Consider the following 519331-nt stretch of genomic DNA (forward strand, 5'->3'; position numbering starts at 1 on the left):
GTGAGTCAAACATGTGATTTAAGTCTTCTTTACCAGCAGAAAATTGCCATTTGGCTGCCCCGCATGTCTGTGTCCGCTCTCCTTCCTTCCCTCCCCTCTCCTCTCCTCTCCTCCGTCGCTCTCTCCCCGTCGGCCGACGCAGTCATGGCGACGGGCTCCCAGCAGGCTTTGCTGTGAGTGTGTGGAGCTGGCCCCCGGAGGGAGAGCTGACTCTCTCTTTTCATCAGCAGCCCCCTTCCAATAAAACATAATGGCAGTGTGGGGCTGCGGGGGAAAGTCATTCAGCCACACAGAGCCGTCACATGACCCGCTGAGGCACAACGGGTTCAGTCATTCTGCTGCTGCCGCTTGGCTACTGGGACAGATGAGTGGGCTAGCTGGACTGGCCCGGACACACAGCGGGATCCATACAGAGAGGAGAGAGCTGAGCTGCCATTGGGGGGGACAGTGGGCAGGAAGGCTGGCACAGCATGTGCTTTACTGTACAGCCAGGGTTCAAACTAGGAAAAAAATCAGGCTTTGTGCTGATTTTCTATTCCATCCATCTATTAGAGGTCCTGTCAGTGCCAGCCCCCTTCTGTCATACCATGTGTCTACTCTAGCACACATACAATATGTGCTGTTATCCTTTCAATGCTTTCTTATCTCCTTGTTTCCTTTCTGACCCAAACACATCAGCTATCTCCATACTATAGGACAAAGGTTTTCAAATTGTAAGGGGTGCAAGTGAAGGGGTGGTGGTGGGGGGGGGTTGTGGAATAAGAGACGGGAGGCCTGAGTCGCAATTTGCATCAAAACTCGTCATCCGTCTTTGAGTCTTAGCTGTTAAATCTGAACACACAGATATAATATACATGTTCAGATTCAGTTTAACATACTTCCTGAGGATAACATCTCTGATGTACGTCATGAATACATATCCATATAGAGCTGCAACAATTAGTTCATTCATTGATTAGTGGCCAACTATTACATGAATCTGCAACTATTTTGATAATCAATTAATTGTTTTGAGTAATTTTTTAAGAAAAAAATTCTGATTCCAGCTTCTCAAATATGAATATTTTCTGGATTCTTTAGTTTTCTGTGATAGTAAACTGAATATCGTTGTGGACTGTTGTGGACAAAACAACATTTGAAGACGTCACCTTGGACTCTGGGAAACAGTGTGGGTTTTTTTTATATTAATCAATTAAATAATCGACAGGTTACTTGATAATGAAAGTAATTGTTAGCTGCAGCTCTACATCCATTCATCTGTTTAGAAATGCTCATCATAGCTCCAGACACAACTTGCCTGAGAATCATCAGGTTTTTTAGTTTTCTTCAGTATGAGAGTGATCCAGTGATAGTTGTCTGTACATCCATGGATACATGTCAAACAGGAACTGATAAAAGCTCATTTGGCATTTGCCAATTTGCCAAATTGTAAACAAATATAGGCTAAAACAACAGGGGTCGACTTGTAGCCTACAGTGTCAGACATTGAAAACCCCTGATGTAGGACAATGTTTTTTGATTATGGGTTACAACCTGAAGTAGATCACAACATAAACAGTATATAATCATTCCAGTTTTTGAAAAGCTCTGACAGTAGCTCTCCCTCACAACTGGTACCTGCTTATATGTTTATATTGTTTGTTATTGTGACATTTATCCATGTTGAATTCTAATGTGGTGTCCTCAAAGAAAGTTTACGAAGCACTGCTGTACTATTGAAGAAAATGCTATTATTAATCATTACCACCCATGCATGAACACAAACATAAGATGCTGCTAGCTTCAGTGGAACTTTAAAGCTATAAAGAGGTGATACAACATGATATATTAGCAGCATATTGAGCTATATGTGGAAAAGCTATGAGTGTCTGGAACATAATGGACTTCTGAAACAATGACAGAGGTGAGATATGCTGCAGGAGCTGTTTGAAGATTTTCTATTGTTGTTCTGATGCATTGTTGTCATGACTCTGGGTTGCCATTGGAATCCATTGTATGTAAATGTTGTGTCCGAGCTGACTACAGCTGCCGCCCTCTATAAAAGAGCCGGCTACAAACTGTACAGAGAATTAAACAAAAATGCTAAACCTTCTCCGGTTACAGCATCTTCAGCGTGACAATAGCTGCTTTTCTCTGATTTACATCATTGTAAGTATGTGTCTTTGAGTTTCGGACTGTTTTCAGACAGAACAAGATATTTGGAGACATCATCTTCTCAGATTTTATCCATTTCATTTATCCACTTCCCTCCTCTCTTTGCTTCCTTTAAGTTACTTCCTGGTAGAAACAAACTAGAAGAAAATAACGTAGACGGGCGATGTTTAACTGAATGACAGAACATGATCAAATGTCCACTCGCGGTCTATATTACCTCTCCCTCACTGAACAGGTCACTATCTCAGTGACAGGGACATGCTCCCTCACTGGCTTCCCACCCGTCAACACAGTCAGTCGTATTCATGGCGGGCCCGGGCCCCGTCAGAGGCACCTCTGCTGGGAAACAATCCGAGTCTCTGTGGTGGTGGGCGACCGCTTTTCCCCTCCGCGCCGCTCAGACGTGCCATGCCTTGTAGAGTTTAACATAAAACTCGCCGTCAGCCACCCACTTCTGGTTCATTTCAGGGCTAGTCTCTAAAGGGTAAGTAGGGCACTTTGCCATTTCAATAATAGCTGCATTTGCAAAGCTTACAGCTGCAGGCTACAGCCTTTACATGGATTTAGAGCAACCTTGCAGACTGTGTGGTAGTTCAGTAGCGATAATATATTCAGCTGCATGTGGTTTTCACCAACATTGTCGTGGAGTTCATGGTAAAGATATGACATGCTAGAACGCTAATTAAATCCACAATGTTTCATCCCTGTTCCCGTGAGCCCTGACGGATGAGATTTGATTGACAGGTCAGGCCTGCCGGTGGGCTGCCAGCCCTCACTGAGAGGCTGACTGACACACAGTGCTGAGGAGGGGATTAAAACGGACAATTATCCTCACAGCACATTATGCCTCCTGGACTCTATCTGCAGCTACGCTACATGAGCGAGGGATTTACCAGGTGATTAAAGCATTATTAAGAGAGCAAAAAATGAGGGTGTTTTCACATCAAGAGTGAACACTTCAGAAGCTGAATAGCTTTTTGTGTGTTCATAGGAAGACAGAATTAACAACTGATATTATTCCCACAGAGGCCACTGTGAATTAACCTGACGTGCCAGATGGTTTGTTACACAGAACCATCGGAGAATTCGTCCTTGGACGTTGTTTGGAAAAAGGGCAGGCACTTTCAAAAAAATACTTTTTGAAAGTGCGGGTGATTGGATGAACCATCTGTCTATCATCGTCTTACCTTGTGAGGCAGCTGGATTCACGAGATCACGTGAGAATCCACCTAGGACACTGATTGGTCCAAACCACAGTTAGTTCGGACCAAAAGTGCAGAATCTGAAGCCTGACAAGATGGATCTGTGTGTGATGTTGTGATGTTGTGAAGGTTAAGTGTGAGCAGTGAGTGAGGAATGAATGAATGGCAGTAGGAGTCACTTGTATCACATGTAAATGATATTGTGGTATCAATATGTATCATCATATAGTACAGTTATAGGAAAATCAATCCAGATCATTCATGACAAAGCAAGATACTTAATTCAATTTGTGCAAAATATCATTTTTAACTAAAAAAATAAATTAATTAATTAAAAAAAATCAGTATTGCCATAAAGAAGTCCTGCTCATTGCTTTGCAACAATGCCTACAATGGCCTGATATATCCAGAGATATCTATCTATCTACAGTATTTACATCATATATGTACTTTGAATTCATTACAGATATCAGATGTCAGATTACAGATGTCTATAGTTTAGTTTAGACTAATATGAGTCAAATTAAGTGGGTATCTTCAAAATTTAAAGTCTTTTTAGTACAAAATGTGCTCTTTGTGCTTCCATGGACGGTGTTTTCTTGCTGAGCCACAGCTGAGGGATACATCCTAGTAGATGTATGTAGGTATGTTGTTGGGATACAACACTGGCAATAAACCCAGATGTGACTATCAGATCGAATATACCTAATTGATTACTAACTCAGACTGCTGAAGGCACATATTAGCTTCAGTTGAACTTTGGAATGCATGGATTTTGTCCGTTATCTGTTATCTTAAGAGTGTATCACTTCACAACCAGTGTGGAGAGGAGGAAGGATTACAGTGACCAATAGTGTAACTCTGTCCAACTACATATGGCATGTGAGTGTTGCATAAAGACTGACTTGAAAAAAAATCGTAATCTTTTGAAGGGATAGATCCTGAAGTGTAATGCTTTGGCAAAATCTCTGGCAGTGGACAAATGTATATCATCATGGTTGATGAGGTCATATCAGTCAGCTCTGATTGGCAGGTATAATGTTACTGTTACAACTCTTAGGAACAACTGCAACTGTTGCTTGAATCCAGCCCTGAACTGAGCTAACCTGTTAGCTAGCACAGCAGCTAGCTACCCAGGCTTTTAGAACTGCAGTCTGCTCTTAGCTCAACATTGCTGATGTCACCGTTTCTTTGAGAGGATGTAAATGCCATGCTCATGTCACATGGGATGAACAGTAGAGATAGGAAAGAATCCAATGTTTACCCACTTTGCATTCACATCAGTGGACAACTGAAGACAGTTGAGTGATTGAGTTGAGTCATGTGATGGTTGAAAATACTGTAGATTGACAATATGAGGCTCATTCAGCATCAAGTTGGATATATGAGACCTTTCAGAAAAATGAGTTTCTGACTCATAATCATGACTTGAAATGGATCATTCTAACAACTCAGATATGACAGCCATACTCTGTAGAAAACCATGGACATAATATTCATAATATCAACTGCAGATTTCAGTGATGTTCATTGTTTTGGGTTTCCTGCTATCATTTAACCTACACATCAGTCTCTCTGTGCATGAATGTCTTCCTGTATGAAAACATGGATTTTAAAATCTTCCACGTGAGGAAGTGAAACTGATGAAGTGCGTGCGAGTGATGTTGGAGAATAAAAACTGACTGTATTTTGAAAGAGAAGTTTGTGAACAGAATCTACAGTTGGAGAGTTTTTTTGGAGCCGTCAGTGTTACTGCAGCTTCAGGCAACTCTGCTTTAGATTCATTATTCAGCTTTCAACCACGGCGGAGACCACTTAGGACAACATCACAAAAGGTTTTCTACAGTTTTGTCACTTTAAAATGAAAACCTATCTCTTAAAAACATATTTAGATCCACTTGTTTCTACTACATTAAACGTTCAACAGTGAAATCTGTGAAATGACATAAATTCCATCAAACCCTGATCACAATATATCTTCACAATAACACCTCTGGCTTTAGACACTATTTACCATGCGACAGAGCATCCTGAAGATAAAACCTTGTGACGGTTTTATCTCTTGGTGATGTCACAGCCTTTTTAAAACGGGGTCCTGTGAAGGTCCGGGTCTCGTGCGCCGACGTGACGCCGCGGTCGGGATGAGCGATCATCTCCTTTGTCAGCACCTCACAGCTGCATCAGCAATGCAGAGAAATGACGCTGCATAGCCCGAACGGAGAGAGAGAGAGAGTGGTGCGTAAGGCAGAGGGCAGACAGGCAGAGCAGAGTTCAGGAGACAGTAGTGTACTGCGGTGGGGAACCTGGCCGTAACACAAGCTCCTGGCGAGGAAGTCTGACACACTCGCTCGTCTCTACTCTTGAAGCACGATCGGAACCGGCATACTGTAATGTCCACATTGATATTCATAGAAAACATAAAAGCTTCTTAGCAATGCAGATTTCCTAACAGCGTCGTCCACGTGCGGCACAGTGAGGCTTTGTGGAGACAGAATATAGCCTTTGTCACTCACGCGTGACATACGACACAGCTGGGAAATTCACAGCGAGTTAATTATGTATGACAAAAATCTCCAGGTCATTAACATATGTACAGAAAGCACTGTTGTTTTCCCCTCCCAATACAAGCACTCAGTCTTCCTGCCACCCTGGTAAACATATCATTAATAATAAAGAGTAGTAAGATGTATTGTCCGCCTCGTTTGTCTGTCTGTCTGTTGGAGCGGAGTGAACTACACCCGCATGATTCCTCAACGTGTCAGGCGGACAGAGAGCCTTCAGATGCTCACATGTTCACTGTGCTTTTAAAGATACACACCAACCTGATGTCAAATATCATATATATACACACACATACATATCAAATATAATTCATCTGTGATTCATTCTGACTTTTATTTTAAGCATCTCTTTTCTATCCAGCTTGCTCTCTTTGTGTCTGCTCATTCAAAAAGAAAAAAAAAAAAACAGTCCATTGAAGAAGCTTTTCACTGTCAGTAAATCTATGTGAAAATCTACAAGTTGCGGCCGTGTAGCTGCTGTTCTGTTGAGGGTTTACTGTAAGCGGAAAACTTTGATGTCAAATGAGTGCACGAGTGCAGATTTTTGCAGAGCTGCTCAAGAACCGCACGCTGACTTAAAGACAACAAATATTGTTACTTGTTGAATCAGTTGTTGACACTCAACAATCCATCACACAATCAGTAACAAGTGTGCAAATACAAAAAGACCAAACAAACATATAATCGTCTTGTATTTTTGGAGTGAAAGCGTGTTGTTCAGCCTTTTCTCTATAGATTATGAACACAGACCAGACAGTTTTATAGCTCTACAGATCCCTACATGGACACTTCCACATATAGGATGATCCCACAGAGACCTGATGGTCAGTCAATAACTTCAAACAAGGACATCCTTCAAATTTAACTCATCTAGGTGTCTCATGATCCACGCAGTTTCTAAAACAACAGGCTTAAAGCAACCAGAGGTTAGAAACAACCCTCAACCCACTAGAACTAGTATTTCATATACCACAGTGTCACAGTGACATTACTATCACACTGAACAAACAACAAGTTTGAAAACTTGTAACATATAATATATATATAAGAAACACATGAAACGATAACCACTATTTAAAGCTTTATGTTTATGATGTTTCAGACTTTCTGCTATCAACCTCAGCTCACTACAGATGAAATATGTCAGCATGAGATACAGTACAGCAAACCACCCAACATCTGCCACATCTGTGTTTTGCATTCACTACAAACCGTTTGTACTTTACATCGCTGCCAACCGTACAAAACCGTTTTTCCAATGTGTTTTTCATGAGGTCATTTGTGTACAGTATGAAAATAAACCGGCGGAGACTTCAACCCTGACGTGTCAGTATTGATTAATCTGCCCGTTATTATTTTTATTAATCCATGCTCTATAAATTACCAGTAAACTGTGAATATGTCTGTCACAGTTCCACTGAGCCCAGAGTGAATCTTCAAATCACTAGTTTAGTCAAACCAACACCAGCAAACCTGCAAATATTCACATCTGAGTGACTGGAAGTTGGGACTTTTTTGCCATTTTTGCAAGTGAGCAGCTGCAAGACTCACACACATTTCTTAACACTACAGCATACTTTGTTAGCAGTTGTATATAAAGTGTGTAAAAATCTTCTAAAACAAGCCACTGCATGATTCAAGTCTTAATTCCAACAGGACAAATAGAAAACACAGTCAGTTAGAGTATGACTCTGCTCTCTCTGCTGCTCCCAGCTGTTTGTCCAACCACCACATGATGCCATGGATCTCTGGCTAGCTGCTCACACACCCGCATATGGCTGCACTAACCTGTTATAGGAACCTACTATTGCCATTCCACCGCTTCACTGGCAGTATAAACTTTCAGGCTGGGTGGTGGTTGGCAGAATTAAAAGATTTCTGCTCGATTTATTCGGCGGTACGGTTTTATATATATATATATAGACGACTCACTCCAGTGCACTATTGAACTCCTGAATAAAGGCTAAACGGACTCGAGAGCCAAATGGAATCGGAGAGATTTAAAAAAACAAAAAAACAAAAAAAAAAAAGGAGGGAGATTAAAATGGAAAATGTAGAGCAGCAGGATATGAGAGAAAGCCATGCTTGCTTGGTGCTCTTACGCCTGGCCTGCACTCCAGATGTAAATGAGCGACTCTGATTCTTTTCAGGAGGAAATGAAGCCACACTCGCTCCACGGCCAGAGACTGACTTTGCAGATTCGAGAGAAAGCGCACATGAGCACAAAAAGACGAGCTGTGGCAGGTGGAAGTGGCGGAGGCTGATAAGGGGGAGAAGAGGGGAGGAGGGGAGGGGGGGGGGGGGGTTTGTGCGTGATGCGATCTGCGTGATAGGATCTGTGTACCTCCGGCTCCTTGAAGCAAGACAAACAACTCCTGCTAATTGAAATCCTTTGAAGAAACCCCCCCCCCCCCCCCCTTCAGACGGACATCTCCACGGGGGCCCCGTTCTGACAAGCTTTCATGCAAGTGTATCGCTTTCACGCATCATTTCCCCCCCCCCCCCCCCCCCGATATCGCTGGAACAATGACCCAGCGGCACGTGCCTGCCTCGTAAACATTCCAATGTGTGTGTGCATGTTGTTTTTTTTAAATCGTCCACATTAATGAATCTGATGGATTGTGTGAATTGTTTTAAAAGAAAGGCAACAGTGAAAGCTCTGGCTTTTTTTAATTAGCAGAGTGAAAAGAAAAAGCAGCAGCTGGAGGGGATCGCAGGCCATCATATGATCTGTTCGCTCTGCTCTCACATGTCAGCGGACGTCCCCGCCGGCTATGTCATAGCCTGCATTCATCTGTGGTTCAACATTTACTTTTCTGTAACAATAACTTCATTTGAGCCCGCGAGTACGTCACGACTCAGCCACCGACTGACTGCAGAAGAAGAAGAAGAAGAAGAAGAAGAAAAAAAATGGGGGGGGGGGGGGAGAGAAAAAGAGACACATTTTATCCCACTCCGCTGGAAGCCTGACACAAAGGACGGCGTTGTTGTGGTGTCTTTCTGACCTCTGACGCTCTGGTGTGACGCTGAGCGCGGAGGAGACGCCGACTCTCAGTCCTGAATGCTGCATGAGCCCACTGCAGGCTCCCTGTGTGATGACATCCAGGCCTGGACGGGACTCTTCCCTTAACTTTTACTAATGGGACACTGTGGGGGGGGCACATTTAACCTTTCCAGTGTTCTGATGGCAACAGCATATACAGACCATCCTTTTACCATCAACTGTATATAAATGTCCATGAAACAGCAACTTATTACATATCATTTTTATCCCAGAATTCCTTGAACTGCACTCTGTATAGTTTTCAGTAATAACGTAACTTGTACTGTATGATGTTGATTATGTTTATATCTATATTCATACCTCTTGCCTCTATATAATAACAAAAAAGTTCATTTTTGACTATCAAAGTAGTCATTTGACAATAAAAGCCTCTTAACTCCTCTGAAGGATCCACTTATCAGCTTTTACCTGAGCTTTCAACCGCATTGCGTCAGCAGCAGTTGTCATGGAGATAACTCATTTGTTATTAAGTGATTAAGCGATGAACTCTAGTCCATCCACCTATTATAATATGACTGAAAGTTCCAGCTCCGTGACAACTGAGGAAACAACAAACAACAAACAACCCAAACAAAGAAAACAAAAAAAAACAGTAAACTGTTTGTTGTTAATGTTTGTGTCTTGCTGTACATCAGCTCACAGTGAAAACAACCTACTGACTGCTAACAAGAGTCAACATACGTGATCAATTCATTTCATTCTGAAACATCAACTGTGCATCAACACAGTCCTGATTAATGCTGTAACAATCAGCTGATTATATGACTGTGACTATCATCTTCATTATTGATTCATCTACTAGTTTATCAACTTTTTATCACAGTAGAAAATGTTTCCAGAATTGAGGGAACATCTCTTAAATAACAGGGATTAGAGGTTACATAAAGATGCACTGATAAGGATTTGGAGCTCCTGCCGACGTTCTGCACATCTAAAACTGTTCAAAATGGCTGCAGTGTGACTTACAGTGACCCGATGACACCAAACCACATACTGTATCACACCTGCACTTCACAGTGGCTGCTGCTGAGCACCGTGGGACCACAGCACAGTGATACAGTACATCATCGACAGCGTGCAGCCCAGCAGCTACATAAAAGATGAAGGAGGGTCACAAGAACTGAGCAAACTCCAAGACCAGGTGTTGTCCAGGTTGAGTCAAGACGTGGTGTAGAAAGTGGGTCGAAGCCGAGGTGAGTTTAGAACTGGTCAGTCAAGGAGAAAACACCTCAACCAAAGCTCCACAATCTGCCAAAATGTGTTACTATGATAAGATATCCAGATAACCAGATCAATACAGTCATGTCCATATCAATGTCATGGTGCAACTGACTGATCTCCAACAGTCTTTGTCATTTTAACTCCACCATAAAGTTGAAAACTGAGATTTACGGAAGAGTTACAAAGTATTTATTGCAGGAAACTTGGGTTATCTTAATAGAGTTAAAGAGTGAAATATGGGAGACACCTGACCTGTTGATCCGGCAACTAGCAGGCTATGAGATGAATGAACAGTGGTGAATTTAAAGCACATGGCAATTGATCTTTACTGGAAAATTCGAGTGCGAGGCGTTAAATATAATAAAATATGATTCAAAATCTGAAAAAAATCCATATAAAGTCCGTCTGTCCCAGTGATAAAAGCCTTGACAACAGAAAATATACCCTCCATAGTGATCCATCCAATTAAAGACAGTAAAGTATGAGCTCAGTATCTCATTAAAGCTTGAGGAACGTAGAAAACTGTGAGACCAAACTGCACCGAGACCCAAAAGCTCCACACGTGTCACGCTTCCATCCTAACTGTGCACAGTATCAACATCCTAAACTGTTTTATACTGACAGAAAACTCTGCATCCTGTGTGGTTTGTGCTGATGTACCATTAAAGCTCTAATTTACTGACATGATAAGAGCCTGAAGGTGCTTCCTGCTTTATTTCCTCATCCTGAGGCCGAGGCCTGTGTCAAAAGAGCTTCTAGATTTTCATTGTTTCCGTCTTGTGTTTACATGCTGCGTATTAAAATAGAATTTGATTAGTTTCATCAGTAAACTTCAGGCTGTTGGTATTCCAGTGTTTTACTGTCTGAACTATCTTACCTTTCTGTTAGATGAACCTGGTCTCTGCTGTCAGTCAGGCAGTGACGGGCTGAACTGTGATGTTTGATGTTTCACCAACCGGTGTGAGAGGACGTGAAGCTTTTTAAAGCCGTCTGTCTAAAACGGACCTAACCGCCTGAGAGTCATCAGTGATACCGTGCATGCCTCACCCTATTGTGTGCCACCGAGAATAAAAAAAAAAAAAAAAAAAAGTGGCGCTTAACTCATAACTCATCCTGACAAGAGCAGTTTTTATCTGCAAAAAAAAGCCACGAGTCATTCAGGGACATCTGCAATACACGACTTCACTGCAGAAATGCCAGATTTCACCCGCACATGGAGACAAGGCTTTTTATTTAACAGCTGTATATTTCAAATTAATGCCGACTTCCAACACACACTGAACAATTGGGATTTATAAAATTCAGATCCTCAGACCTAGAGAACAGCTCTCAGTGTGTGCGTACATATGAAAAATGAGCGTGCTGGTCCCTCTGCTTGGTTTCCAAGACTACTACCTCTCGACAGAGATTATCCCGGCACCCTGCGGACAGATCCGTCCACACAGCCATATGCTTCGCTTCCATATACCTGAATCCAATGGAGCAGCACCTGAGCTCAGCAGGCCGTAACATCACATGGTTGTAAAACAAGCAGCTTTGTCTTCTCAGTGCAGAAATCTCACACTTCTTAGTGGAGTCAGCGAGCTGTCCGCCAGCTGCTGGCGCCGCTGAAAACCTCTGAGGAAGTCGGATCTCTGAAAATAGGGATAATAGCACTTCTACGCCAACAGAAAGCAGCTCTACATCACACTGTATCGCTTCTGGTTTCTGCTGTTCTCCTTTGAGTGCCACCTAAAACAAAGTCATTACAAGTGGTGAGTCTTGTAGTAAAAAGAGGCTGCTTCATTAAGAAACACTTCTTGAAGGGGGGGGGGGGGGGGGGGGGGGGGGGTGCTGATATAATCAATTACACTAATTTTTGCAAACACAACACGCGGGACAAATGGCTGCAGTTCAAAGCTGGCTGGGTTTTATGCACTGAAGGAATGGATGGAGGGATGCCCGTCATTGTTTTGAAAGGAGACGGCGGTGACGAGAGCAAATAACCCCAATAAGCAAAGGAAAGGAGTGCGCAACAGTTTTAGTCTCTGCACAGTGAAGGTAGGCCTGATTTAAATGCAGGATTGTTATGTGAAAACTTGCAATAGATTAGACTTGTTGAAAGGAATACAAAGTACGGATACAAGAGTTGAACTCCGTGTTATCCTCTAGAAAGCATCTGCTTGGGTAGGCAATATTCAAGTGATGCCAGCACACTCCGCTTACATCACACAGCTTCCTGTGTGGAGGAATGCAAGCTGGTCCTCAAAGTTAACTGAACACTACGGTTTCCCTGCTGCATGCAGAGGAGCCTGAAAGCATCCCAGATAAGAGAGCCACTGTGAAGCATGTGAGGTTGTGTCCTTCATATGACTCCACTAAGCATCAATAGGAGATGCTGCTGCTGCTGCTGATGATGATGATGGGGGAGAAGGAAAAGGAGGAGGAGGAGGGGGGGAGGCATGGTAAACAACCGAGCAGAGGCTCAAAAACCAATGCGTCAAGATGCTTTGAAGGCTCCTGAGTGTTCATAAACACAACGTATGCCTCCTTTATTTTACCAATGACCGTGGATAACCTCCATGTCTAATTACCTTGCTGTTTCTTCCTTCCACTTCCACAGGCTACATGTACACTAGTGTGTAGCCTATATTTCACTCAATGCACACAGCTTTAAAAGCAGCCGACGCCTCACCCACACAGCCTCTCCATACAGCGGAGGACAGAGAGATGAAGCTAGCTAACAGGCACGTTTACGTACAAGAAACGTCAATAATAATAATAATAACTGGAAAAAAATCAGTGTAATTCATTCGCTTTTACAGATAGAAGTGAGCTGAATGGTGAGTAAAATGGACACACAGTGTCTCTTACCTGTTCAAACGCGTCTAATAATCCGCAGCACTATATTCCATAGCCGTTCTAGTGAAATGATTGAAGTGTAATAAAGACTGCGGTGTGGCGGCCCTGCTGTCGCCCTGCTGCTCGTCCGAGCCGCTGCGTGTGATGCGTGTGATGGCGTTAGCTCTGCAGGGCCACAACATCAACTGCTGATGCTTTCAGGGGCTGTTGGAAATATCAGGATGAGACAGGAGAACAAAAACACACGACAAAAAATGAGATAGGCTACATTCAAGAATTACGTGGGGAGTAAAAACAGGAAAATCCTGTATTATAGCTTAAGTGCCGAATGTGATTATTAAAATGAAGAGGACGCAAAAGTCAAATCAGTAAGTTATTGTATTGGTAGGTGCTTTTAAAAACTACAGCCCAGTGTTATTGGCGTTCACTATTGTTGTGTGACATTATACTTCCATTTGGTGGACAAAAACAAACACCGCTAGTACATATCTGCTTTCCTACTTGGTTGCTTTTTATTTCATTCAGAAAACACTTGGATGTACTTACCACTCAGAATCCGAAGCTTTTCAGAAGCATCTGAAGCACACATAACGGGCCTGGTCCATTGACTGACAGTATGCCCGTCCAATCAGAGAGTAGCGAAGGCAGGGCGGAGGGATGGGTGTATGTGTGTAAACAGATTCCTTCAATAAAATGTTTAATCTGTGATACATTTCAATTGGGTAACATATTATGTAGATATCGTAGCAAAACCAGCAGGTCAAAGCTTTTATTAGCGTTTAGAAGCTTAATTACATAGGCTATCTATAGCAATGCAGACTAATAGGACTTCCATGAAAGCTATGAAGTATTTAAGTTTTCTTTTTTTTTTAAATTAAAAGTGACGTTTATGAAGGGTCTGTGTTTGTATCTTGGAATAGGTGGTAGGTGACCCACAACATTTCAAGTGTTTGACTTCTACTGACTCTAATTACGTGATGAACCGCTGCACTGAGCCCTGTTTGTTTGCTTTTTTAACTCGACATTAGAGCGCCATCTCCCGTCCACATGTAGAACTGCACGTCAGTTCATAAACAGTCTGAATAGTTTTGTGTATGTTGATAAGTATGATCAGGACCTTCACTTAAAGGTTGTATACATGATCCACACGCACAGGTGTCATTCAGCCTACTGCCCCTAGTTAGACCTCTTCTGAGGACACTTTGGTCATTTACAACCATCTTACATCACTTACATTGAAAGCACATTTGAAAGTGATCTTTTAATAGCCAGTATGAACAGGAGGAATGATTACAGCAAGGAAAACCTCTTTCACTGTTCATATAGACACCTGACTGTTGTTTTAAGAAAGGATTGAAAAATTGTGAACCCGTCCTTTAATGTTACCAATATTACCTGAGGTCTAATCAGCCAGAGTAATGTAAACACCTGTGTGTGCAAAGCCTTTAACAGCAAGCTGCCTCAGGAACAGAACAAACTGAACACACAGCTGAAAACTCATTTCATTCATTTATCCATTTTCATTCAATGTTGTTTTTGTAGTTGGAAGTACAGTATGGTTCCTGGGCTTTGATGAGTCATCTTTAAAGAGCTGTAGGAACTAATGGAATCAGCTGCAGGACTATTAACTTTGCAATGAATTAATGCTGTATCATGGATCATTATAAGGATGTATCATGAATTACTGTTCTCCTTTAAGAAATGATCACGTCACTGTAAGTTTATGTGATTAGTTAGAAGTCCTCCTCCACACAAAAATATGATTTTCTTCTTGTTCCTACAGTCGAATGCTTAAGCTTCACTGTGCAGAATGATGTATGTGCAGTTTGACACTAAAAGGCTGTTTTCACATTCATCTGCTGAAGAAGTAAAGTTTCTCTTTGTTCATTGAAAATCTGATTTTAAGGGGCGGGCCTACAAGCATGATTTGTGACATCACAACTAGTTTAGAAGCCAATCCTGGTCCAATTTTCAACTTACACGAGTGTGATGTAGAAACTTGAAGCCTCTAGTGCACAAACACTGAGAACTGACTTTACAGTGAAGTAGAAGACATCTTATGTCCAGCAGCAAAACTTCTAAAATGAGATATATTTGCATATTCAGATTCTAATTTTTAATGAAGCAGGAGTAGATGCTGTTTTGAGGATTTTACTTTTTTTTTTTTTGGAAAAACCATATCAGACACACATTATTGTTCTAAACAGAGTATTTTTCATGTCTTAATACATATGTGGAGGGGATATTTAATGCTTAATGGATAATCACTTAATAATTGTTATCTCACAGTTATTTCACACCTAAATTTTTATATACCACCAAACAAACTGGACTCCAGTAACATAGAAAAGAGCATTTTGCATTTGAACAGCTTCTCTGAAAGCTGGACAGCACTTACTCTCACAAATACAAAGCAGCTTTTGCAAACATCTGCATGCTGCTCAATAACCCAGCAACTGGAACTCATTATATATACTGCATTAATTCATACATTAAATCGTCATGAATGATGCATTAGTCATGCATTACTGAAGCATGTGTTTATAGACACTTACAGCTGGAGGTTGTGTGTATGGTTAGAGTTATGTATATTTGCTAATGGGGCATCTGGTTTGTGGAGGCTCTTCCCTAATTTACTACTACATAAACATATTTTAAAAATCCTTTATTTATTCATTAATTTTACATCTGATTCGTTTTCTTCATTTTGTCCATATTTTGTTAATAAATCCTTGTTCTGCAGCAGTTATATACAGTATATTCCCATACAACTGATAAACAATAATACAAAAGTTATCATGGTTTTAAAAAGCTGGTGATCCTACACAACTGCTAAGTCTGTCTCTCTGTGTTTCTTCGGTGTTGTACTGACATCACTTGCTCTAATTGCTGGTCATGGACATTTTTTAAAATAGCAGTGTAAATTTTGTTGCAAAAAATATACTCTGCTGTCTTTAAAACCTGTCAGAAATACTGAATATACGACATCTAACAACAATTAAAAGAAACATGGGCTCATGGACATTTTGACACGTCACAGCAGGGAAAGCACAGGTGTAGTTAATAACATTATTAACAGCTGTATTTCATTTAGGTGAGCCAGTTCCAGGCTGTCAGTATTGTGTATGCTGGCTAATTGGAGGACCTCAGTGGGACAAATAATAGAACCGAGCCATCGTTAATGCTATTAGTTACACCTGTGATTCTCCAGCTGTAAAGTCAAACGTCTGCTGTGAGTCCTCTGCTAATTGAAGTGCCAGTTGCTGTCTAGCGTCTGCAGACTGACCAGACAGTGATGACAGTCACTCTGCTCTGTGCCAGCTTCCCACAGCTGTTCCCCTTTGGTATGACAGAGTCACACACTGGCTATTACTCACACGCTAAAACGCAAACAGCCCTGTTTCTCTGGATGATGTGAAATAACAAAACTCTGCTTCATCATCACATTACATCTAGACTCCATATGGTAGGAACTGGAATAGAGCTATCAAGCAATATTTCTGCATGTTTTGATTATAATTATATGGTTCTAGAATATTCTGTATCCACTACAAGTTGTGTCATTTCTTTTTTGGTGGGTTTTATAACACACCGAGTAATGCTCAACCTTTCACAGTGATGCCCTGCATCAACAATGTATTCAGTAATGTGGTCAGAACTGTATAAACTAACAATTATTTTCATTATCGATTAATCTGTTGATATTTTGATTAATCGATTAGTTGTTTGGTTAATAAAATGATGAAAAATGTCGATCACTGTGTCCCAAAGCCCAAGGTGACGTCCTCCAATGTCTTGTTTTGTCCTGATCAATAGTCCACAACCAAAAGATATTCAGTTTACTGTCACAGAGGACTAAAAAAAACAGAAAATATTAACATTTAAGAAACTGGAACCAGAGAAAACTAATCAATTATCAAAATAGTTGGCGATTAATTTAATAGTTGGCAACTAATCAATTAATCAAATTGTTGCAGCTCTAGTATAAACCCAGACACGTATATATTTTCAGTTCCCTCATCTCTCCATTTAAACACTCTATTGAAATAACATTAAAATGAAAAGTGCAAATGAAAAATGCAAATGAAAAATGACTAGCATCACCGATTCTTCTTTTCTTCCCCATCTATGTCATACTTCAAGTTGCTGTTGTTTCGCTGTCTGAATAAGTCTTGCTAACCTGGATTTGATAGCCTTGCTAGCATCAGAGAACTCGTGTGTCTTTATCAGTCAAATGAATCAGATTCATAAATTGTTTTCACTTGTAGCAGGACAAGAACAATTCCAGTAACGCTATGCAGCAATTAGTGATGTTGTTAGTTACACCTGTTTGACAAGTCTGTAAGGGAGACTGATCAGGGTGTCTAGGAAGTAGACTCAGACTTGTTGAATGACTAAAAACAACTGACTCCCCCTTCGTCTCCTGGAAAGCCACACAAGCTAATCTATAACTCAAGAAACTCAGGACTTAAATTGATAAACAATAAGTAAACTTAAATAATACTTGTCTGCTTGATTAAATCACGACTGCAGATATAAATAAATGTAACAACAATGCTAAACACAAACAAAACCTGGGATAGTATGTGAAAGCAATGCTACATATACTTGCTAAACAAACAAATGACAAGTATGAAAGGAAATACAAACTGTAATGGGGACAAATGGTGCGGACTCAACCACTTTGTCACAAAGTCAAAAAGCACTGATGTTGTTTGTTACAGCTGCTTGACAAGTCAAGTCGTGATGTTAGCTACAACTATGTTTCACATGTCATAGTCCACACTGTACATACAGGTATATTCAACTTTAGTTTTACTCCTGGAGTAAACCAACAGGCATTTCCCGCCTTAAAACTAACTGTAAAGAAACTTCTGTGTTTGTACAGTAACATTGGCCTTGCCTTAAACCTGCAATATGGAACTTTTACATATAAATAAATGTCTGTTACATTCAAGCCTTTGCCAAACGAGTTCACACATTGCTGATTAATCCTATCACCACCAGATAAATCTCTCTGTATTTCACAGTATAGAGTTTTAAATCTCATGTCGGAAGGGACATTCCCACACTGACTGTTTGAATGCGCATGCAGCCAGAGACTTCCGCCCGCCGAGCGGCTAACTTCTGGTTAGTTCTCTGCTAACTTGAATGGGGATAAAACAATTGAATAATACGACTCTACTAGGCCCTCCAAATGTTATCGGACCATATGGATCAAATTCTGATAGTGAAACGAGTCATTTCTTGGCGGTTGAGTGACACTCAAAACTTTTTATCCACTGTTTTACAGCTGCAACAGTAGCAATGGAGTAGGCTAAGGTGGAGCCTGATGTAAGCATGTGTTGACAGTGTTTTTGTATTTACTCTCACTGCCAGAAGGGGGAGACAAAAGTCCCACACTGCAACGTAAATTTCTGTTGTCAGTATCTCATAGTGCCAGTGACTTGGGCCACTTCCCTGCAACCCAGTGCTTGTGTAACCAGATGGAAGAACTTCATGCAGATTCTGCTAACAAAATTTTAATGTATAAATGAATTCAATAAAAACATTTTTCACTTGAGTCACAAACTTCAATTCTGCAAAATCAGTATATACATGTAGAATAGTATAGAACACTGTAACTTCATATAACATCAAAAAGACAAAACGTAGGAACCATAACATTTCATTGTTTTTTTGCATAAAATATTTCAAGCATTTATTGATGAACTGTCAGAAAAGATGCGATACCACTGTACACCAGCAGGTGTCAGCGTTTCCTTTAAGACAGTTTCTGCTGTTGGTACTGTAAACATGCTGCTTTAACTGAATGATGTTCCTGAGTGCAATTCCAGTCATATATACTGTTCACCTTGCACACTTTTCAACTCACATTCTGGGAAGATGTGGACCATAGATAGGAGAGAATCACTGCATCAGTATCACCTACTGACTTTCAAATACTTTTGTGTTTAGTGTCTGAACTCTGACACAAAATGTTCTCTCTAAGTGTCCTACGGTAGGCAAAACATACAGTACTGGGCTTGCATATCATTCTGGTTGTGATAACACTGGTAATGGGACGTTTAATTGAATCAGTTTTCACTGGCTGAACTGAGCTGACAGTAGACATCACCTCAGCAAATTGGGAGGTGTTGGAATCAGCGATTTTCATCTGCTGTGCAGCACAGTTTTGTAAGAAATTATGTTTATAAATGTTACATGAAAGAAATATACAAGTAAAAAAAAATACAAAAATATACACAAATTGTAATAGTTTGCCCCAGCTGGCCAGACTGTGTGGTCTGTGCTTTAGCATAGATTAACAAGACAAACATCCCAATAGAACAGTGTTTTCTTTGGGAGTGTATCATCTCACAGTACGCCTAAGACAGGTTGAGGAGGAGCATGTTTGCATTAGAGAGCTGCCCAGTGTGGATGTACTGTACATGCAGCACACTGATACAGTTACAACTTTCAAATCACAAACAAGCTTAAGTTTAGAAAAGAAACTTCTCAGCTTACAAAGGTGGAAAACAATACATTTGTAAGTCATGCTTCATAGTATGAACCGGTGTTGTTGGATATTCGCATGATTTTACCAAAAGGCAGCTTTACAAATGGTTCTGGTATGTGTCCATCTTTACATGACCGGTCTGAGTATATCACATGACCAAAGGTATGTGGACACATGACAGTTAAGCATGTCATTCCTAAACCATGTTCATTCATCTGCAGCTGTGACAGCCTCCACTCTTCTGGTTTCAGGCTTTCCACCAGTTCCTGGCTGCAGGGATTTGCTCCCAGCCACAAGAGCAGGTGTGTAGTTCAATACTGATGTTGGGTGATGAGGGTGGGAAGGCTAAGGAACAGTGTCCATAAAAATGTCCATTCAACTGCAATGTCCATAAAAATGTCCATTTTTTGTCCATAAAAATGTCCATTTTTATGGACATTGAAGACATTGTGATGTTGAAACAGGAAATGGCTTTCTACAAACTGTTGACACAAAGTTGGAAACACACTGTCTAAAATACTTCATTGTAGCATTTAAATTTGAACCAAGGAACCCAAACTATAAAAAACAGCACCAGAACAAAAGTACACAGAAGTTTGCGGACAGGAGTATCCATCACGGCGGTTTAAAATTTGCAAAATTTTGTAATTTCAAGTGTTGTGTAGGAAAGAATGTTACCTGAAATTCTTTTGATATGTGCAGAAGTACGAGTTACTGTTTCTACTGTTGCAGCAAATAGGTGCTTCAACTGTTAAAACAGGATGAAACTGTCTCCTTTAATTTGTTACTTCCATTAGGTCTTACACATCTGTCATGGCAGCCTAGTGTTTGTATTTGCCCCTTGAGGACTCATGTGTTTTACCTCCACAAGTGTTAGCAATACTTTAGCTGGGCCTTGTCATTTGCATGAATGTACAAACTAGGAGTATGCTTCATTTAACATCATAACATTAAAAATGAGTCATTTTATTCCACGCTCAGAGAACATAAGCTGAGGCTGATGTTCATCTCACTGGAACAACAATGAGATGCCATATAAAAACAAACTTGTACAAAAAATTGTAAAAAAAAAAATAATTAAAAAAAAATACTTACACTGCTGTATAAATGTTGGGTATCTGGGTATCTTGCAAAGATCCAGAAAAAAGTCTAATCTTGACTTCCACTGGAAGCAAAGACTTTTGCCTTTGGAATAGTCCTAAAAACACTGGAGACCACATCCTGACATGTGGCGGCTTACACTGGTGCTGCTGTTGTTCATCAGTCCATCCTGGTGCAGCCGACCACGTCTGTGTTCCGCAGAGAAGCGTCAAAGATAACTGTCTTCACGCCGCCCTCCTCCTCACTGACAAAAGACAGAGGGAAGCATTTTACTCCAAATCGCTTTAATACAGCTAGCTGTACAACTGACAAGTTTGGATGAAGACCAATACCGTTTAGTACTCAAACTTAACGTTCAACTTTTTTTAGATGGTACAGAAGATTCCACCCGGCTATGACAAAAATCAACATGTTTCAAGTATATTGTTGCTACTGACAAGACTCTACAGAAATGTTACTGGTTCAATATGTACTCAATCAGCAGATGTAGATTTTGGTGGGATGACACAGTCTGAAATCCAACATGCTACGGAACTGTAAAAACAGTGGTCCAGAAACAAGAGTCAAACCTGAGGGTTGATCCCTCCACGTCTTCGATGGTGTCAGGCAGAGGCTTATTGGCCGTTTCAGGCAGCAGCAGGGTGAGGGCAGAGCCCAGCAGGGGGCAAAGACCGCACAGAACCATGGGAGCATGCGGACTGATGCCCCTCAAGAGGTACATCATGGGAGCCAGGACACCACCAGTCCGAGCAAACATGGATCCTATACCGATTCCATTTTGTCTGCGAGGTAGAGGAGTGAGAGGACAAAGAGACATGACCATTACAGATTCTGCTGAGTGGGACTTGGGGGGAGGGGGGTTAGCAGAGGAGAATACAACTAGCTTGGGAGAGGGAGGGGTTGGGGATTGATGATCAGTACTTGAGGCCAGCTGATGGTTGATTTGAGGCCGATACAGATATTGATGGCTCAGACTTAACCCCCAAATCCCCCCAAAATTATGATAACAATGTATGGGGCAATGTGTGGGGCAATGCAACAAGCTGTAAACACTATATTGATATATTACCAGCTTGTTCTATTGTTATGGCAAACAAGTACATTCATTTGGAGTTGTTAATTGAAAGTCCAATATTCACTCACCTAGCATATTGTCATTTATTTTTAGTCATGTTCGTGCCCACCTGGTGAGTGTAAGTGCAATATTCACTCTCTTTTAGCTATGTTTTGGTCTCCACCAATTCCTGAGAAAAAATATCTGGTTCTTTAGCTGCTAAATGCTCCACTATCTTCACCAGCTAGTCTCTAACTGTGTCTGCTGATTGGTGCAGAGCCGGGAGTGTGAGCAGGTTTATCAAAGCTTTTTTTTACTGAAAACAGCTGCTGGAAATCAGGTAGATGAGAGCGGTGAGAATAAACCAAAACTAAAGCTGAAAGACACTAAAAAGCTTTGTAGAGTTGAGGGGAACTGTGGAGTTGGATGATAATTCATTTGATCTATTATTAATATAAAAATATTGATTATAGCAGCTTTAAAAATAAGGAATGCTGTTATTTGTATTAAACATGCACATTAATACAGTTGTCTTCTAGAAATGTGTGTGTATATTTCATTCTGAGAACAATAACATTAACACTGCTGCTCTGATGTGCCAACATCTGGTTTGTATCCTTTGCTCTGGCAAACGACATATGTAATATATCAGTTAAAAGGGACACAATTCAGAACTTTTTCCCTCACTTCTACTAAAGTTCCAACCGCCTCAAACTGCACGTTTAACAGCAGCTGTCACCTTTTGTCTGAGTTTATTAAGAAGACAGATGTGAGTTTCAATGACAAACACTCCATGATATATAGAGGGCTTTGAAAATAATAATTGTAACAAATTGCCAATAGTTATATGTTCCACAAAGTCCATTTGTACACTAGATAATAAGTAATAGACTGCTGCTTGTTGTGAATCAAGTGGCTTTTTTGGCCAACTCAATTACGACATAATCATAGCTGGCTTTATATCAAAATGACCACCACCCAGGATCATAAAACACTAAAAGCCGTACAACTGGTCCACAGGTTATTCAAGGACATCACCAGCCAGAATAAGTTGTGTTTTAGTAAAAGCTCCATCAAATCTGGCTCAGAGACTTTGTTGGAACTCACCTGATAACAGTGGGGAACACCTCAGCTGAGTAGACATAAATAATAGATAGAGAAGCTGTGATGCCAAACTTCCCAATCATGGCCAGGACTGTTTTGATGATGGACAGCTCTAGAGGAGAGGTCAAAGAGGGTCAGTGCACTGCTTCCAACACAGATTGAAAACACTGGGACAACAAGGAAGCTGCAGTCTGATGTTAGTTTCCCTGTTTGGTTTATTTTAACGGTCTATGGCATGCAGCAGTGGTACACATATGTTCACACCTTGGGGGATGAAGATGGTCAGCAGGCAGGCTGAGCCGCCCACCGCCAGGAAAGCTAGCTGGGAGATTTTGCGGGAGCGGTTGAGGGTGAACAGGGTAATGGTGCGTGCAGGCATCTCTACCAGGCCAAAGATCATCTGCGTCAGATAGATGTTCATGCCAAAGTCAGAAATGTTGAGCGACAGGCCGTAGTACACGAGCACGTTGACGAACCTGAGACAGATGGGAAAAGAAGGAAGATAAAATCAATTCAGTAGAAAAGTCAAATGTCCTATTGTCATTTTATCTGGTTACGAGACCATAGTTACTTGTACTATATAATATATATAATAACCATCATACTGTTCCTGTGTTGACAATTTGTAGAATTTATATGTGATTATAGCATTGCACAAATGATTCTGATGGCATAGGTTTGGTTTAGAAATAAAAAATTCCCAGTTGAAAATGAAACAAAATATCACGAAAATTCAACAATTCCACTGACCTGTATAATTTAATATATAATATTTATTTTTATTTATTTATTAGATAATTCAATATCTGCTCTGGTCGGCAGTTTGCTGTTCTGTTTTCCTCAGGTTGTGTAAACTTTGGTGTAAATACTTTTTCTTCAAGGAAAACTATTTTGTGTTGTTAATGTTTCCATAACCTCAGACTGAATTTTTATGACTACACTGGTGCAATGCAGCAGTGATTCAACTTTTACAGATGCCATGGCAGGAAAATTAGTTTTTCTATAGACTAGAGCTTGAAGAATAAATCAAGAATCACTTAAATTTGTGGTTTGCAGGGAAGCTTGTACATATAGAAAGACACATTTAGGAATTAAAAATATGTTTAAATATCTGTCTCAATATTAATTAGAGCTTAAATCATCCGGCAAGGTTTTTCCAACTGAAATGCCTTACCTACCTCAAAAATCAGGTCAGAATTTCAGTTTGTCTAATACTTCGCTTTGCAGTATTTTGCATATAGTGATAATTTGCACGCTAGCAAATGATAGCATGCTAATGGTAGCATACTTCAACCTGCAATAACTGATTGTTTGGTCACTTGCCAAACAAAAACAACAACTTGTGAACACAAAATTGACACCTTTTAAGTTGAACTTGTAAGCAGAGAGTTGCTTATTTCACCAACATTACAGAGTTACAAGCAACATTATCATTCATTTGGAGTCGTGTTTCTAATATTCACTCTCTTTTAGCTGTTTTTGCTCTCTACCAACTCCTGAGGGAAATATCTGCTCTTTAGCTGCTAAAAGCTCCACTATGTTCACCAGCTAGTCTACAGTTTGTTGCTGAGCAGGTAGTGTACAGTGGCTTTTTAGAGTTTTTATTCTGAAAACAGCTGCATGCTGCGGCCAAAAACAACGCTGTGAGAGGCCTGAGAGTGAACCAAAACAGTTTAGTTATATCCGGACAGATAAACAATGAGCTGAAACTTGCTATAAAGCTCCGTAAAACCGAGAGGAGCTGCAGAGTCACTGGCAAGTCTCTGTAGATTCATCACTCCACATTACACGCTGTCATTTAATACATTATTATAAAAAATATGGATATATAGCCGCATTAAAATAAGATGGCGAATGTGGGAATGATTACCTGCTAAACCTGCTAATTGTTAGCATGCTACCATGTTTACATGTATTGCACTTTGACTGCTAAGGATTAAAAAAAAGCCTTGGACCTAAAAGTTGATCCATCTTACAGTTTGGTTTTCTTAATAATGAACATTACAGCATAGCTGTAAAGCTGTAGTCTTGTTTCACTGACACACTTTCAGTAGATACTGTACTGTGTCTTTAAAAGTCAAGTTGTTGGGTTGACATTTCATGGGCGATTAATCTCTGAAATCTTATCATCATCATCATCACTACCTGCATCTCAGACACAAAACCCTTCACAATACTTCTACTCTCATTCCCAAATCATAGCTTTACATGATATCTGTCTCGCAGAAGCAGCATAAATCTTGTCAGCATATCTACCATACATGTATTTCATTAACCAGCACCAGCGGAAAAATGCTTATTGCACTGAACAGATGACAAAAGTTATGACAGGCTAAACAAAATGTACAAAAGAGATGTTTGGACTGAACTTAATTTTAACCTATTGCCAGAATCCATTGTTTTCTTTGGACAGGCTGTTCACATATCTTTTCAGTGTGGCCAATAACCCAAATCAGCTCCTGGTTTGTCCATTAAATTTGATATGAGTGTTCCAGTTGAAGCTGCATTGCCACAAATTAAGTGAAAAATACTGTTTATCAAGTGTATGAGCACATAAAACATGACCCAAATCTCTTTTACCTGCAGTCTGAATGCAGCCTTACTCCCTGCAAAACCAAACCACACTCAAGTCTAAATCACATTTCTCTGCAAAGCATTAAGATCAGTGATCAGATTACAGTAGTAGTAACCTCGTGCATTATGTTACACTTAAATGGGTGGCATCTTATATTGACTTCCTCAAACCTATGTTGCGTGCATTAATTATAGGTCGTTTAGTCGTTTGAAATTCTATTTTTGTAGTCACACAGTATAACTAGGGCTTGGGGTGCGGTGATGCACGTCACAAGAGGGAAGTAACTGTTTAAAGACCTGAAACCCAGATTTTTCAGTGGTTTCTGTGTGCCAGGAAAACCGGTTTTGCTACGTTCCTACACTCCTGTTATTACGATACGTTTAAAATGTACAATCTCATTGTACAAAATGATGACAGCTTATAAGTGGGCCTTTAATGATAGCAGCTGCTGTGCTACTGCAATGGCTCTTTTTAAACAAACACTTTGGTCCAGATCAGAATTTGCATTACAAAGTCTTATTCCTTTGCTTTGAATTGTAACTGACAAAACTTTGCACTGCCTTGGTCAGCAAACCACCACAGTTTGGTTTCTTTGCAGAGTGTGTGTTTTAAAACAGACAAACTTACAAGTGAGATGTTCTTATCAACATATTTTTCTGTTTGTGGTCAGACAACTGAACAAGAACAAAATAGAACCTCCTGCACTGAGACAATGAACTGAATCAGTCAAATTATTGTTTAAAGATTCTGAAGTTATGTGACAAAACAAACATAATGATGACACTTGCACTGTGGGGTGTTCTGTGGAAATTTTTCATCCTGACATAACTGCCCAACTGTGTCCGCACAAACTTAAGTCTTCATTTTTCAAAAGCTCAGTTTTCATTATCTACATGAAACCACAAGGCTGTTTTTTCCATTTATTTGCTGTGAAGAACATTTTTGAAACGCTATATTTTTGGTATGTTAAAATGCTGGTTTAGCATGGATGAAAGGCCAAAAAACAACTGTGTGACCAAACTGTGGCCAGCTTAGTGTGCATGTACTCTTCAGGAAATCTTAAACTGATATAAAGAGAGAGAGAATGTTCTGCTAATACTCACCAGAGATAAAAAACAATCAAAGACTGCCTCCTCATGTTTGGGGTTCGAACGAGGTCTATGCATGAGTGTTTTTCCTTCACTTTCTCTTCAATTTTATAGACCTAGTGAAACAGTGAGTGAGACAGTGAGTAAGGAGTTAGGGCTATAAAGAGAACAAAACATAGTACTGTTTAAGTAGTTTGCATGTTTAAATGATAGTGAGTGATCAAAACATTTATGCAAAGTAATAAAGGTTGCTTCTGCAGAGCAATGGCGGTGGAGTATCTGTCACACTCACTGCAGCTACTCTACAACAGCAGGAACTATTCAGTGTTGAGCAATGATAAACAATGTTGTCATCTGCAAATCATAATTTTGATACCTGATTAAAAAATTGAGTCATTTATCAAATAAAATTGCTAAATATGTTCCGGTTATATCTTCACAAATCCTACATTCAAAATATAGACTTATCAATGATGAACATTTTTTTGCAGCTGTACCTGACACATCTCCAGATCTTTGGTGAGGGGCTTCCCATTCATCTGTGCTGCTTTCTGGATCAGTTCCCACGCTTCCTCCTTCCTGTCACTGGCCATCAACCAGCGGGCTGACTTTGGCAACACCCTGAACATGTGCAGACAAATTGCTCAGGTGACCTACATACTAACATCTGTACGTGACTCCTGTGCTGCAGGGAGAAACTGTCATAGGACAGGTGTAACAAATGGCATTTGAGAACAGTGGAACATTCATGGAACATAGCCGTTATGCAAGCTATCAGTTATGTTTGACAGGTAAAGATGATATATAGCGAAAGACAAACGGATATATTCCTCGAAGTGGCCAAAAGTAGGTCAGTGTATTGTTCTGTACTGCTGCATTAAAAGTATGAAAGGAATTTAGCACCAACTATGCATGAAACTGATCATCTGCTACAGATTTGTTTTCAATCACTGGGAGTGTAAATGGATCTCCTTTATCAAAAACTCACACAGTCTGTTTTTGAATTTTTATGATACTGGTAAAGTAATTTTAGAAACTCTCGGTACACACTCCATCAGATCTGGGTCACTCTGCTGCCCACTCACCAGATGTAGAAGATGAAGAGGAAACCAGGGACTGAGATAGCCAGCTGTAGTTTACGCCAGTCTCTTATGAGGTAAGCCACTCCAGCCAGCATAATGTAGCCAAAGCCAAAGAAGTAGTCAGTAATGATACCAGCCAGCATCCGCTGCTTAGATCCTGTCCACTCTGTGCCTGAATGAGGCACACAAATTACACAGCATAATGTACAAACAATTACTATGTTAGAAACTAGATGTATAATGTAGAGTATTAGATAAACAACTAATATACACTTTTAGACATTAAAACATTTTACAGTGTTGTAAAAGTGGTAAAATTGATTATTTTGTTCAATATTAAAATCATGATTAGGATCTTTTGGAACAAATTAGTGTTACAGCACGTAAAGAGGACTCCTAACATTCATACTTTTCTTAATAATAGTATGTAGACATTTTTAAAGGATCAGTTAAACCAGTTTAGAGAAAATTGCCCACTCCTCCCTCCAGGCATCTAGCCATGCAGATGCCAGTTAATTTTGCTTCAGTTTTGAGATATTTGCTGCTGAGACTTCTCCTTACACTCCAATACAATGGAGGTGGATAGAGTTTTCTTCTTAATGTAAACTGTATTTGATTATCCTGAGTACCTGAGCATTGTTTACATATATGTATGTATTGAGTTTTTCTAACTACTACTTGGACTGTGGTGGAAGTAAATATGTGATAGGTGGATATCTCAAATCTTGTCACATAAAACTGAAACTATATTTTTTCTTTATTTGGGTGAATGGACCCTTTAAATTAAAAGTAACATTAGGCTGGTTCTCTTAATGCACAACAGCAATAGTGCACTGATCTGAAGTTAAATGACTTTTGATATTAAAAGTTGTGATCATGATTATTGTAGGAGAATATTATTGTGAAACCCTACAATGTCATTTAGGATCTGTAATAAAATAAATGTTTTTTTATTTGTGTTTTCAGATGGAATCTTATTGTTTCACAGTCACCTGCACAAATGTATATTGTTTCCAATTCTATGTTTTACCACTGAACTGAAATGAACCTTTTGATAACTAATGCCAACTGAAGATATGGAAACAAATATCACCCTGATTAAAGATGGTGTTAACTTTTTTGATAGAGCACTGACCTAGAACAAAGGCATTCATGATGACACCAGAGATGGATGTTCCAACCATAAAGCGAAGAGCCGTGTAGATGTAAAAATTTGGGGCAAAAGCAGCACCAACCCCAAAGACCACCTGGATAGCCAAGCTAACAAGAATGATGATCCTGCGGCCGTACCTGGAACGACAACAATCCATTTACTGCTTATGCAATTACTACAGAGAACTGATTTGTGTTGTGAAGATATGAGCTGAAACAAAATGTGAACCAATGAGGCTCACACTTACAAAATTACATTAGTTAAAACACTTCCATTTCTATTGCTAATTGGGAAAAAGCAATCTCATTGACCCAAGACTGAGATATAAAACATTCACAAAGAGCTAATTAAAACTGTAAAGATAACCTTTATTTACACTGATATATGACACATCAAACAGTTAGAGCATATCTAAAGAGGACAGACCTAAAGTGCAAGGGGTTATGTCCTCCTTTCAACAGTGCTGTGAAGATGGATTGATCTTATCACACTTACTTATCAGCTAAGCTCCCAAACACAACAGCCCCAACAAGGAGGCCAAACATGTAGATGGAGGAGCCCAAGTTGTTCAGGCCGGCATTGTCACAAACCAGGTCCCACTGAAAGCAATAGAAATAGGAACTTTAGGAGAAAACATTTCTACTTTGGGAAGTCAACCTGCTCTCTGACTGTGAGAATTCTAGTTAGTTCAGCATCTGCTATCTGCCTAAAAATAGTTGGGCAAAAGTCACAAGACCCAAGGATGTCTGTCCGAGTGAGATAACTTCACAACTACTGGCTAGATTGCTAATTTTGGCATGTATATTTATAGTCCCCAGAGGATGACTGCTAATGATTTTTGTGACCCCATCTGAAATTTTCTTTAGTGCCAGGTCAGGCCCAATTTCCACCTTGAGATACCTTTGGCCCAGGACAAGATATCTCAAAAACACTTTTCTGGATCTTCATGAACTTTTCTGTGGACATTTCTGTCACACCATCAACAGGCCATCATTTCCATTTTCACATTAGAGGTATCAAAATGTAGCGGACTGATTACAGACCACATTCATGCTCCCCAGTGGATGAACCATTTCCACAGTCCTTGAACACCACCTTCAGATAAGATAAATCATAAGATAATGTGCAGGTTGACATGAAATTTGATGAGCACATTCTTGCATAAAAGGAGATTAACCCTTTTGATTTTAATGAAAGTTCCAGCTTATTTTAACCTGATGTATTTCCCATAAATGTGGTGGTTATGGTTCTATGTGTCAGGGTAACATTCCTCTCTCCAGCTCCATTATTGAGATCCCGAAGATTCAGATTGAGATTTGGGTGAACGACGCCTTGCATATTGAAGACGTTATCAGGGCAATCTCCATCAGCCTCCTAGTGCTTTAGAAATAAACATGATTTTTACATGAATCACTTCAAAAGTTGGTTTGTCAGTCTGAGTGAAAGTAAACACAGGAACTAGCCGCCTTTAGCAGCATTATGGCTAACTGCATATAGAACTATATCCAGGGCATATTCATCTGCGCACACCGGTTTGTTTAAATGTATGAGGCTGACTTTCACAGCAGTTAAACTGTAAGGAAACTAAAAAAACTAAAAAAAAAAGTGCAATGACAGATCATCCCATGGACTTTTATGAGGACAATCATGAGTGATTTCACTTCGAGTGGCCGACCGTATTTATTTGAGCCAGCGTACACAGAGAGGAGATAAAACAACTGAAAGAAGAAAAATGATGAATGGAGGCAGAAGGGCAACAGGACCGTCAGCAAAGTCGATGGACAATAACAGTTACCTTAGAGAAACTGCTGGTGTTCCTGTAGTCGCTGCTCTCCTGAAGAGTGAAGAGGAAACTTTTTCTGCAGTTGGATCTATTGCTGCCAGACTAGGAACATCTAGAAGTGTCCACTGTCCACAGATGAGGGTAATCCTTCTGTGTAACTACTATACATGGATTTACAAACTTTTGAAGCGATTCATGTAAAAATCATGTTTATTTCCAAAGCAGTAGGAGGCTGATGGAAGTTCACCCAAATAACTATCATTATAATATAACCACAAGGCCTTGTTTGCCTGAATCTCAATCTGAATCTCCAGATCTCAATAACAGAGATGGAGAGAGCAAATTTACCCTGACACATAAAGCCACAACTGCTCCATTTATGGAAAATACATCAGGTTCACATAAACCTGAATTTTCCTTTAAGCTCCAGTATTGGTAAGGCTCTAGGAATAAAAAAAATCATCATTTTGTTCTGTCATGTTGTGTGGTGTAAGGAACATCACAGCCTTTACTTCTCCTAGGCCTTTGGAATTTTAGTATGGTTTTTTATAAAAAGCACATGTCACGGCTCCAGCCTTTGTCCTTGATGTTTTCTTGTGTTGGAGATCCATCTACAGTACAACTATGGGCCTTTCATATTCTCCACTGCTGGAACGTTACAGAGCCCCAGGCATCTTCCCATTAAGTTCCACAGTAGAGAAACTGGCCAACTTTAAGACTTCTCTAAATCAACTGCAGATCTCCTGCCTGCTGGTTTCTGCGGTGACTGCAGCTGACCCATCACGTGTCACATGTGACATTGCTTCATCTAATTACATCATCTCAGTCATGTAACTGCCCTTGCTGCCCTTAGTTCATGTGTTACTAAACCTGGCAGGGTGGCAGGGTGTGTGGGAAGGCCTAGAGGATGCCTACACCCCAGGAGTCCATCTCTCAACACTAATCCTGTGTAACCCTGTCTCAGATATCACCGGATGCCAGCGTAATATAACTGCAAAGCCCCTCCACATTCCTTAGCTGCATGGAGTCCTCATGTTAAACACATCAGGTGAAAATGTAGATATTCACTGCATTCAAAATGTGAACTGGGGGTCTGTCAGCGAGCCTGTTAGTTCACTTACCTCAGTTACTGTGGTGCTTTGGAAGGTCTCTGTGCTGTACACCCAGCCCCCCTGGCAGCTCCCAGAGGGGTGTCCATCGCCAAGGGCTACAGCATCGCTGTGGTTCAAGGAGGCTGTGCAGGACAGCTCAGGCCACCCGCCGGGGGCAGACACAAGGCTGAAGTTGAAGTTTGAGGAGGCTGAAGCGCCCGTTGAGGGCCTTGTGGAGCAGCGTACATGAGGAGGAACAGCCCCAGTGAAGACAGAGATCAGCATGTGGAATGCCAGAAAGATCTGGGGTAGACAGATCCATACATACAAGACCTTCTGGAACTTCCCAAACCCTCCAATAAGACAGAGAATTTCATCAAAATTCATTTCTCTGGGTCTTTAAGGAGGCTCCCTAAAAATGTGCTGCTCTGTAATGTATAAGGTCTGATTCAGAGGGTCCAACAGTGTTGCCAAAGATGCACAAACTGATGAAAGTAAATGTCTTCAGATAAAAGACTGAAATGAGTGTCTGTGCCAGGCTGATGATTAACAGGTAGAGAAAGCGTCCTCATTCAGATGGAGTCACACCTGTCTTGTGCTCCGGTCTGAGAGCAACCTGTGTATCTGTAGTGAACCGTGGAGCTGTGTGAGGGTGATTTAACCTCGCTGTGATGGGAGTGAACTAAAGCAGGGAGGGAGGTGTTTGCTCTCGGTGGGAGGAGCTGATGTTTGATGATGTCTGAGCCGCTGCTTTTGTCTCTTTCCCCTCCTCCTCTCCTTCCTAAGTTTCATAACAAGCATTTATCTTAAGTAACCTATTTTGACATTTTACCAAGAGTTTGTGGCTATATCTCACTTGAGACAAACAGGCGTCAGTCAATGAAATTTAACGGACTGCAGTAAAAAGGGCGTGCCAAAATCCCCTCACACTGAGAAACTTCTCATGTTTACAAAGCTTTTGAGGAAATGCAAAAGGTATCATATGGCCTTTGTATTTTTCCTTGTATTTCAGTTGTCAGACTTGTTCAATTGTTCTCAGTGGGACATTAATACCGCCTAAAAGAAATGCACATTCCAACTGGTATTAACTAATTCATCTACCATGGGATGCAATGTGGAGGCGGGAGCGTCTAAGCTTATAACACAAAAGAGGCAGCATGGAGGGATTAAGGCTGCCCTGGGCACCCCATACTTACTCCCATCATCACTAGCTCCCATACCTCTGCCTTATCAAGTCATCTCTTGGCTTGTGCTGCTGTTACATACATACTTTGAGCATGAGAGTGATTCTTTCTCCAGGTGAGAATCGCACTACTACGTCAGACATCACTATTAAAACCATTCACAAAACAGGAACAGGGCTCCTGGGGGTAATCTGAGAGGACTGGCGTTTGGCATTCTTTTATGAGGTGTGGGGTTCCAGTTTTGTTCAAGTCTCATACTGTGAAGGGTCAAAACAACAGGTCCTATTCAAGGGCTTAATGTATATTGCTAACACAACAACACAACAGGAAAGAACTGTGTTGCTCACGAATAAGTTGCAGAGGGACAAAAAGTAGAATATATTACAACATAGATCCTAATTGAAATATATGCTTAAAGAATAAGAAAGGATAAGTCTGGTGATATTTTCCTTATTATCAACAAATCCCAAAAGACTAAAACCAACAATAAAATGATGAATAATAGGAAGAAGTATTGTCTGTGTATCAAAGCCTGATATATCTTATTACTCAGTGCCACAGAGCTCAATTGTTGTCCAAAAACTATTAAAAAACACATCAATGAGTCACACTGTTGCACTGGGTGACATGTTCCTTCATTACCATGAACACACACACTGTAGTTTTATTGGCTTGACTGGCCATGGACCAGCCCTATAACTGCAGTTGTCTGTGAGTGAGTGAGTGATGAAGTTACGCCATTGGTCGGCCGGCATGTGTTGGAGTTTCACCATTGACCGTTGCTCTTTCAAAATGAATCAGCGTGAGAAAAAAAAGTGGAGGACACCAGTGCAATGCAGCGTGACTGTGTTTACTGCTCTGAGCTCTGACGTTCTCAGCGGTGTTTAATGCAGAGAAGTCGGCTATACTCCTGTTTAAACAGACTAATACCAGCGCCTCTTCTACTGTCCAGTGTGATCACTGTCAGCAGGAGAGATGTTCTGTGGTGCGTGCGGAACTATGTGTTTGAACTAATACCAGGACGCAAGGTTTTTATTTCTCTGTTTTCACATCACAAATGATGAGCATTAAAAAAACGAGTCTTGCAGGTAAAACATGCAACTCATGTAGCTGTTATATCAGTTTAGTGTGGCAACTGCTCTGCAGGTGCGCTTGATTTGACTGTAACTGTGGTAACTGGGTGGAGATAAACCTTGCGAATTTGCACCCAAAATGTCATCAAACCTTTCATTTACAATATTCACCACAGCGTCCATGATCATTAACCGGGAAGGAGGCAGAAAAAAGGCAAATAGAGACATGAAGGAGAGCACACAGTTAAAGCACCACAAATAACCATCACTCTGACAAAACACTCAATACAGAGTGAAACATGAGAGACGTCCACAGAGTGAAACAGATGAAAGAGCGGGGGGAGTTAACAGATAATTACGATATTTAGCCTATAATCAGCATTAAAATAAGTTCTCTTTCAAATCAAACATCCCAAGATATGAGTGGAAAGTATTGTTCTTGCAACTGCATTTATAAACTTTTTTGAACCAAGTATAGCCTAACCATGTCATGTGATGCTACTTCAGTACACTTTATCAGCATATATTACTGGAACCACTACAGAAAGAACAGTTAATATCCAGGAATTCACATTATAGACACTAACACTGACTATTCCTGTAACAAATTGGCCACAGTTTCCACATTGACCATACACGGTCCGGCCATATATTAGTCTTGTTTTGACTCAATCCCAGATACATGGTGTATGTGCCAGCTGCCAGAAATACTTGCAAGCACACCAATTCCGCACCTACAAACATTCCCAATAAAATACACTATTTCCTCCGGCATGAGTAACATTTGCTAAAAACTACAGCGCCCAGCATCCCAGTAGCCTGATGATTAAGGTGCAAACCACATTACAATCAACACCCTCAGTTAAACTGTAGCCATGAACCTCTGTTGCATGTCATATCCCATTTCTCTCTCCCCATTTCCTGTCTCTCGACACTGGTGACAGTCAAATAAAGGCAAAAGGCCAAATAAAAAAACATCTTTAAAAAACCAAAACAACAAAACTACAGGCCCAAGCTATGGGATGTATTGAACCTTTTTAAATAAATGAAACTATACATTTACATTTTTAAGGATTTACGGGTTCTCAACCTGGAATTAGTGCTAGTGATGGTGCAATCCTGCTGCAGGACTTGTTTTGCAGCCTATAAATCAACAAAAGACAAGTAACCGTTTCTATTTAAAGGCATGGTCACATTACATTTCCTTCTTACAAATATTTGCTCAGGTTTTCATTCACTACTGACTTCGGTAGATTTGCAGGTCAGAATCAACCTTTGTTCAACCTTCAAGTTATACTAGTGTTTCATTATTATTTTAGTACATTATCACATTATCAGACTACAAACTGTAGCGTTGCTCTAATACACTGTTTACAGTTTGTCAACACTCAGATCAATATTTATTTATTATCTCCCTCACAAATGTAACAATCACATCCTTTTTCGGGCCAAGTGCAAGATACATTTTGGTGAACGGAAACGTAACATGACCGTATCTTTAGACACCTCTAATTATTGATCAGAAATACATAGATCCTACACATTAACCCTGTCTGAATCCTGTTGGTGGTATATGAGATAAATGAAGAGGCAAATTGCTAGCATTTCTTTATAATGTTAATGCATAGTCTTGTCTATTAAATTGTATTTTCAAGGTGTGTTAGAGGAAAAACACTGGGGGAACTCAGTCCAGTCAGGCCCTTACTGTATGGGCCTGATGTCAGCTAAGAAATAATGTGAAACAGCTTTTCACAAGTTACAAATTCATATTGAGGCACGTGTTATTTTTGGACACGTTACATATGGTACAAATTTACATGGTTGAGGCACATCACAGAAGAAGGAGCACCCTTCTAGGGTTCATATGCACTGGGCAGCGGAAGAAAAGAAAGAAACAGATGTCTTAAAACAAGGGGTAAAAGATTAATCCAGATTAATGTAAAAGCTTATCAGCAGTGATTCGCCTCTGAGGTGAGTCCAGCAGTCTGAGGAAACTGTAACACCATGATCAATCTTAAAGTTAAAAACGTCATCAGGGCTGTAGTCAGGGTTTTAGAAATACTGAGGTCATGAGTCCAAGATCCTCCACTCCCACACATGAAGAAAATTGAAGTCGTTGGAATAATATGGATTTTTCATTTCATATTTAATTTATTCACTTAACTGTTTAGTTTATGTAAAAGTTATTTCCACACATGAAGGTCTAAATGCTATTTCACAGGCCTCAGTGTACGTTTTAATCAGCCTTCTGAATCTTATATCACAGCAGTTTCGTTCAAGACAGTTTCAGCTACATGTCAAACACGGCTCCAATGATATTAACTACTGAAACTAAAGACAGCTGACTTAAATTTCTGACATGCCAGAAATTCAACTGATTGTCCGTGAGTCAGATCTCTGATTGATATGGCAATTAACTAGGTGTCGCGACTCCCCTCAGACTGATTGTCAAACTAATTAGTCTGGGGCAATCAACTCAGGGTTAAAACCAGGCTTAATCTGTACAGTGTCTGCCCAGATCAAAGAAGTCAAATTTAAATATAACTGAGTCTAAAAACAGTGTAATCAGTATAAAATACCTGCTTAAGTGGCAGCATTTTAATCAAAACTTGAACATGCAACAAAAAAATTATATTTGATCTGTAATGATCTCTTTAAATTCAAAATCCTCAGTATATAAATGCAACAGGCCATGTTTTGTACTTTAGTGGCAGTTGCTCCTAAAATGTACTGGCAGCCCAAGCAGTGCTGAACTGATAATCATAACATCTGAGAAGTAATGTGTGGATGCATTTTGAATTTGACACCGGCAACGTAAAACTTGTGGATGAAGGTGAGGCTGTTTGTTGACTTTGTCGTATGTTCCTGCCTTACAGTAACGTTAGCTTACCGCTCCATGAGGCAGCAGAAGCACCACAAATGACAGGAACAATGTGAATTATACAATGTGGTTTAGGATTTAGGTTACATGGGTTCTGGATTTTGGATTTGCCCAATTTGCGCAAACTTTATCTTTTGAAAAAGTGACAGCCGTAATACCCACAATGTGTTTTTACTGCTTCAAAGTTAGTAAAACAAAATTTCTGAGAAACATTTCAGAGGAGAGTATATCATATCTCACACTGTGACATATTTTGGTTACTAATATAGCTGTAAGAACTGTCAAATGCAATATTCATGGGAATTTTATCACAATAAAAGTATGTGGAAGTTCAAATAATGATAATAATTTTGTATTCAGCACTATCCTGCAACTTCTTAAAACTGACTTTTACAACTTTATTGCCAGAGTGATAGGCTCCATATCCTGGTAGAGGAAATAGGAAGACGAAGCTGGAATGCTGGGGCACTTAAGGAGCACCATAATACACCAAGAAGGACACAGCCCGTAAGATCAAATGAAAGAGCATAATCATGGTCTTTAAAAGTGAGATAAGGATTTGGGACGCCTGCCCTCAAGCACAAGAGGAGACAATTAGTCCTCTGCCTACTGGCTCCAACTTCACACACAAAGCCATCACTGCAAGAGGAGACACTCATAATCTCACCAACCAGACAGGTTAGGGAAATAATGCTTTCTTTACTGGAAGTATTTTAATCCACTACACTCTTAGATTAGTTGATGACGGCTGCAGACGTGCTATCTGCAAATCAATGAAACTGATCACAAAGACTAGCAACAAACTCCAGATGTGTATTGGCATTGTTACATGTAAGATATACCAGAGGGCATTCTTCAAATTCCCTGAGGGAGGTCATGTTGCCGACTGTCTGGTGAGTAGTTCACGCACCTGAAAGTCTGCAGTGCTAAATTTTCCCGGGACGAGGAATTGCTGGCTAATTCCTCATCAATAACACACTGTATTGTTGATGAGGAGCTAGTTTGGATTATGTTCTCAATCCAGACCACCTGTAATAATTTGTATCCACCTCTTTGTTCATGGCAAGATGATAATGAGAGAGTTGTTTTATATACATGTGTGTATCTGTTTATATACTGTATATAACATGTATATATATATATATATATATATATATATATATATATATATACACATACATACACACACACACACACACACACACTAGAAATAAATAAAGAAAACTAGACAAGAACGTCACAACATGAAGATTGATGCTATGGTCCTTTATGGTACTGAATGTGAGTGTGTGTTTGTTTTTTCGGGGGGGGGGGGGGCGGTTTGTAAATCCTCCTTTGTCACCTTTACAACTGTGGATATCTTCACTTCCTATCTCAACACTGCTTCTCTGGAATTTCACCTCCTTCGTGAAGATCGAGAGGGCATCTGATGAAAAATGGCTAGAGTTCATCTTTGCCCAAGAATATGACTTTTCTAATCAGTAAAAATATTATTACATGTGGATTTATATTTAACCTTAGAGACCCGGAGAGATTAGAATTTGTCTTTTGAAGAGGGGTATTAAGGGAAGAGAAGCATCAAGGGAGATCTGAGATCACCAATCATTGCATTTACATGCAATTAAGCACCTGGATTAAAGTCACTTTTTCCTAATCCACCTTTCCAGCATTATTTATCTCACAATGCAAGATATCTTCTGTTATGGGCTCACAGAGATGGGGCAGTGACTGGAAGTTGGAAATGGCTTGAGGGGGAAATTTTAATGGAACAAAAAAAAAAAGTACTACTATTATTGTGTAACCTTAAAGTCATTCCAAAAATAGATAATCCTTTGATTCACTTCCCATGTGACACAGTAAAATATGTTCAGAAATGTTTGAGCTTCAGCAGATTATCTTCACCATCATGCTCGTTCTGGGAAGTGTTTTTGTTTATTGCAGCGGCAAAAAACTTTCAAAAGACAAATAGCAGCATTGTGGTATAGAACAAGTGGGGCAGGTGGTAAAGAATGAGAACATGGTCCCCTTTCATCAGATAAAGAGGTACAGTACAGCCTGAAAGATTGAGAATTTTTAAGATCAGATTTAAAATAATATAAAATATGAAATGTTTAATTTCTAAGGGCCTAGATATAGCAAACAATGACAACCTTGAGGTAAAACTGAGGCAAGCTGCTGTCAGCTGAGGTTCAGTCCCAGCAGTGCCACTCGAAAACAAAAATACAGTGTGAACGTTACATGTGTACCATCTCCTCAACACAATGGAACTCAAATGACAAATGAAAAGTTTTACTAATTAAAGTAATACACAGCTTACATCACACAGTGTAGACTGAAGAAAATTGACTGTACAATATCAAACATATGCTGGTATGGTTGTGATGTGGAGGGTACACTGATGTACCTGTCGTGGCTCAGTGTGTCCACTTGTAAAGAGATTTTGGGCTGATGTGTTTGAAAACCTCATGTGTTAATATGAATATCAAACAATGTTCAATTGTTTGATCTCTTGGCTCAGACATGTTCACTACAGATTCTAAAATCTTAAACCACTGGCTTTGCTGTCAGTCAAGCAGATAATACTGATAACTGGACACAATGTGAACTGAATTACTTTACCATTGAGAACTTGCTGAAGGACTTCTTGGGCTGTATCTGTCCTCTAAGATTTGGATAATGGACTCAATGGACTCTGACTATTTTCTAAGTAGGACCTTATAAAGTACCAGTCACTGTATTGGTCATCATAGATTGTAATAGTTTTAGTTTTGTGTTGCTCAATTTATAATATTTGCAGCCCAAATAATTTCCTGTCAGCCTCTGTGTTTCAGCCTGTATCAAGATATCAAGTGTTCACTATGTCTGATTAGCTATGTAGCACTTCTCATCTCCCCTGTGCTACCAGATGGCTGACAGTGAAACTCCACTGACCTCATTTCATATTGCTGCGTTGTTTGAAGACGCCTTTAGCAAACATCCGATGCACCATATAGACAGAAGTAGTTGTTAAAAGCAATGTTTTGTTGACCCTGCATCCAGTCCGACCTCCTTCCTATGTTGACTCTGTTACTATAATAATGTCAGTTGATGTCCTCCTTCACTCCCATCATTAGTACTAGCTGTCACTCTAAAATAAACATCTGTCGTTTTGGAGAACTTGCGTAGACGATTGATCCTGCCGTTTTTCTCAGGGAGGACAGTCTTGTAAAATGTCCAGCTCGGTACATAACTAAGTCACAGTTCTCTAATAAGCAAATTTACGGGATCATTATGAAATGTTAATGAACACTGGCAAACACTATCATATTTGGTCATGGATTTATGAACTCTAAAATATCAGCATTAGCCTCAAAAACCCAGTAATGTTCAGAAACTCAATGTTAACAGTAGTAGCAATAGTAATAGTAGGTAGTAGCCAGTGTTCAAAACATTACATATAAGCATTTTTTCTTGTTTTTTTCCGTGTGAATTCTCAAAGGGGCGTTGGCTTTTCGTGGGTAGAGGTGGAGGGCTGGCTCTGAGAGGGACCTCTTTACTCAGTGTAAATAATAATGGAATGTGAACTCAAATGCATGCCAGTCCACATTAAGTGGGACCTTACAGCTACCACACCACATGAAACAAACAGCATATAGTGAAGGCATTTACTGACTAGAATTCTGCTCATGAATCCAGTTTTTGTCCAACCAGTTAAGAATAAAATGGACATTATTTCTAGAAATGTACTTTACAGAGCGCCGTGTAACAGCTTGTCACACATGGTTTACAGATTTAACTGTTAGTAGCACCCAGATAAATTCGAGTGAGGTCTGCAGACTAAGAATAAACAAGTGGGCAGGATTTGAAGGCCTTGGAGCAGCCCAGTAGTTATGAAGACAAATATTTCCCCTCTGGATCAGCAAGGCGGGGAAAGGTGTGTTTGGAGAGGAGACAGAGGGGCGCTTTGTCCCCTTCTCCGACAGGTCAGCTCTCCCAATCTCTCCCCCCCCCATTCCTCTCTCCTAGTCCCCCACCCTCAATTCCACCTTCCTGCTCCCTCGTCCCCCTGCGCTCTCCTGGAGCTCACACAAACCAACTTACTTAAGAGATGCTATCGCTTCTCTGCCGTTCCCTCCTGCTCATCCTTGCTCAACAGGTAAGAAGAGCTTATCTTTTTCTATTCGGACACAACAGACGTGATGTTATCAGTAGCAGAGCAACAGTTATTTAAAATGCACTTTAAAATTACAGTACTCTAAGTTTAGCATTGTTTTTGTGGAATTTCTCTTTTCATTAACAGACTATTATAACAGAATATTCTTATTTGTATACTGAGTGATTTAAAGAAGTGTTATTTTTTTATTAGGCTAAAGATTACTCCTGATTTCAGGAGTATGTCCTGGCAAAAGAGGAGCAAAGTTTTAGCTCTTTGTATTTAAAGCTTCTGTGGACCCGTTTTCACACCATGAAATGAGCTCATTCAGTAAACCTGGCAGACAGGCTTCAGATTTTTGGCATAACCCTCGGTGACCCTTGGAAGCACTGAGTAGTCTGGGGAATTGGAGCACAAGTGGCACCATGCATATATTGCATCATAGCAAATACCAAGAAAAAAAGCAAAACGAGAATTTAAGGTTTAAAGGGTTGAACATCGGAATATTAATGAACTGTTGGGACGCCACCACTCTGAGTTACAGTATGGGTGGTTTTCACCTCAAAATAGAAGACTTTATTTAGCCATGGCTATCTAACAACAACAACATTAAATGTATTAATTATTACAACTACAATTATTAACAATGATTAAACAATTATTAAACAAAACACCATTATATTTGTGGTAGTTGTGAAAAGAAAGAAGTTGAGATTTTAGCAGATTGTGTTCATTCATTCAGGGTATGTTCATGGCATTTTTTGCTCTATAATTTTTACTGTAGAGAAAGAAGTGATACGAGGTGAGAAAGAGTGGAAGACGTGATAAATGTCCTCGGCCAGATTTAAAACAGCAGCATCACATATGTAAAATTCTCCTAAATTAAGTCAATCATCAATAACTCAAATACTCCTGGAAGAAAGCAAGTCTCTGTGATTGTCTTATGCTCCATGAATAGTTACTCCAATATTTCATCATGACTATATCATAATAACCAATCAAGACAGCTGTGTGGGATAAATTGTGCCTACTGCGTGTCAATTACACCAGTACAACCTGGTCTGAATACTGCAGTGAAAAAACACACATGTCCACACCTGACACAAGACATAAACTTAATTCTAGGACTGAAATAAACATGTAAATAAGATACAAGGGACTGAATTCACAACTGTGGGTAAACAAGTGATTTGTATCTTAAAGGTTTATTCTGTCTCTCTTATCAAGATCAAAACCAAACATGTGTCTGTCCGTCTCTCACTACTTTGTGACTTCCCTACTCTGTCTCTGACCCTCAGCACACTGGGTCCTGCAGAAGATGTAAATCTTCAAAAATGGGTCACAAATATATTTTTTTTAAATTTGTGCTAGGCATAAACCTGGAGGGGATCATACAGCTGGCCGCGTGTGTGTCTGCAGCTAATCTTGCATACTGCTGGACCCATCAGTCTAATATTTTTGTGCACATATTTTTGTGACTGTATGTTCAAGGACCTCTCCTGGTTATGGTAATTCACAATTTTTGATAAACCTATTTTATACAGCCATTGACTGCTGACTCCTCACTCCTAACCAGCCGGTAGGAGCCACAAGTGATCCAAAACTGCTTCAGTTTGGAATCTTGTTTCCGGTGGGGACAACCAATCATGCCTTGTTGACATGTTAGATCAATCGTTGCCAAAGTTTGGTACCTTGAGAGCGGGCTGTGTTGTGAATTCAAGTAAATATTGATAAGATTCCTTATGATTCTAACGTAAAGCTGAGACTTTCATCTTGTCAGCAGTCCTCACAATTTTACAATATGAATTACAACACAGCAAAAGGCATTTCCAGTAATCAGCTATTCTAAAAACAAGGCTTACCTAGTCTGTTGCAGGCCACATTTCTGCCTTTGTCATGGCTCAAAAACTGACATCCACAGAAAAGTTTGGTCTCATCTTGAACTGGAGCATCTGCAGATTAATTCCATACTCGATATGTTATGATCCACTAAAGTTAAAGGCACCATACCAGATGAATAAATCCCTGTTTTAGTTATCTTTGCTGCCATCTTGTCTGTACACACCTGGCGGAGATCTACACTCTACTGAGTACACTCCCTTATTTTATTTTTTAAAGTAGTAGCTTTTTGCAAAATTTACTCAAACGGAAGTAAAGAGTGCTTTTGTTGGGACTATTTTCAGCTGAGGATTAATACACATTTGATATGCAAGTAAGTATCAGCAGGACAGTGTTATGTGTGAAATAAACTACAGTGGCTGAGTGGCACAGAGGAATATCACCAGCCTTATCCTTGAAGATTTGCTACTTTGGAGGCTAATTGATGTAAACAAAAACATACGTTTAGCAAAGGTGGCAGAATTGTGACTTGTCTGGAAAGTTCGACAGTGCCTAATAGCTCAGATGAATCCAATATTACAGTGAGTGTTTGTTGACAGAAGGCTTTTCTGTGCTGACAGAAATTATAGATCTGTGGTTGGCATGAAAGATTTAGAATTTGTTAAGTGAGCCCAGCGCTAACACGAGTACTCTATTAACACAGTCACAATGTTGGTTTGCTGCCTCAATGAAGAATCTATTCCTATGCAAACTATTTTTACTAGTGTTACAATTAGACTGAACAAGTAGTGTTTGTTTATCAAATGAACATGAGAGTTAAGGGTTACAGGAGGAAGGAGGGATTTTGTATATATTAAGTGCTAGAATGTGTTGCTTTAACATCTAGCCATCCACGTTTCCTCTTTTCAGTTTTAACAGTTTTGGCAACTGTCTTCTGTACAAATCTCTTTTATACAACTAATATTCTTAAATTGAATTAGGAGGGATTATATAAAATTCAGACAACTTACAATCTTATTTTGCCTTCTGGCAACAGTTAAGATTAAGATCAAGATATGAGGGTACTTTTGCTCTCTCACTTCTTGAATGAGAGGACATTTGATTCTGTCATGAACACACCAACAAACTACCTCATACGTGGCATGCTCTGACCAGCCAAGTCACACATTTTCCAAAGCAGCTAAACTTGGCGGTGGAACAAGAAGCTGTCCATCGGAGTTGTCCATTCAACATTTTATGCTATGTACTTAGCACCAGCTCCGCAGGTCTTAATTCAAAAAGGTGGGGTTGAGGTGCAGAATATGCTGAAAAAAACTTGTTCCTGTCAAATTGTAGAGAAGTGACGAGGGAAGTTATTCGCTGGATAAAAAGCAGCATAGAAGTCAACACTGTAGCAGCAGTAGCTTTCTCTAGAATAAACACTTGAAACCCCATTCTGACATCTAAGCACACATAAGTGTGACAACTACAGGTGGTAACAAGTGAAATGGAGATCAGAATGTCACTTTTAGCGTATTTTATAGATTTCTAAACTATCACTCATTTGAAAAAGGCAGGAAGCCTCACCTGCCAGTCCAATCCAACAGGAAAGTGGTGTTTACTAATTATTGAACTGGATAAGACTGTCTGAATACAGCAGGAATAAAAAAAATGACTGAAAAAGGGCACTCAAAAGGCATATCTGTGCTTGTTCTCACCCAGTGCTTCAGCAGGGCTCAGAACAATGGGCAGCTGCTGGCACGTCGAGATGGGAGGGCTGCGGCTGAGAGGCGGCAGTTCTGCCAGTGGCCCTGCAAGTGTCGGGAAAGACCTCAGTGTGCGCCGGGGGTGAGCTCCGTCCTGGACGGGTGCGGCTGCTGCAAGAGCTGCGCCCGGCAGATCGGAGACTCATGCAACGAGAGGGACGTCTGTGACCCGCACAAGGGCATGTACTGTGACTTCTCCGCTGACAAGCCAAAATACGAGGTCGGAGTATGTGCCTGTGAGTGGCTCCCATCTTTTCTGGAATTAGTCAGGGTAGGCCAGGTCAAACTGACAGAGGTACTTTCCAACTTCTTTAGTGCTTGTTGAAGACATGCATCATGTTGGTGATAAAGCAGTGTGCAGGTCAATCACTCTGTCTTTCATATGTAATATTAACTTTTGTTCATTTTCAAACTTTAAAAAAATTTTATTTATAAATTTCCAGAATGGCATGAATTTGATTTGTTGTTTGAGTCAGTCATACTGAATGACTGAAATATAATACTGCTATTTTATATCAATTTAACGGTTAACTGACTAAAAAAAATATTCCATAGAGATTATGAAATTTTCATTCTTGACCTTGGAAATAGTAGGTTGACCAAAAAAAAACTCAACAAAACATGCATACATACAAAAACTCAACAAAAAAAAGAGACAAAAATCCACTTGCTTTTTCAGGAGCTTTCAAACGCATAACATGGTCTTCATCAGCAGATGGAGTTTGCTCAGTTGTCATATATAAGGATGAAAAAACTCCATCTGCTGATGAAGACCATGAGATGGGGGCTTGCTAGAAAATGCTTTTGTCAACTCATTATTTTTAGTTTGCAGAGTTTCAATTGTGAACAGTTATACTGTAAAAAATAAGAACATTATAGTAATTAGTTATACTGATGTGTTGTAACATACTACGTAACGTAACATAATATTTTGACCAGACTGTCAAGTTCTAATTTGCATCGACATGTTTTAATAATTTATGTAAAAACTCTGAACTGCTTTTGAGATTCATATTAAAATATTAAAGATAATTGAAACTGAAGGAGATTTATTCAGTGCATCAGTCAGTACCAGCCCCCCTGAGATGTTTCCATCATTCTCTCAGACTTGATGGCAGTAGGCTGTGACCTGAATGGGGCCCACTATGAGAATGGAGAAGCCTTCCAGCCCAGCCCCCTCTACAAGTGTACATGCATTGCCGGAGCCATCGGCTGCACCCCAGCTTTCATCCAGAAGCCTGCTGGTCTCCTGGGCCCCGCGCCGCTGATGGGCAGCATGCCAGCCGGTCTCCGCAGCAGCCAGAGCCCAAAGAAGCACCAGCAAGATACGACCTACATGTCAGGTGTGTGTTTAGAGAGTAAACCTATGGAGAAGGGCTGGGCCCCTGGAATGCTAATTGCTGTCCAAGTTAGCTGGATGGGAGGAGGGGAGGGCATTTCATTACTCTGGCAGTGTGAGGTGTGGCTGACTGTGGTTACACTACTTCATAGAGGAAAACAGAAAGATTGATGGTTCCAGTTATAAACCCGAGGAGGAACAAGGAGGGACAGTTTCTATTAAAAACACCAAACTTTGATGTATTTTGAGTTCTCTTAGCTTGGCATGCAACTCTGAAGAAACAATATATATCTTGATCTGTATGATCTTGGGAAACGCTGATTTAATTTGTCACAGTAGGAAAAACAGCACATCGTTTTGATTTAAAAGTCAAGAACTGACCTCTGCACAAAGTAAATGAAAACATTTTGGATGTCTAAATGATCATTTCACTTTTTGCAGAGTGGCTTTGTTCAAATGAACCAAGTCAGTGTGCTTTCACTGAGAAGGAAACGCTCCTGGTACATCTACTGACTTGTGAAAGTGCAGATCAAATGACACGTTTAGGGATTTAGCAGTTTATACAACTGGTAGCAGAAGATTAACTCCCTCATGGTGGCTTTGACCAGGTATTTGGGGTCTTTTCGGTTGATTCTGAGCAGGATCTGTGCTCTGCTTGGCAGCACACAGGTAGGTTCTTTATGTAGGGTGTTGTTGACACAGTGCCCTTTAACTGTAATACTGAAAGCTTACAGGGATCCTCCTTTAGCCTGGAAGAAGAACTGTCTGATCCAGACCACCCCATGGAGCCCCTGCTCCAAAACCTGTGGCCTGGGCATCTCTGTGCGTGTCAACAACGACAACAGCAAATGTGAGATGAGGAAGGACCGGCGCCTGTGTCTGCTGCGGCCGTGTGAGAAGAGTGTACTTAGGAGCCTCAAGGTGACAAGCTAAGCAAATTCTATTAAGATACTGACATCATAAAAAAAAAGAAACAAATAAAATGACTGTTTTCTCCTCTAGGTGCCGAAGGGAAAAACATGTCGGCCTAAATTCCAGGCGAAGAAAGCGGAGAAGCTGGCACTCTCAGGCTGCACCAGCACCAAGAAGTTTAAGCCCACGTACTGCGGAGTCTGTACAGACAAGCGTTGCTGTGTCCCCAACAAGTCACGCATGATCAAGGTCAACTTCAGCTGCAAAGGAGGCAGCAACACACAGTGGAAGATGCAGTGGATAACATCCTGCGTGTGCCAGAGGAAGTGTAACGATCCGGGTGACATGTTTTCTGACCTGCGGTTACTCTAACTGATCCGCCTGAGAAGCCCAGAGACACAGACACAGGGCACAAGCCCTGCTGTGGTGGACTAAGGACTGAAACATACATATACTTTGGTTGTTAGGTTCTCCTCCGCAGCAGTGACGTGCCTCAAGAAAACTCAAAAAGAGCTTTACAACTGAAACTGAAACTACGAAACCTCCCTCTGTGAGGTAAAATGGCTGGGATCATTAAATAAATGAAGAAATGTTGTTAGTTAGGAATTAACCTCATCTTCAAGATATGTATGTGCAATAACAACATGGATAATGGTCAGTGGAGCAGCTATAACAGCAAATGTTGACTCATTAACAGTACCTCATAATACTATGTATGTCAGGGAGCCAAGAAACGGCGAATCAGGTCATTCTACAGACTGAGTTGAACTGTTTCTCTTTTTTTTTGCATGTGGTTCCTGTTTATTTTTTCAGACAGGAAAAAAAAAACATCCAATCAGGTCATAAATTAGACAATATTGATATATAACTTATAAAAATATATACAAAATATTTGGTTGTCTGAAGTCATTTTTGAAAAACAATTATTGCTATACAAGCACACGGACAGATTTACAGACAGATTGTCACAGCGGACCTTCATCTGGCGATGCTGAGTCTGGGTGCGTCGGGCATCAGTTTCAACTTGGTGGCATCCAGATGATGATACTCTTCAATCAGTGAGCTGAGAGAGGCGATGGCCTCTGAGAAGAAGCTCTGCTCCATCCCCTCTACATTCAGGTAGTGATGTAAGTGAGCCTAGAGAAAAGGAAAGCATGAAGTTACTCGATTGGGATACAAACAAAAAGTATAAATCTGTGTTTTCATCGCCAAGCAATAATACTTTTGGGATGTGGTCTGTTCTGGGCAAGTGGCAGAACAAATACCAACAATATGACCCAACACCAACACTATAAAAACTCTGAGAGTCTAGAGACTCAGGGGCACACAGAAGGTAGTGTCTTTATTTGTGGTGTTGACACTGAAAACGTGTGGTTATTGCTGTATAACCTTTACCCCATTTTAAAGTTTAAGTGTTGAAGGATGAAAAAAGATTTAACTGGAAAATATACATACTGCAGAAAGACAGACAGAGGAACCATTGAACAGAGTATCATGCTCACACTGGGATCGCAACTAATGACAACTTGATGGCTTCAGGTTTTTCATAAACTCAAATAAAAGAATCCTACATACAAACACAACATGAGGAGTGATGTCTCTGCATGCAGTACACTATTAGTAAGATTCACTCATAGAGACTGTCTTAATCACATTAAAAGTTGCATTTTAATGAACATTTCAATCTGTAGTGGAAGAGGAATTGTGGCACAAAGGGAAAGAGGAAATACACGTTAAAGCTTCGGTGATTTTTGGACCGATGTTGTTGCTAAAGCTTATGTAACTTCTATAGCTATATTTTTCATCAAATTAACTACAAAACTGGTCTATAAGCTGCCAGCTGAGAGGTTGATCCAACAGTAGCACCATAATCATGACATCTCCAGGCTGAAATATAGTTGCGGCAGTATTGATGAAGTGTGGAGAAGGCGTCTTTTCAGTACATTGTCTAAAGATCAAGGTTCCAGCAGGTATTTTCTCTGAGGGGTATAGGAGCAGATTTTGGCGAGAATTCCTGGGGAATGCTGGAATTTCAATCCCTGCCTTGTATTCAATATCATACATATTAGGACTGAAATGATTAATTCATCAACATAAAAATAATCAGCAATCGGTGAAAGTATTATTTTTTGTTAAGTCTATTAAATATCAAAAACAAAGACAAATCAGAGGCCAAACAGTATGTAAACAAAAACCTGTAAATCCACGTTTAACAAAGTGCAACCAGAAAATATTTGGTGTTTATATTTGATAAATGCACCTTCTTCCTGTAGAGCTTGGTGAAGCGTTCTCTCAGCTCCATAAATGTGGGCTTCACACAGGTGTTGTTGGCCAGAGCTAACAGGGAGTGAGAGTGTCCCACAGGAGGCACTGAACACAGACCCGTCTTCCAGCCCTCCTGATTCCATGAGACAAAGGGCAGCGAAGGCCTCAGCCTACAGGAGGGAGAGGGGGAAAAAAAAAAAAAAAAAAAAAAGATTTGTACTCTTTTCATACATTCAATGCAAGAAAATTGGGCTAAAAATCTGAAGGGTTACATCATTTACATGGCACCTACGGGTATCAGCGACTAAAACTTTTAAAAGTGTATGAAAACACTGTTTTTATTTCTTCCTAAAGAGGACCAGAGCTATCTTGTGAGTATAAGAAATATTTTGTAAAATATTGGTACCAGTAAAGAAATGGTAATGACCCAGTGAAGGAAATCAAGAGATTGATGTTATGGGCTGTGATTAAATGTGGTGGGTGAGGTTTCTGAGCTTCCCCTCCTCCTCTGTTTACACCACGGTCACGCACGACTATAAGCTCTCACACCAGCTTCTCTTAACAATGTGCCACATGAAAACAAGGTCTGCAGGGAGAGCGGTAAGGGGAGTGGGGGGTTTGGGAGCTGAATGGACCAGTCATGAATCATTGCTGTCGGTGCTGAATCGGGCTACTATTTGGAGAGTCTGACTGTGAAGGTCATCTTTGGGCCTATCGGGGTGGGTGCGCTGACTTGTCGGCTGTTTTGGTGCGGATGGAGACTGAGTGAGGAGGACTGCTCTGCTCTGACCTCTCGATGTTCCTGCGGAGGTCGGACACCTGAACGTTGCCCCTGACCATGAGGGCGCAGGCCAGGTAGAGGCTGTGCTTGGGGTCGGCTCGGATGAGCTGGTGCTCTTTACTGAAGGCGTCGCTGAACATCTGATCCAGTCTGGGGGGGGGCACAGTGAGAGAAGACAGCTTGGTACATTTCACATCGCGTTAACTGACAAGCACTTCACAAGACTTCTTTCTAGATAACACATTTTTTTGCATCCTGATGAATAAACACATTGTCTTTCTTTACTGACTATAGTAACTGCAATGGTCTGGCAGAGATTGGGGTGCATGGGGGCTAACATTTGAGAAAGAAGAATTTTTCAACCTTTATTTATCCAGGGAGGTTCTGCTGAGCAGGCAAGATATTTTTAAGCAACACCCTGCTCTACATTCACACAGTCACATACATTCATATCACATGGGAGTACAACCGCCAGTCCTGTTGACCAATGAGCCGCTCCACTCTAGTAGATGAGGCCTACAGCATAAGGCTCACACAAGGCCACTTTCATGGCAGTTGTTGTTGGGGAGGAGGTGGCTGGGTGGTAGGGTGGTGGGTCAAATGATGTTTTTCCTGTCACAAGCATGCAGCACTAAACTTGAAGTTGCCACCGTTTCAATACATAAAATGAAAGCTGGCTTTATGGTGAAAATATTAAGCCTCTTGTTTAATTGATGATACTGATAAGACCCAAAAATAAAAAAGTTTTAAAATAACAAAACAAAATCATTTAACTCTTCATCAGTCATGTTCATGTAAATGTATTTTTCAAAAATATTTGAAACACTATTTTAAGTGGATTCTTTGTGATTCTATGAAAGGACTGGACTCATGTCTATAATTAGTAATAATTCATAATTGACTTTCAGTGGAATGATATCATGATATGATCTTATGTTTTATTTCTGCAAAATTCAGTTGTCTAAATGATTATAAACAAAGTATGAAGAGGTTTGTGTGATGTAGTGCAGAACAGTAAAACACTGTTCATTGCATTGAGCATCAGTTTTACTGTGTTACATGTGGCATTAGTTCATGCTATTGAAGATCAACAAGATGCCAACTGTGTGTCTTTCCTGCCTTTGACCCCTGCTGATTTTGAATGCCTGTCTGAATGCGGCACCCCTCCTGTTTTTGCCTCCGCCCCTCCCCTTCCTCTGCTGCCTTGTATGCAAATGCCCTACCTCCCTACCTTTTGGTTACCAATTGTTTGATCTTATGGTATAAAGTGTTTCCATCCCCTCTGCTCTGGGTCAGTCTACTGTATCACATCAGCTCTGTGTCAGTAAGCTCACAGCATTTCCGGAATGCTATTAAATCACTTCCACCACAGCGAACTTTGAACAAGGACTTGAGTGATTTTCTTCAACACTATGTAGTTGTCCATATACAAATAAACATTAAATAAAATACATGTAATTTAATACATTTGCCATATCATAATATGTATTGATTTTGAAAAAAAACATATTTACAGTCAGAGTTTAAAGTTGAATGGTAAACTGTGTCCAAACATTGACTTGTACTGTATATCGTGACACTAGTTTTAACCATATGTCCAAACACTCTCTATATGTTTAGTCCTTGTCCCACATGAATAGTGTTATTTCATCATCGTGTTTCAAAGGACAGTTTAAGTAACAGTGTAAATAAATTCTACACACTTCGGATCAGTGAGCTCATCACTGAAAGGGTTTCCCTCATCAGTCATCGCTACTCGTCACTGTCAACAGACCCCACGTGTGGAGGGGATGATGGAGTTCATGTGAGCTCAATACTCGGAGCTCCGCGGGAGTCGAAGCAACTGTGAGATAAAAATAGCTGCAGTGACAGCCAGACAGTAAACCTTCTGGTGGGGACGTTGACATCAGCCAGTGTGTAGAGAGGGGTGAGGCTGGGCACCAGGTAGTGTAAACGAGGGAAGGGGACAAGGTTCATGGCGATCTCATTCAGATCCATGTTGAGGGAACCCTCAAAACGTGCTGAGCTGCAACACAATATTAACACGGGAAACTTGTGGTTACACATGAGCAACTTGTAAATGCATAGAAAATCTCATTTATACTACTTTAGCAAAAAAAAAAAAAAAAAATGCATTTTCATTATGAGGTACCCCCATTGTGTAATGAATGAATTATTTTATTTACATGTCTGGGCATTTACATGACCTATCTCTCCTAGAATTATTCAAACGCATCAAATAAAAATACCAAACATATACCCACCAGCATCTTAACAAAGCAATATGTTGACCATATATCAATATGAATAGCCTATATATAATGTTCTAGGAGATATACAACAATGGAAATTACATAAAACTATCTAATGACAAATGAATCAGTGATACATATCTACATTCTCTCTCTAATATGTTTCAATTTAAAAGGTGCATGTGCGAACAAAGAAAATAGGGACCCCTACGTAAAAACATTGTTCCATAGCACTGCTAGTGGAGAAAAACTCCACAGGGTACCTTTACTGCAAGTCACAAAATTCACTCATGTTAGACTGGAAACTACAGATGACTGACAAATGAAGGAAAGACCTAAATAAATGAGGGGAGAAACATAACTAATGCATAACAAATGCTTCCAATACAAGTCACAAGTTGGCATGGCCTTCACACTCATCACATCTCAACCTACCTGAACACCTATGGCAGATTTTGGAACTACGTGCTAAACAGTGCTCTCCAACCACATCATCAAAACACCAAATGGCACCAAATCTTTTGGAAGTCTGGTGACCATCCCTCCAGTAGAATTTAAGACTTAGTGAATTTATGCCAAGGAGCCTGTTCTATAACTTACTAAGACACTTTGTTGTTTTTTTTGTCACCCGTTTTATTCTGTCTACGACTCAAGCTTACAAATAAAAAGACAACAGTGCCAAAACCATGTGAGTGTGTCCAGTAGTAAAATAAACACTGTGAGACAGGCCCCTTCCCTCAGCAGACAGGGGTGTACTGTATTTGTGCAGACAGTAATACTATACCTGGTAATATTGAGCAACAGGTTGGCCACAATGTTATTCATGGCATCAAATGGCTTCTCTGCTCCACTGAGCCCGCCCTGCCCAGAGATGACGGTGCTGTCTCTCTTGATCACCGTCCCTGGCTTTCCACCATGAGACATATGTTTGATCTTGTTTACAATCTCGACCAATGACTGCGAGAGGAGAAGTGAGGATGAACAAAAATTGTTATAACTGATGATTAAGATGTACTGTACGTACGGCAAGACGTAGAAAGGGAAAAATAACGTGTTTCAGGGTGAACGAACCTGATTTTCTACAGGCAGGACACAGTCGGCGTGCTCTGTGAGCTCTCGCATGGCCAAGACACTGTTGTAGGGAGACGTGATGACATCATCCTCCGCGGACGGATAGATGGAGGTGACGATTCGACACACCTCAGGGAACTCTTCCTCCAGCAGACTCAGCACTCTAGTCCCCAGGCCAGAGCCCGTACCTCAAATCCACAATTAATGCATTTACTTTCTGCAGTAACCCGATTTCTTTAACGTCATGTAAAATCCCTGTTTAAACCTGGAGAAGCTGATTTTCCCAGTTCCATATCCTCTAAAGAAACCACATTTCTTGCATGTATACACATAACTGGATAATTGCAGAATTGAGAAATATGTGCTATAGAGAAAAAACTGTCAGTCCAGTCCAGGAAGTAGTGTCATTTATCACTAATACACTTAACACCAATGTCTAAAGATCACTGATTACCAAATATAGGCTTGTTGGAGCTGAGATTTAACACATGAGTCTGTGCAATAGTCATTTATTTAAGGCAAACGTTCTGTCGGTACCTTCTTCATCATGCCTCTATGCATGGATGGTTATTGTGCCTTACCTCCTCCCATTGAGTGGATAAGAAAGAAGCACTGCAGACAGTCACAGTGTTCTGCTGCCTTCCTCAGTTTATCCACTATCTGCTCCCTGTAGGCTGAGCCGTACGTCATATGTCCAACCGCCCTACGGAGGAAGAAGCATGTTATTGAACGGTGAAGGATGAACCGATGCCACGTTAGTTCGGTGAAGGTTTCGACATGAAGAATGAACAGAGCTGAATTTAAATATTCAAGTTCCCTTCCACTCAGAAGTGTGTTTTGCTTGTTATTACTTGACTCATGTTTGAGCTTCTCTGTGTGTGCAGAGTTTGTTTTCACATTCATCTGCTGAAGGAGGAAAGTTTCTCTGCGCTCACCTGAAATCTCAGATTTGACACGTGTACTTTTATGAGCATGATTTGGAAACTTGAAGCCTCCGGTGCACATACTGTACACTAAGAAGGAAATTTCCAGTGAAGTAGGAGACATCTTGTGTCCAGCAGTCAAACTTTAGGAATGAAAACACATTTCCATATTCATATTCATAGATTCTGGATTTTTCAATAAGGGAGATGGCAGAAGGGTAGGTGTTATTTTAAGAATTTCTAACAAGGTAATTTAACCTTTTTGTGGAAAAAAAACATATCAGGCATAAATTATTATTCAAAGCAGAGTATTTTATGCCTTAAAATATGTCTGGAGGAGATATTTAAATGCTGCCGTGCAGTGTAGGGTTGCAAGACTTTAAGTGACAAGCTGTGTGAAGGAATGTATTTGACAGAGAAAGCCAGAGTTTTCACACTCCTTGGGTTGGTGTGGTATGTGCAGGATTTACCACAGGCATTGGTTTGCCCACGGATACAAAAATAATTGAAAGATGCTCCACAGTGCAGTGAGTGCTTAATAATAACAACATAAACAAAACACTGTGCAATGGACTTATTAACCTAACATTAGTTTGTTTGGGCTCACACAAATTATGCAGGTGGCAGCAGCGAAAAAAAAAAAAAGTCTGCATGTGACAGGAGACACAGACAAAAAGATATAAGAATCTAAAACTCACTTTCCCCTCGACATTTTATAAGCTTCAGAATAAAAGGCTGAACGAAGCCATTGTTGACGGGGAAATCTCTATGCTGTGATGAGGTCGACTGCAGCATCTCTCAGCCACAGCACGTCTCTCTGTCTCATGTGAACTGCCCTTTAATATGCTGAATATTCCGCTCCCAGTGCCTCAACAACAATTCTGCTAGACAAGCATGTCACTGCAAAGGGGCACTGCTTTCTTTTTACAATGGCTGTCAAGCTAAGAGAAACTCAGAGGGAATATTTACACCAGTCCTGTCAAGAAACACCACTGACCTTTCCCCCAAATGATACTATGTCTGCTTGAGAAAGGGCAAATTGGAAAAAAAACAACACCCAATTGTAAAAGCTACTAAGCCACTAGTGCTCCTTTGTGTCTTTGCTATGTTATATTCTTGGGAATGTGAAATGTGTTTATATTCTTTCAGCCACACACAAATAATTAGCACTTTCTATACATTCTTTTGGCAATTCAGTTTCTTTGATTTAACTCCTGAACACCACACTATTATTAGAACTCTGTGTAACGTAACGGCACGTGTGAAGGATTGTGCAACAGGAACACTAAAAAATGATGATTTGCAGCAGTTGTTTCTGGCCATGTGTGCGTGTGAGCAGACGTCCTGTGGCTAGCTTGTCTCTCACCAGTTGTTGCCTGAACCGGACACGTCTGTGAGAAGCTGAGTGCTGTCGAACACCTCTCTCAAAGGGCCCTGCAGGATCTCGTTGACCACGCCCTCCTCCATGTCCACCAGCACCGCCTGTGGATCCAGATATGTCAGTATGAGGCCGGCATATGTATTTCAGTGCTACTATACGCTGAGCACATGTCTGTCACCCCCCTGCCATCATTCCATAACTCTTCTTTGTAACCCTAACCAATGGATGCCAAACCTTTCATTTCAGAGAATCCAACCCTGACCTTGACCCCTACTCTAAAATAAGCTGTTACCCCTGTGAAGACCAGGAGACAAAAAAAATGTCCTCTCAAGCTGTTTTCTAGTAATTGGCTGAACTTACCCTGGCCTTCAGATGTTGGATTCTCCCACCAACACCACAAGCTCTCCCATCACTTTTCCTGGAAAAAAACGTGAAAGGACTGCATTTGAACCACTGTATAGAAGGCACATGTTTCAGTTACTGAATGAAAGCAGGTGTGACTACCTTGAGTCCACATTCCGGAAAAAGCTACTGAGGGCCTCATCATACAATCCTTTCTGAAAAAAAGAAAAAAACAAGACATTAATGATGTTCTTATAAGGCATGATAGGTGATAAACATGTCTGTTTTTAAAAGATGAGATAAGGCACAAAAAGAATAGGCTTCCCTAGAGGGATCATTCCAAATGATTACAATAAAGGGTTTACTTTCTTATTTTTTGGGCCATCATTACTATCTGTAATATTAACAGTATGCTTACTAAGTTAACTGATGAGATCTGGGAATGAGGTAACATAATCCATTTCTAAAAAGTCTGAATCGTGAGCAGTCAGATAATCAGACTGATTTTAAACTGTTTTTCTGTGCAATGAGAAACATTTGCTTTAAAAAAACAAAAATGTTTAAAGAGGCCAAAACTCCACTAACACTTGTAATACACAGAACAACTTTATTATTAGACCAACATGTTTTGGCTTGTGGCCTTCACCAGGGTCATCATGAAACACATTATAAACAACATTTAAATAAAGTATGTATGAAGCAAAAATACGGAAAATACACACACACACACACACACACACATACACACACACACAGTGGGGTACCTACAAAGATGGGTTGGGTATATGGCCATGTGGCTTCAGACCAATCATTGTCCCAGACCAAGGGGAGTGTCCAATAAGCAACATGAGTGAAACCATATTTGGTCCATAAACTGAAGAAGTGCAACTAAGGTGGTACTTGTACAGAAGAGGCCTTAAACCAAAATATGCCCATTTAATGTGGCATACCAAGAGTTTCCCTGGCAACAACACGGAAGTTAACTCACGTTTTGGGACAGCGCCCCACAGAGGCTCCCAAACACTATTTATTTCCCAATTAATGAATATTTGGAGTTATTTCTGGCATTAAAAAAAAGATTTTTTGGCCTAGCAGGGGTTCTCATTGGCCTATGTCTTGTATAACCTCAATGACATGGACCTGAATAAAAATAGGAAAAATATATAAAAGTGTGATACTCAAAACCTTGAGACTTCTTTTAAAGTAATAAAAAAATCCTCATATTTTCTGTTGTTCCAAATCAATTAATTAATACTGAATATCTTTTATATTGAATATGAAATTACTGAAAGTATGTAACTTGGAAGGATTTTTGTAGTTGCAGTGACAGTATCCATTTGAACTTTTTCATTCTGGCTAGGAAAGGAATATGGGAGAAGGCATTGTATGAGTGAGGACAGCTGAGGTACATAACTATACCCTTTTGTGTGGCTGACATTATTTGAAGAGTTTGGTACAGAACACAAAGTTCTTTGTTTGCAATGCAATGTAATAAGTTTTGTTCTTGTCTATGTTTTACAACTGTTTCACCAGTGCAACTGTATTCTGGTGTCTTGTAAGTCCAAACAAACAAACAAACAAACAAACAATCTAACTAACTAGCTAACAAACCCTTTATATACTGTCTCCTAATACTGGTGTTTAGGTCTTTTGCATGGCAGACATACTGACTTGCCACAGGTGTAAGCAACCACCGTAATGATTGCATTTCACTGAAGCATACAAATGTATGATAGCAGGGTCCTGGAACTGGAACACCTGCAGCCATTATAAATTAATGTTAATACCCACTTACAACTATGCTTTTCCTTGTTTGACATATTCAAATATATATTGTAAGTGTCCTTGCAAAAATTTAGACTTACTTTACTATTCTTACATATTATATACAGTGTCCGAAAGTATTTGCGTTTAAAAATGAATCCGTGTTAAGATAATATTAAACAAAGTGTCTTTGCTGTAGTCTACGTTACTGGGTGTGTGTATTTGCACTTACTTTATTGACATGGGCATGTTCTCGCAAAGCAAGATCCCAAAACCTGCAGCCGACCTGGTTACCACACTGTCCAACTGAAAAACACGACTTGAAAGTTTATTATCTAACGTTAACTGTTACCCATCACAAAACAGCGCCTGAGAGCTATCTATCTGCCTAAATGCTAACGTCAGTTCAGTGTTTACTTACCCTGGACAACAACCGACTGTGTCATGGCGGCAGCAACACAGAGAGCCCTTTGTAGTATCGACCTAAGTCATAGTTAATGTTAACATTTAGCTAAACTTGTCAATTAAAACAACTTTTCCAACAACACCTTTTAACGCTTCGCGCCTCTGTATTGTTTGGTCGCGTGCTGGTGACGTAATGCCATGGAAACACATGGATGTAGATTTTTTTCCCACCCGAATTCCGCGAAGACCCGCCCTACTCTGCCTCTGATTGGATAATACTCGTTGCTTTCGTTGGTTGGATTGGTTAGATTTAGGCAGAGTAGGGGCGGGTCTTCACAGAATGCGGGTGGATTAAGACGTAAACTGCGGCAACAGAAATCACCGACAGCTTGCGTTTGTCACCTTTCTACTCAGCGTTAGTTATCTCTTTATCTATCCAAATAAATACAAAGCTGGTTACTGGTCCTGACTTAAAACAGCGTGACGTTTTCCGAAATAGATGTTTGTAAAGGCGGTCGTGTAATGAGACATGTCGATTCTCACTTTTGGCTGTTATTATTTTTAAATGAACTGCTGCTCAACATAAATAAAGATGACGTTATTTTAACTTAGGCAATGACATGAGAACAACAGCTATTAAACGATTGTTATGCGGGATATTTCCATGGATTTATTAAGATATGTCTATGATATTTCAGGTCATAAAACACACTGCATTAATATTGCACCGTTCATGTATTATTATCTAAGGTCAATGTTAAACTTGGGCCAATGACTTAAACTGATCAGCCACAAAAAGCAAACCTGACTGAAGAAACCATGGAAGAGACATGCACTGTGGTGACAAAGATGGAAAAAGTCATTACTTCGGCGATTCACATCAGAGGAAAGTTATTTTCTTGCATCCTCCACTATTTGGTTGGAAAAGTCAATTCAACATGCAGTAGAGGGCAGTGTTGCCCAATGTACTTTATATATAAGAACAAGAAACAAAATACATTTTACAACAGTATAATGAACAACTTCAATAAGTAGTTTCCAACTGGTCCTCCATTCCTCTTTTATAGCTACACTATCCTTTTAAATAAAAACAGCTGTCTCATAGCTGATCATCTATTTAGCACTGTATTTTGTATTTTTAATTTAAAAAAAAAAAAAAAAAAAAAAAAAAATCCAACCTTGCAAATAAACAATACAACCACAGATAACATCTGTCATCACAACTAACACATTAAAATTCAGTATTAGTTACATGTAATTCAAGACAAACGTCCTTTGTCATTCACTAAAATACTGCAGGGTCAAGGCCCAGACTTCTAGTAGATGAAAAGAAGAAAAAGCCAAGATAACATGGATGTGAAATATTATTTATTCATCAGAAATAAAAGTACAAAAGGAAGAACATGAAATACAAATGTATTTGTGTATAAATGTACAAATGTACAAAAAAAATGTGCCATTGAGATTATAAAGAGAGGAGGTGGAACATAGAATTTATTAACACCAAATGTGTCTGTAAAAATAAATGAAGCCTAAATGTATTCATGATTCATGATGCTTCTGGACCTCATATCTGCTCTCATTCTCTTATAAATGATAGATGTAAGATTTTCTTTTCAGGCTATATTTTCCATTTTTAAATTTAGATATTTTGGTCGTATTCTTGGCAGGGGACATTTTCATGTAAAACAATACACAACAGCCAACAAATTAAAGACAAAAACAAGAACAAACACCTGCCAAAGAGTGAAAACAATGACAATACTTCTCTTAATGGTTATGTTTAACTGAAAGAGAGTTTTTTAATGTGTTTGGTCAGTGCTGTATTGGGGATAGTGGTGGTGTTGACAGAAGTGTTATGCAGCTGGACAGGTTCCGACACTGACCGCTCCACTGACCAGAGCAGCTTTGCTGAAGCTCACTCGGCTGTTATTGATTGTCAGGTTCCTCATACAGCCCACATAGGCCTTCCTGGTGGCGATGCTCTCTGGGAGGAAACGATCTGAAAGGAGGAGGATTGCATGACATGGTGAGAAAGATATGGTGTTGGTATAACAGGAATATATCTAGAGGATTTGTGTTGCTGGCTAACCTGGAGCTCCACCGATGAACACTGGCTCTTTGGTATCTGTGGAGCTGGGATTCAGAGGTCCCACCACATGGTTGACCTCAGAGTCCACATCCAGCTGGACAACGTTGGCATCTCGGATCACTGTAATCAAGCAAGACAGAATGCATTAATTTGGTCCCTAATAATTCAGTAAACAATAGCTTTTGTGTTTATTTCCTTTTTCTCTACTTAAAGTTAAAGTGGTCAAAGCCTGATTTGTAACCACATATGTGACTTATATCTGTTTTTAATGACTGTGTGAACAAAGAAAATCACACTGAATCTAACATTTTAATTCTTATTTGGGCCAATTTTGTTTTATATCCAGATTATAAATCAGATTTCAGGCAATTCAACCTCAGTCTGAACAGTCATCAGTCAGAATTCATGCAAATTCTCAGATACTTTACTACTCTACTAATTAAATCTGTACTAAATATGGTGTGGTTTACAGCGCAATATTTATGATAACTCCACATTTCCACTTTAGGAAAGAAAGAGGACAGCTGCGATGGAAGAGTTACACCATATAATTGTTTGAATCTTTGCTTAAAGCAGCAAAACGTGAAGTGAAATCACTGCTGTGTGAAATAAAACACTAAAGACTTGAGTAGAGAAAGAAAGAAATCAGATAATGTGTCCATTTTACAGTGAAGTAAACCATATTTTATTCAATACAAGCACTCTTAGTGTATAACAGTTACACTAAGAGTGAAGATTAAGACACTTTTATCTAGAGACATACTCTTATGGGGAAGTGAAGGTTTAATATTTAAGAGCAGCTCTCCAGTGATCACTTGATTATTCACGTGATAAAAGGATGTGCAAGGATCAACATCTACAATATTGTTCATTCTAATAAAAAAATCGTATATTTTCTCAGTGATATGTTATTGTATTGTGTTAAGTGTAGCATCTCTGGAATTGCTGTTGTGCATCATTAGATCGACAACATCAGTCAATAACAACATCATTAGGTCTGAGCAACAAATCGAATCATGTACTATAATGTAAGACTTGCCATGTTGTTGGTATTGGTAATTATTGTCTCTCATCATTCCTTCAATACATTTTTAATGTTATTTATGGGATCCTCACCTGTGATTCTGTGCCAGTTGCCAGCACACAGACCCTGTCTCGGAGACACCTTTGTGAAGAACTCATGTGTCCCATCGTTCACAATAACCACCACCTGAAAAAACACAGCAATATGTTATCCTCTAGAATATATCCCATCTTTTGAATAGAAGAAACATTTTAGTTTGTTCAACATAAACTGACTTAGATGTGTACAATCTGCAAATAACTGTGCCATTGACTTACTGCCCCTTGATGAATGTACATGGTGAAATAGCTCTCTGCTGTGCGCACATGCAGTAGCACCCCAGATGCCACACGGGGGCGCACCTCCATCACCAGCTCAAACCTGAGCCCCAAGCTAAATGTATCATCTGAGGAAGGGAAGCAGAGAGAGCAAGATGGAGTGAGTTCTGAGTACTTCATCCATTCTGGACCTCACCTTTTCTCTGTGGTGCGAACACATTTGAAATTACTTGCCTTGTTCAACAGCTGCAGCTCAGTTCCCAAGGCCTTGGGGCCCTCACCATCTTCCCCTACACTTTCCCCACCACCACAGACACAGTCTCACCACAGCTGCACTGAGGGTATCATGTTCCCTGGCCTAACCAAAGTCTCTCCACGCACATAAAATTATGAAAGACCATGAGGGGGGATTGTGCATTTTCCAAAAGTAAATCTAATGAGCCATGAAATATATCAGATGCTCAGTTTGCAAACAGTTGCAGATGCTTGTAACTGTACAAAATCAACACTTGGCAAACTTTGGATTCATATCAAATGTGGAATTCCTTTGTTTTAGTTTTAAGCTGCAGGAAAAACATGTCTGTGCTTTTTGTTTTCCATCAACAAACTACTAGAAACATACCCAACACGACGTATCCTCCGTCCTCTGAGAAGTATGTTCCCGCCTCAGAGTGTCCCTCAAAGCATGGAGTGACCCCAAACGTCTCTGACACAGAGGACAACCACTGTCCATCAAGCTGGAGGTTCTTCACACAGCCGGTAAAGCTGTATGCAGAGTTTCTCTGAAGAGATGTGCAAGAAGGGCTGTTTTCAGTGAGGAAGTTTTGATAAAGCCACTGTACACTACCTTCCCAGCATCAAACAACAGATGGACAAAGCTAGCAACTAGCTTGTGAATGTAGTGGAGCATTTAGCAGCTAAAGAGCTACATGTTTCCCTCAGGAGTTGGTGTAGCGGAGGTCAAAACAGAATTTAAAGGAGAGTGAATATTGGACTTACATTCATCAGGTGGCAAGAAACATGACTCCAAATGCTAATGTTGCTGTTTGTTTGCTGAGAGTGCAAATAGGCAAGTGGCCAAATTAATAAATAAATCCAGCTTTAAAAAAATCAAATGCCTTCCTGTTGAATTCTAAGGGGAAAGGGTCACAATGGTGGTTTCCTGTTATCTGTGGGAAGCAGTCTGAGCTAAGCCAAGCTGGAAATCTGCTGGTGTGGCTATATATGTTCCGGGAAACACCAAAGGGTTATAAAGGACATAGAGTAGAGGGTTTGTTCTCTCTTTGTAAGAGGTTATTGTTTTATTCAGAGTTACAGTCCATGATAGAATATTCATATGTTACAAATGATCCCTGCCGTGCATGTTTTTAATGTCAAATGTCTTCCACATATACACTGTACCCCATACCTGAATATTCTTTTGGGCTCTCCATGGAGGAACTCCTCCGACATAGAGGGGACTGCTGACATGCCAGGAGACGTTGCTCCCTTGAGCTCTGTCTTCCAGCACTGTGAGCCCATCAATTATTAATCGCCCCATGTTCCCATCACGGATAAAAATAACCTACGAGAAGAGAGGAGGCTGTCATTGTACAAATTGTTGGTACATAACTAAACATGCATCCACCCATGCATACATGCAGTACTTACAGATCATGAACTTACGTTATGCCATGCACCATCATTGTATTTCTCCTCACTCTTAATTTTGACTCTTTGATCTGCAACGTTGAAGGTGTATACAAGCTTCCCATGAGCCAGGAAGAGAGCCATGAAATTGTCCTCTTGGACATCAGATACATAAAAGATGAGGCCGAAGGATGACTGGGTCTTCAGGGACAGAGAGAAGTGGGACCTGGGAGGTGGAGGCTGCATTTAGTCATGCGTGCACTCACAAAGAAATCCTTGACAGAGAAGTGCATATGCAGAATGGGCTCTTGAACAGACTTGACCTTGACATACCTCTCAGAAAGTGACTCTGGGAGGTCTGCGTAGTGCTGCCTGCTGTTGGCGATGCCGCCGTAGTGGTAGGCTTGGCGGGTTGCTCGGGGACGTAAGGAGAGGTAGCAGGGCGCGATGTTCAGCTCTGATGGCTCCTGGTCATCACTTTTAAGCTCCATCAGGCCTAGAGGGAGGCTGGACTTATCCCTGCTAACCTATGAGAGCATATATTCAAGGTCAGGATGGCCAAATTTGCAACCAAACAAAAAAGTATAGATCCCCTAAAAGCCAGTGTCCATTGGAGTCTATTGAAGGCTATCTAGAGAATATATTCGTCTTCCTTACTTAATGTAAAGCCCCTTTTTTTACCTTCTGTGATTGGCTCTGTTTGGCTCTAGAAGCGTTATCCCTGTGCCTTGACAGCAGAGCAGCAGGGGGTCGCTGGACTGGACAGTCCTGCAAGGAGGTCTGGACCTTCTCTGGGTAGCGCTGAAAGTCCTCGGGCTCAATGTCCCTGTCTTGTCTACAGAAACAGAGATAGAAAGTGAGAGAGTGCAAAAGTGCCAAACATTTAAAAGCTGCAGAAATGCTCTCAACATATTAGTGAGTCTCCATGGCAACAAACTCTACATCGTCAACCACTCAGCTCACAGCTTTATTTGGTCTCTTCCCCCACATAGAGGAAGAGTGAAGCCAAATCTTTAATTAGCAAGCTCTGACAGCTGCAGTCTGGAGAGATACTAAAGAGACAGTTTGGCCTCATACAGTCTGTGTGATAAACCAGTTGCATTTCCTCTTACCCTGAGCTGCAGTGATCGTTCAGTGGTAATTTACCTGTTGATATAGGCGTAGCTGATGCAGCCTGTGAAGTTCTTGAAGCTACTGCTCGGAGAACCTCCGTAGTAGAAGCTCTTTACAGAAACTGGAGAGGACTGTGAGGCTGATGATGGACGTTTCTTCTCCTGCTTGTCTTTGTCATCCACCAACAGTGAATACCTCAGGTGAACAATTAAAACAGTTAGTCACTCATTTTTGACACTTATAAGCTTTGAGCATGTATACCTACTACATGTCTGTGATACAAATAAAATCTTCAATCATGATGATGATGTAATTTTGGATATATCTAATCACGTTTAGTCTGTTTTTGATTAATCCAGTAAAGGAAATACCTGTAAAATTACACTAATGCAAAATCCTGTAAATCCCTAACTAGAGACCCTAACCCTAACCCTAACTAGAGATATTAAAGGGATAGATACCTCACCATAAACGTCATTGCATAATTAGAGGTGGTTGACATATTTCATATATAATGTCTGTCAGCATGATATATCAAAAAGTTGGTCATAGTTTTCAATGAAATGACTGATCATGGACATTTCATTATGTAATGGCACTTACATGGATCTGGGCTTTTGAACATATAGTCTAGATTACAAATTTAAAGGCCCTATGTGCGGGATGATAAAACATCTGACTTTAGTGACACCTTGTGGTAGCATCAAGAAAGCTACTGTCTCACAACGTCCAGACAGCAGGGCACATCACCCTCTCAAGTATATCCAAATGGGCTGGTAGTAACACATAGCCTGTATACATTATCTTAACATTATACTTTTTTTTTTTTTTTTTTTTTTACAAATAATAGAATAATTTGACGGCTGCTGTAGTCACATTGAGGATTTAAGAGTATGTGTATAATGTCAAGCAACCAAATTAACTTGAAATGTAAATCAAGACTATGACTATGTCGAAGAAGAAGTAACACACTTCCTTTTAAAAATGAAAATTTGGATTAATAAGCAAAAAAACCACAACCTTGAACCTCAATCCAGTACACTTACTTGGTCTGGTACAACATTGTTGTGTAGTTGACATTACTGAGTCAGTTTGTTCACTTTATGATTCTTCTCAACTTCTGCAGCTGTTACACTATGTATTAGCATTTACAATTGTCCCATAATTATCACTTGTGGCACAGTAGCTGCTGGTCAAGAAAATGTACATCGTCTTGCTTTAATTGATCCAAAAGTCAAGTCTGAGTACACCACTAAGTTGGACAATTGATCCACTAATAGGAGTTTGTGTCTAATTTAAGTCTTTTATGGAGGTTTTGCTTTATTGTAGTGTTTACAATTGAGAAGAAAAATCACAGATATGTACCAAATCCAGCTGCTTCCAGGACTACCAGCACGGTTGTGTTACTAGTATATATGTATACAGTTAAATGCTTACTTCAGATTGTTAACTGAGGCCACTAAGAAGTGTGTCCTTCCGTCATTGTATTGTTTCTTGTGTGATTTGACTCTTGTTCCTCTGGTGTTTAGCACCACTGCTCCATTCTCCAGGGAAATGCTTAACTCATCAGACTGAAGTGGGAGAAAATAAAGAGAGGACTTTACTTACAGATTACAAAAATACCAATTTTAACAAATTATCAATGAACATAAACATAATATAAAAATGAACAAGGTTATAATAGTAAAGTTAATTCTTAATTTTTCCTGATTTAAGATCAAAAGATACTTGCGATTGTCCTTGTTTTGTCCCTTGTTTTAATAAAAAAAAGAATAGAAACTGCACTAAAAACAAATTGTCTTATCCCACTGATAGATTTTAATAACTTGCATTCGAAAATTTGCAAACACAACTATCTAAAAATTGACTTTTTCCAGAGTGTAAAGATTTGCGTATACCCCTTCACTGTGGTAGAGCAGGAGTCCACTGGGCTGCAGAGTTCTAAAGTTGAGGCCTCCTTCAAAGTTGTCGAGGAATGAAATCTTTGCTGTGGATCCCAGGTAGCTCTCTCCAGTGAAGTAAGCTTTACGGGACATCTGTCACAATAAAAACACATCTCACTTTCATCACTGATTACCTTTCACTCTCCTTTTGGCTTACAGTTAAGTGATCCTCTGATGGGAGTATTGACTGTGAGGGCTGTTCAGCTATAACAGCCAATTATTTTCTTGTGCTTGAGAGTGAAAGTTTGTGTGTGTGTGTGCAGATGTGTGTGAGATTTTGTGTGCTGTCTACTCTTCACCCATATTTGGTATTGATTCCACAAAGACATACGCAGTGCATTTTCACTGGCAGTGTGTGAAGTGGTGCAGGGAATACTTACGAAAGACTCCTCAGGGCAGCCACTGCTGATGCCAATGGTGCCAGGCTCCTCCAGGAGGTTGAAGTCTTTTTTCTGGAACTGGAAACCTTTCACACAGCCTTTCAGGCCGACCACAGCAGACAGCTCAGGCCTGTGGTGATATGCATGCTGTCACTGTGTTATAGTGAAATTTTAAAGCTACTCTAAGCAAGATTCCTCTGTAAAAATGTACTCTTTTTATACACCCAAACTGCAAAGCTGCCTTGCCCATCATGAGACACTTGAAGTACTCAGTTGAAATAAAAATCTGTAGAGGTGCTGGTAGGAATATTTTATAATGTTGAAGAGAGCCTTGCTAGTTTCTCCTGCTTTTTATGCTAAGCTAGGTTAGCAGACTGTAGCACCATAGTTACACACATACATGAAACTGGTATTGATCTTCTCTCCTAACTCCTGGAAAGTGCATAAGCAAATTACCCAAGATTGAACTATTTCTTAAAACCTAACATATTTTTTTAACTTTTTTTGGCCTAGCTGGCAGGGGAACTGCAAAGCAAGCTCAAAAACACACACCTCTGCGCCTTTGCAAACAGTTGTCTATTTACATATCAGCAGACACAGCTAGCAACATTAGCATTCATTTGTGTTTTTACGGCTATCTGATGAATGTAACTCCAGTATTCACTCCCCTTTTAGCTCTGTTTTGGTCCCCTGAAACTCTTGAGAAAATATGTGGCTCTTTAGCTGCTATTAGTTCATCCTACACTCCACTTGCCATTGAAAGAAAGAGATGTTTGTTGCCATAAGGTTACATGATTTCTCTGTACAACAACCTTTAAACCTTCAAAAACATCAGTTTAACTTTTCTGACACTCTGGTCTTCAAAGTTTCCCACTTAAACTTTGAGTGTTTTTGCAGAAATGCAGTTCTTGGAAAACAGACTGTAGCTGTTGCACTGAGTGTGCTGTGTTTGGCTACAGGAATATTTACTTTACCTGGATTTGAGAATGTGCGATGGAGCCCCACCTATGTAGATATCTGAGAAGGGCAGTGTGGTTTTCTGATTCTCCATAGATTTAACATGGCTCTTGTCCACCAGTAGGATAACCTTCTTTGACTGATGGTAAATCACTGACACCTGTGCAAATGGCCCAGCACCAACCGTTACAGCAACATAACAAAAAGTTCAGGTTCATGTTCAACCAACTAAATGAGAAGAGAGAAACCTACCTCATGATATTTTGCATCATTTATTTGCAGCTTTGGTGAGTTATTCTCCAAAAGATTTGGTCCATTATTGAAGCCAAAGTCATACATTAGGCGCAGGAAACCATTCTTTAATTCTAAAAGGAAGAATTTATCCTGAAAAGAAGAGATTAAAATAGATTACTGGGAGTGGTAAGCTCAGTGGTAAAACATACATTTTGAACTAGACTTTTGCTAAATATTACAAGATAAATAAATATTTCAAGATAGCCTGGGAAAAGCACTTTTAAAGTGCCTTTAGACTTACCCCACTGACCATGAGGAAAAGAACACCATTGTTTGCGACTGTTCGCACTGAAATATCAAATCTTGTAACAACACCAAATTTCCCCCTCCGCTCAATATTATTGATGACTGCATAGCCCGTTCCATCGAACAGGTAGCTGGCAATACGACTCTGGGAGAACGCCAACTTGTACCTGAGAGCAGAATGAGGAATGTAATTGGATAGTGAAACAGCAGTTTGTGATAAATTCAGAGTGCATGCAGTGTCATCATATCAGTTCAGACACATTCCATCTGGGATCATACTTCAACACAAGAAAGAGTAGCAAATGGGCAAGGCTGGATTACCAGGGACCTCCAGAGCCCTAGGTTTACTGCATGTCAGTTGGTGGTGGTAATGCAGTTAATGTCAAATTTGTTAGTCAATTTGTGCTACTAAGGTACATATCAACTAAGCTGAGTACAGCCTTATTAGCTAACTTTTTTATACACTGTGTTGTTGAACGGACCTGTGTAAAGAGCTTTGTTTTTGTTTATATTGTCACCACATATGCATATTTCTCAATAAAGATGTGTTTAATCATATCACCACAAGCTAGGGTCAGGGGGGTCAATGGGGGCCAACAGCAAATTTTTACCCTTGGACCCCCTGTGTTTCCTGGCTTTCTATACTATCACACTGTCAACTAGGCAAATATAAACTACAAATATTTGAAAAAGACAAATAGGGTACCTGGGGCATGGCACTGATGCAACGACATCCATTTTGTGAGTCTCTTTGAAATTGTATAGACTGATCACATCGTTGTTCAGCGAGGCCAACTCAATGCAGCCCACAAAAGGAGCAAGACTCAGAGGAGGTGGGAGCTAGGTTGAAAACAAATTGTTACATGTCAACATTTGGCAGCAAAAAAACAGATGACTGAATAAGGATTCATTTGTATTATTAAGGATTATTTATAAAATACATTACTTTGACATCTGGTGGGACACCACCGACAAAGAAGACTATATCCTTAGGGTCGATGTCAAATAGTGAGTCGGTGCCCGGAGCCTCTCCTTTCTGGATGAACTTCTGCTCGTCTGTGGAGCTCTGGCTGGGGATGGTCAGGAAGACTTTTCCATGTCTGCCAAGCCTGATAGCAGGGAACACAAAGAAGCATGAGCAACCAAAGTTATCTTACCACCATCCGGCTTTGAGAGACATATGTAAGACAATGTTAACACGTGAAGCTCATGAATGGACAGTACCTCTCTACTTTGATGTAGTTGAAGACTGCAGGCCATTGGCTGACAGGCTTTGAACCCAGTGGGATCTCAACATCTTCGCCCCCGAGGTTGTATACGTATACCAGGTTGTCATTCTTGATGGCCAGTCCCATGTAGTCTTTCCTACCCTGGGGGCAAAAACAGCAGAAAACACCATAGAATGGTGCATCATGGTGAGTTAATACTGCCAATAACACTGATGAAACTGTTCATTTCTCTATAGTGGACTTTTTTGTTGTTGTCATTTTACAATAGTTCACCACAGAGGTATTAGTTTCCTACAGGGAAATGATAATATTTTATGTAATTTCACCTTGAAATATAGTGGTTGCAAACGAATAAACATCTTTCATTTGTGACTACAAATGGTGCTCATGCCAAGGCTATTATTCTACTCTGAAAAGCTGTAGACAAACATCAATGCATAGATTACAGTGGAAGTGAAATCACCAAGGTGAAGTGCCGTTAGAGAGAACAGAGAGGCCTCACATCGGGTAGGCACACTGTTTCTGTTCTCTGATGGGTGGGGGCTAACGGTATTTATGTAAATGAACTTCAATTTGAAGGCATACACATGCACTGTTGTCAATGGCGTCTCTTGGAGACCTTTTGAAAGGGGCAACTGTGCGCCTCAAAGGCTGTCATTCCTTCTCCCGTGATTACAACAAACTATTCATGTCCACAAGCTGCTCTCTGCCTTTTATCTTTGCCCTCATCCTCTGGGTGCTAGTTTGTGAAGTTTCAGCAGCAGTTCTGGGCCTCATACCCACCCTAAAGCCCCCAACTCTCTTGTATGTATAAGAATGAGGGAGGAAGGGTCAAGTTGTACACATTATTTTAGATTTGTGAGCTAATTGTACTTGTCTTGTGTTGACACCAAGTGCCCAGATTTGCTTGATCTGATTTCTAATAAATAACCCAGCAACCAATCCTGTTTTCCCTGGATTCCTCACATTTCTGTCTCCCAGGTATAAGATTAAGCGGTCCTCGATGGGATCTGTGTCAGGGTCCACTCTCATAAACAAGCTGATGGATGTCATTGTCTTCAGTTCTTCCAGGTTGGTGTGAGGATGAACCTCCACTGAGGACTGACCGTTGAACTTCATGGACACTTGGACCTGGGGTAGAAAACAAACCAGAATGACTGTGAGCTTCTGGAGAGACAACAGTTTTCCCCAAAGGACAACGTCCTTGTCAGGTCAAACTGAAGACAGCTCACACAGTGTGTTGGTATGGCTGTTTAAACCCTGCATAGGCACAGTTTGTTATGAGTGAAGCTATTTACACTGCTGGCATCTGAGTTTTTTCCCAAAAGTAACACATCTGGAATATATCTGGTGTCTGGTATTTGATGGTAAACAGCGGGAAGTTCATAAATGCTCACATACATGCTTTTGTGCTCTTCACTTGTGCAGACAAATAGCAGAAACTTCATACATGCTAGAGTTACTTTTAAAAAGAAAATGCTAGCATTACTTGGTTCTTCTGCTCTTAACCCATGCTGCCTGTTGACGGGACCCACTCGCAGTTCATTTCTCACTGTTAACTGTGTATAGTTCTTCGTTAGCTAGCTTACTGTTAGTGGTAGCCATTTCCTACTGGAATTCCATGTGTAATATTGGCTAGCTATAGCTGACAAATATCTATCAAAGTGAGATGTGCAGTAAAAAGATTTGGATATGCAAGGACAAGCATCACATACAAATTCATCTCTAAAAAGTAATTTTACTGGTTTCCTTCATTTATAAATACTGAAAATGTCCATATATAAGGTATCATGACATTATGGCGATGTGGTCTGAGTACATCCTTGATAGTTTGTAAATGGGAAACAGGTCTAAAAGGAAGCTGCATTTGATTGTCTCTCAAAAATCTACTGTACTGTTACCACGTTAGAAGTAATGAACTAACTTTCTTGGCCACACTCCTGGCCTGGGCTATGAGCTCTCTGATCCTCATGATGTTGGTGGTAACGTTGTTGACAGGCTTCTTCTCTTCAACGACCTTCAACTTGCCCAGCAGCTCAGGAACGAGTACATTTAGGTTGTCCACTGCAAATCACATGGGTCAAGAGGAAAAGAGTTACTGTAATATGGTATTCAAAAATGTACTTTGATTTCCTACTCAGGATCTTTAAAATATCCAAGATATGTATGATATTGTCGTGTTTATTGCAGCAGGTATGATACCTGCTTCTCCGGCAGTTACTATGGCCTGTTCATAGGCATCTGTGGAGTATTCGTTGTTTCTCATATTCTTGGCCCACTCCTCCACCTTGTTGCTGATGGGGGTGATAGTCTGAAGCACTTCTGCTGAGCGGTTAAGAGTCCCCTCAGCTACCTGCAGGGTAAACTCCAATCGCTGTGGTGTTCTGTCTGTAAATGGTTGCAGAGGGTAAGAAAAGAGAAAATTCTGGTAAGCCAGGTTTAGAGCATTAACCTCCTGAAGAGCAGGGGACAGAGATATTTGGCCTATCATCACTAAAACCCAACGCTTAAAGGTTTAGTTCAGCCAAATGACAAAAAAACATGCTATATCACCCTCCTCTAACGGTATCCATGCAAATAGTTTTGGATCTATTTGTCTAAGTTTTGAGATACAATGGAGATGAACAGAATTTCTTTGTGGCACTCAGAGCTTTGAAAATTGAAAAATTACATTAACAACTGAAAGATTTCTTACTAGAAACTGTCATTTTTAATCTGGATAATCAGCAGCTGTATAGAGAGTATACTGTATATATAAATATTCAAATTCTCAAACTCAAATTTATTTATAAAATACTTTTAAAAACAACAGTTGACGTGCTGTACAATAAAAATAACAAAGGCCATAAATAATACAATAAAAACACAAAGTCCAATTTAAGGCCAAGGGATAAAAATGTGTTTTAAGATGGGATTTAAAAACAGGCAGTGTAGGGGCCAGCCTAATATGCAGAGGCAACTTGTTCCAGAGTTTGTGGGCTACAACTACAAAGGCATGATCTCCCTTGTGCGTCAACCTTGATCCAGGGACAACCACAAGCAACTGGTCAGAGGGATAGGTTGGAGCTAGCCCATTTAATGATTTATAGGCAAACAATAAAATCTTAAAATCGATCCTAGAACGTACAGGGAGCCAGTGGAGGGAGGCTAGTATGGGGGCAATGTGCTCTCGCTTGCGTATTCCTGTTAAAAGACAAGCTGCAACATTCTGGACCAATTGCAAGTGTGAGAGGGAGGCCTGGCTAATACCAATGTAAAGCGCATTACTATTAAGTAGAACAATTACTGGAACTGTTAAATAATTCCAGAAAAACAGTTTGCAGTAGTCTTAATATTAAAAAAAAACCTTTTTTTCCATGATGAAGACAAGATTTTGACAACAACAACTGACTAAATCTTCATATAATATTGTTAATAAAAAAAAGAGGAGACTACAATGGGATGGGAGAACATAAAAACTTCAACTAAATCTTTCTATTTTACTGTTGATGAAAAGACTTCCTGACCTCCTCCTTTCCTTTACTTCCTGGTCATGTTAGCACACCTGCTGTGCAATACTAACAGTGCTAGAGCCTGGAGATAGCCATGCACCAAGTGGCTATAAAAAGCTCAGCCAAAGAGAACAATCACAAGAAAAGTGTTGGCAACAGCTGGACTTCATGGGAAAAGAATAGTCGACAACTGTGAGTGTGTAGAATCGTTGGCATACAAGCCCTGCGGCTATTAAAATAGCTGGGAAGAAAACTATAAACTCTGCAAGGCGCACTAAACAGAAATTGAGGTAACATTGTTGGTGAGGACATTGTACTGGGGTGAAGGCAGATATCTCAGACAAATATCCCAACACCTGGGCAAACAAAACAATCTACATTACTCGCTACCATTAGAGGTAAATAAAAAAAATATGTTTTATGTCATTTGGAAGAAGCAACCCTTTGATTTACACATCAAAGAAACAGTCTAAAACCTCTAGAGCTACGCTTGTTGAAAGGGGAAATACTAGCAAGTTCCATCTAGCTAGCAGTATCTGCCTGCTTCTAGTCTCTGTGTTATGCTAGGTCAAACACACCGTTGACCTCCCCCTGTACTGAACACACTGATATGAAATTTGTGCCTTTAAGTACAGTATCTTCTTACCTTTTTGAATTCCACTGATATCCTCTGATATTTCTGCAAGTTTTTTGGTGTTTTTATCCATTGTCTCCTTGGTCTCCTCAATGTATTTCACCTTGTCAATAACCTCAGCTTCTACCTCTGTAACAGAGAGATACAGTAAATGTGAGATGGTCATCAGAGATCAGACACATTAATGATGACCCTTTAAAAGAAATCTCATTCTATGAAAGTACTCTACCAATTTGTTCTGAGTGCAGTGAAACAGACTCCTTGAAAACACTGCTGCTCTGATTTACCAGGTGATCAAGCTCCGACTTGATCCCAGTAATGGCCTAAAACAGAGAACACATAGGGATAAAGCTACAGAATGTTGACAGGAATTACAGTGGGTGTATGCTGTATATTCCTGTGAGCCAACATACATCTTCAGCTCTTTGGGATAAGTTCAGGGTGGTGAGTGAGGTGATATTGGCATCGTCGATGTACTTCACTATGTTGTTGTACACATTGGCGGCACTTATGGCCTTCTGCACAAAGCCATTGGCATCGCTCTCTTTCAGATCCCTGGAGGAGACAGGATGATAGAAGTTACAGAGTAAGTAAGGTGTTTTTATAATGCTCATAATATGGTGAAAATTAAGTCTCAATGGAAGACTTAAAGCTGCTATATTCAGTATTCTTTTAATCAACAATTGATCATCTGTACTGTGAAAGTGGTCACTCACAATGAAAAACCCTCATTGTTTTGTTTTTTATAGCCCGCACCTTTATTGTTTGGTTTGGACATGGTTCTAATGTTGTTCTGTGTCTTCATTAGGCAATTGTTTACTAACCCGTATGCCATAAAAACTTAACAGAGTAATAATATGTCAATGTTGTGTTTACAGCTTGTTTTACTGCCTCCAAGTGGCCAAAAAAGTAAATGCAGCTTTAAATTTAAATTGACCTCTATTCTTCAAATTCACCAATGAGTTTTCAAAATTTAAAGTGGAGATATTTCCTCATCATATACATCATGACATATACTGTTAAAGAGCATATAAAAATATTGCTTCTGCTGTTGCGCCTTTTATATGTCAGCTATTGAAAACAAATCAATAAGCCACACTGTTGCACTGGGTGACATGTTCCTTGATTGCCATGGACACACTGTTGTTTATTTTTAGCCTATCCCACATACATCGTCCTGCTGCTGCAAATATTAAATGTCTACTAAAGTTAATTTATGTACAGCTGTGTTTAAAGATTTATGTCTCCAGTAGGAACCAATGAGCTTGGAGGTGGGTGCCACAGGCAAGTTAGGGAAATCAAAAAGTAGTGTGAGACGCACTGATGCACTATTGTTTTTTCTCTTTTCAAGGGTTTGATGAATTATGACTAAAAAGTTATATAGAAAGGTGTCTCACTCCTCCAGTTCGTTGGCCTGTCTCTCCAGCTCCCGAGCATGCTCGTCAGCCCTGTTAATCAGGTCTGTGTCAGCCAATGAGAGACGCTCCGTCTTCTCCGTCAGCTTTTGGCTGGCGCCATCGATCGCTGCGTGGTACTCGGTCACATTCTGTGCACACAGATGCACACACGCACGCAAACACACACACATATATACACATGATTTACTATTTGCAAAGACATTCAACTGACTTGCATTTATGTCATATCCTTAACAATCTCTGCTATTTCTAGTAACATCCTCAGAACTGCATTTCCCCTTGTGATTACTCAAAATTTTAAGTATGAGAACACACACACACACACACAAGTACACGTCCAAGCTAATGTTATTACCTTGGGATGATTGTAATTCCCCACAGAGTAATTCAATAGAGAGCTACTTGACTAAAAAGGGAGAGCTGTTTGAGAACACCGCTTATTCAGTCTCCAGCAATCCACAAATTGCTTCCAAATCAAATTGGCCAGCTTTAGAGTTTGACACAGGCTAGGTCTCGGGAATCCATTTCATGAATAAATTCAATGCATGCCCTTAGATATTGCAACCCATATCACAGTCTATTAGATTATGATACATACTCCCTCATTCTGTGAGAAAGCCTGAGCATCATTAGACAGCGGGGCTCCATAGATTTTCCAGTCTCACCCTTGATCCAGGCTTCAGAAATATCAGGAGTTCTGACAATCATGGTTCCTCACAGTCATGCCTCACCTGCACCATAGCATCCACCTCAGCCACGGTCCTCTCTGTTTCAGAGTTTAATTCACTGGCTATTTCCAGAGTATCGTTGACAGCAGCGTAGTCTTCCATCAGCCTCTGCTGCTTTGCCTGGGAGACATGGAAATAAACACAGTAAAATTTAGCCATGATTCAAGCTTCAGAACTTAAAGTCCAACACTATTATTTTGTTTGGGTAGGGCATTTATTTTCCTTTATTACATTGGATACAGTAGAATCAGATAAGAATGAGGAGGTCACAACAAAGATCCACAGCCGTACTCAAACCAGGGACATTGCGATTAAACCCCTAGGCCACCAGGACACCCTGAAACACTATCTTCATTTTGGAAGACAGGCTTTTCGCTTTCTTGCCAAGAGTTGGATGGGAAGATTGATACTACTCTAATGTCTGTGTTAAGTATGGATATCCTACTTTTAGAGTGCACACACAGTGACATGCAGACCAAAGGGAGCTTTAATCCGAATCCATCAAAATTAAAATACATCGCACAGCTCTCCTCTAACATCCCAATGATTTATTCACCAAACGTTTTCAGCTATCTTCCCCTCAGCAGCGTCGTGTCTGAGGCTGTTTGAAACAAATCACCTGATGAAAGCAAGATAGCCAAAAACGTTTGGTGAATAAAACATGGTGTACTGGAGGAAAGTTGTGAGACATGTATAAAATTTGATATGTCAACTATGCAGCCAGAGCCAAAAAGGGGGTCACCAACCAAAAGCTCTAAAGCTCACTAATTAACACGTTCTATTGTGTTTGTAAACAATTTGTAATAATTTGTAATTCATACACAAACTTTTGGGATCTATGTGCTGGAACCATTTCTTGGTGATCCATCTCAGCACTCCTGTGCAGCATCTCTGCTGGTTACCAGACTCCAGAAAGTCACCTCTACTGGCTGTTGTTAACCAAGAAATAGTCACAGCATGTAACTCCCCAAAAAAGCCACAAATTGTCATTCCTCCCTGCTTTCAGTCTTTATGTTAAGCTAACCTAATCACCTTCCAGCCCTGTAACCTTAACCCTAACAAAGAAAATAAGCATATTTCCCAAAATGTCAAACTATTGCGTTACAGTAAAGTGAGTACACTCAAGTTTTCTTCAAATAGCTCTTTTAGTCTGAGATTTAGTTATCAAGCTTTAGTTTGTATCATACTTTTTTATTATTGAATTGTTTGACACAAATTTAGCTTGTATTTTACTCCAAAATTAACAAATTATGTGATAAAATGACTTTGTATGACTGTTCTTCACACTGTGTTTGAATTAACAGATTACATGCCATGACATTGGGCCGTCCTAGTGACTTACCATGATATTGAGGTACTGCCTAGCCATATGTTCAGTCACTTTTAAATAATTTCAGGACAGCCCCTAATGTATAGAAAACTAATAGTAGTGAGCACTGGTACAGTAGGACAAGAAGAATGTAAAGCAAGTTTCAGGAAGTTTTGTGATTGTGTAAATTATTTTATAGGATATTTCACAGAAAAGCGTTATCAGTGATTAGTGAGCAGGGTCAACTAGATAGTACATGGATGTTGGAGATGAATGTTTACAGTACCAACACCATACCTCCAGTTTAACCACTGCATGACTGAGTTTGGCACAATGATGAGATCATTTGATTGGCTGTGGTAACCCAGCAGTGTGCACACTATGGCTGCAGCTGGTGTCGGCCGGTCTGTGCTGAGGCTAGGAAGAGCCCCAGATTAGGAGAGGCACCGTGTTTGGTTAGTGCACCATTCATGGCATTGATTTACAGCAGAGGGCCTGATCATGGAGATCTCCACTCCTGATAACACACGTGCACACAAATACACACACACACATACAGGCACATAGACCAACACAGAATTGAGCAGCAGCTGTTCTGCTGGACAGCAGACCCATAATGTCAACTCGGGCATGACGATAAAGGCTAGATTACAACTTCCTGGATCCAAATTCCAACCACACATGATTTTACACAGTTGTAAATCAACAAATCCAGGGACATGATATTAAAATATCATATACACTCAGGGACTGGAAGGATCATACCAGTGTTATATTCATATTTTTAGCAACCATTTTTCAAGGCAGCTGTTTGGATGTTTAAATGTTAAATGTTTTTCCCTACCTAGCAGGTAGTAACTGGTTTTCTCTCATTTCACTACAGTATGAACATGAAGTTACAAAAGGTTGAAACCTGCTACTGCAGGTAATCCATCAGAGTGAACATTATGTCTGATTGTATTGTTGTCAGAGAGAGGTAAAACACCAAATAAGATTTGAATCGATCCATATTACCGTGACATAAAAGCAGACACGATTCACCTTGATGAATTACCCATATTAAAGTCTATGCATGTTTATTTTTATACCATATGTAAATTAAAAAGGTCGGAAAACACATTAAGAAAATCTGAAAACTGCATGCTTTGGAAAATGGTCTGCCGTAGCATAAAGCAGATAAAATGTATGTGTGTGTGTGTGGTACAAGATTTACACATCTAGCAGATGCAGAACAGCATAAGCATTTATTTGGAGGCATACTTCAGCTATTTTAGCTCTTTTTTGATCTCTACAGTCTCCTGGGAAAACTATCTGGCTCTTTAGCTCTATGTTCATCAGCTAGTCGCAAACTTTCTCTGCCTGCTGTTCGGTGCTCATCTGGTAGCCAACACTGGGTTTAACAGAGGTTTTTCACTAAAAAGAGCTCCCCGCTGCTGCTGGAAACAAGGTTGGTGAGAGTAAACCAAAGCAATAAAGTTGCTGGCTGTAAAACCAAAACAATGAGCTGAAATATGTATTCTGTAGATCTAAGGGGAACTGCAGTCTGTGATCATTCTTGCCTGGTTTGTCACTTCAAATGACACCTTTCACTTTAAACACAGACATCTGTCCCATTGTAAGTATAAAAAATATTGAGATTAGTGCATCTTTAAGATTGTGCTTCTCCCAATCTACAAAGATTGTTTTGGGCATCTTTGCCATTATTTGATAGTTGACAGTGTGGAGATGGACAGAAAACCTGGGGAGTGAGAGGGGATTGAAACAAGGCCTTTGCCACCATGGCGCCCCATCTCATACCATAAATCCTCCTACTGTTTACAATATCTGAGTATATGCACTACTACACCTCTCCTGTCCATCTGTCGTATTGACTGAATAATGTTTGGTTGTCAGTGTAACGGTTTTCTCTCCAAGTTTTGGGATAAGATGAATCTCCTCTGTACAGTAAAGATTCTGTGAATTGGCAGTGGGTAGCATGGGAAAATAAAGTCATGTTTCTGTGTGCAGGTTATGGATATTAGCGTGGGAAAAATATTTAGCATGCAGCATTGCTTCTACCCCTGTACAGGCCTCCTCCTAATGTAACAGTCCCAAGCTCCCACAGATGGTTTTGTGTTTCTGTTCTCGGCACTTAAATACCAAGAGTAATAGACTTCTCTGACATGCCAAGAAAACAACAACCAGATCTCTCTCACACAGCCTTTAAGGAATCAGCAACTGTGCAATGCAGGCTAAGGATAGACTCTTCTTCTGTCTTTGATGGCTTGGTGCCTCTGTGTGATCGAACATAACTCAACATTGTTTGAAACATTGTGAGTGGAAATAAAGCAGACAGCACTTAGAGAAACAACTCCATGCCAGCACACTCCCTCACAGCAGGGAGGAAGGACTGCTCTTTAACAGCACCGAATACTAATGATTCCACAAGCGAGGGGAGTGGCAGTCAGTGGGAGCCCAGGGGGTCATGGGAAATCACCTCATTCCTCTGGAATTTGAGGACACTGGCTTGGTTCCTGTCCTCCGTCTCCTGGACGGTCCTGGCTGCTTTCTGGAGGAAGCCCTGAGCGTCCGCCAGCTTGGTGGTGAAGCGGGACATGACCTCCTTGATAGGCGGTAGACGGCCATCTGTGATCATCAACTTCTTCTCCAACTGACGGATGCGCCTCAGCACTGGAAACACAATCAGGAACACAAGTTGTTACTTTATCATCATTAGTGTCACATTTGAGTGACTCAGGATTGCCCATTGCTGTTAAACTGTTGCTTAGCGAAACTGAATATGGGTTGGTTATTGGTTCTCAACAGATGCTGTATCTTAAGATGTCTTGTGTGTGTATCTATATACATGCTTGTCAATCCAAACTAGGTTTACCACAGTAATGACAAGTCTTTTCATTTCTTTTTCTTTTGCTATGTTTGAAGATAGGAAAATGCATGGAACTTTCATCAGCTGACTGGCATCAGCCACTTCATTCATGCTTCAAGATCAATGGCTCATTCATCGACTGATCAGCCACCAGCTGACTAGTATCATTGAATCACATTTATACAGGTGTACATTATAAGTAAACATTTCCCACTATTACTGTGCTGATGCTGTTTTCTGCCGGAGCTCCATCCGTCACCCCAACATCCTCTATATGTGCTAAAGTTTTGGTATTGTTCTCTCAACAGAATCATTGTTGCTACTCAGAATACTCAAGAGGTCTCTCAAAGAACAGAGCCTTAATTGAACTGTATAACCATTTACTATAAATAGTCAACTCCTGAACATGTCTCCAACTGAAAGATAGTTGAGAGTATCAGCTCTTAACTAACAAGATTTATATTGAACTGTATAACCATTTACTATAAATAGTCAACTCCTGAACATGTCTCCAACTGAAAGATAGTTGAGAGTATAAGCTCTTAACTAACAAGATTTATATCACTGCTTATCCAAAAGTAAAGATTTTGGTTTGTTCATTGTGTGTTCAGTTTGCTTTGCTCAGCACAGAGATCACAGCTGGGTTTGGCTGGTATTGGACTTTGTTTCTGGTTTCTGCACTTGAAAAAAAAAATATGGCAGCTGTTCTGGAAATTTTGAAAAATTTCCTCTACACTATCCATCAAAATCAGTTTCCAACTAAATTTGAGGCACAAAATAGGCCATGCTGCGGCAGAATATTACTATCTACTTTTTATAGCTTTTGAAGCTTGAAACTCAACATTAATAGTTTGCAGATTGAACAGGGCTTACTCAGTTCAGTTCTCACAGGCTATTTTCAGACTTGAAATCTCAGAGCAAAGACCTGAGCTTGTAAGATGTTATCTGTTTATTTAGGTATTTAGGTAAATCCGTTTAACCATCAACTCCTTAACACTAATATAATTTACCACTACAACTTTACGATATGTTTATATGACTTAAAGTTGCGAGGGAAAGCAGAGCATAAAGTTAATGCTATGTTGCTTAATCTTGGCTCTTCATCAAGGTGGTAAATATGAGAATAAATCGGGATTCGTTTGTGAACTATACTATACTACTCCTCACAGTCATGGGCTTCAGTCGACTCGTCAGTAGCAATGGGCTCTCGTGGGGACAGGTCCAGTTTCCTCATCCAGGTCACCATTCCCTGGGCCACCTCAGTGTTCTGTCTGGCCACCTCTGGATCCACATCCTGGTGAACACTGTACAGCTCCCAGTCATGGATCATCTCTGCACACAAACACACATAGATGTGTTAAGAACCCAAATGCATAAATGACCAAGATTACAAGTGTAGATGTAGCAGTTAAATGGTCTCATAAAGTTCAGCACTCCTAAAATACTTTATATTTGTACTCAGGCTGTGCTTTAAAATTACTCTTACTGCTGCCTGCAAAATCAACTCCTGAAAGCTAGTCAGTAAAATTAGAGATTTTCTGCTACAAAGGTATAAAAAGGAATAGGCTTACTTTTACGGTTAATTTCCTTTCAGTCAAAATGAGAGCATTGCTTCTGTGTAAAAACCACGCTTAAAGTGAAATAAAAATCCAAGAAAGCCACACAAAGAGTGAAGATAAAATTATATTTACCCGGTAATACTTGAACATTTCAGTCTTTTATGAAGACGCTAACTAATATTAGCATTTTTACATTGGCAAAGCAGGAAGACATCAGCTAAAAGCATCAGCTAAAGTGCTGTTAAAGATTAGCTTGTTGTACATGGTGATTTTGCGTTTGTCAGTGAAATAATGGTACCATTCCCCTTTTATCCTGAGCAGGGAGGAATTAAAAAATACTAAAAGAAGACGTTTTTTTCATTTCTATATTCTATGTAGAAGTTTTCAGTTTAGACATAGCATTAATTAGAGATAATTCATATAAAACATAATTCACTAAAATTTAACACTTTTGATTGGGACTGACAACACAAGAGAGGTTTATGTTGTAAGTTTTAAGAGGATATATGTTTCACATGGTTTTATAGAGCTAACATAAATGTTAGCTTGTCCAACTGGCTAACATCACTTTATGTGCTGTCAACCAGGTTGTATTTTTTTAAAAAGTCATTTAGCATAGTATTCCTTTCACACCTAACATACTACAAGAATAAATATTTAGTTTTTTACCTGACAAAAAAACATTATTTTAATGCCAATTAGAGTCTTGAAACGTGAGCATTTTCAAATCTGGTAATATAAAGTCATTTTTTAAAAAGACCACTAACATAAGTAACACACCTCATGTCTGGGAGTCCTACTCTCTTTTTGGCTCACATACTGTACCTGGATTAATTCCCTCTAGTAAGATAACTTCATGACACTGATTGGACAAAAGAGTCAGTTGCACTTGAGCAGAGCTGTCTGGTACCTTCAATGCGCATGTTGAGATCAGTGAGGTTTGTGTTGAGCTGCTCAGCTAGGGTGACAGTCTGCAGTGTGTTCTCATCCAGCCTGTTCCCCTGAGTCTTTACCACGTTTTCCTGGCAAATGTTACACAAACTCATCAATGACACATCAATCAGTGGCTAATGTAGCTTCTAAACACTGAGTTGCAACTCCCAGGTGACTTGTAGGAAGATCTAAACAGCTTGAACAACTCAGCTTCAAATCTATGGGTTGTATTATGTTGTTAAATCCCTGCAGTGTAAAGCATCTGTAGAGTTTGATCAATATACTGTATTGAAGCATATGCTGTAAAGCAGTTTTAAACAACTTAAGTGCAGTTTTGAGTATAGTAGTTTTAATCTGATTGTTACTTGGATGCACATGGTAAGGAAGGATAATGCATAATGTATTTCTAGGGAAAAACATTGGCTTAAACCTCTAAAGCAATTCGAAATGTCTACTGTGCAGTAAATAAAAGATGATGACTATGCTGACCGATTCTCCCAGATGTTTGATGTCTAGCACCACATCTTCTATGTTGTCCTCCAGCTCCCCAGCCTGGGCCTTCATCACAGATGACTTGTTTCTCCAGCCTTGAAACTGAATCTGGGAACAAAGCAATTCATTTCAGTTAACAGTCTACAATGTAATGGATGAGAAATTGCATCATGTTTCCTCACCAGCTCCAGAGAAAAATATCTGACTCTGTAGGTGCTAGCTGTTTGGCTAGCTGCTAACTTTGTTTGTGTGTTGTTTGGTTCTGGGCAGGTAGTATACAGTTGGTTTATCAGAGCTTTTTCACTGAAAACAACTGCCTGCTCTTAGAAACTAGGTTGATGAGAGTGGTGTGACTGAACCAAAACAGTAAAATTGCTAGCCCTAAAACCAAAATTATAAGCTGAAGTATGATAAAACGCTGAAGGGAACTGCAGAGTTAGCATTTATTCTCTGTGGGTCGACTCCTTTCACATTACAAATTACAGTCATTTGACCCAATGTTCATATAAAAATATTGATTAGTGTGGCTTTAAGTTTTCTTTCTACACATACTGCATGATTTATTCTTCCATTTACACTGGAGTTATCCTTTTATGTGTGTATGTACCTGCAGACGATGAGCAGTGTAATTGTAGTATTTGAGCCTGTCATTAGCAGCAGCCCCGGTTGAAATGTTCAACACTCCAACTCTCAGCTGGTCCAGTGTCTTATTGGACAGCCGCAGGTCTCCAATTAGATGCCAAGTGCATTCATCACAACCTAAAACCAAGGTAGATAAGTGGATTACAGATGAGACAGCAATTTGTCTTCTGTTCTTTTGAAAGTCTATGTTATGAGAGAGTTTTTGCTATAGTTGTTATCACCACTCACTGTTGCACAGGTTGAATGTTGCAGCCTCTGACCGACACTCTCCTGTATGCATGTCACAATGGCCGCTCTCACAGTCACACTCTGTAAAAAACAGATGCAGATACACTTCATCATACAGTGCAAGACAGACAGCTTAACACATCAGCTTAAATTCTTGATCAGCTGGAAACGGCTCAGTGAAGTTTCAAGACCCACAGATGGTATCTTGGCTTAAGGCCTGCACATCTGTCTTGTGGTCTCTATTGTGTGGGACTGATGGTTTTAGCAGCTGTGTGTGTATATAGTTTTGAACTGGATGGTGATGTCATTCAGTTCTCCGTGGAGCGTCTCTGGCCACAGGGTCACAGCTCTCAGCAGATGCTTCTCTGACATCATGCGCACTACTGTGGTAGTGGGCGTGGGAATGTAATACTGAGTGCATCCTTTTCTTCTGGGAAAGTTTTATCTGCATTGACAACAAATGGTCTGGGGACATTTTTTCAAGAGAGCAAGAGAACATTTGACATGTGGTATGATGGACAGATGACTTACTCTGGCAGCCGGAAGGGCTGTAGTCCCAGTAGCCTGGGAGGCAGCGCTCGCAGTAACGACCTCCGGCCCCTGGGCGGCATGGGCAGCTGTGGGTAAGAGGATGGCAGGTGGAACGAATAGAAGCTGGCCCGCATTCACACCTCCGACAGCCCTGACAGCTGGAGAAACCAGAGTAACCCTCCTAGATTACATGAATAAAAAACACTGTTAGGTTCCAGGAGCTGGCTGTTGTAGTTTCATTTTGAAACATACTGTTGTGCATCATTTAAAGAATAATTCCAGTTTATTCAAGTTTAATTTTTTACCAATATTTCTATCAGTTACAATATTGTACTCAACAAAATTATTGCTTAGATCAAGAAACATTCTACAACAAAGCGCAAGAAAGACGAGTTTGTAAGCAAGCCAACGATTAAGCCAGATTATCCATACCCCAGACCTCTTCATTTGGAAATCAAACGTAAAGTGAAAGCACCAAAAATGTTTGTACTTCTCTCTCATAGCACAGGAAAATCATGTGTGCACATCGTAAGGAGGGTAGGTCAAATTTCAACTAGTAAGTCAGTCTGTTTGTTGGATGTTTACAGTTTAGTTTGGACAGTGTGGGTAGTAAATTTACTGCTCACCTTTGTTTTCTACTTCAAAAAATATTACACTTCAGGTTACATTTCAACTGCTTTCATCTTTTACTCTTCAACTAACTTATTCAATTGAACTAATTCCAGGTCTTACACCTCAAATGAAATATCAGCTGCTGTCAATGCTTACGTATCAACTCTTACAGTTTTAGTGCTCACACTACAATTATCTCCAGCACTCCCACTTCAAATGACACCTCAACTGCTTTCGCCTGTTGTATGTCAACTGAGATTTCAACTCTCTCACTTTTCAATTGAAAGTTAAACTACATAATCTTGTACTCTTTATCTGAAACTTCAAATGCTTTGAGTGCATGCACTTCAAGTGGTAGTTCAAACCCTTTCAGTGCTTAAACTGACACTTCAACTCCTTAAGTGCTTCATCTTTAACTGAAACTCTCATACAGTATCTCACAAGCAAAGAAGTAAAATTTTAAAACATTTCAACTTGTTTAAGCTTAAAATTTAACATGTTAATACATTGAAACAATTTAAAAGCAGCAAGCACATTTTGATTTTCCTCAAGATATTTAGCTTTTTCTAGTTTTACTGTGCACTTGAGTGCTTGTGTTTCTTGCTGTCTGACTTATTTTTGGTGGTGTTGCCACATTCCCAGATCTTATCAATTAACTTGGTGAGTACAATGTTTTTACCAAGGCCACGAAAATAAGACCCAGGTTGTAATAAACCAGAATGATCCTTTAACCCTGCCTCACATGGAATCCCTGAGTCTCCCGGAAGAAATATCACTTGCACTGAGTAGAGTCACATGGTTTTGCTAACCTCGCACTGGTCACAGAGTCGTCCAGTGACTCCTGGCTTGCAGTGACACACTCCAGTCCTGTCGTCGCATGAGGAGGTGCCACATTCATTGCACTCGCACACTGAGACAGACAGAAGACACATGCACATGCGATGAGAACGATAGAGGTCAGATGATGTCATGCACACGGTGGTAAGGGTTATTTCTGGACTTGCAGGGACTCAAAAGGCATATGGTAATCCTCAAACCTCAATTGTGACCTTGTCCTGTTTTTTCACTGTACGGCTTCAGGAATACACAGCAGATAAAATACAAGCTAATATAATAGTTACAATAGTAAAAAAAAACAATTCCTCTAAACTATTCATATGCTGACTCTTAACACAATGTGACACAATAACTCAGGTAATCTTGTGGTGAACTACACTAACCTGGAAGAATTTGGCATGAATCTGGCAAGAATGTTCAGCAGTCAACAAGAGCAACTGTGTCAACAAACTAAATTAACTTTCCTGCCTTCATCATATACCAGGCTTTGTGTGTGGCTTAAGATGCACAAGTGGAATCAATGTTTCACAGAGAATTAAGCAACAACAATACCTTCACTTGAGCATAATCTTGGAACATAGTAGCTCTTCTTTAAATCATGGAGTATGGATAATTTCTTTCTCATCCCTCAGTATCAAATATTAACTTGTGGCCCCCACCTCTGCAATTCTTGGCACTGACGGCGTCGCCGTAGAAACCTGGGGCACACCTCTCACAGTTGGCTCCGGCAGTGTTTCCCCAGCAGTGCTGGCAGTGGCCCGTCACATTGTGGCACTCGTTGAAGATCAGGTTGGGGTCAGAGTTGCCATTACAGTCGCATCTCTTACAGGAATTACCAATCGCCATCGGGTTGCCATAATAACCTGGAGCACACCTGGATGGGAAAAACTGCAGATGACTGACAATGTCCCTAAACTAACTAAAGGAAAAATCCACTTTTGGATAGCCTCTTTGATTTGTGATGCATGGCTTTTGCGATACATTGCAATAGAGTGACAGATTTTTCATTCGGCCACACACATAAGTGACTGTTGAGTGGCAGTGATGGATTCTGGTAAACTGAGGGTTCCAGTGGAGGACCAATCCCCATCTTTGTATTCAGTAATGGCTTCTGATGTCTACTATTGATGAACATCACCTAAAGTTTAGTGGTGGCATTTGCTATCAAATTCTGTCATAGCTGAAATACATGTGGAAATGACGGTGGCTCAGAGAGCTCAACTTACTGCAACTTATGAAAACCACAATCAAATAGAGAAATTATCTTTTTGAGTTGTGTACAAATTGCAGTTATAGTATTTGCAGCATGTTTCTGAATGTGTTAGCAAGCTGGTGAATGTGTTTCTTAGTTAGCTTGTGTTTTATTCATTTGCAGTGCTTTTATAAATGGTACATATCTGTTGTTAAAGTGGCGAATTTCTTTTTTCATATGGTTCATTTGCTTGTGTTTTGTCCATCTGTATGTGTTGTCTTAAGCTGGAGTTTGCTTTTGATAATTTTTACTGCAATTTGTGCAGAAAAAGGATAAGAAATGGAGGAAGACCACTACATTGTGATGACATGGCAGATTGAAGGATGAGGACAACACAGACTGTTAACTCTACGGAGAGAGCCAGAGGAACTTCATTAGCTAGTTTCTCATTTGCTTGCTGTTTTCAGCCAGCTTAGTTTTTATTATTTTTTTCTCCTGATTGCACACATGATGTCAACACTAAGTACAATCTTATAGGATTTTGGTTGTTGCCTACCATTACAACTGTAATCATAGCCTACCTATTGTCCTGTGTGTTGACTCTTTATTTACTCTGTCACTCAGTGTGTGCTCCTTTCTGACTGTGAAGACTAAAAAATCTGTGTATGTTAGTGGAAATAGTTGCGTGTGTAATTTATGCAGTGATGGAAGACACAGTAGATGCTGCATAGATACTTGTTGCTAAAACTACTACTAAAACCTGGTGTAAGATATTTTGAAAATATATAATATAAGCCCACTGATTGGTTGTTGAAAGCCATCTCATCACTGACCTCTCACAGATATGTCCAGCGTAGCCCTCTTGGCACTTGCAGCGCAGAGTGGCACTTCCTCTGTCACAGCGCACTGCAAAGCTGGCCAGACACACAGGGGAAAGTATTTCAGAGATTACACACTGCTTGCCCACACGAAACCTTCTGGCTGGAGACACAAGAATATACTGGCTTACTTATTGGAGGAGATCGAGAGGGGGCAGGCGCAGGGTCGGCAGATGTGGCGTCCATCTAGGCTAGGAGCTAGCATGTAGCCATCTTTACACATTTCACAGAAATCACCTGTACTGTGGTCCTTGCATTTCTGAAAGGGAAAATATTGCACCTGATTGCACTCTTCCTCTCACAATATTAAAAAAATTCACTGCCTGTGCTCATGGAAATTAATAAAATTGATTTGGTAATTTGAATTCCTTAATGAGTGATAGATAATCAGTACAGGAAACTTACTATACAAATACCAGTGATGTCTTGACAGTAGTCTGCGTGGCCTTTGCAGTTACATGGTAAGCATATGTTTTGGGCACTGAGGAAAAGTCCCTTTGGACACACCTGCAGGGAACAGAAATGTATATTATTACTTATGCATAAAAGTCAACAACAATAAAAGTGCCCAAACAATAATGTGGTTCAGCCTGCAACATCTGGAGCCACATGCACCCTGTGGGCAAGACTGGTATCCCGCTGGAGCCTTTGCATTTCTTGGTGTTTCTGTCCCCTATTACCTAAGTATTATAGACTGCCCATGCTCCAGCAATCTGCTCTGTACAAAGTTTAAATTTTGCCCTGAGGTTTGAACAAGAAGAAAACTTGTGAAGAGTCAAAACCGGAAATGCTTCATCCTCTGGGGAGCCTGAATGTGTTCAGTAAATTTGATGTTGATTTGCCTATTAGATTTTTCTATTCTTAGTACACAAGTATACATTTTGACCTGAACAGAAGTCACGACTGGTCCACCAGCAATGTCATACGAGCAATATACAGATAGTCGGCCTTTCTCCATAGGGGGAAAATACTTGTTTGACTTGAGAATTATAATGCCTTAACCAGAATGAATGTGGAGTAAAATATGTTACTGAAATCAACTAAAATAAAATTTAAAATGTACGATTAATATTTTGTTCATCAAATCAGTTTGATCATGGGGGTGTAAATTATACTCTTATTTAAATCTCAGGAAAGCGTGTTGGCATGCTAACATTTGCACTAAACACATAGTAGAGCTGAGCATGGCAATCCATCCAATAGCTGTCAAGATTTGTAATGAAAAGCCAAAAATGTCAAAGAGGAAAAGTCAGGGGATCACCAATGTCAATAGGATTCATCTTCTGGGCACCAGGAATGATGTACAAAATTTCATAGCAATCAATCCAATAATTGCTGAAATATTTCAGTCTGGATTAAAATGGTAGACTGACAGACTGACTGACAGACAACCCACCCTGTCATGCTGCTAGCATGACGAAAAATGGTAAAAAAAAATCTCATTAGAGAGGCAATTGAAACATAGATCCTTTTTCTTCAGGCAGATTTGGATACAGTCAAACCAAGCATATTCATGATCAAAGTGAATATTCACACAGAAACTATTCATTACTGCACTTCCAGTTTGAATGTGGGGTACTATTGCTAGTCAAGTGAATCAAAGAGAGGTTGCTTTGCTAGCTGTAGTAGTTGGTAGAGTGGGCAGCAGTCAGTGAAGCCTTGTTAGGAAGCATGTTCTGATAAGGTACTAGGTGTCCAGCTACCATCACTGTTTATCTAAAGTAGTTCCACTAGTCTTACAAATAGCCATTCATTACCAACCCCTCTGGCATCAAACATCTTCATGCATGAATCAAGCAAATCAAGCTGGGTGTACCTGTAAGAATTCAAGATACTGATGACTGGTTCAATATTTTTGCAATTTAGCGTTGACATTACATTTACACAATTATTTTAGATTTAAGAAGAAAATTAATTTCTTAAAACAAAGTGAGTTTTCAGGGAACCCCACTGAACTGTAGTAGTCCCCTCCCATTTGCAGAATGTCATTTTAACATCTGCATCCTGTCTGATGTTTGTTCACCAGGGTTTCTCAGGATGGTGTGATGTCAGAGTTCAGGGCCATGCCCACCGCCACCCCCACCCCACACACACACACATCCCTTTGAACATGTCTGCACGTTTGAAGCAACACAATTCAATGAGGCATACAACTGCACTTTGTTTGCAGCAATATAAGAAGTCCATAGCCTGACCCCCTTGTCCCACCCAGTCAAAGGGACATTGATGCTATGAATCCAGAACAGCCAGCAGATGGAACATTCCTCAGACATACAGTACTGTATGCCTACTTGTGATTCATATTTTCCCCTGATTTATTCACAGATGGGCTGTGAGACAAAGACATGCCTTGTAGCCAGATAAAATGAAACATCCTGTGAACAGCAGCACAGATTCCTCCTGCAGACCCATTTCCTGTGGTTTTCCCTGACCGACAGTGCACATACACTGATACCAGACCATTGGTCATTACCATATCAACACTCAATGTGTTAACCTTCTAGGTAAACACATCCTAAACATGCAACTAACGATGCAAAGTTTTGACCCCAAATGGTAGCCCAAGCCATTAAGAGTAATAAACAACAAGTTTATGAGAAAACCACTGAGATCCTGTGCTATTTACCATTTGTAGAGCCACTTAAAAGAGTTTTGAATTGGTTTAGACCTATTAGCTGTGTGGCAATCTGTGATGGGTCAAACAGCTGCAGTGTGTATACACAGGAGAGCACAGGACAGGGGGTTGGAGGGAGATGCAGCAGATGGTCTGGAGGTAGGACATAGATCTCTTTAGGCTCCTCTAAAATTAGACAAATGCATCTCAAGTATACCAACCCAGTATTTGTGGAAAAACATTTTTCTGCACATTTGGATAATTTGGTGTTGAAATTTTCAATTGTAAATCAAGCACAAGACTTGGAAGGAATAGTTAAACATTTTGGGAAATAAACTTATTTGCTTTTTTCTATAGTGAGATGAAAAGATTGGTATTATTCTTATGCCTTTATAGAGATGGAGTTGGGTAGTGTTTAGCCTAGCTTAGCACAAAGACTGGAAGCAGGAGGAAACAGCTAGCCTGGCTATAATAAAGTGTCATAACAAATAAACGAGGGAGCCTAGCATCAACAAACGAACTTGAACAACTGACTATGTACTCTCAACATGTCTGTTGGGAGCCTTTTGTACTGCAAAAACAACTATTTAGAGAAATACAAATTGCAACGAAGAAGAAAAAGATTTCACCCAGGGTTTGATGTTGATTCACACGATGGTTCCAAACTTGGCAATCTGACTATGAGGATAAGACTTTAGGATGTCGCATGTCACTTGCAAAGAAATAACTCCTAAAACCACAAATTTACATTTTTACATTGGTGTTTATTGTCGGGTCAAACCAGTGGTTCTCAAAGTTTTTCAGCCATACAGATATCGGAATCACAAAAATGTCAATTTCCTGTAAACCAACTTTTCCACTTTTATTAACCATTAACAATATGTATGAAATTATTAACAAATGAGTTGAGTATAATGTATATTATTGAAATAACATACTGAAGAACATGACATGCATGTTTCTTTGCACCTACACATTAGCATTAGCATGGTGAAAATGCAACTTGCTGACTGAGGTTTTTGACCAAAAAGACACAAAATGTCATATTTAGATTTTTACTGATGTGTTTGCTAGATTAGAAATACCTGTTGTTGACTCCCTGTCTGAAATATACTTTACAGTTAATTTTTCTGTATAACTTGACATTAATAACTTTTAACTCTTGCTAGGTTTGCTAGTGTGAAAGTACTTTTACTGAACTTGTTGTTCCACCATTAAACATCGATTATTTTACATTCTTCTGCTCCACCCTGTCCCTCCCAGTCATGGTCCCTAGATTGAGAAGCACTGGGTGCAACAAACAAGATACAATATATTCATTAGTCAGCTTGAGAATAGTTGGTAGGTGTATTTATTTAAAACTTTTGACAGAGCTAGGCTAACAGTTTCCACCCTGCTTTCAGTATTTATTCAAAGCTAGTCTAAACAAATCCTGACTCCAGCTCAGTACTGAAACATAAACATGAGGTTTGTATTGATTTTCTCATCTCAATCTTGGAAAAGGAAGTGAATAAGCCTGTTTCCCAACTATTCCTTTAACATATTTCTGTTGGGGTAATACTGAAACTGAAAATTTGAATTAGATTTCCCAACACCATGGTGACTGTAGTTAATCCCTCTTGACTATCGTGCAAATGAAAATAATTGACATCAGAAGCGTTCCGCCAACTATGAGCACACTCAGTAATGTGAACTATTTCTGTGGCCCTCCCACTGTGCCCACTACAGTGGAGAACAAAGATGACATTCAACATGTTATATAGCCTCTCTCTGTTTTCATGTGAAGCTGCTTTTTCCAATGACTCTGTCACATTTTGCTCTGGCTTATTATTTATCAGTGTATTTCCTGTGTGTTGATCGAGTGCTTATGAGCCAGACCATGAGGCTCTATCATCATTCAACTCTATCTCTGCGATACAGAGCTGAACAAATGTAGCTGGTATCAAGCATAAAAACAGGAGTTGGCTCCACAGATGAGTGTTATCCAAAGTCAACACCCCCTCTGGTCATGTAGTTCCAAAACTCTGTGGCCATGTCCCCTCTGTGTAGCGTATGTGGGGGTGGGAAGCCTCTACGACAGACAAATCTCTAGAATGCTGTTTTATATAAATAATGCTTAAATGTGATGCGTTCAGTGTGTTGTTACGTACATCTGCCTGTCGACCGAGTTTTCCCAGAGTGGGAGAATTAAGTGGATTAAATGTTAAAGCTTGAAGGTTGAATATCATTTCCGCTTTGCCTCCCAACTGGAGCTGGCTGCTGTATTTATATTGACGTAGAGAGAGGGGTTCAGACACTGGGTTTAGTCATGCTAACTCCTCTGAACATCCTCAGTATGGGACAGATCCAGGGTCATGAGAATCTCATCCTAACACGGACAATCTGTCTGCAGGGGTGAGGCCTCCTCTCAGGGGACCTTCAACTCAGACAACTCTAGAGATGAAGAAATAAACATGTACCACACAAAATAAATGGAGAGGAAATGTTGAAATTGCTCTGGTTTTGCATCGCCAAGTTTGGAAACTGAATACCTCCACAACCACCATGACATATTTGACCTAAACCCCATTTTCCCAGGATGTTTCTGCATATGATCAGTTCTGAGCAAACTCACTATATAGCCACTTAAATCTTGGTTGCCAAGAATCATGGCTGTCCAGTTCAGTTCTATGAGGCCCATGGGGACAAATCAACCTCTAAAGCATCCAAAACAACAACATACTGACACTCACAGAGCAGCAGAACATTTCTGTAAAAGGATCAAGTTGGAGTTAGTTCATATATGGCCTGTCTTGTTCTATTTAACCGTAGCTACAGGCAGCTTGCCTTTGTACAGTAAGGTTGTGGTGTAGTGATGACCACAATAGCATCGGAATGGCACAAGACAGGCTTTTAACCAGTCAATGTCATTATAGAGATAAGATATAAGCGATCAAGGTATCAAGACATAGTTTAGATTTTCTGCGAACATGCATTGGTAATGTTATACAGCCATGCGTTGTGAGTAGCAAGATGTAGTGAAGCATTTGATATGGTTTTGCTCAGAATGAGTTGCTATGATTTTAACAACCCTATCACCAGACAAGTACGTCAACATTGGAGAATTCTACAAAACCCTATGTCAATGATGTTTTTTGTCCAATGCCAGCATTTTCAAAATCCTCATTTTCTTAGTGAAATATTGTGGTTATGGCAAAACATATAACAAAATATGATAATGGAAGGGTTAGGCATGCAACCAAAACACTCTGTTAAGGTTAGGGAAAAATCGCAGGTTTAGTTAATAAAAACCCTAACATCAATTGCTGGCTTGGGACTGGATGCAAACTCTGGTCTTCTGAATGACAGACGGATGTGCTACACACCCATCCACCACCCCAACCCCAGACCTCCACACCCTTACTTTCTGCCTCGCTTCATAAAAGCTACACTACGTACTTCATTAGCACAGAACATTGGCATTAGAAGTAAATCGTGAGGAGCAGAATCGCTCAATACGTATGTAAATTTGAGGAATGCATGATAAATGACTTAAAAAATGGGCTCTTAATAACTTTATTGAAAGTAATAAAAAGTTATAATCTTTAAGATTTCAGTTTTGGTTGAATTTGGCAACACCTGGGGTTATTGAAAGTGGAAACAAGTGCATTTTAATAACACAGCTTCCATAGTTCCACTTGAAATGATACTTGTATCAGCAACTGGAGGAAACAGACACATCTTGAGTGGCTTTCTACCAGAAATCCAACAGAAGATGAGCAACTGGTGTATCTGTTTACAGCGCAGCCAAACAATCTGTGGATTGAGAAGATCCATTGCATCACATTCTTTAATCCTTAGAAGACTAAGAAGACAGTTCAGTATTTTGTCATCCAACACTGTGATACCGAACTCATAATCAAATGTTTGTCCTCACAAATGTACAAGTACATCCACCGCACGCTTGCACTGTTTCTGTGAATCCCCCGTGCATGGATACGCAATTTGGATACTACAAGGGAAAGGCAGACTCCACCAGCAATAATGAAAGTGACTATATAAAGAGTCAATTACAGAACTTGAGCACAGTGAGTGCATGGCTATTGCTGAAAAATTTCTAGCCATAAATAGTGTGAAATATGGACTTATTTATGAAATGATAAAAAAAAACATTTTAAGGATAATAATTTTAAAGCAAAACAGAGAAACTCAGCATGACAACAGATTTCAATGTTTACAAAGAATTGTCTGCTTAGTTGAAAGTTTGACTTCTGAGCTTATATCCTTTTGATTATACTAAGCCAAGGGAACACTGGCCTGTGTGCCAGTAGTTGTCTAAGGCTTCTCATGCCCTTAATGTCTATTATGCTCTTTCTCCCCTCTGTTTCTCTCTGGGGTGTTGCTCAACATTTGGCAGCTGCTTTCCATTAGTGAACTGTCAGGGAGGGGCAGGAGGGGCATGACAGTGGTGGAGACAGTAACTCAAAGCCTTGAGGTACCTCTAATGACACAAACACACACATACATGAACACAAAGCAGGACCATTGTGAAGTTTCAAAGTCCAGACATAAACATATATAAGTCCACAGAGAGCTCTTCAGACAGCCAGAACTATTAATACACTCACAAACCCAGGTCATCCTCAGTTTTCACATCAACATTTGTGCACATGATCACAACATTTGTGCACATGATCATCAGCCTCATTACATACTGTACATACAGTATACTGTAGGTGGTAGAATTCAGAAAACTAAACATAACAGTGCTAGCATGCACAGTGTATCAGCCAAAAATGAGATAAAACCAAATCTGTCTTACTTTGACCAACTGTTGCTGTTCTCCGAGCCTGGCGGCAGAAGCTGGATAGGCAATCCCTGAGAGGATGCCGAGAAGGCAGAGGCAGGGCAGAGATTTAGCAGCCATATTTGTGTTTGCCTATTGGAGCACTGATCCCCCCTTTCTGTGTCTGTCTCTGTCAGTTCTCCTGGCTGTAGGAAAGGTCTCTGGGCAGCTCCCCTTGCTCCGCTGCACCCGTTGGCTTCACTTTTCCACCGCTCCGACCTCCAGATGCGGCACTGCGCCTAGTCCCGGCCCGGGCTGAGTCCTGTAAAACAAACTTGTGTGGACTTCCTCCCTTTCTCTCCCTCCCTCCCTGCCCTGATTCCTCTCCCCTAGCGGACTTGCCTCTCCCCTGAGCCTGTGTCTAAATCACATACAGATGGGAAGGCTGGAAACTGAGAGAAAGAGTGAGAGGGGGAGAGAGAAAGAGAGACAGAACTACAGACAGAGAGGCAAATGAGCAACAGAGGGCTTCTGTCTCTTGAGCAGGAGGCAGGCTTGAGGCAGACAGTGCACCCATCCAAGCTTGCACACACCCCCCCCCCACCACCGGTAGAGTAAGATTGAGTGTTAGCTCCTCGTCTCCATTTGCAGGTCCGTGGCACCCTTTCACCTTGGGCTCAACAGGCAGCACCCCTCCCTCTGCTCTCCCCCTCCCCTTCCCCTTCCCCTCTGTTCGGCCAGGGTGGGCAGAGGGTCTAAAGCTTCAACACTCACTCTACACTCTACAGGCAGAAAAGAAACAGCTGCTCTGATATCCCAGTCCAGCTCCACCTCGCAACCCCAGACTGAGCTTTCTGTTTGTTTTCCAAGGTCACACCATCAAAAGCTGCTAAATTTATGGATATTGTGCAAGGCTCCTAACAGGAAGAGCCTGAGTGTGACACTTCTAGCACAAAGGACGTATTGTCAGAGTCTAAAAAGAGTAGTTCCTTTGCGATCTGAATTGCTGGATACTGTAAAGGCCATTTAAACCTGATGATGCGTGTTTTTGCACGTGCTGAAACTCATGACTCTTAGCAGTACGTCACACAGGTCCAAAGACAGTTGTGACTTTTTTTCATCCCACAAAGACCATGCTGTAAGCAGTTCCAAATACGTCCAAGCTATGTCGTGCTGGCCCATTGGACCATGTGGAAGTTATATGTCTCAAGTGACTAATAAACAGGTTGTCACATTCCAGTTATGTATGGCAGAGATGTCATTTTAACTTTGCACAAGAAGAGCAAAACAAGGCCTGAGGCAGCTCTATATTTACTACTGTAAACAGAACCGGGGTTGAAGTTGAAATTAAATTTGAATTCTCTTCACTTTTTGTGAGAGGACATATCTTTTAAAATATGATGATACCGTGGCTATTGTGCAAATTTCCCCCATTTTCCAACTGTTTTTGGACATACAGTACCAGTCAAAAGTTTGGACACAACTTCACTTGAATGAGAAAGTGTGTCCAAACATTTGACTGGTACTGTATATCTGTGGAAACAGGGTCATGTTGTTTCCCCTCTTTCCACATAGCTGGCAACTGTAAGTTAAGCTGTCTGTTCCTTTATAACATGTAACATTTTAAAGGACCCATCATGCTGATAAGGTTGTATTCCACTTGCTAGGAAGCTACGCTAACTAGCTTCCACTTCCACTTCTGGGTGAAAACTATTAGCTTGCTAAAGTTAGCACTGATTCTCACTAGATGTTACTTTTCATGCAAGCTCTTTCAACAACTGCTGAATCGTGAAGCACCTGCACACTCAGTGTCTTGCTCTTCCAGCACTATAGGAAGGAGGAAAGGAGGTGGTCTAGCTAGCATTAGGTCTCTCTCTTTCGTGGGTCCATTTGTGGTGATAGGAAATAACCAGACTGTCAAAACTCACAGCAACGGGTAGTTGTTTTGTAGTCTTGTAACCTTAGCACTCTGCGTGCTGTGAATGTTGTGAAACCTGTGAACTGAAACTCGAAAAAGAGTTTTTCATACAGTCACAGCAGTGCTCTAATCACAGATGCTAAAAAGCAACGGTTAACAACTAAAGTCCCCAGCTAGTTAACTGTTAACTGATGTTAGAACTTAAAGTGATATTCCAATCTATTCTTAGTGAACAGCCACACAGATATTACGGGTCAAATTATCAGTATCGACAGAATCAGTCGGTACCACACATTCACACCTGGTCAACACTAATGTAGGAAGCTTTACTGCAGAAAACTACATTTCTTCTTATTGGTAATGACAAATTTGAGGAAACAAGGATATATAGTGTATATAAAAATGAACGTTACTGTACTTTTAGTTTCACTACTAATAGCAAAATATAATAAAAATAGCTCTGATAGAGCACTAAATTCAAAATATATATATATATATATATATTTTGCACCCCAAAAATGATTGTTGAAAGCTACCAGATTAATAAAGCACTTTTTTATTTTTCTTATATGCCTTTATGAAAAGGCTGTGGTACTGTACCATAATAAGAGTTAACTGCTGTCTTGGGAGCAACTGTAGACTCCTTATGCACGTTTGAGTCCAATTTCAGCCTTTATAACACTTTCATGCAAAGTAAATGGCACAGGGGCGGCACTAACCACCAGAGAGCTGATGTTAGGCTTTGCTGAACCGCAATCTGTTTATTTCACCAGCTCCCTGAGACTGAGAAGACTTTTCCTTCTCCTTGTTTGGCCCTCTGTGCATTGGTATTCTCAGCACGGGGACAGTATAAACACCGCAGATCACTCACGGGCCAGGGTCGTATTCAGTGATCGTTGAGGTTTTCACAGCAGCAGCACTGTATTCTTAACTTCTCCACAAAGGGATGAGTTTGTCCCGGGGGGTCTTCTTTGCCAACCTATTCAGCTAAGGCCATTCATGTGATCAAAGGCCACTGCTGGGTCTGGCAGATGAATGATACAGCAGGCATGGCACAGTGCATCACTGCCCTCTGAGCCAAAAACAACAGCAAGAAATCTATCCGCAGTGCTGCAGTGTGAGTATCACAAGATCCTACTTAATACAGTTTCTATGGCTTTGCCACAACCCCAGGGTGTTTTACTTTAGTTCTTTGTAGTTTTCCTGCAAATAAGTTGCATATTAAAAGGCCATAGGGTCTTATAAAGGATAATTTTAGGTCTATTAACAAGTCTTATTTTCAAAGTTTTGACCATTACTGTCAGAAATAATAACATTGCATTTATCAAATATTGCTGAATGTTGTATGTGGGAATGTTTCAAAATCGTAAAAAATAGTCAGAACAAACAAACTCCAAGGTTAGCCAAACTTGTGTTGAAGAGAAAACAAAGCTGAAAGGCAAAATTATTCCTGGGAGGTTACCCTTGAGTTACTTCTGTCCATATATGTTCAAGCTCACTTTGAAAGGAGATTGCTCCTGACTCATGCATGCTGTGGCTTAGGTTCATTTCCAGATTGGGGAAGAAGAAGAGATGCATGGCAGCCTCCCCTGAGAGGGCTGGGAGGTCAGAGAGTCCAACAGGTCAACCCTCTCCCCTCAGCCTGCGGTGTCTCCTTACACTCTCCACACATACCAGAGAAAACTATAACCTCTATCACAACAAACACCTCTTCCCTTTAATGCTACACACTCACTGGTAGCGCTAAAAGCTCCCTGGGCAGAACACAAGCACACTAGAGATAAAAAAAATGTTCACCTTAGACATAAGATAGATTTTTTATGTCGAGAAATGGCCTAATTTGCATCAAGTCATGTTTTGCAAATTTAGCCGACATGCTTAGGATTAACTTGAGTGAGTGCAACAGTAGAGTTGAAAGTCACAAAATAATAGCTGAGATCAGGGAACACAGCAACACTACTTAACAATGCCAAACAAGACAAGAAACTTTAGCTGTCAGAGGATCAGACATGTTGTAAACAAGCCAACAGTTAGACAGATCATCTGAACCACTTTATTTGGAGGTTAAACCTAAACCTGTCGCTAATAATCCGTCATTGCACAGAAAAACTGTATACCCCCACGACCTCAGTAAGTACAGTAGGCCAAAGTTGAACAACTAAGTTAGTCTGTAAACTGCGATGGATGTTTGCAACAGACATGTCTGGGGAATCATTTTGCTCTTCCCCTGAGTTTGACTAAGCTGAGGGGTTGTATATGATCTGTCTGACTGCTCATGTTTCTTGCCCTGTCTGACTTTTTTTGGCAATGTAACAGCATTTCCAGATCTAAGTTGTATAAAACAGAATTATCCTTTAATGGCAAAGCACATATTAGTTACCGTATTTTGTATGCAAAGTTGAAGCTTTGTGCTGAGGGTGGTACCCAAATGTCCAATATTCAAACTTATCCTGTGTGGAACAAGAATGTGCAGTTAGATTGTAATGATGTTGGCACTACAGGAAAAGCTATGAGGTCACCAGTATCGTTAGGAATCATCCCTTTGAGAACCATATAAATCTATACAAAATTTCACAGCAATCTGGTCAGTAGTTGTTCAGATATCTGTTGGACAAATGGACAATACACAATATGGACTGACCTACAGTGCTCCTGTTAAGGCCTCAGTATGCTTCAAACCAACTAGACTGTACAAGTTGTTGTCCAACCACATTTAAGGGTAAAAGTGTTTATACCTGTTCGTAATGTCCACATTCAAAGGTGAGGTTAAAAGCCTGCCATCATGGCCTCATTCACACTACATCTCACTGCATCACTGATCTCTCTGCAAGAATTCAATGTCTTTTCCTTGCCTTTGTAATCTCAACACAATGAATCATACGCATCGGGGATAACGGTGCCCACTTTTAGACAGTCTGAAAAGTTACAGAGGTGGTTGAGTAAAGAATGAAAAACGGGAGCTTGAGTTCAAAACCTGTTTACTTTCACACCTCTGCACACCTGGCTAATCACTTTGTAAAGTGAGCATGATTGTTAGATCATGTCATGTCTATGTTGGAAACTTACAGAACTGTCTGATGTAGCTTCCTCCATTCTGCAGTTGGAAAGTGGTTTCCAGATGCTGTTGGACAGTCTGTCAAGCACTTCACTTGGGACATACTAAGACTTATAGGCTCTGGTGCTTAATAAACTGCATTCCAGTTAGGTTTGCCAATTTAGTGGAATGACGTGACTTTGAACACCAAAATGGGATGGAGCAATTGTTAATGTTATTAGTTCCACCTGTGCTTTTCTGTCTTTGACAAGTAAAAATTTACATTGTGAGAATGCTATAAACATAAGCCTTAAGGACCTGGCTGTGTTAATATCAGTGTTAAAGAATCTCTAATCATTAGACTGTTTAGACATTTAAGTACCCTCTTCCTGTGGAGCTAATATAAATATATCTGCGCGCATACAAAGAAGTAACATTAGATAAATATCTTGTGTAGAAGAGTGATTTCCTCAGTATCATCTTAAAAAATGATTCAACTACCATGAGTATGTTTTTTAAGTGCAGCATTCCTGTGGGATCCTGTTCTTACTGTCCAGTTTACAGACCGCTTTGTAATGTCTCTCAGCTTGTGAGTTGACTCTTCAGGGGGAAGAATATCTCAGTCTTGGCAGTGAGTGTTGATGAGAAACAGATGTAAGGAGGAGGGGGTGTGTGAAAGAGCGATTTCAAAAATGTAGAACAGAGGTCTGACTTAGTGGGAAAAGGAATGATCCAATCTCCACTCACGTAAGCTGTACTCACCGAAAACTGAAACTACCAGACAGACTGTGTACTACAAATTACATGTGTAAATGCTGGCAGCGTTTATGTGATTTGCTGTGCGTTTCCCCAATCTGCTCTGCTGAGTCCAGGCTCTTCCCAAGACAACTGATGGGAAAAATGGGGAACTGATTTCTGGATATTAAATGGGTGAACCTCAGCTGCCTGGATTCCCCACATATCAAGGCAGCAGATCAGTTGAATTAAAAGGAAATTAAAGTCTAACATTTAAATTGATTTTTAATTTAAGGGCTGGCCTACTGGCAAATGTTATTCAAACAGAAGTTTATTTTTAAAGTTTAGTCATCATCCCAAGGATTTACAAAGATAGCAAATATGTCGGACTGAATTTAGGAATAGTTTTCCCATCTAGAGTATCAATGTAGTGCAACCACAAAATAATCTTCTTGGTTGACCTTCAAGACTAATGCTGTGCAGCCAAATATTGTTATAACACATGATTTCAGAAATAGGAATCCCAGCTAGAAAATTCCCTATTATGTAGAGTGGCTACATAACAGGGAACCATGGGTTTCACAAGTACATAAAACTGAATATTGCCAGAATAGCAATTATAAGAGACAAAGCCTAACTGTCAGATAATATACCCTAAAGGGAGCACGTGAAGGGAGAATAAAGTCTGGGGTATGCTTGAAATGAACTAGTTTGTAATGACATGTCCTCTGAACATGTCTGACAGCAAAAGTGTTTACAGCTGTACTGAATGGCCACACTCAAAGATGGCAAAGCGAGACATGTTTATTGTTTGAATAGCAATCTTTTTTATGATCTTTCCATGAGGAACTCATTGTGTTGCACTCATTTGTACACAAAAAAAGAGAGTAGGGGATGGAGTAGTCACTAACCATTCATTGCATAAAGTCTATTGTGGAAAGACAGTTTCAGAAAGTTACAAAAATTGTAAGACACAACCTCCCTCCCAATTTCAGATGTTCCTTCAATCCTAAATCCTTCAGACAGGTCCAAGGATTGATCCTTGAGGAACTCCACAGATCAGAGGAGCACAATCAAATACTTTTTCAGCAACAGAGGCAAAGAACCTTTAATAAGATAAATGTGAGGGAAACCATTCAAGTGCTACACCAAACCACTTCCTCAGACGAATCAAAAAAGTAATATGGTCTATATAATCAAAGTGGCGTTTAAATCTAGTTGAACCAAAAATGCAACTTTTGCCATGATCACACTGCAACAAAAAATCATTTGAAGGAGAGCCCTCTCTGTACTGTGCCACTAATAAAAACCAGGCTTGGATTTTGTAATTAAGTTGTTGTTCCTCCGCAAATTCCAAAAGTTGCTTGCACACAGTGGCTCTAAAATCTTAGAAATAAGAGACGAATTTGAAATGAGTCTGTTGAGCAGGATCAAGATCAGGTTTTGTCATAATTGAATAGAAGCAACCTTTGAAGTAAGTCATGCACACCTTGCTGTGATAGTATTTCATGGCACAGCTGTTGATGCAGTGATGAATGCTCACATTCACGCAGCATTATCTACCCACACAAGCTGGGTTACAGCAGCGCAGACCGCACCTAGTACAGCTGCTGTGTGTCTCTACAGGATGTACTGTTACTGTGATATACATTACAGCCAGACATCCGTGTCCAGCTGCTATGGGAACAGCTGCTATGTGAGGTCACACTTAACACACTTAAAGCATAGCTCCATCTGTTTTGGACTTGGACCCAGTTTCTCCAATATTTTCCACCTTACCGCCTTATTTACTGCAATATGAGAGCATCCATTTTCAGTGTAACAGTGTGCTGCTCTCCAGTACTGTGTAGTACAATAGGGCCAATGGACTGAAGCTCAGTTGATTATGAAATGAGACAGCAATTTATTTTCAGTTTACCATATATCCAAAACCTGAGAACCTTCAATATTTATTGCACTGCTCTCTACAGTAGTGCATGCAGATATGAAGTACTAGCCAGTCAGCAAACATCAAACAAGAAAAATACTGAAGTAAAAGACAAGGTGTAAATGAAACTGTAGAAGAATAGCTTAACTTTAATGCATTATTAATAATCTGTCAAGACCAAAAACCTCATGCTTACTCCTGGTCAACATTCTGTACATTTCATTCTCTTCAATTTAAAAACTAAACCGTAGCAGGTCTTCTCTTTTTTTATTATTTAGGATTACTTAATTTACACTCCTGAACACTATCAAAAGAAGTCAATTGGAGCATGACACAATCTAAAGCGCTTTATTTGGAAGTCATACTGAAAATGAGTGAGTGACTCTAAGTAACAATCTCTCATTGAACAGGTAAACTGTGTCAGAGTTGATGATAATTACCACATTTAAGTTCAAATATACACATCTTTTTCATGGCAGGTATTTTTAGTGGTCATAGCAAGTAAAGCATGGGTGCAATTAGTTAACATTAGTCATGGAACAGCAGGGAACAGAAACTGATAAATCCAAATGAAACAGTCATTGCTAACTTTGTTGATTACCTGTGATTTTTCTGCTATGACAGCTAAAACTGTCTGCTGTGAAAGGGGTCTATTCCATTGCCTAACATAAAGTACACTCAATCACACAAAGCTAAACATGATATTTGACATACTGTACATTTTCACAAATTCTGAAAGACTGTCACTGAAGAATTTTAATGATTCTTATGTACAAATATCCTGCAGCCCTATAAGTGATCCCACATGGGTCCCAAACCCAAAGTTGAGAGCCTTGGATTGAGAAAGCGTGTGCTAATTGTTCATTGTTGTTGTGTTTTTCTCTGCACATTATAAAGATAAGGGTTGAATGTTGGGTATTGAGATCCTGGTATTTACAAGGAATTCTTGCCAAAAACTGTTCCTTTTTCCAGAGAAATATACTTGCGTAAACCTGGAAATATGTCAGGGAGTTCTTGTATCCTGAAGATTACTGCACCTTGAAATGCTGTTAACATGGTGATAAGACTGAATCAACATTTCATCTGCAAAAGCTTCTTCCAATTACATTTCATGTTGAAATGGCAGCTTATAATCAAGCTGTGTGGCAAGATATTGTTTAGAATAAGTGCAGGATGGAGGTTCCTTGCTTAATTGCCTGAACATTACTACTAACCATCCAAGAGCAACCATGTTTCTCCAACCACAGAAACAACATACCAGAATGGCTGACATGTGAGGGATTTTCCTTTGTTGCCTCAGCACTAAGATGGTCATACACTTTCTGAAAATGACACAGATGTATTAAAACTACATTAAAATGTTAAATGGGAATATGCAGTATGGTTGGCATTGTATTTTTCCACCTCAAATATTGCATATTTCAATCTACTGAGTATGAAAGAATAAGTGCCATTTTATGATTAATTCTCCATTGTTTTTAAAATCACATTTCATTCATAGCAAGAAATCCTCAGAATTCTGGGAAAAAAATAAATATTCCAGGAGGTGATGATTTGAAAATCCTTCAACACTAATAAAATTCACTTGGCAATAAAACTGTGGTTAGTATGTGTTGTTACATCTTTTCCTCAGATTTCCTGTGGAAGTTAGAATTTATGTAGGTGGCGTTTCTTTGACAAGTATTTGCAACTTTTCTAGCCAACTGTTATTTTTTTAAACAAACTACTCTAGCTGCTGCTGGAAAGACCAGTTAAACTGTTTCCTGTGAGCCAGAGAGTTTCAAAGACTGACCTACTGTTGAGTTTTCAGAAAAGGTTGACCAAAATTTCAAATACTGTGCACCATCAGGCCTAGAGTTACATGACAGCCAGCGGTGTGGATACTGAACAGAGATGTGTAATGCTTGGAGGAACAGGAACAACCCCCCCCCCCCCCCACACCTCTACCCACCCCCAACACTGTGGGAACACTACAGCATCCTGTTATCAGAGATACAATGCAAACTGACAGCGACACACTCATACAGCCTGCATACACATGCAGACACACTGTACAACACAAGTTACACAATGATGGAAACACACACTGGACTATACGTGATCATAATCTCAAATACACACTACATTTGGGTGATTACAGTTTCTTGTTAAATTATATCTGGAAGTAAGACACTGTCCAGCCTAATGTTATAATCCAATTAAACTGTAAATATGAGTGCACCCTACTGGTCAAAAAATGAAAGGCAACTCTTTTTATAGCTGCTCATTGGTTTAATTTGAATACAAATCAAATCTTTTAAGATTCCCTTTAATTGGAACTAAGGAGTCTAGTCCAAACCATGAAAAACCAGCCACAGCAAACAGACACAAGTATGTAGACAAGGGTCTGCACATACTGTATGTATCTATGGCCAATATTGTGTATGTTCTTACCTTTCATTATTAAATTGACATTACATTACATGTTCATGTAATTAGTTCTGCAAACATGACTGCCACCCATTCATGCAAATAGAGCTGAAATAACTATTTCTTGCAAAATGAACATTACTGTTTGTACAATTGTTGTTGAATTATTTTAAATTTTGAACCAAGATTGAGAAGTGTTGGGAATGTAACAATGATCATGCCATATAGAGCTGCGAGAGACATCAGGGGTGTCATGAAAAGCTACAATATATATTTGTGTATTTCACAAAAATATTCAGATTTACTCTGAAAGCAGGTAAAGCCTACACAGGATGTTGTTGGAAACTGCTGAGACTGCTTCATTTCCTGTGTAAAATGTTCTCTACTGCTATTTATACTCTTCACATATGTATGACTTCAGCTTCTCACAAAATATTCTAAATAACAATATTTGAACCATATACCTAAATTAACCAAATGAAAAACAATGACCTGTATTTAATTACATACTGTATTTAATTACACAATTAGATACATTTAATGTATCTAATTTGAGTCCAAATAAAAGCTGTTAAGCTGTTAATGCTCCATGTGGCAAAGAAAGTACTTATAGTTAAAACATCTTCAAACTATTGACTTTCTTTCTTTCTTATGAACAAAATCTATAAACAAATATATACACAAATATATCACATATTCAATATTGGATGCTTTTTGTATCTGTTTAGAACTGATTATCCGTTCACATCCGAATCATTCATCATTCATATTTGGTTACATCCCTAAAACAGATACAATGTGTGTGTAATTTTCTGCTCATGTATCAACAACAGCTGCAATAGAGTTAACTTGCTCTGCCAATATTGCTCATGGTCTATTCAAATATAGTGAGTATAACTACACTGAGAGAAACAGAGACTCCCAGTATAAAAGAAACAGTCAGAGAGAAGTAGAGCAGCAGAGTTGGTGTCTCTTTGGCATTAAAATCAAGAGGATTTGGTCACAGCAGAGTCCGACTCACTAACACCTCAGACATCAGAGAGCTGCAGTCTCCAGATGAAGCCGTCTACCTGCTGTCCTCTCGCTCTGCTCTGCTGCTGTGAACACAAGACAATCTCTGAGTAATCCCAGGCAGCATCACACCCTGTCTGACAGACAAATCTCCCTGTGAGACAGCTTAAACTATCCATCACCCCGTCCATTCATTCACTTTGTGACGCTCTGTTTCTCAAGCAGAAGCTTCATTCATAACTGCTGTTATGTTATACAACTGGCCTGAAGGAATTTTAGTCTACAAATGCACTTTTCTAATTGAGTGCACACTCAGTCCAGATGCTGTCGGATTATAAGGAGTAAATTGCTTTCCATTTCTCTGAGGCAGGAAGGACAAAGTCCGCCAAGTGAAAACACCTGTTGTCAAAGCTGAGTCCCTCTGACATCTTCATTACTGTTTCAGACAGTCTGGGCATTTTAGAGGCTCTCAGAGGTGTGTGGAAGAATGTCATTATTATACACTTCAAAGGTATTCACCAGCTAAAGATGTAGACTGGAAGACATTACATAGACAAGGAAAGGACAAAGTAACAGAAGTGCAACATAAATACACAGGCATCCCTTTTCCAAATTTTGGATGTCCAGGTGACAAATTGGCCAACACTCTGAACTCCCTCCATGTTTTAATGGCATGAAGTAATATTCTGGTGACCCATAAGCGAGATGTGGAGATGGATGTCAATCTTATATCTATACATTAAGTACAGAGTTGGATTGGAGATGTCGTTAGCCTTTTTTAGCAGAAAGACTGGAAACCAGGGGAAACGCTATACTCTGGGTCTGTCCAAAGTGTAAAAACCTCCATCAACACTTCTAAAGCTCACTAATTGGCATTTTGTATCTTGTTCAATCTGTAAAGATTCAGAAATGTAAACGAGAATTTCTTGGCAAAGAAACAGCGGGGATGAGTGATTATGTGAAGCTTTTCAGAGTCTTCTTGTCACAGTGAGGTTGCCATGTAAGCTGCCATGACCAAAACCAAAGCATACTGACACTGACTGCATCTGGCAACCAGTTCTATAGCAGGAGACACTGCACAGAAGTACTGGGTGGATTGATAATCTCTGAGCCGGCACTGGGGGTGGGCCAGACCAGGCTGTGCCTGCTCATTTGAACTCCTTGCCTGCTGGGTCGCTGACAGCAGCCCTGCCGCACCCTCACATATAAACCTATTTGTGATTGATGAAATGTTCAGCCTGTCGCAGCCTGTTACAAAGAAACACTTTGGTTTTGGTCATGGCAGCCTGTTACAGGCTGTGACAGACTTACATTCACTAGATGGCCAGAGACAGAACTCCTAATGAATGCTAACGTTGCTCCATGACTGCTGGATGTGTACATAGACAACTGTTTGCTAACACATTCGCTGCAACAACAAGATGATAATATGTCACTGTTGTTTTTACAACTAGATCCACTTAATCATTAAATTCTGTCTCTTCATTGAGGCTACGTGATGTTTACACTGAGTCATATGTTCAAACCCATGACCATCTTTTATGGCTGCACCATTCAAATCAAATGGAAATACTGCAGATATCCTGTGCATCATTTAAAAACACTTATACAGTGCCAGTCACATTCTCTCATTCTCTCGAATGAGAGAATGTGTCCAATGTGTGTGTGTGTATATATAAACTATGACTGATATAATTATTGATGTCAGACAAAAAGTTTTGACACATTTGTAATAAAGTGAAATGATAGTTGGCCACTGTTGGCCTGACTTACTGTTCATTTTTGTGAAGATAATCTTCAGAGGAGTTGTTGCAGTGTTTGTATTGAACATCAATCAGTCACTGTTGCCTGTGGAATACAGTATGTCAGCATGATTTTGATCTCCCTTTGCATCATGTTGCAGTGGTTGTGACTGATATTGAGTCACCACCGATCCTGAGAAGATATCTGCGTGGCTACTGTACTATAAGTTGATTCTGTTATTTTGTCCAATCCCCTGTAGACAGAACTGAAGGTCAAGATCAGAGATTGTTATGAGATTACTGCCTGGAGCATGTCCTATTTTACTTAACCCTTGGTCATTTCTCTTGAGAACGTATCACAAATACAAAGGAGATCTGAAAAATGAATGCAGACATGAAAATGATACATGAACTCATATTAATATCAGAAAAAGAGAAGGACAATTCTATAGAGAAAAGTGACATAGACAGAGAAATACAAACGTGAGAGATAAGAGACAAAAGGGGAAAAAAGGAGGTGAGAGAAGATCTGGAAATGAGACGTGGCTCAAAACAAAGACAGGCATCAATTAAAATGGCCAAATATTTGCTAGAGTGTATCACACTTTACTTAGCATGGTTACAGTGTTTGGAGGATTAGGTGGTTTCTTCCAGGCATGAGACAAACTCATTATGTTGATTCATCTGCATTCAACACAGGCTTCAGCTGATGTAGGCTGAGATGAAATTGGAAAAACAGAAAACAGAACTATTTCTCAATAGTTTGACTGTCAGTTCTAGAAAAATGAACCCTTAAATGCTTTCTATACTATAATTTGTTCAATATTTTTGAATACAGCGTTAACATTACGATAATACATTTTTGAATAATTTTCAATGGCAATCTTTGCCAATTTGATACTTTGATCATTTTCAAATATATGAATATATTTTTCTTAAAGGGGACCTATTATGCTTTTCCTTATTTTCAGTCATATATATAATGTTACAATGTCGAATGTTCATTTTAAACATGGCCAATGTGTCAAATAATAAGGTAAACGTATGTAGAAGTAATCCTTATGAGCAAAAAGCACCAGCTTCAGACTGCTCTGAATGCTCGGTTTCCAAAGGTTTTTTCTACTTTCAGCTTGAGTCAACGTCAGCTCATGACGGATTTTCTATACGGTCATCTGCTCCACACACAGCAGGTGAGTTCACTGCTCCACTCCACTAACATTATGGGGTTTTTTCCATTGTTTTGGGGGTAGTCACATTGAGCCATGACTGAGGTGTGCTGGTTGTCTGCAGCTCTTCATCAAACATCATCATCACTGTGGCTGTTTCTGCTTGTACTATTCGTCCCTGCATTATTTTTAACTGATCCGCTGAGAAAAGAACTCCAAATATCTCCATATGTTGTTGTGTCGACTGGTTTTTAGTGCCGCTAACGAAGCTCAGCTAATTTGATGAGGAACATGTTTCATTTCCCGTAAATTCTTCACAATAAAAGTCTCCTGTTATTTAGTCATTTAAAATCTTTTAATATAAAGCAGTAAAGCAGGAAATATTGGGTTTGCATTGGCAGTAACTTCACACGACTCTGATGTGGCTGCGGCTATGGAATCATCATGAGCTTGTGAAATGGTTTGTGAATGTGTAATAAAGTTTTGCAGCTGTAGAAATATTTTGTGCATGTGTGAAAAAGTTTTGTGCACATATAATTTGCACATGTTTAAAAAAGTTTCTGTAATGGAAATGGAAGCTACATCCTCATACAGATGAAACTGTGCTTTCTGTGACACTCTGGATATCAGACTCTCCACAACAGCCATTTGGGATGACAAGTGTATGAGCTGAACCAAGAGTTCAACACTGCCATACAAATACTATGTCTGGCAAGTCAGCTATTACCACACTTCTACTGGGCCGTCAGATTGTAGAAACACCCACAGGGATGAATTCACCATCAGCTCTACCTGTGGCAAGAAACAGAATATGATTAAAATGCAAAGCAATCGCAGTGCAGAAAATATAATCAACTTCCTGCAAATTTACTGGCTTACTGTTAACACCAATGTTACCTAAGCTAAAAGCTAACACTAACTTTATCTTAGTAAACAAGTCAATATGAACCTGATACTATCTTCAAATTTACAATGAAGCTTCTGTAATCCCACAGACTGTCCTAAATCCACAAAATAATAAATACAAAGAAGAGGGCCAGCATTCAGGTCTATCTATGTGTAGTTACAGTACAGCTTGAAAAGTTCCATGCCAGCATTGATGTTGCTACTTTAGTAACGCTAGTGGATGTTTGCTAACATCCTTAAGCTACATTACTATTCTATTCTGGGTACATTAAGCAGCCTTCCTGACCTTGGAAATATGCATTTGGACAACTGCGTTGCGAACAGCGAACTAACAGCAAGATAAATACACAACACATTAAATGTTTACCATTTTTATCTACAGCATCCTCAAGTACAATTAAACCCAGCCGGGTCAGGGGAGAGCCCGCACCATTGTCCATCTTTCAAGACCTGTAGGGGGAAGAACACAATGGAACCATCTGCCGTCTGATTGGACAGATTGACTCTATGTTTGACCAGTCGGATTTAGTTGTAAAAACAGGGTCAAAATTCGTACTTGTAACTTGTAGTTATAACTTCAGTGTTGCATACACAGCTAGGAAATTTGTGTGTCTGTCTCTCAGACTTTGTGAAACCTCACTGCTGAAAATATTCCTGCAAAAATTTTAATTACACATACACAAAATATTTCTACAGCTACAGAAACTTTTTTAAACATGTGTTATTCATGTTGTTCACATTGTCCACTCTCATATTTCGGATCGGATTTCGGCTCGAACATGTATGGATGTATTTGAGAAGTTGAAACTTTGAGTAAAGAACGAGAAACATTAGTGAAATCCTGCTACTATAATTTGTTTCATGGTTTGTTGATGTAGGCGCCAGAGCCCGTGGAAGTCTCCAGGGGCAGCTTCTGAGAGCTGGCTGATCAGAATAAAGTGGGCTCATCAGGAGGGGGCCTTAAAAAGACAGGAGCTACACCAGCCTGTTTCAGACAGAGGCTGAAGTGAGGGGCTGCATAAAGAGCCATATTAGATAAATAGGGAGTTTTTTGAACTGTAAATCATGCATAATCCAGTAAAGCCTCAGATTAAAAATATAGACCTGTAAATGTACATGATATGTCCCCTTTAACAAAATCTGTATTTATCAATGGAATCATTTTGGACCAATGAACAGTCCAAAAACAGTGGTGCAGCACTGAATTGAGAAATGAGGAGTTCTCTACAACTAAAGAAAGTGCCACTGAAGTGCAAAAAAAAGTGCAAACATAAGCAGCACTAAATAAAACTTGTGTTGAGGATCAATGCTAGCTGTTAGCATACAGTGATCAGCCATGCCCTCCATTCTCTCCATTCCTTTCTTACAGATCTACCCAGTAGATGTCCACAAGAAACTCCACCATGAGGTTACAATTGCTCCTTCACAAACACATCAGAAAAAACCTGCACAAACCTGAACCTGCACTTTCAAATAACGGCATTATTTCACCCATACTGGCAGAACTTTTTCCTGTTTTAAGAAAAATGATTGTCAAAGGCTGAATTTGCAACCTAATGTCTTGTTAAGACTTTCTGTCATGTGTGAGGAAAAAAGGTAGAAGTTGTTTACAAGAGAGCTGAATCAGCTTAATGAGTCGACAGCTGTCACCCAATCAGAGAAAATCAGCTCGAAAGCTGAGATTGAAACCCTTCATGAAATTTATTTCATGGTGTGTCATCATATCCCTAATTAACAGTTCACCTCAGAACCCGCATCTCTACTAATGAGCATTTCTGCCACACATTAAATCTCAATCACAAGGGGTATCTCCAACACACACACACACACACACACACACACACACACCAAGCACATACCAAACACACAGACACAAAGGCATGACTGCTGCTGCTTAGTCAACATCTGCACATGTAAACAAAGCACTATATTAGACCCAATGGGATAAACAATCTGATTTGTCATCACTAACAGCCTCCATCAGTGCCCCCCCCCCCTCCTCACCACCACCATCACCAGTACCAGCCCCACCACGGCAGCACAGAGCGGGAAGTTATCTGCCATCTCCCCACCCCCTCTTTAAACCTGCAGCTGCAGCAGCAGACACTCTAGAGGGCAGTGTTGCTCTCAGATTGAAGCAGAGGAACCAGCTGCAGTGTCTTCCCAGGGCCTCCCTGGTTAGAGGAAGGAGGTTCTCTTCCTCTTTTGTTTCCCAGTTGCTGCAGGATGGGACCCCCGCCAGCCTCCCTCTGAAACACTGAATGAAAAAACTGTGTGGCAGAGCAGACAGATCACAAATCTGCAGATCTGGCATGGTTCACTTACTGAGTGTTATGGCTACAGCTATACAGCAATTACGGCCCGGGCCAGTCAATGGAGGAGCATTTTATTTCCTCTCGGGGTGTCGTATGGGGTAAAGGCATAGGCACGCTAGGTCTCACTGTCATGTTGCTGCTTTACATAGAAATGAAAGATGAAGAAGAAATCCTGCTGTGTTCAGGCACAGGGAGGCAAACTTTAAACATGTCCAGCCAGCCAAGTGTATTCAAACTATGAATTATGTATGGTGTATTCTCTGAGATGTCCTTTTTCCCTGAGGTGCCTGTTTTTGTTACGGCATCAGAATAGATAACCTTATCTGTAGCAGACTGTGATGCCTGTGCAGACTGCAAAAAGGTCACCAAACACAACCACACTTCCATATGGATGGATGGATTGTTGAGGTCTACTCTGGTGCATTTTTGAAGGGAAAGAGAGAAAAAAATCTGGATCTCTGAGTACTATGAAGTAAGAGGGCCATAAGGGAATAATCTAGATTTTGAGGGTCTTTAAGTGTGTATTCTGGATTCATGAGGACTATAAAGATCCTGCATGTGAAGGTTAATGTAAACATTTACTCTGGATTTTAAAGTCCTATAAAAGATTTAGTGTTTATTCAAAAGGATCATAATGGTGTATCTTGGATCCTGCAGGAGAGGTGTGTTGCATATATCCAGATTTTTGACAATTTGTAAACATTCATTCTAGATTTTGGACACAAAGCAATGAATGTGGATTTTGTTTCCTGCAGAAATTTTTTAAAGGTCTTTTCTAGATTTGGGGGTCCTAAAAAAGGTGTATTAGTCCACAAGAATCATAAAGTTGAATTTTGGATTCTGGAAGGAAAGTGGGTTGCATTTATCTAAACTCCTGACAAACGTGTATTCTTGATTTTAGGAACGATCGAGGGAATGAAGGTGTATTTTGAATTCATGAAGGAATATAGAGGTTTGTTTCATTTCCTGGATTATGGTTGAGGTGCATTTACCCGGATCCCATGAAATTTAAAAACAATCTTGATTCCTAGATTACTTTAGGATCCTGAAGGGTGTAAAGATGTATTGCTTCTGGAGTTCATCTGGATTCTTGACAATTCATAAACATTTATTCCAGATTTTGTGAGACAATAAAGCAATGAAGATGTTGGACTGTGTTAAAGGATCTATTCTGAACTTTGGGGTCATAAAGAGATGTATTGTTAGGTACGTTTGGATTGAATTTGCGAGAGCTGGGGTGTATTTGCTGTATAATATCTAGGAGGTGTAATTATTGGATTCTGGAGAACTGGACAGGTGTAATGCAGAGATTAGAAATCCTCTAAATGTTTAATCTAGATCCATTAAAAAGATTAAAGCAGATGTTGAATTCTTGAGGAAAGCAGGGGTTAATTTTGGATACTGACTATGATGGTGTATTTTAGATTTTGAAAGGTTATAAAGGTTCATTCTGGATCAATGACGACTGTAGAGATCCTGATTACTGAACAGATGTGTCTATTCCAGATTTTGGGGGCTTTGTGGATCCACAGAAGTCAGCTATGGATCCTGGTGTGCTATCAAAGTGGAATTATCAGGATCCTGGAGGAGGGTTTCAGAGTAGTTTAGAGCCCTCAAAATCAGCCGTACATTCTGGATCCATGAGAACTGTGAAAACATCTTAAATTCTTGAGGAATGTGATGGTTTACTTTCCTAAAGTGCTGTCTATATGTAATAATGAGGATTCTGGAGCACTGTAGAGGTGGATTCTAGATTTTGGAGCCCTCTAAATGTGTATTCTAGATCCATGAGAACTATAAATGTGTATTTTATATTCTTTGGGAAAATAAAGAGGTTATTTCTGGATCATGAATGGCTATCAGGATACTGTAGGGAGATAAATTCGATGACCCCAGGGACTATAGAAATATTCTTTATTGGCTTTGGAGCCTTCTACAATTGTATTCTGGGTCCATTAAATAAAGATAACGGTTCAGGTTCAAGAGAAGCATATTTTAGTATTGAGACGCATCAATCGTGGATCTCAGACACATGTGCATATACTGCATATCTGCATTCTTGAGGAATATATGGGTTTTTCACTGAATGCAGAATGATGTTGGGGGTGTAAGAGGGTTTGGCTGGGCTGGGCTACTCTCATGTGATGGATCTGTAATTTACAATCAATCTTGTGCGTGACCTATCAGGCCTGTCACTCTCCAGATTCGCTGAGTTGTAAATCAAGTTCTGCCAGGTCACAGATCCCACACTGAAAAAAATGTCTATGCCTGCATCTGAGCAAGTCATTTTTACTGAACGGTGAGTCTGAAACTCTGATTTATTGGAAAAACATTCAGAGAGTTTCGGAAGGTGGACATTTTTTCCAGCATCAACTCCCTCTGACATGTAATGACAAATACATCCCTCAGCGTCACTCCTGTCTAATCTTTATTCTAATACTTCACAAGGATAGGAAGAGGTCAAGGTTGACTTGAAAGCATGCACTATGAAATATTGACTGTGATAATAAAATATTCTAATTTGAAGCATCAGTCATGTTGGGCCAGATGTGTTGAAGACCGCGGGTGCACAAAACAACAAACATCAGCAAGAAGCGTGGTAAGTATAATCACTCACCGCCCATAACAAACTGACTGCTGTGTGCTTCCTGCGTCGGACATGTGAGAGGAGATTTAATCTTTCTCCCTGGAGCGACCCCTCCCCTGTGACTGCTAAGGTCACGGGTGCAAAATCAGACACAGAACCACTGCCATCGACCTATAAAGAAAAATACAAACCGCTGTCCTCACAGAGTTCGAGAGAAAGAAAATCCAAAAAATGCAAACAGCAAAGTGTTGGGATCAGAAGTCATCTTTGGAGCTGCACCATAATACAATATTTGCTATAATAATTGGCCAAGTAGCTCTGTGTTACCCTCAAAAGTTGAAGTAATAACACTCAATCAAAAGTCCTCAAATAAACAGCCCTGTTTGCCGAGCACTGACCCTTGCTCTTCGTCTGGAACATTTCCAGGTTATTCTATCTACCAAGCTTATTTTTCAAAGTGTGAGAAATGATTCGGTTTTCTCAAAGGGACTGAGGCGTTCCCTCTGCTTAGGGAGTTATGACCTTCTGCCACGGTGGATTCATTACAGTGTTATACAACTGCCAGCTCTTGTTAATGTGAGAATATGTATGGCTTAATTCCTGCACGGCCATGATACCCAACTCACTATGTTGTGACTCTACAGAAGAATGCTGAGGCTCTGTTTGATGGGATGTTATGTTTAAGCGTCAAGTGGAGCTTCACCAGACTTTCACACCAAACGTGCAGAGTGACGTTTGCGCAAAGCAAGGTCATTATTTCCAATGGAAAGTGCAGCTACTCTCTCCTGAGCTAACACTATCACCAGACAAGAACATTGATGTTGGAAGATTCTGTAAATACCATGGATTACACTCAGAAACATTTTACATCCAATGCCAGTGTTTTTAAATCTCTCACTTTCAACAAAAATAAATAAATAAATCAATATTTAAATCCAGTCCAGTATGAAATTCAGATGTGCCACAGGCCCATCCAACTCAGACCTCCACACCCTTACATTCCGCTTTGCTACATAAAGGACACACTACTTCCTGCATTTGCAGTGAATGTTGACATTGTATGCAAAAAGTGAGGTGCGGAACAGGCCAATATGGACATAATTTGTAGGGATACTGGGCTGCCTGAGCTGTTGTGGGAGCTGTTGTGGGGACCTTAGTGGCGCATGCTTACCTGAATTTTTGCCAGGGTTTGCAGCCAAAGTTTGACTGACGGGCTTCCAGAGACATGCTGGCATTGACAGGAGGCTGAATTTTTGAACATGCCGCTGTTACTGTAGAGAAAAATATAAGAGTTAATTTTGTGCTTCTCTGAATTCTCACACTAACAATTATACTCTTAGAACATACCAGGACTTCAGTAAGAAAACTCATGTATGGCAAAAAAAATATGGGGAAACAACCCTAGTAAGCTGCTTTGTAGGAAAGACAGTTATTGCTCTTCATGCATTCTACTGCACAAGAGCTATGTGTTCTTGTGTGTTTGGTGTGAAAGACGGGCCTGGATGACATTGTCATTTGTTGCTTGATCTGTTTGCTCAACAAAGTTTGGGACAAAGGACAAACTTGTCCCAACAACTACTGGTCAGACTGACATGAAACTTATTGGGTTTCATGATCTCAGGAGGATGATGATAGATGACATTTTATCGAAGAACCTTTTGTCAAGAATTTTACTTTATTTTTAATGTCCACAAAGTCCACCTGGACCTTTCACGTGTAGCTCAAAGAACAAACATGCTGACTGCATGTGTGAACATGTCTGCCATGTAAACACCCTATTTCCATGACATGAGCTTTCCATAACCTGACCTTTCAAGAACCTGTAATGTTGTATTCACATTATTGAAAAACAGGTTGTGCACCTCCTGTATTATTGTGTATGTGATGTGCTGCGACAGTCCTGTGCCGATGTTTGCAATGTGCAGAGCAGAGCAGGAGTATGCCAAAAGTTTGAATTTGTACAATGTTCATATTGTAGCCTAATAGGTCTTTGAAAAAGTAACATTGTGGGGTAATCACAGCAGATAAGGAGAACATATACAACTTGTGAATAGTTAGGAACTAATGTTAAGTTTTCTCCTGCACAGTCTCCCCAAGAACCCTGTGGAAAGTAAAGCGACAGAAAGGCTTCACTGCAGGGTCAAAAATTGTACAGTTAAGAGTACAGAGGAAACAAAATCAGAACCACTGATAATGCTGCACATTCAGTTGGGGGTTGTTAAGTTGTTAGGAAAGGCCAAAATGATGCTACATTTGGTACCATGCATGTTTTAGAGTACTTCAGGACCTTGAGAATTGGGTCTAAAGTGTATCTTTGCAATTTCCAAATCCAAATTCTTTCCAAATGTGGAAATTAATAACTTAAGGAATACATGCACAATTTATGGTCCTATAGGCAACAAAAAGTCAACATTAATTTTTAATTTATCAGTCACTTTTATACTCTTTGAACCTCTGTGCTAGCCAGGCAGTTTGTTTTGCCCCCCATGTGCAGATCTCCAGAGGTGACAGGCTGTAAAATATGGTTAGTCCAGTGCTGACATTATTACATAATGCCCACAAAAGTGCAATTTATGGAACCATTATTCAATTAATTATGTTTTGATACAAGGCCAGTTTCCATCAACCTGCTGCGATGGGCCTGCCCGCCTCTTGCCTCTCAGCTCTCCCGTTTATTCAACACTGGTTTTGTGCACGAGCAGCACAAATTATACGTAACTATAATTCATCAGGGATGGGACACATTTTTCCATTCGCTCTCAGTCCAAATGGAAAATCCATACACATTTAACTCATATTAATATAAAAAAAACATATCTTTGTCAGACAAGGTCATGTGTAATAAATTCCAGTCTGGGTTGAATGATTAAATCTCATCACACACTCAAAGCTTGTTTTTCAATTTCAAAGATGGAGTTGGAAAAAGGTCTTAATAACAGAACTGTCCAATACTGAGCCAAACTCCAGCTTTGATCACGTAGACTCGAACAGCTGAGATTTAAGACATCCATACATATAACATGGACTAGTTTGCCATTACTTGATACAGTCTTTACAAAATACGCTTGAACATTCTTGCCAATACACTGATTCACAGTACAGTACAACCAGCTGATGTGTAGCACTGTCCAGAGGCCCTTGCAGTTTGCAGTCTATACACTGGGGCATGATCAACACATACACAGCTGTTTCTTGTTATAAGCCCTCAGTCTCTGAACAAACATTAACCCTGTTTTATGATATCAACCATAATAAGAAATTGAGCTTCATTCCAAAATAAGGTATCTCATTTGAAAAAGTACCACCTGCAGTTACACAGTAACTACCAAACAAATCAGTGACCCTGATGGCATGTTACACCCCCAACCCCTAACCCTAGTAGTCACCCATGTAGTAAAGTGGGTATGTCATGTAGATACTGTGAGTAGATAGATAGACCTAAGTATCATTTTTAGCCGTGTTAGCTGCATGGCTCTAGGGATAGTAATGTCGGTTGGTTGGTCAGTGGATTCACCACTTTGGTCCAGACTGAAATACTGAACTACTGGAATGACCGCCATGTAATTTGCCCTCCTCAGGATACATTGTAATCACTTGGGTGTTCCCCTGACTTTTCATTTAGTGCCATCATCACAATTCCAAATTTGTCTAATTCTTTGATTTATGCAAAACTAATGAAATTCCCACCAGCCTTAGCTGTATAGCAGCAAATGTTAGTATGCCAGCACATGAAACTAAGATGGTTACCTTGGTAAACATTAGCTTTCGTAGCATGCTAATGTAAGCATTTAGCTCAATGCACAGCCTCAAATGGCTTGCATGGTGGTAGACATTAAACAGATGAGATATAACATGTTGACTAGAGAGCTTTAGAGGTGTTGGTAGGCAAATCTGAGCTTCAGACTGAGTAAGGCACTGATTACTGGGAGAAGGCACCAGTACATGTCTAATCTATGTTGGCTCATAAGATCATGCAAATTCAGGGCTCGCCAGGAGAAAATGATAAGGGATCAGATCATAGAACACATGAACATGAAAAAAGTAAGAGAAAAGCTGTTGCTCCAACCAGATAATCTCACACTTTCAAGGGCTCTCCAGTTGGCATTCCGAGTTGAATCTGCTGCAGATTGTGCTGCTCATCTGAAACCGCTGGATCTTTGCCAGGGCTACCTCCAAGTTTACCTACACCCCAGCAGTCGTTGCAACCTCTTTGCCCTCATCACTCATTCTGGGGTTTTCCGCTACAAGTGCATGGCGTCTGGGTTGAGCTCTGCCCCCAGCTGTTTCCCAGAAAATACTCGCAGGGATCCTAGGGCTTACCATTTTTCTGGATCACATAGTGGTCCATGGCCCCACCCTTGAGGTCCATGACACATGACTCCACAGGGTGATGGAGGCAGTGGCCAGACACCACCTTACGGTGAGAAATGTGTGTTTGCAGCACCTGCTATTGAGTATGTGGGTTTCCATCTCCCGGCCGAGTGCATCTCCCCACTCCATTCCAACACAGGAGCAATCCACAGACTACCAGAACCCACATCTGCTGCCCATGTCGCCTCTTTCTTGAGCATGACAGCATACTACCTCCACTTCCCTCCACATTACTCAGCCACCACTGCACCCTTGCGTCACCTTCTGAAGAAAGATGAACCCTGGGTTTAGATACTCGAGTGCTCAGAAGCCATGCGCCTCCTGAAGACTCAGTTCACCTCTCCACCTATCCTTGCCCAATTCAATCTGGCTAGTGCCACCATCGTCACAAGTGATGCTTCCGCTGTGGCCGTAGGGGGCTGTCCTCTCCCAACATTGTGGCAGATCTGCTATCTCACTCCATCCCCAGCCCAGCAGCGACTCTTGACAGTGATCGAACAGAGCATGAGCTAGTGCAAGTCCTTCATTCTCCACTGCAGACAGCCATCTCTGCCTCTGTAGAGTGGCATCGCCCAACAAGCACACAGGCAATAGCTCAGGACCTCAGGCTCTGCCTGCTGCATGGATGGACACTGCAGCAGCCCAAATCCCCCAGGCTCCACCTGTAGAAGACAGGGAACCGCCACGGGTGCCTAAGCGGGAGCCCCGCCCAGTGCATACTCAAGCTAGGCCCAGACACTTGAATGATTTTGTGTATCACACTTGAGTTTTTTTGGTGGGGAGTTATATCCATGGACAGGGGTTCGAACAGTCACATGATGTAAGATTGCATTGTTGAAATATGACTATTACAACACATGTTAATAGTTGTCAGCCATAACAATGTGCCTTCTGACAGTTCACATGTACGAGGTTCGTACGGTAACAGAGAAGAAAAAGTCACCTATGTTGTTACATTAAGAGTTGTACTGCTCGTCCTTTCTGACCATAACATACTGATTTGCCTCTTTTTGACTTACATATAAATCTCATGCTAAGGACATGCTACTGCAGCTTTCATAACCAACAATCACTGTGCACAGCGTCTTAATCAAATAATACCATGGCCAAATGACATCACCACCATGAAGCACTTGAGATTAGATGGTATGAAGGACTCCTGCTTCACCAGTTCATATGTTCAGAGGCCCTGTAATAAGATTATTTTAAAAGTGTGCACAGATAAACTGGATCCTCGCACAACTCCTTGCAGGAAGTTATTATCCTGAACTGAGGTGCAGAGAGCACGAGAGAGGGACAGTGGTGATTAGCCCAGATTTAACGCCATATCCTTACTGTCCACATCTGAACGCTAATCGCCCCACCAGGGGGAAGGTGAAGGGAGGACAAGCTGCTCAACAAAATGAACCCAACGAATGCTAGTGCTCCACAGACAGGAAGAGTAGGAGGCAACAACTGTAATCAGTCAAGGTCCCTGTGGAATAGATGATGGTGCAGCTGGGCCCGGGCTTTGTAAGTTGCACTGTTGTGTAGCAGGGACAACAGAGATGTGGTCTATTTAGAAAATCCTTGGAATCACAGTCATTACAGTCTTTTTCAAGACACACACCAGCCTCACTCTTAATGGAACAGAGCTCCTTTAAGGCTGTATGAAGTCCTGTTAGTAGCTTCTAGAGGAGGCCATGTTCATTACACACAGTGAAAAGACAGAAGTTTTCAACACAGGGCCGACAACATATGAGATGACTTAGTTATAGTTAAAGATGCAGTGATATTTTATAGTAACAAAGGCACAAATGTGAAAGGGGCTGACGAACCCACAGAGACTTATCTCCCAACTCTGCAGTTCTCTTTGGACAGACAAAGTAACTAACTTTGTCTGTCCGTTAGTGACAGGAGTTTTGGAAACCAAAACATAGCTAAATAGATACTGACTAAACAAATGCGTATGTTACTCCGTGTCTGCTGGTTGTTAAATAAGCATACCCATAAGTTATACTCCTAAGTTTGCTCACATATTCACCATAACTTAATGGAATATGTTGCTTTATGATGTGTTCAGACTAAATGTAAAGCACTAATTTAACCACTGCAGTGTTTTTGCAGTTTATTTTCCTAAACAGCCCATGTACTGAGTGCAAAGACATTATCTATAGATAGTGTGTTTATATGACAACTCTAACTGATTTCACAACCGACCAGAAAGCTACTCTTACTGTTGTGATCCTCCATTTCCTTTCTTTTCCTCTGGTTTCTGCATGTTTATGAAGTGGAGTCATACAGCCTCAGGATAAATGTAACTTTTTCAGCTAAAGTTGAAACATTTTGAACTCACATGGATGGCCTCAATGAGCACTAGAGCAAATTCACATCTATTTATAGAGTAACCTAACACCTACTTGGGTGTGGTCAGAATAGGTGTTGCACTTTGTTGCACCTGTATCCTCACCTAACAGTGATGTCACGAGGTCCTGCAGTACAACTGTACATCATTAAAGCAGAGAATTTTAAGAGGGCGTTAAGTTACACTTAAAGCCCCCTTCTTCTTTTTCTTTGTATGTAACCACACCACATCTGAAATGTGCTGTTTTCAGTCTGAACACTTTTAGAACCTTAGCGGGGCTAAATGCTGTGGTGTGCCTGAGATTAATTAGTTTGTATGGAGTATCGTCCAAACACCCCTCAAAAAAGCAAAAGTGTCAGCTGTTCCACATTGTCACACTAAACAGTTGTGTGAAAAGTCTGCTGTTATAAAGAGAGGAGAGAAGTGATAATCATAACGATGCACACTTACTGTGCAGAGAGTCTCTCCTCAAAGGTGTTGATGGTGTTACACTTGTGTACATTTAAGTTACTCAACTTGTTTCTGCAATTCTGGCATCAGAAAGGTGTGGGAGGAGGGATTTTCAGATGCTGTTAAGATTATCTGAGAAACAATTGTTGGCAAGTGTTGTTGTTAGCATACTGATGCCTTAAAGACTGTACTGAAGATGTGGGTTGAGGAAAGCCCATAAGTGGACTGCAAAGCAGGTACTTATACAAGTGGATCTGTTTTGCTTTATGGTTGTATTATAGAGAAGATCAAGCAGTCACCAAAAACATTAGTATATGTATTCTGGGCATTATGAGTGTCCACAGCAAATTTAATGGAAATGAGGCCAGTGGGTTTTTTTTTTAGGAAACCTTATCATGGACCAAAACATTAATCAAGATGATATTTTGACATGAAAATGGTGCTTGAAGAGAGGAATTCTGCAAGCAAGGCATTTGCAGATACATTCTGAAACAAATTACATGGCAAGAAGAGGATCTGTTGTGTATGATCTGAGTACAACCCTCAGTGCATTCAGTGATACAACATAATTACTCTTCACAGTACAGTATCACGGGTGTCTTTCAGGATTCTTGGCAGGAAATCCTCCCATCCACCCCCAGCTCTCTTCTTCGCTGTGTCCTTCCACAGACTTGATTGTACAGTAAGTGGCAGTTGGTGCAGCAACTGCAGTGTGCCGGAGTGCTAATGCCAGGACCCCACATGAATAATGGGAACCCTGTGCAGTGGCCCAGCTGCTCCTGTTGGGCCCCAGCGAAGCCAAAGCCAAACAGCAGGCCCCTCACACTCTGCACTGATAACACACTCTGTCATCATCCAGCCACACAGGAACGCAGCCAATCACAACTGACCACAGCGTGTGGTGATATCTCAGACCCCTGCCCATCTGCTTCCTGGCCTGTTTGACCTTGGAGGTCACTCAGACAACGGATGTAAGGCCAAGGATGAGGCCAGTTGCTTTGAGTAGATGACCTCTAAGTGAAAGATAGAGCCCTGCTTAGCTCTATGTGACCTGCAGTCAGAAAAGAATAGAACAAATACAAAAGTCTCCTTGAACTTTGTAGGTAAACTCTTTTCTTTTACAACCGGGGTCAATTCTAAAGTTTGTGCACAATAAATTAAATATATACAAAACCATATTTTTTTCTATCAAACACATTATGTATAGTAGACACAACCACAACCAGAATCTTACTCTAAAGTGTTTAGCTGCCCAACCTTAAATAATAATTCCGGTTTAATGCAACATACTGTCATAGCTGTGAGTATAGCTTCTATCAGTTATGATTATATTGTACTCAGCAAAGTAATTGCTTTGATCTGGGATCTGAAGGAGCAAGAAACATGAAAACTGCATTCATGGTTAGCTACAATAACACAGTAGATCAATGTTGAACCCGAAAATCGGTGTGTAAAGTGTGATGAGTGTTTACAACAGCCAGTTTGGGAATTAAATTTAATATTCATCTTTGTTTAATTTCTGAATAAGTTTGGCTAACCTGTTGGTTTTTTGTTTAACCTGTCTGATAGTTTGACTGCTTATAATCATGTGCTATCTGACTTATTTTTTAACAACGCTGCCATGTGTTATTATTATCTGTTTGAATGATGACCAAAACTACAAAAGTAAGATCCAAATTGTAATAAAGTTCAAAGACGCACTGATTTTTTGGCCACTTGGAAGCAGCTGAACAAGGTATAAACACACTGTTGACATATTATCACTGTATAAAGTTATTATGTTGAATTTAGTGAACAGTTACAGAGATAAAGCAACATTAACATTCACTTGAAGTCATGTTTTTGTCTGATATTCACTCTCCTTTTAGCTCTGTGTTGGCCTCCACCAACTACTGAGGAAAATATTTGTCTCTTTACCTGCTGAACGCTCCTCAGCATTCAGCAGGTAAAAAGACATCAGCTAGTTGCGAACTTTCTCTGCTGTTTGGTGCTGTTGGGTAGTGTACAGTGGATTTATTAAAGCTTTTCCTGTGAAAACAGCTGCCTGCTGCTTCTGGAAATGAGGTTGATGAGAGCAGGGACTGAACCAAAATCACAAAGCTGCAGGCCTTAAAATCAAAACAATGAGATGAAAAACACAAAAAAGTTCAAGATCTCAAGGGAAATGTTGAGTGTTAATGCTTTGTTGGTTTTGGCACGACATGTCCCCCCCCTCTATCATATTAAACATAGTCATTTGATCTTTTCTGAATGTAAAATATTGATGAGTGCAACAGTAAGTACCTTAATATAACGTTAATCCTAATGTAAATATCTAAAATGATATTAGCTGTAAACTGACCTTTTCACATAAGCATTCAAAGTAAAATACACCGTTCAGACTACTGTAAACTACTCCAGTTCCTCCTAGTAGGAAATAACGGTAATATGTATATGATAGACTTTGGTCTGATGATAACTTAAAGTCACAATTATAACGTTTATATAATTATTCATTATTAATTTTACAAATGTAATTGTATGTAGCTCTGCAAACCCTTGGTTTCCATTCATTTTGTATTACAGTTACCTTCCTTCCTTTCTCTTGTTTATCATTAATAATAATCATATGCTGAAAGCATGCAAATAATATATTGTACATGATATAACTTACTGTATATCACCATATATACCTTTAGTGCTATTCATAGAGGCAAAGCCACAAACTGAATGAGCAGACTGATCATGTGGGTAGACAGTCAAATGACAGCTATTGACCTGCTGATAAAAATGCCAAGAGCTGCTCTGTGTAGCTGTCAGTGTGTGAACAGCGCCAACTGACAGAAACTGTCTTCGCTTCATGACTGGGGTTATTACAGCAGTGTGTAAAGACGCATCAACAGGCAATCAAGATTCAATTCAAGTTCATGGTGAGAGAAAATGACAAAACATTGTCCATCATGCTACAGGCCAGGCATCGTGATGGAGGGCTGTTTATGTTTTTATCTCAGAGGTTGTTTATGTGATGTTTGAATGATCCATGCAATGAAATATTTACAGAGCAGTGCCACACCCACATTGTCTTAGCAAGCTAAGGGCCCAGTTAAAACCCCTATATGTAGAATTTTTATCTATCATATTATTCTAACAGTGTAATTTTTTTTTTAAAAGAAAAATTAGACAATCCCGATGGAAAGTGGTGCAGTCTATACGTTGATATTACCACTAGACATCGCCGAAGTTCAAAATGTGCAATTTCTACACATAGGGGATTGAAACTGAAACCCAATGAAAAAGATAGGAGGTAATAGTAGTTGGTAATGTGGAGCCATACACTATTAAATAAACTGGAAAAATCATCAGAGGCTTTGTAGATTTTTAATTTTTGTTATTTAGCTTTAGGTATTTAGCTTTTGCAGTAAACTCCCTAGCGCTCCAAAATACTGTGGTTCAATGGTTCTGTCAATTGAGGTTTCACTCAAGTAATGAGATAACAGAAAAAAAATGTTTGTGTACCTTAAATTGCAATCTGCAACATCATGAACATACGTATGTCGGCAAAATGTGAGGAATATTTATATGTGACAGTGTGGATTGGGGAATGCATCGGTTATGTGTATAATAGTAATACATGGTAACACACACACACACATTTACTTGACTTTTCAGCCAGTGCCTATGGAGACAGCTTAAGAAAATACTTGCAGCCTGTACTGTAGAACATTAGACAGGTTGTGGGTGGGCATGGCAGCCCATTTTCTCCTGCAAGTAGAGGATTCATTTTCAGTTAACACTGATCTTGTTTAACTGTGATCAAAATATTACCCTAACTGTCACAAAATAGTTTTGTTTGCCTTACTTCAAAGCCTCACTGACATGAGCAATTACCTTTTCAACGTATAAGCTAATTCATATCAAAACACATAGCCATTTTACAATAATTGCCACTAATGTACTTTTCCCCTATCCTACGCTAGCCCTATTGAGCTGAATCAACCATCAAAATATTATGACAAAACTGTGCATTTATGGGGGTTCACATGAATTTATGACAGCTCAAGGTTATGTACGGTATTTTTTGCACTCTTGAGTCCCTGTATTTAAACCGCAAATATATCAGTGTACAGGAGTGGTAATTAATTGTTAATCTTAACCAAAGCTTTATAGAAATGTAACCATTAACCTTAAAGCTGCATTATTGAATTTTTCGGGCCACTTGGGGCAAGCGGAACAGGCTGAAAAAACATTTGAAATATTATCATTCATGAATTTTCTATGGCTAATGTGTTAGCTTGTCTACATACACATCCAGCAGACACAGAGTAACATTAGCATTCAGTTGTTCTTCTGTCTATCTAACTCAGAGTTCAATATTTCATCGCCTTTTAGCTTTGCTTTTGTTTTCACCAACGCCTGAGAAAATGATCTGGTTCTTGAGCTGCTAAATACTCGACTATGTTCACCAGCTAGTCGCTAACTTTGTCTGCCATTTGGTGCTGGGAAGGTAGTGTACAGTGGGTTCATCAGGGTGTTTTTAATTTGTAAAAAAGCTGCCTGTTGCAGCTGGAAACAAGGTTGTTGAAAGCTGACTTTGTGGGCTGAAAACCAAAACAATAAGCTAAAAAGACTTAAAACCTCCATAGAGCTGAGGGTAACTGCAGTCAAGTGATCATTTTCTGTGGGCTCATCACCACGAGAGAAATTTCCCACTTTTACAGTAGGCTGCACATAGTCATTTAATCCACTGTTGATATAAAAAATATTGTTAATAGTGCAGCTTTAACATTATACTACATTTATCATGTAAAAATTAAAGAGATTGTAACATTATTTGTAAAGGAGCATAGTCAACATGGTAGCTGGCTGGTTGTCCCTAGTGACCATGTTTTCTGCTTCCCTTGATGGTGGAGAAAACAGTAGTTATACTGGAACTACTGTACATTACATATAAAACTATATGTGGGTATGAGTGAGTATAAGGATGCGGTGAGTTGTATGGGGCAGGGTTGTGAACCCTGGGAAGCAATGTGGCCAATAACAGGGAGTGTGGCTGGTGGGGGGGGGGGTACCACTCGGCAGCTTTACTGACAGGAAGCGGGCCCGCTCTGTCCCCACATTCCTCCAACAGATGTTTGACAGAGAAAATATTTTCACAGCTGGAGAGGGAAAGGAGGGAAAATATATGTTTTACGATACATCACACTGGAGGTGGCGAAAACCGAGGGAAAAAAACCCTCCACATGCATGATATTTTACAGTAACGTGAGTGTACGTGCTATCCTCAACGCTGGCCCTGGGAAATCCCATTGGATGTTTGGTTACTATCTCCTCCTAAAAATTTCCCATAACTCCCTGGGTTCATGTCCTTGTGTTGGTGATAGGAAATGTATCCATTAATCATTTACTCTCAGAGGAATGTTAGCCTCCCTGTCTAATGATTCATGTAACAAAACAGCACCTGGTCTCTATCAGTAACACACTACTATGATGTGAAGTGGGGTGATGAAGATGATGGTGATGATAATAGCAATAGGAATGAGAAATGTGCATTTTCTGGAGATACTATGTATGATTACTGAGTTAAGTACTGTAGTAAAAAGGCAAGCTAGCAGGAGGCAGATACACATAAATAACAATTAGACGTTGGGCCTATTGCTTTCGCTACTCCTTGAAGGGCCAAGCTGTCAATCAACTGGCTTTGGGTGGGGCTTCCTGCCCAGGCTGAGTAGTCAATAGACCCTATTCCCCAATTCACATGGTGGCCATTTTCCTCTGATGTCACAGTCAGGGTGGGAAGCTGTCAAGTAAACATTTTTACAGATTTATTCTTTTTATGGCACTCCCATGACTCCATAGTGGCCATGCATTTCCCAGCAGAACAGCCCAGAAGAGGCAAAATTAGCATAGAGCAGCATAATATCTCTTTATCGAGCCTTACTTTCATTTAAAAAACATTTTTCCTCAACAAGTCCAATTATATCCTTGCTATATCAATATGTGCAAGGATCATAAAACAAATGGCGCGCCTAATTTAGTTTTTTAGAAACAGTGTTAGCGCATTCGCAAATACTTCCCAGCATGCATTGCATTAGGTTAAAATTCTCCAGAAATCTGTTGTTTTTCTGATATGAAGAAAGTTACATGATGGAGGCTACTGTAATGAAGATCGGTTTACACTTCAGAAACTCCCTGCACCCTTATTTCTGTTAAATTTCACGTTGATTTTTAAATCTTATTGGTCACTTTTAAGGCCTTAAACGGCCTTGCACCTCCATATATCTCTGACTTATTGACCTGGTATGTCTTAGCCATTAAGATCCATGGATGGAGTCCTGCTGGTTACTCCCAGGTCACAGTTGGTGACTAAGGGTGATCAGGCATAGGCTCCCACACTATGGAACTCTCTGCCTTATTTCTTAAGGCACTTAGAATTAATGATAAAAAATAAATAAATAAAAATCAAAGAAACCAAGCTTATTTGTATCTGACATTTTCCTAGTGGGTACAGCTCAAGGGGGTATTTTCCACTGTTGGCCCTGTTATTTTGTAAATTTCTAACAATTCTCTGCTTTCTGGTTCTTTTCCAAACAGTTTTAAGCATGCTTTTATTCACCCACTACTAAAAAACCTAATTTGGACCCCTTGTCCTTAAGTAACTACAGACCAATCTCCAAATTATCTTTTTATCTAAGGTTCTGGAGAAATTAGTTTCATCCCAACGGATATCTCTTATGAATAATAATCGTGTTTTTAACTGTTTCCAGTCTGGTTTTAGAGAACTTCATAGAACCAAGACAGCTCTTGTTAAGGTTACTAATGATCCACTGCTTTTTCCATTGCTCTGGATAACCCTACTTCCTCAATGGCTCAGTTGAGTTGTGATGTCCCTCAAGGTTCTGTTCGTGGGCCCTTTCTATATAGACGCTGCCTCTCAGCCATGTTATTCAGAGGCATGATGTGCTTTACCACTTTTATGCTGATGACACTCACTTATATCTGCCATTAACACCCACAGATCCTAGCAGCCTAGCAAATCTTAGAACTTGCCTCTCTGATATTAAATCCTGGATGTCCCAAAACTTCATTAAATTTAAGGATGATAAGTCTGAGGTCATTCTGTTCAGTCCCCTAAATTTCATCAGCTCTTTAATGCTTATCTTGGTGATCTGTCAAATAATAGTAAGCAGGCTGCTAGGAATCTAGGGGTAATATTTGATGCTAACCTCTGTTTTGATGATCAAGTCAAAAATGTTGTTTGGTTTTGTTTCTTCCAGCTCAGGAAACTGAGGTCATTTTTATCAGTTGCTGATTTACAAAAAGTTGTATATGCCTTTATCTACTCTTGGCTTGATTATTGCAATGCACTTGCCTCCCTCTTAAATTTCACGTTGATTTTAAAATCTTATTGGTCACTTTTAACTTTTTTTAACTGACTTATCGACCTGGTATGTCTTAGCCATTAAGATCCATGGATGGAGTCCTGCTGGTTACTCCCAGGTCACAGTTGGTGACTAAGGGTGATCAGGCATTTGCTATTAGAGCTCCCACACTATGGAACTCTCTGCCTACTGCACAAATAATGTTAGTCTATCTTGGAGTAAACTGAGAGCAGTAAATTGGATAAACTCAAAGCTTAAACTTAAAGTAAAATAAATCACCTAATTCAAAATGTTATTGAAGCTGGTTACTTTGAAATTTCAAGGTTTTTTATTCTTTTTTTACAATACAACCACAAATAAAAAACCAACAGAAAGAAAGCTGTCTGTACTGTATTGTAGCACTGTGCCAAAGTGTTGACAAGAAGCAGAGCAGTTTCACATCTCTCTTTTTCTGGCCAAGTCAGATGTTAGAAAGTGAGAAGTGGTCTCTATCGACTGACAGCACAGAGCCTTCCAGCTGGAGTCGACTTTATGAGCCGCTGCCTCCCAGGAGAGAGACTTCCTGGCTGTCTGAGCACTGAAACTAGAATCACCAGAGAATAATTACTCTCTCCTTCCTGGGCCGTCCTGAGCTGTTTGGACACAACTTAGAATGTTGAGTTGACAATTTATCACTTCTCTGCAATCCTCCACACCAACGCCAACCCACAAACAGTTCAACAAACAGTTCATTGGCAGACAGTTCACTGCTTCACCAATAACAGAGTCATATATTAACTTCTCTAAAAACTATTACATGTATCACCTCATTGCTTGACCTGTTCTTAACCTTTAGTTATCCTTGAAAGGTTTTCAGAGGACACGTGTTCTGTTTAGCAAAAATGTGCTTTACATACAGTGAGTTATCCTTTGAGGTTTACTCCCAATGGCCACTGAATCACTCCACTACAGTATATATTTTGTAAGGCAATGATATGTTCCCTATCTGAGGGACAACATCATTTGTCAATGCCTTCCAAAATGATCCATGTGGTGTTTTCTCATCTTCAACCTCTACAATTAAGGTCTGGTTAAGTTTAGGCACCTAAAATTACCTTTTCAAGGTTTGGGAAAGAGTGTGGTCTTAGTTAAAAGAAACCAAATCTGACTGTTGGTAGGAGATAGGGTGGTGCGAAGTGGGGTCTCTGTTGTAAAAGTGAAACACATTGCATATCTCCCAAATCCACCCTGACCCAATCCCACATGCCAAAATCAGACTATTAACCTGATAATGGCCTCAGGAACAAAAAGGAGCATCTGCAATATGACATTTCCCTGACAAAAAGGTAAAAAGTGTTTTTTTGCTTTCTCTATACTAGTTTGACAATTTCAACAACATGGTCTATGGCTCTGACTCTCAGGAGCAAAGCACACAGAAATGCAAACAATGGCAAAAAAGAGAGGAATGACATTGTTGGCACAGGTGGAGCAACAAAGTCAGACCTTGGCACCTCCTTCGAGATCACCAAACTGTGAAAGATGGCAAGCTATGATTGGTCATAATGTAGTCTGCCATGTCACTTGGCAAAGTCACGGCAAGAATTTATGACTATGATCCTCTAATCTGACGTGGTAACCATCATGAAAGGCAAAAATATCATGTATTATGAACCTGGCATTAGAGGTTTTGTGGTGCTATAACATCACACTATTCCCCTCTTCGCTTCTGAGAGAGCACAGCCATTATTCCCATGACCACAAGAGGTTGCTTGACAGGAACATATTAAGGTCATTTTAAGCATTTGAACAAATGTCCGATGCTCTTTTTTTCTCTACTTTTATGCTCAAACGCGACTTGACATCAGCCCATACTGTCCATTTAATGTAATCCGAACCCTCTCCTGAATCCTGTGTGTTGTCACAGCTGTGAAGTCTGCGAGTTTGAAGATCCTTTCAGTGGAAGGAAAACATGGCCTGGGAGAGGATCAATATCCCTCCTGTTATTATTGCTGGTGTGGCCTGGATGACTGTGGAGTCTAGCCAGGACCAGCAGGTAGCTGTCAGTCACAGACCACCTGAGGAGAGGTCTGCCTCTGAGAGTGGGAGGGTGAGGGTGGACGCAGGGGCTTGTTGAGATAAATACCAATGATTACATAGGCAGAGATCATAATGTTTTCATGGATACTGATACATGGGCAACATGTCATACTCTGAAAACCACACCCACCAGAGTAGACAACAATCGGCGCAATAATATGCAACCAAGGGCTGAAATGCCAACAAAATGTCTATCGCTAGCTAACAACATTAGATTTCAGCATATCAAAGGATTATTTCAGCACCCTATGTCTACCAGAGAGGAAAAGGTTGTTTATTGCACAAGCTGAAAGCCGTTACATTGTGTGTTAGGATGCAATACATGAATGCAAGGGTTGACATCACGTCTACTGTAGAGCTAGCACAAATGTATAGCAAACTCCACTACACAGCAGGCTGGCATGACACTTTTCACAGCTGATATAGTGAGTACAGTGTGTAAACATAAGCGGGGATATTACACGAACAGACATGCAATCATTTCCCATTCAAGCTCTTTTTACAGTTAGCATTTCAGCTGAATGCAGGTTAGCTATTCTGTCATTTAAACATCTATTAGAAACACTGCATACCTTTCAATTAAACAGCTGTTTTTACTTCATGTGTGTTCTCTGTCCAGGCATATGTGTCATTTTTACAGAGGTTTTTGAGCTGCAGGCTGTCTGTGCAGCTCAGGTCGGGTCTGTCTCTTCCACCACATGGCACACAGCCCTGTAACATTATCCACTTTTGTCTTCTTTAAGGCTCATTTTTTCGGTTCAGCGGCTTATAAAAACTTGGTAGTGCATTCCACCACACAGCAGCTTTTAGGCATTTTTCTGTTGTTTGCTAGCAGACAGAAGTGACACCTTCACTCAATACAAAGTTAATGCAGAGCAATGAATTGTTTTCCCCTCTTGGGTGGGCGGGACTTAATTGTGCTCTGTCTCTGTTTTACAGCCTGTATTCCCACCAGACAGCTCCTTCACCTAAGATGTCTTAAGCAAGGCAGCTAACCCCACTTACTTACAGCATGCTTCTGAATAACTAAGAGTGTTGGGTGGTGGCTGTAGAAAGATGCCACTGCTCAGGAAAATCTAATTAAGGTTATAAAAAGATATTTCCTGGAGTGTTAAAAGTGTTGGTATGGTATCATAACTTTAACACAAGTAACATTTTTAGTCATTTTAGAGAAGCAAATGTTGGTCAAGAATGAACCCTCATGCCTTTAAGCCAACAAAGAAACATGGAAATGATTAGAACTGGGCAAACTCCATCTGATTAGGAAGACCATGAGATATGGTTGAAAGCTCTGTGAAGAAGATAGAAAGTTGACCTTGAGTTAAAATTCCTTGTCAAACTACTGTTTTGAAGGACAAGAATGAATATTCATATTCAACTTTAAGCCAACAAGCCAAAATTACACAGACAACGGAGAAAATTACAGCTGAGCAAACTTGATCCACTGAGGAAGACCTTGAATTGTGGTTGAACGCTCTGGAAAAAGCTGTTAAGTGCAGCAAACCACTGTTTCAAGATCAAAAATGAACCTTTATGCTCAACATTACACAAAATTTAGATGCAAATTAGAATAAAATATAGTAATTAAACTAGACTGCCATGTTAGCTTAAAGAGATTTGTCCTTCACCTCAATCACAATCACTTCTGAAAGCAGTCCTGCAGTTATATTTATATCTTTAGAGCAATGAAGAGAGTAATCACCCTGAGACTGAACTTAAGTCAAATAAGGATATGAATGAAGGCAATAACTGGGACAGATCATCTGATAGCTTACTCATTGTGAAAACGTGCTGATGGGTGCATTCTCTGTTTTGCTAGAGCTCTCTTTCCAGTTTCTGGTTACAGCGTCACTGCTTATACAGGTGCATGAACGACAACACCATTCATCTGTGTCACTACAATGACTTTGAACTGAATACTTGTCAGAGAACAGGAGAACTTTGCCCATTTTGGGTTTGATTCAAAACAGGCGAGAAACGAGCTTCCTGCTGCATCCAGCTGGCCGCATTGTTTGGCTGGAGTCCCGGCTGCCTGGGCTGCCCTGGCTCAGCTCCCGCTTAGGCTGGCCAGACCGACTACTGGAGCAGCGCAGGGCTGTGACCCCGTGACCGCACAGCTCCCAGCCAGGACAGAGTGCAAAGCCAAGCAGTGTCCGATAGACTAGCAAGTCAATGCTTAACACTTGCACTGGCCACTGCAGCAGCAGCCCTTAACCATCAATTATGTGTGTCAGCCTCTATCAGGGGCCAGCTGGTACTCAAAAAAAAACTGGTAAAACTGGTAAAAGATCTCACAGAGTCGTGTTACTGACATAAACAACATAGTAAAATTTCTCTCCTGCTAGTGACATGACCCTAAAACTGGCAGTCAGTTGGCTGATCTGTCTGGCCTTTTAATCCAGTGCATGTTTTGTTGACAACTCATGGCCAGATTGCCATGAAATGTGATATGAATATCTGTGACTGGCAGTGGATGAACTATGTTGACCCTTGACTTTTCCTCTAGTGGCACTGACAGGTCAAAATTTCTCAGTTTCATCCACTAACTATCTTGAATAGACATATTTCTATGAAGTTTGTTATATACAGTCATGATCCCCAATGGATGATTCTTCAGGCATTTTAAGACACAGAGTGGTTGCCTCCATTGTTTCCAGCTGATTTCTGGTAAGTCTTAACACTTAGTGGCTCATTTCATCTAAAAATTTCGTAATGTGGAATTAATCAATATTACATTCTCTAGGCACCACTAGAATTTTTGTCTACGCTAGCAGATATCAAACAGAAACATCTGGTGAAAAGTTAATTTGTCACAATGTGAAAAATCTTCTTGTTTCTCCCAAATTGCTCTCAGATTACTTCAATTTATGTTATATGTCACATCAGTTAAGGATAACACTAACACTGTGCACATTGCATAATTTCTGAGATGCTTGTGCTTAACTTAACTCCTTCAACAAATTTGATAAAGTCAACAACATGATCAAACTAAAACAATGGTTCTTGATCTTTGTCAGTGAAAGTGAGTGATTGTCAAATGGTAATAGCATGATATCAGCAGTAAAGTTTACTGCTTGTAAAACAAATTAGGCAGCATCTTCAATTTTTCGCTTCTTAGTATCTTCAGCAAGATATTGCCTACAACGAACCGAATGCACACCACATCCCTGCCTGCACTTGTTTAACATCTGAATTGTTTGCTCAACTTTGTCAAGTTGGATATTTGCAGGGCGACTTGTGCTGTGTGTCGGGAAGAGAAGTTTATAATTTACTTCCTGTTAATGTTCCAGTTGCACTAAGAACTTAAACATATGTACACATTTCAACAAGCTTAAAAAAACACATTTCACACACACATGCACGCACATGCAAGCTATAGCATGTGCAACTATGCAATGTGGAGTTGTAGTTGAATTTTCCCACGTTTTCTGTTTGACACATTGATGTACCTGTAGAACTGGATCCTAAAATTCCAATAAATCTTAATCCTTTGTGTTGTCTTGTGCTGACAAACGTGATTAAATATTCTTGGTTGTGATTTGCAGATCAATACATTTTATAAGTGTAACTGTGTAACATTTTATAAGTGTAACTAAAGGTTACTGTTAGTGTGGTTAGTGTGGCATTGTGAATTCAGTCAGTGTCCTTTCTGAGTGGCAGATCTTGTTATAGCAGGATCTCCACATGACCTGAGGCCAAACTGTCACAGTGCCAGGAAAACAGCTATTTTATTATAGTATATAATCTCTCTCCGGAGATGGGAAGAGTCTGCAGTACAATATAGTTCAGGAGGAGGGGATGGTTGAGATGAAATGGTAGCTCAGCTTGGCTCAGAGTCAAAAGAAAGCAAGTAAGGGAAAGCAAAGGCCACTACAGGGGCTGACTAGAGTCTGGGAGCCAGTTTCTTGCCTGCTAACTGTTGGGCTCTTGTCACTGCTCCACAGGCCCAGGCTGGACCACAGCCTCCCTGTGAAAAGAGCAAGGATTAAGACAGTTGGAGATAAAGACAAAGGGGACACATTGCCTCTCTTCCCCTGAGAGCACCCCCACAGCCGCACAATGATAGCGTACAATGGGATGATGTGTTCTTTTGACCACGCCGGATGTGTCATCTCACGCTGCTGTGCAGAACTTCCCAGCATTGTGTGCGGGCCTCTGCCATTGTGGCCTGGCAATACTAATACCTTGCAGATATTTCACAGTGGGTGAGTCCTTTTTTTCTGCCCAGGAAGCCTGGAGTTCCCTGGCTTCCAGGGTCAGGAAGCAGGGAGGCCCCTGGACTGAGTAGCCTGCCACAACCACAGCTGTGGGGGATGGGGAAGGGAATGACCTGTGGACTCTATCTCTGACTTTCTACTATGTTTGGAAAAGTTCTTGGAAACACCTTGGAAACACTCATTTCCTTTCTATCTGAGAAATTCTTTCTCTGTACAAGCTAAAATATGTATCAGTTTGGCTTTATGTCTACACAGTATAATTTGTGAAACTTCTTTTTAAAAGAAAATATGACTTGTGCCCATGTTGAAAAGACTTCTGACACTGTCAAACATCATCATCATCTTTAATTTCTTTATCACGTTTGATTCTTTTCATCTTGATAGAAAACACCTTAAAATGGTCTGACAACTGTCTGTGACTAACCAATAAGTTGTAAAACATACATAATTTGGATTCCCTGCTTTCCACAAAGGTGTTCCACAAGGAGCCATTTTAGGTCCACCTCTGTAACAGTTTTTATAAACAAAAGCTGATTGCAAGCCTGTACTTGGACCAGGCTTTAGGTGAGATGACCGGAAAAAGCGCATTCTTCAAATGTTTCGCTCAAGCGCCCAACTTTAGTACATACAATGTGAGAAGCAAAATCATCAACCAAGGATATGCAGATGTGATATTTATCATGTCCACTTAGTCTTGTCTGCTGAGACGAGACCAGAGAGGAACTGAAGGGTGGACAGAGGAACTGACTGTGTGAGAGCAGTCAGAGGGAACATTGCCCTTGGGCCTATGAAAGCACATTTTTCTCCAATGTCATGGAGATTTCTTTTGCTAATGAGCTGTATCCATGGGCTATCAAGTGTTGCCAAATGCAGAGGGGATTTGTTCCTTTGGTTAATTAAATCATGGACAATTTTGGGGCCTTTAATACTTAGGATGTAACTGCTAGTGGGAACCTAGATCAACTTATTTTTGTGCAAAACGGGGCAATAAAATGGGTCTTTGTCAGGGTGAACACAGAATTAGGTGGTTTGTTGTGGAAGTATTAGCAGTATTTCACGTCACTTGGACATGCAGATATTGTTTCATCACTCACAAGCAATGAAAACTCTCAAAGAGGAAAAGTCTGTTGCACTTCTGGAACTGAAAGTTAAGACTAGACCTTTTGTCACATAACCATTTATAGCTCAGTATGTTTAGGAAGTATGTACATACTGGACAATTCTGCACCTCACAATTTACATACAGTGAAAACGATCAGTGCCAATGCAGAGAGTAGCGTGCCTTTTAAGTTCAAAAGTGAGGATATGAAGGTCGGGGTGGTGGATGGGTAAGCAAATGTTTACAGTTATAATCCTTACAGTTTTCATGAAATCAAACCCTGTTTGTTACTATTTATAGCCTGCAGTTTTTCATTAATTGCCATTCTATATATTTGCAATTACTTCTCTCTACATTAGTTTTCACTGTTAAAGGAGTCCGCCATTCCCATTCTGGATTTAAATTGTCCTCACATGCACAAGGAATTCACTGAAAACTACACATTTATGTGATCAAGCATTATGCTTTTTAATTTTAACTCACTGATATCAATCTGCCTCCTCACTCCCTACTCTCCTCCAGACATATCAAGGCTATCAAGGCTACCAAACATTTCCTACTGCTGCTGCTTCACATTAAGTTAAACATTAAAACAAGACATGGCATTTTTCATCAGTGGATCAGTTAAGGGAGTAATTGAACAAGGAGAAGCAGCCATGGTGAGCTGTTATATGAAGAGCTTCAGCCGACAGGTTGCAAATCTCCAACTCCTCAGCAAGGAAACCAACTTTTTACTGTGTCCTGCTGTTCTGTGGACAACTGCTTGCACCATGCGCAGCATGAAATCAGATTGTGGTTGCAATTATTATTGATTGACTTATTTATTAAAACAAGATTAGTTTGTCTGACTGCACTGTAAAGACAGATACACCAGTTGTTCTGTTGTATTTCTGAAAAAGTAGCTGGGGCCTCTTTCATCAAATTTGCAACATGTAAGCTGTGACATGCAACATGAGATAATTTCCACTTGTGTTAATTTTGTTAACACCATAAGAAACACTATAATTGTGACCCATGCATGAGCATGCAAGAGGACTGTAGGACTCACAAATGTATCTGCAATTTGCAAGTGACTTATTTGTGAAATGGGGCACTGGCACCATTTGCAACCTGCTTGTAAGCAGTGCTCGCAAATTTCTTTCAACAAGTGTTTCCTGTAGTATTTAACCAATCTTGCTGATACCACCAGTAACCACAGGTATATGTCTCCATATAAACTAGGACATTGATCTTAAGGATTACAACTTTAGGGTGCCGAACCTTAACCATACCAAAATGCATATTTTTTCTGATATAATAACAATCACTCTCAATCATGTTCTTGTCTTGCAACAGGGTTCAAATAGAGTTAAAAAGCCTCACAGTTTTGATAAGAAGTATGAAAAGCTACAAATGTTCTCTTTTCAAAACAGTCAAAATGATAGAAATTGCTGTGATGGTATTGTATGTAACACAACACTTGAGCAGAGAAGTCAAACTTTCTTTAGCCCATGGCACTTAACATGATACATGATCCATGAACAATGCTTGGGTAAATGTATACACCTCAAAGAGCTTAGGCGATGTTAGCTGCAGGTCAGACCTTTGGTAAGTGGAATGGAATCCAGGGAGGAACTACAGATATAGTCAGTATGGCAGTAGGGGGTTCTTTATCCTGCTTGAAAACCACAAGAGTGGGAGTAATCTCTCCTCTAACCCACCAGACAGACACACTGACAAGTGATGAATGTGAGAACTAAACGTTTCTACCTTTCATTTACTTTCCTTATTCTACTGGAGTGATAATGTTCAGTCAAGAGTTTGCACAAAGCTTTTAATCTACATTTTAAAAGCTCTGCTCTTCTTAACAGGCAGGCAGCGTGGACAAACAGAGAGAAGGAAAGGATTTGGGGAACTCATCTCGATAAGTTTCTTTCTACCACAATTCCTCTATTAAAGGGAAGTGCGGTTCTGGGTCCAAGAGCTTTGAGACGATAAAAAGAGGCACCACACGAAAGTGTAACTTAACAGCTGTTTTAGCAATGCACAGAAGTGCAAATGCAATTTTTATATGTTTAAGACAGGCCCCGCAGATGAAAGACTCCTTTCATGATTCTTGTGTGCAATAAAAATGGCCACTTGCAGCAGACTGGAACTCAGGGGAGGTAAATCCAGGTGGCCTTGGTTGGCACACTGTCGGGGAAAACCAGTTGTTGTGGTGGTCTGTTCATCTTGTGTGTGGAAACTTCTTACTTTTCAAATGCCAAAATAGAAATTCATAATTGCAATAACTTAAAAGCCTGAGAGGTTTGGCCTCAGTAAAAACAATCTCAGAGGATGCTTGCATCATTGCAAATGCACTTCTCACTGAAGACTATTTTCTTACATGTGGTTTCAAGTGTTTGAAGCAAAATAAAAGATGCAGCTATGCCAGAGAAGTCGGCATTCTGTTGTCACACTGCAACTCTGCTAGACTCCAGCTCTCTCAAGTTCAAAGTGGAGTGCTCCCAGACTTATCTCCTTTTTGCCACAAGGGACCTCATTTATGACATTCTAAAGCCTAGCGGGGCCTGATTTCAACCAAAGAACACCCCATTCAGATTTTCAAAGGGCCCAAAAAATTACTCTTCCTGCATTTTCAGACTCCAGCAAAGCCTAAATGCTCCAACTACTGTATATTACTTGGCACAAATTTCAATCTCAGCCACATCTGTTCACAGTCCTGCTCCGAGGGAACACACACGCACAAACACACTCATTCACTCCTCTGATCTGGTGGAAAGAGTCCTGGCGAACATGTGAAGTGCTGTGGAGGTGGTACGTTCAAGAAGTGGCTTAATGAATTCATAAATATAACAGTATGGACCAGGCTGAATGGAAGGCTGGGCTGTTTGATGTGTGGCTCTGGATCTGACTGCTGCCAAGAAGCTGACTGTAAGAGGCAGCCTTTGCTAACATAGATGTTATTGCTCTGCTGTATGTGTTTCCGTGGCAGCGAGCTCTTGTCAGCAGCCACTCATGCTGTTAAATTAACAAGATCTTGATATATTCTCTCTCTATATATTGTTATATTGTCTCTACTTAGATATCTAGATACATAGTCCACTATCTGATACAGAAAAATTTGTAACAATATGATGCACTGTGATTCAAAACCAGTTTGATACAATTCAGCTACAGTTTCACATTCCTTCAGCTCATTCAATAAGATAGTATTGCATGTATTGTATGCAGTACTGCATCTCCTCAATTTTTATTTAAAGTGCTGTATCAAATACTCAACAATGGTAAATCTGGTCAGTGATTCATTGGGTAACTTTTTAGCTAGGTCCTTAAGGTGGTTGAATATTTGACTGAAATACTATAGCAACTGTATATTTTTTAACTTGGTTCCCAGGTAAGTGTCATCCATTTAATATTATATGATATATTTTATATGATATTTATCACTTGTTATTGTAAATTGTGCTTTTGAACTAGCATTAGCTGCTAACGCTAACATTACTGTCATCGGTAACGTTTGTTGCCACCAGCTATGAAAATTTCTGGCAGTATTGGACACGGCAGAGTCTGATATTTCATTCAGCGTAGAATTATTTTTTCAGGAAATAGATTTTCTGGAAATAGATAAGATTGGGGAGTGAAGCTAGCTTGCTAGCAAGTATTAACAGGAAAAGGTCAGGTGGCACAGACTGAAAGACAGACACATAAATGAACAAGAGCGCAGGGACAGGGGGAAAGACTAACTTCAGAAATCAGCTTTTGACAGCCATATTGATTTTTGACAAATTTTGCGCAAAATTTGCATCAGATTTATGGTTGTGTGTCAATGTAGTTGTCCCTTTGTGTCTTGAATCTGTTTTCCATTCGGCCTATGTAGCGCACTATAGTTGCTGTTCGCCATTATATTTAAGTGTCTGAATTTTGAGTGCGTAAATCTATCAATTAAATCTAAATTATGTAGGAACACAAGTCACCCAAGGAAAACAATATGAGAAACAAACCTAACCTATTACAGATTCATAGCATATCACTATGAATGCTCAAAAAATTCTTATTGCAAGCTGTTTTTTGCATGTTCTGAATGAAATGAAAGCTTGCTGACCTTTCCTTGGTATGTAAACATACTTCTTTTTATTATTATTTTGAAAATCAGCAAGTTTGAAATATTTGCTTTTCATTTCCTGTCTGTTAGGAAAAAGACAACATCTGGAAAAGATATCATCCACTTCCTTTGCTTTGTCACGTAGTTACTGTGACCATGGCAACAGGGGTCTTGCAGCGAAGGCAGCGTTCAACAGGAGGAGTTGAGCTACATTTCTGCTGAGAGGGAGTGAAATCAAAGCTGACTGTAGGTGAAAGGAAGCCGCATCTAAACTTGGTTCATCAACAGATCTTTTACTAAAAAGGAAACTGGGCTTCATCCCTTGCCACTGTCTGTAGAGTGCTCCAAAATCCAAATAAAACGGAGTTGTAATGCGTCTGTAGTATGTCTCCTCATGCTGTCATCAAAGCAAATGAAAGCCCAGTCAGATCTCTCTCTGACAGCCATCTTAAATCCACTCAGAGATCTCAGGGGACCCGTTTTCTGCATACTCAATATGCTCACAGCTCCTTCAGCCCACACTGTCGCCATGGTAACCATGGACCACCTCTGGCTTCTAGTGCATCTGTCAGCCAATACCCCCCCTCCACACCACCCTTTACACACACACAAACACACTGCCTGCACTCGCTTCTTTGTACCATGATGGTGTGTTTCACAGACCTCATTTCCTGATGTGTTTTTTTAAAAATGCGGTAAATTTTTGGTAGTTTTGAAAAATTCATGCATGTGGATCTTTACTCCACCATCTCATCTCCTCAGCGGCACATCATACAGCAGAGTAGAGACGAGCAGAACGCTGAGATGGCAGTGCAGAACTCCCATTTGTTATACCAGTTTTTATCTGAAGAGGGCAGCCTTGAGCCTTTCCTTGTGCAGTCGTGTTGACACTTCCCTCACCACAAAAAAAAACAACAAAAAAAAAAAAACCACGCAAACCTGCTGTGTCACAACCCACACTATAAATGCAAGACCACCCATCCAGCACTAAAAGTTCCTGGCTGGGATTTAAACCTTACTGACCCCCGCCCCCACCCGTCAAATCACCTACAGAAACACACAAAAAATGTATTCTGTGTGTGTGTGTGTGTATGTGTGTGTGCTGGTATGCATACATGAATGTATGTGCACAGCAGCAAGAAAGGGAAGGAAAGTGAAGGAGGAGGAGGAGGACAGAGAGCAGCTGAGTGGAGTAGCTCTCTCTCATCACTGAGTAATGTTTCGCGCCGGCTTTTTTTTCTTTTTTTTTTTTCAGAAAAGAGTGAAACAGCATTGTGCGTTCAGCTGCGCCGAATGTGTCTTTTCTCTTCTCGCCCTCTTCTCTTTCACCGGAGAGCTTTCTCTTTTGTCACTCTAAACCCTCCCCGCACATCTAAAGTCCCCCTTCACCCACCAACCCCACCCATCTAAACCCTTCTGAAGTCCCCACACTTCATCTAAAAAGGCAGTGCAAGGAGGGGGAGTTCGGAGGAGGAGTGGGGTGGGGGGGCTGTATGATGGGGGAGGGGCGTAGTACTGTTGTAATCTGCAATTGTTACAGTCTGGAGCCTTGCTACGCTGTCACCATCCCGAATTGATTTAACCATCAATGGCAGCATCCATTTAAGGGCTGCTGCACCGGCCCCGGCTGCCCAAATGTGGCTGAATGAGCAACGAGCCCCCTTTTGCTCCCTTTCCCACCACTGGGTATCAAAGGCTATTGTGTCCAGAGAAAGTAGAGGGGTCACCCATTTACCCCCTGTGGGTCAACCACAAGCTCTGACAGAGGGGAATGTGAAATAGAGGAAGGAGAGCGATGAGGAGGAGGTCTTGAAGTGCAATATCAGGACAGAGCACTTCCAGTTGTCCGTACAGGAGGAGATAAGTAGTGTGTGGCCCTGACGTCAATGGAGCCATTTACTATGACACACTGAAAATATTTGGAATCCGAGACATTTGTCTGCTGTTATCACCGGGATGGATACTCCTGTTAGGCCCCAGCAGTTGGCTCCCTCCCCAAGGCTGTGTTTACAACGGCTGGAGTCAACCCAAGGAAGTAGACTTTTTTCTTCACAGCTCAATGCCTGCAGTTGTTTTTTTTGCCCAACCATGATTCTCATGTGCCGTCCAAGAAATAAAGTAATCAAGAAAAATTAAAACCCTTCTGCACTGGTGAGTTTACAATAGTTTTCAACAAAGATGCCAAGCGAGGATCATATGACCCCTACAGACCTGGACAATTGCTGGCTTCAAGTGGCTCCAATTCCAGCCTGTTTATGTTGGCTTATTACATGTTACCAAACTGCAGAACAACTTTGATCTCCAGTTTTGCTTTTATTTTGCTGGAGCAAACTGATTCCAGGAGTGAATATGAATATTCTTTCTACAGTAGCACCAGTAAAGCTTGGTGGTAATTACAGTAAATAAGAGACCACTGTGGTCTGTGCTGCTTGATGTTTAGAGAAAGGAGGGGTAATTTGAATAATGCGATTAGGGATGAGGTAATACTATGCTGCCCTTCCCGTGTAAGGTCCACTGATGCACAGTCCAGGATTAAAACAAATGTGTTTTCTCTACTCATGAGTAGCTGTGAAAAGAAAAAGCTCACAGACTCTTCGTGTTAAGAGCAGATATGTTAAAACGCTTAAAATCCTCATACTGGGGTCGGTTTACCCAGATTATATGGGAAAACATATGTTCTCACATGCTCTATCGCCAGAGTAATGCTGGGTTCATGTTATATTGTTTAAACCATAATTGCTAGCACCCTGGTGGTAAAAACTGTTCATGTCAGCCTCCTAGTTACAATTCTTGGTAGGCTATATGAGATATTGGGAGTTTTTGACAGCTACAATATCTCCCACTTGACAAACAGAACTAAACAAGTGTCAACACGTCTGAGTCAAAATGGCTAATATCGAAATAAAATCCAGCATCAACTTAGATTCAGTCAATTCAACTTATTAAAAAGGAGCTACAAACTGTTTGTATCTAGTTTCACTTTCAAAGAAGCCGTTCCATATATGTTATACAGAAGTAAGTCAAAAAAGTAAGTAAAGTACAAGGCTTGAAATCAGCTAAAGATTTAGCCATGACTTTGAAAATCTTACAGATAACACTAAGCCATGCTTTTTGTACTCCAACACAACAAACTCTTCCCAGCACTCCTCTCTCCAACTCTCTCATGACTGAAAATTTAGCTGATTCCAACAACAACTCAATTCTCATGAGATCTCAGAATGAGACTTCTCTTTGAGCGAGACTTGGTTAGACACAATAACAAACGCACCGGATCAAGCGAATGGTAAGGAAATACGTTTTATATCTCTGTATGGTCCTTTCCATAATGTTGTCAGACACTTATAATAACAATCTGAGCCTGTCAGTGGCAAAAACAAGCACTTTTAGTGGACATACATTGACGAGGCGCTATTGCCCCGTTGTTTCACAGCTATTGGCTGATGTGCTGTCACTCAATACTGGACCAGTTTCAAAAACTGTTGTCCCCATTAGTCACTTAGACACAAACAGATGGGAAAATAGGGAGCAGGTTGAAAAATATTGAAGTTTCCCATTAATGAAATCACGTTATAAAAATTGCATGGACATGCTGACTGGTGGTGTTTCAGAATGTCAAACAGTAATGTTACACATTACTTAGTTAAAGTTAAATATCAGCCAAAAGTCCTACATTATAATTTTGGAGTGTCATCTGCGTAAGGAGGAAACCAGATCTGTTAAATTGGGCAATATATTAACAGAGTCTGGAAAGTAGTAAGACTGGCAGTCATTGAACTCCAACTCCAGAGTGTGTATTTTTGGAGAAATGGGCCTTTGTAGCAGTGGGCTTTTGTTTTTCGGGATAACAGGCTGTCAGACTATGAGCCTTCAGTCCGATGGGAAATTTTTCGGACTTTTGGGGTTTCAGAACAATGGACCATCGGACCAATGGGCAGTCCCGAGATTAACTGGGACAAATGAGATTCCATTCACCTCCATTGTATTGGCATGGAGGCAGAAATCTCAAATATATATGAAAAAAGACTTGGTGAATGAAACCAAAACGATCAGCAAGACAATATATTATAAATGTAAGTGGGAAAACTGACCATTAAGATAACAGTTTATTGAAATAAAACAATATTAAAATATACATGCTGAAATGAGGTTAATAAAATGATAATTTAGAGGCCTTTGGCTGGCAAAGCCATCTGAAATATGCTTTCTTATTCTAATGAGATGAAGTACAACTTCAGAACAAAGTCAGCAATTTGCCATCTGCATAGTCAACAGTGTTTTGTTACTGTCACAGTAATGTTAATTGCATCAACAAGCAGGGCTTCTTGGCATGGCAAGATGTTTTGACACTTCAGCATTCTGCATGTGTGCCAACAGTGGAATCCAAGTGATGCACCAATCAGATCTCTCCTATAGGACACTGGTTTTCTATAGGGCTCAGGCCAAGGTGACTCAAATTCAGCTGACAATGGCACTGGTCTGAGTTCACGAGAATGTTCCAATTAGCTGCACAGCCACCATTCAGTAGAATTCATCGCTGTAACTACATTTTTTTGGCTAAATAGGAGACTCCGGGGACAAACTGAGACACTTCATTATTCCGCTCAATGGCTTGCATCCTGTGAGCCAGCACGGATGTCTGGAGAAGCTGTTTTTCACTCCGTGACAAGTTTCAGGTTTATGTGCAGGGCTGTTACTCTATCTGCTAATTGTCCAGGAAGTGGTCTATTGGAGAATAACTTGAGATGGAGTGATGAAGTTTTAAATGGAGCAGAGGGAAAGGAGAGATTCCCTCTACCTCTAAAGTAGCCTCGGGCAACAGCAGTTATGCATAGGATATCTTTGGGTTTGTTCATGTGCCAGAATACAGATGAGGCTGCCTTTCACACTCCTCTCCCCTACAAAGAGAGTCACTCCCTTGTCACCCAGAAAAGGGCCGCTGCGCTCACTCCTTTATTTCAGTTTTGCTCCTGAAGTTTCCATGGTAACCTAAATACTATTCAGCCCCTTGCAAGCAAAGCAGTCCTTGCAGGTGGCTGTTCTTTAAAGCAAAGAATGCCACAAATGCAGCTCCTTCAAAACAACTGTTGAGTGAGGCCTGCTTAGAATTTGTCAGCCCCAGATGCCACATTTCTCTGTCGACTGGAAGCTGGAAAAATAAAGATAAACAAGCTTTTAATGGCGGAGTCATGATGTATTTAAAGTGGAGAGTATGAGGTCTGTATGAAGACATGAGGTTGGTTAAAAGAAAGTAGATTTATTTAAGAATTTATTTAATGACCCATTTAACTTCAGCTCACTAAAACAGCTCTCTGTCTGATAAGATGGGGGAGGGGAGCGATGGAGTAATAAGACTGATGTAACATGAGCGTATTTCTATGGTGCGCTTGTCGCTGAGTAACCAGTTGCCTTGGCAACCCTCTCCATCCCATTTCCCCACCACCACTATTCCCCAGCCGCTCTCTCTCTCTTCTTTGGCAGTGTGTGATCTCCATTATGGGAGGAGGATATTAAAGTGTCCTTATCAAGGCTTCAGATAACAACAAGGCCGACGTAATCCACACTCCCGCACAGGTCCAGATAAACGACACGGGCCCCATGTCATTGGCCATATGGTCCTGAGTGGTTCTCAGGAGACTCACTGCCGTCTTGTGTCACTGACTCTGCTAATGGCTCTGCTCAGACAAATGAGACCTAAGGGCTGGACAGTGGATGCAGCTATGTGCCACAGGGAGCTACAATTATATGAAAACAATCCTTAACCCTCCAATCCTTGTACATGCACACTTTTTGCTGTATAACATTGCAGAAGTATAATGATTTCTACAAATGTTACAGGAAAAAATGTTCAAATGAAGTGATAGAGACTTTAGAATGACAATACTTATCCCCTTAATCTGATTATAATCAATATAAATAATACATTTATGACTAGTGGCTGGAGCCATTTCAAGACCTGAATGGGCATGAAACTCTCACAGTCAAATCATCAGTGCAAAAGATGATCAACTGTGTTAGAAAATATCTGCTTCTTTAGCAAAAAGTCAAAGGTAGCCTGTGAATACATTACTTTAAAGGATATGTCTGATGATATTGTATTTTTTTTTTTTTATCAACAAATCCCATGAAAACACCACAACTAACAACGAATTGATCCACTAACAAGCATCATGTGTCAAAGGCTGATATATCTTATTCCTCTGTGCCACAGAGCTCCATTGTTCAAAAACTATTAAAAACACATCAGTGAGCCACACTGTTGCACTGAGTGACATGTTCCTCCATTACCATAAACACACACACTGTAGTTTATTTTGACTCAATCCCACACACACCATCCCGCTGCCAGAAATATTGTACCAAATCCACAACTGAAAATAGTCACCAACAAATGCATTGTAACGTCTGTCTGAATAACATTTGCTAAAAACTATAATGTCCTGCTGAAAAGTCAAGTGTAACACCAAAAGAGCATTTCAGTAAGAAACATTCATTCATAGAGGTTAACCTTCAGCTAGCAGAAGCTGAAGATTAGATTTAGTAAAAACAAATTTAAAAAAGGAGGCATCAGTTCACTGCAGTGTAGTGTGTCTAGCAGGCCTTTTTCACGGAGGACATTTTGACATGTCACATTAGGAAACGCACAGGTGTAAATAATTAATGAGGTAAGACTGAATTAATGAATTCCGCTTAGCTACTTTAGGAACCATCATTAACGTTATTAGTAACACCTGCACTGTTCCTACGATGACAAGTCAAAATGTCTGCTGTGAAAACGACTGCTATGATGAAACATTGTGGATATGTCACAGCTCTGTATATATTTACAGCCATGCGCCATAAAAACTGTGTCAGTATTTGACAAGTCAGTAAATAATGAACAGGATGAAATGAGAATACATTTGCAACTCCTAATTACTGAAGGCATTTCACCCAACTCTTTTGTAATGTTTTTTACATTTTGAAGTGCATTTTTGCCCTTTGACTGAGACAGACGCACTAACAGCTTTATGTTACTGTTTGATGGTAAAGAAGATGACAGCCATTGTGTATCTGAACCAGCTCTACAGTAGGTCTATGTCACAATATCGGTGCAGCCATTTCTGCTTGGGACGGCAGTGATCAACAGTGCCACACATATTCCTGTGTGTGGGACTGTGGTCTGTGGCTAAGAATGCTCTGCTTGTTGTTCACACACAGCGATATGTCTCCTTTATGTTGCAGTGTCATTAAGAGCTAGGATTACAGGGACATTCTTCATCATTACAGACATTACAGTGTGTATGTGCCATAAAATAGCTTTCTTGTTCCTGGACTGAAAAGAGTCTTTGGCTCTAAGTGATTCCTGTTTGATTATCTGTGCCTACGAATGGGGGATGGAGAGCTGAGGACATGCTGGAATAATGGCATAAATCATATTAATCACAGCAGGCTCGGACCAAGGTCAGTGGTGATCCTGTCAATATGATAGATAGAGAGTACATTATGTTTTCACACTTCAAAATTGTTTTTTTACACCTTTATATTAATGCAACCATTGCAGAAACATTTAATTATGCACTCATACACTACTTTGTATTTACCACCATTTGTCCACGGTGTAATACTAACCCTATCTCCTACTAAATAAATTCAGTTTAAACTAATTTATTTTGTTCAATGTGTTTGGGAGGAGAAGTAATTGCTGTCCAGAATATGCTCACTAGCACCATTTTTTCCAATTACAGGAAGTGTGACATCCTCATATTGCACAGAAGTCATAGAGAAGAGATCTGGGTGAATGGTGGGTGTATATGCTGTATCACTTCCCTTGATTAAAGAAACGTTTCAACCTTTTGGGGGGATGATACCATTCTCGTGTATGTGCGTACATCTCAACACGCGAGTTGAGATGTGGTTAGCCTAGCTTAGCATAAAGTGCTGTAGGTGGGGGAAACAGCTAGCCTGGCTTTGTTCAAAGTTCAAAAATACATCTTCCAACACATCTGAAGCTGACTACTTTTCATTTGTTTACAAAAAAAAAAAAAAAAAACAGTCTTTCTTTTTTTGTTTTGTGACTATTTAGTCAAGAATGTTATAGGTGGCTTGTTTATAAGAGAATAAATCCAAATCTAAAACTATGCATTAACTAAGATATAAAAATGACAAATTATGATTTTAGAGGAAGTTACATGTTGCGGCTATTTCTTGATGAGGAACATTTATTCATACATCAGTTTCGATCAAATTCTGTGCAGTGTCTCCTGCTACAATGCAGGTTACCAGATACTGTTGATGAGCACCTGTTGGTTTTGGTACTGTTGTGTACAGACACATTCTCTCTGTGACAACAAGACTTTGGAATGTCTTCACAATCACAATCGCTGTGCCCGGCTATTGTCCGCCAAGAAATACAGCATGTAACTGAAAAAACTAAAACCATAAATTGCCATTTTTACATTTCTGTTTGTGCAGGAGTTAAACAAATGAGATACAGTGTTTAAATTAGAGAGTTTTAGAGGTGTTGATAGGTCTATTTTTCACGTTAGACAAGTTTCCCCTTTGCTAAGCTAGGCTAACCACGTCCTGACTCTCCTTAACACACATTGCCATTGATCTCCTAATATCACTCTTGAAAAGAAAGCTCATAAGTGTATTGTACAAAATGTTAAACTGTTCCTTTGACATTTGGGAAATATCAGGGTTTGGTTAAATAATGACACAAAGTATTCTGTCTCGTACTTCATGTCAGTTTTTATTATTCAATATTTAACCAAGACCACAATCTTTCCCTGACCTCAACTAAGTACTTTGAGTTACTGTTGCCTAACCATATACTTGTTAATCATGGTTTAATTGCCAGGAGTGGATATTGTAGGAAACTGGATGAAATGTGTTGAGAGTGATACACTAAGTCTGATCATTTTGCATTGGCAGTGAACAGTTTGCAGGAAAGTTCAATATAAATGTTATGCTGCTAAAAATAATGCAGGCAGCATTACGTTTACTACACAACTTACTTGCTACTGCATATTATCTGTATATGTTATTTTTAGGAGCTGGTAATGCACAGGTTAATACACTGGAGTGGAGCTACTCCAAAGTGTTAGCAAAACTCCTGCATCATCACCCAATCAGGGAAGTCTACTGGAGTTTGCTGGCTTTTTCTCTGCTGTGACTGGTGTGATAAGTGGAGAAGTTGATTTCTTCCTGATGATCCTGTGGAAACACACAGCACCCCTCTGAGCCCTGTTTTGATTATAGCACCAGCCGCTCCTCGGGAGCCAGGCAGCAAAGTGAAGTTCTGATTAATTTATTCTGGTTTTGGAACGACTCCCAACACAACTCCCACTAAACAGGCAAAGAATTACCCTCAGGCTTTCAGATCAATAGGGGAACTCCATGAAAAACACGTGCGTGGGTTATTTTCTGTCCGTTTTCTTCTTTCTTCCACAAGTAAAGCAAGGTTCTTCACTGTTGATACTAATCGGAGCTTTCATTAAAACATCACGCTTTTAATTTCTAACAGACTTTAGGTATTGGTATTATATCCACAAATATTTAAAGAGGACCTATTATGCTTTTCCTTATTTTCAGTCATATATATAATGTTACAATGTTGGATGTTCATATTAAACGTGCCCAAAGTGTCAAATAATGAGATAAATGTATGTAGAAATAATTCCTGTGAGCAAAAAGCACTGGCTTCAGCATGCTCTGAATGCTCAGTTTCCAATGATTTTTTTCTACTTTCAGCCCGAGCCGACGTCAGCTCGTGACAGATTTCTTTATATGGTCATCTGCTCCACGCACAGCGTGCAAGTTTACTGCTCTGCACTGCTAACATTATGGCATTTTTCCATTGTTTTGGGGATAGTCACACCGAGCCATAACTTGAGCTGAGCTGGCATGCTGTGAGTGTTTTTCCACTACACAACAGGGCAAAGTAAAATAAGTTGTTTACCTGTTGGAGGTGTGCTGGTTGTCTGCAGCTCTTCATCAAACATCATCATCACTGTGGCTGTTTCTGCTTGTATTATTCCTCCCTGCATTATTTCTAACTGATCCGCTGAACTGAAAAGCTTCAAATATCTCCATATGTTGTTTCGACCAGTTTTTCGTGACACTAATGAAGCTCTGCTAATTCAGTGAGGAACACATTTAATTTCCTGTAAATTCTTCACAATAAAAGTCTTCCATTATTTAGTTATTTAAAAGCTTTTAATATGAAGTAAAGCAGGAAATGTTGTGTTTTCATCAACAGTAACTTAACATGACTGTGATACGACTGCACACTGGGCACAGTGGTGCTAAATTAGCTAAATGCTCATTTTAGCGTGCTAACGGCAATTTCAACAGGTAATTTTGTTTACCATCTTCACCATGTTAAGTTTAGCGTGTTAGCGTTTTGCTAATTAGCACAAAACAGAAATACAGTTGAGGCTGTCATTGTGTCATTAGTTTTGCAGGTAACTAATGAAAAATCTAAATGCTGGACAAACCAAAATATTGATGTGGTGATGACAATACACAAGAATTCAGGGATCAGCAAAGTTATAACAATTCTTTCTGTGGGGAATAGGAGCGTCTGTACCAAATATCATCACAACCAATCCAGTGGTCGAGATATAGTATTTCACTAAAACCCAAAAATGCTAGTGTAATGGTAGAGGAAAGGTCAGCAGGAGTAATCCTCTGGGGACTATGAATGTAATGCACAGAATGTCATTGCAATCCATCTAAAAGCTGTTGAGATATTTCAGTCTGGACCAACCAACCAACCGACATAGAGCCACGCCACTACTAGAGTGGCTGCAAATTTAACATTCACTAACATTAATCCAAACCCTGGGTGTTACATCAATAAACTGGATACAGAATAGCCACAGTTCAACACTTGCTTAGCCTATGATACAAAGGGACAAGCTGAAAGACACCTAGCTAGTCTATTCTTTAGGAACAGTTTGCATTTGCCTTCAGGTTTTGATAGGTAACATCCTCTGAATGAAGTGTACACACCTCACCTACTATTTTGGTTAGTAGTGAGGTATTCCTCTGATTCTCCACCATGTCTCTCAAATTGAAAGCTTCAAAGCCTCCAGCAGCTAAGATTTTTACCCCTGTGACTGAGTTCTAGGAGCATCTTTTACTTTATGCTGGATATCCTGTCTTTAGTGGGAGTGTACAATCACATTCTGAGATCCTGCCAAATAGGTTTTGCACACATCCAATCATTCATAACAAAATCAGGAGGCTCTGAAGAACTATTTATCCAGTTAAACAATTATACAAATAAATCTGGGATGAGAGGAGCTGCAGCAGAGGATCATGATTTTAGACATGTGGTTTCCTGGTTTGGTTTTGCAAAACAAACACTGGAAGATTTGCAAAGGCTGAGTGAAACTCTGCCTGACTGAGCCACATAATAAACACTTACATATAATACTATATGAACATTAATCTGTGGTTAATTATTATTTTCAGGTTTGCGTACATGTAGGGGTTTGAAGGTAGGAAAAGAGGCGGGTTACTTGAAGATTACAAACCTCTCATGTAAATGGAAATCAATTTACATTGCAGTGTGTAAGGAATTAATAGTAATGTACTGTGTGCTGTTTAAAAGTCTAAGGACAGGACTATCATGTGGCTGTCCTCGAAGCATCATAAGTTTCACTTCTTTAGTTTTAACACTTCCCCACTGAAGAAATGCTGATGACCATCTCACTTCACATTTTAAACATTAAGTTCTTAAAAACAAAACAAAGGAAAAAGAAAGAAACGTTTGTCTGTAAAGTGAATCACAACAGGTGTCCAAGAAAATCCCAACCTCTCTGTGTTGGCATCTCCAGTATGTCTGACTCGTTACAAGTCGGGGAAAATCGATGCAGCTCGAGCATGCACCAAAGAGGCTAACCAGTATGTTTGGCACCCTGGAGAATCAGTTAGAGACACTTTACAAAAGTCTGCTTGTCCTCCAGTTGATCCAACAGTGCAGCTGGGATCGATGATTTACAGCGGCTGCAACCAGAAGTCCTTGCAGCACTCATCACATAGCAGTGGAAGACACTGAGGGTCATGGCTCAGACCAGAGCTGGGGGGGATTACTGAGGAATGAGGCACCCCTAAAAGGCTCCAACTATGAAACCCAGAGAACCACTGGTGCAGAGGTGATTGTGGAACTAAAGATTTGTCTGCGTGGAGCATTTTGAGGAAGTGATAAAACCAAATACCACCAGCTGCACAGTGTATGACCACAGTGATATTTGCGGGCAGTAATTTACTGAAGTTAACCTTAACAAGGCCATCTTTATGACATTCATAACCTTTAAGATCTGAATTACTTACAGTTTTTATCTGACCATGCTTCTCTGTCAGGGCTGAGTTTGCCATTTAATAAAAGGAGATATTTGAAACAAAAACACTTGGTGGAGTAATGACCTGAACAGTGTCTCAGATCAGAGCTGTAGACTTGAGACTTGGACTTGAGTCAGACTTAGGTCATAAAAATGAGGGTTGTGAGACTTGACTTCCTAAAATCATTCAAATCTAATGTAAAAAAGTTCAACACCTGACTTCGACTTGTTATCAAGGACGACTTAAAACTACATTGATGTTACTCTGTAGTTACATGCATAGGCTTTGTAGCTATGCAATAAGCAATGCTGTAGCTGATGCTCAAAAATCTATCAAGCTATTGTGGCTCAGTAGATAACATGCCAGCACTAGCCAGCTACAATGGCCTGCCAGCCAAGCTCACTACCTGCCAGTTAGCAAGCTAGTTAGCTAAATTGCTAACTTAAATTTGCCAAAGTTCCAACAAGAGACATACTTTGTACCATAAACTTATGTCTCAGGACTGATTGTAGACCGTACCTCATCTGCTGCTGGAGCAGTATATACTCCGGCAGAGCAGGCTCTCAAAATTGTATGGTGCAACAAAGCTAATGTGAAAGCTACCTCTATTTAAGACTCTCCCGCTGTCCGTTCCCTCAAAGGTCTGCACTGTCAAGACAGTTTGCTATTGGACAACAATGTAAATTTGCATTTTAAAGTTTACGAACTAGAACTCAATGCAAAAGATGCATGTGGGTTGAATTAAAAGAAATAGTTCCAAAATTATGCTCCTTCAAATGCTGGAGTGACCAGGCCTTTAATCTGACAGACTAGAGACTTGACTTGCCACAGAAGACTTAAAAAAAGCTCTTATTCATATATTTAATGATATGTTTGACATCATTTCACTAAAGCAAACTAAGAATTGACTCCTGTTACTCCTCCTTGAAAGTAAAACAAACACATACCCCAGATGAAATCTGTGGCAGTTATGAAGGGAAACTAGTGTTGTGAAATAATCCCATATAAAATGCAGAACAGAGTAAAAACAAAAGTAATGGAAAACAGAATTAGCTGTTTGTGACTTTTAATAAACAGCTTTGTCCTGTTTCAACTTGGACCCTTGCCCTCTCTGCCTCATTAAATAGCCCTCCTTCGACGCTTGCACCTTACATCCCACGCTTTCATTGTACATTCTCTACAAGTCGTAAATGCTTTTGTTTGCCTGTTATTGGGATGGATTTTAATTAGCTTCCCTGGGAACCACTGAGGTTTATGTTAACTCCAAGACCTTTCAGCCTGTTCAGCTCAATGACTCTGATTTGGACTAATTTCAGAAGACTATCCTTTCACCACAATACAATAAATACAGTATAAAGATGCCTTTACATAAACTGCATGATAGAGTGACAAACAATGATATATGAAATATTTTGAACTGTGATCCTTTAACAATCACACATTGGTAGAAAAATGCAAAAACAAAGCAAGATTAATTGGCATATATTTCCCCAACAAATCTTTGGAAGGTTAACTACTTTCCTTCGCATATGATTGGCTCCCAGTGGAAGGAGCCTGTAACTAAGCCTATGACTGACACAGACAGGAAGAGTATTGATAGTAGCTCTGATTCCCCTAGTGGGTGTCTACACATGAATGCAAGGCAGATCTAAATATAACCTGCTTCTTTCCCTATACAGATGGCTGGCAGCAAACACTAACTCACAAGGCTTCAAAGCTCATGCCCAGGAAGATTGTAGAGACCTAGAGGGTGTTGTTGCATACGGAATGCATTTTTCATCCTCTTTTTTCCCCATCAATATTTCATGAGCCGATACAGCACACCAAGTGTTTCCTTCCATTTCAATTTTGACCAGAAATAGTGAAAAAGAGGAAGTATGCCACATTTCCATGGTTTAGACATACAGTATATTCAATGTCAAACAGACATTCACTTTGGAAATGACTGCAGCACTGCTCACTATTGCTACCAGGTTCTTGTGTCCTGGGGCAGCCACATATCTCTACATATTATATTCACAGTGGACAGTTCTCCTTGTTTGGTTCCAGTAGTCTGAATTGCTACTCACATATCTGACTTTTTCCCCGTAGATGGGAAAAAAACCAAGCCAATCAGAGTTTTGTAGATAGGATTAAGATTGGGGACGTGATCTTCCTGCTCCAGAGCCAGAATCCATTTTAAACAAAAAATGTTGACATTGTGTTTGAGACGGACCCAGCTGTAAAGTTGTTTAAGTCAACTTACAGAAATAACAGCTCTTAAACAGACATATTTTTATCAACATTGCAGATGCCAAGTCAAATTCTCACAGCAACCTCTAGTGCAGTTCCTGTATCAACTGAAATTGATGGACACTGATTGGTTATGGCAAAACAACCCTTGGCTAACTTGAACATGGTGTCCAACTGAATTATGATGTGAAAAAGAAATGGCAAATCAGAGTAATTATCACACTACAATTCAGCAGTACGTTAATTTATGTCCTGTGTAAACGCCAATGGACAGGTGTATTGTCCACCTGTCACACCAGAGTTTGGAGTTGGTGTCCACTTTCCCAAGTGTTTTAGCTGCTAAGCTTGCAGGGAAAGTCTGTTTCCAGGTGTTGGGGAGTACTATTGGAGTACTTACAAAAGTTGCAAAAACCCTTTCGAGGTTAAATTGCCTCAAGTGATGTCACTTTTCAGTTGTGGCTGAGGACTACAAGGTTGAAAATGAAAAAAATCTGGGGGTGTGGAGTTAGCTGGTCCTCATTGCTGGAGGCTAACAGCTCCAGGCTTCGTTAGCCACTACTAGCATAACACACCCAAATCTCGAACTAAAGTGGGTAATGTTCATTGTGGGTAATGTAGGCGCCATGTTTTGACAAGGAGTAAGAATGGAATAAAAAAGACGATGTCTCTGGTTTTGCTGCATCGATTTTATCTTTTTTTCCAACTGTTGATCTTAAGACCAACAATGTTACAGGAGTGTAATGTCTCTTCTAACCATGGCGTTCTTGCCATAACTGAAATGACTGATGGGAAAATTCATCCAAAACACCTTCCACTGCATCAACTTTCCACTTCTGGAACTCTACTGTTGTTTGGTGGTGGATTTTATTTCATTTTACATAAAGGTTCAGCAATCATACAGGGAGAAATCTATTATAGGAAAGGACAAGATACCAATTTCTGCGCCAACAGTAGCTTTAATAGACCAGAAGGACAAGTTATGTTGTAAGAATGGGGGCACAACTCACTTTTTTTTGCTACTCCCATTTCTTCCCTTTCAAAACCTTTCAAGTCAGAAAATGTCAGGTCAACAAGGCTGCCAGAGGGACACAGTTTCATTCTTTTGCAGTCTATAACCATCACTTTCACTTCTGATTCCTCTACTGCATTTGTAACTCATATAGCTGAAAGCAACAAGCTGAAGCCTCTTCTCGTTTTCTAACTCAATCTGGGAGATGGGAGAAATCAGTCATGGAATCAGCATGGAGTAACTTGTAATTGCTCCCAGAATGCTTTTAATTTTTCACAGTGATCATATTACAGTCTTAAAGAATGGCTTCTTCCTCACTTGATTAATAGACTTCCTAACTGTAAATTAACATTTAAGAAATTCCTTTAAATGAGAATGCCAGTGGTCATCAACACAGTAACACGGAGTCTCTTGAATAAAACAACACTATAGGTTTATGGTTACAAACAAGATGGGATCTGATTCAATTATCACTATTTATCTTTTCTGCTGAGGGAAGATCAAACCACTGGTAGAGGGTCTCTAGAGCACATCCTCAGCTGCTGTCTCAAGGCCCTGGGAGAGCAGGGGTGTTACCTCTGCCGCCATGACCAGGTTCTGAGGACAGTGACTGACACCATCTGTGGAGTCAACACCCAAAGAACCTCCACCCCACTAGAGTGACCATAGCATTCATTAAGGCAATGAGAAGAGCCACAGAAACACCAGGGGTTGCAGGCTGCCAACCTGTGATGGCTGTGGATCAAATGTAATGACCCATAGCAGATTGCTTCTCAGACAGAAGTCGAGGTCTGATAAACCTGGGGCAAGGATTTCTAATGTTCAAAAGATCCAAAACAACCTATTACCCTAGGTGACATCACAGATGATTTGTTTGAGCACTTTGCAAGATGTACCGTCATAACATTTATCACCTGGGAAGAAATGTTCCCTTTCAGTTTCTTATCTATGTAGATGTCAGAGGTCATGCTCAAGGACACTTCATCAGGATAGACGCTTCTGTCCCTATTCACATATCACAACTTTGATACAACCTTTTTTTTTTTGATTGTATTTATTTAATGGTACAGTGTACAGTTTTTAACATAAAAGATGCACTGCACTGGAGTTAGCTCAAAGCTAATTTACATCCGCTGTCCCCTGCAAACAAAACATACAACAGCCCAACAACAAACATAACAAAGCAAAAAAACACAGAACACACCATACAAAATACAACATACAAAGCTACACATAACAGCACATCACATACACCCACAATGTCAATTAGAAATTAATAATGTAAACTTGCCAAATTAAAAGCAAGACAACCTGCACTAATGAGAAGACCACAGATGAAGTTTAGACTGAGTGGTCCCAGAGCTGATTGGTCTTTCGTAGATTTTTTAATTTGGGCTTGAATGTATTGATTTAACTGCAGTGATGGTCATTTGCAATCTGCGCAGAATTGCATGCAATACTGGTGTTTCTCAAACCTTTAACTCTCAAACCTCCTGATGTACCCCCACACACAACATCAGTACCACTCTCACAGCAAGAGCACCCGAAAGTCATGGAAACCCACTAAGTAAAATGAAAAGAAACTTCAAAGCGGCAGAGCAGCAAAGAGCAACTGCACAAGAGCTGGTGATGAAATATTTATCACGTAATATACAAGACATAAGAATGTAATTTTAAAGAGCTTCTGGGATCAAGGTTATTTTTAGAAACCACTGAATATTTTACTTCATTTCGCCCTCTAGTAAGCAGGTGACCTCTCTTTCTCTCTCTGTTTCTTACTCACTGGCTATGATGGGAAACCTATAATGCTTTAACATTCCCTCTGGTCTTCCATTTGTTCAAAGCATCTCATGTGTTTCCTTGTAAGTGTGTGAATGAGGTCATCCTCCTGCTTTTGTCAATGTAAGTCTTCCTGTGAAATGTTATGTAATAGGATCTGAGAGTGGACTTTTGAAAATTGGATCTCTGAAACTCATTTAGCTGTGCTAGTTTACAAGTCATCTTTAGTATGTGTGTCCAAATAATCTAAGCTGAAGAGTCCAGAACCTTCAATTGCATCTTATGGTCTTCTTCATCTTGCAACCCAAGTCTTGCGTTCCAAGATGGTCTTTAGTGTCAGGTGTCAATGTCATCCTTGATCTTTCTCCAGCCATCCACTGACTCCTGGTCGATTAATTCAGCCTCTTCCTAGCTGAGACTTTGACCAGGGTCCTTGCTTCCAATGTAACATTTCCTCAAATATTTCATCTCATACACTACTCCAGTCTTCCTCTCTGTCCTGTCTTCAGGGTGTACCATCAGAGATCTAAAAGCTGTATTACTTTATATTTCCTGGCAACTTGGGGGCAGTGCAACAAGCTTTAAACACAAAATTGACATCTTGCTTTATAAAGGCTGTCATGTTAACAAACAATTGCTTACTGGAGATACATAACATCATTCTGGCCATCTAAGGAATGTAGGTTCACGCTGTGTTTAGCTGTGTATTTGACTCTACTAGCCCTTGAGAAAAATATTTGGCTTAAACTGTGGAATGCTCTACTTTATTCCCCAGCTTTGTCTGCCATTTGGTTCTGGACAGATTGTGTACAGTAGATTTATCAGAGCTCTTTTGAAGGAACCAGCTGCCTGCTGTGACTGGAAACAAGGTTGACAGTGATGACACTAAATCAACTGTTAAGTTGCATGCCATAAAACCAAAACAGTGAGCCAAAAGAGGCTAAAAAGGGGGAGCTGCAGAGTTGATAACAATTCTACGTCAGTTTGTACCCATGAGGGATGCCTTTCACATTACACATATACATTCACATCACTTGATATATTGTTATTTAGAAAACTGATTGGTGCAGCTGTAAGGTGTTGAATGGTTTGAGGTAAAGATATTAGACTACTTACTGTAGGCCACATGCTGACACCTATGCCAGCTCCATTCACTGAAGATGACTGTGACATGCTGAAAGGCCCTATTTAAATCACTTAAATCACTTTAGCGCAACAACAAATGCAAAGTGATAGGTCTTAGGTGCATGGACTTCTATTTTGGTTCATATATGTGCAGCAGTGCAGAAAGTCACATCACTTGTCTCATAGTTCTGAATCAGCAGAGCCAATCACAGTGAAGAATGACAACATTATATATGCTTCTTCAGAAAGTCATATTGTTGTTGTTTCTGGTTGGAGAGTGTTTAATTAAAAAAAAAGTTTATTTACATTTTAAGCATTAATCCTTCATTTATTGCAGCACATTTACTGCATATATTTAGTTTGTTCTTGCTGATAAAATCACAAAGTGTCAGCAGAGTGATGTTGCACCAGAAACAGACATGGTCCAAAACCCATTTTCCACCAAAATACATCTTGCTTTGTGCTGCCTCATCTGAATGACACTTGCACACATGGACCATGCTGGGCACCAAAATACTACACCAATGGGTAAAGCCATTTACAAAGTCAGGAAAATACAAAACTGTCAGAGCGCTGTTTGCGCTTGTCGCTGCACTGCCTTGAAGGTAGGGCCTGAAGAGTTGTTGAAGTGTTGCAAGCATGAAATTGAAAACCAAACACTGATGGAGTAGTACTGTACTACAGTGTAGTTGTAAAAGACCTTCAGGTGCTTATTACTGTCCTGTCATGACTATGATGGATGGCCCTTTCCATTTTTTACAGTATATGTTCTTTTGCTATATGGCCATGACATTGATAGACATGTATTTTTCTTTTCAACACACTTTACAGTGACATTTTTGTCGTGGAATACTGTGAATAAAACATGACCTGACTTGACATGAAAGAATGACCAAACTGCTCAAGGTATATTTAAAGCTCTAGAGTATGTCTGTGCTACTGCACACACACAGACATGTAAAAGGTAGCTATTACACTAACATTATCTGCTGGATTATGGTGCTTATCTGCTCACAGTTGAGGTTCTCTGCATACCTTTTGTTGAAGACATTTATATCCGACCAGGATGTGCTGCACATGAACTTAAAAAGATAAATGTTTTATTAATCCCTGAGAAGGGACCAATGTGATCAAAGAATTATGGGATAGATGGTGATGTGGATGTGAACTGTGACATGAGAAGAGAAGTTAAAATTAAACATTGTACAAAACAGAAGTAGGATCAGTCAATCACTTTCTGGCAAGCATTATCCATTTTATCCTTCTTAATCCACTTCCCTCTTATTCAAAATGTCACAAAAATAAGGAAGTGTCAAAACCCAAACCCTATTATTAATGTTCTTTCTTTAGTATTGTTTCACTTGAATTTGCCTAAAATATTTGGGCTGTCACTTTGAACTTTTACTATTTGAACATGGGAAATATCTATCTATATATCTATATATCTATATGTGTGTATATATATATGTATATATATGAACTTAAATTCACAGTGTGTGAGACAAAATAATCTCAATCAAAGGTCCATTTACTAGCTTTTCACAGCTCTCAACCTCATCTCATAATTCACATGATAATTCAGTGTAGAAGTACAACAGGTTGTTGCATTGTCACTCTAATCTATTACATGTCCTGCTGCTAAATCAGTAGACATGGCAAACTCTTCATTGATGCAAAATACAGTAAACTAGTGAAGTGTGCTGAATGGATATCAATTACCCCAAACCATCTGAGAATTAATGTGTGGGAAACTGTGGGTAAAGGTACATGTAAGGCTGTTTGCTGATTTTGGAAAAAGCAACTGTCTTAATATTACCACAACAACAAATATTAAGTCACCAGTTAGCTTGTCACCCAAGTAAAGCAGTGGAGGAACCACAAATATAAAAAAAAAAACAATATCAATTTCACAGTGTAGTGTACTGTAGGACTATGCTAAGTGTTTACATGTTAGCTCTTGTTTGTAGCATAGCCTAAACCATCACATTCAATTACCGTAGCTGTAGTCTCAAAGCTAGCTACTTTGCTATAGAAATTTATAATTGACACTACAATTTTTAGACACACAACTGTGGATTTCATTTAAGTAAAAGAAAATTAACAAAATGAGAACATTCATATGTCTTTTTTGACAGAAAAGATGAGAATATGCTTACATACAAGAGTGAAAGTTTACCCAATATTAGCTAAACGTTAAAAAAACAACCATATTACTCACAAAATACATTTATATTCCACTAATTTGCTGGTTGTATATAAATACATAAAAAATAAATAATAACTCAAAGAACTCTGACAATGTAGACTGGGATACACATCCTATGCCCCATGTGTGGTTGGGTTCTACTACTAAAACACTTAGTTAAGGTTGGAAAAAGATTGTAATTTTGATAGGTTAATAGCTTTAGCTTTTGATAGCTATGATAGTTCATAGGTTTTTGGACAACAATGGAGGTCTATGGCACAGAGGAATAAGATTCGTAAGGCTTTGGCGACACAGACATTACTTGTTGGTGGGATCAGTGCTTTGTAGGTTTTGGTCTGTCCTTTTCAGCAAAAACATACATAAACAATGAGAAGGTTACTCATGAAAATCAACTTTCATCTTCAACGAGAACTACTTATTTTTTAACTAAGCTATGCCCACATCTCCATGCAAAGCAAACTCTACACATCATCTGTGTTTTTTATCATTTTCTTTGTATTTTGGCTTTGTTTATATGTAACTCAGCTGATATAATCGAAACTTGGCCATCCCACCAAAACTGGGTATTAATATGCAAACAACCTATACATAACACACATGTCCAAATAATCTACAAATCTGGATAAATAAAAACATAACTGTTAATTTAACAGAGTAATAGATTATAATTACACAGAACATAGGGGTTATGAATGAAATAAAGCAATCCTAATATGTCAGGATCTACTGTGACAGGCTGCTGCTTAGTGTGGTGCAATCAACACTAGAAAGCCTCAGAGCAAACTCAGATATGGAATTTCCCTTGTTGATTTTTTTTAAATCAAGCAGTATCATTAGGACAACATAGCAGTTTGATATATGTACTTATTCTGATGCTTTAAATCTGTAATGGTTTGTTTTATTATCACATACTATGAAATGGTAAATCTTTCAAACATTTTTTGCTATAACTCTCTGCTGTGTTTTAGTGTTTTTCTTCCAAATTAGTAACGCACAAGCCTAAGCATGCAGTGAGACAAATGTGGTCCTCCCAACGTCCAGAAGAGCAGCAGATGGTAGATAGCTCAGGAGAACGGACATGGAGCCAGGTTTGACTGCAAACACGTTCACTTCTTGGGTGCATGAAGCCTCACTCGGTGAAGGAGCTTGATTGGATTTACAGAAAGTCTGTGTTATCATTGGTTGTTCTGCCATTTATCTGTAATATAATGAGGAAGAGATTGAGTTTGCTTTCCTTTTCCTGCTTTAGGTCTAGTGGGTATGACATCATAGTCTGGACGGGCAAGCGGATCATAACCTGATTATCTGATAAGGGAGAAGTGCTGGAGGCCCGCCAGTGTCAAACCCAGCGTTATGGCCATGACTTCAGGCTAATATGTGGTGCAGTCAGCCCTTGAGAAAGGAGGAAAAAATCATTAACTCACTGGTCTGTGGTGCCAAAAAAAGCAATTGAAATCCCTCTTCAACTTTGTCAAAGTATATCCTGGGATGTTGAACCCATCACCTCAAGTTTCTTCTTTTCTTACTAATGATTTAGCCCAAGTTCACACTGATTAAGGTTTTAGAGGCTTTAATTACACAGTACTCAGGCACAAAGAAGGCACTGGCTTCTCATGTATCCTTTTCTTTTGACTAATTCCTCTTTACTTTTTCCCCCAGAGGAGGAATTGACCTTTCTGTGAGCCACCACACCTCTTCTTAAATACTGAGTTTAAATGGTTCACCTCCTGTTTTCTCACAGGGACAATTAATTCAAGCTAATGCCAGCACAGTCTATGTTTGTAGAGATTTAAATGAGGTTTTTGAAATTTTCAACCATTCAGTATGACATTCAAAACCTACCATTTGATAGGTGATTTACAGTATCATGGTACATGGACTATTTTGCATGTGTGACCCCAATGGGAACCTTTGTTGTGGCAATGTTGAAGGGTTTTATCTGGACTTTCAGAAGAAATGCAGGTGTACTGGCACGGAAATTAGTTTTTGTACTGCTATGGAAATGAGCCGATCTAGTTGATTCATTTTTTACAGATTTCCTGGCGTGTAACGTATTAAGGAACACTGCTGGACTGTATTAGTAGACGTTTAATTTCCTGCTCACAAGCACTTAATACTGGGTTCAGCGCTCTGGAACATGATCAATACAATTAAACATTCAAGGTTTTATCTCTGTAAATTACTGGCCAAGTAGTGCTTAAAATGTGTTACCCTGGCTTAATTCCAGTTTGAGATCTTATAATGCTGTGCTCACATAAAGGAAATTTAACATAAACACTGGGGAAAGTGGCACGGCTCAGATTTACGCTTGACACATACCATTCAGACCCTTCCATGCTTGGTTTGCTCTCATCCCGTCTGTCTTTCTTGTGTGTGGAATTAGACATCTGTAACACATCTCTGCTGGCAGATTTATAGCTTGTTGCGCCTGGCTTAATGGTGCACTTGACAGCTTTCTCTGGCTCAACGAGCAGGCCAGCTCCTGGAGAAACCCTGTCTGGTTCACTCAGAGTGACTTACTGTATTACCCTGTCAGGCTGGATGGGCCTGTTGATCCACGCTGGCCTTCACTGATAATTACAAATAAAGGCTGGAGCGCTCAAGTCAGAAAAAGAGTAGTAGATGTGTAATAGACCAGGTGTGTAGCCACAAGAAGACCTGGAAAGACCCAGGTCTAGAATGAATGGACAGGCCTAAATGGAGGTGAAAACTATAAGACTGTCAATTTTATAAATGTGGAGAGTTTTTGTTTTTGAGCATGGGTGTACAATTTTGAATCTTGGGTGAAGTATGTGTTACAAAATGATACAAGCTCAAAAGGTCCACAGGTCCACTTACTAGCTTTTTAGAACTTTCAACCACATCTCACGGTCTACTTAAGCAAAGTTTGCGCAGTCATCACGTGACCTCAGTATGTAATTTTGGTCCAAAGTTGTTCTTAGTTGTGAAATTTCAAATAGTGCCTTTAATTTCTGTGGATGTTTGTATAATGTCCAAGAAAACCCATCAATGTGGGTGTGTTCCACGTTTTTCAGTTGTGTGTTTAAAGGGGACCTAATATGCTTTTCCTTATTTTTAGTCATATATATAATGTTACAATGTCAGTTGCTCATATTAAATGTGGCCAATGTACCAAATCATAAGGTAAGCGTATGTAAAAGTAATCCCTGTGAGCAAAATGCACCGGCTTCAGACTGATCTGAATGCTTGGTTTCCAAAGTTATTTTCTATTTTCAGCCTGAGCTGATGTTGGATCGTGATGGATTCTTTGTATGATCATCCGCTCTATGCACAGCATGCCAGTTCACTGCTCTACTCCACTAACATGATGGCATTTTTCCATTGTTCCATGACTCCATTACACAGCACAGTTACTTGTTGGAGGTGTGCTGGTCGCCTGCAGCTCTTAATCAAACATCATCATCAATGTAGCTGTTTCTGCTTGGATTCTTCCTCCCTGCATTACTTCTAACTGATCTGCTGAACAAAGAGCTTCAAATATCTTTATATGTTGTTGTGTCACCCAGTTTTTAGCACTGCTAACAAAGCTCTGCTAATTCAGTTTCATTTCCTGTTAATTCTTTACATTAAAAGTTTCCTGTTATTTAGTCATTTAAAAGCTTTTGGGCCCTATTTTAACCACACAAGTGCAACAACAAGCACAAAGCGGTAGGTCTTAGGTGCATGGATTGTGTGGATGTCTCCATGCGCACATTCTATTTTGGTTCATGTATGTGCAGCAATGCAACATGCAAAAGGGCTGGGTGAAGGTGAATATAGATGAGTGGGTGTGGTGATTTTTAAATACTCTCTCAGCCAGTCATATCACTGGTCTCATAGCTCTGAAACAGTTGTGCCAATCACAGTTAAATGTGATAACAACAACTCAAGAAATGTAAAGCTTTTCTTCAGGAAATGTCTGGATGGTTCAGAGCATCACCACATGAACACACATCACCACAAATCTGCAGCCAAAGAAAGATAGAGTAAGTTTTTTCATCAGTTAGTTACTAAAATAACAATAGCCTAGAAATACAAAATAAAGAAATTAATTTGGTGAAGCAGTTTATATGATTATATCGGACTGACACTAAGTCAGCAATAATTCTATAGAATTATAATTTATCTAACCTCGTACATGGTCACATAGTTTAGTAATTGATATCACACAACAGCGTTTGCACTGCAATGCATTTCAAGAATAAAAAGAATGTTGGAAAAGAGGCTGATGAGCCCTGCTAACCCGACGTCTCCTTCGTAAAAAAGCAGAATATTGAGTTATAACTGACCAGTCTGATGTGTGTAGAAGTGTGTGGTCATACTGTAGCAGCTTGGTGACATCAGGCAATTTAATGAAAGTAAACACAGTGAACAGCTGTACATAACGGCACTGTGCTCTGGCACGGCACTTCTCAGAGGCTGCAGATTTATCAACATATTAGTCCCGCTGCCTTCAGATGTTGCAGAGATTTAATGAACTGAAGGAGAAGCTTTTCATACAGTATAAACAGCTGTGGACAGCAGACTGTAAGAATCACATTCATTTATAGATCAATGCAGACTGGTTTACTGACTTTCCTGCTTTAACTACATTAAATGTTATTTTCTGCACTGATTTTGGTTCAAGTGTTTAATTGAACTAAATTATTTACATTTTAAGCATTAATCCATTGTTGCAGTGTATGCAGTGTGCAGCAAGTATTTAGCTTTATCCTGTTGGTAAAATCACCAAAGCAGCAGTGGCTTCATGTTGTGCCACAAACAGAGGTGGTTCTGAGACGTTTGTCTTCAGGGCAACGTTTAGGACCAAATTTCAACCAAAATACAACAACTGTCTTTGCACTGCGTCATTTGAATGAACCTCCCATCTGTCTGCACCTCTCCTCCCACCTGTGCACCATGCGCTCTGTGATGGCCACCAAAATACCACACAGACGCCAAAGCAAGTTTTAAGGTCAGAAAAATACCAAACAGTTGGAGCGCTGTTTGCACTGGTCGTTGTGCCTCCACGAAAATACAGATCTCCAATATGAGGCAGTAAAGCAGGAAATGTTGGGTTTTCATCGGCAGTAACTTAACACAATCCTGATAGAAAGCTGGCCAATCAGAACAGAGTGGGCTCATTGGTAGGGGGGCCTTAAAGGGACAGGAGCTAAGACTCCCTGTTAAGAGACAGAGGCTGAACTGAGGGGCTGCATAAAGGGCCACTATAAGATAAATAAGGAGTTTTTTTTAACTGTGAATCATGCAAAGCTACTCTAGTGGAGTACCAGAATAAAATATAGGGCTGGAAATGACCATAATAGGTCCCCTTTGAAAAAAAAGTAGTTTGCACTATTGTCAGTTTGAGAAGTGCACTATGAATTCGTAAGAATATGTCAAATACAAACTTGTTAGCTTCTAAGAATACATATCAAAGCTATTAGCCCTTAAGAGATATCAATGTTCTAATTTAGACATGGCTTTTGTTTTATCAGGTCTTTTTTAAAGGGAGCTTACAGTTTGTGTATTGACTTTCTGGTTCAACTTTGACCAACTGTACTTGCTGTAGTTGTGTGCACAGTTTTCCTGTGTAATGAGGAATTGTTATGTACATTTTGGTTTTAAATGATAGAAATAAAGTGGTTAGTCTGATTTAACTGCTGGCTTGTTTACAATTGCTCATATCTCCTGTACAATGTCATCGTGACCTCTAGAAACAATGGCCAAATTCAAATTTTTTCAGTAGTTAAAACACAAAAGGGACTCAGGAAATACCACCTATTTTTCCATATTGATGTACTTGAGAAAGAGTGATTTCTACAATAACAAAATATTTCAAAAACGATACTGTATTTACACCATTTTCTATTATTATCTTATAATTAAGATGATGACTGCATTATGGAAAATGGAGTCAAAAGCAAAGAATATCTTGGCCCATCCGCTTTGTCACAGACCAGCCCAAAAATGTATTTCTTTCTATAGCACTGTAGAAGATGCATGTTCATTGTGACTGCTGAATGAACTGCTTGCTCATTTTTCAAGTCCTGACTATTATTCCTGAGTTCTCCACCGCCATCCACATGGCCAAATCTATGCTCCTACAAGTTAAAAAGGACCCCGCACCCTGACTGAGAGGACAACAGCTGCAGCACACTGCCCGCTTGAAACGGAGCCATTAATCACAGCAATGCCATTAATGAATAAGACTTACTCAACGGAGCGAGAAAAGGAAAAAAAAAGAAAAAAAGAAACACCTCTTATTTAATTAAGAGGAAAAGCACAGATTGACAATGACTGGCAGTGCTGAGGGACTCACCATATCCAAATAGAGGCAGATTGTACTATTCATTTGGAGCTTTACAGGACATTTTCAGGGAAACAGTTGGAAATACGGCATTGTTAATGTTCAAATGGAAGACAGATTCTTCCCTTAACAAAAGTATCTGTACAGACTAGTGTCCATATTAGCAAATTGTTGATGTTACTATCCTCTGGAGGGTACATAAAGTCATTACCTAACTGCCTGCAATAAAACAAGCTGTAAATGTAGACTACTCAGCACATTAACTACCTCCACTATTAGTGAGTTTTTCAAACTTTTTTTAGAGTCAATTTAAACACTGCCCTATAAAACTGAAACTAAATCCATTGATGTTTTGTCCAACATTAACCTGAGAAGTGTGGGCCATGTGTTACGGGTCAAAAGCCAGTGGGGGGAGGGGCAGTGGGGGGTGTTAGTACAGTATTAGTTTGCACATGGACTCCAGAGAGAGCTCCTTGGTTAGGCAACAGATGCCCAGTGTCAAAAGTCACTGTGCGCCCCACCACCCCCTCCCTCCTCAGACAGAAGGGAGATAGGGAGGGACAGACGGCCTCTGGGCCCCTTTGAGGGTCTAAACAAAAACACTCCTTTCACCCCAAGCCCCTGGCGCTCATAGCTTTGTCTCCTCTAAAAACCTGCCTCCTGGATCAGCTCTGAACTGGCCGAGGTTGAACTAGAGGATAATTGTTGGTTGCAGGTCATTTGAAAATGAACTCAATTACAGCATGTTGGTGTATGCAGAAATTGCTGGTGGAGCGATGTAAAGTATCCCAGAAACTATGCATATATTTTGGTAAGTTGTGGGTCTTAAGATTCCTGGAGATGTAGGTTAAAACCGACCTAAATTTAGTTGATAAGTGAAAAATGACTCAAAATTCTGTGTCAATCCAAAATGTATACTGGTCTGAAGCTGGCTACCCCTATGGTAAATTGTTTGGCTTATCCACTGTATAACTGTGGTTTCAACAGCATTTCAATGATTACATTGCAATGTCAAGCAGTTTGTAACTACATGTTGAAATGTAGTCATTGCGTTTGTTGCATTTGCCTGTGTAGTTCAGTTTGTTTGTTCTGGTGTGAAAGCTGCCAATCGCACTCTGGTGCTGACCAAACAACTGAGCCGAGACTGCCTGAAAAGGACTCCTAAAGCAGACTCCAGTGCGTTTTGTTTGTGGCATGAAAGAAAGATGGAGCAACCAGAGGATTTTGTGATATGTGATTTTAGCAAAAAAGTACAACTTTTTTTTCTATTAAATCCATCTGCTGGTAGTGAACTATTGAAAAAGCTTGTGATCCTGAATGATAAGCGATGTATAGCCTATACTTATACATGATTATCTGGTAACCATGAACGTTTATGTGTGTCACCATGTGAGTGTGGGGATTGAAAAGGAGTTCAAACACAGGTGTATTAAACTTGTGATCTACACTGTGTATTTAAGTAGTTCCACATTTAAAAATCAGTAAAATGTAGTGACCACAGAAACTATCCCATGACATTATTTTTTTGGTCCTATTTCTAACTGTTCGCCACTATTTGTGATATACAAGGTCAAGTTACAGTCTACTAATAATACCTATAATCACTGAGCTCTTTGTGATACCTGAGAACATAAAAAACACATAAGATTCAGCAAACTGTTACTTAACTTTGCCTCAGGAATTAGATTTCCTACGTGGGTCCACCTAGATAATGCACGATAAGAATCAGAATAACAGAATTTCTGAGTCAAGTTCAGTTTTGGTGAATTTTCCTGCACTAATTTGCGCTATTGACCAACTGCAAACCATTTTGACAGTGCTAACTTTTGAGGGGATGGAAAGTTTTGTACCATTCATTTTTGTAACCTCCTTCATTGGAGACAAAACTGTTCCACAGAGGAGCAATGGTTTGCAGACAGTTATGAGACAGGAGTCAATGGTACAACTACGTCTTTTGAAAAAAAATGTGTGAACTTATTGTCTCCTTAGTGACTGAACTAAGCTAATGACCTAACGAGTTTGCTAACTGTCCATTAGCATGCTTGTTAGGTCTGAGAGCTGTATTTTCCCTCTTCAATACCTTTTTATTGAATAAAATGGTGTGCAATGGTGAAGAAAATGCCAGGGGGGACCAAACAGAAAAGTAGAGAGCAGAGAAGAGAGAGAAGAAGAGAAAAGAGAAGCTCCAGGTGCTACTGTGACTGACCAGTGCTAGCCTGGCTAGTAATTAATGGCTAGCTTGCCAGCTACAGCGTTTCACCAACTAGCCCTATGAGTATCACTACATCATCAAACTTCCAGACCGCCCTATTTCACGTGGATGAGCAAATTTCACTGTGGTGTTGTTTCAGTCCATATGACTTCATATTAAAGCTCTTGCTAATTTGTAATACGCAAGTGTGAACATGAAGCAGACCAGAACTGCGAGGCAACAATGTATCACTTTTTTTCTTGGAGCGGACCAAAATAACTACAGTTGTAGAAGGGACCTTAAACCAAGCCAGTTCAGCCCAGCTTTAAATTACAGCAGATTTCTAGACATCTTTTGACCTGCAAATGACCAAATCAGTGCCTACTGGGTATGCTCAATTTGAAACGATAATGATTTGCAGTAAGCTAATAATGAAAAGAATGCTTTTGAAACCAACTGTTCAGACAAAACCTGTGGAACCATTTACAATCAGAATGGACTTGGACGTGGAGACATGGACAAAACAGTGCAGGAGCTCTCTGCAGTCTTTGTCATGTATAGCTCAGCCCTGATCCCTTCAGAAAACCTTGCAGGTGATTTGGGTAGTTTCAACTTCTACATTAACCTCTGTGTATGAGTTGGTGAAAGCAAGGCCATGCAGGCACATGGTCAGTGCAGTTAGGCAGATGGCGTTCATTAAAAGGTATACTATGCAGGACTCTGCTAAAAAACAATATACAGACTCATGCAAAAATAGTCCCTCTCAATCATCACTTATGACCCAATAGAAGTGGGTGGTGGATGTGTAGCACCCAGCCAGTAACTGCGTGTAGGGTGTGAGGTTGGGACTCGTAGCGTAGCGACCAGGTTACATCTCTGTCTCTCTACTCTGCTTTAGAACGTAACCATAGTGAAACAATAAGAAAATAACGTTTTATTTATCTGATTCATTGTTCTCGCCAGCGCCGCTCACTCTCTTCATAGTTGCTCTCTCTCTCTCTCTCTCTCTCTCTCTGCTCTCAGCTTGCTCTGGTGTCGAGCTGGGGAGGAGGGGCCAACTTCGAATGCTGTGTTTCCAAACACCAACCGCCAAATCCTGCATAGTATACCTTTAAAGCAAGCTTTTACAACTCATTATATTCACAAAGTAGTAAATCAGCTGATTTAAGCAGCGATGCTCTGGGACTGGGTGGCAAACAGCTTGTTTTTTAGCAGTCATGCTGGTCCCTGCCCAGGTCCAAGACTTCCAGGAAACTTGCTGGGTAGTTGATTATGGTTAGAGGAAAACTTTCTGCATTGAGAGCGTGATGCTCCTAAAAATATCCTACAAGACTGTCTTATAGTTCAATACAATTAATGTCAGCTTGTTTAACTCTCCAGCACTTTCATTACCAGTGTGAATTCCAAACCAACTTTCATTTCCAGGCATGAATAGGACTCAAATTATAGCCATGCTTTTCTTCCAGTCACCGCAAAATTCATTTTATTTGCGTAATTTCGCATAAACACTTTTCCTGTCGCCACAATGACATTCTGTTACAGCAATTGGTTTCACTGTGTGCAATCTGGAAACTTGATTGAGCAGCTTCTGGTCCTGGAAGCAGAGGAGTTTGACTTATTTTGATGGGCAAAGGAAATGCTGAGGGGATGTAAGGGGGGAGTTAACATTCCAGACAGCTCAAATAGAAAGCGACTCCGTCTTTGCCACTATACATTAGCAGTTAAAAAACAGATTCTGACTTGCATGGCATCCCTGCTGTTTGTTCAGGCAAGACTTTTTTTTTTAACTCAAGTCAAATAAAAACCTTTTCTCATCACTAAGTCTAGTCAAAACACTGCGAAATTAGTGTGTAAATTGGACAACCACTGTTTGATGTACGTTAGAGAAAACATTTGGATTAGTGTCATTTTCCTAGATAGAGTGCAAGCTTTAGTTATCTTCCAGATGGAATGCATCTATGGATGATCGCAAAGGTTAAAGGAGGAAATACATGTTTACACTGCTACTTGACCGCTGTTTGGACTTCAGTTGTACTTGAAATTCTACTTCCCATTATCTTTGGGCAGAGCTTTTGCAACCACTTGGTCCAATCAAATAGGCACTTGAGAACAAGAAAGAATGAATGTTTTAGAAATTTAAAGTCATGGAGTTTACATTTTCCCCTTAAGTTAAGCTTTACATAGGAACATAAATAATAAAAGGGTTCCTGGTTAGGATGAGTACCTGCTAATCAGCCCCTCTGCTGGCTTTGTGTGCCGTTTTATTGGAGCAAAAACATTTTTAGGAGAGCACTTAACTTAATTACTGCAACACAACAGCTGGTAAAATAAAACATAGGTTCAAAACCATAAATTATGAATCAAATCCAAACAGTGTATGGAAAGCATGACACCAATAATAAATGAACATGGACCCAAAGCTGCACTTTATTTTGTTGTTTTGATTTGTGAGATTAAAGGTGAGAGGCCGTCCTGCCAAACCTTCTTAAGGTCATGAGTGAACAAAGCAGTCAAGGAAGTTCCTGTCTGCTGCTCACAGCCATATTTCTAAGGAACAAGTCAGACAATGTCATCTGAATAAAGCTACCTGAGACACTTTAAAAGCAACATTTTACATATAAGACACTTTTCTCCCTTGTATTAAAATCAACACAACACCCTTAAACTGTCATACTCTTAGTATCAATGCATAACTTGTTATTATTAAGAGTCATAACACACAGACAGAGTTAGGCTGCTGCCTAACTAAGTAAATATGACACTGGCATCAAGCACAGTTTTACAAATCAAACCTCTGAACCCACTCCTCTTTATCAGGGTGGGTGGGGCCCAGACAGGAAGTGTCTGCATTGTGTGAGCAACAACAGAACTTGGGTTATCTCCCTGCAGGGTCAACCAAACATTTTCTCTAAGCAGCTCCAGCCTAACCCTGTCTGGGACCAGTAACCTGCGGGGAAATAAGATGTTTGGCACATGCAGTATACTGTTAGAGCTGTTGCTGTTATGAAGGTGAGCAATTACTAAATGAAAATAAAATTGTTGATTTGTTTGGTATTAGTTTCTTTTATGATGCATACCAAATTGCATATACTTTACATTAATACCAAACATTTTACAAGTACAAGATTACTTTCTAAAGTTACTTCCATCCTTCCAGCTACTTGTTTCAGTTTCTAGTAAACTATGAAAATCAACTTATAGAGATTAAAAACCTGCTTGGCAAACAAGTAATAGCCTGTGTTGGTGTGGGTGTGCTGTTACAGGTTCTGCTATCTGAAATATGGTATAGGAAGTCCAGTTTAAATAATCCAGGAATTTGAGGGTTTATCAGTGACGTAACATTTTACAGTAGTTTGTAGCAGACTTTCTCAACCACTAGGCCGCGGCCCATGTGTGGGCTGCGATATCTTTTGAACTTTTTTCGAGGAAAATTATTTTTCAGTAAAGTAGAATATTAATCTAATAATATGATGGAATTTCAATGTTCAATCCATATAAAGTTTATAAACAATTATTAAAATAATAAATTATTATTTCTATAAAATCCATGTTCAAACAACGCCATCAATTTGAGATGCTCAGTTTGTCGACAGATAAGGCGAGCTAACTGGTGGGCTGTGGTGTGGCGAATAATTGAAAAGTTCCAGTTCTCAAATGAGGCGCTAAAGCCTTCAAAACTGGAGCAACATCTTGAGACAATACACCCAACTTTGGGTAGAAAGCTGGTTGTTGACTTTGAAAGAAAAGAAAATGGACGACAGTTACAGAAAAGGTTTATCGTTTCTTTGACTACACAATCTAAATGTGCATTGAAAACCAGCTACCAGAGAGACATGTGGCACAGACCAAGAAAGCCTTCATGATAGCGGATGAATGGTGCTGCCAACTATTGTGGATATGTGCTGCAAGATGATTGAGGACACTACTGTGAAGAAACTGTTAACAATCCCACTGTCAAACGACACTGTGAGTCAGACAATTTCAGAAATGGCCACGGACATATAAACCCAGGTTCTGGAAGGAATAAAAGGTAGCCCATTTTTTTCTTTACAACTGGATGAGTTCAGTTCATGGACGGCAGCAATGCCACGTTACTGCTGGTTGTTTGTATGTTATCACTGGAACAGTAGACTACATGAAGACATGCTTTTCTGTGGAGAGCTACCAACATCAACTACGGCTCCGGAATGTTTTCATTGCGTGGATGAATACTTCATCCAAAATGGCCTGGAGTGGGAGAACTGCGTTGGCATCTGCAGTGATGGAGCAGCATTGCTGACCAGGAGACATAGCAGCATCATCAGGCAGATACTCGATCAGGCACCCAAGGCTAAATGGATACACTGCTTTCTCCATCGTGAAAGCCTTGCATTGAAAAGGATGTCACTGGACATCCATTAAGTGAACGTGGTTGTGATTTGGAATCCCAGCTTCTTGAAGTTTCAGCAGACAGCAGCTTGAAGTTGCTTTGGGCCAAAGTAGACCTAGGCTCTTTCTGAATCGCTGTTTCAAATGAATACACCTGCCTAGCTGTGAAGTTCCTTCTCCCATTCACAACTACATACGTGTGTGAATCAGGATTCTCAATTGTAGCCACAACGAGACCAAGGCCCAGAGCAGACTAAGAGCAACCCAAGGGCTGCCCTCAGAATCGGCCTCTCCCCCATCCCACCCAGAGTGGATCTTCTGGTGTCTGAGAAGCAAGTTCAAGTGTCTCATTGACTGCTGCCAACATGCATGAAAGTAAGTACTAACTTGGTTAAATAAATAGGATCATACAGTTTTATTATGGCAATCTTTCAATGGGAATATTCAGTTCTTGGTATGTGCTATATGTATCACAAATATGGAGAACAACTAATGGCGTTGCCATATCAAAGATGAAGGTTGATTCATTTTTAACTCTCCTGCCATAGATAATCAAATTGAATCATCCTTATTCTGTTGATTGACACAGCAACTAACTATTCATCATTTTGTTCATTCTATTATTTTATTTATTATTTTTAATTATTAATTAATTTAAGGTCATCTTATTAATGCATTTTCTTTGAGTGGTTTCCTGTCCACTTGTTTTGAGTGTACTTCCTGGTTTTAAATACTTCCTTGTTTGCTGTGGCTATGATTGAATCATTAGTTTTTGTTGTGTTAATAGGACAGACTTTTGTTTAATAAATCCCTTTTGACTGAGAAAAAAGCCCTGCTTTTATGGTTTTATGCTGGCTTCTGGCACACCCATAATATTGTAAAGAACCTGTTTGCTTTTATTGTATTTATGTAGCCTAATTCAAGGGCTCCTGCCTGTATAACAGTGAGTGATGTTGTTGTAGTTCATTAACACATTTGGTATAGATTATTAGATTAGATTATTGCAATAGAATAGCCAAAATTATTTGGGATCTTTCATTTTTAATGGGTCCTGGCCCATCGTATGAATAGGTGGTCCTTGAAGTAGAAAAGGTACTGGATTTTTCCAAATCTACACATCTATCATCATGACACTGTGGCAAACACTGAGCTAATATCAACTGTATTGCCAGATGACCCTGCATCTGTTTGCCGGGGCCCTCTGCATTGGAACCCCCATTGTATCAGTGCAGTGGAGTCATTGAAATGAATGAAGAAGCTGTGTATTTTCCACACAGTGCTCATGTTGGTTTGAACAGGGCATTAAAGCAGTAGTTTGGTATTTTGGGAAATGTGCTTATTAGCTTTCTTGATAGATGCAAAGATCAATACCACTCTCATATCGGAGGGAGATATCAATCTTCTCATCTAACTCTTGGTAAGAAAGCAAAGAAGCATATTTACCAAAACTATCCCTTAAAGTCAGATTTCGAGTTTTGTGTAAAGGGGTTATAATGTAGCTTCTGAACCTATGCACTTAACTTCCTCATAAATTTTGTCAGGGCTTCATGGATACCACATGGAGACCACAAGAGCGGTGACTGCGCAGAATGATGTTTGTGCAGTTTGTTTTCACATTCATCTGTTGAAGGAGGAAAGTTTCTCTGAGCTCACCTTAAATCTCAGTTTAACATGTATACATACAAGCATGATTTGTAATATCACAAGTAGTATGGAGCCAATCGTTGTCCAGTATACAAGTCACACAAGTGAAAAACTGGAAGCTTCCAGTGCACATACAATGAGAATGTTTTTTTTTTTTAAAGACAGCGAAAAAAAAAATCAGATTTAAAAATCTCATAGAAATACAGAGTTAAACATGAGCTGCCCTTCAACAACAGAACAGAAAACTTTAATGAAGCACCACTGAGACAGAAACTCATCAAAATTATTCATGAGTGAATAGAATCTAAAATCAGTCTGTCTCTGGCTTTCACCAAGGACTTAAACATTGACAGCATCTCTTCACCTGAAACATTTTCCATTTGATTTTTCCTGCTTTTATAAATGGACAGTTTGGCCTGTCCCACTACAAAGTTAACCTGCCACTTCTTTGCATTTTCTTTTGAATGAGAAATGAGAAAGTGTGTCTAAACCTTTAACTGGTACTACACGTTTTTGAACTTTTTTTTGTATAAAAACCACATCAGACATACATTGTTATTCAAAGCAGGGAAGGGATCTTAAAGCAAGTTGAAGAAAAAGTCATTTGCTTTGTTTTCAGTTAAACGCATCAAGCAAACCATCTGCTCACCGCAATCACTGTTCTCTGTCACAGTGAATAAAAGAAAGTAAAACACAAAGACTGTTCACTCGCAGCACTCTCCTTTCCAGTAAATAGAAGTTACAAATCCCTTAGGTTACCCAGCTTTACAAGCTTTACTAGTCACAAACTATGGTTTTCATCCTGTCTCCTACTAACAGTCTACACTGATTTCTATTAACCATGTAACTTAACGAATTAGTTTTAGCTGCCTAAACTTGACCAGACCTGAACCCTAGAGGTGGCAGATCAGAACACACTCAAATGACGAATGTTTGAGTTGTTTTGGAATTCAGTGACAAACATATTTTGTGGTATAGTAGAGGTGTGAATCTTTGCGTATCTCAAGATTCGATTCGATTTCGATTCTTGGGGTCACGATTCAAATAAAAATCGACTCTCAATTCAAAATCGATTTTCAATTCAGTACATGGGGTGCTACTCCAGTCCGCTGTGCGCTAAGAAAGGCGGTGTGGCAAATTACGGCATGAAAACAGAGTATGTAGTTTTTATATTTGAAAAGGTTATATCAACTGATGGCAATAATGTAAACAGACAAAGCCAAACCTAAGACAAAAGGTAACATTTATTCATGGTGAACTTGCACAAGTAAAAACTTTTTAGTATTTCCCAATTCAAACAAGTTCAAGTTATACAAAAAATAAAAATGCTGTTCCATAAATAAAACTGGTAGGCTTAGACTAGCTGCCTCTTTATTTCTCAGAAATTGTACAAAAATAACACTGTAAAACTGTTATTTTGTGTGATTTTTCAACAAATCACACAATAATGCTTGACACAACTTTGACTTGGTGTGTAGGACTACTGTCCATCAGCAGCAATATCTAGGTTCTTTCGTAGAAAAAGAAACTGATCTACATGTTCTGGAGTAAGATTGCTCTGCTGCACTGTCACTATATCCGCAGCAGTGGAGAATACTACCTCTGCTGCAACACTAGTACCAGGGATACATAGATAGCGTTTAGCTAATTTGGCTAGTAGAGGGAAAGCTGTGTCATGGGACCTCCACCAGTGAAGGGGGTCTTCTGAGAGAGATGGTCGAGTGGCCTCCAGATACTTCTTCAGCTCCTCCTCAGCTCTGGTGTTGGCAGATTTAGGGATTACTCTGACCTCAGTGTCTTGCCCAACAGATTATACAGTGCAGATGTTCTTTTTTTAGGGGCAGGGCCTTCTTCTTGGCCTATCTCTGGCTCGTCAGGATTGTCCTCAGCCTCATCTGGCCTCACCTCTTTCAGCAGAAAAAGTCAGCGGTCATGTTAATTATCTTCTGTTTTATAAACAAGGGTCCCTTACCCTGAGATAAAATAGGACATGCATGCACATCTCTATACTGAAGTGACATCTTGTAACATTATGACATGTATCTGTACTGTATCTGTATACATATACAGTATATACTTAAACACACAAATGTACTGTATACTTTTTAAAAGTAATCAATCACTTTGGCAGGGATGTCCAGCTGTTCTTCTTCAGCAAGGAAAGGCAGTACTTTAAACCTGGGATCAAGTGTAGAGGTTGTGTGAAGAATGCCCTTATTCTGCACACTTGTGTATCTCTTTGCCAGATGTTCGTGGATTGCAAGTCTGATTTCCCGGACAATTTTTGTGTCAGCACCAGCAAAGCCTGCTACTGTGTCGTGAAGCAGCTGAGCATGCAATGGAGTGATCATGGACAGTGTAGGTGTAGAGTCCTCCGACATGATGTTGGTTTTGTCTTTCATTGGCTTGAGTGCCTTGGCTATTTCCATCAGGAGAGACAATTGAATGAAGCAAAAATAACTGTTTATCTTTGTTTGTCTTTGGCGAGATTTTAAAATTGAGGGACATCAGCCCTGAGCAACAGCAGGATAAATCCCCCCATGGAGTCCAGACACTGGTGGGGGTCGTGGCTGAAGACTTCTGCTGAGACTGATAAGGCTGATGAGTTGATGAAGTGATGCACTGATCAATCTGTGAAGACTGGGCAGTGATGGGGAGGTGGTGGGGCATGCAAAATGGCACCATGAAAGCACTAAGGCAGAGAGGGAGAAAACATATTTAAAAAGACAGCCGCAAGTTGATAGGCTGACAATGAAGGTGTGTCACCGTGCTATTGGTTAGATGTGACCAGCTGATGTGAACAGCTTACGTCTTAATTGACGCCAAGGGGAAGGACAGCAAGGAAATTATGAGTGAGCATGAGTGAGGAATGGCAATGACAAATGGTTTGACAAATGAAACTATAGACCTGGGCATGCAAAAGCTTCGCTAAGCTCCATTTCTTCAGCATTGGAGATGTCTCTTTCCCTGAGGAGGGTGGCACAAATGGCAGGCTGCTGCTCTAGAAATCTTTCAACCATTTTGAAAGTGCTATTCCATCCTGTAGTGACATCGTTTTTCAGCTTGGGTGGCAGAAACTGCAGAAGCCTCTGGTTCTCCTCCAGGGCATAACTTGTAATGGTGGTGTGGTAGAAGAATCCAGTGATTCGCCTAATCCTCCCAAGCAGCCGTGACACCAAATTTAGCTTCTGAGCTCACTGAGTGGCAAGGTTGATTGTATGTGCAAAACACTTTGTTTGTTAAGCTGTCCAGATGCACAGCAGCAAGCATGTTTGTAGCGTTATGTATAACAATCACCAAATACGCGATTGTTAAGTCTTGTTCATTTGCAACAGAGTGAAACACTGCATTCACGTTCATGGCCGTGTGGCTTTCGTGCATCACCTTAGTTTGTAAAACACGAGACTCATGCCAGGCATCTGTGATGTAGCGAGCAGTGAATGTGATGAATGACTGGGTTGCTCTTGAGGTCCACAGACTATAGGTAAGAGCTATTCTGGTGATTTTGGTCAAGGCTTCCTCAACTTTTACTTTTGTCTCTTGGTAAAGCTGTGGTACCGCTGAGTAAAAAATCATACTTTGGATCAATTTTCTGGATCATAAATCTACAGCCTTCATTGTTGACTATGCTGTAGGGGCCCAGGTCTTTTGAAATGAAACAGGTGATGGATCTAGTTATTTTTTTCCCATTCAGAATTGGCTGGGAGTTTGGTAAAATGGTGCAGTGTGTGTTGGTTGGCTGTTGCAGGAAGTTGCTGTTCTTCTTCTTTCAACTCTTGGTGATGGCATATGATGTTAGCCTCGATATTTGTAGTGTTCCTGAAAAAGTCGACTTCCATTTTGCAATCCTTGCATATTGAATAAGTCATGTCAAGTTCCTTCTTCCATATAAAATCCAAAGTGCGCCCAAGCGCTTACCTTCAATGAAGACGGGACTGGCTGAATTTCTTGCTGCTCCATTTTAAATAGGCCACCAACTCTGACAGCAAGGAGACAATTGAAACTATACTTAAGACTGAAAAAAATAAGAATTGTAGTAGGTAAGAACAGCGATTTTTATGTGAATTGATTTTTTTCTCCCACCCCTACTGTATAGGTATGGTCACTGCTAGAAAGTGGAATCCAGTATATAGTTATATACTATATAGCTTTTCATTGTGCTACACTATGTGCATTTATGCAGAGTTATAAACAACACTGTTGCAGCTGCAGCGAGACAAGTCAGGACTCTGGTGGAATAACAAATTACGGGATATCCATGAGTAATAAAAAGCAAGTGATAAAGCTATGAAGTGGCATAGAGGACAAATTATGAGTAATAATAAATGGCATGAATGAGACATATCCTTCCATTCTACTGTGTGCAACAGTCTGGCAAAACATCCCACATTATTTGCTAATACTGCTCTTACATGAAAGAAAGAGAAAGGTCCTTGGATCATGTCCAATAAGGAAGGAATCACTTCAGCTAAATCAAGTATATTGCATGAAATATACATGAATAGCTTGTCTCAATCTCATATTAATCGCTGGCAAACCTCCCCAGACTGAAATAAATTTAATTTAAGCTCTGATAAGAAAAGAGCAAGTGTAATATACTCGCAACAATATTCAATAAACACTGCCCATTTCCAATACTTCATCATCAGAGAAATAAATTTATATGAAGCGTGGTTGGCTAGAAGGCTTCATCCATATATTCATAAAACACCTAAAGAGAAATTCCACATATGGTTTTTCCTTTCATCTTGGACAGTTAATCAAGATGTATGCAGAGGAATCAGCCTGGTATAAAACACAGAGCAAAGAGGCAAGACTTAAATAATTTTACCATCCATCCATTAACAGTAAAAGTCATAACAGAGAGGCCCTTTTGTGTTTCTCATGAGTTTTGCGGCCATCGTAGGTTCTCCTACACGCTTGGAAGGGGAGGGGGAGGGGTAGTCAGTTGGTTGCAATCTGCAACCTCACCGCTAGATGCCACTAAATCCTACACACTGGTCCTTTAAAGGAAAAGGTTTATCACAAATTTGGACTTTTATTCGCCATCATTTCTGTTGGTTATGATATTGTACTTACAAGAACATCTGATGGGACAGGAAACACAGAGACTGTCCCTCCAAGAAAAACAGCATCAGTCATTGTGTATTTAAATGCCTAAATACAATTTCAGGGGAGCAAAGGCGAAAGTAGCTTGGATGGATGGGTCGACAAAGCTTGTTACTATGACCCTGGAGACCGTTGTTTGTTTCCTGTTTTCCCATGGGATTTATCATAAATGAAACCAGAGACCAAAACTAACAAGTATTGTGTGTATCCAAAGCCTGATATATCTTATTCCTCTGTGCCAAAGAGCTCCATTGTTGTCTAAAAACTATTAAAACACATCACTGAGTCACACTGTTGCACTGGGTGACATGTTCCACATTACCATGAACACATACACTGTAGTTTATTCTGACTCAATCCCACACACATGGCGTTATGTGCCAAAACAATGAGTAATAAAGTTTTTCGCGGGTTGTAAATGAGTTAACAATTTAGCCACTTTTTTGGAGTTAAAACTGAAAGTGAGTGCACCAGATATGTTGGTGGTAATCAATCATTACACAGATAAACTGTGTGTACACACAACTAGAGTTCAGTAGGTTGAAGTTGAACCAGGAAGTTGGTCTGAATTTTTATCTATTTATGATGGATCATAAAAACAGTTTGTGAAATACTTTTAAAGTTGGTTTAGTTTTCCTCTTCCAAATCAGGTTGACTGACCTTTAAAACCTTTAAAATGTTGCAGCATTCCCAGATCTCAGCAGTTAAGTACAATGTTATTATTGTCAATAAGAATGACCCATGTTGTAATAAACCAGAATTGTGCTTTAATAACAATTACAACCACCCAGATAGTGAATTAAATGTTCCACAAAGCAGAATTTTAGAAAATTTGACAAGTAAAGGTATTCTGGTTTTAACTTGGAGGAAAATAACTTGTATTCACTAAAACTGACAGAGCTGTATACTGTATGTTCAGAGATAATGCAGCGTAAAAGAACAGGAAACTGAGCCTAATCTGAGTCTGCATCCGTACAGACATATTTGATGATTTTATTGCAGCTGACAAAGATGATTTACAAAACTTTCAGGACTGTGTCATCATACAGTTTCTGAGCGAGCAAACAAAGCAGGGGAGGAAGAGTGAGCCAAGGTAAGATGAGAATCAGAGGGAGGCGAGGCGTAGAGTGTTGAAGATGAAAAGAAGCCCAAGAGGATGTTTTGTTGTCAAGTTCAAAGCAGAGACCCAGTCATGGATTGTAGGTGGCTCCTGCTCAAGGCCTCGCACAGAGCAGCTTCCTCATTAGCATTGCAGCTGACAAAAGCCATGCTTTTAATTAATCTCTTCATTTCTGTCATTGCATTAAAAGCCAGAAGAGTAGGCAATACAGGGATCCCCTCGTCTTTGATGTATGGAGACGGGCTGCTCCACCATGTACCCTACCCGTCTGGCCTGAACTGACAATGGCAGCCCTACATCAAATCTCATTAGTGGTGACTAATATTCTTTTCATCTTCCACAAAAGGCTTCCATTGTGCCAGCACTAAAGTGCATTCCTCAGCTCCCACTTGTCTTCTCTGTCTCTCAGAGAGGGGGGGGGAGGGAGGGGGGGTGAAGACAGTGAAGGAAGAAGAGATTACTGCCAGAGTTGACTAAGTTCAACTTCACCTTCCCATGCATAAAGAGATTACAGCAGTCCCATTGTACGTTTGATTCATTTCCACAAAATGAATATGCAGCCTCAGTGAGTCAAACAAGGAACTGTGGTGATTCTGGGTTGCTGCTTCCATAATGAACAGGTATAAAAAAAAAAAAGGCCTGAGAGAAAAGTCGAGATAAATTGAGAAAATGTTTCTTACAAAGTGGTGTGGCAATATACTGACACTACACAATCAGAAAGTGTTGGACATATACAACTACGCCCCCATAAGCTTGCTATTAACTTTGTGTTGTATCATGATGGCTATCCCACATATTGTGCATTCAGAGATGTTTGTGCATATCCTTAGAAATTAACACTACGCATCAGCAAGATGCAAATATACAGCGAGGATCAGGATGTGAAGCAAGGTCAGCCGACAAATTAGTCTTCTCATACATGCTAGCGTTATATATATATTTTTGTTCTTTTAAATACTTAACATTATTACTCATGTTTCTTTCTTCAATATAACCTCCCAACCATTATGAGAAATGTTATTCATCCCTCCACCCAGTTACAGTACAATCCGGCTCACCTGCAGAGTAGCCATTTACTAACATTCAACACTGGAAACAGAGTCGCTCTACGTTGTGCTGTCCTTCGTTTCCATGATCTCTCTCTTTTTCCATCACAGTTATGTATTTAGATCATTTACAGACAAGAATCATTGATCTTTAGTGGGAGCCCTAGGAAAATCGAGAATAAAAAGGCTCAGCTATTGATGATTTTGCTGTGCTTACCTTTTTAGTCTGACATATCTGTCAGACTAAAAAGGTTAAGTTTGTCCTGAGGTTGGTGGTGGAGGGAAGGTCATTAAAATCAGAAGTGTTTATCAACTTGGCAGCATAAATGTTTGTTAGCATATTTCATGTCAACCTGCCTATTAGATTATGACATATCTTGTATACAAGTGGAAAATTTGGCCTTATGTTGGTGCTAAAATAAAGTTTAAAAGGTCACCAAAACGATCAAAACAAAGGAATCATCCTCTGCAGACCATAATTGTCCACCACAAATTTCATGGAAATCCAGCATTTGTTTTATGAGATATCATACTCTTAAGCAAAGTGTTGAAGAGTGACATGCTGTCACAAAACAGAAAATCTCTCTCAGGATACTAACCATAGTGAACACCCACCAGCACCGCAGATATGTCAAAAATCTCAGGCAGTTGGTCATTACAGTGTTTAGACTGAGGCAGGACACACAGCGCAGCATTACAGACACACACAAATGAATGGTGCTGAACATAATCACAGTATACTTGTTTTGCTTTGCAATCTACCACTAAAGTCAACAGATGACTCTATGTTGTATTACAGGAAACTTTTATATTTTAAATACAGTGCAGTATAATTTATGCTGTTACATCAGGACCTGTCCTCTGTGGTGTGTGTGTGTGTAGCTTACAGTACTAAGTAGTTAACAAGCTCAAAGATGAAGTGCGCTCTGTAGGATCTGTCTCTTAAATTGCCTCCAATGGGCCAATTGTTCTGAATAACACTATATTCAATAATGACCATTCAGTTGACTATTACAGTTTTCATACTGCTCCAATCAGGAACAATAGAGGAGCTGTGAAAAGATTCTGAGTAAGAGGTTAATATAGTTATTTTACATTGTTATTAAATTTGTGTTGATTGTGGTTGCCTGGCTTTAGTTGTGTTATTTAGTTGGTTGTCTGATTATGAATGTTCCTTGTTCTCAGATCTCTTGAAAAAGAGATGCCAGTCTCAAAGAGACTAAATGATTAAATGACGTTTCAATAGAGACACCTCTGAGACACTGATTACGTCGGCATCGGGATACAAAGAAAATCGGACATAATAATCACATCCAATCACATCCATCAGCCATCGCTCTCCTTCTCTTATTAAAGCAACTGGAAGAAAGCTGCTCCAGCTATTTCTATACAGTCATACTGTACAGGAGAACATATATGATCAGATCAGATAAATAATGATCTGTGTGGATGAGAGAGCAGGTAAAAAGCCCATCCATGTGACTCACCAATGTTTTTATATTAGTTATGGATAGTTGTTAGATAGCTTGCTAAACTGTTCCTTTAACTTAACGGTTCAAGTTTGTATGTTTTTCTTCTTTTGGCATTTTTGGCAGTTACCAAACAGCTTCAAGTGCATTCAAATATCCCTCTGGAACACAGAAGGGTGATTTGTATGTAGCCAAAGAAAACCAAAATCAATTGTAATCAGATTTATGATCTGTCTGACGGTCCAGCAAGCGGCCCAAAGCACAAGGAAATCAGGTGGTGTAATTATAGAGCGACAAAGTCCATGTAGGGAGGAAGACGTGGTGGATGGATGCATTAATAAAACATTGGATTTTAACACGAGAGATCACTGTTTGCTTCCTGTTTCCAACCACGAGTCAACAGTTTTTTTTAAAACAACAACCACAATCATCCTCTAACATTAGTCATGTGGTGTTTCTTGTAACCATGACGTCAAAGGCCACCAAAACTTAACAAAGTACTCATTTTAACCTAAACCGCCATCTTTTCCTTAAGCTAACCAAGTGGTTTTTGTGCCTAAACCTAACCAGACTTTAACCAGAGTGTTGTCACACCATAAAAATATAACGGTTTTGGAAGGCACAGACAAATGATGTCATCCCGGCGATATGGGGAGTCTGATCAGAAAATACTTCTGTGTGTCGTTCTGGAGTTCCTGGACCAATAGTGTAATTCATTGTTTCATTTGGAGAACTTGTTGTGCGTATATGTGTCCAAGTGTGAATAAAATCTTATCCAGATACGAGAAACTTGAAACAAGTGTAAGTATGGTCTTATTTACATTTAGAGAAGATACTTGTCAGTTTGTTTTAGTTGGACTTAAAATAAATTATTTGGAATACATGATGCATCACTACATGTAATGTTCTTTCACTTGCACCAATAGATCACATGTAGGTCACATGTAAAACATAAAGTTACAGTATATGCATACATACCTAACCCAAAACAATCATGTTTCGACAGCATAGATCAAGGTGAGAAAATTTCCTCTTCACAATTCTGATTACATTTACTTGACAGTGGGAGAATCAAGGTGACTGCAGAGAGCCGACATTCATCTGGTTATTTACTGTAAGTGCAAGTAAACACACCGTGTGAGAGCCAAAAACAACTTAACTATCTGTGAAGTGTGAGAATAACCAGCAGCCTGTAAACACATTCCCAGGCAGAGGTAAATCTATTTTGTTTCCTTTTCCCTCCCATAATCAGACGTAAACCCTCCAGCTGAAATGTGCTGACCTGTAAAAAGACCAGCTGTGGGCCCTGCGGTGCCCAACACAAACTGGGTCTTTCCCATTGAAACTAAACGCCCAGGGTAACATGCCATGTTTTGCTGCAGGAAACCAAAGAATGTTTGACCGCTGAGCCTGGCGTCTGATGGCAGACTGCGTCCGTTTGAAGTACTCCCCTTCCAAGGCTGTGGCCAAAGTAAATAAAAGCAGACCGCTCTCTCGACCTCCATCAAACACATCACTCAGAAACAGCTGTTACCGTTTAACTGGAAAAACCGCCAACATTCCTCCTCTCAGAATGTATATGAGACATGTGAGATAGCAATCAACACACACATTCTTCAAGCGCGGTTACACTTGCAATTTCTTCCTCTTCCAAGTGTAAACAGACTGGGCCAACGCGCTGACCAGGTTGGAGTTATGACCTCAGATTATTGTTTTGTTGTTTCAAACATCTCTGTGCTGTCATTATGTCGTCTGGTTTGTTTTGTTTTCATCCAGGAATTTCTAACATTTTCAGAATGGCTGCTTACATTTTAGCTCAGAGATAATGTTTGCTTATCACTATTTACAATACAGTCAGTACTGTACAGTAAACACAGTACAATGAGGTATAGATATTTCATAACTATACAGCCACCCCAGGAATCAGAGATCCTGTGATTTCAGGAATATATACAAATAATATTCTACTGCATATAGGCTACATTTGTATGTATTGTATATGTAAGTTTAAAATATTTTCATTTTATGTTTTTACTCATGCTAGCGGCTTGGATGGCAATGTCGATCAGTCTGTTGGTCCACCACTTTCCACCAAGCTGAAATATCTCAACACTTATCAGATGGATTGCCATGAAATTTAGTTGACATTCATGATCCCCTGAGGATGATTTATTTTTACTGACTTGGTGATTTCCTGACTTTTCCTTCAGTGCCACCATGAGTTTGACATATTAGTGTATTTGAGTAACATGTTTCAAAAACTATTTGGTCAGTTGCCCTGACATGTGGTTCACACATTGTCCCTCTCAGGATGAATTCTTATATCTTTGTTAAATCTATAACTTTTCATTTAGTGCCATCAGCAGGTCAAAATTTCAGCCTCAACTGAAATGATAGCAAGCTAACACGCTAAACTAAGATGGCAAACATTTAAATCATTATACCTACTTAACATCAGCATGTTAGCACTGTCTTTGTGAGCATGTTAGCATGTTGATATTAGCATTTAGCTTGAAGCACTGCTGTGCCTTGCCGCACACAGTCACTAGGACAACTGAAGTCTTATACTGTAATTATTATAATCTGTAATTTAATTTCCAGGATAGTTTACTGTGAAAATATTTGTTCTCATTATCATCCTTGATAATTAATCCAATCTAGAGGTTACGAGCTCAGGTCAAACCCAGCCTCAGTAAACCTATTTCCTTGCAAATAAATGTACCCCTGAGGGTCTATCTTTCTGTCCAAGTCCAAGTTTAAAGCTTTGTTGGTGGGCGTGTTACTATAGACGGGTGAAGCCAGACTGGGTAATAGATCCATGAGTTGTAAGGCTTACATGTAGCAGCCAACACATTTGCACAGGGGTTTATTATACTATGAGACAGGATTTTACGACTTTGGAGAGTTATCACAGTCCTTCAACAACCCTGTGTCTTGTTTTTGTTTTTTTGTTGGAGCCCTCTGCCAATACAGTGATCTCATTGAAATGAATGAGGGCGCTGTGATTCTTCACACAGTTGGTCTGAACGAAGCCTTCCCCGCCAAAATTGAGAAATTTCAACCTCCCGGTTAGCTTTCAGCAGACAACATGCTGCTTCTATGACCACAATGGTCACGAGCACTCACATTTACTTCCCAAAAAAACCCTTTCCGCAGTGAAACTGTTGAGGATAGGTTCCTTCAACTGTGATTTACGATTTGTCATGAATTTTGGTGTATATTCTTTAATACGATGTTAAACATTACCACAAGCAGAGCGAGACAGGAAATGTGAGGAGGGGGATTACATGCAACAAAGGCCCTCAGCAGGAATCGAACTGGGGATGTTTCAGTACAAGGTGAACTCCTTAAACCACTAATCTGGTGGATGCCTGCATTATCACAGTTGTTTTGGAAGATAACTACTTATAATGTCTTAACATCAATCTTCCATGGAATTGTGCGCAAGAGTAATCAGTGAGGACATGTCTGGTTTAAAACCCTCATCTCTGCCAGTCTTTTGCAGCAATTACTGATTTTTAAATTAAAAAGCCAGAAAAGAAAGCGGCCCCTTAAATTACTTCCTATTCTGCTCTACCTTCCCTGACCATTCAAATGTCAAACTGATCTCAGCCAAGGATATTGGTCTTTCAGGATCCATTGTATGTGCATTTGCTGAACACAGGGGTAGGGAAAGTCTGAAGAAAAATCCCTTCACTCAGGAGGTACGACAGAGCTGAATCCTCGCTAATGCAACTTTAATAAGGGGCGCTTCAGGAGGGGGAGGATGTGTGGCCCAGTCAGCTGATGGCTGGCTGGACATGCTGCTTGTACTACTGTTGTGGTTTGGTTGGTCAGAAGTAACAGGAGAAGAATTCTCAAAACCACTGTAAAACCTTATGATTTCAATTCTGAAGATTCCAGAATCACCATGTCAAATCTAAAGCTGCTCTGAGTGATATTTTTATATTAACACTGGATCAAATGTGTAATGTGAAAAGGGACGCTTGTAGCAATGGACTTGCAGAGAATTATCATCACCACTGCAGTTCACCTCAGCTCTATAGAGATTTTTAGCATCTTCCAGCTCATTATTTTGGTTTTACAGCAGCAGTCAGCTGTTTTCCATGAAAAAGCTCTGGAAAACCCACTGTACACTACCTATCTGGCACCGAATGGAGGGACAAAGTGAGACACTAGCTGGAGAACATGGTGGAGCATTAAGCTGCTAAAGAGACAGATTTTTTTACCAGGAGTTAGTGGTGAACACCAAGCTAAAATTAGACTGAATAGAATATTTGTTTGCTAACATGTTTGCCATTTTAGCTTTATGAGGTGAAAATATGTCAATGGTGCATTTATAACTTGTTGCAGCGTCCCAAAGTGTCCATAAAAACTCAATGAATGGTTTAAAAAGCTGTTTGATGAATAGAACACGAGCTGAAGGCTGAACAAAAGGTTACACTGTTTAAAAGAATAGTCCAACATTTTGGTAAAACACTTTAATTCTTTCAGAGAGTGAGATGAGAAGATCTGTATCAATCTAGTGTAGTACAGAGCTTGAGTCAGGATGTGGGTAGCCCAGCTTAGCATCAATACTAGAAGCAGGGGAAACAGCTAGCTGTCCCTTTCCAAAGTGGAGAAATAACCTTACAAAGTCTCTATCGTCGTGTTCTGACAGAAATTGACACAAATTAAGATGTAACTTTTAGATGTGCTCTAGGAAGTGCAAATTGAGGTAAAGATGCATCTGCATGATTCCAAAAATTTCAGCAAAATATTTGCACTTTTCCCATGGCTTTATGAATCCACTTCATAAATGTATAAAACAAGAGGAAAACAGAGACTAGAGGAAAATAAAAGAAAGAACTGGGGTTTCTGGGGAGTCTCAACTGTCACATACACACAAGCTACAAGGACAGTAATTGGGAAGATCTAGGCTTGCTGTTTTCTATTGTTTTAAGTCTTAATGCTAAGCTAGGCTAACCACATCCTTTCTCTGGCTCTGTACGGATATTGATCTTTTCACCTCACGCAAATAACACAAATAAGTTTTCCAAAATGCTGAACTATTTCTTTGAGAACATTTTACACTGCAAGATTTCAGACTAGTGTGTATTTATTAAGATTTCATCATTAATCAGAAAAATAACAGCATAGCAACGGATACCCCGCCATGAATACTCAATATCAAACATCTGAGAAAACCTGAACATGCAAACATCGTGCAGTTCCTAAAAATCACTGTGGATCTTGGCTCTCTGTTGGATTAATTTTTGGAGCGCAGAAGGAAACACAAATATATTTGTCTTCCAGAGCTGCTTGAGACTGTTGCTTTGGCTTCACAGAACAATAATCTGTGTGGGAAGGGAGTTTATTTGCAGTCGTAATGTGCTTACACTGCCTGATGAGACTGTACTTGTTGTATTCACTGACTTCCATGAAAATATTCTCTAGGAAACCGCTTTCTTTTCTGTTTCTCGTGTGGCAGGTTCATGCATCATTTCCAAATGGAATTCAGTTAAATAGACAATTGTTAATTTTAGGGAAAAAAGGAAATCAACAACTTTATGACATCTTGTGGATGAAACGCTGAATTTGTTGGGGCTGCTAACGGCACTTATTCTCCCTGAATTCCATCAGGATGGATCCAAGACGACAGAGAACAGCTGAACAAACACTCTTTCATCTGCTGTAACTGAAACCCCAAACTCATCACTCACAACCCTGGATAAAAGACTCATGTGTGATTTAATGCAGGCTGGATTTCTGCCAGGGAGCAAACAACTGAAGACTTATTAAAAAGCAACAATATGTGACACTCAAAGGGTGATTTTGGGAGGACTGAGTGATGTGTGTGCAGGTTCAGATCGTGTGTGTCCTAATCAATATGCAGGTCTGCCAGTGGGACGGGTTGTGGTCACAGTTGACCGCCTCATGGCAGGAGGGGAGGGGTGAGTCGGCAGTAGATGGCCTGAAACGGCCAAACGGCCTGTCTGTGACCCACAGCACATTCCCTCCCATGGTCCGCTGGTCAGGGCATTGGCGTTTTACTGTTATACAGATAGAGACTGACACGACTGCACAATGCTGCTCAGACTCATTATTCCAGACAGCGAGGGACAGAGTGACCTGGGTGAAAACCTGCAGGCAAGAGCTGTGCAGTAAATTCTTCACAGTGTATAAGCCCAAACACTTTTTTTTTTTTTTTTTACAGTAATCCACTTGCTGACCATGACACCCAGTGACAATACATTATGTGGGAGTACATCTATAGACAGTATTTGACAGATGGAAATTGTCCACATCTATAAATCAATAAACCACACAATGGAAAGCCCCCAAAAGAGCATTACACATGTCTTTGTTGCACATTATGGGTGACATCATCCCTCGCAGGAACATATCTGACCTGCTACTGTAGTACAGTAGATTTTTAGTCCCCCTCAGGCAAGTGCCAAGTGCAATTATCATAAGCAATGAGAAGGATTCCCCAAATTATGAAGATATTTTACTCTCAAACTCATTTCTGAGATCTGGTGAAGAGGCAACACTGCTAAATGCAGCTTTACAGCAGGGCAAGCAACACAAGCACTGACGGGTTTTAAAGGGGAGTTTTGTCAATTCTGAGAAAATAACCCCTGATGATGTCATAGTGATGTCATCCAGGTTATTTTAGAGACTTGACATTTTTAACAGATAGCCAATATTACAAACTGAAAGGGTCTAACAAAAAGATACTATCAAGTTGCATTATAGGAAATAGATATTGGATCCAGTGTTTTTGGAGACTGCTGAATCTCAAGTCTTGCTTTTGAAGTCTCAAGTCAAGTCCAAGTCCCAAACTTTATATTTCACTGTTATTGTGAAATACAAAGTTTGCAGTGATTAAGAGAATTAGTTACATTCAACCATTTTTGTCTTACTCAGAATTTTCTCTTAGGTATGAATTAAATTCATGCGTGGTCCAGACATGTGGTATGAGTCATGAACAGATAGTCAGCATTCTTCCACAGGGGGAACACTTATTTGACTTAAGAATTATAATGTCTAAATCTGAATGAATTTGGAGTTTAAATATGTTGACTATGACTAAATCAAGCTTAATTCAAAATTAACAGTCTGCTCACCATATCCCCACCATCATGGCTCACTTACTACCTAATAGGTTTTATAGATTTCATGATTTTATTGGCATATTTTGACACAACAGTGTATACAGTTCAGTATATTGCTAAGAAACTTCTCTCACTCCAGCAGCTGTGTCCCTGTTATCATCCAATTTAATCCCCTGTTATAATAGCTGACAGTGTAACACCTGACGTATTGTTTGTATTATTCCAGTAGCTACCTCCATGACTTCCTCCCAATTAGTAATGGAGCACGTTGCTTTGGAAAGACATTTTTTAGCATCTAACTTCATGTCAAACTATTTTAATGATATGTCATTGGCAGCTGTATTAATATTTTTTCAATTGTTTGAGCTCTCTGATGCAGAGCTACTGACACTGCTGAATTTTCATCTGCTGACTTCTGACAGCAGGACCTGAAGCTCCACACTGTGACATTTTTCTTTTTATTCCTGGGAAATATTTCGTAAATGAAACTTGCTCACAAATGGAGCAGAACAGGCAGCCTTATATCGCAATTTAGGGGCGCTGATTGTGCTAATGATAAAATATCCTGAACACGCACCTCCTAATGAACAGGTGGCATTCATCAGTCTGAAATGAGAGATTGATGACAAGTATGCGTAGTTGAGCTTGGTGAATCTGACATTTGTAAGATCAGATGTCAGATAAAAGTAGGAGAGGTTTAGGAGAAGACAACTAAAATGTTTTCACATGAGATCAACTGTATTGTGCACCTAACACCAAGTTTAATAGTATTTTAAGTTTTTAAACAGTCAGTATATTTACAAAAATAATTAAAGTGTATTTATCTTACATACTTTTCTATTTATTACTTCCCAATATATTTCAAAAGCAAATATGATCACAATATACACAATTACAAACATGAGCAGTTTCTGAGCTTTATGTTTTACATGTAGGGATGGGAATTGATTTTATTGATACCAATGCCATTATCGATTCTTCTTATCGATCCAATTCTTAATCGATTCCCTTACTGATTCCTGATCAATTTTCTGTGTTAGGGTTATGTTATGTTAGTTGTTATTATAACAGGATATTTACCCTTGGTAACGGACGTGCTGCTCGGTTGGGAAACAGTGGCACTCATGCATGGACTGTCACATACATGGCATTCCTGGAGTTAAAGCCTGTGTTGTGTAGAAAGATGTTTCAGCTTATTGCTGCTGTTTCCACCTTTACTTGAAATGATCATTTATTAGCACTGTTGTCATCTCTCTTCATGAAATGAAGCTCTGCTTTGGACTATTTCTTCCTCTTTGTCGTGACTCTCTTGTTTCAAGTTTCCAGCAGCGGAGGCGCACGAGTTTGACGTCAATGTTTTGCGATGCACAACTGTCAGAAAAACATGCCAGCATCAATAAAAAAAGGAATTGATAAGCTAAGAGGCATAGGATTCTGATGAATCAGAAAATTCGGAACCGGTTCTTAAATGGAACCGGTTCTCAATTCCCATCCCTATTTGCATGTGGCTTATCATTTTGTGTTGAGCACAGAGGAATCCTCACATCCAAATCATCATCTGTTGTCTGTCTGCTGGTCTGCACATTTCCCTCCAGCTTATGAAACATGATTAGTTGCTGTAAGAGTTGATTTGCTGAACATGTTATACATTCATTTTTTATCTTTTGGAGGACACCAAACGATGCCAAGTCAAAAATTGAAAGTCAAGAGTCAGTGGTGTTCAAGTCAAAGTTGAATTGAAAGCCTTTTTTTAAAAAATGTTGTCAAGTCATCAGATTCATGACTTGAGTCACACATCTGGGCAGTGGAATAATAAGTCGCTGTAAGCAGTCCTCTTTAAGTCATTCATGTTAACCACTAAGTGAATATCATATGTGGCGTATTAACAGGAGGTGAGTTCAATCTGTTTTTCCCTCAATTTACTGACTAAATGCAAAGAACTATCTCTGGATACAACTAAAATGTAACATCCACTGTACTTCCAGAGTGCTGTTTTCAACAAATCAAACAACTAATCAAAACTTAGATGGCCCCTCTGAATTTTTACCCTAAGTATTATCCATTTTCTCAATAGCTTTACCTTGGGGCACCCACAGGAAACCTACTAAATCTCCCTGAAATTAGATGCCGACTCACATGAGACAAATATTATTAGATGACCTCTGTACACGGTGAAATTTGGGGGGTAATTTTACAAATTATTACAGATGCTGATTGATGACAGATGCTATTACAGATGATGTCATCGAGGACATCGCTACCACATGTAATCCACCTCAAGATACACACATGTATAAACCCAATCTTCTGAACAAACAGGACATCTAGAGCGCTTTTCACATTGCATATTCTTAGCCCAGGGCTGAGGATAGCCCCGGGCTAAGAGCTGACCCTGAGATAACCCCGGGTAGAACAGAAAGCTGTTGTCTGCATAATCAGTTTGTTTATGATGAGGAGGGGTACCAGACAGTCCTCTGTAGCTCCAAGCAGGGTTCATGGACAGGCAAGTCTAAATCTCTGCTGTGGCTGGATGATTTTATGGTATGTTTAAGGCTATCTCATGGTAATGCAACCCTGGCACTGGGGCCTCAGGAATCCAGGGATCTGGACACAGCTGATACGAATCAACGACGCATCAGATAGAACTGCCGACATCAAACCACACTTCTCAGAAACTGACCGAGGAATAATTCTGTGAGCATCAGCGACATGCTCTGTTTGTCTCCAGCTTGCTCTGTCTTGCACGGTTGTGCTCGGAATGTAGAATTTCCTCACGCTGCTGGGTTAAAATAACAGCGATTTCTGCCTCAGAGTGATTACAGCTCTGGGTCCACCACAGGCCTGCAGCATCCCTGAGAGATGGAGCAGCTGTAAGGCCATGTGGACGGCTGCCGACTGGATGTGAGGGCTGCAGGACAAGGATGGCAAAGTGAAGCAAAGCAAAGCAGCAGTACTCATCTGTTTCACCTTCACATGCAAAAGTTATTCTAATCCACAAAAATGAAGAGGAAAGCTAGCAATGAAAACAAAAGCATTTTGCTATTGGAATTAAACAAATGCATCACATTTAATATGAAAAAAACTATTTTATCTCCAAACTGAGGTGAACAAACTTATAGTTACATTGGGTTCCAAATTTGGCAACAGGACCCTTCCAAGAGGTCACAAAATAAGGGTTCAAAGATGATTTAGAGGACACAAAAGAAGACAAAACGTCATTTTGCTACACAGTGTCATTGACGTGTACAACAAGTGACAAAAGGTTGCAAGTGCCTCTCTTTAAAGGGGTAACTATGAGAACAACTCTGCAATTTACAATAGCAATGACCCTGGTGAAGGCTGAAAAGTGATGGTGAAATAAAGAAGATTCTTCCAGGTAATCAGCTTAGTGATGCTGAGTTGTTTTTCACATTTGTTCGTTACTTAAGCAACCAGTTGGCTGGTGAAGTAGTCACAGCACACTCCTCCTACAAATTCTAAAAAAGTGGCCAGGGCTGTAATATATCACAACTGCAGAGAGATACAGATATAGTCTGAAACAGACTTATATTATCCCTAATTTCCCCTGTTTTCTAAGTATATTTGATCATATTCTATTAAGACGTCTCAGGGAGATGTCTTAATGTTGACCTGTTTTAGCCTCACTAGCCGCATGGCTCAAGGGATGGCAACGCTGCCATAACAACTAATGACTGGATTGCAATTAATTTTGGTGCAAACAGTTGTGGAACCCAGTGAATGACTTCTGATCACTTTGGTGATCATCTGACTTTTCATCTAGCGCCACCAGCAGGTCAAGTTTTTCACTTATTCAGTGAAAGTTAATACTGAAATGTGTTAAACATCCACTAGATGGATTGGCAATAAATAGTGTCTGACATGTTTGTCCACAAAAAATGTTGACAATGTGGAAAAATGTGCACTGGAGGCTTCAAGTTTCCACATCATACTTGTTGTGATGTATACTGGCCCTCGATTGGCTCCAAACTAGTTGTGATGTCACAAATCATGCTTGTAGGTACATGTGTTACACTGTAATTTAAAGTCGGCACATCAAACTTTCCCACTTCATCAGATGAATGTGAAAACAAACTCTGCACACACATAGTTCTGCACAATGAAAATCAAACATCCAAGTGAAGGAACAAGAAGAAAAACACATTTTTGAGTGGAGAAGGACTTCAACTTTGACAAATAACAGCAAACTTGAAACAATTGATATTGTTTAGAGAGTGAAAACAGTGTTTCTGTTATAAAGAGAAACTCAGAGCAACAGATTGCTGAGTATGACATGGAATTACTGCTGTGGAAAAGTCATTATGCTGAATTTATCATGTAAGCCATTATAGTACAGACAATTTAATGTCCTATCCCTAGCCTCTATTAGGTACTGGAATTTATTTATTCATGTCAACTCTGCCATTATGTGAAAAAGCATGCTTTTATGTGAGAGTTTACTGTATTATAATCTTAATTTTCATGATTAGATTAAAAGCTCCACAATAATAAATAGACTCAAATTGATAAATTATCAGCAAAACCACCAGACCCCATGAAGGACGAGCACCAACATGAAGTATAATGTTACTGAAATTAAAATAACATTTCATCCTAACAGTGAACAGTATAATATCTACACTTCTGACATATGTACACACATACTGATGCCAGCACAAATGTATGGGTAAACTACACAGAAACACACACACACACACCTACACACACTTAAAGCCCCTGAGGTGTATCATTATATCCTTCCGGTAGATTCTCTGTTGTATAGGTCAGCTGGCTGGCGCCTGCCACTTCCTCCGCTTGAAATAATGATCAACGCATGTTTAGGATTTCTCCTTGCAGACCTCACATTCCATAACCTTCAAAACTCTGACCTTTATCTGGAGGAGGGAACATCCTTGACATAAACACATGCTTAATTTGCTGTCTAAAAACTCTCCAGTCTCCTTATATGACAAACTGACTCTCTGCTCTTTGCTTTCCGTTTCTGTCCACAAAGGTAAGAACATTCTGTTTTAATGAACTAATGAGGAAAACCCATGAACCATTAAACTGAGCAGAAGAGACAATGCATCGTCGTTAAATCAATAGTGTGATTGGCTTCTTCATGATATCGATATAACAATCGAAAAATCAATGTTATTAAAATGAACTGAGGTCAATAGAAGGCAGCTGAGTGCAACAGTTCATTACAAATACATTCAATAAAAGATTTTTTTTCTTTGGTCCTGCCAATTTTGGCTCATCAGTGACCATCATGTTTGTGAATGCCTTCAAATGTGGATCAGCTGGACAATACTAGGAGGGATCATTTCCTCCTCCCTCAGAAAATACTGTTGAGGTCCTTTTGAGCAAGTCACTCAACTGACAACTGCTGCAGTGTAACTGCATTGCAATTGAATCCCAACGATTCCTTCATTTGCGTCGATTCCTTGCATCTTAGTCCTTCCCATGTCATATTCTGACTTTTAGTTCCAAGTAGGTGTCAAGTTCCAAAAATGCTAGTTCCTACATTTCCCATAATGCAGCTCAATAGTGATTTTCATTGGACCTCACCCTGCCTGCTAAAAACACACTGCTTTCATTAGAATTATTTTTTCAAACTTTGGAAAGTTCCTCCAGAGCTACAGCCATTAAACAACTATTTTCACAGAGTTATACTCCTCATGATGAGCAAACTGAAGTTCCCCTTAAAGTACGGAACTTAGTCAAGTTCCGTACTTGATAAGCCTTGCGTAATAAGCCGATGTAGCCTTGTAGCTCAGCATAAAGACTGGAAGCTGGGGAAACAGCTAGCTAAGCTCTGCCCAAAGTGAAAATCCCCCATCTCTACCAGCATCTCTAAAGGTCACACATTAAAATACTGTGTCCCGTTTGGTGACACAAGACAAAGTCCTGCCAATGGTTTGGTAGTAATGCGCAAAGAAACGTAACAAATCCCCCTGCAAAGGTAGGAAAGAAGAAGAATGCAAGCATGACATGCATGTAAACACTGCATGATTTAGAATATTAAAGGGGAACTCCACTGATTTCACACATCAAAATCTGTTTACAGATCTTGGGGAGTACTGCATATGTGAAAAAGTTGTAGTTGGTTAGGGCTGAAGTTTAAAAATGACCAGACCTCTGTAGCCCGCTACTCATCTCTGTTTGAGGCTAGCAGCTCCAGACAATGTTAGTCACTACTAGTATAACACATACAAAACTCCAACTGGACTGTGGGCGGTTAAGTTGCATTGTGGGTCATGTAGGCACCAGATTTTGACAAGGGAAAAGATGATATCTCTGGTTCAACTGCACTGATTTTTTAAAAAACTGTCCATTGTGTGTCCAACAATTTTATAGGAGTGTAATGCTAAATTGAAGATGTACATTATATTAAATGTTAAATGAATGTACAGATGACTTTTGTTTGCTTACAAAAGAACTCCATTGGGCACCTTTAAGTGCTCCCAGCAACTGCCACAAGAGCTTCGGTGTCAACTGAAATTGATGTTGGCTGGACAGGTACATCACTTGCTACTGACTGGTGCAAACAATGTAAGAAAATGCCTATTGAGTTTGATTGTCAGGCTAGCTAACATTATAAAACTTGCATTTTGTCATGACATACAAAAACAAATCTAGCTAGAGATGAAATATAGCTCAGCTTATTGGCAGTTTGTCTAACTTGCAGTCCAAATATTGTTTTTTTGGGTTCCTTGCCTCAAGGTTGAACTCTGATATTATTTCTGGCATCTGTGAGCTGCTCTGAGTTTGTATCAGACTCCAATCTGCATGTTAATTAACACTCAGTTTTATAATTACAGCATTGTCAATGTCAGTGTGAGATGATGCTTGGATTGGGAATGTGCTTCACCTTGGGCTGTTACCATATGAACCAGGCTTCAGTGTTAAAAAAAGAGACAATGTAGTACTTTTAGCTGAGTCAATCTTTTCCATCCAATTTTAAATGTCCTACTGGGTTTTCTCACAAGGTACTGAAGGTGCAATTCTGTTCTACTGTGTAATTTCACTGAGACTTGTGTGAGCTATGTGAAAGCTTGATGGGATGTAGTGGGAGGAGGCTAGAGAGAAATGAATAAACTCCCAGCCACCAAGAGGGACCTTTTGTGCGCTTGTCTCCAAGGACACCTGACTTATATTTGGCGAACAAATAGCCATCTCACACAATAATGGGAAATAAATTAAGTTCCTGGGGATAAAAGAACAAGATTTCCCTTATGGGGACACAGAGATACAAAGAGTTGGAAAATGAATGGCAGCTTTGTGTTCTGTTGAGGACATATTGAGCCCTTCAGCTTTGAAGAGTAAGTCACTCTTTGAGAAAAGTGACAGTAAATGCTACAATCATTACTTTACATGATGGATTTGTACAAAGGGGTTTTCGACTGATTCAATTATCATACAAGTCAAGCAATTTGTGTTCATCACATCACTCACATTTTCCACATTTAGGGTGAAATCCACAAAGAATGGATTGCGCCCTCTCATAGCACTGTGAATTGCGCAGCATTTACACCCGCAACCTGCCCCGCTTTAAGGTCTTATTCACAAAAGATTTTGCGCTAGTGATATGCCGGCGCAAACATGCCCATAAAGTTTTGCATGCCAAGGAAATATATAAAAGTTAAATACAACTCTGTTAGCATGAAGCAATACTCATTTGTGCCGTAAAGCAAATCTGTCCAGTTGAACACTGTATACATTGTGGGTTTGAGGCCATTAATAATATTAATACATTTAATTTGTACTGCACTTTTCATTTGCAGTGAATCATTAGAAACTTTTCTTAGTTTAAATTACACATACAGTAGCCCTTATACACATATATAGTCACTCAAACCCAGACGTTACAAAGCAGAGCAGGCTAATAATAACAGCAACAGCGCCTACAAAAAGTTATTTCACGCTACTTTGAAGGGTGTTAAGTTTTAGCCTGGTGCTACTACGTTACACAAAATATTATTACATGTGCCTTTACAAGAACTGATCAACATTTGATATATTTATTTGCTTTCCAAGAGTGAGATAAGATCAACATCAATGTCATGTCTGTGTGTTCAGTACTGAGCTGGAGTCAGGATAGAGTTAGCTTAGCTTAGCTTAGCATAAGGACTATAAAGACTGGAAGCAAACATGCCCATAAAGTTTTGCAGCTGAGTGCAGTTTATTTTGTGTCTGATTGAGTGACCGGAGCGGTTTCCAGTGTTTCAGACTTTTCAGATTGGTCCATAATGAGAGAGCACAAAAGCCTCAAATTGTGTGTCTTTAATTGGCAGAGGTGTGAACACAGAGCTCTCCACAGTCACAAACCAATGTACATGTATTTAGCTTCTCTAGTATTTCTCATCTAAAACATGATCTACTGAAATGTCAAATGTCAACATACAGCTATGAATGTGACTCAGGCAGGTCTGAAACATGTCAGATTAATGTCTGAATCTTACAGTAATGTTCTTCAGGTGTCACTGAATATATTCAGGATTTCACAGAAACATCAGTACTGATGTTCTGTTTGTTGCCCACATCTGGCTGTGTGTCACAGCTGGCTGCAGCATCACACAGCAGCTGAAACGATACCTGCGTCTCCACACTGAGAAAGAGGCTGTACGCATTTACACACGCGGCACAGCAGCAGTAACTTCTGCTACACATCTACAGATCAGCTGCTACATACAGATTCAGATTTATACAGTGGAATTGTTTGTAATAAAGCAGCCGTTATATGAATCCTGAGCTCTGTCAGAGCTGTCAGAACATTTTTATTTTAAGTAGCTGAAAGTCTGAGATAAACCTACCACCCCTCCTACCCACTTTAACACCCCCCCATGTCTGACTGAAGACTTCCCTTGATATCATTCAGTATCAATTCAATATCATTCAGGCCTCACAAGCTTAAAGATTTGAAGAGAGCGAGAGAGAGACAGAGAGAGAGAGTGAAAGAGTGAGTGAGGAGTGAGTGTGCACACAGTTATCACCAACTATCTGAAGACACTAATCACTCCACCCTAACAGCATGTGGCAATTAGTGCTGGTCTTTGTGAATTATACTGTTTTTTCAAACAAGGTTTATTTGCATAGAAAGGGGCCGATCTTGCACCAAATGTATGAATATTACCTAATTTACATACATGCAAATGGAACAGGCGCACCATGACGCTATTTGCTTGGCAGCGCAGTTTGCGGTGCATTTCACCCTTTGCGGGTGCTTTGTGAATTACACGCTATCTTTTTGTCTCATTTGTGCAGGTTTAGCAGCTGCAAAGGCTGAACAATTCTTTTGTAGATTTAGCCCTTAGTTTAATTTAAGGACACAAATCAATACACAAGCAAGACAATGCTAGAAACTGGCCAGTATCAATAAAAGAGGCTGTTTTCTCAGTAATGGTTTAACAGTTTCTAGAAATGGTTCCCCAGAAAAACCAATGAGCAACACAGTAATTGCCATCCGGTGTTTGAGCCAGGATTGTCTGGGAGGAGGTCAAATGGGTCCATTGGTGCTTTTCAAAGAGGGTCACGGCTCTATCCACAGTAAATAATACTGTGAAAACTGTACACCTGGTGAATACTAATATTAAAAGAATATAAGAATTGATATTAGACATGTTATTTTGGACATGAAACGAATTAAAGTTTTGAATACACTGTAGGAATGAGACTTCTGAAGAAATTATAAAATCATATGGATGAAAACTATGAGGAAGTACTCCCCCCTTTCACCAAGACTTAGTGCCACTGACAAATATGTATGTAAAAAAACAGCAATTTACTATAGCTCACATTTAATGATAACTACATTACTGGAATACCTTTTCATTATTCTAGTCATCATAGTCAAAAGTGGCATCATATTTAGTGATAGCTGCTAATAACATGTACAAACAGCTGGTAAGTCACATATCAGCTAAAGCTTAAAATATAAAAAAAAATGATAAAATGTCAGATAGGATGTAAACTGATTCTGCTGACAGCTCACAGTCTCCCCTTTAGATGCTGAGCTAATGTTACATTAGCTAATGCTAGCTAATGTTTACAGACTGACAGAAGAAGCTTTGTCCAGATATCCCCATTAAGGTGATTAAATATTTCAAGTAGAAATGAGGGATTGTGACTGAAGTGGCAGACAACTGAAACTTGCTTGAGAAAGATAGTCCATCACAGTTTTCCTTGCAGTCACTATTTTGGTGTTGGAATTCTTTTGAACACTAAGGGACAACACATACCCTGCATTACCGTAACAGTATCATAACTAAGATAACAGAATGTTCACTGTAATGACTTACAGTGCAGCATCAAGTCTCTTAAAGTTCATGCTGAACCGGCATGAACCGAAACCAGTGGCTAGAGGATTGGGGAAAACTAATGGTTTTCTGAGGAAAAATAGTCACCAGTGATGTAAAGTACACATGACTTCAAGTCAATTGGTTAAAACCTGCAAAACCACTTCCTCTTCTCTGCATCACTTTGTATGACGTGATCACAGACCACCCAGGCTGGTAAACATGAGTGTGCTGTTGCTGTGTGCATCATACTGCTCTTACACTGATTGGGGCAAAGAAACAAAAGGGGGAGCTGTAGAGAGGAAAGGGGGGGGGGGGGGTTGACGGGGGTAAAACTGCACACGCTGCACTGGGGGGACACGCTGCAGCTCAGCTGTCCAACACAAAACAACAAAGCCAATGTAAACATTCGGCTCCTGCAATAATGACATTAATTTAGGCTTTCCAAAGTTAGAGCCTGGCTTGGAACAATGGAAACGGGTGCCTGATTCTCTGCACCCCTACAACCCCCCTGACACACACACACACACTGTTTGATCCATGCTAATGTGCTGCTTGTCTGGCCAGGCTGAGAGAGAGAGGGGGGGGTTAAGGGGTGATAGTACCCATTTATAGGATATACTGCCATGTGTGGGTCAAGTTCACCTTATTTTCTGTTGAAAAAATTGCCTGTATGTGTGCGTATGCATGCTCATTTGGAGGGTCAGGTAACGCGTCAGGCAGCCGCACACAGAGATGAGCTTGTTTTTGGAAGGTTTGGCAGTTTACGCTCGAGAGCAGGACATAATGCTGATGAAGGAGAGGCTTTAAAAAAAACGAGAGGAGGATGCTGCTGGCTCTGATAGCTGTGGTTCACTGACAGCCGGGGCTTACGCTGCAAAACCTAATAGAGCCGCTGACTCTCTGCTCTGACACACTAACCGCCTGACAGAGAGAGAGAGAGAGAGAGAGAGAGAGACAGGGGTGTCCTTTGAACATGTCACATATCTGTGTCATTAAGGTCTGTAAAAAGGGTTGCCACACACTAGGTCAGCATGTTTTTTTGCAGGGTTATACAGTACAGCAGCTTGTTACAGACACCAAAAAGGTGCCGTGTGCGGAATTTCAAAAGTGAATCAATGATTTTAATCAGAAATCTGTAATTTTCCACATGTTCTTACCCTCTCTGGCAGTTAAAGCTAACTGAAATGCTGTTGGGAGACATAGAAAAGGTGGTGGAGTAGCTGTGGAGAGTTGTGTTGGGAAGCTGCCATTTATTTAAATCAGCGAGTAAAAATGTGACAGACGCTTTGTCTAGCAATGTGTGACACCGCTGGGCTTATGCTGCTGATTTTAACGTGTGAAAATACAAACATGGTGCAAGGCTCGTCTCTGCCATTTTGCTGGCGCGGTTTTAACACTTCTTCTGTCAATCAGGAGAGGTGTGACCCAGCAGGAGTATGGAGAATACCTTGGATCAAACCATACAGATGGAATATTAACAATTAATTCCTTTTAAAAACAACAGATACTAGTTTTAATTGTGACAGCATTCCTGTATCTTTGCCGTATCTCCAGCTGCTACAAAGGATGTTGCTAATTGTCTCCCTCCATTTCCCTCAGGTACCTCCATGTGAATCTGTTTTGCATGCCAAGGAAATGTATAAAAGTTAAATACAACTCTGTTAGCATGAAGCAATACTCATTTGTGCCGTAAAGCAAATCTGTCCAGTTGAACACTGTATACATTGTGGGTTTGAGGCCATTAATAATATTAATACATTTAATTTGTACTGCACTTTTCATTCGCAGTGAATCATTAGAAACTTTTCTTAGTTTAAATTACACATACAGTAGCCCTTATACACATATATAGTCACTCAAACCCAGACAAAGCAGAGCAGGCTAATAATAACAGCAACAGCACCTACAAAAAGTTATTTCACGCTACTTTGAAGGGTGTTAAGTTTTAGCCTGGTGCTACTACGTTACACAAAATATTATTACATGTGCCTTTACGAGAACTGATCAACATTTGATATATTTATTTGCTTTCCAAGAGTGAGATAAGATCAACATCAATGTCATGTCTGTGTGTTCAGTACTGAGCTGGAGTCAGGATAGAGTTAGCTTAGCTTAGCTTAGCATAAGGACTATAAAGACTGGAAGCAGGGAGAAACAGGTATCATGGCTCTATCTAATGTTCAAAAATACACCTACCAACACCTCTAAAGTTAATTGATTAACATGCTGTCACTTGTTTGTTTATTTTGTACAAAAACAGACATTTTTTGAACTTTGGACAGAGCTAGGCTGGCCATTTCCCCCTACTTCCAGTCTTTTTGCTAAGCTAAGCTAACAAGGGCTTGACTTTAGCTCCATATTTAACAGACAGAAATGAAATTGATATCGATGTTCTCATCTCACTCTCAGAGAGAAAACAAATAATCTCACTGTACTTATTTTGACTCCAGCTCTCAGACACATACAGTGCTGTGAATACTCGACTTCCAGCTTCAATCTCTCTCTCAGCAGGACTATACATATTACATCAATACTTTATAACCTTTCAGTCAGGTCCAGCTGTTGCCTTGTACCTCTGTCAGTAAAGACAAAATTCCACCAGGGAGATATTCAGAAAATAAAAGAGTCATTTCCCAACACAAGTACAAGCTGGAGCATAAAAACATTATATTATATACCAAAATAAACTATAACAATGCAGTTGAAAATTGAGAGAGAAGCATTTGAGCCAATGTGAGAAGATGCTGATGCAATTAAAAGTCCAGCCTTGTGTGGTGAGTGTCCCTGAACAAATTACAGTATGTAGTGATTAATCACGCATGAGAAGAGTCAATAAGCTCAAAAGAAAATGAAATGATTTCTAACACACTCATTTAAGCTTTAACTACAAGAGAGCGTATTTATGAATTGATTACCCTTCAAACAAGATTAGACTTATACTACATACTGCCAACACTGTTAGACCAACAATGGGGTTCAACAGGATGAGTCATAAAATGCAGAATATTAGCTGAAAATATTTGGTGTAATTGCCATTTCTGCCATATCCCATCTGTGACCAGGCTAAGGCAGCAGTGGTCCACTTAACTGTCTGCTTTAATGCACACACAGTTGGACTGCAGACCGCTGTGCATTCGTGTAGACACACAGACACACACGCCCACTTTCACCATGATAATACATGGGGCATCCCTAGTCCTCCTTCTAACTGCCACATTTCTTTATAATGATCTGGGGTTAATTCCATTTTAATGTCAGATGTGTCCTTTGTTATGATTATTGTGGCCATCTGTGAGATGAGTGGCCTCTTTATGGTTTAAATAGCATGGAAATGTTCATTTTATGCCACAGATTTGTATATGACATATCTGACAGATTATGACTCCAGAGCTATTTATCAGCTGTTAACTGCCCCTTAACCACAGCAATGACAGCTGAGCTCATAAACTGTAGAGAACATGGTCAGTCTCCACTATGTTACTTTCTCACTACAATATTTGTCAGTTACTTGGACCCTACAGTCTAAATCTGGGTAAAGAGGATTGAGCCTGAGGGCAGTTGAAGTGGGCCAAGCAACTACCAAAGCGGTCTATGATAGGATGATAATTGAGCATATATCCTCGAACAAACTTCTCTGAAACTTGAAATCTTCCTTAATTGAACAAATGTTCAACACAGAGGTGAAATTACCAATTGAGACCCCACAACAAGTTAAGTGTTAGAGAGTGCAAAGCTTTGCCAATGTTGGCCAATTCTCCAAGTGACTGTAACATCCACAGGTGTAATAGAAGCTTTATCCCTTCAGTTTTAAGTTGTACTGATTTCTGGACCCTACAAACTACAGTTATATTGTATAATAAGGACATCCCCATCAAGTTTTTTTTTTGGCTCCAATCCAAGTCCTTTAATAAGTTAGACCTGATAATTTATATACCTAAATGTATCTGAAACATTGTAATAACACAGCTATGGACTACTAAATCTGGCACAACTTATTTTACGCATGCCGAGTACAGACACAAGCTTGCAGGGAGCACACAAACTCAACAATAGTGAAGTGTTCTTTTGGCCTGTCATGAAGTTACTTGCTGGATTAACATTATTTAGCAACATCTGATATGACCTGCCATAGACAACGTTGGTCATCTTAACCAGCAAAAATCATGGTCAGTGCCAACTAAGAGTGAGAAGCTGCTAGCTGAATGGTTTTGTTTACAGCTCTTTGCTAATAAGAAAGAGAAGGAAGAAATTGCAGATATTTTCCCAACCTCTGTCTCAGAACATCTCTACTGAAAAAAAAAATATATCTAAGGCGGACATCCCAGAGCCAGAGCACCATGGAAATCAAATCAATCATATAAGGCCTATCTGCCCCACAAGTTTCAACAAAACCAGTTTAGATCTAAAAAATGTCCAATGTAACCTCCTTGAAGATACACCCCCTGAGCCTTCCATAGCACTATGGTCAGGTCAAAATTTCCCCTTGACCATCACAACAAAGTGACAAGATGTCTTCAAACCTAATGCCTGAATTTCCAGGAAATTTGCCATGGGTACTCATGGGTACATGGGTCCCCAGAGGATGAGAATCTTGAGATGAGATGAGAATGTTTTTATGACCCCCAGACCTCTTTCCCTGCACCAACACCAAACCAAATAGTTAATTTTGCACTCAGGATCTCTCATAATCTCACAATAAATTTGCTGAGTACATTCTTACTCCCGAGGGGAGAAAGGGGACTGATTTGATTAACACATGACACAGACCTTTTTGGTCTGTCTCATGCTTTCATACTGGGGGTGTAATGATATTCGCAGCCTCTGGGGGACACCAGCAAGGCGTAAGGAACAGTCATTCATTGTTTACATTTCTGGTTCACAAAGATTTGTAGACTCAACACAAGCAATGCTGAACGTCGATTATTTTCAATTAAACCAAAGAGGAGCCTAGGCCATTTCATTTAATATGAAGGAATAATGACACTGCATGAGGCAGTCTGTGGAATGTTTGTTTTTCCACTGTTTACTTTGAATAATTCAGCTGCAATTACAAATGGGCCACGTTTCTCGGTCACAGCAAGAGATTTGCCCTTAAAAGAGTCAGGACGTTATTGTGACAGTGCACAAAGGGCCCCCTGCTGAGAGCAGCCATTAGATGAACCATGATTATCCAAGGCCTAAAAATCATGTTCTTTGCTGGGGCATAATTTGAAGAATCTTACGAGCCCTATTAAATGGGTGGATGTTTCCACCGTGAAACGCCCTCATTGTGGTGAGGAGGTTACGGAAAGTCTATCCGACATTCCAGATCTTGAGTCGTCTGAGGGTGATAGGAGAAGCCCTGAGGGTCTGGCTGAGGCAGAGGACAGTGCGTGATATTTCAGCCCATACCCTGCTCCCAAACCTTGCCCTTGATACCGTGCCAGAGATCTGACATTAGACAAAGAGCAGATCTGACATTAGACAGACATTCACTGTGCCAAACAGAATACAATGTTAGTTAGTTTGAATGAGCATCGTCATGTGGGGTGCAGGGACTTCAAGGGTCTTTGAGAAGATCCCAGGAGGTCAGGAAGAGTTCAATATCACTGCTAAGTTAAGAACTATGAAAGAACATACTGTATGAGGATGATGTTTATTAGATACACTGTTTTATACTGAGAGGTGATTCTAATATTTAGTCATGCCTTGTTGATGTAAATGGGGTAGACAAAATATTAGAAACACCTCTCAGTATGATGCAGTATAAATCAACAGCACCACCAATACAGCCTCCAAAATGACTATGAAGTTCAATCAACACCTCTCTAAAACATTTTCACAACAAAAAATGAACATTATTTCATTATTATTATTTATTTTATTTTTCAATGTAAAGTTGCCTGATTGATTGAGGAAGGTAGGATTTGTTGCAGGGTCGTTGTATTAGATTGCATTAGTTTTAGCTAGGAAGAGTTCTGCAACCCAATCTGAACCCAACAGTTTCTGAAAAAGGATATGATTACGAGTCGGGTTTTGGCTAATTTGTGGCGCAAGACATCAGGCACAGGACGGACTCTGGTCTGATTGTTTTCAAATGTGATTTATTTCTCTCTTTCTGTCTCTGACTGGGCCAACTGTTTGCATCCATTTGTGCCATGTGTTGAAAGGTGACGGCCAATGCTGAGAGGGAAAAGCGAAAGAGACAGAGTGTAATCATTGTGAGCTAATAGCTGGCAGCCGGCACAGTCAGTAATGGATGGAATAACACAAAAATAGAGCTTTGGTTTTTGGGTTTGTTCGGGTATAAAATGTGGCAGTACCAGTCGGTTTTTTCACTGTAAACAGCTGCCTGCTGCTGCTGGGAAAAACATTAATGAGGAGATTGGTGAGAATGAAGCAAAACAGTAAAGTTGCAGGCTGTAAAACTAAAACAACGAGCCGAAAAACACTAAAACGTTGCTGTGGGAAATGACAGTTTGTTGATAACTCTCTGTAGGTTTGTCACTACAAGCAACTCCTTTCACATTATGCATAGTCATTTCATCCATTCTTAATATAGAAATATGGATCAGAGCAGCTTTAAGTTTCAGCAGTTTGTTTGTGGGTTTTTATAACATACAGAAATGAACTGAAATCAATATATGCCTGGAATTATAGCACAATGACAGTGAATCTAAAACTCTAACATGCATTCAAAAATGGTCAGCAAAAATGTAAAGTGCACATGATTTTGTTGTTAAGGAACTAAAACTTACAAGTACAATGGTATGGTCCCCTTAACCTGAAAAAGTTTAGGGAATCCCTGTACTAACATTAGCCAAATCTAGCATCTGTTTTCAAGTGAGTTCATATAATTTATGTATAGCATATGATGTGCTTTATTATTTATAGTTCCAAGTATTAGAAAACAAAAACAAAAACTGACATCACTATTTGAGAGACTATTGATGAGACCCATACAGTAATGGTGCTTTCGTAGATAAAGCAAAATGGCCTGTAATAACACTTTACCCAAACAAATATTTCATGAAATGTAAAATGAATACACTCTGTTATCACCTTTGACTGGAAACAGCCACTCTAATTTGATCCTGCTGTGATACTTTCGCTTCCTCACAAAGCAGGATGATTCGTGTATCCAGTGACCGTGACCACTACAGTTTTTTTCAGTTTTGTTTGTGGCAGAGTTGCCATGGAGATGACACACTTGCTTTTTCATCTTCATGATACAGGGTGAATAAACAGTGGCAGGCATGTTTGGGTATTGGTAAAGAGGGCAATTCCAATTTCTCCTGATGCTGTAGCCATGACTTATATCACAGGTGTTGCTTGGTCTCCTGTCAAACAAATGGTGAATTTCTATAAGCCAAATAACCAATGTCACTCATTTTTCAGTTACATCCAGTTTTGAATCATGGCATCGGGGTTCCTTTCAGTTTAGATGCATAAAGCAAAACTGCCCTGTGCACTTTTAAATGTGGCCTTGTTGATCCCTTGAAGCTGTGCCTTTTTAGTTGGTGGATATTGGTGGATTAACTGAGAGGGCAGAGCAGTTTAAGTATCAACAGCTGACAGGTTTGTTGATATCAGTCAAAGCCAGAAAAGCTGTCACCCTGATCTCCTCAGACCTTGTTAGCAGAAAATGATCCTGAGCAGCAGGGCTCGACAGGAGGGAGACAACTCTTAACAGTCCTCGATTGTGGTGGCAGGTTGGCCTAGCAGTAGGCGTGACTGTACCATCATGGAAAGGTCACAGGTTCAACCCCTGCTGCAGCCAAATGTTGTGTGTCCTTGAGCAGGACATTCGTTCTCTGCCTGTTCACCCACTGTAGGTACTACCCAAACCAAAGGCAGACACTAAATATAACACATATCCTTTGATGAATATAACCCACATATTTTAACCTGAACAATATATACTTTGGCCAGACAGCAGGAAAGCTATCTGGAGCGCAAAATATGAAAGAAGAAAAGCAAAGACTGATTGTGAATTATGTATTTCAGTTTAAAACAAAAGAAAGCCCTTTGTAGAAAAGCATGAGGTAAGAATTTTAATGATCAAGAACATTTTGGGTGTATAAAATCTTTGCGGTCCTTTTTGTCCATTTCAGCTCGCTTTCAGTTTACATCACAAACAATCATATCACGGTAATGACATTTTTTTTACTAATAATGCAACAGCAAAACTAATTAGTTACTGTACATTCTTTGTTACATTGCAGGACTTTCTGTTACTCAGCCAGACTCCGTCAAAGGTGCCTTCCAACCAACAAAGTCTCTGTATCCACATGTCACGTTTTCTGCATTTAAACTGTGTAGAAATAAAAAAAAGAAGACACTGTGGCTCAACGAGCAAGTCTGGCCCCTGCACCGAGCCATCATGTCTTGGACCATTCTCTCCACTGAACAGACTGTGATGGAAACCGGGACACAATCAGCAATCTCTCGTGTTAAAGTCTGATGTTTTGTTGACCCATCCATCCACCCCAACCTTTTCCCTAAGCAGGTTAAGGACCATCAAATTCTCTCATCTGCTCCTGTCATAATTACTACAGCTGCTACTTGGCTTCTATCACTTGAACATCGTTGTTTTGGGGCTCTTGCATAAACGACACTGACATGAGGAAAAGCAGCAGTCAGTTCCATGACACACTGTTGGTTGGCTGTCAGGTCACATGGCCTTAGTGTAGACCAGCTGTGAGCTTGCAGCTGCATTTCAGCCATGAGGGCATTCATGTAGTTAGAACTCAGTCCTGTTTGAGTCTGTATTTGTTTAAATTTTGGCAAATGGCACATGGAAAGTCACACTGTCAGCAATCAGCTTGACTACTTTTAATAGTGAAGAAAAGGTATTTTAAGATTATGAGGCAGGATCTGAAGTTAGAGGAAACTTATTTTTTATGATTTCTAAGGGGATTTAGGGTCATTTATCCTATGGATATCAGAGATACTGGAACCACCACAAAAAGCGAGATCAGCTGTGTGCATGATGTCTGTGCAACATAGAGGTAAAAAAACTCAATATTACTGGATGCCATTCATTTCTGGTCTGAACACATTATCTATTCATATCCAAGTACTGTTTTTGTACTTAATGGTGGCTTACAGCACACTGGAGAGACATTGTAAATGATGGATGCCAAGTCTCTGCTCGTCTTTCTGGCATTGTGAGACTGTATCAGTGTTTGGTATCTGGAACAAGCCTTAACGTTGCTTTGACACTGTAGTTACAAATGTTGCTATTAAAAGTATGAACTTACATGACTGTGATTTATGTAATATAAAAATAACTTATAACTCATTAATAGATACCTAGAGTCAAGAAGTGAGAGAATTTAGCTTTCTAAAGCAGTGAAAACATCAATGAACCAAATGGAATTCATATCTGTCAGTTACATTACCACAAAAGCCCAAAGCAACGTCATGGGAAATGTGTTTTCAAAGCCTTCTGTGTGTAATGTAAAATCATCAGATGGGAGTCCTGGAAGGGTTCTTGTGTCAAGAGTTTACAAATGTGCCTGTGTCATGGTTTTCAGCAGCCACGTCTTCGAGTGACCTGCCAAACTGGAAAACCAGAGAACAGCCGATGCAAAGCAGAGCCTCTGAGCACAGCAGTTTTGAGACATTTTTGGGGAGGGAAACAGAGGAGTGAACTCCAATTTACCCTGTCCTTCACATCTGAGGTCATTTGAGGATATAGAGATTTCACTTGACAGAACTGTATCGAAGAGGAGACTTTTACAAATGCTGCACCTCACACTGAGCTGCCCTTCATGGCCTCTGGGGAACATCTCCAGCGGATGGATTGACGTTCTTGGTTACAATGTGATTATTTTGGCATCTATCCATTATAATTACAGAGAAGGGGGGTGGGATTGTTAGAAGTGGTAGTCTGGCCAGCTACAGTACAAAGCACTGGAAGAAGTATGTAATAAAAACAGAGTGCAGTGCCTTCTTGTGGACAGCACATAGTTGTGTTTCTTTCCAGCACAACATATGTTCATGATGATAGCAACTTATGCAGTTGAATTTGTGCTGTCCCAAAGAAACACTCACATGTGCCTGACCAAGCAAGGTCCGTTTTTATGAATGTTGTTGATGACTGTGTCTGCCATCATCAGGAACAGATAAAGAAGTAATAAACTCCAACAGCTGTAAGGCCTGCTGGTAACTGTCTTTAGTTTTGTCTTTGTGGGTTTTGAGGCCATATTAGTCAGAGAATTTTATCAATGTTGAGGAGAGTTTCTGTGCTTGCGGGTGCTGCAGAGCAGTTTCCATGACTCCAGATCTGCTTTTTCTATTCAGTATCTCAGAGACTGTACTGATATGCCTGAGTGCACACACACATGCTTTCCACTGGAGGCCAAGCAGGCCAAGTGTTTCTCCAGATCGGTTCTTTTATTTTTACAGATCTTTAGTAGCTGACCTCTACTTCCATACTGCTGTCCTCAGTGAAAACAACTCAACCTGTCAATTGTACAGTATGTGTTGATTGCTGGATGTTAATTGCAACTGTATTTTACAGTGTTTCCTCTAATAGAAGCATTTTACACCCAGGGATCTGGAAATACAGAGCTTTGGATGTCTCTATAGTGGGAAGTCTGCAAAAGGCCTGATATACCTTATTCCTCTGTTCCAAATAATGAAACTATATTTGTGGCCCTTACAGATAAATGTCTTTGGAAGATAACCAATGGGCTTGGAGCTGAATGCCACAAATATGGTAGAGAAGTCATAGAGTATTGAAAAGTGGACTAACTAACATTGTTGGTTTTGTTCTTTCAGTGGGATTTGTTGACAAGAGGAATATATAGAATAACACCAGATTTATCCTTTATTTTAGATTTAATGTGTTTGTGCCATGTGTTGCCCTGCTGCAGCTTTCTGCAAAACCTGCACAAGTTATTTTTGGGTGTGATCCTCTGACTTATTCATTGCTGTCTATTTGATTAATCATCAAATGAAACTGGGCATGTTCAGAGGTTCACACAGTTTATAATATCACCATCTCTACACTTCAGGTTCTTTTTTTTCTCTAAAAGCTGTTTAGTAAAAAGCATCTCTATAGAGTCAGTGATTGACGTGACTGAGTGATTGAAGTTTATGACACGGCATTATGCCATCATTCCTCGCTTCATTTGTAACCCTCATCTGCTGATGTTAACCTGCTGTACATGAGGCGTGCAGTTCTAAAAACAGACCATAATAGATTGTGCTGCACAGTTAAATTCATTGCCCCCCTCCTGCTTCACCAGATGTAATCTGCACACATTCACAAGTGTTTGTGAGCACTGTTATCCTGCCTGCCATTCATGAGCTGTGCTTGTTGAGACAGTGAGGCAACTGCAGCAAGCTCTGGTAGAAACTGATAACAATACACAGCTTAAGGAAAAGGACGGAAACATGGATGAGCTGATAAAATAGTCTTTTTAGGCTTGTCACAGTTTCCTATACATAAAAATGAGTCATATTAAATATTAAGTTTCTCCAAGAGGAAATCCTTTTCCAAAGTAAAAATAAAAACAGCAGTTCACCTGTGAGGGCTAACTTACGTAATTCAGCTAAATTCAACACACTGTATATGAACAATTTCTAACGTTTTCTTGTTTTTTTTAATCCAGTTATAAAAAACTTAACAGTGATAATATGTTAATGCTGTGTTTTCAGTTTGTTCCACTGCCCCCAATCAGCCAAAAAATGATCTTTGTTAAAAGCGCATCCAGTAATCATAACCAGTGTTCCAATATTGCAGTATATGTGTCTTGTGCACAAGAGTGATACTTCTGGTGTAAATGTTTTAGGTGGATACTGGGGTGCAGTAGATCCATGTTGCTGAGGCACTTTCCAGAAGGCTACACCTCAGGCTATTTTCAATGATGGCTAAGGTAAAGAGGGATGGAAATCGAATGTCCTGAACCACCTGCCAGTGGAATCTGGCTGAGGGAGATAAGAGCTGCTGGACTGTAATCTACCTCCCCAGCACGGACAGTCATACACACCAATGCACGTTGTGACTAATAAAGCTCCGATTGTCCGAGCAAGCATTTGTTCCCCCTTTAGCAATGGTGAAAACAACTGCAACCTGCCTGAACATCAATATATAGGTGACGTGTATGTGGAGAGAATACATGAAGGGGCTGACATTATGTGACATCCGGTGGTCCAAACCATGGTGAATAGTTTACTTATATTCTTACTTTACTACACTTTCACCATCTTTTTATTAGGTTTATTTTGGTAGCTGTCAGCAAAACTAATTTGACTTTTAACCTTAGCAAAGCACGATAGATTTGTCTTCACCCACATTGAACGGGTCACATACACATATAAACGCTAAATATGGGTTTGCATATACCTAAAATTTTGATCTCTTTCATACTGTTACTTTGCTCTCAGTTTAGTTTATTCCTGTTTTTTTCTGTTCTTGCTCTTCTGGCTATCAAATGTCAACACCTTTTTTCCTTATGACAACATAATAGTGGGTTTTAGGGTCGGTTCATGTACGGGGTTTGGATTGCATTGGCACTAATTCATGTCGGACTTATTCCCAATAACAAACTGCTGCTGTTGCTTGGAAGAAGGCAGAAAGCCAGATTTTCAGTTTAAATGACAGTCTACTCACCTGGCCAAAGAAAACAAATGGAATAAGAAAAAGTTTCAGTTTGAAGAAACCATTCTCGGTGTCCTTAGTGGTGTTACATTATGCTGCTTGTTGAATCTACTCGAGTTACAATAATCTTTCCAAGATATGCAAACATTAAAAGTTCATAATAGTTCCATTTGTGCATTTGGGGATGGAATCTGTATGAAAGCTGCAGAGTGGTTACCAGTTTTCTTTCATAAGACATCATGCAGCTGTTTCTCTACCACCGCAGTGGATTTGCTTTTTATTCAGTGATGCTTCAGTTTTTAAAGAGATGGAATATTACTCAAGCTTGACTATGAAGTTTTAAGTTGTGGTGCTTCTCTTCTACCGTAGCCATGTGTAATCCCAGTGTTGTTCTAATCACACTGGGAGATTTTAAACAGTTCACGCATGTACTTGTGATTACTGTATGAATGTATCCAGCTCATTTTGGCAAGAAAAAGTAGATGGCTGCCTCTCAGTATGGCAAAATGCTAATTTGGTTATTGGCAATTTGCTGACCAAAACTGAAGCAGGTGGTATAATAAGAGAAAAAACCCACACACAACAAAAAACAATTTTCAGAGCCTCCCTAATTCTTTAAATTATGTTGTCAGCTACAATGCTACAATATACTGCACATAAATATGCACTTTACTAACTTTGAAGGTCAAGCGTAATGTACACTGGCCATGTTGCATACCTTTGTGTCATTTTATAGACTTACAGTATAGGCGACACCTTGACATAAGTAGTAAAAGTACAGTAGCCAGGATGTGCACATCCAGGTGGCAAATGTGATAAAATGTCTGCTTGTCTGGCAAATGTGACAGCAGTCTATCATGATGTATCCAGCCGCGTTGCCAGGCATATTCATGCTGTTGGTGTGTGGGCTTACATAAAGAACACTGGAGCCTACCAGTGTGTGTTGCCTTTCAGAGAACTGAAAATGAAGGGATTATATTTTCAGCCACGCTAGTAATGTGGCTGTAGAGGATGGACAATATCGGTCTGTCAGTCGCTTTGGTTTAAACTGAAATAATTTTTAAAAATATTGAATGGATTGCCAGGGAGTTCTGTACAGATATTCATGGTGCCCAGAGGATGCATCCTAGTTACTTTGGTGGTCATCTAGCGTCAGGTCAAAATTTTAATTTGACTAATAATATTCCCATTACTAATCGTTGTACTATGATGGTGACAATGGTTAACATTATACATGCTAATAATAAGCTTTTTAAAATCATTTTGAGCATGTTAGCATGCTGACTTTAGCATTTAATTCAAAGCACAGAGCCGCTTTTTTCTTTTTTATACAATAGAAAAATGCATATCTTCAGGTTTTGGACTGATGCTCAGACAACATAAGCAATATAAAAACATCACCATGGGCTCTTTTAATGATAATTTGTATATGTTTTCTGATATTTTATAGTCAAAATGATTTAAAAAAAATCTAATGAATCAATAATGAAAACTATGTGTGTTGTCATTATGGCAACTGACTGCAATAGCAAAACACAAGCTTGGCCGTGAGGGAAAAGCAACAGCTCAGATAAGAGTTTCAAGGCTCCCATCAGACGCATCCTCTCTGCAACACTTGGGCCATCAGGGCTGGTCATCAGCCGTCCTGCCTAGGATGCAGAGTGCCAGCCAGAGAATGACTCACACTTTGGCACCGCTCATTAGCCTGTCACCAGGGTCTCAAAGTGTTGTTAGTAATGACAGGGCAGGGCAGAGCATGCATAAGGTCTGTCTCCACACACACACAAGACCCTCTCAAGAGGCCTGTAATTCACTCAACCTTTTATTTTGGTGGTATGTGATTTGCAGGGTTCAGAGTAGATCTGGTACAAGCAGCACATGGCCTGACGTCCTGCAGACGTGACCACTGAACTAAACCACAAATCATGGAAGTGCTGGTCCATTCATCACCATATGAAAACAAATGAGGCCAGCACTGCTGTTGCCTTCGCTAAAGGGTCAGTTCACCCAGATCACAAAAAAAAATATTTTCCCAGATGCTGCCATGCTAATACAATGGAGGTGAGATGAATTCCATTTATGTTTTTCCAAGTATCTAAAAAACATTAAAAATGTAACAGCAACATGTTTTCCAAGGATAATCCACAAAATTCCCTGTAGTTGCTTTCAATGGGTCTACTTTCCACTGAAGAAGTAGTCCTACATAAAACTGAAACTACTTATATTGTTAAATATCAGTGGAGGCCATGGTAGTGATGGGTCTCCTGGGATGGCAGTGTCGGTCAGTCAGCCCACCACGATGGTCCTTTGATGGACTGCCATGAAATCTGGTACAGACATTCAGGGTCCCTAGAGGATGTATTCCAATGACTGTGGTAATCCCCTTGACTTTTCCTCTACTGACACCAGAAAGTTGACTTTCAAATTTTACTAAATAAACATACAAAACATACTGATCCAAACCAATTCTGAATGTAGAAACATGAACAAAATATGCCTCAATACTCCATAAGTTATTTGAACTTGTTTTTGAGATATGCTCATTTGTGAAAAGGGCTTTTAACAGTTTAATCTGCAATAGAAATATTTCCCCAGTACCTACATTGGTATTTTTGCTTATTGTGATGTAATTTCCTAGATTATCTTGAAATGTGTCATACCCCTAAAATCTGTACAACCTAAGCTAAAAGGTTGTGTAAGTTAAGAAATCATGATGACTGATGACATTATTGACACTGTGTCATAAATTTAAAAAAATAAAAAATATAAAAATCTGGCCTATGAAAACAGAATTTTGTACAGACATTCATGTTGCCCAGAGGATGAACCCTACTGACTTTGATGATCCTCTGACTTTTCACCTAGTGCAACCATGAGGTTGACATTTTTGAATTTTAGTGACATATTTCAACTATTGGATGGATTGTCATGAAATCTGGTAAAGACATACATGTTCCTCTCAGGATGAATTGTGATCACTTTCCATATAGCACCCTCAACCACTTTAGTTTGTCCAACACTTTGCTTTATGACTGAATACCTGCAAAACTGATGACATTCCCCTCAGCCTCAGCTGCACTTTGTATTTAGCGCTAGTGCAAATGTTAGCATGCTAACATGCTAAACTAAGATAGAAAAAATGGTAAACAATAGACCTGCTAAACATCAACTTGTTAGCATTGCCATTGTGAGCATGTTACCTGACATTAGCATTTAGCTCAAAGCACTGCTGTGGAAGAAAATCCTGCCAACAGTATGAAAGTGGTTAATTTTTTCCTTCTTCTCATATCAAAGAATATGTTTCATTCATGTGTATATATGTAATTTATATGCATTGACCCTTTAAGATCACGTCAGTAGCATACGTACTTTTTGAATTTTATCTTTTCTCTCATGTAATGAACAATTTGGCAAAATTCAATTCAATTTTAAGTTATTGAGTGCAAGTGATCAACTGAGGGTTTTGGGTTTTTTTTGTTCTTTCATAGTCAGAGTTTATGATCTGATGTACCTGTCAATAAGTCTATGGAGTGCAATAAATTTGTAGTAATCTTTACTTTCATAAAAGTATTCATTCTGATACTGTTTGTCTATTTGTATGACCACTATTTATCACTGAGATAACAGTTCCCTCTTAGAAATCCAATTTTGAGTCCTGTAAATACACCGAGCATTATTACATGAACAGTGCCAGATCTAGGAGCAGGTCCACATGTAGTTGTCATGGAGATGATGTGACTCAGAAAGACTGTTTGATGAGTTGCGATGAGACTGTAGAAGCACTACAACTCTGCACCAGTGTCAACATTGATATAGCTTTGTATGCAACACAGAGATTCTTTGCAGGGAGTAATAAGTTGCACATTCTTCCCGAGCCATATGTGGAACAAAATATAGTTGAGGACACCATGCACTGCAAAATTCAAGTAATCTTTTCTTTTTGGGAGGGAGATTTATACACCTAAAGATCTCTACACTACACAAAGGAAGGATGATTGGTAAGCGGGGAAAAGTTCTCAAAAGGTTCATTAAAGGACTTTTAAGTCTTGAAATACAGAAAACGCCACAGACTCCAGGCTTTTCTTGGCAGTTACAAAGATAAAATTCCTTCCAATAGCTTTATGGCAAAAACAGCTTTTGCAAATGTGCTTTCAGTTCTCTATTACCCTGATTATCTGATAGTACTGACTGTAACACGTGTAAAGGTCTCTATTCCCCCACAGAATGGAATGCCAAAAGACTACATCACTCGTTCCTATACAGTCCTAGTGACAAGAACAGCCAGGTGAGACGCTGAATGGAGGAATCCAAGCCTGTGGTGGGATGTTTCTACCACCTCATCTCTGGCAGAGAGAAACGAATCAACACATTCTCCAACTTTGTGGAAAACATTAGAGCTCTGATGGTGGAATTTAGCTCAGAGCCACTGTAATGTGCAATTAATTAAAGATATATTCTTTTCTCTGGGATATGGTCTCAACTTGACACGCATTCCTGCGGGGTTTGTGGCCATGGCAAGAATTCATCCAATGCTCATATTCTGTTTCACTCAAGTTCAAGAAAAGTTTACACTGAGTAACTGAATTTATGCACAATATATTTAGAGGATCCCAGGGGCTGCTACTGTAACAACAAACTTTTCTTGTTTTGATTTGGGGGGTACAAAGAGTATGGAATATGGGGAAAACTAAGATGTAAAACTGTTTTTGTCTATCAGTGCTGATAATGTTGGATGGGATTTATGGGGTTTATTACAATTTCGGTTCTATTTTCATGCTCACCAAACTAACTGTTGAGATCTTGAAAACATTGCAAAAATTAGTAGTGAATTGTCAGATAATTATACATATTATAAACAAAGTCACATTTTATTTAGAAGAGAGAAAAACATAGTAATTATTTTTGCCACTTGGGGGCAGCACAACCTGCTGTAAACATAACCTTGACATATTATCACCATTTAAATTATGGCAAATGTGTTAGCAAACAGCTACCTTTAGCATTTATTTATTCATGTTTCTGGCCACCTGGTGAATGTAAGTTCAATATTTTATGTCCTCTAAGCTCTGTTTTGGTCTCCACTAACTCCTGAGGGAAATATCTGGCTCTTTAGCACTAGCTAGTGGCTAACTTTTTCTGTGTGTGTTTGGTACTGGAAAGGAAGTGTTTTTTTGCTGAAAATAGCAGCCTGCTGCTGTTCGAAACTAGGCTGATGAGAGAGAATGAAAACAGTCGGAACAAAACAAAGAGCTGGAAGAAACTACAATGCTGAGTGTAGCTGCAGAGTAAGGTGATATTTCTCTGTGGGTCTGTTACTTTGAGTGACAGGACTACACATAGTTATTTGATCCATTGTCAATATAGAAATATGGATGAGTGCAGCTTTAATGTGCCTCTCGACAGTCCCATAACATTATGGTATGATAAATGACTGGAGTACACTATTAACATACCTCCATAGATTTGCAGGCCAACATGGTTCAACTTTAATCTGCCATTCCTTACCATAAGTGTGTGTGCAAAGTTTCACATAGGCAATAAAGATTTCTAACCAACATTTTGGCACTTTCTGTTTTACCACAAGTTCAGCTAATATGACTCAACAGGAGATTTGTTTACAATCTGTTTGATCTTTTGACCACTTGTAGTCTTTGCCCCGCTGGAGCGTGGTCCAGCAGCTCTGCTGTGTCCCCAGATCTCTGCTGGGGACTTTGGGAAAATGTTATGATAACTAACTGAAATGATGGCAAAAGCAAAATAAAAACCAAGTTGTTGGTTTTTTTTTTTAAAAAAAAGCCTTTTCCTTAAACTAATGTACCATATGACAGCACTTTAATTTTCCATGGCTCCAATTTCACATATAAAAGTAGTGGTGGACAATAGCAACTTAGCTATGCTCTGCATTAAGGCAATTCTGACCTGTGTAATCTGTCAAGTCTGCATAGAGGAACTAACTACAAGGCGGTCTTAGCACACTGAAACCAAAAGGTCAACATTTCATCCCACATGAAAAAATAATAGCCAAAGAAACACTTTGTCTTGCTCAAAAAATCCCTTTCAGGAAGTTCTTTATATTGACCCCAAAATAAAGGCCTTTATGTTGAAAAACAATTTTGACCCTTCTCCGGTCAGCCAAGAAAATCCCCAAGCACAGGGGTTTTTCTAAAGTAGCTCCCTACTTTCATTTCTCTTTTCCCGAGAGCTCCCGGGTCTGTTTTAGTGGGTAGAAAGTTGAAAAGTGGGCAGAACCTTGGCAAGCAGATCACTTTCGGTTGAAGAGCAAAAACAGGAACCCAATTCAGCGCTGTCACACCATCCCCATTCACTGGAGCATGAGAGAAAGCCCTGATCCACAGGAAGTGAGCTGGACTCAGCTGGGCTGGGGCATTGACATTCTGATGGGATGCAGTCATCGTGTCATCCTGAGCACTGTCTCAGTCCCCGGTGTCAAACAGCCCTAACAAGTCATGCCATCTGACTGTTTAACAATGATGGCACACATGTTAGGAGGAAAAATAACAGGGCTTTCTGAACTCACATGTAGAGAAGCACTCGTACGTAAACTGACGCCAAAAACTGTGACCTTTAGAGGATACTCCAGAGCTGATAAGTAGAGTAAAAATAATTCCTCTGAGACAGGATGATGATTTGTGCACAGGAAAATCCAGCAGATGAGTTTCAGGAATTCCCATACATTCATTTATTTGTGGCAGCCCGCCACAATATCAGCACTGTCCGCAACATATTGATTTTCTATTTTTGGGGCTGTGCGCCCCGCACTCGCTCTCTCTCTATCTCACAAACACATGACAATGGACCTGTGTGAATAGCATGATGTTACACACTCGGGTGCAGTAGGTGGCGGCGTGCACCTTTAATGTTGGTTTGTAGTCCACCAGTAAAACCAAAGAAGAAGAGGAGGGGTTGTTTGCTTTTCCCAGATTTCATAGAGAAGACAGCTGGCTGAATCATTCAGGAGATCACACACGGTTAATATCATCAACACCTCTGCACAAATTTGTCCAAAACTGAGGCATTCAAGTTAAGTCTGATAACTTTCTATGTTCTGAATACAATCTTAGAGACCCAACTCTTCAAATAAGTTATTAGCAAGCATGCAGGGCTTGAGCCCGTCATCCCAGGGAGGGTGTAACATTAAATTCATTCTGGGATGAATTTGGGACAAGAGTTGAGAAAAAAGGACAAAGTCCGCAAAAACCGAACAAGTGCAAGCGTGGACAGCTTTCCAAGCGCGTTAGCATGTTAGCATCTGTGTGCGTGGGTGTGTGGGTTGACGGTAAGTTAATAGCAGCGGCTCAGCATGTGCGAAACATTAACCCAGCTGTATTCTTGTGGGATGAAAACTTAACTGGTCAACTGTAGCACGGTTAACAACATGAGCTAAACCAGCTAACAGCTTCACATGAGTTGAGCTGCTGCTACTTCAGGTTAGCACGCTATACACAGCTGCTGAAACACTGAGTTTTGCATACTTCCTGCAGCAAGCCAAGATACAATGCAGCAGAACCCTTCACCTTGACAACTCAGACACTGTCTATCAATCCCAGACAGGTTACCAAATGGTATTTCCAGTCTGACAGTTACCTAAGCTTCATTTTAGTATTATCAAAGACTGCTTGTGCAGGGCTGTGAAGGACAACATTTGCTATTACATTTATTGGTTACTTAATACATAGTAAAAATGCACATAATAATCAGGTTATGACGTTACAGGATTACAAGATGTTTATATGGGATGTGTATAGAGCCGTTTTATTAGTATTCCTGTTTCCATACTACAGAGCAGAGTCTTAAAGGTTGAAAACACCATCAACATTACATTAAAATGTCAGAAATGCCCACCAACCTTGCTACAGTGGTTTACCCATGTGGTTGTCATTGTGTGAGAACAGCAATAAAACTGAGCTTTAAGCTGTTCTTTTTACAATAGAGCATGAATAAACAAAAACCAAGAGATCATATTACTCTTTTAATACTTTTACACTGAGTACTGGTTTGTTACAGAATTGCATCTGCTAATATATTTTTTGAAAGGCTTTTAATTTGTTTGCATGTGTGGTATGTGTATATATGTATGTATGTATGTAAAACACATGTGACATGTATGTTTGAGCAAATCTGAATTGTTATGGTTTGACATTCTCAGAACCACAGAATTTATGAGCGTAAATGCATTACAGCCTAATTTCTTTCAGTATTCTGTCCTATCAGATGATTCAGCAGCACACAATTTACATCCAATGCCAACTTTCAGCGCAATAAGCAGTGAGTCTTTTATCATGGGAATATAAGTAATGGACCAGGGGAGGTTGGGCAGTGATTAGACATCACATGCAAATTTTGCAACAGTTTGTGTCACAGACAGGCAAGAGATGTTTTTTTTTTCCCCCCCAAACAGACTCAGTGTGAAATATAATGCAATTGTATAGAAAGTCAATGCAAAGACACAAACCGATACAAAATTGGCTTAGGTGGTGCTAAATAAGGCAGAGACACAACTATGCAATGAAAATGTTTCAACTTATGTGAAAATTTTTCATTTCTACAGAAACTTTGTGAGTTCACTTCCTGGTGTACCTGATAACTTCACTAACAGTTGATGCATATGTTGCTAGCTAGTTACAGTTAACATCTGTACAGTTTGATCAGTTGAGGGGTGAATAAACAGGTATTGCAAAAAAATAACGCAAGGTGAAACATGAGTTTGCATTCAGTATAAAACTTAACATGCCTAAATGTCACAACTGCAGTACGATTGTATTCTTAGTGTGTATGAAGTATGATGTGCAAGTGTACCCACCTTGTTTCATGGCACTCGGGATCCTTCCGGTGGCCAGTGAACCTTGCCACGGTGCCTGGCCTCTGACACAGCCTCGCAGGGGGACTCAGAGCAGGACATCCTGCCATTCAGAGCTGCTGTCACAGTTGGGAAAGTGGTACAGCTGCAAAGAGCTTCCTAAGCCACGGGGTCACATCTGAGAACAGGAAGAAGCGCATTTCTGACCCGGACCAGCTTCGTCTTTATGTGACATGTGTTTGTCTGTGAGAGAGAAAGAAAATTAAGTGGGTCGGTCCCATAAAAATAATGACAATGGAATGTGAATAAGATCATCTTGTCCTCACTCAAAACACTGCCAGACTTAAAGCAGAAAGACAATTTGACTTGCAATGTCAACACAGTGTTTCTGTTTGCCAGTTTCCTGGCAAACAGAATGAGATGTGTTTTACATTTCTGAGAACACAGACAGTGGTTTGTTTCACATAAAATCTGATCTAGGTGATGAGCATGCGCAGTATTAACCACCATGGCTGAACAGGCTGAAAGAGTGTTCAAGGCCCTGTTTACACCTGGTATTAACATGCATCTCCACATGCATCCTGAGCGACCACTTGTGATTGGATGTCACTTCCCCGCACTATATGCAAATAAACACCATTACTGTTGCAAAGACCAAATTCGTTCGTTATTAACCGGTGGGAGGACCGGGGGTCTGTGTACCCGCCGTCCAAAGCTGTGATCAATTTGTTTGATAAAAAGGTAAACAAATGTACAATGCATTGTGTGCCATCTCACGAAAATCAAATGCCTGTCCTTTCTCCGGACTTCCTGCTCGGCCCATAGATTTTACATTGTGATGACATCACAGATTTTCTCGGCTCGAGGACAGTTTTACAAATATAAAACCTCCATAGATCAAAAATTCATGATAAAAAGAGTCATAATTGACTTTGTTTGCAGTTCGAGGTGTCCTGTCAACAGTTTTACAGACGTCTCTTTTACAATGGTGGTCTATGGAAAAAATGCTTTTTGGGGCGCAGGCTGTCACTGCCACTGCGTAGGTCAAGGGAGCAGTGGATGTTTTTTAAAATTTGAAAGTTGCTGAATCAGAGCCACTTCTTTTGTTTTGATGTTTAGCCATGTAGTAATGTTTCTCGGGAAACCAGTGTCCTGTAGCCTGTATGCTACGGATTTGAGTAAGTTAGCATTTCAATACTTTCTCTCATCTAAACTGTCAAGTTTATTTAATTCTTTCATTACTGAAAGACATAACTTCATTTCTTCTTCACTCCAGAAATGAGACTTTCTCGTTGCCACCATTGTTTGTGTTTCTGTTACATCACTTGGCCGAAGCTGCGCCTGCTGAGGTAGTCAGTTTCTTTCAGAGTACTCCAGCTAGTATAATCAGGTTTCTCAAAACCGGGTTAAGGGCTTATCAAGGTTTCTGAAATTGGGATATGATGTTTACATCAAGCAGCAACCTCCGAGACTGAAAAATGAGGCCAACGCAGAATGGCCAAAAACTGCATTTCCTCTAATGGCCACTTGATGGCTGGCTCAAAAAGCGCGTCAATCCCAACAGACCCCCATGTTAAAATGCCTGACTTTACAGCAGAAATAAACATGTTTACAGCCTGGTACAAAAAACAGCTTTGGTCTCCATAAGTAGATACAGTATCTCACTGCTACTGCTGCTGTGTACTAACTACAGGTATTTCAGTTCCTCTGTGAGTAATGGTTGCAGTTCCTTTCATAAAGTGGAGAAAGAGACATAAGAGCCTTAGATTATGGAGCTGCAGTCTGTCAGGTTGTCATGGCGATGATGAGGCTCTGAAGTGATTTGCCCTCGTGAGTCCAGGGCTCACTCTGTTTGATGAGATGAGCAACAGTGACGCTATCCTCTACTTCTGAGAGCGAGATGCTAAGTGGGTTTAAAAGGACACATATACACTTGTGAATGTGTACATACACACAAAAAGACGCACACTAACGGGTACGTCCAAACACACCGGGATAATGGGATCTTCAGGAGAGAATTTATGAAGTAAACAAGAGAAATGATGAATTTTCAGTAGCTATAATTAGGGTTGGGCATCGAGAACTGGTTCCAAAATCCCAATTCCAAAGAAATCAGTAGAAAATTTTGATTTCGATTCTGCTTATTGGTATCTGCCAGGACCTGTCAACATTGTGCATCGTACCAAGCCGTGACACATCGTGCAGGTATGTAAGTTGCTGTTTCCTGATGTCATTAAACTGTCGCTTTGCTTTTTGTTCAGGAATGTACAGGAACTCCTCAGCTGCATTCAGACTGAAAACAGTAACAGATTATTGCGTTTAAAGGCTGATCAGAAAAACACCGCACAGTGGTTTGTAATATTCAAAGGATGGATTTTACAATTCTGGAAAGTCATCATGCTGCAACCCTGTTGACTAGTGCACACGTCTGTACAAATGGAACCGTGTGTGTGTACGCATGCAAGTCCATGAGTTGGCCTTTACAGTGACAGCACACGATGTCATTGTGACAGAAAGTACTCAAAACAAAAGCAGAATGTTCAGTTATAAGGACTTTGAATTTACTTATTTTAATGAAACAATAAAAGTCAAAGTAAGCACTTAAAAGATTAAAGATATTTTTGTTATCTAAACGTGTTACCTCTTTTTTTGAATTGATAAGAACCGGAATCGATTAGCAGAATCAGAATTGGAATCAGAATTGATAAAATTCAAACGATACCCAACCCTAGCTATGATGGCCCGGTCACACTGGCATTTATAACAGCTAAATATTAGTTGCATTAGTTGCATCATCAAATTGTATATAACCCTTTCTGTGTTGGAGTATAAACTGCTACACGAAAGAGGCCTGGTTTGAGTCAACCTTTCCTGAATAAAATGTACAAATAAACTGAATAAACTGTACAAACTAGCAAACAAACTAGCTAGATAAAGCCAGGCTGATTAGCATATGTGATGGTTAGCTCCCTGGCTACAAAAGTTTGTGAATGAACTTTGCTGTGCCACTTTTGATCAAGCCTTCGTACTTTTCTAACTTTCTAAATCCTGTTTAAGGTCAGAAAAATTAAACTTGAATGATGAAGAGGGAAATTTAGCATAATAATCAAAAAAAAAAAAAAAAAAAAAAAAAAAAAAGACCAGCGAGGTAGGTTAAAGAAAGACAAAAATCAAAGATAGAAAGCTATATACAGGACATTACCCTGGATCAGTGTGCACTATTGTGGTTTCCTGATATTCTAGATGTAAGTAACATAGTATATTGAGTAGGCCCACATATATTTGACATATACATATGTATGTTTATATATAAATTTGTATATACATTTGTATTCATTAATATTTATTATTAATAGAAAACAATATAAATACAGTACAACATGAAAGATAATATGACTTATCAATGACAGATGTTTGTGATGGTCTATGTTTATGATATTTAATAGATCACTTAAATCAGGATATTAAGGTGGTAAACTTTATATGGGGCTCCTTATATTGTAATAAAAAATCATTCTATAAGTCATAGTGTACACAACATTATATAATTTGACCAAAACAAAGTATGACAGATATTGCTAGGCGAGCTCTTCAGTTAAAGAACTAATGTCTGATTGACAACTGTGACAGTGTGGGGTTTACACACTCATCTGCAACAAATTAGCACACATTTCACAAGGGACACTTTAAATGCCTTCCACTACCCAACGCTAAAATCCTAAATAATCTGATCATGAGTTTCCTTCAACACCACTACACTTAACTTGCGAGATTTATTTTTTGGAAGAAGGGGGGGGCTAATACCAAGTGAAGAGCGCACGCCCAGTTTGATGATCTATCCCGTGGCAGCAATTTAACACATAAAACTTCCCATTGCGGTGCTTTTGTTGGCCTGCTTGGCAGGGAAGACCACAGCGGTGTGACGCACACACAGACCTGGGGTGTGTTGGGCTGTACAGCACTGGTTGAATTTGATGTCCTGGGGCGGTGGCATATAGCTGAGGGGCTGTTATTATTCCAGTTTCCTGTTTGGCACTGCTCCGAGAGAGCTGTGAATACCTGCTGGCTGCACTGTCACATCTGGGCCTGATAACAACCACAACAATATTGCAGCTAAGCCTGGAAAGCTAAGTCTATTAAGGTCTGATGTCTTCCTGTCATGTCACTGTGGTGGAACAACACTTACTTATCAGCTGCCGTCGGGGTTGGAGGCACTGTGCTAATTTGCACGCGTGCTTGTCTTGCATTGCAAACATTCCAGATGTTTACTTTTACCCTCCTGCTGCTCAGCTTCCCTTAAACTTCTCTCCTGCTTTGCGGGGGAGTTCAAAGCTGACCTGATTTTATTTTGGCTGCACAATACAACACCTGCAGACTGAAAGGGACGATTCATCTCTATATCTGGCACTGCCTAGATATCTGTGTCTGTGTGTGCAGTCATTGTATTTTCATGTGTGCCATCATCCCCAATGGGTACGAACCACATAAATCTGGCCTCGTCCTTAATGAAAGTCACAGAAAATCAAACAAAGCCCGGAGTCTCTGCCTAAAAACCATCGTTCTATCACTTGCCAGGAATCCAGATGGTACAAGTCTATACATCACAGCATAATGCTCTTTCATTGTACAGAGCCTTGTTTGACATGATGTGTGGTTCTTTTGTGGAGAGCCATCACAAAAGTACATTCACTGAGCGCAAGACCTCTGACTCTCCCGCAGACACCGCTGCCTGTGTCCCATCTTAAAACCAGAGGACATAACAGTGTCATTGTCCTTTGGCTGTGACTATAGAAGGACACTGGCTGTTAAAAAGGCATTTCATTAACTTTGCACCCTCCATTTTGCAATACAAATAGTTCTGTAATGACATGTCTAACCCAGAGGCAGTGTATATGCACAAAGAACAAAAGGCTCATAACTGATAAGAAGGAAGGAGCTGTGGAAAGGCCTCTTCTTAGAATTCTCATGGTACATATGATGACACGCACTGGTACTTCAGGCATTTCCTTTCATGTTTTTAAAAATGACAAGAATGCGATTGTTCATTCATTGCAAGCAAAAGGAATCACAGCTTATGAGAAATCAAATCCAGCCATTTTCTGGCAGTTATGTGGGTCGCAGTGGCAGCAGGCTAAGCAAGATAGCCCAGACATCCTTCTCCCCCAGCACATCCTCCCAGGCCACGCCTTGGGGTCTCCTCCCAGTAGGGCATGTCTCTGAAAACCTCTAAAGGAAGGCATCCTTAAGGCTGGAGTAGGCTCGAAACAAACTAATTTGTTAGATGTATTGTCCAAACACTGAAGGCAAAAGTGTTTATATCTGGTCTGAACGGCCACATATGGAGGCAAAACATGATAATCATTCAAATGGGGATATTTTTTACACACTTTTGAATAGGCTCTCCTCAAAGGCACTCCTAGCGTTGCACTCGTTCATACATAAAAAGTAACTGTGTAAGGAATAAAAAAAGGGAGCTTAAGAGAGAAGCTTAGATCCTGCCATCTGGCCAATTGTTGCATGAACTGTGTGCTTGTTGGACTGTTGGTTTCAAAAAAAATTGTTGGATACAACCTTCCCAATTTCAATGTCATAAAACCTGTGGGGGTAGGGGATTTCAGATGTCATTCAACCATCTGACAAGCACTTTGGATGAAACATACTGACGAGGTCCTCCCCCTATCCCTCTAAGGAGGAATTAACCTTGTCCATATTAGGGATACTTGGGGCCCTTCATGGAGCCAGGCTTGGGATGGGAGCTTGCTGATGACCTCCTTGGGGTTGCACCTGTATCCATGGGGCCTGGTTAGGCTCAGCCCAAAGAGGTAATATGGTAACTGCCACCATGTGTGCCCACCACTCATAAAGTCAGGAAGAGTCCAGTGCGCTGGCAGTCAAGAGGCAAGTAAAAGGGCTGCCAAAACAAGTTCTAAGGCGAAGCCAAATTCGATAACAACTTTTTTTTTTACTTTGACTGAGGTCTAATGCCTGAATAGTTATGTTCAGCACGGTAAATTTATGTTTAGGAGAATGGTTACATTTTTCCTAAGCATTTGAGGACAACAAAACACAAGCTGGAAATTATATTACTATTATCTCTTCTCATTTTTGTGGAGAGACTGCATGACTTCTTTACTCCACTGATAATGGAGTTTCCATTGCAAATTTGAAATGGCTCCAAATATTGTTGTCATCCTCTGGCCCCCAGAAAAGAGCAAATCTTCTTTCCAAACATTGAAAAAGATGTGATATAAAGTCACAGTGGGCATTAAGGGAAAATTCTGCAAACATGTATCTAACAATGCTCATGTTAAATGTTTGTGTCACACATATCCACACATTAAAGAAGACCAAAAGCTGCATGAGGATACTTGGTGGCTGTCTGAAAGTCTGAGCTTTTGACTCTGACTTGACATACCTGTTTGACATCTATGATTGGAGATCATGCAGCTCTTCAGAAGACAGACTGTGTTTGTTCTAACACTGCATTATGCAACTTTTGCCAGCGGGCAGGAAGTGTTACCTCCTTTGGTAAGGTTTCCACCCCAGCATGTGTCATTCATGTTGAGGAGCTGTCACCTTAAAGTGTTCATTAGACCTCCACACAATTGGATTAGCAGATGGCTAAACTGCAGCATATGGAAACAGGGAAAATGTCTACCTAAATAATCACTTGTGTTTTTCCTGTAATAACTTGGCTGTTCTGTCTTTTGTTAATGCTTTCTACCATTATTATATATCACATGCTAACAATTCAGCTCACTGCCAACCACACCATAGTTTAAGGTAACCCAAAATTTTATAAAAACACAGTTTTGGCTGAATGGAAGATTAGGAATGTGCACCCAGAGGGGCAGACAGACACAAACTAAAATTGTGTGCCTGGTCAAACCAGAAAGTGGCACAGCAAAATTAATTTGTGTGTCTTTGCAAAATAGCTTGGAGACGTGGTGACTTCTTGTAAATCTAGTTGAGAGAGCTACTGTGGCTCACGAGCTAGCCGGTAACATGCTAGCAGTAGCTATTCACAATGGCTCAACATGACACCTGGCTTCTTAAAGTTGTCATCCTTAAGATTTTAGTCTTGGCTGATTTGGCAACACCCACAGTTACTGTGGTAATAGCAAGAGTGCTTTAATACTACAGGGGGCAGCAATATAACATAAGAGAAACTGGCGTATCTAATTACAGTGCAGCCAAACAAACTTACATAATTTGATAAAGAAGTTAATCAATAATGATTGCAACTGATTTTATGCTGTGGACACAGTCAACAGAGTTGGTTAGTTAGAGGAGTTAGAGGTGTGCAGCCTGTCGCCTGCAGCTCTTCATCAACAGTGCAGTGTGGCTGCTCCTTCTTGCTCCATTAATAATAATAATAATAATAATAATAATGCATTTAATTTGTGCCGCACTTTTCATTCATAGTGAAACTCAAAGTGCTACAGTATTAATAACATAAAACACACAACATAAAGAAAATAGTAATAAGAGTTAAGATGAAAAAGCCTTCCTGAATAGAAAGGTTTTTAGGCCTTTTTAAAAAAAAAAAAAAAAAAAAAAAAAAAGAGTCTAGGGTCTTTGCTTACCTCAGATGGTTAGGAAAGCTGTTCCATAAGTGTGGTGCAGCATAACAGAATGTTCGATCCCCCCAGGGTGTGGAGCTTAGTATTGGAGCACGCTGCTGGCAGATCTGAGTGTGAGTGGAGGTTTGTGGTATGATCAGTTCCTGTAGGTAAGGAGGCGCATGTCCATTGATGTATTTGTATGTGAGTAGTAGGACTTTGTTGTCACTCCTGAAGGACACAGCAAGCCAGTGCAATGAAATCAGAATTGGTGTTATATGTTTGTGTTTTCACACTCTCATCAGGATCCTGGCAGCGCTGTTCTGAATGCACTGGAGCTTCTGGATGCTCCTGCTAGGGATCCCTGTGAAGAGCACATTGCAATAGTCCGGTCTGGAGGAGATAAAAGCATGGACAAGTTTCTCTGCATCTGACAGGGTTATAGAGGGGCACAGTTAAAAGATGTTTTTGAGATAGTAGAAAGAGGTTTTGCATAGATGTCTTATATGGTTATCAAAAGTCAGCTGAGGGTCAAACCTAAGACCCAGATTAGTGCTGTGAAAGGTGGATGTCTTGGCCGTCAAAGGCGAGATGAATTATAGGGGATGACTGAATCTGGTGTGGAGTGCCAGTAAGGAGAACTTCAGTTATGCTGCTGTTTAACTGGAGGAAATTTGTGCTCATCCAGGCCTTTATCTCCTTAAGACAGGTGCTGGTGCATGACATGGCTGCAGAAGGGCTTGGGCAGTTTTGATGTACAGCTGGGTATCATCAACATGGCAATGGAAAGACATCCCATTTCTGCTGATGACATGTCCAAGGGGAAGCACGTAGAGGGTAAACAGGGTGGGGCCATGAATTGATCCTTGTGGAACACCACAGGTGACAGGGGTGATCTAGACCTGCATCCACCCAATGAGACATACTCAGTCCTACTGAAAGCTGTTACATCACTCTTCTGTAGCCTCAAGTAGGGAAGATGATTATGGTGGTAAAAAGATTCTTAGGGTTGCCAGGATTGTTATTAATTATGTTGGAGTAAAACCGTGACCAAGCATCTTTAAAGGACTTTGGGTAAGTCCTTTGATGTTCACAGAAGGCCAGTTCAACTCATGGACAGTGAGCCTTGAGCGTCTGACGGGTCGTTCCAGGATACGTCCAGGGAGCACAGTGAAAAATTGATATCATGCGTCTTGACAGGTGCATGAAGATCAATAACACTGCTCACAGATACATTGTAGAGTGCCACTAGTTCATCCACTGATGCTGAAGCTGGGCAGGTGATGTGCTGGAGGTCCATCGTCATCCAGTTTTGAAAAAGCATTTGATGCTTAGGTTTAGTAGGGGGTGACAGGAATGTCAAATCCATGGAGACCACCTTGTGGTCAGACACACCCAGATCATAGACCTGTAGGTTATTGATGGGAGGCGGAGTCAGTAATGACCAGGTCAAGTGTGTGCCCCCTGGTGTTAGTAGGGAACAACATGATGCCTCAGGCCAAGACACTCACTCAGACTCAGGAACTCCACTGCAAAATGACAGGAGGGGCTGTCGATTTGTATATTCATATCACCAACAATGACAATGTTGGTTGACATGGAGCAGAGAGAGGTGAAGAGGTCTTGTATCTCCGGGAGGAAAGATGAGTTTGGTTGGGGTAGGGGTGGGGGGGTGCGGTAGATGAGGAGCACCGTCAAGGAGCATGGAGGTTTACATTTTAGAGCAAGGCATTCAATAGAAGAAAGACCAGGCATTGGCAGGGGAGACAGTTTCAGTTCAGCCCAGTGTATGATTGCTTAACCACCACCACGACCAGAGCTGCGGGCTTTTTCCATGTAACTATAGCCAGGAGGGCAGGCCTCATTAAGTACAGAGTATTCCCCTGGTTTATGCCAGGTTTCAGTTCGGCACATGAAATCGAGCTCCTTGTCCAAGATGTGGTCATGTATTAGGAGGGATTTATCGGTGAGAGATTGTGTATTAAGTAGTTACATGGAGGCAGGAGACAGAGCTAAGGATGGAAGTCTCTGCAAACTCTGCAGTACACAGTGATCCACTCCATATTTTGCATCTCGCCTGGTGATTTGTTTTGCTTCCATATTCCACATTGAAGCCACAGCGTAAGCCTCTATGGATATAACAAGATCTATTTCTTAAAATCCCAAACTCTTGGCAGCTGGTTAAAAACACCTTGTTGGGTGTAATTAGGTAGCTGCGTGATCTCCATAGCTGTGTGGCGGTGTAGGACATCGTAATTAAAGCAGTTGAATCGTTTGGGCAGAACGGCAGCATTGGTGACTGCTACAGTTACAATCACACAGTTGAGACCATTACAGCAAACACGAGGGGAGATCCAGTTGAAGAAAAACCCCAGTCACTAGAGTCTGTCAGTAGCTGTGTTTCCATTAGATTCGCAAGAGAATTTTAAGCAAACTTTGTGAACATAAAAAGCTTGAGCAGAAGGCCTTGTTAATCACACAAGCAGTGAATTTCACAGTCAATTGTCTGTTTAGCTAAGAGGAGCTTCAACCAGTATGCGCCAGCGTTCCCTCATAATGCAGAGTAGCCTCTCTCCCCCCGCAACACAAGCAGTAAAACAAATCTTGTACTTTTGGTTGCTGTGGTGATACTCCCTCCAACATTGAAAACCCATCCAAAGTCAATATACAGAAAATGACTGATGTGTTGTACATGCATTTCAGATTTTTAACAATAAAAGCAACCCCATTACTGCTTGAATGCTTTTAAGCAACAGCAATAATAAATGTTGAGTTTGCATTAGCAACTTCATACATCTCTGACACAGTGTGAGGAAAGTAAACAGTAAACAGCGAGACTGATAACAGTAATAAAACTACAAACAGTAAAGATGAATTATATGCTGCATCATTTCCTGTGTCACTAACAATGAAAACTACTATTTTGAGAGGTAATTACAGAATGTACATACACTGAATGAGTAGTGTGGGAAGAATGTCTGCCAGAAACTAGGATTGATTGCATGAAAATCTGAAGGAGTCTAACTTTTATTCTATTTTAGAACATTTTAGTGACCAATAGCTAGGGACAACAGTCAGTCATCAATGAGCCTTATCCCTGTCAAATAAACTAAAAAATATAATTTTTTTTAAAAAAGTACCATCCTCTCCTGTATCACAAGTGACAGCAAACAATGCATCTATTGTGGAGCACTTTATGCTCCGCCACAGCAGGGTTTTATTAAATTAGATGGTGCAATACAGCTAATATGATAGCTTCCTCCATTTTGGACTCTCCAACACTCTGTTCCATAAAAGGTAATCATTGATCCACGGCATATAATTTGTGTGTCACCAAAGCCGAACAACACAATCCCCCCACCCACAGATTTATGTTGCTTTCATTAATTCCTTTGAAATTAAGTGGTTTTGGTTCAGAATTTCCTTGTTAAAAATCTTCCTTTTACAAGCACAGTGCAATTCAAACTTTTACTCTAATCTTTTATTTTCTGTCAGAAAGAAAGAGAGAGAGAGAGACAGAGGATCTCAGACTGAGTGGAAATATTTGGCCACTGATGATTTATTCGTTGCTCTGGGGCTTTCTCATGTGGGTGTGACCACAAATGTTTATAGTGACCACATTTGAAATAATTTCAAAACCCTGCTTTGCTTATGGATATGATTAAGTCAACTCCCTGGAGCACATTTCATCTCATAAAACTGTATCTGATATGATTAAGAACTCAAACATGTAAATATTGGTGAAATAACTCTTAGGCATTAGATACTGGATCATGTGTATATTCTGGCATCTTTATGTGATCATAAAAGAAAACATTTTGACTCAACTAACATTACAGCAATCCAGAAAAACAACTTTCTGTCATGATTTACGCGAACTATAAAGAAAACAATTTAATGTTTCCCCTAAGTTGTGTTTAAGTTTTATTCCATGAAAAAATGTGTTTCAGTTTAACAGAACACCTCTTCAGCAACACCCAAGATCTGATTTATTGTCAGTCTCCATCTTCTCGTTATTCGTGCCAACAAGTAACTTGTGATAGTGAGTAGATTTTAAATATGAAACACGTGCAGTGTTGTTTAATGCCTTTATAGAACAGGACAGAAAAATTATGCAGTGCTACATAGTTGCCAAACTTATCTTCAATGATCAGTATTTATTTGAAAGTCATACAGTATGACATTATCATATTATATTTATACAAGACATTTTCAAATTTAAGATAAATTGTGTTTATACTGAATACTATACTATACTACTACTATACTATATACTACTATACTCCACTGATGGATCAAACATGATTTAGATGTAACCTCTAAACACATTGTTGAAGCTTTTACATTCCCTAAATTTGCTGTTCTAAATAGGTGATGAGTCTTTGTTATAAAAAGGGAAATATGCATTTTATATTTTTTGCAGCTGCAGCAACAGCTGACAGGGTCAGTTCACCTAAATCAAATTTAATAAACATATTTCGACACATACCTCTTATGGTATTGAGCCATGCAGATAGTTTTGGTTTTATTTGCTGATGTTTTGAGATTGCTGTCACTGACACGTCAGCCCTGATACAATGGAGGAGAAGGGAATTTCCAATTCTGAATTTGAAGCTTTAAGAAATACAGCAGCAATGTGCCTTTCCAGAAAGGTCTGACCTCAATGGCAGTTTTCATCTGGACAATTTCTTTCCAAGAGGTCTTTGGATTATCCTGAGTAACCATGACATTGTTACTGGAAATAGATATTGTTGTTTTTCAAATGCCATCATCAAAATCTGAGCACAAATCAAGTTCCGACAGCGAACAGGTATATCTCAAAACCTTTAATTCTGCAAAACCCCAAATTAATATTAATGTTTTTTGCAGTGTTCCAGGGATATAAGAACCATGTTGATTTTGTCACTCTTGTTGTTATACTTAAGCAATATTACACTTGAGGGTGTGCTTTACCGTCACTGTTGGCACGACAGTGATGCAGTCAGGAACGAGGCGCTTGCGCCGAGTTATGTAAGCATAACTGAAGTGCCAACAATAAAGGTAAAGCACACCCTCGAGTGTAATATTGTGATTATACAACATTTACCAAGAAAATAAAAGATATTAACAAAATGTATTCATGTTGTGAGGCAGTTCGCTCTAAAAATAAAAAACTTCTTGCTTGCGTCATCTCCGTTTCCATGGAAATACATGGGGTATGACTAATACCTGGAAAACAATCACTCACATCAGTAGACTACTATGTAATGAAACTTAGGTTACTACTCCAGCAAGTAGGCCAACCCTTAGTAATGACCTAGCAACAGAGATGATTTCTAGTCCCTCTTGAGTAAGCTAGCCAACTTGAGCTAATGCTTTCTGGAGATCGCAGCATTTCCCAAACTGAATAAATTCCTCACATATAAACACAAAACTGCTTTGCTAGCTCAATCTCGTTAACCGCTGAAAAAAATTATTTTTCCATGGACAGATTTAGCTACTACGTCCGCAAACTTCACAGACATTTTTAAGCTAGTAGCACCGTGTCATTGACTCACCGGCACAGCTGATGGAGGATGCCGGAGTGGAGGCTGAGATATACTCTCAACTGAAGGGAAAATGGCTAAGTTTTGCTAGATATGGGGGTGCCAGGTAACGATAAATAGTGGAGAAAGGTTCAGGTTTGTCAGTATGTGTGAGGGTGCGCGTGTGTAACTCGCCCCACTGTCTCAGAGTTCAATCCACTCGGCAAAGGGTCTGTTTTGTTTTCCCCACAACCCCTCATCAGTTCAGTTCAATCCTGTTTCAAAAACATAGAAGACAACTCAAATCTCCGCTCCGGGTTTTCACTGCAAACCTCCCCCACAAAACAAAAAAAACCAAAGATGCTAGCAAAGCAACACGGTACATAGAATAAAGCCAGCAGAAATGTCAGATAGGTCAGACCACCATGTTTAACTGTATTACTTCAAACGTTACAGTTACGGCTGAAAATGACAACAGAAAAAAAACAAGTTTGCAAAGTTCACATATCTCCGCAACTCAAATCAACCACCAGTTGTCTAACCAGAAGTGACTGTTGTTCTTAGCGTGACGTCACGGTCTGTCGTTCTAACAAATGGCGGAGTAATATTTTTAGTGATGAGGCTTTTTTTATTTGAGCACAGCTAGGTGTGCTGTCATGCTGATTTGAGCACGTTCTAAATGTCTAGTTGACCAATCAGATTGCTTGGTTGGAACTACATGTTGTATAATGTGCCCTTTATCGGGGACAATCTAGTTCTAATTCTGGAATTACAGTTCCCATAATGCTTTGGGGATAAAGGCAGAAGGTAACGTGCAAAGGAGTCATTGTGAGTTAGCAATGGGCAACATATTTAGCTAATATTTGTTTACATGCTGGCAGACTGTCACCATGAAGTCCTGCTGAGTGAACTACTAGCAATTCCTGTTTGAAACTTGAACATGGATGTACAGACATCACTGGATTACTGTGACACTGAAGAAAACTCCTATAACAGAAAACATGATAATTAGAAGGCAAGAGCTGCAGTTAAGAGGAATGTCTTTGAAATTCAAAGCGGATGTACGGACATTCATCCATGATTTGGACATCAGATATTTATAGCGCCGAAAAGTGTAAGTCATGCTAAATCTAACAAGACTGTATCGTGTGTGTTCAGACTTAACTGAGTTATGACTTGGGTGCAAAGGGTTCAACTTAAAATTCATCAACAGAAAAAGCAAGAAAACTATTGTCACAAGAACACGTGATTAATAGCAGCTGAAAAACACGATCAAGAAGAAGCGAAATGTAGTGGAAAGTTTGGATTCTCCCACTGGGATCTATGATTTCTTCATAGCCTCTGAGCATTTTTTAGTATAAACGTAGTACTTGTCTTACTAATTAACTCAACCACTTGGCAAAATGTGCATCAATAAGCAAAAAAAAGCCAACATTTAACATCTGATTTCAGATTTCACATCGGCATCTGAAACATGTCAGAACAATCGAGCCCTACTCCTGCAAGCCTACTGTATGTAAAATATGAGCATGAGTACTGTATGTGAAGTACAGTGGGAGGAAATACAGTACATGAGGATTTTTCTGCACATTCCACAGGGATAAATGAATTCATGCAGTGCAGAAGGCTTTAGACAGAGGTCACAGTGAAGCTCCTCATCCCATAATGAAGGCTTCCATTTTCCCGAGACAACATACAGTAGGATGTATTGTACATGTGGCAGACAAAGCATGTCTCTGTACGACACCTGTCACTGCATTTGACTTGCATGTTCTTGTCTCCGGTGACAGCAGCATCGTTAACAGGCTGACACGTTTTATTTTTACAAGCTCATACTATACTAGGGTTGAGTAATATGGTGATATATAACATGAGATGATAGAAATCTGTCTAGTGTAAGATTTTTATATGTGGCTAACAGAATGAGAGTGCTTGGTGTTTGTGTTTAAATGAGACAAAGGGTGTACCTGCTCAGCAGGGAGGAGCCGTTCAGCTGGGGGGATTGGGTTTCTCTTGCCCTGTCTGCTGTGTATCTCTTATTTCCCCTGCGAGCCACAGAGAGAAAGTGAAAAAGGCACGCCCCTGTTCTAACACAGTTAACATGTCCTGCTGCTGAAAAATAAAACCCTCTATGCCAAACTGTTTTTGTTCACGTCCATGTATATATTGTGTCTGTCACTCCCTGGTCCCCCCTACCCTTGGGTAGCAGGCTTGGTGAGGCTATTTATCTTTTACAAACCAGTTCATGGCTCAATCATTAATCACTCTCTATGTATTTGACTGTATGTGACTCTGAATGTCCACTTAGCTGCAAGTACCTTTCTTAACAGAGGTTGTAGAGATTAATAAATAAATAAATAAATAAAATATTAAGAAAAGAAAATAATTACATCTACATTACAATGATCACCCTGATTATGATCTCTTGTTGCAGGGCAAACATAATACAAATATGAACAGACTAATGGACATAACATGCAACATACAAACAAGTTTGCCATTTTTGGAGCCTTTCCAGTCTGGCAAAAAATGCAAATATTGTCCTGTAGGTAGCACCAGAAAAACGTTCATGGAGGGTCAAAAATGGAAAGAGTTTATCCTAAGAGGAGTATGAATGTGCTCAGCAGGTTTGATGTCAGTCTGACCATAAAATGTTGACATTTCTTGTGTATGAGTGAAACTATAGTGTTGCATTCTGGAATGGCCTAATAATCGTCCTAGACAAAGAGCAGGTGGGTCATTAAATAGGATCTATCCTCTGGAAACCATGAAATGAATATCCATAGGTAATGTCAAGATAACCAGTCCTTATTATCATGGGTGAAGGGAAATTATGAACTGATTGTGGCACTAAGAAAGGTAAGGGGTTTTTATAACTTTAGGAATCATCATCATCATCATCATCATCTTGGGGACCATGAATATCCGCACCAAATTTCATTAATATTTGGCCAGCAGACCAAACAACATCCTTGAAGGAATAGTCGGACATTTTTGAAAATACACTTATTCGCTTTCTTGCCGAGAATTAGATGTGAAGACTGACTCTCATGTCTGTATGGTTAAATATGAAGCTAAAGCCAGCAGGTGGCTAACTTTGCTTACCGATTTAATTAATTTTTTTAAATGTACAGAACAAACAAACAAAAAAATCAAACAAGAGATAACATGTTAATTTGTGAGCTTTAGATGTGCTCGGAGCCAGATTTTGTTACCTTTGGATAGAGCCAAGCTACGTGTTTCCTGTATTCAGTCTTTATGCTAAGCTAAGGTAGCCTGCTGCCAGCGGTAGCTTCATACCTAATGTACAGACATGAAAGTGAGGAAGCAAATGAGTATATTTCCCAAAATATTGAGCTATTTCTTTTAAGAGTGACTGCACACAGTCTAATTATTTTGCTTGCACTGCCAACTAGTGACAACAACATGCTTTTTTTGCAACCTGTACAGAAGTGTGGCACTTAAGTACAACACTACATCACAGCTGGGTGTGATCACAATACAAACAGACCACACTCGACCACATCCAGCTGTGATGTTGGGTGAGGTCAGAGGTTCAAGAGACTTTGATAACTTTCAGCCCATAGAGGGCAAAGCAGCTGTACTCCTGCCAAAATCTAGTGTGGATTCCTCTTTAAATGCAACACACTGTAGTTAGGGTACAGTGGCAGGGATGTGCCGATCCAAAAAGCGAATGTGATAAAATTGCTGCTTCTCTGGAGAGTCACTGCTGTGAAATTAGACACCATCGAATCTCGTGATGTGCAAGATTACATGACACACAATAGGTGTAATTGTTTTTGGTGCACAACATAAGCTGTAGGTATGGGTAGCCATTTAAAATTACTTACAATGTGGCAAAACTTGCTATGACTGACATAACAACGAGATCACCTGAGAAGGAATGTACAGTACAATCCCAGAGCATCATTGCCTCATTGGAATGGAACATTCAAATCAAATCCAGACATGAAGAAGACTGCTGGACTGCATCTGTTTAGAGTCAATTTTTTTGCAGAATTTTGCAGAAGCGACAAATGAAAAAACCACAGTACAACAAGGAGAAGCCTTTGAGAGAGAGAGAGAGAGTTCCAAATGGTCCAGTCAGAATCATATGCCTCCAGACGTATCAGTTCCTCTTATCGATGCCCAGGCATGTCATATTGACAACAAAAAAAAGTGGAACTCAAGTGCGAGGGCAGCACAGCCTCCAGACTGTCTACAGTGCAAACACACTAGAGTTATCTTCGGCTATCTTGTAATTCATCTTCAAAAAATGCAGCCGTTGCAAGCATTTTTTGATTTAATGAGTAAATAATTACCATTGCAAGACAATGTTATTACTCAGAGACTAAAGTTAGCAGAGCGGAGCTGTAATCAGCAGTAACCAACCAGACCGGCTGACCAACACACACTGCAGCATTGAACAACTTAAACCAACTCTGAGGTGAGAAAAAGAAGAGAGAATAGAAAATAAGAAGAAAACAACTCAGTGCTCAGTCTGTTTCACCTCAAAAACCCTGAACCTGCTCAGCATCTTGGACAACAATTACTTTCCCCAGAGCCAACGATGCATCAGAGAGGCTGCTCTCCTCTGCTGGAGACATAATGTTAATAACACAGTGGAGCGCCCCTCCTCCCACACATTTTGTTATTCTCATACAGACCGGAGACTGTAAGATGCTTTCAAATGAATTGATGCAGTTAACGTTTGGTTGCGGACCGTTTATCTACCAAGTATGTTTTCTAGGACTACTTATTGCTCATTTACAGACCATAAGTTGGGTAACATGAACTGTTTTTGACTGGTTTAAACTAGATGTGCTGTGTCATTTGGACCATTTGCAAAGGTTTTATTGTGAATGCTGACAGCACTGCCAGAAGGGCGTTACAGTCAGGGCAGGTGAGAGATGACCTGTGCCTGTACTCAGTCAGATAAGACATGATCTTTCTGATGATATGTGGTGCAAAGCAGCATGACATCAGAAAAATAATGATACACGAATCCTCCACAGAGGGATTCTTCTCTGAGGGTGTGAGGCCACTCAAATTAATTTGTCTCATATGTTTCTTTCTCTCTTCAAAGTTTTATCCGTTTATAATATTTTAGGATTCAATTATCCTCTGCAATGTCTTGGATATATACCAAACAAACAAGAGCCTGGGCCTGAAACAATATTTTATGACACATCCTTTTGTGTGTTTAAAGGCTAATAAACATACTCAACTTGTGTGGACATAAAAACCCTGCCCTTCCAAGTGTGGCTAATAGGGAAATGGTTAGTTTATATACACCCAATTACTGAAAGGACCGGAGACAACTTGCAACACATCACTGCACCAGTTAATAACCACTACCACCCATGATAGAGGAAAATCTTTACTTGCACAGCAACACTGTCGCTTCGGCTGTCTGTCTGTACTCTCCTTCAGCTTCAGCTCCTCCGGTTCTTCTCTCTCTTTATCTCACTTGCTGAGATCCAACCTGTCAAGGTTAAGAACATGCATTTACTGTACAATCTTGCCTTTTTTACAGTATATATCTTCACAAAGAGAGGAGCATTAAATCTAAGCTCAAATTTGGAGAGGACAATGCTCCAGACAGAGCAGCCAGATGTCTGTTTAAGCACACAGTTTCCTAAGTCTGTCCTGGATTAGTCTGGTGGAAACAAACCCTCACCCTGCGGGGACTGAAGCCCCAGGTGTTCACACGCACATACACACACACACACATACACACATACACATTTCCTATCCCTCCCACCCTCCCCTCAGGGCACACAGCGCCCTAGCCCTGCAAGATTTAGGGAGCGACTGGCAGTATGGATGGAAAAAACACAGATCTGGAATGTGGTGGCAGGCACTCTGGAGAGGTTAAGGATTGGGAGTTGGATTGGGGTCATTGCATTGAGTGGATATGAGACTGTTCACACTTCCAGTGGTTTCCAGAAAATGTCAAGTAGGTTTTAATCTACTGCACTGTTGTACAGTTCCAAAGGTAAAAAAAACAACATGAGATTTTAATTCTCTTTCAGCTGCTACTTCTCCAAATGACGGGTGGCGGTTAATCAGTGGTCAGGATCCGATTACGTTTGCAGTAACTTCACCCTTTGTTCTGCTTACATATCTATGAACCCTGGGAATATTCACTGAAATAGTTTCTGACATCTTGTTGGCTGAACCGGCCATGGACCAGCCCTATAACCACAATTATCTGTGAGCGAGTGAGTGAGTGAGTGATGAAGTTACACCATTGGTCGGCTGGCTGACTGTTGGAGTTTCCCCATTGGCCGTTGCTCTTTAAAAATGAATTTGAGTGAGATGATGGAAGTGGAGGACAGCAGTTCTTACAACTGCATTTATACACCTTTTTTCCTACTCAAATGTAGCTTAACCATGTCATGTGATGCTACTTCAGTACACTTTATCAGCATATATTACTGGCACCACCACAAAAATTGAAGATGAACATTGAATATCCAGGAATTCACATTATAGACACTAACACTGACTATCCCTGTAACAAACTGGCCATGATTTCACACATTGACCATACACAGTCTAGCTATATACTAGGTTTTCACCTGGTCTTGTGATTGTATATTACAGCCAAGTCAAATCATCTTTACATGTGGTATTATCATTTGAGCCAGGTAATCTTTAGGTGTCAAATGTGTCCACTACTACTTTTCTAGGGGTTCACTGCTCTACTCAAGGAGGAAACTGTCAGTACTGCACACTCATTGAATACTGCAAATTGGTATTAAAATGTTTTAAGTGCTTAAATGTGCCATTGAAAATTTCATGGTATTGGTAAGTATTATATTTGGAGGTCAACTTCAAAGAACCTCAAAATTCATTTGTATCTAGGAAACCAAACCAATTTATTGAAGCTCACATTTAGATCTTATAAGCTGCACAACCCAGTGTTCTTATATTAACATTGGATCAAATTACTAGGTTTAATATGAAAGGAGTCACTTGTAGTGTCAGTTGAAAGTGTGTATTCAACTTGCTTTCTTCAGTCATCAGAAACATCCAAATGAATACTAACGTTGGTCCGTGTCTGTTGGATATGTGAATGGGCTGTTATTGCTAACTAGCTTGCAAGCTTAGCTTTTACAGCTTGTTACACTGCCTGCATATTGAAAATAGCTGCTAACGCAATAACATGGTCAAACAGACCCTTGATATTGGATGGATGTTAGCACTTTTTTTAATGTTAGCGCAGTAACAGACGGGTTCGAAAATTAAGTGCGCAGTCAGCTAATGCTAGGTAAGACTCTAAATCCACTGGCTATCCTCTTAAATATGAAAACAATATAGCTAGCACCTTTCTTTTACAGAACGTACAGACACCAGCTTGCAGTACACGTTTACCAGAGATGCCAACATTTTAATTTTGTTGTTTGGCAGATACTGACCAAATGAAATGAAGCTGATAAAATATAAAACTGAGTAGGCTGCTTGCAACATTCTGTTCTTATTGTTATGGGGTACAAATGTGTGATGTGTTTTAAGGTGGTCAGTAATAGAGAGTTCTGTGTGAAACCCTGCATTCTGGATAGACAGTTGAGTAATCAATTATGCCACATTTACAACAGTGTAACAACATTGTGTCTCAAGAAAGTGTATATGTCTGCTGTTTAGAGGCCAGAAGATATTTACCGACATAAACATTACTAGTGTGAACTGGCAAGACAATGAGAATGAGAACAAATATCTATGTGCCAACCAAGATGGATGTTAATACCAAACATAAACATAATCCACTTTAATTTGCATTTGAGGCACACACACAGTATTAGTACCAGGTGTAAAGGGCGCCTTTGTTTATTTCTAATTGCATCTCCACTGCTACAACAGTGTATGATGCGAGCTAGGCAGCACCCTGTTTACTGCTGGTAATCACTTCCTCACTTCCCACAAACCCCTGCTGGTCTCTCAGGGATACGCATGGCATATTAGGAATGATGAAGCCGTGGCAGATGGGCACGCTCCCTCTCCATGCCCACTTGCCTTATTTGTGTCACAGGCTGGTGAAGCAAAGCATCATTATCAGCTAAGTGGCTTCTTCTCCCAGAGTGCGCAGCCTGGTCTCCGCTCTGAGAGGGAGATAAAGAGAGATTGAAGGAAAACATGGGCAGAGTGAGAGATGGAAAGAGAAGGAAGCAAGAGAGCATGTTGTCTGCCTGTGGTTCAGGTAATCAGTTGGAGTGCAGCCTGTGCCCCGCTGTCTGCACACTGCTGAGCCTCGGGGGGCTGTTGTCTTTAGGCTGTCATGCCTCACAGAGCTCCTATCCATTTAACGTGGCACTGAATTAAAGGCCTGTGATTTATTTGAAGAGGCCCATCTTACGGCTTCACACTGAGATGCTCAAGGTAGCCATTAATTTCCAAGAATCAATTATGTGAAATGGCTAATTAATAAATGTCTGAATTAATCAAAGGCAGAATGCGTCATCAGAGTCCACACAGAGTCACATATGACCGTTATAATGGGCTTGGTTCATCGTCAAGTCCAACTGTGAACGTCTGAGGAAATGGCCACCATTATCGCTGATGACAGCACTGCCCGCACTAATGGCTATGTCGCTTATCAGGACTGCAGGTGTGTAATTGTTCAGGAGGGATTCCACTAACAGTGAAAGGCAAAACCCATTTTGGAACAAAAACCCTGCTGCAGGACAAATAAGATGAGACAATGTGTTGCCGTATTTGCCACATGCTATCAAGAATTGGATGGGCATCTTCCAACAAATAATGTCCAAAGCATAAAACACCAGAGCACACAGCAACCAAGAAAACAACACAGAATACACAGCAACCTTGATAAAAATATGCCATATTCTGAGGGAGGCTGTAGCCAGGCAACAACACAGAGAAACACATGAAATGTTGTAAGGCTTCACAGCAGGGGATTGGAAAACAAGTCCATTATTTATCAAGGTCCATTTCAACCATCTTACATCAACAGCGGGACAGCTATACCCTCAACCAGCCTCAAGATGCCATTCATTCTTATTAGAATTGCCAATTCCCATTTTGCACCTAGGGTCGTTATCAGCAGGTATCCTGTATTAATTTTGTACTACTGCACTACAAGGAGCCATATAAAGCTCCAGATTGATGGATCACTGTTTGTAGACAGACTGCCTCATATGGACCCATCAGACAACTGAATGGCAGAAGCTGTCATAGTTTAAAGACAAAACACACAAGCCCTCTGGCAGACCAGTCAGCTGATATTAGGTTTATACTACTACACAGGATACAAGATATCTTCTATGTATGAAATATGTTTCTGCATAAAAATCATAAAATTTGAGTGTAAGTGCCAGGTTTCTTTTCCTCATAATATTTGTTCTCTGTAGCTTAAGGGCAGCCGCTTAATAGTTGATAACAGTTTTACATGGCCGCAGTGAAAATTCCCCCGCTGAGACAAACTTGTCATACATAAACACGAGACTGTAAGCGACTTGGGTTGGCAGAAGACGTAGCATAAACACATATATGAAACACACATATGAAAATGGTTATGAAATTCAGTGCACACATCAGCCTCATGAAAGTATATGAAGTCCCTCCTTTGGGAAGGCAATGTAAATCTGTCTTGGACATGGCTCTCACAGTACACATGGAATAAAAACATACACATTGCATGTATATATATATATATATATATATATATATATAAATAGTTGTCAAATCAAGTGGTGCATCTACTTTCTTTCTGAGAGCGAGTGTATTGATAGTGATAGTCTCATGTCTGTACGGAGCAGAGGTCATGCCATGGTTAGCCTCTATTAGCATAAAGACGAAAGGAAGCTAGCCTTGCTCTCTCCAAAGTTTGTGCATGAACCATCTATGTAAAGCTAGGTTAAATACAACTGACTTTGGTTTCATACTTAACGAATAGCTCAACATTTTGAGAAAAAATACATCTTCCATCCACCACTAAAATGAACTTGTTAACACATTGTATCTTGTTTGTTTTGTCGGTAGACAAACAGAAATGTAACAGGACTTAAGAGTCTATAGCCATGCTAGTGGCTCTGTGAGGCTGTACTGTAAATGCTAACCCCAGCATGCTAACATGCTCACAATGACAATGCTATGATGTGGATGTTTAAATGCTATGTTTACCATGTTCACCATCTTAGTTTGTCTGTTAGTGTGATAAAGTCTGCTAATTAGTACTAAAATTAGCACTAAAACAGCTGAGGCTGATGGGAATGTAATTAGTTTTGCAAGTATTTGGTCATAAATCAAAGTATTGAGACAAATTAGAATTTTGATTGGGCCGGCGGAAAAGTTTAGGGTTCACTGAATTTGTCAGGACATGTTACTAAAACCTCAAAATGTCAACCTCATGGTGCTAGGAGAAAAGTCAGGGCGTCACCAAAGTCATAAGAATTAATCCCGGAGTTTCATGCCAAACCATTCAGCAAATGTTTATGGACTGACTTATCGATTGGCCAACTGACCAACCTACAAACTGACCTTGCGATCCCTACAGCTATGCCGCTAGCAAGACTAAAAACAACAAACTGTGGTTTTAGGAAGAGTGACATGTTGGTACAATTTATGTGTGAACAAAAGTCTGGTGCAATGACACCATCGTACCTGTACAGACACCAGAACCAAAATCTGTACTCACTAGGGCAGAGGCTAGCTGGCTGTGCTTCCCTCCGGCCAGGCTGCGGCTAACGCTCCGCTAGCCTCTCAGCTAAAGTTAGCCCTGGCTCTCCATGTGGATCCAACCAGAGCACCGAGCCCCAGTTTGTTATTCAAGTTAAAGTGGAAAGAAGCGGCGGGTCTGACAGGCAACTTGAGTGAAGTGGAGCCTGCGGAGGAAGCACCGGGACCGTCAGGGAGAAACAATCCGTTGAGGAGCTGCTAAGTTCGGCTACACAGATAGGAAACACTTCGGCTGACAGGATGTACCACTCTGTTTGGAAAAAAAAAAATCTTTTTGGTTTATAACGGCAGTTGGCAACCAGTGTATTAGGTGCATTACCGCCACCTTCTGCTCTAGAGTGTGGACCAGAGATTAAATCCTACACATTAATCTCGTCTGTCTAATGAACTCAATGAAAACTGTACTGCTCCACCCACTTGGCAGGTTCATTAAAGTTTTAAGGCTTCCTAAATTCTTCCTTCATATATTGTCTTTCTTGATCATACTTAGTACAATCTATGCTTGCATGCATAATAGTCTCTTCAGCCATCTGGAAAAAAAATATGTGCATATATCGGCATCGGCAGTGAGTTGGAAATATCGGCATATCGGATATCGGCAAATATATCATGCATCCCTAGTACTCACTGGCTGTACCTGGCAACCGGTTCTACAGCTGCAGATGCTGCTGGGCAGAATAAACTTTTCTTTGTCAAATAATAGTTACCACACAAAACTCAGTCGAAAACTACAAATTCGTTTCACATACAGGTTGAACAAACAGATGTCTGGTAAATAAGACAGCTTTAGAGGTTTTGTTTGGTGTACTTTTTCAGGCTAGCTGTTGCCTCCAGTCTTTATGCTAAACTAGACTAAACACATCCAAACTTGAGTGAGATCAAGAGCTGTTCCAAACAGATTCTATTGAAAAACATGATAGAATGTAATGACATCCTCAAATACAATGTAACTATGTCACACACAGTCTTATAATGGGGGTAAGTTTGGCTCATGAGAAGCAAATATTGATGTACACAAATACAAATGACAACCATCACATATTTGCAGATTAGAATTGGCAAGAGACTGAAGGAGAGAAGTACAAAGGCATGTTGGATTTACTGTAACCACAGCAACAGTTCCCTGCTGTTGAAAATTCATGTCTTTTTAGTCCATTCAACCTTTGTTAGATGTGTGATAACAGATACAGTATATACATAATAGCAGTAAATGTTATGCTTGCCTTTGAATAAAGCCTTTAATTCACTGAAAACATCCCTTCACTGCCTTTATTGTTGAGTTATCCAACTTGTGAATTCACTTAAAGTAAAGAGAATGTGTGCACTTCATTACTCTGTAACTTATAATGTGATGACTGACAACCTTTCCAGCTTCCAAACCAAAACTTTGCTTGTAACTGGAGCCGACATGGGGAAATCTGGCCAGGAGGACAGTGAAATGCAAAATGAATCCATCAGCCAGGAGAAGTTTCATTGGACCAAAACCCCAAAAATGACCTGAGGGATGGAAGGAATTTTGGCATTTTTTCTCACTTTTGTACAGTGAAGTTCAGCACCTCTCTTTGCTCCTGTTGAATGTGATCTACAGTGTTTCTCTCTTTCACCCCCATTCTGCCTTTGCTGCCTGTGAAAATGTACTCTCACTGATGCACGTCTGTCGGGCAAAAGTTCATTGAAGGCAGTGAAGATGTCAGCCTGAGAGTTACTCATCTGGAATTTAGTGAAATCTTATTTTTCTGATTGCATAAATTACCCACAAATCTAGTCAGTGGGGTGAAATAATTTCCCATTTTCAAGTACATATTAAGGGATTTCAGTTATTTAGAAAATAATAGAGTACTATACCATATTTTAGGACGCTATCACTTCACCTTCACATTCTTTAAACAGGTAACAATAACAATTCATAGTAAAGTGGATTTTCATTATGTTGTTGTTTTTTTACTTTTCACCAAAGAATCTCAGTCTCTGCTTCCCTCCTCTGACTGTGTTTTATTCAACTCTTTAGTCTCTAGTTTGACGGCAGTAAACTGGCACAATCAGTCGAGAACGTCCCTGTGCAGGCAGTTGTATGTTATTGTACACTGTTATGTTGTGTCTTGAAATTGCAATAATTAAAGGACAGGTTCAAAATTTCTCAAGTCTGTCTTAAAACATCAGTCAGGAGCCAAAATGAACATTGAAACCTGTTTTTCTTGCCATAATCATTCCTCTTGTTCATACTGACCACTAGAGGATATCTTCATAATGCACTTACTATGTAAGTGATGGAGGAAAAACTCCACAGTCCTCCTTCTGTACAAAAATGTATTTAAAAGTTTATCTGAAGCTAATATGAAGCTTCAGCGTCCAAATGAATCAAATCAAGTAGATATATTTCAATGTTACAGTCTTTATAGCGTCAAAGTCCCTCTTTTTGTTACTATACCTCCACTGCAGCTCAACAGGGAAACACTGTCTGAGGAAACACAAAGAGGGAATTTGATGCTAAAAAGACTGTAAATGTGGCAGATATCCACTTGATATGACTAACTCAGACTGCTGAAGCCTCATATAAGCTTCACATTAACTTTTAAATGCATTTTTGCACAAAATGACTGTGTGGACACACTGTGGATTTTGGCCTCCATCACTTACATTGAAAACACATTTGAAGAGAATCTTTTAATATCCAGTATGAACAGGAGGAATAATTACAGTGAGGAAAACCTCTTTCACTGTTCATATGGACTCCTGACTATTATTTTAAGATACACTTTATTTGACCACAGGACTGTTTGTGCAGTCGCTACAAACACTCATTATGCTAACTATCCAGGTGATTTCTGTTGCTGTTCGCTAGCTATCAACATTTGCCCTCACAACCCCAGTTCTTTGTGTTTTTCCATCAGACCCTTCTTTTGTCATCTTTAATTTATGTATGTTCAATCAGAACACACCTTTAAAGTATTCAAACTGAATGAGATTAATCAAAAACAAAAATAATTTGTGGTGGAAGAGTGACGCCACATGTAGGGAAGCTACTAGTTTAACTATATTTCCCAGTAGCTCTTGGGTAGTGTGGCTATTTTCAAAAGCATATAATGCTTCTAGTTGAAAGCTACTTTTTCCACTAAGTAGTGAGGTAGTGCGATGAAATGGTATATTGATACATTTTCTTTTAAACTAGAAAAAAGGTCAGAAATGATTGCACTGCACCTTACAGTCTGTTCTCCACCACAGATTCTGCACCTGCACCTTCCCCTCTTCTGATTCAGACAAGCGAAGGGGTGAAGGTAAGGGGGCTCTAAAAGCCCAGTCAGACACTAAGAGCCCAAAAATAGTCATACATTAGAAAAATTGAGTGCAATTTTTTTTATTATGCTACTTAAGAGTAGATGGTTCTTCATGTGAAATTGCTTCTATGTATTCAGTTGCTTTTTTGGAGTAACTTGGAGTGTGGTCTGCTACTTTCACCAAAGGTTTAGTGTTATTTTACTTTAACTTATTTTAACTAGAAAACTGAAGTTAGAGCATCTTCAGCTGCTGTAATGTGACACATTTCCAAGTGAAACAGAATATTTGTGTTAAATCCTTCAGATTTCATTAGGTCACTTAAAATTGTGTGTGGCTTTGAAAATACAGCACGATAACACATGTCTCTCAATGGCACCTTAATGCAGAGGCTTACCAGGGTTTTAGCCCCGGGCCTCAGGGGCCTCACAAGACATGAGCTTAAAAAAACAAAATAAAATAAAAAAAATCCTCACAGTAAACACAATGTAGGATAACACCCAAGCTACCTGTGATGCAGGGGTGGACGTGATGAGGAGTGAATCATCTTGCTGTGCTTCAACACTCTTTGTAAAAACATGATTTACATCATTACGTTGGTTGAACTTGGCTAGTACCAAGCAGCAGCAAAAGTTTTCATTGTCAAAGTAAAGACATTAAAAACAACAAAAATATCAGATGGACTTGGAGGAGGCCTCTGTCGTCCCTCAGTCATGTTGTTAGATCAGGACAAGAGAGAAATGAACAAATTAGAGCACATCGATGGTCTTTTGAAAATGTAATGAAAAAACACACACCTCCTATGATACTGCTGTGCTAGCTTAGACCCACGATCAAGTCCAGTTTTATATGATGGAAGGGGTTAGTCATTGGATTGGATATTGGATAAATGTTTTATCTAATCAATTTTATTTTTATATGTTTTACACAGAGAAAAGAGGGATTTTTTATATTATATATTTGCACGTAAGAGAGACCTGAACAATGAACAAAGGTACACAGGAGTAGAGCTTGTACAGCAATTAAGGGCCAGTTTTTTTATTTTATTGGCAGGCCAATGTTTTACAGGCAAGGTGGAAACACAGCTCAATATGTTTTGTTTGTTTATTTCTTTTAATTCATTCAAGAATTAAAATGATTTATAAAACAGTTTTAGGGTTGAATCTGAATCTGATCGATCTGTAATTGATAGCTTACCTTCACACAATGAGCAGTGGTCTGCCTCATTCGTGGTTGTTATTGACACTGTTCTGGTCAGACAGGCCAAATTATGTTATGTCAGAATCAGAGTCAGGATCAGCTTCATTGGCCAAGTATGTTTATGCATACAAGGAATTTGACTTGAAGAGTGAAGAGTCAAGTAAAAGATTGGATGTAATCTAAAAAAGGGAAAACTTCAGCTTTCATTACAGGGCTGTATATTTTTGTTGGGGGGCTTGATTTGGCCCATAAGCCGCTATTTGCCTACCACTGTTGTAAAGTGTATTTCTAATTACACTGTCTTTATCTTTGTGCATCCACCACAGTGTCAAAAACACTTAAAAGGCTGTAGATGCTCCTTTTTTACAGCATTGTTATACTTATGACGATAAGCCATGCTGTTCTTACATAACAACAGGGAAACAGAGAGTCCCTCACCAGCAGAGGTATAAGTGGCTTAACCTCGGGAGTTGAGTTGTGAGTTGAGAGGTTAAGTGGTTGAAATTGGAGCTCGGCAGATAATCTTCTGAAAACTTGTTCCTGAGGACGGAAACGTAAGGCAGAGTACTCTTCACCGTGATCTAAGATCAGAGGGCCCTGATGCTTTGTCTGCTGGAACGCCACCATGAGGCATTCAAAACAGCCACAGATGTGGAAAACATGACTGAAAAAAAAAATCCATCAAATCAAATGATTTCTACAGAGTTCAAATATATCCGGATAAGAGACTGTAGCTGGAGGCAGAGTCTGATTTAAGAATATTGTTGCCATTCCATCATTTTTAATGGTGCCTTCATGTCCTTGAGAAAGAAACGCAACTGACAGTGAAAACAAGATAAAATAAACCACTTCTGTTATGAGAAAATGAAAATGATGTGGGATCATTTCACAAAGTGAGACTCTTCCACACAAGTGTCAGCAAACAATAGCACCACGCTGTCACCAGGGAATTCCAACTCATCTGAAATTCCTCCTTAAATGCCTCCATTAGGCCCTGAGGTATCAAGAGCTGTAATCTAGGCTTTATTGCAATTCCTTTATGGTGAGAGGTCAACCGGCAGAGGTCAACAATCCTGCCACAATCTGGCTGCGAGCGTCACTTTCAAAGGCAGAGGCCAAGACAAGACGTGCACTTGAGAGTGACAGCAGTGACACGCCCCAAGCATTCACCCGCCAAGTTCATTAGCTTAATATCTGTGGACATCTGTTTAATGGGCAGGCTGTTACTACATCTTACCTAATCAGAGTGTTCCTCTGGGAAATCATCCTGAGGAGTTACAGACGCCATCAAACAGCAGCATCCCTGCCATTCACAGAGCCGCTCTATCATCACTGTAATTAGGATCTCTGTGAAAAGGAGCCACTTCCTGACAGCTTTCTTATTATTTTATGTGAGGGAGGAAGAGACACAGCTAATATAATGTCCTTATTAATTTCATGTGGGGCTTTTAGTTGATGCTCTTAGCCACAAGACCCTAAGACAAGTGAGCAGGCTAGACTTATATTCAAAGTGTTTGAGTCTTAAGTGTTAAAATCAAAGGGCAAAGAAAGCTCCTACGTAACCAGACCCTTTAGGATCTCACAGACTTTGACATAGAATGTTGTTGCAAGTATTGCAGTTACTGGTTTAAATTAAGTTAAAGGATACAGTAGGTTCAACATTTTTCAAGTGTGTATTAAAACAACAGTCAGGTGTCCATATGAACAGTGAAAGAGGTTTTCCTCGCTGTAATCATTCCTCCTATTCATATTGGATATTAAAAGATCCCCTTCAAATGTGCTTTCAATGTAAGTGATGGAGGCCAAAATCCACAGTGTGTCCACACAGTCATTTTGTGCAAAAATGCATTTAAAGGTTTATCTGAAGCTTATATGAGGCTTCAGCAGTCTGAGTTAGTCATGTCAAGTGCATATCTGCCACATTTACAGTATTTTTAGCATCAAATTCCCTCTTTGTGTTTCCTCGGACAGTGTTTCCCTGTTGAGCTGCAGTGGAAGTATAGTAACAAAAAGAGGGACTTTGACACTATAAAGACTGTAACATTGAAATATATCTACTTGATTTGACTCATTTAGATGCTGAAGCTTCATATTAGCTTCAGATAAATGTTTAAATACATTTTTGTACAGAAGGAGGACTGTGGATTTTGTCCCCCATCACTTACATTGTAAGTGCATTATGAAGGGATCTTCTAATGGTCAGTATGAACAGGAGGAATGATTACAGCAATGTTCATTTGGGCTCCTGATAGACTTGAAAAATTGTGACACTGTCCTTTAATTATTGCAATTTCAAGACAATGTACAATAACATACAACTGCCTGCACGTGGTCGTTCTCGACTGATTGTGCCAGTTTACTGCCATCAAACTAGAGACCAAAGAGTTGAATAAAACACAGTCAGAGGAGGGAAGCAGAGACTGTCTGAGATTCTTTGGTGAAAAGTAAAAAAAAAAAGAATCATAATGAAAATCCACTTCATGACAATTCCAGGTGCCTTCAAGTCTCCACAGACAGACTTCAAGTGTTAAATCCATTAGCAGTCCATGTAGTACTGGACAAAAAACACAAAAATATGCAGCTAGACCTTTGCATCCAGCGTGTCCTCAGGTCTGTTTTGGCTGTTGGCAGTGAAACAGCACAGTCCAATGAGTAAAACATGCCAATGTTTAAGAATTTGGCATGTGAATCATACACTGCAGGGCTTGCATTACATTGCATTCCTCCTTCTCAAACCCTAATCGTTAAAACAAAACTGCAATTCACATAATTATGTCATTTTCTCTATGTCTTTATAGGACACATATCAGTTTTTAAAACATGAGAATGATTGAATTGAATGTGAATTGGCTGCACCTCATGCTGTCATGTTAAACCCGGAGTACTCCAACTCCAGAGAGGCTTTAACAAGCCTCGCACAGATTATAAATTCAACAGAGCTGGTCAGGGCTGCCATCCAAGGAAAACTCTTTCAGCACACATGACGTGACAACTGATCTCCTCAAGCTCATATGAACACATTGTACAGATCTCATGGTAAGACAGATGAAGAACCACTGAATCCAGGGAGTCAAATCATGATCCGCTGGCACGTTAAAGTCAATTAAGACAAAAATTCTTAATAAAGTTCAAACTTCCTGGCACTCGGAGAACACCACAGCGGTGATTTCTTAGCATCAAAGATGTGCAAAGATGAGAATCTCACTGACAGTAAATTTAAATTCTAATTTATAGTACTTCATAGAAGAAGTGGGTGGCTGGCTGAGAGGAGTAGGTGAAGAGCAGTTTTAGACCATGTTTGGTGCGACTGTCTTCAATAGACGGGAGCCTGTTGGACTGCTGTTCCAATACATATGCTCATAAGGTTCACTGCTGCTCTAGAAAACTTCACATCACTGAAAGAATTAAATAATAATCAGCCAATTGACAAAAAATGAACTGACAATTTGGATAATCGATGATTTGTGATTTTAGTTTTAGGTTGCCTTTTAATATCTGGCCACAGATAAAAATGAAAATTAGCCTCTTCAGTCAACTCTGGCTCATTAACTTGAACACTGTCCCTGACAAATAAACTAATAAGTGAATGAAATGATTAATCGTTTCAGTTACTTATCAAGCTCCCGTCTAGCTTACTGCTAGTATATTTCTTTACACCAATCTGAATTTTGTTGACTAAAAGATTGATAGATTACTCTACTCTATTAATAGTAGTGGTAATCTTCTATTTATATACTATTATGATGTTGGATGTTTAGTATAGTCAAAGTTCCAAAACTTGAGGTGAACATACGTAAAAACGCTCACTGAAAGTCAAAAGCCAGGGCTTCAACCTGCTCTGAATGCTCAGTTTGCAAAGTTACTTCTACTTCCTCCTCGTGATGACATCAGATTGTACATGCTCTCAAACGGCCTTCCGTTCCATTGCCTTTGCTGCTAAGGTTGTTCCATGGGACGTCCACTTGCATATTTCAGATCAGATTTCGACTTGAACATGTGTGGATGTATGAGAAGTTGACATTCCGAGTACTATTTGTTTACTTTTGGAAGAATGCAGAATATGCCTCCTTTAATAAACAATGACAATGACTGCAAACAGAAAAAAACAAGTATCAAAGTGTATCTCCAGTCACTCTTTGCTATTTTCATTTGATGATACATTAAAGACAAGTTCATAAATCTACTAAACCATGTTACAACAAAAAACAATTAGGATGGCGTAACCTTCCAAATTCATGTAAATGTGCCACTGCTGAATGACACAAACATACAAAACAAGTCTCATTACTCTGATTGCTTTTCACACAGAGACTTAGCAGTTTGGGGGAGATCCAAAGCAATCCCTAGAGGAAATGAATGTTTTTGTAGGCTTTTTATTATCATTTCAAAAGTAAGTGGTTGATGGGAGTGGAACTGGAAAATGCCTTTTAACAGCTGTCCAATTAAAGCATTGATCCATTCATCATTCCTCATTTTCACAAGTGCATATCTTCCACTGGTGGAAATGAGGAGGCAATGGGTTCGAGAGGTTTGTCTTGTGAGCCTTGTTTGCTTGTTTTGCACAGTGACAGAAGAGCTCAGCTTCCCTCCTCCAGCTAGTCTGTCCACCGCAATACAGGAAGTGAGTGTTTTCTGTGGGGATAAATGGAATGCCAGAAGAAAAGTGCAAACCCCAAGTTAAAAAGCACTCACACCAAGACAACCCATGAAAGAATTCAGAGAGTGGTGCCCAAAACTATACCCTTCCAGGAGGAGGGTGAGAAGAGGGCTAATCTTTTGGGCAACACTACCCCCTGCTCAGCTGGAAAGGAATGCGCCTTTTCACAAGTTGAATTGAGGGCATGCCTGGCATGGAAATAATAGGGGAAGAAGTCACAATTTCCCAGATTCTGGAGATGGGGATGGGGGTGGGTGAGCTTAAACTGGAGCAGCTCAAGTCTTTTACCCCTTTCCAGTGAGTGAAGACATCTGTTCCTCATACACGTCCATGTTATTTTAGAAATGTTGTTACTCCAACCTTTAGCTGTTTGGAGGTTTATCAATACAAATAATGAAATGTGGCATTCATATGGAAGCCCAGTATTAATATTAAAATATTTTGACCTATCATCAAGTCCTGTAGCCTGACCTAACGTACCTTTAAACTGCCTTTAAATCCTGTTATCACCCATGTAATTAGCAGATACTCAGCTGCTTAATCAGGCCTTATATTCACACTGTATCTGCTTAGGCTAGGCTACAATGGCTGGCCCTACTGGCTTGCTACTGACAGTTTCATCTGAATGCCACAACCCGCTCAGTAGTCCAGCCATCATCACAGTTTATTCAGTTCCACTAGTTTTACAACTAGCCACTAATTAGCAATCTCTCTGGTGTGAGAAACTATTCCAGGCATGAATCTTGTGTCTTGACCTGTCTTACAAAAGAAAAACAATACACAAGGTACATAATCAGGACTGAAATGTCCTTTTGTGTTTTCTTATCACCAAATTATGGTCAAAATAAAAAGTTGATATGGCAAACATGTTAACAAACAATTGTAAATTTACTCATCTAACAGGTACAAAGCAACATTAACATTCATTTGGAGTCACTTTTGGGCCCCTGATCCAATACTCACCCTCTTTTTAGCTCTGTTTTGGCCTCTGCCAACTCCTGAGAAAAAATATCTGGCTCTTTAGTCAAGAAAATGAAAAGGTTTTGAATTGTTAGAACAGTTGGTACTTGGTAATTTGGTAATTGGCAATGCTTCTGTCACAGGTGCAAGTAAGCAATAAAACATGCCATCTCATCTGCAAAGATAGAACTTCAATAAAAAAAACAGTTTCCATCAATATTTATATTAACTAATGTGTTCTACTCAATGCCAATGCCAAAGATGGGAACTGAAGCAGGATGACTAGATATCCCAAACTCAAAACATGTGCTAATGTACAAATTGGTAAGTATTCCTGTATGAATGACATTACTTCCTGATTATGGATGACAAAATAAAAGCTTACACTTCACAATTAAGTCCCTTAACTTTTCATGTTCAAGTTACACCACTGTGTCTAAACATCAGTCTTAGACATGTCTTAACAGTTCCACTACCAGCTTTAGTAAATTGTGATCAAAATACTGTGAGTATAGCTATACAGGAAAGAAAGTCTCCCTGTCTCCAAAAAAATATTTCTTATACAATGGTCAAATGGTCAAAATAAAAAGTTGACATGGCAAACATGTTGCCAAACAATTGTAAATTTACTCATCTAACAGATAAAAAAAACCATTAACATTCATTTGGAGTCATTTTTGGGCCCCTGATCCAATACTCACCCTCTTTTTAGCTTTGTTTTAGCCTCTGCCAACTCCTGAGAAAAATATCTGGCTCTTTAGCTGCTAAGTGCGCCACCATGTTCAGCAGCTAGATGCTAACTTTGTCTGTCTGCTGGGCAGGGAGTGCACAGCAGACAGACATCTGACTGTTGCTCTGGGAGATGAGGTCGATGAGAACGGTGAGACTGAACCAAAACATTTGAGTTGCAGGCCATAAAATCCTCCAAAAATAATGAGCTGAAAACCTCAAAAATGCTTAATAGAGCAAAAGGGAACTGCAGAATTGGGTAATAATCTCTGTGGGTTTGTCATTATGCGTGACCTATTTCACATTACACACAGTCATTTGATCATTTGTTCATATAAATATATTGATCCGTGCAGTTTTAACCAAGAGTTTCAGTAGCCTAAATGCAACAACATGTGAGATGTGGGACATGAAACCCAGGTCAAACCCCTGTATTTTCTAAAAAAAATAATAAATAAATAAAAAATGACAGCATAGAAAATGCCTAATCTTTCGGTGGCAAAACCTGGTAACCAAGCAGTTCCATGCTGGCACAGAGGGGTGGCAGTGGAAAAAAAAGACTGTTGTGCTCCTCTGCTGTTCCCCATCCTTTACTTGGTAACCGTAATTACATCCCCACATCCTGATGTGAAGCAGATATGCACCAGGAGCTTTTAATAGGCTGTGCAAAGAGCAGGAGCAACAGCCATTCATCCAAGGTGCTGAGTATGCAGGAAAAGTCCACCACAGCTCTTGGTTACACCTCATGTTGCCATTACCCTCATGCCGGGTGAGTTTTAGGAGAAAGATGCCTCTCCCATGGTGCACTTTCTCTGCTCACAGAATCAAGTGACAATATCTTTGCTCAGGTTGAACAAGTAGATACAACTTGGACTTTCTCTCTGAACTTTAGATTGTAAAGCTTGTGAGTGAACTTGAGGCAACTCTGTTACATTTTTTGTCTTTTTAAATTTTTCTAGACACAACAATGTGCTGTTTTTTATTTACCTGTCACAATTTTCTGAAACTTAATTATAAAGACACTATTTCACTTCTTATTTTTAATTAACTTTGAAACTGAAACTTGATTATTTGCTGACTTGCGAATGGAAAATATGTGCCAACTGTGTATGTGGCACAAAAACTAGCCAAAGAAAGTGGTTGGAAAAGAGGATATAATACTATGATTAGGCTTACTTTTCGTCTATTTGCAGAGGAAAACTTCCTCGGTAATTACAGAGGTAATATTCAAGTTTCCTCCCACGTGTTGCCTTATGATTTAAGTTTCTTGAGTCAGACTATGAATAGAACGCAGTAGAATAGGACTGGATGAGCTCATGACTCGAATTGTCAACATGACTTCATTGGTAAAGCTCCACGTCACTGAAGACAGGACATTTCTACACACACAAAACATCTACCCCATCACTGTATGCACTGTACATATACTTTTTCTGGAGGTTGAAAAACAAGCCAATTTAGTCTGGAATCAGCCACAAGGAATGTTGAGCACCTATAGTGTTTCCAGAAGGGGACATTCAGGGCCATGTGTGGCACAGTCAGACTGGCAGAGCTGACTCCTTACAAAACCACAGATATGCAGACATGGGTTTCATTTTCCCAGGCTGCACAGGCACTCAGTGACCAAACATATGAATCTTAGCACAACAAAAAGTCTAAATCCCTTCCAGCCGCCTCTAGAGGCTGTCATGTTCTTCACACCTTACAACTGGACGGAACAAATGACATACTTATAATTTTGCTATTTTTAGAGTCTTAAGAATTCTTATAGTGTTGGGAATGGTGTTAAAGGGTTCATCCCCTGATGAGCATGAATATTCACAGTAATATGGACAATCTGACTGCTGAAGTTTAGTCTTGACCATGATGATCTCCACGACAACTGACTAAAACCCATAGACTGTAAGATGATGGACGTGGTGAGGTGTGATTGGTTTGCACTGGATCCAGTTTGAAGCCCAGTAGCAGGTACACCAACTGTCAATCACAGCTGTCAATCAACACCCACACAGCAGACATCAAAGCTACTGTAAGTCTTCAAATGTTATTAGAGGGACCAAATTTAGCGATTCAGACCATAATGACTTGTTGAAAAGAATGATTGACTTAGTATTTCTAGAGAGAAGTTTTTGAATGGGAGTCAATTGGAGCCAGCATTTAGCAGAGGCCGGTAGCATTGCACTTTAAGGTGCTTCCGCATTGGCTTCGGCTTAAAGCCGTAGTTGCTGCTTAGTAAAATTGTATCTGCTGATGAAAACCGATGCAGTTGAAAACTCAGAAAAAAGCTAGCAAGTGGACCTCAAGTTGGAATTGTTTTGTAATATTACTATTTTCAAGGTCAAGAAGGAACTTTTATGCTTGACACTTGGGCCAAAAGTGCTATGGATGAAAACATAACAGCTACTGAGCTTGCAAGTCAACAGATCCATCTCCATGACAACTGAGCAAACCATTCGCTGATGACGCTGTACAGATGGTAATAAAACTCTGGAAAAATATAGGTGGACCATGAATTTTGATTATTTTGTTAAACAAATCAAAATGCTTTTCAAAGATTTAATATTTATTTATATTATCCTAGCTCTTTCTGGACCAATCCTACCACCATATTAAATTTTTTTTTGCCACTTTTCCATTTCCTTTCCTTTCTTCTATTTACACTGTGGGACAAAAGTGTATATTTTCAGTATGTAGACTGATTTTTATGAGGATATTTAATTCTGTCTCTCTTCCACTGTAAACATACTACATAATCAAAAACTAATTGAGACACAGCTGTTGGGAGCATAAATATTCACTGCACATTTTATGGAAATCAGGCCATTACTTTCCAAGATAAGCTGTCCCTGAGTGAAGTGTTAGCAATCAACCTGGGATCATAAATATCCAAAACAATTGTCATGGCAGTCTGCCCTGTAGTTGTGAGGATATCTGGCTCTTGACTTCGGACAGTGTCATGAACCAAAACATAGTTAGCTGACAATGGAGGACATGCATTCCTTTGTACATGCTTGTGCATGTATGCATACCCTTGCAAACAATACCTCTAGTGTAATGAGCTGTGCCAGCTGAAGGAGGGTGATCATACATGCACAGTAGATGATTATCTTTCCCATGAACTGAAGCTATGACAGCACATGATGCATCCACAGAGAGTTCTAATGGGTTCACACTGTATTTTTATTGAATGATTCAAAACATTTAAAGTGAGGCTATGTAACTTTTGAAAGAAGAAACAACGCAATAAACTTGTAACAAATTAAAAGCTGAATTCACAAGCAATAAAACACACCCTTTCTTAGATCAAAACATTGAGGATTTTCTGCTACAGCCTTTCTTGGTCTAGTATGACCAGTAGCTTATGATGGCTAATGTTAGCAAAATTTTAGATTTATCTCGGGCGACTCGACATTACTGAGACAATTTGATGATTTTACAGTTTTCCTCTACTTGTGCTACTGTTAAAATAAAGTTTTAGCATGTCACAGATAAACACTACAATGGTTTTATCACACAAGTAAAACAATAAAGTAAAAGCACTGTACTTCACCAGGAGACGTGTTGTTTTTGCCGGCTGGTGGTCCCATTTTACTTGCTCTTCCAGTGAAATCACACAATGTGAATAAATCCTGCAACACTGTCGCCACTTCGCTGTGACTGTGCCAATGCTTGAAAGCTAGCCAGTAGGGCTAGCAAACTTGTGACATTGTCCAACTGTTTACATGATTGTGTTAAGCAACACTTTGTTTTTGTTTGTGTCTGTCAAATTTGAGGTAAAGGGCATTCTGTACAAAAGAGGGATCCCTGAAACTATAATAAAAATCTTCTCTTCCACAGACATATACCCCAGTGAAGACAAAACTTTACTGGCCCACCACTGCATCACTTTGTCAGTAAATTACGACGGAGCTTCCATGTGAATTTTGCCCTCATTTACATAAAAGTGGCTGCTGTTCATTATAGTCCTGCATTAAGATGCATTGCGTTGCTTGGCATTACACATATAATTTTATTTCTGTTTTGTAAAGTGTTGCGTTGTCAGGTTCCTCCTAACTCACTACAAGCCTTACCACTGCTTGAGATCCTCTGCAAGGGCTCTATAGCCTCTTTTAAAACTATACTTAATCCTATAACTTCTCTTAACTGATGGTAATACCTTACCTTTATTTACTTACTTAAATTAGTTTTTAACCTTATGCTACAGTTTTATTCTCACTTTACTCTAAAGTTCTTTGTAACACTGTTTTCAAAAAGTACTATGTATAGTACTTTTGTATAGTATAGTAGTATATGTATAGTACTATGTACTGTTTTTTTATTATTATTTTCAAGGCCCTATGGCTGCAGCTCCTCACAGTTCACTGTTGGTTGGTTGTTTGTGATGTTGGTCATCAATGTAGTAAAGGCTTATACTGCTGTTACACTGATTGTCGGTAGCGCTGGATAAAAAGCAGTCATCTGCATGTCTCAGATGTGCTCAATTGAAGTAGAGGTCTTGGTCAGACCTGAACCTGATGTGCATGAATTAATTTTCAAAAAAGAGAGGACCAGCACAGCCAGACCCAACCCAAATTAACCCGAGCATGATAAACCAAATCCAAAATGCTTTCAACCCAAACAGACCATAACAGAGAGAGAACACAAACACTGATAGCAGTGCGATGCACTATAAATTAATTCAATTAATTAACAAACAGCCACAGTGGGAAAGAGCAGCAATAGTCTACATTAATAACAATGCCCTAAGAACAAATGTAAAGTCAAAGAAACGAATATTGGACATCAGGTATTAGACATATTGACACAAAGACCCAAGACCAGCAGCAGTAAAATGAGACTCGACACGACCCAAATAGACTGAGTAGAATTTGGTCTGACACAGGTTCCGGGTTGGTTCTCAGCTCCTCAAGTGGACCCCTGAAGACCTCTAAATTAAGTTTAAAAGCCAATGCAAAAGTAATGGCATGCTTAGTCAATATTTAAACCTTAATGAGACAATCCCGACACAAGTCTGATTGATCTCACACCACTACACCATTGTATAATAGCAGCTTGTAGCTGCCAGATATCTATCCATATGAGAAAACTGGTAAATGATTATTAAAGCTCATTCGGGCTTTTCACACATTACATTGCTACTACTGAGAGGGACTACAGTAAACAGAAAGTCCACAGTCACCCCTCTGATCACATGAAAGTTGCACATGGACAAAATACACATTCTACTGAAAAGCACCAAGACTAATAAATCCCTTGTTATTTTTCTAGCTGATGTTTACAGATGTTTACAGAGCTTAGTATTGCTATACTCTTCACTTAGAAAAACAAAGATAACTCTCAGCGAAGTTCTTTGGACAGGCCTTCTCTCACTTTGGAGGCAACACGTGCTGACCTGTGACATCATAGTGCAACTCTTCTCCTGACCCCCCAAGGGTCAACCTGTATTCACGGCACAATGTGACTGTCAACACTCATTCCCCGGCCTGATGAGAGAAACGCCACATAATCAGTGCCGTCGTCACTGAGCGATGTCATTAGGAACGGCTGGCTGAGCTTCTATGGCCAACCCAACACTGAGCCATCAGCGCCTGGCTGCCACTGCTGCTCTGTGACCTCTGTGAACGCCGGGCCCCCGGGAGCACTAAACGTGTTCACTGCAGAACACCACTGGCTCAACACAGGCATCTCGCTACATCTCCACATCACACACGGAGACAAAAAATGTAGTGAAATTACATGTGGTGTGAGGAGGCGATCAGTATGGATTTATGTTTTTATGCAGATAAAGCAGAGCCTTGGAGGAAAAATATGAGCATCTTATTCTAAGAGAACTGCAAAATGAATTTTAAAATTTCAATAGTGAAGCAAATGACTCTTCTTCTGCAGCAGAGTTATCTGCAGTCAAGGCAAGCAGAGGGAATTTATTCTCAGCTGCGTTCACGTAGTTAACTCCCTTTTCTACAGTCTAAAGCTTTATATCACAATCAGGATTGTAATTTATCCCTTTGCTGGAGTACACGCCTTAAGCAAAAGCCATAAGTTAAAGCTCAATTAATCAATGCTGTTGCTAATGTAGTAATCTGGAACACATTAGGATAAATGTGCATTCCCATATGTTCTCCCCTGTGTATGAGTCAGAGTAAACATTTGCCATTTTGCAGTCAATCCCTTGTTTTTTTCTACAATGAAAAATTCTAACTGACCACATCATTAACTACTCAATGTCATGTTAAATCAAAACCATCTCAGACAGAAATGCTGGCTAAATAACATAACTAAGTCAAGCAAACAAGAGCCCAGTGTGCAAACTTCCACACAGAAACCAGTGCTTCCTTTTTTTCATTTTTTACATACAGCTCCTAACAACACAAAGTAGGTACCTAAAAACAAAAACAGCATGGTGGAACCGAGGCTGCACATATGCAAAATACATCTGATCATTTGAGAGTGGTTCTGCCAGTTTCACAGTGCAGCATGACAGAAAAACACTAAACCAGAAACATAATTCTTCAACTCTTCTAACCCAATTACTGAAAAATTCTCTTTTACAAAATGTAACTAATTAAGTGAGTTTTGAATGATGCCCCTCAAAGTAAAGAGACATTCAACTTCTTTTAATGCTTATCTTTCAATTGCCACTTTATCTCCTTTCAGCACTTCAACTCCCTTTAGTGCTTACACTTGAAGTGACACTTAAACTGACACTTCAACTCATATCATCTTTTAGTTCTTGCACTTAAACTGACACCTCAAACGCCTTTTAAAACTCACACTTGTGACATTTCAACTCCTCTCAGTACTTGCATTTCAACTAACTTCAACGTTTTTCAGTTGTTTAACTTCAATGATGCCTCAAATTTGTTCAGCACTTACATTTAACTGAAACTTTTGTCATTGTAAGACTTTGATTGTAACGATTTAATCTTAAGTCATCAGTGAATGGAGTTTGCTCTGTTGTCGTAGAGATAACTTGGTTGTCATCCAATGTTCTAAGTTGTATAAAAAGGCTGGTAAGTGGACTTTGATTTCAATATCAAAAGTTGGAAATCTCAAGTGTTTTAACTGAAGCGAATTATTGTTCTGAGAAAATACACTTTTAGCCACTGAATATCTTATTAAAGTAATGAGTTGTACATTAAAGGTGCAATAATAAGTTTCTTTACCCAAATGACTGAAGTTAAATTTTTAGCAAATCGATTCCGAAAGTACACAAAGTGCAATTTAGAGGAAGTAGTTTCACTGCATGTAATTTCCCCTTTTCTACAACATGATGAGTAGTCAGACACGGATCCTTAATAACATAACAACTCAGCTCTCAACTCTCCTTCCTTTTAAGCTTTAAATAGCCACAGAAACATCCAAGCAAACACGAACATGAGCACAACTTTTTGCTTAAATCACCTAAATGTAAATTTTAAACTTCATCACTGGAGTTAACTGTTGGAGATGGTGTAGTAGCTTACAGAACAGCAGTTAGACTGCCGGGGCTGGCCGGGCCAGTCTCCAGCTGTGTGCAACATAATGAGCGGCAATTACTCTGTATGACAAGTTAGCATTAAGTCCCCTGCTGCTACCGCTGCACTGTGTCAGTTTACCCTGAGAAAGCAGCGTGTGAGTCAGGGCTCCCGATACGCTGGTCCCACAGCTGAACACTTTTTTTTATCAGAGATCAGTTAATCAGTGAACACGGCCTGTATCAACAGCTGTGCCGCTCAACATTTCTGGCTCATGGCCTTAAAACACACAGTTTGGTTCAGGGATTTAATTTTGGCTGTTTTTCCAAAGAGCCTAAGAAACCTTACCCATGTGTAATTAAGTGGTAATGAGATTTTTTTAAATTTTATTCTGGCAACTATCTTTGGTGATAAGCACTCTCTGCAATGTACTTTCCAGAATTATTTGGCAATTAAATTTTGGTTGAGGTCCACTATAAGCCAATTGGATTCTGTTTCTCTTGTGTTATCTGTTTTTATGTTGTTTCCATGACTACAAAATACAAATAAAAAAACTCAAAGACCTATCTGACACTGAATAAGACATCGATTGAGCACATTTGAAGGCTCTGCTGAACTGGCTATGAATTAAATCTCTATTGAGTAAGACAGCAAAATGGACACATGCTGCAAATAATTACTTGAAATAACAATGTTTTTGTTTTTATTATGACCATATGTTAGGGTGTTTATTTTCCTGCATTCCTCCTATACATTTTTGGTAAGTTAATTCTGTAAATGAACATATAATGTCTCACCCCACACTGGAATGTAGAAATAACTGATGTAATGCAAATCTACCACAGCAGTGAAAAAAGACATTAAGATCAACCTGTGACACATGTTAAGATGATTGGTGCAACAGCTCAGGACTGTGTGTGGGATGAACTAACCAGTTCCATGTTCCATGACCTCAGTTTTCACTAGAGGACATGCATTCTCTATCATAGGCAATGTCCCAAAACCAACCAGGACTGAAATCTTCTATCTTTAGTTCAGATAGAAGACTTAAGTCCTGGTTGATTTTGGGGATGTCCACTGTTACTGGTGCTACAGGCATGTGGATTTTAATAATATATTTCCCAGAGTTCCATTGGAATTGACAAGTGTATGGACCACTGGTGCCAGCAAACACACCTTGAGCAACCTCTCTGTCAGAAATGCAGCAGAAGAAGAGCAACTACCTGTTTACAGTGCAGCCAAACAAACCATTTGTCTCACAGGCCCTCTGCTGACCACATCCAATCCACACACAAGCTGGAAAACTGGTGAGTTGTGCCAAATCCAGTGTTCAGCAGTGTGCTGTGTAGGATTATCTGCATAGCCGATTATCATATCTGATATTTAGCATTTTTATGATTATCAGAATTGTTGTTTTTTTATGTCCGATTGCCAATACATGCTACTTTGGCTCTGATGCGGTTGCCTCTCTCTGTCTGTAGTCACCATTAATTTAATAGTCGGAAACTAATATATTAATCAACTACGCATTGCAGCTACTGCAGTCATAGCTAACTCTTACTTCTTTAGCTTGGTGGATAAACATGATAAACAAAAATGACACGCAAAAAAACAAATAACATGTGGCCACAGGTGGTAATAGCAGGATAATGGTAAATATTAAAACGTGTGTCAAACATGTCTCTTACTTCTTGTTTTACTTTCGTAATTAAACCATTGCAATTTTCATCAGTGTTATGCTAAAAAAAATGTAGGGTAACATGTAGGAGAAGTAAAGAGTGATGAAGTCAGCAAACTCACTGAGTTACACAACAAGATTTATCTAAAGTTTGCTGATACTGAGGGCTGCCACTAATGAATATATTCATTATTATGTTTTATTCTGTTTTCTGAACATATGACAGGGTGCTTTAACATACTTTTAATCAAGTTGTCTTAATCCTTAAACCTATAATAACTATTATTGTGGCAACTTGTGGGCAGTGTAAGCAACTTTAAACACAACACTGACATCATCACCTTTTAAACATGTAGGCAAACAGTTGCTTATTTCCACATCCAGCAGTTACGAGCAACATTATCATTCATTTGGAGTCGTGTTTGTGTCCACCTGGTGAATATAAGTCTAATATTCACTCTCTTTTAGCTCTGTTTTTGCTCTCTACCAACTCCTGAGGGAAATATCTGCTCTTTAGCTGCTAAATGCTCCACTATGTTCACCAGCTAGTCTACAGCTGACTATGCCTGTTTGCCATTTAGTGCTGTGCAGGTAGTGTACAGTGGCTTTTTAGAGCTTTTTCTCTGAAAACAGCTGTCTGCTGTGGCCGAAAATGAAGCAATGAGCTGAAACTTGCTATAAAGCTGAGGGAAGCTTCAGAGTCACTGATAATTCTCTGTAGGTTCATCACTATGAGCCACGCCTCTCATGTTATAAAAATGTCGATTTTAACCATTTTAATACTAAAACATTTTAAGAAATATTAAGAAGCACACACAATATTTTGGACTTCACATTGGTTAATAAGTGATCAAATTTGTTTTGGGCTTTAAAGTTATTAATTACAGGCCAATTTCACTTTAATTTAATCTTAACTAGGTTTCTAGATATATAATGTTAAAGTGATTTCTCCTCGATTCTAATACTAATATTCACAGTGCTGAACCTACAGTATAGACCCTATATTACAGAGGTGTTGGAAGTCGAGGTACATTCCCTAAAGCAAAAACACAGGAATTCCTCTGCTGTTCCACTGAGTTCAGTCTCCTCCACACCCTATACTTTCTGTGGACAAACACCGCAGGAGAATATGAGTGCTTTGTGCTGACATTTGCTGTTTGCTCAACCTGGAACAGCAGCCCAAGATGCCATAACTCAGTTTAACTACCATGTTGAGTTTAATGGAATGGCCACACAGCAAACTGTTGTTGGCAGTACGATAACATTCAGTGTTATGGTTCAGTCAGCTGATTGCAACATCCCTGTTTCAATATACAGCTGAGCCACTGGGCTTCATGGACTTCAGGGAGTCTTCGTCTTTAGTAAAACATTTTTTTAATAAACATTATCAGCCTCATTTGTTGCATATCCTGTGTGACCAAGGGTGTAAATGCTTTCATCTTTGCTGTCATGGCTGAAGGAGGAAAACAGTTTATGCTGAGTGAAGCAGTACTGGAACCAACAAGAAGTGAAACTGATATGGTTACAGTTTACATGAAACCGGTGCCTGTTACAGCCACCCACAACTTCTTCTGTGTTATTGTCATGCTGCTCTAACCTTTTACATCAAGACAGATGTCTATTATCTTTATTTTAGCTTCTCCATATGCAATGTCTTTTGGTGTTTGACCTTCATTGCTGCTATGATGATTTTCAACACTTGACTTGCTCTGATACTAAGCTACACTGCAGATCTTTAAATGTCCAAGCCACATCACATCTTTAAATCATTTCTGGTCTGAGCTATAGCTGGTATAGTTACGTCTGTTGAAATGATAAATAATATATATTATAAAGTATAAACTAATTCTCCAACAACTATATTTAATTAGAAATGTACCTACATTATACCGACATTTGGCATTTTTGTATGTATGTTATGTTGTATGTTTCCAACTTGTCAATAATAGAAATTTTAACATCTACAGATGAAAAATTGATTTGCCAATAAACATGTGATGTGACTGAAAACAGCCACTGTGTTGAGATTACATTGTGTTTTTAACCATTCTATCAAGGTGGTATTTTCCTTGTTTCTTCATATTCATTATAATGGTCTATAATCATTATGCAGTGCTGACAGTGCTAAGTAAAAAGAGGAAGTATGTCATAGTATGGCATATACTGTATGTCCTATCTGTTTTCACTGCTTTTCATTGCACATTTTCCCATGTTTTACATTCCATTTAAGTCACTACCAAATTCAAGTGTATCACAGTCCCTGACTGGCCACCCCCCTCTAGACTACCTTGTGCCTCTGAAGTTGTCAGTTGCTTTTGTTTTTTACTTGACAACAAGGAGTTTCACTTGATACCTTATCTATAACTGTCTTATCTATAACAAGTCTTTTACTATACAAGAACAGTGATATTGGTTTACAATTCTGCAAAACCTTTGATTACACTTTGGGTTTTTTTTAACATCCCAGTGCCATTATTTTACAAATTATTTCTTTCTACTCTGGCTAATAATCATACAGTATGATTAAGGTTAGGGAAAGAGTGTAGTTTAGGCAAATTAAATATTTTCATTTGAGATCAGGCAAGTAAAACACTTAAGTTAAGGTGAGGGAAAGATCCTTCCATCACCCTGACCTCCACATCTTTACTTTCCGCCTACCCACATAAAGGGTACACTACTTTCTGTATTGCCACTGTATGTAGGCATTGGACAAAAATTGTAATGAGCGGAATCACACAATATCAATGCAATTTCTGGGCATTCTGAGCTGTAATCCAATGTGTTTCATTTGTTTCAAACAGACTGGCTTAAATTATAAGTAACACAGTGTCTGCGTCAGCCATCTAATTTGTTTCACTCATTTACATACCTACAGTTTGCTAAATTGCTTGTTTATTGGGCTGTGAGTGCTACCGAAACACATCTGAGTACACAACAGTACAGCAGCTCAACGCATCCATTGTGACACAGATGGAGGATTGAAGCAGCTGCTAATGTGCTGCTTGCTGGTGTAGACAAGGGGCTAATGGATTAGGATGCTTGTGATTTCTCCTCCCATGTCCTCTCCTCTGCTGAACAAGTGACCAGACCAGCTAGTAACAGACGCTTGTGGTGACCAAGACACATTTCAACACCAGATTCAAACACCAGTTTTACTTTAAATGTTTTAGATGTTTTACTTGTCTTACTCGATACTGATCCAATATTCTATAGCTGTAGGGCTGGTAGCCTTGCTAACTCATTTTTAGAGGGCAGAAATGCCGTAAAACAAACCTTCATTTTCCCAGGAGATTGTACCCCGTGGCACACAGAATTGCATAGTAAGTGAGGCCTATAGGGAACCAATCTAAATGCCGATGATGTCATTATTCTATATCCATTACACTGTGCAATTAACATTTACTTCATAATGGTAAGTTAGAGCAAAAAAGTTGCCTATTTCCACTAGAGATGTCAACGGTTGACTGTTAATTGGTTGACCGCAGGAAATATTTTTGACCGGTTATGCATGTTGGCCTATAGGTTCATTTGCATATTAGGGGTGGGTACTGAACTCTATACTTCACATTATTCATATTAGGTCAATCAATCATGCCAAATGCCCATAAACTGTATAAAGATAAGGTGTAGCTGCAGTGTCTCAGGTGTCTAAGGTGACAGGTGTGTTTACAGTGTTTGTGTACTCTGAAAGATTTTATGGCACGGATATAAAGTCACAAAGAGTTGGTGCGGTACCTCAAGCCCAAGTATGTTACACCATCGAGAGCTACTGTGACTAAACACATTGAAAGCACTTTAAGGTAAAGAAGGATGAGCTAAAAGTCAAGCTAACCAGGGCATACATGCTAGCTCTGACCACCGACTGCTGGACAGCTTGCACATTCAAAAGCTACATCACAACTTTTCTTATAGTTACCGGTTTACCCCTTAACAATCCTTTAAATTTCTGTATAATTAGCCTAAACACCTATCCAAGGCATACCTAAAGTAAATTGAAAGCTGTTCTTGAACTATTAGGAGTACATGCATGGTGTTGGGCTCTTTTGAAAGGTAACACTGAAGTTTTTTCCCCAACAGTCAGAATCACTGTAAGTGCTACTGGCATTGAGTAATAGAAGTCTGAAAACACTGAAATAGAAGGTTTTTATTTCTGCCTGAATATTTTTTTGCAAACTAATGCCTGCAGATGACCTATAGCTGGGATTTGTTAGCTGGAAAACACAATGGGACCACAGCTTTAAGCCTTACCTAGTCCAAGATCAAATAACAATACCACAGAAAATGAATATTTTACAGGTTTTTCTAAGGGTATTTCAAGGTGTCTTCTAAAAAAAGGCCATTTAGAGACACAGAATGACCCTTGCTTCAGAGTAACTGAAGCATTAACACAGATGTTGCTAATTTGCACATGCTAATTTAAGTTATGACGGAAAATAAGACAAAAAAGGAAGATTAGGACATCTGCTGGCTAATTTGAAAATGATGCAACAGGGAAGATATAACTTCCTATTCATTTAATAACTTCAATGTAAAAAAAAAAAAAAAGACAGCTGCATCCAACAAGATGTTGTTCTTCGCAGACTGTCACACTCACAAGCCAATGAGATTGTTTACAGCTTGTGTGTGCATGACATAGAAACATCAGAATTCCACATGACGAAATAACAACAGTAAGAGTCGTATTCGTAATATTCGTATTATTAACATAAACAATGGCCTGATAGATAACTGTTTGCTACAGGTGGCCAGCTAACGTTAGCCTTGCGCTTGGCAAGTTCACATTTAGCCTACCAATTGAAAGTAAATAACATGTTATTATTAAAAGAAAATAACATGCAGATAGATGTTTAACTGTATCCCGTAGACTGTAGATCTAACTGTTAGGCGGTGCGCCCAACGAGTGTATGAACAGGCTATATATACAGCTATACAGTAGTGAATGAAATGTCTTGCACATTGTATTTTAAACTAAATTAAATACATATAATTTGTAGGTACAGTGGGTATTATAGTGTTACAATGTAAATGTAAAAAAGGTTACCCCAATCTCCCCACAAGCCATGTGGAATGCAGTGTGACTGGTTTAATATAAAAGATTCTGCAGACATGCAGATCTACATGATTGAGTGATGTGTGTTTACTGTAGCTAATGTTAGTCCAGCTGCTGGAAACAGCTGCTCAGCTGCAACAGATGCACAAATACTGTCACTCCATCTATATCAGTCCATTTACTGGCACCACTAAAATGCATTTATACTCAGAGCAGGGGAGTGTCGCTATTGCAGTTCATCACTTTTGTGTTGATTTTGTTGGAAGAATGTGTGATTAGAGTCCTACTGTCGAACACTTAGCTCTCAGCCTGCATTAACCCAGCAGCTGCTTCTGTTCAAGATGCTAGTTTAGCATTAGCATGAGCCTCAGATAGCTAAACCGCACAGCCGCCAAACAACAACTCCGTGGAATTTTCACAGCTTTGTGCTTTAGTGCTCATCAACATGACTGCCACAATGAGCAGATTGAGGCACACTGCGACTTTTTTCTTCCTCCAGTGGCAGAGAGGTGCATTTGTTTTATAGTTTTTGCAGCCCTTAAGGGAGGTCACCAAACACACCTGTAACTCAATTTCATTAAACAGCAAGAAGCTCCACCCAATGACCACACCGTATACTACAGCAAATCTACACAACATTTTCTGACACTTACACTGCACGTCCCTCATGTTCTGCATTATTGGTTAATATATTTTTTAATTGGTTGAATTATTAACAGCAATTAACCGATAATCGTACTTTATAACATGTTCTCTGTACCCGTTGGCCCAATTTGCAGCATAGCCAAGTCTATGTGAAATTTCTTAATAGCCTAAAGAAAGTGTGGGTGGATGTGGATCAAGGCCAGGCACCACAGTTGAATAGGGAAAAAATAAATCTTGTTCTTCTATCAGAATAAAACCTCCTTCTGTGTCACCTCTAACCTCTCTTCTTCATCATGAAATTATGTAAATTGGCAAAGTCATGAGATAAGTCAGAACAAATATAGCAATTTCAGGTGTGTTGCCTTCCCTCAATCTTAAGTGTATAATAATTATGAATTAATAAGAAGAATTAAAACATATGTAATGAGAAGTTATGTAGATGGTTGATTATTTGAAAGTAAAAACTGAGCTTTGCAAAAAAGAAAAAGTACCAGTTTCATTTCATAGATTGAAAATGGTCATTAAAATGACAAAAAAAAACCCAAAAAACTAGCAATAGTAAAGCTGTTCAAAAGCATCATCTTCCTTAAAGCAATATTGTCTAGAGTATTTAAATTTGATGGCTGCATTAGAGAACAGCAGCGATGGTTATGTGTGGAGTGGTGCTGAAATCTCATAATTTTACATATTGTGTCATTTGTTTAGTAGGCATCAAGTAATGTAACCTCGTATATTGTATATTGTATAGTGGATGCAATATACTTGAATATAATTTTGGAGCCAGCTCTGCACTCTCTTGACTGTTTTTGTTTTTTGTAAGTGCCCTGAACTGATGTCTCCCTGATATTAATTTTGTACCAGTAAGATTACATTAGTACTAGGGTGAGTTTTTACCTATATCCTAAAGGTAAAAATGACTGTAAATCTACATTTTAAAGCTGATATAAAATTTTCATCCTTGGGGGCACCTATTGACCCCTGAGGAGTTTTTACATCCCTAATTTCCACATATGAATTATTGATAAGGGGGCAACACTTTTTATTTGGAGGTGGGAGGAGGGGAGTTTCTTTGAATGTATTTATGTTCTTTGTATGTATGTGTTTCCTATTCTTTTGAGGGGGTTGTAAAAATTTGAAAAAAAAGAAATGAGAAAAAAAAAGAAACACAGCAATGTGCCACCAAAGGCAGGGAAGAAGAATACTGATAGCTTTTAAACACAGATATAAACATTTCAGGTTCCAAAATGTTCAAAAATTAGCTTTGCAAATGTTTTATGAAGAAGGAAATGCATCCAACACAACCTCAAGGGTACACACCATTCATTTGGTAACACTGAATGTGAACATAAGACAACAAAACACCACAAGATGCCTTAACTACTGTGACATTTCAAACTAATTGTTGTATTTATTTTTTTTTAATGAAATGTCATTATAAATTGCACTGTCGGTATGTAATTAAATTACATGTGGAAATTGCCTCTTGATTAATATAAAGGCCTAACAAATGAATATTCTTCTGAAACATCAATCACAGTTGTATATTTGTTAGAATATGCTAATCTTTTTGTATGCTGAACCTTCACTGACAATATTAACAGATGATCTAGCAAAGAGCTAAGAATGAGACAACAAAACAAAACAATATTCCGAACCTAAGGATGCTTTTTGTACACTACAGTACTAGTACTGTAAGCCTTTGCAGGTGTTACAAAGGTGCTATTGTCCCTTGTTAACCCTTTGAAAGAGGTTTTGTCTGACATTATTCTAAGTGAAAGCGCCTTTCTAAGGTCTGTTGGGGGAACAGCTGTAAATGTGGCAACCCTCAGTTCTCTATGGGCTTCCATGGTATGTTGCTGGGTCAGGGTGTTTTTTTACAAAGGGGCCCTCTGGTAGTCAGGTATAAAAAGGAAGGCTTCCAACAGGTAGGCAAGCAGTTCAGCTTCAAGAGCAGCACCAGCACCATCAACAACATCACAGCAAAGATGACTTCCAAGTCCATGAACATGATGAGCAAGATCATCTTCTACGAGGAGAGGAACTTCCAGGGCCGCTCCTACGAGTGCATGAGTGACTGCCCCGACATGTCCTCCTACCTGAACCGCTGCCACTCCTGCAGGGTGGAGAGGGGCTGTTTCATTGTCTATGACCGCTCCAACTTCATGGGAAACCAGTATTTCATGAGGAGGGGTGAGTACGCCGACTACATGAACATGATGGGCATGAGCGACTGCATCAGGTCCTGTCGCATGATCCCCATGCACAGAGGATCCTTCAGGATGAGGATCTACGAGAGGGAGAACTTTGATGGCAAGATGCATGAGCTGATGGAGGACTGTGACAACGTCATGGAGCGCTTCGGCATGTCCAACGTCATGTCCTGCAACGTGCTGGAGGGCCACTGGATGATGTACGAGCAGCCCCAGTTCAGAGGCAGGATGATGTACATGAAGCCCGGCGAGTACAGGAACTTCATGATCATGGGCAGGAGTGGAATGAGGGTCATGAGCATGAGGCGCATCATGGATTCCTGCTACTAGATGGCGACTCACGATGGTGCAGCAATACTATGAAACTCTTTTGCAAAAACATACACAGGACATTGATTGCAGCAAATAGATGAAAAAGACTGACAACCACTGAACTGCACCTATAGATGTCTTCGACTAAGATTTCGCTACTAAAAAGATTAATAACAGTCAAAATATGAATGAAGAATCACTAATAAAGTCTACTTTGTTATAAAATATGTTCATCATCTCTTTGTTCTTCTTTTTCTTGTGATGATTTTCCTTTCTCTATTGTACTACTGTTTTAAAAGGCACCTCTTCAACCTTCCTACTTTCCTTCGGATACCCTTTCCCTGTCAATTTAGGTAAATGGAAATAAGTTTTTCATGGAAGTAGTTAATATGTGGCCCAATATTGAAATTCAGTACCTGGTACAGATCCAAATAATTCAGTACAACTGAGTATTGAAAAATCCATTCAACATGAAGTATTATCTACACAAGACTTACTTAGCTGATCTTGTCAGTGTAGAGATGCCCCCTGAAACCTGGTTCTCAATAGCATCTGGTTCTTAATTAGCCTTAATTAGTCTTATTTAAGCCTTTTAAAATATTATATGATAGATTCTTTAGCATAGCGGTAAACATGGTTTTGATTACTTTCTTTATCCAGGTAAGTTTCTCTGGAAGCCCAGCTCTCTTTTGCAGGAACAAAAGCAACCTAGTATTTAACCACAGTCTTATCTGATGGCCACTGAGCAGCTCCACTGGAGCAGTTGTAGGTTAAGGGTCTTTGCTCAAGTTACCACCGTGGTGGTAATAAGAGAGGGACAAGCATTGCTCTTTCACTTTCCCCAGATTTATTGAACAGCCCTGTGTTAAAGCAACGCAAGCATCTGCATTGCTAGAGCCATCTGCACTGGCACCCCACTTGTGACAATGGACTGCCCCCATTCAAATGAATGAGAGGGCTGCGTTTTTTTCATGGGGCTGATGTCGGCCACCACTGTCCCTCTTGCTTCTGTGCAAGTGGGCAAGGCTGCTACCATCCACAGCAAATATGTTTAACACAGCCATACAGAGCTTGTTAGCCTTTTGAATTGTTATGAATAAACTAAAAATGAAAGGTAACTCTATGAAACAGCTTTACCTACCTTAATTTTACCTTTTCTTGCACAGATGTCAGAACTGAACCAATGAGCAGTATTGATGAAAATAGTTGTATCAATAAAATCCCCATCCGCAGGTATGCAGGTATCCCTACAAAAGAAAATGCAAATGTAAAAATAGTTTTGTATTTGAAACTTAGGTGGATTTTTTACAGAAGTATAAAGCAGTAAAGCAATAAAAAAGTGTCAATAAGTAGTATCAAACTCAAAGTATCAGTGTTAATACTGATATCAAAAACAGTGGGACAATACCCAGGCCCAAGTTAAAGGACGACTCCATCTGCGTTTTTTTCCGGGTTGTTCAAATGGAAATGCTGACTCAGCCATTAGCGAAGAACAGTGATGTGGGCTAGAGACCCCCCTCCCCACACATCCACATGCGCGCAGTTCACTGACAGTGTCTTCCTAACATACTCATTCGCTGTATGTTAGAACACGAAAACTGACCAGATATACTGCAAGCAATGTCGCAGCACTGAGTCTGAGTGTGTGAGATGTTTATGGATACACCAGACGGAGTGGAGTGACAGACGGAGCTTCGGGATGAATAACACCCGCGAGTCACAACGGATTCTGCTCTGATCCAGAACCGTTTACTGGTGGAAGGAGAGCTTGAGTTTATTTCTTAAACTTTGAGCAGCAGCAACAGTGAGTGCTCCATCTGTGTCTGTTAGCATGTTTAGCAGAGCAGCAGCAACAGCGAGTGCTCAGTCTGTCTCTGTGGCTAGCTAGGTGGGCTAGGGGGTTTATATCAATTTATATGCAGCAACGTCTTCATGCAGAAACCTACGTCAGATCACGAGGGAAAAAGTTTTTAGAAGTGCTTGGGAAACAGGCATTTTGACGCTAAAACATACATACTTCCAAAAAACCAAAACCAAAATTTGAATTTTCGGATTTGAATACATATAGAACACTTCTGGGAAGTTACAGAATGATATAAAAAAAACCCAAAAAACAAAAAATAATGGACCTGCCCTTTAATGTGATGGTAACACTATACCCAGACAGCTATGTGTCATGCATACAAGCTGAGCAAGTAGCATTAATGCATCTGGGTAGCTGAAATGGACAGTATTTTAATGTCAATCTCCTTTAAGAAAACAATCCATTAATCAATCAGCCCTATTTCTGTTTGACGAACAGTTTGTGAACGGCTCTTTAACTGACTGATACTGCCACACCAGCACGAAGAAAGGTTGGAGAATAGAAACTGACTCAGAGGTACCACAAACGCTTGGTATGGATTAATTCCTCACACCAACGTGAAGAGCATCTCCTTCAAAGTGTAATGAATTCAACTGATCAAAGTGGAGAGTTCAGTGGTCATGCAGATCTCTGCATTAATCCTCATTAAGTCCCTGTGTATTGTGGGAAAATCAGGCTCCCATGTTGCAGGTCAAGGTGTATCTGCTTTCTTTGACCTTGTCTGCTCTGTCTCTCACATTACGAGGTGTAGCAGCTCCCATCGCTCCCTGTCAGGCCTAATTAGAGCAGAGCTGAACAGATAACAGTCATCAGTTAGGCAGCCTCATACATCCAGTAAAGCCAGTGGCTCCTCTGGGGTACTGCCCACTTTTTCACAACAGTATGATGATGCTAACCTACGTATTAGTAGCTATGACTAGGGGATTTTTAACTGTAATCACCCAGGTCCATGTCCCAGTAACCAACTGACTGTGAATGAGGAAATACTAGTTTATTGAGGCTTTAAAATTGTAAAAGCCCCCTTGGTGGCTCTGAGATGAAAAGGTGGTGCATTACCAAAATCATGAGGAAGTAACTTTTGGGAACCATGAATATTCACAACAAATTTCATGGGAATGCATCACTTGCCATCAACATCCTTAGGGCCCTGACACATCAAGCACAGTCAGCTATCAGACGTTGTCAGGCCAAGTGGGTTTGATGGTCACCTTTTTTTTTTTTTTGCAGTTTGGCACTGTTGGGTTTAGTCTAACCAAATCAGTGGTTGGTTTAGCATGTTGACTGACCTCAGACAGTCGGGGGAAAAGAGCTGTCTCTGTTTTTTTTTTTTGGCCAAGTGAATCTTTGATTTCACCCTTTTTTGTGCAGTTTCTCCTTTTTTGCCTATGCCTCTTCTTTCTACAAGCAGAATAACATAGCCTTAAGGGCAATCCACACTAGCAGGGTTTTTTTGAAGCATTTATGACGTCTTTCACTTGTGTGTCTTGTTTGTCAGACACACCTCCATTTTATGAGATGCCACAGTCCACTCCAACTCTGAGAACAGTGCATCACTATGTGACCCCTTGTGTATTTTTATACTCCATTTTTTTTGCCTGACGTGCTTTGTATTTACGGTACCTATAATGATTGATCAAAGCCCCGGTGTCACCAAGATCTATGGTGGCCGGGGGAAATAAAACGAACAAAGTAAAGAATAAAACAGTGCTGTTTGCTTCCTGTATACTCCTCATAGAGCCTACCTGAAAACAGATTTCTTCCATTGGATTTCTGTTATTAGTCAACCTGATGAAGACCATTTTCGGACCACTGACTGCCATAATGGAGGTTGGAGTCGGGGTAGATTCAACGGATAGGCACTTCAGCTGAAATTTCGTGTCTGATGTGAGTTTTCAATAAGAAAGTAAAACTTTACAGTGCTAGATACAATTTTCAAATCAAACAAATTCTAAGTTTGTATTCTGAGTATATGATAGGATTGTGATCAGATTCACAGTGGCGTGAAAATAGTTGATTAGTCTTTGTTTTTCATATTGTCTCTTTATTTTTTAATTTTTTGGGGTTAATTTTGGGACTATTGTCTAGTCATTTCCCCTTCATGAGGGGAAATGACTAGCAGCAACATACTGTATATGCATGTCAGCAGTCAGAGGGCCATTGGCTGTAATTCTTGGTGTGTGTTTAAGTGCAGCTTCTAACATGAGGGGATGTGGCAATGCATTTGCCAGTCTTTGTCAAGGCTAGTTCTTTGAAGTTGGCTTGGTGTGTCAGGGCAGTGCAAGTGGTACTAAAACATGAAAAAGAGGCTGCATGATGGCTAAAGTTGGACACATTTCTCTTCACTATCTTACACAATATTGAGCAAAAAAACATTACACCTATGGTAGCTATCTCTAAACAGGGAAGGCCAAAGACAGCCCACATCAGAGGTGGAGGGAAAAATCTGCAGTTTAGAGGACTTTCTGTTGCAGGGGGTTGTCTCTTGTGTTGCCAATGCTTCCTCCTGTGCCTTTGGTGTCTTGTGGAGAGATCACAAGAAGAGAAAGGAAAGGGGCAAAATATCCCTATTCACATCCTTTCATTAAGAGAAGCCAGCCATCTGCCAAATGCCTCTTCACATTAACTTTGCACCATTGAAGGCACTGATGGAGCAGGACAAAACTATACAATGCTGGAGCCATTACAGCACATCAAGTTCTCAACTGATTTATCTCCACTTTTAATCTTTCACATATCTCCCTCAACACAAGCTGAAACCTAGTCTGACAATTCTGCTTGGTAGGAAAAGATTGTGTTCAGACATAAGCTACAAGCAGACAACAGCAAATGTTTTATCGGAGAAAAAAAAGAAGAAGTCGGACAGCTGCAGAAATAATTCATGGATTGTGCTGAAAATAACTTGTTTTAATACTGCCTTCTGTGATCTTGGGCGGTGATCCAATTTGACGAGCTCCTGTTTGGTCAAAATCATCCATTTGGAAAAAGATGTGAACAGGCTAATCCAAAAGCAAACAATGCACTCATCTATATGGATCCACTGTCTATTTAAGCCTGTTAATTTGAACAGTGACACAGGTCGACAAATACACCAGACTTCCCTTAAAAGGGTACAACTTGGCAAAACAAAGAGAGCTGAGAGTTACTGAGTAGGTTTAACAAGTCCGCAAGCAACATTTTAGATTGTTTGGACGTCTGGGCGCTGGCAACGGTGGCACCAAGGTTAGTCAAAAACCTGTTAAAAAGAGAACAGAGTCTGGCAGGAGAGGAGTGCTATCAAAGCCGCTTTTGTGAGTCACATCAAGACAAGGCTCTAACCGTTTGAAAAACAGCACGGGGTGAAGGAGGCTAGCATTTTCTTGAGCACAAACAGCACTACTAGGGAAACCAAAGAGTAACAACGGAGTGGTCAACAGAACTCTCCACTACAGCACTCGCTAGAAAATTGGAATCATATGAATGATAGTTGTCATTGGTAGTCATAGGGATATGTGGACAATGGTGGGAAAGGATTAGACACTTCAGGGGCTTCTGGGTGGTTCATTGTGTCTGGAAGTGGTGTGCTCAGCCCCCGGCCTGTGCTCACATCAGCTCACACATCAGTCTGTGAGTATGGGCACAACTTGTACCCAACAGCTGGACTACAATTGGTGAGTGTGGGTTTATTATAAGGCTTAGCGATGGTGGGAACTGGGGGTTAGGAGAGGATCAGCCTCCCCCAGAAGTCCTCCCAAATATTCAGCCAAGAGAAGTAGAAAAGAAAAGAGGAGAAGACAGATTTAAACTAAATGCTTGTGAAAAAGTGTCCGAAACCCCTCATACACAAATGAGTTTCCAACTTCAAAATTCAGTGGGCTGCCTCTGACACCTTTGTAACCTTCCAAAACCAACAATCTGACATGCACTTCCACTACCTGCGTCATTTTTTGTGTATACAAACGCAACAAAAGGTATGCAAAAGTGTGCGCCATTATCTCCATTTGAATGATTCATCACATCTCACCCCTCTTTATGACGGCAGGCTTTTCATCCCAGCTAGTTTGGATCCATTTAGAACAGCTATACAGTAAACATGTTTGCCTTTAGACGTGTTTGGCGCTATTTATATATGAACAACTGGAAGTTTTTTCAAGCATTCCCCTGCCTTTTGTATTATTTCTCAATTGTTTATAAGTTTATATGTGCACAGAAAGGAGTAGAGTAAGTCATTATCTGACCAATGTTGTTTACTGCTCTCAAATCAGTTATCAATGAGGTTATCTGGCTTTACTTTGGTTGAACAGGTTTCACAGGTTCCCCATTCTTGGCTCGTCTTTCAGTGTCAATTTGCACTAAAGTCTGCAGACTCCATAATGATCCAAGCCTGGATTTAACCTGCTGGGGAACCTTGGGGCAAAACTGAGCTGTGGCCACACATTGCCTCCCCATTCCTCCCACCCTCTATACAAAGTATAAATGTTGTTATACCCAGCAGACTACAAATGACAGCATATTTTGCCCAGAGCCCCAACCAAGTGTGTACATGATAATTATATTACACTCAAATGTATTTAGAAATATGTACAATTTAAACTCAATTTAATCTGAAATGATAAAGGTTTTTGACCCTCTACAAGATGGGGTCTCAAAATTAGGTAACAATGTCACACTTCTGACTGCCCTTTTAACTGGGATGATTAAAGCTACTGTGGGTTTTGGTGCCCAGCTGGTAGTCCAGCATTGCCTATAATGACTGCCAGCTACGGTTTTTTTTAATTTGGGGTATCTTGGAGGTTAGAAATGAAACATTTTTGACCACTGAAATGTTATTTTTACTGCCATCCTATAAAACATGGCACAAGGTATTCTCCCATGTCTGATCTTTCCATGTGGCTAGCACTTACATCAATTTGGATAGTTCCGTTTTATTGAAAGTTGGGTCTTATTTTCTTAATTTTGGCAGTCATGCCTCATAGTAATAAAATTGTCTGTATTAAACATTCATCATTCTTGGTTCAACTTTAACCTAACATAGTTGTGTTGACACAGCTTTCCTGTTTATTGGGGGATTATTACCAACATTTTCAATGTGCTTACTTTCAGTTTTCCCTGCAACTAAAATAATTTAAATAATCTGGCAAAACTGTCAGCTGATTGTCTGAGTGCTGGTGTTTCTTTCCCTGTTAGACTTTGTTGTGGCAATGTGTTCCCAGACCTCTGCAATTACTCTGGTGAGTTCAACTTTTTTATAACTGATAGGAATGATGGCCAAAACTACGAAAATAGGTCCCAAATTGAGAGCTTGTGTTGCAGATGAAAATACATTGTGGACAAAAATCCTGTAAGACCTTGTTTGGAACCATGGGCTGAAATAGAGTCTTAAGGATCAGTTTCAGAAGTTGTATTGAAAATAGAGTAGGTACCAGCTCTCTATAGGGTTTCCGTCACACCTGAAGGCATTTAGTTGCATTCACTGAGGGGAGATTTGTACTCAACACATTATGTTTTCTTAAGGCTTTGTTTTGCGGACCTTTATTTCTCTGGTTGCCATGGAATAGGGGCTGACAGACTGGAAAAGCTTGTTGAGGGCAGAGAAAGGTGGCTGAGATGGAATATCAGACCATTGACCCCAAGGCCAAGGATAGGGTGCATGTGTGACTGTTATGTGTGTGTGTGTGTGTGTGTGTGTGTGTGTGTGTGTGTGTGTGTGTGTGTGTGTGTGTGTGTGTGTGTATGGGGGGGGGGGGGGGGGGGGGGGGGGGGGGGTCTTTCACATACACTCATTGTGATTTCCCTGCTAAATTAACATGGTGAAAAACAGGTGTGAACTAGTACACGACTGAAAGAATTTAGTATTACAAGAGTGAGAAGAATCTTATTTCACACATTGACTGAAGCAAACAGCTGCACGTGTTTCTGGCTTGTGTTGTCAGCCGGTGGAAGCAGGCTGTATCACATTAACAGCTCTTTACTCTTGAGTTTTGTGTGTAAATATTTTGACCATTCTGCTGGGGACCACTTTTTTTTATTTGACTTCAGAATTGTTGAAGATTATCGCATCATGGGAGTTTCTAGATTTAATCTCTAGCTGTAATCTCAATGCACCATAACATATACTGCAGCTGGAATTTAAATATACTGCTATCACTTATTCTTTTTAAGAAAAAAACTCTCTCTTCTCTATATACACAGAAAGTGAGCACACTTTCAAGCAATCTATACACCAATAAATACTGCCTCTGGCTCAGAGCAAAAACTTCACCAACATCCATTCTGGGAAATGAAGGAAATGAATAAACCACTTTATTATCCCATATTAAACACAAGTTTGACCCATATACAAGAAATCTGGGTGTGGGAAAATACCTGGCTGTCACTGTTCACACAAGACTTGGGTTGTATAATACTTGCATAGTATGGTGGATGTAACCAAAAATAATTAGAGACAGATTGCAATCCCACCTCCGGCAGTGGGTTGAGGCTGATTCTAACCAGAGTTTGAAAAGGTGGAAATTAATTTGTCTTTCCATTCCACACATGTAATATTTAAACCTCCCAAGTGACAGGAAAGCCAGCTAGCTAGCTAAATGTCTTGTAGCCCAATTTATTCTGCTATTCTGCTGGTTCTACTTTACTTGGCAGTTGCCAAAACTGCTTTCAGTCCATTGCCACCAGCTTCAGAACTTGAGAAGGAAAAACAAGATGGATGCCACCAGATTTATGATATGGCAAAAAGGAGGCGCTTTTTCTTTCTTTAAAGATTTCTTTTGTTGGCATTTTTGCTTAAGAAGTGCTTATGATCAGGACTGGATAGACCTGCTAGTGGACCTGGGGCAAAACTGAGCTGTAGCCCCCCACTGCCTCCCCATTCCTCCCACCCTCTATACAATGTGTATATGTTGTGTTGTGTTTATGTACCCTTGGGTACTGTATGTTGTGTGTATGACAGCGTTTTTTGTCCAGAGCCCCAGAAACCATCTGGTCCTCCTACAATGAAATACATGGTTTCTGTGTTTTAATTTGTACATGATAATTTGATTACATACACATGTGTTTAGAAATATGTACAGTGTAAGCTCAATTTCCTATGAAATAATAAAGGTTTTAAAACTGGATTTTGACCCTCTATAAGACAGGGTCTCAAAATTAGGTAAAAATTTGACTACCCTTTTATCTGGGATGACTAAAGCTAAAGGGCACTGACTGAATTACATTGGTACTATCAAGTACTGATTCAATTTGGATCAATCAATGCCAAATTTCAGTACTTTGCGGAACTATGACCGTGGCCTTGAGTGAGCTCACTCTCAGTCTGACCAGAGCGTCTCACACAAAGGCTCCAACACTGACAGGAGCACCAACCGATGGGTAGAAAGAGACGCGACGGATCCATTTTACCAGCCTGCATGGCAGTCAGCAGCTACTTAGCATGGTCAGCATCATTAGCATAGCCGTGTCATGCTGTGTGGAACCCATAGACATAATAAAAACAAGGTGTAGCTGTGGTGTCTCCAGTTTAACAGCACCATGCTGGGCAGGTTACAGGTGTGGTTACGGTGTTTGTATGCTCTGAGAGACATCATGGCATGGTAATAGTCACACAGCGGACGGACTGTTAGCCTACCATGCTAATCCTTCATAAACATATGGATATCCGTACTGAATTCCAGGTTCCAGTATCGGTACCAGTATCAGCATGGTAACGGTATCCAAATGTGAACGGTACCTTACCCTACCAGTTGGTACACTTTATTGGACAGATGATAGAATAGAGGCAGATGGGAAACAAGGGAAGGGTCAGCAGCTACACATTTCTCCATCCTCTATTTCTCTGTTTAGCATCTTCAGATTAGGCTAACCCATTATTGCTAACTTTGGAACTAACCCCCTCACTTTTCCAGCAGTGGGGGAAACATCAGACAAGCATTTTTTTAACATTTTTTTTATCTGACACATTATATTCTGTACTGTACATTTACTGCCAGACTGACAACTAACTGCTAACCTTTTCCTCTGCATTCACTGTCACTTTTCTGCCGTTTGCTCACTCTCACTGAACCACTCACTCACCTGCCACACCATATTTTACGCACTGACCCATTCCTTAAAAGGAACTATGCTATCAAGAGTTTCCTAGGCAATGACACAGAGGTTGACTCAAGTTTCAGAACAGGGCTGCACAGAGGCTCCCAAACGCTACTGATTTCCGATTGAATGGATATCTGGCGTTGTTTTTGGCATTAAAAATTTTTTTTTTTGGCCTGGCAGGGATTCTCGTTGGCCTGGCGGCCTGCCGGGCCTGTACTATTATAGGGGAAACACTGCAGGGTCAAGCCTGTTTGTTTTATGCATGTTGACTTTTTCAGTCTGATAGTACACATAGGTTCATCTGTTATCCGAGCGAGGTTTGCAAGAGTGAATTAAGTAATTCATGAGACAAGTGTGTCCGCGTTTTCAGTCCTAGGTCCCTGCTTGAAAGTACTGTACTTCATAGTAGCCTATGGTCTTACCTGTTCGTTATTTGTGCAGTAATCCAAACAATGTTATCGCAGACAGTTTCTGTGGTTTACAGAATATTAGGGTGAGCAGCTATAAGGAGTGAGATCTGCCTGTCCTGGGAGTCTGTCTGGCAGCCATCATGTGGCTATTAGCCACGTTACAAACTGCCGCAGCAGGTACCCAGAAACAGACAGACAGAGTGCTGATTGTCATCGCTGTTATCTGAGCCGAGTGGTGGCAGTTGGCAGGGTAAGTTTCACCCAGCGTAAATGTGAAGTGACAGTGCGTTATTGTGATAAAATCAAGAGGGGCCAGTCTTATTCCAGGGGGTTCTGTTGGCCAGAGACAGGGACACAGTGATACGGGCCAACTTTGTAATGCGAGCTGGACCCAAACTGCCTGCTTCCCTTTGTGTGAGTGGTGAAAAACTGCTGTAGCTAGCAACAAAAACTGTTAATGTCGCTGTTCATTTCCAATCCCCTGCTCTGAATAAATATCTGAAACTCTTCGAATGGAACATCAAGCAAAACCTGTTTTAAAACAGAATATTTCTAAGTGTGACTTGACTTAAACATATAGAATAATCAAGATGGAGAAGGGGAGCAGACTACTGACAGAGCAACTCAACACGTGGGGTGGAAAAAAAGCGCTGGCAGTGAATTATGGGAGCATATGGCACAGGATGGGAGGAGCAACAGGAGATATCACTATGGCTTAAAGGAGACATGGACAAGAAAAATCTATCAACAATAAGATAAAGTCTCAAAAAATGGGGTAAAACCAACACCAGGGAGGCATTACATCTTCCTATGTGGGTTTGGTAATCCCCTCATCAACATGCAGGGTGGTGAAAGAGAGTGAGAGTGAAGGGAGGGGGTGTAAAACCAATATGAGAGGGGTACAGCCCAACCATTCGCTGCTCTGCAGGTCAGGGAGCCCTACACTTCTCTCCCCTTTGCCAGCCGCCGCTGCAGCATCGCCGGGGCATTGTGGAACTGTTGCCATGGAGATGTGGGTCAGAGCGCTGATGTGCGAGTGCAGCGTGGATTTGGCGCTGGCAGCGGCATGCAAACAGCCCGGGCTGGAGCCGGCAGTAAACTCCGGCTGAATCTAGGTCACTGGGATTCTCCAGAGCAGAGGCAGGCTGAGGCACAAGTTTACTGCAGAGGGGGTACGAGGGTAGGGTGGAGGGAGGAGGAGGGGGGGGGGGGGGGGGGTGATGATAAGGGCTGGGAAATACCAGCTCACACATAAATGGATTGCTGTAACAAATCCAATGCATTGCAGTTACGAAAAAATTAGAATGACAGTGGGGATCAAAATCAGGATTTTCTACTTTGGGATTTGGGAACGTGAGCTTTGAGATAAGCTTTTCATTTGAGTCTACCTTTCCCTCCAATGGTGCACTCAAACAGAATACAAAACATTTTTTTTCTGGTTCAATTTGCTCAAATCTTACCCTTGCATGTCTTTCCAGTTTGTGTTTTTTAAGCCACAAACAGCCAATGGACATGTCTCCCGGACTTGCAGTACAGATGTTTGCTGTGACAACACACACTGGACTCCATGTGTGTGGATTCTGTGAAACTGCTCATACTGGTTATTGATTAACTTCTCAGGAACTTGTGTTGTTTCTTTTATTTATTTCCTGGTCTTTTCTGTTTTTTCTCCCACCTCCGTACGGGTGGAGTCGTATTGCTCCAGATACAATACCCCTCAATAAACTTGATATTTCCGGCTTCTTCCAGGAATCCCAAATTATATGCCTTTATAAGGTCATGCAATTTCTGCATAGCTGAAATGGTTTACAACCTGAGTGCTTGGTATTTACCTCAAAGCTATGGAAGTCAAAAATGGACAGCAATAAATACATAAATAAGACATTATAAAATAGTCATATGAATACAGAAAAATATCTAAAGGAAATACATAAATGAATCAATTAAATGTGAAATAATTTAATATCTTAATAAAACCTTAACCCATCGTGGTCTCATTACTTATTTTTTTATAAAAATAAGAGTCAAGTTTTCACCACGCTAGTGGATGGCAATGTCGATTGGTCTACCACTTTGGTCCAGACTAAAATATCTCAACAACGATTGGATGGATTGCCGTTTAATTTGGTACACATTCATTTTCCTCGCTGGAAGAATTGTAGTAGCTTAGGTGATTCCCTGACTTTTCATCTCAGGCCACCATCGGGCCAAAATAAACTAATGACATTCTCATCAGCCTCAGCTGTATTTTGTGTTAGGTGTTTGTCACGGTGCAGGCTGGTACCCTCTAAAGAGTAACGACCAAAACTAGATGTGGCTTGATCCTTTGGCTGAGTGGTTAGCGCAGTTGTCCATGGTCTGGGAGACTGGGATTTGAGACCTGGTGACCGAACCTTCCTTCGTTACATTTGGATTGTGATGGTTAGACAGTGAGGCCATTGGAAGCACATGCGCCCAGAGAGGTTCCTTCATGGAGGGAGCTGATAGGCTTCCTGAAGGAGGGGGTAATGTCACGGTGGGGTAATTGACCATGGATGAATAGAAGCTAACGGGTTGGTCCTTTGACTGAGTGGTTAGCGCAGTCGTCCATAGTCTGGGAGACCAGGGTTTGAGACCTGGTGTGGGAACCCTCCTTCATTACAGTGTTAATTAGCAAATGATAACATGCTAAAGTAAAATGGTGACCATAGTAAACATTAAGCTACTAAACATTAGCTTACTAACATTGTACAGCTACAGGCTCTTGTAATATCACGTATTAACTACTGCAGCTCCTTACTAGCAGGCCTCCCCACATTACATTCAAACCTCTGCAGAAGATCCAGAACGCAGTGACACAGCTGGTCTTCAACCAGCCCAAAACAGCATTACACCACACTGGTCACACAATTCTAAACCCTGAAACTCACTTACAAAAACAGCAACTAAAACAGCTCCTGCTTACCTGAACTCCCTCATTCAGGTCTACGCTCCCTCCCACTCACTACGCTCTGCCATTCAAAGCGCCTGGTACCACCACCACAACAGGGCCCTAAGTCTCTAGCCAGACTCTTCTCCTCTGTAGTTTCCCAGTGGTGGAAGGAGTTACCAAACTCTGGTACAGGGAACTGGGGGCTGGCTAACTGGGTTTCCATGGTGCAGAGCTGCGCTTCTAACTTACTGAGCCTCGCCTCCATCACAGCAAATAAACTACATTTATAACATGTACCATTATCACTAAAGGAGGCAGAGGAATAACTAAACCAGACCTGCCAACCCTGGACAAACCGTCTGGTTTCTTCAACTTTCACTCAGGAGTAAAAATCAGCCTTTAAACTTTGACATTTATCATGATAATTACTGATATTTTTGGCCATATTGCCCAGTCCTATGCCTCAGTACAGTCTGACAGAACCACTAGCTTGGCTGTAGGGTTGTTACAATTATTTGTTTAAAATTTACCAAAGCTGGTAGTGAAACTGTTAAGACTGATGTGAAGACATCTGCAGAGTCTATTTAATTTATTTTGAACTTCTGTATTGTGTTTCCACCCTCATCAGAGCTTGCAAGTGTTTCAGTAAACAGTGTATTAAGCCTGTGGACTATAGTGCATGCCGTATGTTGCAAGTTTCTGTGGATGTTTTTTATGTAACCCTACATACCATAGAGGTCAAATTTGACCCATTTTTACATTTGAGAGCAGTAAAACACCCTGCACACCATTCTTTTAGCCCATTAATAAAGCTACATAAGATCTGCAAAACATGGCAGTTCATGGCTTTTCAGCTATTTCCCACACTGGCTTCTTATGGGATTAGTGATTTTTCCTTTGCATATCCACAGGGTGCTTCTTTTTCCTTAGTTGACCGTCTGTCAATATCTCCAGTCCTGTTATTAAAGCACATCACAGTGACTCACGGGTGGGTTTAATATCCAGATAAAAATACAGTGTGGTACTCAGTAACCACAATGTACCAATTATAATCTACAATAAATATATATCATGTCATAGAGGAGACAAGGATTTCAAAGAATTCCTCCAAAAGTAATTAAAATATATCCTCTATGATATCAAAAGACAGAAATCAGTCTCTTCTCTGGCAGTGAAATCAAAGTGAACATCATGTTCAAAGACTGAAGCTCGATGCCCATATACAGTAAAGACTGTGGTCATAACTCAGCTGTCTGTCTGAAAAGGCAGACAGTGAGGTCTTCCTAACCACTGAGACACAACACAGAGCTTCATCTCCTGCATCAGCAAACCCTGATTTAAACCCCTGGTGAATCAGTGTGGGAAGCACAGCACCACACACTTAGCACTGTTGCCTCACTGCAAGAAGGTCCTGGGTTTGAACCCCAGGTCCTTTCTGTGTGGAGTTTGCATGCTCTCCCCATATTTGTGTGGGTTTCCACCAAGTACTCCAGTTTCCTGTATGTATGTGTATGTATTAACATACATACATGTCTTTGATATGGTATACAATAGAGTTAATACCCCTGTCAGTGCCCCTGACCAAGGCACTGGCAAAAGAAATGGAGTCTGTCCCCATGTGCTGCACTGCGGCTGCCCACTGCTCCTAGTGTGTGTATAGGATGGTAAGGAGCTCTTACTCTGAGTCAAAGTGAATCTTATATCTTTTTTTTAATTTTTACTTTTTTTCACACACAAGGCAAAAATACAACTGCAGTAAATCCTCATTTGTTTCTGTTAAATTAACTTGTTTCAAGACCTCTGAATTAAAGCAATATAAAGGTACAATTGCCAACTTACACATCTAAGAGGGCAATGGGCAATATTACCATTCATTTGAGGTTGTGTTTCTGGCCACCTGATGAATTTAAGATTTCAATATTCACCCTTTTTAGCTATGTTTTGTCTCCTCCAACTCTTAAAGAAAATATTGGTCTATTTAGCTGCTAAATGTTCCACTGTGTTCACTAGCTATAGTTGCTAACTTTGTCAGTGCTGTTTGGTGCTAAGCAGGTAGTGTACATTGCGGTTGATCAGATTTTGAGAAGCAACTGAAATGAAAGTTGTGAGCTGTGAAACCAAACCAATGAGCTAAAAGAATCTAAAATGCTACATAGAGTGAAGGGGAATTGTAATAATTCTTTGCGGGTTCATCACTATAAAAAAATGTGAAAAGGTTGCTTCTCCCTTTTTCACTGGGCCCTGGCTCCCAACATTACTACTGTTTTGTGTTAAATTGCTAATTTCAGTCCAATTTGTCTGTTAATTTTTCAGCCATGTTACACAAATAATGGAATATAGGTTTCAATTGAGTAGTTTGTGTTGCACAATGTTATATTTTGTTGAAGGGCTTCAGTCCTGTGGTGTATTCCAGAAAGAGTGTCTTTGTGAGTTTGTTAACCCTGAGATGAGGGAAACTGGGTTCTCAGTTCCAGAAAGAGAGGTAACTTAAACCCAGGGTCAGTTACCATGGTAACAGGAAACATGGTACCTACATGGTAGAAAATCTGTATGAAACTTTAGTCACATAAGATCAATGAATAATTATCTCTACCACTCATGATATGGCACTCTTTGAACATTCCTATCATAGTTTTCATATCATGTTGGAGATTATGAGTGAGCAGGATTGTGGTGCACCTGCAGACTGCAAATTAAATGTAGTTTGAAAGTGACTCTTTTAAATAGGCTGTGTATAGTCTGAATGTCTTTTAACAGCATTTCAGTGACTGTTTAAATTTGCTACATTTGGTAAAATAGTTGAAATATAGTCACTGAATGCTGTTGAGATCTAAACAGACGTCTTTTGCTTTGAACCTTGACGCCTTTTCAACTGCAAATCACAAATCTCATTATTACTGGATCAGACTGTGAGCTTACAATCATCTGTCTCTATATAACATATGCGTTATCTGTTTGATTTATATATATTTTTAATCTTCAATTATATTTTTATCTTCAGTTGCTGCCTCCTGTGTTTTGTCCTTGTCAGATTAAAATTGATACAATATATATGTAAAAATGCACTGTAGTAGGGAGGCACGATAATATCAGCATGTCATTGGTATCAGCCGATAAAAGCTTTAAAATGAAATATCGACATCAGCCCAAAATGAACATTTCTGCCGACATGACAGGCTGGTTCATTGCCTTCTCCACTGCCTGGCTGTACTTCCCTCTGTGGAGTGTTTCACACTGACGGTCCTGGTGACAGCGTGGTGAAGGTGCTCCAGTTGGATCCACACAGAGAGCCTCAGTTTGTTATTCAGGTTAAAGTTGGAAGAAGCAGCAGGTCTGTCGGGAAGCTCAGTGAATTGGAGCCTGCGGAGGAAGCACCGGTACTGTCAGGGTGAAACAGTCCATGGAGGAGCTCCTGTCTTCGGCTGCACAGATAGGAAACACCTGGGCTGACAGGATGTACCACTCTGATATACCACTCTTCTTCTTCTTCTTCTTCTTTTGGCTTGTAACAGCAGTTGGCAACCAGTGCATTAGGTTCATTACTGCTACCTTTAGCTTCAAAGTGTGGACCGGATTAAATCCTACAGATTAATCCTGTCTGTCTAATAAACTCAAACAAAACTACTGCTCCACCCACTTGGCAAGTTCATTAAAGTTTTAATGCTGAGATCCTGCTGAACTCCAGTCTTCCTAAGTTCTTCCTTGTCTTTCTTGATCATACTTAGTACAATCTATGATTGCATGCATAATAGTCTCTTCAGCCAGGTGGAAAAAAATATGTGCATATATATCGGTATCAGCAACAGCAATCAGCCAAAATGAGCTGGAAAATATTGGCATATCAGATATTGTCAAAAAAAAAAAACAATATCGTGCATCCCGACAATGTAGGCTATAGCCTAATACACAATCTGATTCCACCACTTTATCATCCATTAAGAAAATTCAAGTCTCGTAAATGATGTGTTAATGGACGACGCTGAATAAAACTTTATTGTGTTAACTTATTAATTATTTTTCCCCACTCTGACTCAGGTTCTGTCACTGCAATCTTTTTTAAGATAAACGTTCACAGTCCACATACTAACTCCACTGGATTAAAATGGAAGTTCTGCCTTTTATTTACCTGTTGCCATGGTGAATTGTAGTATCGGAGCTCCATTGATGATGGCTTTTTTCATTTTTGTCAGTTTTTACTTATTTTTAAAAGGGAACTCCAGAGATTTCACATCAGTTTCATCATGGGGAGTAGTGTATGATGTATTCTGTGGCTATGGAGGAGCTTTTCCAAGTCTGAGAATCTATCAATACATATTGAATGTCCATGCTTAACTGTTTATATTCATGTCACTTTTCATGTCTGGTGGAACAGATGGGAAAAGGTTAATAAAAATGAGTTACTGTATTACTCTTAGTTTGGCAGCCATTTAAAGAACCTGCTCTTGTTCAATGCCTCTCATCTGCAGGCTTCTCAATACAACAAATCAAGCATCTCATTCATTTCCTCCATCTGGATTTTTTCCTTTTCTTTACAGCTACAATAGACAACATTTTATGTAGGAACATACTGCACCTTTCCAATCTAATAAATCGAAACTGACCCCTAAAACAGAAAGGAGCACACAAACCAGTCTGATAAGATTTCAGCATGTAATAAATCATCATCCAGACTAAGATGACCTCACAAGTTGCCAAGTGTAACTTATCAGCCACGTTGATAACGTTCCCAACAGGTCTTCTGAAATTAAGTCACTGCACCCAGCCAACAACCAACAACCACAACTTAACGTTTTTTACCCCTCAGTTTTTGTACAGATTAAGTGACTGGCTTGACAATTGGCTGGATATGTACAGATGAAATATCTCAGTAAGGCCTGTAAATTAGTGTTCAATGTAGTACCTTTATTTTAGTAATGGAAGGAATCTGACAAAATAATAGTTTAGCAAGCATGTTTTTGAAATTACATACAAGAGATATGTACGTATTAGATTTCCATGTCTTTTGTATGTAGTTAAAATTAGAACCTTGTTTTTTATTTAATCATAAATTATATGTACCTCACAATGATGACTTTTATATAAATGTTGTACATTTATGATGTTTGAATGTCTTTCTTACCAGGAAACTACTACTACTACTACTACTACTACTCCTGTCTTCATTAATTTCACAGCTGTATGTAAATCAATCAGGACTTGCATGAGTTTGGTAATTGATCAGAGTAACCATGTCTCCATTTAATTTTCAAAGCTATGTTACTACTGGTAATAAGGATTATTTAAATCTATTTACACTTAGGTTGCCATACAATAACTAATGCTGGCAACACTGAAAGCAGACAGGAGGGATTGTGTGCATCAAGCAAATTTAAATTCACTGCAAATTGATTTTTATACCGCAGTGAAAAGTGAGTTAAATACACTCTACACATGCTTTGAAAAATGGTCATCAGTGATGTAAAGCGCATTTGATTTGCTGTAAATAGACTACACATGCTAAACCACTATGTTATCACTCACTACACCATACTGTAATTTGCATAATGTTGTAAGAAGCAACAGGTGATAAAGTTCAATATTTGAATATGTCAAGTCCATATAAATTTTAAAAGGGCTTACTACTGTTGCCATGGTTACAACAAACACAGATTGATAAACTAAACAGCACTGAGGGGATCTGGCTGCAAAACGGCATTTACTGCTATATAGATGGATGCTGTGAAATGGATCAACACCAAAATGAGAAAATGTAAGTTTGTTTTTTTTTTTTTCAAGGAGAGGGATGAGTGGCTGTGACAGCTTCAGCAGTTCTTACTGTTTTAAAATTGCCTTTTCTCTACCAAAGACGCTGCTGACGCACAAGCCAGAGACACTCAGCCAACACTGTTGTTACTTGTAATTGAATTCCCCATTTACACAAGATGACTGTGTAACCGATGAAGGCCCTATCACCGGGGAAACGTGGAGACCTTTTATTCTCAACAAGAAAAGAGCAGCAAAACAAAATTAGCTGTGATAAAGCATCTATTCACCTAACACACGGGCTGATTATCAAAATGTACTTCATCATTTTCCAGATACACTGCATATGATATAAATGACTCATTTCACCATTTAAGGTGAGAGTGTGTGAAAGCTAAAAGAAAGGGGTTATGTGTAAATGCATGGTGAGTCATTATGTTATTCTAAATAGGCATTGCCCATTATGGTTCTCTATGTTTGCTCACAGATGTTCTGAGTGACTCAAGAAAAGCTGCATCAAAACCGTATTACTTCCACCTCTATTTACATGATTATTTAAATGCCTTCATTGAAGTATGCCATTAAGGGCAAAGAGAAGGTTGAAACAGGCAAATTATCAGGGAATTAACTGTTAACCTCCATCAAGTTGCATAAAGTTCCAGTACTATTGTGGTTCTACTTCAAATAAAACTCTTTTAAAACAATGATTGCACAAGAGAGTGGCACCCCGTTGGGAAAAAGGTGGCTAGAAGACAATTTTTCACATTGGTAATTGCTAATTGTAGTAGTGCAATAGAAACGGATTGATTTTGGCATGAAATTTAACCGTCTGTCACGAACTGTCACAAACCATCACAATGAGATTTGCGAGTGAACTACATCCACACAGTGCTTTTACATATGGTGAACTTCATGCAAATTCAAACTGCCAACCATGAGCAGAGCAGCTTTGACTTTGTTGACCTCTGAGGTAAGTGCTTGTTGCGCAACCTAAGGTAGGTATTCATAGGCTATTTTTAGTTTTTGTTGCCTGGCTACTTGTACTATAAAATGGCCAACAACCTTTCACTCAAAAGGAAAAACTAGGATAATGTTTGTTAGACAACCTGTTTCTCTGTTCTTTTGCCTTCGGTTTTTAAATACAAAGAAATACCTTTTTCTGTGATTCAAATGTCATCAATGTTACATTTTCCACTGATTTTGAGAGACATAAACTGGTGCTAAATAAAACCTGGTAGCTGGTACTACTCTCCAAAATGTCAAATTGTATTATATTACCTTCAATCATTTTAAGCTGTAATGAAACCATTTTAACAATGTCTATGAAAACCCATAAAATGGCACACAGTTGAAACCACAGCAAATGGTCAGCTATTAGATAAGAGTGTAATAGCTTGCACAGCCGAATGTATTAAGCACAGAGTAGTAGCACTAGCTTGGTGACCCTCCTCAGTCACATTTACCTTGCAAGTCCCTGGACACTCTTGCGGTGACACCGTTGCATTAGTAAACTGCTATTTACTAATGCAACGTTACATGATGTTTAGCCACGCTAGCAGCAGGGCTCTGGGGATGGCCATGTCTCAATATTACTGGATGGACTGTCATGAAATTTTGGCCCAAAGAAGATGAATAATAATAATAGTAATGATAATACATTTAATTTGTACCATAATTTGTACTCATTCATAGTGAATCTCAAAGTGATACAGTATTAATAACATAAAACACAAAACGTAAAGAGAATAGTCATAAGAGTTAAGATGAAAAAGACTTCCTGAATAGAAAGGTTTTTAGGTCTTGTTTAAAAGAGACTAGGGTCTGTGCTGTCCTCAGTTTGTTAGGAAGGCTGTTCCACAAGCATGGTGCAGCAGAGCAGAAGGCTTGATCCCCCATGGTGCGGAGCTTATTACTGGGGGCCTGGAGGAGCAAGCTGCTGACAGATCTGAGGGTGTGAGTGGAGGTTTGTGGTATGATCAGTTCCTGTAGGCAAGGAGGCGCATGTCCATTGATGGATTTGTATGTGGGTAGCAGGACTTTGTAGTCAATCCTGAAGGAGACAGGGAGCCAGTGCAATGAAAACAGAAATGTTGTCATGTGTTATTGGTGTTATGTGTTTCATGTATCCTAATGACTTTGATGATACCCTCCCTTTTCCTCTTGCACCACCATGACTGGAGAATGTTCTCTGCATGCTAGTCCAGGCTGGACTTTCAGTCATTCTCCAGCTAGCTGCTAGCAACTGTTTAAATCGGTCATCTGAATCTCAGGATTCTGGACTGAGACCACTTCCTTTAAAGGGTCTCGGTGCAGTTGTTTTTGTCTGCACCAGAGTATGACTGTTGTGTTCAGAGCTGCTCAAACCAATAATACAAAGAAGGATAAACCAACCACAATCCAATTCAGATTAAACAACGCAAGTTTGAAAATGCCTTTTAGTCTTTTTGGTTATTAACTTAAAACTTTATCACAGTTACATGTTTCTGTGAGTTGGAGCCACCAATATTTGATGTTGCCAAGTCCAGCTTTAATCAAAAAGTTCTTGTGAATGTTAACTGTTGAATTATTACAAGACAGCTTGGTTTTGTGCTACTTGGTCTTGTGTATAGCATGGTTAAAGTGAAATATCACAACCACACACTATAATAAATACTACAAAAGGTCAACCTTGCCTTATTTTTGTTTCACTGTTGTATCTTGTTGACTTTGAAGACTGTTTTGAACCAACTGAATAACTCTCAGCTCAGCAGCCATGGTATTTTGAAATGGTCCCTAATTCATAGCTGCTCCTTTTGTATCCCTCTTCAACATTGTTCACGTGTCCACTGACGCCTTTATCCCTCCGGACAAATCCCAAGCAACTGTGACCACATCCTTGTCATTCTTTCCACGAAAAACTCCAACTACAGCAATTAGCGGACTGTTAGTTACACTATGTAGAGGGCTTGGGAACATAACATTCATAGACCTCAGAAGACCTTTCAAAAGAAGACAACAATGCCTTTCCGGCATTCCACAAAGAATATGTACATATGCCCTCAAGCAACAAGGGGGGAGAGCTCACATTCCCAGTCGTACAGAGCTCACAATTAGCCTCTGATGGAGTACAAGGGAAAGAGGTCCAAGAGGTCTTGTCGAGGAGAGAAAAGCCCAATTGAGATTAACTGTTTAATTCCAGTCAATTTACAGAGTTCCGATGATCTGTGCAGCATGGGGCACATGTTCAACCTGTTTCCCATAAACCCCACGCAGAAAAAAGTAGCCCCAGACGTGGGATTAAATCCAGGCATGGGTAGCAGTGCAAGTGTGTCACATGACGAAGAATTTCCTTCCATCCATCAAAGGGAATTACAAGCGTGACAGGACATAATGTGCTCATTGTGCTCTACAGCATCACTTCTTATCTTCAGCGAGAGGAATGCCACAGAGGGGTTTAGGGAGCTATTACAGGTTTGCAGTTGTTTCCGCTAAACACACAAAAATGGGTGCAGTGCATTGATGCACCTTATTAGCATTACGTGTCAACACAACAAAATGCTGGTCTAAACCCTTATATCAGACTGCCTATCCCCACTGAGACAAAATATATTGAAGATATGGATTAGAGTGCCTCTACAAATCCATCAAATATGATTCCTCAGGTGATGAGTCAAACATAACTTGATGATTTGGACAAAATGCCTTTTACAAAATGTTAAGTGAACTGACACTGATTGCTAATTGGTACATGGGCTACCTTTCTGCAATTAATCTAAAATAATTTTGATGAGTGATTAATCATTTAAGCAGTCAAGTAAACAAATACAATGTGTGTTGAGAGATGCAGACTTCACAACAAAATCAACTGTAAGTCGCTTAATTCTGAGCTTATTTTCATAAAATCTGGTTTGTTATAAATGTGAGAAATTGAATATGATAGTGGTTAGCTGTTGGAATTAAATTCAGTTACTGGAGGCGGATCTGATCAGTTCTCTGCCAAAACATTAACCTTCTGAACAGCCACAATTTCATCTGGGACATGCAGGCTCTGAGCCACGAATAGGCAACATCAAATGTTTAAATTATTTAGAATTTCAGCTTTTGTGAGTTTCTCCATAAATGTAGATTTCTATATCTATCATATTGTTATAAAGCCACCTGGTTGCTTGTTATTTGTGTTTGAATAAAAGTGGAAATAGGCGTGACAATCCTGTTTTTGTTTTTATTACACTTCTAATTTTATTCTCTCCAACAGCATGAATGCACTGCCCCCATTCAAATGAATGGGAGGGCTGCCTTTTTCACACAATTCCGTATTCGGTCCAAACGCAGCCTTATGTTGAGGACTATGCTTTGGATGATGTGTGTAAACAATGTTAACTAATACAAGTAGCATTGTTGTTTACCTGTTATAGATGTGGAAGACTGAAACACCCAGTGAGAAATATGGTTCTGCCTAAACAGGTTGGACGGCCTTTTTCAGGGGTGAGTTGTTTGTTTGGGGTGAGAGCAGAAAGGAAAGAGGATGTCTGTGTAGCTGTGTGAACATGATTGCGCCCAAGTTTGTTAAATTGAACCAGATTAAGCCAAGATTGATTTCATTTTTTGGGACACTTGTTTTGTTTTTTGGGGTTTTTTTGGTCACACTGGTCTGAATAAATCACTTTTTTAAGTCACTGAACAAGTCTGAGTCTGCCTCCTATCACCTTTCTTGATGCTCTGGCTAAGCGCCCTCACACCTAGTAATCCCATGATTGTATGTAATCGCTCCATTCAATCTTGGATGTTGAGTTGTTATCAAAAGAGAAGCAGAACTGCTGTCTCAACATGACACACCAGTCATCTGAGACACCTAGCCTACTGCACAGGGCTACAGAAACAGATTACTTCTCCTTTATTACTAACTGGATCTGTAGGTTTCTCTTGCAATAAATTTAAGCATCACATTACTATATATCTGTTATGGTCACCCCCCACTCAAGGTCGAATATGGTAAACAAATGGTCTGACATGTACATATATAACCTTAGGGTTGTTCTGCGGCGAGTTGTTGGGATCTTTTTACCACAAGAGGAACTCACAAAGCTGCATCTGAAACCCATCCATGTATACAGTAAGATTACAGCACAGAACATGTGAGGCAGCCTTTATTCCTCTTCAGTGTCATGATTTAAGACAGTGTCACTATCACTTGCAATGTGGATAAAACAAGTACAGACCTATAAAATCAGGAATCTGTATATAAAAATACTTGTTTCCAAATCTCAGCGTAAAAATGAGAGGACTGTTTGCAGCCAAGTGATTGTCAGCTTGTCAGCACCATCCAAATTGTAATCTTACACTCCATGCTTCAGCTAAATTTGTATTCAAATGAGTCTACCCTCATATTCCACATCCATTACTGTATGTGCAAATCAGACTGCAGGCCAATACTACATTTGGCACTTTCCAGTTGGGGCGGGGGAGTTTGGTAGGATTACCGAATGACCAAACAAAGACACACAAAAATAGTATGATTGCTGCAGTAAACAACATACCAATTACATACTGTGTGAATCACTGCAACCAGGTGTCACCAATATAATGAAAAGCTGAAAGACAACAAATATTTGGAAGCCATTTGGTATGTCATTAGACTGATTGTGTTTCAGTGTGATAACACTGGCTTGTTAAAGCAAACATACTACACATTTCTATTGAATAAATGAGCTTATATCCTTTGGATGGAGGAGAAGCCTTCTGTGTTTCTACACCCAGACAGATGGGGAGGATGAGAACAAAAGCTCTCATTAAAAATCTACTCAGTATCACCACAACAACGACTCATTAAACTGGTGTATATGGAGAAATTCATCTGGCCTTAAAGGTCACTTACACATTAGTTGCACTAGTGGAGAGGCCTAGAGAGGGTGATGGTTTGTTGATCAGTCTGTTTGGCACTTTGGTCCAGTGCAATTTATTATGACAATTACAGGTCAGATTGGCATCAAATTTACTTTTCCTCTTGCGCCAAAAATGTCCATTAATACAAAAGAAATTTCAAAATTTAATACAGTACCAGCAGGGCACAAAATTAACAACATCCACCAGCCAAATGCTGGTAAAAAATTCAAGAGGCTGGTATATTTGCTTCACTCACCAGCCGAAAAAAACAATTGAGTGGCTAGTAAAATCTTAACATTCACTAACCATTTGGTCGGTTGACAAAAAAGTCAATTTTGCACTCTGAGTACCAGTCAAAAGGTTGGACACACCTTCCCATTCACTTGAATGAGAGTGTGGCCAAACATTAAATATGCATAAGCATAAGCACATTCATTCTCCCCAGAGGTTGAAGAGTTTCCATTTTGGATCACCCACTGATGAAAAATGCCAAAAATGTTATGTTGTACACGTCTCCAGTAGTCTACCGGGGCATCTCATTACCAAATATTTTAACAAATACATTAAATACTGTATTAGCTATTTGGCTAAATGAGTGAATGTTTTGTACATTGTACATTTGGAATGCCACATCCAAAATGGATCCAGCTAACAAAACCCATCCTTTGCCTACACACCTCCCTACAATTTTAAAAAAGGATTTTGAACATTTCTTTTATTAAGAAACTGCCACAACATGCCTGTAAACCTTCAGGTCACTTTCTCACTTCTTCAGTGCTTGGACATAAAATACCTCAGAGCAAAAGTAGTCCTGTGCAGTATTCATCAGTTGTATCTCTAATCTTGTTTGTTCACCTATAAATAAAACCTCTGAACAGAACCTAATGCAGAGGAGAACATTGATTTCTCTCTGTGGAAGAAAATAATTTCCTCCAATGCCTGCTGTTATCTAAAATTCTACTTAATCTTGGTTTTGCATTCATTATTTATGTCATAGAAAGGCGCTCTGCTGGTGTTCCCTGTACAATCCTGCTCTGCCTCCAGGCTTGTTAAAATGTGTTGAGAGCCTGAATGTATACTGTATTGTCAGGACCTCTTTGATTTCTCTCTGTATTCTTACACAGATTTTGGCATTCTGAAAAATACAAATCAGGAAACCCCCTGCTGATCACTAATCAGGCATTCAGGATGTTTTCACACTGGTGTTTTCGTTTCAGAGGAATTGGCATTTGACTAGCGGTGTGTTAGCACTGGCATCGACACCAGCTAGCTACAAGTCAGTGGAGAATAAAAGCATTTTTTTCTAAAAACAATCATACATCTCCTTTCAAACATACTGTCAGCATTATCTTATGAGGAGGTGCCAAGAAGAAACAGATATTAAATGAGCAAATGAGACACTCTCTGGGTTAAATCCTCAGTATTCTCAAAATAAAGTAGATTGTACATCTAAAGGCAGAAGTGTTTAGGCCTGTTCCATATGGCCACACTCAGAGACAGGGTGAAAAGCCTGCCATCGTAGCCTCCTACTGGCTGCATCCCACTGCCTCCCCTACCTCTCTCTAAGAATATTGTGTCTTCCTGCATGTCTTGTTTTGTGTTAAATTAATACAATTTCGGACAATTTCTCCTCAAAAGCATTTATGGTGTTGCACAAGGTTGTACCCATAAAAAGTGATGGAAGTAATTGTTTGAAGAATGAGCTCGAGAGAGCAGTTCAAACTCAGCCTACTTTACACCTCTATACACCAGGCCAATCACTAAGAAAAGGGGGTGTAATTGTTGGAATGTCCATTTGGAGAAAGTTAAGAGAATTATAGTGCCAGGCAGAGGTTTCACACGCTGCGGGACAATCTCACAAGCACTTTGTTTTATGGTATGTTTACACATACCACACATACACAGTGCATTACAGTATATACTTGTATTCGATGAAAATGTCACATGAGTCAGATTTTAACCTTGAGTCATAATCTTCAGTGGTCAGTAGTATGCACGGTAAAAGGCCAAGCACTTACAGCCCTTTAGTGATAGTCTCTGTACTCACTTTTATGTTAAAACACCTTACACTTGTATCTTGTCGGTTTATTTGTCTGTACACCATGCGGGCCCTTGGCCATGGTTCTGCAATGTCATTATCATGCTCTGGCTAAAGTAGTTGATTTATAATCTTACAATGGGTCAAAAATGCTAAAACATGACTTAATTTGAAAAGTGTTGCCCTCATACCCCGTAGAGCCTTGACCTACTGGTGTTGTCACCCAACATTAAAAGAACATGAATGCATTGACCTCAGTAATCACCTATTTTAAACTCCACAGGTAACTGTATAAGATGGGAAGAATAGATTCATATAGACAAGTCTCTTAGCATAGCTACCAAGGTGGTCAGATTCTCACTAGACATTGTTGGATTATGAAAACATTTGGAACTGCCTTTATTTCAGGTAAAACATTATTCTGTTCTTGATTTGACTGGCAGGGTACCGTTTCGGTCTCTCTTTCCATTTAAAGGAAAATCCCAAATTCTCCTCAGAAACCTCTACGGACAGAGGATGTCTGCAAATGTCACAGCATGTAGGTTTAAGTATAATGCAAATGACAACCCACTTTGTATGTTGTACTGCCTAATCCGCCTCACGTGCCCCATGTCTTCAGTAAATACTTTGGGTAGGGTTGGTCAAGGTTATTCAGGGTCACAGGAATTGGTGTTTCTTGGGTTGATCATGGGTCCTTAAAGGTCCTTAACAGTGTCTTTTTTAAAATCAGATTGTGTGGCAAATTTAGGCTGACATGTTTGTATCTGCATTTGTATTTATTTGCATTTACTTTGTCGCTAATGGGGACAGTGCATCAAACCCTGGGGGTGGGTCAGGTGAACGGATCTTAATTGGGTCTTGGTTTACATCTGCCCTACGACCTCTGTCATCCATTCTTTTTTTCAATGGCAGGTATGAGGGGCAAACATGGAGATTCATCTCAGTTCTTTTGTTTTAAGTCAATTCCTGAAAACTAGATTGTGTCATACTGAGGGTCAGGCATAGGGATGTCACTTTATGCCTGACCCTTTACCTGGCTTTTACATAATAGTCTCTTACAGCAGCCTCTTCTCTTAGTTTCTATGGTGACACAATGGCTGAGATGGCCAGAGAAACAGACCACTGGCTATGGATGATGTACCTATTTTCACTTTTCATTCTAACCTGGTTTATCCAACTCACGCCTTTAGCACAGACCGACTTTCTGCGTTGATCTGGTCTCTATGTGAACAACATGAAGATCTGTGTAGAATCTCCATAAAATGGTGTAAATAATCCAACAAAAGCGCTTACCCTGACCACCTACCAACAGATACAGCAGCAACTCAAAAAGTCTATGAGATGCTTGTTATTATATCATTTTACTTTTACACGCTTAGTTAAGAACGGGACTAACAACACTGTGTGCTGTGTATGTGGTGTGGGCTGTGCTGAATTACTGCAACAATCACTGTTGGTGTAAAAATACCAGGTGCAGCAGGGCAGTGCTGTGGCCTGGAGCAGATATCCAGGAACTGTTGCCTTCAACACCCAAAACAACCCCTCCAAGGTTAGCACGCTGCCAGCTGGCCGGCAGCCACGGAGCCTTTCCTTCCCTCTCCTATGCCCCCAGCTGGCCTCTCTGTGATTACCAGCAACCAATGAAAAAGAACACAGAGTGCACAGACCTACTCGAGAGCTCTTACACCCACTGCTCTGACCTACCTGGATCACATCAACCCACTCAGCTGTCTACTCCCCCGTCCTAGGTCACTGCATACGCCCCTAGAGCCACAGACAGGCTGGCCTAACTGAGAGGAAGTGACAGAAGATATACACATGATTATGGCTTTTGTTGGCATTAGTGGCTCTGACTACACCATAACAAAATAATATGACTGAAAAACATCCTCTGCTGAGAGCCTATGTTGTGAGATTCCAACTATGCACATGCCGGGGTAATTCATTTCCTCTCTCCACCAGATTTTCAAACTGCCAGTCTGTCATGACAAGGAAAGTGCTGTGTTTAAAGGGGTTGACGGTAGTGAATGTGATTGGTCACGACTGTGACACACCCTAATGGGACCCTACCTAACCCCATTAGACTGAATATAATTAGGACCTGGCCAGACTTGTGTCCTGGATAGGGTCATAGAAACCACATTGAGAGGAGCCAGTTAAGGTGGTTTGGGCGTCTAATTAGGATGCCCAATTGGCGCCTTCCTGAGGAGGTATTCAAGGCACACCCAACTGGAAAGAGAACCCAGGGTAGACCCAGAATGCACTGGAGGGATTATATAACCTCAGCTGGCCCAGGAGCTGCTTGAGATCCCCCGAGGAGGAGCTGGAGGAAGCAGCAGGGAGAAAGGTGTCTAGTCTACTTTGCAACAACCCCAATCTGCATGATATGAGAGACTACATGAACAACTTACATCACATGATGTATTATTGCTGTCCTCACACAGGCTGATGTGGTCCAAATTACCCCCGGACTAGTATAACACATCAATAAAACTAATGTGATGTTTAACAGTGATAGATGAGGCATATTTAAATATCACTCAAATGCACCATTAAAGGGGAGCAGACCCTTAGGGCATCTAATAACATGTGCATGCTTTACTTTAACTGATGGCCTGATGCTGCAGGAATGCCTTGTAGTTGGGGGGGGGGTTTCACAGTTGTGATTTTGGTCCAGTTCCTGTTGCCCCTTAAACTCCAGCTTCAAACACTGCTGATCTGACGCAGCACACACAGCAGCAGTCCTGTTTACTGAAGCCAGGGGTCAGAGATTCTCGCCACGCGTTTGTCATTAATTGGGAGCAACTGGCCGAAAGGACGATCAAAGGAATGGCTGTACACATGTAAACACTGTCAAGGCCTTTGAGGAGGGAAACTGTGTGAGGCTGGTATGAAATGCTGAGAACTCAAGGACCTCATATCAAATCAAGATTTCACACCCTCTAAAATAGTGCAGCTGCTAAATGTTCCTCTATCAGTTTTAATGCTAATTTTAAGTTAAGCTGCACGATGCTGTGTGTGTTAACTTTTTTTATACTTTCTTGTCCATGTGGCAACTACCAGGGTTAGATAATCAGAACATAGGTGCCAACTGATTACTGTCATGTTTTCCAGAGTCTGTATTACATCATGATTACTAGGAGAGCACCGATCTATGGTTTGAAGGGTTTTAAGAGTTACTGTATTCTGATATTTTTGGACCCACACTGCCAGGACTGATACACATGCTTTGGAGCCTCAGTTTTGGTACCATCGTGCCAGTATAGAGATCTATACCAAAACCTGTGCCCTATATGTTTTGTGTTTGTTTTTTGTGTATAGCACAGAAACAGAGAGCAAAAAGTATATTTCCAAAAATGTTGAACTATGCTACTTGTATTCTAATTTTAATCTAAGTATAAAATATTTTCACAGTTCATTTTCCCATTATGTTTCTTTGAATATAGAGAAAGAAAAAATGTTGTCGTTTTAATTATTATTTATTGGAGCATCACATAAATATTCTGTATTTGTTCATATAATCTATTGTCATTATTTATTCATCTGTGCATTGTTTCTCTATAGATTAATTGTTTATGGGGTTATTTAATGTCATAAAATAGTGAAAAATGCCCATCACAATTTCCAGTGATGTATTTAAGTTGCTTGTTCTATCTTAACAATAGTCCAAACTCCAGATACTTTGAGATGGAACAGACAGCAAACATTAATCATTTTTGCTTGAAGAGAGTTTTGCTTTAAATGTTTACTCAGTTATTTACATAGCTGCTAATTAATTTTCTATCATTTTCAATTAATAGATTGGTGTTTAAGCTCTAGTTCCAACACATCAGTGAAGCTACTGTAAATGTGATTTGCAGTGAATAATTTTAAAACTGCTCGAGTGTTCATTCCTGATCTTAGAAACAGTAGTTCCACTTTTTAGCTTTTTCCAGAGCTTTCAACAACATCTTGTGGTTTTCCTTGACAGGTGGAGTTTGCTTAATTATATAGAAGCTCAATATTTACTGTAGATCACTGTTGACCACAGGATGTGACAGAAAGATCTGTAAAAAGCTAGTGAGTAAACCCTTTAGTTAAGATGTTTTTGACCAAAGTAAAATACCATGTGTTCTTATGCATCATTATGTCAATGGAAATATTCTATATGTCTTACAACCTTTTCACATATTTGGTTTCTTTGGAAATTCTTTGATCTTTGCTAGAATGTAGACTAAAGTTTTGGGGGGTTGTAAAGATGGACCCAGGGGTGCCATTAGTTTTAACCTGTGCTTCACTTTACAGTTGTATTAAATGGGCACATTTGTAGAAAAAATGCCACAAATAAAACTAATTCCATCAATATAAATATTACAGATACAACTGATATCTGCTGATCAGTATCTGCTGGTCTACTGTTGATGCTGGATAAATTACCACGTTTCTTTCTTGGAAAAAGCAGTGATCACCATCATCATCATTCCATCTAATGAGTCAGCAACAAAATGTTTTAAAAAAAATGATGTGGTTCCAAATGACTTATTCATCTAAATAAACTGTCCAGTCACACTGCTGCCAGTGTTATAGCATCAATCTGTGAACTCCTCCACATCAAGGTAATCGGCCTCGTTCCAGAGAACTGAGTAGAACTGATTTTATATTTTCATTTGTTTTAAATAAAAACAAGAAGGTGAAAAAATATGCTACAGTCAGACTTGTTGCGATGGATTTATTTTTGCAGTGTACAAGCTCGGCATGTGGTGCGCTGGCAGACTAAACATCCACTCTGAGAGACACATGCTGGTTGTGCTGCATCTGTCAGCCAGTGGCATCCCTGTGGCTGCAGCCTGTGCTGAGGCAGCAATCTGCACAGACAAAAGTCTTATCAACGCGCACAAACAACAGTCTGACCCCCCTAAAACCTAACAGCACAGACACACACCGCCATTCACTCTCTGTCTCTAACCGCAGGCCTGCTTTACATCAAATCCTTAAAAAGCGAACAATGAATCATCATGCAAACTTATCAGAGCACGTGGTGGATCCTGCATCGGGTTTACTCTCTCCAACTGTAGGTCTGCTTTTAATCACCTTTTCAAAACTGAATGACTAGCAGCTGACATTCACACGCTCTGTGACCCGCTGTTTGGCTGATAACGCACACAGACAGAGGTTCAGTCGGAGGCTGTGTACTGTAGATGAAAATGAAGTAGGTGTTTTGCCTGAGGATGGGCTGCAGGAATGCAGCCGTGCCCACTCTCTGAACATGAGGGACTTTTCCCTTCACTAATGAGAAACACTGAACATCAGTGTTGGAATGCAGGGTGACTATTACTTCCAGGTGACATTTGCTGATATACAAGCTCACACACAGGATACATGTAGGAGTTATATCTGAGGTAAATATATGTAGTGTTTCCTCCTGATGTGGTTGCGCCCACTCACAGATGTACAGAGAGCTGGCTTGGTTTGGTACATTCCTTTATAGTGTTTAGAGACCACTTGATATTGGAAAATTACCTTTTATTAGAACTTGGGTTTTATTTTCATGATTTTACTGTTAATCTTTGTTTCCTCTTCCAATTAAGTTTGGCCAACTTGGGGGTTTGCTTAAAAGATAACTGGTTTATTACAATTTAAGTCTTATTTTTCATAGTTCCATTGTTCCTGTTGGTAAAATATACTATATATACTGATTATTGCCGAGCTCTAGGGACATGGAGACATTGGTAAAAAGTAGTTATGCAGGGCAAGAGTACAAAGTGATTGGAGTACACAACGATTTGAATGGCTGAGTGAAAACATAGCTTAAGTCGATCGCTTTTCTCACAAGTTCATGAAAATGGCGCCAAACGTGATATTTGCTGGCTGTTCTCTACAATGTTAACCATTAAAGCATGACTATGTAGTTTTTAAAAGAAGACGTTTCACAATATTTCTTTTACAAATAAAAAGTTGAATTTATAAGTAATAAAACACAGCCTTTCTCAATTCAATATACTCATAAGGTTTTGCTGCTACAGCCTTAATTGGTCCAGTATGACCAGTAGCCTATGGTGGCTAATGTAAGCTAATTTGAGCTAACTTTAGACATAGTTGTGTACATGACATTAATCAGTCCAATCATTGGCTTAAGTATGCTTCTCTACTTGTGCTACTATGGTGCTATGTTTTTGCTTTCACTATTATCCCATATTTCAAACAGTGGTTGCTGTTCAGCACGTTAGTCTTGTTTTAAGTCTATGCAAATATTTTCAATATTGGTTAATTTCAGCCGACTGAAAATTTACACATCAAAAAAACTGTTAAAACTATTTTTCACAGCCCAAGATGACATCTTCAGAATTCCTTGATTTGTTCAACCAAATGTCCAGAACCCATAGTTATCCAGTTTAAGACTATATACAACAGAGAAAAGCAGAAAATCCTGAAAATTTTGAAGATGGAACCAGAGAACGTTTGACATTTTTGTTTGATAAATGACAATTGATTAATCAATATAAAAATGGTCAACTATACATGTTCTACTGATCTTGGCAGAAATGGAATATAATATTCAAGTATGTTTTAATCAGTGTAAAATCACCTGAAAGTAAGAATCGCTGTGTTTTTGTTACCTTAGAATGAGCCCTTTATACTACAATGAAACTGACAAACTTGTATAATTAGATAGAGTGAATGATAAAAGATGAGTTGATTGAAATAAATTGATACTGGAGGTTTTACAGTGTGCAGATGTGGTTGCTTGTGGGAACAGTTGGCTTGGTTCAGCAGAGTGTTCAGAGGCCTCTTGTTAACTGGTTAATCATGAGTGAAGGACGACAGCAGAGAGGTAGAGCGGGAAGACAAGCTCTTGTTTCTTATCAGATTCCCCCCCGCCCCTTCACCCTCCCCTCTGCAAAACAGCTCCTGTTTGGTTCAAACATGTGGTATATGCAAATAAAAGCCTACCGTGTTGAGCATGAAGTCACCGCCAGTGAAGTCACCGCTAGTGATAAGCCCAGCGTGGTGTTTGACATGCTGGGTGCCTGAATTGCCATCTGTGTCGGTACAGAGGCACACCCAAAACAGAAGGAGATATTCCCTGAACGCTCCCAGTGAGGGCGGGGGACCTGAGCTGAGGAAGAAACAAAGCGGTGGGAGCAGGAACCGGGGCCAGATCCACAGTGGGGAGTGGAGACCTGCAATTATACAAGCAAGCGGAAGCAACCACCTCTCCCTCTCACACAGAACTCCGGCTTATGAAAAAGATCACGTTTCCACATCTTTTGTGTGGCTGCAAGTGTTCGGTTCCTATAGCTTTTGTATAGGAAGCACATAGACAAATCTCAAGTCTTAGCAGCCAGGTTGAGTCAGGCTATTCCCACAAGGCACAATAGGCCCATCTAATAGCATTCCTGTAATGGCAGGAGAAAAGCTGTGGACAAACATTTACGGTTGGCCAGATTGAGTTTTAAAGAGCCTCTTTTCTCCTCCTGTCCTTGTCCCATTCAGACAGGTCAGTGGGCTCCTCCCTGGTGTTTTGTGCGACACCATTCACAGTGCTCCATCACTCAGTGCCTCCAACTCTCTCCCCTGTCCTCTGTTCACTCAATTGGACAACACTGACCCTGGGCAACTGCACTCTGGCATTCCTGGCCGAGGAAAAGTGCTTTTGGGCTTAAACAGTGGACAAAAAAAGGAAAGAAGGGAAATTAGTAAAAATAGAAAGATTTCACAGATCTACGCTAAACACTGTTAAGGAAAGAAAAAATCTAACTATCTTCCAAGCATGTCACCTAAAGATTATGCTCATGTTCAACTCATTTGCAGTAGTATTTCAGGAAATCTAAAGCAGCTCAAATTATTGTTCTTAATCAGCACAATGAGGAAACATTGCACTTGGTTAAGGTTATTAAAAGATTTTTAGCTTTGCAATTGAAAAAGTCAATTTTGACTTAAAGCACAAGATTTTGTCAATATTCCTTAAAACTCTCAATCTTAGCCAAATCATTTAGTGGCCTAACAGGGTACAGGATGTGAAGCCTGACCTCCTCACTTAACCCTGTCTCCAGAAATTACAGCTATGTTCGACTAACTTGCTAAAGCAAAAATGTTTTGAGAGATGTATAATGCCACCTGAATTAAGTTTTTTTAATCAACAAAACCAAAAGTGTCTTCAATTGAATTATCTTGCAAATTACAAAATGTTGATATTGAACATATCTGCTTTTGTAATACAATACCAGCTCGTAGCAACAAAAGCATGATATTGTAGTTAATGGTTATGTTTCGGCCCTCAAATCACAGGTTAAGGTTCAGTAAAAATCATGGCCTTGGTTAAATATTTAAAAAGCAAATAGTGACTTCAAGCACAACACACAATGTCTTCACTTTATTAACATTTAGCCAAAGCCAGTTTCTGAGGATGTGAAGCCCAGTCACCAGTGTCACAATCATGGGCTTATACCCACCACCAAACCCCAAGCAACTTTCTATAAATTCTGTGCGATACAGTACAACAAGGTAACATTTTCTTTACTTAAAAAAAACTCTGCCTGTGAACATAATCGAGGCAGCAGTTGCATTTCCTGCAAAGCGTATTTGGTAAAACAAATTAGAAGTATACACATGTCACTTCTAGTAGAAAAGGGATGCAGTATCCTTCACACTAAGTCCTCGTCAGGTTGTGGAAACCTCTTTGACAGTGAAATCAGAGTTGCTGGAGAGAGATCGGACAGGCAGTGAGATGCAGCCAGGAGGAGGCTATGGTAGCAGGCTCCTGAAGTTCTATTCTCCTATAAGATTAATACCCTGTTCTGTATGGAACTGATATGCCAAGTGTATAAGATGAAGCAAAACATGAAGGTACAAGGCATTAAGTGTAGATAAGCACCAGGGAGGGTTTTGCCTAAGGAAACATCCTGACAGAAAGGGATCGGGATGTGCTGCTTGAACTATAAACAATGCTGTGTTTAAGTAGTAACAAAATAAAAGAGTGACTAATGATTAACAGCCTGTAGTTTCTCATCCACTGGTATTATCTTTATATCATCTACAAACATGGGACATAGGTCACTTCCTAGTTACTAAAATTTAGTTCTCTTGGCTACCTCAGAAGTGGACACCTTCCCTGTGTCTTATCAGACGGGTTTAGTCAGTACATCATTTTTATAACATAGTGACGTTTGTGTTTGTGGCCAGAGGAGCAGCACTCATATAGTAGGCCTTATCTTTTGTTTATTCTTAGCTACCTACAGAAGTGTTGTTTATGACTACTACTGGCTGAATAGTTGTTTCCTAAAGAGAACTTCAAAAGTTTCCACACTTGTTTCCACTTCTAGTTTCTTTCAATAAAAAGGTGGATGTAAAACTTTAACCTCCTGTAAACGCAGCTACTTAGCTAACTACTTTATAAAGTGTTGGATCACAGCCGGACAGCTTGCTAAGAACACAACCTGACAAGATGTTGCCATGTGTCCTGGTGTAGTGAGAAATCTGGGATGTTATCAGTGTGTTACTCCCTGTGATTGTTGAGTTGTGATGCACTATGACACCTCTAGAAGGACATCCTCTTTTTATATGTGGAAGTAGAGTCTGAGCCTCAACCTTTAGGTGGGTGTTTCCCAGGACGTCAGTTGACTGACAGCTGAGAACCAAAGAGACATGCTGTCAACTGCTGATTGGACAACGTCATACTGTAAAGCCTACCATTAATCCACATTGTATTAGCAATAAATCATTAGTGATTTAAGCTGTCTGTTGCTTTACAACAATCAATATAAGGGACAACCCATTAAGGTAAGTGGAAGCTAGGTAGCATAGCTAGTTAGCCTAGCATTCAAACATTAGCAATAATTTCCACTAAACTAGACTTTACTGTTAGTGCAAGTCATTTTAGCTACTGCTTGGTAATGCTTGGTAATTAAACTTGTGACCAAATAAGTACACTAGTCAAAACAAACACCAAGGTGATATGTAGTGATTTCTTATCATAAATTAATTCTAACTTTAATTGGACTTTAACATTTTAAATGTAGGTGGATTTTTCCTTTAAAATGGATCCTCAGGCTGAGTTATTGGTAGCTTATTAGCTGCCCAGTGCACATTAGAATGGCTGACAACAGAAAACCTTAAACACAAAAGCCTGTTAATCATTGCAGTGGCTCCTGTATAGCACGGCTGTCCACAAGAGAGAGAATAGACTCCCCTCAAAAGTCTCCACATACTGCTTTGTTTAAGTACACAAAACAAATCTTCATTCACATGGAAATATGATGAAAAAAAAGGTCAATATTGAGACTTTTTATACTGCGGTCAACTCTAACTCACATATAGATCGACTGACAGTTTTACTACTAAATATTAATATGTCCAAATACATCATTCCTACTGCATTATTTGAAGTATCACTTCAACTTCCTACTTTCCTTTTCCTCATAATAAGTGGGGTGCTACCACGCCATGTAAAGAACAGATGTTGTTTGGCAATGCAAAACTTTAAAGAGGCAGGTCAGTAGGAGTAAATGCACAAAAGGTGGAATTTATTAACAAAAATATGAATGAAACAGGGACAAAAATGAACCCTGGAATAAAACCTGCATCCTCACAGAACCTATGATCTGCTCAGGTTACCATGGAGAGAGCTAGACAGACACAGAGCTGTCAAAGAATACACAATAACAGAATGAACATTAATAGAAGATTACTGTTACTGCTGACAGTTTATCTATTGGTGCACACACACACAGCCATGAATGCACCAAACTTACCTGAATGTCATTTCTACAGAACAGTTTTACCTTTCCTCCCTCAACGTGACAGAGCCCGGTCACTCACTGCCTGATGGTGCACACCTGTTCTCACTATCAGTGATGAGTGAGACATGACAAACTAATGATTTAACACACAAAACATTGGTAAACGGAGCCTAGTGAAAAGAGAGAAGAGCAACATTCTCACATTAAATATCTCATGTTTTTATGTTACAGTCGTCTGAACACCTAATTTCACACAGTATATAAATTGCCTTCATACATATTTATAACGTCAAAATCCATAGCGTCCAAAACGGCACATTCATTAAACTTGTTCATCATTTCAGTACTGGCTCACAAACTCAGGTATCATATCTGCACTGGTGTTTATGAATTCCCAGACCTTGTTATGCTGCTTCCAGTAGAACACTATCTTTTTGTGTATTTTTGCTTCATAATCAGACATTCTCTGTGAAACTCAATCTGCCTTGTGTATATTTGTCCTCCTTCTCACCAGCATTCAGAAACTATGTCAACAGTTTACATTGTTTTGTGGAGAGTTATGAACAGAGGATGCTTCCTCCTCCTCCTCCTCCTCCTCCTGAAAGTCACATGCAGTCGTCCACCTTCAGTTACTCCGAGCCACTCATCAAACAAGTGTGTGTTTACTACCAAACTCGTGTCAGTTGGCAAACAGTGCGTTTTGTCAACACATCATTAGTGTTTCTTTGCTGACAGCGGGGGCCTGATGAAGACACCTAGCTGCGTGAAACTTTTTTTTGTTTGTTTGTTTATGTGTTCGGTATCAGTGATGAGGAATGAAGAAGAGTTATCAGCAAAATGAAGGTTCTCTTTATCGAGTAGAGGGGCCCCTATATGTTTCTCGTTGGAATGCAATCAATGATGCATTAATGTAAGCAGCATTTTACTGTTGCGGCTGGTTAAGGTTGGCTTCAACTTGACTTCTCTATTTTTAACGTTGGCGTTGTGGTTCCTGCTTTTTCTAATCTATAAGGGTACTTTTTGGTTTTTATAAATACTCAACAGCTGACCTTTGTTGAATGTTGTTCCTCATCTCTCTGTTTCTTTTTCACGTCATCTCTCTGTTGCTATAATAAAAGGCATAAAATTAGAATCATCAGTGTTTAAGGGGCGGCCCTAGAAGCCACCGTACACCTCAAAGTAAACGATATAACAAAATCTTTAACGGTTGACAAATCTTCTCTTCTCACTGTATAAAGGGAATGAAGTTGCCGAGTAAACTTTCCTCTGAAATGTAGAGAAGTAAAAGTAGTATAACATGGAAGAACTGAAGAAAAGTACGAGTAACCCATAATATAATTCTGGGGAAGAGTGAAATGTCATCATCTCCTGTCTCAGCAGCCACATCGTTGCACAATGACAGCCAGGTGCCTCATCATCAATGAGCTTGTCACGCCGCTCAACAGCAGAAAAGCTCCTTTCCATCTGAAACTGAGTATCCTGTAATTAACACAACAATAAATCATTATCCCCATGTTCCGCTAAAAAAACCGCACCGCCTCGCTTATGTGACAAGTTTAGTCGGCAAGAAAACTGAAACTGCTCCGAAACTAATAATCACAACTGTTCTGTGTTGACTCATGTAGATCAATGAGAGTGAAACTGCCTCGGAGAAAGTCGGCAAACATACACAGACACACGCGCACACACATCGGCTTTCTGCAGACATTATTTTAGAACAACTGAAACGGCAACAAACATAAATCAGTCAAACCGCTGCTGGAGGCTGTTGGGACAAGTTCATTCTGTTATCGTAAATCTCCACAAGGTTTTTGACAATGCTTTTCTGACTCTCTTACCTTTCTTAAAAGATAAATAAACACAACTTTGGAGCTAGAAGGTTTCCACCCAAAAATGGCTAAATGGAAAAAAATGACAGCTACTGTCAGTCTTTGAATCAAACATGAACTTAATTTTGTTGTTTTGTTTTGTTTTATTTCATTTTATAGATTATAGACTGAAAGAAATTTGCAATTTGAATCCCATTTCCTGCATTTCTACATACATTTAAGGACCACAGTAACCAATACAAAATCCAGGAAATAAATAAGTTGCTCATCATGCTAAATTCTACCAGAATAGTACTAAATATGAACAAGAAAAAGCCTTAAAATCAGCAGCTCAATTCACATTCTCAGCCAGAATCTGATGGCTGACAAACAGTAGTGTATTAAGCACAATTTTTGCGGTTAAAAAAAAAAAAAAAAAGGTATCAGCATGGATCATCAGAGTTAGAAGAATTCATCTTGAGGGAAACATGAATGCCAAATTTCATGACAATCCATCTGACAGTTGTTGAGATATTTCAGTCTGGCCCATCAAACATGCTCATCACTTGAGCTACACTGCTAGTGTGGCTAAAAATAAAAAAAGGAAGAAAGAAAACCGACATGAATAAACAGATAAACAAAGTACTGTGTCAGCGTTAGTGATAAGAGTTGTGGTTTTAGGGAATCTCTATGGGGAGCATTTTCAGAAAGTCCATGAATAAACCCCTCATCTCTTCATTGGGGAGGGTTTCCCCTTTATTGAAAGTGTTCATTTCTATAGAAAGGAGGCTTGATAGTCCCTTGTATCACCGGCTGAGAGGTGGTTTTGGTGGGTTTTTCCAGAGCGTAGAATATCACCTATTGACATTTGTCATTTTTATCAGTAAGTCCATAAAATATAATAATAGTGAAAGGGGCTAATAAAAACTTCCCTGAGCCCCAGGTGATAACCACTGAAGTATGATATTTTGTCACTTCACTCAGTTATTATGATACGGTTGAAGACTAAAACAGTCTAGTAAGTGGACATAACTCTTGGCTATGTTTGAAGCCATAGTTTGTGGTATTGTATTGCATTGTTTTATATTATATTAGCAGGTATATATTATTTTGTCCATCTCATGTAAGTAGTAGGGATTTGTCCTGCTCATGGACACACAGTTTATGTGAAAGTGAATACTATAGTTTGCATCCACAGGTGAGAGTGCCTCAGCAGTGCTGTTTTGCATTGCTCTTGATAACATTTAAAAGCATGAGTCTGAAGCGGGAAACTAGTCCAGGAAGCCCACCTCTGCTGCCGCCGCTGAACCGGCCCTGGTTCTCATTCTCCCTTGGTGCAGCAGAGGACAGTTGACTTTGCCTCTGTGAAGGATTTGCATTGCAAATGTGGGCTGAGGGACCTGTTTGAACACTCACCAACCTTCCCCATGGGGCACATCACATGGTCGTCAACAAAGACTCTCCCACCCCCAACCCTCTACTACCTCTACACACACACACACAGTCAGTGTTTGTTCAAGTGTTGAGAAAGTTGAGAAGGTTGTTGAAAACCAAACTTGATTGTCATATTTTACAAGATACAGTATCTTCTTCTAAGAATCTATCAGGATAATCACATCTGAGTACAAGTGATACTTAATAAAGTGGAAGAAGACAGTAGCTTATATTGTGGCCATTAAATCATGTCAACCCAGGTCATCTTCAGTTAATCCAGATAACTCTCCAGTTGGGCAAAGATCAAGTTTATTCTAGTCCACCTCATGTGAGCATTTTAAATATGTTTTTTAAAATCCTGATAAGTACAGTCATAACATCAAATGTATGATTTATAAAGCAGAAAATGTGGAGCCACAACATGTTGATGCTACAATCTTCAGTGCTGCATTCAAGTGTCAGGAAAAATATGGAAGATACAAGTATCTGACTCAGAGAAACTTCCAAATTATTCAATGTAGAGATTTGTTTTGTCAATTAACAAACTTAATGATTTTTAGCACTAGCCACTACTTATCTTCAGTCTTAAAATGCAGTGGTATGTAACAACAAAATACTACTGCTGCATTTTCAGAAATGGTTGTTTGCCTTTCAAATAAAATCTGATATGTATTCTAGAAGTATTCTTGTGTTCACTCAGTTCCTGGCTACCATGACCCAACCTAGGAACTTGAGTTGGGCCAGGTTCAATTCAGTCTAACTGAAACTACGGGTCCGTTTTGAATCTGGTCATCTAATTTTTCACAGTCATGTAAATAAAGTGGCAATGCTCCACAGAATTGTTTCAAACACATTCAAATGTGTGCAGGTTTTTGTTTGTGCTTTTTGTGTAGAACAAAGTAGTTTACATGACAATATTACAACAGAAGAAGAATCAACCACAACAAGAACAAGACTAAGAGTCTAAAGATACGGCTTTGTGAGACTGTACTTAGGCAGAGTGGTGCTGTGAGCTAAATGCTAGCATGTCATTTTAGTGTGTTAGTGTGTTTACATTTACAAATTAGCACAAAACACAAAGTACAGCTGAAGCTGATGGGAATGTCAGAGGTTTTTAAAGTATTTGGTCATAAACCAAAGATTTGGACAAATTAAAAATTTGAGCTGTTAATCATGATTGTTGAAAGGTCAGTGATTACAACTCATCCTGATTGGAACATGAATGTCTGTATCAAATTTTGTGGAAATCAATCACACAATTTTATACTAATCTATCTAGTAGATGTTGAGATATTTCACAAGTAAAAACTCTGACCTGCTGGTGGCAGCTCAGGAAAAGTTGAGGGATCACCAAAATCACTAGGGTTCATCCTCTGGGTACCATGGATACCAGTACCAAATGTTATAGCAATCCATACAATAAATGTTGAGATATTTCAGTAAAAACCAAAACTGTTAACCTCATGGTGGCACTAAAGGAAAGGTTGCCAAAAGGATTACCTTTCAGAAGACCAGAGGGCTTCCTCCTCTGGGGACCAAGAATGTCTGTACAGAATTTCATTTTAATCTGTCCAGCAGTTAAGATATTTCTATATGGACCAAAGTGGTGAACCGAATGACTGACAGTCAGACATCACCATCCATAGTCAAGACACTAGAATGGCAAAACATTTAAAATTATAAATAACAAATTATATGGATTTAATTAAATACAGTGACATTTCTGATCCCTAGACGTAACTGTATTCATCTTAATCATGAGCCTAGTGCACAAAATCCATGTATTGTGTGTAAAACTTATTATATCAGAGACAGGCTATATCTCTCAAAGTTAGTAAATGAACCTAGAGTTAAGATTGTTTTGTCAAACAGTGAAAACATAAATGAATGGTACCAAATGAAGGATAAAAGAAAACCTTTGTAGCTTGTTTTTTAATACTTTCATATTTGTTCATTCTGTTTAGGTAATGAAATCTGTTCCATTTAAAAGCAAAAAAAGATCCTTTAATTTGATAAGATGCCATATTTAATTTAGTTAAATATTGCCAATTCAACAAATTCAACAAGCAACTGCATTATTCCTACATACCTTGAACGCAGCGCTACAATCTATTGTTCACTCCCTTTTCGAAACCCCGCCCACGCTCTGAGAGAAGGCCGTGATTGGCTGAATGTGAGTGCGGTGCCGTCATCGCTCGGAGCGCCCATTCATCTCTGCACTTGGGCGTTGGACTCCGCATCTTATTAGCAACAAGGGAAATTTCTCCATTTTGCAGCCTGTCTACAGCGACACGGCCACCAATCTGGGATTTTATTACTTCTCACCTGCCAGATTTTCCTGCTATTTTGAATCCTCCCCACTCTTAACTGGACTTTGCTTTACATTTTCCCTGTGAACTTTTTTGTGTGTGCAGAGAGAGAGGGAGACACCAGCGAAGAGCTTTGCGTTTCAACAAAGAGGCTTGTGGGTCTTTGTTCGTTTTTTGGATCGGTTGAGTTTCTTTGTTGGAGCGAAAAGCATGGGAGCGCAATTGTCCAAGACAGCTGGAAAGGGCGAAACCGTGGCTGAGAAGCCCGGAGATGCTGCTGCTTCACCCACCAAGACCAACGGACAGGTAAATGATATTTTATCATCCAGCTCTCTGCATCCATCAGGGGGGAATCTGGTCGATCTGGAGGGGGCTGCGCTCCGCAGGCGCAATCCGTGCGTAATTGTGGATAGATTGAATGGAGGTCCTGGGTGGGAGTTTAAACGAAATGCAAAGACTTATTTTTGAATCAGAATAGATTATTCTTCATGAGCAACAGTTGATCAGATGATATTTCCATTTTTTTTTCAGGAAAAAAGGGGCTTAATATTCAGCTGATATTTGAATGAAAAATGGCAACTTAAGCTTTTATTTTTGACGAAGAAAGCCTTTTAGTTTGATCTTTCTTTTGTTTAATCACTTTGAATTGTGCGGTTTTGCATTAACCATGTGTTGAATGGCTGATTTGGTAAATTTACTACATAAATAATTTTAGGAAAATGATGAATTCGGTGTGTTGCTTTGAATGAAGTCGCTTGATCGTAATTTGGAAGTTGTTGAATAAGACACAAGATTGCACGACGCCAACAAAGGCTGTGTGCGCTCGGAGCACCACGCCTTTTGTTACAGATGCTCGACTAGAAAGTGGAGATGGCAGCCTGCTATCACACAGGAGGGGAGACAGAGGCTCGGAGCCAGTGGTGCGCTCCGGACAGAGAGCAGCTGCTGCTGGCTCCTTGTTAGAGTTTGGATTTGGGGAAGTGAAATAAAAAACAAACAAACAAAAAAAAAAAAACAGTTCAGAGCCCTGTTTAGATTTTTTTTACATTTTAAGGAAATGAATTTGAACTCTGCTCTCCGTGATCTGCTGGACTAATGAGCATCTGCTGTTTTAATGAGCAGCTGCTTTGCTTTGGCGCTCCGCTGTCGGAGCGACCAGGCACCGACCCCTTGCGATCCAGTTGAGGCACTGCGCTCCTCTCACTGAGGATGTGAATGAAAAGCAGGGCGAACAGATGAGGAATCATGTTGCATAATTCAGTCTAATGCATCACTATTAATTAGTGTTTGTTCATTTCCAATTTAAGCCAGTTTGCTCTGAAAGCTTAAAGGTAGAAACTGTGTCCAGGCTGGAGTGAGAGTCTGCTTTTGTCACTGCTGATCTGATGGTGTCTGCTGCCCCTGGTGTCCATCAGTGGCACTGGCCGGCTTCACTGTTGAAATCATGCCAGCTCAGTACATGGCATTAACAATCACTTTCTCTTTTTAGGAAAACGGCCACGTCAAAGTGAACGGGGATGCCTCTCCTGCGGCGGCTGAGAACGGCAAAGAGGAGGTGCAGGCCAACGGCAGCGCCACAGCCGAGGAGAGCCCCAAGGAGGAGGCCGAGAAGGCCGAGGATGCCCCCGCAGAGAAGGAGGCCGCAGATGGGGAGAAGGTAGAGGCAGCTGCCGCCGAGGGAGAGGCAGCGGCAAAGGCAGAGGACGGCGCCACGCCTTCCACCAGCAACGAGACACCCAAGAAGAAGAAGAAGAGGTTCTCCTTCAAGAAGTCGTTCAAGCTCAGCGGCTTCTCTTTCAAGAAGACCAAAAAGGAGACAGGAGAGGGGGCAGAGAACGAGGAGGCCGCCGCTGCAGCATCCACAGAGGAGGCCAAGGCTGAGGCCACAGAGGAGGCGGCGGCAGCTGCTAGCGAGGAGGCCAAGCCCGCTGAGGGAGAGGCTGCACCTGCGGCAGAGCAGGCCAAGGAGGAGGCCAAGCCCGAGGAGGCGGCGGCGGCGGCGCCAGCAGAGAAACCTGCTGAGGAGCCCAAGGAGGATAAGGAGGCCGCGCCTGCAGAGGAGCCAAAGGCAGAGGAGAAGCCAGCAGAGCCTGCAGCTGAGGAGGCGCCCAAAACAGAGGAGGCCGCCCCAGCGTCACAGGAAGCAGCGTCAGCGGAGGCTCCGGCCGCCGACGCCACTGAGGCTGCCGAATAAGTCGGGAGAGAAGAAGAAACAGAAAAAAAGGAGAAAAAAAGATAATCAAAGAACATTTCCCTGTTTGTATGTTGGAGTGATGCCAGGTACTGGCTTTGAAGAACTTGTCTACAACCAGGGATATTTTAAAGCTTTTCTTTTTTTTTTAATTTTTGGTTTCCATTCCCCCTTACACAAAACCCATCTCAGTCCATTGTTACTTCCATTCCAATGGGCTAGGGAGGTGGGTGGCTTAAATATGTAAAACAGATTAAATACATCCACACTCTGCCATATATTTTTCATCAGTATTAAGTTTTGTTTTTCTCTTTTGAATTTTTATACAAAATGTAAACAGAATGGTATGGACATGCCCATGGTATGAAGGAGGCGGGGATGGAGCTGTAAATGAGAGGGGAGCAGGGGGGGGGGGGGGGTTATGGGAGGGCGTGGGGGGGGGAGGAGGGGGGCCTGGGAAATGTGCCACAGACTATTATGAAAAGAGTAGTCTTAAAAAATCTATAAACGTCATGAGAGGACCATACAGTTTACAACACTACGTCATTTTTACAATAAGACAACAAAAAAAAAATTACAATTCCCAGAGTTAGGATTTTAGGAAGTCATATAAACTCATAGGAGCTTTTCACTTCTCATTAGCTGTACCAGTCAGTGATTCAGTAGAAATACAAGTTGTATAGGCTTTATTGTTTATTGTTGGTTTTATGACCTTAATAAAAATGTAAGTATGTATAGGCGGGGTGTTTTTAACTGTGATTATTGTACAAAATGAAAAATCTTGGATCTCAAGAAGCACATGAAGTTTGCAGCTCTTTTTTCCACCTGCTCATTTTTGTAAGATAACAACACATGAGAAGTCATCCCGGGAAAGACCTTTTGAAGCAATTTTCAACTCAAAAACCAAGCTGTGATAAGTGGAATGGTTAACTGTTTATATACTGTGGTATGTTTTTGATTACAGCAGGCAATGCTTTTTCAGTGGTCTTTGACACATTTAAGGATCTATCAGATGCAAATGTTTGTGTAGCATCTTGTCTCTCTCTCTCTTTTTTTTCCTTTTGTAAATACTGGAGAAGCTTTGACCAATTTGACTTAGAGATGGAATGTAACTTTGCTTACAAAAAAAAAAAAAATTGCTATTAAACTCCTCTGCTTAAGGTGTTCTAATTTTCTGTGAGCACACTAAAAGCAAAAATAAATGTGAATAAAATTTGAGCTGCATCTGTCCTTATTTTGTGTTATTACATCCTGTAGAGAGTCAGTTTGATTTACCAGCTGTGTGTATGTATGCTGCAGCAGCTCTGCGCCTTCAAGGCTAAATCCAGGGTAAAGGCATTTATTTTATAACTCAAGCAATCAAATGAGAATTTAAAAAGGATGCTGGACATAAACTTTGTACACTATATGGCCGGAAGTATGCGGACAGCTTAACATGACACTAAAACTACACATTAATCTGTTTTCTACATGATTTTGGATCCCTGCTGCAGGGATTTGCTACCACTTCCAGTCCATCTTAAAGGAGGTGGTCACATTGTAGACTTAAGTGAAAGATAGAAGTAATAATCTTTAATTTTTACTCCCAAACTTGAGAATAAAAACTATCAAACTTTTGACTTAAAAACGCTCTTAAATGTCAGAGAAGCTGCATAGATGTTTCAGAGTAGATGACTGCAGTACAGAAACAACCATCTGATTGTACTTAATATCATTCATGATGAATAATACATTACTAAAGCAGTATAATTAAGAACAGAGCAGTTTTAGCCCATTTGTATTTAATGGGGTTACACCACTTTTTTTGCTGGGCATCTGTCATGAGTGTAAACAAACCAGAACACATCTGGCGTTGATTTTGTGTGCAATCACCTTCTAATCATCTTCATTTTCTGCACCTGTCACATATCTCATCTACCAACAGCAGAATATCATGCAGCAGAATTTTGTTTTTATTTCAGCCAGTTTCCTATTATTTCATCCCTATTTATATAATAAATATAGTTATTGTTAGTTTAACGTGTTAATTATTCCCAGAGATAAGGATTACATACTGATAAAATAAATTTTCAAACATCTAATTATAGATGTTCTAGCAGAATAACACACCACTAAATACACTGTAAGGATTATTTTTTTAAATAATGAACAATGTGGCAGTCGATCCATATCTCTGATTGGCTATTCCATCATGTGATCACCCAAGAGCTGCTCATAAAAGTTTGTTTTTTTACACTTTGCTGTGAGTAGGAGTCAGTCTCTTGATAAACGTGTATTTTTGTTCACACTCAGTGAAGATTAGAGCATCCTGAAGTATAATTCTTAGAAGTTTGTCTATATATAGAACTGGCTTCATTGCAAGCTGGTTCATGTAAATTTATATCCTTGTGGGTGTAGACACAGCCCCAAATACATACTCAGTACTTTAGAAATTACATACAATCTATATTTTCAAATGGACAGTAGTAAATGTAGTGTGCCACTGATTATTCTAGCTACATTAACAGGCCAAAAACTTCTGCAAGGAATTCCCCCCAGCTTGGTTTCAGGACACTGACACATTAGTCTTCTGTTCCAACTAAATTCCCCGAAACCAAAAGGGATGTTAGGTCATAGTTCTGATGTAGGTAATAAATAAATACAAACTGTAAACAGTTAGAGTGACGCTGCACTGTGTAGTCTGGTAGTGTGTCATACTGTTCCAAACAATAGAATGACAAGGCTACTTCTCCATCTATCATCCAACTGTAGACATTTTGATACACTTCTGTGATTGCACCAAAACAGAGAACTCAGTGCAAACATGACTCATTGTCTGTGATAACAGGTTTCAAGTGAGGAAGTGGATTAATCCTCAAGATTTTACCATACGAGTATGTTTTTTCAGCTTAACAGATGTTTCCTTGGGAAGAAGTAAAACTTTTCAAGTTGAGGAGTACATACAGACAACACAGCTGACAAAACATGTAGACTAAGTGACAAGTGCAAATTGAGTATGATCAGCTACAACCAAAGACTCTTACATCCATATGTCTCAAGCAAGCAAAGTTTAGACTGGTTCCACTTTCAGATGAGGAAGCAGTAAGTGACATGATAACAGGTATACACCCGTCTCTCACTCTGTCAGGTCTAAAAATGTCAACCAGTGTGTTGACATCACTTCTCCAGGACCCCGGGAAGTCCCCCAAAACCCAACAACTCCTCTTAAACATGAAAAATGAGCTTCTAAGCAATTATAAGCCTATGTCTGGTCTGAGGCCCAGAACTCACCTTACAAGGAAAATGTATGGAATGGAGATGCATTACATTGTTAGGGAGACATTTTTATTCCAGTCTAAACAATATCCTACCTCAATCATGGGTGATGTTCATCCTTCCAGACTGGCTAGCATCAATCTCTGCATGTGGAAACATTAAATAATAAACCTTAAGCTAATGGCAACAATTAAAGCTAGCTGCCACAACTGTTTTACATCGAAAATAACAAGTAGTTAGCTTACCTCTCAGTTAGCGCATGTCTTTGACTTCAACCATTCATTCATTGGCCCATTGTCTACTACGCAGAACGAACCCCATTCAAAATTCCGACACTTTAAAGTTTCTTTGATAGCAACGACGAAAACATGCCGGGTACAACCTAATGAACGGACTCATGAAAATAATTAGGAGGTACTTTTCAGTTCGGCATACCTTAAACGCACGAAGAGGACATAAATTGGATGACACATTCAACTTTAATCATTGAGTCGCCTGTTAGTCCCTGCTGTCTGCTTCCACCACACCAAGCGACGGTGGACGGCAGAAAGAGGAGCACTCTACCGATAAACGGCATTTTACGACATTAGAGTCGTCTTTGTCGGGCTTTCTGTGTGCCGAATTCACCAGAAGAAAGTATTCAACATGGTAGTATCTTCTACTACGCTTTACTATATATGTATGCTTGTCAATAAACATGAAACTATAAACTACCGGCTAATGTATACAAGCTAGTCTGCTTCCACAATTAAGACCCCACTTGTGCTTAGTTTGCCTCCTCTTGTGTCACAGCGCCCTCATGTGGCTGCACATTTTCATTACACACAGCTCAAAAGTGCAAACCATACTTACAAAGTAACACATATTTCAAAGAAATAGTATAAAAATTTTTTATTGACAAATGCATATCAAAATTTAAACATGAAATCATTGTAGGTTCATCTACAGGTTTACCCACTGTTTCCTAAAAAACAAGCAAGCAGACATTTCCTTCAGAAGATCAAGCACATTGGAATAAAATGATTTGAAAGGGTAGCGATGGACGTAGTACAGCAAATTCAAGTGGTGGATTCAAGAAATCCACTGGAGACGCTACACAAAGACAAACGCTTACATTTAAGATTTACAAGTAGAAAATGGAGAGTCATAATAAATATTATGCTTCTGACGGTGACTGGGTGAACAGTTGGATCCTTGAGTGTGGACAGCACCGTTGAGTTTGTGTGTGTGTGTGCGTGTGTGTAAGAAGAACAATTCAGGCACTGCTCGTCTGCTCAGTCTTGACACTGCCAAAAGAAAAATGAGAGTTCAACTCCTTATTACAGCTGAGGATTTACTCAAAGGCTCAGTGGGAAAGGAGCATAACATTATGTGGAATTTGTAAGAATTAAAATGCTAATTTAAAACAATATTCATGTTCACGAATACCGTATCATTACAACTTGAAAAAACAGAAAATCAGTAATCTGAGGATCAGTATCGGGGCAGTTCCGGGCATATTTAAAATGCATCTGTATCAGCTAAAATAAACCTGATCAAATTCTGATCCTTTCATTACTGAGCTGTGTGTTTCATCCACCTCAGCTGGTTAGTGCAGCGCTGCTCTCCTTCACAACAGCCTACAGTGTGAGCTTCTGGCTCGCTATGCTTAATTAAAATCAGTGTGTGAGAATATGAGGAACTATTTAGGATGCTACGGTTGCAGTGAATGCAAGTTCTGACACCTGGGATGGCAAAATACACAGATTTGTTGCTGATGCTAACAAATTATCTCTCCTGTCTTTCTTATTAGCAAATATTAGCAGTGTGACAAGCAGCCGTCACTAATTAATTTAACGTTCTGTGAGTAACTTGATGGCAGGCTATGATTACACTTTTCTGTTCTTGATTTGTGTGTCTGTACTCAAAAAAGATCAACTGCGAAGGAAGAACATCCACTCTGTAACAACACTAAAATAGTGAGTGTTTCTGTAGTTCTAACATCTGCGACAGAGTGATACATCTGCTCTCTAGCGGATCACGTTGAGTCAGTTTCAGGAGTCACATTCTCCTGTTCAGCATTCATTCAGAACATACCTTTAACTGTCTAATTATGTCTAACCAGTAACAGATACGAGTATACAGGGTTAATAAAATGGCTTTTGACAGTAGAACTCAAGCTATTATTGAAACAGTTTTTCTCACTAACATTATCAGGTATGAATATAACTCTAAACTGTATTTCACTCAGTCATTTATCTGTGAACACCAACTCAGACAAACACTAATAGAGAGGCATATCACCTTTTTGAGTCAGTCTTCTCAGCACTGCTGTCTTTTGTTTTCTCCTCTTCTTTCATCTCTGGGATGAAAAACAAAAAGAAACATTTAATTTCACTACTTTAGGACAAGTGTGCCACTTGTTTCAGTGTGCAGGTAGAGAATACCCACCAGCTTTCTTCTCCTCGCCTTCCTTCTTGTCTTCTTCTACTCTCTGCCTTTTTGCTCCCTTCTTATGATTGGCCACATTCCTCCTGCCTCCCTCCCCCTCGTCCTCGGAGTCGGAGAACTCTTCATCACAGGCTATCCTCTTATCTGTGGCGCGGACTGCAATCACACAACAACACGGACTGACTGACCACAATCTGAGGACAACATGTTGATGTGTTTGTGTCCAGAGGATGTGTATGTGGAGGTGAATTAAAACAGGGATTCTCAACCTTCTGTAACTTAAAGCCCACTTGTGATTGTTAAAAATTTTCAGAGGACCACCCACCCAAATAAATGAAAAAAAAAGAAAAACATAACATGACAGATAAACTGGGCTGTAAATACGTGTTATGTCACGGTCAGCTGTAATGACAGAATAAATACTCTGCTTACCCTCAGTGAGGCACTTGCTTCTGGGAAATAATGAGATCAAGTCGTGGTGGGATTGGTGAGAGGCTGACACGCACAGTAGCATTCAAAGTTGCTTTCAGTTTGTTTCCTGCCTTTGATTTTGTGACGTTCATTATGGTAGACCCTGACTCACATCAATAGGCGGCAGTGAAAAGCAACAGAAATTTAATTGCCTGTTTTGACCGAGAGGGATATATACTGGCAGCCAGTATCTAGAATGAAGCAAGAGCAACTGAGCTGAAGCTTCAGGCTGCTGTCTGCTGATAGTTCCATCAGTTCATTTTCCAACACAGTGGACAGAGCCATGTACTCTGAAGTAGGGTCCACAGAGAAAGCTAGGTGGCTAACAGTGGCAAAACATGTTTGCCTCTACCTAATGATGTGTCGTGATTGGATGTTCAAACGCAACTGGTCATTGAAATTATGCATTTTAATTTGATGTTTTTTTATGAGCACAATTAGATATAAAAACAACCAGCTTTGTAAATTACAAAAGCTGGTTTAACCATTTGACAGTACCACGACCTCCGCAGCCCACTAGATGGCACTCTGAGGCCCACCTGTGGGCCACGCCCCACTGGTTGAGAATGGCTGCATTTAAGCACACAGGACTTTGTTGTTTCAGTGATTTTAATGATTTGATCTTTCCTGCCATGTTTGTATCTTCTCTAAAGGACATCATGTTTTGACGGATCCTTTGGAAGCTGAGGAGGTTTCATCTAAGTTGAATATGTCATTGACAGAAAAAGATGAGCAGCTTCTTACTTCTTTTAGTGACTGATGTTGACTGTTGTAATGTGATGTGATGTAGTGGTTAAATGGAGGAGTGTCTTACTGGACAGGCGTTTGTCAGGATCCTCTGTGTCCTCGTCCACGGTGTCGCCTGGGACAGCGTCCTCTGGGATGGCCTGCATCTGCACTCCAGGAGCATGAGGCAGCATCCGCAGGTTCTCAAACAGCCGCTGCCTGAACAGTCACACACACACACACAGAACCACACTGACACTCTGACAGCTGCTTGTGATGTTGATGATGTCATAAAAATGAGGTTCATTCTGCTCCTTTCAGCTTCATTTAAATGTGATTTGTTTTTAGATCTAAATATTGCTATTATGATCATCTGTACAGTGGAGAGACGTGAAACAGGCTTCCAGTTGATGAAAATATGATCAGATGACGATGTTAGCTGGTTTGTTGATGACGTCTACATTGTATACTAACTATCACCTGATCTGTCATCTTTGCTGTATCATGAACGTACAGAAACTTGGCTTTGGCTGTCTCAGAGCTTAATCTGTGAAAAATGTCCAATATTTAAAACATGTTTCCACTGCAGCTGATTTAAGAACCAGCACGTACTTGATCTTGTCCATGTACTCCTGTGTGTTCTGGTTGGTCATGTTGGAGGGGCTGATGTGCAGCTTGAAGTCAGGCCCGAAGTACTCGAAGTAGTCATTGTACGGCAGCTCTGCAATAGAAGCACCATTGAGAAAAGTAAGCAAACCGTCTGAGCCAACATGAACGCAGCCGCAGAAGATTTACACACCCAGGATAAAACAAAGTGTCAAATTATCAGCCGTTTGGAAAGAAAAAGGAGTGATAACACACCTGTTAATATGATTTACTGAGGCTTTACAACCTGCAGTGATCCTCGCTGAGAGGGGTGGGATGGGGGAGGTGAATTGAAATGAGAAGGGAGTTCAGTTAATGTCCTGAAATTCCATTAAGAGAACTGCTGGCCCATTCGACAGGCTGTGATTACATCCTCGCTCTTTATGTTACACACATTCAGTGGAAGAGACAGTCTGCTGAGTCAGCGCTCCCAGCAGGAAAGGTAGCAGCCAGTCCCTTCCCTTTCCAGAGGTGAAGTCATGATTGCCCTTCACCTCTACCCGCCCCGACACCTCAGGCTCAACAGTCAAACAAGAGAGGTGCTGCAGACAAAGCTGAGTTTCATTCAAACAGTTTACAGCTCCCAAGTTTCAGTTCTAAGCTGATGCTCGTTGTTGAATGAAGTTCATTTCATTACAAAAAAAAAAAAAAAGACTCAATTATATCTTACATAAACATGCCCTGTGATTCTCTTAATAGAATGCTTGTGGTTGACTGAATATGAAACATTACTGAATCATTTTTTAGCACCTTTCAGTGATTTCAATACAGTTTTTATGCCTTAAAAATCTATGCGGACGATGAGTTTGGTCCCAGTGGCACTTTACTACAGTGATTCAATATGAAACATCAAAGCACTGGGAGACTGCTGAGCCTGGCAGGTGTCATGGAGCAAGAAAAATAACAAACACTAATTTGTGCTCATAAATGAATAATGTGGGCACACAAACTGGAAGACTATACCATCAAACATATATTTTTGACATTTTTACTCATGTTTAAAAGGGATGTCAAAGACAACACAGCATACTTTAAAGGGGAAAACTTTGAAATATACCTACATATCTCTGTCCGTAATCAAAATCAGGTTGTCCATGTCTAACAATCTAATTCATCTGCCGCCAACACACACTATCAAGTAACTGCAGTAAGAAGTGTATGTTTTAGGCATCATCAAGGAGGAATATTCTGTGGATGTTCAGTATGTGCTTTTGTTTTGACGTAAGCCTTTTTCACATTCACTGACACTGGAATGAGTGACTAACCGTCGGGGATGTCTGTGTCCAGAGCCACAGCGGTCTCATAGGTCCAGCAGCGGGCCACGTTGCGGATGGTGTATCCTCCTCCGCCCAGCATGAGCAGCGGGAGATTGAAGGATTTTATGTACTCAACACACTTGGAATGTCCTGAAACAAACAAGAGGCACAATATAACACTTCCTGACAAACCAAGTCATGCATTGACCTAGCTTGCAGACAGTAATCTGAATATAAATGTGAGGCTTCATCTGACAGGATCGGGTTAATTTGTGTGTGTGTGCGTGTGTACCGCGGATGGTGAGATTAAAACAGCCTAGGCGGTCTCCTGAGAGAGAGTCTGCACCGCACTGAAGAACCACAGCACTGGGCTGATACATCTCCATCACCTTGGACATCACCTGAAGGACCACAGCACAAAATAAATTATACTCACCAAGTGTTGGAAGCTAGTGTGCATTAACTAGTCACCCAGCTGTAGCCTTCTATGTCTAATGTGACATTTAAATGATCCCTTACATTGAAGTGTAGCTTTAAATGTGCAAAGAAGAGGAATGACAAAAAAAACAAAAAACAACCAATTATGAAAAACTGTTCAGTGTTGTGCTAGCCTCTCTCCTGCCTCAAAATAGATTCTAAATTAATAATTAACATTTTTGGTTCCTACAAATGTGTGCCTGTTTGAACACCTTACAGCAGGCCGCTCTCTTAATGATAAAAGGTAATTTAATAGTTTTTAAATTGGCTTTGAAATTACAGTCACAGTAACCTCAAGCTGCAATAATTGAAAATTTTTTGCCACTTCAGGGCAGCAGAACAACCTGAAAACACAGCATGTGACATGTTATGACCTAATTAAGTTGATATGTCGAACATGTTAGCAAACAGTTACACATTCAGCAGACACAGAGCAACATTAGCATTCAATTAGGGGACTGGCAGTCTAGTATTTACTCTCTTTTAGCTTTGTTTTGGTCTCCACCGCCTCCTGGGAAAAATATCTGGCTCTTTAGCTGCTAAACGCTCCACTATGTTCACCAGCTAGTTGCTAGTTGCTCACTGACACATTTCACATTTCACATTACACATTACACATTACACATAGTCATTTAGTCCATAGTGAATATAAAAATATTGTTCAGTGCAGCTTGAAGTCTCACAACCTTTATATAATGTGTGTATAAACACTGGAATGAAGCGCAGTGAAGTAGTCAAGTTAGTCAAGATCTTCAGGTACAAAAAAACCATTCCTGGTAGAAGGTTCAAGTCAGCTTCTGAATAAACATGATACATTTCTTCCAGTAGAGATGTTTAATCAGATCATTTGAATCTTGAGAATGGCTATAATGTGCAGTGAAATGTAAAAGAGTTTTTGTCATTTTCATGGTAACAGAGTCACTCACAGGCTTGAAGATCTGCTCATATGACTCATCGTCGATGCCGTCCCGCAGAGGGAAGTTGACTGCGTAATATTTGCCTTTTCCAGCTCCAATATCCTAAAAAAAACAAGAGGTCAGTGGAGTGAAAGACAGAAAAACACATAAATCACTAAATAATTAGAATATTTCATCAAAGGCTATTATGCTTTTAAATAAATAAACAAATAAAACTACAATCTCACACAAATACATTGTGTTGTTGTGTGATCAGATCAGCTTATTACAGCTTTCCTTTCTGCCATTTCATCCACTTCTACTTCACCCAATCTGATGTTTTGCTGTTTTCATATAAACATCATGGACGTACACAGGTATTATTGAAAAAGGGGTTTTTCCTCCTTCGTACTCAGAAAAAAAAAATCTTGTCCACACAAGCACTGTCTACAGTCCAAATGAAAAACACAACTGAAGCACTGTCAAGAGCATGACTAACTAATAGATGGCAATATAACCCCAACCCTAAAGCCATGTTGGCCAATCAGAAGCCTGAAAAAGGTTATTTCCAACCGGTTCTCATCCAAAACTGGCAACATTGTGTGTCATGGGAGTGTAGGATTATGTAGCAGTGACTTCTGTAGCACATTCTGATGCCTCTATTCCTCTATATAGTGGAAGAGTAACTGTACATTTATGTGTAAACATATAAAAAGTCAAGGTTAGAACCAGCACTATTTTGGCCACATCTGCCATTGCAGGAAATGTCACCTCATAAACAAAGGAGATAATGGCACACGCTCTGATGTCACAAGTCAAAAACTCCACTTTCCCTGTGTACACATCAACAATGAAAATGGAGTTTCTGAACATTTTCATCCTGGAAGTTTTCCAAAAGCTCCGTTTTCAGTGACCTAAAACGCAGTCTGCATGTTGATGAAAGGGCAAAACGCAGAGAAAAAACAATGTTTTCAAAAATACCCCTGTGTGTGTGGACTAGGCCTAAATGAGGAGAAAGGATAAGGATTACCCTGAGGTCTCCAGTTCCAGGGAAATACTCCCCGTATTTATGGAAGGAGACAGTCATGACCCTGTCTGTGGTGTAGAAAGCCTCCTCCACTCCGTCCCCATGGTGGATGTCAATATCAATGTACAGCACCCTCTGGTGGTACCTGAGAGTGAAGGACAAGGCAGACAGAGCTAGGATATGTGGAAACAATATAAACATGTTTTTTTGTCATGGACATCACTGAGATCTCCATGACAACACTTCTCTGTTGAAGATTTACTGCACACACTGACAGGCACGGACATGGAAATGGAAATGCCAGACAATGGGTTTGATGAAGATGTTGGTGAAACTCACTTGAGCAGCTCCAAGATGGCCAGCACGATGTCATTAACATAGCAGAAGCCAGAGGCTTCAGACTTCTTCGCGTGGTGGAGTCCTCCCGCCCAGTTCACTGCAATGTCAGTCTGCTGTCGGTTCAGTTTCACTGAACCAGCTGCACAAAACAGAACACGTTTGATTCTGTTACTAGATCAGTTAGAGATGATGTAAGTACATGACTGATACTTTACAAGCTCTTATTTCTGTTTGGATATGAAATCTATGACATATATTGTGCAATAGATTCATATATAACGGCTAGACATTTGGTTCGCATTAACAACCAAGCCAAGTGGCCTGATGCTGATGCGTTCTCCAACTGGTCAACTAATACAATATGGTCATTAAGGATATCGCTGCCACAAGAACAAAAATGTAATGATTAACAGACAATATCTTGTTAAATGCACCTCTGTACAAAATTCTCTGACCTCACAGTGGACCTCTTATTAATTCTTTCTACTGAAAAATAAACAGAAACGTGTATTATGACTGAATAATATGTTGATTTAACATATTCAGTAGTTGAGTAGTAGTTAAGTTGAAGAGTTTAGTTAGTTAAAGAGCACTTTTGGGTATTTATTTGCTAAAACAGGAACAGAAAAAGTAAAAGAGGCTGTATTTCACATGTCCAACCACTATCAAAATGATAACAATAATTACTATTATATAGTATATTATAGGCTATTAAGTATTGTAAGGTATGGTGTTAAAGGGCATGAAGTGACATTTTAACAAATGTTTGTGTAATAGACTGCTGACTCTGAAGTGACCTCTTGGGGAGACTCCTGCTGATAAACAAAACTCAGGAGCTGTAGCATTTACTTTCAGACAAACTGGAGCTCATACTGAACATTTACAACTTACTGCTAACATGACTCCGCTCCGACGGCAGCACACCTGACTCCCCCTCAAACATCAGAATGAATGCTCCCAACGAGGTTGTGCTGCTCTGCTATTTTCTGATAGTATTTACATTTATTGCGTAGACTGAAGCCCAACTGTGCCCACACCACAGACGTGACAATTAGAGAGGACATGTTGGCGGCAGCCTGTATAAAAGGAATGAACTTATTGAAACATACCAGCATGGCTAAAATGAGGTTATTAGAGTGTCATCATGCTGGTTTCTGTAACTTTTCAATTAATTTCCCAGCCCTAGTACAAAGTATCCACAGCTTAAGTTTTCTTACGACTGAAGCCAGCAGGTGACTGTATTTCAGAAGGACAGATCATTCCACCAGACTACTACGCCACAGGAATAATAGCAGCCAGCTGGCCAGCCAATAATCCTTCTGCCATTATTATCTAATGCCAGATCGTTAACAAGATAGAGAACATAGTTTATAGATATAAAAATATGCATCAGTTATTGAGAAATTCTCAAGGATTCATATTTCAAAAGTATGGTAATAAAATCATTTTACTGATAGTAATAAGTTCCGAGTCACAGCAAGACAGCTAGCGTGCACACACGCGCGTGCACTCCTCCAGCAGCCCTGCTGTAATGAATAATGACAGTGATTTATAAACAGTCTGAATGCTATGAATGATGAACCTGTTCCAGTAATGTTACACTCATTTGTTCAAATAATGAAACACTTTAAAATGTGACATATTCTATTACAGAATGTTTGACAGAAAAAAGTAGTGAGTACGTTAAAGTAAGTCAAAGGAGTACAAATGTCACTTCATTTACTGTATTGTAGTAAGTCCTCTTTGCTTAAGTGCCAGTATGTGTGATGTGGCCCTTGACTATCTGTAGTTACTGTTGTTGTGTATCATCTAGTAAACTTTCAGACCTGCACACTGCTTCAGAGAAGTTCCCCTGAACAACACATTGGTCAGCATTAGTTCGATTACAGTGATCAGCTCTTTTTGTTTTGTGTTGTTTTCTATTAACTTACCAGCAGAGCCACCGGCAGAGAGTTGGCAGAACTCAAACAAGCCATCAAACACAGGACAGTCCTCTCCAACGTTGACTGCGAAGATTAAAACAAGAACAGTGCAGTTACTGATGGGAGAACATCACCTGAACAGAACAACAGTTTGGTGTAAGTGTGATACAGTCTGAGCTGTCAGTGTTACTATCAGCTGAAACAACTTTGAAAAGGATTAAACATCTGGTTTCCATTACAGTCTATGTATTAAACAGCTGAGAATTGCTGTATAAAGACATGCTGGTTTGATCCTAAGAGGTACATAGTGACAATTACCCCCTTTAAGCATAAAATGTATCATCACTATGACCTCCCTGCGCCCAGTCACACCCCATAAAGTCACAGACAGAATCAGTCCTGTGAGCAAGCTTTGCAATTTTAGATCTTATTAGCTGTAACCAATTAGCATTCATTTTTGAAGCCAAAGAAAAAAATTAAACTATTGGCTGGTAATTGCGAATCTCAAGTCGGAGTCAGCACTCTGCCAGAAATACTTAGTTAAAAACACTGACAAAGTCTCTCAGTAAATGAGCAATCTAGTGTTAGCTAACCGCTCATGTTATCAGCCCCAAACGTTCTAGCAGGACAACAATCAAGAACTGCCCTGCAAGCTAATGCTAGTGGATAGTAAAGACTAGTCTGAATCCTTTAATTATACTTTTAAGCCCATTCACATCAATATCTAAAAGCCATGACCTTTACTTGGGACCTGTGGAGCATTCAGAGCTGAGCTGTCAGCTAGCTTCAAACGTTAGCTAACGTAACGTTAGCTCAGAGACCCAGAAGCTGTCGACTGCATGATTTTAGATCACGACTGATATCGTCATAGCAGTCAACCGATTATTATTATCACTTTTCATTTTATTTATTTATCTGCTGATTATTTTGTCGATCCAAATAGGTACTGATTAATTTTAACTTATCAATTAAGTGATTAAGCGCTGCAGCTCAAATGATCACTTTTGAGAGTAACTGTTACCTTATATTAACTATCCCAAGTAATGCGTCTATTATCACCTGATGTGAAATACAGTTAACTTGTTTTCTAGTCAGGGAACTTTGAACTTCCAAGTAAAATGCTGATGAAATATTTATCAGTGATGAAACAAGTACTTTCTTGAGGACCCTGTTTTACATCCATATGATTTCATACTTTCCTAAAAATTTTCATTTCTGTGGTATAATAAAAAACTACATAAGTAATATGTCTAATATTAAATGTTATATTTGGTGGCACTCAATGGACCATCCAATGAATTACTAATGGGTCCATTCAATGCCCTTCCAGACTATCCTGGATACCAAGGTTTCCTGGAGCGTTTTATAATGGAGCTGCTCTGCCTAAAATAAAGAGCTCCACCACTAACATGATAAGAAATTATTAAATTTGTATTAAATTTTGTGTTAGGCTTATAATATCATGCTTAGCTTCAGGGAAAATGAGCAATGACACCGCATCACACAGCAAAAGCCTCATATTTTTTAATGAGTGACGTAACAAGGTATGAGTCAGGATCTGACAGCTCAACAGGTGGGCGACTGATGGATCACATCGAACGTGTATAAAACGCGCGACATGTATTCCGGCCCGTGTGTTACTTACAGCGCTGCATCTGCTTGCTGAACTCGGACATGTTGTCTGGCCGTATGGATCGGAGGAACTTGATGTAGTCGTCGCTGTGATATTTTGTCATCTCCTCGGCCGTGGCTTTGTGTGGTCTCTGAAATGTAACAAATGTGTTGAGTGGAAACTGGGCCAGAGAAGACAAGACACTGTTGTTACATCATTGAAAGTGGTTACAAAACATACATAGATCTCCATTTTCCTGTACAGTCCATAGTTCAGAAGCAGGTTGTGAGTCATCCGGATGCGATGTGGCTTCATGGGATGTCCTTGTCCATAGTAATAATTTCCTATGTCACCTGCGAGGGAAACCAAAATAGGTCAAAAAACTACATTCACAAGCGATAACCATTGTCTGTTAAGAGAGGGCTGATAGATACAAACATCAATATTTCTAACCAAATGCCTCAGTATTGGTTATTTGACAACATTTTAGGGATGACTATTATAAGCCATGTAGGGCAGAAACTAAGGATTATCACTAACTGGCAATTACTAATCATTTAGTCTATGAAATGTTAACAGTGAAAATAGCATTCACAATTTCCCAGAAGCCATGATATCTTCAATTTCTAAATGTCAAAAATGTTAAGACATTCAATTTACTGTCATATATGACAAATCATCACATCTGAGAGGCTGAAACAAGACAATGTTTGACATTTTTACCGTAAATATCACTGAAACAATTAATCAACAAATTCATTATTAATTAAAACAGTTGCCTATTAATTTTCTGTCAGTCGTCTTATCAATTAATTGACTAATCACTGCCGCTCTAAAGCTGTGCACAGTTGAAGTGTTCTGGTGAATGGATGCAGTAACATGAAGATGAGTGAAGCCTTCACTGCTGCATGGACACATGCAGGAGAGTAAGCGGAGAACCGGCTTACGAGGCCGTTACATCTTCATCAGTGAGCTGATTTAGGGAAATATGGAATTTTTATATGATTTTTGCATCAATGGGATGAAATATTTTGATGGGTCATCTATTTAACTGGCTGGATCAGCCAAAAGCAAACATTCTTGTCTGTTTAGTTTGTCTATCAATAGCTTCTCAACAGGGAATATATCACAATAAATATCAACATGTGATATAAAATTACATACACCATAATATCCATTTCACCCACCATTTGCCCATACCCTAAATCATATTGGGTTGGAAAGTCAGATTGGTGTACCGCTTAACTTCTTTCATATGTGTCCACATAAGATCATAAGGTGATCATAGTTATAACACTGAATTATGTCTGGTGGGAAATATATGTGAGGGAAGTAAAAAAGTAAACAAGAGCAGCTACGATATGGATGAAAACCTTCACACGAATATTAAATATGTATGCTGCAGAACCGGTCACAGTGCACGCAAAATTTATGAAAGACTTCGTGTGAACAAGTACGCAGTTAGACCAATTCAAAAAGCAAAAACCCACCATGTCACATGTGAGTTTACACAGGCCAGCGTTCCTCCTATCATCACACTGACAGTTTGTCAACAGTAGAGTATATAATCGACTCTATTCGACAGCACGCCACATCATTGAGATGTCACCAAGTGACACTTTTTGGCAAAGCTTTGCTGTAAATTAATAGGAAAGCCAGCTCAGCAGATACTGTGACTAATTACGTCCTCATTGACCTGAACTGCTGAGTATAAAAATAAGCAGTTCCTTTGGGGGAGGGCATGAGTACACTGTGTTGGTCATGATGGTTTCCTGTTCTGTGAACTCCTGCTCGTGTGGGCCCACAGAGGCGCCAATACTCAGTCCAGTGAGAACTGTTATGCATCACTGAGGCCTGAGCACACTGGGAGTGAAATAGCCTAGTTGCACATTAAGCTTTATTGCTTTAGATTAAACTTTCTGTGTCTAAGTTTCGGATACTTTCCGTTTATTCACCCAGATCCACAGAAAACAAAACCTCGAACATAACTGCAATTATACGGCTCAAACCATGATGACAACGAGTTGGGACTCCAGTATTGAGCACATTACCATGCTGTGGTAAGTTAGCTTACGATTCAGGGTTAGGGGGAAAGTAAAGGGAAACATAAATAATGATATTTAGCCACTGATTCTGTTTTTTCACCACTTACACTTATGAAAAGTGTGTTAGACATTGTAACGCTCTTTAAACCCACTTTCAGATTTATGAAAGCTTTGTTTTGCTTATGAAAACTGAAAAAAGGAAGAGAGATTTCACTGCTTTTTCCCCCCATCCAGAACACGTTAGACCAGGTTCAGATCAAAAACCACTATACTCAGACTTGTCAACTACAGACTAGATTATTATTATTAAAATTCAACAAGTTTGAGTACAGTGGTTTTTGATCTAGACCTGCTCTGATGTGTTCTGGAAGAAGACATATCGGTGAAATCACCCTTTGTTTCCCAAGTTTTCACAAATATAATTAAGGTTACACAAATCTGAAACTGTGTTTTAATGACTCTCTGGAGTCTCCTTGTTAATCTAGTCCAGATTTGACAGGTCTAAGTATAGTGGTTCTTGATCTAGACCTGGTCTTATGTGGTGTGGGTGGGGAAAAAGCAGTGAAATCGCCCTTTTTTCTGTTTTCATAAACAAAGTACAGATTTCACAAACCTGAAAGTGGGTTTAAACAGTGTTAAAACTTTTACTACGACGTGTTATACTTTTTCATAAGTGTAAGTGGTGGAAAAACGGAGAATAGGCCGCTAAATATCATTATTTATGTTTCCCTTAACTTCCCCCCTACCCCAATCGGAAGCTAACTTCAGTGTCGTAAGCACAGTCAAGTTTAGCTAAATACAACATTGTAACCATTAGTCAGTTGTTATACTCCCATTCGCCGTACACGTCAGGTGCACACAACATTAGCTGAACTAAACTGCAGGGTTTTTTCAACCATTCAACATGCAGGGTGACACTAGTTAGCGGCACAAGTGCTATATTAGCGATGGTTATTAACGGCAGCAGCAAGCTGGCTCGTTAGCTGCACTAGCTTGTGTTAACCAGCATACATTCACCAGTCACCAGCTAAACACACCAGCTACGCGGCTAGCCTGCCAGATGCCTCAATTTGGGCTCCTCATTCAGACACCAGCGTGTCCCATACCGTCGTAGTAGTAGCAGACCTTCTTCTTAGTCCCTCCAGCAGTCGTGTAAGCCATGTTTGAAGCACTTTTTTAAACAGTTGGTTAGTTTTCGCTTCGGCAGATGGAGAGAAGGATGAATTTACACAGAGCAGGGCAACACACGGAGCAGCAGTGACTGGGAGGCGCTACTGTACAGGGGCGGGCCGGCCAGTTATAAAGTGGCCCCGGGTCCTGACAGCAGAGAGGATGGGACAACCACTCTGTTGAAACAAACGTCATGGGTAAATTAGTTTTCACAGTTTATGTGTTTTCACATATGAATGACTAAATGAGGTATTTCGAGGAGAAACAGCAGATGGCTGATAGATCAGTTGTATAAAGCCAAGTCTTTTTTTTTTTTTTTTTTAAAGTATCAAAACATGCTTTCCATCGTTTGTGCACAAGTAATTAACTCTCTTTCCCTTTCTCAAAACTAAGGCATGAGTACACAAGGGCTTTATTTGTTGCCGTTGTGTACAGGCATACAACACTAGATGTCAGCACACTCTTCCACAACAAGTTGGAAAACACTGTAGCCAATGTGTAAAAATCTCACAAGTCTGCTTGAAAGCAGGCAGCTGTTAATAATAGAACTTGCCTCATGTGTAAGGTCACATATGATCTTCACTTGATGCTTGAGTAGAAATTCTGGGGGGGATCGGAGTTTAGGGTTAGGTTCCAATCAAAGGTCCCAAAGCAGGTAGGGCATTACTCCTGCACCTGTTCCTCCCAGTCTCTACAATATGTCTCTATCCTGAAGCCACATCAGGTACGGTGCACACCGCAGACTGCAAATGACAGAATATTTTGTCTTGAGGCCCAGAAACCAACCTCTATTCCTATACTGAAAACACTACACTGCCCCAAGTTTTCAATCAATTTCTATTTAATCATTTTATTAAACACACATGTATTTAGGAATAAGAACAATATAAGCACAAAATCAACTGAAGAAATAGGTTAAAATTAGGTAAAAATGCAGGAGCCTTTAGGTCCTAAAAATTTCAACTTATAGTGCGCTATAATGGTGCAGATTACTAAACAAATGTTCACATTTTTTACTGCCATGCTGGGGATGAATACATAGAAACCTAAAGGCCTTTGTGGCCCCTGAGGGTTTGGTGCCCTTGGCTGTTGTCCACCTCACCCAGCTGGTAATTCAGCCTTGGACAAGCTAGATGCATGGATCAGGATTTGAACTCAAGCCTCCAGTTCAAAGAGTAGTTTCCTTGTTCCATACATGCTGCCATGTCACGCTGCTGCTAAATTTTTGCCTCATTTGCGGTTATTGTTAAACAAAATATACAAACCTTTCTCTGCTTGCATATGTATATGTAAAGGTACAATGTCTGGACAGAATCATTATTTACCTGCTGTCAAATGACCATGCTAGCGGTATGGCTCTATGCATGTTCAGTCTGTTATTCACCTTCCACCACTTTGGTCCAGACTGAAATATATGAGAATACAATGAAATGGATTGCCATGAAATTTTGAATACACATTCATGCCCCCACTAGGATGAATTGTAAGGGCCGGCCCTGACTATGTTGGTGTCCTTGGCAAAATTTTAGATTGGAGCCTCCAAAAAGGTGCAGCAATAGTGCCTCCAGTCCTACAACTTCAAAAATGAACTCACACTAAAAGGAAGTGTAACAATGGTACCTCTAATGCAGACAATGTCCTCCCAGTCCTCCAGACAAAAAGGCAAGTGGGGGTCAAGGCACCATTCTATTGTTTTCTATTCTAGTGTTTGGTGGCATTGCCTGAAGCACATGAAGTTTGGTGGCTGTCAGGAGAAAACTGACCAACCAGTAAGGCTTTAAAAATCAAACCAGATGAAAACCCATGCAAGTCAATGGGAAAAAAGAGGAAAAATGCAAAGGGAAACCAAGTATTTCCAAAAGCTGTAAACAAGTTTCCTGTCAGTGCGAGAAAAACCAAATCCTACTCATTTTGCGCCACCTCCCTTATTTGGCATCCTATAGGCGACCGCATATGTGGCCTATGCCAGGGGCTGCTTCTGCTTATGGAGACATGACAATCAAAACCAGCTGACAAATGTTTTCATGTTCTTTTAATTTAACCTTTTTTAACAACACACTTATGATACAGAATGACTATTTGCACAGAAACAGACAAATTTCGCTTATCATCATAGAATAAACAGTTGGTTGACGAGAATCATCAGACCTTCTGATGATCATCATCATCAGATTACTTTTTTTTTAATACTATGGCTTTTTGCCAGGTGTTTCACAAACCAATGTAAAAGCTGAAGGTGGGAAGAAACAACGTACTTACAATAAAACACAATCTTGAGTCTTAAATGCTTTGAAAGTTTCGGATATGGTTTGATTTAAGCTTGAAACAAAAGATCATATTCTGAGGAGCCTGTTCTGTTTTTCAGGCTGGGTGTTGTATTGAGAATTAAAGGAGGTCATCTTCTAATGGATTAATCACAGCATGAATTGAAAATAAGATATGGTGGGGAAAAAACCCTGCAACGGTTTCAAATAACAATAAACAAAAGATGACTAAGAGAAGAGCCTACAATGTTAGATGGCGTTTTGATTGCACATGCAGTTTTGGTCAAATAAACAGCGTGATGAAGAACAAATGAACAATTTTGTTGTTTATCAGATGTCATTTTGTCATCTTTTAAGATGTTTAATCATGAAAAAGCATCACACTTAAAGCTTATCTTAACAGCATGAATGTTGGTGTTTGATAGTCTTTTAAAAAGAAACAAAAATAATCTCTTCAGTTAATCACACAGTTCAGCACTGGGCTTTTTCTTCACGGGGAACAATGACAGACAAGTGAATTCATTTGCAAGATCAAGTGCTTTGAACTCAATCCTTTAGTCAAACCATCAAACTACTTTGTGTTAATTTCACACGTAAAAACAAACTAACATCAACTTTCTTTTATATTTGGTCACACTGTCATTCTTGTATTTAAATTCAATCAAAGTGCTATTAATATCTTTCGAGATCTCGTAGCTTGGCATTTTAAAAAAAACACCAATCCACAGAATCTCGTAGGAGTTCAAAGCTCATCATGGCCAGTTGAATGTCCTACCAGTGATCTGGTAAAACTTCTGATTGAAGGGATGAAAGAATTTCTGTAGTTTAGTCACTACTGATGGGTCCACCTCTGGATGGATACGGCCCTTGCTGCCTGCCAGGCACTTGTTGAAGACAATGTTAAATCGCAGACAGTAAAATCCCCTGGTGGCATTGAAGTACAGGTTGTACTGACTGATCCTAGAGGGGAGGTTGAGGAAGCGCTCGACAAGCTGCAGCTCTGGCAGCGGGTCTGTGATGAGGCGATCCCCATCTACAATGTGGAACTGCTCCACAGGAAAGTACTTCAGCCAGCGCTCCAAGTGTTTGGTGTAGATGCTGGTGCGGACTGCTTTGTACTTTGTGTTCACCTCGCAGGTGTTGCTGTCGATGGCCAGCTTTTCAAATTTGTGGTAGGTTTTGTTTTTGCGCTCTTTACCCTCCAGCACTTGCGTGTAGTCAGACACAGCTCTGGTCGTGGGCTCGCGGACGATGATCAGCAGCTTGATGGAGGAGTTCATCTTGAAAATGCGTTCAGGGACCTCCTCTGTGATGAAGTAAGCAGGGCTCTTCTCAATGGTGATCTGATGAGGGAAGGAGAAAGGCATTTTCTCCCTGTACCAGTCGATGCCCCGGGCGTAGTTTTGGTCATTGTCAAAGAAGTGGATCTCTTGCGAGGCCTTGACCACTGCCGGATGCAGGTTGAGCATCTCCAGCAGGGCGCGTGTGCCCCCCTTGCGCACCCCAATGATAATGGCCCGAGGCAGCTGCTGGACCAGGTTGTGCAGGCGGATTTGCTCTTTGGTGGCATTGCCCTTGCGTAGTTCATGGAGCAGGCCACGCTTGAATTGTAGGGTGCGGAGAGGGATTTGCTCTGGCTCAGGGGGGGGCAGTCTGCTCTCGATGGGGCAAATGGGCTGTAGCCTGAAAGAAAAAAAGAGACAGTCTCAATATATTTCTCTATAATAACTTCTTTATTATAAAGATGCTGGACTGGTTAAAGTGCATTCCTTCCTAATTTTGTTAAACACCATGGGGCTACACACTCAAAAAGTGCTGAACACACGTCTTTTGCCTTGTTAACTCAAGTCCGTTTTTGTACTTGTGTTGTATACTTTGCCTGTTCAGCCACAATGACTATTATTGTCAATACCAATAATGCAGCCTGATTGCATGGGTTGCAGTGTACACAAAACTATCCAACTTATCAAATTATGTTTGTCTATTATTAAATCCTGAAAGTCTTATCAAGATAAAATGTCCAGTGCCGTCAAACTATTTCAGCCTATTTCCAGTTCAAATCATGTTGTTTCAATATTTTTGAGGTAATAACTGTCAGTATCTTGAAAGACCGCACAGCAGATCAAGGAAAATGACATTAACACTAGAAAGAAACAAGCTGATTTCTATTGGAATAGAAGAAAACACTGTCACTGCCAGATATTTTTTCACTTGTTTCAGAAAAATAAAGCTTTAATATTTCAATAGACAAAAGTGACTAAAGATAAGCTGATCATTTTTTGCAGTAAAGGAGTGGACCTCAATGACATTGTTTTTTGTAAAGTACAGAGAGATAAACAATAACCAAAATCTTTCCCCAAACCTTAAAGGAATAGATTAATACTTTGGTAAATGCGTTTATTCGCTTTCTTGCTGAGAGTTAGATGAGAAGATCAATACCACTTATTGATCGTCTCATTCTTGGCAAGAAAACAATTAACCCTGCTCCCAAAATGTCAAACTATTCCTTTGATCAAAATAATATATTGTAACTATACCCCCAAAAATGTGCCCTAACCGTAATACCCTAAAACATAAATTAATAATAATCACCATCATCATAATTATAATAGAATCTTTGTAATGATAAAAAAAGAGAACTTCATGGATATTCTATGAAATAAAGGTTATAATTTTTTGTAGTGTCTGATATAAAGAAAACATGTTCTTTGCTAGAAAATGAAACTCTTCCTTAAGAACACCTGTGCAGTTTGATGCACTCCTTTCCAAACCAACTCTGAGTTTCCTTCCCTGAGTTGTGCCTTGCAGGCAGTGATTTTTCCGTGTTATGTGAAAATTTGGCCTCATTTGCGAAAACTGGAAGAACCTAACCTTGCAGGTAGGAAGCACTGCCTGACAGAACAATTGAGAGCAAAAGTGTCTCTTTGCCTGTTGCTGCCAAAACTGTAAAAACATCACGTCTTGACCCAAAATTTGCCAGGTTTCATTTGTTTGGAGCAGCACTAATATCTACATTATCAGTGACACAGAGTATGAAGACTAAAAATAAATTATGAAAAAAGACATCACAGATCATTACTTACATTCATTTAAATCAAAGTATTTCTCAGACAGTGACAGTGATAACTTACCTATCCAAGGTCCCAACCCTGGCCACAAGATAGAGGACACTTCCGATTGCAAGGCTGCCCAGAACGAAGAGCTTCTGTCTCAGCAATGCCTGCTGTTTGAATAGCATGGCCCTCCATCAATCTTCAGGACTGCGTCTTCAGCCTGCGGAGAGCCGAGCACATAAACCACTAATCACCAGGGGATGTTTATTAACACACACTCAATCAAGTCTTACAAGTGATTAAGCCACACTCACACACGCCTGAAAAGTGCTGCAGTGCCATTAGAGAAAATGCTCACCCACCAACCACCACTTTATAAAATGTATTTATTTATTTCTGCCAACTCCAGAGTCAGACTCCATCTATTGTACAGGCAGCCCTTATACTGTGAGGTTTGAAACTGGAATGTATGATATGTGGCCAAAAACCAGTGTTTAAATAAATGACTGTTGGTCAACAGTCCAACTCTGTCAATGCTGAGGTGGGAGCTGGGTGTTCTTGCACAAGTTAGAGCTGCACTAATCAATATTTCTATATGAACAACAGGACAAATGACTATATGTAATGCATAAGGTGTCACTCATAGTGACAAACCTACAGAGAGTTATCACCCAAACCACAACTGTACTGTTTTGGTTGACTCTCATGGCTCTCACCAACCTTGTTTCCAGCTGCAGCAAGCTTCTGATTTTAGCATATAAGCTCTGATAAACCTACAGAACATTACCTGCCCAGCATCAAACAGCAGACAGACAAAGTTTGCAACATAGTGGAGCATTTAGCAGCTAAAGAGAAAGGAGATATTCTTTCTCAGGAGTATAGGGAGTATGAACAACAAAAAGTGTACTGAATAATGCTATAATGCTAGTGTTGCTCTGTGTAGGCAGTTGTTTTCTAACACGATAGGGACAACAACTTTTAGATGATAATTACATAAATGTTGTGTTTACAGCTTAGCCCATTGCCCCCAAGTGTACATAAAATATAAATCAATGCAGTTTTAAAATAAAAAAATACATCAAAATAACACTGAATTTTGTGCACTTGAGAAGAAAAAAAACCCATAAAGGCATGTACCTAATTCTTTAACCACAATTCTTGGACTTGGACAGTGCCACAAGCTATAAACACCACACTGACATATTATCACCTTATGAAGTTGTTATGGTGAACATGTTAACAAAGGAGCTACAACTTACACATTACACATAATCATTTTATCAGTTGTTAATATAAAGATATTGATTGGCGTAGCTTTAATGTTACATAGACCTTAAAATTACAGTTAAGTTAGAACTGGAGGAAGAATCACAATCACCATAAGCAGAGAAAAGAACAACAACAATAACAAAAACCAAGAATGCTTAATATAATTTTTAATGTACAGAGAATAAAAAGCAGTTCTCAGAGGGGTTATAATATTATCGAAACTCATTCTCTTTCAACCCCATCTGTTATTTCCCAGTCCTACTCCTTGGAGCATTCTTGTTTTGTTTTCTTCTTGATCTCAATGAAAGAATGGACTTCAAAATCTTAATTGCCAAAAATATAGACGCAACAAATACATATGAGGACTTACAGGGGAAAATGTGTACGAATTGTCACATTATGTTGATGACTCTTGTGAAGAAAAATGAAAGAATTCATCTGTCCACCCAAAAGAGGGCACTGCATCCTTTTATACAGATGGAGCACAGAAATGTCTGTCTCATTGTAATTAAAGAAAAGACTATCTTCAGTTTTTTGCAGATCGATACCTGCAGTACTTCCTGCATTTGCAAGCTTACCATAGTGTGACTGGGTAAATCACATTATGGAATAACAGATCCATACAGAATTCGTAGCCCTATTACAAAAGGGCCAACTGCACTCTAATCCAGCCTTTTAAACTGCCTACCATTACTGATAGAGGAGATCCTCTCCAGCATCTTATAAACAAGTGGAGAGAGCTTTGACCCCGGTGTGACTGGAAAACATTTCAGTCATATTGCCTTGTGGTGACTTCTGAAGGGAGACCAGCAGAGCAATTGCAATTTCGTCAGTCTGACAAAGCAGAAGAATAAAGCCAGTTAGCCAGGGGCCAGCCCTGTGTTTGTGGAGTCCCATTTAGAAAAGAAATGTTTTTCATTACAGGCTGTATCTCTGAAACAAGTGGGAGCTATAAATTCAATTGTTTCCAATGGAAATAAAGTCTGTTCAATATTTTTAGTGGCAAGAGACACTATCTGGATAGTAGCCTAAAGTAATCCACCTTTTTTCAGTGTGCCATTTATTTCAAGAAAATCTCCAAAACAGGAACTGTTGCACTGTAAAACACTGAAAAACAATTGAGACTACTACATCTTCCGACTAGCTGTTTGTTTGCTGTTTGTTTTTATTTGTTGCGTTGAGTTTTTCAGGGTGTCTTTATTCAGAGGAGTACTGTAGAGAGGAGATAGTAAACAAGGAGACAGAGGATTGATATTCAACAGTTCCCTGGCAGGGACACTGTGCTCACATAAGGCTATGTGGCATGATGCCCCTATTTTTCACTTTTAAAATCTAAACTTTTCAAAGAAAATATAACTTTCTTCCAGATTCTTCCATAAATGAAGCATCCACCCTAATGACCAGTAGCTAATGGTGGCAGCTAAATGTTAGCTAAAGTTTGACGCTCTAGCAAAGATTGATAGAAATTGTTGTACAACTGATATTACTGAGTGAGTTTGCTGACCTCTCCACTTGTTATATGTTATACAGTATGATCATTATACTATGTTTTAGCCATTATGTCATAATTGACTCACTAATCCCCACATAAGTTACAGTTGCTACACCTCAAGTTTTCCAATCTAGCACATATATGCAGTTTACAATGATAACAATGGATCTTTTTAACAATAGGACCAAAAGAAAGTTTATAATTTTTAATCTGCAACTGTACATTTTGCAAGCTAACAAGACAACTGTTGCTGATAAGTTGAATTTATCAACTGTAGCTAGCTAGCTAATCAACATTAGCTCCTGAGTTTGCTGGAAACCCCAGCAGCCCTTTGGGGGTTAGGTTTAGGGTAAAACCTACAAAATTACAATAAACAGTGTAGTTAGCCAGGCATGCTAATGTTAGCAGCTTATATTAAAGCTGACAAACACACTGTTTATTCCATTATTTACATTTTTGCACTTGTAGGCCTATAATTGGTTCTGGAAAGGCGATAAATAAAAGGCTTGACTCTCCAAATGCTTTAGATACCGAGCATCATTCAAGAGGCTCATTCATTAAGCTTTGGGCATGAAGAGAAAGTAGAGTTTGCCAGACCTGCTGTGCCTAATTATGGTAGCTAAACTATTATTGGACAATCACTGGAAACTCTTTTGGAGTGTTCAGACATAGAGTCTTTGACCTACAGAGATTCATGGCAGCTCTCACCAGAAACTATTCTGTCGCACTAATGAATAGAGAGTACCACTTGCTGCACATTTTTCCTGACTTATTTATAAGCATACACAGAAATTAATTGTTAGCCCAGTCAAGGAGGTACAGCCAGAACAGCTGTGCTTGGCTGTGAGCACAGGAGGTGGCCTGTACACAATTATCAATTATGAAGCAGTTATTTTCATAACCTATGCACAAGGCCAAAGCCTCTACTTTTGTTTAAAGAGGTAAGCGAATTAACAGGGGCACTGGCTACATATTTAACTGTACCACACACCACAAAAAATTATATTCACTTTCTCCCGTGGATGTTGATGTAAAAATGACAGGACCATTCAAATCTACAATGCTGTGAAAAAAACAAACAAACAAACAAAAAAAACTGTTGTGCTGCTCACTTCTGAAACGACACCTCTGCTTCTGCCAGGAAAGATCACTCCTGAAAGGAAAGCGTAGAAGTTCTATAAAGCAGATTCTCATACAGCATGACCTAAATAAACTCTGCTGTTTTCTCCTTGTAGGGCTTCAAGACTGAGGGATGTTTTGATCCAACAACCAGGGGGAAGTAGCATTGCTCAGAGAGAAAAGACAAAATAGTGACAATCTTTTTCACAAACGCCAGGCATGATGCAGTGAGCATATAGGTCCTTGGCAAGGGAAATAAAACTTGTCTGCAGATGCTTTACATTCAAGTGCTCTGTCTGTAACAATCTTGGGCAGAATTCTCCCTGCAGGGCACAAGGTGCTTGATCAGAAAAAATCAAATAGCACTTGAAAAGTTTCTCACTGTTTGGAGAAAATTTTCTAGTGAAGATACAGTTTAAACGACTGCAGGGGAAGCTGTCATGAACGTAAGTGATTTGCAAGAGAGCTATGATTGAGCTAGAGCTAGTTTATGGACTAAAAAACTAACATTGTGATAGCAACCTCTGGAGGTTCCAATGTTCTAAAGTAACAGAACAACACTAATGATTTTACAGTACTGTACAGCCTTATCAGTAGTGGGTCAGAATGTTAACTTTGTCCTGAGAGTTATGTTAGAGGAAAGGTAATTGGTTTAATATTTTGAGCACTGCACTTATTTGCTTTATTTCCAGTAGTCAGATGAGAGGAAGAAAGTGGTGCCATGCAAACTTCATTGTAATCTGCTGAAGAATGTGATATTTACACATTTGAACCTGGTTGCACTTGACGAAAAGCTAACAGGGGTTGAGGGGGCATGAAATTGAACATGAAACATGACATGAAATTCATTTCCAAAGTTTGAGAGCCACTGCACATGCAAGGTCCAAAATGGAAAGGATTCATCCTATGTGGACCATGACTGTAGGGTTTGGTATTTATTTTGGAAAGTACTCCACTGTTTTAGCATTGCACTCCTATTATACTGAGATATTGTTTTTTTTATTCCATGTATTCTTCCTTGTCAAAACCTGGCACATTACCCACAACACAACACGACTCAAGTCTGGTCAGAGATTCGGGAAGAGGTGAGGAGCAGCTACAGAGGTCTGCTAACCTCACTTCTTTCTAACTCCTCAGTCCCAGATATTTTTATTTTCAAATTTATTTTCACACAGCTCCGTCTGGAGACTCAAAAGACTTTACACTACTTTTTCACATTTGCTGTAGTGCTCCCCAATACTGTAAACACACACTGATGTGTAAAAGCACTGAAGTTCCCCTTTAAAGTGGAAATTTTTGGACTGATTTTGGTGCTAGAAAAGGGTCACATGGTGTCCCAGCAGACCTGACCCTGAATGTCCATAGCAAAATTTGAAAAATATGGTCATTATCTTTTAGGATAGCATGTCATGGAAGTGTTGGTCAAGGGGGAAATTTGACTTCATTAGCTGTGTTTCCATTAGATTCACAAGAGAATTTTAAGCAAACTTTTGAAATGTTGCAAAAATTGGGCAAGTTGTCCTTATACTTTCATGTTGGGTTTAGTATTGGCCAGGCTTCATGCTATCTGGAGAGGCCGGAAGACACCGAGAGCGGAAACAGCTGATCAGTGATCATGTGAGTTAAACGTTCACTACATCATTATTTATACGACAAATGTGTTTCCCATTTTGCACATAAACTCTATTTCTAAAAACTTTTTTTGTGAAATTGAGGAAGTTTTTTAAATTTTGCTGTTTCCATTAAGCTTTTTAAATGCAATACTTCAAAATGCACAAAAAATAGGTTAATGGAAACACTACTCTTGTGGCAATACACAAAAAGTCAGTGGATCACAATGTCATTAGTAATTATGTAATCTGGCATGTGGCTTTGAATTGAAGAAGAAGAATTTACTGCATGAACTGATCTGACAGCCCTTGATTAACCAATTAAGCCCAATAACACTGTATTTTTACACTGCTTTTATCCACCCAGTTCTACAGTCTGTAGAACTAGTGTATGTTACGTAGTAATTTGTAAAATTACAATAATGACTACAAGCTAGCAGAATTAAGTTATGAAGTGTCTCTTTAGCGATTTCAGTGCATTTTAAGGCAGAAATGCCCATCCTAACACCTTAATATTCTAGTCCACAACAACACGAGATCCTCCTCCTCTCATTTTTTTTCTCATCTCAGCTCCTGACCTTGGTGCGTCTGAGATCACCAAACCTTCCTGTGCATTTACAACATGCAAAAGAGGGATGAAATGAAAAGCGGATATTTTCATTTTCCCCTCGCAAAATTTTGACCGACATATGTCATGAGTGATCAGTCATACATGAGCTCACAGCCTTCTGGGCTAATGGGCCGAGAAGGAACACAGCAGAAACCCTAACAAAAAAAAAAAAAAAAAACACTCAGCGATTAGAGAAATGCTGACTGGCCTTTTTTGTGTGTAATTAAAACGCTGAAAAGCGTTGCTGTTTACAGTGCTGATAACGACTATAATTAGTTTCCAAATATTGGAACGTGGAATATATGAGCTTGATAAAAAAAGTGGATATTTACAGTGACACTGCACAAAAACCTGTTAAGTTATTAAGACACTTGCTGTGCTGTGCTAATAATCTGCACTGCTCATTTCTAGAGGAGTACACGAGGGCACTGGTAAAAATAGATCACTGCAGCTGAGCGCTCATTAGCTTCTTTCCTATTCTGTTCATTCATTGTATTACTGAAAAGACTGTTGCTGAAATAGCAAAGAGGACCAATCCCACACACATATATACTATAAACTGGGTCTGGTCTGGGGACTCAGTCATGAACAGGTGCAGTGGTGATAACAGCTGGGCGGTGTGACAGGAAAACCTTAGTGGGGGCTCAAGCCTATATCTATCAAGTCAGATCAATGCCATTTTCTACACTTCACATAACTCACTGAAGTTTTGCTGTTGCTTTCTTGCTTATCACTGGGCTGTTGCTTTTTCTCCAAAAAGATGGGAGAGGATCACTGGGGAAAGGACATGATCAACAAAAAATATGAAAAACAGGTTTCATTTCCATAGGAATACTTTGAAGCAAGAAAAATATGATGTTCCTATTTGATCCAGTTCCTTCCTGTGTTTCTGGACAGATATAATCATGTCAGAGTACAAAATGCACAATAAGGCTATCCCACACTCTAATAATTTACTCATTAGGAGATACATATCAAAAGAGAAAAGTAGAAGAAAAAAAATATAGATAGAGATACATATACAGTACATATGATTAACCTTACACAGCTCGGATCTAGAGCTCTCCAGGTCCACTTGGTTATGAGAAACTGAGACCAGACCCGGGACCTGATCAAATTATATGAGTTGGGTAATCGGGTTGGGTAGGGCCCTGTTCTTTTGAGAGGAGTTTTGTGTCATTATGTCTAATACCCAAGTGGATCTAAGCTGACTCTCCATCAGCTCTGATCAGGTGGTATGTCATCATCATCATCATCACATGATGAAAATGACCAGAAACCAGAATTTTCCCTTAAATTGTTGATATTTTTGGGACAGTGTATGCAGTTGGCTGATGGAGACCTCATATTTTATTTGAGTCTACTTCACACAGCCTTAAAAATATTATACTCTGACAGAACTGGTGCAGACTCCAAAGATTGTCTGCAATCAAAGATGACGTTATCTATTCATCAAAGGCATTTACATGTCCAAAAAAAAAAAACAACAACTAATAATATGCATTTGGCTCTTTGTTAGTGAAAATAAATCCTCAAAGCAGTATAGCTCTTAATGCTGGAGTTGAGTCAGCTGAGGATATTGTAGAGGAATAAGAGAGAAGGGGAGACAGAGAGGGTAGAGCATTGATGAATAATTCACTACTATGTGCTTTATTATTGTTATTGATCTTTGCTTATGCACAAGGGAATGATTCTGCTGTTCAGCTTAGAGCTCCACCCTCCTCCGACCTCCACCCCAGTCCTCTGAACCAGGCGTCCATTTTGTGACATTGCACCTACATTATTTAGCAGCTGTCGCCTCAGATCCTTTTGTCTCCAACTCTACGCGTTACTTGTCTTATCCTCCATTGTTTATTTTATAAGAAGCATCTAGGTAATAAATATACACAAGATCATGTATGAATGTGCACATGTGCATCTCCTATACGGTATGTCCACCAGCTATAATAAACTGGCATGTAATACCTTTACTTGATTTTTTTTATCTTCCCATACCTGAAACTAAATTTTACCTACACTTAAGAGTGTTTGTGATTCATCAAAATTAAATAGCTTTTCTCCCATATACTACGGTTTATGTACATACGTTGCTTGGAAATCAGTTTAAATACTGCTGCTAGCATGTTTCTAGCTGGTGAGGCGTGTTAGCAGTGAGCTCGCAAACTAGCCATATAAGTTGCCACTATGTCAGCGACCTCTGAGTCGTAACAAGCACCACCTACTTTGCGAGATGTGGTTGAACTTTGGTGTGCCAATTTCTGATGAGACCTTTTAAGTGTCTCATTTAAAAATACAAAGTGCGAGTACCTGCTTATTTATGATTTTTCTTGTAAGCGTAGTCACATAACTAATCAACACTGTTGGGAAAGTTACTTGAAAAGTGCAATCATTTATGCATATTACTAATTCAAAAATTAATTACATTACTTTAACTAGTCAACAGAGTTTTTAGTTACATTACTTGTTTAAAGTTACGTTACTAAACCCAATGATTCTTGGATGAAGCCTTCACTGTGGTTAATGTTAGCAAGTCAGCTAAGAAGACACATGTAAATGGGACAACTTTGGAATTACCTGGAGACACATTTCTCCTCTTCTGGTGGTGGCTATCAGCATCCCCTCGTCCATCAAACTGCCGGTAAGATAGCAAACAGTTCCTCCCCTACACTGTCCAGGTAATGCAGTGTTACTGGATTAGTAACTGTAATGTAATTACTGAATTTCAAATTTTAACATGTTTAAAATTCATGCATTACTGTCCAACCAGTGTTGGACAGTAATGCATGAATTTGTAAGGAGAAATGCAACTCATGGTAATTCCAAAGTTGTCTAATTCACATGTTATGTGTTCTTAAGTGGCTTGCTAACATTACCTTCAAGTACACCTACATTCAGGAGTTACCTAGTTTAGTTCAGAGTTGGAGGGAGTATGAATCGTGAAGCTGAGTTTGGGACTTCTAGGATGGGTTGCACCAACTGGTTTTTACAAGGCCTGGTTCTGTTTTAAGTCGGTCTTTGTTAAGACCAGTCTTTAGAATGGACTTAAAGTCTTACTGTACTGTAAACAAATCACAGTAAACATCACGCTACTGTAGAAAATCACAGTAAACATTAAGCTACTCTAGAAAATCACAGTAATATTCATACTACTGCAGTAACCATTATGTTACAGTAGTAGGTAGCAGCTTTCCCTATTGTAAAGAAAATCACTAATTTAAAGATTATTATGTAATACTTTCAAATAAAACCCTCAAATTCATGGCGCAAATTAAAGGATCAAAACAGTTTGAAATTTTTTTTTTTTCAAATGAATTCAAATACTTCAGGATGGCCTTGTTTCTTAATGTTACTGCAGGCTGTTACTTTTCAGTTTTTAAATTTGTCTCGATGTCAAAACTGACTGCACTGGTGCTATTAGTCAGTAAATATTTGTCTACACAGCAAAATGTTTTGTGCTGTTTGGTCAGCAGGTCAGTTTTAAATATTGCAAAGGAGGATTGATAAAAGAGGAAACAGCCACAGTGAGCTGGTAGACGAAGAGCAGCAGGCAACAGGCACTTTTACTACAGTATGTGTGAACCAGTGCACATCCAATATGTCATTAAGGGTAAACAACTTATTTTGTTCTGCTGTCCCGTCTGAGGGAAAACCATTTACACTGTGCATCACAGATTTAATTGCAGCGGTTCACTGTTCAGCATGGGTATTTCTGCCATATGGAAGAAGGCCATTAGATTTCTATAAACATGGTATGCACAATCCCTGCGCACAATGAAAATAAGTAAATATGTTTGTTCCTGTTCAACCATTAACAATAAATAATTGTCATTAAAAGAGTTGGTTCTGTACTTATTTACTGAAATTTAAAAGTGTGGTTTGAAAGTTTACAGCATTACATGAATAACCGTAATCTAATTTACTGCAAAGTGCCTGGTGCTGTTATCAATACACAGTAACATAAAATTACTGCATTTTATTTCACAGTTGCATATAGCTGATGTAACTGTGGACACAGTATCATTAAATTAATGTGTTTTACAGTTACAATATTGCTACTGTAAATATAAACACAGTAAACTTACTGTAATTTATTTTTACAGTAATTTACTTGTCAATTGCTGCCAGTTAGTTACTGTAAAAATCACAGTTAGTTTCTTACGGTGTTATTTGACAGGAGTTGTGTGATTTTGATACATTTCATCATTGCATTTCTTGAGTGAATTACAAACCCTCACAGCATGATAACAGTGCTGTCATGACCTTAATATCAACATGTAAAAGGAGAGAGTTTCAGTGAGCTGCCAATTCTCCGAATAAACAGACAATTATGAGGAATCCCAAACCTGATTAGCTCTCTGGATTAGCAGCTTTGAGAGTAATTGACCTCGCATGCAAAACCTGAGCGCGCAGTGAACCTCATTTTCATCCCCAAACACAAATGGCTAATTACTTAATCTAACAACAAGCCTGTGAGTGCTCTCTCGCACAGGTATGACATGACAGCACAGGAGTACAACACAAGCAGTGAATGTTGAGGACTCTCAACTGCTGTGTGACCTTCAAACACCAAAATAAGCCAACAATCATAAACTTGGAGCTGAGAGACAAACAGGAGGAGATATCCCACAAGGTTTTTGTTCTTTTTGATCTCAAGGCCCTGTGTGTAGCATGCATAGATGCGCCTATGCACAAATACAAACAAAAAGACACTCCTTCGGGAGGTTGAGATGAATAACAACATATATCCTTTTAAAAAGTGTGAAAACATACTGCTGAGTACATATCACTTCAAACATTAAACTGCGATCAAAATGTTCTCTCCTCTTTACTCTGCTTTTGAACACATTCCAAAAGGGAATAAAACATTCCCAAAACAGGCCATGGTTGAGTAGTAACCAAAAATGTACTTGAAACAGCAACATGTCTTGTAATGTCACAAAAAAGGCAAATTTGCAGTTATCTAAAATAATCTGGCACTCTGATTACAGATGTGCATGAAAAATTAGATAACTACTTCAAGACATTAAGTTATTTTTAAGGACCCCCCCCATAATAGAAAAGATATATTCTAAAAAATGTCATCTTTTTGGAAATAGTCATAATCAGACAGCTTAAGGCACAGTCACGTAGCCTTCTGTTGAGCAAAACTGTCCCACACTCAGCCCTGAAAAAGAATATGACTCTTTCATTTGTCCGTCATACAGACTTCAACTGATGTGAGTCGGGAACAGAGCAAATATTTTTAGTGCGTAAACACTATGTAACAGAATTAGTGGCGGGATGTGTTGTGCTGCATCGGTATACCCAGGATCAGATTTAATATATTGAACTTAAGATTTTTTGGGGTTTTCAGGTATTACAGGGTTGCACATGTTTCACACCATGAGAGCTTAGGACATGCTAATAGGTGTTGGTACTGAGCAGAAGTATTATCCTAACCCCAGGTAATACAGTCAAGTTGTCTAACAGTCAACCAAACAGCAGTGAGTCTCAGCAGCGATAGTATCCACAAGCTAACAGGCTAAAAAGCACTGAGTCTACTGTCTGACTCATACATGAACGAATCTGGTGAGCCCTGAATTCCCAGCAGGCCTCTTCGGTATTCTTCAACATACGGGCAGCAGTTCAGCATGTAGTATTGAGGGTTGAGAGTCAGGTCAGGTTGAGTGTACAGGTTTGTTGTACTGAACGATCTCATCAGCGAGCACATACAGCTATGGCAAGCTGTAAAAACATGTATCAGTCAGTCACCACCTGCATTGATTAAAGCTAAACTTTGTCACATCATATTCGAGTGAAATTGTAACACTATTTAAGGCTGTATATGTTTCCATTTAGGTGGCTGGCAGTTAGTTTTGTCACATATAAAAGCAGAGTAGGAAGGAGAAAGAGAGATAAATCGAATGACTAATGATTAAATATAAATAATTATAAAATAAATGATCTTATGATTAAAAATCCAGTTATGTGATTGGCTGTTGTTTCAACCTGAATGAGCATAATAGAAAAATAGCATTTTGAAAATATTGAACATAAAAATGACCTGCAATAGTCTTTAAAATACACTGAATTATTTCACAATTTCATAATTATACTACATATTTTGTATTTATTCATTCATATGATCACTTCATGTTTGATTTATTTATGTACTGCGATACTGAACAATTTGGGTCTCTATATTGTGCTGCCTGGCAGGCTAAGCTCAGGGTAAAAAAAATTCAATGTGATGTGTGCAGTAAAAGCCGGCGAGTTGAGTATGAAAGATGACTGTTACACTAAGACAACAGGTCTGGAATAATTTGGGGAAACACTGCAGGGGCCTTTGCAAGATGTTTGAACCAAACTCAACATTTCACCGTCCATTACATCAACAGGATGACGGCTGGTTGAGTTTGTGTGCAAAGAAAAACCTTGGGGAAAAATCCACGGAAAAAATACCTTGTTGTGCTTCAAAACTACCGTTATAGGAAAAAAAGGAGAAATAGAGACAGGTTCAGGTTTCTACACTTTTGTGAAATACAGCTCAGAAGACCATCTGAGCAACCCACCCCTCTCAGTCCAACAAAGTTCCTCGTCTATTTTGAGGCTGACATGTCTGTGTGCTTCATGTCACATCTCTGCCTGCATCATCGTACATGGTGACAACTAACAAGATTAAGCGGGAAGGCCTGTTTTTAGCCTCAGAGTTAAGTGCACTAATGGGATTTGTTAGCGGAGGGTATGTGAAAAGGTAGGTGTTGGAGAGGGTGTGTGTGTGTGTGTGTGTGTGTGTGTGTGTGATGAGAGGGGCTCTGGGCTCTCTCCACCTCTGGGAGAACTCTGAATCACATCAGGTAGAAACACCTGCTAAGAGAGAGGTCTCCGGAGCAGCTGTGCGCCTCCAACAGCTGCTGAACCACCGCTCCCCACACCCTGAGGAGAGTCTGATCCTAACGCCTGCTTCTCCTGTTTCCTGCAGCTTTGGATGGAGCAGGGAGCTGCTGTTGCCTGGTTGTAGCCCTACAGGTGGACTGACAGACAGACAGACAGACAGGCAGGCAGGCGGTGTTCAGACAGGCAGGCAGTGTTCCCGGGCCTCCGAGTGCCGCCTGTCGTGTCTGCTCTCAATTCCCAGCGCTCCCCACGGCAGCTTGGCTGCGTGGCTTCAGTTCATCTGATTTTCTTCTATTACCATGACGTGCTGTTCCCTGACACTGGGCATTGCTGCCTCTCCTCATTGTGCACAGGCAGGAGAAGCTATAACAATGGGCATCAGTTCAAACACTCACTTGTCAGCTGCAAACATCTCTATCCAGACATCCAGAGGAAGTCTGATTTACTCAGCATGACATTCAGCACACTTCTTGAACTTTCTAAATGTATTATTACCCTTATCCTAAACCTCTCTCACTTATTTCTGTGTGGTTTGCTTGTACAAGTGTTCCAAGTGTGATTCACAGAACTGCTGTAAATCAGTCGTTTCAGTCTGATGAATGTCACCTGTTCATGTTGGTGAGATTTAATTATTAGCATAATCACTGCCCCCTAAAATTGCCACATAAAGCGACATGTTCTGTTTGTGGGCAAGTTTGAATCACAAAAAGTTACTCACAAAGAAGAATTTCACAATACAGAGCTTCAAGTACTGCAGCCACAAAAAATATAACAGTTTCTGTACTAGAGAATCCAAAACAATTAGAAAATATTAATAGCACTATTAATAATAATAGTAGCAGGAACTTTCATTAGCTGTGATGAGGATGTAGGAGAGTGAACAGTAAACAGGAAGTTTGATATAAATGACACTCCATTTCAAATATTGGCATTTAAATGCGTGGATCTCTTCCTGTAAATCCCTTGTGTGCAGGTACACAATTTAAACCCAGTCAAAATTTGACCTGATAATGGTGTGAGAGTACTGCTGGACAATTTATTATAATTCCTCCTCTGGGGATCATGAACACCTGCACAAAATTTAATGGCAATCTATCCACAGATATTTCAGTGTGGACCAAAGTATTGGACCTACCAACCAGCAGACATTACCATCCCTGGAGCCACACCACAGGCATTCCTAAAAATAGGTTTTGATATAGTGAAAATCGGTATTGATTTTTTTGGGCAGCTGGAAACAGCAGAACAAGCCGTAAACACGACTGGCACGTTATCATCTTACAATGTTGATATGACAAAAGCGTTAGCAAACAGTTGCATATACATCCAGCAGACACATCCTTATAACATTCATTCCTTATTAACAGCATTCATCTTGAGTCACGCAGTTTTATCAGATAGAACATCACTGAAAACAGCTGCCTGCTGCTGCTGGAAACAGGGGTGATGAGTCAGTTGGTGAATGAATTAAAACAGGAAATTTGTGTTAAACAATTAGCTGAAAGACACTGAAAAGCTCTGTGGACACCTGTCATTTTACATGTAGTCATTTGATCTATTGTTAATATAAAAACATTTATCAGTGCAACTTCACAGATTCTAGCAGATTATATACAGTTGAAACAATCAGTTATAAGCGTTCACAGACTAAAGCATAGTTTTCCTTTCCTGATCAGAGCAGCTAGCTGCAGAAGTCAAGCGCCTCCTTTAAGAACTCAGAAAGCAGATCAACCAAATCCTCTCTCATCTCTTAAATATCTGTATCTGAATCTGTTTCCGTCAGCACACTAACACCTGATCATCCAGCGGAACAACAACAATCTCTTTCCCAAGATCCAACAGGAGATAGAAAAACATGCTGGGTGCTTTTCTTTTGTTCACACAGATGAAAGAGTAATAAGACGACCAGATTTTATCAGCAAATTATGCACACACACACACACACACACACACACACCAGGGTAAACAAACATCATCCCCTCTTCAAGGCTCAAGCAGGGACAGCTTATCCCAACAGAAAAAACCTTGTCATCTCATTTCATAGCTGGACTAGCAGAGGCCCTCGGGGGGGAAACTGAGGGAGGAAGGTGGCTAGCTAACAGAGGTTGAAGCTGAGTAATGTGTAAGTGATGAGACTGAGTCATGAAAACACTGTGGGGATTGCTGAGATACCTCCCTGCTGTACAACCAGCTCACGCCATTCACCTCCTGGTTCGTCAGCTCTCCCTCTGATCAGCTCCTCTTTGTTGACATGAAATGCAGCAACCTTGGTCCTCCTTGCTGCGGCTTCCATCAAAGATCCAGCCATGGATGTTTTATGTGTACGCCCTTCCAAACCCATATCAAGAAGCCGGGGAGCATCTATCCAGCTTGCTCAACTGTAACTGACACTGACACAGATAGGATGTTAGCGGGGGTTTGACAGCCTGTGTGAACGTCCTGGGGATTGTTGAAGAACGGGGAGAGGGGAGGGTGGGGGAACCAGAGGTGGCTCTAGGTGTATGGGCAGCCCTGCAGCGGGAGTCAACATATGTGTGGAGCTAATTAGCCACGCAGCGCTTATGCAAAACCTTTTAACTGTTTCCAGCCATCAAGCACCCTCTGATTCCCTCTGACAGGCCCTCCGCTCCGCTTTGCATAAAGATGCTGGCGCGGGTGTTTAAAATTTCATCCGCCTCCCTCAGCAGAGGCCTATCACTGCCTGGGATCATTTCTCCATCAGACTGTTGGCAAGTAGCACAGCTCAGCAGGTTGTACGTATCATCGGCATTACGTTAACCCTTTCTGCTCAGCTATCCAATACCTCTCTTTTATGGGACTGTTCAAATCAATGTCAAGATGTGACAGTGTTCAGATTTGCTGTATGCAATGAGCAGAAGCATATAAGAGTAAATTAGATCAATTTTACACTAAATGAAAATTAGTGTCACAACTTTATCTGATATATTTACCAGAGGGAGCGCTTTAGTCTCCAGTGATTGCATGACCAACCACCTGTTTCCCCAGTTGGCTGCTTGGCATACTGCACCACTCTCAGACAGCAATGAATCCTCTGACAATGAAGAGATAAAGATGTAATATATGCAACAATCCACTCTTAGGCTTCATCTGTGCAGTTATGCCTTCAGTTCCCTTTTGGGCCATACCAAAGGGAAATGTATTCCAGTTTTTTGCACAACTTAGATCTTATTTTTGCAGTTTTTGCTATCATTCCTATCAGTAACAACAACATAGTATTCACCACGAACTGCTGAGATCTGGGAATACAGAAACACTGATAACAACAAGTTTGACAGGTCAAGAAACAATCAGAAAGGTTTTAAATAAACCTCCCAGAGTAGCCAAACTTATTTAGAAGAGAAAATGAACATAAATAGTAGAATTGTTACTCAAACTCTCCATTGTAAAGGGTTAGGGTTCCTACTTCAACTTTACATATATTAACATATATTGTTGTGCGAGGTGTGTGAGTGTGCATTGAGGGTCTACTATTATTTTCATTATTGATTAATCTGTATTAGTAGTATTTTCTCCATTAATCGATTAATCACTTGATTTATAAAATGTCAGAAAACTGCACTTCACAATTTCATATATTACAAGGTGTTGTCTTCAGCTTTTGTCTGACCAACACCTAACAACATCCAAACCCCAAGGATATTCAACAAAGAAAAGCAGCAAACACAATCAGGCAGCTAGAACTGAGGAATTTTTGGGGGCATTTTTGCTTGAACAATGACTTAAATCAAAATAGTTGCAGATTATTTGTCTGTCAATTGACAATTGAAAGTTGTTGAAATAATCTGGCTAAACTGGTCACAACTTGTCTCTGCAATTTCTTTGGTGAGTACAATGTTATCACAGAAATCAATAGAAATGGTAGCCACGACTACCAAAATTAGACAGACACAAGTTGTAATAAACAGGAATTATCCTTCAAGGTAACCGCTGCAACTGAATATCATAATCTGCACAGACTTCTCTTTTCCAGCAGTTCATTTTGTTATGTTTCTCTTTTCCAGCATAAGTGACTGCTGGCTATCAGATGCCAACATACCTTGAAGACCTTGATGTATAAAAGATGTTTGCGGTGGTTGGCTCAGATAAATAAAACTGCAGTTCACATGGAGTTCAGATTCTAAACCACTAAGGAGACCAAAGGCTTGGTGTGAACACACTGCAATAACTTTATTCTGATCACAAGCTCCATTCCAAGCATATTGATCATATTCAACACATCCCCCAGGTTGTCTGCCTGATAGGAATACTACATTCATATTGCCATTAATAATGGTGACACTGATATTAACATCTGCTACATGAGTTTCCAGACTGGAGCTATTCTATCTTTATCACAGTCTGTCAAGTCATATCATTGTCTCCTTCCTTTGAATTGCATTTTCATTCAGCTGACATTGATCCAGAAGGATGTAAAAAAAGTGAACAGGAAGGAATGTAGTGTCTTGCTCAAGGACACTCTGACAGGACGCACAGCTGTTGATAGATATGTTGTCTGTTGCAGGAATCAAATCAGTGACCTTCCTGTTATGGGCCTGTATTTCTATTAATATTGGGTCACCCTGGTACAGTGCCTGAATAGTAAGAATGTTGTGCTTGATGATAGATCCCTTCACACCACCTGTGTGAATTGACTTGCCTCAATTTCATTTTGTGTGGTGCGTCTACCTGCTTTATTTTTAAATGCTACAAAATGTTATGGTTTGGGCTTTCACATACAATGAGAGCATTTTATCAGTCTGACTTATAACAGCTACAGTAAATGTTGGGATAGGCTCATCAATGTGAGTCCTACTGGATTACAACATCTTTATATATTGATGTTTTTATTTATGATCAATGTGTGGGGAGTGTATCTGAACCGTTGTGCAGGGGCGTTTCTAGGAGTTGACAAGGTCTGGAGCTAAGCCCATGCCACCTCTGGGGCTGAGGTCAGGTGTTTTTTGGTTGGTCCCTGCTTTTCTGCCAGGAATACTACTGCCTAAATTTCATTTAATTTTACTGCACTACATGACTACTACAAACATAACATTTCATTAGAATTTTAATTTTTAATAGTAATGTTAAGACAATAGCTCTGGACAAAATGGATATCTGCAGGGCAGCTGAGAATTCTCAAACCCATGGCACCAGTGTTTATTGCTACTTTACTTTTTTATTCTGTTATTAAATTTTTATTTGATTGCTTTAATGTTTAGCATTTTGTGTGCTGATTTACAAATAAAATAAACCAGCAGCCTGATGACAGTAGATTGAAATGAAGCACTTGTTTATTTGTGCAACCATTTAGGGAATATCAGGTGTTTTGACTATTACACTTTTCTCCAAATTGTGTTACCGACTAACTCAGTAGCACAAAACCAAGTTAGTGTTTTTTTATTCCACGCAGTCTTCTTCCTTGTCAAATCCTGGTGCCTAAATTACCCACAATGTAATGCAACTCATGCTAGTAACGGCCAATATAACCAAGAGCTGCTAACCTCCAGCAGAGAGGAGGAACGGGCTATGAGGTCTGGTAACCTCACTTCTTTCTAACTCCACACCCCCAGATTATTTTACTTTCCAAACTTTTCAGCCCCAACTGACACTGACTCAAGTGACATCACTTGAGGCAATTTATCAGATTTCACACAGCTCCCTCTGGAGACACAAGAGACTTTATACTACTTTTTTTCACATATACAGTAGTGCTCCCCAACACCTGGACACAGTTTGATGTGTAAAAGTGAAGTTCCCCTTTAAAGTGGGACTAGATATCACATAAAATCTTTCTAATACTGGTGCCCCTATAATACCTGAGTTCTGGTACTCCCAACCAATAACACATCATTGTGACAGCATGTGGATAGGTAGTAACTGTCCCACACAGGGTGGAGCACATCTGGATACAGGCTTTTAAAGGCACACTTGGAGGAAAGACACTCAAAGTCAGGATGTGTGTGTGCACTCTGCCAGTTCCCACTCTGCATCAGTAAGTAGAAAATTTATCTCAGAGTGGCACTTGAATGCATAAATGTCCATAAATACAACACCACAAGGGTGTTAGGAAATATAGCCAAAAACACCAAGGGACAAAAACAGCTTCGTGTTGCCCAGAGGAAGCAATTTATCTGTCCATAAAGCTGTTTAAGATGTCCCTGAAAGATGAGGTGACTGTAGGAGTGCACTTGTCTAAAAATGGTTTAAGTGTGAGGTGAAATATAAAGGTAGTCAAAAAAGAGAGAGCTTTTTCAAAGGCACTACTGGATCCCACTTCACTGCTGTAAGAGTGGAGAAAGCATCTATGAGCTGCCCATCATCTGCTTGAGAAGCCAGTGAACTGTTGCCAGTCAGGGCAGGAAGCTCTGCTTGGTTAGGCAGATTCCTCTTCAGATGTCTCCATTTCACTGAGTCTCCCTCTAAGGCCTCAGCCTGGCATCACTGGAGTATGAACTGACATACCCAAAGAGATGTCAGTCCAGAGAGGCATCAACAGCAACCAGCGCATGAGAGTTTAATAACAGATATGTAGAAAGACAGACTAAGCCAGGACTTTGATATTTGTGAGGTTTAAAGCTGCACTAGTCAAATATTTTATATTAACAATGGATCATGTGACTATGTGTAATGTAAAATATGTCACTCATAGTGAATTCTCACCCAACTCTGCAGTTCTCCTTAGCTCTACTCTACTCAGCTTTTTTAGCCTTTTTTTTTAGCTCGTTTTGTTTTTATGGCAAACAAACTCTGTTGCTATCTACCTCATTTCCAGCAGCAACAGGGAAGTGTTTCAGCAAAAAACTCTGATGAACTCTGATACCTGACCATAACCAAACAGCAGACATACAAAGTTAGCAACTAGCAAAGAAAGTCGATCATTCAGTAGCCAAAGAATAAGATATATTTAAGTAAGTTGGTGGAGACCAGAACTTACACTGTTGCACACTCAACAACTCCATGCAGTTTAAATCAATTTCCTAATGCTGTGCTATACTGTTAGGGCAAAGCTTTACACTGCAACAGAAGGACAATGCTACTTTCTCACTTCTGAGTCTTTTACATGGATCTTCAACTGGTTAGGATGCTGATTTTTTTCATGCGACATGTACCTTTGGCATCAATCATCTAGCACAACATTATGCACATTTAAGACTATCTTACATGCTTTTCATTTCAAAATAAGGGGGAGTTTTCAACCAACACAAACAAGTTAATTAGTTAGCTAACTACAGCTCATAAAATCTGACAGCAACAGTTCAGTTGTCATTTAAGCTAGAAAAATTGGTCGTCACCAGTTAAAATGAGAAGCTGCTTTTATCTAGCTCTGTCTTAAATCAGGGACCCCTTGTTTCAATTTTATGAATTGCTATTGGTAAATTTGCCACCAGTATCGTTGCATCATTGCATATATGCTGCACTAGAATGGAGAGCTTGGCAGGATAGCAGTATATAAGATTGTAGAGCTCAGCTACGTGTTTCTGCTGACATGTATGTCGCAACAACTTTACAATATGTTATATGACAGATGTTCTGATTTAAGCTTGTTGTGGAGCCCCTTTCCCTCTAAGTGGCCAAAAATATTAATGATGCATCTTTAATAATTATTATTTCTGTAACTGTCACACTGTTAACCCCAGATGTTCTCTAAATGTAATCATGATACCTACTTTTGCTACAGTCTCCCAAACCTTAAACATGTTGTGGATTAATAATTTCAAAGTAAACTCTAATGTCTTACATATTTCTTGAACAGGAAATTAAGAATGACATATATCCTGTTAAACAAAGCCTGGAGCACACAGTTTACATGCTTCATGTACAGATTCTCTATTAATAATGCATCCAAATATAGATACTCCTACAGTATGCTTTGCTTTTCTTGGGATGTCACTCAAACTGGAATGAAATATTTATTCATTCTGGCTGCTGCAGCCACCAGGGGACACAGACTTACTCACTGCCTGTATTGTGTCTACCTGACCTGGAACAGCTATTCATGTGTTTTTGAAAAGATCTTTACTTAGTGTAAGTATAGAATCTATATGTACAGTATATGGGAGCTGTTTTTTGTGTCTCTGTCAATAGGTTGTACTTTCTTTAGTTGAGGATTATATTAGCTTCAGGAGACCTTAGCATACAAGAGCTCATTTAGTAGAAGAGGGTAATAAATCACAGGCTTTGCTTCTGCCCAGCCTGTGCTCTGATCCCTAGTTGGTTAGGACATGAGGTGTGGGTCCCTCTCTTAATTATAATTTCTTATGAGAAAGCATTTATCTAAGTGACAATAAGGGGAAGAATCCATCTAAAAAAACGGACTTATTTTAAAAGACAATCAGAGCTTTGGTGAAAGCGATGTGTTGTCACATTTAAGGAGCTTAAGAGCTTCACAAATTTGCACTGGCTGAAGCTCCACACTCTGCCACTTTAGCGCGAATAACCTTTGTACTCTGTAAAGCATTCTTGTTGCCCTTAAATAAACACTCCATGAGATTATAATGCAGGGGTTGGAAGGGAATCCATTAAAATGCTACAGATCCCACACAGCCAGACGTCGGAAGCCTTATTCAAGTCGAGAGAGGTCTCGAGTCACCGAGGAAACAAAGCTCGGCTCGGTTATTAATGGGCTCAGTCTGTCTCGGACACATTTGCCATTTCTGTAATGTCACAGAGCAGTGAAGGAGGACGCAATAAAACACAGAGCCTGGAAGCTCCACTTATTACAATTAATAATTCATATGACTGCATTAACTAGGCGAAATCCACAATTTCACATGGCAGGCATAGACTGTGTGTGTGCGGGGGCATCGCCGTCAGAGCAGGGGGAGACGGAATCGAAAAACCTTGTTACAGCGAATGAAGACTGCAGCAAGTACACGGGCCATGAATAATAGATGGGATATGTTGATGTTGAATGATAATGCCCCCCCCACCCCCCCACCCCTGACCACCCCCCCTTGTTGTTTTGCGTATAGCTACCTATAGTCTTCTTTTAATCTCCAAAATATCACTTCAAATAAAGAAGCTGGAGACAATGACAGATGCATACACATCATACTTTTTTGTGCTGAATACTAAAATCTTATTTTTCATACTTTTGTCAAGGATGTCAGGTAAAGCAGTAAGCTACACATCTTTAAAAGATCCCATTTATTACTGTGACTGTCTGATTTTTTTAAACTTTTTTAGAGTGAATTCTAATTCTAAAGAGAAACAAATAAAGGCCTGTACCTTTACTGTAGTCTTTAACAGAAATACAGCTGTAATTCACTCAATAATTCAAATTGCCTTTTTTATACCAGGATCGACAGTATAGGAATAATGTCCCATGAGCAAGTAGAAGGCCATTAATATGAAACCTCTGTGCAGGAAGTGTTGAGTTTTCTTGACAGTAGCTTAACAGCGATCGAAAAAAACTGCAAAGAAGAAGCAACTGAAATTAATTATTGAATGAAAACACTGTGTCTGTGTAAAAAGAGAGCAGCAGAGTGGTGCATTTGACAGGACAACAAGTAAAGATGGAGGAAGTTTTGAGTTTGCTTGGGCAGCAGACAGCATCAACAGCAAATTAAAAAAGGAGCAGATCAGAAAATGAGGCATCTCGCTAAAATTGGGGTAAATAAAGGCCATATTTCATGTTTTATTTGCAATATCTAGTAGAGTGCAGAGCGTCAACGTAGTATCGCACAACACAGGTGACAGAAGAGGTTGATGGTGCAGTCATGTCCAGCCGACTTCTCACTGGATTTGATGTCAGCTTTCAGTGCTGCAAAGTGAAATAAAGCTCAGCTGGAGATCAGATTAAAGAAGCCAGCCTGAGACATGCAGCACGTCTACAGATCTGACTTAAATTACATCAAAAACCACCTACGGTAAAATTGTTGCTTCAATCTAGTTTGCAAAAAGTATTTTTTACTTTCCAAATCAAATCAAGTTCTTTCAACTAACTCCTAACTTAAAGGGGACATATTATGCTTTTTGTGATTTTCTGTTATTTATATACTGATATGATGTTGGATATCTATGCTAGACTTGGTCCAAGTTCAAAAACTTTAGGTTAACATGTGTAGAAATGTTCCCTGCAAGTCAAAAGCCAGGACTTCTTCTGAACTTCTGAACACGTTTTTTTTCTACCTTGCTGACAAGTTAACGTTGACTTGTCGCACACACCCAGCAGCTATCTGTTCCATAGCCTTGGTTGCTAAAGTTGTTGCTAAGGTTTTCCATATGTTGTTTGCATTGTCCACTCTCGTATATCATTTCGGCTCCAACATGTAAGGATGTATTTGTGAAGTTGATATTTCAAGTAAAAAACACAAAAAAGTAGTGAAATCTTACTACTCTAGTTTGTTGCGTGGTTTGTTGACGTAGCCTCCAGAGCTGGTGGAGATCTTCCAAGGGCTTCCAAGAGCCGGCCAATCAGAACAGAGGGGGCTCATCGGGAGGGGGGCTTTAAAGAGACAGGGGCTAAAACAGCCTGTTTCAGACAGAGGCTGAACTGAGAGGCTGCATAAAGGGCCAGTGTGAGTTAAATACAGACTTTTTTGTAAATCATACAAAAATATTCCAGTAGAGCAGAATATAAATATAGACCTGGAAATGTGCATAATATGTCCCTTTTCAAAAATAGTTAAATTCCTTTTCAGAAAAAACAACTTTTAATATAAGATTAAATTATTTGTTAAAACAAAACATGTGTATACAGTGCATATTTCATGCACATACATGCTTTGGGAGTTTTGCTGCTAGTATGGGATGCCGGTGACATTAGTAGCCCACTATGACAGATTACAGTGAACCTGCTCCACTCGTCTTACAGCACAACACACACAATCCTAGAAATAGAAGTAGACTGAGTCAGAGCCCCATATGATGCAGTGGAAGGCAAGGAGCACAAAAGTATTTTCTCTTTGGCTCTGGGAATAGGGACTACTGGGGTTACACTCAGCATAATACATTAGTACAAAGACATTATAACGTCTTACTGTTGTTTAGCCCTCTCCTTAACTATACTGTTTTATTTTTTTCAGGAGGAATCATGTCATCAGGACGATACAGGCCAAAAATTATTGTTACTGAAAAATGATGGGTGGAGGCAATAATGTGTCTCATGCCCGTCAGGTGCTTCAGTAACACAGCAGTTACCCTTCACGTAGCATACAAACACCTCGAGGTGAGCTTGATGTCTTTTCACATTTTACTCTCTCCCTCAAGTTATTGTCCTGCGAGTACATCTTAAGTGGTGACAATGCCATTATGCCAAAGCACTGAAGTCAAGGGCTTGTGTGAAGGGCAGTGCTTTATGTGTCTGTTTTGTTCCCTGTGTAGCCTGGTGGCAGCAGTTTGTCAAGTATACGGGGAAGGTGACTGCAGTTACAGCGCCGTGTCATTTGGCTGTGATGACCCTGCTGTGTTCCTCTCATGACTTACGCATTGCTCCTGTCTTTTAATATCAACTTCAATTATGGCCCAATACCACCAGCTTGTCTGAGTTGGCCGGCAGCGATATGCAACAATAAAAAGCCACAAAGCCTGAGGCAACGGCCCTGGATATTGCTTTTGCACCTCTTTCATCGCTGTATTTCTGCCATTTTTTTCCCACAACATTACAGAAAGTGGATAATCTCCTCAATAATGGTTCGCTTATAAAAAATAACAATAAATCAATAACTTGAAAGAAATAAAAGCAAATATTAGATGAGTCTTCTTGGGTGACATTAATGGATATGCCTAATTTACCTGCTGTTGTCGATCAAACTAACTTGATTAAATTTCCAAAACCAGAAATATATCTTTTATATTTTTTGAGAATAAAACATTCATGAATGTCTTTTTCTCTGATATTTACAATGATTTGTTTGTAGACTCTTCTAATTAAGTGACTGGCTGGGAATAGAGCTCCACAACTACCTCAGTGTTAAAATGAAATATACATCCATGATTGACATCCAGTTAATACAACTAACAATTCTAGCCAGTCAAAACAGGAAGTGGAGTCGCTTGGAAGGAGGTATTTCAAGGCTTGGATGGACATTAAGCTCTCACAGTTGAATTATCCTCCAGCGTTTCCCATATACAGGCTCCACTTGGGCAACCAGCCCAGGTAGATAAAACTCTGTCTCGGGGTGTGTGCTGCAGTAGTGGGGACTAGAGGCTTCTCTGTGTGCAGCCGCCTAGCCAGCATCTACCAATGAATGTGAGGCATTTAGGGGACATCTGTAAATTGGAGCTACAGAAAATAACCTGGGTTACACTCTCCCCTTCTATGAGTCACTGCATGCCAGTCAGTCCCACACGCCGCCACCACAAGTCAATTCTCAACCTGTGGGAAACTCTGTATCCTCTCATCAAAAGATGATGTGTTCTTTGATAAAAAGTTGAAAGTACAAGTTTGTGTCCATAAAAACTTAAACCTGCACTAATCAATATTTTCATATTAACAATGGATCAAATGACTGCGTGTAATATTAGAGGGGTCAATATTAGTGATGAACCCACAGAGAATCATCACCCAACTCTGCAGTTCACCTCAGCTCTACTGACAGTTTTAGTGTCTATCAGCTCATTGTTTTGGTTTTCAGGCCCACACCTTTAATTTGGTTCAGTCTCACTGCTCTCATCAAGCTCGTTTCCAGCAGCAGGAAGCTGTTTTCAGAGAAAAGGCTCTGCTAAACCAACAGTACACTATCTGTCCAGCACAGAATACTGAACTTAATTTTGTTTAGTGGCCAGAAACATAACTCTAAATGAATGCTATGCTGGATGTGTAATTGGGCAACTGTTTGCTAATGTGATTTTGTACAGTGATAATATTTCAGTATTGTGTTTAAAGGTGGTTGTGCTGGAACAAAGTGGAAATAATTAAAACTGATGACCATAGCACAAATCTAACTATCAAAAAGACCATGCTGCTATTTTGAGGAACATTGAGATTCATGTTCATCAAAATCAATCTTTCAAATGCCAGTTTACAGAGGGAGAAAATACTTCCAAAACCTCCCACTTTGCGACACCATTGTCCTGAGATTGGTGAGAGCACTGTGGAGTTGTCGAGGTAAATACTACAGTGCACTGCTGCAGTCATTTGCACTACATAAACTACATTGGGGCCAAAGTAGTCATCTACAGGGACTGTGCCAAGCTTCCACGCATTAAGACTAACAAGGACAGAGGACACATCACCCTGCAGACTTAAAGCACCTCACAGCTGGCAAAGGTTTGACAAGAAAAGAATTGACTTAACCTACATTCGGACAACTCTCCTGCCCTCCACCCTTTAACCAGCCTCCCGTTATACACGCTGAAATACATTTAATTACTAGAGTCCACTGTTGAGGCTGTTCTCGTTGCATTGCGCTGGGAGCAGCTATTGATTTCAGGTTGTCTTCTGCCTCATTAGTCCGTGGCAGAGCTCTGCCCCGCGAGCTAAAAGGGAAAAGCGTCCAATCCATAAGTAAGCCGACTACACAATATCTTCTATTGTGTTGGGGTGAAATATCTGGACACCCAGAGGTGTGGGAACAGTAAGAGCACAGCCTTTTATAGTTACTCAGAAACATTTAAACCGCAACAGGACCACAAGGCCAGCTTTGATGCCCCGGGGCTGATGGAGCGCCGTGGGCCTAACGTTTGCCACGTTGCCACATTTGCATTGAATTAGAGGTAATTGTGTCATTATAGTTATTACCACTTGCTCATTGCCAGTGGCCAACACAGGAGGCGGAGGCTTGAGTGAGGATGGGCAGCAGTACGAGTCACAACCAGGATCAAAATGATGACACCTCTGAGGACGTGCTGCTATTGATCTGCTTTTAACTCCGAGGCTGCTGGGAGAAAGATGTAAATCTCACTCAACACACGGCCAAAGACTAAGAGCCTGGCTGCTCCTGTATGCTTGATCAGTTCATTAGAAAGATTAATACAACTGAGGGAATTGTTAAAAGAGATAAATGACTTCTGTTCCTCACAGACTCTTTGAATGAGTGGATTCAACTAATATTTTTTACTATTACTCTGATTTTACTTTACATTCTTTCATTCAGACATCAACATGATTCCTTCCTGCTGCTAACTGAATAAACCCACCACTTGCTGGCATGTCACAAGACAAGACAGCTGTCCTCCGATTCTACCAACTAATATCGGTGTCTGTATAGATCTGAGCAAGACTTTTAACATGAAGTCCTACTCCCTCACCTGGGGTGTCCTCCTCACTTTTCAAAATCTAATTTTTGTTCTCCTCACTTTTATTGTTTCGTGTTCATTTCTTTACTTAGCTCTCTGTGAAGACTGTCCTCCTACTGTCCTGCAACCATAGTATAGTGGAGAGAAGGGAAGAGCTGATTGTTGGGGCTACATGTAACCTGCACACATAGCTCATGGCTGAAAAAACTACCAACTTTTTGGGGTTAAAGAACATTTAATCTATATATATTTCTATTTACAGTTGATATTCTCCTAAAAAGATGCAAGAACAGAACCTCAGTCAAAAATAAGAAAGTAAAGAAAACCACAAATACAACATTATCTATCAGAAAGCATCAAGCATCTACAAAGGAAACTAAAAATGGCTTTAGGTAGCGTTGGTGCATCAACAATACAGAGGCTTAAAAGGCATTCCTATTTATTTATACTACAATTGGACTGTTATGAAAAAGAAGAATAAGCAACAGAATTTTATCATAGTTGTTTGCAAGAATGATTAAAATGCATATTAATTGCTCACCCCTAAAAGCAAATCTACACTCTTGCATACAGCTTCACAATATTCATTTTAGATATACCACATCTAATTTTAATGAATTCTGGGATTTTGCAGAAGCAGCAAGTTATGTTATTGTCTACACTTTTGTTTAATGGTCCTCTACATATCTGAGTTTTTTTCTCAGTATGTTTTCCAGACTCAAATCTTGTGGTAAAAAGTAAGGTGGCGAGAATTTAGCTGATAACATACCTTAAGATAATTCAAACCTACAAAGACTAGACATCCCACACATAATTGATTGTGGATCGTTTTAGTCTTGACACTCAGAATGGGGCACATACTGAACTGAGTAAACACAGAGGACAAGACTGGAACAAGAACCTCTTCATGGATTTGCAAGACAAAGCCTGCAAATCCATGCTTAAGGCCCCTAAAAAGTTCAAACCTGAGGAATAAAAATCACTCTTTGATTGAACTGGCCATCACCTGAGAAACATGCAACTGGTGATGAGTGATCATACGCAGACAGCTTCATGTCAAGGGGTCACGAGCCAAAAATGTTGTAAATCATCTGTAGGTGATCCCTGCAATCCCGCAATACATGTTCCTGGACTAAAGCAGAAATGAAAAGCACTGAAATGCACTGATGTCGACACCAACTTGGATCAATCAGTCGTGACGGCCAAATCAGGACTATATTCATCCTAACAACCGCAAAGTGTGTCCCCACCTTAAAAGAGAATATCTTCATATGAACTAAAGACAAAGACATGTACCGTATAATACAGAATGTATCCATTTATATATTCGCTAGCTAGCACAGAAGAAACCTCTCTAGAAATATTTAAATTTTTCGTACTCTATCTTTAGTCACTGTGCAGAGCTGCCTGAGTAAGACTGAACTAAATCCCTGTGATCTTAAAAGGAAATGAAGAAAATTGATGGCTAGGCCTCCAATGTCTGTACTTCATGATGGATGACAGAGGAAGGAGGGGTGGCAGGTGATTTCTATGGCAGATCTGAAAATTTAAATTCCAGCCCCTTCAGAAGCAAGCTAAATTTGTGCTGACAGGTGATAATTTAAACAGAGTGGGACAGCTGGTTTCAGAGCTGCGCCTTACGTTGGAGTGGAAGTGTGTGTGTGTACATGTGCATTATCTTGAGTCCATATGTGTGCGCTTGTACACTGGAGCTTGTCACATTTTTCTTTCAATGAATTCCATCCGCTCACAACGTTTGACTTCATGCATATGCAGGCGAGTCAGCCTCAAAAGCCAGGAGCCAGTTAAGGTTTTTCCAGAGAACTCTCAGACTGTCTCATCCCCAGCAGGCTGCACACACACACACACACACACCTCCACAACTGCAGAGATGTCCTCTTCATTCAAGTGTCTCACTTCATCTATAAACCTGCAAAAACTTTCCCTGACTTCAAACTAAAGAGGGTTTAATGCATCGCTCCTGCAGAAAATTAATTTGATAAAAATGAATCATGTTCAGGAGGCACTGCTGTCATTGAAGTGCAGTGTACAGTGTAAAATTACTTTTTGCTAAGAGTGCATCGATCTGATCCTTTGCATCAGCATCAGGGCTGATACTGACTTTATCGAGCGAACATTGCAATCCACATTGAATACTGCTTTTTGTTGATTTCCATTCATTTACAGCTGTAAGTTCATGTGCGTAAATCTACTTCCTGCATGTGCTTCACAATAAAAGTGGAAATGTTGATAATTACCTTTGCATTAGCTAACGTTACCAAAGATGTACTTTAGTTTTTTTTTTACTGTTTCAACATTTCTGCACTTTTTGTCAGGAGTCCATTTTGAAACCTACATGAAACCTTGCATTGACACAATACATTTTATGCATATTTTGAATGACTGACTAATCAATATCATTATCTGCACAACAGTGGATTATCCTAATAAGATGTATGAGTATGGTGATAATAATGTAGTGAAACCAAAGATATTTAAATTTTCCACAATGTGGACAATAAAGTTCCTAACTAACTAACTTACTATGTAATTATAATTTAATTATGAAAGACAAGATGATTTAACTAAACTGATAATGAGATTTTACAGTGTATATTTAACAAAACTTGATTAAGGAGGAAACGAGGACGGATCTTATTAATAACGCTCTACAGGAGCAGCTATATTTTGCAAGTTGGTGAAAAAGACAGAACGCTGCACAGGTGAAGTGGTTTGGTGAAGAGATGTAGAAGTGTGTAATTAAGCTGAGGGAAGCCTCTTCCATGTACTTATTAACTGAAAACTCTGTTACAGGCCTTATATTATATTCTCCTGCACATAAATGCAATCGTAACAGTGAAATAGCCAGTTAAGATGTACTTCCTAAATGCCCATTTATTTGTGACCAACACTACAATAAATCCATGTGTGATTTATGAGTACAGTTTTTCAGGAACTAATGCACACAACATCACAAATATCATCAGTATATTAGTCAGCTGAAAGATGACTCATGTAGAATCAGCTAAAAAGGCTCAACCACACAAAATTACCTCTAAATATTACAGGGTCAACAAAGTTTTAATAGCAGAGTTAGGCGTCGCCCCCTGATTTGATTTATGGTTTTCGGCGTATATTTGCGTTGTTTACACATGCCAGCAGTCTTAATTTGGTGATATTTCAGAGTGGAACTGTCACTTCATTTCAGAATAAGCCTATAAAGCAGCGAAGGTGCTGACACATGAGAAGAGATATGAGCGGAAGGATTAATCATGTGCCACAGAACGTGTATAAGAGGGGACGTAGCTCGGCTAAGCTGGAGGGAAAGAGGCAGAGAGAGGGGGAGAGAGCCGCGACATAGGCACAGTGATGGATGAGCGCGGTGTGGATTTACTACTCTGCCTACCTACGCTCAACTCAACCCCCACCCAGCTGAGGTTGGTACTAAACTAACAACACGTGCCAGGCGAGGCAGCAGCAGGTCTCATCAGAAACCCAAGTGAGACAGCTAAACAGGAAAAACTCAAAAGTCAAGGTCAGGTAGGGAAGTACAGTCACCTACAGCGCGGCAGCCAGCAGAGCTGATACTAGATCAATATATCAGTCTGAGTTGTCCACCTCTAATATGATGTAGCTGCTTGGAATGTTCATGAACTTTCAACAAAGCACTAATTATCATTATTTATACAAATACAGTCCCATTAAAATCACTTTTGTAAATTGCACAAATGGGGATAACAGAACACACACATTCAGACAGTCGGACCATTGCAGGCAATGTAGAAAATCAGTGGACTGTTGGATTGTTATTTGGATTAAAAGCAGGGCTGCAACCAACTAACGATTATTTTCATCACTGATGAATCTGCCGATTATGTTTTTGAATAATTGGTTAATTGTTTGGTCAATAAAATATCTGAAAATTATGAAAAATACTCATCACAATTTCATAAAGACCCAAGTGACATCTTCAAGTGTTCAACCAACAGTGAAAACCCCAAATAGCTATATGAAGTTTGCAATTACATAAAACAGAAAAAGAAGACAGTTGGACCAACCTGAACTGGGAAAAGTTTGGTATTTTTTCTTGAAAAATGATTAATCTATCTTCTGTTGATTGCTTAATAAAACTAATAACTAATAAGTTATTACTAATAAACTCTTGTTAAAAGGATTTTTGCACCAATATGATCAAGCACTTGGATTTGTCAGATATTTAATTCTACCAGAAACAGACATTCGCATGTGTTATTTCCTTTACAAGCATCTTCTCAACTGAATCTTCAAAAATGTTTGAAAATGTATTATATCATGATAAAACTATGTAAAATCTATATACAATGAGAGAAAATGTGGGCGTAACTGTTTTGATTGTTTGTTTCAGAAAGTTACCAAATTCCACCAGAAAGCACCTCACTGATGCTGTTTAATAGTCAGACAAGCACACTGAGGCCTTAATACCAAAAGAGAGTTATATATATACGTATATAACTGTGGTTCTATGAATAGAGGGTATGCATGGGATGTGTATTCGCTACACTCACTCACACTTGAGTGGCAAAAACTGACCAGTCAGCATCTGCCACCCTGCATTCATATGGGAGAGTAAGCAAAAAAAAAAAAGACTTCTCGTCAAACCTGAAAAGTGGTAAAGAACTGTTGTGCAAACAGATTCAGAGAGAATTCCGGCAAAAGTTACAATCAACTGCCAAAGATTCAAGTAAAGAGACTCAATGTGAACGGATACTTTTCTTTGAATACTTTGATCAGACTGACAAATCCCACATTAAAATAAAACCAGATGTCTATACGCCATCAGAATTAGTTCCTGTGTTCATCTGGCAGCAACATCAACTACAGTTCCCATCCAAATCCTTCACAATCAGCTACATGAACTAAAAAACTTAACATACCAAGTCCAGTTTAATTATACAGAGTACTACAGTTGTATAATGGCTTCTGTTTCTCTAGAGGAGCGTTCTGAAGTATGAACAGAGGTCAAATAAGAAAAGTCAAATAAAACAGTGTACTGGCATTATGGGGAATGAAGGATTCAGCATTTTTGGGGGTTTGACCTACAGTAGGGAAAAGTCCATTTCTAACCATCATACTGATCATTGTCGATTTGGAACAGCTTTACTTTTTGAAGTTCGCTGATGATATTACTTCTGTCATAACAGACATAGTGAGTGTGTCTGGAGGGGGGTGTGGTATTGTGTGAGAATGAGAGTTCAATACATACCCTCTATTCCTCATGACTGCCAGAGGTGGTGTTTTGCACCTGGATACTTCTTTATGCACACACACAGATCCAGTATCTGTAATACAGAGAGTGAAATTCAGACTTTGTCAAGCACTATCTTTAAATCTAGTCTACACAGAACAAAACAGACTTTGGTGAAGAGTACACTGAACAGAACAGAACAGAATTCTGAATTACAAACCATCACAGCATGGAAATATCTGAACAAACCCACTGAGCTCCCAGCCTGGGGAAAGGCTTATCCAGTTTCTAGTTTGCATGACAAATGGGATGCAGCGCCTGGCGTCCAGTCGGGAGACTGCGTGCTATGTTAAAATACACCCACATATGAGAATAAAACACAACTCATCGGTGTAAAATTGTTCCTCTCCTCAGTTAATTAAAACCAGCCCACCAAGTGTGCAGACTCTCTGGGATAGAGAGGAGTTTTACATTTCAAAGTCAGAAACCTGTTATGTAAACAGAGACCACCACTGTGCAGAAACTTCACATGAAAAACACTGTCCTCAAAGAACTGTCTCACAGAACAGGTGCATAAAGTTTTCTCTGGGTTTGGTTTGTGATAGTAGATACTGCTGTGTCATGAAGGAAAGTGAGAATGTATCTTAAACGTACTGCTGCAAGGAGCAAAGCACTAGTATTGCATAGTTTAGAAGGTTAACTCCCACTGGACTCAATGATGCTAAAAATGTCCATCCTAATGGAAATGCACATACTGTGCACTTTGGAGGAAAGAATCAACCAACAGACATGCTACAGAGGAAGGAACAGCATCCTTTAAATGGGTGGGCCAAAATTATTGTCTGGTATTAGCTTTTCATAAATTTATCTGTATCAGCTTATATCTCAGTCAAAAAAATAACAAGTAATGTAAGTACAGAAATGCTACTGTTATGTTTAAGGTAATATAGAAAAAGACTGTAAAACGTCCTGCTCAATACATATGTTGGTCACAATTGTTTAACGTTGTAATAATATTAAACTGCATGTTTTTCTCATTGCTAGTTGCGGCCGACAGTTGCATGCAGGCTCCTCTGCAAGCCTTAGTGACCTACAGTTAACCAACTAACAGCAGGCTAGGTCGCTAATTAGCTAGTCAGCTACAGCACATGAAACAGCTTAAAAACATATCTGTAAATGTCATTCTGGTTTGTTTAGATGCTGGTGTTTCCTTACTGTTAAATACTACTGCTAACAACACTCTGTGCCCATGACTTATAAGCTACAGTTTCCAGCGCAAGTTTGAATACTTTGTCTCATGTTCTCTTGCTGAGGGTCAGCCTGCCAGCTGCTGTCAATCAAACGCAGATACCCACACACCCCTACGGAGGCTGAGAGAAAGAGGAACATTTCTGATATTTCCCTAAAGATCTTTTTCTTCCTTTTTATTTGAAAGTAATAGACAATATATATAAAATACTTTCATTTTTGACCGCACAAAAGGGGTGACTGTGATTTCAGTTGGACTTTAAGAGTAACTACACCCAAATAACCATTTTTTGAGTAATACACTTGTTGTCTCAGATAGAATTAAAAAAAAAATTACATACAGTATGTGTCTGTCGAACTACTTACTTAAAAAAGCAGGCCCACTCAATGCACCAACTGAAGGATCAAACAAACTGTTCATTCTTAAATGTGTGTACAAAAAAGATTGCACTAAAAGATGTCATAGTGAAAAAATAAAAAAACATTTTATATTCAATACTTTTAATAACTGTTGTTTTCCATGTGTTATTTATTTTTGAGTGGGTTTTGTCTTGGCTCTGATCTATGGTTTCACAGACATCGGAGGAGGGACGCTGTGGGACATATAAAAGAGATTTGGTGTAGTCACACACTATAAGGCCACGCCTCACACAGATGTTTATAATACTTATCCTTTAAGTGAACAAATATATGGGATCCTCATAAAAATGTCTGTCATGTATATGTTAAAATTAATATCATACCATTATTAGATTTTTTAAAATCTTTTCTGATTCTCTGCTTTAAATCTGGCTATTAGTTATCCCATGCAGGGTTATTTAGTGGAGCAATACCCAATTATGAGAATATTATATCAATTTTGAAGTCAAGGCACATAGTAATCAATAAGAATTATATTGCGCTTCAGTTCATTTCCTCTCACCTCAAACGGCACCAGGAGGGAGCTTCTAGGATATGTTTTGATTACAGCGCTGAAGGCTAACCCAGAAGGTCAGGGGCCATAGGGTCACATCCCAAAGGCAGAAGGAGCCAAAGGGAAGGTGCAGCACTTTAATCCCGTAAAAGTGTGACTGCACAAAGAGGAAATCCAGTATATCACATATGATAGGGTCATGCATACAGCAGCGAACCCCTTGCTGTTCCCTGGTATCAGTGCTACAGAGTGGAGATTAGCGCTCCTGTAGGACAACAGACTCTGCCAATCATGACCATGCTTACACATTGCAGTGACAGGAATGTGTTTGCCAAGCCTTGCAGAACAAATATTCATTTAATTTATGCAAATATGCACAAGAGTAGATTCATTTTAATTATTAAAATGAGACAGCTCTGTGTGCAACAGATTGTTGTGGTGAATCGGCTGCGTCTACACCTCCTCTCTAATTATTAACAGCAACGTTGTACTTGGATGAAACAGAACAGAAGTCAGCGAGGAGAGCAGGATTCCCACTGGCTGACACACAATGTGAGGCAAAAGGAGATAATACACTTTTCTACACTCTCTGATACGGTGTTGATTTCTGTATCTCTCTCTCTGCCTGTCTCTCTCTCTTTTTCCCTCATACCTTCTGTTTCTCTCCATCTTAAACTGCCTTGCTGTATCTTAACTGAATGTGGTGCACAGACAAGCTTTAACTTAAAGGATAATTCTTCTTTGTGACAACTTGGGTCTTATTTTCATACATCTGGCCATTATTGAGACTTAGGAGCACAGTGACATCACTAAACAGAAGGCACACGGGTCAGGAAACAGTAGTGGTCAGACAGGTTTTAAAGCTGCACTACAATAAATATTTTATAATAACAATGGCTTAAATAACTACGCAATGTGAAAAGTGTCACTCATAGTGAAGACGCCACAAAAAATGATCATCTGACTTTACATTTCCTCTCAGCTTTACGTAGCATTTTAGTGTCTTTCAGCACATTGGTTTGATTTATTGTTTGGTTCAGTGTCTCATCAGCCTCATTTCCAGCTGCAGCAGCTTTTATAATGAAAAAGACGGATAAATCCACTGTATGCTCAACATGATAAAGTTCAACAACTTGTTTCAGTGAACCAAACCCCCCAGAATTATGAATGCCACTTTAAACTTATCATGATTGTGTTTGCACATAGTTTCCTGAGCAATTAGGGATTAATGCCAGTTTTGCCAAGAGTTTTGGGTGTGTTAACTTTCAGTTTCACCTTCATTTGGTTTAATCTAATTAAACTTTTGGCTTGTTTATATCCTGTAGGATCATCTGAATGCTTGTTATTGGCCCGTTATACTTTGTTGTAGCAATGTCAGTAAAAGTCCATTTTCAGTCCATATCACACTTGTATACATTGCATATTGAACCAAGATTGGCTCCAAACTAGTTGTGATGTCCTGCTCATAGGTTGACACTTTAAACTGAGATTTAAGGTGAGCACAGAAAAACTTTCTCCCTTCAGCAGATGAATATGAAAACAGTCTTCTACTGTGAAACTCTGTGCCAAATCTTACCAAATCTTAACTTTAGTGATGGTACATTGGAAAAGGCATTGAAAAACAATGACTCTTGTTGTTTAATTTTGGAGGACACTGAAATAAAGTGGACTTAAGCACTTAAGTGATAAATATGTCCTATAAACCTCTGCACTTCCCCTCTTTCTCTTTTAATCTGAGTGTCTCGTGTTCCTTGGAAACTTTCTCCAAAGTTTTAGCATCACTGATTCAGAGGTACCAAGGATGATGGAGGGAGTGGGTGAGAGAGACAGAAATACAGTTTGAGAAAGGAGAGAGAGAAGAAGAGTTCTATCACTGCACTGTGGATGAATGCTCAGTGCACTGATGGACTTTCACTCTACTGCTCATGAAACATGCTTACTTTTAAAAAAATCCATGCCTGCTATTACCACAAGAGGTATTAGCAAGATTAATTGGATGCATATATCCCAGCTGCACGATGGCACTTTATTTAGAAGCTTTGTTTAATGGAACCTATTGTGCGATCTGCCAACAGGGATCTTGCAATATAAAACAAGCCTCCCTGTAGTGAAAATATGAAACTTTTATTAGATGCAATCATTTCCAGCAATGGAGAAACTATCCTGAGAATGCAGTTTACAAAATTACCTACTGCTTCACACTGAAATAGCTGAACCATCTAGATGAATTACCCCTGAGGGTTTTAGCTGGTCAAATGAAACAGAAGAGAGTTCTTGCATACTTTTGTGCTCTGGTCAAACTCCCCTTTCTGCCTTTCTTTTCCTTAAGTCTAATTCTCCACTTGAGAGTTCACCCTCCGCAGCATTTAGCAGCAGTTTGTACCTGCTGTACTGACAATTGGCACAAAGTGCCTTATAGAGCTAAGTTGTCTGCTACTATAGGTGGTTTATTAAGGTACAGATAATTAGCCTGGAAATGAATGTCTTTTGGCAAGAGACAGAGCCCAGACCTGCTTAAATAAGAGTTTCTAGAAATGTAGATGTGCAATAAATAGATTTAAAACATGAATCTTTGTACCTTGGCTGCCCCAAGTAACAGTGATAGCTAATTTAAAAGCTTAGAAATAATGTGACATGATGTTACTTGGCATCAGCAAACTGTGCAAAGAATACACATATTTACCACCCAGACCACTTTAAATCAAAGGTTAAAAAGATTAATACTGGTGAGTGTGTCATTTCTCTTAATTTTGGGCAAGGGTTAGGTGTTCCTAATAAAGTGCTCAGTGAGTGTAATTCTTCTATGCACAGTTGTTTATTCTTGGCCTACAATGTACATACATATACACCAACAATATATGGTGATGAAAATCTAAGCTCAAACATACTCAGAAATCGTTCTGAGGTTTTATCTGTATCTCATGGTCTTTATTCAGCAAATGGAGCTGGTTCAAATGTCATCACGTGTCCTTAAGGAGTCAGTATGCTTCAAACATATGTTGGATCATTGAACGATGTATGACGCCCTTCCCCACTCCAAACCCCACCCAGCACCTTTCTGACTTCATAATAGGACAGACTGCGTTCAACAAGTCTCGCACACTTTTGTTTTCATTCATGTTAAGGTGACACTTTGTACAATCTATGTCATCTGAAGAATACTGAACCCTTTACCAACCTGACTACTTTAATCCAGATGTACCAAAGACTAAACCTTTGTCATCTATGCATGGATTTCATAATATACTGTATGATGAAGAAAACCTAAGCTCAAACGTCTATTTACTAATCATCCTAGGGTTTGAACTGCATTACGTCTTTATTCAGCAAATGGCTTAGGTGTTATCATGTGACCTTCAAATGCTTGTTAGATGATTTAACAGTGTACACCACCCTCCCCACCCCACACCTTTCTGACGTTGGAATAGGACAAATTGTGGCCAACAAGTTTTAAAAAGTATGAAGAATTTTGTCTTCAGACATGTTCAGACAACACTTTATACTAACTAGGTTATTTGAAGCATACTGAACCCTTTACCAACCTGACACACTGAAGATCTAATATTGGTGAGTCCACCTTTTGTCCTCTGTACATGGATATTCATTCTAGTCCTTTGGGAACAGTACATGCTGAAGAGAATCAAAGGTCCACTTACTAATGATTCAGAGCTTTTAACCACATCTCAGAGTCTTCATTCAGCAAGCGTAGCTCAACACATGAACTAAATGCATACTGTTGTCATGTGTCACCCGACACATCAACAGTATAAACCCACACATCAGGTTTACTAGTGAACAGAAACATGATGGTAAGATGATGTGTCCAGGAAACCCACTCACACATCAATATCTTCATTTAACTCCAACCACCACTTACAACATCAAAGATCAATGAAAACCCTCCTACACAGAGCAGAACATCTTGTCAGTGAGGAGGAGGATAGAACCAGGGAGGTGCACCAAGTCTGGGAGTCACTCAATGCCAACAGCTATAAGAAATGGTTTAAGACAATGGAGTGGTGTGTGGTCATTGACCAGGAGTCAGTGGATAGCTGGAGAGAGATTCATTCACATGCAATGCCAAAGACATTCCTTCAGTTGTGATTTCCCCAAAATATGTACATGAATGTGAGTCTACATATCTGGGAATAGTACTGTTATAATGCTAATAGAAACCTCCTATACTGAGAAAAAAACACTACTTTAAAATTGGAGTGGACAAAGACGCACTGTATATTTAATCTCATAAAATTACTCATATGTTCCAAGGGAAATAATAACTCTAAAATATAGGATTGTAAGTGGGCAAATTCTGTCCCCAAAGTACTTGAAAGTTTACTTTATAAAGTCATTCAGCTTTCTGGAGTCAAAGTCTATCTGAAGAACGCCCAAAACAATCCCCTGTGTTAATGCGGCTATGATGTCCCCTGCTGCTCTCCTAGTTGTGTTTGTTAATTAGTTTGCATGTCTTTTGTGGGGCTAAAGCAGTCAAATAATTAACAATGACAAATAGCTTTCGTGTCCACTAGCTCTTATCCCACCTCTACAGCTGTGGGGATCTCAGTCTTGAGCAACCTGTTTTTATCAGGCCACAGGAGCCAAACCAAAACTGCTAATGCGTTAATTTATAACATAACCTGGCATCGGGCCGAGACAGCCACGCACAGAGAGAAAGAGCAAAAGAGAGAGAGAGAAAGAGAGAGAGAGAGGGAGATTGGTGGATGGGTGAAAAACTGCAGTGTCACCACATGAGTCCACTTTTAGCCCTCTTGCATCAAGTTACTGTGTATGTGCTGATACAGCCCCGGGAAACAGATGTCCTTGTGTGCCGGATCGTAATTATTAATGGGTGAGACTTGCTGGTTTCATCAAAGCCCGAGCTGCACGGCGCCACATGCAGGAGCTTGATCTCTCAGTGACAGACGGGAAGGAGGGGGGGCTTTATTTGAGAGCAGGTGGACACAGGAAAGTTTAGGGGAGAAAGAAGTAGAGGGAGGACATGATAAAAGCGTCAAACCAAATGCATCAGTTAGCTAACTGAACCACTACAACTAGAGCTAGAAAACAAACTGAATTAATCCAATTACTGACATCATGAATCTCTAACAGATCTAAATTTACTTTAATTGTAGTTTTAAAAAAATTGTCTGAATTTTACAAAACTGAACAGTGAATAGCTACCACAAACATTGATATCTAACCAGAAGTTCAACCAACCAGTTAGCCAAAAGTCCAGTCCAGATCTGTCCAGACCGATCTATATTTGCATATGAGCAACGGATCAAATGCCTAAGTGTAACATTAACGATGTCACTTCTACACTTCCCCTCAGCTCTGTTTTGATTCACTCTCACCAATGTCGTTTTTAACCGCAGCAGGCAGCTATTTTAAGCAAAAAAGCTCTGATAAACCCATTGTACACTACCTGCCCAGCACCAAACAGCAGACAGACAAAGTTAGCAACTAGCTGGTGAGCATAGAGACACAACTGTAGCAGCAAAAGAGAGGTATTTTTCCCAGCAGTTTTTGTAGAAAACAGAGCTAGGACAGTGAATATTGGGCTTGCATTAATCAGGGGGCCAGAAACATGATTACAAATGAATGCTAATGTTGCTCTGTGTCTGCTGGATGTGTATATCGGCAACTGTTTGCTAACACCATATCAACTTTTTAAGGTATAGCAATATGTCCGTGTTGTGTTTACAGCTTGCCCCCAAGTGGCCATAAAATCCATTAAATATCTATTAAGTCCAGTCCAGAGGTCCCGAATCTTTAAAGTATAAAGCTTCATTTATACTTCTGCATTAAGGCTTTACGATGTACTTCGAAGATGAGCGCCTCTTAAAAACTTTAACTACACGTCGGGGCTACAGCAGCTAAGGAGATACCACGTGGGTTCGCAAGATCTATGATTGGCTGCATGTCTGATGCCAGTGGAGATTGTTGGGAGTGAATACAACATTAAGAAGTTAAAAAAAAACACTCAGTTGTCTTTTAAGACTTTTCAGTAACACACATTTAACAAAGTAATCTCCGCTGCAAACCTTCTGCTCACCGTGATCGCAACTCTATGAATAAATGTACGTAAACAATGTGATTACACCGTAGTAGTCTCCTAGTCAGTGAGGAGACAAGGCGAAATACCCAGTGATGGTTGGGATGTTTGGAGGTGTACGCCATTTCTTGGAAGCCAGCCAGCGCTGAGCTTGGTTAAGACCGTCAAGCAGAAGGAAGCTACACTGTCAGAACATCAAGAGTGATGATAAAACAGTAAGACATGTCAGAAAAGCAGAGCTAAATGTGCAACAGACAAAACACAGGAGACCTCAGCGTTGAATTTTTAGTAAACACCTGTGGGGTCTTTACAGATGCCTCTTCCCTCTGCATCAGGCTAGATGCCATTTTAAGGTGGACAAGATGAGCGACAAGTGTCAGGGAGGGAACTTGTGTAACTAAGTTTGAGGAAGGGCAAACAATCCTGCATTTGGGTGAAAAACTGCATATTGTATCTTAAAAGAGAAACATTATCACCTCACACTCAGTGTATTGATTGTATTGCTATCACTGTGGATGCCTATATGTATATATGAAAGTTCAACTTGCATGTATATATGCTTGTATGTATGTAAAGGATCATTTTGAGGAGACTTGATGTACCCTGGACAATTATTTTCTAAATCATATCACAGCTCCATACTTCATTACAGTTTCTCAGACTTGGTGTTGGGACCCCACATGGTTTTATGTTATTATTTTTTATTAAAGAGTAAGTTAAATAATTAACAATTAAACAATTTGGACCTATACCCATTCTCTTTAACAGAATAACTAACAGAATAATTAAGAGAATATAAAAATACAAATTCAAGTGGTAAATTGACAAACCTCTCATTTCTGTTATTAGAATTGTGGGACCTGAAACAAGGACAGAAAAGATTGGGAACCCCTGGTTTAGTAACTATTCTCCATATGAGGCTACTTGGGTCAGTGGTGCCAAAGCCTCACATGGGCCCTTTCACACAGAAACATGTTGCTCAGGTGAAATGCTTTTCATCCACATATATTTCAATGGAACAATGTCGGTATTTCCGTCTACTGTTTTTGCCGTTAGTCACAATGTCTACAAGTGTTTTTAGTGCGCCTAGCACCAGCTGTTGCCTTACTTGTCACTAGGATGTTCCCAGGCCAGATGGGATTTGTAATCCATACAGCATGTTCTTGATGTTCCCAAGGGTCTTTTCCCAATACCACTATGCCAGTATCCTATCCTCAACTCCTCAGAAGAACAGCAATTTTATCACACTCTGCTCCTCAGCTCATACATGTCTGTATGATGTATTTGGCATGTTCTTCAGTTGTTAAATGACGCGCATCAAATGATGTGATGCTGTGCAACGTGGCTGATGTGTGATGCACTTCAGGGTTTTGGTCACTAAAGCTCATCTGATCAGTCCATAGGATGAGCATTTGAAGATGAATCGACCAATAAATCAAGAGCTTCACCCTAAGGCTTGGTACCCTCTTCATCAACACCCTCATCAGTACAACACCCTCATCACTGATCAAAAAGACTGATCTGAAAAATATTTGTGTGCTTTAACTGAACATCAGCAGTGATAAGCAGTCGAGCTCAGCTGAGACATTACTGAAATAAAGTTCCTCGAGCCTCCCATGTTGCTGGCAGTTAAGAAAGATTTGAATATTTAGTAATGATTACATCAGTTAACTGCCATGCTGGCGCCCACATAGCAAGTAATGATGCCTAAAGTCAGTCAGTCTTAATATGTCTGTGAAACAGGTAGCATAAATTGCAATAACTGTTAAAAAACTAGCAGCTTCTTAAAGTATTAATTCCCTCTTCACATAATTGGATAGGACACCAAGGTGGCTGGCAATATTTTTTATGGGACTGACCTGTCAGGGGTGCAGATTGTCTTTTGAGGCAGAGTGATGGTTGAGTGCAAAGTGACAGTGAATCTCGGAAATTGGACTCCTTAGAACATTATTTGCCATAAATTACCAGGAGGATCTCTGCTCAAGGTCAGCCTTCAAGCAAAGTGACAGCCGTCAAGCAAAGCTGAGTCTAGCTCACCATCATCAGTCGAGGCTTCATCAAGAAAACACCCTCCAAGTTTATCAGCTTGTCCCGGTGTCCTGCCACCCGCCAGCTGAGAGGGGAGCATGCCCCAGCCACATGTTAGGGCCTTTTAAAGCTGGGCCAGTAAAAGATGGTCAGTCTCCAACCAGAATTGTAGAAAACTCATAACTGAAGACAGCCAAAGCCAATTACTTGGCAGCTTCCATAAAGAATTAAAACGTTGAACCTTGGGATTGATTTACACTTGTGTGGCGCCTGGTGAAAGGTGTAGCTGGGTTTACTGATCCCTTAAGAGCTAGCAGTCCATCTACTGTATAGATTTAGCAAAGGCAATCCACTTTAATTCAGATGTTGATTAGAAAGGATTTGTAAGCAGCATTTGAAGACGACGGTGGAATCATGAAAAATAGGGTTCGACAAATACTATCAACATTATTCTAGTTTATTAGCTAAAATCAGTGAGGTGTTGATAAAAGGCTGCTAATCCAATCCAATCCACTGTAGTTTTATAAGTGCCCTGTAACAGAGGTGAATGCATGGAATATCTTTTACAAGCTGTTTCCATCAGGTATATGTCACCATTGATCAGGGAGACTGGTCTACAGGGGATTAGCCAACTCTGATCGTCCAATCTGATTCATGGAGCAGAAAATATGAGCAGTTGTTAACCACAAAGCTGTGTGTTGCTCTGGTAGGGCTTTCATCTGCTGCCACTGAATGAGTCAGACACTGTACCATATAGATGCCATTTATGTATTCGCATAACATTCACTTGAAAGAGCATTCTTGTTGAAGGTCAAGAGGCCATGGTTGTTTAGCATATTCAATGCTGCTGAACTGACCCTGATCAAGGGTTGTTAAGCCAATGTATGTATACAAATGTGCTGCAAGGATTTAAAAAAAAACAAGCCTCTTTTAAAAATGTGTGCATCGATTTCCTGCCTTCCAGGTACCCCCTGGATTTAGTTCATTTCAGGATGATCATCAACATACAGAGAATTTCTTAATATAAGTAATCTATGCTTTGTTGCCTTTATTTTTGTGTCATAGTTACATTAGAGTTGCATGCTAAAGCAGATATGAGCAGAAACTCTTTTGAAACTCTTCCTGTTGATGTGTCCAAGGATTCTTATACATCTGAGATAGCAGACTTGACTGCATAACAGCAACCTTTGAATAAAAGGACAAAATTCAGATTAATCTTTCCATGACCCCAGTCTTTTCTTATTGTTTTACTTCTGGGTTTGAGTGGACAAACCACTATCCATTCTTGGACATCAGAGCATAACTGAATGCACCACAGTCCCTGCTTAAGACTAAACCAGACTTACTACATGACAAAAATGTAGTTTTGATTCATAAAAGTAGCAGTGATGCAAGTCTGTGCAAGGTGATTTCCATATTGGAATTAATTGAAATCAGAGGTGAACTAAAAGGGATTAAGCTAACAACATGCTTTACAATATGGCTGACAGGAATGCAAAGTAAACACAATTGTAGTTAATGGGCTAAAACAGAACCTTTGAGATAATACATCTACATATATTTATGCATCAAGCCTGTGTGGGTGTATTTTTTTTAATCCTGTCTAAATTTTGACACATTTGGAAGCTCATCCAGTCCTGTTTTTACAGTATGAAAAATATACTGAAAATGAGTTCTAGGTTCAAAGTTGTCAAACCAGAAATCAGACTCTAACTAGTACAGAATACAGCTGTTAGACTTTTAACTACAACAGGAAAAAAAATCATGTTACTCAGATTTTAGCATCACCACACTGGTTGCCTGCTAATTTTAGGGATTGATTTTAAGATTTTATTGATAATTTGTAAAGTTTTTCACAGCCAGGCTCCAGATTATATTTCAGAGTTGATCTCCAATTACCAACTTGTGCGCAAATCATGTCTCAAAACCAAGTTCTACTGATTACCAGATAACCAGTATTTTTTCATGTCTTTCAAACTTGACATCTCATTACATTTTAACCAATTTGTCTGTTTTACTGGTTTTATTGTTTGTTTTGTATACAGCACTTTATAACGTTGATTTTGAGAAGTGATATATGATTTATTTTCATTATGTTATTATATGTCTGTTGAAGGTAAACAACAATCTGAAATAGCATTACAGCTGTATTTGTACTGACTTTGGCGAAAGCATCTGTCTCAATCACAGCAATTGATGGTGATTGAGAAGAACACTCAGATACCATATAATTTCTCAATATTGGTAGAGTTTTTTGGTAAGAACTATGTACAAACCATAATGATAATGATTTATAATCTTCTAAACAGGAGCTAGTGAACTCTCTTCCTGGTGAAAGCTACACTGACCCATATCTGACCTTACACCTCTTGTCCTTTTTTTTTTTCTTATCTTTGTAGTGAAGCTGGTTGTGTCAACCTTAGCATGCTGTGTGTAGTTTCCTGACATCACACTACATGATGCGACCTCTTGCCGATGTGCTGAGCTGCTAGCATTCCAGACTGCCTCGTGCAGCTTTAATGAAAAATGTAATCCCTCGCTATCTCAGACGCCACCGTTACATTTGCCCAGACAGTCCGTCAGACTTGGGTGTCATGCGTATTCCTCCACACGGGGATGGTGACATGTGATAGCACCAGGCTTATTCTGCTTTATTCCTCAGCCCCTGGTGATAATTTCCACAGGGCGTGCAGTCAATCACGCTGTGCTGCCCTGTCACCAGCAGCCCCGGCCGTCAGTCGGACTACACCGCCTTCATGGAGAATAAACACCACCGCTCCCTGTCTCCTCATCGTCTCCACGCTCCTCTGCTGACAGACAACAGCTCGTGTGTGTGCCAGAGATAGGCTCGCTCTGAGATTTCCCATAATCATCCCCTGTTCAGCTTCTCTTTCTAACTCTTTCATTTTGCTGTGTCAGGCTTCTACACGGATTCATGCTAACGATCTTAGCTGATGCAATTTGTAAGACGCACAGATGCGGCCAGTCAAAGCAGAGTTATGAAAATGTATTTTCCTCTTTTCTCTCCGCTTGTTTGGAGATTCTCTGTTCTCAAGTGTCTTGTGTGCTGATAGAGTTAGAGGTTTAAAAGGGAAAGAGGCATTGTTAGCGACTGTGTATGCAAAGACAAACATAATCAGGATGTGTGGATGAATAAATGAACACAGACATTGTTGTTAGAAATCAATATCCCTTCTACCAGGCAACAGATAAGACTGGCAGCCTAATTATTCTGTGAATATGTGTTAATTAGAGATTTCACCTTTAAAGAGTCTGTTCACCCAAATTATTAGACATATTTTCTCTCTTACCTCCAGTGGTTTATAGTCATGCAGATAGTTTGGGTTTTACCTGCCTGCCCAAGTTTTAAAGCTGCAGTAATCAATGCTTTTATATGGATCAAATGTCTTTGTGTAATCTGAAAGGGGTCGCTTGTAGTCTCAAACGTATGGAGAATTATTACCTGACTCTGCAGTTCCTCTCAGCTCTGTGGAGCATTTTAGCATCTTTCTGCTCATTGCTTTGGTTTTATGGCCCACATATGTACCACTTTGGTTCACTGTTACTGTCAGTAGCATCAGGCAGCTGTTTTGAGCGGAAAAAAAGCTCTGATAAATTGACTGGAAACTACCTTCACAGAAGAAAGGAGTGTGAGTATTGGAATTCCATTCATCAGGTGACTAGAAACAAAATTCCAAATGAATGCTAATGTTACTCTGTGTCTACTGGAAGTGTAAATAGGAAACTGTTTGCTAGCACATTCACTTAATAAAGTGGGATGACAACTTATTGTTCTGCCCCCAAGAGGCCAGAAAAAAAGAATGAACGCAACTTTAAGAATCCCTTCAACAGGTATTCTTAAATGTCTTACAGTGGCTTGATCACTCAACTCATCGGTAGCAAGGCAGGCATCCGTCCTGGTAGCGTCATATTCGGCTGACACAGAAGCTATGGCAAAGTTTTCACTGCAATCTATGAATGAACAATTTAATAGATTTAGGAGTTGTAATTTCTGTAAGTCAACTTGTGTCCATCTTATCCATGCTGATCGGCATTTTGGTGTCCATTTTTCTGTTGCTGTTTTTTAGAGCTAGGTAGCTTGCTAACTATGTAGGATGACGTCCCCATTCTTAGTCCTGCTTACAAAGGTCTGATTGGTCGATTGTTTCTCCAATCAGTCAAAACAGCCGTCCATAAGCACAACACCAGACTTATTTGAATCCCTGAACAAATTGGTGATGTGCGCAGAGATTTGGAAAACTGGAACAAGATGTCAAACAAAGTCAAACCCACAGCTCATTGTGATCTATATTAAAATAATCATATTAGTTTTGTATTGGATCATTTTTGTCTTGACAAAAACGTCATGAAACCTGGACAAATAACAACAAAAGTATCTACATGGCTAGAGACCACTAGAGGTAAGGAGAATAATATGTCTGTTTTTTGGGGGTTTTTTTTGCAGTTGTGGTGTACTGTCGCTTAAAGAAAGGATTAGTGTACCCAGTGATCTGTGTCAAACAACAAAAGAAGCTGCTAAACTAACTCTGACACAGGTTGATCTAATAGGTGAGTAAGTGGGTTTGTTTCAGCTGTAATGTGCAGATAGAGGGGTTTGGTTGGAAAAGGGCAACTTTAAGCAATTCAAGACGATTACACTGAAAGCCCATCATTGGTAGAAAAGCTCAGCTACAACGCTGTTTGCCACCTTTCACAACCCTCCACAGTAATGATGGACTGTTTGCCCACATTCTCTGAAAAAGACACAAATTGCTGAAGCAGTTCAGAGGAGACTGCATGATGGTGAAAGACGACTAGCATCCCCCCCCCCCCCCCAACCCTCCCTGCCAGGACAGATGTGAAAGCTTTTAAAGCGACTGCAAGTGTTCATTAGAGATAAGGGAGTTTGTCTGCCCACGTAATTGCCCAGCTCCTGTGGCAGACTGTATGTGCCAGTCAACTATTACCAGTATGACAGCGGCCTGCCAGGCTCCAGCAGCTGCTCTTGTTCCCTGACATTTAGACCCATTTAGGCTCATTAGAACTAAGAAGCCAGCGGGGCCTTTTGTGTTTGCCTGTTTTGCTCACACAGAAGATAAATGAGTGGCAACTTAGAGTGCTTTCTTAACTTGTGCGTAACTGTGGTTCAACAAGTCTAGAGTGGCAGGAGAGGCACGCGCTCAATCGGAATATGCTCATATAAACAAATGGCACTCTCTCCTCTATAATCACATCAGTAAACTGTAGGTTTGTGACTGATGGGTATTAAGACAAAGCAAGGCAACATTATTTGTAAAGTGCATTTCACACACATGGTAATTTAAAATGATTTAGACACTGAGATAAATGACAGAATAGAGCTGCAGATTTTTAGGAAAACAAAGAAGTATAAAAGGTGAGAAGAATATTTAGTGAGTGTCCAAAAAAATGGCAAATATGTACCTTTTTGTATATGCACAATGGACTTTTTGTCAACAATCAAGTCCTAGAACAGCAACTAATGGACCTTGTGGGGAGAATATTTCGTCAAATGTAGGGTATGTATTTTGGGTTTTAATTTACATGTAAGTGTTGAAGGAAGTCTCGGATGTTGAGTACATTTATTCCAAATCTGTGCAGCATGTTAGCTAAAAGCAGCTTCAATGAGTTTATCTTTAATTCTGGGAACAAACAGCTGATCAGTGCTGGAGTTCCACATAGTTCTGATAACAATTTTAGATCCAAGGTTTGACCCTTAAGATACTGCGCTTCATTCCAGTTTGCTCTGATATATGATTGCCAGTAGACACAGAGTGGTGCCTTAATTGTATAAGAACTAGAGCCCAACAAATACATTGTCCAGCCTGATATATCAACCAATATTAGCTTATTGCATATATATACACTGGTATTAGTGTATATCCTGGCCAATACGTAACAAGACATTACAGTACAGAAATGCTAAAGATAAGCTTGACATAGTTCTCCATTGCATAATTTTTTCACTTTAAGTTTATTTTTACACTGTAAATTATCCACAGTATCTTGCTCAATTGTTAAAATAAATATTCAGGGGATGTTTATAAAAATATTCTCATGTGTTGTAAAAAATGAATATATACCTACAAATTGTTATTTGACATTTAACTCTCAAATTCAATTCTCTATTTTGATACTGGCCTCATCCAGTATTGCTCCTGCTATAGTGAGAACTAAGCAATGTAGGACAGAGCTGGAAGAACCAACACTTTTCTAATATGTCTACAGTAGGTTTATTCAGTGTCATCTGTCAAGGACTGAAATTTAGCCAAACTTGACATTTCAGGGAATATAATTTAAAACCTTGATAAGAGCAGTCTCAATGCTGTGGAGTGACTTAAATCCAGGTTGGAAATTGTCAAAGTAAATTTTGAGTTGAATTAAACAAGGTCAGAGGCTCTGGACATTTTAGGATTAGTTAGTGTATCAATAATGGAATATTATCCTTGCATACTGTTTTTTTCCTAATATAGTATCATATTATTATAATATCATATTATGGCTGTCTAGCACATTGTAGGAGTTTTGTCAGTCTTCATTTACACCCAGCTTTACAACAAATCTCTTTCATGGAATTTTACCACTGTGGCATTTATTTATTGTTAAAATTATTTTAAGTCTAGCAGGTACAATAGCATCATTATAATTTATAATTTCATAATTTAAATTGTTCCTCATTAAGGTTTTTTCTGATAGTGATATTGATTGATTGACAACCTGTGAGACCCTTAAATATAATCATAGAGATAATTAAATCAAAGATGTGCTTCACAAGCTCTGGAGCGCAGTTCTTTGGTGCAATCATTTGATTTGTTAGATTATTAAAGCTTGCACGTCATTATATAAAACTTTGACTCTGACCTCATTCATGAAGTCAAGATTAGTGGGGGCACACTCAATCACAAGCGCTGCACTGTTGCTTTGATCCAACCAAGTTTCAGTTAAAAACATCAAATCAGCTTCATGATGAGTAATTAAACCATTGACTAAAACCAATTTTCCTGACTTGTAATGAGGCTAAGTGAAGTGTGTTAGAGACAGGCTCAGAGACACACTGAGGTGAGGTGTTAAACATTGACTTGTGTGATGGAGAACACTGTTGACTCTTAATTCTGGTCAAAATAGCATATGAGACATCAAAGGTGCTATAGCTCAACATCACCCATTTGTCTCTGAGAGCTTTACAGTCTGTTGAACACACAACACCCTCTATCTTTATCCCGACTTCACACCATACACACGACATCAGCAGCATCTGTCTGTTCAATCCACAGCGACACAGCATGACTGTCATCAGAACCAGCTGTCCTGTCAGAGCTGAGAGGACAATGACCTGCTAACTGTCTTCACCAGGCAGACAAATATTACAAATTTATGGACAAAAACAGCCTCCAAATAGGCTCAATGAGATGTATATGAGAAGAAGTGTTGTTTTTATTCTTATTTCCCCCACCCCACACCCTGCCACAGCTCTATGTGCCCACCGTGAAACCAAAAACTTGCTTGTGACTGTTTGACTGATGAGTGATGTACCTTAAAGAAAAGCTCCATAAATACAGTGTGGATTGTGTTTTAGACCCTTGATTAGATTGAGAAAAAAAATCAACAAAAATCCCCTCAACAGCAAAATTGAAAAAAAATAAAAATAAAAAAAATTAATCAACACTTCAACATCCACGATTTGAGAGTTGTCCATCAAAATCATTAATGAACCATGTTGCTGAAAAAAGAAAACAAAAAAAAGGAAGAAAAAATCACAAGCAAACATTTTTTGCTTTAAAAAGGTTTCTTTTTGGCAGCCGACTCTGAAATCTCAGATGAGACGAGAGAAGGTGTTTATATTTGTTCAATAATAAGGCAAATGTGTTTGTTTGGTAAATGGCAATATGCACAGCTAAAGCAAAATATCACTCACATGATGCAACATGATGCGGGCCTTCAGGTGGGTTTTACTTTATTGCCTGATCTTGAGGTTCTGAGTCAAAATCTACTTTTAGGATTCTCTTTATTTCACCTTAAGCACAATAGTGTGCTTACTGTGCTCATATTTCTAAATTAATTTGTGTTTAAGTCAAATTACACAGCAAACCTGGGGACACGTAATATTGCACACGATGCAAAGAAAGAGGCCACTGCTAGGGGCCCAGCGGCTACATTTTTTAGGGTTAATCTCAAGCAAGTGTTAATTATTTGCACACTGAGTATTTTAATGTAGCGAAATGACTGGAAACAAGTGAAACTATTGTTAGTATAACTTTAACATATAGAGAATTCATGGTTTGTGGGAAAACATGCTAAAACACCAGCATGGTCCTATTAATTTTGATTCAGCGGTTCATATGGGATGAAGAGTGTCTATACCAAACACAAAAGTTTCATTTGGGCACACAGGAAGAAGTTCGAAGGTGGGACATTCTTCTCTATAGCAGCTCCGCTTTGTGACTTCAGCTGACAAGACAGGTGTATTTTTATATATGGAAATCTTGCTTAATTGCAACTTTAATTTTGCCAGCTCAGTGAAAACTTTGTTGGGCTTAACAGAGTATTTTAGAATCATCTGTCTGGTCTCATTTCTAAATTGCCACTTTAAATGACAAACTGTACAGCATTGCATACTTTTAGCATTGCATAATTTCAAAGAGAATATTTTTTTGCTGCTTCTAGACAGACTGGATCTATCCTCCAGCTCCCAGTCTCCGGGGAGTGCCAATTAGCTTGTTTTTCTTGTCTTTGATCATCTGAGCCGAGATGGTGCAACATCATGCCACACTCAGGTGTTGATGAGATTATCTCCTTTGTCTGCATGTAAAAGCAGACGGTGAAAATAGATCGCATCTCTTCTGTCATTATATGTCCGGGTGAAGCATTGCGGTGCTGCAGATGAACATGATTCCAGCAGTAAAAATAACAAAAAAATGCTTTTGAGGATATCTTTATCAACCAATGGTGCTTTGAAGTGGATTTAACAGAGGGCTGAGAGTATGAGAGAAGGCAGTTAGTCTCAGAACACTGAATGAGTCTGCGTAGCTGCCGTAAAAAGCCGCCATGGGATCTTTAAGAAGGGTTTCAGATAATTTAGCCTCGGCACTGAGCCCCCTCCAGAGGACTTCTCGGACTGAAGCTAGCACGGCCGTGTCCTCCCGCAGCGAGTGACATCCATAAAGATGACAGCCGCCCTGCAGGAGATGCTGGAGGTGACACAGGAGGAGAGGCCTGCCCTAAAATAACCAAGCTGTTCGGTCCTGACGGCAGCGCCTACTGATTAGAAGTGGCAGAGGTAGCTGCGGTCCTGTTGGCAGGCACTGGGCCCATTTGGCATAACTGCACAGGCTGGTGAGGTGGTGATAACTTTAGATTGCAGGAATCATCAGGCGTGACGCTCTGTAAATGGACATCAACAGGAAAGATAAATGGTGAGGAGTAAGCGAGCCAAAGACGATGCCCTGCCTGCCTGACGGATGCAAACACACCTCTTAAGTAACACAGTCTCCTTTAAGATACCCAGCATACATAAGGCAGGCTGTTGGCAAGTGGCTCAATCCCTTAAAGTTTCATCTAACCTCCTCTGGGCTCTGTAAAGGGTGGCGTGTCACATCCTGCGAGGAAAACGGAGTAAATATATGGTAAATAAACAACTTGAGGTTTCAGCTTAAAAGAGTTATTTTTCACCAGTGAGAGGAGGACGAGCAAACATCCTCTACAGTCCCTGATGAGGTGTTATGACAGTAAGTTTAATAAAGCATGAAGAAGTCATTAATAAGTAATGCTCTGCTGTGCCGACAAATAATGTGGAGAGCATCAGCTGGAGGCCCGGACTAAATCACATCAACATGGGCAGCCAAATATCAAGTCACTGAAGCCAAATCAGGAGTTATTCTGGTGAAAAAAGCTATGCTGGGTACAGTGATGCATCACTAGCAGAGAAAAACTCACATGAACATTTTGCAGGTTGGTGTTCAGACAGCTCTATTTCACTTCCTGTTTTGACATCTATAAGTATGTAAATATAATGTCCTAATACCATATAACACGATATTTTTTAAAGAAATAGTTAAACTTTTCGAGAAATACATTTATTTGCTTTCTTGCCAAGAGTGAGGTGAGCAGATGGATATCAAATTAGAGCTGGAGTCAGGATGTGATTAGCCTAGCTTAGCATAAAGACTAGAGGTACGGGGAAACAGCTAGCCTGGCTCTGTTCCAAGTTCACAATTACACTTCCCAACACCTCTAAAACTCACTAACACATTGTATATTTTTTGTTTAATCCCTACACAAACAGAAATGTAAAAAGGATTTTAGGCTTTAGGTGGATTTAGGTTTTAGAGTAACGTGCTGGAACTATTTCTTGAAAGACAACAGTGTATCCATCCACCTAGCACCTCTATGCAGTGTGTCCAGCTATTAAGGTGCTGCAGTTAATGTTGCAGCATCTAACAGCTGCCATACCAGTGGGCAGAAAACACTCTATTCCCACTCCTGCCAGAATGTAAATGCATTAATACTGACTGCTGATGTAGCTAGTTTCATGTGAAATAGTCTAATCAAAGAAAGTTTCCATGATGCCAGACACAAGTGTAAAGAAACTGCAGACAAGACTAAAGAGTAGATCACTGTAGTGGTTAAACTTGGGGCTCAAGAGTTCTCAAGGTTTTTGCAGTGATCATGTTATAAATGGTGAAAACAGCAGGGCCTAATCTTGAAAAGTTACTTAGTTTAAATGTTACAATGATAACCCTAGTTCTAGTTATGTACTGTATGAACACCAATCATAATCAAGTGTGATTATGCTCAGAGCTTATGCATGTGTTTTTGTTATTTAACCACACTATGATCATATGAGCCTGCAGCAACATGTGTCTTCCATAACTTGTGCTATTTAAAAACACGCAGGCGTCCTTGTGTGGGTTAAATTGAGCATATATCAGTATGGATGAGAGGTGTTCATGTCAGTAGCTGCTTGTTATAGTTATAATAAAGTTATAATTGCTTTATCTCATTATCAGGGCAGGGTACAGTAGGAGGATCGGTCATGAACTCGCTAACATCATGTCCAACTGTTTCCAAGTTGAGCTGAGGTAAACACCTGAGGAGGGACAGATGAATACCAGTCTCAAGAAGATTGGCAGGATGGGAATTTTCCAACATGTCATTGATCCCAAACACATTGAAAAAAATCACACAAGAGTTTTTTGGGTTTTTTTTAAAAAGTGAAAACAATGACCTGGCTAAGTATGTCTCCTGAGTTGAATCCAACAGAACACCTTTGGAGTATTTTAAAGTGGAAGGTAGAGCAACAAACCCCCTCCAGCATGGAAGAGCTGAAAAGAATCATCTGTGAAGAATGACAGAACATCTCTCCGCAGATTTGTGCAAGAATGGTATCAGCCATGTCCAGGAGGATCCAATCTGTCATCAAAATAAAGCTGGGCACACACAATATAAAACTAGAAATACCGCCTCTGCCAACCAGTGAAGTTATAGTTTAGATCAATGTCTGTCCAGATTCATATAATATTTGTAGTGAAGACTTTGAAGGAATTTAATAAAAGGTATTAAGTGCATTTTTCTTGTATGTGTTCACATGTTTGGCCAATAAAGCTGATTCTCATAGAACACAAAGTTGTAGCCATGTTGCTGCAAGGAAGCTACAAATTCTAAAACATGGATGCTTCACAAACATCTTCAACCCGACAGCACAGAAGATCTAAACACTCACCACAGTTTCAAGGTGGGAACCAAGATTAGTGTCATCAATTCAGTATCTGACCAAATGTGAAATACGGTCACAATCTCCCCTTCTGTTCTGAGTTATGGTGTTGAATAATGGCCTGAAAAGTGTTTTTGCAGAACATTATGATGTCACAGTGAAGTTGACCTTTTAGATATAAAATGTCATCACTTCATCATTTTATCCTATCAGACATTTGTGTGAAACTTTGTCGTAATTAGTGTATGAATTCTATGCCTCCAGCCACGGCTGTCACTAGCGTGGAGGCGTAGAAATAAATGAATGGAGTCACACTAATGAAGGGTGTATTGACTTTTGTTGCAGTTTGTTCTTAGTTACGGACATTTCATTATTGTTTTATTAGTCAAGTATTCTGTTTTTCAAATGAATTTGCTTAATTACCTTAACATTTTAGAGATATTGACCAGGGGTGTACTCAGTTTTGTTATATACTGTATTCCCCTTATTTTACCACTGTGTGAGAGACAAGTGGTCATGAGTTTGTAAACCATCCTCAGTTATTAAATGATTCACAGTATGGTGCGACACGGTTGGTGAGCACAGATGTTAGTAGATGTTTCTGTGCAGGCATGATGGTACTAAACATGGCAAACCTTGCTGTGATGACAAAACTTCAGGAAGCTGCACCTGACTGATGTTTGCCTATAAATAGTTCCAGCACATATCTCTCCCTAAAATGATATTCCCGCTTGTGCATGGATGAAAAAAAAGATCAAGTAATTAGTGGGTATTAGAAATGTTAGTAGTTGTTTTTTCCCTTTGAAGAGAGCCAGGCTAGTCTTTACGCTAAGCTAGGCAAACCACGCCCTGACTACAGCTCCATAATTAACACAGAAACATGAGATTCACATCTTGATATCCATCTTCTCATCAGACTATCAGAAAGAATAAGAATCTCTACCTACTATCTATCTACTAAAATGTTGAACTGCTCCTTTAAGGCTAAACACAAAGACATCACTTACAGTGTGGTCTGTGATATGACAGAAAGGGAGCAGATAAAAGACAGGAAGAAGCTGACAGCTGATATAAGCTTGAGGAACATTGGCTTACATGTCTGGGCAGACTAAGATCTATGGTTTGTTATTGTACAATTCTGTGCTGCACACACTGTAATGGGATCCTTCTGTGACCACACCCCAACACCAAGCTGTGGACCATGAAAATAATACTGAGACAAGTTGGCCTCATAAAACATGGTCACTTTTGTTGAAAAAATAAAAAAAATAAATTGAATTCTGCTATTTTACTGAAGCTCATCTGCCCATGGCCACTCCCTCTCTATTTACAGCGGAGAATAAAAATGCATTCCAGTGATCACAGTGCTCATATAAGCTCTGCCTCATAACCCAGACCTTGATCGTTATCTATTTGCTTTGTGCCACACATACAACCATATTACAGCCGCACGCTTTATGTGTAGCCCATGTCACATCTTAACAGATTTATTTATTACTTCTTCTTGCTTAGGGCATTGAGTGCAGGGCTGTCTGACAGGATGCATTATACAGTGCAGAAGTGCAGAGTTGTACCTCCACCCACTACACAACTACATATTTTTACCACAAACATAGATAAATGTATCACTGGGATGCTAGTTCATTATTAACTCCTTTTAAACAAATAAAAATGCAGCTGTAGCCTGCTATACATTTTCAGAAAAGTGACAGCTATTAGCCCAGTTGGCTAGCCATGCTAATGAGCTACAGTATTTGGATTGAAAACATTTTCCTTGAATGTAAAAATGCCTTTCTGTCAGCCGAGATAACCGAAGAATCATTACATTAATTTTCTTAAATGGAAAAATCCATTATTGTGAGAAAAAGCCAATGAGCACACTGCCCTCAGCTCTTATCCTCTCATTGTGTGTCAGTATGCAGTGTAATCCAGGAGAAGAGGCTGATTCAGCACCATGGACAGCAGCAATGGGCTAACATGATTCTTCTACTTGGACAAAAAACCATTATCCTCACCAGACAGTGTGCTGTTAATGTAGGGCTTACACAGGGTTACATGAAAAAAAAAGAAAATATATACAGATAAAGTAATGGGTAAATGGTTGATATACCCAACCAAAGAAGTGTAGTACATATCAAATCTTAACCAAACCTACCGACAAAAAAGACATGGACTATTCCAGGATCACTATGTCTTGAATGAAAAAAATATTTTAACAACATTAACTTATACATAAATTATAGTATTATAGCATTAGAAACAACACTTTTAGAACTTGATGATTGTCAAAGTTCATCTGACAGCTCTGTGGGGATACTCCAGACAAAAGCCACTGGGACCCACTGATCTAAAGCACTTCATGTGGAGGTAGTATGAGAGTATGGCACAGGAAAACTGTGAGTACACAACTACAGGCACCACTATGACCAACAAGATGAGGGTAACATTGGATAGCAAAGCTAGCTCTTATGCTAGTAGGCTACTCTACTATAAAGTATACTGTAGTTACCACTGGCTAAGGATTATTGCCTGTACAAGCTATTATTACGATGTTATCTTACAGACCAACTGACTCTCAATTCTTAAAAAAATGTTGAAATCAATACATGGATTAAGTAGGCATTACAGAAAATTGGGCTTGTTTTCTTTTAACTACACCCTGCGCCCTCCTGAATATCATTATTTGATATTATTCCAGCCCCTGTTGCTGCTGATGTCTCGCATCTAGCACACTGTTTCTGTTTCTCCAGACAAACAGAGCTGGTGGGAGTTTTTTGCTGGGCGACGCACCAACACATCACACAATTATAATACAGAAATTAGAGGCTAAATCATGTTGAAAGGATTCTTAAATGCTTAATGCTTCTTAAAAACCGTAATAAAGTTTTTCAAAATCTGATTAACTAAACAGTTTGTTTGCATGTATATATATGGTTTGTCATATCCTAGTAATTGTTTTTACATTAGAACATTTTTGCATTGATAATATTAAAACACAGTGGTAAGTTACTGCTTTGTTGGAGCAGAACAGAGCTTAAAGAGTAACACACTTTACCACATTTTCCCTTCGCTGCAGAATTTTTCAAGGACAGTTGTGCTATCAGCTCTTTAACTGATAACCTTCTTACACCACAAGTAGACAAGCTAGCGAGGCTGCCCAAAATTAGCCTTCTGATAACCTTTCTGTTTGTCACATGACTCAGGTTATAGCTGTACCTCAAGAGTCTAGAGAGTTTGGGTAATAATTTTACTGTTTCCTTTTGTTTTGTCTCTCTCTAAATGTTTCCAACCTTGTCTGACCATCTGATTGCTCGTTTTTCTTACCGGTCTGACTTCTTTAGCAATACTGATGTGCTCCCAAATCTCATCAATCAGCTTGGTGACTACAAGGGTAATATTACAGTTAGGAATGATGGTCAAACCACAAAAATTTGACCCAATTTGTAATAAACTGTAATCATCCTTTGAATCATGATTGCAGCAACAACATCTTTGGTATTAATCACTTCCCAGAGATCACTTTTATTACATTTTTTCCAAACACTCACTGCAAGCAAGGCATTTCCTGTCTGCCAGAAGTTCTTTTCTCTGTTTGTCAAGTGCTACCGCATATGCTCAAGCTTTTACAATAACTATTGTGTTTAATCAGCGGTAAGTAGAATAGAAAAGGGGACATTTGTGTATTAGAAAATGTCACAGATTATTATTTCTACAGTACATACACATTCAGAGAATGTAACAAAATATATTATTAAACAGTGAGGTGTCTCAGCTGCCTGCTTATAAACCTTATAAATCTTGAGGGCCAGAGGCTGACAACCTGGTCACTTGAGAAACTGTGGGTTAGGGTTATGTTTTTCATATACACATTCTCAGCATAGAGGGAACGGAGATAGAGAAAAAGAGTTAGACAGGAAAAGACTGTGCTCTAATGGCTGTTGTAAATGGAACAAAGTTGAAATGACTTGCTCTAATGGCAGATGCATTGCGAGCATGGTGCAATCAGTGTAGATGATGCAACGCAGTGGCACGTATTTCCCACCTACATGTAAAGCCTGAGACTGCACAAGTTAGCGTAAGTCACAGGTGGGTTCATTATGTGGAGCGTGAAGGTGTCAGCCTCATTAAATAGAAGGCAGATCAGTGGAGCGAAAAATGATCATACCACTGGGACTGTGGGCGTTCACTGTGCAACATATTCATCACGGTGCCACGAGAGAGAGATGCTGCTCAGCTTTAGAGAAAACCAAAATCTGTGCTAATGTCACGTTGAGGCTAATGCTAGGATCATTGGCGGATATGTGGGTATGGACAAATGACGAGCTATAGACCGTTAATGTTGAGAAATCTCAACTGGAAAAAAACAATGTCAAACTTCAATATCCAAAAATCATGCAACAGAGCATCAGTAATGCTTTAATCTAGATAATGCTGCTGAATGCAGCTTTTTGGAAACTGCCCACTCTCTTCTGTTTAGGATATAGTCACTCCTGTGGGTGGAAAAGTTTCCCCGTGACTGATAATGCCCGCAAACAGAATTTGAGAAATTAGGGCATTTCTATTGGAGGGAACCAGATATTCATCTCAGCTGAAGTTCCACTTTGTGATTTAAGTTGGTTAGAATCAATCTATTTTTACATAAAAATCCTGCCTAGTGCAGCTTTAAGCAAATCTTGTCAAATAGAGCAATGTGCCGGGTCAGTAGTCTCCACTGAAGATAACCACTGAAGGTCGAGACATTCATCCACATATTAGATGTACTGATCCAGGCCTGCGCTGGCGTTTCAGAATGGATGGCCCTGCTGCACTCGTCGCCAATCCAATCCCTGCTCAACGCTCTCCTCCTCTGTCTCCCACCTTTCATCCCCCCACCATCTCCCTCCCCTCATCTCCATTGTGCTTGTGAGGCAGAAGCAGCACCTAATCATGGAAAATGCCGGTGTGTCCTCAGCTTGATGGAGGTAGCAGTGGAGATGGAGGACACTCGTGACCTGTGAATGCATTTGTTAACCCTGAGGTCGGTCACTTCAAACAAACTGTTATTTTAAAGAGCTGGCTGTCTGTATTGTCCCTACTCCTACCCACCAAACTCATTCCCACCTTTTTTACATTTCCTGTAAAGTTTGGTTATGTATTATAAGTAACCCATGCTATTCATTTCTATACTCTATGTTTCTTCCAACTCAGGAATATTTCCAAGATCAGAGCAATGTTATCTTTTAGCAATACAGAGAAAATTATGCATGATTTTGTTTCCTCATGCCTGGACTATTGTAAGGCCTTGTTCACCTGCCTCAGTTGCCGAGCTGTAGCTCAGCTTCAGACTGTGCAGAACTCTGCAGCCAGACTTCTGATGAAGACCAAGGGCTGCTCGATTATGGCAAAAATCATAATCATAATTATTTTGGTCAATATTGAGATCACAATTACTTAACATGATTACACATTGACTCATGGAACAGAAACACTTCCATTTTATTAAATGTATCAATCCACACTGACTCCGAGCATCTCATGGAGAACCCCTGTGTTTTTTTACGCTCCGAGTCTTTCTGTTGCGTTTAGTAAAGTGTAATCTGCACAGATAGCTATTTAAATCACACAATTATCCTGCTGTATATGTGTTTTGAACTTAATACTGGCATCTACACTGATTAAACAAGGCTCAAGGGTCAATCAAGGGTCTGTGAGCTCGTCTGTTTCACTACAGGCAGATTCCCCTCACTTGCTATGGTGGGCGGGGAAATAAATCAATGAATCAATAAATACAAACACTGTTGGTTTCTTCCCGTTGAGCCGACATGAAAACTATTTTGGTTCAGTAAATTTCTGCTGTCAGTCAGCCAAGTGAAGGCAGGTTAGCCAGTCGCTGGTCAGGAGTTTCTGCTGACGGACGACCCGTTCTGTGGACAGAGATGCTGAACACAGGACAGATGCTTATAGGGAGGGGCAAAAGCGCACTGCTGTAAAGGAAAGGCGTGTGCTGGATTTATTACAAGACTAAAATGAGAGCATCATTACGAAACAGAATGCGACACAATAATTGTTTTATCTTGATTATCCTGTTTTTATAATCGTTGGAAGCCAAAATTGTAATTGAGAATAAAATTTGATTAATCGCCCAGCCCTACAAGCCAGTTTGAGCCTCTTTGAATTGGTTACGAATTTCTTTTAGAATCAATTTTTATTCATGACTTAAAAGGCTTTACGTGGCCAGGTGCCATCAGTACATCGGTGAACTCTTAACACCTTACTGTCCAAAAAGGCCTCTTAGATCTGCTGGGTTAGGCCTGCTAACTGTTCCACAGTCCAGGTTAAAGTCAAAGGGTGGTCAAGCTTTTGCTGTACTGGCACATCAGCTTTGGAAAAGCTCTTTTTTTAATTTAACCTTGAGGCTTACAGAGAACATATAGCACTGCCCTATTTCCTACTGCAGATATCCTCAGTCTGGCTAATGCTGAGCAACTCAAATGGGGCAGTTGGGGGTTTATTGTCTAACTTTAAGGCACTACAGAAAAGTTTTTAGGGAGTGGTGGACATCTATCAAGATCTTCCAACCTGTAGATATATGGAGGCATACATAATTGTTTTACTTCAACATCCATGTGGAGAGCTACAAGTTTCTGAATGTATGTTAGCCAACTGGTAAACCTTAAGTAAATAAATCTATTTTTTCTGTCATTTGCTGCCATAGTAGCCTAATTGTAAGTTCACAAGCTATAGGTGACTAGCATACCAAGATAGCTGCAGGCTAGTGTGAAGTTGGAAGGTCAACTAAGATAACAAGCTCTCTGTGATAATGGATGATGATCTGTATTTTACTCATGTGCATTAGAATAGTACCTGCAGCCTTTATTTCCACCTTAATTCTGTCAGGTTTTAAATTACAACACTAGGCAATATTGACACACTTGGCATTGTTCTGTTAATGTTAATTTACTTACCTATTCATTAAGTAAATCAAGTCTAAGATGAGTTTTTCAGATTTTGGCTGCTCTTGGGCAAAGCCAATTTGTTTACCTGAAAAATTGATACCGCCAAAGTTTAAGCTGCATTAAATCAATATGTTTACATTAAAGGAATGGTTTGACATTTTGAAAAATGCACTTAAGGGCTTTCTTGCCGAGAGTTACATGTCTGTACAGTAAATATGAAGCTACTGCCGCCACTGTTTTATAAATCTCAATCATTGTGGAACTAGTTTATTTCCACTCCCACAGTAAGCAATAAATGAACAACATCAACAGCAAAGAAGAAGTGCAGTTTGACAGATTGTGCTGCACCAGAGAGGTTCTCAAACAGCACAGGAACTGCCATTACGCACAGCTGTGTGGTTATTTATAGGATCCATATCATTAGTAAATCACATGGACCTATAAACCATCATCGGCAGTGATATCTCATCATCTTTTTTACACATGAGAAATATAATCAGATTAGTTTGTAGTACTCATATTGAAACAGACTTTACAGGTGTTTCACAATTAAGGATCAAATAAAAAGAATATTAACAGAATAATGATGCCTCCCATGAAAATTAGAGGAATGATAAAACTGATCATACAAAAGTAATTAATCAAAATTAAATTAAAAAATGGTCATTTTTCAAATCGAAGTGTAAAATGCATAAAAATCAGTGCAGTTGTTAATCAACCTAAACATGTTTTATTACATTTAGATTCAGTCTCACCTTATTTTTCCATCCCCATCTCATCATCTGAACCACGGCTATTTCTAAAAATACATGTGTATGCTGGTGTGAGGTGAGCACAATCTCACGCACACTCTGTATTCATAAATACCACTTTATGTGTGGGAAATGGGTATGCATGGCGTTTATACATCTGGGTGTGTTATTGGAAAGACTGGCGCACGACTTTTAAGAACAGCAGATATCAACCTATCTGTATTAGATGTATTCACTGGTGAATTAAAACAAGGTGATATAGTGTGCTATGTCTGCTGAAGGAGCAGAACTGGAGGGAAAGCTTATGCTGTTCTTTGTACGGATGAGAAAAGCGAAGGGGAGACTCAGCAGAACAGCGCTGAAGAATGAGAACTCTGGCCCTGCTGACTTTCCTTCAGCACTTATAACTGCAGCCTCAGAGATTTTATACTATCTAGCATACAACTACTGCTACCAAAAAGGAGCATCGTTCAGGCAGACAGTCTCCAGGTGGTCATGTAAACGTTGGCCCCATGTGTGAACAAATACAAAGTGGCTCTAAGCTGACTGGATTTCTTTTTGCAGGCTAATATATATCCCATCTTCCTCTGAACCTCCCCCCCCTCCCCCAAGGTCAAGAGAGCAACAGTATTGAGTCAGAGATATGGCAAGCATGGCAGCAGATCTGTTCAGATAAAAACATCTAGGTTACATCCCAGAGGATGTTCTGTACCCTGACTTGAAACAGATTTCCACCTCATTCTATCCTGTGACACAAACTCTTGATGTATTGTATGTGATTCAGAGGGGAAAGTCTTGTCCTGAGGGGGCACAGGAACATTTTCCACCTGTTTCTGTATTCGGAATTGTAACAGGTTGCATAATGTTCAATCTTTTTCACTCCTGAAGTTTTTATGGAGGTATGGTGGAAACTGACAATTGAAGACATTGTTAGGATTTTCTATACTTCGGGAAAAAAAAGAATCAAGCTAGAGATGGTTGTATTTTTTGAAAAGAGGATTATTTTGATGTGGCTGACATCGTCTCCAAAGAGCCCAGAGGAAAAGATGCAATACTGAATGGTGATTTGAAAATGCACTTCCTTACAGTTTTAGTGACTAGTGTCTATATTTATTGGTTCTTTACATGTTCTGACTGAATAAATACACTTAAAGGAGCAGTGTGTAGGATTTAGTGGCATTTAGTGGTCAACTCTTCGACACTAATTCCTCGTCTTGTGCGTACGTTTGACTCTCTCTCGTTTTATCGTCCAGCCCAAGTAGAAATTACATGTCAAGTTAACAAGTAGCTTCTAACCACATGAAATGGGTTGAAATTATAGGAAACTGGTTGAGATGGAAGTCTGCTGCTGGTAGAAGGGGTACATTAGAAAGAGAGAACATAATAAAGGAGACAGAACAAAGAGAGACAGCAACAAGGAAGTGTTTCATCTCTGTTTTGTCTTTTAGCGTCCTGTCCACATTGGGAGTGGAAATGTGCGTTGTGTAGGAGAACATCTGCTGTGTGTGGTTAACTTGTATTTTACATAACATACATGGCCCTACTTTCATGTTGACACGGGACACAAAGCACATTTTCCTTGCTTGAGGTGGTTTGGTATCTTGTGGTCTGAGCTCCAGTGGGTCCATCTGTGGCTCCGTGTACGTGAGCTAGTTGTAAGCTAGAGAGCACAGATGTAGCTCTGCACCACAGATGTTTTTTTTAAAATCAGATATCCGTGGTGGAGGTCGAGGAGACGTCAGGCCATGTGACCTCCGAAAAATGTAGCATGGAACAAATGGTCAACAGCTTTAATTCTTCCATTCCAAGTTTCCAAATAACCTTTTATTCGAATTCAAAATTTCTCTTTCAGCAGGTCTGTGATTATTCAATATCTCAGTTATTGCTGATTAGGCTTATGGTTTTTGTTTGTTTTTTGCTTCTTTAAGGTGTAGTTTAGCAAAGTGAAGCATCTACAATACAATAAGCATCAGAAAATTCTGATATGCTTGTATCTTTCCCCCTTTATTCTACCACCATTTCTCCCCCATTCAGCAATGCAGCAGTATATGTTACTGCATGAAAAAAATGATATTGTTTCACTAATATAACACTGTCCTTCATCTGGTTCTCATGTATAAAAAGAGAGACCAACCCTGGCAGGTAGGTCTTGCTCATGATTACAGATGACACAGCTAATTGAGAAAAAAAGGAGAAACTGTCTCAACCCAGCTCTGTCACGGTGGAACACATTAAATATTAATAGGATTTACCTATTTTGACTGCAGAATATTTCCAGTTTTCCACTCTCTATGGCCTTTGACATGTCCTTTATTAAATCCCTTTGAGCATTTAAAAGCTGAGCTGAATGCAGAGTTGGAGGACTGAACCTGTGAGAACTGCTTCCTGCTTTTGGAAAGACTGCAAGCTTGGAGATGAAACTGTGAGCAAAGGAAAGCCAGAGTGTAGCTAACACATGAAATATTTATTTTCTTCATGAACAGTGCATCATTTGCAGTATAGTTTGTATGTAATACTGAGGCTGTCTTTCTGTACTAAATATATTTAACAAAGAACATCAGAGTATGTTTCTAGAAGATTACAATCATACATGTTATGTATGTGACCTGTCATAGCCAAGACAATGATCTCCTGATCTGTGGTCACAGTGACAGCACAGTGACTTCAATCCTTCAATAAACCAAGGCAAAAAGGTCTTAAAGGAATAGTTCAACATTTGGGGAAATATACTTCAATTTCTTGCTACATTTAAAAATTGAAATAGACAGTTGTGTCCCAGATTCTAAGTGTGATGTCTGTATTGTATTATTTGCTCTAAGTAAACACCTGAAAACGACGAAGTTGATGAAGTTCTTGTGACTACCAAAACACTGCACTACAGCTGCAACAATTAGTCAACTAATTGATTGGTTGCAAACTATTTAATTAATGACCAATTATTTTGATAATCGATTAACTATTTTGAGTCAGTTTTTGAGAAAAAAAGTCAAAATTCGCAGATTTCAGCTTCTCAAATGTGAATATTTTCTGGTTTCTTTTAGTCCTCTATGACAGTAAACTGAATATCTTTGGGTTGTGGACTGTTGCTCGGGACAGAAAAAGACATTTGAGAATGTCATCTTGGGCTTTGGGAAACAGTGCTCGACATGTTTCAACTCATCAATTAATCAAGAAAATATACAGATTAACCAATAAAGAAAATAATCATTAGTTGCAGCCCTATACTGCACTATCAACATTGGTACATACTAGATACTTAATATTGTTAATATATAGTATGGCACTGGGACAAAGCTTATAGAATATTGTGTTTTTTTCCCATCCTGTTACTCATAAAATGACTTTCTATTCCATTAAAGGGAATTTTACAATTGAATAAAGTGCAGATATACTAAGAAAGGAGCTGATAAAGAAAGAAAGGGCATAATCCACTGAACTCACTTTTTAGTCTCTGGTGGTACACTGTCAGTTTGATTCACTAAAATCTCTCTAATCAGCGTCCTTTGACTGTCCAGCTCTCACAATCTCGATGAGAGAATCTTAAATAAATAGAGTTCTTGTTGGACTTTTTTGCTCTGGGTTTCACCTTTTAGAATACATAAAGGCTACGCTAACACTTTTTTCCGATTGGTGGAGAGATTGTTAGGGCTCTACACAGCCTGACAGGAAGCTCTGCCGACACTTCTCAAGATCTCTCAAGATTTATAGGTGACAATATGTATTTGTATTATTCTACTATAAAGGCACTAAAAAGGGCATAGAGATAACACTGTTCTTGAGGCAAGAAATTCATTTTAGTGAATAAAACTACATTTCAGTCTTAGTTTTTGCATGCTTTTACGTATTTCATTCTTATTTTGTGGTTAAAGATGTACATATATCAGTCTAAGTTTTCTATTAGGGAAATAAAATATAATATTCAGTTCAAGTTCAAGTTCAAATTCAAGTTTAAGTTTATTGTCATCCTAACTCTACACAGCAAAGGTATACAGTAGGATGAAATTTCATTTCATTTCATTACATTTGCATTAAGAATAAACACAACATCAATATAACAACAATATAACAAGTTATAACAAAAGACAAGACACATCAATAGGACAATAACTATCAATAATGGATTAATATTGGAGTGTAAAAGTACACTGTGCAAATGGTTGCATGTTGAATCAATAAATATAATAACAATAAAAATAAAATATAAGTAAACTGCATTCCCTTGGTTTAGTGGGATGTAAGGGGTGGGTTGGGGACCAGGTTGAGATGAGTGGATGGGGGCAGCAGTGAGTTCAGCAGTCTGACAGCCTGGGGGAGAAAGCTGTTGCACAGCCTGGTAGTCTGTGTACGGATGCTTCTGAACCTCCTGCCAATGACAGAGGGACAAAAAGCAAGTGTGAGGGGTGGGAGGGGTCTTCCACAATGCTGGAGGCCTTTCTGAACAGAGCATGTGTGAAAAATGTCCTGAATGGAGGGGAGAGAGAAAACAATGATTTTCTCAGCTGCCTGCACGACTCTCTGTTGAGCCTTGCGATCAGCGGCGTGGCAGGTCCCATACCAGACGGTGATACAGCTGGTGAGGATGCTCTCAATAGTTCCTCTCTACAAGGTGGTGAGGATGGGAGGCGGTAGGTTCACCTTCTTCAGCTTCCGTAGGAAATGCAGTCGATGCTGGGATCTCTTGGCCGACGAGCTGGTGTAGGTGGTCCAGGAACGGTCTTCTGTGATGTGTACACCAAGAAACTGTGGAGCCGTGGATGTTCAATGCGGAGTTGTCAGGGTGGGACCTTCCGAAGTCATCTCCTTTGTTTTGTCAATGTTCAGAGACAGATTGTTGTTCTTGCACCGGTCAGACAGTTGTTTCAACACCTCTCTGTAGGATGTTTCATTGTTGCCGCTGATGAGACCCACTACTGGAAACTTAATGATGTGGTTTGTGCTGGATCTAGAGGTGCAGTCATGGGTCAGCAGCATAAACAGCAGGGGGCTGAGCACACAGCCCTGGGAGACGCTGGTGTTCAGCATGACTGTACTAGAGCTGTTGCTGCTGCTGATCCATACTGACTGGGGTCTGCCGGTGAGAAAATCCAAGATCCAGTTAGAGAGAGAGGTGCTGAGACTCAGCAGGGTGAACTTTCCTATTAGCTGCTGAGGGATGATGCTGTTAAAGGCTGAACTGAAGTCTATGAAGAGCAGTCTTATGTATGTGTTTTTCTGGTTCAGATGAGTCAGGGCCAGATGGAGGGGGTGTGAGATTGCATCCTCTGTGGACCTGTTTGAGCGGTACGCAAACTGCATCAGGTCCAGTGAGGCGGAGAGACTGGATTTGATGTGTTTAAGGACTAGCCGCTCAAAGCACTTCATAACGATGGGGGGTTAGAGCTACAGGGCGGTAGTCATTGAGGTCAGACAATACAGCCTTTTTTGGCAGCGGTCGGATGGAGGTGGTTTTGAAGCACTGTGGAACAACTGCTTGGCTCAGGGAGGTGTGGAAGATGTCTGTCAGGACGTCTATTAGCCGGTACGCACAGTCTCTGAGCACACACCCTGGTACATTGTCAAGTCCTGCAGCTTTATGTGAGTTGACTGTGGAAAGCATCTTACTCACACTTCTTTGGGACAGAGAAATTACCTGATCGTCTGGCGGAGCAGTGGCTTTTCCCGCTGGCACAGTGTTCAGTGGCTCAAACCAGGCATAGAAGTTGTTTAGTGCATCTAGGAGTGAGGCATCAGAGGGGTCTTATAATCTGTGATGGCTTGAATACCTTACAGATCTCAGATTTTGTGCATTAATGATACAGACATTTAGGCCAAATTTCTGATTATTTTGTTAGTTTTATGAGGGAAACAAAGACCAAATTCATTAAAATGGTTTATCTTATAGGTAAATTTACGCAAATAAAGAGCATTCCATTGTTTTTTGTTTGTTTGCTCTTCTAGTTAAAGAACTCTTGACTCTATTTTTGAAACCACAACCTATATCTTTTAAAAAATGGATAACAAAAACCCTTAATTTCCTCTTTAAAACTACGAAAGTCAAAGTCAGGTTGAAGGTGTAGGTGCAGAGAGGAACTCTTTCTGTCTCCACTGCAACACTGTGAAATAAAGACATAACAAATCCTTAAAACACGTGTAGGCTGTCGGGGGGGAGGATCAACCGATTCTATCAAACAAGAACACACACTAATAACAGCCAGACATCACTAATTCTATTGAAAGTGTTTGATTCGCTCTTACTGTGTGAATAATTCAGCTTGGCATTAAATGAAAGTCGCTCAGCCGCTATCTGTGAAGACCCTCATATGAGCAGCAGAAATGGCTCCATCCTGTGGTTTTATTATCCCCTCTGGCAGCCAATCTAAAGGGATCCCCTGACCTTTGACATCAAGCTGATAAAAGTCGAAAAATATCACTTATCTATTCTGACGTCTTTTTAGAGAATGGAACGCTAACAGCGCAGTGAGTTTCCTTTTTATTACACAATTCTGTCACATCCTGCTTTGTCATGTTAGATTATTAATGAGTATAAAAACCCCTCGGTCTGACCAGAGACCTCCACATCACATCTTTCACCACAGTCTATAGAAAGATGAAAACAGCAGGAATTAAAAAGCCTGGAACTGGCTGTTAATTTCTTTAAATGATTATCCTGCCACTCGTGCCGCAGTATTTTATCTCAGCATCAGTTTGGAGAAAACATTCATCTCCTCGGGTGACAGAAACCAATAAAACATTCAAACTTTTAAACTGTGCTCAACATTTCTTCTGCGGTGGCATGTGTGTGAAGGCTATTTTTAATTGAGTTTTGGCTCCAACCTGCTTCTCCGACTGCATCTACTTGCACCTTAATTACAGAGGCCCGCCTGTGCAAGAAAGCAAGGTAATAGAATACGGCCGCAGGTCATCACATTTAATAGTAAGACTCATCATTAACACTAGGCAACAGCGATCGATCGGGCGTAAGTGAAAAGAATACTTGAAAACAAGGCTGGGCGAGCGACTAAGTGCTCCATCAGATAAAGGAGAGCCATAACTCACAGGTGGGATAGAAGCAGGCTGCGGGTGTTTTTCTCACTCCACAGACGGTTCAGATTACTGCTTATCAGTGTCACTCTGCACAGGGCCAGACAAGCAGCCACAGAGACTAAACTCTTCCCTCCTCTCCCTCTCACAGGATGGTTGAGGTTGACCGCTCTTTATCCACTGATCCCTGTCAGGACTGTAGCCAGGATACTGAGGTCATGAGACCAAATTCCCATCAAGAAATCTGGGGCTAGCCAGCAGAGGACCTCAAATTTTGTATTTAAATCAAAAATTATTAAAAAAATAAAATTATTTATATTTTCTAGAAAATATATCTCCTCACAAGGGATGACTGCTGTTCCATAGCCCACCACCAAGGCATAACTCTGTATTCTTCTACAGGTACAATTGACATACAGGTTTAACAGCGACAGATGTGACAAAACATTGAAGGAAAGTTCGTACCACCACTGAGCAGGTGAGCTAACTGCAGCAGGTGAGCTTCCTAGCATGACATTCAAACTGATCTAGATTTTGAGTACGAGGCGCTCGCCATGTCGGTGCTGTTACCCGTTAGCCTCCTGCTAGCAGGCTGCGCTCCATCACAGAGCTGAACTGACACAATGTGCACTGTAGTATGATACTAACGACATACCAGTGGCAACATTCACCTTACTACTCACTTAAGGAGAACTTCAAATTATTTTATATATATATATATATATATATATATATATATATATATATATATATATATATATATATATATATATATATATATATATATATTTATTTTTTTTTTTTTTTTGCACTGCACACATAATCTCATAGCTTTTCATTGGCATATGACATTAATACAGGTGAGTTTTCCAACAATACACATAATCTGTGCAAAGCACACCTTTTCCACTCAAGACTGGCTTGTATGTGAAGCTTTGATTTGAAGAGTCAGCTGTGGCCTCTCTCTAATTCATATGTATTAGAAGTGACCACTTCAAACGGTAGGATAGCTGCTGGTAAGGTTAGCAAACACCAGCAGAGAGACAATGCTGTGCATGAACCAGAGATTTATTCCTCAGGCAGTGGCAACTAAGAGTGTAACTAAGTACATTTACTCAAGTACTGTACAGTACATTTTTAGGTACTTGTGCTTTACTTGAGTATTTCCATTTTATGCTACTTTATACTTCCACTCCACTACATTTCAGAGGGAAATATTGTACTTTTTACTCCACTACATTTATTTGACAGCTTTAGTTACTGTTCAGATTAAAATGTTACATAAAATAACATAATAATGTACTTATAAATTACACTGCATTATTGGTTAAAAAAAACTTTTTGGCTTATGGGCTTTTACACAAATGCATTTTCACCCAAGAGTAAATAACTGTTCGAGGCCCAAAGAGGTAAAACTCTCCAATATTTCACAAAAATGCAAAGATTAAAGAGAAGTTCAGAAAAATTGGACTGTAAGAAGCACAACTATGCTTTTTCTTCTTTCCTACCTAATCTATTATCTTAAAACCCCTCAGATTTATCTCATGACCCTCACAAAGCAGTTCAAACTGGCTCCACCTAAAGCAGCTACAACAATAAATTGCTGCTTATGCATTGACTCATCAGTATTAATAATGTACTTTGTTCATTTTATTTAATATATCAGTCACAGTCCGATTTTCTGCAAAACGAGTACTTTAAAACTTTAAATAAATTTAGTTGGTAATACTTCTGTACTTTTCATTTTAAATGCAGGACTTTGACTTGTAATGAAGTATTTTTACGTTGAGGTATTGATACTTTTCCACCACTGTCCTCAGGTGGGTGAATGAGAGACAAACTGTAAAACACTTTGTCCATTAAGCTAGTGGAATACTATATAAGCACAGTCCATTTGCCATTAAAGGTAGAGTCAGCAATTCATAATGTAATCTTACCTTAAATATTGTCTCAAAGTCTTCTCCACACTGCCAGGAATACAGTTCAGGTGGGGAAGTAATGAATTTCTGTTGGCTTTAAGGTATTCAAATTCAAACATATTGACTCCAAAAATACTGGAATCACCCTAAAACTTACCCACCATGTATAAATTTGAATTGTACAAAGTAAACTCCACCCAGGTCCTTAAAACACCCCGACATCAGTGTCTTCAGTTTTAGCTATGGCCCTGATCCCTGAGATCCTGAAATCAGAGCATGACTGGTTATAAAGTGTGTCATAGAGGAATAGTAAGTTGTTAACTGAGACATTTTCATTTGACAGAATCCTAAAGCACCTTGTAAAAGTGTGTGAGCAGGTAATTCACAACAGTATGTATATGCTGTATAACTCTAGGCTTGTTTCCAGTGAATTACTACTTCTGCCTCCTAGACACCTTTGCAACATCCTCAGATTGTCAACGCTATCCGTTAATATTCAAAATAGCCTCAGCAACATACACGAAGCCAAGAAGCCGAAGAGAAACTAGGTCCATGAACAGCATGAGTCTGCCAACACCGCTAAGTATTTCATGCTTATTGTTTCTGTCCCCGGGCGCTGAAGATTTTGAATCTTTAAAATGTACTGCGCAGTAACACTTGCAAGCACCCCATCCACAGCCCTGGAGGGGATGCAACGCACTGCCAAAGACATTGGTTGCCATGGTAACGCTGACAGCACCTCCCCATAAAGGCTCTAATTGATAGCAGCAGATAGCTGCGGAGAATTAAGCATCACGCCCGGATCACTGGTGCTACATGCAGACAAAAGCGCTGACAGCCAGACAAAACCTGTGTGTGAACCCATGTGTGGCCAATCCCAGCTTCACATGTAAGGGTGCTTTGCTGGGACAAATCTGCACCCAAAATCCTGAGACAATCCTTCAATAACCCACATTTGAAGTCATGTTCACTCCTCAAAAGAAATTATTTTTTTCTTGGCTGAAAATGTTTTTTTTTCCCATTTGTATGATTCATTAACATCAGGCAACATCATTTTAATTATCTCATCCTTTTAGCTTGTACTTTTTGATCAGCATAGGAAAAAAACATTCCAGGCTGAGAAAAAAAGAAATGAAGTCTCATTCTGTCCTCCCTTGCCCCAAGGGAAAGCACTTTTCCCAAACTTTGATGAACCTGCCTCTAATTTAGCTACAGATGCCATTAGTCTGCTGAAATGACTGAGTAAATCAGAAATATAATTATGAATGATTTTTGCATTTAGTATGCCAGCGTTATGTCCATGCATGTCAATAAAGCTTGAGTGCTAAGTCTTTTTTTCAGGCTGCATTTCAGCAAGGCAAATGCTGAGAAAGAAAGAATTGAGCTATGATGCAACACAAGCCAAAGTTGGGAGAAACTAGAAATACCACCTTGTGGTTGTATGACTCCGCCAACCAGTGAAGTTGTAGTTTAGATCAATGTCTGTCCAGAGTCATGATATTTGTAGTGAATACTTTGAAGGAATTTAATAAAAACTGTTATGTGTATTTTTCTTGTATATGTTCACATGTTTGGCCAATAAAGCTGATTCTCATAGAACACAAAGCTGTAGCCACGTTGCTGCAAAGAAGCTACAAATTCTAAAACGTGGATGCGTCACAAACATCTTTTGAAGTTGACCTCTGACGTTTTGGACGTAAAATGTCATCACTTCATCATTTTATCCTATTAGACATTTGTGTAAACCTTTGTCATAATTAGCATATGAATTCTTGAGTTATGGCCAAAAATGTGTTTTGTGAGGTCACAGTGACTTTTGACCTTTGACCACCAAATTCTAATCAGTTCATGTTTGTGCCAAATTTGAAGAAATTCCCTCCAGGCATTCCTGAGCTATTTCGTTTTTGAGAATGTGATGGGTGTACAGACGGACAACCCAAAAACATAATGCCTCCGGCCATGGCTGTCGCTGGCGCGGAGGCATAAGAAAAGTGCCTTTGTCTCTCTGTGTTGTCTGTCTGCAGACAGCTGGAACAGACACACATCAGCTTTTTTGTCAAAACAGTGGGTTGGATGACAAAGCTTGCACAGATAGAGGACTGCAGGGTTTGGATTTTTTCGTCTACAGTTTTCTTACTCTGGTTGCTTGTTTGTCAAATTAGACATCTAGACTGGGTTCACAGCTGACACGACAGACGGACGCAATGATAGAGTTGAAATGGTGACTCAGACATATGATGGTGATGAAGTAGTTCAGAATACAAAAAGTTAAAGCACGTTAACTCCACTCTGCTAGATCTGCTGGACGTGACGCAACCTTGAGCACAAATAGAACAGACTGAAGCCTGTCATTACACACTGATTACAGCTCAGTATTATTGGCCCGGTTCTAGCTTATTGTAGAACTCCAGGGCACTCTAAAGTTCACTGCATTTGGTTTTAAGTTTTTTGAATAATCATACATTTGTTAAAGAATTTGTGCCACTAAAGTGCAACTAAAGTGCAACTAAAGTGCAACTAAAGCGGCCGTTATTACCAGGTTCCCTGTTTTTCAAAATCTAGTTTTCTAGCTAGTATTTCAGTTTACATTGTGCTCTAATGGTGTATATTCCTAAATATAGATGCATATAATTAATTACCACAAGTTGACTGGCACACAGAAAACCACATACACATCCTACTAACAAGTCTTGTGTGTGTATCCTAAGCCTGATTTATCTTATTCCCCTGTGGCATAGAGCTTGATTGTTGTCACAAAACTATGGAAAAGCCACATTGTTGCACTGGGTGACATGTTCCACCACTACCATGAACACACACACTCTAGTTTATTTTGAATAAAGCACACACACACTCACTAGAGCACCAAATGTGGATTCATCCACTGCTGAAAAGTCCCCTAGAAACGCACCATTTCTTTAAACATATTTGTGGACCTGCTCACTCGCTTTTTGCATCCAGTGCAACTTTGGCCCACACATTTATGCCGTTGACTAATTGCAAGCACTTTTACCATTAGCAAGCACTTTTCATCGAATGACATGGTGTGCAATGGTAGACAAAATGCCAGGGGAAAGTAAACACAGCAGTAGACAGAAAATAAAGGTAAGAGAGGAGCTAGAGCTGGAGGTTAGCTCGCCAGCTGCAGCAGTTCACTATCTAACCCTGCAAGTTATAGTCATTAGGTCATCAAGCTTTTAGAATCAATACTTTCATGATGACACCCTGATTCATTTTGCTGTACCACTTTCTGGTGTGACCAGGCTTTAAATGGGACCTATTATGCTCATTTTCAGGTCTATATAGATATATAGGTCTATATAGAGTAGCTTTTTCCTGATTCACAGTTCAAAAATCTCCTTATTTATCTTATACTGGCCCTTTATGCAGCCCCTCAGATCAGCCTCTTTCTCTTAACAGGCAGTCTTATTTCCTGTCTCTTTAAGGCCCCCCTACCAATGAGCTCACTCTGTTCTGATTGGCCAGCTTTCCGGAAGCTGCCGAGGGGCAGCTGTATCAGAGTCATGTGAAGTGACTGCTGATACAACCCCAACATTTCCTGCTTTACTGCTTCATATTAAAAACTTTTAAAAGATTAAATAAGGGGAGACTTTCATTGTGAAGAATTGCAGGAAATGAATCATGTTCCTCACTGAATTAGCAGAGGTCTGTTTGTGGCGCTAAAAACCGGTCGACACAACAACATATGGAGATAATTGGAGCATTTTGTTCAGCAGATCAGTCAATAATAACGCAGGGACGAATAGTACAAGCAGCCACAATGATGATGATGTTTGATGAAGGGCTGCAGGTGAGCAACACATCTCCAACAGGTAAACTACTTATTTGACTTTGCCCTTCTGTGTAATGGAAAAACACTCACAGCGTGCCAGTTCAACACCAGTCACGCCTTGATGTGACTATCCCCTAAACAATGGAAAAATGCCATAATGTTAGCAGTGAACAGATGACCCTGTAGAGAAATCCGTCAGGGAAAAGTCCGTTTTTGATTTGAATTGAATCTGGTAACATTAATAATGGTTGGAAAAACCTTTCCAGTTGATTAAACAGAATTAAATGACTACAAGTAAATGAAAAATAAGGATTTGGGTCATATTTTTCATTTCTCAACTTCAGTATATTTTTGTAGTATTTGTGTTGTTTATTGCTGTCATTGGCATGTTTATTTAACTATAAAATGTACATCTCAGTACATATTTTAGGCTTAATTTTGGTGTTTAATAAACACATTTATCAATTTTTGGAAAGTTATTATGATAAAAAACAGATATATCATTATTGGCTTTTTTTAAAACCTTAAAAATATCGTTATCTGGATTAGAATTCCAGTTTTGGTTGAGCTCTAATACTATAATTCTTCAGCTCTAACTTGCAGAGCTACAGCTCATATAACACAAGCACCTTCTGATACTCTGAGTGCTTACATTTTAAGCATGAGTGACCCCCGTGGGAATTGAACCCCTCACCTTGGCAGCACAGGCGCTGTCCTCGATCCACTGAGCAACACAGGCCCATAAACAATTTTCACGGCTAGATGGGAGATCATGTTTTATTTCCAGACACCTCATCCACCTGGAATGCGGGTTTGTTGACTCTATGTTTCAAACTTATTGCTCTTTGTAGGGCTGTGGCTGCCGTGATTGCAGCTAGAGGTGAGACGGACGAGAGAGATCCAACAAGCAGTGGGGGAGAAAGGACGGGGAAAAACATAACTGTTGTCATTATTTATGTGCTAAGAAGTCAATTACACAGCAAACACAGCAGAGGTAATAAATATGGATCCATGCAAAACACCAGCACAACTTCAATCAAAGGCTTCAAAATGCAAGCACTGCAGAGGGGAAGCTATTGTTCTGCACTGAAGCAAAAATAAAACATACACACTGTACCAAAGTTATAACCATCTTCATGTCCAGTGACCATGAATCATGTATAAACTATCATCCGATCTCCATTTTGCCCTGGTTTTCAAACAGAAACTGTTTTCCCAAGAATTTATCTTCATCTAACTACAAAACACATCCTCTGTAAATATCAGTGTGGAGTTTGGAAAAAAATACTCAGAATACTGTACTGGACTATTCAAAGTATCTCTTCCATCCTGGATAACAGGAAATGTTCATTTATCTTTGATTACAATATTTTTGTTCTAAGCTGCAAATTTATGGAAATTATTCTCAAAAGGATTTTAGCTAAATATTTGACAGAGCAATTTGTATCGATTTGTGTAGATGATTACAGATGATACTTTGTCGATTCCCCGTCTATAGTGTGTAAAGTATATAAAGTGTATAGCGTGCAAAGGTCTTTTATTCACACTGTTATTTGCTGATGATACAAACCTTATAGCGTCATGTGAAGATTTAAGTCCACTAATACAAAATGTATGTTCACAATTGCTGCTAATGTTTAAATGGTGGCAACTGAATAAACTAACTAATCTTGAAGTTATTTAAATATCCTTTTAAAATGTCACTGTAGTCGTTTTAGATGAAAATCTTATTTGATATATGTAAAATGTTAAAGGTACCTTGTGGAGTTTCTGATCACTAGCAGCACCATGGAGCAACGTTTTTGCGTCCCTGTTTTCTTTGTATCTCATACATTTGCACAAGGATGCACATGTGAACATATACATGTGTAGGCAGCACTGTACAGTCCTACAGATGTCTTCACACTATTGCACTGATCAACATTTGGTGTCGATAATGTGCCAGGAAATGAAAAAGATTGCTAGCAAGCAAACACATACAGTATGTAAACAATACAGGTTTCAAATTCTTCCAGACATTGACTTTGCAAATGTTTTATGAGGAAGGAAATGCATTCAACTCATTATTTTGACTTCGAGGACACACACAATGCTGAAGAACACTGAATGTAAACATCTATTCTCTCTTATTTGTTTCATAAAAATTCCACAATGTACCTTTATTGAAAATAGTGAGTTTGTTCACTGAACTGATATCTCGTTATTTGACTTTGTATCACACTTCAATGTATTTTTTATTAACTATTGTAATATTGTTTGGATTAGAGTTACTAATCCTTCCAAACAAGATTCTTTAAATTCAGAAGAAATTATTGAGATGGTAACTAACTCAAACAGCTGAGATCCATCTGTCCTTCATTCATATTAGACCAGGTCCTCAAAGGATTTTCATTTACCTCAAGCTTATTCTTACTTATTCTTACTCTATAATCTTATTCTTGGTATCAAAATACTTTAAAAACATTTCATTGACAGTGCCAAATGAGCTTTTATTTGTTTTTTTCTTTTCTGTTCTTTTCTCTTATAATTTTTTTGTTGTCTGATGTTTATGATTACGATTAAAAAAGGCTTCCTGTCTCTGCTACAAATACCCACTGAGCTTCATTATTCTTTGTCTTTTACTATGACTTGATGCTTGAATTGTGCAAACATGCAAGTGAAATTTAAAAAGTATAGAGTACACCTCTGTCAGATTCAAGCCTTGGTTTCCATTTTTCATGTTGATACAAATCAGTGCTTAAACAATAAGTTAATTAATGGATGAATTAATTAACTAACAACAAAACAACAACAATGACAGTCAAGTAATTGTTTAAATCAAGTAAAGATACCAAACTTTCATTTATTCAAGCTTCTCAAACGTGGGCATTGTCTGTTTCTCTCAGTTTCACATCAATGCCAAACAAACATTTGAAGACGTCACGTTGGACTCTAAAAGTATTCTCTCACTATTTTCAGACTGATAAATTAATTAGAAAAATAATCATAATATTAATCAATAATCAAATATGTTAGTAGCAGCCTCCATTCTAACCACGATACAAAGCTTGAACAGAAACCTTTCAAGAGACGTGTGAGGACCAGAAGCACAAAGAAAATCATCTAATGAAATGAATCTCAGGCTTGCACTGTGGCTCCGCTGTGGGAGGACATAGAAATTGCATCAAGCAAATCTGGGGAATGGAACCCATATGGCTAATGGATGTGGGTTATGATATTGTTTGGGAAGGCTGCACAACATGCCGTCCTTCAGATGCTACAGCGCCACAGACCTCCACAAATCATCACTGCGGGATAATAGAACACACTTGATCAGACCCGGGAGGAAAGGATGCCAGGGAAAAGAAGAAGACCGGTCTGTGAATAATGATTACGGTCACCTTAGTCATATATCACCATCCGCGAGAAGATGACTTGGATAAGGGTGTCAGTGCAGAGGGCTGACAAATTTCTGCACCATCCTCAGATTTCAATCCCACAGAGTCACCCTCCTCCTCCTCCTCCTCCTCCTCTCTGCCTCCATAATTGCTTGCTAAGCCAGAAATTAATCCATGTTGTAGTTACCCAAACACATCTTTGTGTATTGAACATAGCAGGTTGACAACCACGAATCTGGACTGATGACACAGCACGCCACAGAGCCTCACTTCCACTTAAGTGTCTTGCTTGTTAAAGTTATCAGGAACCGTTAACCAAGGTCATGTCACTAGGTGGGTCTCCGCCTGAACATTGGATGCATTCAATTAGCGCTTCTGCAAAAGTAAACGTGAGCAAAATGTAACAACTGGCTCGGGATTGATGCGCTGTAAAATCAGACTGATAGACTCTTTTCTTTACTCAGTTTTACTGGAGTTGGCAGCCTCACGGGCCGAGCTCGGTTGTTCCGTCTGCCAGGCCGAGGCGCTCCATTTGTTACTCCCAGAAGGTCACCGGAGAGCATTCTCAGGCTCTTCTTCAACGTCTGCTGCCGCCCTCACCCACACGAGTCATTAAGATGAATAGGACAATATGCTGTTCTGGCTGCTGCTAGCTGTGTCCCATCATGACCTCTGATAGCACAAATTAGACCTTCAGGAACACGTCTCCTTTTCTCCTTCCATACTCAAAGACTGTGACGCAAGGGTGTCATACTGAGGTGATGTAGACGTTGGCTTTAGGTTGAGGTGAAATGAGACAACCTGGGACTAAATATGGATTAAACTCTCACCTCAAGGACAAAACAAAGTGTTTGTCAGAACCAGGCTGTAGCTGTAGGTCATTCCTCATCAGTTTTAGCAGTCTGAGAGGAGGGGGTTGATACATGATACAGTTAAAAACTAATGATTAAGTATTTCCCACCAGAATTTTTAGACCATCATGTTGGGAAATTTTCAATTAATTTCTCAGGATGTTTCATTAAAAGAATATGTGCATTTATTTCTATGGTACTCATGGGAATGAGAATTTGACTGCTGGGTGGCTTTTTTTGGTCATTTTCTTTGGACAGGGATTGATGGGGAGATTTAGTGTTTGATGCACAGGATGTAGATACTTCAAAAAAAAAATACCTTCAATAATTTTTTCAAAAACATTTACACTAATTAGAGGGAAATTGTTTTTAAGAAAACCATTAGAATTGTTGCTTCTAGAGGTAAGTGAAAGAACTGCTCCATTTAAATAATAATAAAAGTTGCAGGAAACACGGAGAACAGCGATAAATAAAATATGAAATCCAAAAAGTGAAAACATTTGACAGACTTTGTTTTTGGTGTGTGAGGGGAGAATGGGGGCTTTGACTCATGACCTCCGCATTTCTCAAATCCAAGCCGCGGCCCTTGTCAGTGGCTTCAGCAACACATGTTTAGGTGATTAAAACAACTCTGTTAAGATTGAGGATTGATCGATCATTTTATTGATTGGTTTGAAAACTGGATTACAGCTACAACTGAGCTATGTAAAAGTACTTCAAACTAAACTCCCTGTGATAGAATTTAACTGTAATGGGAAAAAATGATGCGTAGAAACACATAGTTTGCAAAATGATCTACTTTGCTTTGTGCCAGTATGGCAGTTGGACAGAATGTGATAGACAAAGGTCATTGTTCACACTGCTAAGATGTTGTTTGTCAGGAGAGAAAAGCATAGGTTGTTTTCAGTGTGCAATGATGTCTTTTCTCTGACTTTCAGGGCAAGAACTGCACTAAAAGGAAATGTTACTTCCTGTATCTAAGCTTTTATTCAGAGCACTCTCCGAGCTGCTGGGTAGTGTGAAGTCCAGTGGTGCGAGCGATGCATGTTCGTGCCTCAGATATGGTATACGTGGTGCAGAACTGAGAGAATCCAGCTTACATAAACAGCAGTATGATACTGCTGGTATTAAACCAAAGCACTGTAATATCCAACACACCTAATTTCGCTCATCGCTCTGCACTTTCGCGCTCTCGTCTTTTCATCTTCATTCTCACAGGCAGCCATAAAGCTTTAGGCACTTAACTAATAACAAAAGCCCTATTAGAGACTTAATGCAGAGTAATGATGACAAGCAGCCACACTGAAAATAGCACCTGTCGCCTGAGACAATAATAAATTGCCAGAGATGAGACTGATGGTGTACTGACATGAACACAAGGGAGCAAGTCAGAAAAAATGCAGTGAACGTGTTAACTGGACTTCAAATATCTCAGTTTGAACTCCACTAATCCTCTCTACCTTCAGAAACATCAACAGGGAATGTCTGTGAATAAAAGTGCCACATGGATAAGTCACAAATAAAATAGGCAAACAGAATGCTGCATGTGGAGCCAAGTTCATTATCTGTGCAGGGAAACAATGTAACAATATTGCAGTGCTCTTTGTGCCTCATGAGCTGCTGTGCTAAGGCATGCACATGTAAAGATTTTTGTCTGTGAAAAATACATGATGTTTGATCATAGAGCTGCTGCAGCAGTACAGCAATCCTGCAGGGGGGGAAACTCAAGTTAGTTGTACTGTAGCTGGAACTTGAATATTTATACACAAGAATAAGAATTTAAAGGAGTTGTCCCTCCTGGTGATGAGGCTAGGAATCTGCAGAAATGACACCCCAGCATTTCAGATCTGTGTAGGAATGTCATTCCATGGGAGACAAAACCCAAAGTGCCAAAAGGTCACTATAGACTCACAGCTTCACCACTTTATCCTCTGTCCTCTACAAGTATAGACTCTGTCTTAAATATATGGACATAACACGCCCCGCAAAACTCTACAAAAGATTCTGTTTACCTGTTCGGCATCCTCTCCGGGACACGGCGGCTACACTTCCAGCCAGGCGCACAGCAGGAACAGCCTGGATGCAGCGGAGGTCAGAGAGCCTTCCCACATCTCCCCCTCTGGATGACAGGTACAGGTTATGCGAATACGGGATCAGGTGTGGAAGTGAAGAGGGGCTCCAACCCCAACTAAACGACTCTTGATTGCGCGCTCGGACAGCCTGGTGCGCAAAAAACATGCAGGAAAAGAAACACTCGATACGCGTCCCGTCTGTCACGATGAGATTGTTGCCTCTTCTCTCGGATTGTGGAGGGAAGCAGGAGGCGGGTACAAGCCCCTCTCAAGTCCACTTGTATCGGAGCGCCCTCCTCCAGCAGCACCCCGCGGATCAGTGTGTAGCGGTGGAGCCGCGCGGAGCTGCTCGCTGCACTGCTGAGAGGGAGAGGCTGCGCGGGGAGAGCTGGGGTGGGGCGTGTTCCTGGATTGGGGTGGGGGTTGGGACGTGGGGCGGGGGGGTGCTCAAAGATGCTCAGTTCAGTGTGACCGTGTTATAAAAAGTTTCCAAAAGCACTTCAGCGAAAGCATCTCTTGTACACAAAAATCACTTTTATCCTAAATGAAAGAGCCTGGCAGAGTCTGACATAGGCAAGATTTATTCCAGAGTTTATGGTGCGGATGACGGTCTGCTTTGGCTTTGAAGTGGTTACATGAACTGATTAAGAATAGTATGTAGCAATCAATATTTCAGCTGATAAAAAGAATGTTAAAAATCAATTCCAAATGGTAACGGAAGCCCGCACAATATCTGGTCTTAGTTCATTTTTGACAAGCTGAACTGAATTTCAAGCATCAATAATCAGTAGCTATTTTATTTATAATAACAACGTATGAGCTGACATTATGTAGTGTGTTGTGCTTGGCTGCTAGAGATGAACCTACAGAGAATAAACCCTTTTCACAGCAGACACATTGTCTTGTCAAAGCAGGAAAAGCAGAGGTGAAATGGAGCCATTGTTAGTGTCATTATTTACACCTGAATGTACACCTGTGCTGTTTTGGTTCACTCTCAGCGCTCTCACAGTGTCGTTTTGTGCCACAGCAGGCAGCTGTTCTCAGAGAAAAAGCTGTAAAAAGCCACTGTACACTACCTACTCAGCACCAAACAGACAAACAGACACAGTTAGCTGTAGACTAGCTGGTGAACATAGTGGAGCATTTAGCAGCTGAAGAGCAGATATTTCCCTCAGGAGTTGGTAGAGAGTAAAAACAGCTAAAAGAATATTGGACTTACATTCACCAAGTGGACACAGACTGAATGATATGCTATGATGTATAAATAAATTCCCTGTATCATCTCAAAAGTTGATGATATGTCAATGTTCACAACTTGTTTCTGCTGCCACCACACCTACCACTGGTTTAAAGGAGACTGACTTATTCATCTGAAAAGAGAATTACTGCTGTCTAAGTGGAATAAATTCATGAGTAAGTTTCTCAGTAGCTTGAGACGCTATAGGAATTATCTTCTGTATGAGAGAAGCAAGGAAAGTTCAAACTCTAAATATAATACGTTGGACTATAGCTTTACAGAACAGATCTTTATAACTACAACCTTTTTGGCTGTTGAATCCTCAAAACAAAGCAATGTCTACTTGCAACCGATCATCACTGGTCGCATCTGTCTCCCATTTGTCGCCACTTCAACCCTTTGTTTCCCCCTTTATTTTATTAGAATCCGCTTTAAAGGCCTGAAGAGGTAAAAACTTCTATATTATCAGGGTGAGAAGTTAAACTACTGGTGGTCAGTAGAAAGAAGATTTTCAGCTGCTGTTAAAGCAGAATTAAGTGATTATTGCCATATAAAAAAAGAGTGAAAGTGTTAATTTAACATTCATTTGGAATTGTCTTACTGGCCACCTGATGAATGTAAGTCCAATATTCATTCTACTTTTAGCCCTGAGAAAAAAAAACGGTTCTTTGGTTGCTAAATGCTCCACTATGTTCACCAGCTAGTCTCTAACTGTGTCTGTCTGCTGTTTGGCACTGAGCAGGTCGTGTCAGTGGGTTTATCAGAGCTTTGTCACTGAAAACAGCTGCCTTCTGTTGCAGGAAATGAGGTTTGTGAGAGTGCTGAGACTGAACTAAACAGTTAAGTTTATGGTCGTAAAACCAAAAATAATGAGCTAAAAGATGCTAAAAGGCTCCATAGAGCTGAGGGGAGCTGCAGAGTTGGGCAATAAATAATAATGTGAGTTCATCACTAGAAGCGACACCTTTCATTTTACACACAGCCATTCAATCCATTAGTAACACAGAAATATTGATTAGTGCAGCTTTTAGTTGCTCTTTATGAAACGAGAGACATATTTACTGAAAATTATATTGACAGCAGTGTTCTTAAATACCGTGATACGTCAATTAGCCAATATTACATTGGTAGGACTTCCCCTTCTTTCTTCCCTAAACTATTTATAAAGCTTTGCACGCATGTGCAGGTGCATGTATTCATCCAGATGTGTATGCTGGGGGGTCCGCATGTAAATGTGCATATGTTTATGTCGATTTTTGTGCAAGAATACACAGTATCTGCTGAAGATGAGAAGATATATGTGCGTATGTGAACAGATCTTTGAGGGTGCTTGTGTGGCCATGTGTGCATGCAGAGCCTACATACGTTGATATTACATATATGTATATTTTGTTTTCTAAGTGTTTGGTTTCCCCTTATTGTTAAATTAAATTGGGTAGAATGGGGATGGGGGGCTGAAGATTGATTTAAATTTGCAAAATGATGTATTCAGCAACACAATGTGTACTAAATACATTTTTGTGTAGCAACAGGATAAAGATTATTCTAAAAAAGTCACAAGACTGAAGCAGTTTTGTGATGTGAAGATTGTCATGTAAACAGTCTGAGTCAAAATGACATCTTTGCTCTGTGTGTGTGTGTGTGTAAGAGACAGACAGAGATTTGGCATTCCAGCTGATATACAGCTTCACTGTGGAGTGAAATGGACTTTATGTCCTATCAACAATATTTGAGCTCACTCTCTGATTGCCTATATCCTCCCAAATAAGCCATCAGTCTGACACAGCACATTTCAGTTTGCTGGTAAGCAGCTCAGTCTGCCTGTGCAGGGGTCCTGCTGCTTCATCCCACACCCGCTTTTACAAAAGCTATTTGAGGAAGGCTGGTGTCTCACACACCCGCTTTGGGCTGCCAGATGGTCCTGCGTAAGAACTTTGAATTATTCAGCCATCCCACAGCAGATTGAAGCTGTCATGTGCAAGACAACTTGGCTGGCCTCTTCCTGCGCTGGGGAACACCAGCGGATGAGCGCGTACGGCCCGCTGCAGAGATGCCACCAGGTTATGCAACTTCCACATTCAAATTGCACTAATGCCCACTTTAGGCCGGGCTCACAATTTACTGCAGCAATAGAATGATTTTTTTTGTTTTTTCAGATCATACTCAGAGTGTGTTATGCTTTCACAGAGAGGGATGAGAATCATAAATTATTCACCTGATCCAGCTTTTATGTGTGAATGCTGAGCTTACAGCGGCGCTGGCATCTAGAAACAAGCAGTTAAGCTTTTTAATAGATACACAGTGTCTGTTTGTGCCATTCTCTAATGCATCACATTAAGTCAGAGTGTGTCAAATACAATTATGGAAATGACTAAAGTTGGACAAGAACGTGTGAAAAGCCATAAACCAAAACATTGTCATAAATTTTCTGAAAGACATCATGTGGGTCCTTAGACATTTAATGTGCTACAATTACCAGATTGGCCATTAGTGATATTAGACTGAAGCTTTACTGATGGCAGGGATCATGATTAGAGTCATAATTTAGCAGGATAACTCCTGTCACTTTAACAGAGCCATTGACACTATGAATACACGCCATTACCAAATACTGCTGTATAATATATCACCACATTATGGATGATATATATTCCATATTTCACTTTCTCCTCATACCTACCTCATTTGCTTGCGACTAAAGCCCGTCGCACTTTGTCAAGGTTGAAATGATCTGAACTGGATGACACGGATGTGGTCTCATCCCTATTTTTGTTTGCCGTCAAAGTGTGTGTGTGTGTGTGTGGGGGGGGGGGAGCTAATCCTTTCAAAACAAGATGAAGAAATCTACTTCACATGGAGGGCGCTGTGTGCCTGTGTGTGCACCTGAGTGTGTGTGGTGTAATCACCCTGAGAGCAGCACATTAATCCAGTTGGGGGGTTGCTGCTCGGATCTCTGGCTGAGTGGCTCTACAGAGAAGCTCTCGAGCTCACCTCCTCCGCTAAGAATCACTCAAAATTAGAAAGGAGACTTCTTATGTGAAATGGGTTAATAGCACGTCTTCAGTTAAGAGGCTTGTCCCTCTCATACACGTTGCTTAGAAATGTGGCTCATTTTGAAGAAGTGGTCCAATTTCAGATGAGGGCCTCTTTGTAAGAGGGAAACAAGGTAGTTATGTACTCTACAAAACAACCTGTGTGAAAAAAATCAAACAATTTGAGAGCTTTACACTGTAATTGGTGAAGGTCTTTACTGCAAGTGTCTGCTAATTGCATCTGGCTATGTGCACAGTGTGTGTTGAAATAAAACTAAGTGTGACATCAGCTGTATGTTAGGACACTAAAAAACAAAAGAATTGTATGATGCCACAAACCATATTTTTTCATGAAAACTGAAAAAGGGAGAGTAATGTATTTTTAACATTAGCATCAATACATTTTTTAAGGGACCAAAATGACTACATATAATGTAAAAGGCTTTTCTTGTGGTGAAAAAAATGTTTTGTCCAATTCTGCAGTTCTCTTCAGCTCTACAGAGATTTTTTTTTACATCTTTCAGCTCTTTGCTTTTTTTTATTTTTATGGCCCACAACTTTACTGTTTGGTTGAGTCTCATGGCTCTCATCAACCTCATTAACAGCAGCAGCAGGTAGCAACAAAGCTCTGATAAACCTACTGTACAACTAGCTGTTCAGAACCAAATTACAGACAGAAAAAGTTAGCTGGAACATTTAACAGCCGAAGAGTCAGATATTTTCTATCTATCTAAGTTGTGGAGACCAAACCAGAGGTAAAAGAGAATTCATTACTTGCATTATGAGGTGGCTGGAAGCTCCAAATGAATGCTAATGTTGCTCCATGGCTGTTGGATGTGTCAATAGAAAACTGTTCGCTAACATGTTTGCCATATCAAGTTAGAATATATGTGAATGTTGTGTTTACAACTTGTTGTCCTGCCAGCAAGTGACCAAAAAATCAGTTAATGCAGGATAAATGACTATGTAACTTTCGAAATAAGAAATAATACATTCTTCCTCTTATAAATGAAGGGCTGAATTATTATTGATAAATCACACCCTTGGTTAATTCACTCAGGGGATTTGCTGCTACAGCCTTACTTGGTCAGGGCTTGTGTTTATCAAACTTCTAAGAATTACACTTGAGAATGTTCTAAGAGGCAGCATAGGAGTAAAAAAGCTCTTTGCTGGGTGTAAGGAATAAGACACATCAAGCTACTTACCCCTACTTACAGCGAAGTGTAAGAGTAACTGTTAAAAGCAGCTCTGACATGATCATTGCTCACATGTATGTTCTAAACAGGAAGAGCCACTTAGAGACAAGGATTTACCCTATATGCCATATTCTTTTTTAAAATTCTTACATTTTACTCAATGGTATGTCCTTCTGCAAGACCATATGTAATTATTATATATTCTGTTAAAAAAGGTTCACTTGTTTGAAATCATTAATATGTCCAGTAACAATCTATTTATATATTTTATCTATTCATACATTTGTAAATGTATAAACAGTGTTAAAATAATAGGAAAATGTCTGAGATTGGAAACAAAACCAAAACTGAGCTGGAGCAGGAGAGAAATTGTGATGCTGGTAAACTAGGAAGAGAAATCACAAGAAAAATTTGATTTCACATCAACAAGTTCAGACAAGATGACAAGAAGATGAATAGAAAGCGAATGCAAACTAAATGAATGCCAGCTTTATTTCTCTTGTTTACACCCCTGATGAATGCAAAAACATAAAAATGTGCTGAAACGTCCTGTCAAATGTTTAAATCAAATGCACAGAATAGGTTAAAACAATTTGATTCTGAATTATACATATTGCTTCTGACCAATTATTTTCTACAATTACCTGAAGCATGTTTCAGAAGATGTGTGTTCACCTGTACTGCTGAACTGTAGCCATTCTTAACCAACTGGAGCACCCTTAAATGTCAGTCTAAAGAAATGAGATAAATAGCTTTTATTCTTAAGTTTGTGAGAAGTACAAGTGAAGGACTTTTATCTTTCTCTTCAGTCAGAAGTTTTAGCAGTTTGATAAACACAGGTCCTGATATGACCATTAGATTTCGATGGCTAATGTTCGTCAACATTAGCAAACTTTACATAGATATTTTTGTATACTTGACTCTTTCTACTGGTGCTGTTGTTACACAACTTTTTATAATGTCACAGATGAATATTTCAATGGTTTTATCACAAAAATAAAACAAGAAGTTAACATACTTTCCCAGGAACTGGGATTCTGGTATAGTGGACACATTTCAAATTGCAGGTCACATGACACTCACTGGCACAAAAGACTACTTCCCATACACAATCATTACAAAAGAGAAAATTACTTTTATCACAATTTGAGCCGTTAGCTCAAATTAAAATGTAAAAGTCTTGAAGGGCTGTAAATAATTAAACTAGTCACAGTCTTTATACATATTTTTTGGGGGGTGAAATCAGGTTGAACTAAATATTTCTATAGCAGTGAAAAATGTAAAAAAAATTCAGATTTTTATTTTATTTAGGGTTAGGGTTACGTTAATAATAATGATAATAAGTTAAACAGTACAACAACACAAAACAATCAACACAGTAACATCAACATAGACATACACATCGGGGCTCTCTCACCATGCCAAACCACACCCACTACATCTGTTACACTATCAATAATGGGAAATAAAAGCTGTTGGACAATTTGTTTTCTTACTTGGAGAGTAAAACAATTAATTGTCCGATATAGTATTCTGAGACTAGCATTTCTTTTATTTCTAATAAAATCAATATGAGGCCTAAAAGAAAATTCTGAATCAATCCAAAGTCCCAAGTATTTAAATTTATCAACTTTAATAAGTGGAGAACCATCAGTACAATTAATAGCCAACTCAGTAGGTGAATGATTAAGATTATAACTATAATACCAAACATGCTATAAGACTTTTGCTTGTTTAATATGAGATTGTTACTTAAAAACCCATTTCTGAACAAAAGAAAATTCTAAACTGAACAGAACAAATTTTAGGAAGATCATTAATAAAAATAGAGAAAAGTAAAGGTCCTAAAATAGATCCTTGTGGTGCACCCTTTTCAACAGTGAAATAATCTGATTGATTGTGATGAAAAGAAACACACTGATGATGGTTATTGAGGTAAGGATTAAACCAAAATAATGCCTGTTGCAATACACCAATAGCATAAAGTTTATCAAGAAGAAGATGATGGTCAACTAGACTGAAAGCCTTGAACCTGTGAATTGACCTTTGTCTACAGATGAGAATACATCATTGTTAATTTTTACAAGTAGTAGAAAAATTAGAATGAAAACCAGACTGAAATGGGGATAAAATATTGAGATCATTAATGTACTGTGATAATTGATTAAAATTAACTTAACTTTTAATATTTTAGTTTGCAGTGCAAATAATAGCAATAGAACATTTTTATGGTTTTGGTTTTTGAGATAAACTAAAGGATTCGCCAAATTTGGTCGTTTTAGATTCAGTTCACCCAAATATTTCATGAAGTTCAAACAATATATACCAGGCTATTGTTTAAACCTGCTCTTGAGGACACACGTATTACATACATAACAGGCTGTATGTGTCAAACTCAAAGAGGAGAGGGCGCGCTGGGTTCCTGCAGACAGAGAGAAAGGCAAGGCTGTAAATATTCATGGCCGAGCTGTCAGCGTGCCGTGCCTCTCTGCTGGCTCCTGTCACTCCATTGATCTCTCATACATGACATTCACGTCCAATGACCGCCCTGCCTCACCTCAATCATGTGGGAAGAGCTGCCCTTTCTCCCGCCTGCTTGATGTGAGTTCCTCCAGGAGACAGCAGCATGCTGATCACCCCCTACACCCTGGGCCCTTACATCTCCTATATCATTATATGCAAAGGGGAGGATCACTTGCAAAAGATCCCTCCTTCACATGTTAGACCTCCAGTGTGTGATTTCCAGGAGTTACTTTGCGCTCAAGTATTGTCATTTAAATTTCATCCTTATTTCCTTAAATCTGCCTTGAACCTTCTACTTCAGATAGTAATTTCCTACATTTCCCAGAATACCTTTTAACAAACCCCAGAGAAGGGTTGTGAATGTCTTTTTGTGTTCAAAAGTGCAAATTTGTGCATGGAAATATCAGTATGTCCATGACCACAGCTGCAGCATTTACACAAACAGTAACAATCAAATTCTCCAAATTTAACGACGAAATATGTGGTTAGACTGACACATAGGAGCGCTTTCCAATCTCCCTCAGCCCTCTATTGGCAGTAATTGGCAGGACAACATCATTTGTCTGTACTTTCCAAAACCGTTACAACCCACTGTTAAAAAATAATGATGTTTTATGATGTGACAACATTGCGGTTAAGGTCTGGTTAGGTTTAGGCACAAAAACCACTTGATTAGGTTCAGGGAAAGATCATGGTTTGGGTTACAATGATCGCTTTGAGTTTAAAGAAACGTGGTGTGGGTAAATATTACTAATTCCTTAGGCGACCTTCATTGTCATTGCTACAATAATAATTATGGGATTAGGGGATGATCGTAGTTATGTTTTTATAAAAACTGCCCCGACTCATTGTTTGAAACAGGAAATGAACAGCAGTCCCCTGTGGCAAACTCCGCTGCTGGTTTAATGCCTCAATCCACTCCTCCTCCTCTGAACAAGGAAATCTGTCCACGTATATGTTAAGTTTTGATAATTTCATTCAATTTGCTAAGCTTAAACTCATCTATAAATGCCTAAATAACCAGGCTTCTCACGTGCTCAGTGACCTGGTGGTACCTCAGGGCTTCTGTCTCATTAACATGAGGTGCGTCTGCTGGGAATTGTAAGGTGCCCTTTCGTAAAACCCTCACTTGGACACACAGCTTTTCCCGTTTGGGGGATCAACATGTGGAACTCTTTACCCACTGATCTCGAAATGGATCATAACTGGGAACATTTTAAACTCAAACTGAAACAGCTTTTAAAGATGGATCAGTCATGTAGTCATGAGTGATCTGGTGCTTGTTGTTTTATGAAACTTTTATGGCATGTTTATTTGTGAGTTGTTTGTGTTTTGTGCTGCTTTGTATGTATTTTGTTGCTGAGTTTCATGTTGTAATGGATGATTATATATTCTTGAATTTTGTAATTCGTGCTTAAAAGTATGTATATGTATTGTTGAGTCTTGTGTGGTTTCATCTGTATTTTACTGTTGAGTTTTATGTATTTTAAAAGCCCACCTAGCGGCGGGCATTGTAAACTAGCTTAGGCTAAAAATGTTAGTTCATGCTATATACTTGTCCCTATACAAATAAACATTAAATAAAAAATAAATATATACGTCATCTGAACTGGATCGTTGCTCCAGGTCCTAATTACTACGGCCACTAGATGGCATCTGTCACTCAGACATCACTACATGTTTTTGGGCGCCTGACATAACAACCTATTGGGTCATTTTTCTTGGGAGGGCAGTATCGTAACAGTTACTGTATTTTTGGTGCAATGCATTATGGTCGATGAAGGTTATTGTTGGCAGAATGGAACTCTTCCATGATGGACTTCTCCAAAAAGATTGAACACTGATGCAAAATGATTCTGGAAAGATAACGATTGATCATTGATTCTGAAGAATTGACAAGAGACCTCATGAAATAAAACAGACATGTTTTGTGTGAAATGAAAACAGTCTTTTTTGAAAGAAAAACTGCTGGAATCGAAAAAGATGACGTGAGCTCTAATAGTGAAAAGAAGCAAGGTGAAATAACATTTGAAAGCCTTGAAAACCTATTTTCTCAATCAGCTTCTTACTCTGAACAATTTTCTGTCTAACATGATAACCAAACAGTTTGGGTTATTGCACTTCAGAGATATCTGTATTTGTGTTTCTGTCTGTGTTGAAAGTGAGCAGGGCTCAGTTGGAAAAAGGTGATATTGTCAATAAAATCTGATCAAACCATACCACCAGAGTTTTTCCACTGTTTAACACAATAATTATGAATAAAATGTTTTTGTTAACTTTAACTTTGATTGTTGCTAATTTAATTAGTCAAGTATTACAGAAAGTGTTACAGAAAAATCTTGAAACCAAGTTTTAAAAATTAAAAAAAAGGATTATTTCACAATTTAATAGTTACATCACATATTTTGTCTGCATTTATGTTATTATTCAGTTCAGAATGTCTTTTTTTTGTCTGAACACTTTAGGCTTCCATATATAACAGAATAATTATACTAAAGCAAAATAACCTATAAATGTGTAAGAATATTTTGTTTTGCTTTCAGGATGGTGAGTGCTTCCTTTAACATAGTTCACAGTCATGTTAAATCTGCTGGTAAAACCATTAAGGAAAACTATAGTTTATTACAACTTAGGTTGTATTTTCATAGCTCTGGCTATCAGTTCTATCAGTCATTGTAACATTGTACTGGCCAAGTTAGATGCTGAGATCTCTGAATGCAGCTGATTGTCTGACCACTTATGTTTCTTGCCAGATAGACCTGAGATTTTAGTTTATCTCACTTCATTCCCAGATCTCAACATTTACTTTGGTGAGAACAATGTTCTCTTAAACAACAGAACCAATGGCCAGAGCTACGGAAGATAAAAGTCGTGATACAGTACACCATAGTTTTCCTTTAAATAGCATACATGAAAGGTGCCTACCGTGCTATGATAGTTTTGTTGGTCAATCGGGACTATTCCTCACATTTTACATAATCTTGCCTTTATATAATATAACTTGATATCATAACTGGAGGCCATGAAGTCACGCACAATTTATATTATCTATTTCAATCTTGTACTGTAAATAAAAAGACAAACGTGCTGTCCCTGGGGGGAAAACAGGGAAGCGGGAATCCGATTAAGATGTACGCAATCTAAAACCTCATCAGGTCGTCACTGTTTCATGTCTCTTCACAGACCCTCAAGGTACTTTGGAACATTTCCACTCCCCATAGCTAAAGATCCACAGTGATTGCTATGAGTCACATTTGCATAGAGTTCTTGCTGATTTATACTTTAATAAGACACAGCTTAGACTGTAATATCTACACTGTATGTAACTACATTTCAGTGCTATGATTATTGATTTCCTGTGGACAGTGCTGCTTTTCTCAGGTAATAATTACCCATCCACACTGAAAGGCAACAGGCCCATGTAATTACTTTCATAAGACCTTTACACACTCTCTTTCAGTGGTTCTTCAGTAGAACAATCAATACATTGATAAAGAAGAACCTGTATTAACTGTTACTTGGCAATGATATTAAAAACGCAGCCCGTCCTCAAAAGAAAAACAACAGTATAGGTCAAAAATTCAGCTGGCAAAAACAACTTATAGTTACGTTTGAGTGACAGACACCATCTAGCAGCTGTAGTAATTATGACCTGGAGAAGTGATGCAGTTCAGATGACGCCGTGACAAATTTCCATATTAGGAGGTGGCAGGTTGGGTGGATGATAGATAGATAGATGGCAAAAAGTGGACTTAGCTGGAGGAGACCGCTGTTCACTTCCAGTTTCTAACTGTGATGTTTCCATCCGCGAGCCAGGACAGTTTTTTAAAAACCGTAACTACAACTGTCGTGGTGTTTACTGTTGCCATGACGAGAAATGTTGCCTAACTTTAAAGAAATAGTAACTTTAACTTTAACCCAAGTGATCATTTTAACCCAGATCATGATCTTCCCCTAACCCTAATCAAGTGGTTTTTGTGCCTAAACCTAACCAGATCTTAACTACAGCATTGTCACACCATAAAACATAATTATCTATCAACAGTGATTTTAACGGTTTTGAAAAGCACTAATAGAGGCGGCATATTAGAAAACGCTCCTATGAGTCGTGCATGGTACAATCAATCTATGTGGTTGTTTAATTATGAGGATATGTTGTAAAAATACAGGCACACAGCTGTACTTTTTTGCATTCAGTGTGCGGCAGCAGACCTTGAGACACTTTTTTCATCCTGGTGTTCCTCTTCCATCCCCTCTGGCCCCTGTCCTGGTCATGCTTCATGAACCCTGCCTGATGTACAGGTGAATCTCAGAGACAGGGGCCACGGCCTGTTTGCTGAGAGAATGAAGAAATCTGTCATTATCCTCTTCAAGCCATTCTTCTCACGCTTCCTGGGACCTGACTGTTAATTGCCCCGAGAATACATCCAAACAGAGACGCTGGGAAGGGAGCACCACAGACGGGGCTGTGAATCGATCAGCTTTCATGAGGCTTAACCAGAATCTTCTTTTCTTTATGAAACTAATGTTAAAGCATGATTTCCCACTAGGTATTGTTACTTTAGAGCCTTATAATGGAACTATGACAAGGTGTTAGTCATCTATCTTGTACTAGTAGTATGCAATACAGCCTGGCACTATTTGTCAAAATGTTCTAGGCACATTGTAACTCAAAGCTAGCCTGTTTTCATGAGTCACTGACATTCTTTGCTCCTGTGAGTAAACTATAAAGCACCACAGAATTCTTTTAGCATGTTATGTGCATAATTGGACTGCTGCTTTTTATTTAACTACCGTGCTGTACTTATACTCCAGCGTAGCACAAGATTTGTCCTACGCTCACTCTGATCTATTGCATGCCCCGTTGCTCTCAACAAATTGAACAAACAAATTAGGCGATTGTTTTTGTCTGCACTGAGGTACAATGGAGAAAACTGGCAAGCTGTGCCAAACATATAATTATGACAACAAACCATCTGAGGAGTAATGTGAGGAAACGTTTTGGATTCGACACCACAGATGGAAAAATCCTTGCTAAAGGTAAGGCTGCAGACTTTGTAAAATACAACTGCCTTACAGTGAGATTACCACATCAACAAACATGAAGTCACCCAAGGCACCGTGAGCCAATTTTGAACCAATTTTACATTGCAGGGGTGTCTGGTGGCCTAGTTGTTATGATGCATACTGTGAAAGCAACTTCCCTGGTTCGATTCCAGCAGGAGACGTTTGTTGTATGAAATTTGCCCTCTTTCTATCTACTCATTTCCTGCCACCCTTCCTAGCTGTTCAATATGGAATAAAGCAAACATGCCCCAGAATATACTTGTAAAAAAAAAATCACAATGTAACATTAGTTTAGGATTACACTGGGATTAGACACTTGTGTACAGCAACGGCTGCATCTTCATGGTGCAGTGTGAAAATCAATAATTAGATCAATTTTTTTTCTTCATATTTACTTATGATGAAATTGAATAAAGTAAATCTAAGATAAAGATGGATGTTCTTATTGTCAAGAAATCCCATAAAAAGACCAAAACCAACATTCTGACTTCCCTCCTTGGGTCTCAGTGTCACGCCCAGACTCAGTAATTTCCTAAAACATCTTGGCACTGTAGTATTAACAAACATCACTCAAACAGGAGGACATTGTGCATTTGTTGGGATCTGTTTTCAGTTGTGGATTAATACACATTTGGTGGTTGAAGCAGCAGGACAGTAGAATAGATTTTTGACAACAGTGGAGCTCTATGGCACAGAAGAATAAGATATATCAAGCTTTGGATACACATACAATATTTGTTAATAGATCAATGCTTTGTTGGTTTGGCTCTCCAAATGAGATTTGTTGTTTAAAATCTACAATACTGGCAGACTTATCCTTTAAATTCTGCTGGTGGGGTTACAGTTTTGTTTACTATTGGATCACAGATTGTGCCTTTATTTAATTTCTTTTTAATGTTATACTGCATGAAATTTTGTCTTTCAGTTTTGAAAGGCGGTATAAAATATAACTTTCAAAACTGAGTTTTATTCCTGTTCAAATAGTTCAACAGTCAAAGTCAGCACACAGAAAAAAGGATATTTTAGGACAGGTGCTACAAAGTCAGGGGGGCTCAGAGCTGAGCACAAAGAAACTTAATGGAGTTGGGCAGCTCCATCAGGGAAAAGAAAGATGGCTGTGCAGCAAATCATCGGCAGGAGGAAGCTTTAAGCAGCACTGAGGCTGTCTGTGAGTCAAACCAGGTCAGTCATGTGGGGAAGTGGGAAAGAATCTTGACTGAAGGGAGCAGTGGATTACTGAAGTTTTGGCTAGAGTTTTGCCTCTTTCATTATTGTTAGAGGGTCTAAGACATTTGTTCATTCATTGAGCCTGTGATTTTAACTAACTTCATGGCTGATCAAATAAACTGTACTGGAATAGAGGTGAAATAAATTTGATTTCATTTATCTGTTTCCTCAAAACTCAGCAGGCAGATATGGATTCTGCCAGTCTCTTAGGCCACATTCAGACCAAATACGGCACTGTGTGAAAAACTGCAGCCCTCCCGTTCATTTGAATGGGAGCTGTGTGTTTAGGCAGGGACCACATAGGGTTCAGCAAAAAAACCGCAACCGCTATCCGGTTAAAAGTTGGACAACGCAAACTAACATCATGCTGCGTTGGCCAATCACATGCATGCAAGCGCACATTCCTGGTGGATTACTTTGAAACATGAACACCATATTTGACTCTTTACTTCGTGAACGCCCCAACGATGATAAAAGAGTTGCTGCTGTGATAACTCTCCGGAGTTGTAATTCCTGTCTGTGAGTATTACAAACTGTTGTGCAGTGTTGTGGCTTCTGATAAGTAATTCCAACTCAGTTTCCTGGATCATATTTCATTGTCTCACCGGTACCTCAAACAACTGGGCCCCACCACCGCGGCCCCCTGCATAGTAGTGCCAGACTGCTGGTTTTGGTCTGAACGTGGTCTTACACATATTCAGTCACTCCTCCTACTGCATAGTCAGTCAGTATATAGCCTGAGTCTGTTCTGAGAACAATACACCTGGAAACATCACCAGCTGCTGAAGTAGCTACTGTACAAGCAGCTATTAAGCAGTCAGTCAGAAGTCAATTTGTCGACTGGCGGTAAGTAAAAGCCATCAGCAGGTTTGTCCCTGCAGGAGAACAGATTAAAAGAAGTATTTTAAGGCAGGTGTGTTTTAGATTACTGAAGGCTGAACAGAGACTGGCGGTAGATTTGAGAACATGTCTAATAATCCTGCAGGATACTTCAGCACTAAGGCCACGTTTAGCTCTGTGGATTGTGTTGAGCTTACAGACATAAAGCATGTAAGGAAAGTGCTGAGGTATCCCAAGTTTACAGCAGACATAGAGCAGCAGAGCTGGAAAACCCAGAGTGGGGGCTGGTTGCTGCATTTGTCCCTAAATCAACTTTAAGGTGAGCCTGGAAAGTAAGACTTTGGGGGCAGGGTTTGATTGATACAGAAGTTGCAGCGAATGAGCAGTTCTGGCTGAGGGGAAACCACACATAGTATCAGAATTAAAGGAAAAATTACTGTTTCACTTTATAGCTCATTGCCCATGTGTAATAGTGTACTTATTTTACCAACTTCCAAAAATATACTAATTTATGCATAGTTTAAAAAAACTCAGCCTCTGTCTGAAACAGGCCATTTTAGCTCCTGTCTCTTTAAGGCCCCCGTACCAATGAGCCCACTCTGTGCCTGACTGTTCCAACGTTTCCCCTCGGCAGGCTTCTGGTGGCTCCAGAGGCTACATGAACAAACAGGAGTAGTAGGGTTTCATTACTTTTGCTTGTTCTTTACTCGAGATGGAAACTTCTCAAATACATCCATACATGTTTGAGCTGAAATCTGATCTGAAATATGAGAGTGAACAACATGAACAACCCATGGAAAAACCTTAGCAACAATCTTAGCAACCACGGCTACTGAACGGCTGGCTGTTTGTGGGCATGCATGAACTAGCAGATGAGGAGGACATACGGAGCATTCATAGCAAGCTGAAGCCTGGGCTTTTGACTTTCAGGGTACATTTTTACACATATACATTCACCATATCTACTCTTTAAGCATATTTCATATGAGGCATCCATTTCTTCTCTTTGGAAAACAATGGCTTTGTGCCATAGTTGTGTACTACACAACAATAATAACTGTACTTTGAGTTAATGATATGTTCATTCTAATCATTGTCTAGTCATTCCATTCTAGTCACATTGATCATTTATTTTCTTAAAGGGATTTATTATTGCAGTTCTATAAGGTTGGGGGACTCATAAGTGTCAGATTTTTAAAAATGGTTAAAATTATCCTCCCTTTCATACCCTAGTGTGGGTCAGGCTCCAATAAAACTTAATCCTACATTTCCCAGAATGCAGTTCAGTAATTTCTTTCATTAGAGGTCAAAATTGATCCAGTTTGGGTCAAGTTTAACCAGTGCATACACATATTTTTATAATCCTATTATTTACCTCAACTAAAATATGGTTGCAAACTGTTATAATCCACTGTTACTCTTTTTGAAATGAAATGTCACTATTTGTTTTGTGACAGTTTTAATGTCAAATTTGAGCTTGTTGTGTCTATCATTGGGTTAAAATAACTATATTTTAGTTTGGGTAAATAACCCAACAGTAATATATTTAAAAAAAAACATTAACTCAGTATTGTGTCAGTGCTATACTGACCCAAACTGGATCAATTTCAACCCCGTGAATTTATTTCTCCCATATGCCCACTTCTTCAAAGTCCCACACCTTTAGTTTGAAACAGAGCTTTCTGTGAAAAATTCTCGTATCTCCAGCCAAGATAACCCCAATAACATCATCATACACCTTATTTCACTAGCTGAGTAGTACTCCTTATGACAAGTGTGTCATGCCCCTGTAATAATTTTAATAAACTCTACATTAGAGGGTGGCACGTGGTTCAAAGGATAGCAATGCTCTCTCAAAGCAATAAATCATCAGTTGGCCGAGGCCTTTCTGTGTGGTGTTTGCATACTCTTCCTGTCTGTGTGTGCTTACACAGTCAAAAGACATACAGGTTAGGTGTCCAGAGTGTTATCCACCTCTCACCCAATGTCTGTGTCCCTGTGCACGACCCTGCACATGATACGAGGTAAAGATAATGGATGGATACAGGCTCTAGTGTTGAGTCTCTCAGTTGATATGAACCTATATCGCTTCAGTCTGTGTTTTTTTCCTGTTACAATTTGCTGCTGCAAAACCCCACTGCTCTAATTAAAGATCATTAAAGTTTCATCTTGTTGCATCCTGTGAATTTGTAAATGTGGGCAGAATGGAAAGAACAGAAACTGTGGAGCACTTAAATGACTAAAAAGATAGTGAAGCAATCACCTCGAGAGACACACAAGGACTTTTCGCCCATAATGAAATTACACCGCTGAAATGGAGAATCTCAGTGTGGGACTTGAGGGATATTTGCTTGAGATCACAAATAAGGATTTTAGCGGGGTGTCATTTTGATTTATGGATGTCAAATACACGTTAATAAGTTACGGCTATGGTGAGTCCGGGTTGCCAAGATCCCCATCTTCCATATCCCGTGTCTTTCAATGGGGATTTCAGCTCAGTGGCTTTAATAACATGCATGAATGGATAGGCATTTTTTTAAGGAAAGAATTTGTTGCAGAGATTTTTTTTCTTCCCCTCCTCTATCTGCTATTAGCAAGCAATCAATGGCCAATTGCCTTTTTAATGCCTCCTCCTGGATCTTGTTGAAAGTCAGACACACTTCAAGGTATCTGCCTCAACTTCCTCAACAGCTGCCCCCTCATTTTTGCTCGGAGCGTGACAAGAAGGGGGTACAAATAATAAAGATAATGTTCGCTGAGTAATGATTTCCCATTTTCTCCTCACTTGTACCCCGTTATTAGTTAGATCAGTACGGCAATGAAAATTAATTTTCTTTTCACTTAGAGGGGACATTACCATGATTAATTTCAGCATGGAGTGGAGGAAACTGGGGGATTGCTGTAATATGAGGAGTGAAATCAATTTGCTGTGATGTGAGAGGAGCTGGGTATGAGGGGTATAAACAAGTATGAAATGACCCTCTCTGTCTTCTCCTCTAATAGGAAGAGAGCATCATTTGGCAAGGCCTGTTTTGTGGCGGAAATGTGACCCTCTTTGGCCTTCACTGGGATGAAAAGAACTTGGAAATGAAATTCTCTCTATCTATCAGCCATTATTTCAATATCACACACACTGCTTGTGTGGCTGGCAACTGGAAAATCAATTTAGAGCTGAAGATAAAGACAGAAAATGTAATCCAATGCTGTTTCTGTTTGGTTTTACACTGTTGATGCGATGCAATGCTGACAATAAATGGAAAAAGTTGCATTTTTGTGATGATACACCTGATATTGGTCTTGTGAATTGAGTACGACCAAAACTTTTACTCCAAACTGATACACCAATTGGTCAAAAGTATGTGGACACCTGAACATTACACCCATAAGTGATAGTTTAGTCTTCGTTTAAGGTATAGTGATAGTCTTTTTGTAAGGTACAACAGTTCACAGAAAGAAAGTTGTAACTGCCCTCAGCTGGCATTATTACTGTTTATTTTGTTTTCCTGTTAAAATGCAGTGAAAATGAAAAATCTTACCATGATTTCAACAAATGAAAGAAGAAAGAGAGGAAGGAAGAAAATAGAATAAAGTATGTTTTAGTTGGGGTAAGTAAGTCTTTCTAAGGGTTTAATTCAAAGCTATTGTTTGTTCACAGACCATTTAAGCTCCTTCAAATTAAAACATTTCTTTAAAGTGATACTCTTGTGAGTATTAACACTCTCCCCCTGTAGGCTAGGAAGTTGGCATAATAGACAACATGGCACAGTACTTGGGCTAGAGAGCAGGTATTTATTCTAATGGAGTAAATGAGGGAATGAGGAGCATGTGTGCAGGTGGGTTTGGCAATCAGGTGAGGAAAAGTGGGGAAAACAGAATGCACTGGGGACTGCTGCTGCTTCATTTTAGTGGTCTGACTGTTAGGACAAGAAAACTGACCTATACTATATAAAGTGTTAAATATTAACATGTCTTGGTTTGTAGACGTGTCAGTTCTCATTTCTAAATCAGCACCAAATGCAACAGTTTGCATTTCCTTTGACTGCTTCACAATAGAAGCCACCCTGTGTAGAATGAGGCTTCTATCAATAAGATACTTTGGTTTGTTCTTATTTTTGTTCATAATAAAATGAGTTATTCATGGGATAGCATTTTTGATATACACTCCAGATATTGCACATATTTGTCTTCAAAACATAGGATATGAAAGATCTATGCACCATGGACTTCCGGTTATGTGTTAAAACAGAAGAGCAAACTTGGAAAGATATATAGTTGGCAGGGGGTTGTAATTTAAAACACATTTCTTCACATTTCTTCAGTAGTCTAGATTAGTTAGATTGAAACCATGAAAACCAAGAATGCATCAAGAATAATATATAATTGGGTGGATCAGGGCAGGAAATGATTATTAGAAGAATGACTTTCATATTTGAAATTACATTTATAAAAATATTATGTAGCCTAAAATGGTTGTAGCTTACCTAAAAACCTATTAGCCTATTGGGAATAATAAGAAAGTTTCAGAGCGTTCCTGTAACCGTAGTAACTCACTTCCACTCCTGCCTGCCTGTGCACGGTGCAAGTGGAGAGGGAGATCCTGTGCTGTTGCCAGAGGAGCCGCTGACTGAGATTACTCTGAGCAGCATGCATGGGAATACATTACAATATAATAAGATTTGTGTATATTTCTCGCTGAATAACTCACTGCTGCACAATGCTGCTGTTGCACTGTGCTGCTCTGTCTTGTGCGTCCGTGCGCTGTCAGTGTCCTCTTTTCACGCCGTGACATTATGAATTTGTTTTTCACTGCATGAGAAAATGGACGTGTGGCGTGAGAGTGTGTGAAAAGTGTCAGTTGCGTGAGTTTCACTGTCAATGCATAAGACTTGGCAGCCCTGCCTCTGACCTGATTCAGACAAATGAAGAGTTGTCCTTCTTATGGCCAAGTTGGTGCCCAGAGACTGGACATCAAGGATGATCTGACAGATTGAACTGAGCCCGGCGTCATCCCTCACACTCACTCCGAGAGGCGTGAAGGCCAGAGAGGAGGCTCCGTCCTTGGTCACCAGCTGTTACAGCCGGACACCGAAAAGTCAGCCCACTTGAAAGATCATGATGGATGGCTGAAATCTTTGTCTCATCTTGGCATGCTGAGGATTTCTACTGCAAATCCAATGAAGACAGATGAGCACTAATGCAGGCTGATTTTGGGGATGCTCAGTGCCATCCCTCAAGAGGACAAAGGCTAGAGGAGTGACGGGGTGGAGGGGCTGATGTCCTTGGCCACCGGGGCGACTCTGGTTCTGCGTCTTTAGGGGTGGACCCTCTGACTGATTAGAGGGGGACAGATGAGATAAGTTTTTCATCCCCTGTTCTGAGGCAGAGCATTGATGTATGACGGGAGCTTTCCTCTCGCACTTGGTCTGGTGGATCAATAGTGTGAGAGCTGGCAGAGCTGTGGAGGGATCTTATAAACGAGAAGCTGCTTCACGCTGAGAATGATGGTCGGTCTTCCTCCCAGGCCCTCAGACACCAGGGAGCGACTTGAGGCTGTGATTACATATGGAACACTACACAGCAGCCTCAGAAACTCATCACTCCTCAGTGGGCTGAGCTACTTTCTGCAGAATGTGAAAACACTTGAGAGCTGGCCTCTCTCCTCTGAAGTCTTCCTTGTTGTTGTCAGCTTATTCACTCTGTTGTTCCTTTCTTAGAAATTTTGGTTTTGATTTTGTTTTGTGACCCCAAACCACTGGGTGAATTCAATGTGGTGTAACACAGAGAAGACTGATTATATGGGAAGAAAAATACAGCTGTAACAATCACATGGCAGAGATAACCTAAAAGTTAAATGGGCTGAATTTATACCAGAGTGGTTTGCAGTTTGCGTCTCATTCAAACACACTGACAGTTGGGGTTCACTGTCTTGCCAAAGGACTCTTTAGAAGACAGGGATCTAACCATCAACAGCATCAGAACTCTGCCACAGACATACAGTACCTACCATGTGGAAACTCAGGAACTATGATTGTATATTTAAGTTTCTGACACTGGCAAAGGAAGTTGAAACATCAAGCAAGTTGAAGAAAGGTTCTGAAATTCAACAAAATATGGCACTTCTCAGTTATGCTAACACTAGGTTCAAAACTCTATCCAAGGTAATAAAACTATCATTTATTACTATTTGCAAACCATCACAATACTGTTTTATATGTTGATTTCTTTAGAAACTGTGATATAAGATGTAATTTTTTTTCTTTGTTTTTTTTATTATTACATGTATTTTATTTAACTTTATTTTATTTATTTTCTGTGTAATCTCTCTGTTGATTCTGTGTACTATGTTGTTTTTTGGTATGTCCAAAAATCAGTAAAAAGAGTTAGAAAATAAAGAGGCAAGGTTGAATAATCTACTTTTCAGTTTCATCAGTGTTCTAGCAAAGTCATTTCCACTGCAAATCTCCTGCTTGCTGTAAAAATTAAAGACAAAATGTCCTGATTACTTTGGCAATTCCATTAGTTGGTTAGATAAGGCAAGCCTTCCTATCATCACCCAAATATAATGAATGAAAGAATGTAATCACAATTACTTACTGTACATAATTACAACACAGCATGGCCTAATAGGTGTAAGACACATCCATCAGCTCTTGCTGGTGCTATTGGATGAACAGATGAAATCCTATGCAGAACTACAAGTCAGTATCTACACATCTATGGTGGCCGTACGCTGTGACACAGAGGTACACATTTACCTTTACATAAACTCAGCTCCAATTCAACAAATTACCGTACAACAAAGCCAAAGGGAAGTAACTGTTTACTTCATGGTTATGCTGTTAAACCTGCATTAATTGATTTCTTTGGCCACTTGATACAACAGATGCATCCAGCAGACTCAGAGCAACACTAGCTTATATTTTGAGTCTGGCCAACCAATGAATGGAAGTCCAATATTCACTCTTTTTTCAGCTCTGTTTTGCTGAGAAAATACATGACTTTTAAGCTGCTCCACTATGTTCACCAGCTAGCTGCTAACTTTGTCTTCTGTTTTGGTGCTTAGTAGGCAGTGTACACTGGATTTATCACAGCTGCCTGCTGTGGCTGAAACTACTCTGAGGAGAGTGATGAACAAAAACAGTAAAGTTGCCAACGTAAAACCGAAACTATGAGCTGCAAGATGTTATAATTCTCTGTAGAGCTGAGAGGAACTGCAGAGTCTATGATAATTCTCTGTGGGTTTGTCACTATGACCGATGACTTTCACATTAAACATTGTCATTTGATTCATTGTTTAGATAAAAATTCAGATTAATGCAGCTTTAAATATAAAAACAGCCAAATCCGAGTTAAATAATTCCAAAATTGAGCATGTGGGTGACATGAAAACCTCTAGTGTTCTTTGACATTCATCATTTTGTTAAAGTTTTCTTTGTACATTAAGGGCTATTTTCAAATAGATGTCATGTATGCTGCACAAAAAGCTGAGACATATTCAGCTTGGACTCCAGGAGCAACAAAGCACACCATATCTAACATGTGATGTAGACAGTTTGGAGGATAAGTGCACGTATTGCAAAGAGGTCCAAAGTCCAAAATGTCATCTCTCTTCTAAACTATGAAATGATCCAGAAAATATCATAAAAATAACTTAAAACCAATAGAACTAATTAAACAAACTACCGCATTTGATCACTTAGTCACTTTATTGCTTTATTGGTGTGTTTTTCCATCTTTGCATAGTGTGTTAAGACTCAGCGATGATGAAGTGTTCATACATCATTCTATTATGCTTAAAAACTTGATCATAAAACTTTAAATTAATTAAATGGAGTCACATTCCCCCTTACGACTGTCACCAGACAGTAACTTCAGTATGACCAATAGGAGCACAGGGACGGTGTTCAGTCGGTCATCGTGTCTGCCGGGGCAGCGCTGCTATCTGACTGCTTACTCACTGCTGGATAGTGAACTGCTAACCTGGCAAAGCGCACTTGAACCTTGACACAGACAGAGTGAAAACAGCGCAGCTTTGAGGATCAGTGAACCATTTAAACTTGCTGACTTGTATCATTTTTACTGGAATGTCGTGAAGGGCCTTAATAAATCAATTAGATTAAAAGAAACATATCCGTCATGTTCATTTAATAGCATATTGGACACTGTTAGTGTTCGATGTGGGTGTCATAACATGGATTGATAGTGCTGAAACACATTCATAGGATTGATGGGGTTTCATTTAATTTCACGACTCTGGATCAGCGTTCAAAGGGCCAAATGATGTGCAAGCACAAGTCAGTGAGATTATGTATTTTTAGTCATCTTTCAAGTGGGCTGACTTAATGCCAGCTCATCCTCTTTCTGTGGTGTGTAAGCATGAAGGACAATTAACTTGATAGATTCTGAGGACGATTTCTCTGATGGACTGCAGCATAGAGTTGAAGTGTTTCTCTATAAAGAATAGAGTACATACAAATGTGGCCACTGAATCAAAATTGCATTGCTGAAATGTTTTGTCTGCATCTGTTTCTGTTTTGCTTAAGAAGGCAGAGCATGTAGTATGAATGCATGATAGTTGTACCTGTTCATTTCTTCCTTTCTTGCCCATAATGCATTGGTTTTCTAACTAACACTTTTAAGGTGTGTGGTTTAAGGTATTCAGACTGAAGTAAAGCAATTTCAAAAGGTGTCATTTGCATATAAAGTTAATGCAAAGACATAAGTGGAGCAGCTAGCGCAAATTGAGGTGAAGACATTCAGGTGAGTTGAAAATGGTTCAGCTTGAGCAAAAATGCTTATAATGTTACAACATTGCACACAACAAAATCACTGCTGAGATCTGGGAACATGACAACATCGCTGCAACAAAGTCTGATGGGGCAAGAAACACAACCAGTCAGATGATCAGACAAGCTGTAAATGAGCCAACAAGTACAGTATTTTGATTAATCTTGCTTCCCTTGTGAAGACCTGCCTTCTTTGTTCAATACTTTGGCTTATGCTTAAATTCCTCCAAACCAGTGCCATTCCCAACAGCCTCAGCTGTACTTTGTGTAGTGCTAATTAGCAAGTGTCAGCATGCTAACACACTAACCTAAGATGGTGAACATGGTAAACATTATACCTGCTAAACACCAGCATGTTAGCATTTGTCATTGTGAGCATGTTAGCATGCTGATGTTAGCATCAAAGCACCACTGTGCCAAAGTATAGCCAACACTGAACTGCTGGCATGACAGTCTGCGGGCGTTTCCAAACCTACGTTGTTTCATCTAGTTTAATGGGACTCTCCCCCTTGGTACAGTTTGTTTGGGCAGATTTGAACAAAGCAGTCATACTCAGATACAGACTAAAACAACCTCATTGAGACTGTTTAGAGGAAGCGGTCTTGGTAAAGTCCATGATAGCCTCCCTCAAACCTAAAACTAGGCAGACGAGCTGAGTGACCAGCTGTAGCTGCTATTTACCAGCTGGTTTTGGCCGGGATGCTTGTCAGTCAAGTTGAGAGGGTGTGCCCGTCAGCCCACCTCTCAACTCTACTGTGCAGACTCTGGTTGTGAATGATGTCACACAAGCAAGATAGCAGCTCCTGGAAACGGGATATTTTGGCTTCACTTTTTACATAGCGGTAGAAAGTGGAGACACGCTGTCCATCATTATATACAGTCTACGGTCCAGTCACAAACAAATTCTGGAGCAGTTTGTTTGTGGTGGCAATGTGATCCGACCTCCATCTGACCAACTTCAAGACGTACTCTGCAAGTATGACTAACCCTTTAGTCAAGCTTGGTAATAAGGGATGATAGAGGGTCCCAAAAAAAGTGTAGCCTAGGGACCCATGACCAGCGTAACCCACCACGGACAGTAGGTCAAAGTTGAACCAAGAAGCTGTTCTGTACTGTGATCGATATAAGTACCAAGGTGACCCAGGACACAGTGTGTAAAACTGAATACCAAGCATTTATGTCTGAGTGGCTCAGTTTGTTGGTCACTTTTGATTGTAATACTAAGTATGTAATTCATCTAATAATTATCTACAGAGGAATTAAGGATAGAAATTAATTACAGGCATGACTTGCTTCAGTACTACGTGCTGCCACGTTTGGTACATCATGTTCCACACCAGCAGGCCCTGTCACTTGCCTCTCAAGAGTTATTGGCATCTAACAATATTAGAGAGAAATACGACTCGGGAAATTGGTAGTGGGGCAACAGAGCGTGACAATCAAGATCCATTTCCCTTTACCGTGGCCTTGTATACCAAGTAGCCACACCGCTGCCTGGCGAGCCCAATCATGACCTCATGAAAAATGACAACATGAGCCTTGTGTGGTCCATCGCTCCGTCCTTCTAACATTGAGACTTGCCAGATTTATACTTTTCCATTTTGAATAATAGAGTTCAAAGAAGCATAGAACTGATTCATAAGAGAGATGATGTTTGGAGGAAAGCTTCAGGTTCATAGGCTGAGTTTGACCTTTGTTTTAAATTAGTTTTACGTGTCTACAAATTGTTTTCAGGCAAAGAGTTAAGAGATGAGAACACAAATCAACATTGTACTGTAAAGAGGTTTTTGCTTTTACATGTGTTAACAAGTGTTTTTGTGTTTGTCTTGTTGTTCTACGCTCCAGACATAGACATGAAAGTGATAGAGACTTTGCAGTTAGGGCTCCTAGACTTTGGAATGACTTACCTGAGGATCATGACTGTTTTCTCTTTTAAGTTACTTTAAAAAAAATGCTTTTTGGTGAACTAATTTATTATTTCATGGCATTTCATTTAGTTTTAATCTCTTTGTGTTTTTATAATTCTGTTATAGAGTTCTGTTTTTATTGTAAAGTGCTTTGTAACTGTGTTTTGAAGTCCTATACGAATAAAGGTTATTATTATTATTATTATTCCAGGACGTTGGATTAAATTAAAGGGAAATTCTGTTTTTTTTTCAACCTGTGTCTAATATTTTTTTAATCTATTTTCACTACTGGTCATAACATTTTCTCACCACCTATGTTGTAGGAATTTGAGAAACATGAACTATAAGAATGACAGGACAAACTTAAACAACAACAACTTCACAGATATTACTTCTAGCAAGAATCTATTTAGTGGGACTCATAAAAGTAGCCAGTCAATGAACACTATATACTGCATATACTGTATGTGTTGACAGTCATGCTGCACTAACAAATAGCAGTTTCTCTTTGCACTATAACCATAGATACAACATACCTGGATAACAATAGAAGAAACTAATCAAAGTCTAAATTGGATGATTGTGAGAAAAGATCTGGAGTTATGAGGCGCACCCTATTAAAGATTTTTTCGAAACAGATTTATGGACATGTATATTTGATGGACATCAGATTCTGCTAACAACAATATTATGGAAAAAATTCGAATGCTGTTTGCATTTCTTCCTTGTTTAAATAATGGGGAAAAAATAGAATATAACCAGGTGGACACATCAGGAATTCCTCTTTAATGACTAAAGTTACACACGTCCAAATCCTGAATATGAAATGAGATACTTCAGACTGCAAGCATACATACAAAACGACAGATACACTGCGGGCTATTTACATAGCTGCAGTGATATGTGGTTCTCATACACATACACACACACACGCACACACTCACACAAAACCCAGAACAGATCTCTCAGCAGTTGGTTGTGCAGCTAAACCCATTTCTGCGGCAGTGTTTCACATTAGCATAACAGTCACTTTCCGAGCAGCACTGCATCTGCTCAACATTTCTTTCAAGTTTAGTCCAGTTAACCCATTTCCATAATTCATGAGTTTATTTGCATGTTAATTATCAAATAGACTGAGATATGTCAGGCTTTAATTGCTAATGGGGCTGAAAGGTCAGTTCAGTCAAGAGCTTATGACAGTGTGTGACAGCCAACGAGCAAACACGGCAATAAAATAATGTAGGATGTGAGAAAATGATTCTCGGTTTCAGCTTCTGTCATCAGGAGAAACCTATTAACAGGAGTGAGCAGAGAGGTGCTTCATTATAAGGTAAAATGATCCTCATTTTGTTTGTTTTTGAATGACACACACGAAAAATTAATTAGAAGTGGGAATCATCTGTTTGTTGAATTATTAGCCATTATTCATGTAGCTGTCTCCCACAGAAGATAATTCACAAAGTCAGTTAATGCACTGAAAACATGAAGAAAAGATTCTACACAAGATGTCTGAAAAAGAAGACAGACGGCTGTACATGACTGTGCTTTGCAACTATAAAAATATTGTGGTGACAACCTTAAAACCCATGTAGAATACGGAAGATTTCTGTGAATATCACTGAAGTACAACCTTAAAATTTCAGCCTGCAATCTGTCTCTTGGCTACATCTGTAAATGCTTTATATAACAGTTCTGATGTGGCAGAGAAAAACATTTAAAAGGTACATTCCAGCAATTTAGTTTTGCACTTCTGTAACATTAGTGGACCCAAAAGAGACAGATTAAAAAGAAAATTATCAAAATTGAAGCAGTGGAGGCTGAGATATCATTAATTTTAGTTCGTTGTAAAGGAGCAAGCTCAAAAAACATTGAATCCTACACTTCCCATGATGCAAATTGCTAGTTTGTTTGAGTAGACAAGCAGGAGTCTTAAACTACCTGCATGGGAGCAAGATCTGACCTTTTAGACATCCTGACATATTTGACATATCCTGACTTGTAGTCCCTCAAAACACTGCTTCCTTCAGTCTCCATAATGCAACCAAAAGCATCTCTTGTTAGACCCTGATGACATCAGTGTTATATTCTCAGATTTAAGGAATATCCTTCAGAGCCACAGAAGGCATTATACAGCTGTTTTCACAAACTGAGTAGCACTCACTATGACTGGCATTTATGTGTACTATTGACAGCTTCCCTTTCACTGTTTATGCAATATAAAGATATGCATTAGGCTTCAGATTTTTTGTTATTATCTAGAAGATCCAAATTGCAGCCAACAGGGAGCTTCATGGAATATTTTAACTTAGACGTAGTCACCATGACGTCATCCATATGGTTTGTGGATTGCCGTTTTTCAGCCTTGAGTTTAGCGATTTGACTGTCGTCATCGTGGATTTGACCATCACCATCTTCGATTGATCTTTGATCACCACATTTAGACAAGAGGGTGGAGCTGACCATAGCGCTAGCTGCTAGCTTGGTTAGCACTGTGCATTTACAGGCTATGGTTAACTGTGATAATGCTAATGCTACTTTTTGCTAGCGAAAAACTGAACATCCGACGCCTCAGAGGTCCTTTTATCATAATCAAATGTAGAACAAGACTTTTTAGGCGAACAAAATGTTACAATTAACTTTCATGAAAAACTCATTAGGAAAGTGTTTACTGAGGTAATATATCAAGTGAGAAGTAGACTTCTATACAATTGGACTTCTTTTTGCAACCAGTGGAGTCGCCCCCTGCTGGACATTAGAAAGAATGTAGGTTTAAGGCACTTCCGCATTGGCTTCACTTTTCAGAATGGGAGCTACCCTCTGGAAAAAAACAAGAGAGAGCAGAAGAGATGAAGTCCATAATGACAGGGTACTGCTGTTTGGGAAGCCGTTTGTGTTTCACTTTAAAGTTTCAACATCTTTTCCTGTCAGTGGAGAAATGGTTATACCTGTCACAGCCTGGCTCAAGGAAAGAGAAACATGAGTTGTAAGTTTTGGGGCACTAATAACAATGCAATGCTACTTCCACCTTTACTCCTGACAGACAAGAGTCATAATTCACACAGCAGTAAGAGGTTAACCTGACATGCCAGGTGGTTTGTTACACAGAATCCATTTGAGAAATCATCTTTGGAAACTGTCTGGAAAAGGCACTTTCAAAAAATACTTGGCAGGTGATTGGATGAACCATCTGTCTATCATGGGCTTACTTCTTGCTGTCATCACACCTAAACCCATGCCCATAGCTGCCAGTAGGTCCTCATAGGATGCTGATTGGTGTGAACCACTGTTGGTTTCGCCACAAGCGCATAACTTGAAGCCTGAGAGGATGGATTCTCGCATGATCTTGTGAATCCAGCTGCCTCGCAAGGTAAGCAAAAGGTCGGTTGTCAGGTGAAAATAGGTTGTATTAGGCATTTAAACAAACAAAGGATGCAGTGGTTTTTGTGACAGAACAGTGCTAGTTTTGCAAATTTTGAATGCAAAAAATTATTGATTCTGTTTACTGCAAGACAGAAGGCAGTATGTCCTTGAGATATGACTGTAAAAATGAAACAAGAGGAAACAAGAGATGGAGGAGTTTCACATCTCGCATTACATACAAATAAACCGATGAGCAGAAAAATTAGCAGAAAAATTTAAGAAAAATCCACAGATAAAGACAAAATAATGCCTCCAGGATTGTCACTTCTTCACCAAACTGTTCATCATATATTGCAGTGTTAGTGTTGCAGTGACAGTACAGTAGGATGTCCTTCTCCCACAGGCTGTAAAGTACAGAGAGGGCTCATCAAGGACACAGACGCTCCATTCGGCCTTGTTATGTCAGAGTCAGAAAATGGCTGTGATCCTCCCGATGGCTGGATGAGTGCTGGAATATCCACTTAAGGCTAAGCCAATCTCTTCCCTTTGCATATCGCTGAAACATCACTTAACATTTCACCTCAACACTTCAACTTCACAGTGTTATAAAAGTGACACATATTACCTACTAAAGGAAATGGGAGCATGAAATGGCCCATAAATTGTAACAAGCACCGCTCTCTCCAGAAACATGCTGATGAGTTCTCCAACTTGGGTCTAAATATTATGACTCGGCAAGGATCCGCGTGCCGCCGGCAATCAAGCAAAGTGCGGATCGTCGGATTCTCAAAACAGATAATGTCATATTGTCATTGGGCATCACATTGCTTTGATTGGCAGATTTAATCGCCAGAGAGCACTGCAAATCAAGGCAATGCTGTATGAAAAGTGGTTTATCTTCCTGAAAAGGGTCAGGGTTAAGGTGAGGGTATACATCTTCTTGGTGCAGCCCAAAAATGTGCACCACTTTTGTGTTCATTTTGATTTGGTTGACCAAACAGATGTTTTAGACATCTCCAGGGTATAATGTATCTTTATGATATGCATTCATGTCAAACATTGAAAGTTTGAAAATCCACAACAGTTTAAACTTATAATCCTTATGAAGTCCTTTTATAAGTCCTCCTCCACTCAAAAATGTGTTTTCTTCTTGTTCCTACAGTTGAATGCTTGAGCTTCACTGTGCAGAATGATGTATGTGCAGTTTGACACTAAAAGGCTGTTTTCACATTCATGTGCTGAAGAAGTAAAGTTTCTCTTTGTTCATTGAAAATCTGATTTTAAGGGGCGGGCCTACAAGTATGATTTGTGACATCACAACTAGTTTTGAAGCCAATCCTGGTCCAATTTTCAACGTACACAAGTGTGATGTAGAAACTTGAAGCCTCCAAGTGCACAAACACTGAGAACTGACTTTACAGTGAAGTAGAAGACATCTTGTATCCAGCAGGAAAACTTCTAAAATGAAATATATTTGCATATTGATAGATTCTGGAGTTTTTAATGAGAGAGAAACAGTAGATGTAATTTTAAGGATTTTAAATTGGTACTTATACTTTTTTTTGTGATAAAACCATATCAAACACACATTGTTGTTCCAAGCAGAGTATTTTATATGTCTTAATACATGTCTGGAGGGGATCTTTCAGGATTACAACTTTACGGTGACAGAATGAGACGCTGCTGGGTGTACAGTGGGTTTCTTTTACCTGAGTGTGGTCTGGCAGGTCAATTGGTTTGCATATTTTGCACTGAGCTATTTCGTGGGCTCCAAGTTATGACGTGTGTCATAACTTCATAGTTACAGAGCTACACTTGTTTAAGTCATATTTAATATTGTAACATATAAATTTTAGTCTACTGTTTAAGTTAGCCGCCTAATTGTTTTATATTGGAGATGTTTTGAGCTTTTCTGGAAAAATATAGTCCAAGTGTAACTTCAAGCAGCTAAATGTAGATTGCTGTAAGGCGTGACTCACTTATAAAACAGTGATAATGTGCATTTTGATGTTGCTTGAGTTAGAAAACTGTAAAAAGTACACGGGAAATGCATAATATCAACAGCTATGAATGTAATCTATATCTGGGCACTCAAGTCACCATACTGGACTAAAACAGACTAACACTCAATCTTGGTGTCATTTTGAGTACTTAATTTTGAAGTTGATATAAAAATGCAATCTGGAAGAATCTGAGTGCTCTGTGTCTTCACTGCTGCTGAACTTCAGAACCAAAATACAAAAACTGTTCAACACAGAGAATATAGAGCGATACACAGCTGGTAAGTCACACATCTACCCACAATCCACCTCTCCCTGCTTTTCCTTTCTACTGCATCACACTCCTCAAAGAGCAAGAGAATGAAAGAATGGATTTGCTAGACAATGAGAATCAATGATAACGATGGAACAGCAGAGGCTAATTGAGTCCAATCTAAAGCAAGCTGGATTAATTAAGGGGCAGGGGAGAGGACCTATAGATTCAGCTCTTAAAGATATTTCTAATTGGACAACAAGATTGCTAACGATTAGGATATAGTGTCCATTGTTTGTGTCCCTGTACAGAAATAAATTGAAACCGGAACAATGCATAGACCCTTTAGAAAAGTTTTCAGGAAGATACTATATTTGGATACTTCTGAATTAGGTAAAACTCACGAATTAAGGAAAACTTTGACAGATATTCTTTCCAACTGAAATCAGTCTGAGAGTTGGAATCCTTCAGGAAAACACAGAACGCCCTACACTTCCTTCTGTGTTTAATGGAGTTATTACTATATCAAAGGTTCAGGAACAAGACCACGCCCCTCTCTCTCACTAAATTCAATCACCTGCGCCTCACTAATTCAATCACCGTGCATAACGTTACCTATATAAACTTGTCTAACCCCTTTCTCTCCCGTTCGTTTTTACGTGACCTACAACACGCTTGCATAGTAAACACTTACCTCTCGCCCGTGCTCCGCGATCCACGTTCCTCAGCGACATACTGCCCATGCCTAGATCCAACAGTACCAACGAGAAATCTCCTTCACTACCACATCCACATGGAACCCGTCTCCTCCAGACGCCGCGCTTCTGATCAGCTGGGATCCAGACGCTCCACACGCATCCACGCAATGGCCCACTCGGACCAGCTCTTTTCCAAGCAATTAACATCTTCAACCGGATGTTTGCTCACCTCCGGCGAGCTCTCAAGGAGACGGTCGTCCCACTCCTACGAAACGATGATAAGGACAAACTTTCCAACTCTGTGCAGACTCTACTTCCATCAACCCTCTCGCCAGCAGCTCAAATCCTCCCGCTCTTCCGGCTCATTTTCCGCCGCCGGGTCGACGCACACTGATGACGTCACAACGCAACCTACTGCAACGGAGCCCGGACTTCTTCAGTCCCGGCTGAAGGCCAAGCTGAAGTCCAGATACAAATCCCGTTTCGCCAAACCGACAACAAAGCCAGGTTCTTTCTGCTCCTCTCTGCCTCCCCCTCCACCACCGTCCATGCTCCGGACGGCCGCTCACTTCCGGGTTCCCCGCCCAGCGCCACCCTTACGCCGCACGTAGATGATGTCATGACGCAGCCAACTGCTTCGGCCCTCTTGCAGGGCCAGGTCCTATCTTCCCCTGTACCTGCTCCCTCCCTGACAATCAAAATAAAACTTATTTTTATACCGTTCAAATGGCATGGTCTTTGTTAGTGAAATTGAATTATTATTATTATTATTATTGTTATTATTATTATTATCATTATTATTATTATTGTTCAGGAACAAGACCACGCCCCTCTCTCTCACTAAATTCAGTCACCTGTGCCTCACTAATTCAATCAGCCGTGCATACCTATATAAGCGTGTCTTATCCCTTTCTCTCCCGTTCGTCTCAGTTCTCACGGCCCTCCCTCCCCAAACCCCATTTTTCCTCCTCTGTCCCCTCTCAATGGGCGTCACGGTGGCTCTCAGTGGTTAGCACTTATGCCTCACAGCAAGAAGGTCCTGGGTTCAAACCCACTGTTCCAGGTCCTTTCTGTGTGGAATTTGCGTGTTCTCCCCATGTTCGCGTGGGTTTCCGCCGGGTACTCCAGTTTCCTCCCACCATCAAAGACATGCTTGTTAGGGTTAACACTTCCGCATAAGTAATTCTTCTTGTCATATTCTAGGACCCACAGGGGGATGATGAAGCAGAAAGCTCATCGAGACATGTTCCCCACCCTGAGTCTCGACCCCTGGGTTCCTAGACGCTCCAGCCTCCTTGTGATTCCATTTGGTCCCCGGTCATCCCCATGCCATCGACCCCTTTCATCCCTCTCCTTGACCCTCTCAACAATCCAAATAAAACTACTTTTTATACCGTTCAAATGGTGTGGTCTTTGTTAGTGAAGTTGCTTTTAATTAGAACAGAAACCAAATACCTCACTGTTATAGCAATCTTTCATTTGAAAACATTTTTTTTTATTGATAATTGACATTTTCATGAAAATATATTTTGTTTTGTCAGCGTGTATCATCAGCTAATTTATATCCAGCCTGTACCTAATGAAAAGACTTAAATACAGACATCTGTAGGCAAGTGACACAACAAATATTAACAGCATGCTGGAGTATGTTTGAAGGGCGAACAGCACCAATAATTCATGACTGAGAGTGGGACTTTGAACGTGGGTGTGCAGGTAAACAGCTGGAGCAGAGAGCGAAACAATAACAAATAAGCCCCAATGTCTTTGGGACTTAAAACTCCATCTCAAAAGTTTCAGTGCTTGTGCACGGCACAGGCAGAAGTCTTGATTAGCAGGTACAAATGAATATCTGTGGCTTTTGGATATGGCTGATGTGAACACCTGGGACTGGATGTACAGCATGAAAACCATGCATACATCATTCCCACACATATACTGGTATTTCTACAAACACAATGTGAGGTGAGAATGTGTGCATCTCACACATACTTCAGTGTATACAGCCAGCAGAGTGTAATATGATACGGTGCATATAAGGTGAGAAATGCAATCTTACAGTTAACATTGTTTAGATTGTCAGTTTCACTCCGAATACAACAAACAGAACAAAGCTGTCACTTTTTGCAGTCTACACAGCAATCTGTAAAATGTAAATCAAAGGTGCATTTATCCACAGTTGCTTACACACGTGTTAAGGATGTTTTCACCCTCTATTGTGAAGCACTTTGAAAAGTCTGCTTCAATAACGGCACTGTAAACTAAATCATTGATTATCCTTCTGATGTTTGGCACTGATAATTGAGATATCACCACTGATGGTGGTATGATGAAAAAATGATCAGTGTGCTATAAATAGCCAGTGATGGGTGTAATCATAGACTGTATATAAATATGGACAACACGTCTCCACTTCCTACCACTATGCAAAAGTGAAGCCAAAACATCTCCTTTCTGAGAGCTGCCGTCTTGCTTGTGTGATATCTTTTGGAGCCAGAGTCTGTGCAGTAGAGTCGGGCAGCAGGATGACATGATGATGAAAAATGAGCACTTGAACAAACACCCGCGTGATAAGAACTACTTAAAATGACAGACGATTTTTGGGAAAAATTTATTTGATGTGTACTTTGATTTTTTTTAGTTTGGCTCATGTCCCATGCATTAACATGGAGGGGGCGGGACTTATTACCTATACTGCAACCAGCCACCAGGGGGTGATTGAGATGTTTTGGCTCCACTTTTGGGGAGCTGTCCTGTCGTCCATCTTTATATACAGTCAGCAGGTGCAATATTCAGGTGTAATGACAGCTGTGCTGGTGGTGCTGTTCTTCACTCACTTCACTCTTTACTCATTGTGGCACAATCGGTAAAATTGCACTTCTTCTTTTCATTGACAAGTCTAATGAGTGGTGGAGCAGGCAGGAAATATTGATATGCAAACAGATGGTTATGTATACAAGTTATCAGCTTTTTTATAAATACACATGTGCAGGATGAAAGCAACACTGTAGGTTTATATATGCTTTTGCTGTTGCAGTCCAACAAAAACTGAAACTAACATAAAGCAGCCTCCAGAAGTCTAAATAAGTTGATTTCCATAACTGAACATTTGACTATTCATTAAATTCAGACACTTAAGTCCTGTGAGGAAAAGCTCTGCTGTCTGTTCTCTCACTGAGCTGTCAGTCCCATAACACAGACACACATACCCCCCAGAAAGTCAGGAATCAGTGTCCTCTATCACTAGACTGTTAATATGAGTGAGCCATACTGATCTGCTGCATATATACATGGATTTACAGTAACCAGTTTACCACAGTGCATGTAAACACATCCACTGATTACTTGCGTAAACCTGGTTGCTTAAGTGTATAATTGAGATTTTTAAAACAGATCCATGCATACACATGGCTTTAAAGATCTGATGAAAAGAATGTGCATGTTTCTGTCTGTAGTTTTAGTTGTAAATCTACAGAGTTTTATGCATCTGGCCACAGGGCAGATATATAAAATGATGCCTGCATAATGATGCCTGTGCATCCATGCATATACCATTTTGCAAGAGGTCAGAGCAATGTATCTTACTCATATGGTACTTCAGACCAGGCTCACACACAATGTGTATGTATTCATCTTTTGTCCTTTGTTCAGTCTGGCTCTGATCCTGATATACTGTCCCCACTGTTCATGGGTTTAATTGAACCTTGTGGACATTTTGAATATGCACACAACATTCTGAAGGAGCGCAGGATACCATCATGTGCACGTGAACATGTAGTTACGAGCAGCTTTGTGGTACCAACAGTGGTTTGTTTAGACTAAGAAGAGGCATAACTGCATGGGCAATAATATCTAGCACCAGACAGACAAAGAACCCCATGTAGTCAACTTCATCAACAGGAAATCCAAGGAAAGTGAGCACTGATTGTGGAAGGTGCAGTGCAGAAACACAACAGCAAATGCTTCAGAATTATAACTTTTCCTTTTTTCTGCCATTATTCAGGTACAGTCACTATATTATTACTATTGTTCAGGTCTGATGTAAAGATGAAATATTGCACAGCTGTTTAAAATGTCAGTGTTAAACAAAGAGGTGACTCTGATGGCAGGATATAAAGCCCAGGGGTCAGTGGCTCACCGCAGAGACAGCCGCTCTGTCTGCTCGGCTGCTGTGTAAACTCCAGTGGCTGCAGGAAGAGATGGATCCACACGGACGCAGTCTCTGAGGAAGCCCTCATTGCCATGGAGCTCAGCCTCTGTGAGACACCTGATCTGAATCCAATCACGGCAGCCGTCTGTGTGTGCACTCTGCGAACACCAGCCGCCCAGGAGACCAGCTTCTGCTGGCCTCTCTGTCGACATGAATCTAATGCAGATCCATCTCGGCTCTCTGCTGCCAGCCTCCTCCCACTGCTGAATGACACACTGGTGCTTTACAGCAGCAGTTATCATGAGGTCCATGCATATGGCTTGAGTTGTTTCAATCCCAAATTCCTTCCTCCTAAGTGAGGGAAGGATTTTCTTCTGTTCCTTCTCTTTCCTTACAATATAAGGTCAGTATAAGGTCAGAGGTGGATGCAAACATGCAAATTCACTCTAGAATGTTTCAACTTCAACTAAAAAATTCATGCTCATCCCAAAACCGTAGCACTACCCTCCTGAACTTACAGAGACAAGAGATGTAGGAGCAAGCTGTGAAGGACAATAACAGAAAGAAGTAAAGCTGTGTTTGAGCTCACACATAAACAGGCATAGTCGACACACACTCTCCAGCAATGAACATACAGTGCCAACACAGTAAGTTTTATACCCTAAGGATGTTAAGGTTGTGGATGTAATCTGGGGTTTTATGGAATAATCATCCATTATTGATGTGCGTGTCTGGCAATAGAGTTGTGTGGATCAGAGAAAAAAATAAAAAGCATCTTCTTCTTGCTGTTAGCAGCGCATGTGACCAAATTTTAACCTCTATGATTGGCTGTCTCTTTCTGAAATGTAGCTTGGGAGTCGTAGTTAACTTGTACCCCAAAATTTTTTATGTACTCAATCTTGTACCTTCGACTTTTTACTAAAGAACCAGATATTCTCTAAAGTAGTTGTTCATATTTTTCATGTTGATCCGAGCCATAGAAGCGCTCAAACTGGGAGTAACGTAACATTGTCTGTGGGAAAACTGAATGGGATTTTTACATCCTCCCACCATCAAAAATATGTAGGTTAGGTTAATTCTCCTGGCACTGGCATAGAAGTGGAGTTGGTCTCCGGGCGCTGCACAGTGGCTGCCCACTGCTCCTAATACTTAGGATGGGTTACATGCAAAGATCGAATTTCACTGTACAACTGTATATGTGGCAAATGAAGAATCTTTAATATATTGCTAGCCAGCTACATCTGTACAGCTGGTCTACATAGGATGTTTATGATGAATAATTATGGATAACAAAAATAGTCCAGTGATCACATGTGCCAGCTGTGGACTTGCACATGGACATGCATGCATGTGCACGCATGCATGTGCACGACCACTGTCCATGTGCAAGTCCACAGCTGGCACATGTGATCACTGGACTATTTGTACCATATTGGGGATCTGCAGACGTGTTTTGCACATAAGAAAAGAAACTGGCAACCTCACTACAGCAAGAGGAGGGAAGAAGAAGAGAGCTCCTTTGTTTGTTGTATTTGGCAGAACAACAAGGAAAAGTCTAAAAAGAAACTGGTGTGTGTGACTGCTTAATGAGAATTTTCAATTCTGTATAATATACACACAGTATATCACTTAATCACTGAAACCATCATTTCATGTGCAGAATTAAACTGAAGTTGCTAAATAAACTACTTTACAAACAAAAGACATGAGCCATGTCAAGACATTTGTTTATTTGTTAGATGATTTTTTTTTCTCTCGGGGTCTTTGGTCATTTTTCTCTGCTGATGTTTATTTATTAGTATGCTATCTTCAGGTCTGTGTATGGCATGTGAAACATTTGTGCAGAGTGATGGCGGCTCTTTTTAATCTTGCTGTGCGATGTGTCGTCACTTTGAATGCGCCGTTATTGCCTCTATTAAGGAGATGAATGGAAAAGGGAAATGGGCCGGAGGGAAAGTTATTGGGCCTCAGTTGTTCATATCTCTGTCAGAGGCCAGATGAGATGCACCAAATAAAAAACCGAGCCCGATATTTCTCTTTGATCTGTGAAGGCCTCGGGTGCACTCGCATTCCCGCAATTGAGAGATTAATATGTCTGTCGTCATTATCATTAACTGTGTTAGAGGGATTGTAATGGCTGGCTCTGGACTGGTTAATCACTTTCTGCACATTATGTAGATTTTTTTTTTTTAATCCCAAGATGGAGATAAAACAAACAGAGTCTGAATCCATGCGAACAGCAGAGAATTATAAACAGAAACGGCTAACTTTGCAAAGATGACAATAAATAAAATATCTCTTTATAGCCGCAGGTAAAAAATGAAGTTCAGCTAAGAGGCGATGAGGCTCATCGGACCACACACACACAGACTCGAGCTTCTTACCTCAGATCATCAACACTTTGCACAGAGCCATTTTTCAACCCCAACGTCATATAGATTTATTTTACGCTGCAAATATGAAGAAACCTGATCATTATATGGTACTGTGTCTGTTTCTGTGCGCACACTACAATATGAGAGCGGCTCAGGATGATTTATGCACAGCCCGGCTTCCTTCCTGCTCAGAGAGATCAGAGGAAAAAAAAATAAAAAGCATCTTTCTGAATTCAGTTTTGGCAGACCGAGTGATGGATTGCTCTTCTATTTGAATGCAAGGTGGCACACATTAACATTTGTACTGTTTCTAAAAACATGCAGCGTTATTTCCATAAATGCAATCATACCACAAACCACAGACGCCCGCTTGGTGTCCAGGTTGCTGTAGTCAGCATGTCTGCCGGTCTCGCACCGAAGTCGTTTCACCACGTCACATTCTGGTGCTTTTCACACTCTGTCTTTAGGAAAGTCTGTGATATTTGGGGATGGTTTCACATTTGCAGACACAGTGGCTGTCATTGTATTCTTAGTGGACAAAGCCAGCAGTGTCAATGTGGATCCTCACTCTGCTGCAAGTTGGAGCGAGAGCAGTAATCACAGTAATGTATGTTGAGTCCAGTCAGAAATAAGGACCAAGGTTTAAGTATGTGAATTATATTTCCAGGATATTTTAACAGATGTAATAAAAGGTAGAGAAAAACACAGTTTTAATAAACCAATATGTAACAGAGTGGGTGAGACTAGCAGTGGGCGATATGGCAAAAATATCATATCACAATTTTTTTCAGGCAGGATCATAATCCATGATCTTATCTTATCTTATTCTTTTTCATGTTGGTTTTTAGACTATTTTGCAAGTTCAAAAAACTTTATTGTCTATCACATAATGATAGGGTTCACTAACAACATAAAAACACAAACAATAACAATTCCATAAATAAATAAGAGCAGGTGTGCAAAGCTGCATTAAAAAGTAGTGACAGTCCATTTGGCCAGGTTTAAAATGGATATTGCAGTGTGAAACCAAACTAACAGTACAACCAAACTCATTTCACAGCTGAAAAGCAAACAGTTGATGTTGTGTAGAAGTGTTAGTGTGTCATTACAGATAACTAACAGGATGTGCACTGTTAAAGGAAAGGCACTGACACAGTATACCAGAGCTGACATCACGCAAGCTTCCACCATATCAATAGTTAGCACTACCAGTTAGCAGATGAGCTAAATGGTGGCGTTTACCTGCAGCCCAGCTGTCAGTTTAACATGGTGTACAGCAGGTGAGCCTCCTAGCAGGACATTCAAACTGCTGTGGATTTGACAAACATGCTACCAAGCATCAAATCTGTGAGCTAATCTGTGATGGTGCACAGCATTTACCGTTAAAACAAACAGTTTGGGCTCCTGATGTGAACCATGCAGATAGTTTGTTGTGTGTATGTGCACTGTAGCACGATACTAACAATCTCTCTGTAAAGGCAGATCGTGGAGACATTTTATTCATTGACGATCTAATATCGTCATATCACACACTCCTAGGTGAGACCACACCATTTGTCCCCATTACACTTTAATGTATTTCTTAACACGCTTGTCATTTGCTTAGCCAGTATAACATCTATTTGTAGCATTATTTTCGCATGCGGTCCTGAGTTTAGTTTATGTTTAGCTTTGTTTTCTTACATTTACATTCATATCTGCATTTTTGGTTTAACCAAGACAGACAACTATTTAAGTTCAGTTATTGTTTACTGATTTAAGTCCTGAGTTTCTTGAGTTATGTATTAACTTGTTGTGGAGAGTCACTTCTTTTTCTTCTTCTTTGATGCTTAACAACATCAAGTTGGCAGTTGGCATCCATATTGTTCCATTACTGCCATCTTCTGGAGTTAATTAACTCCTACAGTGTCCTGATTGTTCCAATGTTCCTATCAGTGCTGTTCTCTGAAAGTAGCTGATCCAGCATCTTCTGCCCTGTCCACTAGCACCATACTCCAGTATGTTCTTTAATTCTGTTCCTGTTATCCCTAACCCTTTCCATTTCCTTCATCATGCTCTTGCTGACATCACCAGTGTTGTCATAAGTTGGTCCAAGTATGTGTGTGTGTGTGTGTGTGTGTGTGTGTGTGTGTGTGTGTGTAGGGGGGGTATTGTATTGAGTTAAATGTTTGGTTTAGAACATGTGATTTTGTACTCACTTTTGTGTTATGGTGAGGACTATGCTGTAGATGATATAAATAATGTTAACTGATACAATAGACATTGTCGTATATTAGTTGTTGGCGTAAGGGAAGAGACACCCCTGTGACAAATATGGCTCTGCCTAAACAGATTGGAGGGCCTATGTAAGGGGAAGAGCAAAATGGATGTCTATGTAGCTGTGTGCATGTGATTATGGAAATTTTGTTGAGTTTTCCTGTGTTAAACCAGTCTAAGCCTTGTTTGTACACTAGTATGTAGTATGGCATTTGGAGGCAGCACAACATGAGAGTCTGCAGCCATGCTAGCAGCTCTGTGAGGCTGAGGTCACTAATTGAATGCGTTATTGAATTTTCTCCTTGAACACCTTTGCACTGATACAAATGAGATTCCTCTAATCTAACAATTACCTTTTCTGTATGGGCCCATTAATATACCATTTATATTTAGAGGAATATGTCCTGCTTTGGCTTATTAAAACCTCTATTACCTGCCTCTATTACCTGCTTGACTGTGTGCTACAGAGGGCTGAGCAGTCGTCTGTGCCCGGTCTGCTCCCTGCTTTCTGCTGCTAATCTGCTCTGAAGCAGCTACAGAAGGGGATTAGTCGTAGTAAACAGGGGAAAAGAGAGAAAATGGGGGAAGAGAGAGGAGAGAGCTACTAATATTCAGCCATGTGAGTTGCCTTTAGTGCAGAGTCTGCTTTTTGAGGCCTACTGACATTATCAAATGGATTGACATTTCAAATATTTGCAGTGCTCAGCGGGTCCAAATGTGGTATAAGTGAAGCATGGGCCTCCTCCTCACCACCCAGCAAGCCATGCATGGCCATTTCATCACAAGCACAGAAATGAGATCCAACAGCCTCTGCGTTCCAGACCTTTACAGTGCAGACAATGCAATCTGAAGAGCAGGTACTTTCCTCTAAACAGGCCATTGCCCTGCACCGACTGCAATAGCTTTAAGTGCAAGAGGTGCATTTTGAAGCATGGTGCTGAATGATTAATTTAGGTCAGAGTGGAAAAACGGAGTGTACGCTATCTCCTTTTAGCTACAGCAGATATTCCTCATGTAGCTGAACATCTGCGCTCCGTTTGAGATGACAATGTAGCACTAATCCACACTACCTTGGAATGAGGCTGCTAATGACAGCAGAGCCTGTGGTGTGTTTCTCATCTTAAAGCTGGTGCAAAAAAAAAAAAAATGCTGTCAGAACCACCTTAGAAAATACAAGTGCTATGAAACTAATCTTGCCAAAACAGATTAAGCACCATGAGTTAATATGTCCCGGTTCACCCGCATGAAAAGACTTCTTGGCATGGCAAAGATATTAAAAGAATGCTAGAAATCCAGATAAGAGCAAGACAGCTGACTTGACTTGCTTGCGTAACACTCAAACGGAACACAAGAACGCCGCTGATTGAGGCGTCTATGATGAAACTGCTCTTGTTCTAAAGTTAACTCAATGCCGCGTCTGTTGTCAGATAATATGAGAATGAAGCGGAGCTCGTGGCTGCGGCTGCTGTCACTCTGATGAGTTTTACATGCTGTTTTCATTCTGTGACTTCACTTTTTAATTTGTGCCTGAGGCTTCAGTATGAGAACATTTAACAGACCATGCAGTGATGGTTTTTCATTTTATATGGGCTCTGTTCCTTTTTTTTTTTTTTTACAACGTGGCTGTATTGTCCATATGGCATGGACTAGACATAAACTTTGGCCAGCCTCTTCAGTATGTTGTGCCTCTTCCTCTTACAAATGTTTGCAGCTACAACCTCTCATGGTCTGGTTACACAGCTAATGTCAGGCCTACCTTCCTGGTGGAGACAGTAGCAGTCTAGATGGTAGGCCTCATCTGCTCAGCCAGCTCTTCTCTTGATGTCGGCATTTTTAATCAGTCAGGTTTTATTTAGTGGTTAAAAGAGTGGATGTGAATGTTACCAAATTTGAATTCAATCTAAAACAAACAAACAAACGAACAAACAAAAAGCAAGCAATTCATGCTCTTGGTAATGTCTCAGCATGGCACTACTCAAAATCTCCCCTCTTGGCATCTCCCAGGTGTGTTGATTAGGTGTCTAATTACAAATCAGACCTGTCCTTGTGTTCTCTGTGTGATGTCAGTACTGACCTTCCAAATCATCCTACACACTCCTTAATCTACCAAACTAACTTCTATCAATCTAGTGTGACCACTAGCTTTTTTTAAAAGATAAGATTTTATTTCGATTTTTCAAATATACATAAATATTATACAAAACACACAAAACATTTAGGTGCTCATACATACTGCATATATCTGTATATACATACACGCAATCATATATTATAGCGGACAAACCCAGAATACAATGTGGATAATGATATCTATCACATAGAGATAATGAGCTAACCCTGTGTGGCATATTGTTAACGAACATTCATTCTGCCTGAGGAACAACTGCTGGAAGGAGAATTTAAAAAAAAACAAGCAAAAAACCTAAGACACTGTATGTAAATTACTGTATGATCATCCTACCTGAATAACATATAATCCAGTTTATTCTGTCCACATCTAAAGTTTAAGTTTGACTTGTAATTTTAGAAAGTTATTTCTGTGTACCTGACTATACTGAGTCACCTCATTACTCTTCCCTGTCAGTGCTGCTGTTTCACTACATTTTAGCATTTATCATATTCCTTTTTCACGGCTGACATTTTGACTTGTAATTGTAGGAAAGTCACAGGTTACTAATAATATTTTTTGTGACTTGACTGTATATTTGATTGATTTTACCTTCAGGGCAAAAAACTATAAAAACAAAACAACATAAAAAAACACATTCACAGAAACAGTTAAAAAAAACAAACATATACAATAACATATATACAGTATATACCCACATGCATATATACTACATGTCATATAGCCATAACTCAATATATAGCTAATAAATAATAAATAGCTTCTATGTTTCTTTATTCTATAGGTAATTAAATTATTGACTTATTGTAGTTTTTGACTTCCATTACCTCTCCATTATCTATATTGTTATATTGATGTAGGTCTCCACTCCCTGAATACACTCACATCTACATCGTATTAAGAATGCAACATGAACCCATATTTGTATTGATGATAGTGTAAGGAAATGGTCACAGTATGTATCCTGACATGATAAGCCACTGTTACTAACTAGTCACTAATAACATTAACAATGGCTCTGTTCTATTATAGTGTCCCAGTAAAGCATGACAGTGTGACAGTGAGCCAGGATGTGCTGTACAAGGACCCTGAAACTGAAGCAGCTAAATTAAACGCAGCCATCATTTATTTTTTATATTTACTCCTGTGCTTTTCCTGCTGTGACATGTCAAACTGTCTTTTGTGTAACTGTTGCTTGTGGCACAGTGGCCGCTGCTCAGCAAAAGACACAAGTTCAAGTTCAAGTCAAGTTTATTGTCATCCCAACTCTACACAGCAGATGTATACAGTAGGATGAAATTTTAATTTTCACAAAAGTCCTACAAATAGACATTTGGATTAAGAACAAACACAGCTTGATTTAAATAATAATGCCAATTATATTCTTCATCTAACTTATTAAAGGTGTTGATACATGAACCTACAGTATGAACCTGTGTGGGAACCCGCCTTTTTCTTAATATCCTCTGTGTGGTAATCAAGACTCTGGTGATGGAGCAGCTTGTCACTGCAAATAGATCCAGCAGACCCCACCACTGTGTGCTGTTTAATTTCCTATTCATTTGAGTGAAGAGAGGCTCTTTTGCCAGCCATGAGAGGTTTTCATCTTTTCTTGCCTCCACCTTTTCCTGTTTGGCCTTGTGGTTGATTTAATGCAACCTACAATCCCCACCGGACTGCAGACTGGAGAAGAGAGGAAGAGAGAGAAAGAGTGAAAGAGAGAGAGAGAGAGAGAAAGTGTGTGTGAGTGAAAGTGAAGAGAAATAGCACTCTAGTCATCAGGACAGTGACTCACACTCACATTATTACACTATGTTCCAATGAATAAATCAAGACATACCCAGGTCCAAAAACAACAGTGCAGAGAACTCCCTCTATATTTGTCCTTCACATCAGCCTTCACGTCTATTGCTGCACTGCAGAAAGGAGTATCTCACAATTAATGCAATAATGTGAAATTAAACACCTTTACCCTGAGTGCTCATCTTTGACTAATGCATAAATTGGCATTTTGGTGCTGAATGAGACCCGGAGGTGTAATGGCTTGAATGGGGTTGATGATAGAGATTAGTCTTAACAGCAGGCAGGCATGGTTGGATCAGGCCCGGTCAAGGAGAAGCTCATCGTTAAATGCCGCCTCTGGTTTTCAAATGTCCTGCGTTGTACATTTAAACGCTCCTAATGAGGATCCTTAAAGAGTGAGACGGTGTTATCTCCTCCCTCAGAGGCACCGCTGTCTCATTGTTCATGTTGCCTGGCATGAGAGAAATCCATCAAATCTGTTGCCCCAAGGCTGTGGTATACAATTAAAATACTTCAAGACTCTGCGCGTGATGTATTCAGGAAATAAATGAGCCGTGCAGAGCAACACCTGAAAACAATTACAGCCAAGACTCAGAGCACAATGATAGTGATATCTGTGCAGTGGCAAGGTGGGGCATCACAATCCACCCTGGAGCACTCTTTCCTTTATTAATTTTCCTCTTTTATTTTGCTACTTTTGGGTCGTATGAAACACGATTAATATATCACAGAAAGCTGCAAACTGGAAGAAAGCCACATTACTTCTTCTGTGTCTATAAATACAGCAGATGATTGGGAGGTGATGTCATACTAATCTCACAGTTCATATATTAGATAAAAAGAGCAATCTGCACAGAAATGGAGAATATACATTTTACATTAGTTAGAGGGTTCATGGGGGAAATGAGGAAACTTTTAATTTAAGTCATTTAAAGTGAACTGAAATCAACCCTTTTTGCTGTCAAACGTGATTGTCTATTTTCTTTAATTATCAAAGGAAGAAAAAGGTTCCAGGGAGTGAAAATGTTTTGTTGGTTGTGGTGTTGAAGAATAACAAAAATCAACAGTAGCATCTACACTGGGTGATGTTGAAAATGTCAGGTTTTCAGGGTTAGGGTTAGGGTTATTGTTAGCGTTATTAGGGGTGCTACAGCTGAGAAGCTTATTAGCTGTCTAGCCTGGAAAATGATGTTAGTAGTGCACTTCTTACCACTGTGGATGGCTGTTTTGTATCTTGTTCAATGAGCCATGTTGCAACAGAAAACGTTCAATGCTTGTATTGCAGGAGGAGACAAAGCTGATGTGGGTTGAAGTTTAATTTTGAGAGACCAAAATGGTTTAGTGTGTTATCATGGGAACTTTTGCTAATTAAAACTAAACACAAGCTACAGTTGAGGCTGATAGGAATGTCATGAGTTTTTTTTTCTCCAGGTTTTTGATCATAAACTAAAGCATTGGACAAATTGAGATTCTAGCCTGATGACGGCACTTGAGGAAAAGTTAAGGGATAACCAACAATTCATTCTGAGGTGGATATGAATGTTTGTACCAAATTTTATGGAAATCCATTGTTACAAGCCAGCTCAAGGCTGGACAAAGGTTTTAACTAGTAAGAAAATAGGTTTATTGTACATGACAAATAGATAAATGAAACTAATCACAACAAAATCAAACAAGGTGGAAGCCAGAGAAGAAAAAAGCTAGTGGTTGACTGCTACCAGTTTATATAAGTGAGTCAGCTGAATCTCCCAGGCGACCCAACGGGCTCCTGCAGGGAGAGGATAAAGAGTCTGTTCAGAGATGGCTGTCAGACCATATAAGCTGAGAAATTTCACTCAAAACCAATAACGTGAGCCTCAAGGCGGCACTAGAGGAAAAGTCAGGGGATATAGCTCCTAAAACTGCAGTACATAATTTGGACTTTTCTATTTCTACATGTATTAAACAAAATATAAAGGTGTAACTGAGACAGCTAATAGAGTTGGAGGACATATTGATTCTGTTTTGATGAAAACAAGTAACTGTTATCCTCCTACTTCCTGTCTTTGTGCTAAGCTAAGCTAAAAACAATATGGATCTATTACTGTACAGACGTGAAACCGCTCTATATCTACATCTCTTTTCAGGAATTTTACTGTAGTGCATTTTATACTTATGGGTTTTTCATCTTCGTGGTATCTTGGTGCTACATTTGTTCCATACATTATGTGACTTGTCGTATGTTACATGTTCTTTAGCTTCTTTATATTTTGGTGATCCAGTGGCAATTTTCCACTCTGCTGAACTGTAAAGTTGTATTCTGTTTTGTTCTGAACTATTCTCATTGTGATCAGTTTAACTCACATTCTCCTGACATACACCTGGCAGCTGGATGTGTCCATGCGTGACAACACAATACTGTATGTAAACACACAGTGCTGTATTCAGCTGAAGTCTGTGTGAGAGCTAACACTGTTGCTAAGCTGCAAATATCCACATGCTGTGGTCCATAATGCTCCATGTCTACACCTGCTGCAGTGCGCCTGTCTCATCTGTTGGTACTGTCACGCTCTCTGTGCAGACATACTTCGGTTGAAAAAAATCTCAATAAAACTGTTTATGATAAGATCTGGCGACTATTGTTTATATTCCTGCTCTGTTTTCTACAGACATTTTAATTTACTTAAAGTGCTAAAAGTACTCGCTTTGCAGAAAATCAGGCTGTGACTGATTGTAGGAAAGTATATTATTAATATTGATGAGTCAATGCATAAGCAGTATTTTGTTGTTGTAGCTGCTCGAAGTGGAGCTAGTTTGAACTGCTTTGTGAGGGTCATGAGATAAATCTGAGGAGTGTTAAGATGATAGATTGGGTAGGAAAAAAACAAAGAAAAAACAAAGTTCTCCTACCTAAATTTTCAAAACTTTGCTTTAATCTTTGGATTTTTGTGAAATTGGAGAGTTAACCTCTTTGGACCTTAAACAGTTATTTATTTGAAACCATGTGAGGGTAAATGTCCCTTTGGTGGATCTGCAAACATCTGAAACATGTGAGAGACACAGTGATACTTTGTAAGGGGCCACAAGTCAAACAGTTTGGGAACAACTAGTTTAATCTTTAATAATGCAGTGTAATTTATAAGCTCATCATTATGTTATTTTATGTGAAATTGTAATCTGCTCAGTAACTGAAGCTGTCAAATAAATGGAGTAAAAAGTACAGTATTTCCCTCTGAAATGTAGTGGAGTGGAAGTATAAAGTAGCATCAAATGAAAATATTCAAATAAAGTACAAGTACCTTAAAAATATACTTACATACAGTAATTTCAATTATTTTTTCTGATTCAATTTTATTTATACAGCGCCAAAGCATAACAAAAGTTATCTCAGGGCACTTTTCACATAGAGCAAGTCTAGACCATACTGATGATTTACAGAGTCCCAACAATTCCCTTATGAGCAAGCACCTGGCAACAGCGGCAAGGAAAAACTCCCCATGAGTAAATGTACTTGGTAACTTTCCACCACTGGAGATTGGCAAACTGAGCTTTTTTTAAAACTTACAATACTGTTTTTAATAACTAGGAGAAACAAACATTAATAATTTAGCCCTGATCTCACCCAGCTCTACTGTAAATTTGGACCTCTGACACCTCACGTGTGTGTGGCAGCAGCAGCCCTGGCAGTGGCACTTGTCATTACACACTCTGTAATCACAGAGGGGGCCGGTGGGCAAATCTTCAGGCACCCATTCGTTAGCTGACTCAGCAGCCAGTTGGACAGGAAGCTGGCAGATTGGTTGGTTGATCCAGGGTAAACGATGAGGCGACTGAAGAAAAAGTAGGAGAGTGTCTCCTCTGTGATTAAAGAGTGGAGCTCCTGACATGCATGATAGCCCAGAGACTCTTCTGACCCCGGCCCAGGAGAGATAAAGTGATGGCTCTCCTTCTTCCTCTGCTGCAGCCGTAATTCACCAGCCTCTAGTGAAACCTTTTAACAACTTCCCTACAGCCTCTGCACCCCATCCCAACTGCATCACTCACCCAGCTGGAGAGGTGTGCAAGATGCAATATGAGAAGAACAAGACTAGGTCAAATCCTAGTATATGTGCTGGACTGTGTATGAAATGCTAGAGGGCTTTTCATTTGAAACAGATACAGGAAGTGGAGACATTCGGCCGAGCAATGGTGCGACTTCATCACTCAGTCAATCAGAGACAGACATTTATTTGTAGGGCTGGCCCCGCTGTTGCAGTCCAACCAAAAAGGATAAACAAAAGAGGCAGAGGTTTTGTATTGACTGCAGTGAAGAGAATATAGATACAAGATCATACTCTAACAGCATTGCTGATGAAATGGAAATCCTTACAGAGCTGATAAGATAAAAGAACAAAAAATTAACCCAGTGCTCAAAAGATGATTCAGTATCATTTGTCAAAAGGTTTATGCACTCAGATCCGTTACTCTGGAGGGTTTACTGTGCACACAGTAGTACCGTTTGCATATCTGTCAACGCTTGTCATTAATTCTGATGCAGTTCAGTAAATTAATTGTACTGTAAATGTTGATCAACATAAACGGCTTTTGTCTCAGGGAGGCCATCAGTAAGCCATTTATCATACGTTCCTCTGCTGCCCAGTCCAGTGATGAGGCCCACGCATCATTACTGCTGTGCTCTGCAGCTGCACAGTCCGCTGTTAGTCCCTGTAGTCTGCTACATGATACAGAGTATATGATGTCATATAGTGCATCATATATAAGTAATGTGGTATGAGATAGGATATGCAGCTGTATATGAGGTATAATATGGCTGGGAAAGATACATTTTTGCGATTTGGGAAATCAAATCAAATCAAATTAAATTTATTTATAAAGCAAGTTTAAAAACAACAACAGCTGACCAAAGTGCTGTACAATGATGTACAGCACAAATGCCATGAACAACACAATAAAGACGCAAAGACCAGTTTAACAGACAAAGAGACATTTCTTGGTTTTAACACAAAAAGCCAAGGAATAAAAATGAGTTTTAAGACAGGCAGTGTGGAAGCCAGTCTAATATGCAGAGGCAACCCGTTCCAGAGTTTGTGCTTCAGTCTTGATCTTGGCACAACCAAAAGCGACTGGTCAGCAGACCTGAGTGACTTTGATGGGATGTGTGGTTGTAAGACGTCAGAGAGGTAGCTTGGGGCTAGTCCATTCAATGATTTATAGGCAAACAATAAAATCTTAAAATCAATCCTAAAACGTACTGGGAGCCAGTGGAGGGAGGCCAATACAAGGGAAATCTGCTCTTGCTTGCGTGTTCCTGTTGAAAGAACAGCTGCAGCATTCTGGGCCAGCTGTAAGCCTGAGAGGGAAGCCTGGCTAACACCAATGTAAAGAGCATTACAGTAGTCAAGCCGGGATGAGATAAAAGTATGCATCACCCTCTCAAAGTCATTAAATGATAAGAAGCACTTGACCCTAGATAAAAGCCTCAGCTGGAAGAAGCTCGATTTGACCACTGAGTTTATCTGTTTGTCTAATTTAAATTCACTATCCATTATCACACCCAAAATTCTTACAGCGGGTTTCACATATGGTTCCAGGGAGCATAAGTTCATATGAGGGGAATCACAGGCACCACTGGGTCCAAAAATCAAGACTTCAGTTTTGTTCTTAAAACTTAAAGAATTTAAGGCCGTCCAAGCTTTGATGTCTTTGAGACAGTCCAACAGTGGTTCTAAACAGTTTGTATCTTTCAGTTTCAAAGGAAAATAAATTTGCGTGTCATCTGCGTAGCAGAGGAATGAGATGCCATATTTTCTGAAGATGGACCCTAGGGGGAGCAAGTAGATGGAAAATAGGATTGGGCCGTGGATAGAACCCTGAGGGACTCCACAATGGAGTGGCGCTGAGGAGGATACAGAGTCACCTAGGCCGACAGAAAAACTTCTTTCAGATAGATAAGACCTGAACCACTCCAGAGCAGTACCTTTAATACCAACACAGTGCTCCAGGCAAGAGGTGAGGATACTGTGTATCAAATGCAGCTGTGAGATCTAACAGCATAAGAATGGCAGAGTCAGTAGCTACGAAAAGATTGTTAAAAAAAAGAGCAAAAAAAAAGAGCAGATTCAGTGCTGTGAAAGCCTTTAAAACCAGACTGGAACACCTCAAAATGCAATGTGAGTCTAAGAAAGATTGCAATTGTATAAGTACAATTTTCTCCAAGATTTTAGAGAGTAATGAGAGTTTGGAAAATGGTCTGAAATTGGAGAGGATGGAGGTGTCCAGATTTGACTTTTTAATCAATGGTTGCACTACTCTCTTCAGCCTTGACAATTTATTGATACCTGCACCAGCTGTCTTTTAAAATGTCAAAAGACACCTTTTCCACTTGCATTCAGCTCTTCTGCATTCACACCTGACAGCACAAGTAGTGTCAGTGTAGTGTAGTGTGGTTTGTATTTAGGTTTGGGATGCATGATTTTCAATGGAGCAACAGTATCTAGGATGTTTTGGCAGGTGGAATAAAATAGTAAGGTTAACTCCTTAGTATTAAAACAAAGGGGGAACCCTGAGTGAGTCTCAGCTTTTTTAAAAGCAGCAGAAAAATATACAGCAGTAGATGGGTGAAATCTATGACAGCGCTGAGCAGTAGCACATAGTTTATCAATATGACAGGGGAGAGAGATCTCAAATAAAACAGGCATGTGATCAGAGAAAACTGCATCACATATTTCAATGTTAAAAACAGGCAGACCACATGATAAAATAAGATCTAGTGTGTGCCCATGCTCTTGTGTAGGACCTGTCACAGACTGTACGAGATTGAGACAATGAGATTTAGAAAGTCTTTAACCAACAGCTTATCAGGGCAGCAGACATGAATATTAAAATCTTGGACAAGTAGAACCTTGTCATAATTTGTCATAATTCCAGCCAAGAATAAACAAATAAAACACTAAATATTGACTCTACCATCTCCCAAGATATGTTTAAATAATCTGCATTTCACATCTGCAAATGTTAATGTAAGGCAAAGACTGTGGGTCCTGACTTCATTTGAAATGGATCTTTATTTGTAATCTGCAATTCCATACCAGGGAAAACTACTGAAGAACATCATATGATATGATCAAAAGCTCCAGAAGAGCTAGTAAATGGACCTTTCTAAATTGCTGTTTCCAAGGTGAGCTTTGAACCTTTGAACAAACAGGAGTACTCGTTGGTGAATGCTAACTGGGAATCCACATAGAAAGTTAGATGTGAGTGTCATGTAAGTGTTACTGTAGCGTTCTATCCATTCGATCCACATGGACTCCAACCGGCGTACCTGCGCACTTCTGTCCACAGAACCAGCTGTCTGTCAGCTGAGAGACAGTGGCAGGCTAAACTATCTTCACCAGGCTGGCTGACAGCAGAAATTTACTGAACCAAAATAGTTTTCATGTCCGCTCCACGGGAGGGAATCAACAGTATTTGCCTGTAGTGAAACCAGCAAGCTCACAGGCAGACTGGGAGCCTCAATCAATCAATATAGATACCATTAATAAGTTCAGAAATATAAACAGCAGGAGATTTGTGTGATTTAACCAGCTGTCTGTGAAAATAATGCTTCACAAAACACACCAAAGAAGAATAATATACTCAGAGCATGTGGATTGATACATTTGATAAATTTGAAGCACATCTGTTCCGTGAGTTGCGTGAGTTGCATGTTTAACTGAATAGTTGACGGAAGTTTAACAAGCCTAAGGCCATGTTAGCAGCTCTGTGAGCATGTACTTAACACGTAAGTACATGCTCATCACTTTATTTTCAGTGTGTTAGCATGCTATACTTAATAATAAGTACTAAACACAAAGTACAGCCGAGGTTGATGTCATTAGTTTTGCAGGTATTTCATTGTTCATACATTGGTCATAAACCAATGTATTGGACAAATTTTGGCATGCTGGTGGTGCTGGAGGAAAGTCAGGGGATCACCAAAGTGATTACGATTCATCCTCTGGACACCATGGATACCAAACTGAATGGAAATGCAACCAACCAAAAATGACTGTTAGAAAAATATTAGATACCTATTACTGTGTTCTGATCTACCACTGCTATGGCTAAAGTTTGGTTAGATGGTTTCAGCATTTCAACATTAATTTCACATGTTGTATCCAAAAAGGAAGCACCAACAGCAGCATATTTTTCCAGCAATCTTTCAGTTGTTCCCTGATAACCAGCAGTTTTTTAAAAATTATTTTTCCTGTCATTTTATTTGTAATATGCAAGCTATAATGTAGCCTATATATCACAACAATAATAAAAAATATTTTTCCATGTATGTAAATTCATGTAAAATAATCAGTTGATTTTTAATGCAATGAAGTGTCTTCCACTGGTATGCATTACATCAGACCTAACTGATGAACTTTTCAAATGTATAAAACAAAACCTTGAATATTCTGTAGTTTTTTTAATACAGATTTTTTATTATTTATTTTGGCAGTAGAAGTTTATAAAATGAGAACATAATATGTTCATATAAAATATGCTTCCTCTGATAAAAAATATTTGAATACAGCATGTGCACGAACCCTGATACATGGAGTCATCCCTCACTCTCCTTTTGCATCTGCTACAAAGTCTTGGCATGTGCACAGCATAAATTTCTTGATCATTTCCATTCACATAATCCCTGCACCTGGCCGAGAGCTGACTGGTCAGTCAAACTGCTCATTTCAAAATATAACTTGACCATAACTATTGCCCTGTTAATTGCTGTGACAACATTTCAGTGGGATTTCAGAGAAAAACTCCTCTGAGTAATGTAATGATACCTGAGCTTTGTAGCAAAAGGTAGAAAGAATTTGTGTGTTTATGATGTTTGCACCTGTCAGGAAGACAGATCTCAGTACATGGGAGAACAAAGTATACAGACATTTAAATGCATGAAAAAGAAGTTTGCTCTTGTAAAATAAAGAAAAAAAATGGCAAATGAAAGCACTCGATGTATCAGCCCTGTGCTTCATGGAATACTTATGGTGGTAATCTTGCTGGCAATCCAAGAGGAACGCCGAGATGATGGAATAATGCATTATATTCTGGAGGGGGAGAGAGGAACGGACAGGTCTGCATACACAGACAAGTAGAATGTATGAAGAGGCACATTAAAGGAGGGTGAGAGTGGAATACAGAAGAAACCAAAGCTTAAGCTTGCTTAGTATCAGTTCACACTCTCCCCATGGTCCTACCAAGGCCCGTAATTCCCCTGGAAATCAAGGCCAGGCTCATGGAAATGGATCACACTGCTGTTGTTTGCTCATTAGGGGAATTCAGCACAATGTTAACCACCACATCACCTTGCTCCTGTGTGTTTTTTAAGAGTTGTTTATGCAGCAGACATTTATTTTGGGGGGCTGAGTGAGGGGAGGATGATCCATCACGGGCTGCAGTTAATAAAATTACAGCTTACACTGGCTCGTACATCCCCTTGATTCATCACCTGCTGCCAGCGGCTTCCTGCCACACCCTATCAGTCTACTGAAAACCTCCAGTCTGAAGGAGACTTTGGGGAAATCAAAGGCAAAAAAAAAAACAGTAATGGGATTTTGATTAGCAAACGCTTTGCAGTTGCAACGCTTCCCAGTGGTCCGTGTGTGACAGTTGTAAATGAGCACCCATCTCCTACCCAAGGCGACTGGCGGATGTGGGAGCGACTGGCCGGGAGGGTCGAGCTGGCTTGGCTGGCTTTCCATGCCACTGCCACAGTAGGACAAGGGAAGGTGGGTGAACAGCGAAAAGGCAGACGGAGGCAGCTGCTGCAGCCTGGGGGTGACCTACAGGAGGGAATAGCACATCTGTAACAGCTGACAGGCCAATAAGGGCCCGACATCCCATTATCATCAGCAGCAGGAGGACGAGTCACGGCAGGACGTCTGCACAGAATCACTCTCGGGCTGAATTGAGTTTCATCTGCTGTAACCAGCGGGGTAACTGCCAAGCAGCTGGCAATTATTTCACCTACTGATTCTCCCAAAACCTCCTTTTACTGCACTAATAAATATACCACGAACATCATCATATCAAGGATATTTTATTTGTCAGTGAAATAAAGAGCAAAGAGCAGCAATAATCAACTTAATAGAGCAGCATAAAATCACTAGAAGTTTGTCCCCTCAATGATGATGTGTCATGATTTATAGAACAGTGTGATAATGATGGGCAGGGACAAGGGAAGTTTAAAGCACTATAATGGCAACAGCAGCATTTGTTATGAGCTATAATGGTAGCGATTGTCTCATATGGAAATGAGACGTGAATCAAGAATAAACAACAAAATGAAGGCGAGATGGGAGATTATTCAGCTCCACTGAACATAATGATCTTATCTGTCCCTATCTCAGATTCTCTTTGTGTTTAGTTTGAGAACGAATATCTGGTGCAAGTGTTTAAATGTAGTTTTTCACAGCTGTGGGCACCACAAGTAAAATTCTATTCATCTCCATTCTACTAAAGTAAAGGCAGAAATCTCAGAGACAGATATCTCAAAACCTGTCAAAATAAAACCAAAAGTATCCACATGACAGGAAATGTGTTTTTGTAATTTAAGTGAACCAACCCTTTAAGAAGCCTCAGGACTCATACCAAATCTTAATGTGGGCTGGATTTTAGGTAAAATTGCATTTGCAAATTCCACAACTGCATGTATGAGTATTCTGTCAAACATTTAGTTGATGAATTAGAGTACACTGTCATAAAACTTTCAATACACTTAAAAGAAACAGCATATACATAACCCGACAATAAAATATACACCAACCAAACAAGTTTGTAAAAATTCTGGCTGTGAATTATGAGCTTATATGCTTTTTTTCTGATTGAGATGAAGATTAATACCACTCTCAGATCAGTGTGTTAAATATGTAGCTGGAACTAGGAGGTGATTAGCCTAGCTTAGCATAAAGACTGGAAACGGGGGAACAGCTAGCCTGGATGCTTCAAAGTGTATATGATATGCATCTAAAGGTAACTAAGATGTAGCTCATTTGTTTAATCAATACACAAACAGAAAAGTAAAAGTAACAAATGATTTAACAGTGTAGATGTAATTACCATTAATGATGTCCCATAAATGAGACATTTTCTATCCCAGGAACAGAAGCACACCTGGGAATCCTGAGAACTGGACTTGTTTTTAAGATAACTTCAGCTAGGGTCAAAATGCATTGGTCATATTTCAAGTAAATGCAACAAGGAGAAATATACATAAACCTATAGGTTCCCAACCTGATCGCTTTAGTGTATTATTTGGTGGTATTAATACCACCATTATTAAGACAAAAGACCGCCATTTATATTAATCAACATTAGAATGAACATAATGTAAACTTTGCATGCAGCTTGAACTTCACTTTAGCTGCGAGGAACATTAAATGTCACGTTCATTTCCTGTGATCTTTCTGCTGAGAACAGCCCCATGGAAGTGATATCTGACAATTCTTCATTGTATAAACAAACGAAATTCATTAAAGCAAGTAATTTGGCATTTTCAAAGTCATTCCATTAAGCTGAGACAGATTTCATATTCTGTTAGTGTTCAGAGGCTGCTGGTGCGAGCCTTAATAGCCAAGCAGCAATGTTAGCTATACTGTAGTAATAGAGTCAATGATAACTCAAAGTTAACAGAACATTTCTTTATTTTTAGAAACAGTAAATGTTCTAACCTTTACAGCTAACATTAGCTAGCATACAACTGTTAACAGATATTAAAACTAACAGTTAAAATCTCACCTCCAGTTCTTGTTGAAGAACAAACAACCCGTGTTGACCGTGTCTCGCTAACCATTTTTTCATCCAGACTTGTTCAGCCTTCTGCTTTTGTTATAATATATTAATAATATCCTGTAGTGTGTGATGCGTCATTGTTTTCAAATCTTATAGTGTGTGCATGATTGAGGTTAGAGAGAAGAACATCTGTGAAGGTTCTCCTTATGTGCGTGGTGCAAGCTGATTTCAAAATCGGTTAGGATTTTAAAACTCCTGTAGTCTGAGCCTGGCGTTAGAGATTTGGGAAACCGAGATCGACACAAAATAACATAACGGGAAACTGTGCAAGCCTCCTAAATATTTCCAAATAAACACAAGTTTTACAGAAAACATAATGCTAGTCTCTGAGGTGACTAAAAAGAAACAGAAATTAACCTCTCGGATTAGCTACTGCTAACTGCAATTACTAACTTTTGGGGCAACACTGACTAACTAAACTACTTGTCTCGACAAATATAAACATTTTCCTCTGATACTGATCTCAATTTGGGGCTGATTACTTAGATAATTTTCAGTATGTCATTTACTGGATTACTGATTTCCATGCATTTCCAAAGTTAAGTGTTGTACAAGCTAGGGTAAACCTAGAGGAGTGTTAGTAGGAGTAAACCGCTAGGGCTGGGGCAGACAATGTGATTGCACCTCACCAAATAAAATACATCAAGTCAAATAGCAGCAGTGGCTTTAGTACATCAGCTCCTGATAAACCCTTAAATACTGTAGAGCTAGCAGAGAGAAGAAAGTGCTACTATCATCATCCTGAGATATTAGAGAAGACCTGTGTTTAAGAGGAGGTGAATGCAGTTGAGAAGAGAAGCCAGGCAGCTCCATTTACAGTCTCATTACCGGGAGAGTCTCTGTTAGGCTGGAAAAGGTTCCCAGCCTCTCCACACTCACTGTGCACTGAAGCACGGCAGAGCAGCCAACTGCCAGCGCCGGGATGTGTTGACGCAGACGAATAACGACGCTTTGTTCTTGCCGTGTGTGAAGTTTTGTTGCCACACAAGTAGAGAAAGAGAGGAGGGAGTTTATGAGAGCTAAAGGGGCTTACAAAGCACTGCCAGGTTGCTTCCTGTACTGTTACTGATCACTAACAGTATTCTGCTGCTGAAAGAGAAGAACATAGAGGGGAGGAGGTGGGGCAGCCACCACAAATCAATATGAGAAAAGCAGATGAATAGATTTCCAATTCAAACATTCTCGCAATAGCCCTGCTAATGACAAGGAGGGCTGTAATCCAAGGTGTTGGACATGAGAATGCACTCACAGGGGTAGGTGCCGTGATCAAATCATAGCCCAGATGTCTTCCTCTCTCATTGCACTCACATTCTTCAGAAACATTTTAAACAGTTTTGTTTTACAGAGAGGACAATATGGTTTCAATCCCTGTATAAGATTGCATTAATTTAAAGAAAACAAACACTTATCTGTGCCAAAGTTCCTCTTTTTGTTACTATACTTCCACTGCAGCTCAACAGGGAAACACTGTCTGAGGAAACACAAAGAGGGAATTTGATGCTAAAAAGACTGTAAATGTGTCAGATATCCACTTAATATGACTAACTCAGACTGCTGAAGCCTCATATAAGCTTCACATCAACTTTTAAATACATTTTTGCACAAAAAGTCTGGACACACTGTGGATTTTGGCCTCCATCACTTACATTGAAAGCACATTTGAAGGGGATCTTTTAACAGCCAGGATGAAGAGGAGGAATGATTACAGCAAGGAAAACCTCTTTCACTGTTCATTTGGACACCTGACTGTTGTTTTAAGATACACTTTAAAAACTATCCTTTATGACATGTATCCATGAGCATGATTTGTGACATCACAACTACTTCAGAGCCAAGCATGGTCCAGTATGCAACTTACACAAGTGTGATGGATGAAACTTGAAGCCTCCAGTGCACATACACTGAGAATGGACTTCTCAGTGAAGAAGGAGACATTTGAAACTAAAAATATGTACATAATCAGAGATTCTGGATTTTTCAATGAGGTAGAATTGATTGAGAGATATCTCAGTCTGTCTCACTTGAGCTCCATCTAGGTTTCCACTTCTTTGCCCAAATATAGATCTGTCTGGCCAACTGGCAAGATGGCATTGGGCAGTAAACCCAAACACAACCCAGGAAACCTTCAAACTTGTGAGTAACATCACTAGTGCTACAACTTTGTTCTACAGTCTGTGGTTGCACTGTGGTCAATGGTTACATGTACATATATCCTATCAGTTGGAGTACTTTCAAGATTGGCTGTATTAATACAGATTCTAAGATGTGTCCTGGTTTCTCCTCTTTATGAAACCACCCATTGTTTGTAATTCCACTATGGTTGTAGAGGTTCCCTTTCATAAAATAGCTTTCATATAAACAGAATGAGAGGTGGTTGGTTTTCTACCTTGCCAAGCCTTCTATTCAACCCTGACACATGAGGAAAAGATGTGAGGGAGAGAAAGCTACTGTAGCCAGATTCTCATGTCTCTCAGCATGACTCCACTCAGCTAAGATTCCCCAAAATAATTTCTTCCCCTTTTTCTTCCCCTTCCTCCTTCCCTCATCTCATCCTCCCTTGACTTTTTGCCATCTGCCCGCATTGCTCCTGGCTGGGTTCTCCACTTGACGCCGCTACCTGCTTATCAGCTCTCTGCTTTCCAGACCATTGAATTGTTCACAGCAAACACACAGTAAGGAGCTGAAGATGTGTGTGAACTGGGAAGCTGAATTATCTAGAGTACGTAGTCTCTCCACACAGCATATAGTTTATTAATGAAGAGGAAGCACACATGCTCCAAACAGGGAAAAAAATGGAGCTTTTCTTGTTGTTGCCAAAATGAGCTTTGCTGGTGGGATTTTTGCTCTTGACTTTTTAACATTTCTACTTCTGAGATGTTAAGTTTTCTCAGCATGTTTGGCCCAGATCTGCCTCAGGAGGGGACGGAGGCAGTAGGTGCATTTCCATCCACCTATTTTTATTCACATTTTCATTTTATGCATTAAAAACGCTGAGTGGAAATGCCCAAAATTCAAAAATATCTCCAAATATTGCAAAAAAGTTTTCTGCTTGGCTGAGGTGAAAAGGTTGGTGTATCGAGAAAAGCAAGATACAACAAAGTGCAATGGAAACGGATGTAGGAAATAAACCATGACGTACATTAAGCATGGGATTTAAATGTCCTCTGAAGTTTCTGTTCCACTGAAAAGAAAAAATAGCAGCATATGAAAACAGCAATAAAGAGACTGTAGCTTTTCTCAAATTAATACCTAACATAAATGACATATTTCCATTATGTTTTCTACATTGTTTTTCACTGTTTAAGGTTTGGCTGGCAGTCATAATAGTGTCATTTTGTTGCCCCCTCTTGTTTTGCAATGGTTTGATGGCACCAACTGGAGAATTAGCACCACCGAGCTAGTATCTATGTATGTGCTCATCATCTTCAAAAGAGGCAAATAATCCTCTTTGGTTAAATGAATAGTTCCACATTTTGGGAGACATACTTATTTGCTTTTTTGTCATGAGCACACCCATGGAGTAGAGGCTGACACCAGCAACCGCAATGGGATGAAAGTGTTTATGTTGTTGCTGTGGTAAGAAAGGCAACATTGGACAGCAGTGATTGTAATTTGTATTTTTGGATCTCATACAGCAGTACAAGCACAGCAGTTACCTGTGGTCTTTGCAGTTCACTGAGAACTGCTTTGCCAACCGGACCCCCAGCTGGCCGTCAGGATTGTGAGTTTGGCTGCTACTGAAGGATAGGGCAGTTGCAACTTTACTGGGCCAATGTGTCGATTCAGAACCCACAACTAAGTATATCACTAAAATGTTTATCCTTTAAGAATTATTATATTTAGGCTATATAGAGATATATATTAGAGATGATAGCTTGCTTACAATAATTTGCCAACAGCTAAAGAGCCAGATATTTTTTTATGAGTTGCTGCAGACCAAAACAGAGCTAAAAGGGGAGTAAATACTTGACTTGGATTCGTCAGGTGGCCAGAAGCACAATTGCAAATTACTGGTAATGTTTTTGTGTGTCTGCAGAATGTATAAATAAGCAATTGTTTGCTAACATGCTCACCAGAACAACTTTACAAGGTGATATGTCATTATTGTATTTATTGCCTTTTGTGCTGGCCCCACGCTGCCAAAACATCAATGAATGCAGCTTTAAAGTAGAATAATAAGAACCATAAATATACTAACTATTTCAGGAGTGATAGAAGAAATACTCAGATCCTCTACCTATGTAAATAAAAGCAGCAATACTACCATTATCAGCAAAATGTACTTAAAGTATCAAAAGTAAAACCACAATCAAAACTTAAAGCTTGATGGTCATATTCCTGGCAAGCAAAGGTTTATTGTTGATTTAGCACACCTGTACATAGTGTGACATTTACTATTTATGCAGAACACAATCATTGCTTGCCAAGAAGCAATCCCTTGAGTATTATTAAATTGGCCCTGGGTAGCATGGCATATTTATTTCCTTGCAGGTTGTGAAGGCTGTCACAGGTAGGGTTATTTAAGTTTTGATTTAAAGGCATTCCAGGGTTCTCGCCACTGACAGCACTGAATGTGTGAGAAGCCCCACCACTAAAGGAAAGGCATAAGGAAACAATCATCAAAATAGGTGAACTTCCAGTTCCATTTGGTGAGGAAGAACACAGGCACTAAAGCAACCTTGACCTTTTAGTTGACACCCTCTAATTTGGCCTGAAAGGTAATTGGGCAGATGATGGATGCCTTGCTCTTTTATTATGTTGATTCATCCACTGGATTTCAAACTGTCTGTCAAGGTATCTTTTTATAATGCTCCATCATGGGCACTTTGAGTAGTAACTATCTTTTTTAATAGCTTTAATCAATGTCTGGAGGAAATAAATTATTGTGAGAGAAGCTGCTGACGTCATGTTTTCGTAGGTGTTTCTCTGAGCGTCCTTTGATATTTAGCCTTTTGTCACTGAAACATGCTGATAGATCTCAGTTTTCAGGCCTCTTGAACACAGCAAATTCAGGAGATTTAAATTTTTGGCAAATATAACATTTATCTTTTAGTATAGTATAAAGCAAAAACATTATCTCTCTTTCAGCATAGTTATAAAAGCAAGCTACAGAGCTCCCAAGAGGTCCGGTGGAAATCCATGCGAATGGATTAATAAACTGAGGTCACTGACTGGCAAACCATGCACAGTTGAGACAGCCCATTAGACCTCCATTCTTGCCCGTCCTACTCTCTGTGATCACCTATACTGTGTTTAATGAAGCCAAACTCACAATAGGCTATAATTGTTCTCATTTGCATACGTTTCTGTCATGGCTTGTAAATACTATACGATACGTTACGGAAGTCACTATTTCACAATCACGACATTGTCAGACAAAATAACAAAATACAGGTTAATGACAGCCACTGTGCTGTGATTGGCTATATTGACATTTAAAATTAGCGACACAAAAACTTTGGTTTTGCCAATTCATGTGTTTGGTTTATTTATCCGTTCACACTGATTTCCATGTCAATGTTTTTTTCCTTCCACGACTCCTGGGGGCCTACTTAGAAAGCTGTACTTTCTCATTCCAGGAACTCAAGAGACATTCCAGAGACTCAAACTGTGTTTTTGTTTGTACATCTTTCAGTTCAAGCAGTGGTCAGAAATGTTTGGCTGCACCCACAAAGGTCAGCACATCTCAGGTCCACCTTCAACAAATTTGAACTTTCGGTTAACCCCAGCTAAGCTCAGTACAACGTGTCACACTACACATACACAATAATGGAGGAGGCATGAGCTGTTTTGCTGCGATAATGTAAATACACCTTAATTATCTTTAACCTTAGTTCATTATCGCTCACCTTAGTTCATTTCTAACACTGCACATTAATGTTGAGTAAAGCTAACACTGTCTAGTGTCTAGGAGTGTTACATTTCACCTCCACTAAGGGTTATTAGTCATATCAACATGTCAAAAAGATTTATATTAACACTGTGGTATGGACCCATGTAGACACTTGATGTCAAAAACTCTGTCAGTGTTAATTTGTTTGCTGATTTTACTGTGCACTATTATAATAACACATGGAATAAAAAAGATATGAATGAGGGCTTTTATTTGCTAACAGCCCAATTTCAGGTGTGACTCACTGGCCCATCAAAGACCACTGTAATCCTGCTCATAACAGAAAGCACTGCATTCAATTTCCAATACAGAGATAGGCTCTGCAGCCCAGAAACTCAATAACAGATGACAGTGTCCAGTTTCCAGTAGTGTGGAAAATGAAGGCTGCCTGTGGAAGTGAGAAAAATCCGCTGCTGTCCCTTGAGCGCGCTTAGGCGGGTGGGGAGGGTAGTGTCACTGTGGCGCCTGATAGCTGCCGCTGCATTAGCATAGCGACAGGTTCCTCTGTGGGTTTGCCTTTCTTTCTGTCTCCTCTGTGTCTGTCAGTCTGCGCCTGCCCTCTGGGACAGCAGGTCGAGGCCTCCCCCAAGGTTGGACATGAGAAGATGGAGCTGACAGACATGACCCCTCCGCTCGGGGAGGGGCAAAAGTTTTCTTGCAGATTTCTGAAATGTCGCAGAGATGCATCGTCCTGCCAGCCCTTATGATGGAGAGTGGTAACCATCCCTGCTTTTCTGTGTAAATGAGCTGAATTTATTTCTTTCACGACCTAGCTTATGTGTCATTTGAAAGATGGACAGGCAAGTGACCCCCTGCATAAACTCACCAAAGAGGAAGGAGGGGAATGTCACTGAAGGGGAGGGAGAGCACTGTCAAGGTCAAATGCTCTCCTCCATCTTGTCTGGCAGAGTTCAGGCGCATTATTTTTTTTACCCTTAATATGTCTGGAATGGCTTGAGTGTCCTTCTTGCATGGCGGGCTCAAAGACTCTCTTTGGTAGCTGTTAAAGTGTAAGTACAGTGACACTACTATAGCTGCACTGATTAACTCATCATATGCTTCTCCCTCCCTGACATTTAACTCATCCGGACATACAGACCAAATGGAACTGGCAGATAGAAGGGATTAATTATGCATGGAGAATCCTCATATCATGGTCTAAGCTTGGCTGATTACATTCCCTTTTGTCAGCATGGGGTACATGGGAAAAGGGGGGAAAAAAGTACAATGAGGCTGCTTAGTCACGTCTGGACTGTCTCATAATCAAGCGACAATGAACTGGACGGGAACATATCGGTAGATATACCCTCCACCCATCTGCCACTTCCACTCTCCCAGCCCTACCTTACCTCCCCACTGGTTCCTACGTGTCAATCAGACTGAAATATGAGGGCCTTCCTTTTGCTTTCAGTATCCTTGCAATCCCTCCCCACCCCCAGATGCCTAATTACAGCAGTTCTCATCAACATATGGCACTGTCAGGATGGATTTTCCACACTTCTGTTCTCCACATGTATTAAATTACAGTGTCTCTGCCAGATTAGAAACCCAGAGTGAATCTTTATGCAGGTTTAAACCAAACCAACACAGTCGAGAAGGAACACCTGTGTCTTATATTAGTTACATGGAAACTAGCACAGGAAAGTCTCTGAAGTCAGCACTGGTGGATCAGTTGTTCAGTGGCTAACACCTGCAAGATGTAGCTGCTTTGTTAGTCGCACTCTGTGATTCACAGTAACACAGTTTTGCAGGAAACATAATGCCAGATGGATTTTTATTTTAAATCAACAAAACAAGGGAACATTTAAATTGATCGTATCTGCAAAATGTTCACTACCAAAACAAAATGTCCATACTGAACGTATCTGCAAAATGCTCACTGTCAACATATATCTTCCTACAATGTATGAAAATTAAGCATGATTAAAGTTTTTATGGTTATGATAACGCAACACAATTGGTTAATGTTCGGCAAAGATCATGGTCTTGATTAGAATGTACAACCATGCTAACAACTTAGGCATGACAGTGTTTTGAGCTAAATGCTAATGTGTTAGTATGCTAACATGCAAACAATGACAATATTAACATGCTGATGTTTAGCAGGTATGATATTTAGCATCCTCACCATCTTAGCTTAGTGTGTTAGTATGCTAATATTTACTAATTAGCACCAAACACAAAGTACAGCAAAGGCTGATGGGAATGTCTGTTTTTCAAGCATTTAAGTGATCGACAAAAGTAAACTTTGACCGGCTAGTGGCAGGTCAAACTGTATGATTCATCCCCTGGGGACCATGAATGTCTATACAAAATTTAATGACAATAAATGGTCGTTAAGACAGATAGACCAACCAACTGACCGAAGATAGGATGCATTGACTTTCTATTTAACCAAAATCTTTCTCTTATTTAACCAAGGGTCATAAACCTAAAAAAACATGCTTTATACATTCAATCTTCATCCTACAACTTGTCTGAGGTTTAGGAATGTCACTACTGGATTGGAAAATTGTTGCTTGTGAACATAATCAAGTTCTTTCCCTCAACAACATATCTGACAAAGTAAATTAGTCATGTATAAATTCTCTTTGATGCAACGTCCAGAAAAATCAGTACATACTACCCTTCCATCTAGATTTCAACTTCACATGAAAAATTCAAAAGATATACAATCCTAACATCAATCTTGTCTATTTCTAATGACACTAAATGTCACCACCTACTATGTTTTATTTAGAGGGAGAGGGAAACCAGTGGAGACTTAACTGTTATTCAAGAGGAAGAGGATTTAACCATCCACTCTGTCTGGACATGTCCATCCCAGAATGCACTTTGGGGAACATGAGCTGCAGGAGATGGCCAAGTTCAAAAATTAACCAAAAGAGCAACTGTAACAGATATGTGACAAAAAATAACTCAACTCAGAAAGATATGAGTCATACAAGGTGATATTGAAAATAATTAGATTAAAATGACAGTTGGAGTCATTGCTTACAAATAACCTTTAGTTACAAGTTGCAATCCTTTCTGCAAACGTACCTACTTCAAAGATATCAATAAATACTCTTTATCTCAGTCAAAAATCTGATTTCAAACCAGAGATATCACATTTTAGGATATGACCACTTCCTTCTGATTAATTCCTTTTATCAGATTACATGTCACAGACTTTGAGTCCTTGCAGAGTTTGGGAAGCTTCGGTATAATTCTTGCTACAGGAGACAAAACGGAATAAAGGAAAGTCACTTTGATGTATCATTTACTGCCATAGGGGAAGTGCCTTTGATTAGACCGTTGTCCTCAGCTTGGGTAGAAGTAAGTTAAACCATTCCTGTCAAGAGTACTGAACATTGCAACACTTGCTCTTATGAACTAGAATGTGAGTGTGGTGATGAGGGAGAATTTTGTATTAAAAAAAAAAAGTGAGTAAAAGGGAGGGTTTAGGGAAGGGCTGCCAACTTTTGATTTAAGCTTGGAGTGAGATTTGTTCCTGTGTTTGAATAAATTATCATCTTAATGCAGACCCAGAACCAGAGAAAATAACGGTAGAAAAATGAATACAATATGAACAAGAACAAACACAGCAGGGCTACATCTGGAACAGTCAGATTGTAACATTACTTTGATACCTGAAACCTTGCCACTCTTAAGTGTACAGTCCTCTCATGTAAGCCTATCTAGAACCTATCTTCATAAGGCTTCTCCTCCTAGAAGCTTAGGGCTTAAAATTTTTGTATTTTTACACCAAAAAACAGTACTATTTGAAATATTAAAATCTAGGTGAACAACAGCCATATGCAGCACAAGTACACGCAGAAACATCAGTGTAAAACAATTCACTCATTCTCATGTGCTCTGTTGTACTCGTGGCTGATTTTGCAGCCTTGATCATTTGGGGTGGCTCCCACTTGAAGTATGGCTCCAAGTCTGCCATCTTAATTGTCATTAGAGGTCAGTGTTCCCTCCAGGGCCAGACTGTTACTAGTTTTTGTTTTGTTCAGCCCACCAAATACCCGTCAGCAATGGAGTGTAACAGGACTAATACCACTTTAGCATTAACAGAGAGTCTCTCAAACCTGCCCACCCCTGTCACCTATAAAACACAGACAACAGGGTTAAGTTGCACCATTAATACATTTAGACACCGAAAATAAGTCAAGTTTTCAAATGAGACATAGATTTCTGACCTTGTGTTTTAAGCTTGCCATGTTGGCTCAGAAGCTCTCAATGTCTGGGTCTGCTGCCAAACTAGGCATAGGCATCGTCTGATAGTCTAAGAACTCCTCCCCCAGTGCGTCATGTTCCTGTGGGCTGTGGTAGGGGAGACAGTGGACGTACCTTTTTTGAAGCGAAACAAGAGTTACAAACTTGTATTCACTCCATATGAGATATACTTAGGTGATAATGAGTAGTTTTTCAGAAAAAAAGTATCCTTTTTTTATTTGTTATTAATTTCTGAAGAAATTAATATGAGTACTTTGGTAAAAATTAATATATAAATTCTACCTCTGCACAAAGTAAAGGGCATCCTCTACCCAACATTCTGCCCTCTGCCTCACATCCACAAATCTGGCATGCTTCAGCAAGGGGTCTCTCAGAGGCAGACTTTGTAGAGCGTATTCTACAGCTCTCATCAACAGCTTCAGGGCTGCAGTGTGGAATATCTGCAGTTGCTGGGCTGTGATGTCCCAAGCTTTCAGTAGTTGGTTGAGCCACGCTCTGGTGGTGAAGCTGACATTCAGTTTGATTCCTGTTTGAGATGCAGAAAACACAATCAAATCCAATGTACTTTCATAAAAAACACCTACATACAAGCCTTTCCTTGAGGTTCATCTTAGTAGTTTACTGATTACGAGTCATATAATTCCAAAAGACAATATATTACATACATATACATGCAGTACCAATCAAAAGTCTGGACATGCCTAGTTGTTGAAGCTTTTGTTTTTTTGTGTGTCAAAAATTATGGAACAATCAGTCTAGAAGTAATCACATCATTGTATTCATACATGAACTTCAATATAATTGAAAAGAAGACATATCAAGTGTGTCCAGACTTTTGACTGTTACTACACATACATACACATCTTACTTTATTTTGCACTAAATTAAATTTACCAGGCAGATGGTTTTCCTTATTCACATATGGAATGGCCAGAGGCCTGTGATGGGTCTGTAGTACTGTGGGCAAGATGAACTTAGAGCAGAGCTTGTGGATGAGTTTAATCATCTGAAAAGTATTACATCTCAGCCAAATATTATATTAGTGCAGTGAGATTCAGAAAGGTGGAGGCTGGTAGAAAAGGAGGTACACTTCAGTCAGAAAAGGCTCCCCGTACCCCTTCAATCTTGGTTGATTCTTTTCTATAAGTGAGAGAAAACAAGGCTACAACTCACAAACATAGTGTCAATTTTAAGATTGCATATTATAGCATGGATTTGGATCTTTGTCTTACCTGTTTTTTTTAAATACGCAAGTGCCACGTATAATCTGAGAACGAACCACTGCACAGAGACATGCTCTAGGATTTCCATGTAATCTGACTCAAAGAGCTCACAAAACTCTGTGCAAAGGCAAATAATTCCATAATTGTGTAAGAGTTGACACTGGTTAACTGCTTAAAAATTCATTTGGATCATTTTTGTAGAACTGGCTGAAAAATTGATACCTGCCAGAAAACCCTTGTAATTGGTGCTGCTTTTAAACCAAAAGTCCACATCAACCACCACATCCTCTAGGTCAAAAAGTGACTCCTGCAATTAAACATTTTTAGTGAATTCATCCTCTGTACATCACCTAAATATTAAACATATATTCAAACTACACTTACCTCAGCAAAGGCAAGACCTGCTTGTTTTGCAGTGTTGTGTAAAACATGACGTTGGCAACCATGTACATAAACACTACTGTTTTTCTGTAGAATTCTGTGTTGTCCGATGTTCATGGCTGCATTGTCTACAGAGATGCCAACACAGTGGCACAATGGAATATTATTATCTTGTGAGGCAGGAACAATCTTCCAGAAGAGGAGCTCCGCTGTGCCAGATCTGGTTCTAGTTGTGGTGCACGTGCCAAGGAACCTTGTTCACATCAAACACTGACAAAAGTTAATGTAAGATAATGGATTTAAGTTAAATTAGCCCATTATCTTAGCGAAAATCGAAAAAATATAGTAAAGTCAGCTCACATACTTCAAAAATGTGGTTAGAATAAAAAAGAAAAAGAGAAAAGAATGTTGTTCAATGAATACCAGGATGTAAAGGCATTTCCTTCCTACCTGTGTCATTTGAACCATCTGTAATAAGGGTACCTCTGGCACTACCAGTGTGTTTTTGAAATGTGGGGCCACTGCTTTATTTATAATACAGGAGGTCTTGGTTCTTGCACATTTGTACTCCTGTGCAGTAGCTGAATCTTTGAAGCACTCTTTCATGAGCAACCCCAGATGATCTGTGACAGCCAGTGGTATATTATGATTTGCCAGCATCACAGCCATTTTTAATTCTGCCCTCCTTGTCTGCAAGATACAATTGTATTGATGTTAGATTTTGATTGATTTGAATGTACACAATGAATTCAGGTCATGCCAGCTACAAAAAGGCAAAACTATTTATAAAATGAGCTTATGTAAAGGGTATAGTGTCATTTCCCTCTACTACATAACCATAACTATGCATTACCAACCTTCACTTCTTGGGCAGTCATTGCCCCAGCAGAAGGAAGTGGCACTGAGTACGGCTGAATTACAGTGCCTTCTGTTTTTCCTGATGGCCTTTGCTGTTTATGTGCCTAGTAACATCTGCCTGGTGACAGCAAGCATTTTCTACCCCGCATACGGAGCACAAATAATGTGTACTTAGTGTCCCCTTGGTTATGAATGGCCATTTTTGTGACCATTCATTTTTAAAAGAGCACCCATAGGATGCAGCTCCACAGTGGTCTTTGATCTTGGGACCCTGTCTTCCCTCTTTCCCTCATGGCTCATCTATCTCCCTCTGCTCTAACGTCTCAGGATTTTTCGTCAGTGGTAGACTTTCATGTTCTTCCTCTTGTTTCTTTTCCTGCTGCTGATCTGCTTTCTCAAGAACACAGGACTTCTTGTGCTGCCTGAACCTTGTTACGCTCTGTGTCTCAGCCTGTCTGAACATGGAAAAAAATAAACTGCTGTTCCTTCGGTTAAAAATCACAAATTTTATAGGCATGTGTGGCGTGAAATTGTGAGATCTGTGTCAATTGTGTGAGTCTCGCACTTAATGTGTGAGAGTTGGCAGTCCTGGTTAAGGGAGATGTAAACAAAGAAAGGAACAAAATTCAAGGATGGGCTATGATTCATTTTCAGTCTTCAGACAACATGATGACAGATGCACCAGTCTTTTTTCCATATCTGAGTGTCAACTTCGGTTGGACACTTCACTTTCCATGATGTCATTTGGCCTTAGAATATCTTTAAAAAAACTGTATTAGCACCTCTGCATGCATTCACTCTGCCAATGATTTTTGAGCATATAAAATATTTCTTAGGCATTTACTTCAGAATATGAAGAAGTGAAGTCAGCACGCCTTATTGACACTTCAGGTCTGTGCCAAATGGACCATCAGTTGTAGTGGCAGCAGCCCAGCACTCTCGGACACTCCAGCCTGTTCACTGACCGCACACACTTCCTGCTAAAGATATTGCACACCTCAGCTGGCTGACTAATGAGAGAGTAAAGTTTAGTAAGTAAGTAAGTAAAGTTTATTTAATATAGCACCTTTCACAGAGCAGGTCAAAAAAGTGCTTCACAAGAGTAAAATTGTAAAAAAAAAATGTTTTTTAAAAAAGACCATAAAAATAGTAGAATATAAGATACAATAAAATAAACAAACAAAACATATACAACAACATAACTTAAAAACACACAAAATACAAACACTAGACTGTATGAGGCAAGACAAAGGCCAATTTGAATAAATCAGTCTTCAGCTGTTTTTTAAAGGTGTCAACAGAGACCGTAGATCATATGTCTATTGGAAGAGCATTCCTCAGTGTTGGAGCCACCACTTCAAAGGCACTATCACCTTTTATTTTTAGTGGAGCGCGAGGGACAACCAGTAAGCCCTGGTCAGAGGACCTATGTGACCTACTTGAGATATAAGGATGGTGCAGGTCAAAGATGTACACAGGTGCCTCACCATGAATTCTAAACCTCACGGGAAGCCTTGATGTAAAGATGATAAGATGGGTGTGATGTGAGTCGTCCTGCTGGACCTCGTCAACAGCCTTAAAGCAGCATTCTGGACCATTTGTAGATGGTCCAAGTTTCTTAAATGAAAGAAACATAAACTGGTTAACAATTTGACATGTTGATGGAAGTGATCAGATATAACACAGAGGTTTCTAAGATTAGACTGCACAGCTGAAGAAAGGGACTCAATACATTGAGCAACCTTGGAAGCTATGCCATCTGAAGCAATGATAAGGGCGTCTTTTCTGCGTTTAGTTGTAAAAAGTTGTTAGCCATCCAGTCCTTTATGGCAGTTAGACAATTGTGCAAAACAGAGGACATAAAAGAGACATACAGCTGAATGTCATCAGTGTGATAAGAGACACCTTTAAGTTTGCTAATAATATGACTTAAGGGAAGCATATACAGAGCAAATAGAGCACTTTGACTAGCTTGGCCAGCAGAGATGTGCAGAGTGTGAGACAGGGAGAGGTCTGATATTTGAGGGATTGGTGTTTGCTGCTTTTCTAACCAAACACAATGTGCCTGCAAACAGATTCGTTCTTAAGTGGCAAATGATTTAAGAAAATAAAACTCTTTTTCATTTAAATCATAAAAATGTGAAAGTTATCTCTCGTGGTAATGAAGCACATAAACATATCATGTGACACTGCACTTCCCCTCAGTTCTATGGAGTGTTTTAGTGTCTTTCAGCTCATTGTTTTGGTTTTACGGCCGACAAACTTTACTTGTTTGGTTCAGTCTCACAGCTCACATTAACCTTATTTTTAGTAGCAGCAGTGAAAAAGCTCTGATAAAACCAAAATAAACTATCTGCTCAGCACCTAACAACAGACAGATAAAGTTAGCATGAGATAGAGCGAATGAAAACAATGCCAAAGACAGAGTACATATTGAACTATAATCAGGTGTCCAGAAAAATGGAAAAATGAATGCTAATGTTGCTCTGAGTCTGCTGAATCTGTAAAAAAAAACAATACTTTGCTAACAAGTTAGCCTTAATAACTAAGGTGATATATCAGTGTTGTGCCACCTAGCAGCCATGAAAATAAAAATGAAATGGATGCAGCTTCAATACTGATAATAAGAGCTTTACTTGGGAGTAATAACTGAAAAAAGAAATAGCAGATAAAAAGAGACTACCAAAATTGCCCTGCTCTTAAATTTTAAGTTTGATGATTCTTGAAATAAACTAAATAAAGTATAAATTGTTATGTTATGTATTCATTGTACTGGTAAGTTATTCATTTGACTCTTGGCTGACAATTTTGTGAATGACATTCCACAAATTGGAGCAGAGCAGCTATATTTATATAGCGATTTGGGGGCGTCAGTTCTGTTAAAGATCAATTTGCATGAATTTGCTAAATCACAAAAAAATGTGTGCCTTGACAGGGTTTGCTGAATCCGATTTTGAACATTTGTGCAAGTGTCAGTATGCTTCAAAGAAAGTAGACAAAAGTCTTTATACCTGTTCTTTATAGCTACACTGAAAGGCAGGGTGAAAGCCTGCTGTCATAGAGCAGGGCTAGATGCAATGAATCCTGCCTTTTCTCACACCTGGCCAATTGCTGCATTGCTCCTCCTCCTCCTCTGTGCTAGTGGCGTTAACTGCAGGGTGTCCGCTGCCACTTGGGCACTCTCATTCCGCAGACAATCAACACTTGACCAGATGAATGTGAGGAGTGGCCACTCTGCCCCATCACTACAGATTGGATACATGATAGACCTCGACAAAGGGTGGAGTAAAGTAGGGCATTGTCACCCTACGGCGGTATCTCACTTGATTGTTATTTGTATTCAGACACTGTAGCTCCTTTTTTATATACATTTTGCTGTCTGTGAGAAATACAGTTCTGTGACATCTTGTGCAGCTTGTGATCATCAGTCTTACTGATGTGTAAAGAAAGACAAAGGTGGAAAGAATCCAGCTTGCTGGCACCTTCTTTGCAATTCACCGTATTGAAGTAAATAAGAGTACCTTGCAGGCAATCTGCATTCCACTCTTACAGTAATGAATCATACCCTGAAAGACTTTTTTTTTTTATTGTCAATAGCCAGTGAGATATGACTATGGGGTGTGAGAATGTTATTTATTCCTGTGGTATTGTCAGTGTCTCTCCCCTCCACCAATCTCCAGCTGAATGGGGCTTGTAAGAAAAGCTTTTTCAGGCAGAACAAAGCGGAGCATTAATCATTCAGAAACGGCTCACGCTGTCCTCGGGGATCCAATGGGGCTCAATGCAAAATCTGTTAAAAGAAATAGTTTTGGAGACTCCGCCAAAGGTCAAGTAGATGGATTAAGTGATAAAAGTCTGATGAGATAGAAGTCAACTACACAAAGCAATATACCTGGGGTGGAGGCCTTGTTTCCTCGCGACCTTTTCAGAGTCCCTCAAGAGGACAGACAGGCCCCCCAAATGAGCACAATCCAGTGTGACCTTAGCAAAGTATTCTGCTACTCTGAGCTTATCAGTGGCAAACTAGATAATCTCATAGGTCAGCTGACAAGACTTTTGATTCTGTGAGGGGGTTGAATGTGTCTACGAATAACAATCTTCTCCAAGGTTTCGTCAGTGTTGCCTCTGTGAAGGCAAGGTGATGCCACAGGTAAAGAACAGGAGCACTGTGCTCTGAAAATCTTGCCTCTTTCTGCTCAGATCAAGAGCTCTTTAAAAGCTCCCTCCATCAAGAGCGCACTTGATGAGCATGTCAAGTTGCAAATTAGGACACTTTTTGGGGGGGAGGGTGAAAGTGGTTCTGCTCCTCCAAAATGTGGCACAAACTGTTCAGCACATTGTAGAGGTCATGGAATAATTTAATTATTTTATTTGTGGAGAGAGGACAACATCATACGCCTGCCAATGACTCTTCATGTAGGAGCTTTATCCATTTGATAGGAGAGTAATGCGCAACCTTTAAAACTGACAAATAACTGACCCTTTGAATAAGGGTCACAAAGGGAATACTGAATATTAATCCATGCTGGGTTAGAAAAATTCTGTCTTAGCTTTGCAGCAAACAGCTTACTGAAACCAAAGTTTGAATGAAGGTCTGTCAGATGAATGCCAAAGTGTCTAACTATTAATTTATGTGTCAATCAACCAATTTCATAAGAGGCTAAAAGTACTTTTCATGAATACTCACCACCACCATACCCACCACTTTAATTGCTTGGATTTGAGTTACTCACAGAATAACTTACAGAGCTTACCAGAAAAAGACGAAAACCAAGGCAAATGATTAAATTATAACCCAAATTGTCCTATGTAAACATCCATCATACAGACCAACTATCTTGTTCAGCTTTGACCTACTACAATTACCATAGTTGTGCTTGACTTTTCCTGCACAAGGACTATTACAGACATTCTGGGTGTGCTCAGTCTCAGTTTTAACCTTAAATTTTGTGAATTGTTCCATTTGTTATCTTACTAGGAGTTGGTATCAATTTAGTGTCTGCACTGTGCTTATTAGAGAGACTGGACCAGGACATGCCAGCTTGGCTGAAGAAGTGGAGTAGCATCTAACTTCTGCAAAAGAGAGGAAATGCGCATTCTGCTAAATCCAACATTAAAAGTTGTAAATGTTGCGTCCTCTTAGCTGGTTTGCTAACATTGGACAAATTGTTAAGTTTGACTGACAGCTTGTTAAAACCATAGCCAACCATATGAAGCTAGACATAGTGAGGTGTAACATATATCATTGGTTTTCATTGGAGCCGGTTTGAAGCCCAGTGTAGCAGCTTATGGTTGACACCATATTTTACATTTGGAGCCAGGACCTTCCAAATAAGGAGTGCAGGTTGTTTCCTTTCACGCTTTGGAAACAGACCCCGCTTCCTCAGACCCATGCTAATGCTAGCATACTGGGAACACCAAGCGGAAACTTTGGCTAACATTAGCTATTTTAGCTAAATAGTGCTAACAGGGCAGGTATAATTAAGTAACATTAAACTTACCAAAATATTGTGACAATAGTCCGACTCAGTGCGAGTCCCAGAGCCGGGGAGAGCAGCAGGTGAGCCAACTGTCAATCACAGCTGTTTTTTATTTCTACAGTGTTAAACATGATGTGACATGTGGGTGTGGAGGATTTTGAGTTGTTTAAGGCACCTTTAACGGAGCTGTGCTGAATACCACAAAGTAATGTAACAAGTAACTAATTCCTTTTGCTGATGAATCATTAGTAAGTAGGGTTTTTCGAGCAACTTGCCCATCACTGCTACCAAGTCGAACCTCATGTCAGTTGGCAGTTGAAGCAGCTGCTGTTCTGTGTACAAACATATTCTGGTCTCCAAATTACAAACCTTTCAACCTAACAATAATAGAAATACCAATAAGGGTGATGAAAAGTTTGTAGAATTTCCCTTCCCCTTGTATCTGCACTCTCTGAACTCTGAATGCTGGTGGTGTAGGGCTGAGCAATACCAGACTGTGACACTGCTTCTTCTATCTGTAACTGATAGAAATGATAGCCACAACTATGAAAATAAAACCCAAGTTGTAATAAAAACAGAATCATTCTGTAATGAGCAACCATTCCATGGAAGTCATGTTGTGTTTTGAGCAAAAGCTGTTCTGCTATTGCAAGAGCCATTTCACCTTTGACCAAACTGATCTGATCCACAGCTGAAAGTCTCTGAAAATATATCACTGCAACCCAGTGGTTACCTGCCCTGCATGATTGTCCGTCTTTCATCTGGTGCATGCTGAGATAGGCTCCACAAGGATTCTACAGAGTTCATATGTAGCACTGATATGTATGATATTCTACAACACCTGTGAATTTTACTCGTTCTGCTCCTTCTACCTTCATCTCCGACTATAAGAGTATAACACTGATTTAAATTCTGTACAATACTCCCAGACTCATTTTAGAGTGTGTGTGTGTGAATGTATGTGGGCGTGGACGCGTGCTCTCTCCCACAGTGCCTCATGTTTCCCACTCTTGTCTGCTAATGAATACTGGTGGAATGAGGAGCTCTAATGGAATTACACTTTAATGATGTTTGCTGTTTTTACGACGGTAATTAATTAGATCAGTTTAATCTCCTTCTCCCGAAAATCTTCCCACACGAAAACCATAAGCACTGAACGGCGTGGCCCCCGGCCCCCAGCACATCATAAACAGCAGTAATGGCATACTCCCTGGACGAAGCTCTCTCCCTCAATGAAAGCGAACCAGACGCAGAGGCAGAGCATCACAGCCGATTCTCAACTGCTGTACATGTTCACAGACCAATTACCTGATGTCTACATATGCATTTTAATTTAAAATCTCCACTCAGAGCTCGAGACTCATCCTGCTTAGTTCATCCCAAAGCACCTCTTGAGTGTGAGTGCTGCACACAAATCCACATTCAAATGAGGTCTCATCAAGCCTATATTGTAGCTTCATGTTGTATATTGTTAATTTCAAACACCTCATAGATGGTATCGGGAAACAGTTGTTGACTTTAGGGCAGATAAAAAGGGGAGTTAGATGGCAAGCAACAAGGTTTGTAAGGGCTTTGATATGCTTGAAATGAAGTAGTTTGTATATGTTGTCCAAACACATCTGAGGGCAAAAGTGTTTATACCTGTTCCAAACGCAATACTGAAAGGTGGGATGATAAGCAAGAGCCAAGATGCAATATTCATTCAAACAGGTATAGTGGCACATGTGTGTATGTGTGTGTCTGTGTGTTGGTGTGGTGGGGGGCGTCAGATGCAGTTTGAGAATCCAAAAATAACTTTGTTTGAAGCATAGAGCTGCTGCAGTATATTAGTTATTCTCTCAGGCTTGACATAAAGAATGACGTGGTAATGATATGCTAAGACATTTAGAGACATAAGACGGAAAGATAGACATTTAGACTAAAGAGTTTCTGAAGGCTCTTGTAATGTGTTTTCCCCCCACAGAAGAAATAAATTCATGATGAGAGAAAACGAGTCCAAAGCGTCTTCCGACATCTCTACTGCAGAAACGGAATATGTCAGGCTGCCAAATACCACTGTCACAGATGATAAGGAGCTCAAAAAGACAAACAGTCTTATAAATGCTGAGAGCTGGAGAAAATCATTTCTGACCGCTTCCAAGAGCCTGGCAGGAGAGTGTGTGAGTATGTAACTATAATATGATGTAAGTTATATCCAAAAAGTACAAGTGTTGGCTTCGCTAATTTGTGCAGTAAGGAAAAAATAAGTACTGCGGCAGCTCTATTAAAGCATACTGACGCCATAGGTGAGGGCCCATGTTTATCAAGTGTCTCAGAGAAGGAAATCAGTCTTAACCCTAAAAATTCTCAGTGACACATAATTTATTCTACTTATTAGCCAAGGATAATGCTCCTAAGGGCTGTGCCAAAGTCCAGAGAGGGTTTGCAACATAACCATTGTATGTGCAATATAGCACAATATTTCTAAGATGTGCAGGATCAGGCAGGAAACATTAGGCAGGAAAGTGATAACTAGGATAATTTATGTAATTATTTACCTAAGAAAGTACACAGTATATATTTTATTTATTTTTTAAGCAATGCACGTGGATTGCCAATTGTACTTAACAACTTACAATGGAAATGGCATATTAGTAACCCATGGTGAAGATTCTTGAGTAAAAGTAGCAATACCACAATCTAAAAAATACACATTTCACATAACAGTCCTATATTAAAATTGTTACATAAGTTAAAGTACATACATGTTATTAGAAACATTTACTAATTTTAACATTTTGTATACTGTTGGGTAGTTTAAACTATAACATTGCTAAGTTTACAAGGTCATTTTTGTATGTAACTAGCACTAGTGACTAGTAACTACAATTGTCAAATAAATGAAGTGCAGTTTAAAGTACGATATTTCCCTGTAGTGGAAATTAAGTGGAGTATTAGTATAAAGTAGTGGAAATACTCACAAAGTAAAGCACCTCAAATTTGCACTTCAGTACAGTACTTGAATAAATGTATATTTACATCTCCAGTGGTGGAGTGTAACTGCTGTATGAGCTAGGAGGATTCTGAGACACTTTACAAATACAGGCCCTGAACTGAACATTAAAAAGAGGTAAAGAAATCCACAGATAAGCAGTGATATTGTATGGATAAAGATAACAGTGTCATTACACTGGCTACACTGTCAGATGCACCTTCCTTAGATGTCTCATTTTTACTTCATGCATCATTTGCTCTTTTTTTAAACACTTCCTAGATAAATCTGACTCGCTTTGATTGGTCGGCTCATCAGACAGCACAGAACAAATGTGATAAAAGGATTGACATAGCAGCTTTCTTGGCACTGAAACAGATAGCAACTGCAGCCGTCCATACAGCGTGAATATATATGCATACTGATTCATGGTCTCCTGTTTTCAATTTGCATTTACAATGCAGCCGTCAAGTAGATGGTCACCCAGGAAAGTGAAATATCTGCCCCTCCTTCATGCAATTGACATTGCAAGCTCCGCGCCAAGGCAAGTGGAAACAAACATTGCAAATGAGTCAGTCACATGGTAAGAACGACCTTGCTTTATGACTTAAGTGCTTCCCGCCTTCTCCTGTCTGATCTGCCACTTCCATCTATCAATCTAATGATGTGGCAAAGGGCCAGGTTAATCAAGCTCAATTACTTTTGCTCTCATTTGAGACTGACAGAGATGCAGCACTGTCCCAGCTGCAGCAGGTTTAGGACTGGACAAGCCTCACTGTCAGGATGCTGGACAATCTTGTATAACTGAGAAACCATTTTCAGGATTTTCCTCATCCAGAGGGAATTTTTTTCTGCCCATGAAAATAAACGACTGTTTTTTGCTCCTTAGCCAAATACTAAGGAGCAATCCTTTCAAAACACCAACATGGCAATACATTTCAGATGGGGGGCTGCAACTAATGATCATTTTCATTGTAGATTAATTTTAAAAACTGTTGTCAGATGAATAGTTGGTAAGAAAAAAGTGAAAAATGCTGATTCCAAGTTCCCACAGCCTAAGTCCACATCTTAAATTGCTTGTTTTGACCAACCAACAGTCCAAAAATCAAAGATATTATATTTACAATTAGATAAACCAGAAACATAGTAAATATTCATATTTACTCATAAGAGAATGATCAAAATTGGAGCAGCAGAGGCCGAGATATCCTGACTTTTATTCACTGGTATGGATCAAGCTCCAAAAACACTGAAGCATATTGTACACTTCCTGTAATGAAAAAAACTCATTTGCACATTTCATTACACCCCCACTGGCTGGGAAACACCCACATCTTCCAAACTGCATGCAACCAGTTTGGAACAGACTTCCCATTAAAAATATGAAGTCTCACAGCCCCAGCCCAGATAACCCTTGATAACCCTTGGGACACTGAGGAGTCAAAGACACTCCTTAACATGGATCAGAGACTTAGGTTATGTTAGAATCATACAGGGGTATGAATAACCAGGTTTATGTTAATATCATATACATAATTAACCTGATAAATTAACAAGAAGTTGAGTGAAGTGCAGTAAAATTGAATTCAAATAAAATATCATTAAATTATTATAATTTAAAAAATTATCATAATATAAAACTATTATACTACCCATGAGAACTAAACTGACCTTTCATGTTTAAAATAGGTGGGATGTACCTTTTAAGTTATAAATCCATTATCATAGTTATTTTTTAATTACCTTTCTTTTAATTGACATTTTGACTACAGTATTAAGTGAACCTGTAGTTAAGATTTTTTTCATCTATTTCTAAGTAATATTATTAAGAGAAATCAGTTTTATAATGACTTCTGTTGCTCTGAAGGAGCTTTATCAAGTCTGAAAAAATATTCTTCTATTTTCTTTATCCATAATCTGTCTTTTGTTCTCCTTCTGTTGTCTCTTGACGATATGGCCTCATTAGTTAACTGGTGACCCTCCTAATTTGTGTTTGGCTGCTACAGTCTGCAAGCAGAGAACACCTTGAGGCCCCCATCAGCTGGCCAGATCATTAGTGAGAGGATCCTGCCTTCCTGCTCGTACACATCAAAACATCCCTGCCTCTGTCCTTGAGGAAGGCGAGAAAAGGGGAGCATAAGGTTCAATAAATATTGCATTGCACTGTAGGCCTACCTTGAAACAGAAATACATTGAGTTGTAAGCACCAGGGGCAGCGTACAGATGTTGGTACATCTTAAAAGTTGTACTTCAGACACGGGAAACATGAATGATTCTACATTAATGTATTCGTTTTATAATGCATTTTATTTAGGCTACTGCAGAATTCAGATTTATAGCAGTTAGAGGAGGAGATTTCTTTGGTGCTACAGTACAGTAGGTAATTGTTGCTGCGGAGGTTTTGCAGAAATCACTTGAGAAACAAATAGTTCAGTCAGAATTTTTGTGTGCAATTCCTTCTATTTTTGTCGCTATAGCAGGTGCTTCTCTTTCCTCTGTGCTTCTAACCACAGCAGTGGTCTTGCCGACTTTGACTGATTCTAAACAAGCTACTACTGTTTTTGCCAGAAACATAAAATGCATGACATCTATTTTTCTTTTTAACTTTTTGAAGAGTGGGCAAAGCAGACAGCAGCTTTATGGTACATTTTTTCCCAGGCCAAGACAGAAGAGTGGGAAGCCAACATAAAAGCATGATTCTTGCATGATGGTGGATTGCTGTCACCGAGGGATGTGGTTTTGTTGACGTAAACACCATTTTGTCCAGATTCAGACCAGTATCCCCCGAATTATGTTCTTATTGGATAATACTGCAGTCCATGACTTACACCCGTTGCCATCTTTCAGAGTCAATGCAGGAAGTGGTGTGCTGTTTATGTAGCAAAGCAAAGACAGAGAGTTTTGGGGGTGGAGGTCAAGGTGGTGGATGGCTGTGTAATAGGCTTGCCGCGGTGGTCGATGTTACCGGTGTTACACGGTGTAGGGGCAGTGGGTAAGGTTTGGTCTGTAGAAACAAACCCATTTATTTCATTTTCGCATATCAGCGCCCACGTTCATCAAATAAAAAAACTCAAATTTGTAAAGTATCAAGCGTGTTATCAAAACTTAGTCGGATGACGGACGACGGACGCTGCAATTATAAACTGACTGTCTGCTCCAGGAGCGTCTGCAGCAGCAGCAGATTCGCAGCAAAAAGTAGCATAATGAGACGTCTGTTCTCCGTCCTGCTGTGTAAACAAACATAACACTAGCTGTTAGCGAGCAGCTGCTCTCATGTCTCCCCGGGTCTCAGTTCTTGTTTTCGGCAGCAACTCTCCCTCTGTCTGCCTTCTCAGCCTGCTCTCGGTGTGTCTCTCTCCGGATGGCAGGCGAGTTGCTCCGGTTCTGGTTCTATGTGGCGGTCGTCCTCTGGCTTGTCCTTGTCCCGGATGTACATGGAGGACAACCTGCTGGCAGCAGCCTGAAGCTCGTCGTCACTAATTCTTAAATAAGGGGAAGATCTAAACTAAAAATCTAATGTTAAAGATCAAAGTAAGCTCTACAGATGAGCGTCATTGACGAATATCTGATTTTGTAAAATGTCCAGTGTAACCGGTAACACCGGTGTTGCCACAAGTTTATTAGTCAGTGGCATCCCTAGTGTGTAACAAACAGATTTTCATGCAGGAGACAAGATTGCATTTATACTAGCTACAGGCTATTACCCATTCAGAGGGTGTCAGTAAGCGCTCAAACTGGCAGTTTGAAATTAATCAGGATGCAGAGGTCAGACAACTGTTGCTTCCAAAGCCATTAGCATCACCTCAGGTACTCAGTCTTCCTCCTACTCCACTTGCTGCACAATTTTAATAATTAGCATTAATGCAATGACTTGCAGTCCACCACCTGCAACACTTGGCACATCACCATTTAATATCCGATACAGGTGTTTTGTGAGTTTTTTTCCCCTCCTGAAACAAAAGGTGGGGGAAAAGGGCCATTATTTTTTATTTCCAGTTCAGTTGAGTCTCAAGAATTTGAGCAACTGATTGTGTCTGTCATTCCCATCCCTCCAGCTGCTGTCTGGTCATTAGGATGTTCTGTAGCTTGTCTCATTTAATTAAAAGGTTGATCTGGGAGACGTTGGACTTGTCAGTCATTGTGCCCAGCAGGGTCAGATGACATTGGAAATACGGATGTAAGTATGGCCATAGAGACACAGACGTGTAATGTGCAAGGCGTGCAGCTAGTCAATGTCTTCATTACAGTGTTGTCTGCCTCTGAATCCCCTCTCTGCCTCATTTCTGGATGGGGTCAGAAATGATTTCATGCTTATTTTGGCTAAGCCCCTGTTCCATCAATTATTTGAAATACATCAAGTTAAGCCAACGAAAAAACCCCTGTTGAAATGTTTAAGCGGTTGTAACAAAAATAAATGAAGTTCATTAAAAATGGAAATCTTGCAGGGGATTAGTGAGCGAGAGCTGCTTGGCGCTGGTGGGGCTTCTCTATGAAAACCCTGCTGCTCAGGATCAACACACAAAATGGTGTCAATGCTGTTAATTGCCCCCAAGTCCCTGTCCCACAGTGTGGCTCTCAGCTGCCTCTCAGCTCTGTCTTGCAAACTGCTCTGTAACTATGTTTGCAAAGAGGATTTTACAGCCCCTCCATTCCTTCATTCACTGGCTGAAGGTCTGCTGATGCATACAATATTTACCAGAGCTTTAGAGAAGCAGTTGTTCAATCTTGTCTGTAAGGAACCTAAATGAAGTAAATCCAGTATTGTTTTGGGACCACGGTTGGTGAAAATATACTCTTACAAAGTAAGAAAAAGGAATGTAATCCACTTTAGGTTCTGGATAGTATGTCTAAAGGAATAAGTTGATATTTTGGATAATAAATGCACAAAGTCCCAGTTGTAAGTACTGCCAAATTAGCTGTTGGCAGTTCCTGTTTACAGTGTAGCCATGAATGAACAGACAGCTATCACTGGATTACTTTGATACTGAAGAAAACTTGATTGATGATTCTCAGGCAAGTTCTCAAGTGTCTTTTTCTCTGATTTCAAAGCAGATTTATGATGGTTAATTGGCGATGGATATGGGAGATAATGACATCCTCGGGAAGTGTAAGTCAAATTGAATGATATCAATATGAGTTTCATGTCTCTTTGTTAAGATTTGACTGAGTTATGATAAATGAGAAGGAGGATGGTTTTGATTCTATTTTTGTGAACCCAGAGGTCTATTGGTCACTTTTGGTATTTTCGTGGCCAGGCTCACATCATCTTATTTTTTCACATTTCTATTTCTACATGTATTAAACAAGAAAGTGGGTGTAGCTAAGAGCATTACAGTTGTTTTGAGGGCTGTTTCACTTTTGATGGCACTACATGAGTTTTTACCTGCTAGGTCCAACATACTTCACAAAGTGACGAAATTGACATCTATCTTCTTATCTGGTAAGGGATAAGAAACAAATAGAATTCCCAAAATGTCAGGCTATCCATCCATCCATAAATCATACAATTAATCTTTTTTTTTATCTCAAGGTGTAATTTATTAATACGTACGGTGAATGTCCAAGAAACTTCATGTAGCACTTCTCCCAGTCATTTTAAAATCAGTCTGAGAGTTTACCCATCATTTGCTTCAGCTAAGTCATATGGGCCACAGGAGAACAGATGTGCTTGTCACCATATTATCAAGCAGGAGAAAAGGCATGACGAGGCCAGTCGTCTGAAAGGAAGCTACCGCAATATTCCAAAAGTCAAATGATTCATCCGATCTGGCCCGAGCCATTTGTCTGTGTCAGAGTTTATGCGATGCTCCCAAACACTTTGCCTAGCCCCCCAACTTTCCTGTCTCCCATCCTTGAAAGCCAAATCAATCAAGCTTCCCCATGCAGGAAAGTGCCGAAATAAAGAGACAATGAAGTGGAATGAGCAAAAGCAGGATTGATAGCATTAAGAGGATTTGGGACAGCTTGTGAGGAATTTTCTGGGCTGCAGTTTTTTGGGGTGGAGTAGCACACTCCAGTCCACACTGCTGAATAGGATGTATGCAGATAAATGGAGTCAAAGCATTGTAATCATATATTCAGGCCCTGGGAAGCACTTTCTGGCACTGGTCTGATGGATGATTGCCTATCTTCATTTCTAGGAGCTAGAAAGACAAAGGTCCACTGCATAACGTAATCGATCATTTTTCTCTCTGCTTTCAGAGAGAGGCGGATGCCCTGACAAGTCAGAATACAGATTGTTGAATTGATTGTTGAAATAAAATCATGCTCAGGGTGAAGATTACTTGAATTGCCTTGTTCAATCTTTTCATATACGGACAGAGAAATATAAGATGGGATGTTGTCGTAAACAAGCTTTCATCTTGGCAATACTGTGTGATATCTCACTCAAAATCCGAACAAGCTACAAAGCTACAATATTTGATTTGATTTTATCTTTGATCGGGTCAGCTTGTGTCCCTACTGCACCTGCATGATGCCAAAAATCTCCACTGCCTATGACAAACAGGCTGCTGTTGGTTGATTAATTTTACATCAAAGCACAAGCAGATGATTTGAAACAGTAGCAGGTCTGTTAAAAGCAGATATGCAGACGTGCTTCTGACAATGTCTTGTTCTGCTCATTCAAGCGGAAGGAAATGAAAAGGACATCCAAGTTGAAGGGCAATCTCTTTTTTTTTATCCAAAGTCAGAAAGACTCGTCGAAGATTAGAAAATCCAAGTGCTTTCTTGGCCAGCTTTGCCAATGGTCATGGCAGTCCTTGAACACCATTTGATAGACTTGGACATCTGGACCAATGTCAAAGAGTACTTGGCAAGGCAGATACTTTATTGTCCAGAGGTGAAAAGGGACATTTCTGGCTGTTGTTCAGGCATTTAATTTCTAGGAGAAACACAAGCATCTGTTGTCAAGTTCATTTTTCAAATGGGTAGAAGCTGATTAGCACTTTATAGAGAAGCAGTCAGAGCTCCATGGGGATGCAGGGATGCTCTGTCAGGCTTTTAGATTCTGGCCAAGATTTGTTTCAGTAATGTTAATAATTACTTTGATTCTAATCAGAAAGGAGAGAAAAATATGACTTTGAAGTAGAAGGTGGGTAAGAAATAGAATTATTTCACACCATTTTTTCCACTTTATGCACAATCTTGGCCTCTGACAAAACAAGGCTCAGCGATCGTCTGTCTCTTTCTCTGCACTAATCGACTTTATCTGCGGGACTTTTGCCTTTGATCTCAGACAGTTAGCAGCAGACTGCTCCTCAACATGAGCCTCTAACAAAATGGGTGAAGCATATGGTAACACAGTGGGATTCTGGGTAATTTAGCCCCCTTCACAACGATCGCACTGCATGAGAATGAAGCCTTGACAGAAGAGGTGAAGAAACTGGGCTGAACTCAAACTCTTGTTACTCTAACATGAATGTCATTGATGAACACTGTGGCCTCCAACAGAACCAGCCGAGTCCTACAACAATCTGGACATCTGTAAACATGTCATGCATGCCTCTCATTTACCTGTGCTATTAGACCAAAGTTATTCTATTTATCATGTAGGTACCACTTTCTGATAAGGCACCATTTAAAATGGCTTATATAAGTAGTAACTCATGACTTTATTAATGTCAATAAAGAAATTAGTAAAATTAAACTCATTAGTCATCAATTTTTGGGTTGCCAGGTTGTGAGAAATGTCATTGGCTGGTGTTTCTTCACTTGGCAGTAATACACTTATAAATGCTGATAATCCATTAATTAATGGTTTAATAGGCTCAGTTATAAGCTATTAAAAACAGATTTTGGGTTGCCAAGTCATAAGAAATCTCTCTGACTATTGTGATCCTCTTTATTTGGTGATAACCGCTTATTAAATTGTTCCAATTACTCAGTGGTAAATATGTTGTAAGTCATTAATAAACCATAAAGATGAAGATACCCCGTGCACAGCAGTACCTCTCTCCTGGGTGCCACCTAACCTACATTGTTTCTCTGTGCCTACAGGTGACCTCATATGTTGGTAAAATTGAGCTACTAAAAAACCCCTCCTGACACAACCCCTCCCCTCCCCTCCCCCATTAAGACAGGTATAGCTAGTCTGTAATAGTTCACCTCCTCCTATTTTTGAGATGTATTATGATTAATATGAAATATATTATGTATTTTGTACAGTACCTTTTTTTCTTGTGGATATGAATCTTATGGAAATGTATATTTATATCTGATTTTGTAAGGTGTAATCATAGTCACTGTTGTCTGTTGTTTACTTTTTTGTGCATTTGCATTAGAAAATGAGATACTGCGTGTGAACCTGTTGGATCCTCTGTTGATCAGCACCTGACTATTTAAAGACACACCTGATAGCAATCAAGCACAGAGCGGATCTGATGAAGCAACATGCAAAACTTGTAGTCTGCTCTGTTTGTTTTTTAATGTAATCCCCTAATAAAATAGTATCTATCCTAGTATCCCGGTGTGTGCTGAAATACTTTTTTGACTTTCAATAATAAACCATATTTGGGTTGCCAGAAATTCCATTTGCTGGTGTTTATCTTCTTTATTTGGCAAGGATACAGTTATACATAGTAATCATTAATAAATACTTAATAAGTTGTTAATAAATGGATTTTGGTTCAGATCCTTTGCAGCCTTTTTGCATAGGTGGTCACATGGACCAATTAGGAATTTTTTACAACCTGGTAACCTGAAAGTGCAACCCCAAAGTTATTCTTATTAATAATCTATACACATGACATATACACAACCATTAAGGATTTATAAGTTCATTATTTAAAATGTACTAAGTCTTTATAAAAGGTTACTTTATTTGAAAGTAGGGCTGTCATTTAGAAAAATGTTCAAAAGAATTTGTTTGGATTTATTTGAAAACAACCCACATAGCCCAATAATGAATTACATTGTAGAATTAGCATTCTGTTCATTCTTTTCATTTAGACCAAAGACCCTGGACTATAGACAGAAGGATTTTGAGCCTAATGATACTACAGTTCGCTGTAGCTGTCATTTCAAGGTAGATGATTATGACAGAATTGGGAAAACTGTGAAGATAGGTGTGATTCAGTTTTTGCATCTTTTCCAGACCATCTGAACAAGGTTAGTGTACTTTCATAAGTCATAAGATTATAGTGTTCTTTGTGGTAAACAGTGTTAATATATGGTGGAAAGTGATTGGAATGATGAGTATATAAATGATCTCTTGCTAATATAACAGGAATTACCACCAGACTTTAAATTAAAAGTAAACGTCCCTTTTAGATTTTCTAATACTGATTAGCTATGATTCATTTGAAGGTGCCCAATAAAGGCAGGTCAACTAGGACATCAACACAAGCTGGTGAGGCAGGTGATGATCCTGTACTTGTGTCTGAATCTTCTGAACCACTGAATTAATCAACCTTGGTAAGTGTAACAAAGAAGTTCATATCCACAGCAGTTTTGTACTTGAGTACTTGACTCAGTTGGCACGGAATGACGGAACACCACTATACCGCTCAGAGGTTTTTTGTAGTATTCATTCCTCAGTAAGGTAAATCTCCCTCATAAACCAACAGGAATCCACAATAAATGGTAAAGATTCTCCTTTTAAAAATTGATGAAAGTAAAGATTCATATATCATATCAAATATCAAACAACTGTTCAAAAATGCATTGATTGGCCCATGATACTTAAATGATTATTACATAGAGTCCATTGAAAAATGTATAATATACTGTATATGCTAGTGGATGAGGGTACAGGGGCTTAATGGAGCTGTTTACACCTTGAGTACATTTTTAAGGAGGAAGCTTTAGGTATATGCTGCTGATTTTATATCAGCAAATTTATTAATTTAAAAAATGCATATTTATATAACTGTACAGACATGTTGACTCTTGCCTCTCATTGGCCTTAAGCTGTACTTATTACTTGCACTTTAAAGTTTTTGCTGTTCGATGTTCAATTCTATGAAGTTTGTTTGATGTTCCAGTCTGATCTTGTTTTTGGTTGCCTTTTATCCTTTTCTGTTCCCAGAAAACTCGGAGGCGCTTGAAATCAGAAGAATGTGTGGGTATTATATGAAGCTGAAGTATTTAAGAAGTTCATCAAGCAACATACTGTACCTATCTCTGGTTGAACCTTAGCACAATGTTTTGGTTATTACTAAAATATTGTTGTGAACACAGTTATTTTTTCTCAATCCTTTTTTCTGTGTATAGTTATAGTCACAATTTTTACATAATAATGTCACTTCATATGAAAATTACAGGTGGGCATTTTCCGACATCTAACGGTCCGCTGTGGGGTTTCTCCAGGGAACACTGGCAGTGTGAAGATGAGACGGTCTCCTTGTCTGCTGTGGACAAGTCATCTCTAGTGTCAGCTGATGACTCTGACACTGCCTCCTCTCCATATGAGGACGTCTGTAGTGTGATACTGGACCACAGTTACCTGCCAACTCACTTCAAGGGTCTGACAGAGAATGTACTGGTGTATATAGGAGAAGGGGGGTTTGTAGGAGGATTTGTTGATTGACAGGTGATGAAGCAGCTTTCATGCAATGTGTGCTGAAACAGTTTGGTGTCTGATGCTGTACCAGCATCATTTTCTTAAAGTTACCATATGTTGACCTTGAAGAACAATGGAGACCACTTTCCCAAATGGGAAAATGGTCTCAGACTTTTAGACCCTACTGTATATATATAAATAAAGATGTAGCATAATGGATGGTTTACAATTTTGCACTTTTTACTCAGATTTCTACCTCTAAAACTGAGAGATGGCCAAAGGAATTTGATGTGATAGTGGTCACATTTTTTAGTTAAATTTACATTATTTTAAGAAGTTACAAGGCAACTTGTATTGTTTGTTAGGCAGATAAAGCATGTTTGCAAAGTTAAATGTTTACATTATGTTATTCTATTTTTTCTGTTAATAAACTATTCTAAATTTTAACCAATGAACCCTCTGGTTTCTTCAGGCTACAGTAATTATCAGGATACTCTTCAAACTGGCAGCATTATCAAATTTTGTATTGTGATAAATATTGATATTGATTACTGTGGAAAAAATGATTGTGATTGTGTTTTTTGCCATGTCGCCCAGCCCTAGTTCTGAGGATGTGTTCAGTCTTGGTGACCATATTATTTTAACTCAGGACGGTATTGGCAATCATCACTTTTGCATACTGTCATTAATTGTAAGTTGGAGAAACTCACAAAAGCTGAAATTCTAAATAATTTACGCTTGATGTTGCCTATTCATGGATCGGAGCCTGCATGTCCCAGAGGAAGTTGTGTCTATTCAGAAGGTCATTGTTTTGGCAGAGAGCTGATCAGATCCGCCTCCAGTAACTGAATTCAATTCCAAGAAGTGACCTGAATCATGTTCAATTTCTCACTTTTATAACAAACCAAATTTACTGAAAATCAGTTCAGAATTAGACGAGTTAAAGTCGATTTGTAGTGAAGTCTGCATCTCTCAACACACTATATTTGTTTAATAGCGGATCTTATCTACATTTCTATATCTATGATTTGCAGTGCCTCTTCTGACTTACTTGAGTGACAAGCTAACGTTACTGTAAGCTAGTTGTAATTTTAAAAAGGCAGCTAACAGACTTGATCCACATTTTTCCATCTATGGTGTTGAATGCAACACTATTCCACACATTACTTCTCAGAAGGTTCAGTGTTATGATTATCAATTCAGCAAGGCTCACTAGTTTTCTTCATGTTGCATTAGCAAAGAGAGCAACAATAGCCTAGCTTGCTGACAGAGCTACAGGGCATGCACTGGGTCAGGCAGTGCGTTATATAAATGCCCCAGCTGGCCTGTTGCACTTATACAGTGTACATTTTGAATTCAAACAGATTATTACATCATTTCCCCCCACATTTAAACAATAGTGTGAATTTCAAATCACCAATGACAGCCCTGTTAGAAAGTGGTAACCACATGTGATATCAGGGGACTCATTACTCTTCATTAGAGTTCTAACAGTGGATAGCAAACAAAACCAATAAGCAAAGACAAGAATTATGACTTCCCAGGAGACTGGTGTGTCAGCCTGTGGAAGTTCACTGGCCTGTGGATGGAGCAGGTGGCCACTGTCACATACTGAGGTAACAGCTTGACTCTGTTTGCAGGACCTGGACAAGTGTCACCACGTCTGGACAAATTACACCTCAAAGCTCAAACCACAATGTCATCGCCCTCATTTAACCAGAGCGTCATCCAGAGACATTTCACCAAGATGAATCCTATTTTCAAATTATGGATAAAACTTTAATGATACAAGGCATTAAATGGGCTAATATAATTCCAATTAAAATGCATAGATTCTGATCTTTAATTGAGGACACGAGTGAAAGGAACGGATGCTCTAAATGTTTAAATAGAGAGTGACTCTGAGTGGGAGGAAAAAAATAAAATTAGACGTTAGGTTTGTTACTTCTGTATCTACATTCATCAATCAGAGCATGAATCTTTAAAGCTGAGCTTTAAATTACAAAGCATGTCTGTGTCTTTGCAATGAACACGGTGCAAAGGGAGTGTGCGCTGTAGTGTTCAGTGGTACAAATTAACAAAGTACATTTACTACACTACTCACTATATAATAGACAGTCAGCAGTTTACTCTGCAGTGTGCAGTAAATAAGGATTTTGGACACTTAGGAATTCATAATTTTGTGAGCAGTTGGGCTACTTTCTATTCAAATGGGCAGGTAAAAATTGTTCTGTGTGGGTTGTGATCATTTGGGCTACAATTTGGGCAGTTTCCAACAATGAAAATGTAGGCTATATTCCAATTTTTAAATTTCTTTTTGCACTTTTTTCTTTTATTTGAAATTTGAAAACTAAAATTAACATAAAAATTAAAAGTTAAATACAAAGTTCAAATTTGCACCACCTTGACCAGGTACATTTAAATGCTGCTAACACACAAATGCATCAATAATAATACAATAATATATGTATCATAATATAACACTTAGGAAGCAGCCATTCTGCATAATGAGAACGTTTACTTTTGATTATGATTTTGCCAATAATATATTTTTGCTAATGTACAATTGAATGCAATACTTTAATTGAGTACTACTTTTTAAGACAAGGATCTGAATACTTCCTCCACCACTTGTAGTGTTTAAGTATGACTGAGACGTATGCTTTACATGCAATATGTCTTCTGAAGGTCACAGACAGACTCCAGTCCAATATATCAGAACACAGATGCATAGCAGTCTTCGTTTGATCATATTGCCTGCTCCCCTGCATGCATGATTTATTGAATCCCAGATGCTCATCTAAGCTATGTTAGATAAAGCTAAGACAGCTTATTTTCCAGGCTATTCTCTGCTACTGTAGAACATCACCAGGCCCTGTGTTCCTGGTTTTGGCTTAACTAAATACAGCACATGCTTGGGCCAATCCTGCACCCCTACAGAGTGGAGATAATTAAATATAGAGGTACTAATGTCAGGTCAGGGCCACTGCGGCTTTGCTAATGAATTCCAGGTTTCTGCTAGAAAGGAGCCTGCACCCTTTTTCACGGTCATCTAACAGCAACCGCAGCGAGGCATTTATCGCCGCTGCCAATCGATGCGTGATGAAGATGTGATGGTCCAGGCTGGAAAGAAGGGGCTCTGGACTCCAGGTACGGGTCATTCATCTCTGAGAAGATGCTCTCATACAGCCCTTCTCTCTGGGCCATTAGAGTTTGAGGGATCAATGTGAGCAGCCGGGGAGGAGTCCATCCATCATGTCACCCACACCGCAGCATGCTCCTACCCCAATGGAGCTGGCTTCCTGAACCTCACCTAACCCCACACCACAAATATAATTACACTCTGTTTCAGCCTCTTTACTCTAAACCGACTCTGAGGACATCCTCATCTCCCGGCCAGCAGGGCTCCGAGCATGTTCACAGGTTGCCTCCACAAGGAGAAATGAAGGAGCCCTAATATGTTCTGCTCTTAAACTTTTGTTACGTTTTTACATAACTTTACTTGAAAAGTTTATGAACCTTTGTGTGAACAGTGTGACAGCTGTTGTCAGTCAGATTCTTCAAATAGATTTAATTGACTAGATGATTGCTTGGCATGAATCTTTTCTCAGTACATTGTCTAAGGAGGTACTGGAATAACTGGGGGATCTTAATTTTCTCCAGGAACACTGTTTTTACAGAGAAAGCACAGAACAAACCAGACCAATCATTGACTACGTTTACATGCACAAATATTCCGGTTTTTGCCGTTATTCCAAAAAAGACAGTATTCCTACTGAGCTGTTTACAATGATAATGAAAATGAACATTTATATGCAGAGTGTTTTCAGGGTTTCCCTCTGCTGCAGTGGGAACAGGAATCACAAGATCTCTGCAGCCAATGAAGTATATCAGTGAGGTGAAAAACATTAGTGAGCTGCTGCCTGATATTTATAAGTGATATTGATATGACTGATATTATAAATTTATAGTTACAGGCACATCCAGTACCTAAGGTGTCCCATGATATTTACTACACTGCTGCTGAGTGTTTTTGGAGCATCACACCGAGTCGTCACCATCAGTCCATGACTGCATGTCAGGATAATAACCAATCCCCTCCGTCCCTGTCATGGAGAAGGTGCACTCTGTTTTTCCAGCCTGCCCTGAGCAGCTCTCCATTCTCCTCTCATTCCTCTCCTCTGTCTGCCTTCTTGCTCCAGTATATGTGATTTTGCCTGCGCAGGGGTGCGCTACACAACCAGCCCGTCATGCATCTCTATCCCAGCCTTGCAAACTGTTGGCTAGTTGGTTTGTTTACAATGCAGAGCATGTCGCAAATTAAGCTCCATATTCTAAATGCGCTGTATACATGTCCAAAGAATGCTCCTAAAACCCAGATATAACGGCAAATCTGACATCTTAATTGGGAAATGCTATATTCGGAATAAGGCCTAATTCAGAACAAACAGAATATACTGAGTACATGACACATATCAAATTCGGAATATTGTCATATTCGGAATAATAGTGGGATATTAGTGTGCATGTAAATGTAGTCATTGTAACGTTCATGATCTATGATACAAAGTAACAAATCCTACAGGTAAAGAAAGTCACTTTGAATGGAATGCGGATCTTCTTTGATCATGATTTTACAACGAAAGTGAAACGACAGAAAGCCATGTACAAACCAACGAGAGACCAGCTGTGGAAGAAAAACTCTCTTCTCCCTCCTATTCTATTTGTCTACGTTCTCATCTTCTCCATTTCTCTCTATCTATGTATTTATTTGGCACTATTTAGCTTCAAACGCTTTATACTGGTATTATTTGTCTGTTTATTCTTATTTGAATGTGCAATAGCTACAACATGAGTGGATTTCTGTGTATGTGTAAATAAATCTATATTTAGGTGTGAGTGATCATTGATAAATGTGACAGGTGAATGACTGATGAGTGAGAGAAATTGACTATTGAAATTTTAAACAAGATGCAAATTAGGTTGTGAAACTACTGCTCCTTCATAGTTATATTTGCTGAATTTACTTTTTTATTTTTTTAAACAATAATTTACCACTTAGCCTTCTTGTTTTATGACTTATTGTTTGTTTAACAATTTATTTAATTTTTCTTTATTTTATTTCATTTGTACTAAGAGGTATTTCAGTAATGAAAATACAAAATGGATATGGAATGTCACTTTTTTCTCTTGTTGCTGTTTTTTTTTTTTTAAGGAGAATAAACTTATTATTATTTGATTTTGAAAAAAAATTATGCTAAAAAAAAAGCAGGTGTTTGTAGTGGTTTGACACAGGAGGAACATAAGAAGTTGGGCAGAATTGTAAATACTCCAGTTTTTTCCTCCTCAAATAACTCATCAAGAAGAGGAGTAGCTACTATAAAAAAAAAAAACTCATGCACCATGTCAGAAGATAAATAGTAGAGTTGGAGGAGGGAGGAAGGTTTGTTTTAGTGATGGGCAAAATAGGAAACATTGAAATGTCTCTCATAAATATCTATTACCCGCCAGATGAAGCTGCTGAATTTATGAACCAATTATAGATTTAATAGTAACTCAAGGAAAAGGAACAGTTATCATTGGAGGTGAATCTTGTCTCGAATCTTAAGTCAGACTCTACAGCAGGGAGTAAACATAAGTCTGAGCGAAATGTAAATATTTGAAGGAGGGCGTGTTAGAGAGTTAGAAATGAACATTTCACCCAAGAACAAATGATTATACAGACTTTACTAATAGACACTCTGCATATAATAGATTGTTTATTGTCCTCAGTACACATGGTGTGTGTATGTTGACAGGCAGCTAAACCCCTTTCACCTATCAGGACTCTGGATTCAGTTATGTAGTTGCCAACAGGTTTATTGAGAAGGAGAAAGTTTATTTAGAAAACTGAAATACAGTCAAAAGATGTGTAGGCTTAATTGTGTG

General features: G+C 39.7%; 9 protein-coding genes and 3 long non-coding RNA genes across 30 annotated transcripts in view; 4 read left to right on the plus strand and 8 right to left on the minus strand.

Annotated features, from left to right (window-relative positions):
• Positions 1 to 13240, minus strand: part of fynb (FYN proto-oncogene, Src family tyrosine kinase b) — a 77195-nt gene extending 63955 nt beyond the window's left edge. For 2 of the 5 annotated variants that reach the window (XM_042389905.1, XM_042389907.1), the window contains exon 1: positions 13056 to 13240. The gene's annotated coding sequence lies outside the window, so the exon portion shown is untranslated. The remainder of the gene's footprint in view (positions 1 to 13055) is intronic. The other 3 variants (XM_042389904.1, XM_042389910.1, XM_042389909.1) reach the window with 3 other exon arrangements.
• A 5309-nt stretch (positions 13241 to 18549) lies between these two features.
• si:dkey-119m7.4 (uncharacterized protein LOC560629 homolog) lies at positions 18550 to 33193 on the minus strand. Its single transcript, XM_042390405.1, has 10 exons — positions 31604 to 33193; positions 29195 to 29298; positions 28682 to 28836; positions 27550 to 27718; positions 26962 to 27085; positions 26480 to 26580; positions 23066 to 23277; positions 22805 to 22913; positions 21213 to 21425; positions 18550 to 20887 (listed from the first exon to the last, which is right to left on the minus strand). The coding sequence occupies exons 1-10, from the start codon at positions 31958 to 31960 to the stop codon at positions 20803 to 20805; spliced, it is 1629 nt and encodes a 542-aa protein (XP_042246339.1). The 5' UTR covers positions 31961 to 33193; the 3' UTR covers positions 18550 to 20802.
• Positions 26994 to 28758, plus strand: LOC121882282. Of its 2 annotated transcripts, none has more exons than XR_006092064.1 (3): positions 26994 to 27112; positions 27523 to 27620; positions 28673 to 28758. It is a non-coding gene; the product is annotated as an uncharacterized LOC121882282 (long non-coding RNA). The 2 variants fall into 2 exon arrangements; XR_006092065.1 differs by lacking the exon at positions 28673 to 28758 and adding an exon at positions 28513 to 28599.
• Positions 33194 to 40666: 7473 nt separating the features above from the next.
• On the plus strand, positions 40667 to 47508 carry ccn6 (cellular communication network factor 6). 2 transcript variants are annotated; one of them, XM_042390409.1, is made up of 5 exons: positions 40667 to 40846; positions 44384 to 44663; positions 45534 to 45770; positions 46494 to 46687; positions 46769 to 47508. In XM_042390409.1, exons 1-5 carry the CDS (start codon positions 40799 to 40801, stop codon positions 47048 to 47050), a joined length of 1041 nt encoding a protein of 346 aa, XP_042246343.1. In that variant the 5' UTR covers positions 40667 to 40798; the 3' UTR covers positions 47051 to 47508. The 2 variants fall into 2 exon arrangements, with proteins under 2 accessions (XP_042246343.1, XP_042246342.1); XM_042390408.1 differs by lacking the exon at positions 40667 to 40846 and having other exon boundaries at positions 42807 to 44663.
• Positions 47509 to 47518: 10 nt separating this feature from the next.
• On the minus strand, positions 47519 to 58069 carry tube1 (tubulin, epsilon 1). Its single transcript, XM_042390406.1, has 12 exons — positions 57879 to 58069; positions 57690 to 57763; positions 55856 to 55908; positions 55712 to 55769; positions 55337 to 55452; positions 53629 to 53750; positions 53048 to 53235; positions 52761 to 52933; positions 51610 to 51750; positions 49734 to 49874; positions 48939 to 49113; positions 47519 to 47815 (listed from the first exon to the last, which is right to left on the minus strand). The coding sequence occupies exons 1-12, from the start codon at positions 57901 to 57903 to the stop codon at positions 47657 to 47659; spliced, it is 1425 nt and encodes a 474-aa protein (XP_042246340.1). The 5' UTR covers positions 57904 to 58069; the 3' UTR covers positions 47519 to 47656.
• Positions 58070 to 59242: 1173 nt separating this feature from the next.
• Positions 59243 to 324574, minus strand: lama4 (laminin, alpha 4). 10 transcript variants are annotated; one of them, XM_042389932.1, is made up of 46 exons: positions 324073 to 324574; positions 323923 to 323970; positions 276363 to 276468; positions 241737 to 241837; positions 238320 to 238397; positions 223290 to 223529; positions 115737 to 115836; positions 87842 to 87943; positions 87568 to 87695; positions 87392 to 87472; positions 86026 to 86240; positions 85339 to 85439; positions 83918 to 84098; positions 83387 to 83467; positions 83124 to 83275; positions 82514 to 82624; positions 82002 to 82113; positions 80700 to 80864; positions 79143 to 79336; positions 75361 to 75477; positions 74609 to 74757; positions 73625 to 73766; positions 73441 to 73534; positions 73224 to 73340; positions 71289 to 71474; positions 71011 to 71150; positions 70053 to 70217; positions 69082 to 69227; positions 68804 to 68966; positions 68564 to 68697; positions 67853 to 68024; positions 67570 to 67701; positions 67335 to 67477; positions 66361 to 66490; positions 65936 to 66073; positions 65475 to 65608; positions 64071 to 64232; positions 63606 to 63759; positions 63258 to 63451; positions 62961 to 63150; positions 62704 to 62859; positions 61918 to 62077; positions 61296 to 61423; positions 61071 to 61164; positions 59955 to 60074; positions 59243 to 59864 (listed from the first exon to the last, which is right to left on the minus strand). In XM_042389932.1, the coding sequence occupies exons 6-46, from the start codon at positions 223394 to 223396 to the stop codon at positions 59719 to 59721; spliced, it is 5736 nt and encodes a 1911-aa protein (XP_042245866.1). In that variant the 5' UTR covers positions 223397 to 223529; positions 238320 to 238397; positions 241737 to 241837; positions 276363 to 276468; positions 323923 to 323970; positions 324073 to 324574; the 3' UTR covers positions 59243 to 59718. The 10 variants fall into 10 exon arrangements, with proteins under 10 accessions (XP_042245866.1, XP_042245864.1, XP_042245869.1 ...); XM_042389930.1 differs by lacking the exon at positions 238320 to 238397; XM_042389935.1 differs by lacking the exons at positions 223290 to 223529; positions 238320 to 238397; positions 241737 to 241837; ... (1 more) ...; positions 323923 to 323970; positions 324073 to 324574 and adding exons at positions 107623 to 107697; positions 109485 to 109549; positions 110031 to 110113; positions 114596 to 114736 and having other exon boundaries at positions 115737 to 115823.
• Positions 273448 to 275275, plus strand: LOC121882028 (gamma-crystallin M2-like). Its single transcript, XM_042389942.1, has one exon. It carries the CDS (start codon positions 274535 to 274537, stop codon positions 275237 to 275239), a length of 705 nt encoding a protein of 234 aa, XP_042245876.1. The 5' UTR covers positions 273448 to 274534; the 3' UTR covers positions 275240 to 275275.
• On the plus strand, positions 318266 to 320843 carry marcksa (myristoylated alanine-rich protein kinase C substrate a). Its single transcript, XM_042389941.1, has 2 exons — positions 318266 to 318687; positions 319871 to 320843. The coding sequence occupies exons 1-2, from the start codon at positions 318592 to 318594 to the stop codon at positions 320573 to 320575; spliced, it is 801 nt and encodes a 266-aa protein (XP_042245875.1). The 5' UTR covers positions 318266 to 318591; the 3' UTR covers positions 320576 to 320843.
• A 129-nt stretch (positions 324575 to 324703) lies between the features above and the next one.
• Positions 324704 to 338958, minus strand: LOC121881849 (histone deacetylase 2). Its single transcript, XM_042389594.1, has 14 exons — positions 338780 to 338958; positions 335869 to 335981; positions 335662 to 335779; positions 334026 to 334100; positions 332095 to 332233; positions 331759 to 331900; positions 330759 to 330851; positions 329648 to 329756; positions 329365 to 329505; positions 328067 to 328175; positions 327543 to 327673; positions 326258 to 326413; positions 326111 to 326168; positions 324704 to 325113 (listed from the first exon to the last, which is right to left on the minus strand). Exons 1-14 carry the CDS (start codon positions 338832 to 338834, stop codon positions 325083 to 325085), a joined length of 1470 nt encoding a protein of 489 aa, XP_042245528.1. The 5' UTR covers positions 338835 to 338958; the 3' UTR covers positions 324704 to 325082.
• Positions 338959 to 340857: 1899 nt separating this feature from the next.
• On the minus strand, positions 340858 to 468044 carry LOC121881850 (heparan sulfate glucosamine 3-O-sulfotransferase 5). 4 transcript variants are annotated; one of them, XM_042389597.1, is made up of 4 exons: positions 467890 to 468044; positions 376557 to 376632; positions 344239 to 344380; positions 340858 to 342790 (listed from the first exon to the last, which is right to left on the minus strand). In XM_042389597.1, the coding sequence occupies exons 3-4, from the start codon at positions 344343 to 344345 to the stop codon at positions 341860 to 341862; spliced, it is 1038 nt and encodes a 345-aa protein (XP_042245531.1). In that variant the 5' UTR covers positions 344346 to 344380; positions 376557 to 376632; positions 467890 to 468044; the 3' UTR covers positions 340858 to 341859. The 4 variants fall into 4 exon arrangements, with proteins under 4 accessions (XP_042245531.1, XP_042245530.1, XP_042245529.1 ...); XM_042389596.1 differs by lacking the exon at positions 467890 to 468044 and adding an exon at positions 457352 to 457755; XM_042389595.1 differs by lacking the exon at positions 467890 to 468044 and adding an exon at positions 425170 to 425594.
• Positions 468045 to 491752: 23708 nt separating this feature from the next.
• On the minus strand, positions 491753 to 492452 carry LOC121882657. Its single transcript, XR_006092138.1, has 3 exons — positions 492272 to 492452; positions 491953 to 492103; positions 491753 to 491858 (listed from the first exon to the last, which is right to left on the minus strand). It is a non-coding gene; the product is annotated as an uncharacterized LOC121882657 (long non-coding RNA).
• A 777-nt stretch (positions 492453 to 493229) lies between these two features.
• LOC121882881 lies at positions 493230 to 493856 on the minus strand. Its single transcript, XR_006092177.1, has 3 exons — positions 493597 to 493856; positions 493435 to 493519; positions 493230 to 493329 (listed from the first exon to the last, which is right to left on the minus strand). It is a non-coding gene; the product is annotated as an uncharacterized LOC121882881 (long non-coding RNA).
• Between the last annotated feature and the right edge of the window lie 25475 nt (positions 493857 to 519331).

The sequence above is a fragment of the Thunnus maccoyii genome, chromosome 17 (genome assembly GCF_910596095.1).
Source record: "Thunnus maccoyii chromosome 17, fThuMac1.1, whole genome shotgun sequence".
Classification (NCBI taxonomy): Eukaryota; Metazoa; Chordata; class Actinopteri; order Scombriformes; family Scombridae; genus Thunnus; species Thunnus maccoyii.

What these genes read in the sequence shown, in the direction of transcription:
- si:dkey-119m7.4 (XM_042390405.1), bottom strand. Translation starts at nt 31,960, where the DNA reads ATGAATTTTGATGAAATTCTCTGTCTTATTGGAGGGTTTGGGAAGTTC. An exon ending in TTTGGGAGCTTAGCTGATAA is followed by an intron (nt 28,837 to 29,194) that starts GTAAGTGTGATA and finishes TTGTCGTTCCAG; the next exon opens with GTACGGCCGCAGGATCATCA. An exon ending in CTCTTCATCTTCTACATCTG is followed by an intron (nt 27,086 to 27,549) that starts GTGAGTGGGCAG and finishes GCACATGTTCAG; the next exon opens with GGTGTTGCCAAAGTCAGCCC.
- ccn6 (XM_042390408.1), top strand. Translation starts at nt 44,333, where the DNA reads ATGACTGAAAAAGGGCACTCAAAAGGCATATCTGTGCTTGTTCTCACC. An exon ending in CGAGGTCGGAGTATGTGCCT is followed by an intron (nt 44,664 to 45,533) that starts GTGAGTGGCTCC and finishes TCATTCTCTCAG; the next exon opens with ACTTGATGGCAGTAGGCTGT. An exon ending in GTGTACTTAGGAGCCTCAAG is followed by an intron (nt 46,688 to 46,768) that starts GTGACAAGCTAA and finishes TTTCTCCTCTAG; the next exon opens with GTGCCGAAGGGAAAAACATG.
- tube1 (XM_042390406.1), bottom strand. Translation starts at nt 57,903, where the DNA reads ATGACACAGTCGGTTGTTGTCCAGG. An exon ending in TATCCACTCAATGGGAGGAG is followed by an intron (nt 53,236 to 53,628) that starts GTAAGGCACAAT and finishes TGTGGATTTGAG; the next exon opens with GTACGGGCTCTGGCCTGGGG. An exon ending in CTGTTGCTCAATATTACCAG is followed by an intron (nt 51,751 to 52,760) that starts GTATAGTATTAC and finishes ATTGTGTTGCAG; the next exon opens with CTCAGCACGTTTTGAGGGTT.
- lama4 (XM_042389930.1), bottom strand. Translation starts at nt 223,396, where the DNA reads ATGGCAGGATGTCCTGCTCTGAGTCCCCCTGCGAGGCTGTGTCAGAGG. An exon ending in CTCTCGATCTCCTCCAATAA is followed by an intron (nt 87,473 to 87,567) that starts GTAAGCCAGTAT and finishes GTGTCTGGCCAG; the next exon opens with CTTTGCAGTGCGCTGTGACA. An exon ending in AGCTACGCCTATATCAACAG is followed by an intron (nt 63,760 to 64,070) that starts GTAAATTACCAC and finishes CTGTTTCTGTAG; the next exon opens with ACAAGACAGGGACATTGAGC.
- LOC121882028 (XM_042389942.1), top strand. Translation starts at nt 274,535, where the DNA reads ATGGGCTTCCATGGTATGTTGCTGGGTCAGGGTGTTTTTTTACAAAGG.
- marcksa (XM_042389941.1), top strand. Translation starts at nt 318,592, where the DNA reads ATGGGAGCGCAATTGTCCAAGACAGCTGGAAAGGGCGAAACCGTGGCT. An exon ending in CCACCAAGACCAACGGACAG is followed by an intron (nt 318,688 to 319,870) that starts GTAAATGATATT and finishes TTCTCTTTTTAG; the next exon opens with GAAAACGGCCACGTCAAAGT.
- LOC121881849 (XM_042389594.1), bottom strand. Translation starts at nt 338,834, where the DNA reads ATGGCTTACACGACTGCTGGAGGGACTAAGAAGAAGGTCTGCTACTAC. An exon ending in ATGAGCAGATCTTCAAGCCT is followed by an intron (nt 329,757 to 330,758) that starts GTGAGTGACTCT and finishes GTGGTCCTTCAG; the next exon opens with GTGATGTCCAAGGTGATGGA. An exon ending in GAGTACATGGACAAGATCAA is followed by an intron (nt 327,674 to 328,066) that starts GTACGTGCTGGT and finishes GTGACTGTTCAG; the next exon opens with GCAGCGGCTGTTTGAGAACC.
- LOC121881850 (XM_042389597.1), bottom strand. Translation starts at nt 344,345, where the DNA reads ATGCTATTCAAACAGCAGGCATTGCTGAGACAGAAGCTCTTCGTTCTG. An exon ending in AGGGTTGGGACCTTGGATAG is followed by an intron (nt 342,791 to 344,238) that starts GTAAGTTATCAC and finishes TTTTTCTTTCAG; the next exon opens with GCTACAGCCCATTTGCCCCA.